The sequence below is a fragment of the Pteronotus mesoamericanus genome, unplaced genomic scaffold (genome assembly GCF_021234165.1).
Source record: "Pteronotus mesoamericanus isolate MK-2021 breed Mesoamerican mustached bat unplaced genomic scaffold, CSHL_Meso_final scaffold_232, whole genome shotgun sequence".
Classification (NCBI taxonomy): Eukaryota; Metazoa; Chordata; class Mammalia; order Chiroptera; family Mormoopidae; genus Pteronotus; species Pteronotus mesoamericanus.
The window spans coordinates 22973171-23453246 of NW_026555311.1; the positions used below are offsets into that span (position 1 = coordinate 22973171).

General features: G+C 37.7%; 3 protein-coding genes and 2 pseudogenes across 4 annotated transcripts; 3 read left to right on the top strand and 2 right to left on the bottom strand.

The window, feature by feature from the left end:
• Positions 1–69422: 69422 nt before the first annotated feature.
• Positions 69423–71771, top strand: GPRIN3 (GPRIN family member 3). The gene has a single exon (XM_054591741.1). The coding sequence runs from the start codon at positions 69423–69425 to the stop codon at positions 71769–71771; it is 2349 nt and encodes a 782-aa protein (XP_054447716.1).
• Positions 71772–172829: 101058 nt separating this feature from the next.
• Positions 172830–177243, bottom strand: TIGD2 (tigger transposable element derived 2). The gene is made up of 2 exons (XM_054591742.1): positions 176923–177243; positions 172830–176737 (listed from the first exon to the last, which is right to left on the bottom strand). Exon 2 carries the CDS (start codon positions 175804–175806, stop codon positions 174229–174231), a length of 1578 nt encoding a protein of 525 aa, XP_054447717.1. The 5' UTR covers positions 175807–176737; positions 176923–177243; the 3' UTR covers positions 172830–174228.
• Positions 177244–200110: 22867 nt separating this feature from the next.
• Positions 200111–466886, top strand: FAM13A (family with sequence similarity 13 member A). 2 transcript variants are annotated; one of them, XM_054591743.1, is made up of 24 exons: positions 200111–200172; positions 214925–215114; positions 224002–224211; positions 253807–253981; positions 290590–290743; positions 311993–312076; positions 340379–340542; positions 388184–388225; positions 401742–401783; positions 404355–404534; positions 409617–409800; positions 423005–423081; positions 423453–423495; positions 435669–435816; positions 443610–443823; positions 444330–444468; positions 445204–445285; positions 446103–446323; positions 446998–447081; positions 453816–453911; positions 455413–455496; positions 461317–461513; positions 462092–462193; positions 464437–466886. In XM_054591743.1, the coding sequence occupies exons 1-24, from the start codon at positions 200146–200148 to the stop codon at positions 464561–464563; spliced, it is 3066 nt and encodes a 1021-aa protein (XP_054447718.1). In that variant the 5' UTR covers positions 200111–200145; the 3' UTR covers positions 464564–466886. The 2 variants fall into 2 exon arrangements, with proteins under 2 accessions (XP_054447718.1, XP_054447719.1); XM_054591744.1 differs by lacking the exons at positions 200111–200172; positions 214925–215114; positions 224002–224211; ... (2 more) ...; positions 311993–312076; positions 340379–340542 and adding an exon at positions 373262–373618 and having other exon boundaries at positions 464437–466881.
• Positions 220762–223431, bottom strand: LOC129085219 (transcription factor BTF3 homolog 4-like; annotated as a pseudogene).
• Positions 387329–387425, top strand: LOC129085461 (uncharacterized; annotated as a pseudogene).
• Positions 466887–480076: the final 13190 nt, after the last annotated feature.

Genomic DNA, 480076 nt, shown 5'->3' on the forward strand with positions numbered 1-480076 from the left:
CCATCTGCAGAGTTTTCGCCACATTCCAGCAGGCAGAAGGCTTTTGTATGGCCACATAGCCCTAACTACAAGGAATTCTGGGAAATACATTATAGCTCTGGAACTAGAAACAGAGGAAACGGCCTTTGTAAATAGAAAGCTTTATGTAAGCTAACCTCTGCCCACTTCTACCAACTCATTTCCTGTTATTCTTCCTCTCATTCTTGGGTGTTCCAGCCATTTTGGCCTCCTTGCTCATCTTTAAACATACCAAGCGAAGGGCCCTGCCTCAGGGCCTTTATACAAGCTGTTCTTAATATCTGAAATGCTGTTCCCTACTTCGTATTCATATGGCCTTTCACCTAACTTTTTTCTTTTCAAAACCACCTCTTAAGAATTTCCCTGACTTCTGCCCCACCCCCACAATCTAAAATAGCACCCTGTTACTCTCTAGTTCCTTACCTTTTTTTTCCTTTATAACATTCATCATATCTCATATTGTAACATATATCTTTTTTACTCATGCAATTTTTATCTGTTTCCCCATTAGAAAGTAAAGATCAGGGATTTTTGTGTCTGTTAATCATTGTATTTGCTGCACCTAGGACATTGCTCAATACATAATAAAACACTCAGTAGCATTTATTGATGAACTATGTTTCTTAGCTAAGGACTTCAATATGTAAATACCGCAAAAACTCTGTTTTCAAATCTTGAGCGCAACCCAGATTAGCCTCTCTAAAATGTCTCCTGTTGCTTCTACTTCTTCATCCCATTAACTCCCACGTCTTGAATTTAAGATTCATTTCAAGGTTTTTCTTTTTTCCCCACACTCTAGCTGCCCTGTGCTCTACAGTGGCTCATGCATTGCTCATGCCTGCATGGAAATCTACTGCTTATGCATCTGTCTCCCCTGCAGGACTACGAACTCCTCCCAGGCAGAGCTATGTATTATTCAATTTTGTGTCCTCATTGCCTGGTAGAGTGTCTAGCATATGGTAGAATCATAAGAAAAGTCAACTAGTCAAAACTGTTTATGATTTTGAAGACGGCTTCTTGCAGCAAGAAAATTTACCAAGAAAAAATATATGTAATCCACTCAAACTTACTAAGAAATTGAAGTAAGAATTCGGCAAAATGTTACTTCTTCCAACTCCTTCTGAATGCAAACAAAATTATTACTTGAGTCATGTATAATTAATTCGGTGGCTATTAGAGCTAGATTATTTGTTTTAAATAAGTCATTATGATACAGTATAGTTATAATAGTTAAGTGTTATATATTTTTTGTTATACTACATTAAGATTCCTTAAGTAACGGATATGCACATTCACATCACTTTATAGGCAACTCATTTTATAGAATTTAGAACATAATCTTATTGTAAAGACCTGTGGATATTTTAGTATTTGTTAGTTTTTAAGTCTGAATCATTTTTTCACTGAATTCATGATCAGAGAAACCAGGCCTAAGGTAGCATTCTTGCTCTAGGGGGGAAAAAAACCCACTTCACACTGATATGCTTCATTATGTAAGTTGTAGGAATGTCTTACAGAGGTTCTTTATAGTAAATGTATACTTTTGGAAGACAAGTTACTCCTGGAAATAAAAATACAAACGATTAGGAAAAGCAAGTTTGTTTGTTTTTTCAACTAGAGAAGTCTTTTCTTGCTTCTCTATTCATCCTTTTCTTTTCTTTTTCATCCTTTTCTTTTATTCATCCTTCACATGTATAAAAGGTTTCCATAAAATTGGCAACATCTAGACAAATATAATCTTGTCAGTGCCACCTTTAATCTGCAAAAAATAAAATATATTATCTTTGTATCTATATTTTAGGGATCCTCTATGTACATGTATATGCTTTCTTTGTTTTATATATATATGAAAAACACATTGTGTGTATATATAACACATTATATATAAAATAACATATATAAATATATTTTTTTCTGTGATTATATATAATCTTTATGTTTAGCATGCTTAAAACCATGTCTCCCAGGTCAGGGAATCATGTCTTTAAGAAGTATTGTTCCACCACATTTCTTGCACTTTATGGACTGATGGTTGCTTCTGCCTTCACCTATGCCAAGAAAGTGCTTAACACATGACTTAACACATGGCAGCCAAACTAGATGTGAGTCCATGTAATTAATGTATTTGGCCAATTTCTACTCAGATTCCAACATGAAAATCTGTAATGTCTCAGCTACCACATCATGGTGAATACCAGCCATAGAAAAAATAAACCAACTGGATACCATGATCTTAATATGGTCATCAATGAATATGAGTCTATTAGTCAAAGGAAAAAGAAGGAAGGAAGGAAGGGAGGGAGGGAGAGAGGGAGGGAGGGAGGGAGGGAGGGAGGGAGGGAGGAAGGAAAAAAAGTGAGATAGGGAAGGGAGGAGGAAAATACTTCGAAGCCTGACTAATATGGCTTGCCATGTTCTTCCAGAAATCCAAATACAGTCAGGTAACATCAAAATGGATTTTAATGTGAGCCTTCACTATGTCTATGCTGATTCTCCATGGAAAATGATATCCTAGAGCCTACCTTTCTTCTCTTTTACTAAAAGAACCTCAGTTTTGATTGGGGCACCAAGATATCTGGCCTAGAAAAATCAAAGCAAGCCCATTTTTCCTTGCTAGGTGCTCACTATCACAGCCTGCCTTAACAATTTGGTGACCAAAGTCTGGTGAATGACTTGGAAGTAAGAGAGTAGGTTCTGAGAAATGTTTTTTTATTTAATGAAAAAATAATAGAGGTTCCCTTTCCCACTGGAATTTTTTTCTTCTTATTATAAAGGAGAAACAAACAAAAACCTTTTTCTTCTGTTCTCCTAGGTTACTGGCCAGGGCCCACTACATGAGACAAAATACAGATTAACAAGAGAAAAAGAAACAGAGTTTATTAACATGTGCAGAAGAAACTCAGTGATGAGTAACTCAATAGGGTGGTCAGAACTTGGGCTTATGTAGCATCTTAACAAACAATAAATTTGTAGAAAGAGTGATAAGATGAGGGAAATGAGGTGTAGACTTTAAGGGGCGGCAAATTGTGGGAAGAGGAACCTAATGGAAGACATGAGCTATTTTAATACAATTTATTTCAGACCCATTGGGTCTATTTTCTGTCTTCATGGCCATCAAACTTCCCCAGAAGAGAGGATTTATGGCTGTTCTCATTTCTCAGAAGTGTCTGCTTTTAACCAGATAATAGAAGCTCCAAGAAGGCTTCTTTTTGTATCTGTTAATTCTCATTTGCCTCAACTCAAAATAATCCTTATGCCAAGGTGGCATATTTTGTGGTGGCATGTTCAGGTGCCCTATACCATCTTGAATGTGCTCTGTAAGGGTATGATTTTTGGAGAGATGGCCTCCATCTTGTAACCTTGCCATAAGTCTATTTAGATCCCAGTATTGGGCAGGATGCAGGGATATAAAAGGAACAGAAGTTATGGTTTCTGAGTCCCCAAAATCCTGTGATACAGTATGTCAAGACAGGCAGATGTGAATTTACTGGAGAAACAATTACAAAACACGGACAGTATTAGTCAGTGCCAGCTAATGTAGAACTGCTGTCAACCCTCCAAAATCTACTATCCACTCCATCCTGCCAGTGCATTCTTGACAATCCCATTAAGCTGATGAAGTTTTCACAAAAGATATGACATTTAGAGAAAATTCTAGTCCAAATTCTTATCTTTTCAAAATACATTCCAGTCCTTGTTTAAATGCCACTAACAAGCCTTCACTCAGAAAGACAACATGGTATCAGAAAGCACTGGGCTGGACATTGGGCTTTAGTTTTAGTAAAGGCATTTAACAGCTGTGGGACATAGTGGTGGTCATTTAGACATTTAGCATTTTGGTTCCTGATGTGTAAATTGGGGATAATTATTCATTCAACAAGTACTGAGTACATAATAAGTGTTGGACACTGCTTTAGGCCATAGGGATATAAAAGTGAACAAAAGAGACAAAGTCTCTGCTCTCATGGACAGTAGACAAGTCATAAAACATATATGGTACTCTGTCAAGAGGTAGTAGTAAATCTAGTGGAAAAGTGCAAAGCAGGATAAGGAGGATAGAAGGAATAGCAGGTAAGTGGGAAGGAGAGCTGCTATTCTACATAAACTGGTCAAGAAAATCTCTTTATTCTGATCCCCAAAATGTATAAAGAACTCATATGACTCCACTCCAGGAAGACAAACAGTCCAATTAAAAAATGGGCAAAGGACCTGAACAGACCCTTCTCCAAGGAGGACATACACAGGGCCCAGAGACATATGAAACGATGCTCAGCATCACTAGCCATCAGAGAGATGCAAATTAAAATCACAATGAAACACCACTTCATACCAGTCAGAATGGCCATCATAAACAAATCAACAAACAAGTGCTGGCGAGGCTGTTGAGAAAAGGGAACCCTAGTACGCTCTTGTTAAGATTGCAGACTGGTGAAGCCACTGTGGAAAACAACATGGCATTTCCTCAAAAAACTAAAAATGGAACTGCCTTTTGACCCAGCAATTGCATTGCTGGGATTATACCCTAAGAATCCTGAAACACCAATTCAAAAGAACCTATGTACCCCAATGTTCATAGAAGCACAATTTATAATAGCTAAGTGCTAGAAACAGCCTAAGCACCCATCAATAAATGAGTGAATCAAAAAACTATGGTACGTTTACACAGTGAAATACTACACAGTAGGAAGAAAGAAAGAGCTATTATCGTTTATGACAGCATGGATGTAATTGGAGAACATTATGCTAAGTGTAGTAAGCCAGGGGATGAAAGACAAATACCATATGATCTCACCTATAAGTAGAATCAAATCAACAAAACAGACAAGAAAGCCAAATAGAACAAGAGACATTGACATAAAGAACAAACTGACAATAACTGGAGCGGAGGGGGAAGGGGAATAACAGGTGAAAGAAGGGGAAGGGTCATCAAGGAACATGTATAAAGGACCCACGGACAAATTAAAGGGAGTAGGATTGAGGGAGGGAGGTGGGGGTCGGTGGGGCAGGATGAGGGGGAGCGAGACTGTCCCACCCAGCCGCTCTGGGTCGTCACGGTTGGAAAAATAAAAATAGGCCATTCCAGACACTTCCTCGGCCTGCCGGGGAAAGGGTGGCGATTCTCTCCAGTAGAGAAGGCCCTGAGCCCATGTCCAATGGCTTTTATTGAAAGGGTTATACGTGGGGTCCAGGTAGTAGGAATGTACAGGTAATCTCATTACATCAGTATGTTTATATTTACAGAGAATAGATGATGTTTGAGGAAGACGAAGGGCAAGGACACACAGATTTGCATTCATTTTGAGTTGAGTAAACATAAGAGCACCAAATGGTTTAGGGTCAGAGTCTATGAATAATGTAAATTTCCTTCCCAATGTGAGCTGTTACCATAGCTTTGAGGAAAAAACACAGCATGCTTCAAGGAATTTACTTCTAGGTCTGATGTCCCCCCGGGCACTGCCCGATCCAGTCTAGGGCTGCCCCTAGCATTGTTTCAATCCTGAGCCAGGCCAGCGGAGCAGAGCAGCCAGGAGATAAAGAGACCACTTTCAGATAGAATGAGGACTCTGGCCGTATCAAATCCGAGGGGTGAGGGTCTTTTGCCCTTTCTCCGTATCCCCCAAGTCCTTCCCTGACGGCACCTATGCGACTGTGCCTGTATTAGGGTGCCCCTGCCATGAGGCTATTGAGGGGTCTTATCTGTCATTGACTAACCTGCCATCCTGCAGGGCCAAGCAGGGTGATGGGCCCCTGCCAGGGGGGCAGGTTTTGTCTCCTCAGTGGCCTATTTTCCCAAGACCTCCTTGCTTAACTCCAGCCTTGAGGCCCCCTTGCCTGTCGGTGAGGCTACGGTTCCTGAAACCAGGCGGGATGGTTCCTACCAGCGGGGGAAAGCGGTAGGGGCGGGGGGCGGGGGATGGAGAGAACTGTACCTGAACAACAATAAAAAAAATCAGAATAAGAAAATCTCTTTGAGAGTTGGCTTTTACTTCCTTCCCCATACGGTGTGTGCTATGTGTGTATGCCCTAGCCGGCTTGTCTGGGGGCAGAAGGGAGAAAGTCAAATGACTGAAAATATGTAGAAAGCACTTGTTAAAGTACTCAGCACTGAGTGAACATAAGATATTATCACTATTATTGTCAAGGATTAAGTCTAAATTCCTTAGCTTAACATTTAGTTTCCTTCACAACACAACCTTCCAACCTACCTTTCTAGTTTTATCCCCATTCCCTTGTATAAACCTAACTTCCAAATAAAATTTTCACTGTATGTAATATACTTGATAATTAACATGTGCCATCCCACGTTGCTTCTACTATTGTTTTCTCTATTTCAATCCTTTATTATTTCATTTTTCACAAATTCTATGTCCCCAATGAAATAATAAGTTTCTGTATGTCTGAGTCTATAAGTGTCCTGAGCATATAAAGTTTTTAATAATATCTATTGATTTTGCTTGACATACTGGTTTAGGTTCATTATCACTTGGAAAACTCTCTGTTAGGAATTTGGTGTTATATTCAATTTTACAAGAATTTTGGATTGTCTTATCATGGAACAGTGTAATTTTTGAAAAGCAGAATTCTGAAAATTATATATTGCTAACAAATGCCTTTAACTGTGGTTATGACTTCCACTAAGGATGACCTCAGCGTCATTTAGACCAACAAGCAGCTCCTAATACTATATGCCCTTTTCCTGACCATAATTCTATGTGTCCTGATGGCCTTTCCATGATCTTGGGGGTACTTCTTGTCAGCATACATTTGTTATTGTCTCTTGAATGACTTGCAAGTAAATTTTTCCATTGAAATAACTTACCAGCAGTCTGAGAAATCAAGAAGAGAAGAGTGAGTAAGGCATAGCAGGAACTACAAGATAAGTACTAAGTGAGGTTTTCAAAAGCATAATAATGACCCTGAAAAATATCTACCTCCTAATAACTGGAACTTATGAGTATGCTACCTTGCTTACATGGCATAAGGGCCTTTGCTGATGTAATTAAGTTAAGGATCTTGATATGGAGAGATTGTTCTAGATTATCCAGATTGACCCAAGGTAATCACAATAGTCTTTTTTTTTAAATTGTTCAAATACATTTGTCTCCATTTCCCCACCACCACTTTCCCCTGCCCCCCCACCCCTGCCTCCCACCCTCAGTCCTTCCCCACTTTGACTTTGTCCCTGGGTCCTTTACACATGTTCCTTGATTTGACCCTTCCCCTTTTTTTCCCCATTACTGCCTTCCCTCCTTCCCTCTCATTACTGTCAGTTTGCTTTTTCTTTCAATGTCTCTGGTTATATTTTTCTTGCTTGTTTGTTTTGTTGATTATGTTCCAGGACTTATAGATACGACCATATGGTATTTGACTTTCACCCCCTGGCTTATTTCATTTAGCATAATACTCTCCAGTTCCATCCACGCTGTCATGAAATGTAGTAGCTTTTTCTTTCTTTCTGCTGCATAGTATTCCATTATGTAAATATGCCAGAGTTTTTTGATTCACTCATTTATTGATGGGCACTTAGGTTGCTTCCAGCACTTGTATTGTACATTGTGCTGCTATGAACATTGGGGTGCATAGGTTCTTTTGAATGTTGGTTGGATGTAGTCCCACAATGGTCTTTATAAGAGGAATGCAGGAGGGTCAGAGTCAGAGGAGATGAGACGATGCAAACAAGGTTAGAGTGATGTGATCACAAGCCCAAGAATGCAGGCTACCTAAAGAAGCTGGAAAAAACAAGGAAGGAAAGATTCTCCTCACAAAGCCTCCAAAAAGGAATTCACAGCCTTGATGAATCTTAGATTTTACTCCTATAAGACCTATTTTCAGGCTTTGAGTCTCCAGAACTAAAAGATAGTAAATTGTGTTTTTAGTAAGCCACTAAGTTTGTGGTAATTTGTTACAACATCAGTAGGAAACTAATACAGTGGTAAAGTAAAACAGCCCTGAACTAGAGATCTGTCACAATCTGACCTCCACTGCAAGCATCCTAATTGGACAACCTCCAGAAAATCTCTCTACATCAGTTTCCTTGCCTGTAAAGTGAAATTATACCTGCCTTGCAGCACTGTTATGATGACAGAAACAATTATTCATGTGAGCACTTTGTAAAGTGTTTTGTGTTATACAAATATTAAGTATAAAACTTTGGCTTAATGTTTCTTAATGAGGGTGAGAACTGGAATGAGGACATCTGTCCTTAGTGTGTCAATACCTTAAATTTTACACTATAACCACTCCTGTAACAAACATGATGTTCTAGAAGTGGCCAACTGCAAGGATGGCCACCCAGGACACTTGTCACAACCTTCCCTCCATCAACCAAATTAAACGTGGATAATTTGTTGCTGAATCCTTTGTTCAAGAGCTGAGACACAGCCTTAGAATCGTTCTTAACCCACTTTCAGGAAGTTGCTGTCAATCAACTAGAGCTGGCATGAAAGAAGAAACTTAGGAAGCCTGGTCCCTTTGCCAACAGCATGGGCATCACCTGTGAGCTTACTGGAAATGCAGACCCTCAGGTTCACCCCAGATCGACTGAATTAGAATCTGCATTTTGACAAAATCTCTGGGTGCATCCTGTGTACTAGTTGAGAGAATCTATTTTGGAGTAGTTTGAATTCCAGCTCTGCAAGTTACTACTGTATGACCTCAAGCTGTGTCTAAATCATCAAAGCCTATTTTTTCATCATTAAATTGGAGGATAATACCCACCACATTGGTTTGTTACAAGAATTAGAGAGAAGGCATATATAAGGCATTTTGCACAGTGCCTGCCAACAAATACTTAGTTAATAATAGCTCTTTTCATTGTATCATTTTGCACCATCTACAGCAGCTAACCAGACTACACATTCATTCAGTATTCCTGGAGTCTCTCAACAGGGCAATTCCCCAAGCCGAACACGCCCATGGAAGCCGGAGAGGTGTGGGGAAGGGTATCGGGAGGGGGACAGGAAGACTGTCAGCAATGCGTGCTCCAAATACCCAGGGCACTGTACATTCTGCAACACGTATTAGACGTCATGTGGTCTTGCTTTCGTATCTTCGCTGCTTTATAAGAAACCGTCTGCTAGAGTCTAGACACAGCCATGGAGTCTGGTGACCTGTGGCAGCGAGAAAGGGCCAAAATTCCTGCTGAGTAGCTCTCAGCCCCAGCTGTCTAGATAAATTCCTTTCTTAATCTTCTACCTGCCACTGGTTTCCTTGCAGCAGAACCATAACCCGTCTGCCCCTGCCCAGCTACCCCCTGGCGCGCCACAGCCGCCACCACTGCACCCCCTTTCCCCGCTGAACAGAGAAGGCTGGGCGGGGGTGCAGTGGGGGCGGAGCTCGGCGTCCTGCTGCCGCCGCCGCTGCCGCCGCCGCCGCCGCCGCCGCCGCCGCTGTGGCCACCGCCGCCTGCGAAGTTGCCTCCCGTAGCTTGGATGCTCAGGCCCCGCTGCACTGCCCTGCGAGGACAGACGGGTGCACCCCGGGCCTAACGGATGAGCAGCCCGGCACCTGAACGCCACCTCCAGTTTGGTTCTCTTCCCCGAGGCTACGACTGTAGCCCAGGGGTGGGGGCGGCCCCGCGGTCTCCGCCCGGCTTTCGCGCGCCACCTCTGTTCTTTGCACAGTAATTTCAGTTCCTGCAAGCACCCAGCTCGTTCCCGGAACAGGTCTGAAGAGAACCGCAGCTCCCAAGCACACCGCAGACATCCGTTTGGCGCCGAGAGCCCCTGCTTGGGATATGCGACGGGAAGCCCCCGCCACAGCGAAGGCAGTGGCCCCGTCGCGCCGTGGAAAGCTTGGCGAGAGCAGGTAGGAGACGCCCCCTGCACCAGCTCTGCCCAGCATCCAACACCGGGGGACCCGAGCAAAGGTGTGCTTGGTACTTGATGAGGAGTGGATTGGGTCCCACATCTTGCCTGGTGATCCTTTGCCTGTTGCTCTTGTCCCCATCCCATCCTGAGCTCCAGGAGGGTCTGTCTTTCTCGCAGGTGATGAATTACTCTGCAAGGTCATTGCTCCCTTAGGCTCTGGCGTTGAAGGTATATGGGAGAAGACACTGCTGTTCTTGCTTTTGGGCAAGGGGATTTATTATCAATGGGGTGTGCACACTGTGGATATCCCAATAGGGGGTGTGTGTGTGTGTGTGCGCGTACGTGCGTGTGTGTAGCAGTATTACACAGGCATGCTTCTTATTTTCCTAAGCTTATTCTCTTTAAGGTCAAAACACTATAGTTATATATAAAAAAGGTGTTTATGTGTGTGTGTGTGTGTGTGTATATATGTATACACACACACACACACACACACACAGGTTTACATATAGTCTTTCTTGAGATGGTCTGAGAGAGAAGAAGGCCGGGCAGAGGTTGATAAAGGGAAATCACTGTAGAGACCTGTTCAGTATCAAGAGGTGAACTTTGGAACCAGATTAAATCAGAGTAGAGACTAGAGGCTATGAGTGGTTCTTTGGAGATGAATTTTAGAAAGACCAAAAGAACACTGTCAACCAATATACACAACAGATCTTCATACTATCCAGGCAGATCTAAAAGATATAGGCAAAATTTCAGATGCAACAATGGACAGTGGAAAGGGAGGGGAAAAGAGGGGAATTTAGAGACTGGAAAGTGAATTTTGGGGTGTTGGGAAGGCAGCAAGCCCCTGTCAGGTTTAAAGGCCTGCTTGAGGAGCAGTGGGAGAAGTCTCTGCTTGGATTATGGGCAGTTCAAGGTTAAGATGATCTGAATGTCCAGAAAGCAGCAGAGATAGTGAAGAAAAAGCAAGGGCTGGGCGGGGGGAAGGGAGAACCGAAGCCCTGAGAGTCACCAAGATCAATTAAGATATCTTTTCCTTCTTATTAAATCAATACCTTGGATATGCTCCATCTAAAAATTTTTCACAACACACTAATTAAAGATCCATTGGTCCATGTTTGCATTTTGTTTCTGCAAGGAATCTGGGTCATGGTGGGACTGGAAGAAACTGAAGTGTTTACAACACCAGCAAGATTTGGAGAGAGAGTTGATTAAGGCTTAGCTTCATGAAATATTTACACATCTCTTGCGTGGGCTTTTGTTTGCTCTTGTTGGTGCTACTGCATATTTTACTTTGCTAATGATTTGAATATACTTCTCCCAAATGTGCTTATTTTCCAGTTACAAACTATTGTTTCTTTTCCATTGTGTTCACCATTGGCCTGGCCTGAGTAACAACTATGGGAATAAAGATGCACGAGTCACAGTATAAATGCAAAAAAATCTTTTCTGTTGCTATCTGCAAATGGCAGGGATTTGAATTATGGAACATTCTTTTAAACTACAACCAGGAAGAACATTTTTTCAAGTTTTTGTGTGTGTTTAGTAGAGGGAATAGGTTGTTAATTCATAAACAGAAAATAAGTGGTAATTGCCATTGCAAGCCTAGGTATTATATCATTGGAATTTATTTTGGAAACAGTGCCGAGGAAGTCATGGAGAGCTATGTAGAGTGTGTTGTGATGTGGTGAGGCTTTACCTAATCACTAACTAGACTTTCTTGAAAATGATAAGGATAAAAATCTTAAGTGCACAGCTTCATATGGGAAATGGAGGATGGAAGCATGATATGATCGAGGTCAGTCTTAATTAGAGGTTGGGGTGGGTTCCAAAAAATTGTTTTTGAAATTTGAATTTTTAAAGTTGCCTCAATATACTTGCCCAATGTACTTAATTATTTGTCTCAGCAATGTTTCTTTGTGCCTCAGATATACTTAAAAAGATATATTAGATATAGCTATCCTTCACTGTATGAATTTCCAGTCACAAAGCCTCCATCTTACAGGGAATGTTGGTCATGGAATCACAAAATGATAAAATAAATTGGCCTCAGAGAGTCAAGATGTACAATTCCAGTCCCAGCTTACAGTTGAGCTCTTTCAGTGGCATCTGTTTCTACCCTTTATACACTCACTCATTGATTCATTCATGCATTCAACATATATTTATACCGAACTAAACATGGTCTTAGACTGTGGAACTGAAGAGTGAAGAAGACATTGTCTCAGCATGCAAGCCTTGGGGAAAAGGGAGTCACAGCTGGTTAAGTGCTATGACAAGGCGAGCACAAGGCGCTAGGGAAGCCAGGTTGTGGGGGTGGAGAGGGCAAGGGGCAAGGACAGTTCCCAGGCACATGAAGAAGAGGAAGAAGGCTGGTAAAGAGGAGAGAGCAGCGCAGTCCTGCTACAGTGACCAAATATGCAGAACCCCAGGAAGAACAAGTAGCTCCACATGGTTGAAAATCTGTGAGCAGCTCAAGGTGGGAAGATGGAGATAGAGAAGGAGGCAGATCCATCCTCAGGCTGAAGTTCAGAAGAGACTCATCTGCTTAGTCTACCATTTGATCCAAAGAAGTTAAGTGAATGTGTTCATATCGAGGCTCTATGTTGTTCACATTACCCAAGCTTATATGCTTCAAATACGTGTTTTGAAACTATAACTACCTTTATTTATAATAGACTGATTGAAAGGGAGTAGTGTCCTTGAGAAAATGATAATTCTCTGTGCCTCAATTTCTTTATCTACAGAGTGTCTACCACCTACTTTGCGTATTGTGAAAATAAAAAAGGATGAGAGAATAGAGATTTGAGTTTTATAGAAATTATTTTTATAGAAATGCAGAGAATCTTATTTTTATGACAACAGTGTTCAGGGCAAAAGGATAAAATATACTGTATATTCCAAACATTTCATTGTCCCAGACGACTCCCAAAGAGAAACTGAATCAACAAAAATGTAACTGAGAAACAAAAAGCCCAAAAGCCACATGCAATTTATAATTATGTTTTTAAGTGAGAGAAAGATATACAACAATCCCATAGTAATCAATAAGTGCTCTTCTAAAACTGGGCACAACCCGTTGTGAAATCAGTTTATTGGGTACGATAGGATTTTATTTAAAAAAATAAAATAGAGTAAAATAGAAAGATAACTAAGTATTGTTCATTGAACTTTTAAATTAGATATATTTTTACATGTATGTACACACCAGACTATGACATAAAAATGTGTATCTTATTATGCATCATGTTCCAAAAAATCTGAAAGTGACTACTTGAAGTGAATCAAAAAACAGATGCTTCTAGCTTGCAAACCCCGAGGGTCAGCTAGGAGATTGGAAATGTAAGAGTTTTTGTAAAATTCTGAATAGCAGAACTGCCTGGAGAAAGGCAAGACATTATGACTTACCAGTAAACTCATGGCAGTAAATGGAGACGGAGATCCTTGGGGACTGAATTAGTCTAGAAATCTTCAAGGAGGAAGTGGAACTTGAGCTAGTTTATGAAAGATGGACAGATCTGTGTGGGCAGTGAAAAAGAGCTGATGACATACAAGAAGGAAGTAAAGAATGAGGTGGTATAATGTGAGGTTTATTAAGAATCATTTAGGGAAAAAAAGAGCATCAAGTTGTGGGGAGAGAATTGGAGCAAAATTTCTGTTTAGACTAAAATGTTACTCAAGCATTGCCATTTATTTTATATCTAAGATTCCCTTCCCTAATACAGCTACTTTTAGAAGACCTGGAGAGAATAGCCATAACATCATAAATCTGTCACTTCCTGCCATCTTTTTATTTCTTTTGCAATAATTTCCAGGCTAAGCCTTGTTTCAACTGAATTTAATGGTTGAACTATTGAAATTACGTGATACACCACATTGTAGCATGATCATTTCATCTCTCAAAGTACAAGTACAATCCTTAGCACAGGGGGCAAGGGTGATCAAATCATAAATTGAGCAAATCCCTCTATTCTCTTCAACAAGTCTCCTTTGTTGCGCGCCTCATAGGTGCAAAGCCCAGTGCTAGGCACTGCCTGCCCTGTGAAGATGAAGAGGACCGCTTGGTACCCATCACTCCAAGGAAGGGCAGAGCCTGTTGGATTTTTTTTTCAGATTCTCTGTGACTTTTAGTTAAGTACAAAAGTTCCCAACTTACAATGATTTGACTTAACAATCTTTCAACTTTACAAGCGTGCAAAAGCCAGACACATTGAGTAGAAACCATACTTGGAATTTTGATCATTTCTTGGACTCCTGATACACACTGAGGTACTCTCTAGTGATGCTGAGCAGTAGCAGCAAGCTCAGCTCCGTTAGCCACACAATCAGTGAGTACCCTACAGTGTATTCATTGTGTTAGAAGATTTTGCCTCACTGGAAGCTAATATAAGTGTTCTGAGTACACTTAGGGCAGGCTAGGCTAAGCTATGATGTTTTGTTGGTTAGGTGTATTAAATACATTTTCAACTTGTGATATTTTCAACTTACTATGGGTTTATCTGGACATATCCCCATCTTAAATCGAGCAGCATGTATACTTAGTATGCATTTTTAGAAATTAACATCAGTGTTTTGCTGTAGCCTAATAGTTATTTTTAAGGAGATAAAAATCAGAGAAGAAAAGCTTTACTTGTATTTCTGAAAAACTTTGTTGAGATTTTTCAGCTCTTCTGTCTTTCCAATGGAATAAAACAATGTTATGATACTGATATCCTTTTGAATAAAGCTATACCTTTAAACAGAGGAGCAATGCCAGGTAAAATAGAGACTTGTGAGCTTAACTTAGGTGGAGTGCCATCCAGTACAGAAATTCCCTTTTTTATGAAGATGTCCTGGACTCCTCTCTCATCTCCCTTCTCCATGTCCAAATATTTAGGTTAGTGATAATCTAACTTTTTTTACATAAGAGTCAAGACTGAAATAATAAAGACATTTAGAGGCTGCATTTTAATTGAAAATACATTTATTAACTTTCATGGGGAAAATGTATATGCTTTACAATTTAGATTACTTACTGTCTTGCATGCCAGTAAGAAAATTTTTCAGGTTTTTAGCTGGGCATATCAGAGTTGGCAACACAGTAACAGCCTTCTAATTATTTTTTTTAGTTCTGCAATTAGATTGTCAACATTATTTTGAAGCTAGCAGCATAATTTGGGGCCTGAATTATTATTGCCAAGCAATAATAACTGACCTACACTGGAAGGCTAAATGCTATGGCCTGTTGAATCTGAGTCCAAATCTGTGAAGTGGGGTTTCTAATAGCCAGGTATGGATATCACTATTTAGTCTTGCTTTTATTAAGAAGGAAATAAAAAGGCTACAGAAGAGTCCCAGACAAGTTAATTAACTTGTCCTAAATCACCATGAGAGCTGGGACTAAAATCTAGGCCTCCCCTTAGTGGATTGTTGACTAAGGGAAGAAAGAACAGGATTGAGGAGAGGTCTGAGCATCTCCTGAGTGGTGGCGGGAAGGAAATCAAAATGCTCATGCAGCCCTTCTTCTGATATTGAGAGTAAATACAGTGAGACTTTCTAAATGACAATGCAGTGATCTCTGACCCCAGGGTCTGAGGTGGCAGAAAAAATGTGGGCATCAGCTGTGTGACCTGAGGCAAGGCACTTTCTTGACTTTACACACTAGATTTAATTTTAAAACAGTGAATACCCAGGCCACCCCTGGGAAGTTTGTTTTAGTAAGTAGTCCCAGCCTGAAAAAACCAAGCAAACTGAAAAAAACTCAAGGTTAGAGAGCAAAAGTCTATAGTCACAGGTGCCTCCAGGGACCCGAGCATCCTAATTCGGTGGACAGCTGGACAGAGAGCTCCAGAGCTCCTTTAAAAAATCACATTTGCATCTACCAATTTCTGGGGGGAAAAGGAGTAGAGGAGAATCTTTTTATAAGCCTGAATTATAAATGACTCCGCAAAGTGGGAAATCTAGTTTAGGGGAAATCATCAAGATGTTTTATGTGGGTAGGTTCTTGATTGTTTTTTTCAGGATATTGACTTCTAAATAGCCTGAAATTAAAATAACCATTATTGTGTCTATGAGACATACTTCTCTGACTTTACAATGTACAATTTTGCGTAAATGAAATGCTTGAGGGAGTTCAGTGTTTGTGTTCACAGTATTTTCTGAGTAATCAGAGCATCTCTTTTCTTTCAATTGTAGTCAGCAATTTTTCTAAAATGTCATAGCCTGTGCCTATGTGTCTGCCTTCATAACTCTAATATGGCACATATCATCAGGACTCACAATTTTTCATCGCCTTTGAGTTTTTATTCTGACTTATGACAGTGTAGGATAGGGCCGCTGAATATAATATTGGAGTTTTAAATTGTTTTTCTTCGTCTTCACTCTGACATGGATATGCTTTCTTATGATACACATTTTAAACATGTTTTTCAAAAATGCAAACTATACTTGATTCACTGTGGGGTCCGCTTTGTTGACGTTGGTCATTGCCTTTGCCATGACATCGTTTTGGAATGCTCGTGTCCTCATCCTACTTTTCAAGCCCCTCCAAACATGGTTTAAAGCTCAATTATTTCAGTAAAGCTTCTGTGATTACAAGCTGTTTCTAACTGCTATTTTATACAGAGCATGAATTTCTTATTTATATTTAGTTATATTGTTCACTAACATGCCTTTCTTCAAATCCTATAAATTATTTCTTCTTGAAAAATACAGGTAAAAGTGAAGCAACTAGAATTTTGACGCTAATGAAAATTTTAATCAGAGCTGAGGTTAATAAATGGATGTGCATTTCCCCTGCATCCTTGAATGAGTAAAAATTGCATATGACAAATGGGTGTGGAAAATTAGTCTTGTTTTCATGTTGAACATGTTCTGAAAGCAGTCAGAGAGCACAAATCTATCAATGTCAGGTCAGGGCTAAGCTTTGATTAAGTGAGTGAAAAATGCCTGTGCAACCTCCTTTCACACTAGGGTGATTTCTTGTCTACACATGTAGACTCTCAGAGCAGAAGAATGCTTTGCCATGAGCATCTCAGAGACCTGGTACACTTCACTTACCTTGCCAGGACCGCAAGTTTGAAGATGTAGGTACAAGATCAGAAATTGGAAGCTGGCAGTGTGTGAGCCCAGCATGATGACTGTGTTTCATTTGGCCTGCAGATATTTATTTTTAATTAAGTCAGTAGTTAAAAATCAGAATATCTATTATAAAAAACAAAACAAAAAGCCAACCCACATCCTTCAGGCTGGAGCTGAATAGCAGTGTGTGCTCCCTCTTTATTACACTACAGTCTCCACCCTTCCCTACTGTCTCTCTGACACTAAGGCTTCATAAAAGTCATTTGTTCTCAACAGCTTCACTTACCTGTGTTAGCTACCTAAAAAACGTAGGTATTGAGTTCATGAACCCTGGACTAGATTTTTCACTTCCACTGGGCTCTACAATGGTCTGACTATACAGATGAAATTGATGTGACTGTACAAAATAGAGAGATCATTCCACTGAATGTAGTTAACTCCTATAAACTATATGAGAGTCTAAACATTTCCATCATCCAAATATGTAGATTCTGTGAAAGGTAAATGAATACAAGCTGAGTTGACCTGGTCTATTAGTAAGAGAACAGTGGAATTTTTTTTGTTTGTTTGCATGCTTGGTTTTTATTGTTTCACATGTGGCCAAAACAAAACAAACAAACAAAAAAAAAAACCCCACAAACCAGCCGCAGCCGCAGCAGAACAGTTTGAATAGTTTATTTATTCTTTAATTTGTCCAATTACTATGATTTTATATTGGATTGCTTTATGAATTTTTAAATGCACCATGTCTTTATTTCATGTACAGCTATTTGGGTATATACCAAAGCTACAGGAGCCTCCTGAGAGCCCAAAGCATATCTCAACCTTCCAAGTAATGATGCATTCTATTTGGTAGGCCTGGCAGTTGAGACTAAACTGTCTGAAGTAGTATTGATTCATATTCCAACTTGTGGCTGTGTGTGTACAGCTGAGAAATGCACAGCTGACAATGGTAGTTGGCTGGGCTTTCCACCCGTCACTGAAGCCAGTCAGATCACTGCACGGCACAGTCTGGCCCCTTGATTGTGTGGAAGTGTTTATATGGCTAAAAATGAGGGGATTGGGTCAGGGCTGATTTGATCAAGGCAAATGCCCTTCTCAGACAACAGGATGAAAAATTCAGGCAGATCTCTAAAGTAGAGAAAAGTCTTCATTAATAGCTCTCTGAACTCTCTCATTCTTTCTCAACTTCTGCTGCCACTTTCCTTTCCATAAACCCTTCACTGCATACCACCCCCACATTGTACCGCCTACTGTACTTCTAAAAACGTCCTCACATCTAATGATTAATCCTAACGTGTCGGTGCTTCAGCAGCTTCACTCCAAGAACACAGCACTGAGAACAGTGTCAGTGGAGGCCAACAGAGGACACGGCGCTCCATCATCGGCCGTGCTTTCTTTAGAGAGAGTGCATTTCCTTATAGAACGATATCCAAGTCTTTAAGTCATTAGATGTCATGTCACCTGAAATGTATTGATAATATATAAAACACCATAAAAGTGTTTAAAAATTCTTTAGGGATAAAGTAATTTTTGTCTTAGTGATTTTAAATAACATAAATTTAGTTTCACTGAGACTTTTATGTTCTCTTATGGAGAAACTGTTTTCCTATTCCCTTGGTGGTTATTTTGATGTTTAAAATTGTAATTGTGGGTTTTTAAAAGACCATCCCTCTGGGGTTTGTTGATTTTGAGCGGTAAGTCTAAGTCTCAGGAAGGGATAATAAAAGTTAATAACCCAAAGTGGATTGAGAGTACACCAGAACGTCTGCTTTGCAAATCAAGGAAGGGCGTTTCTCAAAATAGAAAGAGAAATTTATGTAGGAGATGAAGTATAGAATGTGAAAGAAGGTTGGCAGAAGGCCCTGATTTAGAGAAGATGGATGCCTGGGTCATTTAATAAATTTGTACTTGAGTATTTGATGTTGGACACCGTGTTACATGTCAGGGATTTAAAGTTGAATAAAATTATTTGAGAGTCGGAACTCTCACATAATTCCCAGAGACTGGACTGGATACATGTATTAATAAATATGGCTCAGCAAAGGTAGAGTGGGATCTTCATCTGGTCGGGATCTTTGGGAAATTCCCCTAGCTGCCTAATAAATGGGACTCCTTTCTCTGTCCCAGTCAAGCACCCCCTGTACCTCTCTCTTCCTTCCTGTAGTCTCTAGCAATTGAACTTAATTTCCGTTTCTCTTTGCAGCTTAACCACCTGCTCACTACACCTGGGCCGTTTTCTTCCCAGCCAGGCCAACTCGAAAATGGGAGGAGTCTTTCCCATACTACACTTCCTTACTCTCACTGAATATAAAAACATGGACACTATGTATTTTCTACTTTGTTCTGTTAAAAACAACTAAGAAGCAGAAAGTAGCAAAAGTCACCAAAATGAAGCAGATTAAAGATTAAGAAATCTAAATTTCTGCTGGTGGCTAGTGCATATACCATAGGGATTTCCTCCCCTGGTGTGTACTAGAACCACAGTGTAATTTAAACCCTCCCCCCCTTTTTTTTTAATTAAAGAAAACATCTACGAATGCAAGTGAAATGAATGAGGATAACATTATTATAAAAATTACTTTATTATCAAGATTAGCATGACTAACAGAAAACTGCTCTAAATTATTCTTTTAATATATAATTTGTCACTGGTATTTTATCTTTGCTCACAAATGGTTTGTGATAAGCTAGTGTATTTTAAGATGGTTTAACTACTTTTAGATTATTGCTTAGATTCTCAGGGATCGCCTCCACCCTTGAGAGATAATCTTGAATCAGATCACTGTTGAATGACTACCCATTTTGAAGTATCAAAAATACCCAGCTGCTTTCATAGCTGCTGTGAAATACCCATGCCTATCTTTTCAAAGGTGGTGCTCATCACTCTTTCCTGGTCTTTACCTCCAGGGTTAGGACCCTGGAAATTTCAGGTGGTAGTTCATGTCTCTGGAATGCCTGGTGAATGACTGTATCTCTGCATATTTGTTCCAGCTGAGAGGTGAACTTCCTTGCCTTGCTGCCCAGAAGGTAGTGGCACAGGGGAAATAAGAGAAGAGAGTACCTGTGTTATAGAACTAATGGTGATGAGTAGAAAAGAACAAGTGGCCAACCAAATGCCTGGGGGAAGAGGAAGTGGAATAAAGGGGAAAAAGTGACTAAAGGAGCCAGTCAGGGAACTTTGCCATTTTGGTTCTAGGGCACAAGAGAGCTCAAATGCATTTTTCTTCATCCATCTCCTTTCCACAGTAAGGAAATGGGTAATGGCGAGACTATAGATCTGTAGCGTTAATGAGCTCCTCTTTCAAAACTTCATTCTTTAGATTTCCCTACCAATGGCATCCTATTAAAACCATGTCCCTGTAAACAAATCTATGCAGTTTGTGCTATTATGTTTCCCATTTTAGAGATCAGGAAATACATTAAATAATTTACCCCAGGTCCCAAATATAGTAATTGTCTGAGCTGTGTACAATTCCGAGTTGGCCAGCTTCAAGATCACATGCTTCAGCATTGTGCTATACTACAATGTTATTAATATGTATATTAACACTATGAACACTGGGGTAGAATGTGAGGAATAGGCAGTATTTTATAAACTGATTCTCTTATCTTGGATTTTATAGTGTGTTGCTTAAAAACCAAATGTGAAACCTTCTAGTTCAATGATAAGTCATTTTTTAAACAAGCAGGGTGAGTTCAAGGACAATTTAAGTTAAAACTTTATAAATCATTGTACAAGCAGTACAATTGAAAAACAAAAGTTTTTATCAAAATACCCAGAAGACACACGTACTCAGCAAAAAAAAAAAAAATTTATTTCTCAAAAGAAAAGCCAAATACATATCACCAATCACGTGCACATACACGTGCTCATACACACATACAACAAGAAAAACCAGGCGTGTGTCTGTGTTCAGCCCTACCTGTGGACTTTGGACTTAGAAACTATTTATAGAACTAGTGTTTCCGCAATTGATGTTTTAATCATAGACATTCATTTACTTATGAAAGTTGAGCAATTCCTTATTATAGCTTGCAGCTCAGTGTCTTAGCTACAAATTGCAGGCTAAAAAAAGGTAATCTATGTACAGGAGGCCCACTTGAATCATGTTCCTTCTTAAAATTATATTTCTAATAAACTAATGATACTTGACAGAAGGATGAATATACATATCTCTGACCATTTTGAAAATGAAAATCCACTAATTGTTTTTAAAGCCATGACTTCTGCTTTGATTTCTTACTTAGTTCCTTAATAAACAATTGATTTTATTCTAGTCAAAAAAAAATGACAGAAGTCACTTGTGGGCATTAGAGTCTTATTACTGGACTCTTGTCATCAACCTAGAGTGTCTGTTCATCTTTGTCTTATTTCAAAATACGAACTCTGTGCGGGCGGTGGCACAGAAGAATACACTGCTTTTCAAAACTGCAGATTTTCATCAGTGATCTCTGAGATGATCTTAGTATAAAGATTTACTTTTTATTTTAATACTTATGACTTTATTTTAATAAAATGTTACAAATAAATTTTAAAGTATATTTTTTAAAATATCCTTTATGAAAAACATATTACTGGCACATCAAACCTGAATTTACAGATACCATTTCTTAAATCTAGGCTAATATTTTCAACTAGTACACCAGTCACAATCAATTGAATGAAAAACAGTAAGTAAAAATAGTTTAGATAAGAAGCACATGAGGCAGAAATCATGAAGGAGGCACACAAATGTCACAGGCTGTGAAAGTAGCACATGAAATTGTGTCATTGCCCCAAGCACATCAGGTTCCCTAGAAATGGGAAGGTTAGTCCAAGAGCCCTGAGATCAGTTCTAGTTCTAATGCTCAATTTTTTTTTAACAGTCTTGCATTTTCCCTTCAGTCTTTGGCCTGCTTTCTGAATTTTAGGTCTCTTCAGCATTTTCTGGAACTTAAAGATACCCTTCTTATCTGCCCCTCTTCAACACTGCCAGGCATTCATGCATTCATTCATTTACACATATGCTCATAAAATAAACATCCTGTGGTGAACTTATGTACTAGGTGATGTGGGCATGTGGGAAAGATTTGAGTTCCGTACCTCTCACTTCTGTGTTAAGTGACGATACAGGTCTGTGATTCCCATTCAAGTTAAAGCCTTTGAAAGCCCTGGACTTCTGCCATAATCTCTTCTTTGTACTTCCTGAATGACTAAGAGATCTTCAATGGAAAGTCCCTTCATTGATAAAAACACACTCAAGGCTCATATTACAAATTTAAAACATGTGTCGTGCAAATCCTGAATGGGATTATACATGGGAATGGACAAAGGAGTTTCTATATTTCATAGCTAGAAAGGTCTCACTCTTGGGCCTTTCTGAATACAAAAGGAAAAGAAAAAAACAGTACTATCATGACTTTTAAATAAAGGGTAATGCATCTGTGGTCAATTAGAAATTTTAACAAGTCTGAGTAAAATGAAGAATTTTAACACATCAGGTTTTTAAAAATAATTACATTGAAGGAGGAATTAAATTTCAGTGGCATTTATTGGTTTTCTATGTAATTTACCTCCAAGTGGTTAAGGTGTAACTGTAACTATGACTAATTTTTCTTGGGAATTTGTCCTTGAAGAACATTGCTAAAATTTTGTAAAGCACCTGAATGCAGTGAGTATAAATTGTCACAAGCATCTATATAAGGCATATAGAGCAGTTCTATGCTTTCAGGCAATTCATAAGATTTTTCTCTACTGATAAAAAAGATATAGCTGTGGTTTCCTGCTGGAGTTTCCATATAATAGTGAGAAAATCATCAGAGGATGCAATTGGTTGTGGTTGTTTGCTCATACACTGCTGCTCTTTTCTTTTTCGTAAAAAACAGGAAGCAGAACTTTGTTCTTCCTTAGTTCAATTGATTTTTAATAAGGACTTAGCTGTATGCCACTATGGGAGGATGTAAAGATGAAAAGATATACCCTTGCCTTAAAAGACCATAAAATCTTAATATTAAAAAAACCATTAATGAGGTTTAAGCCCTTGTGGCAGTATTTACCTACTTTCAATGCACAGACATTGTAATAAAAAATTGATTAACTGAAATTGTTTTCAAATTGTTAATGTGTATGTTTTTCCATGAGCAGATATAACTTTCCAAGTGTCATGCTAGAGTTTACAACTCTAGTAATTGCACCAAAGTTCAAATTAGTTTGTTAGCTGTTCTCTGTTCTTTTATTATAGCCCAAACTCCCAATTCCACAGCCCAGTAGTTTTGAGGAGAATTGAGCAAAAGAGCATATTTGCAAGTCTGTTTCAAAATAAAATGACATAAGCTTAATAAATCAGTACTATTGTATTTGATGCTATCATACTTTTTCTTAAAAAAGGAAGCCATGTACAAAAAGAATATTTGTAACCAAGTACATATTCTGAACACAAAAAATTTAATGTGAGCCACATCCGTCTGGAAAACAAGACCACTATGGTGATTTATTTTAAGTTTTAAACCTCACACAACTGTGGGAACTTATAAAGAAGTCTCTGGGAAGCATTGCTTTTGCATCTGATGTTGGGCCTGAAATCATCGTAGGTTAGCAGAGCTGTCAGCTGGGAAGAAAAGCTGAATATGAAGTGGAGCTGAGCAGGGACAGACTGGAAACTGCAAGACAAACCAGAACCTGTGTTGAACTCTTACCTCCTCCAAACTCAGTGACCTGGGAAACTGTAGAAGGAGCTGGTGCTATTCACTGGAAAGCTATTCATGCACCAGCCCAGAAGACAGAGATGGGGATCTGGTGGGAGACGAAGGACCGTAGCTTGACTGCCGTCTGACGTCATGAAGGTGAGCTGGGAGATCAGCACGCAGCACCTGTGGCACTGCACTACCCCTCTGAGCTTAATAGCGCAGCTGCTTCCTCTGCCTTCCAAATCTCACATAAACTTCCCTTGTAGCCAACTATAATAAAGAGCCACCTAGGGAAGGAACTCTGGGAGTGGATTTCCACCTGAGCTATGTTAACACCTAGTACAAAATCACCACAGGGACTAACCAATCGAAAGAAAAATGTCTAAGGGCAGAAAGTCTCTTGTTTCAGAATTTGCAAAATTCCTTTCTGCTGCAGGACTCAGGATCTTATCTGCCTATTGATCATGTTTAAGACAATTTCTTCTATAGATTTATAGATTTTTTTCCTGTATACAACTTAAAGTTTTTGGTTTACTTCCATGCAAAAACTAATGTTTCAGAAATAGTCTATCTATTTTAAAACGTTCCAAGATTCGTGTCATTTAAGCCACCAAGTTCATCGCTTCAAAATATGTATCATCTTGCAATATAAAAGTTAATGAGATTAACTAGGCACATGGGTGGGTAATGTAATGATGAACATATTTTTTGCCACAAAAGATTCCAAATTCTATTTTTATATTTCTGTAGGTACTACAGAATGTTCATGTAGTATGTTAGAAAAAAGCAATAGCTCAGTTAGAAAAAAGCTGCCTTCCCAGTGTTTCTTTTACTTATTCATTCATTCATTCATTCTTTTGTTTTGAGACTCCCTTGTTTACAAGGATGTATGCAGTGGTGCTGTATGAATTGGTGAGCTTCCAGTGGTGGAAGTATTCCACCAGCTGTTATAAGCCAAAGTCCCACAGTGACTGGGAGATTGGCCGATAGAGTTTCTAGGACTCATTCCATTTTCAAGATTCTTTGACTCTTCATCAGTGACTCTCAACCTCTTTTTTTGCCCCAGTTCACCTGGTAGATGACGTTTATAGGAGGGGTCCCCCCGGTAATTCTAACTTTTTCTCTCTCACTTAAAAAGCACATTGAAATGCCAGTAAGTGGCAAACAAACAACTTGATTACAAAATAGAAGAACTGAATCGACATTTTTACAATAAGGACATACAGATGACTAATAGGTACATGAAAAAAAGTGCTCGATTTCACTAGTCATAAGGAAAATGCAAATCAAAACCACAATGAGATATCAACTCACATATGCTAGAATGGCTATTATCAAAAAGTGAAAGATAACAAGTTTTGGCAGGGACATGAAGAAAAGGGAACCCTGGGGCACTATTGGTGGAAATATAAATTGCTCATCTACTATGGAAACAGTATGGAGGTTCCTAAAAAATTTTTAAACAGAGCTACTATATGATTGAGTGATTCCACTTCTGGAGACAAAAATACTAACTCTAAAAGATACCTGCATTCTCATGTTCACTACAGCATTATATTTACAAGCATCCCAAGTGTCGATCAATGTATGAATGAATAAAGATAATAATGGGATATTATTCAGCCACAAAAAAAAGGAGGTCTTGTCTTTGTAACAACAGGGATGGACTGTGAGGACATTGTGCTAAGTGAAATAAGTCATATAAAGAAAGACAAGTATTTCGCAATCTCACTTATGTGTGGAATCTTTAAAAAAGAGAGAGAGAGAGTTCATGGAAACAGAGAATCAGATTGGTGGTTACCAGAGGGGTCAGAGTGCAAAACGGGTGAAGGGGTCTAAAGGAAGGTACACACTTCCAGAGATAAAATAATAAGTCCTGGAAATATGACGTGCAGCATGGTGACTGTAGTTAATAATATTTTATTGCATATTTGAAAGTTGCTAAAAATGTAGATCATAAAAGTTCTCATCACACCCCCAAAAATTTATCATTATATGTGGTGACAGATGTCAACTGCACTTATTGTTGTAATCAATTTGCAGTATATTATAACTACCAAATCATTATATTGTACACCTGAAACTAATATAATTTTATATGTAAATTATGGCTCAATAAAAAACAGGTTGTGCCTTAATTTGTAAAGTAAATATATGTTATAAGCAAGTACATATAAGAAAAATCTTACTTTTCATATAAGTGCAAGAAATCTGTTACTCAAATATTTCACCATCCGGCCATATTTTATAATTTACTCCTTGGTAAAGCAAGAATATCAAAATCTACAATTCAGATAAATAGCCACAAAAGTATATGAAAATGGAAATATCCCTGAAAAGGAGAAAAGTACATAGTTTTATTAAAATTCCTTTAGTGTAGAAAAGTTGATAAAATTAAGTAATATTATATTACATTTTGGGTGCATTAGTGTCATTGTGTGTTGATCTAATTCAGTCATGCAGGAGCATTTATTTACATAGCATGTATTATTTGCCTGCTGTTGCAAATTTCCTCACTTAGAGTAGGAGGGCAGTGCCGCACATGTACAAAGATGGCTAAGATTTTTTTCCTTACGCACAGATGACTCTGCAGTCTACTGGGAAAGATAATAAAATATCCAAGTGAAAAAAGAGGCGGAGGAAGTGTCAAGTGTGGGCTTAATATGAAAATGGAAGTGTTACGGTTTAAAAAGATGAAATTTCAAAATTCTGCTCCACACTGTACATCTAGAATGTCAAAGATAAAACAAATAAAAAACAAAACAAATAAGACTAGTTTTATAAAAACTTTGACAATACCAAGTGTTGGCAAGGATGTGAGGCAACTAGAGCCCTCCTATGTTATTAGCGGGGACACAAAATGGAACGGCCATTATGGAAAATATTTTGGTCATTTCTTATAAAGGTAAAAATTCACTTACCATATGTCCTGGCAGTTCTACTTCTATTTGCCTAAGTGAAATAGAAACCTACATGTAGTGGCATGGTAATACAAAAAACCTATGTATAGTGGCTTTATTCATAATTGCCTAAAAGAGGAAATACTCCAGATGTTTCTCAACAAGAGAATGAATAAACAATGGCATATTTGTGCATGGAATACTACCCAGCAATAAAAAGGAATAAACTATTGATACATACAACAACACAGATGACTCTCAAATACATTATACTAAATAAAGAAACCAGATTGAAACAACTATGTACTTTAATATTTATATGACATTCTGGAAAAAGCAAAACTAGGGGTGAAAAATGGGTGACTGGTTAAGAGTAGGGGAGTGTGTGACTGCAAAAGAATGGTCAAAGGGGATTTCTTTAGGGGGTGATAGGGCTGCTCTGTATCTTGATTATAGTTATACAATTGTGCTTTTGTCATAACTCATACAACTATATACCAAAAAGAGTACAGGAAACTGTACATAAATTTTCTTAATCCTTAGAAAAGAATCCATCCTGGACTAGACTCATAGTTCAGAGGTTAGCCTTCTCCTGGTTCTGGGGTCAGAAAAACAGGCCATATGGAGAAGATGTTATGTTTATTCCCTGTTTACTGACACAGAAAAAAATGCGCAGACTGAACAGATTTGTGCTCTGATGCCCAGAGATCTTGGGTTAGTTTTAATCTCAAAACTTTCTTTAAATGGATGGAGGCAAGTATCAAGGGACCCTGGATATCAGCTGACAGTTCTGCTGCCTAAAATAACGTTATGTTAACCATCTGGGGGGTGTGCGTGAGAGTAGTGAGTACTCCCTGTGTCCTCACTGTCTATGTGTGAATGGGGCCTGCCTCTCTCTCTCCAATATCATATTCATAGACTCTGAGAGAAATTGTTCATTTCAATATTATTTACTGAGGTTTCATTATGTGAGAGGTACAGTACCATGCACAGTGAGGGCTAAATATTGAGATAGAGTCTCTATCAAAAATGGAGCTTACAACCTAGGGTGAGAGAGAAGATGTGTGACTCAATAACTGTAATTCAATCAGGTTATGATAAAACCTACAATAGAGGTTTTCTCACTGTACTGTGACTGCTGAGAGAAAGAAGTCATCATTTTCTACAGGGAGTAACAGGAAAAGCTTATTTTGCAGAGTGTGGCATTTGTCCTGAACTTTAAGAATCTAGTAGATCCTAAGCTCTTTGAGAAGTGGATCCTTTCCATCTTACTCGCTAATTTTCTGCAGAGCTAGCACAGTTCTTGGCACACTGTTGATACATTAATGTTTTGGAATTAAGGAAAGAAAGAAAAGATAGATGGCATTTCAAAGGCAAAAAACACATTCCAGGGCTCATGGCCTGAGCAGAGGAATGCAGGCGAATGTTTGAGGAACAACCAGGGATAGTGCACTTTGGCTGAAGTATTGGGGTGTTGTGGGAAGCAATGTTCCAAAATTGTTGAAATTCAACTGTAAGGGGTCTTCAGTGCCAAGTTAAGCAATTTGAATATTTTCATTGCAGGAAGGAAGCTACTGAAGGATTTTGAGCTGACATTGATGTGATCAGATCTGTGTTTTAAAACACGTCAATCTGACAGTGATTATGAGACAGGGACTATTAGTGATAAGTAGTATTGGAGCAAAGTAGAAGACCGTGCCTGAAGCACTGTACCACTTCATGCATGGCTTGGAGAAGGCAGTTGTTGGAATACTGCCCCTGGAAAACAGGAGTCAGAAGCCCTAGGATCGAGTCCTAATTCTGCTTCTAAACTGTGGGATTCATCATCTCCTAAATTGCTGAAGCTTCAGACTTTATGAGGTTAATGTGGAAATTATAAGAATTAATATTTGTGGAAGCTTTGTATGTTTCAAAGAGCTTTATACACCTAAGAGATATCATTATTTGAGTCCCAGCTATTGGAAAGAAAGTTGCAAATATTTCTGGCAGAGGTATGGCAGGAACTGGTGACGGCTTGATTACAAAGGCAAGGGCGCTGAAGCTGTCCGAGGGACTCCAGGATTTTCAGCCGGACCTGACTGGAAGAATGTTGGTGCCATGAACAGAAATGGAGATTTCAGGAGAGAAAGTTCCTTTTGGCAGAATGGTGTCAAATCCCGGGTTACACAGTTGCCAGTTTGGGATACTGGCACTACATGCAGGACAGACATCGGCCTGCCGCGACAACACGGAAGCGCGGGGGGAGCAGGTGGTGCCTGGAATTGCAGCTGTTCGATCAGCAGCGTTCCGTAGACAAAGTGTGGGGAAGATGGGCAAGGACGGGAAAGGAGGAGACCGAAGAGGAGAATTCCTGGTAGAAGCGGTATGTAGGGGTCAGAAAAGAAATCAGCTTGCTCTAAGGCTACAAAAGGACCATCCAAAAGCAGAAAGAAAAATCAACAGGAGAGGAGAGAGGATTAATGGGGAAAGCAATGTCAGGCATTCAATGTGGGTGAAGAATAAAATTCAATTTCCTCCTTTTAAAACAGAAAATTATATCTCCTCACTGGCTTGTTGTGGAGAGTAAATAAGAGACAGCACTTGCTACACTATTTTATACATAGAAGGTTAAAAATGGGAGCCATTAATAATATTGTTATTGGAAATTAATTCTCATTTTAAATATCTTTTCGGAACTTTTATAAATGTAACCCAGACCTTGTAAATTCTGTATGCATGTGATGTTGCCTTTTTAAAAGATAAATCATGGCTAAATTTGCTGCATAATGTCTCCTGACCTTTAAAGGGTAAAATGTATTTCCACCCCAGTTTTAGAAGATCTCCATACTGCTCTGACAGGACCTATTATTTTTCAGAAACTCTCATGGGGGTTCCCTGCACAGAAAAACAAATTTCTTCCATCTAGGCCAAAGTTAGATCATAGCAAGGAACACAGGGTAAGAGCTTGTCATCTGCTTCCCTCTGCCCCTAATGGGGAATGGATCACTTACATGGAATTTCAGTCCTGAAGGTGGCAATGAAAGCTTCATTGACCCAGAAAATCATTAGTTAACGGGAAAAAATAAAAAGAATATGGATTCGTATGCACACTTTTTCAACTCATGACTAAGTGACCAAGATAGCATAGAACAATCATCAAATCTATTTGTCATGTTGGTTATTTTAAAATTTTTCATCTAAGAGACTGAGCATCTCTGCTTTGATTCATAAAACAGCCAGTTCTCTTTACAAAGAAAAAAGAAAAAAACGCCCTTTCAGGATCACATCTTATGTACCATTTCAAATTAGCCACTTTGAAAATGTTTGCGATTAAGGAAACAGTGAAAAAGCAGAAAAGGTTCAAGGAGGCCTGCAGTTGCTCTGGGGAAACTGTCCAAAGCAAGGAGCAGTTTTCATAATCTTAAAGTATCTTTGTGGCTCTGCAATTTGATGGCACGTTATCCCATGTGTATAAATGGTTAATCAAAAATTGCAGAAACTCCCAAAGAAATTGAAAACACTTCTTTTAGTAAAACATTTTGTTGTCATTTGATATAATTCTTAACTTTAGAATTTGTTATAAGTTTCTTAATATTCAAAACCACTTCTAAGCATACCTTTTTTCTCTTTCATTCCACATTTCAATTAATAGAGTCATTCATTTATCACTTGCTTCAAGGTATAAAACTTTGAAATAATGTCTGCAATAAAACCCAATTCCTCAACCTGGCATTGAAACTTATTCATAATATACCAGGGCCAAGAGCCGTGTTTCCCAGCGAGAATCCCAACCCATTCCCCCTTCACACCCACTCCCAACTCTCTTCCTTTAAATAATTTCTTGTCTTTGAATCTTTGCTTGGGCTCTCTGCTCTGCCCAAAGACTCAGCTTTTAAAACCCAACCCAAATCTTGACCCTGCGCTAGGAAATAGCACAGTCTAATTTGGTCACTTTAGATGTATTAACCACAGGATACTAACCTCTAATAACCTATAACCCTATAATTTCAATGGGTTGTGGTAATAAAATTATATGTATATATTTTTAAAATCTTTACCAACACCTCTGAAAAGCTGTTGAAGATCACCCTGGTGTTAACTGAATATTTGTCCTCTTGCACACCCATAGCTCTTTCCCCTATAGGTCTAGTACAAGAGTTGTTTTTAGGGACGTATCTTCCCTACAATGCTCACTTTTCTAGTGCATCAATCAGCTTTTATTTATCTGTAAATGCCTTTGTATAGCCCTCACAAAACTTAGCACAATGCTCAATACATAGGAATCCTTAATAAATGTTTTTTTTCATTTAATTCAATTGCCCATTAAGAAATTGAGACTAGAGGAGAAAATTTTTTAAAATTTACTTTTTAAGTATTTTTGTGGAACTACCTTACAAATCTTTGTGAAATTAACAGTTTTGTGTGTGTGTGTGTGTGTCTATCTGTATTGTATCTAAGGTATTTATTGTATTTAACATGAGAGAAAGCACATTATTTTCTCTCTCAGTACTTGGTGATTCTTCTTTGAGATTTTTGTTTTCTAAACATTCCAAAAGTTGAGAGGTTCCTGGAACCAATGACAAGAAATAAAAGAAAAGTAGGAAATTAATGTTCAAAAGGAGATATACATAGGAATTGGAAATATATTGAAAATGGAGTCTCACTTTTAAAACATGAAAAAAGAAAACAAAAGAACTATAGAATTTTTTTGAATGTAGGGTTCACCCTCAGTTAACAAGAAAGTATACCTAATGTGATGATGTCAGAAGGCAGTAAAGCACCCATGAAAGAGGAATTGGGCTGAAAGGGAAATCCAAAGCTGTTCTAATGCAAGCCCCATACAGATGATAGGGAAATCAAAAAGTTGAGTACGAGATTTGGGGAATCATTGTTGTACAGTGGTTATAATGAGTATCACTCTCTGGATACTTTCATCTGTACAACTTTAACGAGATGATCAGCCAAAACCATAGTTGTGTTGAAGCAAGTTGGGCTTTTGAGATGAACATTTTCATATTTTGTAAACGAGTGCTCCTTCTGACTTCTATTTCCTTTCAGTGTTCTTGTTAGAACATTCAGAGAATATGACAACTACTTAAATATCATGTCCTCTTAATTTTTACATGTACAAGGTCTGTCCAGAATGTATCCAGCCATGTACTATGAAACATAGAAACATTTATTAAAGAAGATACAAGAAACATTGTACATAGAACAATGACACCTCAGCCCCATTCAAAGTAGGCACTTTGGGACCTCACACAGTTCTCCCAGTCATCATCAGCTACCCCATCATATTTTCCTGAATCTTATGGATGGTCTGAAATCTCTTACCCTTTCAAAGGTGATTTTAGTTTTGGGAAAAGCCAGAAGTTGCAGGGCACCAAATCTGGTCTGTAGAGGGGCTGAGCCCCCTGGGTGATTTGATATTTCACTAAAAAACTCTACAGGAGTTGTGATACATGAGTGGGTTTGTTATCATGATGAAGCTGCCAACCACCAGTTGTCCATGGCTGTGGCCTTTTGAATCATTGAAATAGTTTTTGCAGAGGAATGTTCAAGCGTAACACAAAATTTGATGCAGATTCATTGCTCTACTAGCTCAATCATTTTTAATGCAATAGCCACACAGTACACATGTTCACTCAATGGTGTCTACACCCCCACTGATTAGTACAGCGAAGCTGTCATTGTTCACACATGCGGATTTCACTCCACTCTCCTTGGCTGTCATGTTACATCAATGTCACGCAAATAGTTCTTGTTATATTAACAGTGGTTGGACTTTTTCTGGACAAACTTCATATATACATAAGGAAAACATATTCCTTCTATTTAAAAAAATTAGTGTGAATAAGCAACCTCCACAGAAAAGAAAATGTTGAAAAGTTAAGGAAAAAAAAGCGTTCCGCAAAAGAAAAAGGGAAAAAGCTGAGGTTCTAAGCAATTAATAAAGTCAAGGCTAGAAAGTGATTAAAAGAAAAATTAGTGTATAACTTTTTTTTCCACTGAGGATAAATTAAACAGTTGGAGCAGGAGATTATAGATTTAGGCAAAGACTGGACACTCTAACAAGCTGTTTTCTCTATGGCAATTCCCTCCCAAACACCAGTTTATCCACCATTCTTCCTGGATACACTGATTTACTTTATTTTTTACTTTATTTTTTTATTTTTTATTTTCAATTACAGTTGACGTTTAATATTATGTTGGTTTTGGGTATACATTGTAGTGCTTAGACATTTATATAAGTTACACAATGATCCCCTCTGTAAGTCTAGCACCCACCTGACACCACACATAGTTCCTACAATATTATTGACTCTCTTTCCTATGCTGCACTTTATATCTTGTGACTATTCTGTAACTAATCCCTTAAATCTTTTTCTTAATCCCTTCATGTTTTTCACCCAGTTTCCCATACCTCTCCCCTCTGGCAACCATCCATTTGTTCTCTATGTCTATGAATTTGTTTCTGTTTTATTTATTTTTTTTAGATTCCACATATAAGTGAAATCATATAGCATTTGACTTTCTGTATCTGACTTATTTCACTTAGCATACTTACACTGCTTTACTTTATATGCCTTTTCCCTATCAGTGTCAATTTCAGTTGACAGGTGAATCGTTAGTAATTTCTTTTAGGAATAACTATAAAGAAAAGACATAGTAAGAAACATAAGTAAGGACATTTGTGAAAAGTAAAAAGTGATGGATGACAGTAGAAAGTTGAGTTTTTGGGGGTTTTTTTTGCAATGCAGCTGGAGATTTCAAACACATTTTCAGAATTAAAATGTCAAGTTATGGACCAGGATCCTCTGTTTATTCTGTAATTAGGGAGTGGATGGGTGAGGAAAAGGAGGTAGGGAAGGGACAGTATACTTGACTAGAAGATACACCTAGTGGTGAGTTTGTATTAGTAAGAAAGCCCCAGTGATTCTACTACCACTATCACTGATAGTGCTGCTGCGGCTCACTCTGTGTACCAAACTGTCTTCCAAGAGCTCACAGCAACCATATGAGGTAGAGACTACATTCACCAGTATTACAAGTATTATACTGAAAAATTAACTAATTTAAGTAATTTACCCAAGGCCACACAGCTCTAAGTGACAGGCTGTTTTTGAGTCCAAATCTGATCCTAGAATAGACGCTCTTACCACAATGCTCTTACAGGCTGTCACACAAAGAAATATGTCCAGACGGTAAGGCACACGGTCCTTCTGAATGGCTAGTAGTTTTCTCATGCATTGTTCTCAGTCTCCTGCCTCTGCTCATTCTGTTTCCCTTGTCTTGAATGGTCTCATTCCACATGGCTAACTCTCCATCTTTCAGGTCTCCGCTCAGGAGTCATCCTGCTCTGCAAAGATTTCCAAAACCCTCCTCAGGAGTCAGGGACCCTTACCTCAGACTTAGGGGGTACCCTATGAATACATCCATCAAAGGCAGCTTTACTGTTACTTCTACTCAGAGGCCATGGGCGGCCCCTCCTGGATGCACCTAAAGTGCACTCTCATAACGCCTTGCACCTCGCTCTCTCAGAGGACTCACTACCTTTTATTCTAATAATTCTTTTACGATTCTGTCTCACTCCCTAGATAGAAACATCCTGAAACTGAGAACTGGTATATTCACCATGATATTCTTAGTGTCTCAAACATAGCAACTATTCAGTAAAATGTTTGATGAATGAATTAATGAGTTAATGTACATGTTAGAATGTCACACATATAGATACATATAAATAACATTATTTCTGCCTTTCAGGCCTGATGCTTTACTATCTCTCCTTCCCCCTCACTCATTAAACTTGGAGTTCTTCCCAAAGAGCACTTTGTATATACCATGATCTGTGTGATTACTTACACTGTTTCTGATGCTTTTTCCTTCCTAGTGTTGTACCAGATCTCTACTGGTCCTTCAGGAAGGCTTCCCAGATTGCACAAGTTGGAATGAGCCATTCTCCTGTGTTACTGATGAAATCTCTGGCACTGAAATTGTCTTTCTACCCAAAAGATGCCAGTGACTGAAGGCAGGAACTGAGTCTTGCTCATTTTTATGGCTCTTTAGAAACTACCATAGGCTTGGCACTAATATATGTTTAACAATTTGGGATGGCCAAAAAGAAGTAGTATGTTTCATTTTTGGTATTTCAGATCCTTTGTGTAGCTGCAGAAGAAGAAAAAGAGCAAATAAGAAAAATAATTACTGTGAAGGCCATGCTTTAATCCCGTCTCATGGCCTCCATGTAAGCATGAGGTTTTATAAGCAAAACACTAAACTCCTTGGCTAGCTTTGTTAATTTAATAACACATGGTCTTCTTATGCCTGAACATATGTGGATGATGTTCTTATCATTGTTAGAAAAAAAAAATCTTCCATTACCATCTGAGGGTAAAATAATTGCATGTGTGGCAAATAATCAGATTAATGAATTCTTAAAAGTAAACAAGTCCAGCTTGTTGTATCTTTTTTAGGTGAATTTCCAAAAAGTTGTGAAGTCTTTAATGTAAATTCTGAGACTGATTCATAATTCCCATGAAACAATGTGGCAATAGCCCACTAAGCCACTTCAGGCCATGAGGAGATCATTTTTAGTGAGTGAAGTGCTGATACTCTTGACAAATGACTTCTCAGGCTACGCCATTCTACACACTTAGGATTGATCCTTTCATAATGAACTCTTATATACTTGTGGGTGTATCCCAATAAAGGATGCAGACCACAAAAGCAAGCAAGAAATCACAGTAGCCCAATGGTCAGGCTAACAAGACATGATGTAAACTTCCCTGAATTCCATTTATTTTATTGTTTATGAAATATATTTTATTACCTAGAATTTCATATAATATTTATTTTTGTTATAAAATGCTAGTCAAAGCAGTAAAAAAATGCAAAGCAAACAAGTCATGATTTGAAATAACATGAACACAATTCTCATCTTTGCTAGTGAATAAAATGAACTTCAGTAATATAAACAGCACTTCATCTATGTTAAAGTAATTTTGTTGGCAATGCATTGCACATTATTGGTCTAATATGAGAGCTTATTCTTCCTTTAACTTATATCCACTCTACTTGATGATTTGCAATATTCCACTTGAAGGAAATAAAAGTCACACTTCTTTTGAGGCATGTTAACATTCGCCAAATGTTACCTGTACATGTACACCCCCCTTTTTTTCTTGCCATTCTTGTACAGGATATTGGGGCTGCCAGGTAGGCACTCTCTCTGCTCTCTTGGAACTTACCATCTAACAAAGCCAAAAACCAAAGGTGACAGCCTAGCAATGCATTATAATAGAGATAATATGCATACATACAGTGGAGGAGGCATCTGAGTTGGGTTGGGACAGGCATAGGGGTGGGAAAGCTCAAGGAAAGTCCCCAGAGAAGGAAATGCTGAGCTAAACTGAGGTTAGCAAGGGAATAAAGAGAGGAAGGGGATATTAGTTTCCTAGATCTGCCATAACAAAATACCACAAACTGGGTGGACTAACACAACAGTAGTTTATTTTCTCATTGTTCTGTAGGCCAAAAGTCCAAGATCAAGTTGTTGGCAGGGTTGATTCCTTCCAGTGGCTCTGGGGAGAATCTAGTTAATGCCCTTCTCCTAGCTTTGGATGGAGTCATACTGATTTGAATTTAGGGCCCACCCTAACCCAGTGTGACCTCATGTTCACTTGATTATATCTACAAAGATCCTATTTGCTGGAAGATCACACATTCACAGGTTCTGGATGGGCTTGAAATTGAGGGAACAATATGTAATCCAGTACAGAAGGCATTCAAGAAACAGGAAGAATCATGGGTGAAGGCGGAGAGGTTTTGACATGTTTGATCAACTATAGATCCTTCTCAACAGTTGGATTGAAAGGCACTGGGGATCCAAACAAGTTAGGAAGCTTAAGTAAGAGGAGCTTCATCACAAAGAGCTTGTGTGCCAAGATCAGGAATTTTAGCTTCCTCAGGAAATCTGTGGGTGTTACTGAAGGATTTTAATTCTGGGAGTTAACATGATCATATTTGCATTTTCGAAAATTCTCCAACAGCAGTGTGGAGAATTGAAGAAGGTACAGATTGGAAGCAAAGAGATTATATAGAAGTTCTTGAAATAATTTTGGCAAGAAATAAGTGCCCATATTACATCAGCAATAGGGAGACTAGAGAGGAAGTGATAGAGAAGATAATAAAAAGGAAAGATCTGTAAGACTTGGTGGTTAGTTAGATGTTAGGAATTAGAAGAGAGAGGAAAGATTGGCTTTGTAGTTTCTGGCTTATGTGAGGATATGGAGGTGACATTCACTAAGATAACTAAGGAAGAACATATTTAGAGGTAAAAGTGGATGAGTCTTGGGACATATTTAATTTGAGGTATTAATAATGCATAAGTGGAAAGCGCTGTTTTGGAGACTGATAGACAGTTCTGACTGCAGATGGATTTGAAATTCATGACATATAAGTAGTTGTGTTCCCCAGGTTAAGCGTTTAAAGTGAGAAGAGCAGAAGGTCTAGGAAATGCCAACATTTAGGAAATGAAGTGAGGTAAAAAGAACAAAAATATGGTGTTAAGCAGGGGACTTCTGTTGAGAAAAGAGGTAAACCGAATGAGAGTGTATCAGAGATAAAACAACATCTATAAGGACAGAATGCTCAGAATGTCAAATGCGGTAGAAAAGTCAACAAATATAAGAAAAAGAAAGTATTTACAGTCATGCTTCACTTAACAATGGAGATATGTTCTGAGAAATGCATCACTAGGTGATTTTGTTTTTACATGAACATTACAGAGTGCGCTTATACACAAATCTCTGGATAGCCTACTGCACATCTAGGCTATGTGGTACAGCCCATTGTTCCTAGGCTACAAAATGCTGTAGTATGCTACTGTATTAAATTACTGTAGATAATTGTAACACAATAGTAAGTATTTGTTTACCTAAGCATATCTAAACATAGAAAACATACAGTAACAATAGGGTATAAAAGATAGAGCACTTAACTATGAATAGAGCTAGTGCAGGACTGGAAGTTGCTCTGGGTGAGTCAGTGGATGAGTGCTTTGCAAATGTGAAGGCCTAGAATATTATTGTACACTAATGTAGACTTTATTAACCCTGAACGCTAAATTTATAAAAATATATTTTTCTTTTTTAATGATAAATCAACTTTAGCTTACTGTATCTTTTTACTTTATAAACTTTTTAATTTTTTAACTTTTTAACTCTTATAATAACACTTAGCCTAAAACACAAGCACATTTTACAGCTATCCAAAACTATTTTCTTCTTTATATCCGTATCCTATAACCTTTTTTCTATATAATTTTTTTTTTACTTTTTAAATATTTTTGTTAAAAGCTAAGATGCAAACATACACATTAGCCCACACAGGGTCAGAATGATCAACATCACTGTCTTCTGCCTCCACATCTTGCCCCACTGGAAGGTCTTCCAGGGCAGTGACATGCATGCAGCTGTGTTCTCCAATACCAGTGCCTCCTTCTGGAACACTCAGACAGGACCTGCCTGAGGCTCTACTTGAGGATGTGTTACTCTTCAGAAATATGTCCATGCGGCTTGCTTGGTTTGCCTCTTTTTTCATTACAGATTTGTTTGTAAGCAGATGATAAACTGTACACATTCCTTCCTATTAATGAAAACGTTTCAGTGGTGGAGTTTATGTTTTCAAACTTTCCACAGAGTTGTTGAGGTCTACAAAAGCTTCAGCTAACCCTTCACTGTGAATTTTCTTGAGAGGTTCTTCTTCATTTTTTCCTGCAGTTTTCTTTTCTCTTCCCTCTTCTTCAGTTGCATATTCTTATTCCAGTTCCAACAACTTTTCATTATCAATTCCTCAGGAACCACCTCTAGGAGCTCATCACCATCATCCTCATCCACACCCAGGTTAAAGTTCTTTGCCAGCTTATGCACAGCCTTTTGATTTTTGCAGCTTCCTCATTCTTGGCACATCCTTTGAAGTTATGGACAGACCTCCTGAGTGCCTTCTTCCAGTTGCCATTTATACACTCTTGTTGACATCACCCCAAGCCCAAGCAAGATTCTTTTTTAAATTTTTTTCTTGTATGGATTCCAGAGAGAGGGGAAGGGAGGCAGAAAGGGAGAGAAACAGCTATGTGAGAGAGAAACATCAGTGAGCTGCCTCCTGCATGCATCCCGACTGGGGACTAAACCCACAGCCCAGGTATGTGCCCTGACCAGGAATCGAACCTGCAACTTTTTGGTTTGCAGGACGATGCCCAGCCAACTAAGCCACACCAGCCAGGGCCCAAACAAGATTCTCGATGCAGTCATAAATGTTGTAATCCTTTCAGAATTGCAGCAGTATCTTCCCAGGTGCAGCAATCGCCTTGATAAAGGTTCTCCTCAGGTACTAGGCCATTTAAAGCTGCTTATAACTCCTGGCCCATTGGTTGCATCAAAGAGGTAGTATTTTGGAGGTATTTGGAAGTAGAAACACCACGTTGATATTGGGATAAAGGTCACCAATGAAAGGAGCAATGTCCAGGAGTATTACCACCAATAAGCAAAATCTTGAAAGATATGTTATTCTGTAAACAATACTTCTCCATTTCACTGACATAGCAATTCAGAAGGGTATCTTGGATGAGGAGCTGGGTCATCCATGACTTGGCACTGTGTGCTTATTAAAATGCTTGAAGGCCCTGGGATTCTTACTGTGCCAGATCACAAGTCTTACAATCTGCACCTTACAACATTATCCTGTTCTTAAAAGCCTTGATACCTACCTAGCATTGACTTGGCCTCCTTATGGATAAAATCCTTTCAGGCATCCATTTCCAGAATAGGAATATGTCATCCATATTGAAAATTTGCTCTGGCAATTAATTTTTCTCCACAATCAGCTTAACTAGAGTTTCCAGAAATTCTTCTGCTGCCTTCCCATCTGCCCCTGCAGACTCACCACCCACTTTCACATTATATAGTGAGTAACAATTCTTGAACTATTTAAACCACCCAGAGCTAGCAGGAAATTCAATATCATAGTCTAGCACAGCCTTTTCTTTTAACATCGCAAACAAATTTTCTGCTTTCTCTGATCATCATGGTGATAAGTGGGATACACTTCTTCGTCTGGTCTTCAATTCAGGCCATTACAAGTTTCTCCACATCTGATATAGGCCTTTTCTGGATTGTTGTTATTCTCATTGCCTTCAATGGAGTAGAGTCTTTAACAGGTTCTATCACTTTATTCTCATCCTACAAAATCATAGCTATGATGAAATGAGACTCACCTGGTGGTGAGCAATAACCATCACTGATTTTCCACCTTTGTAGTCCTTAATCACCGTTATTCGTTTCCACGTTAATTATTCAACGGGGCCTCTTACTGGCAATATTATGTGTGGATTTTTGTATGCTTGGGGGCCAGGATGAACAAAACAACATGAGTTTAAATCAAGCACAAGAGAAAATGATGCAATCAAGAGACGCGATGAACACAAGATGCACTAGGCCAGCCTAACAAAGCATACTGATTTACAGCAAACCTTTTTTTCATAAATAGGAAGAGTACACTCTAAAATAACTATTAAAAGTATAGTATAGTAAGTACATAAAACATTAAGATAGTCCTTTGTTATCATTATCAAATATTATGTACTGCACATAATTGATGTTATCCTTTTATACAACTGGCAGCACTGTAGGTTTGTTAACGCCATCACCACAAACATGTGAGCAATGCGTTGTGCTATTACATTGTGACAGCTACAACATCACTAGGTGGTAGGAACTTTTCAGGTCCAGTATAGTCTTACAGAGAACTACTGTCACATATGCAGTTCATTGTTGACTGAAACACTGTTATGCAATGCATTACTTTATTTATTTTGGCAAAATCCAGTCACTGGTGACCTTAGCAAGGGTAGTTTTAGTAGAAAGGCAGAAAGGACAGCGGAAGGAACAAGATGATAATAGATTTGGAATTCAGTGTGCAGGAAAGGAAGGGCGCAGGGATTGTAGACTGTGTTTCTAAGAAGTTGGATTGTGAGGGAAATCAGGGTTATAGAGGAATCGATAGTTACCTGGGGTTAAAAAAGAGTTTTTCCCTGATGATAGAGATTTGAGCATGCTGTGATCCAACTCAAGTGGGAAATATGGGCTCTACAGAGTAGCCTTGGGGTAGACGGTGGGAGGAGGTAAAGGAGCAGGGACACTTCTTCCAAATAAAGGAGTCTATCAAGAACATATTCTTTTTTTTTTCCAGTCAGAACATGGAGGTTTTATTTTTTTTTTTTGTATTGTTGTTCAATTACAGTTGCCCCCATTTACCCCCATTACTATCCCCCACCCAATATGTCGGTGTACCACCACCTCCCATATTTAATCCTCCCCCCCACCCCTTGTCTCTGTCCATGTGTCCTTTACACATGTTCCTTGATGGACGTGTATAAAGTAGTTGAGGGATTTCTCACACAGTTGCCATTGTGAACTTTTTGTTAACGTGAATAAAAATATTTTCTTCATTCTTTATGTAATGGGCATTTTTTTGTTACCCATCTTTCCCATTTTCATTCTTCCTCCTTTTACAGCAGCACTTTTATTTCTTCTTGGGAAATTGATTATCCCCTGCTGTGGGCGGCCTTAGTAGAACTATCAGTCAAGGTGCTGTGCCCTTACCTAGACAAGGGCCAATTCAGCCTCTCTTCCAAGATTTTGAATCTGGAGACTTTAACTGATATTGGAGTTTTGGGGTAGGGTGGTGTGATTAGTTAATTTATCCCAGTGAGAGTTCTCCTCTGTAGCCTTCCCCTCAATTCTATGACAGCTGTATCCTTGGAAAGGCTGTCTAAGACTCTGGAACCACAAAGCTTGGGTTCATATTCGGGTTCAAGGACGTTCTAACTGTGTAATCTAGAGCAAGTTACTTAATTTCTGTGTTCCTTGGTTTTCATATTTGTAAAGTAAGACTTGTAACAGTTCCTACATTCAATCATATGCCATATGACAATATTTTGATCAATGACAGACCACATCTAAAATACTAAATAAATGAAGAGGTATTCCATGTTCATGGATAGGAAGACTCAATATCATCAAAATGTCAGTTGATCCCAACTTGATCTATAGGTTCAATGCAATCCCAGTCAAAATCCAGCAAGTTATTTTGTGGATATCAACAAACTGATTCTAAAGTTTATATGGAGAAGCAAAACATCTAGAATAGACAACACGATATTGAAGGAGAACAAAGTTGAAGGACTGATGCCACCCAAGTTCAAGACTTATTATAAAGCTACAATACTCAAGACAGTCTCATATTGGTGGAGGAATAGAAAATAGATCAATGAAAGATTTATATGTCATCAGAATCTGGAAATAAGCCCACATTTTTATAGTCAACTAATCTTTGACAAAAGAGCAAAGGCAATACAATGGAGGTAAAGTAGGCCTTTCAAAAAATGGTGCTGAAACAACTGGACATATACATGCAAAAAAAATTAATCCAGACATGGAACTTAAACATTTCACAAAAATTAATTCAAAATGGATCATTGACCTAAATGTAGAACTATGAAACTCCCAGAAGATATGATAGGAAAAAACTTAGGTGACCTTCGGTATGACAAAGATCTTTTAGATACAACACAAAAGGCATAATCCATCAAAGAAAGAATTGATGAGCTCAACTTCGTTAAAATTAAAAACTTCTACTCTGCGAAAGACACTGTCAAGAGAATTTGAAGAGAAGCTAGACTGTGAGAAACTATTTGCGAAAGATACATCTTATAAAAGACTGTTGTTCATAATATACCAAAAAACCTCTTAAAAATCAACACTGAATACAAACAAACCAGTTTTTTTTAAATGGCCATAGATCTTAACAGGTACTTCACCAAACTAAACCTGTGAGAAAATGTTTCACGTCATATCTCATAAGGGAAATGCAAATTAAAACAACAAGACACCAGTATATACCAATTAGCATGGCTAAAATCCAGAACAGTCACAGCACCAAATGCTGGCAAATGTAGAGCAAGAGGAACTCTCATTTGTTGCTGGTAGGAATGCAAAGTGGTACAGCCACATTGAAAGACAATTTGGCAGACTCTTACCATATGATTGAGCAGTTGTGTTTACACAAAGAAGTTGTGTTTACACAAAGAAAAACTTATATCCACACAAAAAATTCTGCACATATATATTTATAGCAACTTTATTCATAATTTACGAAACATGGAAGGAATCAAGATACTCTTTAGTAGGTAAATGGATAAATAAACTCTGGAACACCCAGGCAATGGACTATTATTCAATGCTAAGGAAAAAATGGAAACCCATGAAAAAACATGGAGGAACTTTAAATAAATGCATATTACTAAGTGAAAGGACCTAATATGAAAAGGCTACATATTGTATGATTCCAAATATATGACCTTCTGGGAAAGTCAAAACTATGGAGACAGTAAAAATATCAGTGATTTCTGTGAGTTAAAAGGTGGGGTGGGGAGAGAGATGAAAAGGCAAAGCACAGAGGATTTCTAGGGCATTTGTATGATACTGTAATGATGGTTACAAGTCATTGTACTTTTGTCCAAACCCGGAGAGGCACAACACTGAGAATGAAGCCCACTGTAAACGATGGTGGTGGGATGCTGACAGTGGGGGAGGCCATGTATATGTGAGGAGGGGAGTATGGGACGCTCAATACCTTCCCCTCAGTTTTGCTGTGAAACAAACTGAACTAAAAAAAGTCTTAATTTCTAAACAAAGATTGATAGTTTTTGGATAGTGAGATTACGGATTTTCAATTTTTATTCTTTAAATGTTGTATATTCTAAAGTTTAGTTATACTTACTGGTGGTTGAATTCATCATACTTCTAAACTGACTCTAGTTTATGAGCACTGGTCTGTAGAGACCTGTCTTGTTTAGCTAAATCAGGAACAGTTAGTTTCTCTCCATCTTTCTACCTCACTTTGGTCCCTCCTTGTAGGCCACCATGGCCCATCCTTCCTTTTTCATATGTCCTTATAAAAAGGACGCCATATCAAATATACCTATTTCTATTGTATAAATTTTAAAAAGAAACCAACTGCTGGTTTTCTTGTTGAGCTTCTCTTTCTGCATATATAAAAAATTAAGAAAATGAAAATCAAAATTCCAGGTAATAATAGAAATGACTTGTGCAATAATAATTAATGAAAGGGATCTATAATTAAGAATAGATTGCATTAAAATATGAATTAGAATAGTATTAGCAAAAACTATAAATTAAAATAATATTCTGAAAAGAATCTAAAGATCAATGTATAAACCATTGGTAAAATAAATAAAAAGAGGAGTATAAGTTGCATAAAATACAGTTATTCATGATCGTATCTGGTACACAGGCGATCAGTAAGTACTTATAAAAGAATGACTGATGTATTCGAAGACTGTTTTTAGTATTAAAGAATACCTTATATTATTTGCTGAGACAGAAAGGCAAGATAGCTCTGAGCTCCAAGACAGGTCATACTCTTTACCTCTTTTCTACTAATTTAGGCAGGAATTTCCCCAAATTCAATTCTCTTCAGGCAGGTTAGAGTCACAGAATCTGCCCTTAAAATTGTCTGCCTGGCCTAGGTATTATTCTTTGGGGAACAAACCACTACACATAAAAGTGACCCGCTGTTAAGAACAGTTAAGCAGATGGGGTTGTTTTTCTTTTTTCTTTATGAAATGTGTCAGCAAATATTAACCACTCTGATTAGGATCCCAGATTGCATTACAGTGACGATGTTACAGTTCGTCATTACCGGTGATGTGGACAAGGAGGCAAACGAAGGTCTGCTTCACTAAGGAAGGAATAAATAACAACCGAGAATGGAGTTGCACAATCATTTTTCTCGCAGCTCTTTGCAGGGCTGGTAGGAAATGAGTGAGAAGGAAGGAGGTCGGCATTCTGCCCCTCCTCCAAGAATGGGTGCAATTTATTATTGTGTTAGTATTGCCCAAACCTGCCAGAGCAAATCTTACCCAACTGTCAGGGAGTCATTCTGAAGAAGGAAGAGGAAAACTGTCCTTTTTGTCTTTTATTTCTGTCTGGATTCCTTTTTTTCTATTGACTCCAAAATACTCACTACAACCTAAAGTCAAAGAATGTGTTAATTCCATCTAGCATTGAGTGGCTGCTGGCTGTAGGCAGAATGCTGTTATTTTATTATTGATTAGACTATCTTGACAGCAAAATGTGTACATATTGATAAAATAATTTAAAATTAGATATTCAGTTTTTGTTCTGTTACTCAAATCACAGGGTCAAACCTGTCTTGTATTTGATCTTTCTTCTCAGACAAAGGCACTGGTTTACTTTTAGGTCAGTTGCCTTCTACCCCCATCCTCATGTGAGGATGTACTCACCAAATACTGCACATGCACACATGGTTTGCCACGCCTCTTCTGGGCAAATGTAGAAGTCACCAGGACCTGGTACTTGCCCGAAAGGCCGAAGCTCCTCTGGCCACGCCTGTAGCTCCTAGGTCTGACTTGCTTCAGTGGTCATATTTGATGCCGAACCCCAGCCATCCATACCTACTTCACTTATCTGTCAGTAAGTGACCATTGCCAATGTCAGCCACTTGATCTTCACTCCCCCATCTCAATGATGATATAATTAACTGTGAACAGCTATCAGGAATGAGGGTAATACTGGAAAGACAGGGAATTGAGAGAGAAAAACTGCTCACAGAGCAGCCCCTTTTTACTCATTCTCACCCATAGCATCAACCGAGGAGGTCCCAGTGTCTGCCTCACCTTGACTCCTAATGAGCAGCTGCCTACTCAGGCTCCTTACACTTCCCTGGCCCACTGCCCACTCTCCAGTTTCCATCCAGGCAAGGAATTGTGTGGATGGAAGTCCTGGGTGTCGAGGGAGTACTGGTCTGGACTGCTCGGCGGCCAGAGAGGGAGCCAGTCCTCAGGAAATGTGTTCCTTCAAGGTCTCTCTACTACCAGAAGCCAACTCACTAAGTTACTGGGGCTGCGTTCACCAAGTAGCTACATGATGCTAGATTTTGCATGTGTGTTTAATTGAGATTATATTTGCAGTGGGTGTTTGATAATACATACCTAAAAACTGTTTATAGCCACTCTTTATGGACTAGAACATTTTGAAGCAGAGCCAGAATAGTTTTCTCAAGAAAATTTGGACCATATGAGTGGAAATCCCTTTGGAAGATAAGATGACCTGCTATCCAGGCAAAAGTCTCATCAAAGCCATCTGATATTTCATATTGCGAAGTGAACATCCCCTCCATCTTGGCTGGCTTTTATATGGAGCTGTTTCTAATTAGTACATAGATTGATTCTGTAGAGCCAAGGGGAGCACAACAAGCTGTAATTTCTTTAAAGCTTTCCAGATAATTCTGACTCCCAGCTAAGTTTGAGATCCACTAATTTAGGTCAACCCTCTTGTTTCCCATATGATAATACTGAGGCTCTAAAAAAAAAATCGAGTCTCATTTCTTCTAAATAACAGTGTCCTTTCTACTGTCTCATGCTGCATTCCTCCAAATTTCTTTAAGGAAATGTCTTCAAGGGCACTATGAAATTCAGCATGGTTACTATCAAATAATTACCCTTTTGTGCTGTAAGTGCAACTATCAGCATAGCTAAAAAGGCAAGTAACTTCTTAGTGTTGTTATGGAGTTTGGACCTCATTGATCCTTAGAAAGAGATTCCCACATACTATCCTTGGAGAATCTCTGAAGTAGACAATCAGCTTCCTACCTGTTATCCATGGCTTAAAAAGAATAGCATCAACAGCAAAAACAAACGTGCTGCATCATAATATGCAAAAAAAAAAAAAGAGAGAGAGGTTTGTGAAAAAGTGCTTCTGTAATTGCTAGGCACATTTTTTTAGTTACTATATATTCTAGCAATTACAGCTCTGTTGCTCTAAGTCTATTTTACTCTGAATTTTTCTTGCATCTTGTTAAAATTCTCTAAATCACTGTAATATTCTGATTAGATATGAATGTGACCTTCTGAAGGTTTGACCCCAATTTATGGTGATTACTGGATTAATACTATAATTGAGATTATCCATTAACTTGAATTTGGAATTTAGGAACAAATTTACTACATTAGCAGATGGTGAAAACTCAGGGAGATTGCTACATAAAAATTTTACTGAATCAGTCTTCAATTAAGAAAAATAAACGATCTACCAAAAGATGTGATTTCCTCCCTCTTTCTTGTTTTCAACATTTCCAAAGCTCTATGTACTAGACTCTGTACTGGGCACCAGAGGGCCCAAGGTGAGCACATGATTACCGCATATACAGAGCTACAAGATAAGCTCCCTGTTTCTCAACCTGTGGGTCACTATGGATATCAGTTTAGTGCGTTTTTGTCAGGATTTTAAATGGAATGAAATTGAATTTAAAAAATCAGAAGATAAATATTGTTTTTAGTAACATTTTATTTTAGTGGGCTAGATAAACTGTTGGATATGGATGTGTATACTGGGTTACAATTTTTGTACACTGAATTCTGTCCAAAAATCTTGAAATTCACTGATGTAGCTGATATACTGACAGAGAAAATATGTGATATCTTAAATATTCCATTGAAGCAAAAACCCCATTAATTATAATTATTTTGAAACAATTTGAATCAGAAAAGTATGACACAAAATTGGGGGTAATGGGAGTTGGAGTTGAACACCCAAAGAGTAACTGAGAATGTGAAAAGAATATTTTATTTTCATAAGTCTTCAAATAGTAAGTGCTATGATAATCATGGCTGTCTTAATGATATGAGTGACTAGGGAACTCCATATGGGATTGGCCGCGACGTCTGTGTGCAATGGTAGGTGTGTTGTGAAGCATTTCGTTAACCAAAACCAGCAATTGTCATCTGGTGACTACTGTCTCCCCCTTCCTACCCTCCTCCTGCAGTCTTTTATTAGAGACCTAATTTTTACAGCCTTCCCACCAAGACATAGCCCTTGTTTTCTCCATCATTCTCCCTAAGCAGTTAGAATCCAAGTCCTGGTAATTCTGTTTAAAAAGATATATTGCCTCCATGTCTTCCTCTTTCCACTGCCCTTCTTACAGCTTGTCCAGACTAGCTTGTCCAGACTATTGTTTTAAACATCTGTCTATCTCAGTTACTTTGCTCCTCCTATATATCTCATGTATCTTATGTACTGCCAACTGGTCTTTGATGCTGTCATTCTTACCCTGTGCACTTCATTTCTGTCCTAGCCCTTCATGAGCTGAAAGATTTTGAGCTCTGAAGTCAACAGTATTGCTTATTAACTGTTGACTTTGGGCAAATTAACTAAATTTTCTGAGCTCCAGTTTTATCAACCATAAAATGTAAGTTAAATCACCTCATAAGATTATTGTAGGTTTTAAGTGAGATAATGCTCATGAAGTCTTTAGGACATAAGAACATCTAGAGCATAATAAGTGCTCAATAAAATATGTTTCTATATCATAACACACCACTAACCTATATTAAGGGGTGTATATTCTTCAAGGCACTACTCAACTTTTCTTTGTCTGAAATACTATAATCATAATATTAGTCAAAACCCCTAATTCCACAGCCTGACTACTGTACCCATCCCTAAGCATTCTAGCTTCTGAAATGTTTGTCGTCTCCATCAGTTACTACTTCTATAATGCATAGTCATTTTTTTTGGCTGTACCAGCTTCCAAATTCTACATTGTACTTCTTGTTTTCTTTCATTCACTTGGCCCTTAACAATATATGTGATTATTTTTTCTCTTATGCGTATTTGATGCATGATATATATAGGAGAGATTCCAGAGCAAACAAAAAAGGCACATATGCCAAATATGGTTCAATACTTACAAGAAAGAATATGTTTGAAAGAATAAGAAATGATGACCTGTTTGTTTCTAAACTCGATGAGGTAATATGTTTATCTGGCAACTTTCATAAGTTAATTTGATTCTAGTTAACTGACCTTTGTTTTCTTAACATAAAAACAAATTACTGGGAGACACTTAGTAACTGGATTTTATATAAACCTCAGAGTTATCAGTGTTAATCACCTTCTTCATCCTGGGAAGCTGTACGACCCTACAAGATAAATAGAAGCCCTTTTATCTTTATTTTTCTCACTCCTTTTCTCCTTTTAGGTAAACAAATTTACCACATTTCCCTCCTTACTTCCTGTATACATTTTTATCACTGTGCATTCTGTTTTACACATGTGAAATATTTCCACCTAAATGAGAATTAGTTACTCATACTAAGAGAAGGAAAACTCAGGATTTACATGCTATTGATTAAATCAATCCAACATTTCTGAAAACAACATTTTAAGTGAAAGGGACATGTATTCCTTTGGTTCCTCAAATATTTGATTTAAGGCTGAGTGCAGTGGAAACTACTGTTACAGAAACATTTCTGAGCACCAATTATGTGTCAAACTACATAGTGAGAGATTGGATTCTTCTACAACACCTAATTTTCTTGAGAATAAAATGTGAATCCCTGTTAAACAATTTACAGTGTGTGTGTGTGTGTGTGTGTGTGTGTGTGTGTGTGTGTTTTCAACACTTATGTAGGTTTGAAGAACTGCATTTTGTTCTCTATGGGCAAATATGGTTCTAAATAATGGGTATCTTAGCCTTAATGCAACTACAAAGTCATTTAAGCATAATCATCTCTTGTATCCTTCCTGCTCTGGTTAACAATTTCTTTTATATTTCACAGTTGAGAGATTAAGCCCTAGAAATGATTAATTATGAAAAGAATGAATACAAACCACACTAGGCTTCTGGAGGAGGAAGAAGAAAGACCAGGCAGATGGGGATGTAGTGGAGTGGGTTAGACATTTTAACAGAGACCTAGTCCTAGAAAGGTGCCCTGAAATAGAGGTTTAGTGATGTGCTATTGAGGTGCTTTCTATCTCTTTAATAACTGCTTCACACATTCAGCATGCTAGCCTGATGAAAAAAGTCATTGTTCAGTTGAAGTGTTAATCTAATTTGTAGAGGAAGTCCTATAGAACTATTATAACAGGGGAATGAGAAACAGGAACATCCTACATTAGTCATTTTTGAAGAACATAATTTATACCAATATTGTATCCAATATTGTTCTCAAAATCAGAAATGTTTCCCTCAAGGAAGCAATTACTAACCTAGAAATGTTTAGGAATCCCTCCTGGGTGGGAATAATTCCTGTCATTCCAATTTCTGTGAACCTTAATGGCCATGTATATCAAGCATACCTCAAAATCATATGTGCTCTTTCTTTTTCTCCTTCCAACTGATAGTCTTAAAGCTTTAATTATTTAAGGAAGTATACAACTTATCTATTTTTCTTAAACTCATAGGCAATTTTTCAAAAGAGCTATAAATATTTAACAACTGACTCTCTGGGAGAACAACATCTGAGTTTGCCCATTTCTGTGGTGTAAATATTCACACCCTGCTCAGTTGCAAGTTATCTATATGATGTTACTGCTCACAGAGATGGAAAGAACATAATCAAATGTGTGAGCCAGCTCCAGCAAACTACCGACTATAGACATACTATTTCCTGTCTTTCACCATGTATGTTCCTTAATAGTGGCTCCAGAATTTTTATATAAAAGGGAATTTCAGGACCAATCTGAATGGAAAGGAAGGCTGCATGTTAATGGCACTATTTTTATTGATTATGCTTATTTGGAGTGAATTAGGGGGCATGGACAGAGATAGAAGTGGTGAGAGTAACTGAAACTCCCTTGTTCATGCCATTCGGTCACCCTTGACATAGCCACCCATAAGAAATGTCCTAGTCCAGCCTTGTTTCCTATTTCAAGTCATGTTGACCACTTCCCCAACATTCTCTGAATTACTCTGATGTGAAATGTAGAGATCATCCTTGATTCCTTGCCTAGCCTTGGTTCTTGCATGCCACCCGTCATTAAATACTGCCAGTGCCACCACTGCCATGGTTTTCATATCTCTTTTCTCTTTGTTTCTTTATTCTAACAACATTGAAAGATTCCTTCCTACCTCTTATGTGGCAATGGCCTTGTAGTTGATCTCCATCCAGCCTGTGAATTCTTCCCTGCCAGTCAGTGATACTCGAGATCTGCTTCTTCTGTGCAGTAAACTTCCTAATTGTTTTGTTGGCCCGTTGGCAAACCTCTAGTAGCTTCTTACTGCCTGCCCAAGGGCCCAGATTGGTAACAAAGCCACTAAGGCTTTCCAGTCTCACTCAACCTAACACCTCAGCTTTTAGCTCCCAATAGCCACTTCAGTTATTGTACAAATAGCATCTAATCTGAAAAGTCAGGCCCATCCAGATGTGTACTAGCTGATAACTATTTCTAATCATTTAATTTTAAAATATTTTTTAATTCTGATGAGTACACTATGGTTAAATTTTTAGGAAAATGTACCCTTCCCTGAATGTTCCACCACCACCCCCAGTGTCTGCACCATTCTCTCCGTGGGTTCCACTGAATCCCTCTTCCTATTATTCAAAGTTGTACTCAAATGCATGTAGTACTTATAGACATTGAAAAAAAAACCAGAAAGAGGAGATGATACATCTTAAAACCAGAAATAAAAGAGAAATGACTGGCATCTAAAAGGCTCAAACCAGAAGCCAGAGAGGGACCATAGGAAAAAATGTCCAGGACCAATGAGGAAGCAATGATACAGAACTCTTAGAAAAGGCATGTGAATGCTGTTGAACCAGCATCCTGTGCCTCAAACTTGGGGCAGCTATAAGTCTTCTAAAGCTGCTTAAGTACTCGAGAGCAGCAACACATAAAAGTACCTTGGCTGGGCAGGATTAACCCCAGATTTCTTCCCAGATATCTAGTGGAGTCTAATTAGATGCTTGGGACTCATGTGCACAACTGGTTTAGATACAGTAAAAAGTTAGTATAATATCCAGAAACCCAGAATGTTCATTAAGATGAAATATGATCTAAAAGTGTGACTTTAGAGACAAACACCCTTCCCATTTCTGCAGCATGAATATTCTTAGTAGTAGGAAAGTCAAGGTTTTAACATGGATTATAAAGATAAACTTCAGGGCTCTAAGACTCGATTTGGTAGGAATTGTTTCTCCATTCTTACTCTTCTTTAATTTTTTTTGCTACATTTTACACTGTTGAAATAAAACTGCATTTACTCTGTTTTAAAAATACAAAAGAATATAGAACCAAGTTTTTAAAATCATCCATAATCCCACCATATATTAACCCACTAATATTTTAGTATATCCTCCTCTAATATTTTTTCTAAATATATATTTTCTCTACATACTATATTAGATATATATTTTTCTTGCAGCCCATAGCATCATAACTCATTGATACAATTGATCAAAAATTAGAAAAAATGAGGAATTATAAAAATAATACGTACATTCCTAAGATAGTTCTTTCAATTTAAAATATTTGCATTTGCATTACTCATTAGCCTTTTAGTACAGGGCAGCTGTTTTCTCAAGAAAAAAACACTGGTTGAAGTTTTATATCATCTTTCATTCATAGACTCATAATTTACTCTCAATATTTTTCTACTTATTTTATTACAGTGAAACAAAGGAGTCCTAATTAAGAATTAAACTGTCAAGTATTTATAATTATTTTCCTCTTCTACAGCTCTCTTACTCCTAATTCAATAGCTACATTTTTGGTAACCTATCTTTGTCAAGTCTTACCAAAGCATTCTTGAAACTTAGTTTCAAGAAACAAAATCACTTCTCCCTTGTTTCACCCTTTTTCTGTAATATAGTTGTCAAATTATGTGGTAACAATAATAAGAACAACTGGTATGGACAAGTTCAGGAAGCACCATTGACTTTTGGTCTCCATACAACATAAGTGATAGGAGCAGAACTGGGCAGACCCATCTGAGAAGGTGCTAAGTCCTGGACTTCATCAGTATATCTTTTATTTGGAATGGAAAGCTCACCAGCTGGGTTATTTAGGGAGCTTCTACTATGTAACCCTACAATGAACTTCATTGTTCATAAGCCTACCAGTTATTTTGTTTACTTCCTTAGGCTCAATTCTCAGAAGTAGAATTATTGGTTTCAAGACTATAGATATTTGTGATATTCTGGAACTGTCCATCTATTTGTGCTCCCATAAACAAGACTGGGAATGCCACTTTCACCCACCCTTGCCACCACTAAACATTATCTTTAATTTTTGCCAGTAAAAAATAAGCAAAATATGGTGTTTTGTGTTAATTTATCCAAATATGGTATTTTATAATATAGTGGCTCTCAACTCTGCAAACCTGTCATCTTCACCTGGGAAGATTCTTAAAAATTTTCGCATCTTATAATTTTAGCTACAAAGTATATTACATTATTACAATATAAGTAATAAAAATATCATTGATTTATATTCTTGTTTTATAACCTACTATTAAATATTAGTAAATAAATTATATTAGGCTTATACCAACAAAAATACGTGGGAAGGGAGAGATGGTAAGGGAAGAAGGAAAAGCGGGAAGGAAGAAAGCAAAGTAGGTCCAACAATAGTATAGAAAATAAGCATTAGCTGAAAGGTTATTGGAAATCAAACAACATTTTAATGTTTGCCTTATAAAAAATCATAGTATGCTGGAATCGTAGTCTCAGCATCAGTAGTGAATTCATCACAAACTTAAATATTACAAAAAAGATATTAGGATCAAATATAGATATAAGTATTCCCTGGGTTGGAAAGACAAATCTGAAAGAATATTGTTTAATTTTTGGTCTTTTTATATAAATTTATTTAGGTAATTAAATTTTTGCTAAATATTTTAAGCAAAAAAAGGCATTATAATCAGTTACTTACAAACCTCCAAAGAAGATGTATCCCATCTAAGGATGGATTAGAAATGGTGAAGGGGAAGGGTCAAGTCAAGGAATATGTATAAAGGACCCATGGACAAAGCCAAAGTGGGGAAGGATTGAGGGTGGGGGTGAGTGAGGCAGGGGAAAGTGGTATTGGAAAATGAAGACAAATATACTTGAACAATAAAAAAATTAAAAAATAATTTAAAAGAAAGAAATGGTCTGTCTCCATAAATTGGAGATGCCCTTAGAGAAATAGAATTTATTTTCTAAATTAGCCCAGTGAAAAAAGAACACTGAAAAATATGTGTGTGTGTGTGTGTATTCTTTATATCAAGACCATATCTAAATTAAATTGAAGAAAATATAAGAATATTTGTGGTGGCAATATAGCAGTATTTTGAACTAAGATTTTTCTCCAAATATCCATAATATATGGTTACTTTGCCTAGATAAGTCCTCAAGAAAAAAAAAACTAACTATCCTTAAATGCAATCAATAAAAGCTAAATGAAATCCTAGAAACCATGGTACACTATGAAGGCAGACTAAGTGAATAAGACAATATTCAACACATGTTGGCCAGGAGCGCATAATGAGCCATTCACTGATTTATGAACTTCGGGTACATCCATGAGGAAAAGTAGACAAATGTTGCCTCTCAGAGACTGCATTCCAGCAGGGGATGACTATCAACATGTAGTACTCACAGTAAGTGGGTAAATGATTTTGTATTTTAGAAGGTGAGTAGTGCTCTGGGAAAAAATATATATAATAAGTGAACACAATAAGGCTTCAGACGTGATAGAGAATGAAGTCAGGGGACTTGCAATTTAATAATAGCTTGTCTGGAGGGACCTCATTGAGGAAGTGACACATGAACAAAGATCTAAAGAAGCCCTATGGGAGCCCTCCACCTTATTGCTCTGCCCTTCCCTGTTGTTCAGCCCCTGCTGATAGGCTGAACTTCACTCTTTTTAAACATGTTTTCTTTATTTTTTATTGATTCCAGAGAGAGGGAAAGGGAGGGAGAAAGAGACGGAGAAAAGCATTGATGTGAGAGAGAAACATCGATAGGCTGCCTCCTGTGCACACCCCAACTGGGGACCAAACCTGCAACCCAGGCATGAGCCCCAACCTGGAACTGAACCCACAACCTTTCTGTCTGTGGGACAATGCCCAACCAACTGAGCCACACCAGTCAGGGCTGTATTCTATCCTCTTGCCCACAAGTTCCTGCCTTTACTCTAGCTGTGCCCTTTGCCTGGAGAACAAAGGATAAGGCAAAATGTGAGAAGTGCACTGAGGTTGGTAAAACAATGAACAAACCGCTCCAGGAGAAGAGATGGGACAATTACCTTTGGCTGATGTAATCAGAATGGCCTTCAAAAATGCTTTTCAAATTTACCCAACTTGCTGTTTTTTTTTTCTTTTATCTATATACACCATGAAGTCATTTCTACCTCCGATTTTGTCCTCTTAGAGGCAGTTCAGTTTGGGAATCAGACCCACCTGGATTTGAATTCCAACTCTGCCACTTGTTAAATGTGCACCTTTGGCAAGCTGGATTTCTTTGAGACTCAGTCTTCTCATCTGTAAAATGAGACAGTAATTCTTTGAAGCTTGTTGTAAGAAAAATAAGTAACATACAAAGTCTGGCAAATGATAATGAGAGAGGATACCAGTCTTGAAAGAAAAATGGATCAGATATAGTAAAGGACCTTTTGTAGATCATGCTAAAAAGAATAGACCTTAGTTGGCAGGTAATGGAGAACTATTAGAATTATTTTGCACAGAGAAGGGACACAATTGTATGTTTAAAAAAAATAACATTAGCAGTAAGTCTTCACAACTGACAGTGCAAGACCAAGAGGTATGATATCGCAGTGTTGTGAGATATGATAAATTCAATTAAGCCTGATATGGACAGAAAAGGTGGATTTGATAACTGGTACTTAAAATGTTTTCTAAATTTTATATCTAGACATTTAGTCAATTCCCAAAATGTAGACAAAAATAAGTAAATTATTCTTAATCATTTTTATTGATGTTCTGACCCAACTTCACAGAGTTTGGCCTTTCCTTAGATTTTCAGTTTGAGGGAATATATGATTTGAGGACCAACTGCTAGAGCTACTGAGGATAGAAAAGGGCATGGGGGAGGAAATCAACTGATAAATAGGAGTCAGAGAGTCTGGGAAAAGAAACTTAAGTAAACTTTATTTTGTGGCCCAACAGACATCACTTTAAAAAGAATTTCTCAGCTGTTGACTTTGAAAAAGAACTGCATTGCCTAGCTTTTAGCTTGTAGATAACCTCAACAGATAAGGAAATTATGGTTTCCTTTCACTGGTTGAATGGCCAGGCTGGCCGCCTTGCAGAGCAAAGGCAGATAGAAACAGTGTGGACGGGGGACCAGTACAATCCGTCACCACTGACAGAGAAGCTCCAGGGCCATGAGTTTTCAGTTTTGCCTAAGTGACAACCACCACCTTTTAAATTTTTTATTATTTTTGAGTAGGTGATAGATTCATATAGTTTAAAATTGAAAATGTACTAAAAGATATAGAGTGAAAAGTCTTCCATGTGTCCTATCCCTTGCACACCCAGTTCCCCTCCTCTGATAGCAATTTCTTATTTATCCTTCCAGAGATATTTTATGTATATACAAGAAAAAGATATTCCTTTTTTCCTTTTTAATACACATGGTAGCATATTAAAATGCTGCTTTGTATCTTAGAGTTTTTTATTATCATTGGTTTTTGTGTTCATATTAATTGTCATTTTATTTAATATATTTTGGAGATTGTTGCATATCAGTACATGAAGATTTCCTCATTATTAAACATAGCTGCTTAGTATACCATTATATGGAAGTAATACCATAATTTTTGTAACTAACCCCTTCCCTATTAATAGCTATTAATAGATTGCTTCTAATCTTTTATTATTTGATGCAATGTATACCTTGTACATATATCAATTAGCACATTTATTTTACATATAAAGTTGGTGCCTAAGTAGAACTGCTGAGTCAAAATGTATGTGGCCATGTATCTTTGACAAATATTGCCAAGTTGTTCTGTATGCAGGTGTTCCCATCCTCAGGACTGTTGACCAGTTCCTCTCTGGGCCTATTAGGAACTAGACAGCACAGTAGGAGGTGAGCTTCAATGTAATGCGCTTGAATCATCCCAAAACTGTCCCCTCCACTTCGTCCATGGAAAAATTGTCTTCCATGAAACCAGTCCCTGGTGCCAAAAAGGTTGGGGGCCACAGCTAGAAGCTGTACTAATTTATCTCCCATATAGAGTGTGAAGAGCACCATCTTTGACTCGAGAGGGGAAAACTGTATCATTAATTCTTAACTAGGTGGACTGAGTTCAAACTCTCTTACATCAATTCACAGCTTGTCATTCTCAGGGATTTTCCTTCTATCAGAGGTGAATATACACATTTCCCACATCAGTGGTCCTCAGCTGGGGATGGTTTTGTCTCCCAGGAGATACTTGACCATGTCTGGAGACAGTTTTCTTTGTGACAGCCGGGGTATAGAGGCGCTGTTGGCATCTAGTGGGAAAGGGCCATGAATGCTGTGACACATCCCATAACGCTCAGGACAGGACAGCCCTCTTTTTCTTTCCCGAAAATGGCATTATCTGGTCCAAAATGTCAGTAGTGTGGAGGGGCAAAAATCTCTTCTAGATAAACATCTACTTCTTCTCAATCACATTACAAAATACATTACAAAACTTAAGATTCTCCGCTCTCACTAACCTAAGATCTATGCCGAGTAAAATAATGAGTCCTCTCTTCGTGTTTCCATAGAACACTTGTGTTTTGTTTCCTTTACAACATTTACATTTTATTGAAATTAGTGTTTTGCGTGATACATCACATAAATAAAAGAAAAGACAAAAACCACATGATCACCTCGATAGATGCAGGAAAAGCATTCGATAAGGTACAGCACCCATTTATGATCAAAACACTCAGCAAAATGGGAATAAATGGGGCATTCCTCAACATATTAAAGGCCATATATGAAAAACCTACAGCCAATATCATACTCAACGGGCAAAAACTGAAAGCTTTCCCACTAAGATCGGGAACACGCCAAGGATGTCCGCTCTCACCACTTCTTTTCAACATCGTATTGGAGGTCCTAGCCACAGCGGTCAGACAAGAGAAAGAGATAAAAGGCATCCAAATAGGAAAGGAGGAAGTAAAGCTATCATTGTTTGCAGATGACATGATAGTGTACATAGAGAACCCTGTAGCCTCTACCAAAAAACTCCTCAACCTAATAAGTGAATTTGGCAAAACAGCAGGATACAAAGTCAACATTCAGAAATCAAAGGCATTTTTCTACGCCAGCAATGCAATAGAAGAAGAAGTCAGAGAAAAAATACCATTCGATATAGCAAGAAGAAAAATAAAGTACCTAGGCATAAATTTAACCAAAGACGTAAAAGACCTGTACGCAGAACACTATACAACATTGAAGAAAGAAATTAAGGAAGACACAAATAAATGGAATCATATACCGTAGTCATGGATTGGAAGAATTAATATCATCAAAATCTCCATACTACCCAAAACAATTAATAGATTCAACACAATCCCTATTAAGATACCAATGACATATTTCACAGAAATAGAACAGACATTTCAAAAATTTATATGGAACCATAAACAACCCCGAATAGCTGCAGCAATTTAGAGAAAGAGAAACAAAGTAGGAGGGATCACAATACCAGACATCAAACTATACTACAAAGCCACTATACTCAAAACAATCTGGTACTGGCACAAGAACAGATCCATAGACCAGTGAAACAGAATAGGAAGCCCAGAAATAAGCCCAGGTCTCTATGGGCATCTCATATTTGACAAAGGGGGCAGAAGCATAAAATGGAGCCATAATAGCCTCTTCAACAAATGGTGTTGGGAGAGTTGGACGGCTACATGCAAAAAATTGAAATTGGATCATCAGCTGACACCATACACAAAAATAAACTCAAGATGGATAAAAGACTTAAATATAAGTCCCAACACCATCAAAGTCCTCGAGGAGAACATTGGCAGGAAACTCTCAGATATCCCACGCAGCAATTTTTTCACTGATATGTCTCCTAAAGCAAGGGACATGAATGAAAGAATAAACAAGTGGGACCTCATCAAAATAAGAAGCTTCTGCACGGCTAAAGAAAACATCAGCAAAATGAAAAGGGAGCCAACCCTATGGGAAAAATATATTTGCTAATGATACATCAGATAGAGGATTGATCTCCAAGATATATAAAGAACTCACTCAACTCCACTCCAAGAAGACAAGCGATCCAATCAAAAAATGGGCAAAGGACTTGGGCAGATGCTTTTCCAACGAGGAGATACAGAGGGCCCAGAGACATTTGAAAGGATGCTCAGCATCACTAGCCATCAGAGAAATGCAGATAAAACCACCATGAGGTGCCACCTCACACCGGCCAGAATGGCCATCATAAACAGATCCACAAACAACAGGTGCTGGCGAGGCTGTGGAGAAAAGGGAACCCTAGTCCACTGTTGGTGGGAATGCAGACTGGTACAGCCACTGTGGAAAGCAGTGTGGAATTTCCTCAAAAAGCTGAAAATGGAACTGCCTTTTGATCCAGTGATTCCCCTGCTGGGACTATACCCTGAGAACACCAAAACACCAATACAAAAGAACCTATGCACCCCAATGTTCATGGCAGCACAATTTACAATAGCCAAGTGTTGGAAACAACCTAAACGCCCATCAGTAGATGATTGGATCAAAAAGTGATGGTACATATACACAATGGAATACTACGCAGCAGAAAGAAAAAAAGAAGTACTAAACTTCGCGACAGCATGGATGGAACTGGAGAGCATCATGCTAAGCGAAATAAGCCAGGGGGCGAAAGACAAATACCATATGATCTCACCTATAAGTGGAACCTAACCAACAATACAAAGATGCAAGGAAAATAAGACCAGCAACACTGAAAGGAAAAGAAATCAACAGAAACAAGAGGGAAGGAGGGAGGGGAGGCAGGGAAAAGGAAGGGAAGGGGAAAGTCAAGGAACATATAGCAAGGACTCATGGACAAAACCAAAGGGGAAGAGCTGAGGGAGGGAAGGAGGGAGGGGGCAAGGGAAAGTGGTGGATGGTAGGCAGAGACAAATGTATTTGAAAAAATAAATTTAAAAAAAAGGAATTAGTGTTTTGCAAGAGCTGTGACATTCTCAAAAACATGAATGTATCTTATTTATATTTGTATCCTGAATGTCTGGCACAAAAAAAAGACACTCAATTATTAAATGAATGAATGGATGTTAACAGGCCTTCCTAATTGTCTCAGTGTGACTTATGGGATTTATTTTTAATCAAAGACCATTCTTTTTATGCTTTGTACTCTTTTTTTATCTTAATTTCAAATGTCCATTTTTCTTTACACTTACACGGGCAATTTTTTTTAGCCAAAAAAACAAAAAAAAAATTGTACCAGGAAATCCCAATTGAATAAGAAAAATTTGAACTTCTATAAAATATAGTTTACTACACAACATCAGTCACTTAATTATACACTATATTGCTCATGTATAGCTTTTGATTGAATTTGTCTAATCTCCTCAAATGGATTGAAACCTCATTAAGGGCAAAAATCAGAACTTTCAAGCACTTTCTGATGCCTAACTTAACGTTTCACAGACTATAAAGCAAGGAGAGTGACAGGTTGTTTGATTCCCCTTCTTCTCCTCCCCCTCCTCCTCCCCCCTCCTCTTCCTCCTCCTCTTCTTCTTCTTCCTCCTCCTTCTTCTTCTTTCTTCTTCTCCCCTTCCTCCCCCTCCTCCCCATCCTCTTCCTCCTGTTCCTCTTCTTCTTCTTCCTCCTCCTCCTCCTCCTCTTCTTCTTCTCCTTCTCCTTCTTCATCTTATTCATCAACAACTCATAGACCAAACCCAAAGGAGATCTGGACTTCAGCATGGAAACTATTCATTCTCAAGAGCAGAGATCTAACCACAGCCCGCCTCCCTCCATTTCTCTTAGACACTCAGGTCCTCCTTACAAAGAGCCATAAGTCAACCCCAGGTTGCCTTCTCTTGGTTTCCCTGAGTTCTCTCAGAGCAGAAGAGCCCCAATTGACCAGCTCTGTGTACAGCACCCCATTCACATCCATGTCCATCACCATAAGTACTGCCACCAGACACTTTCCCATCATTCAACATGATTAAGGACCCAAGTAGGGGAAGCGCAGAAGAGACTCTCAGCTGGCATCCGACATGAGCTAAAGCAGAAATCACTAACAAGCTTTCAGCCTGAGACCAGGTTGCAAGGGTCTCTGCTGAGGTGCTGCCCTCTGCACTTAGAAGCCACCTTTGCCAGAAAGAAGGCAGGTGGAGTGGAAGACTGGGTTTAATGAGAACCCCATGGTGTGAGGGAACTGAGGCAGCCAGGGTAAAGGGCAGCCGATAAACAAAAGTCAGGGAGGAATGAAGCAAGGTCAAGAATACTTTTTGTAAGGCTGAGTGGTGCTAAATATATCCTGCAGAAAACTAGGATACAGGGCAGCTTTAATCATATTTAACAGAGAATTTTAAAATGCAAATGCAAAAAATATGCAAACGCAGAACTGCTTGGTTTATTACTACTGGCTTGTTTAACCACAAGTTAGCCCTGAGATCCTTGTGCATTTCTTTGCAATTAGAATAAGACTGCAGTTGAAGTCCTTCAAAGCTGAGTTTCAAAAGGAAAACATTCTAATATCTAGTAAGCAAACCAAGTAAATGATAAGAGTCAGCTAGATAAGAGAAGGTTAAAAATAACAAAACAACTATGTATTTTCATCATTTCTTTTCTAGAAGTGTTCAATTTTTAAGAAAAAAACCCTATTTAGGCACTTTTAAACAGCAACTTTGATATTTAGCTATGACTTATCTTCACAGGTGGGCAAATAGAGCTATTGAGAGGTTAACTTTTATGATTATTAAAATATATCTTGATTTTGCTGAGAAAAAAAGTCTCTCACATGATCTAAGACATATAGAGCTCATTATTGTGTTAATCTTCAAGTTAGCTAAAATATTCTCTTTCTGTTTTCTAAATGATAGTCTTTAGGTGGGTGTGAGAGAACATAAACTTACTTAAGTGTGGCACCATTTAAATGGGCTGTCTATAAAATATATTGCATAGGTCCTGCTTTCTTAGGTAAGTGATGTCAAAATAATAATAATTCATGATCGTGTATTTGTTATCCTCTGAAAATCATGCTCAGTATCTAACTGATTTCATTTAAGCTTTATAACTATATTCTAAAGCAGGTACATGTCATTCTACCTAGATTACCTCTATTAGTTTGAATTAGTAAAGGCAAGACTATGTTTTTTGAGTTTTCTGTTGTTTTCCTTACTGTCTGATTATGCTTCTTGCCCAGGGCATTGAGCTTGCCTCCCCCCACCCATCTCTCCCCTGTGTAAAATGGGTTAACAAAGGGGACTCTGCAGCCTGAGTATCTAGATTTAAATCTGGCCTCTACCACTTACTGCTGCGTGATCTTGCCTTGGTTTCCAGATCTGCAAAGCGGAACTCCTATTAGGTACATCCTCATAAAGCTAACCTGAGGATTAAATACATTCACATAGTGAACATGTCTGGAATATAGAAAGCAATAAATAACTGCTTGCTGTATCACATGATTCCAATCGGTTGTGAATTTAGAAGCTGTCTGTTCAAATTGTATTTGACAAAAGAGGGAGGATCTATTTGGGGTCTTCATGCTTGTTAAAGCCCCTTTTTACTTCTTGGTTTTTTGTCCAGTCCTGCTTACAATGGAATTCAATGAGATAACAAACCATGCATTCATTTTTCTAGAACAGTATTGAACAAAAGAAGAACTGGATAGGAAGAAGGGATGCCTCTCATTTCTAATGAGCCTTTATTAAAGTAACCATTATAAGTGAAAGTCCACAGGATGCTGTTAGCTGCATTGAGGAAAGCAGTCCTCTTTTCAGCCATTCTGATTTGCTTTAGACACAGTTGGAAGGGGAGAACTGATTTTTCTACTAATATCTTTGAAAAGTGCATCTGAGGCAGCTATTGGTAAGAGTGTGATTTTTTTTTTTTTTAAGAAAGTTGGAACTGCTTTTCGTAGCCTGTGGGTATTTCCTGGGATTGAATCACCTCTCCTTAAAACTGTGCACTGGCAGGACCCACAGGCTTAGAATGCAAATGATCTAGGGAAAAGTTCCCTGTTAAAGGAAGCAAATAAAAAAGAATAGCATAGGACAGCAGAAGACATTTTTTAAAAAAGGTTTTGTTTATGTTTAAAGAGAGGGTAAGGGAGGAAGAAAAGCATCAATGTGAGAGAGAAACATCAATCAATTGCCTCTCCTATGCGCCCCATCTGGGCCAAACCTGCAACCCAGAAATGCACCCTGACCAGGAATCAAACCAGCAACCATTCAATTTGCAGACGATGCCCAACCACTGAGCCACACCGGCCAAGGCAATAGATGACATTTTTCAATAGCCTCTTACCTCTTGCCTTGCTCTTCTCTAAATGCCTTTGCACCATCCATAAGAAGGCTAAAGGTTGCTGTCGAATGGCTGAAGACAGGGGTACTCACTGAGGTCCCTGTCACACTTCCATGTCACTAGAGAGATGCAGTGATGCCCTGGAGCCCCTGTTCTGGCAAGGCAGCCGTCTGGAAGTGGGCAAAGGTCATAGCTCCCCAGAAGATTCGTGTCATGACCTGCAGGACATCAGCATCCCATGCGCCCAGGACTGCCAAGCCTCTCTCTAGTCCTTCTGTCTAATGTTTTTCCTACCAGACAAGCTTTGGTACAAGTCACAAAGGAATGAGATTCCCTGCTGCCTTTCTTTTCAAGTGTGGGTGCTTGTTAGGAAAATAGGCAGCGTGGCATGGGAGTAGAACCCACTGTTTTCAGAAAGAGCCATGGTGGTGTCAGCCTTCAACAAGCCAGACCCTTCACAAACCGACCAGTTGTAGGTGTCATTGTAGTCAGTCTTAATGCCACCCGGGCTGCCCCCAAGTTTCAACCCCTTGCAAAAGGAAGGCTCCCTTTCCTCTGGTGACACACATATTTCCAGGGTGGGCAAAAGTAGGTTTACAGTTGTTCTTATGACAAATAATACAGTAATTAATAAATAATATACACTGTGTTTTGCATACCACAGCTGTAAACCTACTTTTGCTAACACCTGTATTTTTTAATTTTTTTATTTATTTCCATTTCCTTTCCAGATAAAAAGAAAGCATCACAGAAAGAGCCGGGCATTAACATTCATTAGAATTCAGTAAAAGGGGGTATTATAGGTATTCAGTCTTGAGTAAGTTACCTGACGTCTGGGCTTCAGTTTCCTTCCCTGTAAAAAGGTGGATGTTGTTTACCTTGCAGGCTTGCTGCATTGCCAGAACAAGGGCTTTGAATCTTTGCTCATGATTTTAAGGGCAGAAGTACCAAAAGGGCCTACTATCCAGAGTCCAGTTGCCATCAGACTTAAAGACAAACTCACTTTATGACAAATTCGGTAAGAATTCATAATGCTATAGCCAGTCTTATAAGGAAATCCCTATTCACTAGTACAGACAACAGATTTTGCATGTGATCCAACGTTAGTCAGGCTCTTCTGAGCTTTCTCCTGCAGTGGACTGTTAAGCTTGGGCTTCTATATCTGTCCTTGGAGAGTCCAGTTTTAGCAAGAATCCTGCTAAGCCAGTTAGAGAGAATCCTCTCCACCCCTGATATCTGATCATTCTCAGTAGCCAATTAAATTCCCCCACCAACCCCCAGGTAACAGTTGATCACCTGATCAGTCTTCAGGAAGAATCTTATTAAGTGGTTTAGCAAGAATTCCCCTATCCTCAATGTCTCCTCTTAGTAATTTTCCATCCATTGACCCCCACCCTGAATCTGCTCCTTGGTTATAAATCCCCACTTGTTCTTGTTGTATTTGGAGTTAAGTCTGATCTTTGTCCCTTCTTGTGATAGTCTTTTTTTTTTCAATTTTTTTATTGAAATATATTTGACATGTAACATTGTATAGATTCAAGGTATACAACATATTAATTTGATATATTTACATATTGTAATATAATTTCCATTTTAGCCATAATTAGCACCTCTGTAACATCACATAATTATCATTTCTTTTTAGGTTGGAATAATTAAATTCTAGCCTTTTACCAAGTTTGATTATTATAATGAAATAGTGTTGTCTAATTTTACTGTACTGCATTATATATCTAGGACTTACTGTTGCAAGTAAACATCTTCTGTTCTATCTCCCCAGGCACCCACCCCCTGTGACTACTATTTTACTGTTTTTATGTGTTTGGCTTTTTTAAATCCCACATATAAGTAAATTATACAGTATTAGTATTTGTTTGACTTCTTTCACTTAGTATAATGTCCTCAAGGTCCAACCATGCTGTCAGAAATAGCAGTATTTCCTTCTTTCCCATGGCTGAATAATATTCTATGGTGTGTATTTACAACATTTTTTAATCCATTCATCTGTTGATGGGCACTTAAGTTGTTTCTATATCTTGGCTACTATGAATAATGCTGCAATGAACATGGGAGTTTATATATCTCTTTGATATACTATTCAAAACAGTTTAAATATCTGACAAATTTCTCATCAATAAGAAATAGATATGCCTTAGTACAAGTTTAATAATGAGAATATAAAGTCGTGAAAAATTAACAATAACCTATGCCAAAATGGAGGATTAGTTAAAAATGTAGAGTCTGCCATAAAATGAAATACTGAACACTCACCTCCTGAGATCATCTTGACACCTAACTAAAGTCTTCCTTATCATTTTAACAAATGTCAGAATAATCTTTTCTTTAACAAAGATCAATGCTTACATATTGAACTTTTTAAAGACGCTAACACAAGGTGCTTAGTATATGCTAAGACACTGTTTGTTCTAAATGCCCACCTGTTCCTTACAGTGTCCCAGTGAGGCAGTCCTATTACTATTATCCTCAATTTACAGATTCACTGGGGTCTCTGAGAGGTTATTTGTCCAAGTACTTAGAGCTAGGAGTCTAATCCAGCATTCTGGCCCCTGCTTCCATGTTCTTAAACGCAATGCCAAATTGTCTTCAGGGGACTGAAAGATAGGCTGGGAATTCTATTCTGTCAGTGCTTGTGGAGCAAAGCTCTCAAACTCAGCTGCCCACAGGAGCCCAGATGAGTAACGTGGAGCAGTGAAACAGAGCAAGGTAGGGCATGGGCCACCGGGAGGGTCCAGGCTATCCAGGGAAACAGTCCTTATCTGCGCCATGCAGTGTCGCTTTCTGGAAATGCATATCTTCCAAGTTTTTTAAGAGAAATGAGAGAAATCTGGATTTTTATGGAAGTTCTCTTCAGTTCAAAAAGACAAAGAAAAGTAAGGAGAAGGGAGTCAAGGGAAGGGGAAAACATGCAGGACACACACACACACACACACACACACCCACCTCCAGGAAGGATTCAGTCTGTACGTGGACCAGTTTGCAATCTCTAAAAATGTAAAGGTTAAATCTTATAATGGTCTCTGGTTGATTTGTTTTTACTCTGGTTGACTTTAAAGACATATTCTCACTCTAAACCACCAAGTAATTATACTTTTAAAATATCTTATGTGTCTAACCTATTGGAGGCTAAAGGTTTCTGTTATTCAGTCAATGAGGGGAGGGGAAAAGGCTCAGGGTAGGGGCGAGGAGGTGGAAGGTTGTGGAGGGACCATTGTCTCAGGACTTAGTCTCTCCTGGGCACATGGAGAGGCTGTGACAATTACATTAGCATACATGTTATCCAGTGGTGTGGACTTCCTATCTATTCATAAATCAAGAGATTTTTAATTACAGGTGTTAGCCAAGCAATCTGGGCTTTTCATTTTGATTCTTTAATTGGTGGATAATGTAACCTCTATTAACAAGGCAAACAAAGAAAACACCACTTCAAAGTTAAACAGGTACAATTAGCTCTCTGTGCGAAATGGAAGTGAACTCAGGGACTGAGGGCCCCTGATCTTTTTCTAAGTCTTCCAACTTCCAGTTGCTGAACTTTGAACTATTCAGAACTTATAGTCCTCTTAGCAAACCAGGTTTCTTGGCTCTAGGCATATGACATAGTAGGCATTCTATATTCCTGGCTTTATGAGACCTTCCAGCCTTTGGGAGCAGGTGTCCAACATACTTATTTTTATTGTGTAAACCCAGATTACAGATACATAAAGTTTAATAATTAAGATAAAAAAATTTTTTACTTCCAAACATAGCACTCTTTTTTATTGTTTTCAATTATATTTCATGCAATAGATTTAAATCTCCTACTATTTTGATGTTTGGTAGGGCACTAATAGTGGCCATTTTTGTAGGGAAAAGGGATCAATTAATACCTTTTTAGGTGCTAGATCCTCCACTGTGTCCTGTGAACAGAAAAGAATCAATAGGCTTGTCCCCTTCCCTCCTGGGGCCCGAAGTACTTTTGGATAAATGGGGCATTTATACAAGTAACAGCAGTACAAAAAGTGCATAAAAAGCACAATACAAAGGACACAGATGACCATAGCTGTAGAATTTTTAAAAGAGACAGAGATTTTATGACTTGAAGGCTTTAGAGGCCTTCAGAAAGTAAATGGAGTTTAAGTGGGGCCATGAAGAATGAATAAGCTTTTTCAGGATGAAGAGGGCAGAGAGCGGGAGGAAAGGTATAGTAAAGACAGATACAAAGGAAGGAGAGGGAAAGGTGGGGTGGGGCACAGCAAGTGAATACAACAGAAAATTCCAGTGAGGAAGAAAAGGAATACGAACCAGGAGAAGGGGTCTGAATGAGCAGAAAGTATTCAAAACCAGAGATGGGAAAATATTCAAACAAATTGTCATTAATAATGAAGTTAGAGGGAAGAGCTGATTTAGGAAAGAAAATAAGTTGGGTTCATTTTGAAATTTCATGTGATTGTAGATCAGCCAGATAACATTGAACCAAAAAGATAAAACTATGTATTTTCAAAATCTGGCCCCAACTAAATTTCCCATTCCTTTATTTTGACCCTTTATTGCCAGTTAAGATTGTGCTATTTGATTTATTATCCATCACATGCAAATACATAAGATCCTTACATTTTGGAACAAGGAGGGTCCTTTGAAATTATATATTTCATTTTGCTATTAAGTTAATTAAGGGTCCAGAAAGATTAAGTTATTAGCATGAGGTAACAGAGTCTATGAGAAATAGAGGTAATACCAAAACACTGTCATTCATTGATTTTTTTTTCTTAAAAAAAAGGTTTATACATAAAGGCACACAAATTTTTAGATATGCTTTTTTAAAAAATATTTTCCCAATTTTGGGTACCTCCATCTCTCTTTCCCTGTCTCAAACTCATCACATTCCCTCCAATTAACACCTAACATGTCTTCTAAATATTTTAGAATTTATGTAATCATAAATAAACATGTCTGTACACACACAGATACATAAAACATATACATATGTAGTGTTTTAAGTCATTGCTTTACAAAAATAAAAACATATATACTCTTTTCTGTACCTTACTTTTCTCATTTAATCACTCCTTGGAGAAATCTCTCTCAAGTGAAAAATTACAACCTAATTAATGGTTTCTTTTAACGGTTGCATAATGCTCTACAGTAGCAATATGTCATGATTTTTTCTACCATTTCCCCATTCATGGAGATCAGTTTGTTTTCAGTTTGTGCCTCTACAAATAGTCCTTCAATAAATAAATATATATGTATATATACTTGCTAACATATATATACATATATATCTGCTGGTATTGTTTGTCTATTTGGGATCATGGGGTCAAGGATATGCATATTTTTAGTTTTAAAAACTAAACTGCTTCCCTAAGAAAGCTGCAACAACACATATTTATACCTACAATTAATAAAAATGCTTTCTTTAGCTAGGCCTCACCAGGCTATAGTGTTATGACTTTTTAAAATGTTTTCACAAGAGAAGTTGTTGTAAAGTAAAATCTAATTATTACATTTATGCATTTCTTCGACAACAGATGAATTTGAACATCTTTTATAAGCTTATATATTGTTGGATTTCCTATCTTGCAGATTGCATTTTCATATTCTTTATCCATTTATGCAATGAGCCATTTTGTCTCCTTGTACATTTTTAAGAGCTTCTGCTGTGTTATAAATATTTTTGTTTGTCATCTAAAGTTACAAACTTTTTTCCCAAACCTATTGTATTTGTATATAGCGTGTTTTGCCATGTAAAATTTTGAATTTTATTTAGACACCTGTGGTTATGTTTTTCTTGTAGTTTCTCTATGTTCTACCTTTTCCAAATGAAGCTTATTACCCTCCCTGCCCCTAGAGTATATTTATGGTTCCTAGGTTCTCTTACAGAATATTTATTTATTCATTTATTTATTTATTTATTTATTTCTCTGTCTTTTTGTTTATTTATATTTTAACCTTTAATCAGTCTAAATTCATCAAGGATTTATTTTTGGAATTAGTGTAAAATAAAGACCTAGTTTTTAGGTCTTCCAGATGAATAAACAGTTTGCCGGTCCTTATTAAGTAATCCGTCCTTCTGCCACTAAACTGAAATGCCTCTTTTATTATATATTAAGTACTCATTTACATATGGATCTATTTCTCGATATTCTATTTCACATGTCTGTTTAGGTCTGTTTTAATACTTACTGATTTGATCAAAGCAGCTTTACAGGATCTTCTGATATATGGTTAATCAAATTACGCAAATGACTTTTAAGGTAGTTACTAATGCTTAGGTAAATAATTAAAAACCTATTTCCTGTACAGCATTGAAATGCAAAAAGAAGCTGATATATCAAAATAATACCTGTATATTTAAAATATTTTTCCCAAATTTTACTTTCCAAGATCTATATATTTTTAAATGAATAAATTTGGAGGGAAAAGGTTTAATGTGTTTATGAGATCTACAAATGACAGGTATGTTTTCAATGGTTAAATGCTGTACCGTATTAATGGTGCCGTTTCCTTGATTCACAGATCCGTCCTTCAGAGGAATCATCCATCCCTGTCTGTGTCTTTGCTCTGAGCTGCGACAGCTTCCCCGTGGGAGTACTGCTCGGGGGAGAGCTCTGAGGTTCCCTGAAGAGAAATTCCATGGGGACTGTACCTGACCCTCTAAGATCAGCTAAAACTTCCCTCATCACAGCTTCTGGAAAAGAAGAGGGTATAGGAGAGATACAGGCTGCCTCGCCTCAACCTCAAGCAGCTCCCCCATGTAAGAATACCAATGGCCTTCTTAGCAAGCCTTCGGAACCAGACCTCGGTCCCAGAGCAGCTTCGGAGGCTCTGATGCAGGCCTGTGAGCATGAGACCACCCAGCCAGACATGTCTTCTCCCGGCATCTTCAATGAGGTAGAGAAAGCATCTCCCACACTCAACTCCCCTGGCAATACCCAGCTTCCAGGAAACAGTGAGCCCACAGAACTAGCTTCATGTTCTGCAGCAGCTAAGGATCTCATACATGCAGCATTTACAATGCCAGCCAGTCAGCACACCCACCAGGCCATCCCAGGTGACCAGCCCAATGCCAGCCCCTCATCAGGATCTGAAGATCCACTGGGGAAATCACAGAGAACCTCAGATGGGGAGCAATCGGAGAAGTCAAGCTGTCCTGTGGGAGGCACTTGTGACAGCAGCAAAGATCAAGTGCCCTGTGATTTTCCTTCTCAAGAACCAATCCAGGGAATGGTACAAACTGCAAATCCAGCAGCCAAGTTGTTTAGTCATGTCTCCTCTCCTGTAGGCGGGCCTAAAGGGGAAAGTCAGGGAGCCATTTACGACTCCAAGATGAGGTCCTGTGAATCTCCAGCAAGAGAAGATGGATGTTCTTCGAACAAACAGCCCTCTGCCACCACCTCAGACACCCAGGCCTTGAGTTCTGTGACACCTCAGCCATCCCACCTCACTAGCAAAGGTTCGACATTTCCTGAAGATTCAGAGAAGATGCCTCCACCAGCACAGCATCAGGTGTCAAGGTTCAAAGAAGCAAGTACGATGACCAACCAAGCTGAAGACGAGATGAAGGAAGTTCCCAACAGGGCCCAGCAAGATGCTGAGGTGCAGGCAGTGGTGAGTGTCGAGAGCAGATCTGTCTCCACCAGCCCCAGCATCCTCCCTGCATTCTTAAAGGAAACCCCGGCTCCTGAGCGTTTGGAACAAGAGCATCTGCATGTCATTTGCCACGGCAGCGGGAGCCACACACTGGAGCTGTCAGTCAACACCCTGGCCCCCCAGGGGTCGGGGCAGTGCCCTGGCATCATGCCAGAGGTGCACATCCAGGCAACCACAGCTGTTTCCACGGCTTTCCAAAAGGATAGTAAATTGGTGAGCCTACCAGGTGAGGTCCTCAATACCTCAGCAATCAATGTGGCATCCAATTATGCTCAGGATACCTGTACAGAAGATGGGAGGTCAGCGGGAATAACCCCAGTGAGAGCAGAGCCCACCTCTAAACAGCTTTCAGGTACTAATTGTAGTTCCCTGAAAACTAACCTTACTGACCAGATTTTTATCCCTGCAGGAAGTCAAGATGAAACCAGTCATGGATTTGGGAAATTTGAAACCAAGCCGCCTGAGCTTGCAGGGAAAACCACAAATGACCACAAGACAGACCCAGATTGCAAACTCTTTGACTCCTGCGGCCCTGCCATCAAAACTGAGCAGTTAGGGAGCTCGGATCCCACTAATAAAGGAGAGGCAAAAGAGAAGAAGCCTGCGTATCTTCAGATGGCAAAAGAACAAGAATCTAGTGGCGCGGATATCCTAGGTGGGAGGGCAGAAGCAGAGACCAAAACCCTACTGCTCAATCCTAAATCTCAAGAAAGTGGAGCCACAGAGTCAGCTGCACATCCCATACCCTCTCCAGTTAGAAATAACCAGGAGAGCACCCTAGAAGAGAATAGACAGACCAAGACAGTCACCAGCCTGAGCCTGCCCTCTGATTCCATGGGTGACTCTAGTCCTAGTTCGGGCAAGAGGACCCCTTCTCGCTCGGTCAAAGCCAGCCCCCGCCGGGGCAGCCGGGTCAGCGAGTTTCTCAAGGAGCAAAAGTTAAACGTTACAGCGGCTGCCGCGCAGGTGGGCCTCACTCCGGGAGAGAAGAAGAAGCAGCTTAGTGCTGAAGCCAAGCTGCAGTTGAAACAGTCCAAGCGCGTCAGGGACGTGGTATGGGACGAGCAAGGCATGACCTGGGAAGTGTACGGCGCTTCCCTGGACCCGGAGTCCCTGGGCGTCGCCATCCAGAACCATTTACAGAGACAAATCCGGGAACACGAGAAATCAGTCAAAGCGCAGAACAGCCAGACCCGGAGATCCATTTCCTCAGATACTTCTTCGAATAAAAAGCTCAAAGGCAGGCAGCACAGCGTTCTCCAGTCCATGCTGCAGAACTTCCGACGCCCCAACTGCTGCGTCCGTCCTGCCCCGTCCTCGGTGTTGGACTGAAAGGGAACGAGTGTGGGAACCCTTGAATGCATTTAGGGTCATCATGAGTGTCTGTTTATGTCAAAACTTACTTAGCTTTTTCCTGAGAGACCCGGAAGAGAAAGCGAGTATTACCTATAGGAATTACTATAAAGAATTGTTGGGCGCTTTGGGGAATCCATAAATTAAAATATTTCAATGTAACAGAAAGAACAAGAGAAAAACAAGCTTCACTAAAATTGTATGACTTAAATTAAGAGGAAATAGGTTCACTGGATTTTTTTAATATGCTGTTGCTTATAAAACCAGCATTGTCATTATACATGTGTCATTTCGCATCACTGTCTCAGTTTATTACACTATGGTATTTCTATTACAGTCCCTGCTTTGTTTTAAAAATACCAAAAACACTATTAGCAAAACCACTATCTGTACTTTCTAGTCCTATTGCAATAGGAATGCTGTTATCACACAAAATTTAAGTAGCTGATAAGAACTATGATGTAAAAAAAATTGAAACAAATTTGACTCATTCCTAGGTCAAATGACATGAAGTAAAAGCATTTAAATTCATAAAATGCCAACTATGAATTTATACTTGTAAGCATCTACAGGTAATCATTTTTATAAGTCTTGTTATCCCTCTTAATAAATTTAAGAAAGCTATAGTAGGAATTAGCTATGCTTTTGAATATTAATACTGCCCACATAAAACATAACTTTATATAGAGAGATTTTCCAGCACTGAAGGCAGGGTGCATCTCTGTGATTCCAACCAGATTCGATCCATATTTCCTTACCCTAGAAGAAGTACATGTGACCGAGTTCTTGAGAAGAGTCATCAAATTATTGAGAATACTAAATTTTATGTTGTGCAGATGTCCACCAAAAACATTCTACTGACAATATTAATTAACAGATGCTCTTCTTTCTGTGTTAAAAAAAAGGAAAGCTTCCAGAGTAACAAAAACAGCATGTTTTATTTAGACTCCTGTAAACGGATGCAGTTTGTGTTTTTCTTTTGATTTGGTTCAGTAGCTCCTAATAGAAATTGTAATCAGCAGCAACTAGAGCACAAGCTTCCTTACAGTGTTTGTAAGTTAGACTAATATCATGTAAATGCTTAGGTTTTTAACCTGTAGCAAAAAGGTAACCTCTGCAAGTTTATTGATTTTAAGAGAAACACCATCGTATCTCATCGTTCAAACCCAATAAAAGAGAGGCCTTTACAAAACACAATTTGAGCTTTGGGCCTTGAGAACACAGGCACCCATATGACCTCAGCCCTCACCTGTCTCCAGAAATGGACCCTGTCCAGGGGACCCACGAGAGTCTTACAGGGCACTGGGCTGGGATGGGCAGCAGTGGCTTGGGGACTGGGGTTGTGCGGAACAGGGGAATGAGCCAGGGCCCTGGAAAGGCCTGCCCTCCTGGACTCCCTGTAGGGGGAACACTGCTCGCCACCTTGCATTTAGGAAATCAGACTGCCTTCTCTCAACTCATTCCCCTAGATGAGTCAGATGGCCATGTAGCCTCTCTCCGGAGACTCGTAAATGCCATTTTTGCATGAACTCAAAAATCTCCGTTTTGGCATAATTTTTTTCATTTTAATTCTCTTTTGCAGATGCCGAACATATGGGGGGAAATCATACCTGAACTTTAACACCACAAGCTACACTGGGCACAACCTAAATAAATTAGTAATAGCCATTGATTTCTGTCAAAGCAGTTGAGCTGTATATGAGGTCTGCCAGTGTAGACCACAGTCACAGCATTCTCAGAGCCTGGGATGGTACTTAGCAGTGGTTGTACTTGGAACTTTTAATGAATTTGTTAATGATACATTTTTCAGTTTCTCACCAATCGGCCTCCATCAAGACTGCTATCTAAAGTAGAAATTACCATCAAATTAGAAATCGAATTACTATTGATGATTAGAGATTTAGTCTAAACCTCTCTTCTGGCCTTAAATAGCCATTTGTAGTAACGTTCATTTCACTTTGGTCGGAAATGTCTTTTCCAGGGTGTGATCTCGCTCACTGGCTGTGTTCCCTCACACCTTGGCACACATGCTGTGTGTACACAGAGAACACCCTGTGTACACAGTGGCAGCTGTCAACAATACCCACTGCGGCTGGGTGGGCCCCAGGTAATCCTCTGCTGAGAAGTGGCTAGAACAGGCTGTTCCTGCATTAAAATAAGAGAAAAGGAAGAATTTAACATCTGGTAATGATATTTATTTTCATGAGTTTGTAGTAATCTCATGATTTATAAATAGTTAAATGAGGCAAAAGCCTAAAAGAGATGTAGGCATTTGTTGCACATTAAATAAATTTAAAATTAAATTAATTAAAACTAAATTTGGTGTTGTAGTTATGCCTCTCATAGTAAAATTTAATGTTTGAGATGGTAACTTTAACTGGGGTATTTTTTGGTGCTGGAACTAATCTTTGCTTCTTAATCTTTTTTTTTTTAATTTTTCATTTTTACTTCTACCATGCTCTAGAGATTGTCACAAAATATTACAAAAGCTTTCTTCTTTTGTTTCTTATTGAGTCTTACAGAAGGAAGGCTTTGAAAAACAGTAACAGAAATAGATTGTTAAATGGAGAAATAAGGTAGAAGCCTGTTCAAGACAAGCATGCTTTTCCTTTATGATTCCCTAAGTACTGTCGTAAAAACCTTGGACTTAAAAATCTGCCTTCACTTTGGTCCAGGACACAGCAGAGACATTCAGTGTATCATTCATGACCCCTTGGGTTTGCTCAAGTCAGGCCACAAAGCAATTTCAATGACAGACTCTCTGAACTTGTTTGGCTATTCTTTACCTGCATGGCACACATTGGGTTGAAAGTTGTCTGTTTTTGTCCTTAAATTTTTGGGGGTATGTTTTAGTTCTTTTTAATGCATTTTAGTTGTTTAAATAAATGAAGGAAATGTTTTATTAATTAAATAACTATTAAATATTAAATATAAAAGAGAGATGAGTTAGAATACAGTGTGTGGAAGATAATAAAATATTCAAAATGTTAAGATGCTATCCAGCTTACCCAATGAATACTAGAATTTTTAATTTAAATATTGATTTTTCTATTTTTATGGTGACAAGAAAATGCCATCGCTTCAGCTATCATATGTTTATCTTCCCTGCTTTTCTAATTACATCTTTCTTGATTATTGGTTTTAATGCACACACCAATTACTTTACATATAGTAAGATCCTAATTAACCTCTGTGTATTTTGGACCAGTGGCATAAGTTAACATTTTGTTAGATCAAAGTTAACCAGAAACCTTTTTGTTTGCATCCAAAATGAAATAGTTATAAAATATATGAGTACGATTTCTTACCTTGACAAGTTCAGTCATATTGAATATTATTTGATTTGTTATGGTGTTTTAATCTTTAGAATTATCTGATACTCATTATTTCAGATACCAGTGTTCTCCATGCTATAGGTTAAATATCAAAATTTACATACATTGGACTGAATATGCATGTGTAACACATACCCTAGAGCTTGAATTTTTGAACCAAAACCTTAACAAGATTAAGCTTGTTGTCTTAAAATAGAAAGCCGACGAGGAGTTCCTATCATTCCAGGAATTCTTGTATATACTACGTGAAAAATATACTATGATGTGACTATAAAATGTATTTACAGAGGTTATATGTGAGTATGCTATTAATGAAGTTATTTGGCTTTTGCTATATCCAGTCTGTTACTGTTTTATTGCCTAAATGTGAGAAAGTGTCACTTCTTCCAACATATTGTGCAAGTATTAAAAGATTTGTCCACTTCTAGTACCACATAATTCACCATATCCCTTGTCTACTTTTTAAGAATCAGTGTAAAGAAAAACAATGCATTAGAATAAGGTTTGCATATATGTAAATGTGTTTTTACAGAAAATTGGGCGCTTGCAGCCTTCTGTAGGCCTCTATTCGTCTGATTTACAAATCATCTACAATGCTGCCATGGAGAAGATGCTGTTTACTCTCTCCTGCTTTGTCGTAAATGGTATTTAAGAAATGAGGCCTGTGAATTTCCCTTTGTGATAAAAATACAGTGAACTCAGCAATATATTGGATAAATGAGCTGACATCTTGTCCCCACACTTGTTTTTTCTATACAGTAAATCAGAAGTCTTATTCATGTTTACTATTTTATATTCACTTCTGAGCATTTGTGTTCTGTTAGCAATGTTCCTTGAGCGTGGCCCTCTTGGCTGAATCTCCTGTCCATCTTTCTGAAACTGGCTGAGTAATTATAAATGTCATCTGTGCAGACACATGGGCATAAGGATGTCTACAAAATTTTAGACATTTTTGCAAAAGGGGAAAAAATAGCCTTGTAAATATTGAAACAGATTTCCATGAACTTTATCCTAGTCTCGGAAAAAAAATTCTCCTTGGCTACAGAAATCAAATAAATTTGATTTGCAATGACCAAGGATGTAAATGAAATGGATGAAGGTGGAAAAATTGTCTCACAAGTAATCAGTGACATCTGCCAGAGGTCATTACAACGACTTTTAACTGTGAACATGCACCAGCTAACCTACTCACTTGCCACAACCAAATAACCTCTCTAAGTAAATCCAATACATCTGTATATGTATGTCAATAGAAATAACAAAATATCCTGAAAAATTACTGTTGGGTCTTAGGTGATCAAAGTGATGATAATGTTAAAGGACATTTCAATAACCATGGGCCTTGGTGAAATGACTGTGGAGGCCAGAATGGTGCAACAAGATGTTATTTACAAGTTTTTGTTTTTAAGTCCCAGCGATCTCAGATACTAATCACAAGAATAAAGACTGTTGAATATGAAATCAAAACCAAGCAATAATGTGCCAAAAGAGGCAGTTATACCAGCAAGTGCATCTACTATGGACACACCATTGTATAATTACGGTCTGCTCCGTGAACACTGACTGTAACCTACAGGACGAAATAAGTAAAGGCATCATTTCTCCTTTCTTGCTGGAAAAGCTCATTTATGAGCTTCACAAAGAGGTTCAGCACTAGTGAGCATGATTAGGGATGCGGTTGACGGCCAAGACAGGAAAGGAGTCCAAAAGTCTTGCTAGCTTAAAACTCAAGACAGCTCCAACGGGAAACTTTGTTGAAGTGAAGAAGTTAAACATATGGTAATTACTCTTCCTGGACACTTGCATGTAGAAAAGCAATTAACTCTGCCTGGAGGATTATCAGCCTTAGCTACAAAATAAATGGGTTCCCAAATGTAAAATAACTAAAACATAAGTACTCATATCAAAAGGGGCCTCATATAATGCCTTACAGAAAGAAAATGGTGTTGCAGTATCTAATTCCTAAATACTAATTCTTCATCAAGCATCTTTTTGGGTTCAAGCTCAAAATCCACTAGCTGCAAAACTGTAGGAATGAAAGTCACATAATCTGCCCTTCAGAAAAAGGTACTGATGATCAACCAGCATGCAGCTAATTATGATGAGAGATACCCAGGTGATTTAAGTGTGCTAAGGAGAATTAAATGGGAGAGAAATGTCAGCTTCTTTTTTAATTTCTTGAGATGTGGGAATGTCATCCACTTATTTCTGGGGTGAAAATTATAGCTTGCTTTTTGATGTTGCTGTTAGCATTACTACTTGTTACTTTAAAAATTAAGTTGTCTATTCTTGAGAAAAACTTTTAAGCAGTTACACAGTTTTTTCTGATTCATATCATTGCTTTTAATATTATATAAAGACTATGTATAGAGCAAACTATATTGAATGCGTAGAAAGAGCTTGCCCAGGTTTATCAGTATCTTTTAATGATTTTAGGTTAGATTTCCTAGCATTTATTTTAACTGCCTCTTTGAGGAAATTATTTTTTATAGTGTTTTCCATCATATCTTAAGATGATGTTGGTAAGCCAGGAGGTTGCAGTATTGTAGTCATACTTCTGAATCCCTAAAGGAGAGGAGAGACTAATTCTTGTTTTAGGGGCACCTTGAGATACCTGTACTTCGGTTAAGAAAGATCAATGAGTCCTGAAAACTCAAGAAAGAAATATACTAACAATTACTAAATTTCTAAGTGTATTTATCTCTGCTGTAGTAATATGTTGTGAACAATATGTTGTGCATAATACTGTAGCTGGTCGTGGTACGTCAATACATTCTGTAAGTGTGTACGGTCTGTGAGTGGTTGGTTTTCTATTTTTATGTGTGCATAAAAAAATAACATGCTGTATCCCATTTTAAGGCCAAGTCCTGTCATAAGGTAGGCACATGTACAAAAGTGAATAAAGCCAGAAAAAGTGTGCATGTGTACTGAGTAACAGTCCTTTCCTTTTTGAAGGTCAGAAAGGGCTGTTGGGTTTTTTTAATCATCTTCAAGGGTAGATAACTTAATTATCACAAAGGCTGAATATAGTAATCAGTACATTGGCACGTTATCAAATATGCCAGGGCTAATTACCCATGCCATTAGTCACAGGTAAGGTCAGTTCTTTGACCACTGGGATGATTTACATTCCTCACACATCTTCTCTGTGTTAAGTGTGTGACTAGGATGTACATACTATGGGTGTGATTGTGTACATACCTCGTATGAATTTTCTGAATCCTCAAAGCAGCTGCAGGAAAGCAGGAAGAAGAAACATTGTGCAAAAGCCTCAAAAGGGCTAATCAATCTGTATTTTCATTTTTTACACTTAAAAGTGTATACATAACATACTGTAAATAGCTTATCCACATATATATGCAAACAAATGCATTTTATTAATAACTGGTATATTTAAGTAAATCACAAAACAACTAATCAAAAACTCCATTTTTCTGTGACTGTTCTGCTTTACATATGTTAGTACTGGGTCGGATGCCCTCCAGAAAACGGTGTTATTCGCTGGGACCCAATTTGGAAAATTAGGAAGGCTCAGCTAGACCACAAAGATCCAGTTAGCATCTTACTGGAGCACATACTATACTTCAAAGGTTTACTGTTTCTTTAAGCACCTAATTTTATAAGTAAAAGTGACAAACACTGGGGAAAACCAATTATGTTTTATAGATCTTATTTGTACATTTATTAGTGTGTTTATTTGCACAGGCTGATAAAAGTCCTACATTTTTTAGAGGTAAATCCCTAGATTTCAAGAGCATTTAATCACATGAAATGAAAAATTATTGTAGACATTTTTCTCTTGAGATCGGCAAAGCAGTGTGTAGCCACACCAAAGAGGAGTCTAGAGTAAAAAACTTGTTTTAATTACAGATGATGTTGGTAGGATAATAGAGTATAAGCAATTCCGAGTTCCTTAAAATGGACTCAAGTACATTACTGTTATTGATAACAGGTGATACCATGTGGACTCAATAACGAGATTAGAGCCATTAGCCAGCAAAGGTCAACACTGGACAACTTTTTTCAACTTGCCACAATTTCGATCTGTGAATTGATGGTTTTTGAGTTTCATTTCTTCTGAAAGGAAATACACTATTAGAATCAAGAAGTTTGATCTGATTCCTAAAACCTAGTATGATTTGACCCTAATTCCTTGTCACAAACTTATGTTGGCTGGGTTATTAGGTTGAAGATATGAATGAAAATACTAGAATGTTTCCATTAGTAGAGAATTCTGTATGGCAAAGGGCAACTATAACTACTTCTCAGTAGAAAGTTAATGATACCATTTAATATATATTCATGTTTTAGAGAATGAATGTGCCATCTTTATGTCTTAGATAAAAATAAGTTTAACCAACTATAAGAACACTACAATTACAACTACAGCTGACTGTGCTTTTAATTACTAAAAACATACTTGTTTATAAGAGCAACATAACTGAAATATTAGTGTTTTTCAACATTTACTGTTGCTTACAAAATAAATTTATATAATTATTTTGGAAACTGTGTATTAATTTAAGTGCCCCCCAAAAAAGTTATAGTGGTCAATGTGAGAGTCACTTATGTTTGTAAATACTCAGCAGACAAAGACAAAAAGTGTAGTGGAAGTCAAATCACTGAAGAAATAGTAATACCACAATGAAATTCCATTTATGAATGTATCAATATTAGAATCTAAAATTATGTCTTCACGATGTCTATTTACAAAGGTCATAAAATGGTTTATTCAAGAAAGTCCCCAATCTTTCATAAACTGACCTACCAATTAATTTAATTTCCTAGAAAAAAAAAGGAAGTGTTAATGATTTACAAAAGAATAGAACAAGATTTTGGAATTATATACACTTTCACCCTCATTTTGGGTTTGACTTTTGAATGGATGAATGAACAAAATTCAACTGATGCTTTACCCTTAAAAAATTTCAAATATGATTTTTGCATTTCATTTTCATAATAAATATAGATTAAAATTTTCTGTCTTTTTTGTTGTTATTGTTATTGCTTTTGCCACTGCTCTTGTAATTGTTCTTTTAGCTCTCGATGTTTAGAATCTATTGATTTTCAGGATCGCACACTTCTACTAGGAATCAGCAGTGGAGCTGAAAGTATTTTGCAATGAAAATAGAACTTCCAAAGAAGTAACAATACCAGTAGGTCATCAGAAGCAATGGTTTTTCCTGCTCTTGAAGGCAGAGCCACGTGCGTGCGTGTGTGTGTGTACAGACTTTTGCTCTTGCTTGGTGAGAGTGATGAGACCTTGGCATGCATGAAAATACAGGAAGGGGTGAGGATATGGGGCCCACCAGTTTCTTGTGGTAGCATGAACCACCTGTATTTAAGCTTGTACTGTCTCATGTCTGGGCTTAGCTGCCCCTTTTCCGGGAACATTCAGGTGGAGTTTCTGGCCTCTCTGCCTACTCCTGGGGAAATTCAGGATCCTGCAGTCTAGATTCTAGGAGATAGAAAGCCCTGCCTTGTCTTCCAATCCAGCTTAACCATGAGTAAAACTAATGCTATATATTGGGTTTCTTTTTGCCTCCTTGAATTTGACTTCAATTCATGAAGAAACTGTAGAGTCAGAGAGGTACAAGATTTATCAACCCCAAATCTCAAAAAATGAGTTGATGAACTTTCAACAAAGGTTTAAAAACTTCCAAGGGCCATAGTCTCCCTCAGCTACTCTGTGTGTATAGATACATGCTATTTCAAACTAAAATGGTATCCTAGTGCTGCCATTATATAACTCGTATACTTAGACATTCATTCTTGGCAAAATTAAACCTCACATGTTTCCAAAGGTATAAATGCTATTCATGGAGAAGTTAGATCACACAAGAGTCCTCAGTGGGACTGAGATTATTTTTCTTATGCCAGTGACTGTTTATGTCTCACCAACAAGTGTTTTTCCTATTAGGTACCATTTCCAGCCAACTTGTCCCTCATCCATATATTTCACATCAAGTAGTAAACACAAGGGCAGCATTCTCGACATAATCAGCCTTCACTGGTCTAATGTGAATTCAAAAGACCTCTTGTTTCTTGTGAAGGGTCTGCCTTTTGTTAACTACATAGGATCTTGTACAGCCTTCCTCACATCCTTAATGAACTCAAGAACATAACATTCTTTAATTTTCCTCAACACCATCCAAGACTGTTAGTGAGCTAAACTACAGAGTTCTAAAATCTTTAGACCCTTAGAATGCTCTATATGTTCTGCAACCAGTTTTTCTAAATATATCACAGAGGACTAACACAGTCAAAATTCAGACTGTCAGGATGGAAGCTGCAAGCACTCAGAGAGATTTCTGATGGGAGTATCAGCAACTCTCGGATGATATTTGCCTCCATCTTTTTTTTATTCCCACTTGACAACTCTCAATCAAACTACAAAGGAACTTTGGCCTGCTATTCAAAAAAAGAAAAAGAAAAAAACTAAGCAGAATGTCATTGTCAAAGATACTATAGATGTTTAAAAGCAAGATAAAATTTCTTAAAAGGCTGGAAAGTATGCTTGTTACCTATGTTCTTTTTGCCCAGAGTCAATACAGAGAATAATGGCTGTGTGCCTGACATCTGCTGAACCCTTCCACACACATCTCAGCCCTGGCAGACACTGCATATAAATGCAAACTGTTATTCAGTCAATTTTTTTTTAGTAGTAGGTACTTGGATGTTCAAAGAGATATACCAATAAATAGCAAGGCTTAGAACCAAAGAACCCTCAGTTCAGTTTTCAACTTTAAAGCTAAATTGCTTGGCCAAGTCATTTAATAATTTTGAGGCTCAATGCATTCATTTGTAAATTGTGTATAGCAATACACACTTTGCAAAATTATGTGACTGAAAGACAAAGCAAATGTTGGTTTCTTCTGCTACTCCTTTGGGTTTTGCTTTCTTATTTGCTTGAACTTTATTGCTCTGTTGTAAACAGACTGGCATTCTGTCATTTTCTCCCATTTAATGAACGTCTTATAAATCTAGATAAATACTAAGAAAGGTTTTAAATATGATGATATACCTAGATTATGATTCTAAATGTATTTCCCTTTTTGTTTAAAGCATAAGGATAATACATTCAAGCATTTACAATTGTCAGACCTTCAAAAATTAAATATTTTTATTAAGTTTAATTTATCACATCAAATATGATTTTTAGAACATATGGTTAATTGCTAATAAAATTACCAATTCAAAAAAGAGGAAAAGGGAAACAATTGGTAACTTTACATTCAAATTTAAAATTTAGATATAATAAAAGATTTTATATGCAAATGGAGTCATATAACTGACAAAATATTATAATTTATAAAACTAGGAAGAACACCTACAAGTCAGTAACAAAAAAGATGAACAATACAACAAAGAGTTGTCAAACTGTGTAAGCAAGCATCATAAATGTATGAAAATATGCTCAACTTCAGTCACAAGTCCCTATCCGTGCAGCTGACGCTATTGGAGGAGACCATCCAAATTCATGGGGGCTGAGTTAGGAGCTTTATGTCCAAGAGCTGGAAGAGAGAACTTCACTTGCACTAAGAGATATGCAAGTTGAAGATCCCTGGTGATGAGGGTATGTGAGGAAGAGAGGGAGGGAGTGTGTGAACTCCCACACGCATGCCCGTGAGCAGCATACATGCATATCTAAGGGAGAAAGAAACATTGTTCCAGAGGGACTCTGGAAATGGCATTTTGCCATTTTCTTCCAGTTACTAAACTCTTTATAGATCTGGATAAATACTAGCCTCTAGATATATATAGATAGATAGATAGATATAGATATAGATAGATATAGATATAGATATAGATATAGATATAGATATAGATCTGTGGGGTGATAAGGAGGGAACTTCCTATTATGAGTAATTGAATAATGATTATTACATGAGATTAGGCATTTTACATTTGAAATAATGAGACTGAATTTGCAATTTTGAAGGGCCTGTGACTGCTGAATCCAGCGAGAGGACCCCAAAATGAGATAGACAATGTCACCAATGAAGACCTTGCCACTTGACATAAAGATTTGTATGCACAGAAAGTACTGGAAGTTCATGAGACTGGGCCATGCTATCTGCTCTGTCCCCTGAAGTCTTCTGCATTTGCAGCTACTTCTAGTCTAAAGAGCACAAAGCTACCTTGGGTTTTAGAGGTCGGCAACATCAGACCTTCCAGAGGTTATGAAGGGAGAGTCCCAGGCGATTCCACTTAGAGTCATTTGGGCCCATAGCAAGCAAAATTCTAAGCTCGCCCTCAAGATTCCAGGTCCCTGATGTACATACACCTTCCACCAGTTATTCTATCAAATACAAATGCTGTGCAGTGATTTCGCAAGCATAGTCACTCAGGCCCCAAATCAGTTAACCTCTAAATAGAGAGATTATCTGCATGTGCCAGACCCATCATGTGAGCCCTTCAAAAGCTCGTAGTTTTCTCCAACTGGTCCCAGAAGTCTGAGAGGCATGCCCCAGCCAGCCTGGAAGAGAGTAAGCATCCAGGTTGCACACTGCAAATGGGGGCAAAAGGAATTGCGCACACCCTCTAGGAACTGAAAGAACTCTCCAGCTGGTAACTAAAAGAAACTCAGCAACTCAGCCCTGCAACCTCAAGGAAATGAATCCTGCCAACAACCAGTGAGCTTGGCAGAAGAGCCCCAAACCCGGGGAGTTGAGAAATGCAGCTCTGACCAACACCTTGATTTTAGCCACCCAGGACTCCGAGCAAAGAATCCAAACACACTGTACTCATATTTTTAATCTACAGAAATTGCAAGATAAATTTGCACTGTTTTAATTTGCTAACATTCGGTAGTTTGTTACACAGCAATAGAAAATGACTATAGCAGTGGAAAACTAATTCAATATTCAATTAGGGATTTCAAATCACCAAAGACCAATTTTTCCATCAAGGATTTGTTTATTTCTAAGCTGCCCAAACCAAGACACAGGAAGCCTTCCATCCTGAAATACCCATTCTCCTGAAATACCTGATGGTAGTTTTAATGGGTAGGCATTTAAGTTCCTTTAATATTGAAGCAAACATAAATGTATGCACTCGTACTGGACATCTTCCATTTGCTGTTGTCTATCCACTCTTCCTCATTCTGCCCTGTGCACTTGGAGGCTGATTTACACAGACAGGATCCACAGGCCCCCTTGCCTGGCTGTTACATATTGCTTTCAGACTATCAGAGGTGCTGGTGGAGACAGGTGGCAGGGAGACAAGTGAGTTTGGGGCATTTATTTCTGGGTGCCCCCATCAGGAGAGCTTGTGTGCTGTGCCACACTCAGAAAAGCCAGAAACCCTCAGGGCAGTACGCTTTGCCCCGGCCTGTCACTAGAACCATGGTACTGCACTGCTACTTTGTGACTGTCCTAAAGCCTGCCTACGCCCTTGTAAATCAGCTCTATCAAATTCTCAACCACCAAATTTGAAAATACCAAATATTTCCTCCAAGAATCTGACTGATAGAGGCATCAGAGAACACATTCACCATCGTGAAATGAAAAAAACATGAGACTTAAGGTAGAGACTTCTCCTTTGGCTGGCTTCTTCCAGGTATGCCACTTTACCTTCCAGTATCATTAGTTTACTATTCTCACCTGCCTTTGGCGATAATACCGCACACAACTTGAAAATGATTTGTTGGTGTAAATTATGTAGATAACATGCATATAAAATTTCTTTACCATATGATCATGTCATTTGCAGTAAAGGAGAAGCCTTCTGGTGTGAATAAGACTCTGGGTTGTTAAAGGTATCTTCAGGTATATTGCTTATCTCATGGTTCTTAGGATAAACAGTTAATGAAATTAAATGCCTCAATTTACCCATTTACAAAATGAGACAACTGGTATTATTTGTCCCTTAGTCACAATTAAATTTATGTATGAATGATTGTACATTAGTATTTTTTCCCAAACTGTTACTATTAATAATAATAGTGAAGGTACATTGAATGTTTAGTGCACACTAGTTATTATTCTAAGTTTCTTGACACATTATTTTATTACTCTTCACAGTAACCCTATCATATACATTTATTATCCTGCCCATTTTACAGGTGAAAACTGAAGTGCAGAGAGGCTAAGTGCGCATAGTGAGTTGGCAGTGGCACCGAGACTCAAACCCACTCAAGCCTGGTGTCACCTGCTTACCTAACTAGTTCACTATGGCTGCCTTGCTGTATAAGAAAAGCTAATAAAAAAAACAAGGGGGTTATCAAGATGGCAGATACTACTTCAACAAAACCTGATGGTTTTCTCATTATGACCTAACATTATTCTATTAGCTGTTGCAAAGTTTTATTAACTCAGGCTACTAGAGTATTATTTGATGCATCACTAATAAAGTAACAAACCTTCCCAAATCAAGGGTAAAATATAAAAAACGGGAACAATTACTTCTAGAAGAAAATGAGGTTCATTCAAATACATTTTTTAAAGATTTTATTTATTTATATTTAGAGAGAAGGGAAAGGAGGGAGAAAGAGAGGGAGAAAAACATCAATGTGTGATTGCTTCTTGCATGCCCCCTACTGGGGACCTGGCCCACAACGTAGGCATGTGCCCTGACTGGGAATCAAACCAGTGACCCTTCGGTTTTCAGGTCAGCACTCAGCACATTGAGCCACACCAGCCAGAACCAAATATATTTTCTCTAAATAGTGTATATAATGGAAGTAAAAATAAATAGGCAAAGATACTGAAATATCCATTCATACTCTATGTAAATCTCATATTCATAACAATAATTAATTTTATGCAAAAACTGCAAAAAGTAGGGGAATACTTACTGAAACTATATAAAATTACTTGTCCTTTTCTGGGGAAAAGGAAAAAAGATATGGGTGTATGAAAGCATTATTTTAAGTGCAATCAGAAGTACAGTTGCACAAATTTACTCAAAGTAATTTTTTGTCTCATTGTTACTGAGATTGTTTTCTACTCCCACAATGTTTTAATAAGTAAATTAAATTTTTATAAACTTTATGAATGTAACTCATAAAATATTTGAACAAGCCTTGAGTATATTTTAAAATAATAAGATTAATAAAAGTTATCAATTTTTAATTGTACCTTCCTCTATGAAAGAACCAAGACCTAATGTAACTTTTTTTCCACTGGAAGGTAAAATGTTCATCTGACAATTCTACCCCTAATAATATTGACCAAATTATTAACCGATGCATATGAAGTAATTATGAATTTATAAGTGATATAATAATTTCATTTTGAGAAGTTTTTTTTATTTATTCCCAAGGAGCTATATTGCAGCAGACCAGGAATCATCAAACAGGTTTGATGCAGATAAAGAAGGAAAGAAAGACATAGATACTGTGTATTAATATTTCTTGCCTAAGAAAAATATTAGAAATACTTAAGCAATGAGCATAGACTCAGATGGTGTGACAGATAAATTCTCAATTTTTAAAAAGCAGAAATATTTCTAAAATATTTTTAAAATATTTCTAAGAACTTCCCAGGGCATAATAACCAACTTTACCTATAATTGGAAGAATTTTTCTATGCTAGGTCAAATGTCACTGGGAACCTTATTCTGAGAACCCAAAATAGATTTAAGCAAAATGACATCAAAATAACCATTCTTTCATTCTATAGACATAAATTAAACACCTGTACCAAGTACATGCATGACATACAGGTATTCAAAATATAAATGACCTATGGCTCTTACACTTTAGAGGTTTCAGGATATGTAAACCACAAAACAGAAACATCCAAAGGGTCATAATAGAACACTTATCAATTACTATAGGAACCCAAAAGATGAAGCACTGAACCCTGCCTCTAGAGTTCAAGCAAGAATGTACAGAGTGGATATAGGAAACACAGTGCAGAGAATGGCAGGGTGTGTATTTGCACTCCTGTGTATTTATATTATCTTGTATTATAGTGTCACAAATTACTTGTCACTAGACATATACTATTACCATACTGGTAAATTTTAATGTACATTTTTAGTCACATATTAATTGTGAGATGTGATCATTTTAATATGCTGATATTATCATGAAAAATCATTGTATGAATAAACACTGAAAAGAAAAATAGCCCTGGCTGGTGTATCTCAGTGTATTGAGTGCTGGCCTGTGAACCAAAGGGTCACTCGTTCGATTCTCAGTCAGGCCACAAGTCTGGGCTGCAGGCCAGGTCCCCAACAGTGGGTGAGTGAGAGGCAACCACACGTTAATGTTTCTCTCCCCCTTTCTCCTTCCCTTCCCCTCTGTCTAAAAATAAATAAATAAAATATTTTTAAAAAAAGAAAAAGATATATAAAATTTGTATATATAAAATATGAGATGATATATGGAGAGATATGATATGAAGAGATGAACCTCCTTTATCCAAAACCTCTAAATCATGTTTAAAACCAGTAGTTGAGGAAGGCGTATCTGATTCAAAATAATTTGCTATAAAACTTGTGGGATCCATTATTTCTTTTCCCTTTTATCTGTTGTGTTTGTGATCTCTGAGAACATCAGAATAAGAAGGATGCCAAATGTCACTGCAGATTTTTAAAAATGGCCTACTACTTCTGTTTATTAATACAAAGACAATAAGTCACATGATATTCTTGAGTGGAGAAGTCACGTGGGTCAGCACAAATTCTGTGTGAAACAGGAATGTTTACTACTTCTTATTGGCTCAGCATGAAGTTGTCTAAAGTAATTCACCCCTAGGTGTTCAGTAGGCCACCTAGGAACTATGGTATAAGGGGCGTGTCCTCACACAGCCATCAGGAACTGGGTATATGGGGATTTGAGGCAAAAGCAATGTAGTGACTAAGCTCATGTAATAAACACCACCAATTCATGTTAGCAGGCGACAAGGCTCCTCACTGTCCGTGTCTTGTTTCTTGTTGATGAACCTCAAATGAGATGCCAAGAAGCAACATAAATGAATCAGAAATGATGCCAAGAATCAGACAATGCAGTTATTTTCTAACCTTGAACTAAATAGTTAAGATTGTGCAGTTCTATTTCATGATGCTTATCTCATATGTAACACATGTCTTAGTCACAGAGAAAAGCAATGTTACTGTGGCCTGGCTTTCTTTCTCAGTCTCCATTTCCATTCTGGGAGACTGGGGAGTCTTCAAAATGAAAACTCTCTCAGTTTAATTAAAAAGGGACAGGGAAGAGTAAACATCCTCTTTTCACTATTTGACTCTTTAATCTATCGATTTCAGGGAGTTTCTGCTCCCATAATATGAATTGGATTAATATCTAAGTTCTCTGAGCCAAGATGCTGTCTATACAATAAGCTGACACCACAAAAATATTGGCATTTGTAGCTGTCAAAACCACTCCCACCTCAGTGCCCCCTACATCTGAGCACACACCCCTATATTCCTCCTGTAGACAGAGAGAGGCAGAAGCTGCTTCTTTTTTGTGACCAAGCATTCCATTATTTTATTTTTAACTACAAAGTTAAGAAAGTTGTAAACTACAAACCTGAACAAACTATTTTAGGAGAGGAAAAATAATTTTCCCTCTGGTCATCTGAGTTCTTAGCTGAGGCCCCTCTAGTAAAAAACAAATTAACAAGAAAAAAACAGAGGTTATTAACATGTATACATCATCTGTACATGGGAAAAACCCAAGGAAAAATGAGTAACTCTCCAAGGTGGCTTAAAATTCAGGCTTTAGTACTATCTTAATAGGGGAAGGGGAAAGTAAATGATATTTAGAAAAGATGAATTGTCTCTTAGAATAGCAGATGGGAGGTATGTTAGTTTGTGACAAAGTTTACCAGGTATGGTGTTGCCTTCTAGCCTCCTCTCCTATGAGGAAACTCCTGGGGTTTAGGACAATTGATTGCCTTTTGGAGGATCTGTCTGTAAGCAGATAAGGTGAGTTCAAAGAAACACTTTCCCTTCATTTGCTGTTTTTCAAGTGCCCACAGCTCAAAATAATCAATATACAAGGGTCTGGCACAAACAACCCCTTTTTTATTACAAAATCTTTTATTACAAAATCATAAGCATGTAATTCTATAACATAACACTATCACACTCAAGCACACCATATGGCATTTTAGGTGAAATGTTCAAATTAAAACTATAAATTATTACACCCATATTATTACCCTACCATCCTCACTCAAGCAGGTCTTACTTCTGGACCCTGTATTAAAGGGCATATTTTGAGGTGTCATATTTTGCTAACCTTCATTATCAAGAATCACTAGCAAAATAATCATTTGAGTAATAAGTGCCTTCCCAAGTGTTTTAAGTTCCTTAAATAGGTGGGGTTTTTCTCACACACTTCTTAAATCTGGTAAATACTTAAAATTTTCCACCTTCAGAGAAATACCCTGGAGTGAGGTCCCTGAAGCAAAGGAGAGAGCAGAGGAGAGAAAGCGCAGCTTGGTGGCTCCTGCCCCTCCCAGAGCAGACAAGGCACAATCCTGCATAGGGAACCCCCAGTCCTGACCCAGAGAGACTTGGGAGGATTCACAGAGTCTGGGAGACTCGGGCTGCACACACATAGCACCATGGCTGCAGAACCAACCTGGAGATTTCAGGAGAGAAATTCTGGCTCCTAAGACTGTCAGAGGCACCAGAAGTCTGTGACCAGCCCTGACTAAGAAAGACTTTTGGCCTTTTTAGAGCCAGGCAGTGGCTTAGGGCTGCAGTGGGGGTGTCACATAGGGACTTTTTTTAAAGAGGGGAGTGAAGGCATGGCTGAACAGGGAACCTGCATGAGCATACCGCTGACCTGCCAGCAAAGAGGCCAAATTCAAAGGATGGTTCATGCCCATTGAACCCAGCTGGCCAGGAAGAGTAGAAGGTCACACCGTGAAGGGATTGCGGAGCCCCACCCAGCATGGCTACGGAGCAGGAGACTGCAAGCAGGATGGAGGGTTTGGATCTGAGCTTCCTGCGCAGCAGTGAGGCAGGAAAGGATGGGCTAGAGCTGAGCACCTGAGATTCTTTGCAGCCAGGCAGGGCCACCAATACTACAGAATACAAACCTCCGGGAAGTGGAAGGCGTGCCCAACCCCCACCTGCAGAACAGTAAGGCCAAACTCAAGAACCCCTTGACCAGCACATATCATAGGGGAAAGAAAGACAATCTCCAAAGGAGCCCGTTATGAATTTCCATCAGACTCTATGCTGGTTCCTTCTCAGGCACTATTCAACTGAAAACAGCACAGCAGAGAGATTGGAAACTGGCTCAGTAAGAGGTATTCAGGGCCTCGACCAGCCTCTCCTCTCACACAGAGTTGCCATCAGTGCTGAGTAGGAAAGAGCTGATCCTTTTACATAGGTTGATCACATACATGAAACAGACAGCTAATTCATCAGAAACTATACGTTAGCAGAAATTATCTGAAACAGACCAAGATGTGTGGTACAGATATGGGGATGCACCCATCTTCCCTGAAGGCTGAACAGCACCTCCTTGGGGGGTGATCCAAGGATCCCATCCTACTGTTCACACCAGATGCACCTTCAGGAGGCAGGTGGAGGTGGTACATGCAGACCCCTGGGCCTTGTGCTGATAAGAAGCCAGCAGGGGAGAACAGTGGGGGACCAGCCAAGCCTAAAGGAGACAGCCAGAGATCATGGATCACTTGTAGCCTCGAACAGGCTGCCTAGAGCTACAGTGGGACACCAGCGGACATCAGGGGTGGGTCCTGAAGAAGACTGTAGGCCAACAAACACTAGATTGTGCTGAGGTGAATTCCACCTCATTCTTCTTGATTATTTGTGCAAATTTTCCCCTGCATTGTTTTTTAACATTCTTTGTTTTTAATTTCGTTCCTACTATTTCACTGTTTTTACTTTTCTTTTATTTTGTTTTATATATTTTTATTTTTATTATTACTTTTTAATTTTTACTTTAGTTTTAATTCCAGTCTCATATTTTATTCTTCTCTTCTCTTAGTCCATTTTCCCTTCATCCTTCTCCTTCTTATTTTTGTGTTAAATTTTATTTTTTCCTTTCTACTCCTGGTTTCTATTCCTCATTCTTGCTGTTTCTCCTCCCTCCATCCCCTCAAAACCATCTTTCTTTCCATTAGTCATTTCATACTCTTTTTCCCTTTCCTATAATATTCTTATTATCATTCCACCTTTATTAATATTTGCTCAATTGTCATTGATATTGGGGTTTTTGTTGCATTTTTTTCAATTCTATCCCTAGGTGTTTACTGTTTTTTTATTTTTTTATTTTTTATTTTTAAATCTCATATTTTACTGTTCTCCTTTCCTACTCCATTTTGCCTTCCCCCTGCCCTGTCTTATTTTTGTTTTAAATTTTATCTTATCCTTCTCTTGGCCTAGTTTCTAACCCTTACAGTTATTATTTCTCCTCTGTCTCTCCTCTAGTTTTTTCCCCTTTAGACATCTCACAATCTTTTTTTTCCATTTCTTTCTTTTCTCTTTCTTATAATATTATTATTCTCTTTCCACCCTTACCAATCTTTCTTCCTTTGTTGTGGATAACACTGAGGTGGTTGTTTTACCACAATTTAGTTCCTACTTTTTCACTATTTTTGTCTCCAAACCTCATATCGTACTATTCTCTTGTCTCACTCCAGTTTGCTGTATTCTGTCCCTATTTTATTTACATGGTAAATTTTATTTTCTCTTTTTCTTTGCCTCCTTTCTATTCCCTACTTTTACTATTTCTCCTCCCTCTATGCTCTCAAAATCATTTTTCTTCCCTTTAGTCACCTCATATTCTTTTTTCCTTTCATATAATATTCTTACTCTCTTTCAACCTTTATAAATCTTAGCTCATTTGTTGTTTATATCATGGTGGGGGCGGGGTATTTTTGCTGGTGTGTGTTTAATTTGTTGGGTTGTTTTGGTTTGTTCTGACAGCACCGTTACAGCAGTATACAAGATGTGGCGGGGGCTGTGACTCTCAGTTAGCCAGCTGGAGAGGAAAACCCACCAACAAACAAGCGAAAAACAACGACAACCCAATTACAACAAGAGAGCATACAAAAACTGTATAAATGGCATCCCTAGAGTATCCAGCTCGAAAGTTTGGGGAGACTGCACCTCTGAATCCCACAGGACTCCTACCATAGAAGGCCAATCCATGAAGACAGAGGATCAAAGTAGATCAATCTACTTTGCAGATCTACTACTATCTACTTTGCAATATGCAGAAACAAGCAGAAGAGCCACAAAAATATGGGGAGACAAAGAAAAAAACAAAATAAAAAAGGGAGGAATCCCCCCAAAAAAGAGTGCTAAATGAAACTGAGGCAAGCAATTTATCAGACATAGAATTCAAAGTAATGGTTATAAGGACAGTAAGGAATTCAGTGAGAACTACAAGGAACTTAGTGGGAACTATATTAACACCAAAAGGACATAAAAACTATGAATAAGAACCAGGAGGAAACGAAGAATATACAAGAAAGAATTAAAAGCAGGCTAGATGAAGCGGAGGATTGAATCAGTGAGTTGGAAGACAAGGTAGAACAAAACACCCAGTCAGTGCAAAATGAAAAAAAGAACCAAGATAGTTTAAGGCAACTGCAGGACAACATGAAACATATCAATATTCATATTACAGGGATTTCAGAGGAAGAAAAGGAGCAAGAGATACAAAACCTGTTTGAAAAAATATAGACAGAAAACTTCCTAACTTGGTGAGGGAAAAAGTCATACAAGTTCAAGAAGCACAGAGGGTCCCAATCAAGATGAACTGAAAGAGGCCCACTCCAATACACATCATAATTAAAGTGGCAAAATTTGATGACAAAGATAGAATGTAAAGGCAGCAAGGGAGAAACAGCTAATAATATACCAGGGAGCTCCGATAATGCTATCAGTTTATTTCTCAACAGAAACACTACAAGCCAGAAAGGAATGGCAAGAAATATTCTGAATAATGAAAAGGAAAGGCCTGCAACAAATCATAATCTACCCAGAAAGTCTCACATTTAAAATGAAAGGTGAAATAAAGAGCTTCCCCCCAAAAAAGGCTAAAAGAGTACAGCTCCACCAAATCAGCATTACAAGAGATGATAAAAAAACTATGTTAAAGAGATAAACAAAAAGAGACAGACAGAAAGAAACACAGGCACAAAAGGAAAAAGTGGCAATGAATAAATACCTATCAATAATAATCTTGAAAGTAGATAGATTAAATGCTCTAATCAAAAGACATAAGGTAGCTGAATGGATAAGAAAACATGACCTTTATATATGCTGTCTACAAGAGACCTACCTCAGAACAAAAGATCAACACAGGCTAAAAGGGAAGGGATGGAAAAAATATTCCAAGCAAATGGGCATGAAAAAAAATACTGGGGTACCAATACATGTATCAGACAAAATAAACTTCAAAACAAAGGCCATTATAAGAGACAAAAAAATCACTAGATAATACTTAAGGGAGTAGTCCAACAAGAGGATATAATCTTTGCAAACATATATGCACCCAACATAGGAATATTTTAAACATATAAGGAAAATCTTGGAGGATTTTAAGGAGAAGCTAGACAGCAATACAGTCATAGCAGGAGATTTTAACACCCCATGTCAAGAATAGACAGGCCATCCAAACAAAAAACAAGGATATTGTGGCATTGAATGATACCCCAGATCAAAGGTAGCAAAGGGACTTAACTGATATTTACAGAGCACTGTACCCCAAAGAAGCAAAATCTATATTCTTTACAAATGCACATGGATCATTTTCAAAGATAGACCACGAGGTACGGCACTAAACAAGCCTCTACAAATTCAAGAAAATTGAAATTATATCAAGCATCTTCTGGGATCACAATGGCTTGAAACTAGAAACTAACTTCAAGGAAAAAACTCAAAAGCATTCAAATACATGGAGACTGAATAACATGATATTAAATAATGAATGGGTTAACAATGAGATCAAGGAAGAAATCATAATACCTGGCATAATTCCAGGTTGGTCCTGGGAGGAGGTCAGTGTGACTTCCACTCACTCCTCTGCCATCTTGATTCTCCTGGATATCTGAAACTTTACTGCCAATGTTTCCCCTTGGACTTTTATGGTATCATGATATATTTAAGTCTTTTATCCATTTTGAGTTTATTCTGGTGTATGGTGTAAGTTGGTTGTCTACTTTTATTTTTTTGCATGTACCAGTCCAGTTCTCCCAACACCATTTATTGAAAAGACTATTTTTATTTTTACTCCATTGTATGTTCATGCCTCCTTTGTCAAATATTAATTGACCACAGAGACAGGGGTTCATTTCTGGGCTGTCCATTCTCTTCCATTGATCTATACATGTTCTTATGCCAGTACCAGGTTGTTTTGATTACAGTGGCATTGTAATATAGTTCGATGTAAGGTAGTATGATCTCTCCAACTTTATTTTCCTTCCTCAAGATTTCTGTGGCCATTTAGGGTCTAATTTGGTGCCATATAAATTTTTGGAGTATTTGTTCTAGATTAATGAAATATGCCATTGTATTTTAATACAGATTACACTGAATCTATAGATTGCTTTGGGAGGTATGGACATTTTAATTATTTTAATTCTTCCAATTCATGAACTTGGTGTATGCTCCCATTTATTTGTATCTTCCTCAATTTCTTTCTTCAGTGTTGTATAGTTTTCTAAATGTAAGTCTCTAACTTCTTTGGTTAAATTTATTCCTAGGTACTTTATTTTTCTTGTTGCTCTAATAAATGGGATTTATTTCCTAGTTTCTCGTTCAGATATTCATTGTTGGCGTACAAGAATGCCATAGATTTCTGAATATTGACTTCATATCCTGCTACTTTGCCAAATTCACTTATTAAGTTGAGTAGTTTTTTGGTGGAGACTATAGGGAGTAAAAGGGAAATATTGGGACAACTGTAACCACATAACCATTAAAATATATTTTTTTAAAAAACACTAAAATAAATAAGTACCCAAAAAATGGAACTTCCTTATGACCCAGAGATTCCACTGTTGGGAATATACCCTAAAAATCCTGAAACAGCAATTCAGAAGAACCTATGCACTCCTATATTCATAGCAGTGTTATTTACAATAGCCAAGTGCTGGAAACAGCCTAAGTTGGATCAAAAAACTGGTACATTTACACAATGGAATACTACACAGAAGAAAGAAAGATCTCTTACCCTTTGTGACAGCATGAATGGAACTGGAAACTATTATGCTAAGTGAAATAAGCCATTCAGTTAAAGACAAATACCATATGATCTCACTTATAAAAGGAATCTAATGAACAAAATAATCTAATGAGCAAAATCGAATCTCAGACATGGAACATGACCGCGGCCAGGCATTGGGGGAAATAATGGTGGAAAGAAGGGGAAGGGACTAGTCAAAGATCAGGTATGAATGACCTGGGACATGCACAACAGTGCAGGGATTGACTGTGGGAGCAGGGTGAGCTGAGCGGAAGAGGACAAAGGAGGAAAAATTGGGACAACTGTAAAAGAATAATAATTTTAAAAATTCTGAAAATATTTTTAAAAAGTGATAAAAATAACTAATACCTTCACATTGCTCTCCTTATGTACCAGGCATCGTTGTAAGCACTTTACATATTAACTTGACTAAAACAACATGGGGGATCTGACAAGACTCTGACTTAACTGATTTCTTTGGACTTAGGAATCAAGAAGCTGAGAAACTGTGTTTGAATGTATGAGTCAATAAAGCCCTCTTTTAAAAAAATTAAAATAAAAATTTCCACCTTCAATCATCTATATTTTTTTTCTCTCTTGCAAGAATCTTTTAGTTAAGGTACCAAAACTTCAGTCAAGCCTTTGTCAAAATCATATTGAAATCTGAATAGACATATTCCAAAGAGAGAGCTGATCAAACACGAGAGCACGGAAGCGAAAAGAAAATGTATGTGGATGGACCTTCAGTTCTGTGCCCTGTGTGAGAAAATGTGGCTGGATTCCCACCAATGTCCTCTCTGGGATTTAAGACCTCAGAAAATGCTTTTTCCCTCCTTGTGGCTTGGGGAAATCTCCCCCTGCCTGAGAAACAGAGCTGCCTAACCCACAGCCTGGAACCCGGGGTTAGCTCAGTCCTGGGCAGGAAACCCACGGATTGTCTGAGGAAAACCAAGCTGTGACTGCCCTCTGTTGGAAAGGCCTGGGTGATCAACCTCTCTGAGGTTCTTCGGTAGGGCCCAGATGCAAGTTCCTCTCCAAATCTCCCTCCTGCCAATTAAGCCCATAAATATTCTGTCTAGACAAATTGCTGTATCCTCTACCCTACCAGCTCTAACTTGCCACCATGATGGTCTTTCTTCTGAGGTCTCTACTGTAGCTTCTTAAGTAGTGCTAAGTAAGCAAGCCATGGATTTTTTTACTTTCCGTAACTGATTAACCAAGGCGACATTCTGCCACAAGCTTGAGACATCCCTCTCCCAGTTCTACCCAAAACACCAAAGTACTTCATCTTTAGAGCTGAGATGAGTAAAGTGGGCTGCCAGTGTATCTGGCTGTTTTACAGTTCACTAATCACTCTATACATTTGCTGAATTACTTTCTTGTAATACATGGCTATGGGCTATTGATATTAAAAATGACCAGAAGGAATGGTACAAAAATATAAAAACACTGGGTTAGGAAAAAGGAGCTCATTCAAATACTAGCTTTATCACTCTGGGCCTCATTTATACATATCTGAATGGAAAGAGCTGAACTATATCACTATTTCCAATTTAAGGTCCTTAGTCCCCCAGAAATTCTAGAATGTAATAAAAAGAATCTATAAACTGCAAGGGAGCTATACATGAATGATAATGCATGTGCTAACTATAACATCATTTTTCTAAAGACTTTAATTCTAATCACTTAATTATTAGTAAAAATATTATTATAATTATTACCTTTGTCCTAAATTACTATTTGGTTTTTCAATTTACAGATTATTACTTAAATAATCCAAAACTCTTGGGGCCTAACCTTTCTGTGGATTTAATGACTTTGAGTTACCATTTAAGCCAAGGTTTATCTGACTCATCACCTTCATCTCTGTGACTATCAGGTACCTCCTTAATCATCTCTCCCATAGTCCCCTCTGAGACTACCTGCGGAGGTACACAAATGCTCACAGACCAGTGAAATTCTGTTCTTGTCCTCCTGTCAAGTAGATGGTGTCTTTTGCCTGTGAGCCATTCTAGGGTTGCTAATATCACCAGAGTGGTTGGAGACACACCCTAGGGTTTTGTGCCAAGCCCCTGAGCTGTCTCCTCGATACTCAAGTGCTGCAAAACCCTTGAGTTGCTGACAAGCTCATGTACCCTTTAGTATTTACTGCACTTCAGCTAAGCCAGATTGAGCACAGAAGGAGGGAGAATGGCTTCTCTATATAAAGTCAGGCAGAGCCATGGACACTTGCCAAATTGAGAGCTAGGGAAGAGTCCACATGCTCTCAGGCTCTATTTTATAATCTCTAAAGCCTCACCCCATTTCCTCTTCGTTCTCTGAAGAGGAGAAAACGGGAAATATAAATCTCCTCTCCAGGCTCTGTTCTCTCATGCAGTTAGTTAGTTCACTGGCACAGCAGGTCTCTCGGTGAACAGATTTACTCAGGGAAGTCAGTGGAGGAAAAGTAATAAAAGAACATCATGGTGGTGATAAAATTTGAGGACTCTGAGCTGTATAGTGCTAAAGCCCCCTTTCAAGACTTTCTTGATGTTACAGCCCTTCTGGCACCCGCTTGTCCTCACCAGGACAATGAGAGAGTTCCCTTATCTGTCTTTCGCAGAAAACTTTCTCACTGTTGCCATTCTTATCACTGCCTCCTCCCACCAATCCAATACTTGTTCCCATTCTTTCCTCTATTCTCCTAACAAGAATTGTGTATCTTATCCATGAAGTACAGTCTTTATTATCTACACTGTTTTTATTTTTCCTATTCTCAGATTTCACCAAAGAGCAATTTGAGAGCTTAATATTGATGTCTTTTTTTATATCATAAAAAGATAATATCCACAAATTTATTAAGTGCTTTTAATAGGTGCTTTAGAGATATCATCTGTTTTAATGCCACACTGTGATAAACATATTCTTATCCTACATAGAGGATAAAGAAAATGGAGTAATTTGTCTATAGCCAATTAAATAGCAGAGCAAGGATTCAAAACCAAATCTGTAAATGCGTTCTCTTAATTCTCTGCTCAGAAACAACAAACAAGGAAGAACACAAAAAGAAGACTCTGCAACCGAAATAAATTTCACATAACTCATGTGCTAAAGCTTACTAACTTATTTCCACAGGAATCCCTCGGGCTCTTAATCAGGGCCTAAATATTCAGCCTAATCCTAATCAAAATTTTAGATGATTGGTTTTCTGAATCTTTAGATAGGAAACAGCATGTTGAAAGCAGTGAGAAGAATAAAAGATGGAAAAGATGTAATCATCAGATTCAGAGGGGGAAAAAGCAACTATAAAAATTAGTCTCACAAAACAAAAATTTTCCAGCAGAGCTGTTTAGAGGCCAATATCTCTACATGTTTATATCAGATTAATGGAACCGTTGTTCATAAATTCAGGTGCATCTTTTTGTTACCCTTATACCCCACTTATAATAACTCCATTAAACCTTCCAAAAGACTGGAATCAGAAGCTACATATAATCACATACACATTTGTTTAACTTAAGCACAACTTTCTGCATTGAGTATTCTAGAGCCCTACCGAAAACAGTTGATTTTACCCAACATGAAAATTGAATTTATGAGACCATTCAACATCTACACAGAATATAAACCCATTTTAGTGAAGCTCAAAAAGCAAAACAAAAAAAAATGCATTGTTTAGGAATACATGATAAAAATAATTTTTAAAATGCAATACAATATAAAAACAATTTTTAAATGCAAGGGAATAATGGCTCTAAAATTTAAAGTAGTGCTTCCCTCTAGGAATAGACAGAGATGCAATAAACAAATAAGCAATTTAAAAATGGACAAAGATTTCAATAGACATTTACCCAAAGAAGCTATACCAATAAGCCAATAGGAATATGAAAAGATGCTCAACATTATTACTCATTAGGAAAGTGCATGTCAAAACCACATTTCTCACCCACTAAAATGGGTAAATCAAAAAGACAAACAATGGCAAGTGCAGCAAAGATGTGCTGAAATGGAACCATCACACCCTGCTGGTAAGAATGTAAAATGATGTGGCAGTTTTAGAAAATGGCTTGGCAGTTTCTTAAAAAAGTTAAACAGATTTCCCATCTGACAAAGCAATTCCACTCTTAGGTGTCTACCCAAGAGAAATAACACCACATGTCCACACAAAAACATGTACACAAATATTCATAGCAGCATTATGCACAAACGCCAAAGAGTAGAAATATCTCAAAAGGTGGTAGATAGACGAAAGGTGGTCTGTCCATAGAATGGGTAACTATTCAGCAATGAAAAGGAATGAACCTCAAAAACATGCTCAGTGAAAGAAGCCAGACACAAAAGAACACCTATTACATAATTTTACTTACATGAAATGTACTAGAAAGGCAAATATAGAGAGAAAGAAGGTAAATTAGTAGCTAACTGGTGTTGAAGGTAGGAATAGAGAGTTACTAAATGGGCACAAAATTTCTTTTTAGAGTGGTGGGAATGTTCTAAAATTAGATTCTGGTAGATAATTGTACAGCTTCGAAAATATACCAAAATCCATTGAATATAACATTTGAAATAAGTGAATTCTATGATATGTAAATCATATCTCAATAAAATTCTTCTTTAAAGCATAACAGATTACAACTTTTTCCTCTGTAACATTTTAGTAGACTACCCACATTGTTCAAGGTCCTCATGACATTTTTCGTAAAGCAACATATGACCAAGTTGTCCATCTCCTTCTAGTTTTCATAACTGCCAGGTGGAAAGGAGAAGATTAATTACCCACAAATTACTCTTATTACCATTCTTTCCAATTTAAACAACCATAGTGTGGTTATAGTAATGTTGTAAAAAAAAATGTGCCACTTTGCAGTCCCACCAACAGGAAACAGTGATGACGGGTGACCTTTGAGTCGTCATCTGTAATAACATGGGCGCATGTAGCCTACAGCCTTGCGTCTGCGTGGGTCATGCCAGAAAAGTTACGTTTTATGTAAAAGTCAGAGTAAGAAAGTTGACAGCAGCTTTTTTTAAAAATCAGCTTTCCTTTATTCACCTTTACATTTATAGGCACAGAGATAGATGACAGATAATTTATGTTTCTACGTATCTATCAATACCCATCTACAGGGCAAGATGAAAAAGTAGATGAACACGGCTGAAATGTATAAAATCCAATAGAAAAAGAAAATGGACTTAGAGACATATTTTCTCTTCCTCTGAGAAAAGACTTTTGGTTCTTCACATAGAACTTGGAAAGGTTCAAGACTGTCTATCATTTATATTTCTCCAGGAACTCAGGTGAATGTTTCTGTCACCATTATTTTTAATGGAGACATACTCTTTATCTTTATGTTTAGTCTGTTCTTGTTCTGGGGGTTGCAGTGGTTGCTTTTTTTCATTTGGCTGATTTGAAAGCATAATAGAAGACCTAGGAAGAACTTTAATGGCTTTGTTTATCCTTTTCTGTAGAGTGGTTCTTTCTATGCTGAAAAATTAAAACTTATTTGGGGAAACACAGCATAGACTGACATATTTTCCTCAGCTCTGTGTGGTATGTGGCAATGAGGCCAGAACAGCCAGACAAAGACAGAAATGCCATGGAGACTGCATTAGCACTGCCCTGCACACAGCCTCGCTTTCTCTTAGTGCTGAAGCAAAAGGAAAATACAGCAGGCAGCAAGGGAATGCATGAATTATTTCCCTCTTTATTTATCACTTTATGTTCAACCAGACAGAGCTGACTGACAGGAAAGAAAACAGCAATGGAGAATTTTCCACTTGTTAATAATTTAGATGTTGATGTTAATGTAAATATATGTTAATGATCATCTTAGAAGTGCCCTGGACTGTATTTATTTTCATTGTTCAGGGGCTTTCTTTTTCCCTGAATATCTTCCTCTTCTGTCTTTTCTTGATAAAATTCTATTCCTTGGAGACTACAACAGAATAAGAACATTAATGGGAAAAGTGGGGAAATCTGAATACAATCTGTAGTTTAGTAGACAGCAGTGTATCAAAGTTGATATACCATTTTTGATCATATGTAAGATGTCGACATGAGGGGAAACTAGGTGAAGGATAGAAAAGAATCTTCTGTACTATCTTCGCAATTCATCTTGAAATCCAAATGTATTTCATAATAAAACCACTAAAGAAAAAAAAAACCTAAGGAAAGTTACTAAACTTACAACAACAACATAATTCTACTCCTTATGTAAGAGTTGAATCGGGTATCTTCCCCTTGATGTTTGCTTTTATTCCCCCAGAGCAAGAAGTGAAACTTTATCTAATACACTCTTGTGGCCTTTTGTTTGCTTAGAGCACATATCACATTCTAACTTTTGTCATTGATGTGCGTGTTTAATTTCTCCTATTAGGAATGAAGAATGAGTTAAAATCATGTGTGCATGTATTATATATATACATAGACACATATGTATATACACATATGTACACATACACATATATATGTATATTATATAACACACACACATACGTGCGGGCGCACACACACATATATATATATGAGTTTAAATCCTAGTTCATCCAACCATGGACAAATGACTTCAACTCCCTGTTTAGTTTCTTCATCTAAAAATGTGGAAATAGGTAAGGTTGACCATAGGTACATTTGCATTAGATGCATAAAAATCTTTGGACAAAACCTAGCACATAGCAGATGATCAAAATATGCATTTATATTATGGTTCCCATTACCATTATGTTAAAGTATCATAAAGTATCAAGTATCGTGGTATCAGCAGCCTTCTTGTTCAAGTTCACAGAGCCTGAAATGTGGATGCTCAACAATCAGTGAATTTAAGTGGTTCCAGAATGTGGTTTTTCATATTGATTTGTTTGTCTAAAATTCTCATTTTATTCAATATTATGCTCTAAATTATTATTGTCTTCTTTAAAGTGTTTTTAATGCACATACATACACATTTATTCTCATACCTAGCCCAACCTAGTGAAGTTTCTCATCAAAATACAATGGATAGGAGAAAATATTTTTTTCTTACAAAGTTATTGAGTAAACCCTTAATGTTTCTCTTTTCTGTTTCTCTCTTTGAAGCAAGGCTTTACCTCTCACAACCAGCTCACTAGCCAATGTCATATTCTTGGGCCTGTCAGTACCTCTTTGAGGGAACCCTGTTCAAAACCTTCAGGGCTTTACCTTGTTTTTTAATATCTTCATTCCAAATAATGGAGCAAACTTTATGTACTCCAACCCTGTTTGCACCTATGTGCTTTGGGACTTACAAAAAAGTGGATAGTGCTAAAGTAAAATACAATGACATTTTCACTTAATTTTCATAGGAATATTATAAAAATGTTTATTAGCATTTAGTTTAGTTATTTTCTCATTCCTTCTCTCTTTCACAAAGGGTGACTGATTGTCTGGTATTTACTGGACACTAACATAAATATTGAAAATACAAATTTGAAAAAAAGACAGTCTCTACCCTGAAGGAGCTCATACCCTCTAGGGAGACAAACTTGTAAACGGCTCATTATAATGCATTGTATAATAGGCAATAACAGAGATGTCACGGAACATTATGGGATCATAAAAGAGCATTTCAATCTGGGAAGAAAAAGAGCATCGTGACTCTAAAGCAGTGTTCTCAGCCATAGCTGCCACAGAAATCCCCTGGGGAGCTTTAAAAGTGCTGCTTCCTGGGAGCCACTCACATAAATTCTGTTGTAATTGGCCTGATGTGTTGCCTAGGCATCAAGCCTTTTTCAAGCCCTACTATTCTAAAAAGATGAGAAAGAAACTAGAAGGCTGAGGACAGGAAAGTTGGGGAAGGGCATGGAGAGAATGTATGTGAAGCGAAAAACAGCACGAGCAAAGGCACTGAGGCAAGAAAGAGCTTGGTGTGCAGCGGTTAAGCGTTTCAGTTTTGTGAGAGAGCCGTGTTGTCAGAATGCTTTCATTGTTATGAGAGCAGTGGTGGGTAAAGAAGAAAGAGAAGTGAGCAAGGAAACCACCTGCTGCTTTCAGGATAGCAGATTTGGGGCAAAGAAATGACATGGTCAGATTTACATTGCAAATAGCTTTCTCTACTAGCTGAGTACAGGGGAGATTTCAGATAGACAAAGACTGGAGGCAGGGAGGTGAATCAGGGGATACAAATGAGCATGATTAAGGCCAGAAACATGAAACAGCATTAGGAAGAGATTACTAAAAGCTGTATAGGGAGTTATATTAGCAGGTCTCAGATATCATTTGGATGTGACCAGGGAGATAGAAGAAAAAAATATGTTGAACAGATGGATGGAGATTAATACCTACTGAGACAAAAAGGGTAGTAATGGTAGTAGGTTTAGGAGGAAATATAATATGCTCAGTTTGGAACGCAATATGTTTGAGATGCCTGTGGAGTGACCAGGTGGAAATATTGTACTAGGCCACCTGGTACAGGTTTGAGGATGGATGAGAATATTGAGTTGGACTCATTAAGGTTGCTTTGGTTTTGGCTTGCTTCTGAAGCAGCCAATAAGCAATGCAAAAATAAGGATGGAAAAGGCTGATGTAGTTTCTTATTGTCTTCCTTTTTATCTTAAGGAGATGCATTAAAAATGCAATGTCTTGGAAAACTATCTGGACAATCTTGTCTACCAGAAGAAAAGAAATATATATGTATGGGCTTGCTAACTTTTATTCTCCCAGCTAATGACAGAATCCAGTAACTTACAATAACATTTGAAGCAACAATTCTTCTCTTCCACAAACCACATTACACAGGCCTAATATCTGGGTTCTGAGCCATAAAATTCTTTCTCTGTTTTAAAAGGGAAAATAAGACCAGCAACACTGAAAGGAAAAGAAATCAACAGAGACAAGAGGGAAGGTGGGGGGGCGGGGAAAAGGAAGGGAAGGGGAAAGTCAAGGAACATATAGCAAGGACTCATGGACAAAACCAAAGGGGAAGAGCTGAGGGAGGGAAGGAAGGAGGGGGCAAGGGAAAGTGGTGGGGGGTAGGCAGAGACAAATGTATTTGAAAAAATAAATTAAAATAAAATTAAAAAAAATAAATTCAAAAAGAATTTTGAAGTACTCTCTTTAGGAATGCATATCTAGGTGATAACACTAGAGGGTAAATGGGAGGAAATTATGCAAAAGTCAGGGTTGTGGTTACTCTTGGAGAAATGAAAGGAGATTGTGGTCAGGAAAGGACAGAGAGGAAGTTGGGCATTTCTAGGATGCTAGCAATATTCTGTTTCTTGATGTCTGTGGCAGTTACATGTGTTTCTTCAATATAATTATTTGTTAAACTTTGCGTTAAGTATCATATACTTCAAAACAACAAAAACAACTAAAAACTAAAAAAGAAAAAGAAAATTAAAAAATAAAAAAGAAAATAAATGCAAAAAAAAGCGGGGGGGGAACTCCTATTTCCCCAAGTCAGTTTGGTCATGTACAACTCTTAAGTTCTTTTTGATATATCTCAGTAGCCTACGGTTTTTGGAAGTGGGTAGATAAAGGCTAAGCCTCCTCACAATTTCAATACCAGGTTACAAAGAAAGCAAGTCCCAGGCCAAATTCTTCCATAAACATAGGCATTTATTAATGTTCAGCTATTTGTTCTCACAACAAAACAATCTAAAAACATCGTAGGCTAAAAAAAATAATCTTCTTAATCTCTCACAGCTCTGAGGTATAACTGATCTCATCCATGTGGGGGTTTTTTGTGTATTTTTTTAATGGGTGTCTCTCAGAAGTTGTGTCTACTGTACTCTGGAAGACAGATGGCTTGAACATTCGAGATGACTACTCACATGGCTGGTTTTAATGCTGGCTTTGGTTGGGGGCTCAACTGGGGCCAGTACACATCCTCTTTGTGTGGCTTGGGCTTTCCATAGCATGTGGCTAGAGGCAAGGTAGTTAGTTAGGGCTATACCCAAAACTGGCACAGAGTCATTCCTGCCATATTCTATCGCTGGAGCAGCCACAGCATCTGTGCATATTCAAGAGGGTGAAGAAACAAACTCCTATAATTTGATGGGAGAGTGACAAGTCACACTAAAGAAGATCATTTAGTCTTCTGTGGAAAATAAAATCTGCCACGATTAGCATCTCAGCACAAAACAGTCATGCAACCTGTTCTTTAAGAATGATGAACTTTCAGCTTTTTTTGCTCCAAAAACACTTTTCATTAAAAAAAAATCATCTGAGGCAAGTATAATACCATTCTAGAGATAGGATTTGGCTAACCATATTTTAATTGAGTTTATTGGGTTGACACTGGTTAATAAAACCACATAGGTTTCAGGTGTAAAACGCAATGAAACATCAGCTACATACTGCATCATGTGCCCATCACCCAAAGTAAAGTCTTTTTCTGTCCCCATTTATCCCCTCTTTGCCCACCTCCATCTCCACCCAGCCCCATTTTGCTCTGGCTATCACCATACTGTTGTCTGTGTGTGTGTGTGTGTGTGTATTTAGCTTAATCCCTTCACTATTTTTCACCCAGCCACCCCAAACCCTATCCCCGCTGACAGCTGTCAGCCTGTTCTATGTCTCTGTGCTTCTGTTTCTGTTTTGCTTGTTAAATTATTTTGTTGATTAGCCCTGGCTGGTGTGGCTCAGTGGATTGAGTGCTGCTCTGTGAACCAAAAGGTCTCCAGCTCGATTCCCAATCAGGGCACATGCCTGTGCTGTGGGCCAGGTCCCCAGTTTGAGGTGTGCAAGAGGCAACCAATCTATGTTTCTCTCTCACATTGATGTTTCTCTCCCTCTCTTTCTCCCTTCCTTCCCCTCTTTCTAAAAATAAATAAACAAAATCTTTTAAAAATTGTAAAATTATTTTGTTTATTAGATTCCACATTTAAGTTAGATCATATGGTATTAGTCTTTCTCTGACTTACTTATTTCACTTAGCATAATATTCTCCAGTCTATCCATGCTGTCACAAAAGGTAAGATTTCCTTCTTAAAAATCCTTAAAGAAAGCATAATCACTAAAATCTCATATATTTCTTGTAACAATAGTTTTTGCCAATATATCTTTTCAGATGAGGAAAACAAAGAAAAAAATAAAGAAGTGGGACTACATCAAACTGAAAAGCTTTGCACAGCAAAAAAAAATCAATAAAATGAAATGCCAACCCACTGAATGGGAGAACATATTTGCCAATGATATATCTGATAAGGGGGTTAATATCCAAAATATGTAAAGAACTTATACAACTCAACACCAGGAAAACAAACAATCCAATTTTAAAAAGGGCAAAGGATCTGAATAGGCACTTCTCCAAAGAGGACATACAGCCAAATATTTGGTGACAGAAGATGATTGGACTTTGGGTGGTGGCATACAATGCAGTATATAAATTATGCATCATAGAAATGTACACTTGAGACTTCCAGTCAAGATGGAGGCATAGGTAAACATAGCTTGGCTCCTAGCACAACCACTTCAAAATTACAACAAACTATAGAACAATCATCAAATTGAGTTTAATGTAAGTCTGACAACTATGGAATTAAAGAAACCTCATCCTTCTGTTACAGGAGAAACTTGGTTCTTGCTGACGCAGTAAAGAATTACAGATTAACAAGTCTATTACTGTACAAATAAAGTTTATTAGTGTTAAGTTCTTATGAAAGAGAACAACCCTAGCTAGGGTGGGGGTAAAAGGCAAGAGCTTGGGTGGCAAAACCAAGACTGGCAAGAGCAAGGGTGGCAAGAGGCATTAGGTTCTTTGTTCTGAGGACTAATATAGTTGGCAAGAAGTGAGTGAGAGAGTTAAATATTGATTGGTGGATAAAGGTGGTGCCAGCTTCTCCCAGGGTTACATGACTACATAAATTTAAGTATGTGTGGCGGTTCTTTCCCAGATATTGGAAATGGTACATAGAATTTCAAGGACTCCCCTCCTGCCTTCTAGGCCTTCAGATATTCAGGACACCCAGCAATCAAGTAAGACTGTTACAGAAGCCCAGTCTCAAGGACTCTCCCCACCTCATGTACTATCATAGTTTTGCTTATGTTGTTCATAATGCATGATAATCTTATTGGACCAGACTCAGGATTGCTGGGTCAGCAAGTGAGACATATCTTCCTTTGCTTCTAGCCTCCTGTATTGTTTTTTGTTAGATTGTAATGCCTTTATTTTCCCCTGGCTGCTCATTCCTAGCTGCTGCCTAACACATCCAGACCGGTAGGAGTGACAGAGATGTGAAACTGGATGATCTCATATCCACGTGCAGTGGATAAAAATTTGGAGGAGATATCTCAGGAGTGAGGAGCCCTAGCTCTACACCAAGACCTGAGTCCAGGGTTCCAGTGCCAAGAAGATAAGTCTCCATAACTTCTGGCTGCAAAAACCAGCAGGGATTGAGTTGGTGGAAGTAACTTCTGGAGTTCCAAGCAGTTCCTCTTAAACCTACACACTGACTTACTCAGACTCACTCCCTCTGAGCTCGAACACCAGGGCAGCAGCTTAAAATGTACCAGTGGCACACAGGGAGGAACAGAAGTGTCTGGCATCAAGGCAATAGCTGGGGGACAACTTTCTTCCAGACAGAAAGACAGAGAGAGGCTATTGTCCCTTTTCTGAAGCTTCCACCCACAGAGCCACAGATCCAGGAAACAAGTGTTATATCTGAGACTCCATCAACCTGCTAACAGTTTGCCCTGCCACAGAGTTCCCCTGAGAAGCTATCCCACCCAATTTACAAGCCTATCCAAGCTGTTAACAGAGACATTTCCATATGAACGGAAGGTCTTGGCTCATCCTTCACAACTTCCTAGATCCTCTCAAACATGCAAGAGGCAGCCTCAGTGAACACCCAACCCCCGTACCTCTTGCTAAGTGCCCTGAGCCCAGCACTAGTATCAGCCAGCCTAGATTCACAGCTTGGTTTTGCCTGGTAATCTCCTAATCCAGCACAAGTAGCAGCCACCTCAGATTGCTTTATAGCCCAGGCAGGGTGGCCCTGGGAAAAACACAGGTAGGGGCTGACCTTGGTCTACACCTCCCAGGAAACACTAGAGCCCGTGCACCCTGTGGACAGCTGTAGACCATGTTGGAGCAACACTACCCTGTCCCTGTACCACTGATCCTCCATGGAGGGCAGAGGTTGGTGGTCAGTGATCACAGCCAGTCCTTACAGCTGACTGCCCTGGGTAGAGCCCTCCCATTGACCTGAGGGCAGCAATCCAGGCTCAAATATAAGAGGAGGGTGTATTCAGCCCACACAAAGGGTGCACCTCAAGTATGTGGCTTGAGTGATGGGGGAGGCTGTGCCACTGCACACTGTAGGACACCTACTACATTAGGCCACACTACCAAGACAGGGAGTCATAGCAGCTCTACCTAATACATAGAAACAAACACAGGGAGGCTGCCAAAATAAGAAGACAGGGCAACATGGCCCAAATGAAATAGAGCAAAACTCAAAAAAAAGAACTAAACAAATGGGTGATAAGTAATCTATCAGATGCAGAGTTCAAAACACTTGTTATAAGGATGCTCAAGGAATTTAGGGAAGATCTCAACAGCATAAAAAAGATCCAGTAAAAAAATAAAGGCTATACTAATAAAGAACAACTTTCAGGGAAAAACAGCTTCCTCTAATGAGACTGGGTGAAGCCAAGAATCAAATAAATGATTTGGAACATAAGGAAGGGAAAAAAACCAATCAGAACAACAAGAAGAAAAAATAATCCAAAAAAATAAGGATAGTGTAAGAAACCTGTGAGACAACTTCAAGTGTTCCAACAATAGAGTTCCAGGAGGAGAAGAGAAAGAGCAATAAATTGGAAATCTATTTGAAAAAATAATGAACAAAAACATTCCTTCCCTAATTTGGAGAAGAACTAGACATGCAAGTCCAGAAGGCACAGAGAGGTCCAAACAACGTGGATGCAAAGAGACCCACTCCAAGACACATCATAATTAAAATGCCAAAGGTTAAAGATAAGGAGAGAGTCTTAAACACAGCAACCGAAAAGAAGTTAGTTACCTACAGAAGAGTTTCCATAAGACTGTCAGCTGATTTCTCAAAAGAAACTTTGCAGGATAGAAGGGATTGGCAAGAAGTATTCAAAGCCATGAAAAGCACCGACCTACAGCCAAGGTTGCTCTATCCAGAAAACCTATCATTTAGAATCGAAGGGCAGATAAAGAGCTTCTGAGACAAGAAAAATTAAGGAGTTCATCACCACCAAATCATTATTATATGAAATGTTAAAGGGACTTATTTAAGAAAAAGAAGAAAATCAAAACTATGAACAATAAAATAGCAAAAAATACATGTCTATCAACAATTGAATCTAAAACAACAAACTAAGCAAACAAGAAAAATAGAAGCAGAATCATAGATATGCAAAGTATTTGATGGTTCCCAGATGGGAGGGGTAAGAGGGAATGAGTAAAGAGGTGAGAGAAGTAAGAAGTACAAACAGGTAGATACAGAATAGTCATGGGGATGTAAACTACAGTATAGGAAATGGAGTAGCCAAAGAACTTGCATATATGAGCCATAGACATGAACAAAAGTTTGGGGATCACCTGAGGGAGTGGGGGGTGCTGGGTGGAGGCAGTCAAAGGGGGAAAATTGGGACAACTGTAATAGCATCATCAATAAAGTATACTTTAAAAAATTAAAAGCATAGAAAACAAGAAATGTACACTTGAAATCTATATGATCTTATTAACTTGTTACCCCAATAAGTTTAATTTATAAAGGGAAAAAAGGGGACATACAGATGGCCAATAGATATCCGAAAACATGCTCAGCATCATTAGCCATCAGAGAGATGCAAGTTAAAACCACAATGAGATATCACTTCACACCTATCAGAATGGCCATCATCAGTAAATCAACAAACAACCGGTGCTGGGGAGGATATGGAGAAAAGGAAAAGGAATCCTCATGCACTATTGGTGAGAATGCGGACGGGTGCAGCCTCTGTGGAAAACAGTATGGCATTTCCTCCAAAACCTAAAAATGGAACTGCCTTTCTGACCCAGAGTTTCCACTTTTGGAAACATATCTGAAGAAACCTAAAACACTAATACAAAAGAATACATGCACCCTATGTTCATTTCAGTGTTATTTACAATTGCCAAGGTTTGGGAGCAGCCCAAGTGCCCATCAGTAGATAGTGCCTAAAAAAATATATGGTACAATTACACAAAGGAATACTACTCAGCCATAAAAAAGATGGAAATTTCACCTTTTGCAACAACATGGATGGACATGGAGAGTATTATGCTAAGTGAAATACGCCAGTTAGAGAAAGGCAAATACATATGATTTCACTTACATGTGGAATCTAATGAACAAAAGAAACAAAAGAGAAACAGACTCATAGATACACAGAACAGACTGACAGCTATCAGAGAGAAGGGGTGTTAGGGGACTCAGTAAAATAAGTGAAGGGATTAAGAAAAAAAGTCTTCATAGACACAGACAACAGTATGGTGATAGCTAGAGGGAAAGAGGGGTAGGCAAAGGTAGAGGAAGTTAAAGGGAGGATAAATAGTGACAGAAAGAGACTTGATTTTGGGTTTATTAACCAATGTAACCCCAATAAATTCAATAAAATTATTTTTTAAGTGTGTTAACCTAAATTCACAAGTTCAGTGGACAGGGCTGGCTTAAAACTTTTCACTAAAGAAGTTATAAACCTGCAGTGTGACCCCGGCATGATCACCTGCCCAGTTCAGAATTTATAATTAGATCACCCTCGGAAGTTACTTTTCATACAACCCCTTTTTCATACACATACAAAATATCATTTGCTAAAGATCACTGCAAAGACTGATCAGAATGGTAGCAGAATTGAGTTCAAGGCCCTATGTATCTGTGCAGTACGCAGCTAAGTGAGGACTCTATTTATTCACAAAGAGAGAAAAAAAATCAGGAATGGTTTCAGCCTGGTGGTTGGTAGCTGTTTCTCTTATTTCCCTTTTAATTAATAAGTGTTCAACTTTTGACAGGGCTAAAACAAAACAATTTTATATATTAAAAATGGTACAGACTAAAAAAAAAGTGCATCCTTACTCTTTGAGTTTTCTTTTCATTTGTCTTTTCTTGGGAAAAAGTAAGTTTATGCTGTTCGTTGGTTGTTACTCCTTTCCAAAAATTGGGTTCCAGCCTGGGCAGGAAAATCCCTTCTCCCTTGGCTCACTGGGACCCCCGCAGTTCCATGTGGCTGCTCCTGCTTGTTAACAAAGACTGTAATTGTTGACATAAATAATTTACAAGGCATTCCCTACAAATTTCTCAGAAATTCTCAGCACATATTCCAATAGTTGCTATATCCAACACATCCAGATCAAAGCTGTCCCTGCTGACACCACGTGGCACTTACACCACAGTGTCCAGCAGCTTCTGTAGCACCCCCTTGTAATTTTACTATTACTTTTGGATTCTCATAAATGAAAACCAAGTACAAAATGTTAGAGTTTAATAACCTTCAAGATTACTTTTGATCTAAAGCCTAAATTTATGCCAAGAGAGGAATTAGTAATAATCTACTCTTTCGAAAGGATTTTTGGGGTCCTGTTACTGTTGGTTTTTTGTTGTTGTTGTTGTTGTTGTTGTTTTGCCCTTGTGTTGGATTGCTAAACTGAGAGCATTCACTCTACATCTTTTCTTTATTTAATCAATAATCATAAAATACATAACAAGCCAATAACAACACAACTTGTAGAAGTACTGCCATGTTCAGTTGGCTTCAGCCAGAGCCCATATCTTCAATTTGTATGATATTCTGTAACTCATGTTGCTATAAAAAACAAAAACATTAGATGAGACTGTCTATTAGTTAAGAATTGTTATTATGGTCATGACCTTTATGCAATATATTATTATATATACGCAATTTGGGGTCTAGAGGACTGTCCAGAAAGAATCCATCCATGCATTATGAAAAATAGACATTTATTGAAAAAGATACAAGATAGAAGAAACATTGTACGTAAGACAATGATGCCTCAGTCCCTTTCAAAGTAGACAACTTGGGACCTCACATAGTCCCCCTAATGTCTCTTCCACTGTTCAAAACACTACAAAATCTTTTGTTGGAATCACCATCAGCTGCCCTGTCATATATTCCTAAATCTCATTGATGGTTTGAAATCTCTTCCCTTTCAAAGGTAATTTTAGTTTTGGGAAAAGCCAGAAGTCACAGGGCCCGAAATCTGGGCTGTAATGGGGCCGAGTCACCTGGGTGATCGATGTTTCTCCAAAAACTCTGCACTAGACATGATGCATGAGCGGGTATGTTGCCATGATGAAGCTGCCAATCACCAGTTGCCCTCAGCTGTAGTCTTCTGAATCAGGTGTTCTGCTTGTTGCAGGCCTTCCAGAAGATGGATAACTTTCAACAGATTCTCAACCATCTTTGATGCATTTGTGCCAGACTTTTATTTGCACTGCACTCATTGCATTGTCTCTGAAAACCTTCTGAATCATCCAAATAGTTTCTACAAAAGAATGTTCAAGCTTAACACAAAATTTGATGCAGATTCATCGCTCTACTCACTCAGTCATTTTGAATGCAATGCCACACAGTGCACATGCTCACTCAATGGTGTCTACCGCCCCTACCGACTAGTACAGTGGAGTCATCATTGTTCGTTTATGCACATTCCAGTCCACTCTCCTTGGCTGCCAGGTTGCATTGATGTTAAGCAAACTGTTCTCATTAACAATTGCTGGACTTTTTCTGGACAGACTATATATACACACACACACACACACATATATATACAAACATACATACATACACACACACACACACACAACAACGAAGGACAAAGGAGGTAGTGTAGTTCTGGTATTAATTTTCAATCTTGTATCATAAGGATGTTGGAAGAATCCTTTGCAACCAAGGATAAGACAGAAATTTACATCCATACTTGAGCCAAATATAGACATGGATATAGATGCAGATATAGATACAGATGTATAGCCATCGATTTGGGGGGGGGGTTGTTTGTTTGTTTTTCACTGTTTTGCAGTATTTGGCTAATTCTCTTCTCCCTCTCATGACTCTTGTTTATAGACTTTAATGCCTATTGTTAGGCACAATTATTTATGTTAGGGATAATTATTTTCTTGCATTTCTCTGAACACATTTTCTCAAAGTTACTTTATCAACCCCACCTCCAAATGTGTTTTATTTCCTTTTCTGAAATAGCCATGTTATGACTGTTACCTAGAAATTCTCATTCTCCTTCTCTTTATCAGCTGTGATGATGTTATAAGGGGTCTACATTAGGAAAGTATAGTAAAGGTCCAAGAATTATGGCTACTACCCAAAATCATGGAGTCTATCTTGTACTATTAAGAAGTTAAATTGCTTTATTTTCCTTACTTAACTGTTGTATATTCACTTTTGTAGTCTACACATGTTAACATATATTTTAATAGTTATTACTTAAGAAACAAAATTAGGACTTAATCCATTTCCCTTTGTGAATACTGAGACGCTGCTACTGACAATTTTTCTTACAGTTCTGAGAAAATGGTAAAATTTGGGGATTCATTAAATGTGGCTCATATAAAGTGTTAAAGAAACAACTATAAGAAACATGGCACCAGTTGATTTTCATTCCAATAATGAAAATCCCATTGCTAGAACTGTCATGTGCTATTTCAGTTTCTAAACAAAACTTACTAAACAATTTAATTCACATTCTCCAAACATTGTGCCAAATGTTGTGCCAAACACTGTACTAAGTAAGGGCTTAGAAAATAAAGGTAGCTAAGAGTTCTTTACCTCAAGGAGATGAGAGTCTAACAAAAGAGAAAACACATAAATAATACAGGAAAATTAACTCAGAAAAATTAAGGTGTAACAGAGTGCTCAATAGAAATAGCAGTTGTACTTTATTTTGCATGGCCATATTTATAAAACTAAAATAACTTTTTTCAATTTCTTTAAGGCTTTGACAAATGAGGCCTACACTGACCACTCTATTCAAAACTGCAGCCCACCTCACCCCTCATTTTGCCCACTTTTATTCAATAGCACTTGGTACCTTCTAACATACTATGTAATTGAGTTCTTGATTATGCTTGCTCATTGTCTCTGTCTGCTAGAATGGAAGCTCTACTAGGGCAGGGATTTTAAATTGTTCACTGATCCATCCCAAGAGCCTATGACACTCCCTGCAGATTATATGTGTTCAACAAATTGTTGAATGATTGAGTGAATGCTTTGTAATTTAGATGTGTTAGATCAAGTTATACATAGATTAGACAATATATATGGAGGGAGATTAGACTCTTTATATGCATTAGACCCTAATGTATGTATATGGATTAGACTATGTGTAATCCTATATTAAATCAGACTATATCTATATAAACTATATAGTCATATATATTAGATAATTTAACTAACCCATCTGATATAATGTAACTTAACTCTAAAATACTAGGCTGAAGTTTTGGTGGAATGAGGCAGTTGTTGGCATTCATTGTGGACCTGGATTTCTTAGCCAGCATAAACTGACAATCAAGTGACTCTGCTGAGTAACATAAATAAAACTTTAATCTCCCCTTAAACTATTTATTTTATATATACATATAAATATTTATATATGCCCACACACGTGTGTGTGTGTGTGTATTAGTCCAGGGGTAACTTGGGCTTTAATTCTGACCTCCCAAGAGCTCAAGCACTTAAACAATTTATGTTTAGGACAATGAGACACCTCTACACACCTGTCAGAGAACTGAAAATCCAGAACACTGATCACAGCAAATGCTGGTGAGGACGTGGAGCAACAGGATCTCTCATTCATTGTTGGTGGGAATACAAGATGGTACAAACACTAAACATATTATTACCATATAACCCAGCAATTGTGCTCTTTGGTATTTACCCGAATGAGTTGAAATTTTTATCTCCACAAAAATTGTGCACAGATATTTATAGCAGTTTATTCATGTCTGTCAAACTTGGAAGCAATCAAGATGTCCAGCAATAGGTGAATGAATAAATAAACTGTGGTACATCCAGACAATGGGACATTATTTAGGACTAAAAAAGAAATGGAAGAAAGTTAAATACATATCAATAAGTGAAAGAAGCTAATCCAAACAGATTACATACTATGTGACTGCAGCTATGTGGCATTCTGAGAAAGACAAAACTAACAAAATAGTAAAGAAATCAATGGTTGCCAGAGAGTAAGAAGGAGAAAAGGAGAAAGGATAAATAGGTGGAGCACAAAGAATTTTTAGGGCTACAAATCTAATCTGTAAACTATAAGGCAATGTACAACAGCAAGAGTAAACCCTGATATGAACTGTGATAATGATATACTCATTGAGATTCATCGACTGTAACAATTGCATCACTCTGGTGGGGAATAGGATTAGTTGGTGAGCCTGCTGTGGAGACAGAGGGTGTATGGGAGCTCTGTAATTTCTGCTGCAATTTGCTGTGAATCTAGAACTTTCCTAAAAATTGTAGTCTGTCAATTTAAAAATATATATGGATATATGGATATATTTGATGTTCTTGAGAGGCCAAATCAAAGAGCAGGAAATATTTGAAACACTTGCTTTGTTTTTAACATAGGAAAACATACACCAGAATTATGTTGCATAGGGAAAGAAAAAAATTAACACTTTTTAGAAACCTACTTACACAATAACTCTCTGTACTACTTCTACAACTTTTCTATAAGTCTATAAAATCTATTACATGCTAGGTAATGTGTACGATAACCCTATAGTATATATACTATTCCCATCTTACAAAGTCATAAATGGAGGCTCAGGGTAGGTCAGCAACATGTCTGGTCTGCCAGAAAAGGGCTGTGCCAGAATTCCAGCTGTTACGGCTGCTGCTGAAGCTCTATTCTGTTTCCTCCCCTAGACCACGCTGTGTCTTTAAAGCAGCATTGTAGACACAGCGCTGATGTGGAATCTTAAGAAAGCAATACTGGAATTTCTATTTTCACATTTGTTTTTAATTCAGAGAAGTGATTAATATAAATGAAAAGATCCTTGAAATATTCCTAGAATTTTTTCCTTCATTGAGCAGCTATCACTACAATATGGTCACTGTACTTTGAATATCAGAAAATACAATATCATGGGCATTCCATACCAGTTAAAATTAAGATGGTCTCTAAAGATAAAAAATTTTTCCTGGCTGGTGTCGCTTAACTTGCTGGGTGTTATCCTGCAAACCAAAAAGTCACCAGTTTGATTTCTGGTTAGGCCACATGGGTTGCAGATTCTGTCCCCAGTTGGGGCATGTGCAAGAGACAACTGATCGATGTTCTCTCTCACACTGATGTTTCTCTCTCTCTCTCTTTCTCCCTCCCTTGCCCTCTCTCTAGTATCAGTAAGATAAAATAAAACATCTTTTTAAAATAAAGATAAAAGATTTATGTTGCTTTTAAAAACCATTAAGGCCAAATATTTATATGTGTAACGTACAAAATTAATAGAAAATATTCTATTTAGTTTATCTGCAGCGCAAAAGCAGCTACTTTCACATTCTATACATTTCATCTACTTGTGAAGAATTAGGTGCACATTAATTATAGCCTCTTTATTAAAATGTGCCAGATCTGAAGAGTCTCATAACAACCATTAGCTGTGAACATTCTTCCTTCAGTATTTCAAATGGCACCTTTGACCAATTCCAGTAATGTTTTTCTTCTGTTACCCCTAAACTCATTTCTAAGTCTTTAAAACCTTAGTTTATCCATTCAAATACTATTCTGTGAGCACTTACTGAATGCCAAGCATGATAGTTTTCATATTTTTTAAAATATCTAGCTACTTCCTGTATCGGACAATTTGAACGATGTCAAGACCGCTCTTAATTTTTAGATGGTTGATAATAAAGTAAATATAAGAAAAGGGTCAATAGTAGAGGCTCTCTCAAGATTTTTTAAAGTTAAATGGAATGACAGTTTTCTCAAGAAATCTTTATTTCAGTAGCAACTTGGTCATAGGGGAGTCATTTGCCTCGGAAGTTGCAACGGGTTACTTGGAGAGCACGCCGGTGACTGGAAAGAGTTGCATCCACACGGGGAGGAAGATCCCAGGAAGATTCCAGAGCCTGTTTTGGCATTTGATGTAGAAGCCAGCATTGGGTAAGTGCCTTACACAATGTAGGCGTTCACTAAGACAGAGTCAGAATCATACAGATGAAGGGGACCTTTGAGATCAGAGTAACTGATTATGCTTGAGTTCTTCCCTCCTGAAAACACCCTGAGAACATGTATTAGCAAAATGAGTTTTCCCACATTTAATGCCAACAGACTTATGTCTGCTTCTCGGGGCATAAATCAGGAGTTATCCAGATACTCCTATAATTTAAGAAACAACATCTGATTTCTATGTCCATTAACAAAAACTATTTTGCACCAGTCTGCCATCACTTTCTACAACTTGAAATGAGTAAGATCACAAACGGCATTTGACTTTTTAATCAATATTTAAATTTCCATCTGTCTGAAATAACAGCTGTTAGAATCTCTATTTTATTTCACTAATTAATGATACTTAAATGTAATGTTCTTCCCCCAAAGCCTTAGTCTGTACCAAACAGAGCAAACTTATCGTTCTAACTCAGCCATAACACAGGATGAGGTAATGAGGAAGAGAGCTCTGTTGCCTTCTGTGAGTCATGGGCATTTTCAAGTAAAGGGAAAATCAAGAGCATCTCTGAAGATATGCGGGAGGGAAAGGACAGAGCTTTTTCTGTTTAACTTTATTTTTATTGTTGACACTTTTACAGATGTCCCTTTGCCCCCTCCCCTTTGCCCACCTCCACCCAAAGCACTGAGTGCAAAGACGGTATGTAGAATGTTATAAAATTCATTGGATACAGTATTTTACTTCTTATTTTAGTAACACAAAGGCAGCTAATTTCATCTCATGGTTTCTAATGTCATGCTGAAAATAATGCAACCTAATCAGAGATCAAATTTGCCAGCCAGGAGTTTAGAGAAAGTGACCTCTGACTTGCCTAGAGGAAGACATCGTCGCCTGCCCTACTGCCCTGATGGTACCCAGGTTCCTCTCTAAAAGGCAAAGATTGGTTTCAAAGATTTTAAGCAGTAGGTGACTAAAGTAAACACACTTTAGGCTGTTAATTATCTTTTAAAAATGTGTTTGTGTGCTTGTTTGTTTGTTTAAATATGTTCTTGGCTTCAGCCTCTTATTAAAAGGTGATCTGAGTCTTTTATTTAATAGCATTTCCTCTGAGCTAAACAGTTTTCTGTTTTAATGTTAACTCTTTGACATCATACAAACAACTCAATTCTGTATATACTGCTATCATGATCCCCAATTTATAAATGAATAAATTGAGGCACTGAGAATTTAAGTAATCTGCCGGAGGCCACATAGCTAAGAAATGATGGAGGAGAATTTGAAGCCAAAAAGTCTGGCTTCAGAGCTCAGAGCCATGCACTGACCTGCTGTTTTGCTGGCTCTCTCATCTGTACACTTTGTGTATTACAGATGCAACATACAGTTCATATCATTTATTGTGTGCTCACTGGGTGTCAGGTGCAATGCTAAACTCTTTATGTAGCTGATGTCATTGTCTTCCTATTAACCCTAGAAGATAAGGACTACATGTAACTGATGAGGAAACAGGCTCAGAAAGGCACAGCCCTTTGTTCATTGTCATACTACCATGGAGTGACAGGAATGAGACCTATCCCAGGTCCAACTGTGTCCAAGCCCATAATGTAACAACTCTACTACAAAGTTTTGCTACTATTCATTGAGAATGGGGCCAATGAATCCCTTGATAAAGTATGAAGGGACAGGACAAATGTCCAAAGTTTAGGCTAATTGTACTTTTGTGATGCTTTCTCTAAAAATCTTGACAATGAAGTAATTCTAGAGTACCTTTACTCAATCTAAGCCCCAGCCCTTCCTTTTATTGATGAGGACCTGAGACCTAGAGAAGCTCAGGAACTCTTCTAAGTCACGCACATGCAAAGCCAGAACCACTCCCTGTTCAAGCTTTGTCCCAGAATTCCATGGCACTTTGCGGGCATGGTGCACTTCAATTCATACAACAATTTGTATTCTGAGTGGATACAACTGTATCTATCTCTAAAATTCTTTTGTTATCTGTGTGGAACTCAGCAGGTCTCCATTGCTGAAATAATCTTTTTTGGCTGTATTATGATAGCTTAAAGGTCACTTTATTCATGCTTGCTGAAATATTTTCAATGAGTGCACAAAAATGTTTATGTTTACATGATTTCCTGCTTTGTAATTCATCCTCCCAGATTTTTAAAAAGTCCATGTGCAGTCCTATTTATCTTTAAATATACTATTTTATTAAAGAAAAAAAGACATGCTTCTTAAACAAAAACCTAGAAATCCTCCATGCTTGTAATTGTGATTTTTAATTCAACAAGAGAAAAAATAAAGAGCCGTTGTTTTTAGACAATGACCCCTTTTCCTCACATTCATTGGGTGACCAAAGTTCATTTCTGTGCCAATTCCCCACACACCTCTCAAGTCTCTACTTCTTCCATGTATAGTTCGTGATTCTGAGGTTGTTGCCTTCCTATTCCCAATCATTTCTGGGCCATCGGCCATGTTCTTCAGTACCTTGACCCAGTGCTCCTGCAAAGGTGGGGGCAGTGGATGCAGGAGGCAGCCCATGGTTCCACACTGGGAAGTTTCTCTAATCCTTCAACAGTAAACAAAGATGGAAAACAATACCAATGCAAGTCTACCGTGACTATAGCAAGGAGAGACAGACTCCTCCCAGGTCAACTACTTGATCACCTACCTGACATTCTTTCTTAAGATTTAAGAACATGGCAGTTGGTTTTTTATGACTGGGACAATGGAGTTTATGTTTATATCTTTGGGGAATTACAGTTTGATCTTAGGTAGTATTTTACCATTTGAATTTCTAGATCTCAAACTTACAGAGAGACAGCTTATTAATGATTCAGCTTATTAACAGTTAGGTTGAAAACAAAGGGTGGATGGATAAGCAGGAAGAATGTCTCAGGGCAATGGATTGACTTAATAAGACCTCTAGAAGTTTTGTGCAGAGATGGTGGTAGATGGAAAAGAGGAAAAAAAAGAAAAAGTGGCTGCTTAAGAGGAAGGTAGGGTAGAAATAGAAGACATCAATGTCTCTCCTCGAGGCTAATGAAGATTCCATCTGTCTGTGTCTAGGAAGTATGGGGGCTCTTGCTGGTCCCCCTCAGTGTCTCCCATCACCAGGACAGTCTCAGCGAGTGGACACTTCTCCCCTGTGCCTCTTACAGTAGGGGGAGCGGGGAATGGAGGGCACAGAGGTTCTGTTCCTTTTGGTATTTTATAAGTGAACTTGGATTGGGGTAATTCTGTCTTCAGTATGTCTCTGCCTAAAATGGGATAGGCGGGTCCATCAATCAAATGGAATTTGTCAGAGTCACAAATTACCAGCACCGTACCTCACAAGGGCGGGGGCCTTGTGTTCCCTCTGCAGAGGTGTCCCCGTTTAAGAAATGTGAACTAAAGTAACCTTGCAAGATAAAGTTCTCAGATATAACAGATATTTGCTCCTTTGTTTCTTCTTTTTAAAACTTCAGAGAAGTTTTTTCCTCCTTCTCCACATGTTCTTGCCTATTACTAAGGAATCGAGACTTTTGAAATGTCATTGTCAGCACTTTCAGGCTATGATTTTCCTGTCTGATTAACAAAGGCCTCTTCTTGTACTTTCCCCTTTCAGAAAGGTACATGCAGTTGATTTATTCTCAATGCTCATACGTAGCTTCCAACCTCAACCTCCCACTGCTGACTTTCTGAACTTGACCTTGGGATGGTCTTGAAATTGAATGTGTCCAGATAAACTGGTGTAAGTGCCCTTATGTTGTGTGTGTGGAGAGTGTTCACATAGGAGAGGGATAATTCTTCTACACCTCTAATTTCTTATTTTAAAAGCATCATACCTTCGCCCTTCAGAACTGGCATATAGTATTCATCAAATGGTCTTCTTGCTTTAGTTTGGAGCTAAAGCACTGGCCAAGAATAACCAACAATTAGAAATCTCAAAGCTAATGTCTCAAATATATAAGGATAATAACAGTTCACTTCCTTGAGTACTTACTGAGTCAATGAGATGAAAGTTTTATGTATTTTATCTTATTTAATCCTCACAACACTGAGAGGTAGGTAGACCATTTTCCAGATAAAAAACTAAAGCTCACAGATTATATTTTGCTCACAATGGTCACACAGGTAATATGTGAAGGAACAAGATTTAAATACACAACTGTTTGATTCCAAAACTTTTCACTGCAGAACATATGATTCTGCTTCAAGAAGAATGTGATTAAATAACATATTAAGACTATAAAAAGGGATTTCTGAAGTAAAGTGTATGTTTTCCCTCACACAGCAATGCCCACTTTCAGAGGAGAGAATTAAAATGTCAATTGGCAAGATTTCACAATTTGCTGAGTAAGACTAACAGATTTAAGAACTATATAAAATAGTGTTGAAAGCTCAGTTTCTTCTGGCATTATATGAAAATTCTAGAGAAACTTCAAAAGCCATGAGTACTAAAGGCATTTCTGTTTAATGAAATACTTACCAGTTTGACTTAGCCTGTATAGAAAATGCTGGAGCTGAAGGGAAGTCACTCAGTCCACTAAGGGACCTTTTCCCTTGGCAGATCCTTTGGCTTCTGGTAACATTTGTGTGAGTGTGTCTGTTGAGTATGAGTGCGCCACTGAGGTGGGAGGAGGGCAAGTAGGATTCATCAGCATGTACCAGGCACTGAGCACTGTGTTTTTCATATGTTCTCTCTGTTAAATGCCACATCATGCCCCTCAGCTGAGTGATGTTATCCCTATTTTATAGTTGAGCAAACTAAGGCTGAGAGAAGTCAAGTGGCAGAACTGGAATTGGAATCCAGGATTATGTTACTGATTAAATAAGTATGGAATAAAATAGAATTTTAGATCACTATTTACACAGTCTTTTCAGAATTGCAAGATTCATAATGTCAGGCAAGATTTTATTTACTTGGCATGAGAAAGCCACACTTAATTAACTTTTAAAAACTTATTATAGTAGACCCCACTTACCCACTGTTTCACTTTCTGCAGTTCCAATTATCCACAGTCAACCAGAGTTCAAAAATATCAAATGGAAAATTCTAGAAATAAATAATCCATCAGTTTTAAATTGCATGTCCTTCTGAGCAGCATGATGAAATCTCAAGCCATCACACTCTGTCCAGCCTGTGACGGGAATCACCCCTTTATTCAGTGATTCCACACCGTGCACTCCTTGCCCATTAGTCACTTAGCAGCCCTCTCCATAAGCAGACCGGCTGTTGCGGTAGTACTACAGTGCTGTGTTCAAGCGACTCTCCTACTACTAAATAATGGCTTCAAAGCACAAGATGCTACCAATTATTCAAATTTTCAAGTGATGCTGGCAATTCGGATATGCCAAAGAGAAGCCATGAAGTGTTTCCTTTGAGTGAAAAGGTAGATGCAGTACAATAAGGTATTTCAAGACAGAGAGACCACGTTCACATGACTTTTAGTACAATATATTGTTATAATATTTCTACTTTATTTTTAATTAGTGTTGTTAATCTCTTACTGTGCTTAATACATATACCATGGGTATGTATAGGAAAAACAGTATATATAGAGTTTGGTTCTGCCTGTGGTTTCAGGGGGTCTTGGAATGCATTCCCCACAGATAAGAGGAGACCACTGTACTTTGTTTTCAAATGCAATGCTTTGCTATTAATGCCCTAGAGATACTTTTTCAAGCTTTAAACAATTTACTTGAAACATGAGCATAATGCTTGAAGCTTGGCACCCATTACAAATTGAAACACTAACAAATATGTTGTTTTAAACCCAGCTGTTTGTTTAGGAGGGTGCTGTCGACATTTATAAACCACTTCCTGATTAAAAAAAGAAGAATCACTTTATACAACAACATTGAAATATGTGCCATAGAGATTTCTACTCTTGCTGTCTGTTTCCAACAAATGAAGGCCTCTGTTCATTCATGTTGTTCTTGATAGTTGTGAAAAAAACTCATTGCCATCCAAGCCTGAAGCGCTCAGGGACAAAATAATTGCCAGTTTCGAGAACAAAAAAACAGTTTGAAACCATCTGTTTGAGAGTGGTCTTATAATATGAAAGAGTTCTACTGGACAAATTTTGGGAAGGGACAAAGGCACTGGAAGGAGATAGAAAGTATGTATTTTATGTTACTACGTCATTCCAAAATTTGCCATTAGACTTCTGAAGGTAACAAGAACTGATTTTTCTGTCCCCATTTTTTATAATCTATGTTCTCTTATAAAAGGAAGCAATTTTGCCGTTTTGAGGGCTATTTCTTTCAGTTCTCCTCAGCTATAATGTACATGGCTTTAACAGTAAATGTGGCAAGAGAAAAATTAATGTGGCAAGAGAAAAAAGTTCAGTCATAAAGGCAGGAGGACAGTATCCTGATTCTAATGTCTTGTGAACATTCAAATGCAAGCTATGATTGTGGCCCTCAGGTGTCACAAATGCGACCATCATGCACATTCTCCTGACATATTCTCGCTTCTTTCTCTGTCAACAGGGGTAGGCATCTATGAATTTAGTTCAATGTTTTAAGCTTGTGGATTTTTAAATCAGAAGTTTGGACTGCTAAACTCAAAAACTATTCCGAGAGCAAAGTTGCTACATAGTGATCACTTTCATGGGAGTTTCTGTAGTTATCCTGGAATTTGCTCATTGGATATCTATACTGTTCCTCTTGTCCCATTTCATTCCACAGAGCATAGAAGATGCAACTAAAGATCACATCTTGCAGTAAACTAAATTTAGAGAACAAGAAAAACTTCAATTAACACTTGGATTATACATATACACTTTAAAAATTTTATATCGTACATCACAAGTAGTGAAAAATCTTCCTTCTATCCTTGCTCCATTCACCCAATTAAACTCTAAATAGTAAACATATTATGCTGGATGTTTTAAATATTGCTTCTGTTCAGAAGGGAAAGTACTTTGGTAACAATGGGTCCAGGATATGGCATTTGGCTTTACAGGACCAAAAATTCATTTCTTCCAGTTCATTGAGAATTTATAATGGGCGTTAGAAGATTGATTCTATGCTATGTAAACTTCCTGAATGCTTAATGTTAATCCAGAAATTAAAAGTATTTTTTACTTATATTTTATTGATTATGCGGTTACAGTCATCCCAATTTTACCCTCTTTGCCCCACTCCACCCAAGCCTCCCCCACTCCCTCAGGCAATCCCCACAATTTTGTTCATGTCCGTGGGTCATGTGGATAAGTTCTTTGGCCACTGCATTTCCTGTACCGTACTTTACATCCCCACAGGTATTCCGTAACTACCTATTTGTACTTCTTACTCCCCCCACCTCCTTACCCATTCCTGATACCCCCTCCCATCTGGCAACCATCAAAATGCTCTCCTTATTCATGATTCTGTCTCTGTTCTTCTTGTTTACTTAATTTGGTTTTTAGGTTCAATTTTTGATAGATATGTATTTTTGGCAATTTTATTGTTCACAGTTTTGATTTTCTTCTGTTTCTTAAATAAGTCCCTTTAACATTTCATATAAGCATGATTTGGTGATGATGAACTCCTTTAGTTTTTTCTTGCCTGGAAAGCTCTTTATCTGTCCTTTAATTCCAAATGATAGCTTTGCCAGGTAGAGAAACCTTGGCTGTATGTCCCTGCTTTTCATGACTTTGATTATTTCTTGCCAATCCCTTCTATCCTGCAAACTTTCTCTTGAGAAATCAGCTGACAGTCTTATGGGAACTCTCTGTAGGTAATTAACTTCTTTTCTACTTTTAAGATTTTCTCCTTATCTTTAACCTTTGGCATTTTAATTATCATGTGTCTTGGAGTGGGCCTCTTTGTATCCATGTTGTTTGGGACTCTCTGTGCTTCCTCCATTTGTGTGTCTATTTTCTTCACCAAATTAGGGAAGTTTTCTTTCATTATTTTTTAAATAGATTTCCAATTTCTTGCTTTTTCTCTTCTTCTCACCCCTATGATGCAAATGTTGGAATGCCTGAAGTTGTTCATAGGCTGTTTACACTATTCTTGATTTTTGGGGTTCTTTTTTCTTCTTCTTGTTCTCATTGTTTTTTTTTCCTTCCTTATGTTCCAAATCATTTGATTCTTGGTTTCACCCAGTTTTATTACAAGACACGGTTGTTTCCTTGAAAATTGTTCTTTATTTCAATTAGTATATCCTTCATTTCTTACTGGATCTTTATCATGCTGTTGAGGTCCTCACTAAGTTCCTTGAGCATCCTTTTAACCAGTTTTTTAAACTGCATCTGATAGATTGCTTATCACCCATTTGTTTAGTTCTTTTTCTGGAGTTTTGATCTCTTCTTTTATTTGGGCCATGTTTCTTTGTCCCCTCTGTTTGGCAACCTCCCTGTGTTTGTTTCTATGTATTAGGAAGAGCTGCTATGACTCCCTGTCTTGGTAGTGTGGCCTAATGTAGTAGGTGTCCTGTGGGGTCCAATGGCACGGCCTCTTCTATCACCAAGCAAGGTACTCAAGGTGTGCTGAGTACACCTTCCTCTTGTAGTTTAGCCTTGGTTGTTGTTGGCAGGTCAGTGAGAGGGATTTACCTGGGCCAGTCAGCTGTAAGGGCTGGCTGTCACCACTGAACACCAACCACCACCCTCTGTGGAAGATCAGCTGTGTAGGGGCAGGGTGGTGGTGCTCCAACTTGGTCTGTAGCTGTCCACTGGGTGTGCAGGCTCTGGTGTTTCTCGGATGGTGCAGGCCAAGGTTAGTCCCTACCTGTGTTCTGCCCAGGGCCACCCTGCCTGAAGTATAAAGCAATCTGAAATGGCTACTACTTGTGCTGGGCTAGGAGATTCCCAGTGGAAGCCAAGTTGTGATTCTAGGCTGGCTGCTGCTAGTGCCAAGCCTGGGGCCACTTAGCCAGTGTTATGGAGGCTGGTGGCTCACAGAGCTGTCCATTGCTTCTTTGAGAGGTTTTAGGAAGTTGTGAAGCATGACTCAAGACCAGTCATTCATATGGAAAAGCCTCTGTTAACAGATTGCGTGAACCCACAAGTTAGGTGAGACAGAGTCTCATGGCAGAGAAAACACTGTTAGTTAACTTTATGGAGTCTCGGACAGAGCACCAGCCTGTCAGTTCTGTGTCCCTCTTGTTGAAAGGTTCAGAAAAAGGGCAATGGCCTCTGCCCAGCTTTTTGCCGGGGGGGAGAAAGTTGTCTCCCAGTTCTCACCTTGATACCAGAAAATTCAGTTCCTCCCTTTATGCCACTGGTGCCTTTCAAGCTGCTACCTCAGTGCTGGAGCTCAGAGGAAGTGAGTCTGAGTAAGTCTGTGTGTGAGTTCTTTAAGAGGAACTGCTTGGAACTAAAGAATTTTCTTCTACTAACTCAATCCCTATTGATTTTTACAGCCAGAAGTTACAGAGACTTATCTTCCTGGCACTAGAACCCTGGGTTAGGGGGCCTGGTATGGGGCTAGGAGTCCTCGCTCCTCTGATATCCCTCCCAAATTTTTATCCATCACACATGGATGTTGGATCAGCTTGTTCTGTGTCTCTGCCCCTCCTTCCAGTCTGGATGCATGTGGTTTCTTCTTTCTGCAGTTGTCAGACTTCCATTCAACTTGATTTCTGACAGTTGTGACTAAAGGTTGTTCAATAATTTAGTTGTAATTCCAATATGGTTTGCAAAGAGATGAGTCGTATTTACCTATGCCACCATCCTGGCCAAAAATCTCAAAAGTATCGGTACATATTATAGGAATCATTCTTTTCAAGGAGCCTAGAGCACATGTCTACTGGTCAGGAATACTCTCTCTTGAATAATACTGTAAAACACCAGGATATTGTTCAACTGTAACTTGCTTCTTTCTGAACATTAGGAAATGTTCATTTTACATTAATACGAGTTTTTAGTTTGTTTCCTGTGTTTCTGTCCAAGATAACTTATATGTATGTACACACATACCACACAAAACTACTACACAATTTTTTACAGTAATATTCTTTATACTAACCAAAATATAGAAACAACCCAAATGTCCATCAATTGACAAATGAGTAAATTAAAAATTTGTATATATCAGAATATTATTCAGCAACAAAAAAAATGAAGTGCTGATACATGACACAACATGGATAAATTTGAAAACATTATGTGAAGTGAAAGAAGCCAGTTCAAAAGGATCATGTAAGGTATGATTTAATTTATAGGCAAGGTTCATAACAGGGAACTCTATAGAAGCAGAAAATCATTTGTGGTTGTCAGGGGCTGGGGGAAAGAAGAATGAGTGGTTGCTAATGAGTATGGGATTTTATGCAGGAGAAGTGAGTGTAGTTAATAAAAATGTTCTAAAATGTAAAAGCAGTGATGGTTGCTGTTACAAAAAATTATATTAAGTCTATTCTCAATATCAAGTTCTGAAATACTATTAATCATTCTCCATTTGTTTCCTATTGTCTCCAGTAACTTATATAAGAAAGGAATATCCCCAAACTAGGCTACTTTGGAATTTACCATCAGGCATAGTTCTCCCTAAGTTTAGCTCCTGAGGCAAGACGAACATCATGTTACGTAAGGACTTGAAGCTAAACATGAGGCATATACCTGCCTACATATATTTGTAATCTGGTTCAAAGTTAATGAGACCTTATATAACTCAAATACCCCAGATTTCCTACCTCTAGTTAAAAATTCAGGTTACTTGAATACAGTAGCAATGATAATAATGAAATGAAAATGATGAAATGAATATGAAGAAGGTATAGGGAAGATAACTGGTAATGGAAGGAGACTTGACTTGGGGTGTTGAATACACAATACACATACAGATAATGTATTATAGAATTGTACACATGAAACCTATATAATAACCAACACCACCCCAATAAATTCAAATGAATTAATTAAATTAAGAGAAAAAGCCAAAGAAGAGGCAAATGCAGGAGATGAACACACAACTCAAGTAGCAGAAGGAAACCTATGTTGCCCTCACGGTCGTAAGTTCCAAGACTCTTTTTCTCTAAAAGAATAAACTAGCCACAGAGAATATAAAGGTCTTCCCAAGTCCCGCAATGCCCTAGTCAAAAAGGTGGATCAAGAACCCAGGCTTCTTGATCACTAGTCCAATGCTTTTTTTCTGTCCCACTATTTTTTAACCTTTTGGATCATCTGTCCTCTCATATATAAAATGAGGACAAAAAGAACTTTCCCACCACCTTTCTATATAATTAAATAAACACCACAAGAAAACATGTGGAAGCAGATAGCACAGTGGCTGGAACATTATTAGAGCTCTATAAGTATCTAGTGAATAAATAAGTGAATAAATTAATAAATGAAAGTTTTTTCCCTTTCCCTTAGGTGTCAAGTCAAACTTTCTCCATCTCCAGTTTCAAATAAAAAAGAAACCAGAGAAAGTCTTCATAGGTGAGAAAAAGTCAGGTATTATTTATTATTTCTTCCAAACATATTAAATGATTTGTCTAAGTATTTAAGGAAAATTTACCTTATTTCAACACCTTAAGATAGATTCCCCCCATTAAACTAGACTACCTCTCTTAAGATTTTAACATATAAGTTTAAATCATGCTTCTTTTTTGTCAAGAACTAGAATTTTTTTGTAAATCATAGATATTTTAGAGCTAAATAATAAATCTTGGGTACCCATTTCTATGTAAAGGACATAGCAGAGAAAGCATTAACACTGATCCTCGGCTTCTCCAGTACTTGAGAAAATATACTTGTGGTATATTCACATTTTGTTTTTCCAACCTAATTTAGGTTTCTCCCATTCTATAACTAGAAACTTTACCTGGATAATGTGACCCCTGGAAATGTGTGTCACCTAACAGACATTTCTCAGAACACATCCCCATCACTAAGTGGCACAGGGTTGCTCAAGTCAAGCCTTCAACGGTTCCAACTCTTATGCCTCCAAGTTTTCTAGCTGAGGCCCCAGGCATCGCAGAGCAGAGACGAGGCTTGCCAACTGGGCCTTCTCTGAATTCTTGACCCACAGAAACCATGAGATAATAAAAACACGTTTCCCCTGCTGTACAAAAATAGAGCATTCCTCTGAAAACTTGTAAGCCAAAATGATGTAAAGTGAAAAAATTACCATCAATTTATATGAAAAAAAGAGCATTTGCAGATGCCACAAACTAACCAAGTTATACAAAATAACATAAAATTGAAAATAGCACTGACGTGTAGTAAAAGCAGAAATGATATGATAAATATATAAATATTCTTTATGCAGCCATCAATCCACTCAAATAGACTTACCTGTCCATTACTGGAGGCCAACTTAAAAAGACTACTTTGCTACTAGTAGGACCAATAGTAACTTTGACAGATGTCAAAATCATTTCTGTAAGTATATAAATAGTAAGATTGGTAGATGTAGGCAAATTCAACATACTTATGACGTCCTTATTTCATTCACCATGATGAAAATATCTCATTATGTCCTCCAGCTTTACTCTAAGAAAACACCCTTACAAACTCTTTTAGATTTTTCTGATACCCTGGGACACACCTTGTTAATGGTTGCAGAAAATAAATTCCATTAAAGTACAGATGCTCACGGACGGCTCAAAGCTGTGGGGCTCGATGCTGAGATGCTGAGTGTGGCTTCTGGGGGAGGGCTTGACTGGGCCGCGCTCACTGGAGGGGGCCCTTGCCTCTACGTAGCTCCCTGCGAAACAAACACCACATACTATTTTCACTTTTTGTCTTTTGTGGTAAAGATAAAAATCCTCTTCATATTTCTGTTAAGAAATACAGGTACTAATGGAGGTCTTTTATAAAAGCAAAATGTCATAAAGCAGACTTTTAAGAAGAAAAGCAGGGGATATTTGTATTGCTGTTTTAAGCTCAGGTTGAGTGATTTGTAGCAATAGGTAACTAGGCAAATGTATTGAATATTTAGTACCTTTCAATTGCATTTCTTAAAAAATGTTTTTTCTTGCCCATGTAAGTGCATTAGTGCCTTTTGAAAATGTTGATTTAGACATGCAGACAACTAATTCCACACTCCTTTTCCACTGGCCAGAGTCTCTGTTGATACTATGTAATGTGGTCATCAGAGAGAATTTGTAACAACAGGAAGTGTTGCAGCAAATGCACATAGTTCTAACATGTAGCCAACTGAATTCTTGGTAGAGAGTAGCTTGTTTTGGACACATAGGAGCTTTTATTTTTTATAGTCACAACTCACAAGGCAGAAATCTCTCTAATCTGTAACTAAGCTCAGCATTTGCTTGTGCATTCGTTATTTCACTTGGCTGGGTGTGGGGAGAGAATGCAGGAAATGAGATATTGATACTAGTAATTAAAAGTAATATAATTACTTTTTGCATAAATCCTAGTCTCTTGAGAAGTGTTAGTCCACTCACACTCCCAGCTCCATTTCTGGACAGCAGCAGTCCCCTCTGCTCTCATTCTCCCCAGAAGAGGGTCTGGGTCCAAAAAGAAGCTTACATAATGTCTTGCAATGGGGACAAGGGCACACCTTTGATCTGTGCATTAGTGTCTCATCCTTACTGGCTTTCTCTAAGCTGCAGCTGACCCAGCCTCATCTTGGGGTGTTCTCCGTCCTGACTGCATTGGCTGCTGAGGCATCTGAGACTGGGTAACTAAGGGAAATTATTACCTTACACAGTCAGTTCATGGTCTCCCCCCTTCTGGCATTGTGCCTGCCTCACTCTCGCCCTTGGCCCATGTTGCTGCTGGTGATCAGCTGAAACTTTGCCATATAATCAAGTCACTCTGCAGCCTCACAACAGCATCCACTCCCTAAAAATAGGGCCTTCTGTCAGGCACAGTGGCTCTCAATCCTCAGACCTTCCTCACACATCCCAATGAGAACGGAAATTGTCTTGCTTTTCTCCTGTATGCTCTGGAGCTGAGGGGCACTTGGAGGTGGGGGCTAATTTGCTGAGTGAGCCTTCTCTTCTCCAGTTAGTCATAGCGTGGCACAGTTTTATCACACATTCTTGCTTGTACAAAGATAGTAGCAACTCACTCTCTATCCAGGAGGAAGCCTGGGGAAGACTCTTTTTCATATTTCAGAGGTTCTATTTAGTCAATTATGGGATACCTAGTCATCATCAAGTTAATCTCATACCTTGTAGGTAAAATTAATTACATGAGCAATTTGTAAATTCATCCTGTATGTATTGAATATGCAGCAATGCTTTTCAATTCCTTCTTAGTCATGTCTACAAGTATACAGAATTGTTTTATTATAATAAAGCATGCCTGTTTATATCTTCAACAGAAAAGCATCCCGTACATGGCAATGTACAATGTACCGGACCACACAGCGTTTAGTAGGAGGTCATGATCGTGTTCTATCCAAAGCCCGCTCTCAGGGTGGGAGGAAGGGGGAGCTCAACCACCCTGAAAGCGTTTAGCAATTTAGTCTGTGAAAATGATAAAAGAAGGAGTGGAGAACATATTTAAAAGTCCTTTCAGATCTCCATAACCAAGATCTCACACTGAGTTGGGCCTTCAGGGACCCACAAGCTTGCAGATGTTTCTCTCAGGCATGAACCCTCTCAGTGAGGCCAAGCTTCCCAGAGAGGCAACAACGGTTCTGATCAGCAGCACTGAGCTCACCCTATAAATCCTCTTCTCCTGCCTCTTTCTCTCCCTGCCTTCACCTGCCACTGCCCATTTCTTCCTAGCAGTGCAAAGTAGCAGTTAAGAGCACAACTTCTAGAGACACCTTTTATTCAAATTCCAACTTTGTCACTTACTAGCCATGAGATCTTGGTCATGTACTTAGCCTTTCTTTTAGTTTTCTCATCTGTAAATAAAATGAGTTTGCTATTAATAGGATCTACCTCACGAGGCTGGTATAGAAACTAAATAAAATTACATTTGTTAAGTTATTAGAATGTTGGAAAATGATAACTGTTAATTATCATTTTTTCTTTATTTTACTTTTCCAATCTGTATTAGTCAATTTGGGCTGCCATAACAAAATACCATCGACTGTATTACTTTAACAATAAAAATTTATTTCTCACAGTTCTGGAGTCTGAGAAGTCCAAGATCAAGGTGCCAGAAAGGTAGGTTTTATTCTGAGGCCTCTTCTCTTGGCTTACAGGTGGCTACCCCCTTGCTGTGAGCTCACATGATCTCTTTGGTGTGTGTCAGGGGGCCGGGGGGGTGGGGGGCACATGGTGGGGGGTCAGTCTAAAGCACGTGCAAATGCATACATTGGTGTTTCTTCTTACAAAGACATTCCTATCAGGCTCCACCTTTATGACCCTGTTTAACCTGAATTACTTCCTTGGAGGCCCCATTTCCAAATAGAGCCCACACAGGGGATTGGGGCTCCAACACACGAATTTGGGGGAGACATAAACATTTATTTGTAACACATTCCCCTACATACCCATATTCAATTTCTTCTTTTACACTCACTTCCTATATCTAAAGTCAAAACTATATTTACTAAGTTTCCAGATTTTCTAGAAACATTAAGTAAATGTCAGACAAGCCAAAATATCTAAAGCAGTGGATGATGTCAATGGTGACAATAGGTATTGTACTTCACAGCTTCTACATTTTGTTAAAAGATAGCATCAAGATTGGTCAAGAGTTTGTGCCTAATTAGTAACAAAGAATAGTTTGTAACAGTTACCTATTCTGAAAACAATGCTGCATAAAACTCTACCCCAAAACTCAATGGTTAAAAATAGTAGCATTTGTTGCTCATACAATGGGAGTCAGGCACAGGTCAGAGGCTTAGGCTGCCTGATTCTCCTGCCTCCGTGGCCTCTCTCGTTTGGGAGCAGACTGACCGTTGGTTGAGGTCTCATTTTCCTGGGATTTACCTGGCTGTGCTCCCCAGGTCCTATCCTCCATGCCTCTCAGATCCTCCCAGCAGAGTAGCCCAGGCACGTTCTCTGATGAGGTGCAGATGCAAAAGAGCCCCGTTCCTAGAGCTGGAAGGAGATAGCGAAAGGAAGCACGCAAGGTGGCTTAAAGCTTAGGCTCGGAAGCAGCACACTGTCACTTCTGTCACACTGCACTGACCACAGCAGGCCACAGTCACAATGCATATTCAAGAGATGGAGAAGCAGGCTCGGCCTCTGCATGGGAGAAATGAAGAATGACAGCCATTTTGCATTTGACTCCACTATCTTGCCACTTCCACCTCCCACTCCTTTTTTTTTTCACTTAAAAATAATCACAAATTTAAATTAGAGAGACCATGTGATTATAAATGGAGTATGTCAGTGGAAAAGTTTCACATAATTCCTCAATTATCCTTTGGGCACATAGATCCTATTTGTGTAAATGGGACCAGGTTGACTACAGTAGGAAAAGAGTCCTCATAAGAGTGGTTTGTTTGAGGGAGTTTTGTTTTGGGTTTTTGGGGGTTTTTTTGGTTTTTAGTAGTTTGTTTGTTTTTAGAAAAGATATTTAGAGAAAGTCTAAAAGCAATTTAACTTAATTTCTTGTTTTTCTGAAACTGAGAAACTTTTCTTTATGTGTGCTGTATATCGCACGCACACACAAAAGAGCATACTAATATCAACTGGAAGGATAAAAAGTATCAATGGCTATTTTTGAAAATGTATTACATTCCAATTATCTTAAAATTTACACTTAGCCCCCAGAAATGGCCAGGAATGAGGGAATTTGATCTGGGGCTATTAAACTATGATGTGCTGCCATCTGGTGTACTGTGCCTGTAAGCACCATTATTTTCCGTTAGCGTCTCCCGAATACTAAGCAGGAAAAAAGACTGCAATGAAGGGAGACATTTTGTCCTTGCCGAAGGCAGGGTTTCTGAATCCCTTCTGTGCCCGTGGGACACTTTGGCAACCTGTGGACATCTTTTCATAATGTTTTTAAATGCATAAAATAAAATACTAGCACTAGGAAGGATAATTGTACTGAAAGACAATTATCAAGTTGAATTATCAAAATACCATTTAAAATGACAAATGTGTAATAGACTAATATGTGTGCTTCCTAATTAACACATTAACAAAATCTACTGGAAAGTCTAACAACTACTATGACCTTGAATTAGTAAATAATAAAAACATATCTTGAGATACTAGTGGCACCAGTAATTTGATATGAAAATGTGTGTCACAGACTAATGCCATGTGGTTTGTTGACTGTATTTATAGTTGAAGGAAATGCTAAATTATGGCTAGAAGTTAGTGGACAAAAGTGTTACTTCTTTTTTCAGTTTATGGACCACTAGCCATGGGCCCATGGGGTATACAGAGCCTATAAATTAATCATTCCTGACACCTAATGTTTACATTTTGGTCACTAAACAAAGAAATATTAGACATCAAAGTTTGAAAACTAAATCTTTAGAACCCTACAAATCTATGGAAATGTTCACTGAATAAGGTATTTTTAAAGAACAAAACACTAATTTTTCCTCACAAATACTCCTTTTCTACACTACGCTGTAATGAACATTTATCTGACATAGGATATTTCTAATGTTTTTATAATCACAGGTTACCAAATATAGGTCTACAAAATACATGTGTAGTTTTATTTGATTTCTTAAGGAACTGACAAGATTGCCTGGATTCTAGTCCAGGATTTGTTTTGCATGGATTCACTGACCTTGCACATTTCTTTACTTCACCTCCCTCTCTCTTTCTCTGTTTCCTTTCCTCCTTTCCTTTCTTTTCTTTACTATCTTCCTTCCTTCCTCTTTCTTCCCTCTCCCTTTTTCTTCTTCACCTCTTCCTACTCCCTCTCTCTGTTGTCTCTCTCTCCCTCTCCCTTGCTGCTTTATTTTGTTCTTCCTTCAGCAAACATTTAATAAGAGATGAATTGTGCTCATAACTCTGCTGAGTAGTGTGGGTGGTGATCTCAGGAACCTTAGAGTTAATCATGAAGTGGACTCAGGAATGATTTACTCTGCACCTAAAAAAAGCTTAAGCTTCTGTGTACACCACTTTTGTGGTTTCAAGGGGACTTTGCAAGGCTTTCACATGTTTAAAAGATTTTGTAAAATTTGCAAACTGAGAGAATTAAACCACAGTCAGTTAAGACCACTGTCTCTTTCAATTCCTGCTTCCCCTCATGTTCATCGTTTTCAGAGTGCTTAGGCATTTTGAGATCCTGCCAAGCAGAAGTTGAGTAAGGGATACATTAAGTTTGGGTTTAGTAAGATCTATTTATGTGCATAGTTATTTTCACACATAGAGAAGTTTCTCAACCTCACGGGTACACATAAATACATATTTAAGAATTTTATTTAGTGATTTTTTTTGTCTCCCTAGTTAATTTTTGCAACTTATGAAGAAATCTACATCTGATTTGTGATTTTTAACTTCCAAGAAGGTAGTAAGTAACCAAGTCTATGTGACTGTGAAAGTCCATTACAGAGGCCTTTCCTCAGCCAGATAAAATTCTAAGAAGTTTTGCCCACTTTGGGGAATAGACCCTTATTCCCCAGTTAGAATCCACCCCATTTAAGTATCTCTCTCTCTAAATACATAAAGCTGTCCTTGGTTGTTTTAACACCTGGCTCTATGAAGTTAACAAAATTTGTTGCATGTGAGGAAACACCATTTCACAATGAGACTGCGGTGGTTTTGCAATGTGTCTACTTGGCCAGGCTGATGTCCACTTTCCTGAACTCCCTTGCCCATACATTTCTGGTTAGGTGAGCCCCAAGGAAGATTCACGCGTGAGATTTAGAGAGTGGTGATGAAGCAGCAGTTATTCTGTAGCTTGCACACATGGCCATTTATCTGCTTTTTCTCCTCACTGGTGTGAGGCAGCAGCCAGACCTGTCACTGCTCCATTTGCCCCAGGACCTTCAAACAGCTCCTCCAAATCTTGAGTCTGCTTATGTGTTTAGCCACAATGATAAAGGGTCCCAGCTTCTGCAAGGCACCCGTACTGTCAAGGACAGAGACAACTGGCGTGGGTTTCAGTCTCTCTTGGTGGGCTCCTGCCCGTGCTTATGGATCCATCTTGTTCTTGCCCTCCCTCACTCACCATCCATCTTTTCTGCCCACTGCCTACCTTGTGGGCTTCAAACTCCAGCATCAGACACAAGGATGAGAGCTTTACACGCACTGTTTTACTAGCTCCCACAATTGCATCAAATCAAATTCCTATAGCAAATTTCTGCTTGTTACAGATACACATCCTAATGGTTTTGCTTCTCTAACTGAATCCTAATGGACTTACACATATTTATATGCAATACACTACAGTGTCTCTGTAATTACTTTCCAAACTTTCTCACTTAAGGATGTAATGATTGTGCTGAACCAGTGCAGTTAAATGACAGCCTCTGCTCTGATCCTATCTGCACCCCTCACCTGAAGTCCAGGGTTCCCCGTGTGCCCTGTCACTCTTGTCCCACAACATTCATGCTGGAAGGTCTTCAGAGACAAGAATCCTCAGTGACCTCAGCATCCTCGGCCTGAGCCTTCTCTTCTCTTAGCCTCCTAGTTCCATGTACTCTTGAGCATTCAGCATTCTCCTCAAGCTGTGGCATTAGGAGGGGCATTTAAAAACCTAGAAGAGTGGCACAGGGGATAAAGTCACCCATTCAGCAGCCCTTATACATTCTCCATGTCATACCATTAATCAGAGCCTGGCAGCAGTAGCTTGGGAGTGCTCAGGCTCATCACTGTTGAATCCTCTCATGCCTGTCATCTTGTGGGTTATAGCAGTTCCTATTGTTAGTCCAGAATTTCCACCATCCCCCACCCAAAACATACATTAGGCTAAGTCACCTTCCCACCCAAAATATACACTAGGTCAAGTTATATCCATAAATATGGTATATATCTTTAGAATAGTATTCACTAGACATATATTTCCAAGGGCATGCTTTGGAATGCTGGTGCAGTGTCCTGCTTCAGGATCAGTTCCAAACTTACTTCTATAGATATTAAGAAAGACTGAAACAAAAATCACATGATCATGTCAATAGATGCTAGAAAAGCATTTGATAAAATCTAGCATCCATTTATGATAAAAACACTCAACAAAGTGGGAATAGAGGGAGAATACTCCAACATAATAAAGGCCATATATGAGAAACCTACTGCCAACATCATACTCAATGGGCAAAAAATAAAAGTGATTCCCTTAATATCAGGATCAAGACAACGGTATCTGCTTTTACCACTCTTATTCAACATAGTTCTAGAAGATCTAGCCACAGTGATTAGACAAGAAAAATAAATAAATAAAAGGCATCCAAATTAGGAAGGAAGAAGTAAAACTGTCATTATTCACAGACAGCATGACTGTATATAGAAACACCTGTAGTCTCCACCAAAAACTACTTGACCTAATAAGTGAATTTGGCAAAGTAGCAGGATACAAAGTCAATATTCAGAAATCTGGCATCCTTGTATACCAACAATGAATTATCCAAAAGAGAAACTAAGAAAAAAAAATCCCACCTGCCATAGCAACAAGAAAAATAAGGTACCTAGGAATACATTTAACTAAGGAGGTAAAAGACCTATACTCAGAAAACTATAGAACATTGAAGAAAGAAATTGAGGAATATACAAACAAATGAAAGCATATACCCAGTTCATGGACTGGAAGAATTAACATCATTAAAATGTCCATACTATCCAAAGCAATCTATAGATTCAATGCAATTTCTATTGAAATACCAATGGCATATTTCACAGATACAGAACAAATATTCCAAAAATTTATATGGAAACCAAAAAGACCCTGAATAGCCTCAGCAATCCTGAGAAAGAAGAACAAAGTAGGAGGGATCATGATACCTGATATTAAACCATGCTACAAGGACACTGTAATCAAGGTAGTCTGGTACTGGCATAAAAACAGACACTTAGGTCAATGGAACAGAATAGTGAGCCCAGAAATAAATCTATATCTCTATGTCAAATATTTGACAAAGGGAACACAGCATACAATGGAGTGAAAAGTCTCTTCAATAAATGGTGTTGGGATAACTGGACTATTACATGGCAAAAAATAAAACTAGACCACCAACTTACAGCATACACCAGAATAAACTCAAAATGGATAAAGGACTTAAATATAACCCTGATACCATAAAAGTCTTAGCAGAAAACAAAGGCAATAAAATTTCAGATATCCCATGTAGGAATATGTTCGCTGATATATCTTCTAGAGCAAGGGAAATAAAGAAAAAAATAAACAAATGGGACTATATCAAATTAAAAAGCTTTGAACAGCTAAAGAAACCATCATCAAAATTAAAAAGAAACTGATTAGATAGGAGAAGTATTTGCCAATGATATACATTGGACAAAGATTTAATCTCTAAAATATATAAAGAACTCACATGACTCATCACTAGGAAGACAAACAACACAATTAAAAAATGGACAAAAGACCTGAATAGACTCTTCTCCAAGGAGGACACACAGAGGGCCCATATACATATGAAAAGATGCTCAACATCACTAGCCATCAGAGATGCAAATTAAAACCACAATGAGATATCACTTCACACAGAATGTCTATCATCAATGAATCAGCAAACAACAAGTGCTGGAAAGGATGTAGAGAAAAGGGAACCCTCTTGCACTGTTGGTAGGAATGCAGCCACTGAGGAAAACAATTTGGAATTTCCTCAAAAAATTAAAAATGGAACTGCATTATGACCCAGCAATTCCACTCCTGGGAATATACCCTAAGAATCCCAAAACACCAATTCAAAAGAACTTATGCACCCCAATGTTCCTAGCAGCACTACTTACAACAGTACTTGGAAACAGCCCAAATGCCCATCAGTAGATGAGTGGATCAAAAGACTGTGGTATATTTACACAATAGAATACTACACGGCAGAAATAAAGAAGGAATTCTTGCCTTTTGTGACAGCAAGGATGGAACTGGAGACTATTATGTTAAGTGAAATAAGCAGTCAGCAAAAGAAATATACCGCATGACCTCACTTACAACTGGAATCTAATGAACAAAATAAACTAATGAGAAAAATGGGACCAGAGACATGGAGACACAGAACAGACAGATAGCCGTAAGAGGGGAGGAGGGAGGGAGGAATGATGGGAGGCAGGGGAAGGGATTAGTCAAAGAACATGTAGGAATGATTCATGGACATGGACCATGGAGAGGGGAGTGACTGCGGGAAAGAGGGGGTGCTGGGTGGAGGGGGGCAAAAAGAAAAAATTGGGACAACTGTAACAGAATGAACAATAAAAAAGGATAAATTAATGAAAAGTAACTTGAATTAATATAAATTAATGTGAAATAAAACCAGACTAATAATACATAAAAGTGGTGTTTCTAGGTCTGGGAATTACATGCAAATATCCATCAATTCTTCATAAGTTTATGTACTGTCTGAAGTTTTTGGAACATTTACTACTTTCATCATAAAAGTGTTATTCTTATTTTTATTTATTTATTTTTAATATTTCTATTATTTAAATACATTTGTCTCCATTTTACCACCACCACTTTCTCTTGTCCCACACCTTCATCATAAAAGTGTTATTCTTATTTTTAAAAAAGACTGAGTCTTTTATTTTATATTCCTATTGTACATCCTTAAAAAATAGTTTTGTTAGTGTAATAGCTCAGCTATCATCTCCTATGTGAGGTTTCCTCAATTCTTCCAGAGAGAACTAATGTCTTTTTTGTTTGGTACATAAAATCATTATAACAAAACCACATCGTATGGCAACTAGGTGTTTGCCCAGCCCACCCATAGGACTGTAATTGTCTCAAGGTCAAAAATTACACTGTATTCAGCTTTGCTTAACTGGTGCCTAGCATAGTGATGAGTTTTATTAAATTGCTCTTGAGTGAATTTGTAAGTTATTTTTATCTTCTCTAAATGTTCCATGCTTGGGAAAAATAACTCATAGTTACTTTTATATGTCACCAAATACCTAAATGGATATTGAAATCTATCTAACAATTAAAATGTTTACTGCCATTTCTGACCCTTTGGATTAGTGCTGCCCAGTAGAATTTTCTGCCACGGTGGTTATTATGAACTTGAAATGTGGTCAGCACAGTGCGGGATGTATGCCAGTGTGTAAACTCTCCCCAGAATAACCTGTATTATGACTCTGAGTCTTTTAAAAATGCCACAGACAAAGCTTTATCAGTCTTTAAACCTGAACTGACTAAAGATATAGAGGAAACATAATCTCATCAAGAATGGATATTGATAAGATAGACTTTTCTAAACAAAAAACAAAAAGAGACCTTGGAGTTCAATGGCATCATTGATTTTTTGGCTGCTCCTTTTTTTTAAAGATTTATTTATTTATATTTAGAGAGGGGAAGAGAGGGAGAGAAATATCAACATGTAGTTGCATTTTACATGCCCCCTGCTGGGGACCTGGCCTGCAACCCAGCCACGTGCCCTACACTGGGAATGGAATCAGCGACCTTTTGGTTCACAGGGCCAGTGCTCAATCCACTGAGCCACACCAGTTAGGGCTATTTTTTGCTGTTTTTAATAACCCTTAAAACATTCCTATTCACTTATTTTATGTTCTGTTCCATCTTTAAACTTTTAAAAAGATGTTAAAGAATCTAATAAAATAGGATAAAAGATAAGCCTGTTGGACCAATGTCACTTATATCACAAGTTCTTAGGAGGTTTTATTTTAAAGATTTTATTTATTTATTTTTACAGAGAGGAGAAAAGACCTTGGATGTGCTAGAGAAACATCTATGTGCACAGCACCCAACCAGGAACCTGGCTTGCAACCCAGGCATGTGCCCTGACCAGGAATCAAACTGGTGATCTTTCAGTTTGCAGGAGGACGCCCAATCCACTGAGCCACACCAGTTGGGGCTCTTTTTTTTTTTAATTGATTGATTTGAGAGGGGGAGAGAGAGAGAGAGAGAGAGAGAGAAGCATCAATTTGTTGTTTGGCTTACTCCACTTACTTATGCACTCACTGGTTAATTCTTGTGTGTGCCCCGACCAGGGATCAAACCTGAAACCTTGGAGTATTGGGATGACACTCTAATCAACTCAGCCATCTGGCAGGAGTTTTTTCAAGGAAGTTTATGAATTTGAGGGGGAAGATATTTTATGCAGGATGCTATATTTTTACTGTAAGAATAAATATACTATTTATTGATGGTAACCTTTATTTTAGTCTCTTCTTAGAAAAAGTATTCCTGGGATTATAGAGCCATTCTGTTAAAATAGCTAGGCACAGCTTACAAAACAAATCTATATTAAACACAAAGCCAATGCCAATTTTGTTTTTTGGGTAATGGATAAGGGGCATTTTTGCTCTTTTCCTCAAATAGAGAAAACAGATCTCTATAGAAATCATTAATTTATTCAAAATGCTTGATGTGTTTGAAGGGCTTAATACTTAGAAAACAAATATAACTGAAAAAAAGGTTTCACCTGGTAAAGTTTATCAGAAGAGGACTAGAAATTTGATGGTATAACTGAAGTTTTATCATACATATTTTATGTACTTGTATGTATCAAAAAATTCAGAAGACAACTGGCAAATATAAATTTTTTAGAGTTTAAATTTAGAGATAACAAATTTAAGCCAAGGACCTCAGAAGAATTAGTTAACCAAGTAGCCTCACAATGATTAAATTTTAAAAATTCACATTAACAATGCATTTTCTTTATTAACTATAGGCTTTTTGAGTAAAATGAGATCCACTTTTCAAAGGCATAATTTGTGAAGACAAAATAAGAGTCAAGGGAATTGCAGAATAAAAAATAGAGAATTTGAAATTTGTTCTCTACTTGATACTCATGATTTGGTCCTATACACTACATCTGCTAGAGTTGCTTAATGCATCTATTTATACAGACCAGGGCTTAAGCCTTAGGTCCAACACTTAACTAGTATTCATGGACAGATTTTGTTCTTTAATTTCTTCATCAGTAAAATGTAATCATCATTACTTTTTATATAGAAAGTATTTAGAACATTAAGAACTCAGTAAATATTAACCTCAATAAAATCAAGGTTGGTTAATATTAGGAGAGCTTTTTCTGAAATCCCTAATATTGAGTTCTCTCTCTTTCAGTTTATTTTTTAAGGTACATCTTGACATATGTGATCTTCGATAATATCTTTTATTATTTTTCACATATAAGCTGTAGCAAGATAAATCAGGGCAGCTACAAGCTTGCATAAAGGTCAATTTTAAGTAATTACTATTAGCATCAAACTAAAATTTTACTCATGCCATAGAAGTGTCTAAGAACATATGCAAAAATAATTATGAACAACGATTAACAACAATAGCAAAAGTAACCATTTACTAGTGAAGCACAGTAGCAATTGTTAATATTCTATTAAAACTTGAAGTTGCTAGTAAAATTCTTATTAATAATTTGAAGGGGGTTTTTTTATTAGAAATAAAAGGAAAAGAGGATTCAGTATCCTACTTCAGAATTCTTGTAGAAGATGAGCCACAGGAGTGAGAGTCAGTAGTGATAGCTGGAAAAGAAAAGTAAGCAGACCAAATCTCCAGGGCCTGCAGGGAGAAGGGATTGTACTGAGAGCTGAGCCCAGATGAAGAGGATGACCCCAGGTCTTAGCCAGCAAGAGGACCCATAAGTTACTTACCAGAAGGGAGACCGGAAAGATGCCCAGTCAGAAATCCTAAAAATCCTAAGATTAGACGATAAATGGAAATGCCAATTGGAGTTAAATAGATCTAAGTCTTGGCCCAACTATTTGCTAGCAATTCAGTATTACGCAAGTTTATAAACTCTCTAGGGACTTCCAGCCAAGATGGAGGCATAGGTAGATATACTTTGCCTCCTCATACCACCAAAAGAAGGACAACAGCAAATTTAAAAACACAAAATAACCAGAACTGCCCAAAAAAATCGAACTGTATGGAAGTCCGACAACCAAGAAATTAAAGAAGAAACATTCATCCAGACCACAGAAGGGGCAGAGATGGGCAAGAAGTGCAGAGAAGATGCGCAGCAAGGCAGGAGCTAGAGGACCAGGCGGGCGAGGCAGCAGCTGGCAGACTGGGCGGTCCCACATTTGTGTGTGGGTAAACGATGAGGAGCAGCTGGGGAGCGAGACAGACCATGCAATCGAGGTTTCCAGTGAGGGAAAAGAAAGCCTCAAAACCTCTAGAGGTAAAAACCTGTGGGGTTGCAGCAGTCAGAGAAACTCCCAACCTCACAGGACAGTTCATTGGAGAGACCCACAGGGTCCTAGAACATACACAAACCTGCCCACCTGGGAATCAGCACCAGGAGGGCCCAATTTGCTTGCGGGTAACAGGGGAAGTGACTGAAAGCCAGCTGAGAGCCCAGCAAGTGGCATTGTTCCTTCTCAGACCCCTCCCCTACAGACAGCGCCACATCGCAGTGACCTGGGTTGCCCTGCCCTGGCAAATACTTAAGGCTTCACCCCTTCCAACTTAACAGGTGCAATGAGACAAAGAAATATAGCCCAAATGAAAGAACAAATCAAAGTTCCAAAAATAAAACTAAGTGATGAACAGATAGCCAGCCTATCAGATGTACAGTTCAAAACACTGGTAATCTGAATGCTCACTGAATTGGCTGAGTATGGTCACAAAAAGGAGGAAAAAGTGAAGGTTATGAAAAATGAAATAAAGAAAAATATACAGGCAACCAACGGTGAAGGGAAGGAAACCAGGACTCAAATCAATGATTGGGAGCAGAAGGAAGAGATAAACATTCAAACAGAACAGAATGAAGAAACAAGAATTCAAAAAAATGAGGAGAGGCTTAGGAATCTCCAGGATAACTTTAAATGTTCCAACATCTGAATCATAGGGGTGCCAGAAGGAGAGGAAGAGCAAGAAACTGAAAACTTGTTTGAAAAAACAATGAAGGAGAACTTCCCCAATCTGATCAAATAAACTTCCAAGAAGTCCAGGAAGCTCAGAGAGTCCCAAAGAAGTTGGACCCAAGGAAGCTCACACCAAGGCACATCATAATTAAGTTACCCAAGATTAAAGATAAAGGAGAGAATCATAAAAGCAGCAAGAGAAAAGGAGACAGTTACCTACAAAGGAGTTCCCATAAGACTATCAGCTGCTTTCTCAAAAGAAACCTTGCAGGCAGGAAGGGCCTGGCAAGAAGTATTCAAAGTCATGAAAGGCAAGGACCTACATCCAAGATTACTCTACCCAGCAAAGCTCTCATTTAGAATGGAAGGGCAGATAAAGTGCTTCCCAGATAAGGTTGAGTTAAAGGAGTTCATCATCACCAAGCCCTTATTATATGAAATGTTAAAAGGACTTATCTAAGAAAAAGGAGATCAAAAACTATGAACAGCAAAACAGAGGGGAGGGAGGGAGAGAAGAATGGAGGAAAAGATACAGGGAATAAGCAGCATAAAATAGTCAGGGGGAGGTTAAGAATAGTGTTGGAAATGGAGAAGCCTAAGAACTTATATGTACGACCCATTGACATGAACTAAGGTGGAGGGGATTGCTGGGGGAAGGGGAGGTGCAGGGTGGAGGGTAATAAAGGGGAGAAAAAAATGGGACAACTGTAATAGCATAATCAATAAAATATATGTATAAAAAACTCTCTAAACATCATTTTCATTACTGTAAAACAAAGGTAATTATAATTTCTTAGAGTTTTGTTACATTAAAAAAGACATTTTTTTTTTTAGATTTTATTATCTTTATTTCATACTTGAAGAACTACAGAGAAAGTATAGATGTAGTTTGTTTTTTTTTTTAATTAATTTATTTACTTTTTAAATACATTTGTCTCTGCCTTCCCCCCACCTCTTTCCCTTGCCCCCTCCCACCTTCCCTCCCTCAGCTCTTCCCCTTTGGTTTTGTCCATGAGTCCTTGCTATATGTTCCTTGACTTTCCCCTTGCCTTCCCTTTCCCTGCCCCCCCCCCTTCCCTCTTGTCTCTGTTGATTTCTTTTCCTTTCAGTGTTGCTGGTCATATTTTCCTTGCTTCTTTGCATTGTTGGTTAGGTTCCGCTTATAGGTGAGATCATATGGTATTTGTCTTTCGCCCCCTGGCTTATTTCGCTTAGCATGATGCTCTCCAGTTCCATCCATGCTGTCGCAAAGTTTAGTACTTCTTTTTTTCTTTCTGCTGCGTAGTATTCCATTGTGTATATGTACCATAATTTTTTGATCCAGTCATCTTCTGATGGGCATTTAGGTTGCTTCCAACACTTGGCTATTGTAAATTGTGCTGCTATGAACATTGGGGTGCATAGGTTCTTTTGTATTGGCGTTTTGGTGTTCTCAGGGTATAGTCCCAGCAGGGGAATCGCTGGATCAAAAGGCAGTTCCATTTTCAGCTTTCTGAGGAAATTCCACACTGCTTTCCATAGTGGCTGCACCAGTCTGCATTCCCACCAACAGTGGACTAGAGTTCCCTTTTCTCCACAGCCTCGTCAGCACCTGTTGTTTGTGGATCTGTTTATGATGGCCATTCTGACCGGTGTGAGGTGGTACCTCATGGTGGTTTTGATCTGCATTTCTCTGATGGCTAGTGATGCTGAGCATCCTTTCAAATGCCTCTGGGCCCTCTGTATCTCCTCCTTAGAAAAGCGTCTGCCCAGGTCCTTTGCCCATTTTTTGATTGGATCGTTTGTCTTCTTGGAGTAAAGGCGAGTGAGTTCTTTGTAATATCTTGGAGATCAACCCTCTATCTGATGTATCATTAGCAAATATATTTTCCCAAATGGTTGGCTCCCTTTTCATTTTGCTGATGTTTTCTTTAGCCGTGCAGAAGCTTCTTATTTTGATGAGGTCCCACTTGTTTATTCTTTCCTTTATGTCCCTTGCTTTAGGAGACATATCAGTGAAAAAATTGCTGCGTGGGATATCTGAGAGTTTCCTGCCAATGTTCTCCTCTAGGACTTTGATGGTGTTGCGACTTATATTTAAGTCTTTTATCCATCTTGAGTTTATTTTTGTGTATGGTGTCAGCTGATGATCCAATTTCATTTTTTTGCATGTAGCCATCCAGCTCTCCCAACACCATTTGTTGAAGAGGCTGTTATTGCCCCATTTTATGCTTCTGCCCCCTTTGTCATAAAAAAGACATTTTTGAAGTGATTATCACAATTTCTGGAAGAAAGTTAAATTTAATAATATTATTTGAAGAGAGACCTTTAATTACTGTAGATCGATAGATATTAAGTAAGCTATTAACTACCAGGAAGATTCTGCAAGCTATGAATTGACTAATAGCTTTAGGCAATGTCATTGATTAAAGATGTTATGCCTTATCTCTTTTGTTTAATCTTGGTAGTTTTTCTTAGACTCTTTATTTTGGTTTGTTGATCTTTCTCATGACCTCCTCACCCCAAACTCCCAAAGTCAGCTATGGTAGGAAGTGTGGTCATACTAAAAATGTCTATGTGCTTCTGAAACTCAGGGCCAGTCTCTACTTGATGCCTCATTTAGAAATATCCCTTTTGCCTTAACCACCCTAATGAAGGCTTCTGCCTGTAGAAAATACTGTAGGCTTTACATGCACTGGATGCAAAATGTCATGCCTATAACAGAGTAAATCATATATATAACCACATACAAGATAACTGGAAAATAAGCATTCTCCCCAATAAAGAGTTACCACTTACTCTTTATTAGGCCACTATGCTACAAACTATGAAAAGGATATAAAAACGATCCATAAAATCTGATATTTTAAGAGTGATTTAAATTGTGTTTAAATCCCTAGTGATGTGATACATAAAGAAAGGCTGTAATAAGTACAACCTTTAGACTGTGCATCAGAAGTCTAAGTCACTTAAACCTCTCTTGACCTCTGTTTCCTCCTCTGGGAAATAAAGCAGTTACACTACCCAATCTGGTAGCTCCATGCTAAAGCACCACTGGGTGTTTTTATGACTGTGGTGGGCATTTAGGGAGCTAAGGACAGCTTAATTAACATGCGCATTTGTCTATCAGAATATAAAAATAAATCATTTTAGAAAATTGCAATGGTGGTTTAAAAAAAAGATATTAACAAAGACAGCCCTTGAAAAGTATGTCAGTAATAATATATAGAATGAAAAAGAAAAATTAGGCCTAGGCACCTTATTGTGACATTGGTAAGTCAGTCACCTATCGGCTACCTTTTCATTCACTGATTAAAAATAATTTTATTAGTTTATTTACACCTAGAAATTAAGTATTCATTTCTTCAAGTCCATAGTGTCTAATCCTCAGGGGGGAAAAAAGGGAAGAAATGATTCATCTGTAGCTTCCTCAGTTTTTAGTTAGATGGCAGGACAAGTAATCAAAGTAGATAAATCTATATATTTGTATGTATTTCCTAGGGCTTCTCTAACAAAATACCAAAAGCTGGGTGGCTTAAACCAATGCAAGTTATTGTCTTACTGTTCTGGAAGCTGGAAGGTAGAAATCATGGTGTCCTGGGACCTTGTTCTCTCCAAAGGCTCTGGGAGAGAATCTTTGCTTGCCTCTCCTGGCTTCTAGCATTTGCCAACTATCCTTGGCATTACTTTGCTTGCAGACACATCACTCCAGTCTCATGGCCATTTTCACATCTTCTTCCTTCCATGTTTCTGTGCTTAAATTTTCCTTTTTTGTAAGGACACTAGTCATATGGGATTAAGGTCCTCCAAAATGAACTCTTCTTAACCTCATTAAATCTCAAAGACCCTATTTCCAAATAAGGTAATGCCCTGAGATACTGGGAGTTAGAATTTCAGTGCACCTTTCTGAGGGGAGAGAATGCAGCTAATAACAATATATCTCCCCTTGCAAAGTTTTGTTAGGAACCAGGAACTGTAAGAAATGTCAGACAGGACTATCATCACTTGTTATAAACAAGATACAGATAACCTGAACCATCAGGAAACTCAGAGATACTGATTAAGATGAATTTTTGCCTAGCTGGTTGAGTCAGTATCTTGGCAAAAAGTATTACAGAAATAAATATCTATATTCATAGTAGCTTGAATTTTTTTTAGATTTTACTAGTTTTCAGACACTGTTCTAAATGTCTGACTGGTATCAATACACTTAATCCCTTCCAGAACCCTATGAAATAAGAATTATTATGATCCCCATCTTACAGTTGAGAAAACTGAGATACAAAGAGGTTAAGTAAATTGATCAAAGTCATACAACTATTAAGTGGTAAAACTAGGCTTTGAACCCAGGAAGTCTGGCCACAAAAACTGTGCTATTAATCACTATGAACAGTCACTGCATTTATACTCTGGTAGTGAAGGAAGACTTATCACCATGAAAAGTCAAAAATAGATGGCCTTTTGTGCATGTCAAAGATCAAAATGTGAACTAGAAAAAGTAAAGGATTGAAAGGTTATTTTTTAAAGGATAGATTGATACTTTTAGTAATAGATTCCATTCCTTATGGTTCTTGAAGCAAATCTTAATAAGAAAATAAGACTGACGAGCTTTTTTATGTCAAAGATATTAAAAGATCATGGTGTTATAATGGATGCTAAAGAGGAATAAGGATGTCAAACACCTGAGAAATAGACCACTATTGGTATGTAAATATGTTATATGATATATCATTTTTATAGAATATCTATGTAATTATAAATATTAACTATTTTTCAATTAGGAAAATAACATGTACATGTTATAATGATGAGGAAATGTGTTTCTTAAAAATACTAAGTGAATTTTGTTTTTAGTGGATTTTTATTATGCTGGAGAAAGTTGTCCTTTGGCCAAAAATTTATATCTAGCATTCTTGGTAAAATAAAATTATTTTTAAAATATTTATATACTTAAATATTAAATATTTAAATATATTTTTAAATATTTATATTATAAATATAACAGTATAGAATATAAATATATAAATATTTAAATATTTTTAAAATTTATTTATATAAATATTTCTATTAACATATAAATATTACTATGTGTTGACTTAAATATTTCTTTTAAGTGAATTTTTTTCCTTTAAAAATAGATGTATCATTATAGCCTCAATGCTTTTAAAGAATTTATCAAATCTTAAAATTGCAATTACAATTCAACTTGTTTTAACTTGTTTAAAATTTCCAATTGGGCCAGTATTTCAAAACTAAACAAAAATATGTAAAGATATAAAAAACCTTAGCACTGATCATGTTAGAGTCAATTTTTAGCCAGTGTGTTCAAAGGTTATATCCGTGACCGGAACTGAGAGTCCCAAATGCGCTGAATAGCACGTATTGTCCTTGTAATCAGCAGTTTATGTCTGGTTTCTTTATTCTGTTTTGTACGTTGATGCATTGCCAAACTGCTGTGTTGTAATTTAAGACAAACTTAGATTATGTTTAATTGTACTAATCTTTTAATTTCATTGTTGTTTCTGTGGTAAATGGTATATAACTTTTCACTGTAATCCTATTATTATTATTTCAGACATGTTTTATAAGCCATTAAAATTCATGTTTAAAAAGTAATTCATGTCTACAATGGAAGGCAGTTAAATTTTGCATGCAACAGCAATGCCATAGGCAAGGAGAGAAATCTCTCAATGACCATTGACTTTGAAAACACTAGGACATTATTGGCAGATACTATTTTTAGAAACTGGAAGGAACATGTCAAAGTCATGAAGATAGTCATAATATTTTTCTAGCAGAATGCACACAGTAAGAGATATTTTTAAAGAAGCTATATTTTAAACCCACAAGTGCTTTCTGAATTATATTCTATAGGAAACGTAATATTGTATTATGCATGTATCTTTTGTAACTCATTATAAGTATTTTATTATTGCCTTTTTTAAACACATAGATATGTTAAGAAAGTATTATAAAATAAACCTGATCATAGTACAATGAATACATTCCCAGTGAAACCAGTTAGTGATTTCTTGAGTGAAACAGCTTCATTACTTGATCCCAAACAAATACCATTTTGTTTTATATCAAGAAAAAACTTTGTTTCATTAATGTTAAAGGCATGAGGTAGTCACATTAAAGGCTTATTATGTAAGCCTTTATGTATATAAAAAATTTTTCAGTAAATGATACCTTTGTTCATAAAACAGTTTTCTGTCAACTAGAAATAAAGTTCAGCATATAAAAGTGTGTTCATAAGATATAATAGCTGGTCTGGATAGCATTTGAAATTTTATTTTTTATTTTTCTTTTATTTTTCTCTGGTTAACACAGATATAGTCTGAAAAAATAAACTGAAATAAATCTTAAAGTAATCTTGGATCAGAAGGGGGACGTAGAAGGGTGGCTAATTTTTTAAGTGAGAAATTTAATTATGATGTTATAATCATTGGCAGATTTAGCATTTTTAGGTAAGTAGTTTTAGAATAAATTGCCAGTATACAAAAAGATTTTCATTAGCATGGATAAATCTGTGGCATTATAAAGTTGAAAAAAAAGGGGCACTTTTTTAAAATGTAGTTCTAATAACTACTTTTTTAAGTCTCAGTCGAGAAAACATCAATATTAGACCAGTGTGACTGTTGAGTCCAGATAAGTTTGGACAAAAATTCATATCTAGATGTCCAGAAAACTTGGTGAGTTGACTCTCATCATAATCTTCTATTTTGGATGAGTCAGTAGCAAGTACCAAATATTCTTCTCTCCAGTTCCTCCTCTTGTTACCCCTAACATTTTTTTTCACTCCAAAACTGATGAGCTTACTTTCAGAGGCAATACAGGGTTATTTCATTGGTGGCCATGGTGATCAAATTCTGTTAAGTGTTTGAGTTAAATAAACAACAATCCCTCCAACTCAGCGTACAATGGTGAAAAAAACCAAAGCCTTGTCCTGCCACTAAAACTTGAAGTTATTCGGCCTCTTTAAGCCCTAATTTACCCTTCAGTAAAATTAAGGTAACAATATCTATGTTACTAAATTATCGTGAGGATTAAAAGAAAGTGAATTAATCAAAGCATTAAGTACACACTATATTATCTCATTTTAAATGTTGTCATATTTTGAATTATATGAATGAAAATGTCTTGTGTGAGTGGAGGCTCAGCAGCAGAGGCATCAACTACTTCAGAAAGGTGTCAGGCGGGATCTGAAAATGGAGGACTAACTGAAAGATATATACAAAGCATTCAGATGGCCTACCCAGACAAGGAAGCAGCTACCCCTCGTTCCTCCTGCAATCTCCTATCCCTTCTCTCCCCCCCCAACACTTATTCTCTGAAGAAGATGAATGGAGAAGCAACAGGCTTAAGGACACCATGGAGAGCTGCAGTGAAAAGGGGGACTTCTAGTAGGGCCATTAAATGAAAATGCACATGCTCATAAACACAGACAACGGTACGGTGGTTACCATAGGGAAAGGGGGTTGGGGTAGTGAAAGGTAGAGGGGGTCGAGTATTATAGTGATGGAAGGAGATTTGACTTTGGGGGGTAGGCACACAATGCAACATACGGACAATGTATCATAGAATAGTATAACTGAAATGTACATAATTTTATTAACCAATCACCCCAATAAATTTAATTAAATAAATAAGTATATGCTAAGCTGTGGTAGCCTCAGCACCTTGTCTTTTTCATATTTTTCTGTATCTCTTTGATAGCAACACAAATTAATTTATGAAAAGAATTTGATCTCAGTGCAAGATGCAGAGACTTTGTAGAATAGCACTAACATGAAAATTATATGAAATCATCCTTGCTAATAATTAGAACCACCTATTATTGAGTAGTAACACTGTGCCAGACATACTAGGGAGCATTTTATATATTTTTGTATTTAATTCTTCTAAGCAAGTATTATTATTCCTATTTTCATAGGTAAGATAAACAGAGGGATAATGTGACTAGCCAAACATCATAGAGTTAGTCAGTGATCAAGCAGATTTATTCCAATGAAGAATATTCTTCAATACTGTACAGTACTTTGCTCCGTTCCTGGTCCTGATCTTGAGTGCCAATTATAGCATGGAATTTTTCCCCATGTTTAAAGCCCAAATATTGCTTTTCTCCTCTAAATCTGTGAACAGTAGTCCTGTGTTACCTCATGCATAATTTTTTCTTAATAACGCTGTAAAAATATATAATCCCTCTAGGATTAGAATCTAGCCTTTTAACTCTGCAGAGCAGCTAGACTCTTTCAGAGATCCCACAGATCATGCAAAAGGAGAGATAGATGGAAACAGACAGGAAATAGCTTTCAGGCTGGGCTTCAGTTTTGGCAAGAATTGGACTCAGCGACTGTTAGCTGCAAATTGGGAGCAGAATATTTCTGTTTCAACAGAAAATACAACACCCAGAGGATCAAGAAATGAAATGAGATTGAATTGAGGTACATCAGAAATAGCCTAGAGTACTTGTTTTCAATCTTTTTACCCTGGAGGATTTTTTTAAATCATTTTCAAGTCTCAGGGAACCCCTACATAAATATTCTTATATCTACAAATCACAGAATGTTAATGGATTGGTAAACTATAGATATAATAATCCAATAACAATTGTTAATAATTATTACAGAAAATAAGAACAATCTGTTTTCATGGATATTGTGAATAATTTGCTTGCATATAAATAAAAGGCCAAAGTGAGAGACAAGAAACATTTATTTGAGATCAAAAAAGAATAGCTATTCAGGAAGCACTGACACAGGCAGAAACACAGTGTTCCGATTAGGAGACAGAAAGGAATTTATGAGAAAGGGAAGAGCAATTTCATCAATAGAAGGAACGCATTTCTATTTGTGCAGATAAGCTAACAGAGTGATGCTAATTCTAAACAATATTTTTAATTTTCAGTCTGGTAATCATCAGTCCTATAGTTATAATTTCTGCCTTCTTGTTATCTTTGCAAACAGTCCTTTGGGACATAGTGTTGCTTTAGACTCAGTCCAGAGGTTATATTGCCCTGGTTTAATATTCCAAAGGTTTGATGCATGGCATATACAAGGTGATTTCCCTAAGGTGGTGGCCCCCACCCCATTTTAAAGTAGCTCATTTTAATTTTATTTTATTTTATCTTATATTTTTACGAACTTACTAGCCTCATCTTTTTATGTAGTTCTCTCCCCACAAGACACCAATTCCAAGTTGGTAGTGTAGGCAGAGGAAATTTATCTTCCCTTTTTGTTTTTATTTCCTATTTGATTTTTTTTAACCATATCTAATGTGTTAGCCCAAGTTCTCCTAGACACCAAGGCAGAATTAAACATGCAAGGATTTTTATTATGGAAGCATCTTTGATAGGAAATGGGGAAGGAGAGCTGGAAGACTGGGAGAGCCATCAGACCATGAGCATGGATGAGTCTGTATGGAGGAGAGAGGAAGGAATGCTAGAAGGAAGAGGTCTAGATTCTCTTGTATCCAGGGAAAGGTCAGCAAAGCTGTCAGAGAGTCTTTGAGCCAATAGTGGCCAAGAGGGGGATTTGATGACACCCAGGTGTGGGCTTGCCTCAGTATTTCTGCTGCACTCAGTTACCAGCTAGAAGCAGCTCATGGGAGTGTGGCCTTAGCGCTAACACAGTGATGGGGTTCAGAGCACAGCAACTTGGGCCCATGGTCAATGAAGGTCCCTGTAGTTGGAGGTCTGCGAGTCACCATCTCATGGCTGCCACATCCAAGGCCTGAACATCCCTAATGAATGTCTATTCTACAAGTAGTTAATAAGGTAAGCTGGTTTTTTCCCCCTATTTGAAACTAAAATGACTCTTGTCCCAACTTTCCTAAAATATCTTACTCTCCCTTTCATAAATTATACATACATAACATGTAATTTCATCAATTACAAACATATATGGCAAACATTAAAAATTTCTGTTGAATAGCTGGTTTATGTCAAAAAATGTGAGTTACTTTTCCTAAAAGTAGGTTTGATTGATTTAATTTAAATAAAAGTTATAAATTGATTTAGTTCGTTATTTACAACATGAAAATCATTGAAAAAGCAATTTGTAAAGCTGTTAAACCATAAGCTAAAAGAGTATTAATAAAATTATATCTTAAGATAGATTTTAATACAAAGACTTGAAAAAAATTTTTTTTCTGAGCAGCATCATCAGCCTCAAATATAATCCTATAGGCCTAGCAATTATGAATTATTAAACATAAATCTTGGCTTTTAAAATTCTCTTTTACGTACCTATGTATACATATTTTTTATTTTTGAAACTATAAATCAAAATAAAATAACTTGAAACTCATGCTTGTTTTTCTACTGCACAATTAACCTGTCTCAAATTTGAGATAAGCACACATGGATTTCATTTTCAACCAAAATGAGATGATTTTCACCCTTATGATGATTGTTAAACAAGTCAAAGCTTGCTCACATTTGTAATGAGTGGAAAACTGCAGTGAAATGTTTATTGCTTTCCTATGAATAGCTAGACACTCTTCCTTCACAGAAATCCAGAATTCATCTAGGGGCATACCAGACAAGCTAGTCTTGACTGCATGATTTGACTGCAGCTCACAAAATCCCCACTCTTCTCTCAAAGTCAGCTTCTCAGGCTGAGCAGAAGATAGAGGGAAAGGGTCACTCACCCTTGTGTTGCAAAAAAAGAGAAAATACTATTCCATTTGGTTCTGTGGGTTTCAATAAAGCTTAAGTCTTGCTAATAGCCTTCTATACTCTCAAGCCCAAGCAACAGTGGGAACATTTAAAGACATTCTATTGAATATAATTTTTCCAAAGATACAGAGTCTTATAAGCTGAAGAATCTTGCCATTTGAAATTAAACTAGTTTCTCCATTGTCTTGTGAATACTTGTTCAACTGGTTCATCTTAGGAAGAAAATGCCTGCTAAGTACTTAGCTGCCGCAGTCTTCTTTTTCAAAATGCCCAACAAAATCTGACTACTGATTCTTAAAAATCCCCCTGTAATTCACCTTTTAGATAAAACATGCTGTTGCAAACTGTTCCTCTGCTTAGCCACAAGAGTTTAATTTGTAGTGGGAGGTTTATGTGAACCATATCCAACTGATAACACAATTTTAAAACACAACTCTGGAATGAACTGGTATTTATTTAAATAAAGTTAATAATTTTGAAGCATCATTTAAATTTTTTTTCATTTCATCTGTAAGAGTTTTTGACATTACTATTGATTGTTCTTTGAAGAAAGCAGTATGTTGTGATAACTTTAGATTCAAGAAGCTCAACAAATGCAAGCACACGAAGCATGAAGAAAATTATATCAAGGCACATTATAATCAAACTTCTTCAAACCTGTGATAAAGAGAAGATCCTACCAACCAGAGAAAAAAGGCTCATTCCATACAGAGGAACAAAGGTATGGATGACATTAGATTTTCATCAGAAACCATGCAAGTGAAAAGAAAAATAAAGAAAAATCTTAAAGTAGCAAAAGAAAAACTGCCAACTTAAAATATCATAACTCTTAAAATATCTCTCAAAAATAAAGGCAAAACAGTTTTAAAAAATACAAAAAACAAACAATTTCATTAGCAACAGGCCCCACATTACAACCAATGATAAAGGATATTTTAGGGTCAACAGGAATATGATATAGATGGAAATACATATCTACATAAAGAAATAAAAAGTATTAGAAATGGTAAATCCATGTTTGAACATATAATGTTTTTTCTTTAAATTCATTACTATAAAATCTGTAATTAAACAAAACCAATTACAATATAGCATGTGGTTTATAACATATGTGAAAGTAAGATATATTACAACAATACGTGCAAAGGTTGGCAAGGAAGAAATGGAAGTTAACTATTGAAATATTTTTATACTATCAGGAGTGTCCAACCTTTCGGCAAAAAAGAAAGAAAACACAAATTAACAATATTAGGAATGGGAGAAGTGACTTCATTAAAAATTTTACATCTATTAAAAGGAAAATTGAAAGAATATAATTAAGTACTTTATGCCAATAAATTCAAAACAGATAAAATTTGGCAGGACACAAATTGCCCAAGTTCACTCAAAAAGAGATTGATAAGATGAATAATCATGTATCTATTTTAAAAATTAATTTTCTAGCTGAAAACCATCCCACAACGAAAACCCCAGATAGCTTTATAATATATTCTACCACATGTTAAGGAAAAAAATAACAACTCTACACACACCCTTCCTGAAAATTGTAAAGTAGGAAATATTTTCTAAATTATTCTATGAAGCCAGCATTGACCTGATATCAAAGTCAAAGACATTAAAGAAGAAAAAAAAACCTAGAGATTAATGTCCCTCATTAACACAGATGCAAAAATTTTAAACAAAGCTTTTAGCAAATCAAATACAACAATATATTAAAAGTGTAATACATCATGACTAAATGAGGTTTATCTCAGGAATGCAAGGTTGTTTTAATTTTTGAAATTCTTCAATATAAATCACCATGTAAACAAACTGGAAAACAAAAAAACATACAACAATCTCAAAAGACTCAATGAAACCTTTTGACAAAATCTAACATTTATTCCTGATTTTTTAAAAAATAATTTCCAGCAACCGAGAAAAAAAGAAAAATTCCTCAACCTGATAAACAACATCTATAATATCCTATAGCTAATATCATACATTAATGGTAAAAGACGGAATGCTTTCCTTCTAACCTCAGAAATAAGTAAAAATATCCACTCTCACCACTTTCATTCAACGTTGTACTGGAGGTTTCAGCCAGCACAACCGGGTAATGAAAACAAATAAAAGGTATCTAGATTAGAAAGGAAAAATTAAAACTGTCTTTATTCACAAATGACATAATTACCTGTGTGGGAAATACAATGAAACTTACAAAAAAGTTTCTAGTAATAATAACATAAGTTTAGCAAGGTTGTAGGATATAAGATCAATACACAAAAGTCAATTTCATTTCTATATACTAGTAATGAACAATTGGAAATTGAAATTACAAATTGATAGCGTTAAAAATGTTAAATATTTAAGATTTAATTGACAAAGATGTTAAAGACCTGGACACTGAAAAGTACAAACATTGCAGAGTGTAAAGGGGACCTAAATTAATGGAGAAATATACCACACTCATGAGTCAGAAAATTCAGTGTTGTTCAGATGTAGTTCTCCCTGAGCTGGTCTATAGATTCAATGCAATCCAAATGAATTGCTCAACAGGCTTTTTTTTTTTTAAGCTGGCAAACTGATTCTAAAATTCATATGAAAAAACAAAGGACCTGCAATACCCCAATTCTGAAAAATAAAAACACATTAAAGGGACTAGCACTCTCTAATTTCAACATTTATTACAAAGCTACAATATTGGTATCAAGAAAGACAATAAATCAATGAAACAAAAAAAAAATCAAGTTCCAAATTCTATACATTCTTCCAATTGAATATGGGTCTCTATCCACCCAGTCCCCCTGAATTTGGGTGGGTACATGACCTCTTCAACCTATGAAATGAAGAGGAATGACACTGTGTGACTGATGAAGATTGGTCAGAAAAGATAAGAAGCTTCCATCTAGTTCTCTTGGGATGCTTGCTCTAGAACCGAGGGAAAGACAAACACAATGTAAGAAGTTTGGCTACCTGACATTGTATGTTTTAAAGGCCACATGTAGGTGATCCTGTTGACAGTCCATCTAAACACCTAACCAACAACCAACATCAGCTGCCAGTTAAGTGAGTGAGCTCTTTAAGACTTCAGCCTAGATGAGTCAAATTATAACTATAATCCCAGTTTACATCTGACTCTGAATGCATAAGACACTCCACTTGAGAACTGCCCAGCTGAGCCTATGCTGAATTCTTGACCCATAAACACACTTTATTCAAAATAAAATAATTATTTTAAACCACAGAACTTTAGTGTAATTTATTGTGAAGCAATAGTAACAGCAACAGGGAGTTTTCAGTGAAATAGCCATACGCCCACTTTTACAGCATATAAAGCTCCCCTAGGGATAAATATGCCCTCTTAGACAATGTTTCCTCAGAGCTTTTTAGGGTTTCACTCAAATATAAATAGCTATCCAAAGATAATAAAACAATAGAATGAGGGAAACAAACAAAAAAGAGGATCCCCCCAAATCAGAGGCAATGCACAGAATTAAGAGGTAACCTAATTTATTTTTTTAAAGCATATTCTCAGAGATATGAGAATGTAATCTGCCCACAAAAAAATAACAACAGGGTTCTATTAAAAAATAATAATAGGCTGTATTAGTTTCCTCTTGCAGCCATAACAAATTATCACAAACTTAGGGGCTTAAAACAACACAAACATCCCATATGATTCTGGAGGTCAGAAATCCAAAATCGACCTGACTGGGCTGATTCCTCCTCAGGGCTCTGGAGGAAGAATCCACTTCCTTGCCTTCTTCACCTTCTAAAGGCCTCCTGCATTCTTTGGTTCATGATCCCTTCCTTACCTCACTCCAATTCTTGTTTCTATCATTACATTTTTTACCATTGACTCTGATCTTTCTGTCACCCTCTTATAAGGACCCTTGAGATTACATTATTGAGCCACCCAGACAACCAAGGACAATGTCCCCATCTTAAGAGTCTTAACTTCATCACATCTGCAAAGTCCCTTTTATCATGTAAGGTAACATATGCATAGATTCTGGAGATTAGGATGCGCATATCTTTGTATATGGAGACAATATTGGAAACCACGTAAAAAAAGTTGAAAAGAGTTGTTGAACTTGGGATAGGGACCCAAGGATAGGAAAGAGAGGGGATTGCTACTATAAATTTTGCAAGTACCCTGATTTTTAACGTTATGCCCGTGTTTTCCTTTGCATGCATATATGTTAACTTAATTTGCATGAATAAAAATTTCATATTATATATGTATATGTATCTCAAAACATTAGATATGATTTTCTTTAAGAGGCCATAATAGATATTTTTCTTAATTTTTACTTCTATTATTATCTAAGGTTTTACAATAAGCACACAATCAGTTTATAATGAAAAAAATAACTCTTTTTTAAAAGTATAATCATAAGTTTTCAAAGTGAATTCATTATAATATAATTGAATAGCCGCATGTTCATATCTGTCATATAAAATACTTTAAAAGCTGAGGTAGCTACCTTCTGCTAGCATATGCGTTTTGTCCTGAGAGAGAATTTAAAAAATGAAACCATTTAATCTTTCCAGACAGGATAACTGATAGCATCAGTTGTTAGCAATAACTATTGATATAAAACATAAACATTTATTTAGAAGTTAGAATTTTTACAAGATTTATGAAGAAGCAACATTTTATTTCAAATAACAAGTAATTTGTTTTCCTTCAAGATAAACAAAACAAATGAAAAACTCATGTATCCTTTTATCTACTTTTATGATAAGTATATATTTAAAAGTAACATGAACAAAAAAGGCCGCTGGAGGATGAAGAAATGATTTTACTTATTTTTGATTCATTTGCCACAAAAATTACATTATTGTTGTGATCAGAAGCTCAAAGATTTGGAGAGTTTTTTTTTTTTAAGAAATCTATTTTAGATCTGAAGTTTTCCAATTTTTATTCAGTAATAGCTTTTATACATTTTATTCTGGGCCAAAACAAGGAACTGCAGAGCTATGCCAGATTAGTGAATATGTCAGAATGGATTGAATGCCTGTGTGCGGAACACTTACAGCACCTCTCCTGGCTCAATATGAATAGAGTATTTTTGCAAGAAACCTTGTCTCAGAAGCATACATAACCTCCTTTTTCACACAGGAACTTTCATGGTATTGACAACAAACTGCTTTCCTGAGAGGAAAAATATCATGCGGAAAATTTTTCATCATTTGGTTTCAGCAAGGCAAAAGTAGAGTATATTGTACTATATATCTTTCATATAACTTTAACATCAATATTTAAAAAATATTTACATAGAATGAGTCTAGCTGTACAACAAAAATTAGTAGTTATATAATAAAAATGAAAGAACTAAACTTTAGGTGCTCACAATATAAATTTAAATACACTATACATCAGTTAACCCTTTATAAGAAGTTAAAAATTTAACATAACATTTTGGGGCAAGTTATAGTTATGTTCAGGGTACAAACAGTAAAATTTAGCAACTCTAAATGTGGTCAAAATTTGCTGATGAGCTGTTTTTATAAAAGAGATCATTAGTCTTGCTTATCAAATGGGCCTTTTCTTATGTGCATTATTTATACTTATGAAAAAATGTGATACTTTTAATTATAACTGAATTGTTATGTACTTTCACTTTTTTATAAGCAGTTTTCAGTATAGTGGCATTGAACAGGAATAAATTGAAATATAGTACAAGATCTGTTAGAGAATACTTTCACATTAAAAATTGAATTTAAGTTTGTTAAATTTTTTTACTCCAAGTAAAACTAAATATTTCTGTTAAAGAATCATTAGACTATTTACAGGACAATATTTGCAGTTGTAGCTCCAACTGGATTGACATCATGTCACTCTGTCACCTGAGGAGTATATTGCTGAAAAGTTATGTTACTGCTAAACAGAAAGCAAAGTAATTATCTTTAGACTTTTAAGTCAAAGAAATTGTGGTAAATGGACTTCTACCATTAAATTTATAAGAGAGGAAACTAATATCCAGAGTGATTCCAAGACTCCCACAGGGTTCTGTAGCCAGCCAAGTGTTAAAGTGTGTCCACAACATAGGCCCCCAAGTCCCAGGCCTGAGTGATTTCTCTTACAGAATTCTTTGTAATCATCCATGCAGGAAGACCATGTGCTATTTGCATTTTGAGCATTTCGAGCATCTCGATTTTTTTATTCTGCAGGAATCTCTCCCTCTTTGCATAACATTTAGTTTTTCCAAGCCTATTAAGTATCAGTAGCACCTGCACATTCTTTTTCATCCCAGCATTAATGAAATGTAATTAGCAAATAACACTGTATAATTTTTAAATTATCCGCACATTCTTTTGAATGCCTTCTAGAAAGACAGACAGTACTGCCCTGGTTAAGCAATGTCACATTCTTTAGAAGTTTGTGTATTAGGATGTGAAGAACAAGAGCCCCAGTTGTCTCATGACATTCTTCTGCTTTCATTCCTTAATTCCCTAAGTATGCTGGGACTTTTCTTGAAGATACATGGATGCACTTCCTTATGGTCTCTGTATTCCCATTGCTGATATGTGTGCAGAAGTAAAAATTGAACACCACTGAGGAGCTGTCACTAGAAATGAAACCTTTTATTCCCCTTTGCTTTTATGCTACTTGTGAATTTTTATACCCATTGTGGATTTGTTGAGGAACACACACAAATGTGACAGTATAAAACATCTGTTAAATACAAGTGCACTGAATGGTTCTGATTGGCATCTCCAGTGGAAGAGTTAGAAAGCCCACTTGCATGTTAGCTACCCAGTCTAATCCTTTAAGTTTTAATAGTCCTCAGTGAAAAAGCTAAATCAAATAATGTAATATTATTTTATAGTTATATCAGGTTATTATAAAGTCATAATCCCAGTTTGACTATATAAAATGTGAGAAATTATTTTGTGTGTGTGTATGTGTGTGTGGCCCAGGCATTGTTCTAAGCACTTTGCACATATTTATCCTGTTAATCCTCATACCAATCCCATGAGGTAGGTCCTATTTTATGCTCATTTTATAGATAAGGAAACAGATGTGGAGAGGAAGATCACACAGCTAGCATATGGCAGAGCTGGAATGCCAATCCAGACAGGCATAACCCATGGTCCATGTCTTTCACAACCTCACTACGCTGCCTGTCTACAGCACAAGGATTATATCAGGCCAGAACATTGTGAAATGTTTAGGACTCTGACCAAGCAGAAGAAAACCCAAAGTGGTCACTTGCTAATCAGATGTTGTTTTGCTGCATCTGAAGCAAAGGCTTCTAGACATCTTTTTGTAGGAATTTCATTAAAATCTGTGTTTTCCAGGATTTGGTTTTGTAGCCTCAGATATCCAAAGGAAAAAAAAAATAGATTAACCAAAAGACCTATCCATAGTGTCTTGATAAAAATACACAAACAAGTAAAATATGCTTGTATACTTTTATTACATTTTGTCATCTTTTAAACTTGTTTATATAAAAATATAATTCTGGTTGGTGACATTAGATTTCAAATGTCTATTTCCTATTTTAAGGGACAAGAATGAGCATGAAAAGATTATGAGTCTATAATTGATGAATAATGAAAACTTTCTTGTTCTCTAACACTTTCTATTGAGAAACATTTTACTTTGATCATTACTACTTTATAATTTTACATTAAAGAAATGCTTCTTTCTTCTAAAATTCCAAGGTCTAAAATTGACATGTCAAAGTGAGAACCCAATTCTTGGTGTTGTTCATTGATGTTTTGCAGACTGGTAATACATTAGCAATTGTAGGGGAAAGCCAAATATACATTAGCAATGACCTTTGCTTTAGAAATTTTAGGCTACTGTGCATGAGTAAAATATTACTTGAAAATGGGAAGAAGGGGTATGAAAATGGAAGGTCTCAAAATAAAAGAAAATACCAAATTTCACCCCTTCGATATTTTTTTCTAGAGCCAACTATGACCAATTATTGCGCAAACCATCTCTCTTTTGCCACAAAGCATCCATTCTTCCTCCTAAGATATGGTAATGGTAGCTTCAGTTTCATTTGAGAACCACCCCTCTGCCATTCTCAGCAATGCTGCTTAGAAAAGACAATGCCTGCCCTAAGCCGGGGTTAAGTTAAGACAGGCAGTGGGACCCATCCCACTGGCCACAGTTCAGGCCTACGGGCATAGATGTTATCAGAACCCATAAGGGAGAAGACTTTTGCTGGGGGTGGATTCGATAATATGAGAACATGAGCCTTAAATCTCCACAATAACTTTCTATGATAAGACAAGCCAACCTGGGGCTAAAGCTGACTACAGGGAATGCTGACCCTGTAGGGACCCCAAAGATGGACCCTAAGAAAGTGGTTAGAGTCTTTAATCAAGCCACACCTAAAGGCAGGTTTCCCTCTGGATTTTTGAGTTCTAGTGCTCAGTAAACTACTGTTTCCCTCCTTTTAAACCAATATGGGTTGGAATGTGACACTTGCATTATAAAGGCAACAGGCCCTGTCAGACTACTTTTGAAGCAGAAGCATGATGTTGAGAAAATGTATTGGTCTTTCTAAAGTACTTTGTAAAATAAGATGGGAGAACAATCAGTAGAATTGAGAAATATTGCTTCTAATTACATAATTAGGCTGTTAATGCTTCCACTTGCTATTTTGAAAAGAACTAAAATGGATATACCTATTCGACTTGTCTAAAAATTATATTGTACTTTTTCAACATTGCCTGACTTTGACCCACATTCAATGTGGTAGATAGAATAGACATTTACTTCTTTGCACTACAAAACCAAAATGATGAATTACATTTCTAAAGGCCTATGAGCTCCAAGAGGGGGCTTCATCCCCTTCCCCTTGCCCTAAGCCTGGCTCTCTGAGAGGTCTAAACTGTGTTTTTTTTAAAAAAAGAAAAGTAACTCAAGATGACAACTAAATGTCCTACTTTATGCCTTTTATTTTTAAGAGGAAGTGATATTTCAAGGTTTGCAGCGTGAAGCTTATCACTTTGGGTTAGGTTCAATTCCAGTTCCTCTAGTTAAAAATGAAGTTAGGATTAAGTCAGTGTTAAAATTTTTTTAAGTGACATTCATGACTTACAGTGAGAAATTATCTTAATTTAGTGTTAATTTTCAAGGTGATTGATTAGAATGTGCTTCACATGTTCTCCATTTCTCCCCTACCATTTTATTTTTCTCCGTCGCCACAATATCCTGCACAGTGACTTGGCGCGGGGGGGTCACTCGGTGCAGCCACGTGGGTTCGCCTCCCCTTCTTATCCCCTTCAGTTCTGCTTTGTTCTTAGTTCTATTATTTTTCCCACTTTCCCTCATCTTCCCACTCTGCCTATCTTTCTGCCATGTCCTATTTTCCTTTAGTCAGAGAGAAGGGAGTAGAATTGGTGTCTGGGAATAATGAGATGCACTGATGGAAACAAGGATTCCCTCTCTTTCCTCATCACCATCACTGTCTTGTCACCACTGAAAGCTTTTAGAAAGAGTCTGCACTCGCCATTCATGTTTTTTCACCTCATATTATCTTCTATTTAATATTTAAAAATTGTAAACTATTGCCTGTATACAGAAAAGCACATAAAAATATATATGCAGTTTATTTAACTGCCATTAACGCTACAACTGACTATTTGGATTCTGCCCCTAGCCTTCCAATCATCATGCCCTGAAAAGAGTCACAGTGACTTAATAGCAATTACTGTATCAATAACTATATTTTATTTTTCAAAGTTCTGTCTAGTTTCTTTTCTAATCTGCTCGATCTTTTTTCTTGTTGTTTCCTATTCCTTGCTCATGTTTTAAAGCCGCTCATTATATAAACTAAACTGCTATGTTTGCATTCTATACCAATTAATTCCAGTAAGTAGAGGCTGAGTCGGTTTGAGAGCGCGCTCAGGGGTTTCTTCTGGCTCTCACGCATGGCGCCTTGTAAGCTCTTGTTCTTTGTAATCTCATCCAAGGCAATGTGTTGAGGCCTGTATTGAAGCTGTATTTCTTCAGAGAGGATTTGTTTGTACCAATCTCCTGCAAATATAACCACTTTATATTAAATTCTCAGTTTGATGGTCTGGGGACCACAAAGAGTAAATTCATATTGCAAACCTATGTCAAGTCAGCTCATGTTAAAATTCTCAGGAAAGATGCTTCTATCGCCCCATGCGAGGCCAAGGTCAAGACAGGACAGCTCTTTTGCTGCCCCGCACCGCCCCCCACTGCCTTGTTCTACAAGTTTATTTCTAATTTCCTTTTACCAAAATGTAGTCTTTTGTGGTCTCAATTGTATGAAAGATTTTCTCCTCTCTGACTTTTATTAAACAGTCCTTCATTGTAATCACTGTAAGTGATGCTCTCCATTCCTTTACTGTAAAATTCTTGAGAATAGAAATTTTATCTTTATCATGTATACAGTGCTCAGTTAGGTATTGATTCATTTCGTCAACCAATATTTATTGAACATGTTTGTGTCAGGACTATTTAGGTTTTGGGTATACAAAAATTGCCAGTGCATTCAATGTCCCGGCTGTCCTGGAGCTCATTTGTTAGGGATTCAAAAAAAGTATTTGTGAAACAAATGAATCACTCAGTAAAGAGTAACAAGAGGAAGACGAAAAGGGACTTGTCAGCCACAAAAGAAGGTATGATTGCATTTAAAGAAATAGCAGCAAAGGAGACTGAGATAGTTAAACATAGCTTCCTATGGAGAGCATTCTAGAACCAAATATAGGTTCAGAGAGTCAGACAGTCCCCAAGATGAGAATAAACTGGCTTAACTTGAATACAGAAGCCTAGAAATAGGAAGCTAAACAATCTCCCAACAAGCCTTGCAGTGTTTTTGAGTAACTTGCTTTTATCACAGCTCTGATATTTGTGCACACAACAGTTAAGAGTATTAGCAAATAAGGTGATGATGATGATGACACTCAGGTGTGTCCAACCTTTTGGCATCTCTGAGCCACACTGGAAGAAGAATTCTCTTGGGCATCAAATACAGAAACACAATGAAAACTGATGAGCAAAACAAGGTTTTAAGTAAATTTACAATTTTGCGTTGGGCCACATGCATAGCCATCTTGGGCGGCATGTGGCCCATGGGTTGCACACCCCTCCATCTAAGGGGTACATCCTCCTTCAAGATTCTCTCTCAAAGGACAGGGACATGCGCATCTCTCTATTTCAATTCCCTTCTCTTATTCTTCTTTAAACATTTACACTTTTGCTTCTCTACTTATTATGTCTTCTCCATTTTTTTTCCCTCTAGGTTATCTTGAAATTTCCAGAGTGATAAGCATGATAATTTTCCTAATGAGATTATTCTTGTTGGTCTCCTCCAGGATGGAGCTGGTTGCTTTGATTAAAAACTTAGTACTTTCAGCTCCACCCCAACCTCTGGGGAGGAAACAGGGGCTGAAGAGTAAGGTAATCATCAAGGGCAAAATGATTCAATCGATCATGCCTGCGTTAAAAAATTCTAAACAACAGGGCTCAGCTTCCAGGTTGCCAAACACATCCATGTGCCAGGAAGACAGCATGCCCAGCTCCACAGAGACAGCAGCGCCTATGATCGGCATCTGTCTGGACCTCACCCTATGTATTGCTACTTCTGACAGTTTATTTGTGTCCTTTATTACAAACTGGGAGAGGAGATTGTGGCAAGACCTGGCTTTGCAGCCAAGTCTGACAGAAGCGTGGGTAACTGGGGACCTGGCACCTAAAGCTAGCGTCTAAAGTGAGGACAGTCTTGTGGAATGGAGCCCTTAAGCCTGCAGGGTCTAACTCTGGGTAGTTACTGTCAGAACTGTAGGGTACCTAGTTAGTGTCAGGGAGTTGGAGAAGTGGTGCCGGAAAAGACACCAGGTGTTTGGTGTCATGAAGGAAAAACCCCTCCAACCCCTACTAAACCTTACACCGTTACTTCTAATTACACCTTTAATAAACTTCATGTTGAAATTATACTATTTTGTTACTAGACTATGATGTGCATTCCCTCCATCCCAACTCAAGCACAACTAATTTCCTCAAGGGAACACTTCTACCCTACTTGAGGTGAGAAGTCTTCCCAGATTCTCGTCAGAATTTATCTTTCTTGCTCTCATACTTTCATTTCTTGTAATGTGTCTTTAATCATAGCATTTTCACAATCTACTTTGTGTTAGAGTAGACAAGAAATGTAAAAATAACAATAAAAATTATGGAATAGGGAAATTCTATAAAATACCTGACTAGTACTCAAAACTGTCAAAGTCATCAAAAACAAGTAAAATCTGAGAAACTGTTACAGCCATGAGGAACCTTAAGAAATATGGAAACTAAATATGATGTGTTATCTTGGGTGGGATTCTGGAACAGAAAAATGGGTATTAGGTCAGAAACTGGGAAATCTGAATAAATTATAGAGGAACAAATAAAAACATGTTATGGTATGTTCTATGAACAGAACATATAAAGAAGGAAAACATACTATTCTTGAATCATCTAAAAACTTCTTACCAAGATTAACTTACACACAAGTGATTTAGAAGTATGGACAGTAAACCATTATTTGGCCACAATTTAATAGCTCTATAATTTATTTTATATATTTAAACTAAATAAAGCACCTTGTCTTTAAAAATAATTCAGTAATTAAAAGGATTACCTTTTCTTCTAGATTAGTGAAACGTTAAGTGTATATGTTACCAAACAGCAAGTGGGGCCCCGCTGCCTGCCCACCCTCTAGGCAAGATTCCAAAGGCGAAGGTTTGGTGATAAAAGAAAGGAGTCTTTATTCAAAAGTTACACAATTTTGGAATAACAGCTTTCCACACGCGTTAGTCATTTAAGCCTATCAATTAATTAAGGCTAAAGTCTTTAACTCTTTAGTTACAGCTTTAATCACGTAAGGCTTTCAATTAAGGCTAAACTCTCTAACTCTTCAGTTACAGCTTTAATCACTTAAGCCTATCAACTAAGGCCAAACTTTTTTATACCTGAGTTCCTCTAGCATTTCCCCCTGTTAATTTTTAATTATCTAATTTCTATAGGCTTAGTTTACAAACTAAAACAACAAAAGATACAAAAGTTACACACCTTTGGAAGAATGGCCGGCTTCTGTTTCAGAGCCGGTCCCCTCTAGAACACCCAGAAAATAACCCTCCCACCTCTCTCAGGCCAGCCCGACCCTAGGCTGCGCCCAGAGTTTCTTCCCATCGAAAATACCATCCTTTGGGAACTGCAGGCGGCTGCAGCACAATCATCCAGGCATCCCCAAGGAAGAGAGCTGGAGAGCCAGTCTCTGCCTTCTTTCTATTTTAAATCTTCTGGCCCATAATTCCTTGTGCTCCAGAGGCGTTCAGCTCCTCAGCCAATCCTGTCCTAGACTATTAACCATTGCCTCAGCAAACTCCTCCTGTGGCCCCTTCTAGTTCCTTCCCAGTGATCTGATCCGATCTCTCTGTGTCACCTATGCAAGAGCAATTAATAGTATTATGAAATAAGGCTGCCGAAGCTAAACCATCCTTTTAATATCTAACTTTTGCATATTTGTATGTAATATGTAATTATGCTTTTATAAATATAAATCTACTACATGTAAACTTTTCAAATACACCACTATTTCTAGTTCTACTTTCAAAAGGCAAGTTTTACACAAAAAATTTTTATTGTATTTCAAAGAATCTAAAAGACATTGTTTTTACATACCTTTTAGAAAGACAAAAATGCCTTCTGAATGGTACATAAAGTTATCATCTATAATTGTAAAATGCTATTGATTGTAAGAAGTATCCTGATTTCACAGGCATTAAAATGTGTCTCTTTAGAATCAATAAAACACAGTCGTTTTTTCTCATGGTAGAAATGTTTTTATTATATATTATGCCAATTTAACTGAGAAGTCTAATTTATAGTGCTGAATATCTGCTCAGTGCAGGAAACAACCCTGCATTCTCTGGCTTTATAGGAAAGAAATTTAGGTATTTTATTTGCTATAGGTGAGATGTCTTATTAACATACTGAGTGGACACAAGCTCCCCCAAATATTTTAAGTAAACTGGCAAAAGCCTCCAAAAAGCTGATTAACAGAAAATGGAAATGCTATCCCTATATATTGTCCCACAATAACAATATTTAAAAATATAATCATACTTTGTGAGTCAGGTTTATGTTGTAATTACTATAGTGAAATAGCTTAAAGTATCTTAGCTTGGCTAGATCACATCAATTATCAAACTCCTATTGAAATCAACTTTTAATTTTTAAAGCAAAAAAGAATAAAAAAATCTGGATTTCTGTCATCTTAACACATCAAGTTTATGTGCATGACCTCAGACATTTCTCATTAAGAAACAAAAAATATTTTTAAAACTTTATTGTTATATGACATTTAAAAAAATTAATTGCTTCAGTAGATGAGAAAAACTGCCTTAAGTTTACTTGGTCTTGTTTGAGGCTCAAAGGTAATTGTGTTTTCTTTGTAAATAAGTTCCAGAAAACCAACATTCTGAAATGTAGAAAAGAATTAGGTATCATTTCTATTCATCTTGGAAGAATTTACATGTCATTTGGTTATTAGTATACCTGTAAAGAGTTCCCTTGACAACAAAGCACTTTTGGCAGAGGTTACCGCATAGGTTAACGTGGCTGAGTCTTACTGTAAATTTTTCTCTCCTAACTTAGAAAGCTCAATGTTCCAAAATCTCACTGATTAAACATCTGTATGGTAACTCTAATACATCATATCCCTCGGAGACTAAGTTACAGTGGTAATAGCTGATAATCTCATTACAGATTAACTATGAAAAAAATCCCCAAAGATGGATGTTTAAAGTCCTAGAGATATTCATAAATCACAACTAAATTTCCATAAAGGAGCTATACTAAGTATGTTCATATACATCTTTAGGACAGCCACAAATGTGAGGGACAGGATTCCTTATACATTTCATTATGCATTTATGACATATTATGCTAAACAAATATGTTCTTGACGTGGGCCTGTGAGCCAGGGAGGCTTGGGGCTTGAGGCAACCCGGATGGGGAGAAACAGGGAGGAGTCAGAAACAAGGACAGACTTGGGCAACACCTCCTTGCCTACCTGCCCTCCCCTGCCCCCCCCCCCCCCCCCCGCCACACACAAACACAAGCAGAGAGATTTCTAAGGGGAAAGGATGCTGGCCACCCTGGTACTAGTCAAGGAATGGCTAGATCCACCCTCCAGCCCCAGGCCTGATCTTTTGATCCAAAGGGAACTACAAAGATGCCTTCAAAATGACTGTGCCTGTCCTTTGCACGGAGCTTCATTCAAGGATTTTCTGAGCCTGATGGATTTATGGTGACATCAGCTGCCTGGGCAATAACGCTGGTGGAAGCAGTCTCTGGAATTACACCCAGCACATTTCTGAATGCTAAAAGTGGTTTTAAGGAACGCCTTGGCTGAGTGCCTCTTGGACTCCTGCAGCTTGGATGCCCACGGGGGAGCAGATGACTACAGCTTCCTCCAAGGGCTGAGATCTCTGTCCTTGTCTCAGACAGGAATGTTTGATTGGGTCTCTGCCAGCTCCCGTTGGAGGCTCCCTCTGAAATGGATGAAGTACTGCAGTTCACAGGATTGGTGTTGAAGATCACAAAATAGACTCTGATTTGTGGAACACCCAGGACTGGGCCTGGCACATAGCCAGCATTCAGCACACGAACTGGGAGTATTTGCTGCCCTCCAGGAGAGACAGAATTTCAATAAGGGACTTCCCGCCTGTATTGAGAAAGCAGGTGCTGTGCTTTGCTCTAGGACTGAGATTTCAGACCAGCCCTTGGAGGCTCACTTTCTGCAGGGAGCTCATGCCCTTGGTCAATAGGCCACATTTTCTGAGGCTGGAGAAGCAATTTTTACTTCATTTTTGCCCCCTACTGACTGCATGAACTTGAGCAGATCAACTCCCTTCCCTGGGTCACTGGTAGGGAAACTGTCAAATTGCTCTTCTAAACTGGAACAAATGCGAGTAAAAGGGGCACTGTAACATTCTGGGACGATGGAAACCAGGACATTCCTGGGAAAACCAGAACATGTCAGTTAGATGGGGACAGTGCTGCTAGTACTGCTGGTGCTGCTTGGTGACTGGGTGCAAGTCTGCTCCTCCATTTCCCCACTGCACTTGAACAGGCAGTTTGCATTTCTGCTTTTGGGATAAGAGCCCACTATCTCACAAGTGTGCTTTCAGTTTCCTGGAAGAACCCATTTCTCTTTGAGCCCTGTTACCCCAAACTGCAAGTAAAGCAGGCCCCATCTGCGGTTTTTTGTGTGTTTTTTTTAAATGGATGGGCCCCTGTGACAACTTGCACCACACACTGTAGTCCTAGGGACCTGGAGGACTCCGCACTGCTGTCTCACATACACAGACACAGCATCCCCAGTGATGAAGCAATGCCCTACATCTCAACAGGGGTGCCCAAACCCCTGGAGGTCTGCTCTGAGTTGCCCCAAGACAGGGTTGTAACTCATTCTTCAGGCCAAATCTGGAGACCAAGGATTCTCAATGAACAGCCATAGAGGGTTACTTAATAACTGGTATTTATAAATGCTTGGAATGTGTCCCTTTGACCTGCAACCCTTTTACATTTGAAGAACCTGAAATTCAGAGCAGTCCAGGAAGGTGCCCAAGTTATCGAGGGAGAACACTGCCTACGTGGCACTGCCAATCTGTTAGCCTCCAACAACCTACTCCTGGTTGTGTTTCTCAAAGCATGCCAATAAGGTATGCAAGGTGATTTTAAGCTACAGATGGTCAAGATGTAAAAAAAAAAAAAAAAAATTAAAAATTAAAAAAATTAATATTTAACTTGAACAAAAAAAAAGACAGTAATTAGCACACAAGACCTGTGATATTCCAGATATTATTGTTTAGGAAGTGAAGTATGTATTTAAATGAGAAAGGTCTACTTTGTGAAAACACTAAGGGGCTACGTGGACAGAGCCCATTCTGCAGAGGGCTAAATTTGGAGTGTAGGTCCCGGCTCTGATTTGCAATACTTTGCATAGGGCTTAGCCACATGACTGGAGGCAGAGTGACTCTGAGCCTGTGACCTAAGTTGCTGTGTCCTGCTTCATGTCAGCTCTGCCTTTTAGCCCACCATGATCCTCCCAAGAAAAGAGTGTCACTATAATGTTATTCTTCTTAGATTGACTGCGGTTACTGATCTGGGCCCTAACGACTACATTGTATTTATTGAGCACTCAAAATCTCCGAATCAACCCTTGTATTACTCTGAGATTGAGTTATAAAATAGTAAATAACACTATGAAGTTTTTTTTTTCAAGTGTACTTAGTTGCCAAACACTTTCCATTTGGTCTGAGATCTCTTTCGAATCTTTTAAAAAATATGCACTTTTATCAATGGTAACCAACAGCTAGAATTTCTGGGTATCTTCTTTAAGGTACACAAAGTCAAGTGAAAATACAGTATTTCTGTGCTTCTCAAACTAGGGTACATATAAGGAGCATGTGGTAACCTAAGATGACACAATTTATCTTCCTAGAAGATATAATTCATGTATTATGAAACCTGGAAGAGGAAAGACTGTATTACAATTTATTATGGAATTAGAATAGTTTACTACATTTCTGATAAAGCACAGCATCAAACCACTTCAATGTCATGACTGAAGGAAGTTTGAGAAGTTTTTGAAAAAAAGCAAAAGCTCTGTGAAAAGCAAAGCAGTATTTAAATACAGGCATACCTCATTTATTGAGCTTCATTTTACTGTGCTTCACAGATTTTGCATTTTTTACAAACCGAAGACAGAACCCTCCACCAGCAAAAAACATTACAACTCACTTTATGGTGATGCTCATTTTATTGTGGCAGTCTGGAACAAAACCCACAATATCTCTGAGGTATGCCTATATGTGGCTGGGACTAATAACTATGACCAGGGTCTCCTGTGACATTTCATTTGCTTTAATTTTCTACTGCTTCAGGTATTATTTTAGTCTGATAAAACATTTCGAGTGTCCTGCTTACTGCTATCTCATCTACTTCAAAGGTACTTTGTTACTTAAATGAATTATGCCAATATCAATAACATATTCTTTTTATGAACAAAGCCAGTATCTATTTATTAGCAGAGGCAAGAAATTACAATTCCATTTCCATTTTCTTTTATAATTCAACTTAAGATGTCTTACACGTACCTGCATACCACACTGTACCTAGCAAAATGTGGTCAACAAATGATACTTAGATTAACCTTTCCTTTTTCACTGAAATAGTAATGTATTTTCAACAGAAACTAGCTACTTGTATCTCTTTCATCTCACTTCCATCTCTAAATGGTTTTCCTAATGCAGCAATAGCATGGTTGAGTCACACACTAGATCTGTTCAGCACACTTCTGAAACTCCTAATTTCTGCAACTCAGTAACAGTAACTAACACTCAAAGATGACTTACTCTGAGTCAGGACCTGATCTAAGCCCATGAAGCCCATGTTACTTCATATGTTAACTCATTTACTTCTCACAAAACCTCTCCAGGACAGGCATTCCTGTTTTACAGAGAGTAAGTAACTTGCCCATGGTCACATGACTGTTCTACAGTGCCTTTCTCTTATTCTTTTTAATGTCAGTCCAATGTTCATGGAATGGTTCCACAAAGTACATGATGCTTATATTCTCAGTATTTCTCACAGGAAAAAAATAAAAATATTACCTGAGAGAAAAAAAGGCAGACTTTGTAAGCTTAAAAGTACTACATAAATATCAAAGAGCTTATTAAAAACTGTTGACATCTATACTAATAAAAGATCAAAATGACAGATAATTAAAATTAACCCCCCCCCCCCTTACCTCTTCTAATTGCAATGATTTGGGAACTGAAATCTATTTTTTTTTTTTTTAAACAGGGATGGTATTCTTTCCACTGTGAAGGACCTCTTCCCACTGTCAGATAGAGTAAAAGTAAAGTGCAAGCCCTAGGGACCTCTTAAGCTATTTCTTCTTCCTTCATTATACTCAGAGATGGTCAATCTGAATTGTTGAGTGCCACATACTGTTGGTATAGAATTTTATATTTAAGGCTTTAGACTGTTTTCCTTTAGTTCTCTGCTTTCAACAGTGAAATACTTTTAAGCATCTTGGCTGATTTCTAAAATTTTCAGCAGGATAGGAAATCATGGAAATGGAAAGTTACTTCCAACATATTTCAATCTGGAAACTGAAGTTCACAGAAAGTCATAAAAATCAATTTAAGTTAGATTTATTGATTGCCTATAGTGTGCACGGTCCTCTATTAGACACAATGAAATTCAGGCACAAAACAGACACAAGATCCCTGGCCTCAGGAATCTTATGATCTAATTATTATAATACAGATCAGAAACAAAGACAGACAAGTTACATGTCAATGCTCACTTACTTGAATTGACATTAAAGAGCAGTAATTTAAGTAATCCAAAATGGCATCTAATCCTAAAATTATTTATAAAATGTATTTGGCCTTGAAATCCATAGCACTTCAAGCAAGGTAAGTTCCACTGCAGATAAAGTCACAAAGATTTGAATACAAAGAAAGGCTTAAGAGCATTACTAATGATTTTTGTTATTTTGGATCTTCTGTTTTCTTCTTATCATCGTTCGGAGCCTCCGTAATACCAGTTTATCAGACAGAAGCATGTCATCTTGTTGTTCTAAGTAATCCAGTAAATTTTCAGTCCACTCAAGTGCAGCTTTATGGCTAATGTGCTTCTCTGGATTCACTTCTGTTTTTCTAGTCTTGTTAGCAGGCTTTTTCTCAGCAGGCTTGGACTGGTCCTCAGCACCTTCACTGTCAGTTAGCACCTGACAGCTTGAGTTATTACTCTGAGAGTCAAACCACTGATCAATATTCTCAATGTCAACATGTTCACAGTCTTCTGTATTCTGTAGAACCGTTGCTAAATTAGCTGCTAAAATGGCTCCTTCATCAATGTTCATACCTGAATTCTCTTCATTGCCAGGGAAAAGTTTTTTCCAAGCTTTGGTTATGGTACTTGATTTTACCATGTTCCAAGCTCTTGATACTTCATAAATTGCATCCAACACTGTCAAGTTCTTCCAAAACATTTTTGGATCAATTCCTTCATCCATGTATTTCTGGAGAAGCCCTGCTCGGTAGTATCTTTTTACCGTGGCTAGAACTCCCTGGCTCATAGGTTGAATTAGACTTGCAACATTTGGTGGTAGATATTTGACAATTATTCTGCCATCATCTGAACTCAACAATTCTTCATTTGGATGTGCTGGAGGAAAATCCAAAAGCAGCACTGCTTTTTCTAAAAGCCCCTTGGATTTCAAATGCTTCTGTACCTGTGGCACAAAGTATTTTTCAAACCACTGTCTGAAAACAGAATGTTCTATCCATGCACTTTTTTGACTGAAATAAGCGACAGGAAGGTTTGAAAGATCAGCTCCTTTGAACGCACGGGGTTTTTTTGCCTTTCCCACAACACAAAGATTAAGTTTGTGCAAACCTGTGGCATTTGCACAACACATAATAATGATTCTCTCTCTGCTTGACCTATAACCAGAAGTACTTTGCTCAGTTTCAAGAACTAATGTCCTGGGTGGTAAACATTTCCAGAACAATCCAGTTTGATCAGCACCATAAATTTGCTCTGGTTGTAGATTCTCTCTTTCAACAAATTCCTGGAAGTTACCACAAAATTCACTGGCAGCAGTTTCATCTCCTTTTAATTTTGTTCCTTTACCAGCAGCCTTGGGAATACCGTGGCGCTGCTTAAATCGAGTTAGCCAGCCAGATGATGCATTAAAATCACCTTCCATCCCTAAAGCATCAAAAAAGAACTTGGCTTGTTTTGCACAAATTGTTCCAGACACTGGAATCCCATCTGTTTTCTGCTGGTTAAACCACTCTATCATAACTCTATCAAGTTCCTCATATGTAGATGACTTCATAGATTTACGTTTGGACACCCCACTTGTAGGATCGGAACTGTTTGCATAATTTATTATCCTTTCTTTGTTCTTTTTAATATCACGAACTGTGGATTCACCAATTCCATATACCACAGAAAGTTTTTTGAAAGAGATGCCCTCCTCAAGTTTCTTAATAATGTCAAGCTTATCCTTAATTGTCAATACCACACGCTTACGCTTCCCCAACATTTTAATGTTCAGTATTTCAGGCAATCACTAGAACAAGATATCTATCAGCTTAGACTTAAACACAATGAGATTAGAAAATGGGGTTTTAAAATTCCTCCCCTGTCCCCCTAGGGCCTAGATGGATAATGTGCTGGCCAATTTCCAGGCAAGGCCTATGTGACTCTCACTTTGCTGTTTTAAAACTTACAAAATTTCTTCAACAAGGACTAGTTCCAATTAACCCTATCTTCTATCTTTCTTCCTCCTCATTTAGTTTAAGGTCTTTTCATGAACTACAATCTCAATGGAGATTGCAACCAATATTGTACCAGCGAGGTCTCTAAAACAGTCTTATTGAATACTCAGTTCTTCTTGCCATCATTACAGGTGAAGCTGTTTGCTAAAGGACTAAGGCTCAGGTGGGAATATTTGGATAAATGTTCTGGACAATGGATAGTTTAAGAGAGGACTTGCATACTTGACATATAGGAAAATATAACGGGAAAACTTATCCCCTGACTGTTCTCTTTCAGGTAGTGCATTGTATGGAATGCTGCCTTTTCCAGATAAGGGCTATTACAGGTTACGGAAGTGAGTGGTTATCGAAATCATAAGCAAGCAAGGTAAGGCACGCTGGAGAGAAGTGTGCGGTGCAAATAAGGCGAAAGTGGACAGGCAGAAAACTTTGTACATTAACAGCACACAAACTTATACCTAATGTATTTAACAGCCGGAAAGGAAAAAGGGTAGACAATAGGTGGTGTTACATGATTAAGGAAAGCATCAAAAAATTACACTGGTGGAAATCAGGACTCATGGTAGAGGGTATGGGGTGGAAGGCTCAGTGGTGATGTTATACAATAATCCTGGTGGAGGATGATCCTCGATGGGCCAACAGAAGTACTGCAGTTCCTGTGGGAGGGGCTGTTGAGGTACTCGGAGCCTCCGAAACCTAAAGGAAAATACCAAAAACATTTTTTTTTTTCAATATCGGGGTCTGTGGCATTACCCACACCTACCCTGAAACTATGTTGAAGAAATTAACGTCTTCTATCAATGCGATGGCTAAATAAGACAAATAATGCTTTTAGGCGTTAATTGAAGTGACTGACAGAGAGCGGGACCTGAATTGCCTACCTCCTGAAATTAAGAGGTCAAAGTGAAGCCGTGTAAGCGAGGGCCTCTCCCAGCAGGGCGAGCTCCGAGGCGCGGGACGTCTTTGCTCACGCGGAGGGAGCCCGGATTCCTCTGTGGCCGCTGGCGACCGGGTGTCACCGCCGCAGCCAGCCGGCGAGCGAGCCGCTGCTCGGCCCAGGGGACGCCAGTCCGCGTGAAGGAGGCATCGCTCTCCGTCTGCCTGCGCAGTGGCCAGACTGCCCTGAGAGCAAATGGAGTCTCTGGAGGGAGGTTGACACTGGTCACGGCGGCAGCTAGGAGCAAGCGTCGCCGCCGGAGCCGGAAGGCGGGGGATTAGGGTGCACGCGCGCGCCCCCGCAGGAACGTTTGTCGGCGAGCAGGCGGGGCCTGCGCGGGCGAGCGCGCGCGGCCCGGGGGCGGGGTCACTGGCTGGCGGGCGGGCGAGCGGGAGGGAGGGGGCGGGGCCGGCGACAGAGGCTACTGTAGGTGCCGCTAGGGTTTCGCGGAGGGCTCAGCTGTTCCTGCCTGCCGACTGCCTCACAGACCAGCAGGGGGCGCTTCAGACGCACCCTATTTTGACCCCTCTCCCAGGGTCCCGGCTCGGAGAGTGAGGCTTACTCAATGCTCAGGTGGGAAAAAATTTGCACCTTCAAGAGGGCTCGTGAGAAAATTGTGCATGTACAGGTCCCAGAAGCCGAACGCAAATAGCGAGGGCAGGCGCACGTGGAGCGTGTTTACAAATAGCGGCCCTGACACTTGCGCCTCCTAGAGCTCGCGGGCCCGCACTGGACGAGCTGGAGAAAGGATCGTAAGCCAAGGTAAGAACGAGGCGACTGCTGGCCTAGGGCAGGGAGGCTGGCTACTGGTGGGGACCGGGTTCTGGGGCTTACACTCTGCACCTCCCACCCGACGAAGTCCTGAGTAAATGGAGCGCAGCGGGTGTTGGGGGAAGCGGTCAAACTGGCTATGAGTCTCTACTCTTTGGTGGGGCGCTCGAAAGTTGAAGCTACAGTCTGTAGAAACGAATCTTGTGCAAAGCCAACTTCACCTGGAAGACCTGTGAGCTTGTGGGAGTGAATTTCTTGCCGCCCCTTTATTCCCCTTGCTTCTCAATAGTAATAAGGGAACTGCAGTTTGACAGAGTCCCTTTAGTTGTTCCAAACGTATGGAGGTACCATATGTTTTTATTTTGGCATTTTAAATGGGACGCATGCCATGCCGGCATCGGTGCCCTAATAACTACTCTTACGATGAGTGCCTTCTCGCCACTCCTGGGCTCGGCTGCCTGCGGGGCCCTCTGAGCCTTTCCCCAGAAAAGGAAACGCTATCCCCTCGCCGTGCAGCACCTGTTTACTGGGAAAACGTTGTGAGCCTTTTCTTTCTTTTTTGTATACCTTGAAGAGTGGAAAAGTTTCAGTTAAGTTTCTCTAGCATCAGAACATACATGTCTAACCTTTTTCATTAACATAGAGTAGCCTAATAATTCGTCATTTATTTGTAAAGACCATATTGTTGCTAGATTGTTTCAAAAGGGAACTAACTTGAGCTTTCATACTGCAGATGTTGATTCTAAGCTTTGTAACTATTTAACTCCCCCGTCCAAATTGCTCAATTGCCTTCCTCAAAATCACAACTTTCCCCTATTAGGCATGATGGAAAAATATTTGATAGCCTAGCTATGCTGTGAAGTTGTAAGTAGTTTTTGACAAATACCTGTTTTTCCTGAAGGGGAATCTTTCTCTCCCTCCTCCCCATGTCAACCAGACAGTTTCTGCAGTCTTGGTTGACTATTTTGGCTAAAATACAACGGCATGCCCATTTTAAATCACTTCTACAAGTTTGCCTCTCTATCTTAATATCTGTAAGAAGTATGAAAACATTTGTATCTGATACAATCCATTGTATCTCCTTCATCAGGGAAGAGAGCTGAAGTTTACTGACAGCCAGTCAAGAGACTTTGCATGTACCAGATGTTAGCTAGCAGCCTAGCTTTAGTCCTACCCCTCCAGCCTACTGTAGTCGCTCTGTGTTACAATATTTAAATAAAGTAACCCTGCTTTTTTTCTCTGTCTCCCAATATCTTTGAGATTTCATTTTCTTGCAGATATCACTTGCATAGTTTCTCTGTTTCTGCTGAATTTTCCAGCTTGCTGGTATCTTATCTCTTATAGCCGTTCCCTTTTCATCACCTTATGCAAGTTCAAACCTGGAACACAGTCTACATTCCTTGATTTCCTCAAAACACCACTTCACACAAGGCAGCTGTATTTAATAGATGTTTCATAAGACATTACTCAAGACAGCTGGGTCTTTACACGAGATAGTTTTATTTAACAGACTTTTTCCTTTTTCTTGGAGGGAGAAATTGCAGTGACAGATTTATATTAGAGTACAAGAGTGGGAGGGCCTTAAAATAGAAAATGGGGCATTTTTGTTTTATTAAGAGACTGGCTAGCCACAGAGAACTTGTCAATTTTTCTCCTTGGGTGACAGTCTCTCTCTCCCCTGCATTTTCCTACATCACGGTCCCCTTTTTCCTTCCGTTTCAGCTGCTTGTGAAACCTTAACATTCTTTCTACTTTGTTATGCAGAGCAATTTTGTATTCTTTATCTTTCTTCTAACTGTCCTTTACCATATGCTGTGGTTTATTCTTTAATCAAAAGACATTTCACTCCTTGGGCAATTCTGCCACCAGTATGTCTTTCCTTCTCTCTTAATCCTTGCAACAGTACTATAAGGTAGGTGATACTTCTGTTTTATGTACAAGAAAACAAAGGCTAAAAAAGTATATGAATTGATCAAATATAGGTAGCAGAATGAGATTTGAGCCAAGTGTCTATCAATCTTTAAAATACCATGCTCTGCCCACACTATCATAAGCAAGGTATTTAACTTAAAGACTTGAAAAAAAGAAAAAGTATATTATGATTATTTATGCTTGATTAAAATGACCATTTATTAAAATGTAATTTTGGCATTAACCTACCAAAAAGTAATTCTAACACAAAGCACATTAAGTCTGAAACAGTGTTTATCAGACTAAGCATTTGTTTCATTGGAATGGGGTTTTCTGAAAACTACTCCCAATCAACTGAAAGTAGCTTGTGTTTCTCATCCTTATAAGCTCTAAATTCCCTTTTCTGCTGAGATATCACTACAAGTATTTCATGTGGCCTCACTTTCAGTAGTATTTTTTTTTTATTCACAAAAGTTTTATAATACAATAGGACACCTCTTGGTAAATTCTTGATTTGAAAGGAATTGCTTTTTTTTTTTTTGCTTTTGGGGTCCCATTTATTTGAAAATCAGTGGTTTTCACAAAAACCATTAATTGTCACCTACTTTAAAGAACAAGTTTTTCAGGGGCATTTTCCAACTAAAATATTTGTTTCTCTTTGGGATGTGTGTTTGTGTATTTTAGGGCAAACAGGATATGAAATAGTTGTCATCAGTAAAGTGAAAGCTTGTTTTTTAAAGTCTTCTTGAACTGTAAAGGAGACCATTACTTTGTTGTAGACAAGAGCCCAAAATATTCATTTTTAATATTAAAAAACCCCTTTTAAAATGGTAAAGTTAGAAATACTTTTCCACTTAAAAATTTCTGGACACAAGTGAAATATCAGATTACTCATTAGAAAATCCCATATTTTTTTAAAAGTTAACATGATATTGGAAGATATTGATATCTTATACTCTTGAGTCATATAGATGCCCAGTAGGGGACTTTTAAACTTGTTTTCTATGTTTCCTTGGTGGCTGACAGTAGGTTTTCAGTTGACTGGCAGCATAAACAAGGTAAAATTGACTTCTTAGGAGAGTAGAAAAGATTTAATATGGTTGAAAAAAATAAAAATTGCTGTTGGAAATGTTTAAGAAAAAGTTAGACTTGTGTTCCTGAAAAACATGTGGATAAAAATTGAAGAAACCAGTGAATTGCTGATGGATGTCAGCAGTGTGTGTGGAGGACCTGAGTCAAATTTATATACCTGTCTTTTCCAAACCCATCCAGTTTCCAACTGTTCTCTGAAGGGTCCCTCAATTCTATTAGTTTGGTCAACTCAGGTTTCCTGAGAGCCTGGTGTGCGCCAGGCCACTCTCTCTCAGTTCCCAGCATAGGCAGCATCATGCTTTCAGGCTCTGCATGCTTTTCTGTTCGCCCGGAAGGCCCTCTCCTTCCTCTGTCAGTCTGTACATCCTTCAAGTTCCAGTTTATCCAAAAAGCTGCATTTTGCAAGGTTGCTCCTCAGACCCTATGGGACAGAATTACCTGGGGTCCGCCATAGAGATTCTGAGTGCACTCAAATGGATGAAACCTAGGAATCTTTTCAGTGAGTCTCCCAACTGGTTCTCATGTACTAAATCTTGAAAACTTTATAGTATATTGACCATCATTTTGAATATGAGATTCCTTCCTCATAATGTATTCTTTTGGGAGGGAGTTTTTCTTTTTATTCCTCCCGCCTTCTTCTTAAATGATATACAATCTTGGAAGGAAAATGCGAAATGCAGAAAAGGAAAATAATAATGCCAACATTCAGCAATAACTATTCTTAATATTTTGGTGTGTCTCCAGTGTCTTTTTTATATCAATGTAATTATTGTGTGTGTGTGTATAATGAGAACATGAAGTCAAAATATGTATAATTTTATACATGCTCTTATTAACAACATAGTATACATATTTTATGAAATTGTTGATTCCCATCAGCCAAATACCACCAGGTTGCCAAAACTGGGCTTACTCCTGCAGTGGGGAGAGCTATACCTTGGGAAACCATGGAGGAAATCACGTGGAGCTTATTATAAGATTTGGGTTAGGTGATTTTAGGAAGGCTTAAAGAAGGCAAGGAGTCTCTTATGGATTGGGTGATGTCAGAAAGCACATTTGCCTTTTGGGTAGCTTAATTTTTTCCTAGAAAGCTAGCAGAATAGAAAGGCTAGAGTTATCATTGGAGAAAAAGCAGTAGTCAGTGCTGCTAGCCAGGAGAGAACGATGCTTGGTCATTTTTGAGGTTGAAAGCATTCCGCCCTCCATCCTTGTGAAGTCTTTTTTTATTGTTTTGTTTTGTTTTGTTTTGTTCTTTATTGTTCAAATACATTTGTTTCCATTTTCCAGCGACCACTTTCCCCTACCCTACCCACCCCTGCCTCCCACCCTCAATCCTTCTCCACTTTGGCTTTGTCCCTGGGTCCTTTATACATGTTCCTTGACTTGACGCATCCCCTTCTTTTTCCTATTACCCATCTCCCTCCTCCCCTCTGGTTACTGTTGGTTTGTTTTTTCTTTCAGTGTTGCTGGTTATATTTTTCTTGCTTGTTTGTTTGTGGATTAGATTCCAGTTATAGGTGAGACCATATGGTATTTGGCTTTCACCACCTGGCTTATTTTGCTTAGCATAATGCTCTCCAGTACCATCCATGCTATCGCGAAAGGTAGTAGCTCTTTCTTTCTTTTAGCTGCATAGTATTCCATTGTGTAAATGTGCCATAGTTTTTTGATCCACTCATTTATTGATGGGCACTTAGGTTGCTTCCGGCACTTGGCTATTGTAAATTGTTCTGCTATGAATATTGGGGTGCATAGGTTATTTTGAATAGATGTTTCAGGGATTTCAGGATATAATCCTAGTAGTGGAATCACTGGGTCAAAAGGCAGTTCCATTTTTAGCTTTTTGAGGAAATTCCAAACTGTTTTCCACAGGGACTGCACCAGTCTGCATTCCCACCAAGAGTGTACTGGGGTTCCCTTTTCTCTAGAACCTCACCAGCACTTACTGTTTGTTGATTTGTTTATGATGGCCATTCTGATTGATGTGAAGTGGTATCTCATTGTGATTTTAATTTGCATCTCTCTGATAGCTAGCGATGCTGAGCATCCTTTCATAAGTCTCTGGGCCCTGTGTTTGTCATCCTTGGGGAAGTGTCCGTTCAGGTCCTTTGCCCATTTTTTGAATGGATTGTTTGTCTTCCTGGAATGGAGTCATGAGTTCTTTACATATTTTGGAGATCAAACCCTTGTCCAAGGTATCATTAGCAAATTATGTTTTCCCATACTGTTGGTTTCCTCTTCATTTTGCTGATGTTTCTTTAGCCATGCAGAAGTTTTTTATTTTGATGAAGGCCCATTTGTTTATTCTTTCCTTTATGTCCCTTGCTCTAGGGGACATATCAGTTAAAATATTGCTGCATGGAATATCTGAGAGTTTCCTGCCTATATTCTCCTCTAGATCTTTTATGGTGTCGCAACTTAATAGTTAAGTCTTTTATTCATCTTGAATTTATTTTTGTGTATGGTGTAAGTTGGTGGTCAAATTTCAATTTTTTGCATGTAGCTGTCCAGCTCTCCCAACAACATTTGTCAAAGAAGCTATTCTCTTCGACATTTTATTCTTCTCCATTTTATTCTTCTGCCCCGTTTCTCGAATATTAATTGGCCATAGAGATTAGGTTTATTTCTGGGCTCTCTATTCTGTTCCATTGATCTATGTGTCTGTTCTTATGCCAGTATCAGACTGTTTTGATTACAGTGGCTTTGTAATATAGTTTCATATCAGGTATTGTGATCCCTCCTACTTTGTTCTTCTTTCTCAAAATTGCTACAGTTGTTCAGGGTCATATATGGTTCTATATAAATTTTTCAAATGTTTGTCCTATATCTGTGAAATACATCATTAGCATTTTAATAGGGATTGTGTTGAATCTATAAATTGTTTTGAGTAGTATGGACATATTTGGGTCCTCTCCCTTTTTTTGTTGATGAGTCTGCTTAAAGGCTTGTTGATTTTGTTTATCTTCTTAAAGAACCAGCTCCTGGATTTACTGATCCTTTGGATTGCTCATTTTGATCTAAGTCATTCAATTCTGCTCTGATCTTGCTTACTTCCTTCCTTCTAATCACTCTGGGCTTTGTTGTTGTTTCTCCAGTTCTTGAAGCTGTAGGGTTAGGTTGTTTATTTGAAATGTTTCTGTCTTTTTTAGGTAGGCCTGTATTGCTATGAACTTCCCTCTCAGGACCGCCTTCACTGTATCCCATAGGTTTTCGATGTGTGTGTGTTCATTTTGATGTTTCCAGAAACTTTTTGATTTCTTCTTTGATCTCATTATTGACTCATTCATTGTTTAATAGCATGCTATTCAGTCTCCATGAATGTGAATGTTTCTGAATTTTTTCTTTGAGGTTGGTTTCTAGTTCAAGCCCTTGTGGTCTGAAAAAATGCTTGCTATGATTTCGGTTTTCTTGAATTTGTTAAGACTTGTTTTGTATCCTATCATGTGGTCTGTTTTTGAAAATATTCCATGTACATTTGAAAAGAATGCATATTTTGCTTCTTTGGGATGAAAGGTTCTGTGTATATATCAGTTAAGTCCATTTGATATAATGTGTCGTTCAGTGCCACAATCTCCTTGTTGATATTTTGTTTGGAAGATCTATCCATTGTTGACAGTGAGGTGTTAAAATCTCCCACTATCAGTGTGTTGCTGTCTATATCTTTCTTGAAGTCCTCCAAGATTTTCCTTATATATTTGGATACTCCTTTGTTGGGTGCATATTGGTTTACAATGTTTACATCTTCTTGATGGATTCTTCTTTTGAGTATTATAAAATGTCCTCCTGGATCTCTTTTTATGGCCTTTGTTTTGAAATCGATTTTGTCTGAGATAAGTATTGCTACCCCAGCTTTTTTTTTCCTGTCTATTTACTTAAAAAATATTTTCCCATCCCTTTCCTTTCAGTCTGTGTAGGTCCTTTGTTCTAAGGTGGGTCTCTTGTAGGCAGCATATGTGTAGCTTGTGTTTTCTAATCTATTCAGCCACCCTATGTCTTTTGTTTGGAACATTTAATCCATTTACATTTAAAGTTATTATTGATAGGTACCAATTCATTTTTTCCCTTTGTACCTGTGTTCCTCTCTTTCTCACTCTTTTTCTTCATGTTCTTAAAGCAGTCCCCTTAGCATATCTTGCAATGCTGGTATGGGGAGATGTATTCTTTTAGCCTTTTTTTTTTTTTTTATCAGGGAAACCCCTGATATGAACACCTTTCATTTTACTTGAGAGCCTTGCTGGGTAGAGCAGCCTTGGTTGCAGGCCTTTGCTTTTCGTTACTTGGAATATTTCTTGCCATTCCCTTCTGGCTTGTGGTGTTCCTGTTGAGAAGTCAGCTGCTAGCAGTATCAGAGCTCCCTTATATGTTATTACCTGTTTCTCCCTTTCTTCCTTTAAGTTTCTCACTTTGTTTTTGATACTAGACATTTTAATTCTGATGTGTCTTGGAGTGGGCCTCATCGGGTTCCTCTTGAATGGGACACTCTGTGCTTCCAGGAAGTACCTGTGTGTCTTTTTCTCTCCTCAAATTAGGGAAGTTTTCCATCACTACTTTTCAAGCAGGTTCTCTATCCCTTCCTTCCACTCTTTTCCTTCTGGTATCCCTATTATACAGATATTATTATGTTTCAGGTTGTCCTGCATTTCCCTTAATGCCTCTTCATTCTTTTTTGAGTCTTTTTTCATTTTCTTGCTCTTTCTGGGAGTTTTTTTTCTACCTTATTTTCCAGCTAGCTGATTCTTCCTTCTGCCTCATATAGCCTGCTTTTGATTCCTTCTACTGGGTTCTTCAATTCAGAAACTGTATTCTTCATTTCCTCTTGTCTTTATTGATAGTTTCTTTGTCCTTTTTCATGCTGATATAGTTTGCAGTAAGTTCCTCGAAGTTTCCCTGTAGTCTTTTGTAATTCTCTCTGAGCTCACTGAGCTCATAGAGCTGCTACTTTAGAACCGTTGTTTTGAACTCAGTATCTGATAGTTTACTTGAGTCTATTTCATTTATTTCTCTTTCTGGGGTTTCCTCCTTTCCTTTTGATTGGGGGGGGGGTGTTTCTTTGTCTTCCCATTATTTGTGAGGCTCTTCTCTTTTGCTTCTGCTTCTTAAATTGATCTGTCTTGACTCCTGACTTTGTGGTATACACTTCTATGCTAGGAGACCTGTGAGATTCAGTGGTCCAGTCTCCTTGATCTCCTGAATTTGCTGCCCTTTGGATGCCTTTTATGCCATTTTTGTTGGCTCTTTGGAAGTAATTGGGTTTTGATTGTTGTTTGGTCATTCTTTGGTGGGTCCTACCCTCCAGTTTGTTGACTGAGGGTCATTCTGCCCACCACATTGTGTTTTTGTGCAGGTACTCTGTTTTTTCTTTCTAGATCTGCCTATGATGATGTCAGATGTTGACATCTGACAGACTGTCTGACCTTAGGCAGTCTGTTTGAGACTTCCAAGATTCTACTGTCTGTGGCTGTCTACTTCAGTTGTTAATCTAGTCATTCTGCACTCAGCAGTCAGACTTAAGCACCACAAGGCCAGGGCAGAGTCCCTCCTGGGGGCAGGGCTATTTCTCTCTCATGCTGCTGCTGTTCAGGGGTGTGGTCTGCATGAACAAGATGGCTATTGCTGTATCGGGGATGAGTCAGTGCCGATACAGCAATAGCCAGCTATTCCCTCAGTTCTCCCCACGAAGCCTCCTTCCTCAGCCTCTCCTTAGGTGTCTCCAGCTCACTCTGCCCCCACCTTTGCCAGAGCCCAGGGTAAGTGGCTGCAAATAAAAATTTATGTCTTGGCCCTTTAAATGGCTCTTTGCACCTTCAGCTGCCCATCTCTGGCAGAGAGCAACCCTGCCACTTTTTGCAGCTGGCTGTTATCCATATACTTTTTAGGCTCTGGTGTTGTAGGCTGGAGATCCCTGCGTATGGATCCCCTCTCTTGTCAGGGAGATCCACCTAGCCATTTCAATATCCCTCTGGTGCTTCCATCTGTGGGCACCCAGCCTGCCTTCTTGAGTCTCCACTGCAGTCCTTACCAGTTAGGTTGTGCTTCAGCTGATTCTTCTGTCTGTACAAGGTCATAAGGTTTCTCTCTTGCTATATAGTTCAGTTGTTTGTTCTGTGTGATTTCTCCACAATTTAGTTGTAATTCCAGATTGATCCTGGGAGGAGGTCAATGTGACTTCCATTCACTCCTCCTCCATTTTGTCCCTTCTGCCCATGTGAAGTCTTTCCTTCAGGTAGGATTCTGGGGTGACCTTTTTTGTCTTGTTTCACCACAGTCCCTTAGAGTGCTCTTCTAGAATTCATGAAATTATTTAGATCCCTCAAGGTAACATCATGCATACCTTGTTTAAAGCTTTCCACACATTCTCGAAATACCTAGGATTCAAAAAAATTTAAATAATCATTGATAGATTAGCTTGTTCAGCCTTGAAGTGACCCCTAATTTATCTGGGTAAATACATCTTGATGCAATTCTGCCTTAATGAGACTCTCTTATGTTTTAGGAAAACAGTTATTAACACCTGGCTTCAATGCACCTAGATTTAAAAGGCCTCATGATAATGTTTCTCAAGCTCAGCTTTGAACCATTTTAGAATTTTCATCTCCCAAAAAGAAACCCCACACCATTAGAAGTCACTCCCATTCCCCACTACTCTTTGTCCAGTTGTCCAGCTCTTGACACGCTCTTGACTCTATAGATTTGCCTGTTCTAGATATTTCATATCAATGGAATCATATGATATGTGTCCTTTGTGACCAGCTTATTTCATTTAACATAATCTTTCAGGGTTTATAATATTGTAACATGTATCAGTACATTATTGCCTTTTATTGCTGAATAATATTGTATGGATATACCACATTTTATTTATTCATCAGTTGATGTACATTTAGGTTCTTTTCACTGTTTGGCTGTTATAAACAATGCAGCTATGAACATCCATGTACCAGCTTTTTGTGTGTGTACAAATATTTTCATTCCTCTTAGGTATATTATACATGAGATTAGACTTGCTGAGTCACAGCAAGTTTAATCTTTTGAGGAGCAATTTTCTAAAGCAGTTTACATTTTTACAGTGTATGAGGACTCTGTTTTAGTCCACTGAGACTGTTATAACAAAATATCACAGACAAGGTAACTTATAAATGACAGAAATTTATTTCTTACAGTTCTGGGAGATTGGGAAGTTCAAGATCATGGTGCCAGCAGATGTGGTGTGATGGTTGGTTAGGACCCACCTCCTGGATCATAGATGGTGCCTTTTGTTGTGTCCCCCTCATGGTGGAAGGGGTGAAGGATCTCTGTGGGTATCCTTTATAAGAACACTAATTCTGTTAATAAGGGCTCCACCCACATGACTGAAGCACCTCCCAAGGGCCCTACCTCTTTATGTCACCACATTCAGCACCAACGTGAATTTTGGAGGGACGAAAATTCAGACAATAGCAAGCTCCAGTTTCTCCACATCCTCACCAATACTTATTATTATCTGTATTGTTAGTTTATAGCATTCCTAGTAGGTATGAAGTGGTATCACATTTCGGTTTTGACTTGTGTTGCCCTAATGGCTAATTCAAGCATCAGTTTGTATGGTTATTTATCATTCACATATCGGGTTTGTTTTTTGTTTTGTTTTGTTTTTTTTGAGAACTGTCTATTCAGATCCTTAGTTTGATTTTTAATTGGGCTATAACAGTTACAATGTTAAGTATTAAATGTTCCAATTTACTGTTCCTCCACTGGTTTTCCTAGAGAAGAGACTTAAGAAATAACCATCTGAGATGTATCTGTGTTTAGCCCTACTGATGTTGAAAATATTGCTTATGATATGTTCTCACTTTACTCAAGGCTTCATGTGATGAATTATGGCTGTTTTTAATGTCAGAAAAATTATGATTTGCAGATGAAATTAAATTTCCTTTTATCTGACATAAGAACTAAATACGGCCATTTTAGCATTGACTTGCCTAAATCTGCGAGCTTAAGTTTATACTTAATTGCTATACTATAGTTAATTCATTTGCATTTCAGTTCTTTTCTTTTTCTTATCCAATAATGTTCTTTTTTTAATTTTAATGTTTTAATGGCAATTCTTTTTTTATATTATGGTTACCTCAGCCATTGTTTTTGGAAACATACAAAAAAAAAAAATAAGATACCAGACAGGCAGTACATCTTAGTGATAAACCTTATGGGTTCTGGAGACACAGTTTCTGGTTTGTACTTATGACTCCACCTACCAGCCATGGAATCTCCAGCTGGTTATATAAAATTTTTCACATAGGGAAAATGGGAATAAAAATGATACTGATTTTGGTTTTGTGGTAAGGATGAACCAAAACAGTATATATGAATTGCTTTACAGAGTACCCAACACTGTGCACTAAGTACTAAGAAAACACTAGCTATGATTTTATTATTTCTACACTTTTGACTAGACAGAAACAATTTGCATTCTTTCAGCCTCCTGAGAAAGAAGGCTTGGAAAGAGATACAGATAGCTAAAAGACAGCTATAGTGGGAAAGGCCCGGTTAAGTCTTACATGTATACTAATATTGCAAAGTACTTGCAAGAGCAGATTATATACTTATGGTTATATTATAAGAGGATTCACAAAACCACCTTAGAATTATCTATTAAAAATTCTCAATTAATCCAAAATAAGTGCACATTTTTCTTTTTCTTTTTTCCTTTAATCCTAACCACAGCATATTCCACATACTGTTTTTGGCAGATTTTTAGCTCCATGAAAGGTATCTGAAAGGGATGGTAGAGGTATAAAATGGGAGTATGATGCAAAAGACAGTCTTCAAATAATCATCCTTTTATAAATATGTTTGAAATATATTTTTTTCTCCTTTATTAAGTTGAAAAACCACAAAAATTGGGTTTACCTGTGTCCTTTTTATTATTTGTATTTATTATATCTCTCAACCTAAAAACCCTGACATCTCAATTCTGAAAGATGGTAGTCCTTGACAACTATCTCCTTTTCCTTGGATTTTCGTATTTTCCCCTTTTTTGCTTTGAGATAGATAGGTGTAGGTAGAAATTCTTCCCCTGCCTCCCCCCTCAACCCTTTTCTCTCTACATTTAAATGTGCAGTATTTACAATTTTGTTTTTCTCCTCTTTCTTGTCTTCTACATTGTGTTCTTTTCCTTTGAGGGTGTGATAGTGGAACTAGCCAACAATTTGGAAAGTCCCCATCAACAGTGTGCTGAAATTGAAGTACAAATAATTACATGATTGGTGAGGGGACCTTGATGGGATTATTAAATCCACCACTTGGAAACTGATTGGACTTTTAAAACTGTCTCACTTCAACTGGTAGTTTGTTTCCAATAATGTTAAGAAGAAAAATACAGTCTGACTTGGTTAACTACAGTATCTGTTACTACAACACAGGAGTTCATTTTATCCTGACCTTGTTTATTTCTAAGTTATTTCTTGTTTCTTTGTTTCTTTTTACCAGTGGATTATTTTAGTTAACATATTACTGCTATAGTCACAAAAGAATTTTCTGATATATCTTTCACATGTGGTATTGGGACTCTAATCATCCATTCTTCCATTTTTAATTTTTTTTTTTTTTTGAGTTGAAGGATTCCCTCGCTTTTGCATAGTTTGAGACTCTAATGTAAATGACTAGGAAATTGATTTATCTCAGGCTGCAATAGTTAATTGCTTGACCACAGGAATTTTACTATACCCCAATGAAGGGCAACAAACATTGTTACCTATAAAATGGAAATTTAGCAACAATACATGCCTAAATATTAAACTGTTGCAGCTGTAGTAATGTGAAATGTTGTTAATTATACTGCCACATAAATGCAGGACAATCCCATAGCAATGCCCCCTTCATCTTTCCTAACAGTTCACGATAGCCTAGCATATTATAGCTCATGTGTTTTAAGGCTTTTAGGATTATAAGTTATATCTATTTCTAAAAATCTACTGGAAAGAAGCACTGTGTCTATGCATGGCACATGGTATTCTTTTAGTAAATGTTTGATTGTTGAATGAATAAATAAATGAAGTCTTGGGTTTCTATTCTGTTTGTCCATCTTTCAAGCTGTGTAATTTGGTGAGTAATTTGATTTTTGAGTTTCAAATTTTTTCATTATATCCTAGCATTTACATCCAAGCTTTTTTAATGTTGATTGAATGAGTTAGTATAGATAAAAGTGCTTAATAATTAATATTTTAAAAACTAAACTCTTGAGATACCTTTTCTCCCTAATATTTTTCTAAGTTGGTAGATGCCTAGATTTACTATTTATACCTCGTAATTGTCAGTGATGTTCATAATATGTCATTACCATTAGGCTAGTCACAGTTGGAAATAGGTGTGTTCCAAAGAGAGGGGTTTACTGATTTTAATTTAATACACTTGTAGAAAATATAGGCCTCAAAAAGCATGGGTTTGAAACCTAGCTATGTTCATTATTGGCTGTGAAAGTCTGAATATCTCTTGACCCTCAGTCTTATTTGACAAACATGGGTAACCTGTATACTGTGGAGTTGTTGTGAAGACTAAATGAAAACCTGTTTTGAAAGCCTTTGTCAATAAACAAATGTTAGTGACTGGTCCCTATACCCTTTTACAAGTTAAAACATCTTTTAATTCTAGTTCTAGGAATTATTTTTCAGTTAATAAAAATCTTTCCTCATTTACTAATGACCATTTAAAAAAAAGGACATTGCTTTACCTTTCTTTTCTGAATTTTTTAAAGGATATACCATATTATTTATTAGAGTCTTAGAATGGGTCAGGCACTATGCAAAAGTGTTGTTTTAGATGCTAAAAATTAAAAAAAAAAGTTAATGGACTAAACTTTTGTGTAAAAATATCAAAAGTAATTGCTTCAACAATTACAATTTAACTTTTACTCAAAAGTAAGATTAGGAAGAATTCAGTGGAATCTTCCTCATAAAAAAGAGGTTGAAAATAAAGGATTCAGGCATTAAAGGCTACAAACATATCTACCAATGAGCACTGTTTCCAATGAGCTTCTGTTTTGCTAGTTTCTCTTTATTATTTTTTTCTTCCAATCTTATTGAGATAGACTTGACACAACAATGTACACGTGTGAGGTATATGACATAATGATTCGATATATGGGAATACTATGAAATGATTACACAGTAAGTCTAGTTAACGTCCCTCACCTCACAGCTACAAATTTTTTTGTTGGGATGAGAACTTTTAAGATCTACTCTGTTAGCAGCTTTCAAATATATGATTCAGTACTATTAACTATAGTCATCACACTCTACATTACATCCCCAGGACTTATTTATCTTATAACTTATAGAAGTTATATATAAGTTAGAAGGATTGGTTAGGATATATAACCAATATATAGAAGGATTTGTTAGGATTAAAGAATTTACAGCTGTGACCATGTCAACCTGTGTCACCCACCCTGTATTTATTACTCTGACTCTTTTTCTTTTTCAGATCTCCGAACTGTTTTCTCTTAAATCCCTTAGAAGGGATATCCATGCTCACACTTCTCAACTCTTTTTCTGATGACACTCATATAATCCATATTTCTTGTCCTAACTTTTGCATGAGTCTCAAAGCACTTCCAGGAGCAACCCAAGGTTTATCACCACACAATTGATTCATTAATTGTATAAAGCTTTCAAAGACATAGAATATATTGCCCTGTCCTTCAAGGAGCTGCCAATCTAGAAATACAGGTTTGTGAACAAGAACAATCCCATGTTCTTTGTGGTTTAAATTAGGCATTAGGAACACACAGTGGAGCGTGATTAGTCAGGGATGATAGTGACGTTGGTGTTGGGTGTTGAAGTATGCGTAGGAGTCCCCAGGTAGAAAAAGGGGACAATGACATTTCTAGAGAATACGAGATCACAATCAAAGGTTCTGAAGTGGGAATATGTATTCCTCATATAACTCGTGGAACAATAATGTATTAGGTTTCTGTTTTTCTGTAACAAATTACCACAAACAGTGATATAAAACAACATAATGTTATTATCTTAGTGTGTTGGAGGTCAGAAGACTGAAATTGGTTTCACTGGGCTAAAATCAATGCTCTTCTGGATGCTATGGAGGAGTTACTGCCTTTTCCAGCTTCTAAAGGGCACTTTTATTCCTTGGCTTGTGGCTTCTTCCTCCATCTTCAAGCCAGCACACTTGCCTCTTCAAATCTTTCACACTCCTCTATGACCCTCCTGCCACCTTCTGACCAGGCCCCATGTGATTTTATCGGGCCCAAGTAATCCAGGAAATCTCCCCATCTGAGGATTATTAATTTAATCACATCTACAAATTCTCTTTTGCTATGAAAGGTAAAATATTTACAAGTTTGGGGGATTAGGATGTAGATATTTTGTGGGGTGGGAAGACATTAATCATGCTACCATGAGCAAGGTGGCTAGAATTTAAGGTATGTAATGATGACAAGGGTAATGTAGAATTTGATTTTGAAAACCTTTGAAGCCATGGTGAGGAGTTTGGAATTTAGTCTATAGGGCAGCAGTTTTCAATCTTGCAAAAGGGTAAAAACATTAAGGTGGATGCTCACTTCAGTATGCATATACTCAGAATTCAAATACAAGTACGTGATGATCAGTGAACCTCTGCAACCCACCTGTGGAGCCTGTAGACCTAAAGAAAGAAAGAATCAGGAAAATAAAATTTCAGAAATGTAGTGATGTACTTCTACTGAAAGACTGCTGATAAGGTCCAGCATTAAAAGCTTTTTTTTTTTTTTAAATTTCAAAAACATCTGTAAACAGAGAAGAAATTGATTTAAAAAGCTCTTTAGAGGTAGAATAAATAGGCTGTGGTGATTAAAGAAACCAGGGGTGGCCCAAGCCACCTTTGAGATGTTTATGAAATGATCCTGCTGTACATGCACTGCTGAAATTTGCTTTCACCATGTAACTGATTTCTAGCATTTGCCTAAAACCAAGTGCAACTTTCTGTACAAACATGTTGTTTACTAACTAATTAATTCCTTCTATTAGCCAAGTAACCATATAATACACAGTATAAACTGGGACAAAGATTTTTATAACCATTTAAACAATACTTAAGTCAGGCTGGGGTTTGGAGAGCTTCTAGTTTGGTGAACACATGGGGATGTGAGGATCCCAGCAAAGCAAGAAGGGGTGAAGTGACTGAGAAGGGCCAGTTCAGGTGACATGTGACTCCCAAATCCACTCAAAGAACTTTGCAGGTCCATCTGTAGATCTTGATCTACACATCAGAGACTCAGTAGTCAATTTCACTCAATTTGTGGCTTGACATGAACAGATACATGTATTCTTGCAAAGATCTTACCTGTTCAGGCACAAAACTGTCAAATTCTCAATCATAATATCTAAATAAAAAATGGCTTTCCAGTATCACGTCCTAAATAATTTTATCTGAAGCTGAAAATCAGAAATGTCACCTTCTTGCTCCTTCAATTACTACCATTTGACACCACAAAGTCAGGAAATCAAGACAGATCAATTTAAAATGCAGAAGCAAAAAAGAAGAGCCTCACAAATAATGGGAAGACAAAGAAGCACCCCCCAGTCGAAGGGAAAGGCGGAATCCACAGAAAGAGAAATAAATGAAATAGAGGCAATTAAACGATCAGATATTGAGTTCAAAACAATGGTTCTAAGGAAGCTCAATGAGCTCAGTGAGCTCAGAGAGGATTACAAGAAACTACAGGGAAACTATGAGGAACTTACCGCAAACTATATCATCATGAAAAAGAACATAGAAACTATCAATAAGAGACAAGAGGAAATGAAGAATACAATTTCTGAACTGAAGAACACAGTAGAAGAAGTCAAAAGCAGGCTAGATGAAGCAGAGGAATGAATCAGCGAGCTGGAGGATAAGGTAGAAAAAAGCTCCCAGAAAGAGCAAGAAAATGAAAAAAGACTCAAAAAAGAATGAAGAGGCATTGAAGGAAATGCAGGACAACCCAAAATGTAATAATATCCATATAATAGGGATACCAGAAGGAAAAGAAAAGGAGCAAGGGGTAGAGAACCTGTTTGAAAAAGTAATGATGGAAAACTTCCCTAATTTGAGGAGAGAAAAAGTCATGCAAGTCCAGGAAGCACAGAGGGTCCCATTCAAGAGGAACCCAATGAGGCCCAATCCAAGACACATCATCAATAAAATGACAAATATCAAAGACAGAGACTCCTAAAGGCAGCAAGGGAGAAAGAGGTAGTAACATATAAGGAAACCCTGGTATGGCTAGCAGCTGACTTTTCAACAGAAACACTGCAAGCCAGAAGGGAATGGCAAGAAATGTTCCAAGTCATGAAAAGCAAAGGCCTGCAACCAAGACTACTCTGTCCAGCAAGGCTCTCAATTAAAATGGAAAGCAAAATAAGGAGTTTCCCAGACAAAAGAAGAGTAAAACAATATATCTCCACCCAACCAGTATTGCAGAATATGCTAAAGGGACTGCTTTTAGGAGATGAAGAAAGAGTCTATGAATACCCAGTTCCTTTTGCAGTCACCAATACTTGATGTTACCATTGTTTTTAATGCTTATTAATCTGATTGTGACAATGATGTGTTGTTTTGTTACTTTGTCATTTGTTGAAACTGAACCTGTTTTTGTATATTTCTTTCCTATTTCTATTATTTTAAAAAAGCTTTAAATGACTTTTTGGTATTCTTTATCCATTTTTTGATTAAATGTTTATAGAATTTTTGCCTGAAAAAAACAAAACAAAACTATTAACCCTTTTTTAGATGTGTTGTATTACTTTCCTATTCTATTACTTGTCCTTTAACTTCTTTATTTGTGTATTACTATATTGTCTTAAATGTTTAATATAGTCATATTATCAATATTTTACTTTATAGCTTCTGGGTTTGAATATTTTACTTGAGGGTAAGAAAAATACTATTTTGAATTTTCTCCTAAAACTCCTTAGATTTTACATATTGATTTTTAACTCACCTGAATATTTTTTGTATAATGTGTAAAATAGGGCTCTATATTTGTTTTATTTCAAGTAATAGTGGTCCATGCACCTTATTTGTTGAATAAGCCTTATTTTACCTATTGATTTTAAATATCAATTTAATCATATATTACATTGTTAGATATATATATATATACACACACACACACACACACACACATTTGTTTCTAGAATGCTCATTTTATTTCATTGATCTAATTGAATATTTCTGTGCTGGTGTCATATTTTTTTAATTGTTGAGACTTTATAATGGATTTAATTTTTCTAATATTTTATAATGGATCTTGACATTAAAAAAATAAAATCAATCTGTATTTTTAAAAAAAGGTAAGAAAGAAGGAACTCCTACCTTTTGTGACATCATGGATGGAACTGGAGAATATTATGCTAAGTTAACTAAGCCAAGTGGTAAAAGACAAATACCATGTGATCTCACCTATAAGAGGAACCTAATGAACAAAACAAACAAATGATCAAAATAGAACCAGAGGCACGGAAACAAGGAACAGACTGATAGCAACCAGAGAGGAGGGGTGAGGGGAGGAAATGGGGAAAGAAGAGGCAGGTCCTAATCAACGAACAGGTGTAAGTGACCCGTGGATGTGGAAAACAGGACAGGATTGACAGTTGGGGGAGGGGCAGGGAGCAGGGAAAAGCAATGTAGAAAAATGGGGACGACTATAATAGGACAAGAATAAAAGATAAAATATAAATTTTAGAAACAAATGAAAAAGAATTCAAAATTAGTTTAAAAGAGAAACAAAGACTCAAGTTTCTGGTGGTTCTGGATTTACGTAGCAAATTAGTTTGAAGACTGAATCACCTCTGAGGGGGTCTCAATGTTGTTTCCAGGATATAGAGATAGTGGACGAAAATTCAGCACATGATAAAGGAAGACAAAAAACTCCTTTTGTAGACAGACATTTCCTGTTGTTACTTAAGGGTGTGGTGGTCCAGAAAATCCCCTGGTGGAGTGTTTTGGGGTGGTCCACACATTCTTTCTCAGGGCCTCACCTCATAAGCTGGCTCACAGGACTGTGCATTTGAGGGAGGAGACAGTCAGGAAGGAGGAAACTCCAAGTGCCCCAGGGCTAAGATAGAGAACATGGGTAAAGAGCAGAGACCCTGTTCTAAGACTGGTAGTTCCTGCTTTCTGGAAAAGCACTGAATCCTAGTGAATCAGGGATGCACCTGCACAGAAGATGCTACCTGGCCCCTGCTTCATTATAATATCATTATAATAAATTAGCATTGTAAGACCCCCTTCCCAGTAGCCAGTCAAGGAAATCATGGGAGACCACCTGCGCAGTAACTTTAAAATAATATGACTACTTGTACATGCTCAATAAAAGCCCGCCAAAACTAGCCAGGAGACACCCACCCTACAGAAATAAAAGCCCTCTAACCCCTGAGGTCGGGGTTGTTAGGCTCTGCTCTGCTCTGCTCTGCTCGGAGTTGGCCTGCTCCCATGTTCTGTGTGACTTAATAAATCTGCTTTCTCTTGCTTTCTGCTATAAACTCTGTATTTGGTTCAGTTTTTTGTCCGCGATCACCAAGAACCTGATTACCTGTGTGCACCTGTGACACATTGGAGCTAGAGGTGGAGGAAGGAAGCCTGGATTCTGGCAGGGAGGAGAGGTGAATGAAAAGATCTTTCCAGTGAAGATGGACTTTTTGGTGACCCTATGTTCTTAGGATGCTGGTGGAGGAGGTTGCTCTGATAACTCTGGCAAAAGGCTCTGCTGCTACCTTCTTTTAGACTTAACTTTCCCAGAACACTTTTAAGAGCGAAGGTACACTATTAATAATTACAGTAAGTCAATAAGCATAAATCGGAAGTTTCCGAGGCAGACGGTAGTTACACCCTATTTATTAGGCACTACTTCAGTGTCTGGGAAAACAAACTTTAGAATCATCCTTTATGCTTCTCTTAAGAATCTGAACTAAGATGGCATTTCTTTTGCCTTATATATTAAGTCAGTTATCAGTCTTATGAGTTCCCCTCTACACAATTTATGTGACTTATCTTTCACTATCTAAATTCAAGACATCTTCATCTCAGCTGGGTTATTGTAAACAGGGTCTGTTTATCTGTAATAACTCTCCTTCCCATTCTAGCACATTCTAGTCAGACTTCCAGATTAATTTGTTCCTAGTTTATTAAACTGTTCATTCTACTTAAGAACCTGGACTAGTTCCTGATTGTCTGAGACCCAGCTAGACTTGTTATTTGGCTGTTTAAACCCTCCTGCTCTTCATGCTGATGTCTGTCCCTGTGCCCATCACACAGGCCTGTTAGAATGCCCTCTCCGCCCTAATCCATGACTTCTTGGCAGTACAGGCTCCAGCCACTTCTGTTCATCGTGTTTCTTCCTGTCTTCTAATTTTTTAAGTGCTAAGGGCACACATTTCACATTTGATTATACAATTTACTGTATTGTATTTGCTAGCTGAAGAACTAAGACCCCAGTGCCTGCCCTGGCCCTGTAGCTCAGCTGGTTGGAGAGTCATCCCAATACGCCAAGTTTGCAGGTTCCATCCCCAGTCAGGGCACATACAAGAATCAACCCATGAATGCATAAATAAGTGGAACAACAAATTGATGTCTCTTTCTCTTGCTCTCCCTCCCCCCCCTCTAATATCAATAAGTATATATAAAAATATTTTTAAAAAGTGACTCAAGTGCTTTTAAAATTTTTTGAAAAATGACGCAAGGGGACAGGAGTTGAGCATAAACTGTGAAGCTGGCAGAGTGAAGTACAATAGGTATTAAAGTGTGCTGACTGCCAAGCAATAGTAATTCCAACCTAGGTGCATGGCCTTAAAAAAATTACTATGCAAGTGAGACAAAATGGCCAAACAATACCTTTACAAGATTTTCAAATTGTGTCCAAAGTTTTATTACATGTACTTCATAACTCAGGTGATACACCATTCACCCATAATCCTCCTTAGCCATAATGCTTAGAATGGTAATAGGTACATATTGTGCATGTATGAGTACTTGTAAAATTAAACAGTTAAATGATGGCTTTAGCAAACTTATTGGGAAAACAACTAACACTGTTTTCAAAAGAAAATGCAGCAGTTCTCTTGGTTCCCGGGCCTGAGGTTGGGATGCTCATCACAGATGTAGTGCTTCCTATTGCCAAGTCAGCCTGAGGTTGTGTTTTTCTGCCTTGTGGAAACAGAGCCTGTGCAGTGTGTTGTGCACACATATAGAAATAAAATGTACCCCTGTCCCTTGGAGTTGTGGCTTGCTCAACACAGTTTGTTCTCTTGGCTCTGCTATGGGTGGTGTTGGTGGGTTATAAGTACGCCCACCATTAGATTTAGATTTGAGGGGAGGTATTGAAATGGGTGCTGATTTTGGTTTTCTCTTTTCCTAACACCTCCTCCCCTTAAGATACAATTTTATTATGTCTTTGTTTTTATGGCAATCAAGTCTTTTAAAGTTGGGTCAACTGAAATTTCACATGTAGTATTTAGTCAGCATTGTCTTAAGTATGCCAGTAAAAAGATTTGACAGAAAAGTGTCAATAAAAAATAAAAACAGGACAGTTTCCTTCTGGCTTAAATGAAATGGATAGCTATCAGTTCAAATATTTGAATTTATAAAATTTGTCTGATTTTGTAATGATAAAACATATGGAGTAGGAAGTTATTGAAAGAGGCTAATTTTCCAGACTGTGTAAATCACATTCATAGTATTATGGATGTTTAAAAACATGTTGTTTAATGTTTATCACCAGCATATGTTAATAAGATTATTTGAAAGTAGTTAGAAGCAAATAAGTAACAGCTACATAAAATAGAGCATTTTCACTCAGGACAATTCTTATAGAATAGAGTGGAGGGAAGAAAATTTTGATAGACTTTAAGTGGTTTCTAGCAGGCAGCAGAAGTGATAACTGCCTCAAAAAAGTGGGGAATATGCCTGCAGATCGGAACGTGAGTGAAAATATGTGAATTTTTCATAGAAACGAGTAGCGACAAGGAAGCAAGTTGGTGTCTTTGCTTTCTGCACTGTTAGTTCCGGCAATGAATACCACTAGCTGATCAGCGTTTTCTGAACGGAAGGAGCCTGTGTGTGTGGCATCCAGCAGGTCAGGTTTAAGAAAAAGATGTCAGCGACTTAAGACCCATGTCACATGACTCCTTCTCCTTGCCAATACTAGACGCTGCGGATCAGATTTCAACTCCAGGCAGCCCTCCCTGCCCTGTGGGTTTAACCCAGTGAGAAACAAAACCACTCTTCCGAAAATGTTAGAAGCTGCTCTCCGCTTAACTAGCCTCGGAACTGGAAGCTGGTTTTCAAATCAAAGCATCTCCACTGAATGGAATTTCAGTATTTTGCTGTCATTTTGATGATTTCATCTGGCCTTCATCAGTTCTAGCAGACACTTCCTGCGAGGATGGGGGCAGGAGCCCTCGCCGTCTGTGTGAGTACAGGCCGCCCCCGTCTTCCTCAGACTCGCAGGGCTTTGGAGAGGCCGCGGCCCCCCTGGGTTTGCCAAGATGTTTGTGTGACTTTGTTTTTCCTTCCTCGGAGGTGGGGGGCATCCAGCTGGTTACCTTTCTATTCAAATGGGCACTAAGCAGTATTGGGGCATTCAGTGTGTCTCTCTCCTTTCCTTTCCAAAAAAGGTGAAGAAGGAAAATGCATGCAAGCATTTGAGACTGTCTTGTTCTGAAAGAGTTAAATATGAATTCTCGTTTGTAGTTGTTGGAAAAATCTTGTGGCTAAATTGAGAAAGAATTAAAATAATCATGATTATTACCTCCGGGTATGTTGATGACATCTTTATATCCACATTCTTGTTTTCATTTAGTAATTCTGGAATTTCTGTTTTAGCACAGTTGCTGAAAGTGGTGGTGTAAAAGCATGGCTGAGAAATGTTTGTGACTCATTACAGTGTAGAAACTTCTGGTTGTTATAGTACAGTAGCATCAACAAATAACACTAATATAAAATTCATGGGGAAAATCTATTTCTAGGGCTAAAATTCATGAATTTCCAAAGCAATTCTTTTGGTACTTATACATAACCTTTTGCATAACCAAGTATTGTCAATTATATGCTGTGATTAAAATTTTTATTTCAATACATAGAAAACGCATAAATATATGTACTTACATTTCAAGTTGGTAGTATGTTCCAAGGGAGAATTTTACGTCTTTAGAGGTACTAAGTGAGAAATATATTCCTCTTTGTTACCTTAACTGCTCCCTTGTGTTTCATCGCATTTAGGTCAGATCCTTTTTAAAAAATATTTTTCAGAAAGACCTGCAATTTATCCTGGGTTGTGATGGCATCCTAAAACATCCAGAAATATCCAGGCAGCTTTTGACACATAGGCCCCGAATGGTCACCAGGTGGTACCAGCCCTACAGACTAAATTTTTTCACTAAAACTGCAGGGTGGCTCCCTCGTGCCCAGGCTCAGGATTTCTCAGACTGTGTGTCAGTCTGCCCGTCGTCTTTTCCTTTTAGTCTGAGGCTTTAGCATCCGGGCATCCAGCTGGCTATCTATGTATCACTTCAAAGCGCTCCCTTCGCAGTCTGACTTGTTTTTAGGTACAAAATACTAAGCTTTTCCTACAGACACAGATCTGCACTTTTTCCGGCTTTGTAAAAGAAGCACTTAAGGACCAGAAATGTGTGGAGTGAGGCAGCAGATTGACCTTTTGTCATGAGATTTGCAGTCATTTCTGATTGTCTGATCGGATCCTTCCTTCTTGCCCTCTTGTATACATTGATCTTACCTTGATTGAACTGCAGACTGATCCATGTGTGAAACTCCACACTTCCCTTCATTTACATCCAAAGCATGTGAAAAACTTCATTGAAGGTTGACATAAAAATCATACTGTTTAAGAGATCATTCACTTTGATATGATTGGTATGAGTATCCCAGTTTTACTGTAGGAGGAATTGCAACACAGTATTTATGTAAAAAGATAAGTGATTGGAGAATAAAAAACTTTTTTAAAAATTGTCGCTAGAAAACTGAGAACTAAGTCACACATAAATGCATGCATATGGGCTGATGTACTTTTCTTAGTTTGGGACTTTTCTACTTAGTAAACATATCTTATATGTAGCAGGTTCTCAGGTATGCTGCTCAAGTTAGTCTTCAGACAAAATAATAGAGTACCAAATAGTTGTAGAGCATGTATTTATGTGTGTGTACACATACGTGTGTACTTACGGATTCTGGAAGCAGAACCCAGACTGGTTTAAAGATATTTCCTGTATCCATTGACTAACCAACTTTCTCTCCTTCGTTTCTTTTGTTTTCCTCATTTCCGATACTGGTGGTGCTGTTAGTAAAACTATGGCAGGCTCATCAAATTTACTTACGTGTATGTTGCTACTCATATGTGCAAAGAGGTAGGTTCTTTCCTGTGAAATATCTTTTATTTCTCAGAAAATCGCCCCCAGACAGAACTGGAAACTATACTTGCCAATTAATGTTATCTTAGTCTCTTCTAGTTTGAAATGCCACTTTTCGGTGACTCAAGCGCTCTCAGGTGAATCCTGACTCTTTCAGGTTCCCTGCCCCTCCTGCTGTTTTGTCCATAGTAGCACCTGGGCATTTTGAGAACATGTGGGTGAGAGTGAGGAATTAGCCTATTCTAATGAATAAAGAATAAGGGTATTTAGAATTCATGTGTTGGTTCTTATACTCTGGACGTTCCTAATTGTGGGCAAGTTCAGGTATCAAATCTGTGACTAATGAATTTGCAATCAGTTCTCCTGTTATTATCAGAGTCTAGTATCCACCCATCCTGACTTAGCTCCAACTCTTGCTGGTGCTGGAAAAAATTCCAAGGGTATCAGTCCCTATAGCCTTTGTCCCTAACGTGGACACCTCCACTCCCGTAGCCTTCCCACCTGGTACCATCAGCTACCTTACATATACCTCATAGTGCAGGCAGGAGCTCTGGTTACAGTACACAAAGGCGCACTCACCATGGATCAAATTAAGATACTCTTGATGCTGATTTACTGAATCAATTTAAAACAAAATACAAAGCAACCGGTTGGGGCAGAATTGGGGTACGTTTACCAACTTAAGAGTTGAAATGGAATGAAAGGACCACACTCCCAGTTCCCTGTGTTACGTAGTGTTCATCTATCCTGCCTGAATGGAAACAAGGAATTATTATATACACCCCAGATATTGCTGGCAGACATCTAATCTACCCAATTAAAAATGGGCAAAGCTTGTACACAGAAAGTGCATAAATAGGAAATATAAGTGCTAATAAACTTATGAAAATTGTTTAGTCAATCATAATTATAAATATTGGAAAGTTAAAAAAAATTTTAATACCAAGGGATGATGAGAGAATGGGAAACAGGCACTCTCACCTGCTGTTGATCAAGCCCTAAACCCCTGAATCACCTTTGTAGGATAATGTGACAATATATCAAAATTTGTCACTTATACACCTATTGGTCTAGCAAACTTATCTCTAGGAATTTATCTTTCAAGTACCTGTATCGTTATGTAAAAATGTTTGCAAGAATATACATTGCAGAATTATTTGTAATAGCAAGAACTATAAATCTAAATGTTAGTAATAATGTTTAAATCAATTATAGTATCGCTGTGTAATGTAATATTCAACAGCTGTAAGTGCCAATATGGAAAGATCTCCAAATAGATTAAGTAGCAAAAGCAAAGTGAAAAAATGTGCAATAGCATAGTTCTATTTGCTTTTCAAAAAAAGAATATGCATGTATATACTTAATTATGCATAGGAAATTTCTGCAAGGAAACAAGAGCTCTTAGAGCTGGGTAGGAAGACTTTTCAGCTTAAACTCTTATGTGTGTTGTTTGAGTTTTGATCAAGAACATGTGTTACTTTTATTAAATTTAAATTAGTGAAAATAAAGACTGCTCAAAGAATAGGGAATGGTAGCTCTGTCTAGAAATAATATGGGTTTAAAATCATAAAGGCAATGAATATTAAGTTTGAATATTAAGTGCTTTCACAAATGCATGTTAAACTATATAAATTATTTGAACTTGTTTATTATGTAAAAGGAAACAGACTTTTCTTCCAGATTTCACAGGGCAGACCTAGAGCCAGCTAGAATGTAATGAAGCAGTTTCGACACATTAGGAAGTGTCTAAAGATTCTAGTGTCCAAAAAATTGAGCTGGTGATAATGAGCTTATCAGCTCCGTTCACCAAAAGTAAGAAAGAGAAGGGTGATTGGTCCATAGGTCAATGTGGCATTCTGTCATGGAATAAAGACTTGTAAAGTGAGGTGTCTTTGTAATGTTCTAAGATTCTCTGAGTAATTGTGTGCTTCCTCAAATTTGTAGCTCTCAGCCCATTTTACTTCTTTATTTGTTAGACTGTTAGAAATTTAACAGACACATGCCTCCCCCAACCCCCTGACTTACTTCAATTAGGGCTCCTTTTATCTAGAGGATTGGAGGATTAGCAAAAGTGATGGTAGGATGCCATGATCCTAATAAAAGAGCTAGAATGAGGGAGGGGGTATAACATTTTAATTGATGAATGGAGTCTTAGCCATATAAACAGTGGAGATTTTTTAAATGATATAATTAGAGAATATTACTTCAGGATTACTAAATTCTTACTCCATCTCATCATATAAAAATTGTATAAATTGCCCTGGCTGGTGTGGCTCAGTGGATTGAGCACTGGCCTGCGAACCAGAGGGTTGCAGGTTCGATTCCCAGTCAGGGCAGATGCCTGCATTGCGAGCCAGGTCCCCAGTAGGGGGCAGGCAAGAAGCAGCCACACATTGATGTTCCTCTTCCTCTCTTTCTTCCTCCTCTCTCCTCTCTAAAAATAAGTAAAATCTTCTTTAAAAATTGTATAAATTACTTAAAATTATACAATGAAACTCAGGCAAATGGTTCTTTCTAGGAAAAATGTAGGTAGTTGCAGTGGAAAAGATGTGCTAAAAGAAAAATAGTTGTTATAAAATTGTTTTATAATCAGTTAATTTACTTTTGGTTTTAATTTGTAGAGATTCCCTTAATATTAAACTGGTTTTTGTTAAAATGTAACTAAATGATTTCGGGTATTTTTATTTCTGTGGTTTATACTGTAAATAAATCTAATAGGCCTGCAAGTACTTATATGCAGCATTAGTTTTAAGCACATTTGGGTTTTCTGTAGCTAAAGAGTTTAGTCTTAATTTTTGCAAAAACAAAATGTTTAACACTGTGGTTCTTCTTTACTGTAGGTCTTGAATGTTAAATAAGTTTTGTAACTTAAAAAAAAGTCTGTCTGTTTTTGACTTACATTCTGCTTAAATTTGTTGAGAAACAATAGTAAGAATAGCACTTTCAAGATTATTTTTCAAATTTGATTAATAGCAACCCCCTGCAAAATGATTCTCTTCCATTTAAATCCTCCTTGGCTCTACCAAAACTGCTAACGATGATAACCAAAAGGTTTAACATTAGTGACGTTAAGAGTTGTCCCCTTTTCTCCAAATAGACAAAAGATTATATGCACATGAATGTTTATGGGCTTTCAGGATTTTTATGCATAAGTGTGGCAGCAGTGGCAACTTCAAGTGACCCATTCCAGAATTTATTTCTTCTAGATTCATTGAAGAGGGACAAAGTATGTTATAATGAAGAATGTAGAATGTTTCTAAAAGCAGGTTAAATCAATATATTCTTTCTACTGACACAAATAATATTATTTGGCAAAAAAAAAAAAATTACTTGGCTTCCTTTTCTGTCTTTAACAGCTCCTTTAAAATGTAATTAACATTCCATAAAATATGCTAATTGACAGTTTTCAGCCATCATTTCTTCAAACCTGTTCTTGATCCCTTGCTTTCTCTCTTCTCCTTCTGGTACCCTTATGATGCAGATGTTGTTATACTTCATGTTGTCCCTAAGGTCCCTTAAACTATCCTCATTCTTTTTAACTTTTTAATTCTTTTTTTCTTTTTTCTGCTCTGATTGTGTGGGGTTTTTTTCTACTTTGTCTTTCAAGTCACTCATTCGGTCCCTTGCTTCATCCAACCTATTGTTTATTCCTTCAAGTGTATTCTTCACTTCAAATATTGTGTTCTTCATATCTGATTAGTCCTTTTTTAATGGTTTCTTAGTGCTTTTTCATGCTGTTGAGCATGCTCATAAGCATGACTTTGAACTCCATATCTGATAAATTGCCTGCCTTCATTTCATTTATCTCTTTTTCTGATTTCTCTTGTTCTTCCATTAGGGGTCTGTTTCTTTGTCTCCCCATTTTGGCTACATTTTTGTGTTTGTTTCTATGTATTAGATAGATCTTCTATGACTTCCAGTCTTCATGAGTTGGCCTTACATAATAGGCATCCTGTGGGGTCCAGTGATGCAGTCTCCTTGGTCACTTGAGCTGGGTGCTCCAGGAATGCCCCTTGTGTGGGGTATGTGGGTCCTCATGTTGTAATTGAGTCTTGATTGCTGTTGGCCCATTCATCCATGGGATTAACCCTCAGGCTGGCTGACCAGGAGGTTCAACTCCAACCATGACATGCAAGCTGCTGTGCAGATACTGACCGCACGTAATTTAGGCACTGACCCTCCCTGAGTCTGCCCAGGCCTCTAAACCCTCGCTAAGGCAGCTGACTCCTCAACAGGGCATAATTTCCACAGGGTGGGACAAGAGGGATTCCTGAGGGTGGGGCTATTGCCTTTACCTAAGCTGATGCCTTATGGAGGAGAGTGCTCCACCCAAGAAAGACGGCATCTGCAGTGTGGGAGGGGGACTCAGCACAGGGATCCTAGCAGCTGTCCCTTCAGCTCTTCCCCCAGAGTCACAAACCCCAGACTCTTTTCATGTGACTCTAGTTCACTATGGCCTCCTCCACTGGAGCCCAGGGTGAGTGGACCCAAATGAAATTTTGTGCACTGTTCCTTTCAGAGGGTGCCTGTGTCTCTAGAGGACTCCCATGTCTTCTTTGTGGACAGAAAACTTGCTGTTTTTTACAGCCAAATGTTATGGGTGCACTTCTTCCCAGCTCTGGTGCTCTGGGCTGAGGAGCCTGGCTTGGAGTTTAGATCCTACACTTTTCAGGGGGAACCCCCTGCAGCCAGACATCCCTCCAGAACCTCAGCTGCCACCCGTGGGAGCAGGGTCAGCCTTTTTTGTGTCTCCACACTTCCTACCGTCTTGATTTGACTTCTTTTGTAAATCCTTGGTTCACCAATATCCTTCTAAATTGGTGTTTTTGTTTCCATCGGTAGAGTACCCAGAAGTGGAATTGCTGGATCATATAGTAGTTCTATTTTTACATTTTTTGGGGGGAATCACTATACTGTTTTTCCATAGTGGCTGCGCCAATTTACATTGCCACCAATAGTGCATGAAGTTTCTATTTTCTTCACGTCCTCACCAACATTTGGTTTTTTTTGTCCTTGTGAAAATAGCCATTCAGGAAGTGTGAGGTGACATCTCAGTTGCAGTTATAATTTGTATTTCCTTGATGATTAGTAATGTTAAGGACCTTTTTATGTACCTAGTGGCCATCTATATGTCCTCTTTGGAAAAATGACTATTCAGATGCTCTGCCCATTTTTCAATCTAATTTTTTTGTTTTGGGGTTTGTTTGTTTGTTTTTTGTTGTTGTTTTTTTTTTTTTTTTTTGCTTGCTCTTGAGTTGTATGAGTTTGTATATATTTTGGCTGTTAACCCCTTATCAGATACAAGATTTGCAAATATTTTCTCTCATGGAGTAGGTAGCCTTTTCATTTTGCTGGTTTCCTTTGCTATGCAGAAGCTATTTAGTCTGATGTACTCACATTTATTTATTTTTGATTTTGTTGCCTTTGCTCTTGGTGTCAAATCCAAAAAGCAGTTGCCAAGATTGGTGTCAAGGAGCTTACTGCCTATGTTTTCTTCTAGGAGTTTTATGGTTTTTGGTCTTATACTCATGTCTTTAAATAACTTTTGAGTTAATTTTTATGAATGGTGTAAGATAGTGGTCTAGTTTCATTCTTTTTGTATACAGTTGTCTGGTTTTTCCATCATCATTTATTAAAGAGACTGTCCTTTACCCACTGTATATTCTTGGCTCCTTTGCCATAAATTAATTGACTGTATATGCTTGGGCTTATTTCTGGGCTTCTTATTCTGTTCCATTGATCTAAGTGTATGTTTTTATGCCAATTCCATACAGTTTTGAATACTATAACTTTGAAGTATAGTTTGAAGTAAGGGCATGTGATACCTCCAGCTTTGTTCCTCTTTCTCAAGATTTCTTTGGCTACCCACAGTCTTTTGTGGTTTCATACAAATTTTAGGATTGTTTTATTTCTTTGAAAAATGCCATTAGAGTTTGGATAGGGATTGCACTGGGTAGTATAGACATTTTAACCTGACCAATTTTTCTGATCCATGGGCATGGATTATCTTTCCATTTATTTGTCTTCTTTATGATCTCTAAAAATATGTTTCCAGGTTAAGAACCATTGTTTAGATTACAATACACATAGATAATAATAGAAACTACAAAATATTTATATAGGGATAACTAATAAGATATCAAAAAAGTACTTTGAGTTTTAAAATTAATGAGCTAGGTTTGGAAAAATTGATTTATGAAATGCTTCTGATTTCCTTGACTTAACAATGCATTCAGTAAATAATCGTCTCCATTCTGACAGAGTATTATTGAAAAATGTGACTTTTTTCCCCCTGCTCATGTAAAAGAAGTCCATAGATAGGTATTCCAGGCAGACCTTATGATGTCATCAGGATGCAAATTACCTCCGACCTGCTCCCACCTTTTAATCTATTTTACTGTCCTTAGAACTTAGGTTCTACCTTCTGTGTTGCAATATAGTCACAAGGCAGCTATAGGACATTACAACCCTGACCTAAGCAGTAGGTGGTACGGGGATCAGTCTGAGTTGGTCTCCCTTTTAAAGATTTCTCTGGTGGTCTGAATACCTTCCATTTATATCTTATTAGCCAAATTTAGTATATGGCCATCTGTATCTAGAATAACATGCTGCAATGGAGATATATTTTAACTGGATACTTTGCTTCCCACCCTCTCAAACAACATCAGAGTTCTGTTAGTAAGGAAGAAAAAAAATTATCCATCATATTACCTCTGTGCATATATAAATACATGCATAGACACTTTGTGTTTGAAATTTTTAAAGCATTTGAAGACATGATGCTGCCTCCACTTCAGCATGTACCTCATAACAGGGATACACTGCAGCTGGAAATGAGCCCTCAACAGTGTTATTATATCTAAAAACATGCACAATAATTCCACCTAATAATCAACACATATGCAAATTTCCCCAATTATCCCCAAAACAAAAGGATTTTTTTTCTTTGTTTTTAAACAGGAAACCAGTCAAGGTTCCTGTGCTGTATTTGTAGTTTATGAATTTTAATTTTTTAAAACCTAGAATCAGTCTTTCCTTTATGACATTGATGTTGTGAAAAGTCTGGGCCGGTTGTCCATTAGAAAGTCCCTCATTCTGGATTTGCCTAATTGTTTCTTCATGGTCTCTTTTACTTATTCTTTTAGTTACTGTATTTCTTGTAAACTATAAGTTAGATTTAGAGGCTGAATAAGCTTCAGCTTAGACATCTGTGGCAAGGATACTTTATAAATGATGTGCTCTGCATCTTGCATCACATCGTAGCGCGTAATGTCAACTCTTGTCATAGTTAGTGATGATAAACTTATCTTTTGAGTTAAGGTGGTTATAGCAGAAGTCAGTTTTAAGGGTGATCTTTGATACTGTGAAAATCTGTTCTCCAGCAGACTTTCACCTGATTTTTAGTATCAACTGATAATCCTTGATGGAATAATTTATTACATGATTTATGGAAAATGATGATTTTCTGATTCTCTCATGCTTTCTGTGTTTAGCTGTGTAATTCTTCTGTAAAGAGGACCTTTACTTTTTAATCCCTTTCTCTCACTCTTTGCAGTATGATTGTGGATCCATGGATTTTTATTTACAAAATATGTTGCAGTCAATTATAGTTGTTTCAGTTGTTCCAAATTTGGCCAGTAGGAGCCCTGTTTATCTGGCCCTACTGTGCATATATAAATATAAGAGGTATAAGAGGTTTTTCTCACATACCCCTTGGTCCTTAAGCATTTCATTGCTTTGTGAAACCAGATGTCTCAGGTTCATTTTGTACTTTCCTTGTACCACTTTTATTTGGTGGTGAAGTGGCTTTCTATTTTACACATTCCTAATTGGACATAATAGTCTGAGCTCAGTTCCAAAGAGTTTTAAAGCACACAATTTTGAATTTAACCAGCAATGTAATCTGATTGTTCTTACAAAATACCTTAAATTTGTGGTACTTAAATTCTTAGAGAATTGCCTTAAGGAAATATGGGCCATCGATTTTTAGTAGTGTAAAATCGATTTTGTATTAGGTTCTGCAAACAGAGAGCTGCATGTACTATTTATTATTCCCCTTGGGCCCTCCTAGGACCACCAATACTGAAGGTTCTGGAAATACAGAAGTGTGTCATGATTGAGAGCTCACACACTAGAGCCAGAACACCTGAGGGGTTGCATTCTAGCTCTAACACTTTCTAAACATGTCATCTTAGGCAAGTTTCCTTCGTGTGTGTGTGTGTGTGTGTGTGTGTGTGTACGCACACGCCTTAGTTTTTCTGTCCCAATCAGTATAGTAAGAGTACCTACTGACAAGGTTGTGTGAAGGTTTAGAGCTGTTAATTTTAAAGCACTTGTAACAGAGTCTGGCACAAAATCAGCAATCAGTAAACATTAGATATTATGAAACTTCCAGGTTTTTGAAACTTAGCCTATTTACTAGATTGATAAAACTATTCTCTATTCAGGTTCTAAAAGCAGAAATATTGATGTTGCTCCTGAGCATATCTTACTGTATTTTAAGGAAACAAATAAACATGAAAATAGACTTCTTTTCCTTTGCTACAAGAATAAGAATTTTGTTTCTCATTTCTCCCCACATCCTACTTAGAGACAGCTTTCAGCCCCAGTGCTCTGGACTCGGGTTTCCTGAGTATGACTCCTGGCTACACCACACCCTTGATGCGACCTGGAACACACTGCTTATGTCTTCTGCCTCTGTAAGAGGGGGATCGCAAAAGTAGTTTCCTTTCCTAGTGTTTTTTTATTAGAACTTAACGAGTGAAGCCATCTGAAGTATCTGAAGCTGTGAATGACATAGTCAGTAAACACTCCATAAAAGTTAGCCGTCCTTATCATTCCGATTTTCTTTTTTTCTGAAACTCTGGTTTCTTATTTGCTCGATTATGACTTATCTTTTAAAAAGTCCTGGAGGTGTGTGTATTACAGAACAGAAAAGGATTCTGGCTATCTTAAGGCCAAAGCAGCTTTTCTGGACAGTTATGGTGTGAATCACCACATGGGAGGCCCAGCTGGAGGGCCAGTGTCAGAGAGGGCAGCTAAAGGACCTTAGCGACACCAGCGACGCGGGTGGCAAGAGGTGACCTCATGGTTCTTTGGTCTGTTACAGTGTCCTGTGTGCACTGCAGCTGGAATCAGTCAGCTCCAACCAATTTCCTGTCCTTGTCGTAGTCCACTCAGGATGTAGTGACCTGAGAGAAAAACGGTTCGATTGGCCCTGTGGGGACCCTGAGCCCAACCCTTGCTAAAGGCAGGATGGTCATCTCGAATGGGAGCCTTATCAGTGCTGTTCACAACGAGGGTGCAGTCAGTCCCCAAAAGGCAGCTGGAATTTGTTACTTTAAACAAAGGCGACGTGGTAACTAGGTGGTCCCAAACCAACAGCCCTAGTGCAATGCGTTTTCTTAGCTATCTCAATGATTGTTTTAATAAAAAATAAATAAAGGTATTAAAAAACAAGGTCACCAGCACTTAATTATAAAATAAATATTGGTATCAAATTCTGAGAATTGGGCTCTAGGCCCAGCCCTTTCTCACTGAGTTTATCACAACTTTTTGGGTCCTGGTTTCCTATTTCATAAGGTGATTTTAATTTCTTTTAAATCTACCCTTAAGTGTAAACATTAAATGGCCCCTAAGGATAGTTCTAGCAGTAAAACCTTAAGGTATCCTGGGTGTCATTTTAAGTGTGGGAGCCTATATTGCTTTTAAACATGTATACAAACATACCCCATTTAGTCCAGTTTTCAAACTCAAGTGATCTACGGGAATATATGCAAACCAAAGTTTAAACCTTTAAGTTTGACTCAGAATGCCTTAATAACTATTAGTATTTTTTAGCTTATATTAAGTCAAGAAAGATAAGATGTATATTTGAGAAGGTAAAGAGGTAATGATGTCATCATTGTTTAAGAGAAGAAAATAATTTCAGTTTAAATGGAATTAATTATAAATCACTTCATTTCCAGTTATTTTTCCCTTATGATTAAAGGACTATGGATATTTATTATCAGAAATGATTTTATATTTGTTCTAAGGTAGTATATATATTTTTAACGCTTTAGGTATAAACTCCTGAAGTAATGAAATACTTTATGTATAAACTACGAGTAATATCTTATTGCTTCCTGTTAGCAGACCCCTTCACCAGCTCGGCTAGATGAACAAAACTTTGTAATACTATATTTTTGAAGACTGAAGAATCAATTCAGATGTCTCTGGAAGTATAGCTGTTTTGTTTCAAAGTGGTTGTTTTTAAACAGTATTTACTTTTAAAAAAATGTTAACCTGAATCAGGTTACTAATTAAAAACAATAGTTAGATGCTTCTTTATTACTATAATTACATATAAATGTGCTGTTTAGTATGACTCAATATAGAGTAAATAGGTAGTTTAATTGACAATCACTTCAAAATGTGTGAGGTTAATTGCATGTCTCTTACCTGAAAACTTTCTAAGCCATAATGCCAAGATTGCTTATTTACACTGTCTATTAACAGGAGACAAAATCTACTGTCTGCAATTCTGACTAAGATAATGAAAGAACATTAATTCAAGGTTTTAAATTCAAATATAGACAGGATTTCTAAGAAAACCTTTAATATTTCTAATAAAATCTTAAGGAATTCTGATACTTATATACTAAATTATTTTATCTTTATCATTTAAAAATCATACTTATGTATTTAGGAGATTTAGAGATAAGTAGGGAATAAGTCGGCCATGAGACTGATGATCACTAACCAAGCATGTCTCAACCATGATGCCTTCTTAAACAGCAACCTGCCATCCACACAAATATTGAGTATAGAAATGGTTTAGTTTCTCTCAATATTTTTAAGAAGAAATGAGAATATTTTGCTGAAGGAAAAAGCATGGTGATGATGGTGATGATAACAGTAACAATTAGTACTTATTGAGTGTCAGGTACTATTCTCATTCCTTCCTATGTGAATTCATTTCAGCCTCATGTATATTTTGAGATAGGAACTCTTGGTGTCTGCATTTCATAGATGGGGAAGCAAGCACACAGAGGTTAAGTGACTTATCTAAGGTTCACAGCTAATTAGATCAAAATAGGATTTGAAACAGGGAGGCTGGTTCCACAGTCCCTGCTTTAAACCAGCATGTTAAACGAAAGATAGGTAAAATTTGTATTGCTTAATCTCATTGTCAGCTGTTTTTAATGCTCCATTTGAGACTAATATTCAAAGTTTCATCAATACTAGTTACTTTTTGGCTGCTTACTCACCAGGTATACTGGGTTGACTGAAATTTCCCATGTGTTAGTTGAAGGAGATTGGTGTATTTTTAAACCCACAAGAAAATATTATTAGTTGTTAGGCATTTGTCTTAATTAATAAATCCATAATTTCCATGATAACTGAGGTCATAGTTCTCACTTATACTACTGCTCTATAGTAGCTAACGCTATCCCATATCTATAACATTAATAAATACTAAATCTATATTGTAACTTTACATTTGCTGAATTTTCACTAGGGAAATCTGGCTTTTAAAAAAGACCTATTAAAAGATGAAGATATTTCAAGGAAAGTTGGTCTGATTCTGCACATTGGAAGATTCAAAATCAAACTGATATTACAAGGACCCAACTCAAAATCAGGAGTGCAGGACTACCTTTGTGTAATTGTCTTGGGTCACTATAGCATTTACCATAGTTAGCTATTATAGTTATACACAAACTGCCCTATAACATTAATATAAATCTAAATTAATGGACTAAGAATAGGATGAAACTTCTGTGACTTTTTCCAAATTACTTAGCACTCTGATCTTTGTTTCCTTAACTCTAACATGGAAGTAATATTTCTTTTGGATTGTCACAGCTCCATGAGCTTGTACTTATAATACTTCGGTTAGTTGCACCATTCACTCTTAAAAAGTGAGATTCCTCCAATCTGCTATCTATGTTCTGAAATATAAAATTGCCTGCATTTTTCCATCTTTCTTTCCAGTGTTTAGACTTACAGATGCATAGGCTTTTAAAAAATTGCTCAGTTTTACTAAACCATATTAAAAATTATCTTTCATAACACTTCCTTGGAGGACAAATTAAGAAAACGAATTTATATGAATTTTTTATTGTGTTGATGACCTGAATTAAGTGAATGTAAGTTGCATTTTCTATTTAAAATATGTACTGTCTTGTCGAAACTTTTAAAATTGTGGCTCCCTTAAATGATGCTTTTTCAGAGATATGGCATTTTGAACTGCAAAGAGAATTGAGTTGATTTTATGTGCCTTAAAAAGCCTGAGATATTCACAGATGTAATCAAATAAGAGAAAATAAATGTATATGCCACATTTATATAAATATACGTTCTAACATTTCAAATTAAAGTTACCTTAAAATGACATCTAGATAAATTTTTATCTTTAGAAACCTCTTACTGTTTCAAGATCTGAATCTACATGAAGTTTCAATGTTCATATGTTTTATTTTCTTTTTAACCACGTACTTCTGAGCCACACCCCTTGGTTGCTGTAGTAATACCTTAGATACTGCAGTGTATTGCTCCCTCCCTCAGCTACAGTTAAGTCGTGGCTTTAGGTTTCTCATTATTTTAAACTCCTTTTAACCATGTTATCAGTTGTGCCATTCCTAACACTGAGCAACATGTGAGAGATGTTACAGATTTTGAGTAGGAGTAAAGACAAGATTACTACTAGATGTTTTCAAATGCTTACATCTTAATTCAGGTGTTTCTGGTGTAACCATGCAACCTCCTGTGGTAAATATGACTGACTGCTCTTTTTTCCTATGCTCTTTTAAGCAAAGTAAAGCAACAGTTCGGCTGAAAGAAGACATGAAAAAGATAGTGGCGGTGCCGCTAACGGAGCAGAGGAATTCTACCTATAAAAAGTTATTTGGCGTCAGTCTCCAAGACCTTCAGCAGCAGGGACTCACAGAGAATGGCATTCCAGCTGTAGTGGGGAATATAGTGGAATACTTGACAAAGAACGGTAAGTCAAGTCTTTTTTTAACTTTTTACAGTTTTCACATACAATAAGAATGTTTCTTTAAGTGAATTACTTCATAACATATGATTAAAATATTTTCTAAAACAACATAATCAGAATATCAAGTTATTGGGTAATATACTTTTCCCTTTCAAAAGGACATTAAGATCTGGCTGGGTGGCTCAGTTGATTAGAGCATTGTCCCAATACACCAAGGTTGTGGGTTTGATTCCTGGTCAGGGTACATATAAGAATCAACCAGTGAGTGCATAAATAAGTAGAACAACAAATTGGTCTCTCTCTCTCTCTCTCTCTCTCTCTAAAATCAATAAACAAAAAATTTTTTAAAGGACATTAAGAGTATTATTACTACTGAGCATTATTTTGACCTTACTAGTTTACCATGGAACAATCACTTTATTTATTGAGGTTTCTGGTTTGGAATGAATTCTAGTTTTAAGTGCTAAAATACTGTTCTAACATGAATAGTGTGTTTTCTCAATTCATTACATTTCAATTAATAGTCAGTAGTTTTTAAAGTACTAAAGAACACTTTTTGGGTTCTCTGGCAGCTAAGGTCGGTCATGAGTTTATCAGATGTCTTGATTGTCTTCATAACACTCAGTGGACATACCAAAAAATGTATGATGTATAGCCTACAATGGAGGTGTCATTTACTTTTGGAGTGATAAAATTAAACATGTAAAACCACTGAAGAATAACAGTATATTGTGTGATAAAAAGATATATCTCTTCATTATTGAGAGCTATGTTGCCTTACAGGGTTTTGGGGTTTTTTTTACAATTTTATTTAAAACCTGGATAATTTGAAAAAATTATTTCATGTTCCCTACATTCATGCTTTCAAAGGAGAACAATATGATAGGAGAATGGCAAACTATATAATATCAATATACTTTAAAAGATTTGGAAGGGAAATATTCTGAGGAAACTTAGAATTTTCATCATTTTCTATACTGAAACAGACTTTCTATAGTAAAACAAGATTAATTGTAGAATAGAATTCAAAATTTGTGAGGAGTTTTACTCTGGCCAAGTGGCTTAGCCAGTTGGAGCATCATCCCGTATACCAAAAGGTTGCGGGCTTTATCCCTATCGCGACACCAGGACATGTATGGGAGGCAACCAACCAATGTTTCTCTCTCACAGATGTTTCTCTTTCTCTTTCCCTCTCTCCCTCCCTCTCTAAAATCAATAAACATATCCTTGGCTAATGATTTTTTTTTAATTTATGGGGAGTTTTAAAGGTTAAATTTAAGACTTCAAAGAAATTCTGTACTTTGTGCAATTTGCTTCAGGCCCCATATCTTCTCACAACTACAAGTTCATCCATTCTCCCTGCTAAGACATACCCTTTATCAGAAATGCTTGGGAAACACAGTGCATTTGTTCCTCTGTAAGAGTGTGTGTCAGCTTGTCACAGGGACAGTTCATACCTCAGAAGGTTAGGTGTTTTGTCTTAATTGAAAAACAGCTATTTGCTCTTGTAGTTGTTAGGTATGTAGATGGCAGAATGACATTTTGTTCTGAAAGCTAAAGAGGCAGGCTTGCATCTTTGCCTTGTAGACGTTATCTCCTTATTTTTAGGGAAATATAAGCTGGAGAAGGGCAGGATTCCTATAGAACAGCTCTGAATTTGTTTAAGTCCTTTAAAAAGTTAAGCATGAAAGGTTTATATACAACATGGCAGAAAGGTGGGACCTTAACCAACAAGATCTTGAATGTTATTAAGATCAGATGTTGTTAAGTTAGAACTTTGGCAGAACTTATTTACACACTAAGTGGTAAGTGAAACTGTGTCCTATTAATTTAGATACAAATGTATCTCCAGGTAATTCATTTAATTTTTTAAACAGTGTTCTGTATTATTCATTTGGATGCCAAAGTGTGACCACCTGAAATATTTTGGTTTTGGCATAATTGGTGTCCTGATCTTTTTTTCCAATGATGATTGAAAAATATAGCCTCTTGAGGTTAAACTTATGTAAAATCATATTACATTTTTAATATTTAAAAAATGGAGGGGGGGGAAGCAAGGGAAGGAGAAAGTCAAGGAACATATAGCCAGGATTCATGGACAAAACCAAAGTGGGGAAGGATTGAGGGAGGGAGAGGGGGGAGGAGGCAAAGGCAAGTGGTGGGGGGAAGGCAGAGACAAATGTATTTGGAAAAATAAAGAAATAAATTTTAAAAAATGATCAAATCATTAATATACTTATGTGGGTCAAAATACAAGAAGCTATACAGTAAAAAATCTCTCTCTCCAAACGCTGTCCCCTGTTCATTCACATACTCTCCAAGAAACTATACTAATTTCTGATATGTTATGACAAATATATTTGATAAATATATAATCATATATGTTTATGTTCTTTTTCCATTTTAACATAAATATAGCACATCACACACATTGTTTTGAATCTTTTCAAATGTAACAGTACATTTTGGATATTGTTTCATATTGCATAAAAAGAGCTTTACTCATTTAATTCTTTTCTCCCTATGTACTTCTACTTTATGTATCATTTCTTTAAGTGGTCACATACTGATGGGCACTGATTCTTGCCAGTCTTTTGCTGTCTACAAAGAATCTATGATTAAATTTTTTTTGCATAATATGGAAATTTCTTTACACTTGCATTTTTTTTAATTTAGCAATACACTGTATTCTTTTTTAACATGTGTCATTTCAAGCACTATGACTGTATTTCTACAAGTAGACTACTGACTCAAAGGATATGTGCACTTATAATTAACTCTCTAAAAGTTGAACTGGTTTATATTCACACCATCAACATATGAAAATTTTGGTGAAAGTTGAATTAGAGATTGGTTTTCTTCTACTTCTCCTTAGTATATTCTTAGCTATACTCCAATAGGATATATTCAGGTAATTTAAACAGAATGTTTTAGTGGGAAAAACCAGTCATTCTTAACTAGGAATGTGAAATAGAATCACTAGTAGAATCTTTCCAGAATATCCTTGCATGGGTGGTATCTTAGATCTTCTATATCAGAAATTTTGACTGCGCAAGCTGGGAGAGGTTATCTACCCAATATTTTGGAAGGCTATATTGTAATTGCTATTTAGCAACCAGAAGACCCTTATTGTATTTGAAACTGTCATGTTAATAAACCAATGAGCCCATGTAAGTTTGAAGGGTGGTATAAGTATGAGGGCAAGATACTTCAGTTAGTTTTATGTAGTTATTTTGTACTTTTCTTCCAAGTCAACAAATATTTATTGGGCATCTATGAGTAGGCACTCTATCTAGTATGGGATATAAAGAGGATTAGTCATTACAATTTAACCAATTTAACCAATTGTGCTCATACTTTGTTGTTTAATTAAATACAGACATTTAACAATTTGACATGAGGCGAACTCTTACTATAAAGGAATTTTAGGACAGAAAGGATTTAGTAAGGCCTAGCCTACATTAAACAGACTTTAGATTTTTCCTTTAAATAAAACGTATATTTTTCTCTTTTTTTAGATTCAGAGGAAAATCTTGTAAGTTATGAGGCATATCATATTTTGACTATTTGAAAATAACTAATCTTGCTGACAGTGTTACTGGATTCCTTTACTTACTTGAGCATGAAGATACTGTGTGATATGCTATTTAAATAGTGTAGAATTCTGCTCACCACCAGATGTCAGAATATGCTTACATATCGTTAAACTACTTTCGAGTCTACAATGTTCCAATCAGGCATATTCTGACTTCTGACATATTTAGTTATTAATGATGTATTCACACTATTTTGAAATAACTATTTCTTTTAATTTTTAAAAAGATTTTATTTATTTACTTTTATACAGAGGGGAAGGTAGGGAGAAAGAGAGGGAGAGAAACATCGTGTTATGTTTGCCTCTTGTGCACCCCCTGCAGGGACCTGGCCCGCAACGCAGGCATGTGCCCTGACTACGAATCGAACTGGCGCCCCTTTGGTTTGCAGGCTGGTGCTCAATCCACTGAGCCACACCAGCCAGGGCTGAAATAAATATTTCAAAAAAAGTAGAATGATGTAGATGTTAATTGGCTTATATAATTATTTCATTTCTAAACCACGTTATTTATTTTTTAAGAGAAGCACAAGAGGAAATATCCTCTTTTGTTATTTTATTTTGTAGTCCATATATTATATAAAACATAAGAGGAAAATAAACAAATGTATAAAATAAATTGAGGTGTCTGGATGAAAATACATAAGAACTTTGCCTATGTGTTTACAAATTGCTTGATATGTTGTTGGTCTTGCACTTGAGATGTCAAATAAAGATATCTGGCTTGAAACACAGTTGATATGCTGCAAGGTTAAGCCATAGTTAGTTTGATGTTGGCCCAAGAAATGATAGATTTTCTAATCTTATCCTTAAATATTGGCTATAACAAATGCTGACATAGCAAAATGCAAGCTTTTATCATTAGACATCAAGAGGGAAAATGAATGAATGAATGAATGAAACTTACTTCCAAGTCCTCTGAAAGGAGGTGAAAAATAAATATACTGTTTTGTTTTTACCAGTGTTCTCCCCAAAACATTACTCTAGTAAGCATGCAGGAGGAAGCTGTGAGCAGCTATAATAGTAAGATCCAATCTAGAGGTAGGTTCGAGGCCAGAGTAGGAAAGTAGTTGAAGAAGTTCTGCCTGTGCCAATAACTCTTCACAGAATGTCCTTTGTTGCTGGGGGATGAGTGTATGGCCTTTTTTTTTTTTTCCTGATTCAAAAGGGCATTCCCAATTTCAACCTTGCTTAAAAAAGAAAAAGGCAAGCATTTTTGCATATGCTATTAAGAACTGGGATACAAGATAAGGCTGGCATAAAATTATTTAGCAAGCACATGCTAGCAATTCCACTTTGAAAGCTGCCAAACTGTAAAGTCAAAGAAGAAATAAAAAGTTGAAGATGGAGCTGTTATTCCTCAATATAAGGGAACAAGATCTCAAAAAGGAGGGATTAGGTACTCACTTAACTCTATGTGGAGAACATTCTTCTGAGGCTAGGTGGAAGATGAGGAAAAGCATAACCAAAAGACAAACCAGGACATTTGGACACCAAAAGGAGAGGGGAAAAAAGCATTTAGAAGGTAACTTCTTCTGGGTCTGACTGGATAAGTGAATCTAAGGCAACTATGCCAAAGATATGCTACCTATTATACCAGCCGGAAGCTGGTGAAAATATCTCAAGACATTTTAAACCCAGAGAAATGTATAAAAAATGTGTTAACTAAGCAAATGAAAACCAAACCTTCAAAGATAAAATTTCAGATTTGAAATCCAAGATAATTCACTTTTCATTAATTCTGTGCATTAGAAAATAAATTAAAAATAACAAATGTGAAGATTTGTTTCTACTGGGGGAAGGAGGAGAATAAATAGAACTGTTTTCCAATTTGTTCTCCACTATATATACACATACCCACATGCATACACAAACATACAAACACCAAAAATACCCCAAACAAAAAAACCAAGAATCAAAAATCAGAACACCCTCAAGCTGTACCAATATTTTATATTTTGTCCAAAAGAGTAGATCCTGGGAGGAAGTGCAAAATGCAAAATCAAATGACCTAAAAATGCTGAATAAAGAGCATTATTAAGATACAAAATATTTATATCACTGAACTAGTAACAGTTGATGTTCTCTGTATCTATAAAACTTTGCAACCACATAGCTGATCTTAAATCTAGTCCATGCCAGCTTCCAAAAACCAGAAGAAAATTTAGTTTCATTCTTTGATGCCTCATCAAAATTTCCTATGAAATCTGGAACATCATCCTCCTCCTCATCAATGTCTTCTGGTTTTGGTGCTTTGCTATCCAATACTTGCCAAGGGAACAATTAGGCTAACTTCCTAAGACTTGTTAAGCTGTCAGCACCAAGCTGATTTAATATTCCAGGAAGCATTTCTGTGATTGGTTTAGCTTCTGCATAACCAGTAATTGCAAAGGTGTTAACAGAAAGGGAAGCTTGAACTTTAGGATTGTTGAAATGAATAACTGTTCCATCATCTTCAGTCATGTTTACCTCTTCAATACCAGCTGTATTATTCACAGCTAGTTTTTTTAGAGAACTCTGAAGTTTTCTGTCATCAGCTGTAGCTGTTCTATGCGCCACCTTCTTCTTTCCGAGAGCTGTGCCCTTGCTCCCCCCATCTGACCCTGAGGCTGAAGTTTGGCTAACTTTTCTTGATTCTGTCAGTAAATCTGAAGCAGGGAGGGTCCTCCAACACCACCACACGGCAAAACCAAGATGGCTGCCATAAACCATTACACACACACATATATATATGTATTTTATCATCACCGGAGGATGGATATGCTTATGATTTTAGGGAGAGGGGAAGGGAGGAAGAGAGAGAGGGATAGAAACATTAATGTGAGAGAGAAACATCAAACAGTTGCCTCTCGTACGCTCCCAAACCCAGACCAGGAACCAAACCTACAACCTAGGTATGTGCCCTGACTGGAACTGAACCGATAACCTTTTGGTTTATGGGATGACACTCCAACCAGGTGACCCACACTGGCCAGAGCTCTAAACCATTATTAAGTTGGTGTTTTATAATGATTAACCCCTACCTCCTGAAATCAAATCTAACAAAGTTTTAGAAATGTATGAGAAGAATGCCACTGAGCCTTCTAGATACCGCCTTCTTTTGAATGTTTTTTTAATAATCACCACTTCCTAAAACTTTAGAGTAGGAAAATTTAGAGATTATATAGTCTAGTAAGCCTCATGTGGGTGTTGGATATATTACAAATGCATAAGGGGCTCTTAAAACTATAGACTTTTTCCCCCAGAGTGTAAATATAGCCATGACCAGGGTTAAACTTCCCCTGGTTGAAAATCTCTACATATCATAAGAGTTGTTTGGGGGAAAGATGTTTCGGAGGGAAGAGTTGTGCACATAAATGGAACGGAGGCAGGAAAAAAAAATGGTTGAGAAGCATTAACTCTGATTACTTCCATTTATAATTTCTCTCTGCACTAGTAAGGTCCAGTAGAATTGGAAACCTTGAAAACCAAAGCCAGTTTTTGGAGCTGGGTAGTCATTTTGGAATAACTGGAAGTATGCTTATTTGAGGGAAGGGTCAAAAACCTTGTTGAAGAGAAAACCTAAGGTCAGAACTAGAAAAACACTGTAAAGTCTGATCCAGGGGGCATTTGCTGGATCAAAAACAGTCTCGGGAATGGGATAGATAACAGGACTATGATGCAAAATTCCAAATTTTCAAGATTTGGGCAATGACCAGGAATGGCATCCTCTTTTCTCCTTCCCCCCCCCCTCTCAAACCAATAAATAAAATTGAAAAAAAAAATTATACCTAAATAATTCTAATAGGCTTCAATGCTTATGTCATTGCTAATGTTCACCATTAGGTTCTTGAAAGAAGAGTGACAAGTTGAATCCTTGGGTCACTCTATCATAGAAAGGTTATTACACCTCTAACATTCCCTCATGGTCTGGCTCACTTGCTTACTTACATAGTGTTCTATCTCCTCAAACCCAGCACAGTGAGCTGAAAATCATTATCCTCTACCCTAAGCTAGCTACCAGCCCTTACACCCACTTCACCTTATCCTTTATAATGTTTTTTCCCTCAATTTCTTGTCTTCAAACCTTAAAGTTACCTTTAAACCCTTCCTCTCCCCTACTTCCCTTTTGTACTAAGTTGCCAAATCACCTTTATTCTCTCCTTTTCACTCCCTTCCCACCGTAACTTCTGTCTCAATGCCTTACTAGAGTGTAGTCCCTGGAAGGCAAACCCTCTGCCTTCTGCATTCTCTTCTTCTTAGCTAGGTAGGTCTTCCTTAAACCTTGGTCATATTGTGTTCCCCTCCAGTCTGCCCCCCCTGCCCCCACCACCGCCAATTGATAAAGCTCCAATGATGAAGTCTGCAGTCTTTCACTTGGCGTTTATTACCCTATCCCATTTCTTCCATTTATTACCCCATAACTCTTAGACCTAACCACTCCATATTTTCATCTGCCTATCTTTATGCTGTACTGTTTCTGTTTCTTAATTCGTATATTCGTTCTTCTTTGTCAGGGATATATCAAGGTTCTGTGGGTCCTATTGCTTAATCCTTTTGGGGCCCTCTTAAGAAAAAAGAATACAAAATTAAAAATACTAAATTAAGGACAGAGCATTGGAATGGGCCCAAACAAATGAGGGGCCCTGAAGTTTAAACTGCATTAGCTTCACATACATCTGCCTCAGCCCTTTCATCTTGCCTATGTTTTAGCCAAAAATGATGGAGAGGAACCAAAGGTTCCTCCATGGAGCCTTCTATTGACCCCAGTCAGCCAGGACTAATCTCCCATCAGTGAGCTAAAAGCAAGCATCTTGTCTTATACTACTTTACAGTCTCATAGAGTCTTACACTTTGAATTTAGTGATTACTAAAGAAATACTACTTCTTAATTAAATTATTACAGAGGTAATCACATATAGTTAAGGAGTTTCTTATATTCATGGCTTTTTCTTTTTAAATAGCTGTTCTCTAAATCCTAAGCTGCTATTGGAACCCAGGGTAAGTTTCCGTTATGTACTGTATGAATGAAATTTCTTTGCAGGGTGGTGTATGTTCTATGATTATACATGTGCTAGCCTTATTTTTAGAGGTCAGCTTTTATAATAATGGCATATGTTTTTTGTTGGTATGTAGTAGACATGAAAATTTATTATTTTAAGAAAACATTTTTACAAAATGTGAAACTATTCCAATGCTTGATTATTATAGTTTTCAGAGAATCATGTCCTGAGATTTATTTATTTTCATTGTTACTGTTCTTTAGAGCTTATATCTGTGCGAGATGTCTGCTTATGTTCTGTGTGTCTACTGTTCCAGGACTCACCCAGGAGGGCCTTTTCAGGGTGAATGGCAATAGGAAGGTAGTGGAGCAACTTCGACTGAAGTTCGAGAGTGGCGCGCCCGTGGAGCTTGGGAAAGACGGTGACATCTGCTCCGCAGCCAGTCTGCTGAAGCTCTTCCTGCGGGAGCTGCCCGAGGGCGTGATCACCTCGGCCTTACACCCTCGATTCCTCCAGCTCTTCCAGGGTGAGTGCCCCAAACCCTCTTATGAATTCAGCAATTTTTTTTAGTTAAAACTAAACATTTAAATATGAAATATTTTCATTTTAAATATTTAAACTGGAAATATTAAAATGAGCTTTTAAATATTTGTGATCCCTCCACAACCACTATCTTGCTATTTCACTCTAGTCCCTCATCTTCTACTCTAAAATAATACTAAACTGATTGTGAATACCATTGGTATATGAATGCTTCAATTACACAATATTGAGAAGCCCTTAGTCTTTTGGGCCAAAGAAATTCTTGACTGATTAATGACTGCCATCGGAGTGAGAATAAGACATCAAATTCTATGTAGGAAATATTAAGGAAATTGTCTTTGGTTAGTGGTCTTTGAAACTGAAAGGTCACTACTGCGCTTTCTTTTTCTGATAAACAAAATTGAATCCTAAAGTAATTGTATTTATTCCATGAAGTAAAATTGATTTGTGATTGTAGTACGACTTTAAATTAAGAAACTTCATTTTTAAATGTAAAAATGATAGACTCAATCATTATTGCGTTCTCCCTCCTAAATATAATAAGAATGATTTAACTTTGAAAAACCATTTTATAGTTTTATTGTTTTGTAGTTTTGCCAAGTTAGAGTGGAAAAAAAGGGAAATGTGTTTATAAGAATGTTAGTTATCAGATTAAGAAGGATATTACTTAAAGCCATGCTCCCTTAAAGTGGTTGTGTAACTATTCACATGTAGTGATAAAGTGATGTAGTAAAAAGAAGGCTATGCTATATTCTATTGAAAAATAGTGATAATACATGAAAGCAGAAGTTGCAGAACCATTTTTCTGTCTACAGTGCTTTTAAGCTTTCTATATTAGTAAGTGATGTTTGGTAAGTGACATTTGTTTGAGTCTTGTTCATTGGAAACTGAGCTTTTTTATGCTCACATGTATGAGCATTTCAAGAAGGTAACCATTGCTCCAATTTAAGTGATTCTTACAGGGAATATTTTATCCATGTCATAGGGATGTGAAGCTTTAAGATAAATTTCTGAAAATTAGTTTAAAATAATTGCTACAAAAGCTAGTTGAAGATTTAAAAACTGCTTATTACAAAATATTTAGTAAGCAAATATTTAGTATTACTAAGAATCTTTATTCATATTAGTGTCTTAGTATTTAGATATTGATACTGATGTTAGCATTAATAATAATCATATTTGTGAATACTTGTGAATTTTAAAAGGATTTATCACATTTCCTAGAATAGCTTTTATTTGATAATGAGAATGTACAGGTTTATTAATTTGTTAATGTTAAATTATACTAATACTTGGCTATAATTTGTCTTCTTTGTTAATTATTTTCTCATTCATGACATGTTTCCTTGGGGCCAGAAAATTGATATGCATCATAAAATGCAGTATCGTTCTAAAAGCAAGACTGCTTATGGTCTATAGCAGTCTCTATAGGCTGCTCTATAGGTGTGTGTAATTATTACACAAATAATATTCTGCATGGGGCAAAGAAACTAATTTTTTATTTTATTAGTTATTGTCTCATTTCTTGAAAACCTATGAGGCTAGATCTGAGATGTTTCATAAAGAAATTATTAATGGAGTGCCTACCAGGTATGTAAACTGCTAAGTAGGAAGGACTAAGGTGTCAGACTATATAGCCTTTGCAAAATAAACTTCTCTCTTTAATAAACTGGGTAGAAAATAAAGGGTTACTGTGCTTCTGCTTGTTTATCCTGCGTGCAGTACTCTTACTCTAGAGGGTACACAGTGCAACTGGTCGCCCTAAAGCCGAGTGTCAAGGCACTTTACAGACTCACTAAAAGCAATTATAGTATTCTCACCGCCCCTTTTGTACTGCACATTGATATATATAATAACATTGGTTTGATATAATTTCCTTAATGAAGACTACTCTCCTTTCATATTTCAATCCTCATAATAACATTAGTTTTCCTGATATTTTGTCACAACTCAAGGCTAGATTTCTTTTTTCAAAAATGCTATTATGGACCTTCAAATTATATTCTGTATAAAGAGCAAGCTGTCTCATAATTGAATATACTTAACATTTTTAGATCAAGATCTTATCTTCCATGCCTAATAGGATGGAATTCTGGAGCCTCAACAAAATATTTTTCAGACACTTAAGCTAAACCAAAACTGCCAGCAAGGATGGTCTGGATGCTTCCGGGAACATCAATGGTGTTGTAGACCAGGCTTTCATTTTGTAGATCAACAAGCGCCCTCTCAGTGGAAGAGCACCATTTAGATATTCATTTTTATGGCAAATTATCAGCTTTAGAGTTATCTGGCATATGAATCTCTGATATTATTTTTATTTTTAGTTAGCAAACCAGTATAGCTGCATACCAAGTATTTATCAAAAATTATCTAAAGTATCTAAAGTTGATTTTTGTAAGAAACATTTTGCTTCTGTCAGAGGCCTGGTGTAGACAATTCATATTTAAGAGATCATTTTTTCCTGTGATCATCTTTTCCTGCTTTCATGTTAAACTTATCTCTTATTGCAACAACTCATCTTCCATAATTGAGGTTTTTAATATAATTATCTCAGCTTGGCCATATTCCAAGCCTATGATCCTTTATTCTTAGCTTGGTGGGCCAATAATATATGTTTTTTTTTCTTTTAATAGTCTCAGGTGTGTTATGGGAAGAGATATGGCTTGCAAGCAGTGAAAAGATTTTAGGACAGGACTCATTTAATATTGTGTTAACAAGAAATTCCTTTATGTGAATGTTCTCTGTCTAAAAATCTCCTACAATATAAATGCAAATATATCTATCCCATAACCGAATATGGAAGGACCACCCTGGCAGAGGGCGTTTTTCAGACTGCTGTGAATGGAAACTAATAAATTAGGAAGGAAGCTCTGAGGCAATGTTGAATTAGCACCAGGGAAAACTCCATGGAGACTCCCAGCTTTGACAGGCCCTGAGGCAACTATTTTTCTTTTGTCTTCAGTAATTCAAATCTTTTCTGTCTGTACTTAGGTTGGGGCCTTTACATTTTAAAGTGCTTCAGACTGGCAGACCTAATCTTTTGTCCTGAAAGGAAGAAGGCAGTTCTTTCTAGGAAGCTTCTGTATCTGACTAATTCTCCCTCTGTACGTTCAGGTGAATTTGGAACTTAGCCCAAAGGCCCAGATGCTATTGGCTTGGTAGAATATGAGGTACCCTATGTGGGGGCTTTGTAAACTGTTTATCTCAGGGATCCAGCTGTTTTTTATTAAAGAAAGAAGAGAGATCCTCATGCGGCATCTAGACAACCAGTCAGTTAATACAAATAATGGAAATGAAGAGGGAAAGTTATTCTGGGGCCATAAAGAGTAAAATGAATGCCCGTGTTTAGGAGAGAGAGATTAAGGCTAAAGATGTGAATTTCATAGTCACCTGTGTAGACTCATCAGTCTTCATACTTGGCATTCTGAGCATCATGTACATTTGGACAATGTTGTGGCTGTGAAGAGATGACAATAGCTAATTTTATGTACCTTTCATCATGATTTAAATGCCTATTCTGTGCCAAGATTTTACTTAGATGCTTTATGTATGTACAGTTACTCCTACGAATACAGTTTCCCTTTAACAATGCAGGGATTAGGGGTCCCAACACCCCTGCACGATTGAAAATCCACGTATAGGGTTTGACTTCCCAAAACTTAATGGCTAATAACCTACTGTTGACTGGAAGCCTTACCAACAACATAAACAGTCAATTAACACATATATTGTATTTATATGTATTATGTACCAGATTCTTACAATAAAGTTATTAAGATAGAAGAAAATGTTATTTAAAAATCTTAAAAAAAGAAAATACATTTATAGTATTTACTGAAAATACAAACTGCATATAAGTGGACCCGCACAGTTCAGATATGTGTTGTTCAAGCATCAATTGTATTTCATGAATAAGGAAGGTGAAGCTCAGTGAGGGTAAGTTACTTACCATATAGCAAGCCGGGAACTGCTTTACTGCAAAGCCCACACTTTTCCCATCATATTTTTTGTACCCGTCAGGCTGGCCTGCCATAGCAGAATGCCACTGGCTGGGGGACTTAAACAGCAGAAATTTATTTTTTCACAGTTCTGAAGGCTGGAAGTCCAAGATCAAAGTGCTGGCAGGGTTGATGAGACCTCTCTCCTTGACTTGCAGATGGCACCTTCTCACTGTGCCCTCACATGGCCGTTTCTCTTGCATGTGCTCTCCTGTTGCCTCTTTCCCATCCTCGGGCCCTATCTAAGGAGGCAAACCCTAATTGCCTCTGGAGTGCAGTCACATTCGGGGCAGGTAGGGTTTCAACCTGCGAATTATATAGGAATAAAACTCAGTGCATAACACTGTGCTTTTAAAAATGTATCACAATATGGTAAGTTTATGAGTAAAAATGAATTAGTAAAAAGTCTATAGTGGATGCTATTTAGGTGGTCTTTGGGATAGAAATCATTATTACAGAGTTGATACATTTTTGTCTTGGAAATCTTTCATGGCTAGCATAGCTAAGAGCAAAGAATGATTCTAAAATCTGTGGGAAAATTGTACTGGGGTATGTTTTCTTTACTTGTATATATAAAATTTTATATGTTTTTACTTTATGTTTTAACATTGATTCGCTTTGAGAATGTATTACTTGTAGTGCTAATACTCACTGTTTTGTTTAATAACTAGCAGATATTTTATTTACATAATTTAAAACCTAGCAAATATTTTATTTAGATAATCTCTTTCAATCATTGCCTCTAATGAGATACAGGCAGGATAATCTTCATTTTGAAAAAGAAATTACAACATGTGACCTAGAACATAGGCTTTGGATCCATTCTGACTAGTTTCTAACCTCAGTTTACCAATTGCCAGCTGCCTTAGTAAGGGCAAGTCACTTAGTCTTCTTATGCTTTATGTACTAGCAATCTATTGCTATATAACAATTACTCCAAAATTTAGTTACTTTAGCTACAATAAACATCGAATCTCCCAGTTTCTGAGTGTTAGGCAAGCAGTCCTAGTTGTCAGGGTCTGTCAGGGGGTTGCTGTGAGGAGTTGGCAAGAGCTGCAGTTATCGGAAGGCTTGGCAGGGGCTGGAAGGTCTGTTTGCTGGACGGTAGACTCACATGACTGGCAATTTAGTGTGGGCTCTGGTGAGAGGCCTGAGGTCCTTTCTGTACAGGCTTCTACAGGTGGCTGTTTGATGACTCCCCCCAAAGTAAGGCTTTCAAGAGATAGAACTACCTGTTTAATGATCTAGCCTCAGAGGTCAAATAGCATCGTTTGCACCCCATTTATTCATTAGGAGCCAGTCATTAGTCTGGCCTGTGTTCACTGGGAGGGGAATTAGGCTCTATCATTTGCAGGGAGAAGTTTCAGGCTATGTGGACATTTTAAAACCATCACACTTAGTTTCCCTAACTGTTCAATGGAGATCATAACACAATGGTACCTTCATACTTGTCATCAATTCATTCTGGGACTCGTAACAAGTGCCGGAACTGACGAGTACCTAATGAATTTTTCCCATAGAAATAATTGATGAAAGTTCCCCAGAACTTTCACATTTTACCAGGCTAATACTAAGTAATGAGTTTGTTTTGTAATACAGAACCTTAAAATAAACAGATATGGGTTTAAAAAGGCAATTAATTACATAAAAATAAAATAAACACTAACTTCACATTACCTATACTGAGAGGAGATCCTGGGATAATGGGATGGTGGCGAGGTAGAGGAGCAGGGGGAGAAGGGTCAATTAGTGGAAGGGGAGTCCTCTTCCAAGACAATTTCAGACGATTTCTCAGGGTTGCTTCTATTTTCTGTCTCTTGGCTTCACTAAATACTGTTGGAGACTCAGATTTAGGGAGTTTCACTAAAAAAATTTGTCAAGAGAAACTTGTTTCTGTCTGTTTCAGAATGTTTCTAAAGTGTGGCATTATTTGTCCATTAAACAGGTCCACATTTCAGGCTGCTAGAACTTTGTCTGGGTGATAACTTTTCTACAAGTTTTGAACTTCATCCCATTTACTGCACAATTCTTTTATCAGAGCAGTAGATGCTTCTTCCTGTCCTTTGTCTTCACCTGAAGGAATGTCCTCAGCCACTCTCTGTTGCTGCTCCTTTGGAAGTTCCTGCCGCTCCTCAGTGCTGAGCACTGCTCTGTGCTCCTGCACTCACTCTTCAGCATCTTCATCATTGACCTCCAGGCCCATGGACCTTCCCAGAGACACAATATGCTCTACTACTGGGCTACCAGGATCATCCTCAAATCCTTCAAAGTCCCTTGGAGTTACAGCTTCTGACCCCAATTTCTTCCAGCAGAGTTCATGTTCTTGTAAGAAGCTTCTGCCAGGCGTCATCTGTGAGAGTAACCCAGCAGAGGATATTAGAATAGTCCTCCCAGCACTCCCTGAGTGTTAGCTATATATCCGAGGACCTTCTGGAAAAGGACCTTCGCATAGAGTTTTTGAAGTTGGAAATGACCTACTGGTCCAGGGGCTGGAGCAGAGGAGTTGTGTTAGGGACAAGAACTTCACGCTTATGAAACTGAACTCCTCCAGTAAGACGTCTTCCAAGCCTGGGGGTGAGCCGGAGCATTGTCCAGAATTACCGAAGCCCTCAGAGGCAGTTCGTTTCCCTGCAAATGTCTTTTCTCACTCGGGCCAAAAACTGTTCATCCACTCTATGAAGAACTACCTTGCCACTCAAGCTTTACTATTGTCCCTACGCATCACACTTAACTTGCTTTTTATCACATTCTCACTCTTGAAAATTCCGGGTTTGCACTCTGATACTCTAGTAGAGGTTTATGTTTTAAATCCCCACTAGCATTTCCACACAGCAACAGGGTGAGCCTGTCCTTCATCAACTTGTGCCGTGGCAGTGCCTTCTCCTCTTGAGCAATGTAGATTCTGTTAAGCATTTTCTTCCAGAAAAAACCAGCCTCGTCACAGTTAAACACTTGATGGGGGTCAAAACCCTCAGCCTCTACATAGTCCCTAAACTTGGTGACATAGCTTTTGGCAAATTCTTCGTTGGCACTGGCTGCCTCTCCATGCCTCACCACACCACTCTTTGTAAATTGATTGAACCATCCATGAACGGCTTTAAATGCTTCAGTGCTCTCACTGCTTATTCCAAGCTTGCCTTGCATTCTCCCAAATTATTGCCCCAGAAACACTGTCACCTACTAACTGTTTTTCATTAATCCAGATGTAAAGCAATTTTTCAACTTCTTCCAGTGTCTGTGGAGGGTGCTTACTCACAGACTTTACACCTTCAGCAACACTTGCTGCTTTAATCGCTTCCTTATTTCTATCATCAAGATCATTATTCTCAGCATCTTGAGCATAAAAGCAGTACCAGTCACACCCACACCAGTCTCATACTTAGCTCTGACCTCTTTTTTCCTTTTGACTGTGGTTCTTAACTGCCTTTTAGGCTTAGTGGTGTCACTCTCAACCATTTTGAGACCAGTGATTAGCACTTAAAATGCACAAAAGTACAAGACAGTAACAGTGCATATGTGGGGGCTCTGCACTGTTCGTTAGCTACCATGAGACTGATGTGATGCATTGACCTCTGTTTCATCATGAGAAAGGGGTGTCAAGTGGTGAGCAAGCAATGCGTGATAAAGCATTTTCTCTTGTGGGGCATCGTTGTAATTCACACAAGTTCTTGCAAGTGCCACCCCAAGTCCCTAGCAAGTGCTGAGGGCTGAAACGTTGTTTTCTCATCAAAATGCAACAAGTACAGGGGTTGATGAGTTCTGAAGCGGACAAGTACCGAGGTATTACTGTAGTATTTAGTTCCTGAGCGTATTATGGATATTGAGTTTATCCACATAAAACACCTTAAACAGTGCCAGTTATATAATAAATAATTAACAGTAAGCCTGTGTTTCTCAACTGTGGAAGCCCATAAGAATTACCTGGGAAGCTTTGAAAAACCCCAGAGCTCAAGTCACACTGAGGCTAATTAAATCACTATCTCAAGAGATGAGACACAAGCTTCCAAATTTTAAATGCAATCTTCCTGCCCTAGCCAGTATTGGCTTTGTTGGTTGGAGCGTCGTCCCATGCACCGAAGGGTTGCAGGTTCAATTCCTGATCAGGACACATTCCTAAGTTGCAGGTTTGATCCCCTGGTCGGGGGCATGCAGGAGGCAGCTAATCGAAGTATCTTTCTCGCATTGATATTCCTTTCTTTCTCTCTCTCTCCCTCCCTCCCTTCATCTCCCTCTTTCTGTCTCTCTAAAAACAATGAAAAAGTGTTCTCAGATGAGGATTTAAACATATTAAAATTAAATGCAGTCTTCCTTCCCCAGGCTCATGCCCTGATTCATCCTAAGCCCTGGATCCCATCCCTTGTTTTCTTGATTGTAAGAAGACAAGTCATTTAATGTAATTCCCTCAACTTTTTTACTTACAAGCTTAATATTAGCCTTTTCCCTTTCCGTCTCCTAATTCTCCTATCCCGCCCCCCCCCAAAAAAACCTGAGAGAGTTACAGAAGAATGTGTACTTACTTGCCTAGTGTTAGAAAGGAGGGAGGAAAAGGAAAAGAAATGGATTTTTAATTTGGAGTTAAGATGAAGATTTCAAAATTCTTGCCCAAACTAATTGAAAATACTTTAACTTTTGATTGTTGGTTGAGATGGTAAATCACACCTTCCACAGATTCATTTGAAATATTTTTGTATTGGCTACCAGTTATTTAGTAATTTTTTTTAATATTTTATGTAATTTTAATGACAGGTTAAACCTGCAAATATATGTGGTACTTTATATATAGCATGGGACTCTTTTTGTTAATATGAGGTCAGTGATTCAAAAACTGCTTTTCAACTATTAAATTGAGATGAAGCCATTAGGTTTGGTATTTTGTTGCTCACATAGATTAAGGTACCGTCCTGTCAATAGTGAGCTTACAGTTTTATTAAGGAAATGGAACACTTGCACAGAGAACCAGAATACACAGAATAAAGTGGGGTTTGGAGGGAAGAATCATTTCTAAGTGAGACGATCAGAACAATTATGTGGATGAACAAGGGAGTACTTAGCTGGGCTTTGGACAACTAGCCACATTCCCATAGGTGGCTTGTGCCCTAAGAAGAGGGGATTACATGGACGAAGATGTTTCGAAAACACGGACATGTGATTGCAGCAGTGAGCACAGTGTGTGTGTTGGGAAAGTGTAAATATAATTAGATTTGATAATCTTTCTGTAAAATTACTGATCAAATACTGAAGTGTCATATTCCTAAGTAATTTTATTGCCCTCAATAAAAATCATCATCCTCCTTGCCATGGACATATTTTCATTATTTAAAGGAACATTTTTATCAAAGTAATACATGCATATGATGTTATGTAAAAATCAAATAAAATTGAAAGATTTATAAAGAAAACCCCCTATCTACCCTTTAGCAACCCTCAATTCTTTCCCAAAGGAAATCAGTTTTCACTTGTTTTGTTGTTCTTTTGGTATTTGCTTCTATTTGATGACATACCTATAATGTTATATTTTGATTTCTCACTCTTAGACATTATCTTGCCACTTCTGCTAATGAAAATATGTGGAATTAGCTCTGTTACATTGTCACTCTAGTTTCTTCCAATAGTGTTATGTCATAATTTTAGTTGATTTCATAATTAATATTTGACTTGTTTTGATTATCTGAGAGTGTGTGTGTGAGGCAGATTGTCCAATGTTAATATTTGCCACATGTTTTCATTCACATAGTTTTCTATAAACCTGTCTGTAGTTTTTATTTTCCGAACTGTTTTAACAAATCCACTGTTAACTTTTGTCCCCCAAAATTATCAAATAACTGATCAAGTCTTTATTTCTGGGGAGATAAATAAATGTAGGAGGGCAAATCTTTGGCCCTCCTTCTTCTGCTCCTGCTCAAGCTGGCCGTAGGGGTCACCCTGAGCTTCCCCGCAGGCTGCATGGACCTACTGTTTCCTGGAGTCTCTTCCTCCATCGTGTGGGGCCTCAGTAAATCCCTTTAATCTGGAAAATACTGTTTTTTGGTCTTGGAAATGTTCCTGTATTATCTTTCTTACATTATTCCTTTACAGATCTTATCACGGTCTTTAAATTCTGCTTTCATTGAAATTTAATCAACTTTATTTTTCAACCTTCTTTGTTTTTACAATGTTATCTTTACATTTTTAATATCCATGCTCTGTTTTTTTCCCCAAAAGCACCCTATTCTTTATATCATTCTATTCTTATTTTTATCTTTTTTTTTTCATGGATGCTTAAGGTTTTATTAAATAAATATGCCATCCTCCAGATTATTTCCAATTTTTTTCTATTATATACAAGGCTGGGGGAGCAGTCCTTGTACATTTATCATTACCCACTTTATGGATTTGTATCTCCTTAGTGTAATACCTAGAAGTAGAATTATTGGGTAAAGTTTGCTTTCTTTATTTTTTTATATATATTTTTTTAAATTAAATTATTTTTTCAAATACATTTGTCTCTGCCTAGCCCCCACCACTTTCCCTTGCCCCTTCCCTCCCTCCCTCCCTCTCTCAACTCTTCCCCGTTGGTTTTGTCCATGAGTCCTTGCTATATGTTCCTTGACTTTCCCCTTCCCTTCTTTTCCCCCGCCCCCCACCTTTCCTCTTGTCTCTGTTGGTTTCTTTTCCTTTCAGTGTTGCTGGTCTTATTTTCTTTGCATCTTTGTATTGTTGGTTAGGTTCCACTTATAGGTGAGATCATATTGTATCTGTCTTTCATCCCCTGGCTTATTTCGCTTAGCATAATGCTCTTGAGTTCCATCATGCTGTCGCGAAGTTTAGTAGTTCTTTTTTCTTTCTGCTGCGTAGTACTCTATTGTGTAAATGTACCATAGTTTTTTGATCCAATCATCTGCTGACGGGCATTTAGGCTGATTCCAACACTTGGCTATTGTAAATTGTGCTAAGAACATTGGGGTGCATAGGCTCTTTTGAATTGGCGTTTTGGGATTCTTAGGGTATAGTCCCAGCAGGGGAATCACTGGATCAAAAGGCACTTCCATTTTCAGCATTTTGAGGAAATTCCACACTGCTTTCCACAGTGGCTGCACCAGTCTGCATTCCCACCAACTGTGTACTAGTGTTCCCTTTTCTCCACAGCCTCGCCAGCACCTGTTGTTTGTGGATCTCTTTAGGATGGCCATTCTGACCGGTGTGAGGTGGTACCTCATGGTGGTTTTGACCTGCATTTCTCTTATGGCTAGTGATGCTGAGCATCCTTTCAAATGTCTCTGGGCCCTCTGTATCTCCTCCATGGAAAAGCATCTACCCAGGTCCTTTGCCCATTTTTTGATTGGATCGTTTGTCTTCTTGGAGTGGAGTCGAGTGAGTTCTTTATATATTTTGGAGTTCAAATCTCTATATGATGTATCATTAGCGAATATATTTTCCCATAGGGTTGGCTCCCTTTTCATTTTGCTGGTGTTTTCTTTAGCCATGCAGAAGCTTCTTATTTTGATGAGGTCCCACTTGTTTATTCTTTCATTCATGTCCCTTGCTTTAGGAGACATATCATTGAAAAAATTGCTGCGTGGGATATCTGAGAGTTTCCTGCCAATGTTCTCCTCTAGGACTTTTAAGGTGTTGCAACTTATATTTAAGTCTTTTATCCATCTTGAGTTTATTTTTGTGTATGGTGTCAGCTGATGATCCAATTTCAATTTTTTGCATGTAGCCGTCCAGCTCTCCCAACACCATTTGTTGAAGAGGCTATTATTGCTCCATTTTATGCTTCTGCCCCCTTTGTCAAATATTAGATGCCCATAGAGACCTGGGCTTATTTCTTAGCTTTCTATTCTGTTCCACTGGTCTCTGGGTCTGTTCTTGTGCCAGTACCATATTGTTTTGAGTATAGTGGCTTTGTAGTAGAGTTTGATGTCCAGTATTGTGATCCCTCCTACTTTGTATTTCTTTCTCAAAATTGCTGTGGCTATTTGGGGTCGGTCATTTATGGTTCCATATAAATTTTTGAAACGTCTGTTCCTTTCTGTGAAATATGTCATTGGTATCTTAATAGGGATTGCATTGAATCTATAAATTGCTTTGGGTTGTATGGACATTTTGAGGATATTAATTCTTCCAATCTATGAGCACGATATATGCTTCCATTTATTTGTGTCTTCCTTATTTCTTTCTTCAATGTTGTATAGTTTTCTGTGTACAGGTCTTTTATCTCCTTGGTTAAATTTATGCCTAGGTACTTTATTTTTCTTCTTGCTATATCAAATGGTATTTTTTTTCTGATTTCTTCTTCTTCTATTTCATCGCTGGTGTACAAAAATGCCTTTGATTTCTGAATGTTGACTTTGTATCCTGCTGTTTTGCCAAATTCACTTATTAGGTTGAGGAGTTTTTTGGTGGAGTCTACAGGGTTTTCTGTGTACACTATCATGTCATCTGCAAACAATGATAGCTTTACTTCCTCCTTTCCTATTTGGATGCCTTTTATGCTTTTTTCTTGTCTGACTGCTGTGGCTAGGACTTCCAATACGGTGTTGAAAAGAAGCGGTGAAAGCAGACATCCTTGTTGTGTTCCTGATCTTAATGGAAAAGCTTTTAGTTTTTGACCTTTGAGTATGATGTTGGCTGTAGGTTTTTCATATATGGACTTTATTATGTTGAGGAATGCATTTATTCCCATTTTACTGAGTGTTTTGATCATAAATGGGTGCTGTACCTTATCAAATGCTTTTTCTGCATCTATCAAGATGATCATGTGGTTTTTGTCTTGTCTTTTATTTATGTGATGTATTACGTTTATTGACTTGCGTATATTAAACCATCCCTGCATCCCTGGGATGAATCCCACTTGATCGTTTGTATCAATCAAGATCGCTTGATACAATCTTTTGAATGTATTGCTGGATGTGGTTTGCTAATATATTGTTGAGGATTTTAGCGTCTAAGTTCATCAGCGAAATTGGCCTGTAGTTTTCTTTCTTTGTAGGGTCTTTATCTGGTTTTGGGATGAGGGTGATGCTGGCCTCATAAAAAGAGTCTGGGAGTCTTCCTTTTGGATGTTTTGGAATAGTCTGGGAAGGACTGGGGTTAGCTCTTCCTTAAATGTTTTGTAAAATTCTCCTGTGAAACCGTCCGGCCAAGGGCTTTTGTGTGCCGGGAGTTTCTTGATGACTGCTTCAATTTCCCCAGCTGTTATTGGTTTGTTCAAGCTTTCTGTTTCTTCCTCCTTCAGTGTTGGAAGATTATACTTTTCTAAAAATTTGTCCATTTCATCAAGGTTTTCAAATTTCTTGGCATATAATTGTTCATAGTAGTTTCTGACAATCCTTTGTATTTCTGTGGTATCAGTTGTTATTTCTCCTCTTTCATTTCTGATATTATTCATTTGGGTCCTCCCCCTTTTTTTCTTGATGAATCTGCTTAAAGACTTGTCGATTTTATTTATCTTTTCAAAGAACCAGCTTCTGGATTGGTTGATCCTTTGAATTGTTCTTTTTGTCTCTATGTCGTTCAGTTCTGCTCTAATCTTGACTATTTCCTTCCTTCGACTTGCTCTGGGATGTATTTGTTGTTGTTTCTCCAGTTCTTGAAGTTGTAGTGTTAGGTCATTTATTTGAAATGTTTCTAATTTTTTTAGGTAAACCTGTATTGCTATGAACTTCCTTCTCAAGACTGCCTTTGCTGTGTCCCATAGGTTTTAGACTGTTGTCTGTTCATTTTCATTTGTTTCCAGAAATTTTTTGATTTCTTCTCTTATCTCATTATTGACCCATTCATTGTTTAATAGTGTACTGTTCAGTCTCCATGAGTTTGCAAGTTTTTGAAGTTTCTCTTTGAGGTTGATTTCCAGCTTCAAGCCCTTGTGGTCCAAGAAAAAGTTTGGTATTATTTCAATTTTCCTGAATTTGCTGAGGTTTGCTTTGTGTCCTATCATGTGGCCTATCTTTGAAAAACTGCCATGAGGATTGGAAAAGAATGTGTATTTTTCTTCTTTGGGATATAAGGTTCTATATACGTCAGTTAAGTCTCTTTGGTTCAGTGCGTCATTCAGCTGCACAATATGTTTATTAATGTTTTGTTTGGAAGATCTGTCCATTTTTGACAGTGGGGTGTAGAAATCCCCTACTATCAGTGTGTTGCTGTCTATATCTCTTTTGAAGTTGTCCAACAGTTTCCTTATATACTTGGGGGCTCCTATATTGGGAGCATATAAGTTTACAATGTTGATGTCTTCTTGATATATTCTTCCTTTAAGTATTATAAAGTGCCCCTCTGGGTCTCTTTTTATGGCCTTTGTTTTGAAATCAACTTTGTCTGATACAAGTATGGCAACCCTGGCCTATTTCTCTTGCCCATTTGCTTGGAATATTTTTTTCCACCCGTTTACTTTCTATCTGCGTAGGTCTTTTGCTCTGAGGTGGGTCTCTTGTAGGCAGCATATGTGTGGGTCATGTTTTCTTATCTATTCAGCTACCCTCTGTCCTTTGATTGGGGCATTTAGTTCATTTACATTGAGAGTGGTTACTGATAGAAACTTATTCATTTTTTCTCTTCGTACCTGTGTTTTTCTCTTTCTTACTCTTTTCCTTCATCTTCTTAAACCAGTCCCTTTAGCATATCTTGGAGTGCTGGTTTGGTAGAGATGTATTCTTTTAGCCTTCATTTGTCTGGAAACTCCTCATTACCCCTTCTATTTTAATGGAGAGCCTTGCTGGGTAGAGCAGCCTTGGTTGTAGGCCCTTGCTCTTCATAACTTGAAGTATTTGTTGCCATTCCCTTCTGGCTTGTAGTGTTTCTGTTGAGAAGTCAGCTCCTAGCCCTATCGGAGCCCCGTTGTATGTTACTTTCTCCATCTCTCTTGCTACCTTGAGGATTCTCTCTTTGTCTTTGATAGTTGCCATTTTAATGATGATGTGTCTTGGAGTGGACCTCCTTGGGTCCCTCTTGAGTGGGGTCCTCTGTGCCTCCTGGATCCATGAGAGCCTTTCTCTCCTCAAATTAGGGAAATTTTCCATCATTACTTTTTCGAGGAGGTTCTCTATCCCTTGCTCCTCTCCTTCTCCTTCTGGTATCCCTATTATACGGATATTATTGCGTTTCAGGTTGTCCTGCATTTCCCTAAATGCCTCTTCATTCTTTTTGAGTCTTTTTTCCATTTCTTGTTCTTTCTGGGAGCTTCTTTCTACCTTGTCCTCCATCTCACTGATTCGATCCTCAGCTTCATCCAGCCTGCTTTGGATTCCTTCTACTGTGTTCTTCAATTCAGAAATGGTATTCTTCATATCCTCTTGTGTCTTCCTGATAGTTTCTATGTCCTTTTCCAGGCTGCTATATTTTGCTGTAAGATCCTGATAGTTTCTCTGCAGTTTCTCATAGTTATGTTTGAGCTGGCTGAGCTCATTGAGCTTCCTTAGAGGCGTTGTTTTGAATTCAATATCTGCTAGTTCCCTTGCCTCTATTTCATTTAGCTCTCTCTGTGGGGAGTCCCCTTTTCCACTCATTTGGGGGGAACTTCTTTTTCTTCCCATTTTTGTGAGAGTCTGTTAAGTAATTTATTTATTTATTTACTTACTTACTTATTTATTTTTGCTTCTGCTTCAATTGTGCCATCTAGATTTCCTGACACTGTGGATTAAAGTTCTATGGTAGTAGGTGGGTCTTTTTATTTATTTATTTATTTATTTATTTATTTATTTATTTATTTTTTCCTTTACTTTTCTTTCTGGGCCTGCCTCTGATGATGTCAGTTGTAGACCCTATATGACCTTGGGCCGTTTGTTTGAGCCTGCCAGGAGTCTTCTGTCTGTGTCTGACTCCTGCTTTGGGCAGCTCTGTGACCCCTTCGCCCAGGGATCCACTATTTCTGTGGATCGCTCTGCACTCTCATGCCGGCTCCTTGAGCGCTCTCCGCCGCCTGGCAGGATCCCCCACCCGCCTGGGCTCCAGTGTGCTTGCCTCAGCCCAGGGGGCTTCTTCGCGACCTCGCCTACTCGTCTGGCCCCCGAGGCCGGCGGGCACCCCGGCACTGGTCCTTTTACGGTCTTCTATTGTGTGCTTTCCCCGCTTTTGGCTCTTTGGATGCGTTGCCTGCCCTCGCCAAATGGAGACTACGGAAATGGGAGGAAGTCAGCTCCAGGACTGTCCGGTTAATCCTGCCTCTAGTCTCTCCTCCAGGGACTCTGGGTAGCTCTGTGACCCCTTTGGCCTGGGATCCACTATTTCTGCGGCCTGCTCTGCACTCGCGGACCCGCGGAGGTCGATTCACACCTGCCCTCGCCGATCTGTGCACTCCCTCACAGGCCCCACCGGTGCCAAACTGTCGGATCCCTTGCCAGCCCGCGTGAGCCCTCACCAGCCCGCGCAAGTCCACACACACGCTCGCCAACCCTCCCCGGCCACTCGTTGCAAGTGTGTGCACCTGCACTTGGTGGTTTTGGGCTCTCTATTGTGTGCTTTTCGGTTTTTGGCTCTTTGAAGTTGTGTCCTCTTCCCGCACAATGGAGACTAAGGAAAGGAGAAGGAGTAGGGACTTCCCGGTTCCTCCTCCCGTTCTTTCCCCAACACCTCTGTCTCCAGTCCCTCCCCAGGGGTCTCTGTGCAGTTCTTTGACCCCTTAGGCCAAGGATCCACCACCTGTGCGGACAGCGTTTCAATCGCAGGCAGTCTGGTTCATGCGCGCCCTACTTCTGCCTCTTTGGGGGCACACCCTGCCTGCCCAGAATGGAGACTACAGCATGGGGAGGGAGTCGGGTCTCCCCCGTTCCTTCTCCCATTCTTTCCCCAAGGCCTCAGTCTCCAGTCTCTCCTCAAGGCTCTCCCAGCGAGTCTGCACTTAGCGCCCCAGCTCACATGCGTACAAGCTGTGTGCTGAGCGCACAAAAGGCAGGTTAATGGATTCCCTTATGCCTGAGCGAGATGGGAGCTGCAGAGTGGGAGGTGCGTTATCACTGGGGCTCCACCGTCCGCCGTCTCAGTTCTCTTGAGTTTTCCTCACCAGTCTTTTCTCAGGCACCAGCCCACCCCACTGCCGCCTCTACCCAGAGATCAGGGAGGGTGGCTGCCACTGCAATTTTTGCATTGGCCCTTTAAATGTCTCTTTGCATCCCCAGCCACCTGTCTCTGGCAGAGAGCGCCCCTAAGCTTTTCGGGTTTGCGTTTTGTCTATATTTTCCTGGTTTTAGCTGCTGTAGTTTAGAGGTCCCTGTTTATGATTCAGACTCCATCCTTCTCGGGGGGAGCTAACTGGCCGTTTCAATGTCCGTCTGGTGCTAGTGCCCGTGGGCACCCAGCCCACCCTCTTGAGCCTCCACCACACTTCTCACCCGTTGGGATATGTGAGAGTTGAATCCACTGTCTGTCCGCGGCTCCAGGGCTCCTCTCCCACTATAGTTCCATTGTTTTCCAGGTGATTACTCCACTATTTAGTCGCAATTCCAGTTTGGTCTTGGGAGAAGGAGGTCAGCGTGACTCCCATTCACTCCTCCGCCATCTTTCCTCCCCTATTTTTATCTTTCTGAAGATACTAACAAGGCTTTTTTTTTTTGCAGGAGGTTGTTTTCTTCTTTTCCCTATATTATTTTTCTTTGTGGGATCTCTTTTGGTATTTCTTCACTCAAACATATGATTCTTGGCTGTTGTGATTCAAGAGTAGTGTGTTTTATATGAGACCAGTAGGCTTGTCTGCTGGCATAAGTTACTTTAGGAGGAATAGAAAGTGAAGATCAATCGAGGGAAATCTAGCCTGTTTCATTTGGGAACCCGAAATGTCAGTATAGAGACATATATTTCTCTTCAACCATCAAGTTCCTTAAGAGCAGTGAAGTGGAAAGTGTGCTCATCGACCCACTATTCTCTTAGCAGTTTTTCACTAATTCTCACTTTTTCACCTGCTTCTGCACTCTAGCCAGGGCTTCCTCAGGAACCATTGATAGCAGGGGACTAAGCCTCAGCGCTCCTGCCTGATAAGACATTTGCCTGGATGCATGGGGTGGCGGCAAGCTCCCCAGAGACTGATGGGCTTTGGAGCAGTCTGTTTTGTCACTTGCATTCACTTCCAAATGTCTTTGAAATCTAATCTACTTCTGTCTTCTCTGCTGTTTTGGGTTTTTTTGGCTTGTTTTGGGTTTTTTTTTTAATGATGGATGCTTATGCTTTTAAAACATTTTACTGTCATTAGGGTAGTCTTGGGAAGAACATGTGATCACTCCTTCTTTAAATGAACATATAATAACTGTGCAACTATGTGAGAATAAAGTGCCTGTGTATTTTAGCTTATGAACATTTGATAAAGTAGACAGCAACTGTTTTTCTTAAGAAAAGCACCCTAATAATAGGTCCATTTTAATCAGGACAATGCCTAATTGTAAAGAAATCTAATGTAGTAAGCGGACGTGTACTTGAGTCTTGAGTTCTGTTTTTCTTCATCATGTGAGAATTCACTAGGAAAGTCTGAGCCAAGATTGTCTTTTTTCTTTACTGTATATCATAATGACACTTGCATTGTTTGAGATTAGCCGAGTGGTTTTTACGTTGCAAATATTGACTAGAAACAACACTAGTTAAGTCATCAGTCCTTGGATAGCAGGAGCTCAATAGGAAGTATATGACATATTTCCTTCCCTAGGTTAATTCCTTTTTACTGGGAAGTTCCTTTTCTTTTGAAATTATTCAGCCTTCACAAATGTTGATGGTTATGAAAAACAGAATCATTATGTTAAACTGTAAGTTTAAGACCTTTTCATTTTCAGTACCTGCCTTTTAGGTTTCCTATAAGCAATGAGAAGTATATAAACTATTCTTTTCTTCTGGATAAAGACCTAAATGCAGAATAGAATTAAAGGGTTGCCCACTGCATATCTGTCCAAGGTGCCAGCCATTTAGATTGTGGAAGCTACACTGCAATGAGTTGGAAATGTAGTGCCAGGAAACCCAGGTTTCCACACTGACTCCGTACATTTTGATGAGATTAAAAAAATTTTGTTGTTGTTGTTCAATTGCAGTTGTCCCCATTTTCCCCCCACTACTCTCCCCTGCCCACCCCTTCATCCCATGTTCAATTCTCCCCCGCCCGCACCATTGTCCTTGTCCATGGGCGCTTTATACATGTTCCTTGACTTAACCCTTCCCCTTCTTTCCCCTGTTATCTCCTTCCCCCCTCTCCTCTGGTCACTGTCAGATTGTTCTTTATTTCCATGTCTCTGGTTTGATTTTGTTTGTTTGTTGGTTTTGTTCATTAGGTTCCACTTATAAGTGAGATCACATTTTACTTCCTGTCTTATTTCACTTAGCATAATGCTCTCCTGTTCCATCCATGCTGTTGCTAAGGGCAGGAGCTCTTCTTTCTTTCTGCTACATCGTATTCCTCTGCATAAATGTACCACAGTTTTCTGATCCACTCATTCACTGATGAACATTTAGGCTGTTTCCATCTCTTGGCTATTGTAAGTTGTACTGCTATGAACATTGGGGTGTATGGGTTCTTTTGAGTTGGTGTTTCAGGATTCTTAGGGTATAGTCCCAGCAGTGGAATCAATGGGTCACATTTTGATGACATTTTCGTTGGTACTGCTTCTATCAGATCCACGTGACAGGAAAAACTTTACTTATGTTTATAATACTCTGTGATCTCTAAAATTGTAGATCCTGATAACTAGATAGTCTTTTTTTATTGAGTACATATATAAACTTTATTTTCCTCATAACTGCCTTTGATGCTGTGAGACAGCATTGAGTAATAAGTGGGATAATATAAATATGAAGAAGCCCTGACTAAGAAAAATTATTTTGAATTAGAACAACTGGTCCTAAAGTGTGTGTGAGTGTGTGTGTGTGTGTGTGTGTGCACGCATGTAACTTTGTTGAAGTCTTTCATCTACTGTCCTTTTCAGTTCTCTATTCTTGATGGCTTATACCTTTAAAAATTCTTTTATTGTCATTTTAGTGAGGTATTAAGGGGAAAAGTAGATAGGCTTATCTTTAACTGTAAGTTATCCTCTGACTTTTTTTTCCTATATTTGATTTTAAGGCCAACAGAATTTCCTTGTAACAGCTTTATTGGGATATAATTTACACACCATAAAATTGACCTTTTAAAGTGTACAATTCGGTGGTTTTTAGTGTTTTCCCAGAGTGCAGCCATTACCACAATCTGGTTTTAGAACATTTATATAACTGGAGACACTAACTGGAGCCTGTTAGCAGACACTCCCTGTTCCCTTCCTCCCTGCCCTTTTCTCCCTCCCCTTCCCCCAGCCCTAAGCAAATAGTAATGCTTCTTTCTATCTATATAGATTTTCTTATTATGAACATTTCATATAAATGGAATCACACAGCATGTATTCTTTTGTGACTGACTTCTTTACTTAGCATAAGTTACAAAGTTTATTCACATTGGAACATACATCAGGACTGACTTCCTTTTTATAGCTGGTTAATATTTCATTGTATGATTATACCGCACTTTCTTCATTCATTCACTGATAGAGAATTTGGGTTGTTTTCACCTTTTGGTTATTAAGAATAATTTGGTTATGAACACACACTTACAAGTTCCTATATGGACATATCCTTTGGACTATGAGTAATACTGTGCTGTTATGAACATTCATGTGCAAATCCTTATATGGATATATGCTTCCGTTTCTCCTCGATATCTACCTAGGAGTAGATTTTCTGGGTTAAATGGTGACTTTATGTTTAACATTTAAAGGAACAATTTTCTAAAGTAATTGGACTATTTTAGATTCTCATCAGTAATGAATGAAAGTTTTAATTTCTCTACATTCCCTGCCAACACCTGTTTTTATCTGTGTTTTTTATTTTAGTCATCCTCTTAAGATAAGCAATAGAAGTTTGTAATAGCAGGAAGATTATGGGCTTGAGGAGCAAAAAGGGAGAGGAGACCAGGCCCCCTCAAGGCCAAGAAATAATGCCTGTTAGGGATTTTTGGAATGAATTGTTGTCAACTGAGTGAAATCCTCAGTAAATTCTGCCTTTTTCATCAATGCTCCTTTGTGATGAGTACCTTCTTTGGATTTAGCTGGAAAAGGGAGAACACCCAGCAAATGATTATTTAAAAAGGTATCCAACTTGTAATAATAGAAAGTCAACCCATATAAAATAAATATTGAAAATTTGCTTTAAGAGTATCAATTTGAAGAGATGTCAAATGATTACCGTGCTAGCCACCTATAACTCTGCCCTAATTTCATTAAGCCCTGTTGTAAATACCTACTTTTGCTGAACTTATGTACATAATCAATTTTTACATTGAGTCCATAAACAAATTTGAAGACTTAAAGGAGAAGGAAGAGGCACCCAAACAGACTTAAATAACTCTGCGCTTATCTCTAGGCTTTATGATTTCACTCATAGGACACCAAATCTTACAGCTTGAGCAGTAGTGTCAGCGGCATCCTGTGACAGGGGATAAGGTGGTGTAAAGGTAGTATGATTTCCATGTTAACTACTTACTTACTGTAACTACACACTTCTTGTTCTTTTCCCACTTAATATAGAACTAGATTCATGGGGAAAGCCAAGTTTTCTTTCTCTGGGATATTGCCATATTGTTCAAAATTAGCAGTTTATATTGTCAGAGGTTCCGTTTTCTATGTGCTATGATTGTTTTTTCCATTCTCCTGTGTACGGACATCCATATAAACAGGTTTTTCAGCTGTTAAGTGCTTGTCTAACAGCTAGCCTAGATAGGATCTTTCTGTTTGGAAATTTAGATAACTATTTTGTGTGTTTTTTATATTTTTATTTATGCTGCTGGTTTCCACTGACAGACACTCAGCACTCAGTAAATGCCCACAAAATAGATTAGCTGACCTATTTAGGTATCATCAGCAGTTATTTTTTTTTTTTTTTGTCATTGGGCTGAAATGTAAAGTATCACCAATTATTTGTTCTACCTGCAACATAACAGTTCATTCTGAGAGCAGGAATTCCTTGTAGATACTGGCTAATTTGGCAATAAACACATCTCAGCCTTACAGAATCTAATCAGAATGATAAGTTTGTAATTTTATTAACAATGTCTAAGAACAGACTGTAATTAATTTTTATTAGTCGCTTTATCATCTTGCCCTTTGAGAAATTCGCATGAGTTCTTTGAGAAAGAACTTTGTCATGGGCAAGGGTTGTGAGGCAGCTGTAAAAATGTAGCCTTTCCTTTTACATGGAAAAATACCGGTCCCATTAATTATAAGATGTAATTATGTACGTAAGCTTCTTATCACTCTAAAGAAGTGATTCTACTTCTGGACAATGAAATGCAGAAGTAAAATCCAGTCTAATCCAGTGTAGCTGGCATTTTATGATTATTTTTCCATTCTTCTGTAAATGCATATTTAGAAAGAAATATAATTCATGTTTTTTTATTCTCACATATTATGTAAAACATGTTGTACCCAGACTTTCTTGCAGGCTTTTATTAAAATGTTGTTCCCCACACAACCCCAGGATCTAAGAAGTTATAATGAATTAGGATTCCTACTCCCTACTACACTCATTAGTTTTACTTGTTTATTGATTCAGGAGTCAATGTATGAGACAGATTTCTATGTACTCTGTAATAATGACAATAACAACAGCTAATTTTGTTAGAGAGTATTGATTAGAATGGTGTGTTCTGAGATCAGACTGCCTGGATTTGAACTGCAGTTCAGCTACATAATAGTTGTGCAAACTTGGACAACTTAACTCGTCTCTTTGTTTCAGTCTAGTCATCTCTAACTGGGGTGTATTAGAATCCTATTGAGGCTTTGACAGATTACCACAAATTCAGTGGCTTAAAACAGCATAGAGTTACGATGTCACTATTCTGTCAGAGGTATGGAGGCTCAGCTGGTTTCTCTACTCCAGGTCTCACAAGACCAGAATCAAGGTGTGTGTCAGCCTGAGTTCTTATCCCACCAGGCTCACTCATTCAAGTCGTTAGGAGTTTTCAGTTCCATGTGGTTGCAGGGCAGAGGTCTCTGTTTTCTTGCTGATTCTTCTCAGCTTCTAAAGGCTGTCCACAGTCTTGGGCTTGTGACTGCTCTTCATCTCCAAGGTCAGCAACAGCTCATTGTTCTATCTAACAGATTAGCAAGTTTTTGTAAATCCTTTGTGAGGCTTAATGAAGAAATAAAAGGCTGCTTCAATAAATCTGGCGCCATGAAGCTAAATATTTTGCTTCTTTTAATGACTGACCTTCTCATGGCTCTGAGATACATCATGGTAGAGATTAGCATTTCGTCAGTTGTTTTATTTTTTTTTTCTCTACGAGGCTAAGTTTATGAGTACAATATAACTTCATGGCCATTGAAAAGCCAAAACACGTGACAAACACTAGGATAAATGTCCAGATTAGAGTTAGGTGCCCTCACATGATGTAGATCCAGCATTACTGATTATGATCATAATCCTTTTTAACGAGAGCAAATACTTGTCACATGATTTGATGTTTGTTACTTTGGAACAAATGCTTTTATGGTACTGAATAATAGTTTTAGGTGCTGAGTAGTCTTAGGTGCTGAGTAGTTTTTCTCTATACCCTGTGCATATATGATGCCAGTTGAAAGTTTGTGTCTTTCTTGAGAAATGGGTCAAATTTAGCCAAGAGTGAATGACATCTTTCAATAAAACTTGAATAATTTCAAGTGGCACTTTTCCCTAATGGAGAAAGTTAGGTCTTGTCCTAACAAAGATTGATGTTATGGAATGTGATAACTATTTCAATTATTAATCATTATTCCATCTGCAAAATTTTCTTAAACCTTTCAAACTCATGAATTGAAACATAATCTAATTTTTATTCCAATTATAGAAATAATCTCAAGGCACAAACAGTTAAAATTTTGAACCAGCTGCTGAGGTGCATTTTACTTTGTTTTCAAGGCCCTTGTGGAATTTTATTGCTGAGTATCCTAACTCTCCTACCACCAAATAACCCTTTTCTTATCACTTAAATAACTCTGTAATCCAATTCCTATTTGACACTTTGAACCAGCTAGTTCCTTAAATAGACTAAATTACTCCACATTTCTTTAAGATATATTCCAGATATCAATGTCTCTTTATTCCTAAACTATTGTTTTTACTGTCTTAAAAGGTGTCTTAAGTATATATCAATATATTGAAACTATTTCTTAATCACTTTTTATGTGTAAGGAAGGCATCAAAGAAATTTAAAAGGCATTTAAAACTCAACTTCCAACTCTGAGCTTATATTTCCCGGTTTGTGGATACTTTTATTTTAACTTTAACTGCCTCCAAACAACAGATACCTTCTCAGGAAGGCCTACCTGACAATCCCTACCCCTCTCCCCGTCCCCCTAGCCCTATTGTTTATTGTTTAATGTCTCACCCACTAAACTATAAGCTCCCTGAAGGCAGGGGTTTGTTTGTTTACTGCTGCATCACAAATGCTTAGACTTATGCCTGGCATAGAATAAATCACTCAGTAAATATTTCATGAATGATTATTTCATACATGTATTTTACACATGTAGAACAAACAAGGCACATTTAAACTGTATTCAGAATCTACCCATGTCTCACCATCTCACACTATCAAGGGCCAAGAGGCTTTTCTCTTCTGGACTGTCGCAATAGTCCCTTAACTAGTCTCCCTGTTTTCAACTTTGCCCCTTAAAGTATAGACTCGGCACATCTCCCAACAGCTCAAAACCCTCACCTGAGGGGTGGGGGTGGGGGAAGGCCATGGCTTAAAATAAGACTCTGATGACCTGCCCTAGTCCTCCTCCATATTGTCCCCTGATTTTATTTCCCTCCACTCTCCCACCTAATACCACTTGGTCCCAGCCCGAAGACCCCCTCAGGGGTCTAGCACTTGCTGTTTCCACTGCATAGAATGTACTTCCCTCTTTCCATCAGTTCTCTGCTCGGTTGTCACCATATTACAAAGGGCTTCCTTGACCCCCTGACTGTGTTAAATGAAATAACAGTCCCTACCCCTGCCTAACTCTGCTTATTTCCCCTTACCCTACTTTATATTTCTTCATATCACCTATGTTACTAATTGATTGGATTGTCTGTCTTCCCTTGATTTGAATGTTTCATAAAAGCATGAAGTTTCTTTTGTTCAGTGTCATATCTTTAGTGGTAAAGAATGTCAGACACATAGAAAGCATGTGATAAATATTAAAGATAGTGTGGGATAAGTATATACTATGAATTAATGTGTACAAAAATAGAAGCATTGCTAATTATTTTTTATAATGTGAAAGCTTGAGGGAGCCATTATAATTACCAATATAAATGCAAGAACATGAATGAATCAGGCAGTGTTTATTATATTTAGGCATTAGCAAATCAAAAGATAATGAAAGTAATAACGAAGTAATTATTATGAACTTTGTTTCTTCCAATCGTGAATAAACATCTTATTAGGCGCATTTGCACCCAGATTCCCCAACTCATTTCTGTGCTGGGCACCCTTCGGCAGGCCTTCTCTAAAGGAGTTGAGTTATGACTATTCTCTCACGTGGGAAGTCTCGCTGTAAGATTGCTGCAGGCTGGAAATAATGGTGATATTTACCACATATTTCTGGAAAGGCAGAAAGTCTCAGATTGCAGATTCTCAGCACTTTAGCTTGTAATTCATCAGTATGAAGGTGTGAGGAGAAATGCCATGCTGATAATTTAAGGTCTTTACTGCACTGTCAATATATTTAAATAAAGGTTCAGGAGGTAAATTATGACTATTTAAGGTTAAAATGTGGTATGCAGTTGTCAAAACCACTGCTGTAGAGGACCCTCAGCATGCTCACACTCATGCCACAAAAGATTTAATATTTCTTGTTAATACGTTTGAGATTCTCTGAATAGGTCTGTTTCCCTTCCTGTTATTTGTCCATTTTATTTCCTGGGAAGATTATTTATTGTATCTCAAAAATTGGAAGTAAATGATGAAAGTGCTGCATTTTTCAAAGATGTTATTGTCATAAATTCATAACCATTTGAGAATTTATTCTATCTGATGTGCTGTCTTCACACCCAAGGGTTTGTGGTTTCATTTCAGAGACAGGAGGCCAGCGGCCCATTATCAAGGCTGTTGGAATGCTGTTGCTTGTACCCTCACGTGGTGGGAGTTGAAACCAAACTTTTATATAGTTTTTATTTTATTTTTAAATATTTACATATATTTAATTTTAACTTTTATTGTTCCCATAGAATTTTTATCTAGAGGTTAATTTGTTCTTTGAAAAATGGTATGGCCTTATATGTAAACTTATAGTTTCATACAATGACCCAGCAATTTCACTCTTTGATACACGTCCAAGATACAAGCTATACTGCTGCCCATGTACACCAGGAGATGCATACAAGAATGATCCTCACAGTACTGTCCCCAGGAAAAATCTGAAAGCAGCCCAAATTCCCATTGACAGAGGAGTGGATAAACTGCTAAAGTCAGAATGGAATATTATGTAATGAATGAATATTATAATGTAAACTACAGCCTCTTGTAACAACGTGAATGAAACAGCAATAAATCATTTGCAGCAATATTTTTTTTATAAGTTAAAGACAAGTTAAAGACACCCCAAACTTAAATACACAATCACAATAAAAGCAGAAGAATGATAAGCAAAGAAATCAGGATGGTGTAAAATACAATTTAAAGAGAGAAAACACACCCATGTAAATATCCAGACTCACTTTGGATTAGTTACTGTAAAAAAAAGAAAAGATACAATAAAATTACATTTTCTCCTCATAGTTATCTTTATAATATACAGGTATGAGAAATGGATAGTCTAAAATTAGTTTATCATAACCTTCAAACTTAATTATTTTCCTGTCTTATTGCTAGTCAGATGAATCTTGACTCTACAGTCAAGATCATTGTGCAGCGGAAAATAATGCCATCAAAAGGAGCATCCACATGGATTATCGAAGTATTTGAATATGATTTATTTTATTTTTAAAGGTAATCTATATTAATGTGAACACATTCTAATATGAACAAATGTATTTTACCTTAAAAATTATATACTTTATTGGATCACATTGTGATAAGTAAAAAATAATAATTCTAATTATAAATAACATTCTCCAAAATAAGACCTGCCTTGGGGTGGTGAACACATAGTACAGGGTACAGATGATGTGTTGTAGAATTGTGCACCAGAAATCTGTATAATTTTGTCAACCAGTGTCATCCAAATAAATTAAAAGCAAAAATAAATTACAGTTTTAAAAAGTAAAAGAGAGAGAATTATTTTGGAGAACATTCTGACAAACATTGAAATCTACACATTTTTGGCATTACTATTTTGGGCAGCATCACTTTTTCTAATATTCATATAAAGAGGAGATGGGCACATATTAAAAGGCATTTCATTAAAACCTCACTGTGCTCATAAAACCAAATCAATGAAGGTAAAGTAAAAGGAGTTATTATTACTTATAGAGCATTTAGTATGTGTCAACCACTCTGTTTTAAGTACTTTACAACTGTAAATTAATTTAATTTCCATCACAACCTTATGAGATAGTTAATATTACCATTTACAAATAAGGAAACAAAATTTGGTAAAGTGTCTAAGGTCACACAGGTATAGTAGTTGCCCTGCATTTGTGGGGGATATGTTCCAGGACCCCTAGCGGATGCCTGAAACCGAAGATAGTACCAAATCCTATATATAACTACCTTTTTTTTCCTATACACACATACCTATGGTAAAGTTTAACTTATAAATTAAGCACACTAAGATACTAACAATAGCAATAATTAATAATAAAATAGAACAACCATAACAATACATTGTAATAAAATTCTTGTGAATGTGGTTTCTCTCTCTCCAGTAATACTTATATTTTTCAGTCCAAACTTACATCTGAATCTTTGTAATCATTCCTTGCTTGCAGGAAATGGCTTGGTGTCACTCGTTTCGGGGGATCACTCCCCTGCTAAAGTCCCTGGACAGACTCAGTGCTTTTTGGCGCAGCATGTCCATGGGAGCACGTTTGCTGTTTGTGTCTTCTACCCACAGATTTAATGCCTCTTCTATCTTAACTAAGCACTTATTATGCACTGTGGTCATAACCTTTTCAGGTTGAGGTGAAACAGGAAAACTAGCATTAATTCCTTTTTCCTCCTTTACAATTTCAGGGATAAAAAATTCATTCTTACCATAGATCTTTGCAACCTCAGCATAGGACTTTTCTGCTTTTCTTAAGTCAAGAACTTTCATCTTTTCACCGAAAGGAAGCACTTTGTTGTTCCTCTTTGACATATCCAAATTGCCAAACTGCATCAATACTCATGTGCTTTGGAGCCATTATTAAGAAAATAAGGATGACATGAACACAGCACTGTGATGCCAGGACAGTGGATCTGACAGCCAGGGGCGATTAAGCAACTAACTGGCAGGGCGCCCTGCAGCGTGGAGACACTGGACAGAGGGATGACTCGCGTCCTGGGTGGGGTGGAGCCGCACGGCCTGAGATTTCCTCACACTGCTCCGAACAGCATGCTGCTTAAAACTTAGGTATTGTTTATGTCTGGTATTTTCCGCCTAATATTTTGGAGCTGCAGCTGACCTCTGGTAACTAACATTGCAGAAAGTGAAAAGGCATGTAAGGCGGGACTTCTGCAGCAAGTGGCAGAACCAGGATCCTAAGCCAGGAAGTGATTCCTGAGCCTGGCTCTTACCTTGTGCTCTGCAGCCACTCAGTGGCACTTCGTGTGACTTTCTGTATTTTCACTTCTTGCAGTGACATCATTTTATGCCTATATTTTGTAACACTGACTAATCATCTTCTGTTGCATCTCATTTGCCTCGCTTTTCTGTTTCTTATTCACTTGCCTGGGTAACACTGCTGACCTATCTACAGTAAGCCAATGTGTACTAATTTTGACTAGATGGTTTTCATTCCCTTAGACATCTGTCTAAAAGATGGATTGTGATCCTTCCCATAGCAACTTTACTGTGTTTAAATACTGAAAAAACAAACAAATCTTGGAGAATTAAGGGGAAACTTTTCATAAGTCTGCCTTGAATTTTAGAACATTGTTAGATATTTGGGTTGTATACAAGGTTATTAGGCTTTAGTATGAGATGCATCTGTCAAGTTCTAAATTCTGATGTGTTAGAGATTATTTATAAAGCTATATAAAATTACAGTTTTCCTTCAGTTTTCTTTATACACAGATTCCTGATCACTGTTTAGTGTCACTCATGGTGACTCAGGAAGGTCTCTTATATCAAATTTGATTCAAAAAAGAAATTTTTGTTTTTAACAAACTTAAAGACAAAAATCAAATGGAAGATTCCACTATGGATAAAAACCCTATTGATATGTTGATTTTGGTCAAGATAACAAAAAAATTGAATCCATTGTATGCAGTTAATAAAATGTGATTTTCAGGATGTCTGAGTAAGTTACAAATTCTTTAACATTTAAAAAAAGTTAAATATTTAAGGAGCACAGAAAAGGCAACGTCGCCTCTTTTGATGGCCTCTCTCAGTCTTTAGGAATTTTTTCCTGAATAAAGTGTTAGAATTTTATATAACCATGTACTTTCGTTATTGTTACTCTGAAATATGCCTGAGAACATTTTTTACTTTTCTTTGCAGATGACAGAAACGATCAGGAGAGTAGCTTAAGAAACTTAATCAAAGAGCTGCCAGACACGCACTACTGCCTCCTCAAGTACCTATGCCAGTTCTTGACAAAGGTAGCGAAACACCATGTGCAGAATCGCATGAATGTTCATAATCTCGCCACTGTATTTGGGCCCAGTTGCTTTCAGTAAGTTATGGAATTTGCTTTTAATAATATCACATACTCCTTTTCTTTTTAGCACTGCCTGAAATTGCTGGGATGTAGACGCATATTCCAGTTGGAAAAGTCAACCAGCTTATGTTGAAGTTCCATGCTGTTGGGCATTTCGGTCTAGTTTTTTGTCCTAGTTTTGAAGAAAGCAAATACTTTCTTATGAAAAAATCATTTGTTATATTTCAAACAACATTATTTAAAATTCTGGAAATAAGTTTTACTTTAACCAGAAAGGGCATTAAAGAAATCTAATCTGAAACTTTGATCAGCAGAAAGGGAAGGAATATGATGTAGTGCATATTTTTAGTAGTGATAAAGTTTGGAATATTGCTAAATGGATGGAAAATTGCAAGCAGAATATGTCAGTGACAGAAAAAAATGTAACCTCAGCTACATTTATTTATTTTCTAGGAATAAACTAGATTAGAAATAAACTTGTTCTGTAGTAGGCACTGTATCACTAGCCACAGGAACTTTGGTAAAGCTTTAAATTTTATTTTCGCTGTTATAACCCTGTCGAAGCTCTTTAATGTATAAAACGTGATCTTAAAATGCAAGGACTTTGCTTTTAACTCTCCTATTAATCTTCGCTGATATCAAACACATCCCTTCTAGTTATAAGGAGAGAGAAAGAGTGCGTACTCACACTTTAAAAGCTCTCATCAATTCTCAGGAAGTTTGTTGTTTTTTTTTTTAATAGAGTATCCACTTATCCACTCCATTAATCTATAGACCCATCCAACTGCCCAGAACTAGTAATTTTACAGTCCTGAGAATGATTGTCTGGGTATAAACTCTGGTTTAGATCACAGTGGCTGCAGGGTTCCAGCACCTCTGTAGCCTACTAGGGGGAGAAGTTCTACCTTAGTGATGATCCCAGTTGTAACCTTAGGGACTGAAATTTTAAATAATGCCATTTTATAGGATATGTTAGGATCTGATGAGTAAATATTTTAAACACAGACTCCACTACTTTCTTCTCTTATTCAGGAGCTCTGTGGTAGTAAAAAACTCTATGTCTTTTTACTTCTATCTGCAGAGTAAGTTTTATTTTGATGACTTACATGTAAGGAATAAAGATAAGTAGCAACCTACACAGCAGTTTTGAAACCCTAGATTCTAGAAGAGGTTAAAGTGAATTTGTAAATAAAATGCTTACATGCACATGCATACCACATTGGTAACTTACTGTCTTGGGCTTGATCTGGAATTTCTAATCACCTGCCTCAATTAGTCAAAATATCAAATAAGTGATGAGTTTTATTATAGAATCTATTAATTATTATACCTTAAACTTTGTATTGTAAAATATACATGATAAAATTTGTCATTTTAACCATTTCTAAGTGTATTAAGTTCATGTTTAAGTTCAATGGTATTAAGTATATTCCTATTGTTGTGATCTATTCATTGGTGTGTACTTCTAAACTTTGGGATATAAAAGCCACTACCAGGTTCTTTTCTCATTGAAATAGACTATAATACTTATAAGAGAGAGTGTTTATTAAGCTCATACCAAGTACTGTATTGTCTCATTTATCTAATTGATTCTAAAGAGGCAGAAGTGATTCTTTTGTCCTTGAAGTTCCTCTAGCTAGGTCAAGGAAAAGTAGACACTTCATCTCTAGTGACCACAGTTAAGGCTGCATATGTTATAAAGATGATCAGTGGAAAGGTGCCATTCAAGGATAAATCTCACCATGATCCACTTAAAAGACAGAGAAAATACTTTTCTTAATAAATAAGGTGAATATATTGTACAGTCAACAGATGAGAAAGATTTATTTCTAAGAGATAAGGTAATATCCTCATGAAATAATAATTTTTGAAATAATATAAAATTTTAGATACAAAATATTATCTAAGAAATATATTATCATAAAAATGAAAAGAAATACACCAACATATGATTGGTGTTATGGATGCTGGGCTTCTTGGTAACTCTTAATTATGAGGTTTTCAACAGGTACATCTAGTTACAGGTTGATAAATTTAGATGATCTTGTAATATTATCATTGTGAAATATTCAAACTACATAGAGGTATGTAGAATGAAAATAAAGTATCCTCCATTAATCCCTCCCATTCCAACCTCTTTTCCCTAGAGATAAAATCAGTAGCAAGTAGGTCTGAATCCTTCCAGCCTTCTTTCTGAACACATCCATAAATCTATTTTTAAACATAAATTGGATTCTGGTGCATATATTGTGAAGCTTGTCTGTTTTTATGGTAGCACTAGAACTTTTAATATCAGCATATTTATATATCTCATTCTTTAAACGTATTGAATAGTGTAAATTTGTTCTAGTTTAACCATACCTGTACTAATGAGCACTGAGGTTGTTGTCGTTTTTAAAAAAGCTAAAACAGAGTTGCAGTGTATGGTGCCAGGTGGGTGCTAGATATATTGGGGGTGGGGGGAGACTTTGTAAAGCATAGGATTGTCTAACCACTCTGCTGTACACCTGAAACCAGTACAAAGTAATATTAAAAATAAACTGTAATTGAAAAAGAAAAACTTAACCACCAATAAAAAAAATTATTTAAGAAAAAAAGGAAACAGTTGCAGGGAAGATCTTGAGTGTGACTCTTTATATATATCTGCAACTATTTCTTTAGAATTGATATCCTAGAATTGGAATTGCTCAGCTGAGTGGCTTACACATTTTATAATATACTTTGGCAAAGTTATAATATTTTTATAGTATACTATAAAATATACACAGTAATAGGTATTTTTGTATGAAAAATACATCAAACTATAGATTGTAAGCTATATATGTTCTATATGATTTTTTTCCTAAGGAAATTCTTAATATCCCAGTTTCTAAAATAAGTAATAATCTTCCTAAAGAATATTATTATTCTTAAAGATTAGCAGGAATTGCTTTCCAAAAGTTTGGATATTTATTAAAGTGGGTGCTGGACTTAGTGGTTTGATTAGCCTGACATAAGAGATAATGAGTGTAGTCCTTGTTCTGCCACTGATTGTTTTGACCTTCTGCATTATTTACTTTGCTGTTACATTTTCGGCAAAACGGGACCTACAAAGTTTGCTTGAAGCTTAAGCAAGACCCTAAGAGGAACCTTGGTGCATAGTAGACAATGCTTGGTGTTGGAATTCTTGTACATTTAACTAAATACGTGTGTAATTGTATTAAGGGAAAGATCAGGTTTTATAGATTTGGCCTATCATATCACCTAACAAAGTGAGCTCCTTAGAAACATGAGGTGGGAGATACAACATTCTTCTTACCTCAGTTGTCTTAGTTTTCACTTTCTTACATATAGTGCAAGCTTCTTACAGTATTATATATGCTTTTTAATACTAAAAGAAAAAAATGTTTCTTGTCCAATAAAACTTCTGAATATAAACCAACTTCTCTAACTTACTACTGGTAACAGACACAAAATCTTATGACTTCCTCAAATTGTTTTGACACTACCCACCTCCCAGATTAATCTGCCACCAGGAAATGACCTTCACCAGCCTTAGGAATACTGGGTCCTTCTCCTTGGCAGCTGCCTTGCAGCTGAGTCAATCAGCCACCTGCCCAGAGCTTCTGGTTCCCCAGAGCTTTTGGACCCCACACTAGGATCTTAATTCCTGATGGGCTGCCAGAGGGGCTACATGTGCAACCTGGAAGTCTAGAACAGTTAAATCCCTTTGACAATGGGAAACAGGAGTCAGGAGAAAAGTAGATCCATCTCTTCTTTCTCCTGCCCGTGGAATACTATATCCCATGGCTTATCCTTGCAGCCCATCTGTTGAATTCCAGACTGCCACACAAGACATTTGGCAAGCAAAGTGCTGTGTGCCTGTCATTGGGTTCTTTGTGAAAGAGCTATACGCACTTTACACTGTTGTACATTGTTTCACATCTCTGCTTGCTTCCTTTCTTCACTCATGCTACCTTACATCCTACTCCCAAAATCATGCACCAACATCCTTGTTGTCTGCTCAGTCTTTGTTTTCTTGAGAATCTGCTGTGAGGCAATGTGCACCTGAGGACACAACAAGACTGTTTCAATACAGGAGGAAAACCTATTTCATAAAGATATGGTGAGGTATGTTGTACTTTAAGAATTTAAAGGATAATATTGGCTGTACATGATTTTTCTTTTCACATGCTGACCTTGGAATCTAATTTTCTCATAAACAGCAACTCCATTCTATCAAGTGATGGTCGTTGGCACCGATTCAACGCCAACAAGAAACCCCAATTTGAGGTGTGGTGAAGAAGGAAACTTTATTCAGTGCAAAACAGCTGACTTGTGTTACAGCTGTGAAAACGGCATGGCTGTGGAACAGCTCAGTTGTGATACAACACGATTTTGCACGGATATGGAACAGCTCTGGGATCAGGCGGCCCTGGGGCCAGGCCCCCCTCCGGCTAGACAGCTCTGCTCCACTCCATGCCAGCCTGCTTTGCACTGTGCTACTCTGCTCTGCTCCACGATGGTCAGCTTTGTTCCACTCCACTGCTCCACTCCTCATAGGTTTGCTTCACATTGCTCTGGTGCGATATCTTTGGTGTTTCAGCTCAGCCAGGCAGGCCCAGTCTTCCTTCTTCTGTGGAGAGGGAAAGTACGCTTCCCAAGCCAGAGGGAAGCCGGACAGAAGTCCCCACCACTGGTCCCTGACTGGCCCATCCTCATGCAAATGAGGGTGCCATGTCCTTGCAGTTTGGCCCAAAAGATTATAGGGATAAGAGTATTTACTTATGTGGTCTCTTTGTTTTGCAGTTTCTTTTTTTTTATTGTTCAAATACGTTTGTCTCCATTTTCCCACAACCACTTTCCCCTGTCCCACCCACCCTCAATCCTTCCCCACTTTGGTTTTGTCCATGGATCCTTAATACATCTTCCTCGATTTGACCTTCCCCTTTATTTCCCCATTACCCACCTGCCCCCTTCCCTCTTGTTACTGTCAGTTTGTTTTTTCTTTCAATGTTGCTGGTTATATTTTTCTTGCTTGTTTTGTTGATTAGGTTCCACTTATAGGTGATATCATGGGGTATTTGTTTCATATTTAAATCTTGAATATATGTGAAAATTATTTTAGAAAAGGTATGATATAGGATCTAAAAGGTATTAAATATGCTCTTATATCTTAAATTTTTAAATATTTAGATACTAAATTCCAGTGAAATTTATTTTGGAATAAGGTATTATTTAAGGATGCAATTTTTCACTGAAATAATTAGCAAGGAAATCAAACATTATCTAGTGAGTAATTCATACTTTGCCAAGTGACTGAGAATGTCACTTTATCATCATATCTAGTTCTTAAATATAATTTGGCCTGCTCTGGGCTCAGTTATACTATAATGATCTATCTGCTTCTCTGGTGGTAATGTCATTCCCTTTTTATTTTAATGTCATGAGCTGTTTTCTTCTACTTAATTCATTTTCAGGATTGTCCTGGATAGTTATGTGCATATATTCTCTCAGAACTTCAGAATACTTTTCTAGTTTTAAAATTTCCATTTAAGTTTAGATTCATCAGGAATAGTTGAAATATTTAGTATTGAGTCATTTGATTAGTGAAATGACCACTCATCCAATTTAGTCCCGTTTTTACTTATATATTTTTGTTTCTTAAAATTTTAGAAGCTTGAAAAAATTTGAAAAATTGTTAGATAACAGTGAAAATTATCCACTAATTCTACTACTTAGAAATAATAACTTTAAATTTTTAACTACTTCCTTTTAGCCTTCTCCCAGGTATATATTCTTTTTTAAAATTTTATCAATATTATATTTTATATACCTTTTTAATCCTTTTATACAAAACATTATATTATAAAAGTTTTTCTTTGGTTTATATCATATTTTTATTTGTTCCTTTAAATCCATCAGTTTACATTGTTTTTTTATTTGCTGATAACCAGGACATTTTATTGTATACAACAGATTCTGTGTGTATACCACAAGAGTATTATTCAATCATCTATTTCTCATGGTGAACCCATAAACATAATTTGTATTCTTATACTTTCATATATATAAAAAATGAAGTGTGCAAAGCATCAGTTTTTAGGATTACAGAGCTAAAAAACAACTGATAACATTTATTTTGGTCTGTTTCAGTTGAAGCTTTGAACTAGGCAAGAAAATAATCAATTGCCTTTTAGAGGAAAAATGAAACAGATTGAAACAGATTGGTGTGGGAAGATTTCTACATTATCATTGTCCCTTGGTCAGGTGGGTAGCAGTATTAACTTGAACCATATAAAAGTACCATTTTTCTAGTTCAAAATGGCCAAGTATCGTGATTTTATATAGTTCAATGTAATAGTAAATTCAAGTCCATCGTTCCTATATCAGCTAAGAACATGCGTTTAAATCACAAGAAATTGAATGTATAAGATGATACTACAACTTCTCCATTAGATGTTCTCTTACTTTTTTTCCAAGAATCATGGTGATTCATAATTTTGTGTGATCTACACAGTGTTTCTCTCAATATTCTGTGTGAAGGGTAAATTTATTACTCATGTTAGTGGTAATAATGGTGCTTCAAGCCTTTGTTTTTCAAACAGATGTAATCAGAAAGGGTGCTTTTTTACCTTGGTCACTCAAGAAGTGGCAGTAGATCTTCAGGTGGTTGCTCAGCAAACTGAGTGATTACTTTTTTGTAATATGTGAAGTTAGTGACAAATAATATTGAACACCATACAGTGTGATTTATATTTTTTCTATGTGAAATAATTGTGAGGAGCAGGGATCTTTTTCCTAACAACCTTAGGTCAGTGCATTTTAGGTCAGTGTTTAAGTGAGAAGGGAGCAAGTATAGATGTTTTGTAGGTCCTTTTACCTTATCAGTGTGAGGCAATGTTTTTAAAATGTGTAAACTCTTCTCTGGAATATACCTCTCTGGAGAATAAACAGGCTTAGTAGTTGAACATTGCCAGCTGGGGCCAAAGATTTCTTATCTGTTGAAAAATAACTCCTGGAGTCCTTCACTCTCTGTGGGAATGCAGTGATTAAACAATAACATTTGCCTGACATTTGATCATCTGCAGAACTGTACAGTCCAGCATAAATTCAAGGATCCTTAAGTCAGTCAGTTGTATATTAAAGAAAAACACCCATCCAGACAACATCCACACTAGTCTATTAAGTAATAATTTTAAAACTAAATTGCATGTTCCCCTTCACACATACTTTCAAAGGACTTCTACATTCATGATTTTGTTTATTCCTTATATCCATCTTAGGAAGAGAGAAGGTTCCATTGGGGTGGCTGGCGGGTGTGTGTCAGTGATTGGCCACAGCTATCAATACATCACCAGTAAATAGGAAGACTAAGAATAGGATGTTTTCTGACTCTTGGACTGCTGTATTTCTCACTAGGTCACATATTTTCCCAAGATGTTGTTATATAATGCATTGTACTCTATCTTGCTAGTCATGCAAAGAGCAATGACTTTTTTTCCTAGCAGTCATGAGTTATTTTTGGGATTTATGACCTTCATTGTAACTTTCCCCATGCATGTATAGTCAGTTATAACTTTTAAAAACTGAAGAAAGCAGTTGAAATGAATCCTACTTTTTGGTGGCAAAAAAAGTGTAAATGTAGATTCTTATACTTCTGATTTTCTCATTTTCTATACCTTTAAAAGAAAATTCATGTGAAAGCAAAAGCAAAATCAATTTACTAACACAGTGTGGCTGCTCTCTTTAAGACTTCAAAATAAATACTAGTGCCATACGTGTTGCTCAGGTGTAACCTTGAAAATAGCTTTTGCGTCACCATCCAGTGATGACAAGTGGCAAATTTAGGCATGTATACAAAAAATGTGTAAATATGTACATTGAGGCATGTTTTTTAGCTGTTGACGAAATCCAGTGGCAAATTTATATTTCAACATTATTATGGGAGTGTGTGTGTACACTTACATAATCTCCAGAATTATCTTATACCTCCACATCTGCCTTCTATATAGACAGTTGTCTTTCTTTTCTTTCCATGAGGTTACTATAGAAATTCAGTCTTGAAGGAGCATAATTCTACTCTCTCCTCTGTTACTAACCAGCTCTGTGTACTTTAAGCAAGTCACTTAATTTTGCTAACCCACTATTTGCTATTAGATGATATATGAATTTCTTTTCAGCATTTAGATTTTATGAGATTTTAGGTTCTTTATTGTTCAAATACATTTGTCTCCATTTCCCCCCACCACTTTCCCCTGCCCCCCCACCCCCCACCTCTTATCCTCAATCCTTCCCCACTTTTGCTTTGGCCCTGTTTCCTTTATACATGTTCATGTACTTGACCTTATCCCTTCTTTTCCCCGTTACCCCCCTCCCTCCTTACTCTTGTTACTGTCAGTCTGTTTTTTTTTTTCCAATGTTGTTGGTTGTCTTTTTCGTGCTTGTTTGTCTTGTTGATTAGGTTTCACTTACAGGTGATATCGCATGGTATTTGTCTTTCGCTCCCTGGCTTATTTCGCTTAGCATAATGCTCTCTAGTTCCATCCACGCTGTTGCAAAGGGTATTAGCTCACTCTTTCCTTCTTTCTTTCTTTCTCTTTTCTTTCTTTCTTTCTTTATTACTTTCTTTCTTTCTTTCTTTCTTTCCTTTCTTTCTTTCTTTTTCTTTCTCTCTTTCTTTCTCTCTCTCTCTCTCTCTTTCTTTATTTCTCTTTCTTTCTGCTGTGTAGTATTCCATTGTGTAAATGTACGATAGTTTTTTGATTCACTCATTTATTGATGAGGACTTAGGTTGCTTACAGCACTTGGCTATTGTAAATTGTTCTGCTATGAACATTGAGGTGCATAGGTTCTTTTGAACTGGTGTTTCAGGATTCTTAGGGTATAATCCCAGAAGTGGAATTGCCAGGTCAAAAGGCAGCTCCATTTTCAGCTTTTTAAGGAAATTCCAAACTGTTTTCCACAGTGACTACACCAGTTTGCATTCCAACCAACAGTGTACTAGGCTTCCTTATTCTCCACAACCTCACTAGCACTTGTTGTTTGTTGATTTGTTTATGATGGCCATTCTGACTGGTGTGAAGTCGTATCTCATTGTGGTTTTAATTTGCATCTCTCTGAAGGGTAGTGATGATGAGCATCCTTTCATATGCCTCTGGGCCCTGTGTGTGTCCTCCTTGGAGAAGTGTCTGCTCAGGTCCTCTGCCCATTTTTTAATTGGATTGTTTGTCCTCCTGGAGTTGAGTCGTGTGAGTTCTTTATATATTTTGGAGATCAAACCCTTGTCTGAAGTATCATTGGCAAATATATTTTTCCATAGGATTTGTTCCCTTTTCATTTTGCTGATGTTTTCTTTAGCCAAACAGAAGCTTCTTATTTTGATGAAGTCCCATTTGTTTGTTCTTTATGTCCCTTGCTCTAGGGGACATATTTGTGAAAATATTGCTGTGTGGAATACCTGAGAGTTTCTTGCCAATGTTCTCCTCTAGGAATTTTATGGTGTCATGACTTATATTTATGTCTTTTATCCATCTCGAGTTTATTTTTGCATACGTTGTAAGTTAGTGGTCGAATTTCATTTTTTTTGCATGTACCTATCCAGATCTCCCAACACCATTTGTTGAAGAGGCCATTTTTACTCCATTTTAGGCTTCTACCCCCTTTGTCTAAATTAATTGACCATAGAGATATGGGTTTATTCCTGGGCTTTCTATTCTGTTCCATTGATCTATGTGTCTGTTCTTATGTAACAGTATCAGACTGTTTTGATTACAGTGGCCTTGTAATATAGTTTGATGTCAGGTAATGTGAGCCCTCCTACTTTGTTCTTTCTCAAAATTGCTGAAGCTGTTCAGGGTTGTTTATGGTTCCTTATAAAATTTTAAGTGTTTGTTCTATGTCTATGAAATACATCATTGGTATTTACTAGGTATTGCATTGAATTTATAAATTGCTTTGGGTAGTATGGGCATTTGATGGTGTTAATTCTTCTAATCCATGAACATGGTATATGCTCCCATTTATTTGTGTCTTCCTTAATTTCTTTCTTCATTGTTGTATAGTTTTCTGAGTACAGGTCTTTTACCTCCTTGGTTAAGTTTATCCCTAGGTACTTTATTTTTCTCGTTGCTATAGCGAATGGGATTTTTTTTTCCTGATATCTTATTCTGATATTTCATTGTTGCAAAATACACGTTCTTTTCAAAGGCATATGTAACATTTTCAAAGATAGACCACATGATAGGACACAAAACAAGCCTCAACAAATTTCAAGAAAATTGAAATCATAACAAGCATTTTCTCTAACCACAAGGGCTTGAAACTAGAAACCATCCTCAAGTTAAAAAAACTCAAAAATATTCACACTCATGGAGACTGAATAGCATGCTATTAAACAATGAATGGGTCAATAATGAGATCAAAGAAGAAATCAAAAAGTTTCTGGAAACAAATGAATATGAACACACAGCAGTCCAAAACTTCTGGGACATGGGGAAGGCAGTCCTGAGAGGGAAGTTTATAGCAATTACAGGTGTACCTAAAAAAGAAACATTTCAAATAAAAAGCCTAACCCTACAGCTTCAAGAACTGAAGAAACAACAACAAAGCCCAAAGTGAGTAGAAGGAAGGAGATAATCAAGATCAGATAAGAATTAAATGACAAAGAGACTAAAAGAACAATTCAAAGGATCAACAAATCCAGGAGCTGGTTCTTTGAAAAGAAACAAAATTGACAAACCTTTAAGCAGACTCATCAAGAAAAAAAGAGAGAGGACCCAAATAAATAAAATCAGAAATGAAAGAGGAGGAATTACAACTGATAACATAGAAACACAAAGGATTATAAGAAATTACTATGAACAACTATATGCCAAGAAATTAGATAACCTAGGTGAAATGGACAGATTTATAGAAACATATAACCTTCCAAAACTGAATCAGGAAGAAGCAGAAAGCCTGAATAGACTGATAACAGCTGGTGAAATTGAAACAGTAATAAAAAAACTCCCAGCACACAAAAGCCCTGGACCAGACAGTTTCACAGGAGAATTTTACAAAACATTTAAGTAAGAGCTAACCCCTGGCCTTCTCAGACTATTCCAAAAAGATTCAAGACGAGGGAAGACTCCCAAACTCTTTTTATGAGGCAGAGTCATCCTAATCCAAACCCAGATAAAGACACAACCAAGAAAGAAAACTACAGGCCAATGTCGCTGATGAACATAGACGCTAAAATCCTCAACCAAATATTGGCAAACCAGCAATACATTAAAAAGATCATCCACCATGATCAAGTGGGATTCATCCCAGGGATGCAAGGACGGTTCAATATTCGCAAAACAATAAATACAATTTGTCACATAAACAAAAGGAAAGACAAAATCACATCAATAGATGCAGAAAAAGCATTTGATAAGGTATAGCATCAATGTGTGATAAAAACACTCGGCAATGTGGGAGTAGAGGGGACATATCTCAACATAATAAAGGCCATATATGAGAAACCCTCAGTCAGCATCATACTTAATGGGCAAAAACTAAAAGCTTTCCCCCTAAGATCAGGCACCAGACAATGGTGTCTACTTTTACCCCTTCTATTCAGCATAGTATTGGAAGTCCTAGCCACAGCTATCAGACAAGAAAAAGAAATAAGAGGCATCCATATTGGAAAGGAGGAAGTAAAACTGTCATTGTTTGCAGATGACACGATAGTGTATATAGAAAACCCTATAGACTCCATCAAAAAACTACTCAACCTAATAAGTTAATTTGGCAAAACAGCAGGACACAAAGTCTATATTCAGAAATCAAAGGCATATTTGTGATTTCTATTTTTTATAATTTTTATTTATTTATTTGGTACATACTATATGCCGGTAGTCAGTGTGCCAGATGTTGATCAATTATTCCTCAAATAATTACCCAATTACAGTTGTGTGACAACTGTTGCAGTAGAATTTATAATAGAGATCCTGATCATGTGAGCAATTGAAGGCTTATGCCGGTGAGGCAGCTTGTGTTTCTTTGACTAAGATGGAGTGCTCTCTTTCCTTTTTAATGCACTCCACATCCTCCAAGTTCTGTATATTTCCTCTTTGGTTGATTCTGATGACTCCCTAACTGGTTTTCCTTTTTGCTCTCGCCCACTTCAATCCAAATCCACATTATGCTGGTATTACCTATTTAAAACAAATCAGATCATATTTGTCTCTTGCTTCTAAGACCTACATTCAAGGATATTTCTTTTCTTTACCATAGCTAGCATTCAAAGCCTTTAATGATTTGGTGCATAAATTCTTCTGTACCCTCATCTTTTCTACTTCCCAAAAACTATCTATCAGGGATCTAGAGATGGACAACTATAATAAGATGAGAGGAAAATTGGGGGATTGAGCTGGAGTTTGGAAGTCATTCATTCTAATTTACTTTTTGAAAACACAATGAAGAAACTCTCCAAGAATGGCAGCATCCTAGGGAACATCTATAGCTACATAGTTGGAAAAGACATTTGGAGAGAATGGAGGAATAAAAGCAAGTGTAACATCACAAATACCAGAGAAAATGGAATCTCAGGAAAGACTGGACTATGGAAAGGGGTCAAGTATACTGGATTTGGAGATGTAGAGATTATTTCAATCATAATAACAGACATATTATGATACTTTATAGTCCTTCCAAAAGAATAATCTTCTGAGTAACACTCATTTAAAAAAAACATTATGAAAAGCATATTACATGGGAAAAATAATTACCTCTGGGTTTAGAAAAGAAACCTCTCTTTCCTGAATTAATTAGTGCTCACTTAGATCTATTACTACAAATTGTGGCAGATTCAATTGTTGAAATCCTCAGCTTTTTACCATCAGATACAGCCACTGTTAAATTTGTCATACCTCCCTAAGTTTCCCATTAGAGAACAAAAGCGGGGAAACACATTTGTTTTCTGGTTTAGATTCCCAAAGTAGAATGTAAATGAATGAAGACTTAATTTTTGATGAGTTCTATAGAATCTGTGATTAAATAACATGTTTGCTATGCACACAGCTGATTGGAATGACTATTCTTGTGTTAGACTGGGCTCTAACACACATGAGTTTTTAAAGATTTAACTATCACAAGTAGAAATAATAGACCCCATTCATGATTAAAGGCTAACAGAAAGTATAAAGGCAGGCCTATCATATGATATTTGTTCTCCTTGATGTTGCTATTGATGATAAAGCAAAACTTTATCTCCCATAGTGAGGCTAGAGAATTACCTTGATAGGTAATGGGAACAATTTTGTGATATTAGGATGGTTCAGGTTATAGGAAGACAGTGTAACCAGACCATCTTGGTTTAAACTTGGCTCCCTCACTTTTTAAGAGTGAGATCTTGGACAAGTTATTTAACCTCTCATTTCTTATTATATAAAAAGGAATAACAATATTATCTACCTTATATAGTGGTTATTTATATATGAACATATGTATGTAAGTGTATTCATATATATATGAAGCTGAGAATAATTCCTAGGACATACTAATATTATATATCATTATAGTTTAGTAATTTTCTAGAAAAGCAGATTCTCTTTAGTTTATGGGTATACTGATTATGGGGCTTCAGGTCAGTGACAATATTACAACAGCAAATTTGTCCTTAAAAATTGGGGAAAAAAGTCTATGCGTTGGAAGCCAGAAGTTCAGGGAGATTTATAATGTTAGGTGCTGTTTCCTAGGTGTAATTATATATGATATTCATTTCTAATATGAAGCAATGTAATTTCATGAGTACAAATTAATAATCTCAGCGATAAATCTACTTTTTTTGAAAAGAAATTTTTAATGAGTTTATTTGAGCCAAATTGAGGACATTTGCTGGGAAGCAGAATCTCAATGGTTTGAGAAAATGTTCAGGAAAATGGCACTTATTTTATACATGTGAATCAAAGCGCAAGGTGCAAGGGGGTTCCATTAAATTCATTGGTGACAGATTAGCTAGGCAAGAAAAAGCAAAGCCAAGAACTCTCGGGGACTGAATAAAAAGTAAAACAAATAGACACATGCCTTTTTTACATAGGTGGGTCTAGGATAGTTAATAGTCAATTAACATGGTAACAGTAGTAATGAGAGGATTTGTGGTCTCTGCTCTGGGGCAGTGGCCGTGCTCTGAGGGGCCTGGGGTTAATAAAAGGAAATTACCCTGACATTTCAAGATGCAAAAAGAAAACAGACAGGCTTGTTTAAGGTAAAGACTGACCATTGTCAGGGAAGATACCAGCCTAGGACATGATTACCTGCCATGTCCTGCTTTCAGTTAGAAAGTTTTAATTTCAGACCATCCTAAGCAGCTGCTTTCGGTCTCCAAGTTTGTAAAATCACCATGCAGGCCTCCCATGAGGCCTTAGGCAGGTTTAGTATTTGGCCCCCTTTTCATCCACCCTCCCCCTTTTTGGTCATAAATCAAAAGAAAGAATGAATTGATGCCCAACTTTTGGTTGGATAAGCCTTCCCATAGTTCTAGGAAGGCTCATTCCTAGGAAGTTTCAGAGCCAGCATTTGTCTTGCTGAACTATGGACCACTGGGGATGGGGCAAGACCGTAACCTTGGATGGAAGTGAAGGCCGAATTTTTCTTAAAAGTGAAAAGCAGATAAATGGGAGGCAGTCAGGTCCTGTGGGCCTTCATTAAGAAAAACACTGGGCCACTTTTAACCTATAAGCTATCACGATCCAGGTTTTGTTGTCTGATTCACTTCTCTATATTTTGCATCTCGTATAACATTTACTCATAGTTTGAGGGCACATCATATCCCTCTTCAGATTTTATAATCTGCCCATGAGATGAGTTTTTATTTCCGGTGGCCTGTCTACTTTCCACTGGCAGCACTCAAGTGCTGTTATTAACCTGATTCTCACTAGTTGTGTAATTCGAAGCTGTAAACTTAAGGTTTAATCAGGACCGAAGCTGTAAGAACACAATGCTGTAAATTACAATTACCATCTAAAATTCCAGAGACCAAGAGGACAGTAAGAGTTTCATAAGTAAATTTCCTGTGCCACAGCAGTAGTTACAGAAAGCCATGTTTTTATAGCCACTTCAGCTTCTCTCTCAATTAATATGGTTGGTAATCTTTGTTGGGTTAGGGGGTAAGCACATTCGCATAATTGAGTTCTAGCATTTATATGTGAAATTCCATTCTCAATATTCCTTTTCCACTAACTTTCTACAGCTTCCCTTGTTCTTAGTTTGTTTCTTTTTACTCAATCAGAAATAACCAACTCATTAAGACAAACTACTTTCTTTTAACCTATCTTGAAAATATACCAACTCTTTCCTTCCTTTTGTAGTAGCATTTCCTATAAATTCCAAAAGAGACACCATAAAAAGAGTATTATTGATAATACAAAAGTTATCTTATACACTTCTAGCAATTAACAGTTGGGTTATATGTATAAGTTTGAAAAGCCCAAAGAACAAGTGTAACTATTATTATTATGATTAATATTGGCAGACGAGTGAAGATAATCAAATTAATAAAGTTCAGCATCAACTTGGAGGTATACAGGCCTTATCAGTGTCTTCTGATAGCTGTCTATGTCTGATGTCAGTGGCTTCTCCAGGAGCCACTTTGATCTCTGCTGTAGGTGGCAGCAAGTGTTAGAGACAGGGGCAGATATCCATCCCTGGTTGGCACCTGATAAGGTCCCTTCCAAGGATGTTGGAGAGAGCCTTTAATTGACATCTTTTCCAGTAGACAAAATCTTCTGGTTGTAAGTCATGGTCTTTGAAGTCTTCATCTCCTGGGAGTGCACCTGTGAAATTAATGTCACTAATATATCAGTCCCTATAAGCTGGTTAATAGGTTTTTGATAATAATGCAGAATATCTCCTTACAGTAAGGTTGGTTCATATGCCCCTTCATTCAGATGACTAGGGCAGCTGGTGACTATTTCATATAGAGAAAGACTGTGTTTACCAAAAGAGGTAGATTTCAGGTAGAGAAGTACTATAAAGAGAGCTTTTGGCCAAAGGAGATTAAAAGCTTCTGAAAATTTACCTGGTTGAGTTTTAATTGTACCATTTGTATGTTCCACCAATATCACAGGGCTGGTAGGCACAATGAAAGTACTGCAGGATAGGCCAAATATTACAAATGGATTGCGTTAATTGTCTAGTAAAATGAATCATTGTAACTCAGAGGGAATTCCCCAATCAGGAATTAGTTTTTCCCAATAATAATTTACCTGCTGTTAAGGCTGTTGCTCTCCTACAAGGGAATGCCTCAACCTAGTGGGAAAAAAAATATCAAATTTTAACTAATATATATTTGTATTCTTCAGGTGGTGGCATTTGGATAAAATCCAATTACCATACAGCAAATGGAGCTCAAGAAAGTGGGAAGTGTCCTTGGGACCCATGTAATGATTTTCTAGGGTTTTATTTGGACAGATAGAACATTTCCTATACACTTTATGAGCTGCCATGGGAGGTTTCCAGTAATGGCTGTTTACGCCATGAAATCATTTTTTATGACCTCCATGTGTTAGCTCATGTACATGTTAAAGAATAGGTAGTTGAGTCCCTGTAAGTAAGATTGGCTTCTGTATGGACTTATATCTCTTTGTGTAGATCAGAGTCCCCCTTTTTGTTGCCATATCCTCTTTTCTTCTGCAGCTGACCATTGGAACTGCAGAAGACAGTCTTTTATTAATTTAATGAGAAGCAAGGAGCAGGCTCAGGTCTGGGTAACATGGCTGTTTAACGCTGCCTGCCTTGCTGCAGCATCAGCTAAATGATTTCTTTTTTGCTTCCATGATGGCAGAATTAGAATGTCTCAGAATTTTGATAATTGCCAGTTGTTTCGATTTCTGTATGATATCTAATAATTCTGCCACCTATTTTCCATTCTTTATGGGCTCCCCTGAGAAAGTTAAGAAGCCTCACTGCTTCCACAACATTCTAGAGTTATGAGCTACACCAAGAGCATAGCTACTGATTGGTGTGCTTTTAAACAGAAATGACAAATATTACTTGCTTTTATTTCAGTGTATTCCTTTTCTAGAATTTTTGATTTTCGTCTTCCTAAAGACTTTCCCCATCTTAAACTCTCTTGTTTTTGGCTGTCTCATACCATATCACATCAAACATTAAAATACACCCACATCCATACTAATTTTAACTTTCTTTAAAAATTGATTTCAGTTAAGTTGTAATTGAATAATTGATATGTTTTTACACATTTAAGTATTTACCAGTTTTAATTTTGCAGTGTTTAGGGGTTCTGCTGTTTGTATTTCAGAATCCTTGAGATCTCAAACATTTTCATTGTCTCATGAAAATGTATCACCCCTAGGCCATCCCTTATGCATTTAATAGATAAAATGACCCTATTCCAAATAAAATGATTTTAGAGAAACCGAGGCGGCTCAGTTAGATCATTCATCCTCAGCTCTGCGGTGACTCCACCCCTTTATGTTGTGTCAGACAGGTACGTATCCTGGTTCTCTCTATAGAAACACAGCTTTGCCCAAAGAAACGAAAGGCAGCAATTAGACATGATGGGGTCAGATTAACTTAGATGAAGGTACTGTTGACCTTGGATGTACAAAGCCTGGTAGACAATGTTTAGCCTGGGTTTTGCATAACCCTACCATTTGAAGTGACAGAAATATTGGGTGAACAGGGAGTTTAAAGATTCTCATTTATTTTAAGTTAAATTAATACTAAGGTAGAGAAAGGCTTATTGTTGTGTCAACTTAGCAACTTTTCTTTTTTGAAAAATAACTTCAAAGAGGAGCAAAATACTAGTGAATTTCTTACCCATTTTAGCCATTCAGTCATTTATATTATCAGTTCCACTAACTCAAAAACATAAACATACACCTAAAATGAGCCATTTTACTGTAGCTAAGGGTTTTAGCTTAATAACCTTTCCCTTAAGTAAGCATAAAAAAATGGTTTCTATCATCAAAATTTGATTGAAAATACGCTGTCAAAAATCCATCAAAGATGGGAGCAAAGTAAGATTAACAAGCAGGGAACCGGTGGGCGGGGGCACCGGCGGCAGTCCTGGCCTTCCCACCGCCTGGCCGCCTGCGGCCTGCGTGCTGCCGTGCCTCTCCACCGGTCCCCTCAGATGGGAGAGAAGCCGAAATACGGTATTTTGAAGGTACTTTACAGCTCCAAAATTATAATAATTATAACATACAAATACTTATTAAGTGTCTGCCCTGGGGACAGGATGGCATAATAGCAAGTGGCCGCACAGACTTTCTGGAGAGGTGACATGATTACACTGAGGTCTCAGGTAAAACAAGTTAGCCCGGTGAAGAGTAGAGGCATGAGTCAGGTCAGAAAGTGGGCAGAGGCCGGTGCCAGACGGACTAGATTCAGATTCAGACTCTGCCACTTACCAGCCGTGATGCCCTGGGACAGTTTCCTTCACCTTTCTGAGCCTTACTCCCTCTTCTGCAAAATGGTCTCCGCAGCAATACTTACCTTGAAGAGATGGCAGACTTAAGTCAGTGAAGACATGTAAAGTGTTTGTACCTAGTAAGCATTCAGTGTCATCTTTTATTTTATTTTTTTTTCCAGGCTCAGAGATGAAGCGTGTTCCAGAAACAGAGAATAGGTCTGTGTTTCTGGAAAATGGGAGGAAGTAATGATGGAAAGGGAGGCTGGGCCAGACTGTGTGGAGCTCTGTCAACTAGAGTGAAAAGCTTAGACTTAGTTCTCAGCAAAATGGAAAGTAGCTGGGATGTTACAAGCAGGGCAGTGGCATTGTCCAATTCACATTTTAAAACATCCCAATTGGCTGCAGTGGGAGGTGTGTGGAGGGCAGCGGTCCCGCTATTGGGTGGTCCTGGTGCGGCCTAGAGTGATAGCGGTGGAGGCAGCAGGCTGAGCAGATCCCGAGGTGCTGTGAGCGCTTGGAATCCTGTGGAAGAGGTCCCTGAAGGAGAGCGTGAGATAGGGTACCGGGGAAGGTCTGGGCCCCAAACCGCTGTCACAGCCCTGCCCTCTCTCTCGTTCCATTTCTCTGTGTGCCTAGTGGTCAATTTCACTTGTCCAAAAATCTAACTTGTCTCCCTCACCTTCCCTTCCAGCCTCCCATCCACTCCCCTGTTTCTGTTCTGTTCAGGCAGAACGGATGCCCTCTTCTCTCAGCGATCCTCAGTAAAAGTCAGTGTCTAGTTCTGTTGACGTTTGCTCTAGCATGTCCTTAAAGTCCTGAAATTTTTTCTGTCATCACCCCACCCCAGACTCATCTTCTCTAAATCATTACAATAACTTTCCAACTGAAGTCTGTGCCTTAAGACTCCTCTCTCTCTGATCCATAATAAAATGTGAAATAGTACATTGCATTTGTGTACTATTCTAATTTTAAAAGTGCTTTCATGCTGCTATGTAATTTGATTCTCATGAAAAATTTTCCTTGCCTTCTTCAGTGAGGTGGTAGGAGTAAAGGGTTATGAGGTGCCCAAATCGTACAACTGGTAAGTAGGTGAGCAGAGGTCTGGCCCAGGGCCTTTCATTCCATAGCCAGTGTTCCTTTATATTGCAAGCATTTATCTCTGTCTTTTCCACCACCAATATTAATCCACCTAAAATGCAGTCTTTAGCTTATCACTATTTAAAGCCTGATATGGCCTAGGAAAGAAATCCATTCTTGCATGGAAGACTTTCCCTCTCTGTCCCTGCCTGGAACCCCAGCTCAATGTAAAGGGTCCCATTATGTTCCCACTTCCATGCATTGTTCACACCTTCCTTCCAATCAGAGGTGCCCTTATTTTCCCACTCTACCTTTTACCTGGACCGTCCTATGAGTCTGTCTGGTAACTAAGTGGCTTTCCAGCCTCCTCCAGGAAAGCTCTGCTGGCCACCCCTCCTAGTGAGCGCCCTCTCCATCCTGTGTTCCAAAGCAATTTAGAGCATGGAAGTTTGAGAAGCAGTTCTATCTTTGACACTTAAAAACTATGCCACCTGGATAAGTAATGAAACTTTTCTGATCTGATAATTTCATATATTTAACATAGAAATTACGAATGTTATCACAGAGACTTATAAGGATAAAATCTAATGAACTAAAGTGAAAATGATGTATCTTTAAATGTTAGTTACTGTCACTAGTAACTTAGAGCATACAATTATATGACCTTGAAACCTTTTTTATATTGATGAAATTATTATTTCGTTTCCTCACAAATTATTTCCTGTCCCCTTAGCTAAAATGTATGTTTCTTTTATGGAATAGGCTGCTGCTGCTTCTTTATGTGACCCAAAAGCCCCTAATAGTATTATAGGGATTTCTGTTCATTAAATAAACAGTACTTTAAGGACACAGAGGTAAAATAAATGCCACTTAATTCTTTGGGGGAAAAAATTAAAGCATTTATTTAGCTCTTATATCCTGGAATTTAAATACCCATTATGCTCAATAAGGTGAAAAGGGCAGGAAGATGAAGTAAGAGATGTCATGGAAAAAAGTACAAGAAAGGTTAGTAACTTCAAAAATACTTTTAGAAATTGAGTCAATGTTTCTCTTGCTCTTAAGAAAGAACAGTGTATATCCCCATGCAGATAGGACAGAAAAAAAAGGTTGAGAACAACTGCTAAGTGTTCTAAACCCAAACCATGTTTCATTGTAAAGTAAGTAATTACTGTATCCTTACTTTATTAAAGCTTGATTCTAGGTCAGGGCCAAGAGAAAACTGGAAGGCTTATCTCAAAGAATCAAGTTCACCTTCCTGCTAATTCTAGTAGTTTTATACTTGCTATGTTGGGAAACAGTGCTGTTCACCCCCACTCTCCTATTGTTCAGAACATAAGTGGTACAGAGTTGAAACTTCAGAAAAGATGTGTTCTATGTGTGCATGGAGTCAGAGACAGTGCAAATAGTCAGTTTATATTATCTCCGCTTCTTGGCCATTGGACCTAGACAGCCTCCCACCTTGAGTCAACAAACCCTTAATAAGTGCGGGTATTATGGCAGGGCCTCTGTGAAAAGGAATAAACAGGAAAAGTGGGTACCCAGTGGATTGTAGTTGTGAAAAGTAAACACGCACATGGCCTTTGTCACTCAGCCAGTCCCCTCAGTGTGACAGCACTAGGCACTGTTTAGGGACAGGATGCCAGAAAAAACATGCATAAAATTCCTGGTAACAAATGAGTATCAACTGGTACATTCTCCAAAAGAATTTTTTTCTCTTTCTCCCCAGGCACTCGCCTCTGCCCACTGTGGTAATAACTGACTGTTAATTGGATTTTGATTTATTTTCTTTAAAATTATGATGGTACAATGCTCATCCCACTGATTTTTCTTGATTGTTCTTTGCCATGTTTCACGTCAGATGGAAATTTTTGCTCTCATTTCTCTGAGGAGCAAAAGTAAGACACATCATTTAGACATCATCCAACAGAGATGATGACATACGAGATGTGTTGGAGAAAGCTCCCATTAAAAAAATTACTGAAGAATATAATTTTGGAAGGGAATGAGATATTCATTTACTGACATTTTTATTGAGCACATGCTATGTCACTGTTGCCATACTGTGCACCGGATACACAGTGGATGAACCAGAGATGTGCTTCCTGCCCTCAGTGTGTTTACATCTTTGTGGGAGGAGACAGACAAAAACACTATACAAATAAGTAACAATAATTATAGTAATAATCACAGGTAACTGTTTCTTAGGTGTTACACTGTTGTAACAAATTACATGTATTAACTCATTTAACCCTAACAACAGCCCTATAAGTTAGGTAATGCTATCACAAATTTACAAATAAACAAACACATGTGGTTTAAGTTACTTACATATTGTCATACAGCTAATTATATAAAAAACCAAGTTTTGAACCTAAATACAAGGCTCAGAATCTGGATTCTTCTCCTCTATAACTGCAAAACATAAGAAGGGTCCTGAGGAAAAGAATCAAGCTGCTGAGTTAGAGAACACTAGCAAGAAAGGATAATAATTTTCTAGATTCTACTTTAGTGACTGGATTATTTGGTTTTGCATATATGCATATATTTGGACTAGTCTAGTGCTGTTTAATTCAGCTTAACATTTTTTATTAACTTTATAAGAATTTTTTTTCATTTTAGTTCATTGGTAGAAACACTAATGTGATTCCTTTTAACATAGAATAACAGAATCACGATGGACTAAAAAGAATGAATATTGTAATAGAACATAGTAGATAATAAATAAGATGAAAAAATAAAATAGTTTTCTGTTGGGCAAATTTAGGTGTAGTCCAGACTCTAGGCAGAAAGTTTGGAAACCACATTAGTAGTCAAAAAGTACACAAAAGGTCCTCACATTGTTCCTCAAAAATTAAAAACTGAATTACTCGGTGATTTAGCAATACTACTTCTGGGTGTTTATCTAAACAAATTGAAAGCAGGGTCTCGAGAAGATATTTGTACACCCACGCTCATAGCATTACACACAATAACAAAGAAGTATAAACAACCCACTTGTCCACCCATGAATGAATGGATAAACAAAATGTGGTATATACATATAAGGGGGTATTATTTCTCTTAAAAAGGAAGGAAATCCTGACACAAGCTACAACGTGGGGGAACCTAAAGGACATTATGCTAAGTGAAATAAGCTAGTCGCAGGAGGTCAAATACTGTGTGATTCTACTTATGTGAGATATCTATTCAAATTCATAGAAACGAAAGGTAGAAGGGTGGTTGCCAGGGGCTGGGCAATGAGGGAAAAGGAGAGTTGTTTATAGGCTGTAAAATTTGTTTTCCAAGGTGAAAGTGTTCTGGAGAAATGCTTGCCAACATGAATATACTTAACACTACTGACCAATACTCTTAAAATGGTTAACATGGTACATTTTATGTTACATGTTTTTATAACCACAATTTTTTTCATAAACATCTTTACATAAAATAGCTTGCCTATATTTAACCTTCTTTTCAGTGTCTTAAGTACCCACAAAATTGGAATATTTTTTATTCTTTCCTAATGTTCTAAATGGATTGCTCTTTACTTTCCATTCTGTCCTTAGAAAGGGACATTTTGCTTGAGAGAGAATTTATTGTATATTTTTGATAGAGGAGCAAACCCAGAGTCTATTTGGATCACCTTGTAGTTTATACATAACACACAGATGTCTTTTCTTTTAATGTTTCTCTCTCAGTGAAAGGTTTTGTTATTCCTGTTACCAGTGTTGGGGGTCTTGGATTCCCCAAGATAGAAATCAACGGGAAGCCCCAGAAAAATTTCCAGGCATATTTTACTAAGCTTTATGGTTGAGCATAAGGCATGCAGCAGAGAGGAAAGGAAGGTCCTCTGAGCATGTTCAGGGCATGGCTCTTTTTGACTGCTTTTATAAGCCAAGGACAAAGCAGACTTGCACAAAAAGACAAGTGTTTTAAAAAAGTGGATTTGTGGACTTGTCCATGTCAGAGTAGGAAAAGCAAGCAGTTAGTAAGAAGATAAAATTCTGAATTTTTTTTTTCTTGAGAAGGGAGTGAAGGAGTGGTGACATTTCTTGCAGTCAGCCTATCCAGTGTCTCACCTGGTCTTACTTTGGCTTCTTGGCCACTGGCTTTTTTCATTCCCAAGTCCAAGTCTATATACTGTCTCATTTTCACTGAAGGCAGAGAATGACCTAATGCTCATCATATAGGAAACCTGGAATATTACAGCTGCTTAAATTGTAACATTAATTATGTTAAGCAAAGGGTAAAATACCCTAGTACTACTGCCTGTTCAATTATAAAAGGAAAGATGTAAAGAATGTAGACTTGTGCTGTGATTGTTTTCCTATTTCATCAGGAGAGGCAGTAAGAACACTAATACCAGCATGGAAATACTCTTTGCAGATATTCTGTTAAGTATTCTGTTGAAAGAGCAGACTATGTGTTAGGTTCATGATTCACTCTGCCTACTGGTTGGTGCTCTCTGTGAGGAGATTCTAGAAGAATGTGATTGCATTAAATTGTTACCTAGTCTTTAAGTCCTGTGTCAAATGCCCTCTCCTGTTGGAGATCTTTCATAATAAAATAATTATATCTTTAATAATAATAATAATAATACTTTTTAACCACTAAACAGACAACCCCTCAAAATACGCAATTCTTACCTCTTGTGACCTATCTTGAACTAGTTTGTACCTTCCTTAGGGAAATAGTCTATTGATTATGATATTTATATAATTTTCTTACCCCACACCCCATTATATAAACTCCTTTAAGACAGGGCTCTCCTGCCCTTAGTCTTGGTATTGTCTGAAGCACTGCGCACCAGCAAAGAAAATAAGTGCCTAATAAACATTTGTTGACTCATAAACTGTTTACATATTTATTAAATTAACTGTCCTGCTTGTCCTCAGTCATGTGAGAGATATGCTAACCAACTTTTATCACTATATCCCGTTGCCTCACCTAGGTAGCCAGATTGCAACCACTTTAATTTCTTGTTGACTATTTAGGGAGGGTTTGGTTTTTTTTTAGGGTTTTTTTAATTGTTGTTCAATTACAGTTGTCCCCATTTTCCCCCTATTACTTGCCCCTGCCCTGCCCACACCCCCCTACACACACACATTCTATATGTGTTGAATGGAAGTCAAAACTATTGAGTTTTCTGGCACACAGGGAATGTTTAGAGCGGCTTTTTTTATTGGTGTTATTGTTCAGTGGGACCTGCCCGAGGAGTGTACTGTACACCAAACAGTTTACACAGAGTATTCATTTATTTATCGGCTTGCCCATCAGATGACTCCTTTGCCACTTGCACCTAATAAGTAAATGTGGATGTCTGCAAGCTTGGAATCCCTTCACTGTCATTCCGGTATAAGTTTTAGCACCAATTAGCCGTCTGATCTCTTAAGCATATAATCAAGGAACTATGAAATATTTCTTTAAATGTTTGAAAGGAGACCCTGCTCTTATTATTACTCTAGGAAAATTGCAAACATTCTACACAGGTAGAAAGAATACAGTCACTCATGAGCATTACTTACTCAGTAGAGACTTTTTTTTTAAGGTTTACCATACTATGTAACAAAATTTGGGTATAAAATTAATTTTCAGGGCTATCAGGGAACTGATTTTAATTTAGTTGATCTAAGAGTGTACAGATCACATATCTTCCTAAAGAATTATATGTAGGAATGCAACTTACTACTCACAGGTAAAAGAGGCTTCCTTCTCTTTCACATAGTATAGTTTTGTTTACTTTTTATAAAAATTATGTATGTGAAGTATATAGTTTTATGTTTAGTAATGCCTTTTTACCAATGGAAATTGTTTTACTAGAGGAAACACTGTAGTGAAATTATCTTTCTAATTTATCTTTACTAAAAAGGTTTCAGGTGAAGCAGTGTATTAGTAATCTCTCTGAGTGGCCAACCTGTTGCTATAGAACAAGTGAACATCTTATTAAAAGTTCATTTTTTCATCTGGGTGAGGTAATGATACTGTTATCAGATTGTTAAGCTTTATAGAAGCATATGCTTTCATCACTTTAAAAAAATTTCCAAGTAACATTACTAGTCCCATTAAAATATCACTTGTTTTTTTTAAGTAACTAAAATAGTAACAAAGAGGCAAAACTAAAAAATCAAAATTACCCTGTGACCCATTGCTATTCACACTTTTTTCTGAATATTCTTTTAGAAATCTCTACACAGAAATTTAATGCATTTTACATAAAGAAATATTCATACTTACTATAAGTTACTTTACCATTTAAATAATATCATTAACATCTTTCTTTGTCAGCAAATATTAATCTATACACCACTGTTATATTCCTTTATGTTTTATAATTTACTTCTGTCTTGATGAACATTTAGGCTCTTGTTAATTTAAGAATATTATCCACTCACATTTCCATGGCCAGAAAAGTTAATAATTACTCTGAGTGAATGGTATACATCCATAAATATTTAACTAACTTTATTATGTCATCAGTTTAAAATCTAGACAGTTTATTAGCTGACACTTTTATGATTGATACACACACACACACACACACACACGCACACACGCATGCCCTCACTCACTCAAATAGCAGCATCTCCTTGGTGGTACACACAGTGGCCCCTTGCTCCCTCCACTCGGGAGCCTCCCTACAGCAGCCCACTTTTTACTTGGATCTCAGTTAAATCCCTGATATTGGAGACCCTTTGATTGTTACGGTTTTTCCCGCATCTTTTCTTTTCCCTCTGGATAGCAATGCAAGTGCTGGTTCTTCCTCTTATCCTTCCATTTTCTCAGGCCATGAGTTTGTTTTCCTTTAGAAAATTTTTTATCATGCAAATGCTTGTTCAAAAAAGGATAATAGAGATATCCCAATCTTCATGTTCTTAAGTACATCAATTAATTTCTATGTGATTTTTATCATTTCAAGTTTAATAATAACTATTCTTAAAAAAAAATAATCAGTTATTAGTTTTTCACTATTTTGGTTGAAACCATGTATCTTAAAGAGATTGAAACGTATCTTCTTATCCAATATAAAATTCTTTAAATATTTTTTCTTTTTCTTTTTTTTAATTTATATTTTATTATTGTTCAATCACCATTGTCCATTTTTTCTGCCTATAGCTCTCTCCCCTGCCCCTGCTCCCAAAGACAATCCCCACCCCATTGTCCTTGTCCATGGGTCCTTTGTACATGTTCCCCTTCTTTGCCCCATTATCCCCATCAGCCCTTCCCTCTGATCACTGTCACTTTGTACTTTATTTCCATCTCCCTGGTTCTACTTTGCTCCCCTGTTTGTTCCGTTGATTATGTTCCACTTATAGGTGAGATCATAGGGTATTTATCTTTCACTGCCTGGCTTATTTCACTTAACACAATGCTTTCCATTTCCATCCATGCTGTCACAAAGGGTGGGAACTACTTTCTTTCTGCTGCATAGTATTCCATTGTGTAAATGTACCACAGTTTTTTGATCCACTCATTTACTGATGGACACTTAGGTTGCTTCCAGCACTTGGCTATTGTAAATTGTGCTGCTATGAACATTGGGGTGCATAGGTTCTTCTGAATTGGTGTTTCAGGATTCTTAGGGTATAATTCCAGCAGTGGAATTGCCAGGTCAAAGGCACTTCCTTTTTTTTTTTTTTGAGGAAATTCCAAACTGTTTTCCACAGTGACTACACAAGTCTGCATTCCCACAAACTGTGTACTAGGGTTCTCTTTTCTCCACAACCTCACCAGCACTTGTTGTTGATTTGTTTATGATGGCCATTCTGAGTGGTATGAAGTGGTATCTCATTGTGGTTTTAATTTGTGTTTCTCTAATGGCTAGAGATGCTGAGCATCCTTTCATATGTCTCTGGGCCCTGTGTGTGTCTTCCTTGGAGAAGTGTCTGTTCAGGTCCTCTGCCCATTTTTTAATTGGATTGTTTGTCTTCCTGGTGAGTTCTTTATATATTTTGGAGATCAAGCCCTTGACCAAGGTACCTTTGGCAAAATTGTTTTTCCATACGGCTGGTTCCTTTTTTATTTTGCTGATGTTTTCTTTTGCCATGCAGAAACTTTTTAATTTGGTGTAGTCCCATTTGTTTATTCTTTCCTTTATATCCCTTGCCCTACAGGACATTTCAGTGAAAATATTGCTGCATGGAATATCTGAAATTTACCTGCCTATGTTCTCTAGGACTTTTATGGTGTTGCAACTTATATTTCAGTCTTTTATCCATCTTGAATTTATTTTTATGTACAGTGTAAGTTGGTGGTCTAGATTCACTTTTTTGCATGTACCTGTCCAGATCTCCCACCACCCTTTACTGAAGAAGCTGTTTTTACTCCATATTATGCTCCTGCCCCCTTTGTCAAATATTAATTGACCATAGAGACTTGGATTTATTTCTGGGTTTCCTATTCTGTTGCATTGATCTATGTGTCTGTTCTTATGCCAGTACAAGACTATTTTGATTACAGTGACCTTGTAATATAGTTTGATGTCAGGTATTGTGATCCCTCCCACTTTGTTCTTCATTTTCAAAATTGCTGAGGATATTCAGGGTCATTTATGGTTACATAAAAATTTTTGAAATATTTGTTCTACATCTATGAAATATGTCATTGGTATTTTAATAGGGATTGCATTGAATCTATAGATTGCTTTAGGTAGTATGGACATTTTGATGATGTTAATTCTTCCAACTCATGAACATGGTATATGCTTCCATTTACTTGTGTCTTCTTTAATTTCTTGCTTCAGTGTTGTATAGTTTTCTGAGTACCAGTCTTTTACCTCCATGGTTAAGTTTATTCCTAAGTACTTTATTTCTCTTGTTGCTATAGTAAAGGGGATTTTTTCCCCTAATTTCTGAATTTGATATTTCATTGTTGGTGTACAAAACCTCCTTCGATTTCTGAATATTGACTTTGTATCCTGCCATTTTTCCAAATTCATTTATTAGGTTGAGTAGTTTTTTGGTGGAGTCTGTAGCATTTTCTAAGTACACTCTCATGTCGTCTGCAAACAATGGCAGTTTTACTTCCTTCTTTCCCATTTGGATGCCTTTTATTTATTTTTCTTGTCTGATCACTGTGGTTAGGACTTCCAGTACTATGTTGAATAGAAATGGTGAAAGTGGACACCCTTGCCTTGTGCTTGATCTTAGGGGGAAAGGTTTTATTTTTTGCCTGTTGAGTATGATGTTGGCTGAAGGTTTCTTATATATAGCCTTTATTATGTTGAGGTATACTCCCTCTACTCCCACTTTGCTGAGTGTTCTTATCATAAATGAGTACGGTAATTTATCAAGTGCTTTTTCAGCATCTGATATGATCATGTGATTTTTGTCTTTCCTTTTGTTTATGTGGGGTATTATGTTTATTGATTTATGAATATTGTTCCATCCTTGCATCCCTGGGATGAATCCCACTTGATCATCATGGATGGTATTTGTTAATGTATTGTTGGATGTTGTTTGCCCAATATATTGTTGAGGATTTTAGCCTCTGTTCATCAGTGATAATGACCTGTAGTTTTCTTTCTTTGTTGTGTCTTTATCTGGTTTTGGAATTGGGATGATGCTGGCCTCATAAAAAGAGTTTGGGAGTCCTCCCTCTTCTTGGATTTTTTGGAATAGTTTGAGAAGGATAGGGGTTAGTTCTTCCCTAAATGTTTTGTAAAATTCTCTTGTGATGCCATCCAGTCCAGGGCTTTTGTGTGCTGGGAGTTTTTTGATAACTGCTTCAATTTCACCAGCTGTTACTAGTTTGTTCAGGCTTTCTGCTTCTTCCTGATTCAGTTTTGGAAGGTTATATGTCTCTATACATTTGTACATTTCACCGAGGTTGTCCAATTTCTTGGCATATAGTTGTTCATAGTAATTTATTACAATCCTTTGTATTACTTTGGTATTGGTCATAATATCTCCTCTTTCGTTTCTGATTTTATTTACTTGGATCTTCTCTGTTTTTTTCTTGATGAGCCTGGTTAAAATCTTGTCAATTTTTTTTTTATCTTTTCAACCAAACACTCCTGGATTTATTGATCCTTTGAATTTTTCTTTGAGTCTCTATGTCATTGAATTCTGCTCTGGTCTTATTTCCTTCATTCTACTCACTCTGGGCTTTGTTGTCATTCCTCCAATTCTTTCAGTTGCAGGGTTAGATTGTTTATTTGAAATGTTTCTATCTTTTTTCGGTATCCCTATGAACTTCCCTCTCAGGACTGCCTTTGCTGTGTCCCATAAGTTTTGGATCAGTGTGTGTTCATTTTCATTTGTTTCCAGAAACTTTTTGATTTCTTCCTTGATCTCATTATTGACCCATTCATTGTTTAATAACATGTTATTCAGCTTCCATGAATTTGAGTGTTTTTGAGTTTTTTCCTTTAATTTCTAGTTTCAAGCCATTGTGACCCAAGAAAATGCTTGATATGATTTCAATTTTCTTGAATTTGTTGAGGCTTGTTTTGTATTTTATTGCATGGTATGTCTTTGAGAATGATCCATGTACATTTGGAAAGAATGTGTATTTTGTTCTTTGGGGTGAAAGGTTCTGCATATATCAGTTAAGTCCATTTGACCTACGGTGTTGTTCAGTGCCAGGATATTCTTGTTGATTCTTTGTTTGGAATTCTGTCCATTGCTGACAGAGGGGTGTTAAAATCCCCTACTTTCAGTGTGTTGCTGTCTATATCTCTCTTGAAGTCCTCCAAGATTTTCCTTATATATTTGGGTGCTCCTATATTGAGTGCATATAGGTTTATAAAGTTTATGTCTTCTTGATGGATTCTTCCTGTGAGTATTATGAAGTGTCCTTCTGGGTCTCTTTTTATGGTCTTTGTTTTGAAATATATTTTGTCTGATCTAAGTATTGCTACTACTGCTTATTTTTGCTCTCCATTTGCTTGGAATATTTTTTTTAACCCTTCACTTTCAGCCCGTGTAGGTCTTTTGTTCTGAAGTGGTCTCTTGTAGACAGTATATATACAGGTCATGTTTTCTTATCCATTCAGGTACCCTATATCTTTTCATTGGAGCATTTAATCCATTTACATTTAAGGTTATTGTTGATAGGTACTTATCCATTGCCATTTTTCTCCTTTGTATCTGTGTTCCTCTCTCTCTGTCTCTCATTCTTTTTCTTCATCTTCTTAAAGGAGTCCCTTTAGCATGACTTGCAATGCTGGTTTGGTTGAGGTGTATTCTTTTAGCCTTCTTTTGTCTGGGAAACTCCTTATTTCACCTTCCATTTTAAATAAGAGCTTTCCTGGGTAGAGCAGTCTTGGTTGCAGGCCTTTGCTTTTCATTACTTGGAATATTTCTTGTCATTTCCTTCTGGCTTCTGGTGTTTCTGTTGAGAAGTCAGCTGCTAGCCATATTGGGACCCCCTTGTATGTTACTACCTGTTTCTCCCTTGCTGTTTTTATGATTCTCTCTTTGTCTTTGAATTTTGCCATTTTTATTATGATATGTCTTGGAGTGGGCTTCGTTGGGTTCATCTTGATTGGGATCTTCTGTGCTTCCTGTGACTTCTTCCTCTCATCAAGTTAGGTAAGTTTTCCATTATTACTTTTTCAAACAAGTTTTCTATCCCTTGCTTCTCTTCTTCTCCTTCTGGTGTCCCTGCTTTATGGTATTATTGTTTCCTGTTGTCCTGCAGCTCCTTTGACACCTATTTATTTTTTCTGAGTCTTTTCTTTCTTTCTTTCTTTTTTTTTTATCTGACTGGGAATTTTTTTCTACCTTGTTCTCCTGCTCATTGATTCAATCCTCTGCTTCCTCTAACCTGCTTTTAATTCCTTCTACTGTGTCATCATTTCAGATATTGTATTCTTCATTTCCTCCTGACTCTTACTGATAGTTTCTATGTCCTTTTTCATGTTGGAGTAGCTCACAGGAAGATCCTTGAAGCTTCCCTGGAGTTCTTCGAAGTTCTTACTGAGCTTCTTGAGTGTACTTATAACCATCATTTTGAACTCAATGTCTGATAGTTTGGTTGCCTCAATTTCATTTAGCAGTCTTTCTGGGGATTTTTTCTTTCCTTTTGATTGGGAGTTGTTTCTTTGTCTCCCCATTTTTTATGACTCTTCTTGTTTTCTTTCTGCTTGTCAGATGTATCTGCTTTGACTCCCAGTCTTCGTGGTGTGACCTTCTGTAGTAGGAGACCTGTGGGACTCAGTGGTGCAATCTCCTCGATCACCTCTGCTTGATGCTCTTGTGCTGCCCCGTGCCTTTCATGTGATTGTAATTGGGTTTTGGTGGTTGTTGGGTCATTGTTTGGTGTGTTCTTCCCTCTGGCTGGCTGACTGTTGTACAGGTACTATACTTCTTGCTCCCTGGAGCCACTAGCTCAGCCAGAGATGAGAAGCAAGGGTCTTCCTCTGACTTTCCCTTTTTGCTCCAAAGTAGCTTTTTTAAAAAAAGTAAGGTGCCTAGCTCTTCCCATTAGTGAGGTCCATGGGAGTTGTCAGTCCTGAATATAACTTTGGCCTGCCCACCCTGCCCACCTCCCACAGCCAGATCTGCTGGGGATGCAGATCTGACCCTGCCAACTCCAGGCCAGGAGGCTCCAGGCCACAGCCCAGATGGTGTCTGGCCCAAGGACACTTCCCACAGCTCCCACGTGTAGTCGCAGCCTGAAACCCTTTGTCAGGAGCAGTTACGGAAACCTGGTAGGAGCTGGTTTATAGCTGCATGCACTGATCTAATTTAATTTTCTTGATAATAGCTTTCTGGCACTGGTGAAAATGGTACCTTGGTCGGGCATCGGAGAGAAACAACGTACCACTTCTGGTTCTGGTATCAGCGCCGGGAGCCTGAGGGGTAAGGGACAGCAGCAGGAGGAAAGTATCTGCAGCCCTTTGCTCACACAGGACCCCCAGTTCCCAGGCCACTGCTCTCCACTTTGCGCAGCCTTGATCACAGCCTGGGGGCATGTGTAAAAATTTTTATTTTTTAAATATTTATTTTTTATTTATCCACCCAAATGATTGGTAGTACAATGTCAAACATCAAGCTATTTGAAGAATATCTAAATGATTTATGTAAAATTTTTCAATTTATCCAGACTATTGATTATTATATAGACATGGTTGGGTAATTGTTCATGGTAGTAGTCTAGAACTTTCATTTAGGAAGTTCTATCTTCAGTTGGTACTTTTGAGGAGAAAAGACTAACATCACTTGGATTAATAAGTGACATTATTTATAAAATCTGCATGGAGGGGGGGACAATGAAAGCTGACATACTTAAGTATAAATTGAATACCCCGGAAACACCAACATCATTAGTTTTTAAAAAAGAAAACATTGCCTAGGATCGTGCCAGGTCCGTAAACACTTCTGGAAATGTTTGTTTCCACAGCCTCACCTCAATTCCAAGAAACATTGGGAACTTTATTATTGAATGTTATCTTCCTTAAAAATCTTCCAGTTTTTCATTTATACCCTAGTTTTTATTTATAACATATAAGTGAATATAGGTCAATTACAATAGACTTATAGAAAGGACAGTATACATTTGGAAACTTTTACCTTTTATAAAGGTTATTAAGCCTGACATCCAGTGATTACTTTCAGTAATAGATTTTTTTTTTTTTTATTCTGTGAAGAACTGCATGAGGGAGATTGTCTCAGCATGTCAGCCTTTATTTGCATGGAATAAATGTGGACAAGATTGTGTAATGGTGATTTAGTGATAATGCAGTTAGGTACATTCAGTCCTGGTGAACAATCATATTCTAAAGGTATTGATGAATCAAATGATGATAGTACAAAGAGAGGTTACAAAAAGAGAATGAAGTATCTCATCATTCTTTACTTACTTAAGCCTTTTTTAAAAACACAACCCAGGGACATGCCCTAACTGGGAAATTGAACAGGCAACCTTTTGCTTTATGGGACAATGCCCAACTAACTTAGCTTTACCAGTCAGGGCATACGCCTGGGTTGCTATGGCTAGGACTTCCAAAACTGTTGAATAGGTGTGATGAGTGTAGGCATCCTTGCCTTGTTCCTAATCCTAGAGGAAAGTTTTCAGCTTTTTACTGTTAAGTGTGATGTCAGCTGTGGGCTTGTCATATATGACCTTTATTATGTTGAGGTGTGTTCCCGATATACCCATTTGTTGAGAATTTTTATCATAAGTGGATGTTTTGTCAAACATTTTTTCTGCCTCTTTTGAGAGGATCATATGAGTTTTATCTTTTATTTTGTTAATGTGGTATATCATACTGATTGATTTGCAGATATTGAACTGTCTTTTCATTCTCTAGAATAAATCTCACTTGATCATAGTGTATGATTTTTTTAATGTATTGTTGAATTCAGATTGCTAGTATTTTGTTTTGGATTTTTGCATCTATGGTTATTAGGGATATTGGCTTGAAGTGTCCTTGTCTGCTTTTGCTATTAGGGTAACTAATAATCCCTTTAAATGCATTGTCTATTTAATTATGTAGAAAACAAGATATGGAGTTACAAATCAAAGTTACAGTATCACTGGCTTTTACACTAATTAATTATGAACCTTAAATATAATAATCTCTTAAATCATGTATAAAATAAAAAGTACAGTTACAAACCACTGTTACAATAATACTAGCTTTTATATTTGCCTATATACTTACCTTTATTGAGATCTTTCTCCATAAGGCTCCAAGTTACTCTTCCATGTTCTTTCAGTTTACTGTGCAGTACTCCCTTGAGCATTTCTTGCAGGCCAGGTCTAGGGGTAACTAATTCCCTAACCTTTTGTTTATCTGGGAATATCTTACTTTGTCCCTACTTTTGAAGGACATTTTTGCCAGATTTGCGATTCTAGTTGACAAGTTTTAGTTTTTTAGCATTTTGGATATATCAATCTTCTGACATCCAAAGTTTCTGATAAGAAACATGTTGATAATCTAACTGAGGACCCCTTGTGTATGAGCTCTTGCTGCTTTCAGGACTCTGTCTTTGTATTTGTCCTTCGAAAGTTTAACTGTAGTGTGTCTCAGTGCAAGTCTCTTGAAGTCTTCTGAGCTGGTTTGATTTTTATATTCATGTCTTTCATCATGAAGTTTTCAGCCATTATTCCTTCAAATATTCTCTTTGCCTGTTTCTTTCTTCTCCTTCTGGGACTCTCATAATACGTATATTGGTCTACTTGCTAGTGCCCTGCAGGTCCATTAGGTTCTGATTTATTAATCTTTCTCCTTCCTGTTCCTCAGTCTCAATAATTTCCATTGTTCTATATTCATGTTCAGTGATTCTTTTTTCTGCCTGCTCAAATATACCTTTCAATTCTACTGAATTTTTCACTGCAATTATTGTACTTTTCATCTCCAGAATCTCTTTCATCTTCTTTTTTTGGATATTCTTTCTCTTTATTGATATTTCCATTTTGTCCACACATTATTTTCTTGACTTTCCTCATATCCCCCTTTAATTTGGGGGAGAGGCATCTTTACACAATTGTTTCAACATCTCTAGTATATCTGCCGTTGGGTCTTTTTTCAGGGACAGTTTCTGCCAATATGTACTTCTTCTTGAATAAGTCATACTTTCCTGTTACTTTGTATACTTTGTGATAACTCGAAATCAGATTCTCCTTTCCTTCTTTTACCTAGGGTTTGCTGTTTTGTGTTTTTTTAATTGATTGTTTTTGTTTTTTTTAATTGCACAGATGTCTTTATGCCGAGATCAACCTAAGGTGCAAACTTAAGGTCTTTTTAAAGCATTTCCCTGGGCATACACCAGTTACTCAATGATGTTAAGTATCATTTCATAAGATTATTGACTATCCAAGTATTGGCATTTTCTTCTATAAGTTTTTAAACTCATGTTTTTGTCTCTTTTTAAAATATTCACTTATTGTTAGTAGGGATTCTTTACATGCTGAGGTATGTCCAGAAAGTATCCAACAATGTAATAGGAAAAAGAGAGACATTTACTGAAGAAGATACAAGATACAAAAAACAATGTACATAGGACTATGAAGCCTCAGTCCCCTTCAAAGTAGGCACCTTGGGACCTCACATAGTTCTCCCAGTCGCCATCAGCTGCCCCATCATTTTCTTGAATCTTATCGATGACCTGAAATCTCTTCCTTTTCAAAGGTGATTTTAGTTTTTGGAAAAGCCATGTCACAGGGCATCATATCTGGGATGTAGGGGGTCTGAGTCACCTGGGTGATTTGATGTCTTGCCAAAAAACTGCACAAGATGTGATGCATGAGCAGGCACATTGTTGTGATGAAACTGCCAGTCACCAGTTGCCCATAGCTGTGGCCTTCTGAATTATCAAAATAGTTTCCTCAGAGGACTGTTCAAGCTTAAAACAAAATTTGAGGCGTATTTGTTGCTCTACTTGCTCAGTCATTTTGAATGCAACGGCCACACAGTACACATGCTCACTTAATGGTATCTACCATCCCCACTGACTAGTGCAGTGAAGTTCTCATTGTTTATGCATGTGCTTTCTAGTCCGCTCTCCTTGACTTCCAGGTTATATCAGTGTTGTGCAAACTGTTTTTGTTATGTTAAAAATGGTTTGCCTTTTTCCAGACAAACCTTATATTCAACTAATCTTACCGAGGAAATATTTAATCTTCTTTATTTTGTGATGTCTTCTGCATTCAGAGGTTTTTTTACACTTTTAAATAAAAATTATGGACATTTTTAGACATGCCGAAAAGAAAGCAGAATACTTTAATAAATCTTCCATATACCTATCACTCAGCTTTAACAATTATCAGTATATTTCCCAAGCAGTATTCATCTTTTCCTTTAATTTTTGTGCATTACCTAAGAAATCACTAAAGATTGTGTCACTATTATTTGTGTGGCTAAATATTTCTGTCACGATAAAATACCCATTTTTTTTGTCATGACATTTGTCCTTTATTGTTTTTATTTTTATGTAAATGTTACCTTACATGTAGCAATTCCTAACATATATAATGTGTTATTGCACCTATGTTAACCCATAACTTCTTCCTGAACAACAGGTACTTTTATTCAGCACAAGCTATTAATTCATATCTTGGAAATCAGTAGTTGTCCCAAAAATATCGTATATGTCACCATAAAGCCAGTTGAAAATCCCTATGTCCTTATAAGAAGGCTGCTCAATCATTGAGATGTCAAACTATAAACCTAAGATAGCTGTGCTGGCATTTTTGTTTTTACAGAGTAATTCCTCTCAATTTTTCCCCTTATTTTTAGTGTGCCACCTGGGCTTGAATGCATGAAAGAACAAGACCTCTGCAACAAGATAATGGCTACAATACTAGAAAAGTACAATACCCTGTTTGAAGTAGAATGCACAGAAAATGATAACCAGAGGTGTGAAAATCAAATGAAGCTTATTTTAGTAAAAGTAAGTAAAAATTGCTATCTGATTTTCAGTATTGCTATATTTTGCATGGAAGTTAATTTAAATCATTCTTTGTCATAAAAATTCCATATGGATATAACTTCAAATTATTATTCCTATGTTCAGATTATTATTCCCTATTTAATTCTTTTTATGTAGTCTATTCTCTGTAGCAAGTGTTTGTTAACTGGTATGTATTCTTCTAATATTGGAGAATAATTGTGAACTGATGTTTTCTTACTGCTATAAAATCATCTCAAAAGCATTTATGTGAGCTCAGTGTTATAGCTGATAGGGTGTGCCAACTTTTTATGGAAATCTGGTGGTATGGGGGGATATGATACGTGCTCATGTCTGTGTTCAGGAATGCTAGCTTACCGAGTAAATTGCAAAATTCCTTTAGACAGTGTTAATATGTCTTGTCTTTCTTGTGTCTGGCATACTTTCAAGTTCAACTTTAGATTTTAAGTCCCATATATGTAGCCATTGGTAACTGTTATCAATAAAGGAGAGTATTTTTAAAACCTGCAAGGGAATTCTTGACAATACTATCTAAATATTTTTATGCATTGCTGATAAATTATAACATTCTTTACACATTACATAAATCCATGTAGGTCTCTCAAGATTTATAATTGAGAGTTAGAGGATAAACATCCAAACTAAATCTTCCAGATGAGGGAAAAGAGGGAAGACATCTATTTCTTTCTCATTTATATTGAGGTAAATCATGATGAAAGAGATACAGAAGTTTCCCTCAGGAGGTTTCCTGAAACTTACCAAATTTATAGCCTGTACTCTCATTGATTCATATGGCAACAAATCATAAGAGGTACTTGGTGGGAACGTTGAAAGGGTGTTTTCATTTATTGTTCCAGTTGAGGCCATGACTTTGGAGAAATAAAAAGCAATGGGTACCAAGCAGCACTCTATCAAAACAGCAAAAGAAGACAAAAAAGAGGTTTTCTTAACTGGGGGCTTATGTTAATACAGCAGATGCCCTGTAAGGGATAGAGCGCATCTAAGAGAAATGCTGCACTAAATATGAATCTTGCCAAAATAATAAAGAGAACTTTAAACTGAAATTTGAGGGAAGGGAAGAGCATTTCTCAGATAAAATGATAAAATGAAATACTTTGGAGAATATCAAGTATAACCTAATACTAGAGGTAACATGGAAGCTGAGAAAATGTCGGTGATTTAAAAGAGATAAGAAGGAAAAAAACCTACTCATAAATTTTGCTACAAAAAAAATTGAAATCGAAATAAATTATTTTTTAAATAGAAAAACTTTACCTTTAATTTGTTCTTTCTGTTCCTGTAGTACTTTGCAAGAACAAAGGGTCTTGCAAAGGATCTCTCTTTAAAATGTTAAAAAGTGATTGACTTTCTCAGCTATATTTCTGATAAATACTTTTAACACTCATACCTTTCACCTAGGTCTGATAAAATAATGAGGAAGTTCTCAAATTAATGAAAATAGATAGGCAGGAAAAACTTTCTGAGGTATAGATAATCTCTGGACTCTGTCAACAGGGGGTTATATTCTGTGCAAGTAAAATCATACCTACAGAGATATATGAAAGAGTGCCCTGCTTGGAAATCCTTGAGCTCGTAACTTTAATCATGGTGGAGAACACAGCATGAGAGTGCAGGATAAGACACATAAACTGAAAATATTGTATGTACTAAATACAGATGTCTGAAGTGGATGATTGTGACTGCTACTCTCCAAATGCAAGTTTCAGATGTGGCCTAAAGGCAGACAGATATCATGATTGGAAACTACATGTCTATACTCTGGAAGCATCATTCTGTTAAAGCAGAATTTTTTATACATTTTTTTTTACTGATCTTGCTGATAGTCTTACCTCTGAGAGGGTAGATAATGCAACAGGGGAATGTGATGTTATGGACTTCATTGTAACCAATAAGTATGAAACAGAAGTTACAGAAATTATTTTAACAGGATGTGCTAACGCCATTTTAGGGTCCCTAATAATGAAGAATATGCTAGCAACAGTTAGATATATAAAACTGGACATTGTTAAGAAAGAATGTTCTTTAAATTTCTAAGATTATAGAAACAGATATAAACCAAGAGGAAGCTAGATTAAAAAGAAATTGAGAGTCTCAAAATGAAATCATTAACATACTAAAAATAGTAAATATGAAGGGTAGTCAAAAAACAAGTTATTCTGATCATTCTCATGTCTCTTTTTGTTCACAGCTTTTAGAAAGATGTGAACAAAAAGAGGAAACAGGCACAAAACAATTGATAAATACACAAGTTTGACAGAGATATAAATGTTAGAGCTGAGAATAAGTTTAGGCTCATGAAAACTACTAAGGTATAAAAAAGCAAAAAGGTATTTTTAATGGGAAAAAGTGCTCAATGTGTCCACTGGCACACCCTGTGTACCCCAGGGTAGGAAACAAAGTCAAAGTGTTGAATGACATTTTTCATGATATTTTTGTGGGCTAAATGGAGATTTGGGGCTCAGACAAGTATAAATTTGACTGTAATTGGACCTGGATGAAGAACTTTGCCCAGAGCATTGGATGTGAATTGGTGTTAACTTCAAAGGAGGTCGCTACATTTATTTGTGTTATCAGTACGTTAAACACTGACTTGAATGAACAGCTTTGCAAATGAAATAAAGCTGGAAGAATACAGGTCAGATATTGGCTGGTATAGAGTAACAAAATGGTATGTGCGTGTGAGAGAGAGAGAGAGAAACAGAGAGAGAACAGGCATGCACGCACCCATTCCACCATTTCCCTCTTCTTCCTTGCTTAAAAAACAAAATAAAGTACCATTATATTTGGACCCGAGGCTATGTTTTGAGGTCAGATGGGCCCCTCTCTCAGCCCCAAGGGATGGATGAATCATACATAAATGGTCTATAATAAGGTGGTATTACAATCATATTTTATTCAGTGATTGATGTAAAAGTCAGAAGAGACACATTCCTGGCCAAGAAGATGTAAGGTAAAGTGTGCTAGGGGCAGAGGCCTCTGGGAAAGATTTTCATCCCTGATTACAGAGAGGGGATGGGGGGAGGGGAGAGAGAATCAAGAAAGATTTAAGAGATAAGAGCTGTAGTTGCCTCTGGGTGGAGTTGGGGTGGTGGCAATGGCGATGATTAACTAGGAAAGTGTTCAGGGGAGCTCTCTGGGGTGATAAAAATGGTCCATATTTCAATAGGCATATGGATATGGGTATATGCATTTGTCAAAACTCATTCAGCTGTACACTTAAGATTTATATATTTTACTGAACATAAGTTATTTTTAATTTACCGAAGAGAAAAAGATAGTAGGCCTCTGAATCAAAATGTCCACCTCTCCCATCTGGTTTTGGATGTTTTTATGCTTGGAGCTACTGCCACCATCTTTTGTCTTTGATGAATGTATCACTGACACACTGAGGCTGACAACTAAAGGAAGGAAAAGTCTCAGCTCCCCATCGTTGATCTCTGCTGAACCAAACCTGACTACACATACCTCTAGACTTAGAGTTACATGGAGGATATAAATGTTCTCATAGTATAAACTACCTTCAGTAGAGTGTTTTGGTTCTTGCACCAAAAGCACCATATCTGATGTAATTATTCTGATTGGAAAGTACTATACTTAGGTTCATAAAATGATTTGTACCAGTATAGCCAAAAAGATACCAAAGTAATAATAGCTAAATTGAAAACCATCCACAGATTTTAGTCAACTTTTAGCACAGTATGAAATGACAATGTGATATGTTTACCAAACACAGATTTATTGACTGCATATACCAGCAGTATCCAGAACAAAGAATGTCTGTCTCACTGCACTTGGTGTAGGTACAATTATCTTCAGTGTTATGTCTGATTCTGAGGACTACATTCTGACTCTCCTGACAATCACCACTGGTCCTCATTTATTTTGATTAAATATAAATTTGCCTGGTTAACTATTTTACTTCAGTTTCCATACTGCTGATGACTTCTAAATCACCGTTCCAGTCCAAACTACCAGGAGCCATATTTCCCACTACCAATAAAAAGCCATGTTCATTATTCAAATTTCTCACATGAAAAATATCATCTCCAAAGCTTTGTCTATGTTCTGCTCTTGATGCAGAGAGATATGAGATCACTGAGGAGGAGTAGGGAGCAGGAGGAGCCACAGGAGGAGGTTGCCCAAGGCAATGGTAAACAGCCTAGGTGAGGATTGGCTGAAAAGCTGAAGGCCTCCAGAGTGCATGGAATTATGGTCCAGAAGATTTAAAATAGAAGGAAGGCAGAGACTGGCTCTTGGGCTCTCTTCCTGGAGGATGCCTGGATCATTGTGCTGCAGCCGCCTGCAGTTCCCAATGGGTGATATGTTGGATAGGGAGAAACTCCAGGCACAGCCTAGGGTCAGGCTGGCCTGGCAGAGGGTGGCAGGGTATTCTTCTTTGGGTGTTCTAGAGGGGACGGGCTCTGAAGGCAGAAGCCTGCCATTCTTCCAAAATTGTGTAGCTCTTGTATCTTATGTTGTTTTAGTTTGTAAACTAATCATATAGAAATGAGAATTAAAAACTAACAGGGGGAATGATCGAGGAACTTAGGAGTTAAACATTTTAGCCTTAATTGATAGGCTTAAGTGACTAATGCTTATGGAAAGCTGTTATTCCAAAGTTGTGTAGCTTTTGAATAGACTCCTTTATCACCAAACCTTTGTGTCCAGAATTTTGCCTAGAGGGTACACCAAGCAGCAGGGCCCCACTTGTTGTTTGGTAACTCTATCCAGTCCTAGTTTGCCAGCCCCTGGCCTACGAAACTGGAATCTTTACTTTTACCTTTAACTCCTGCCCCTTTAACCATTCCCACTTGGACTCATATTCTGTCTGAGACATGTCTCTGGAAATGGGTGTCTTGTGTCCACTTACTACCACTGCCTTAGATTAGGCCCTTTTCATAGCTACAGAATTTCAAACTGTTCTCCATCTAGGCTTACCCCCTTCCCATCTCCTCTCTATCAGTGATAGAAGTATGCTCCTAAAAAACAAACCTGATCATAACGTATTCCTGCCTTAAGCAAGCAAATCTTTCGCTGTTGTTTTGCCTCTCACCCTTTTGCTGACAGTATCAGTTAAGTCTCCTCTACTCAAAATTCAGGCCCTTTACAATGTCCCCCTAACCAAACTTCCTCCTTAAATTCTGGAATGAATATTGAATGGTTTTTGGCATCTTCCTATTCCTCTGGTCTGTCTGCAGTCTCTGAGTGCTTTTTCTTCCCAGTCAGAATTAAACATTGTTATTTCCTGGGCTCATTCCTAGGTCTTCAGTCCAGAGCTCTCTTTGGCATACATATATCATTTATGTAAGTGCCTTACCATCACTTGCCATGCCTTTCCTACATATTGTCTGTCTCATCATCTTTCCTCGCCTTGAAGGTCTAATGCTCCACTTGTATTCTGAGGCTTAATGAAAGGCCCAACTATTCACACAGTTACTCCAGCTTGATGTCCATCAGTCACTAGAATGAATTAATTCTACTGCCTGAGGATCTCTTAAGCCTCTTCCACCCTCATTAGTGTTTCCTCATCACCACTCATTTTGGATTATTACCACAATTACCAGGTAACTCAGATTTACTGTCAGAAACTCATGGCAGCACTGAAATCTGCATTTTAAAAGGCTTCCCTGGAATTGTAATGATCAGCCAGATTTGGGAATTGATTGATCCTTAGGAGACTACTACTACTTAGTAGCCTTCTTACTGGTTTCACTGACCCTAGTCTGCCCCTGGACTCCATTTCTTCTCTTCTGCTGCTGGAGTTATTATTACTTATCATGCAGATATGAACATGTCGCATCCCATATCACAGTTCTTCAGCGGGTCTTCACCTTCACCTATCTCTATATTAAAAAACCTAAATCTTAGCATAACATACAAGGCTTTTCATGATTTGAACCCACGCTGCCTATTCACATTCCTTTCCTACCACTCCCTCCCATACATCTGATGCACTAGCAATCATGGATTGATGTAATTGCAGAAACCATATTACTTAAGATTTCATGCTTGTCAATCTAGTTAGCATAGTGTCTGGCATTAAAAATTCCATTAAAATGTTCTGAGTAAAAGCTAAATATTAGAAGAGACTTGCACAGGGATTAGTTTGAGGGATGTATTCACTTATCAATATATGGCAAGTTTGATTATGGGAATAAGGCTGAACTTTGTAGATTAAAAGTCATTTACCACGTAAACTGATATAGCACATAAACTACCTAAAACATTCCTCATGTCTTTCTCATACTCAAAAACATTGCCTGTGGCTCCATGTTTTCATTTAGGGCTATAATCGAAACAAAATAACTTCAAAAATTGTTCACTTTTTTAAAGGAAACTTAACACCTACTCTGTGTAAAGCTCTGCACTAAGTGCTGGGCCTCTTCACAAAATAAATAAAACATGTGTCAGTGTAGGAACAGAGGGACAAAGGGAGAAGGGAGCTTTGTGCCAGATACTGTACTAAGTTCTCTTATGCATATTAACTCATTTACTTCTCACAGTAAACCTGTGAAGTAGGTGATCTTAATTCCACTTTGCAGTCGAGGAAATCTAAGGAGTATCTCTGTCAGGGTCAGCAGCAGTGAATGACAGACCTAGGTGTTGAACTCTAAAGTATTAATTAGGCCAAGTATAGAACTAACCAAAATCTTAGTTTTAAATGGGAACATAGTGCCATGCATGTCACACATTTTTTCATTCAACACGTGTTTTCGCAGCTTAGTGTCAGAGAAGTACTTGATTTCTGTTCTTCTGACATAGTCCTACATGCTTGCAGTGCCCCCAGCCCATTCTATAGCCCCTCAAAAATGCTCCAAACGGTGTAGCCACAGAGTCATAACAAGAATAAAAAATGTTTTGATTTTTATGTCATCGTGTGATTCTTTGGGATTTGGATGCATTTTCTCTTTGCGTTGGTTAACTTACACAGTGAAATGACTGACTTGTGCCCACTGGAATCTACATGTTATTATTTTGAAAACCTAGGAACTCAGAGGTAACACTGGATTAAAATTTACTTTCCCATTTCTTCATCTAAAACCTTTCTTTGGAAAGTGAGGTAGACCTATTAGATCAGTTCTGAGTTTGAAAGTTAAAATATATTAAATAATGTTTAAGAAAAACAAAGATAAATTAGCATGATAAAATGTCATTTGCTTGCATGACCTAAATGGCAGTTTCTAATAGTGGAAGCTGATTAGATTACCAGTAAGTATAAAGTCTTAAGTAATAAGAGTAGTATTAAAGGCTTTTGCTTAGCATCGGATACTTTTATGGCTCTAGTTTTAGATCATAGCCACATATTTATAATTCAGATTGCTGTTAATTTCTTCTCCCCAGATGTTTTGTTGTTTAGTACTTACAGATAAACTCTAGAAAGATATGCCTGCTCATGAATCATTAGAATAGATTAGAATCAAGGGTGTCCAACTTTTTTGATCTCTCGGTCACACTGGAAGAATTGTTGTCTTGGGCCACGCATTAAATATTTTGCAATACATAATCACAAAAGAATCTCATAATGTTTTAAGTAAATTTATGATTTTGTGTTGGGCCCCATTCATAGCCATCCTGGGCTGCATGCAGCCCACAGGCTGCAGGTTAGACACCCCTGGTAGATAAATCTGCCAGATGCTTAATTCCTTCTTTACTATTATAAGAAATATTTAACAGAAGACCGACTAAATTGCTTTGGTTGTGAAAACATTATGCTATATAATCTTTAAAATGCTTTCAGTAAGATGGTAATATTTTGGAACTGATACCTCAGAGCTTGTCTACTTTAAATAATTAGTACATGTACTTGGCAAACAGAGGTACTGAGTAAATAATTGACTATTTGTGGATTTTCAAAGATGGCTTGTAGTTGATTTAGAACTGAATTTCTGCTGTTTCCTTCAGTTGCCTGCCTAGGAATAAAAGTAAACTTTATGGAATCAAAAAAGACCCCAAATAGCCTCAGCAATCTGGAGAAAGAAGAACAAGTTGGCGGAATCACAATACCTGATATCAAACTATATTATAAGGCCACTGTGATCAAAACAGTCTGGTACTGGCATAAGAACAGACACATAGATCAATGGGAGAGAACTGAGAGCCCAGAGATAAACCCATTTCTTTATGGTCAATTAATATATGACAAAGGAGGCAAGGGCATACAATGGAGCAAAGACAGTCTCTTCAATAAATGATTTTGGGGAAACTGGACTAGTACATGCAAAAAAATGACACTAGACTACCGTCTTACACCATATACCAGAATAAACTCAAAGTGGATAAAAGACTTATATGTAAATTGTGACACCATAAAAGTCCTTGTGGAAAACATAGGCAGTAAAATTTCACATGCCTCGTGTAGCATCAGTTTTGCTGATATATCTCCTAGGGGAAAGGAAATAAAGGAAAAAAATAAATAAATTGGACTACATCAAATTAAAAAGCTTCTGCACAGCTAAAGAAACCATCAGCAAAATGAAAAGGAAAACAACTATACTGTAGAACATATTTGCCAATGACACATCAGACAAGGGTTTAATCTCCAAAATATATAAAGAACTCATGCAACTCAATACCAGAAAGACAAACGATACAATTGAAAAATGGGCAAAGGACCTGAACATGCAGTTCTCCAAGGAGGACATATCGATGGCTCATAGGCATATGAAAAAATACTCAACATCACTAGCCATCAGAGAGATACAAATTAAAACCACAGTGAGATACCACTTCACACCAGTCAGAATGGCCATCCTTAATAAATCAACAAACAACAAGTTCTGGCGAGGTTGTGGAGAAAAGGGAACCCTAGTGCACTGCTGTTGGGAGCCACTGGTGCAGCCACTGTGGAAAACAGTATGGGATTTCCTCAACAAACTAAAAATGGAAGTTCCTTTTGACTCAGTGATTACACCACTGGGAAAATACTCAAAGAATCCCAAAACACTAATTCAAAAGAGCTTATGCACCCCTGTGTTCATAGCAGCAGTATTTTCAATAGCCAAGATTTAGAAACAGTCTAAGTGCCCATCAGTAAATGAGTGGATGAAAAAAACTGTGGTACATTTACAGAATGGAATGCTGTGCAGCATAAAGAAAGAAGGAATTTCTACCTTTTGCAACAGTGTGGATAGAACTGGATGCTATTATGCTAAATAAAATGAGCCAGTTGGTGAAAGACAAATGCCATATAACCTCACTTATAAGAAAAATCTAATGAACAAAATAAACTAATGAACAATATAGAACCAGAAGCATGGACACATGGAACAGACTGACAGCTGTAAAAGGGGATGGGGGAGGTGGGGGCTGATTGAAAGAAGGTGAAGGGATTATCAAAGAACATACATGAAGGACCCGCGGACAAGGACAGTGTGAGAGGACTGATTATAAAAGTGGGTGGCAGGCTGTGTGGAGGGGGCAAGAAAGGGAGAAAGTGGGACAACTCTAATAACATAAACAATACAATTAAAAAAGTAAAGTTGTATAAATAGATATTTATGTAGAATGAAAAAAAAGTTATACTTATGTGGACCAGAGTTGCCTACAAAGGAACATCCCTCCAGGGGCAACTCTGAACCAATAACTGAGGAATATAGGGTAGAAATTTACAGTTCTATTTTTCCTTGGTTGAAATAATTCTGGGGGGATGTGTTTTATAGTGTTTTCTAGAACTTTACCCCAAGTGGAAGCTTCAGAACCATTGTAATAATTCTAGTACCTAATAATAATACCACTTACTCTCTGCCTTCTCCCTCTATTATTACCCTATTACTCCAATGATCATCCAAATAAACTACTTGCCCGCAATCCTTGTTTTAGGCTCTACTTCCAGTTGAGAGGCTGAGGGCCCAAGTAAGACATCTCAAATTCCACTGTCTTTACGAAGCCCTCTCTCATCGTCCAGGGACAGTTCATCCCCATCTCCTCTGTTGTCTTGGGGTGCTTTCTTTCTCCTTCTATTAGAACACACTTTACTTTCTCCTGTTGGTGAGTTGCTTTTTTTTCCCTCTTATACTTTAAGTTCTTCAAAGATAAGAACAGTATCTCATGTCTACCTAAGCATTGTCTTTTTTCTAAAAGTCATGGAGAAACACACATTCTTACACCTTCCAAAGCATTTATTCTAGTTCCTTATATTCACTCAAAAATGTCTAATGAGAGAATCAAGATGGCGGAGGAGTGAGTGAAAGTCACACTGACCTCCTCCCAGGACCAACCTGGAATTACAACTAAATGGTGGAACAAACAACTGAACAATAGCAAGAGAGGAGCCTTGTAACCTCGGAGACAGAAGAATCAGCTTTAGCACAATCTCAACAGTAAGGAGTGCAGTAGAAACTTGAGAAAGCAGGTGGGGCACCCATGGGCGGCAGCACCAGAAGGATATTGAAAAGGCCAGTTGGATCCCCCTGAGAAGAGCAGGGTCTAAACCAAAGGCGGGGATCTCTAGCCCACAGCACCAGAGCCCAAAAAAGTACACAGAAAACAGCCAGCTGTGAAAAGTGGCAGGGTTGCTCTCTGCCAGAGACTGGTGGCTGGAGACACAAAGAAATGTTTAAAGGGTCAATGCATACATTTTTATTTGCAGCCACTTACCTTGTGTCTGGCAAAGGGGGGGCAGAGTGGGCTAGAGACACCTGAGGAGACACTGGGGAAGGAGGCTTTTGGGAGAGAACTGAGAGAGTAGCGGTCAGGATCTGAGTGCTGACTCCTCCCCCATACAGCAGCAGCTGTATTGCTCAGGGAGAGACCACTCCCTGTGAGCAGCACTAGCATCAAAGGACCCAATAGGCCCACCCCCAGGTTCCACCCCGCTCTGTGCTGTCTAAGCTGCCTGCTGAGTGCAGCGTGGATCCCTGCTAAAGGGGGCACAGAGAGGTCTGGTAACACTTGAGGAGAGACTGGGGATGGAGGTTTTGGGGAGAGAACGGAGTGGTGGGATCCCAGCGCGGACTCCTCCCCCCTACAGCAGCAGTGTGAGAGGACCCAATAACCCTGCCCCCAGGAGGGACCCCGCCCTGCCCTGAGCTGTCTAAGGCCGCCTGCTGAGTGCAGAGTGAATAGATTAACAGCTGAAGGGGACAGCCACACACAGATTCCTGGAAGTCTCTAATAGACTACCTAAGGTCAGACAGGGACGACATCTGACACCATCAGAGGCAGATCCAGAAAGTAAAAACAGCTGTCTCCAACCAGAGACGTTCACACCACAAAGTCAAGAAATCAAGACAGATCAACTTTAGAAGCAGAAACAACAAAGAAGAGTCTCACAAATAATGGGAAGACAAAGAAACACTCCTCCACTCGAAGGGAAAGGAGGAATTCCCAGAAAGGGAACTAAATGAAATAGAGGCAAGTAAACTATCGGACATTGAGTTCCAAACAAGAGTTCTAAGGAAGCTCAATGAGCTGGGTGAGCTCAGAGAGAATTACAAAAAACTACAGGGAAACTATGAGGAACTTACTGCAAACTATATCAGCATGAAAAAGGACGTAGAAACCATCAATAAGAGACAAGAGGAAATGAAGTATACAATTTCTGAATTGAAGAACACAGTAGAAGGAATCAAAAGCAGGCTAGATGAAGCTGAGGACCGAATTTGCGAGCTGGAGGGTAAGGTAAAAAAATGCTCCCAGAAAGTGCAAGAAAATGAAAAAGACTCAGAAAGAATGAAGAGGCATTGAGGGAAATGCAGGACAACCTGACACGTAATAATATCCATATAAGAGGGATACCAGAAGGAGAAGAGCATGAGGAAAGGTAGAGAACCTGTTTGAAAAAGTCATGATGGAAAACTTCCCTAATTGGAGGAGAGGAATAAGTCACACAAGTCTAGGAAGCACAGAGGGTCCCATTCAAGAGGAACCCAATGAGGCCCACTGCAAGACACATCATCGTTAACATGGCAAATATCAAAGACAAACTGAGAATCCTAAAGCAAGCAAGGTAAAAAGAGATAGTAGCATAGAAGGGAGCCCCAATAAGGCTAGCATCTGACTTCTCAACAGAAACACTGCAAGCCAGAAGGGAATGGCAAGAAATATTCCAAGGAATGAAAAGCAAAGGCCTGCAACCAAGACTGTTCTATCCAGCAAGGCTCTCAATTAAAATGGAAGGCGAAATAAAGAGTTTCCGAGACAAAAGAAGGCTAAAAGAATACACCTCCACCAAACCAGCACTTCAAAATATGCTAAAGGGACTGCTTTAAGATGAAGAAAAAGAGTCTGTGAATACACAGTTCCTTTCACATTGCCAATACTTGATATGACCAATATTTTTAATACTCATTAATCTGATTGTGACAATAATGATATTTTAATTGTTCCTTTACTATTTGTTGAAACTGAACCTGTTTTAGTATATTTCTTGCCTATTTCTATTTTTTGTTTTAAAAAAAGCTTTAAATGACTTTTTGGTAGTCTTTATCCATTTATTGATTAAAGATTTGTAGAACTTTTTTCCCTAAAAAATAAAAAACCTATTAACCATGTTTTAGATGTGTTGCAAATACTTTTCTATTCTATTCCTTGTATTTTAACTTTTTTTATGTGTATATTACTATATAGTTAAATGTTTAATATAGTTATATTGTCAATATTTATTTTATAGCTTCTGAGTTTGAATATTTTACTTCAGGTCATGAAAAATATTAGTTCTATTTTCTTCTAAAACTCCTTAGATTCTACATACTGATTTTTAAATTACCTGAATATTTCTTGTATAATGTGCAAAATAGGGTTCTATATTTGTTTTATTTCAAGTAGTAGTGGTCCATGCACCTTATTTGTTGAATAAGCCTTATTTTACCCATTGATTTGAAATATCAACTTAATCATATATTACATTGTTAGACAGATATATATATATATGTTTGTCTCTAGAATGCTCATTATATTTCATTGATCTACTTGATTATTTCTGTGCAGGTGTCATGTTGTTTTAATCGCTGAGACTTAATAATGGTTTTAAATTTTTTTAATATTTTATAATTAACTTTGACATTTAAAAAAATAAATAAAATCAATCTGCATTTAAGAAAGAAAGAAAGAGAAAGAGATGGAACTCCTACCTTTTGCAGCAACATGGATGGAACTGGAGAATATTAAGTAAAGTGAAATAAGCCAGTTGGTGAAAGACAAATACCGTATGATCTCACCTATAAGTGGAATCTATTCAACAAAATAAACTAACAAACAAAATCAACCACAGACATGGAAACATGGAGCAGACTGAAAGTGACCAGAGGGGATGGGGAAGGAGGACAATGGTGGAAAGAAGGGGAAGGGACTAGAACAAAGAACATGTGGGAATTGACTGTTCCCGCAGAGCAGAAGGTGGGGTGAGATGGGTGGAGGGGGGCAAAGGGAGAAAAATTGAGACAACTGTAATAGAATAAACATGACTTAAAAATTTTTAAAAAAAGAATTCCACCTAACTAATATGCCAGATTAATCAATTTATGCATTTTCATTTAAACCATGCTGACTGCTGTCCATGGCAGCTCTGAATGCTTGTGTTTAATAGAGTAACCTCATATACTTTCATGATCAATTTTATTATATGCTAACCAGGAGTCAATTATGTTTACTTCCAAAACTATTAATGTCATTTTTAATGGTACCTATGTAATTTAATTAAACAAATGCAATGTGAACACATTATTGCTATTTCTAGGAAAATGATGTCCAACTAGCTAATAAAAGCTTCACTTAAAGACTCGAAAATCTTAATGGCTTAACACAGTCAAAGTTTATTTCTCACTTACTTCACAGACTGATGGGTTAAGCAGTCCTATTCCATTTTGCCCCCAAAATCCTCAAGATTGCCTCAGCCGGAAAAAAAAAAGGGGGGGGGGAGTAGGAATAAATGTGCAGTATTTTTATGTCTACATCTGCAAGTGACTTATAACACTTCTACTCATATTCCAATGAGTAGATTCAATCACATGGCTCCCAACCTAACTGTAAGGGAGGCTGGAAATGGTAGTCTTCCTGCTGCCTAGAGAAAGAACATGAAAGACTTAGGGCATAGTATAGTGCACAGAAAGAATTATCTGTTACAAAAGCAATGTTGAATATGTTGGAAAGATTCAATAAATGTTGAAGTCTTCATGTTTCACTCCACAAAAATTGTATATTATTATTGTGGTTTATACAAGTAAGAAAGTGTGGAATTCCAAACATATGGCCCTCCCCATACAAAGACCCACATCAGAAGACTTGGAAATAAATGAACATTTGAGGTTTTCACCTTAAAAAACTATTTTGAGTAGGTATCATTTATGTGTATCTTTTTAAAATGATTTTCTATTTTAGTTTACTTTTCAGGTTGCCTAACCTGCAACATTTTGTGATCTAATTAAATAGGAAGGATCCTCCTAGAAAGGCATTTTTTATAGTTCAGAACAGGCCTCTGGAGATAGATTGCATGGTTTCAAATTCCAGCTCTACCACTTACTGGATGTATGACTTTGAACAAACTACAATCCTTTCTGTGCCTGAGTTTTCAAAACTACTTTGGTTTTCACATAGGAGAAGTTTATATAGTAAAATACATATTGTATAGGGTTATTGGAAGGATCAAAAAATGAATAAATGTATAATAAGCTCTTAGAAAATGCCATACATGCAACAAGTGCTATGTAAGTGATATCCATTGTTATTATTTTGATTATCAGCATCATCATTATTGTAAGATTTAAATCCACAGTTTTCTACTGAGCGACCATATCATAACACTATAGTAAATATTTGTGTAACTTAAACTACTTTGGTTGAAAACAGAAAGCAACCATGGCTAATATTAGACTAACAAACCAGAAAGAAAAGGAAGAGTAGAAGAATTTTTTGGAAAGGCATGGGGTAGTTAACAGACTATAAAACAAAGCTGAGCACATCAGCAAGATTGCAGGATATGAGGCCCCAACTCGGCCTCCCACAAAAAAATAATTTGACAAATATTAATGGATGAAAATAGTTCTGGGAAAGCTCTGGAGTACATTAAAAAGCTCTAGTAACTCAGTGGAGCACCCCTTGGCTGTTACTCCCCACTATGAAGGTAAAGGAGAGCAAAAGAATTCTAGTAACCCTCACTGTACCTGCCACAATGAAAGCCAAACTCAAGAGACAGGTGTTAGTGAAAAGAAAAGAAGTTTATTCAAGATGGCAGCAAGCTGAAAAAATGGGGGACTGTTACCTCAAAGCCCATATTAACGTCTCAGTGCAAACAGAGGTTTTCATAAGGAAGGAGAGAGAAAGCAGAACAAAGAGATCAAGAGGAGGGTGTTGAAATTCTCTACATGTAGACCAGCACAGTCTATTCCGATAAGGACCTCGAAACTGGTCAAGCAATTGTCCGGTGTGTGTCATCCTGGTTTTATAGTTGAAGGTCAGCAAATCTCTAAGAGCTGGGATGACTGGAGGTTGGAGAGTGTATCTCTTGAAATTAGTTCCTCGGATTCTTACACAAACATGTTGTTTACCTACAAGGTACATATTAGTCAGAATCAGTATTTACAGAAACAAGGTCAACAGGTTTGTGGAGTGGGTTACAATTCCCCATTATTACAAACTTTTACCACTGAAGACCCCCGTAAGTCTTTGTTGATCCTTACAACAAGTGCAAACACCAATGCAAGGCAACAGGTGGCATCACCAAAGAAATTCAATAAATTTTCACCAGTTGACTCTTAAAGAAATGGAGATCTATGAAATGCCTGACAAATGATTCAAAATAATTGTTTCAAAGAAGGTCAGCAAGCTACAAGATAACACAGAGAGACAATTCAACGAAATCAAGAAAACAATACATGAACAAAATGAGAAGTTCAACACAGAGATAGAAATCATAAAAAAGAACCACACAAATTCTGAAGCAAAAGAATACAATAAATGAAATGGAAAAATGGAATAGAGAGCATGTGGTATACCATGAGGTTAGAGAACTAGGCAAGAGCTGTATCATTCAGAGCTGTGTAAGTTATGCTAAAGAATTTGGATTTTATTTTATGAATTGATAGAAGAATGACATCATCTGTTTGACATACACAAAGCTCATAGAAGGCAAAATGACTGAAGTAATCTAGGTGAATGATGTTGGTTATTACTGGGGTGGCCATGTATATGGAGAGAAGTGAATGAACTCCAGTTCATTTTGGAGCATGCTAACTGGACTTGATGGTCGGTTTCATGGTGGGAGGTATGGGAAAGGGAGGAATCAGGTAGACACCTGCCATTAGCTGGAGCAACTGAGTGCCATCTGCTAATATGGGGAAGAAACTCAAGGACTGACAGAATATTTTTACTGGTAAATCAAAAGCTCAGGTTTGGACATACTAAATTTAGGTGCTTATTAGACAATCTAGTGGAGATGACAAGTAGGCAGTTAGATATAAGTAGGTCAGAAGAAATGTCAAAGATAATTATACAAATTTGGGAGTCATTAGCATATTGATTGTATTTAAAAACCATAAAAGTGCAATGAGATCATTGTATCATTTGAGAAAAGGCTTCTCTGTATCAGCCTTTGAGTCGCTCCAACTTCACTACATTCATTTATTCAACACAATTTATCAAGTTCCTACTCTACCAGGCATTTTTCTATGCCACTGTAGTTATAGTAGTAAATAAGGAGACCAATTATTTTCCATCTTAGAACTTCTATTTAATAGAGGACACAGAAAACTCACCAATTTTATATATATATATATAAAGTGAATTTAAGGAAGTGTTGTTTAGGTGAAGATGGAGAATTCAGTAACTATTTTTAAAGTAGGATTGAGTAGGCTTGTTAAGAGGAAAGAGAGAGAAGAAGGGAGGTACCAAAGAGGCTGACCCCAGAGGGTAGGTTAGGTGATGCATGAAGATCACCTTGTCAATAATAAATAAACTCCCAAATTTCCAGTTTGAAAAAAATAGAGAAGACACAATTACAGAGTATGTTTATGGTTGATGGGAATGATCTAGTGGAGGGGGTGTGGGAGGGAATAATTGAAGGAGTGAAGTTTGTGAGCAGGTAGGGGGAGATAAGATCAGGATGAACCTGGAGGGAATGGCTGTTGGATAGGCTCAGAGTCTTATCTTTCACCGTTAATTGAAGGGAAGGCAGAGAGGATGAAATGGTTGCAACTAGGTTCCTAAATTTGATGGTGGGACAATGAGTAGCCTCTGCTTGAAGGCTTCTGTTTTTCCAGTGACATCTAAAGTGAGAATGGAAGGAAAAGGTGTTTGAGAAGAGAAGATATGAAATATTACCTCAGAGAGTGGAAAGTCAAGTTACTAAAGTATAGCAGGATTACTGTGCATTAGAAAGGGTTCACTCAAGATTTATGATAAATAGAACATGAAACATTTAACCAATAATTTTTTCCAGCCACTTTCAGTTGCTCCATTCCCAGCACAGAGAAGGCCTATAGAGCTAGACTCAAGGTTATACTTTTGTGAGATGAACGCAATGGTTAAAGGCTGGAGGAAGGAAATTAATGGCATTAGCAAAGGAATGAAGGATCATGAAATATAAGCTGATTAAGGAGGGAAATAAAAACAGGAGAATGTAGAAGGGATTGTGAAAGGTTAGAAAGGGGCATTACTCATTTATTTAAAGGTTTACTCATTCACTACAAAAATCGAACTTCTTCTCTGTGCCAAACGTTGTCCTAGGCCCTGTGGATATGTTGGTGAGCAAGACTGATCAAGTCCTCTTAGGGTTGGATGAGATGAACAATAAAGAATTAAAACCTGTAAGTAATAAAGTCAGATATTGCAAAAGGCCATGAAAAAAATATATGAAAGGTAGGGAGGTAGAGCCCCAAATGGAAGGGGAGAGCAGTGGCGATGAGATAAGTTGTTTCGGGAGGGAATCTGTCTAGTAAAACTGAGCAGAGACCTGGATGCAGGGAGGGAATGAACCGGTGAGTACTTGTGGGAGTAGTGTGCTAGGCTGAGGGAACCGTGAGTGCTTTTCTATTTTTTCATTAAGAGTTGACTAGTAAGGCCAGCAATTCCATGAGGAACAAGGTATTTTTTCCTTCCCTACTGTATTTTTAAATTGTGCTTTCCTAATACTGAAGTAATACAGCTGGTTTAAGCAATTAGTTGTTGCACAAAAGTCACTCTCCAATGGAGTCTCTCCCCATTCACCCCTCCTCCCAGCCACTGGCAACCACTATTCTACTTCCTATTTCTATTTGCGTGTCCTGGAGATTTCATATAAGTGGACTCATAACCTGTCCTTTGGTGTTTGGTTTCGTTCACTTAGCCTAATGTTTTCAAGGTTAATCTATGTGGTTAGCAGAATTAGCACTTAATACATTTTTATAGCTGAATATTATTGTATTGTATGGATATACCATATTTTGTTTAACCATCAGGTGATAGACATTTGCATTCTTTTCAATTTTTGATTGTTATGAATAATGCTGCCATGAGCATTCATGTAAAATTTGTTGTGTGGACATATGTTTTCAATTCTCTTAGGTATATACCTACAGGTATATGTGGCTTTTTAAAGGCACAACCTTTAAAAAGTTTTATCTTAAAAATATTCCTCACTTAACTCCATTATACGACTGTTTTAAAAGAATACATTAAGTTATTACCAGCTCCTTATTAAGCTACTAGTCATATTATTTTTCTCTATAAATCTGAGTACCAGTGGCCCTGGAGGAAGTGCTGCCTGTGCCCCGTGGCTCTGGACCCCGTCTCACTGGCCGCTGCCTGGGTGCGCGCCCGGGTTTCAGCAGCATCCTGCCGGGGCAGCGGGGATGTGTCTCTGAACAGGTGGTGGGTTACCTTTTTGTCAGTAAATGTCGCTGCTTCCCAGAAGAATCATAAAATCTTGAAACTGAAGGTCTTGATGGGATTCTTGGAGTTCATCTAATCAATCCAATCCCTTCATTTTATAGATCTTAGAACTGAGAGGAGAGGTTAAAATGCTTGCCTGCTTTCTCACAACTGGTTCAAGAACTCAGATGAGAAGCCAGATAGATCTCTTCTGGCTCCTGAACTTCACTTCATTGTCTGAATTTAAAGTCATTAAAACAAAAATAGACATTCATATAGGTGGCACTTTCAGATATAAGTTTACAGAAAATGCTTTCAGATTGTTATAGGAAACAGCTATCAGCCTTATTAACTCACAGAAAAAAGGAGAAAACATAGGAGTGTTGAAGAAATACTTTCACTTTTAGTTTGCGCACAAGGGAGAAAGAATTACAGCTGTTTGTAAACACTGTGATAGTGATAAACAAAGGTCAGCTATTCCTATTAATTTCCCTTAAGAGTCAGCTTTTTTCCTTCTTATTACATTCTAACATTTACATACCAGTAGTTTAAAAAGGGGGTAGAGGATTAAGTGTAATCGTATTACTCAAGTGTAGTCAAATTATGCAATGGATTATGCACTTAGTCACTTTGATCTTCTAAATGTCATGCTGGATGTAGTAAGTAAATGAGTCAGAAGTGGGAATGGGTTCATTCACTATTTCCAGTAAGTGGCTTTCCATCAACAGGTGTTGTGACTGATGGGAAAGAGGAGGACTGGAATGCACACTTATTTGGAGATCTCAGAAATGTACCCTTGGGTTCTTACATAGGGCCGTACGTGAGGCCACAGGCAGCTGAGAGTGTTGGCAGCACAACAGCTACTCTCCAGTTTAGAAGAGGCTCTTGAATCCCCTCTGAGTCTGGGAATATCACTCCCTGGCACAGAGTCGAGAACAGGTGCTGTGTAGAGCCCTGTGGTCCCAGCGTGGGTTTCAGCTCCACCTCTGTCTGTATGATGATCTTGGGTGCATCACCTCAGGATCCAAGTCCCTCATCAGTAAAATTGGAAAGGGGGTATGGAGTTGACCAAATTTTGATCTTTAGAAATTGTTTTGGCTTTAAAATGCTATAGCTCTACAACTTACTGACTTAACATCGCAAGAGTATTGGATGAGAAATTCATATATAAAGATAAGAGCTCAGGCTTTAAAGTTTTACAGAACCATCATTGAGTCCTTTGTGCTATTTGGCAAGTTACTTAATTTCTGTAAGCTTTCATTGTGTTATACTTCAAAGGGCAATGGTACTAATAGTACCTAATTCATAGGGTGTTGGGAGAGGGGGTGGCATTATGATTTCAGAGCCTCTAGAACAGCGCCTGATACATCCTATGATTCAGTAATAATTTGTTAGTAGTAAGTAATATTTTTATTTTCTTTAAAAGCATTTTATTATAATAATATACGGTTCCCTGTAAAAATAAATGAATATAATTCCAGCAAGTTTTAATATTATAAAATATGTCAACTACTATTTTTTTAAAATATTATAATCTATTAACTCTAAAGTAAAATAGGGTGAAAATCATAATTTAAATGATTGAATTGTACATACGATGGGGGAAGATATGGGATGCAAAAATGAAGGTTATGAAGCAAGTAAAAGAAATCTGACTCATTTACTCCTTCACTTTATTGTTCTATGTAATCTCCCTCTTATGTATTTTTGTTCTCTCAACTTGGAGATAGAAGCATCCATGGAAAATTTATCCAAGTTAATAGCTATTCAAGTGGGGTCCTATGTTATTCTTTAAGACAACATTATTGTTGTTTTGTTATGTAGAAATAAATAGTAAATCTATCCAACTCTATGTGAGCCGCCTTCTTATAATTTTTGCTATTATTTTTGTAAGTAGTATCTTGGTGTGAACCAAGGACTTAGGAGCATCATTATTTTGGAAATAAATATTCAAATATTTTTCTTCAATTAAGATACTGGTATGAAACCATCATTATTCAATAGTAGTTTGCTGAATGACCTGAAGGAATTGGCTTGAGATAAAATATTTACAGAAACAGAACCAATCCATGAAATACTATGGAAAATAATGTCTTGGAGAACTAACTATCCAATTCTCTAAAGAAGAGGTGAGCTGTCTGTGGATATGTAAGTGACATGATAGTGTAGATGAGATTTTTAAAGAACATCTCTGAATATGTATGTCCTGTATGTTCCACACCTACTCCATCACCATCTTACCTTACTTCACTGTTTAACAAACAAGAAAATAAATACTTTTGACTCCTCACTACAGTCTCCTTAGCAACTGACACTGAATCCAAAATGCCCGTCTTGTTTCCCAGGAAAAGTTACTTTTTTACTGCATTGTAATTTCTGGCTAGGATAATATTCTTCAGTTTCTAAAGTTCTTTTATGCTTCTTTTATAGGAGGCCAGTTGTAAGAACTCCTTACCCATCCTTCTAACAAAAGACTTAGAAAGAGACATGCAAAACCCATCTCCAAAAACTAAGGTAAGCTCTATCTGATCATTAGGCTTCCACATACAACGTTTGGCAAGGCTCTGCATGTTCTCATGTTCCCATGATCTGTTGTTGCTTGCATTTCTCTCAGCTTTTTTTTTTTCTTTTTTGGACCTGATGGTATAAAAAGCACTTTTTATTTAGTTCATTTAATCCAATGTTGTATTCATCCAAAAATTCTCTGGATACTTTTATTACTTAATAGAAAATGATATTCTTAATAGTAGTATCACTTCTCCTTAAATCAGGATTGTTTCCAGCTTACAGAGCAGGAAGTAGTTAAGTAAAGTAAACCTACCCTAGGTTATTACTTCACAGGGTAAAATAAAATGTCTGAACATAACTTTTTTTCAAAATAGAAATCATTTCATTGATTTTTATAATTATAAAATATAATTTTTACTTAAAATGGATTATAACTTATTAATTTATTATAATTAATTAAAATATATTTTCAAAATTATAAACAGAACACATGACCAATGAAAAGTATTTCAAACAATTTTAACAAGAAAAATAATAATCATATATGTGACAGAATAAAGAGTCTAATATGTACAGTTTTGTTTTCCTTATTAAGAAAAATCCAAAATGTACATAATTGTTTTGCCAGTGAAAAGAAAAACTCCTTTAACCCATAATATGTCATGAGAATTTGATCATTTGTCCAACCAGAAAAGTGATTACATTTATTTTAGAGCCCCTTTCCTAATCTTTAATCTTGACTTTTGAGTAGAACTTCTTCTATTTACTAGATGTGTATAATATTCCTAGCTGGCCACTATGACATTTTATAGAGCTACTTTTTTTTTCTAGTTCTAAGACAACTGTTCTCCAAACTTTATTGAGTTCACCTGAGCAAAGTTTTAGGGAATTCCAGTCTCTGATTTTAATCACCAGTTACTATAAAAATAACTGTGCCTTTATTTATAAAAGCAAGTCAAGTGAAGTACAGAGCCATTATTTAGTGTCTTCTTTATGGTAAGAGTCTACCATTTATTTTAAAAATAAAGTTTAAAACGGCCTTTCTTTAAAACTTATTCCATCTTGAGGTTTTCTGGAAAATTATTTTAACTATCATGCTTTCCTTTCAAATTCAAACTATTTTTTTGTAGTTTTTTCAGTGAAATTTGCATGTGCAAGCTTAAATATAATTAAATCAAATGTATAGTAGAAATTTTTACTGAGTAATTAATGAAGTTCAATGTCAAAAATATACTCATCAAATAAATGCATTGAAAAATGGTAGGATTTGAAAAAAATTTTAAGGTAACAATTGCTAATTAGCTCTATTTATATTGGTATGACTACTTTTAGGTGACAAGACCCTAGATGAATCACTTCCTAAGTAACAGACACTATTGAAACCTATCATAAAAGTTGTTTGAAGGGATTTATTACTTTTATGATATTAATGTCATTTGGAATATTTCAGGCATATACAAAATCAATAATTAGTATGCATTTATTAACCTCCGTCAGTCTTGCCGTATGGTTCATGAACGACAAAGCTAATTCAATAGAAAAATTACTTCGTTGGTTTAGCCTTGGTTTATAACCTTAGCTTCTTTGTGGCCTTACATGAGCAAGTTTAAGTTTATGTGCATAAACTAGGCTTTGCTTAGTTTAGAGGTGATTAAACCTTTGTAATTTCAAATCCCAGAAATGAGGCAAACACAGAACATGTGAGCTACAAGAGATTATAAGGCACTAACTCTTTCACCAAGATTTTTTTCTTAAAATCTTTTTCTCTCCAGTTGATCTTTGAAAGCTAAAGCTGAGACCACCTTTAAAATATGGTTGGTGTGTCCTTTCTAGAGTGATTTAGGAAGCTATGAGAATGATGAGTATCCTTGCTATTATTGTAACTCCATTTGGCCTCCCTAACTGTCCTTCTCAGGCATCTCTAGTTATAATGGTTTTTACCTTGGACAGCCAAGTATTCTACCTCTGCATGGCCAGAAATGTAAAATGGTAATCCAGAGGTGGCATATATCCTTTGGCTCTGAAGATGTCTCTCTAGTCTTAAGTCACCTGTCCCCATGTGTGTTCCCTCTGCCAGTTGTAGTCTATGCTCTTAGGCAATGGGAAGGATTGTATTTCTCTTCCTTAGGCTCAAATCAGGTAGGAAAGCCCCTTCCTGATTTGAGCCCAAGCTGGGGGGTGGGGGGGAAGAAAAGATAACTCCAATATACAATGCCATGACACTTTCTGGACGAGTAATAATCATCTGCTCTGTTAGCTCAAGGACACAGTCATAGAGCCATTTCATGTCCAATTGTGTATGGACCATATATGCAAAAATAAATGGGATACATGATACCGAAGACAACATCTTTTTCTACTACTTACTTCCAAACTCTCTATGTGTTTTTATTTAAAGTGCATATAGTATAGACAGCATACAGTTTGGTCTTTATCTTTTTTACCCATTCTGACCTCTACCTTTCAGTGCTGTTGTAGTTATTGATATGGTTAGATTGCAGGTATGCTGGTAGTCTTGTTTACTCTATGTTCTTTCTGATTTTGTTTCTCTGCTGTTTCTTTTATGCCTTTTAGATTTTTGAACTTTTTTTAAAATTCCATTTTAATTTGCCCTTTTAGCTATAGCTCTTTGCATTGTTGTTTTAATTATTACAAATGCATTTTTAACGTTTCCGTCTACTCAATGTTTTACTACTTTTCATAAAATCTAAGAACCATGTAAACTCCAATTCATTTATTTTCCTTTCCTTCTTTATACTGTGATTGTCATATGTATTATATCTTAATAGTTTGACAACATAATGTTAAAATTATTGCTTTAAAGGGTCATATGTATTTCAAATAAATCAAGAGAACCACAATTTTTTTTTATATTTACGCATATAAGGTCTGTCTGGAAAAAGTCTAACCATTGTTGATTTAATGAGAACAGTTTGTGCAACATCAATGTAACCTGGCAGCCAAGGAGTATGGACTGGAATGCACATGCACAAACAATGATGACTTCACTGTGCTAGTCAGTTGGGGCAGTAGACAATGTTGAGTGAGCATATGTACTGTGTCGCTATCACATTCAAAATGACTGAGTGAATAGAGCAACGAATCTGCATCAAATTTTGCGTTAGGCTTGAACATTCCTCTGTGGAAACTATTCAGATGACTCAGAAGGCCGCAGCTATGGGCAGCTGGTCATTGGCAGCTTCATCACAACAACATGCCCCCTCATGCATCATGTCTAATGTGGAGTTTTTTGGCAAAACATCACATCACCCAGGTGACTCAGCCCCCCTCAGCCCAGATTTGGTGCCCTGGGACTTCTGGCTTTTCCCAAAACTAAAGCTACCTTTGAAAGGGAAGAGATTTAAGGCCACTGATGAGATTCAGGAAAATAAGACGGGGCAGTCAATAGTGGATTTTGCAGAGTGTTTTGCACAGTAGTAAAGATGCTAGGAGAACTTTGTTAGGTCCTAAGGTGCCTACTTTGAAGGGGACTGAGGTGTTATTTTCCTATGTACAATGTTTCTTTTATCTTCTTCAGTAAATGTCTGTATTTTTCATAGTATGTGACTGGATACTCTCTGGACCAACCTCATATATGTAGTTACCATTTCTGACACAATTTATTCTTCCTGAAGCTGTCAATTTCTATAATTTGTCTACAACAGAAGCTCCTTTAGGATTTTTCATAGTTATTGATCCACCAGTGACGAAATCTTAGTTTTGTTCATCTAAAGATTACTTAATTTGATTTTAAATCTTCTTTTTTACTCTTTTATTAAATTTATTGGGGTGACATTGGTTAATAAAACTATATAGGTTTCAGGTACAATTCTAAAATATATCAGCTGCATATTGTATTATGTGTTCACCACCCCATGTCAAGTCTTCTATCACCATTTATGCCTCCTTTACCCTCTAATACCTCTCCCACCCCTCTTCCCCCCGGTAATGTCCATATTGTTGTCTGTGTCTATGAGGTTCATTTGTTTGTTTGTTTGCTTAATCCCTGATTTTGCCCCATCTTGGCAGGACAGAGTCATTAGGAGTCCAGCATATGCGGCCAACAGAGCCTAGATGGTGGTTCTAGCTGATTTCCCATGAAGGGGAAGTGCCCATTAGGTACACATTTCTTTCATGTAAGAATGGCTTGATTATGATGGACTCCTTTAGCTTTACCTTGTCTGGGAAGCATTTTATCTGCCCTTCCATTCTAAATGATAGCTTTGCTGGATAGAGTAATCTAGGTTGTAAGTCCTTGCTTTTCATCACTTTGAATACCTCTTGCCAGTCCCTCCTTGCCTGCAAAGTTTATTCTGAGAAATCAGCTGATAGTCATATGCGTACTCCTTTGTAGGTAACTCTCTGCTTTTTTGTTGCTGCTTTTAAGATTCTCTCTTTATCTTTAACCTTTGGCATTTTGATTATGATACATCTTGGTATAGTCCTCTTTTGGGCCAACTTGTTTGGGACTCTCTGTGCTTCTGGGACTTGTATGTCTATTTCCTCCACCAAATTAGGGAAGTTTTTTTTTTACTATTTTTTTCAAATAAGTTTTCAGTTTCTTGCTCTTCCTTTTCTCCTTCTGTCATCCCCATGAGTCAGATGTTGGCTCATTTGTAGATGTCCCAGAGTCTTCTTATCCTATATGCATTTTTTGAATTCTTGTTTCTTCTTTCTGTTCTGCTTGAATATTTATTTCTTCCTTATGTTCCAAATTGTTGATGTGAATCCTGGTTTCCTTCCCTTCTCTGTTGGTTCCCTGTAGATATTTCTTTAATTCACTTTGTGTAACCTTCATTTCTTCCTTCATGTTGTTGCCATACTCAATGAGTTCTTTGAGCATCCTGATCACCAATGTTTTGAGCGCTGCATCTGATAGGTTGGCCAGCTCCCTTTTGTTTAGTTCTTTTGGAGGGTGTTTTGTTGTGTTCTTTCATTTGGGCCATAGTTCTTTGTCTCCTCCATTTGGCAGCCTCCCTGTGTTTGCTTCTGTGTATAAGGTAGAGCTGCTTTGACTCCCTGTCTTAGTAAGTGACCTATTGTAGAAAAGGTACCTGTAAATTGTGTGAGCTGGAGCCTTAGATAATCACCGGGGTGGGGCAACCCACTTCACCGCTTTGTGGCTCTGTGTGGAGGGAGGTCAGAGAGGGACTGTGCCATTGCCTGGCTTCTGGGCATTTGCCTGGCACTCCCCCATTTCCAGTCACTTCACCCACTACCCATATGCAACTGGTGCTCTTCTAGCTGTTGCCCCACTGTTGAGTCCTAGAGTGGGTGGATTTGTGTACATTTTAAGACTGTATGGGCCCTTTAAAAGGAGTTTCCTGAAAATACAGCAGTTTCTTCTGGCACCCCAACCCTCTCTGGTTTTTATACCAGGAAGTTATGAGAATTTATCTCCTGGTGCTGGAACCCTAAGCTGTGCAGTCTGGCCTGGGGCTGGGATCACTCACTCCCAAGGTACCCCTCCTGATTTTTATCCACCACACATGAATGTGGGACTGCCTGTGCCTGCTCCGCTGCCGCTGCCACCTCTCAGCACCACACTGCTTCTCCTTGCCTCTCCACCCTGTCTCCACGTCTCCACCCTTCCTATCTATCTGGATGTATTGTGGCTTTTTAAAATCCTTGGTTGTCAGACTTCCATACAGTTCAATTTTATGACAGTTCTGGGTGTTATTTATTTTGAGATTTAGTTGCAATTCTTTTTATGGTTGTGTGAGGAGGCAAAGCTTGTCTACCTACACCTTCATCTTGACCCTGTAGCCCAGCTTCAAAGAGTTACTTGTTTTAACGTATTTTTTTCTGTCTCCATCTCTCTTGTTCCTGAAGTTCTGGATAGCTATATGTTAGGTCTTTTAATATTGTCCCACAATTGCTGTTACATCTTTTTAATTTTTTTTTCTTCTGATTGATTAATACCTAATGTTTTGTCTCAGGGTTTAATGACTCTTCTGTCATCTCAAATCTCTTGGAAGCCATCTTACAAATTTTCTCTAAGTTAATGTTTTTTAGTAATTTATAGAAATTTTATTTGGTGGTTTTATCTTATAGATTCTGCTTTTCTACTGATATTTCTATTATGAGCATATTTTCCTTTAAAGCATTGATCACACTTATAATAGCTGATACAAATTTTTATCTGCTAAATCCTATATCTGGATAATCTGAGATCAGTCTTCTTCACTTGCCTTTCTCTTGTATATGAAAAACATTTTTCTGTTTCTTCATATGTCTAATAATTTATTATTGTATTCTTGATATGGTGAATAATATTTTTAAGTCACTTGATTTTCTTAGTATTTCTTATATTGACTGGACAAAATTTCCAAGCTCTGGCTTAGTTTATCTAAGCATAAGAAGGCTATCATGTGCCTTAGAGGGGATATATATATATCTCTATTCTTAAGCATTGTTCAGACATGAGTTATAGTGCTTCTGGCTATGAGTTCATTGTTAAGAAATCAACAATATATTAAATGTTTTCAAACAGAAACACAAATAAAACAAGGTTAATACATTGATCAATTATTAAAAATGTCTTGAGAGGCCCATAGGAACCTAACCCTGTATTTTCTGTAGGAGCAGTGATTCAATATTCACAATTTCAGTATTCACAGCAAATTTACAAAACATAACTACCACAAATGAGAATAAACTGTATATTTACCTAACTGCTTTGTTATTCTACTGTATGACTGTGACACATTTTATTTGTTTAGATTCAGGTTATTTTCAGCATTTTGATTGTGAAATTCTACAAAAAACATATTAATATATTTTATCAGGATTAGTGTAATACTAAGGTATCTACACATTTGCCACATTGCTATCTCTATTAATTCATATTTCCACTGATAGCATGTATGCAGGGCATTCCAATTGCTCTACAAACTGTTGAACATGTGACATAATCAGCCTTAAATGTTTACAAACATGAGAGATGTAAATTAGAATCTCTCTAATCAGAATGTAAAAAATATTATTTTTGTGATTTCCAGTGAGATTGAAAATGTTTTTTTTTGTTTTCTGGACTGCTTACAATTATATTCTAGAGGTTAAATATGTGAAAATCGGGGCAAATGAATCATTTAAAATAATTAAATATTAAATTATACGCACAAAGTAGATCCTTTGGTGATTGTAAATACAGAGACAAAAGAAAAAGCTGAAAGAAATGAATGATGTAAAACACGGGTCAGCATATAATGGCTCACAGGACAAATCCGGCCTGCAACCTGCTTTTGTACATGGAGTTTTGCTGGAACACAGCCATGCCCATCTCTTTACATAGGGTTGTTTTCAAATGGCAACACTGGAGTTGAGCAGTTGCAACCCAAATGGCTAAGATATTTCCTATCTGGCTTTTCACAGAGAAGGTTTGCCAACTCTTATCATAGAAGCATAATTGCTGCATATCAAGATAAACACCTGAATCATTATCATTACTAATCACTTTCATTATTTGCTATTACCACTAGCAGATACTAAAATTTAGAATTTGTATGATTGAATTTTTTTCTTTTTCTTTTTGGTATTCTGTTGGGTATATTTTACAGATATACTATCATTTTGAAACTTACGTAATAACTATAAGGTATAAATTATTTATTAGTTTCAAGCAGATGAATTTCTTGTTACTTAAGTCCCATTCCCCATTGTTTAATATTTTTCTTTCTTATAATTGTGTCTAACAGAACAGCACTATTCCTATAATTCATATAGTTAAGAAATCACATGTTTTCTCCTTTCCCTTTTAATCTAATGAGTCAGTTTTTTAAAGCATTTTAGAAACGCTCAATGTTTTTTAATTAAATGTCTTGGAGGGTGACATCGGTTAATAAGATTATACTGGTTTCAAGTGTACAATTCTATAATACATCATCTGTATATTGCATTGTGTGCCCACCACCCAAAGTCAAATCCTCTTTTCTCATATATTTGACCCCCTTTAACCTTTACTGCCCTCCTACCCCACTTTCCTCTGGTAACCACTCTACTGTTTTCTGTGTCTGTGAGTTTTTGTTTGTTTTTCTTGTTTGTTCATTTGTTGCTTTCAGTTTTATATCCTGCATATGAATAAAATCATATTGTTCTTAACATTTTCTGTCTGACTTATTTTGCTTAGTATGTCATCTTTTCTTATGGATAAGTAGTATTCCATTGTATATGCATACCACATCTTCTTTATCAATCATCTAGCAAAGGACACTTTTGTTTTTTCTCTGTCTTAGCCACTATGAATAATGCTGCAATGAACATAAAGATTCATATACCTTTGTGAATAAATGTTTTCAAATTTTTGGTTAGATACCCAGAAGAGGGGTTGCTGGGTCATAATGGTAACTCTATTCTCCATTTTTTTAAGGAGCCTCCGTACTCTTTTTGATCAGGGCTATACTATTTTACCACCCTCCGTGAATGAGGGTTCCTTTTTCTCTACAAGCTCTCCAATACTCGTTGTTACTTGTCTTGTTAATAATACCCATTCTAACAGGTGTGAGGTGGTATCTCATTCTAGTTTTGATTTGTATTTCTCTAATGGCTAGTGAAGTTGAGCATCTTGGAAGAATCAACATAGTTAAAATGTCCATAATACCCAAAGCAATATACAGATTTAATGCAATCCCTATCAAAATCCCAAGGACATTTTTTAAAAGAAATAGAACAAAAAAATTACCAGATTTCTATGGCACCGCAAAAGACTTTGAATAGCCAAAGCAATCCTGAGGGAAAAAAACAAAGTCAGGGGTATCACACTCCCAGACTTCAAATTATACTACAAAGCAATGATAATCAAAACAGCATGATATTAGCAGAAAAACACACAGACCAATGGAACAGACTTCAGAGTCCAGAACTAAACTCACATGTATAAGGTCAAATAGTTTTTGATAAAAGAGCCAAAAATACACAATGGAGAAAAGAAAGCCTCTTCAATAAATGGTGCTGGGAAATTGGAAAGCCACATGCAAAAGAATGAAATTAGGCTACTGTTTGTTCCCATATACAAAAATTAACTCAAAAGGTATAAAAGGCCTAAATATAAAAGCTGAAACAATAAATTACGTAGAATAAAATATAGGTACTAAAGTTATGGACCTTGGTTGTAGAGAAGATTTTATTAATTTGACCTCAAATAAATTAATGGGACTATATCAAACTAAAAAGCTTCTGTACAGCAAAAGAAACCAACAACAAAATAAAAAGGCAAACAACAGCTCTGAACAGGGATTAATATGCAATATATAGAACTCATACTACTTGACACCAAACAACAAACAATCCAACTAAAAAGGGGGCAGGGGACCTAAACAGACAATTCTTCCAAGAGGACTTACAAATGGCCAACAGATAAATGAAAGGATGCTCAACTTCATGAGCCATTAGAGAAATGATGAGTCACTTTTAGAGTGAATTTCTTCCCAGGCTTCTATTAAGATACTGGCTAAGACAAAAATAATAATAAAAAATGTGGATAGAGAAAATTAATTTTCAAAAATTTATTTTATCCCTGGCTGGTGTGGCTCAGTTGGTTGGTTGGAGGATCACCCCTTAGATCAAAGGGTCACAGTTTCAATTCCAGGCCAGGGCATATACACAGGTTGTGGGTTCAATCCCCAGTCAGGGCACATACACGAAAGCAACCAATTCATGTTTCTCTTTCCCATCTCTCTCTCTCTCTCTCTCTCTCTCTCTCTCTCTCTCTCCCCCCCCTCCTCCCCTCCCCCTCCTGCCCTCAGTTCCTTTCTCTAAAAGCATTGGAAAACTATCCTCAGGGGGATTTAAAAATTTTATTATAATCTTGATCACTGTTTCTCCTGCTTTTAATTTATTTCTGATTTATATTTGCTGAAGTCAAGATAAGCATCCAATTAAAGAATTTTAACATGAAGCAGAGAACAAGTTCAAATAAAAATTTTCATGCTGTTTTCGAATCCCAAAATGTAAATCTGAATAAGAGAATACAATAGGGTTGTTTTTAAGAATAAAAGTAAACAAAAATTGGAAGACATTTTGATAACAATGAAAGAAAAGGACAATAAATCATTCATTCAACAAGCATTTACTGAGTGTCTACACCAGGCAGATGTAAGACTCAATTAAATATTTATGTGGCCTCAGGAACTCAATTATTTCTTTTCACAGATATTTTATTTTTCTCTTTGGGTGACTGTAAGTGAATATTTTTTCTAATGTTTATTACAAGTTGTTGGTTATTCCCTTGAAATGCCCTGTCATTTCTGTAGTCATGAAATAGCTAGAGATATTTGGGCGAGTGTACTATATATTTCCTCATAAGTTTTATGTCTAGAGTTTTAAAAGTTACTGCCTTTCAGTTTGATTACTTAGCTATAACTATGAATGGCAGAGAAAGTAACATTTTAATTTTTTTCTATTTCTTAAAAGAAAAACAATATTTTAAAAAACACAGTACATATTTACAAAGGAACTAGTTAGCTCATATACATAGATAACTCCTTGTTAAAATATCACAAGCACAATGAAACTCTCAGTTATCTTGATTAGAGACTCCTAAGGAAAGATATGATTCAATGGAAAGATGGAAGAAATGTATTTGAACCTCCACCAACACCCACATCTGCCCATCAAATACTAACTAATCACTCAAAAGTCTCTTCTTTGAAGGCTTTCCTGGCATTCTTCTGCCTGATGGAAATGATCACTTCTATTGTGTCCCATGTTAATATATTTTTCTTTGACTACTTCTTCATCTACCTTTCAGTAGAGTATAAACTCTTTACAGAATAGGGCTGTATGGTATTCGTCCTCATGTATACTGAGTCTGACATATTGCCTGCTGTAGACACTCAATAAATGCTTATCGAATGAATGAATGATTTATTCTCCTTCTCTCATTATGTTATTACAGGGTACAGCAGGTCCTGGAATAAAGTTCAGTATCATTTCATTATAACGTTGATGAGATGTCTTAGGAACTTAACTCTTGTTTATATCAATTAGCTATGGTGAAATTGGTTTGTTATATCTTTTCACCACAATTCCAAGAACCTATTGAGGAGGATGTTAAGAAAAGACTCAGTATAATCCATTTTTTAAATAATTCTTAATCTTCAATAACCTGTGTGTGTGTGTGTGTGTGTGTGTGTGTGTGTGTGTGTTCAAACAAAAAGTTACTTTTGGACACTGAAATGCGAATTTTATGTAACTTTCATGAGTCACAAAATCTTCTTTTTTTCCCCTCCCAACCATTTAAAAATGTAAAACCATTCTTGGATTTCAGTCCATACAAAACCATATGCTCTGGCAGGAACTGGCCCTTGGGAGATGATTTGCTAACCCAAGGAATAAATAACCCAAATCAGTTCTTATTATGAGGTAGACATTTTCCACACACTAGCTCTGGTCTTTTATAGGTACTGGTATTTCAACTTTACATGCAAAGAGGCTCAGCAGAAAAATCAGGCTGCTTGAGTCCAGCGAATCTGGGCCCCCAGCCCAAGGCTAGCCAACCAAACCAGGATGCTCTCTTGTCGCGATAGTTATTCTTCACTGAGCCCCTACTCTGTGCCTGCACCATGCCATTCATATCCATTATGTCATTTAGCTTCCACAGTAACACTTCCAATAATACTTATTTCATAGATGCAGAAGGTCGAATAAGTTGAGTGAACTATCCAGCTCACTGACCTCCTAAGTGGTGAGGCTGAGTGACATGCCTAGGAGATTACCCCAAAGCTGATGCTCTTTCTACTGATTCAAGAAGATGTATGTTCTAATGATGGCAATTAGTAATTACTGGATGTTCACTATATGCCAGGCACTATTTTAAGCCCTTGTATGTATGACTTAAATTCACACATCATTGTATGTAGACACTATCACTAATGTCATTCCCATTTACAAATGACGAAAGTAAGAATCCCAAAACACCAATGCAAAAGAACCTATGCACCCCAGTGTTTGTAGCAGCACAATTCACAATAACCAAGTGCTGGAAGCAACGTAAGTGCCCAGCAATAAATGAATGGATCAAAAAACCATGGTACATTTACACAATGGAATACTACACAGCAGAAAGAGCTACTACCATTTGTGACAGCATGGATGGAACTGGAGAGCATTTCTCTACACGAAATAAGCCAGGGAGTGAAAGTCAAATACCATATGGTCTCACCTATAAGTGGAACCTAATCAATAAAACAAACAAGCAAGAAAAATATAACCAGTAACATTGAAAGACAAAACAAACTGCAGTAACAAGAGGGAAGGGGGCGGGTAATGGGGAAAAAAAGGGGAAGGGTCAAGTCAAGGAACATGTATAAAGGACCCATGGACAAAGCTAAAGTGGGGAAGGATTGAGGGTGGGGCAGGGGATAGTGGTGGGGGGGAAGTGGAGACAAATGTATTTGAACAGTTAAAGAAAAACAGTAAAGGTTGATACAACTGGAAAAAATTAAGTAAAATGTGGAAAAAGAAAAAGAAGAAAAAAGTTCGATGGAAATTAGGAAGTTCCATTGGTAGATAGTCATAATGAACTCTGGAGCAAAACTGGGTTTGAATGTTTCTGAGCATATAAACCTAGACATGTGATCAAAAGCTCTGTCCTTCACAGTACAACCTTCTTTATGTAAACATTGTTGTCTTCTTTAGATTTACACTTTGAGATCTTAGTACATCATAAAATTTCTATTTGAACTTATTCTCCACTTCATGTTAAAACCCTTTTAACTGAGTGCTTACACTGATGATTCAAATTAGGCCTTTATTTACTCATCTTGTCACGAGAGACTTCACATCCCTTTATTCCATCTTTTTCTTTTTCTTTTCTATTTTTTAAATGGAGGAAAAAATAAAGAAAAACATAGTTATTTATACTCATCATGTCCCCAGTCAAAAGACCGTTTTTGTGGCCATATTAGATTGCATAGGATGATAAAGGCTTATCACTAGCCTAGCAATTCTTAGATCTACCTAATCCTCATAAATGAGATTCATATATTCTGCTGGACCTGCTAAACAATTAAAAGCAGAATATCAGAGTTCAATTTTTTTCAGACTTGAATTTTAAAACAAGTTTTAACTAGTAGTGGTCTCACATCCCAAAAAACTTTTGTGAATCCTTTTTACTATTATGCTCTTCCAGAAAGAGATTTTTTCAGTACAAGTTCTGCCACACACTCAGATTAATCAATGACACTTAAACTGATAATAATATATCTTTCAGCAACAAAGTAACCTGTGACTATTCCAGAGTTAATTTGGCTTGTGTTCCAGACATGTTTTTCAACTTAAAAATATGGCTTATGTGAAACAAGAAAGAGTACCTTTTATTTCAAGTAGCAAACAAACACAATTGCAATTTATTTAAAAGGAACAAAGGGGATTTATTGGCTCATATACTAAAAATATTAGAAACACTGTGAGCTTATGACAAAGCTTTATCACATAGCTTAATGACGTCTACCAAGGACCTAATTTTTTGCCATGTTTTTGAATTCTGTGGTGTCAGCTTCATGTTAAGACCATATCATCAGGATGGGTACCAGTGTCCTCCAGGGCTATGTGCTGCCAACTGAGAACTGTGAAGGGTCTGAGATTTTACCTTGCTTGCAAGCTGACAAGTTAATCTGCCACAGTTTCATGTATGGTAGCCAAAGAAATGAGACTCCTGGATCTGAGATGAAGAATACTTTATTACCTTCAACAATAACAGTGGCCAATATTTTATTGACAAGATAATACAAAACAAAGGTAGTCAGCTTACAAGACATGCAGAAGCATCATAGACCTGTAGACTAGAAATCTCTTTCAGAACTACCACATGTACTACAAGTGAGAATCTTTGTCCTACCATTCCCAGGAAAATTCCTCAGATTGACCTGTGGCTAGGAGATAGGAATATGCAAATTGGCTTGGTCTAGGTCATGTGATCCACCCCAGTGCCCTGAAAGGAGTTCACGTTCTTGAGAACCCAGTGTAACACCAATGGAAATTAGGGACATTGGCATAGAAGGAAGGATATGAGCACTGGAAAGGCAACTCAAAGTGTCCATTACTCAAGCTCCAGTTAATGAACATAAAAGTTAGAAGATGGAAAAATGGATGAATGTAATCTGGGGTGTACATTATCAATAAAGGTTACTGTTTGAAGGAGGTTCAGTCAAAAACATATTAATATCTTCCTAGTCTTTCCTCCACACCATGGCCAGAATAACCATCATAAAATACTTTGCCTCCCCACGGAATACTGAACAAAGGTCAAATTCTTTAGCATAGCGCACATTGCCTTTAACAGTCTGGCCCAAGTCCAACCCTGCAGCCTCAAGTCTTGACCAACACCTCTCTGTTCCCTTTTATGCCCAATCATTTCAAATTCCTTATTTTGTACTTTTGCTTCTGTTTTCATTATCTGGGAGGCCTTTCCTCCTCACCTTTATTTCCCTCAGGAAGAATTAATTGTGTGTGTTCTGTGTATTCTTCCATAACATTGCATACATTATACATTTCTTATTTAACACTTATAATTTTTCTTAACATTTATCACAACTCATTTGTATATACTCATGCCGTTATATGATTAATAGTCATCTTCTTCAGTAGACTATAAGCTCCAGAGTACAGGAATAGGTCTGATTTATCATCCATTGTTTTCTTAGTGCCTCACAAAAAAATATGTTGGTAAGTGCTCAATAAATATATGTTGCTATTGAATGTTTTAAAAATATAAGAGGCAGGACAATGTAGTTAAGGTTGCAGGCTTCTGAACAGGATTGCCAGAAACTCATATCCTGAACTCATTACTTATTAATTAGGTGACCTTGGGAAATTTCCTAAATTTTCTGTATCTCTGTTCTATAATCTATAAAATAGAAATAACAATATCTATTTCATAAGGTTGTTTTTAACTGAAAAATGAGGGGAAAAAAACATTTAAATGCAGTACTTAAATATTATATCTACCATATAGTAAACACCCACCAGTTAGCTATCATTGCAGTTGTACTCATTGCTGGAGGTAGAAGTCTATGCGTCTGCCTCCCTGCTAGACCATCCACTTCTTTAAAACTATAGCCAGCGTCATTAATGACACCAAGACCTAGCCCGAGGCCTAGCATGGTGCAACCGTTCAATAAATCCTCACCGAATTGCACTGTCAAATTTGAAGAATGCTATCTCAGATTAAACCACTCGATTAGTTTGCTAATAGGGACATGTCTTTCTAAGCTCTAAAGTCCTTTATTATTTTTATCAATTATTAAAATTAACAGCTCTCACTTCTATCATTCATCATGTTCTTATTCTGTTCGAGGCACTAATGGGACAAGAATGATCTCATTTAATTTCCATGACATCTTATGAGGTGCAGGTTTTTAATTATACAGACGAGGCCTTTGAACCTTAGAGAATTTAAGGGGCTTCTTCAAAGTTATATAGCTGGCAACAGGGAGAAGTACAGTTCAAAGCCAGTTTCTTCCCCATAAATATGTTGTAAAGTGAAGTATTTGCTTATATTTTTGACAGTGGGAATGATTTTTAATCCATTGAGACTGTATTTTACTGCAGTTGAATAAACAGTTAATAGCTCTGTTACGCTGAGTAGCATCCTAACAAGGGAGACTTCCATCAAAATGGAAGAGAACTCACTGACTCCAGGCCTCAGAACTTACAGGCAGCTTTGTGGACCGTGTGTATTAGTTTGAGTATGGCAAAGGGTATGCAAAATGTTTCATCAGTTTTTCTTGTTTATAGTAAGGACTTTTTTAAAAAAAAAACTTGGATTATATAATAAATAGCATTTGTTTTATCCCTTTAATCATTTTTTGGCAGCCATGCTCACAACAGACATTGACAAATACATTCAGATTCAAATGTGCTGTCCCTCTCACCAAAACAGCACCTTCAGACAAAGCTTTAAATGCAGTATTCCTTCACTGTCATTGATGTGAGAGGTGTTCCCCACCCCGGAAAAATGTACTTTTACATATGGATTTATCATAGAAATGCAAACAGATCACCAGATAATAGTGGTAGTTACTATTCGCAGTCATGGAAGAATGATTTCTATTGGGTTGGCCAAAAAAGTTCATGTAGTTTTTTTTTTCTGTAAAATAAAAGACACATTTTTCATTTCCACTAATAACTTTATTGATTTGGATATTTTTAGTATATCAGCTATCTCCTATGCAGTGTAATATTGATTGTTCTCAATTAATGTCTTGACTTGATCACCATCAGCTTCAGCTGATCTACCCTTCCTTGGAGTATCACCCAGCAAGAAATCTCCAGCACGAAACTTTGCAAACCACTTTTGACGTGTTTGATCCATCATGGCACTTTTTCCATACACTGTGCTAATTTTTTTCTTTCTTTTTTTTTTTGCATTTCAGTTGCATTTTTACCTTTCTTGAAATAATAAAGCATAATATGTTAAAAAGGTCACTTATTTTCATCCATCTTCAATATTAAAATGTTTACACAAAAATTTACCAATTTTGATAATTTTTTTAATGCATGCTGATATGACAGATGTTAAATACAATCTAACAGAATTGTTTCAAATGAAGTTAAAGGTAACTAAGCACAACTAGAGCCATCTTATGGAAAAAACCAAAAAAATTTTGGACCTTACTTTGCTTTCCATGGGTGTTCCAGAGGAAGCAGCCCCAAGTACTGCTGAACAATATAGAATCCTGTACAAACTTATCTTCCTCTGGGGAGCTACCTTTCATTTTTGGAGAAACCTAGGCTGCATAAACCTCCCTTGCCCCGTATGTATTCTTAGAAGAATCAGAGAATTTTTAAGAATTCATAAATGACATTATCAAAACATGGTTTCATGTTTTATACGTAGTTTGATGAACTCATTTGATGCTCAAAAAAGGGAACATTTTAATATATTGTTGAATTTGGTTTGCTAATATTTTGTTTAGGATTATTGCATGTATGTTCATCAGGAATACTAGTCTTTTTTTTTTTTTTTTTTTTAGTGTTTGTGTCCTTGTTTGGTTTTGATATGAGAGTTTTGTGGGCTTATGAGTTTGGGACTGATTTTTCTCCTACTTTTTGGAAGACTTTGACAAGGATTTGGTATTAATTCTTCTTTAAACTTTTGATAGAAGTCACCAGTGAAGTTATCTGGTCTGGACTTTGTTGCAAGGATTTTGATTACTAATTCAATGTGCTACTTGTAATTGGTCTGTTTAGATTTTCTGTTTTTTAATGTTTTTTAACTTTTTTGCTGAATCCTTTTACCTTTTTAACTCAGCCCCCAACCTCCCACCCTCTCACAGCTGCCTCTCTGTTCTCTAACTTTTGGTTTGTTTCTATTTTTTTTTTTTTTTTGTTCATTAGATTCCATATATGAATGAAATCATATGGTACTCTTCTTTCTCTGATTGGCTTATTTCACTTAGTATAATGCTCTCCAGGTCCACCTATACTGTTGCAAAGGAGAAGATTTCCTTCTTTTTTATGGCCAGGTAGTATTCCATTTTGTAAATCTACCACAGCTTTTATATCCACTCATCTACTAATGGAGACTTGGGCTTCTTCCAAATATTGGCTATTATAGATAACACTGCACTGAACATAGGGGTGCATATATTCTTTCGAATTAGTGTTTTAGGTTTCTTCAGATACTTTCCCAGAAGTGGAATTGCTGGGTCATAAAGCAGTTCCATTTTCAGTTTTTTCAGTAAATATAAACAATTATATTTCCAAAGAACCAGCTCTTGGTTTCATTAATCTTTTGTATCAGTATTTTTTTAGGCTCTTTACTTTTGCTCTGACCTTTATTATTTCTTTACTTCTACTCACTTTTAGCTTTGTTTATTGTTCTTTTTTTGGGTTCCTTTAGGTGTAAAGTTGGATTGTTTATTTGAGATTTCTATTGTCTCCTGAAGTAGGACTGTATTGCTATGAATTTCTCTCTTGGAACTGTTTTGGCCGTGTCCATAGATTTTGAGCTGTTATATTTTCATTTTCATTTGTCTCAAAGTATCTTTTTTCCCTTTGATCTTTTTATTAAAACATTCATTGTTTAGTAACATGTCATTTAGCTTTCATGTGTTTCTGTGTTACTCAGTTTCTTTCTTGTAATTTATTTCTAGTTTCATACCAGTGTGGTCTGAGAGGATACTTGATATGATTTCAATCTTCATAAATTTATTGAGACCTGTTTTGTTTCCTAACATGTGGTCTATCCTGGAAAATGTTCCATGTGCACTTGAAAAGAATGTATATTCTGTTGCTTTGGGATTAAATGCTCTAAAAATAACAATTAAATCTATCTATCTGTCTTGTCTAATGTGTCATTTAAGTTCACTGTTTCCTTTTTGATTTCTTTCTGAAAGATCTAGCTGTTGATGATGATAGGATGTTAAAGCGTTCTACTATAGCTGTATTACTGTCAATCTCTCTCTCATGTCCATCACAGTTTGCTTTATATAGTTGGGTGCTCCTATGTTGGGTGCATAAGTGTTTATATCCACTTGTTAGATTGATTTATTTATCATTATATAATGTTCTAAATTGTCTCTTCCAATAATCTTTATTTTAAAGTCTGTTTTGTCTGATATAAGTATTGCTACCTGACCTTTTGTGTTTTGTTTTGTTTTTTTGCTTTGTTCCATTTGCAAGAAATATTTACTTCTATCTCTTTCTGTTTATGCGTGTCTTTTGATGTGAAATGGATATCTCGTTGACAGCATATATATAGGTCTTCTTTTCTCATCCATTCAGCAACCTTATGTTTTTTAATTGGAGCACTTAATCCATTTATATTTAAATTGATTATTGATAAGTACATAGTTGTAGCCATTTTATTATTGTTATGTTCTTCTTTTTTCCTTAAAAAAAGTCTCTTTGGCATTTCTTATAATACTGGTTTTGTGGTGATAAACTCCTTTAGCTTTCTTTTTTTTTTTTTTGGCCTGAGTAGCTCTATTTCTTTTTCAGTTTTAAATGCTAGCTTTGCTGGATAGAGTTTTGGATGTAGGTCTTTGCTTTTTATCACTTTGAACATTTCATGCCAATCCCTGTTGAGAAATCAGCTGACAATTTTATGGGAGCTCCTTGTAGGTCTCTCTCTGGCTACTTTTAAGATTCCTTTTTTGTCTTTAACCTATGACATTTTAATTATGATGTGTCTTGGTGTGGACCTCTTTCAGTTCATCTTATTTGGAACTCTCTGTGCTTCCAGGACTTGTATGTCTATTTTCTTTACCAAGTTAGGAAAGTTTTCAGTCATTATTTCTTCAAAATTTTCTCAATCCCTTGCTCTCTCTTTTATCCTCCTTTCGTCCATGTGATGCAGATTTGTTCTATTGATGTTGTCCCAGAGGTTCTTTAAACTATCTTATTTATTTTATTTTATTCTATTTTTTTTACTTTCTGTTCCTCTGACTGGGTGTCTTGTGCTACGTTTTCCTCCCAATAACTGATTGAGTCATCTGCTTCATCTAATGTGCTGTTGATTCTGCTGTTGATCCCTTCTAGTATATTCTTCATTTCAATTATTGTATTTTTCTCTTCTGATTGGTGTTTTTATGGTTTCTATGTCCATTTTTATGCTGTTAAAGTTCTCACCAAGTTCCTTGAACATCCTTATAAGTCATCGTTTTGAACTATATAGCTGTAGATTGGCTGCTTCCATTTTATTTCAATCTTTTTCTGGAGATTTCTTCTGTACTTCAATTTGGGGCATGTTTCTCTATCTCCCCATTCTGGCTACTCTCTGTGTTTGTCTCTGAGTATTGGGCATATCTGCTATCCCTCCTAGTCTTGGTAGGGTGGCCTTATATAGAAAGTGTTCTGTAAGACCCAGTGGCACAATCTCCTTGATAACCTGAGCTGGGTGCTCGAGGAATGTCCCTTGTATAGGTTGTGTGCCTTCCTGTTGTTGTAGAGCTTTGATTATTTTGGGCACATTTATAGGTGGAGCTGACCCTCAGGCTGGCTGGCTGTGAGGATTGGCCACAACCAGTGTACGAACTGCTGTGCAGAGGCTAACCCCCAAAAGCATGATTCGCCTCAGCAGTGTCTGGTGCCTACCAAGATCGTTTTTGGAGTGTGCTGCTTGTAGAGCTAATCAAGTCCTGCTCTGTTGTGGTCTGAAGTCAGCCACTGGGTGTGTCAATTCTAGTGCCGCTTAGGAGGGACTCCTGTGCAGGTGAGTGTCATACTCTGCCTGGGACCAGCCCTAGACCACCTGTTAAGAGCTACAAAATGACCCATGGTTGGTAGTTGCCTGTGCTGGGCCTCAGTGTGTGTAGATGAGGCCAAGCCGAATGCCAAGGTTGGCTGCCACCAGTTTCAGGCCTGAGGCAGGTCATCAAAAGGTCCAAGGCACCCTAAGATGCCCTGCCATCTGCCAGCTACTCTTTAGGCTCAGCCACTAAAAGAAGCCTCCGGCGGTATGCAAGTTATGCATGACTTAGGGTCTCAGGGAGTTACCACATAAAAGTGAGTGGTATTCACAGGTTAATAGAGATGCAAACTCATTATCAGTGCTGGATTTGAGGCCACTGAACAAAAGTCTCAGTGTGTACCGAGGCCAGTCATGAGTTCCCTGAGGCCTGTGGGCCTTTGAAGCAGTGTGGAATCTCAGGGAGACATCAAGGTAGAGCCAGTAGAGTTCATCAGATAAATGCAGGTTAAGATTTGGTCATGAAGAGGGGGGCTGAGCACAGGAACTGTGACAACCACCAAGAGTACGGGGAAATGGCCTTCATCCTGACGTCACACAACTCAGTCTCTCTCTGCATGTCTCTGGCACCCCCCTGAGCTTGCCTGGCATCCCTCAAGAGTTTAAGAAAGACTGCAACACAGGCCTAGGTTGGTCACCACTGGCAGAGCCCACAGTTATTCCTGAGCTGAGTAGGGCAGGTCCTCAGAGAGTTGGCTGATAGGGTGGAGCTAGTGTAGCTCCCCAGGCTAATGCTGCAGGAACAGTGGTGCTGGTCTTGCATGCAGAGGAAACAGCTCTTTTCATAAAGCCACACAATTCAGTCCTTCCTTGAGTGTCTCTGGCATTCCCCAAGGCTGTTCAGAATTCCTCAAGAGTGTTTTTAGAAAGATCAGCGCAGGGCTAGGCTGGTTGGTGCTGTAGAGCTTATAGCCCTGTGTGAGCTGGGTAGGGCAGGGCCTCTGGGAGTCATAGGGTGGGGCTAGTGTTTGGTGGGGATAGTGCTCCACCCAAGAAAGATGGTGTCCTTGGGCCGCCCCGGAGAGGTCAACACAGAGGCATTGGCGGCTGTCCCTCCTGCCCTCTCCCTAAAGTCACACGACTTTCTCTCTCCCCTTACAACTCTAGTACCCTCCAAGCTGCCGTTCTTCTTTTGGAGCCCAGGGTGAGTGCCTACAAGTGATATTTTGTACATTTTCTCTTTAAAAGGGTACCTGAGCTTCCAACAACCTTCCTGCTCACCTGGGCAGACAGAATCCCTGTTGATTTTCACAGCCAGATGTTATGTGGGCCCTTCTTCCTGCTACTGGTGTTCTAGGCTGGAAAAACTCTGCATGGGAGTGAGACGCCTCCCTTCTCCTTGGGCGGTGCCTCTGCAGCTGAGATGTCCCTCCAGATTCTCTACTGCCGCATGTGAATGTGGGATCACCCCTGTTACGTCTCTGTCCCTCCAACTAGTCTCTATGTGGCTTCTTCTGCATATCCTTAGTCAGACATTTTGTTCAGTGAGTCTTCAAATGGTTCTTCTGGTTCATTGTTCTATAATTTAGTTCTAATTTTGATGTAGTCATGGGAGGAGATGAGTGCAGCTTCTACCTACTCTGCCGTCTTTGAATAAAACTAGAAAGAAAATTTGTGAAATCCTTATTCCTAAATTCCTAAACTACTCAGTTTACACAATAACTTTTGCCTGAATTGTTTCCTGAGGTCAGGGATGCAAATGCACAAATTTGTAAAATGGCACTTGGAACTGTGTGGATATTAATGTAAAAGGCCTCACCTCACTGCCATGTATAGATTTATCTGTGAGTGTCTTGTAAAAGGTGAGACTTCCTTGAGCCCAAGTCCCAAGATAAATGGTTCTTCTTGGGGCTGCACAGTCCTAGTAAATGTCATTTCTATGCTCTATAAATTTAGATTATTTTCACTTTTGTACCATAGCTATTTTTTAAACCAACTTACATATTTTGAAACTGAATATAAATAAAAGTTCTAAAATAATAGTAATGATTACAAATATAATTATTGTTTTTTTTTTAATGCTATCAGCATTTCAGTGTTTCTGTGAGGGAGGTAGATGATTTCATTTAGTTGTCATTTATTTGTTTATTCATTATATAAATATTTAATGGTTGCCTGTTACTAGCGAGGTACTGTTCTAGGATGCCAGGCTCCAGCAACTAACAAAACAGACCCAAATTTCTGCTGGGTTGGCACTCCCCTTTTGTAGAGGAGAGAGGACATGAGAAGGGACGAGTTGAGGAAAACCATGTACTAAAGGGCTTGTTATTTGTTTGAGCCACACAGTGAACCTGTAATTGACCTGAAAATTTATATTTCAAGATAAACTTTTTTTTAATTGTGAAATTTCTGTCTTTTCCTGTATGAGTAATTTTTTTAAAACAAACTAAGTTAAACTGATTTTATGCTAACATACAGATTCACTCTAAAACTTAGTTCAAGAGGTGATCTAAGTAAGTTGTAACATTAACATTGACCTATTTTTACAAAAAAAATAAAAGAGCAAGAAAGAGAAAGATATGTACAAGAAACTAATCCTCAAAATTCCCTAAAGCATGTTAATAACTTTCTCAGGAAAAGAAAAACAAAAACAAAAACCTGGAACATTATTAATACTGTAGCTAGCACATAATAGATTGGTCAAATTACTTATCAAAAGAATTGCAGCCATTTAGAAAACAAACCTCACTGTTGAAAAGCAGAATTAAACATTTCTGGACAAAAACAGGCTTTCTTTGGAGTTAGGAGGTTTTTTAAGTTTTTAAACTAGAAATGCCTACCTTTAAAAAAAATCAGACCTAACCGTCTCTTTTTTAATTTGTTATTCCACCATTTTTTCTTATGAAGACTATGAATTTAAAGAGTTTGAAGAAAAGCAAGAGGCTTTTCCTTCCTTCATACAAATGATAAATGGAGGAGAGAAAAGGTCAAGCAGATGAGGACATCTAATGAATTTTATTTAGAAAGTATAAATGTTAAAAGTTAACTTTTCTGCTTTCTTACTTCTGTCACAATCTTTCTGCATCATTTGAGCCATGAGTATAATGCTTTGCCCTATTCTAATCATCTCTCAAAGTACCTGATGATGAAAAGAACAGACTTAACAGATTTTGTAATTTCAAAATGCAAGGCCAATAACTGAACAGTGCTTAGGATGACTCCTAGGATCAAAACGTTGCTTTGCTATGCTTAAGCTTTTAAAAATGTGTTACTACTAGTAATAATTTTAATAGTTTATCTTTTATTGTATTGTTTGCATTACCATTTATCCCCCTTATACACTCTTCCATCTCCACTCTCCAACCTTCAGCCCCCCAGAGCTGTCAGCCTGCTCTCTATCTAGAAGGCTGGCTCTATTTTGCTCATTCGATTCCACATATGAGTGAAATCATGACCAGCTTGTTTCACTTAGCATGATGGTACATTTACACAATGGAATACTACTTGGCCATAAAGAGGAAGAAAATTTTACCCTTTATGACAGCATGGATGGATCTAGAGAACATAATAATAATTTAAATAATTTAAAAATTATTATTTACCATTTCATAATAGCAGAGTAAATTTTTATTACAAATTTTCCTGCAGTTGACTCTTGTGCACGTTACTTTTCTGGGAGGAAGCATAATAAGTGGAAACCCACTTCACCTACAAAAAGGAAAGGGAGCCAAGAATTTCAGGGAGACAGGTCCCTGTCCAGAAAACTGAGTCCTTCCTGCTTCAGATCCACCTCCCATTCCCTTGTTCTAGTTCTGCAGGGCAGACGGCTCCCACCAGCCCCCACCCAGAGACAGCAGGCCTGCACCCATGGCTCACTGTTGTGCCCTCACAGTGGGAGATCATATGGAGAAACGTTAAGTTGAGGCAGACTATTTTTTATGACTTTTTTATTTTTAGTCACATCTAGATATCGGGAAATGAGAGCTGAGTATTATTGACATGTTTTTCAAGTGCTGGATTCTTTATTTGATTTTTTTTGTTTGTTTAATCTTGATTGTATTTCTCTCCATTACCATTTAGTCCCCTTATACCTTGCTCCCCCCCAGCTTTATTTGATTTTTAAGATGAGATCATCTTAAAACATTTGTACTGTTGGCTGTAACAGAATTTGGTTTTGGTCTTTGAAGTTTATTCATGTATATTTTAAGTATGGCAATGACCTAGTTTTATTGAAGGAATATAGCTATCTCTACATATTTTCTGTGCTCACACTATATTATATTATATTATATTATATTATATTATATGTCATAGAAAAATTGTTTCACAGTCTCATTAAAAGCTTTGTAGATATGTTAATAACTGCGCAATCTTTCATCATATAGATGTGCCCAACTTACCTATTACAGTAATTTGGCTATTTAGAATGACTACTATTTTGCCTATTGCAAATAAAAATGTGATGAACATATTCTTCATATAGTTCTGTCCTCATATCTGATATTTATTTTTCCGATCATTTTACTAGAATGGTTCAGGGGGTGCCAGAGAGATAGAGTTAAGGGAAGTTTTAACTATCGACTCACCAAAAAAAAAAAAAAAACAGAGAAAAGAAATTGAGTTGCATTATGGGTTATAATGTGACTTTTATCTAAAAACATCTTTCTTTCTTGCAATTCTAATGCTTAACATGAAACCAAATAGAGTATTGGTAAGCACAGGTACTGAGGCTTGATTACTTGGGTTATACTTGTAGCTTTTCCACTAAGTCACTGGGACAAATAACTCAAACTCTTTATCCCTCAGTTTCCTCATATATGAAATGGTAATGGTAAAATAATAATAGTCTCTGTCTCCTGAGATTGTTCTGAGAATTAAATGTTCTGAGAGTTAATTTATGTAAATCTCTTGAAAACATACCTGGCACCGAGTAAATGCTCTCTAAATGTTTATTTATAACAGCACCTAAGAGAATATTTTCTATTTTTTTATTCTCAAAAGTAATTCTTTTGTTTCCATTCCTATTACATCTCAAATACTACAGTTGCTTAAATTCCTTCTTAATCAGACTATCCCGTACCTGCAAATACATGTATGGAATGTACTCTTTTTAAGATTTCTGGAATTGTTAGTATTTTAGTTGTACACATAAATCACAGAGATCCTTATCTCAAATCGCCAGTGGCAGAATTTTTCTGAGCAAAATGCTTTTCATAGATGGTTGGGGTCTTTTAGATTTTTCATCCTCAAGCACAAAAGTTATGATGAAGAAAGCACTAAAATAAAGAAGCAAAGTGTGGTGCGAATTAGTGGATATCTTCAGTGGAAAGAGGGACTAGTCACCCAGTCTGAATCCCAAACCAGCAGCCATTTTCCTACCACAGCCACCCATTATGAGAAGTCTGCAGGTGGGTCTTTCCAGTCAAATTTACTCCATTTATTACTGAGTGATGTCTTTAATAAGGCTTTTGGCCCTATTTGGAGTCCCTGCCCAACAGGACTGAGCCAAACCTCATGATGCACGAGTGACACTTGCCTAGACAAGGCAGGCCTAAGTACCCTGCTTGGCCCATTCCTGCTAAAAGTTTGTCTTGACCCATTATTACATCTTAACATGCCAATGGCAAAAAAAAAAAAAAAAAAAAAGAGGATGGAACTAGAAGAAAAGTATATCAAGAGAAGAGTTGCCTCAATACAGATTTCTTCTTATCATTGCTTAAAGCAGGGTTTTTCAACTTAGGCTCTAGTGACATTTTGAGCCAAATAATTTTTTTTCATGGTAATCTGTCCTGTTAATTGTAGTATGTTTAGTCACATCCCTGGCCTCTGCCCGCCAGATACCAATAGCACACACCCTCACTCCCGTCACGACAACCCAGAATGTCTAACAGACAAAATTGGCTCCAAGCAAGAACCACTGCTTCAAAGCCACACTGTAATTACATGTTCCTTGTACCCTTGGGCTTGGCTGGCTGGTGTCATACTCCTCCTCAGAGAGTTCTCTGATGAAAGGGGCCTTGAGCACCTCCCAGTTCACCACTAAACTGTATACAGTCTGAAATGGACACCTAGAAGCATACAAATAAAACTATCCTCTCTACCTACTTTGTAAGGCCAAGGCTAAAATCATGTATTCCTAAAATTCTAGATACAGTAAAGATACAGTAAAGAAAATTCTAGATACAGTAAAGAAAATTATCTCTTCCTTTCTCTCAAAGTTAATATATTTGTACTGGAATGAATTATATCAGTAAAACAGCAGGTTTTAAAATCATTTTTTTCTAGTAATTTCTATAGTGAAAATATATAGTCTTCAAGGTACATTTTCAAGAATATTTTATTAATCACCTTTAAAAATGTACAATCCCTTAAAAATATATATGTATATATTCCACACTTACAGCAGTCTCAGGGTTACTGAGCTACTTTTTTCCTAACAAATTTTATAAATAACCCATAAGCTTTATGTGGTATTTTCAGGTTCTATGCACAAGTTTGATTCTTTTTACTACTTTGGTATATATTAATAATGAGTTTATATTGTAAAACTTATGGTTAATGACAATTACATCTAAGTTATTTCTATAGAAATTAAATTATCACAGAAATACACTTTGATGTAAACTGACAAAATGGAATCAACTGCAGTATCTGCACTATCATGAGTTTATAATTTCTAAACATTTTTTTCTTGCCTTCTTTAGTTTTCAGGAGCTTGTGAGAAAGCCCTATAGATCAATACAACCAAACTGTAAACTGGAATCATCAGATTTGGGCAGACTTTACATGACAACAAAATGAAAGCTAGCTTTTATTGCATATTTGCTTTGTGCTACGTTTAACTCTCTGCTAAATTATTTTATGTATTATTTTTATGTAATCCTTCTAGAGATATGACTTTTTATATATGTATGTACATAATTGTCCCCATATTATCCTAGCCTCTTGGTCTCTCAGTATCTTGGGAATGTCTTATAGTTGCAACTTGTGTTGTGTGACAGTATGTATTTATTAATGGGTTCGAAATAGTGTTAGAGTTGATGGTAAAAATGTTAAAAATAATAACATAAAGAAGAGGAAAAAAGAGAAGGGATGGAAGAAGAGAAATAAGAAGATGAGACTGTTTCTATCTCCAGAGATCTAGTTAAAGTCATAGAATCTAGAAAGTTAGCATGATTATGAACAAAGATTAAGGTATCAGATGGCATGTAATCAAATGTAAATTGTGTTACAGGAATTCAAAGTTGGGAAAGCTCATTAAGACATGCGGTTAGATGGAGAAGCTCTGTGGGTAGTGAACGCTTATCTCACCTTCAGAGAACATTAGGGTTTGGTTCACTCTTACACAATCGATGAGCGGCCAGTGAGGAACTGGTGACATTCCCAGGGGGAAAGGCCAGCATCCTAGACATGAGTTGATCCGGGTGTTTGAAATCTTGCTACAATTCTGACGTGATTTATACACATTTTTAGAAAAAGAATATTGATTGTATTCACATTCCTTATGGTATAAAATAAGAGAGCATGAGGGTATTTCTGGTGTTGGAGGGAGCATTTAACCTCAGATATGAGATGTTAATACTCCCAATAGTTGGCACTTGTGTTGCCCATGATTTCAGAGACATAAGAGAACTAAAAGCGTTGTGTTTTTCCTATTTATTTCCTTAACTAAAAATTGTTACATCATAATTTGCTCTACAAAGAGAATTACAATAGAAATTATTAACAAACTGATGTGTAATTTGCTTGTTGGTAGAAAATATTTCTAGACACCTTTCTGACACTGGCATTCTTTACTAAGTGGTTCTCAGTCTTTTTTTCTGCCTCTTTCTGTTTTTTATTTCTTTCACTCCAGGTTGCAATCTGATATACTCTCATAACCTCTCATTACATAGAATAATTATTCTAAGGAATGTTAGGCCTGAGGATCCAGGAGAGGGGTATAAGCCACATATAGTTGAAAGTTCCCCTTGGAAATATTGGTATCTCCCCTTCACTGTGCTCTTTGCTATATAAGAATTTTTGTATGTATTTTAAAATCCATACCTAGGTTGATATTTTTAGAGTTAATACATTAGATTATTAGTAAGTTAAAATAAATTATCTTCAGTAATTCAATTTGAAGGATTTTTTTTCATTCCTCTCTCTCTCTCGTTTCTTTAAATTTTATTTTTTAGATCCCAAAGTCCAAGAGTGAGGGATCTATTCAGGTCTACAGGGTACCGCAACCAGAGCTATCTGATGGTGTCCCTCAGGTCAGCCTGCGGCTAAGTCACAGAAAACCCTGCTGGGATGACATGAATTCAGCAGAGGACACTTGTGGGGCCAAGTTGGCATCCAGGTTGGAATGTTTGCTTTGTTTACACATTATATATTACATTCTTGTTCTGATATCTAGGCCCATAGGTATAGATATGTTTGTATTTAATACTATTAAGTTCAACATGATGCTGATCAGTAAAACTATTTAAAATTCACTCTGGGTTTTGAGAACATTCTGACTAATAGTTCTTATCAGAGAAGCATTCCTTGTTTGTTGTATTTTATTTCTATATTAAAACAAATTATGGCCCTGACTGGTATGGCTCAGTGGATTGAGCATCATTCCACAAACCGAGCGGTTGTCAGTTCCTTTCCCTTTCAGGGCACATGCCTGGGTTGTGGGCTGGGTTCCCAGCTGGGGGCATGCAAAGGGCAACCGATCAATGTTTGTCTTGCCATCAATGTTTCTCTCTCTTTCTCCCTCCCTTCCACTCTCTCTAAAAATAAATAAATAAAATCTTAAAAAAAATAAATTATATGATCAATCAGAACATGCTAGACTCTCAGTTAAAAGTTGGAAGAGTTATGCCTTTTCATAGTATGGTCAGTGGCCAACATAATATGCAGTTAGAGTGGACATCAGTGTTGTTACTAGAACCAACAAATAACAAATTATTTGTTATAACTAATAATAACTAATTTGTTATATTATTTGTTATAATAAATAATATAACAAACAAATAATGTGTTATAACACATTATTTATTATAACTAATAATAACAAATTTAACCTTAATAACAAATTTTGAATGTTGTCTTTTAACCATTATGTTGCACAAAACAAACTTCTTTGGTATACTTGAAGAAAAAGTCATGCAATTTTTAAAGAATGAATAAAATGGAGTCTGAATCTTATTTATTCATAACAAAGAATTCTCTGTTTTAAGAATTTTTTTATTGTTTATAACTTAAAACCTATTTCTGAAACTTAAAAATTTCATTAAAAGACAGAGGGCTGTAAAGAATTGAAAGATATTTAAGATATTAAATAGGTAAATAATACAGTTTAAAAGCTTACCACTTTGGATTGCCTTATAGAAGAGATGGAGTTTTGGTAGGATTTAAAAGATGAAGATAATTTAAATTAGAAGAAAAGGAAGACAAGGCTCGCATAAGTAGGCCTAGTTAGGAGGCACAGTGGGTGTTTGGGAAATATTGGACAGGTGTCACATAAGGAATTATCTAGAGACAGGCTGGGAAAGAAAAGTGAGGCCAGGCCATCAAGGACCTTGAATGCGAGCTGGAAAATATTCAGTCTTCACGGAACAAGTGTTCAGCGCTTACCCTCTGGTTCCAGGAAGCTCTTTAGACAGGATGCCACACTCAGCAAAGCCAGCCAGGACCTTGTGTTCATGGCCCTTACATTCTGGTGAAGGAGGTAGTAGGAAGACATTTAGAAACAATAGAAAAAGGCCCATGAAAAAGGTCATTTTAACTCTGATCAATGGGGCATTGAGAAACTAAAGCAAGTTCATGCAATAGACTGACTCAAAGACAAGTAGTTTAGTTTGAGGAGGCAGAGAAGGCCTGAACTGAGACATGAAGGGAGAAGAGAAGAGAGTCTGTGAAGATCAAAAAAGAGCAAAAAAGAGCAAAAAACTGAGATAAGGAAACCTGGCTTCAGCCTCCAGGCAATAGGATGCCAGTGAGAGTTTCATCTGGGGAGGAATCCGTGATGGGAACCATGTTAAGTTGGTATATTAGAAAAAATAACCTTCAATCAGCATGCAGAGCTATTAGGAGAGCGAGGGTTTGGAAGTGGTTATATTGCTGGTTCCTTCAACAGTTGCTCATTTTTATTGAGATCTAGTTATGTGGCACTTACTTGCTGGTTGCTGGAGATTCAGAGAAGGAGAGAAGTCCTGTGTTTACAGGGACAGAGAGCAGGTGAATAGAAATGCAGTAATTATCATTAAATACACATTTACTAAGCGCCTACTATGTACCAGGCACTGTGAAATGGGCTGGTGAGAAAGTCATAAATAAGACTCAGGTTCTCTTCTTAAGGAGCTTCAACTATTGTCCACAGGCTGCTGTGGGAGGACAGAGATAAGGCAGAGACCGTGTGGGGAGATTAGGGTCAGAGAAGGTTTCAGAAGGAGAGGGACTTCTGAAGTAAGGATAGGAGGTTAAGTAGAAGTGTACTGGGCAGGGAAATCAAGATAAGGCTGCTTCCTATCTTGGGAAAAACCCCACACATGCAAGGACACACAGGGCAGTGAGGACAACTCAGAGGACAGCGCGGTGCAGCAGTGGGTTCAGAACATCTGGAGGTCGGAATGGAGAAGAGGCTAAGGGTGGTGTAAGACGCTAACCTAAATAGGTCTGATCATGTACCCCATATTAAGGAGTTTACATTTTCTCTTGAAGATGATGAAGAGTGATGACAGGGGTACACAAGAAAATGATCTGTTGATTTGTATTTTATAAAAGAGGTGGCAACTATGCAGAAGGAAAGATTAACGGAAGTGTAAGGGTGCTGAGAGCAGCAAAGAGGCTATGAGACAATCCAGAGCAAACTGAGAGACCCCATGAATTCATTGTTATTACTGAGGACAAAGATGTGGGCAAGTCTTTGTGCCTTTTGTGAGGAGAGGGAGAGACAGGCTGTTGTTTGGAGGAGTTTTAGGGTTGGGCTGTTTATTTGTTTAGCTTCATTTGGGGTATTATAATAGTATTTTAATGAATGAAATGTATGCAGGTTTGTCAACATAGCAGGTAGAGTTCATGGAGAGAAAGAAGCTGATGTTACAGACCAGAAAATAATACAACAGGGACCTCCAGGGCAGAATCCAGAGACCAAGCAGGGACTCCCTGCGTAAGGTAGGTGAGGCACCTGGTGCACAGCGAGGGTGTCTTCACATCGTAGCCTCTGTGAATGAGTGGGCTCCTGATCTTGTGCAGTAGACAGTTGAAGAATTAGCCTGTGCCTCAAAGCAAGGGCATGATCAGTAGAAGAGCTAGCCTTGGTTAGTGAGGAACACTTCAGAAAAGAATTAGGGGCACAGATGCAAAACACTGGGCCTTCTTCAAGTTTCCTTCCCTAGTTTAAAAACCAGGGTCAGATGGCTGGCTAACAAGAACTAGAGTATATATTATCTTTCCAAATTAGTTTTTAAAGAATTATGCCAAAAATGCCTGAAGTTAAATAATGAAAAGAAAAATTCCAATGTTTGTTGTTTATATAATTATTCTTACTCATTGAGTCAGAAAAGGAAAAAAGTTTCTTGCTTCTAAGAGTAACAAGAAAAGAGCTTCCTGTTTGGAGAATGAGGTACAAATCAAGTGAGACTATATGGAGAGAAGGCTCTGCTAACTTTAGCCACTCTTTGTTCCTCCGGTCAGCATATCCCAGTTAAAACAAATGCATATTAATGTTTATGAATTTCCTATATTCTTACCAAGTTTTTTAAAGTACAACCTTTAAGGACTGACTCCTTCACACTCAAAAACCTTACATGGGTTGAAATGGAACAACACACTTTGCTACCTGTCATCAAGCAGATGGTCCATCAGCTTCTTGCCTCTATCCAAGTCAGTAGGATCTGTTCAGAGGTTTTTACTTTTTATTTTTTGGATACCTGTTAATAGATTGTGAGACAAATCACCAAAAGACAAGTGGCGATAATTAAAGTAATTTTAACCAAAAATAAGTTTTAAATAATTTTTATATCTTTGAAGTAACAGATATTATGCCAATTTTCATTTCAAAAATGGACATATGAAGCTGTTTTCATTTACAGTGACCTTCCAGAACAAGTTATTTGTTAGCTGATAAATTTTAAATAGATAAAAATAGTGTGTGTTCTGTACTCACACACACATACAAACACATACCACACCTTTCTCTAAATCTTTTCTTTAGGTAAGATTCCACTTTTATCTTTTATGTTTATTTTATTAGTTGCCCTGGTTTTAAACACGAAGGTTGACAGTGTGTGCTACGTGTATTATTATGCCCCTGTTCTCTAATTACCATATTTACTTTGGCTTACCAACTTTGTTTCAAGCAATTGTCAAGAAGCAATAGCTGGGCTTTCCCTAGCATTGATTTTTATTTATTTTTTCTTTTAATTATATTTTATTGATTATGCTATTACAGTTGTCCCAATTTTCCCCCTTTGTCCCCCTCAACCCAGCACCCCAAACTTCCTCAGGCAATCCCCACACCATTGTTCATGTCCATGAGTCATGCCTACGAGTTCTTTAGCTACTCCATTTGCTATATTGTATTTTACATCCCCATGGCTATTCTGTAACTACATATTTGTACTTTTTAATCCCCTCACCTCTTCACCCATTCTCCCCACAACCCTTCCATCTGGCAACCATCAAAACCCTCTCCATATCCATGATTCTCTCTCTGTTCTTCTTGTTTGCTTGGTTTGTTTTTTAGATTCAATTGTTGATAGATATGTATTTATTGCCATTTAATTGTTCATAGTTTTGATCTTCTTTTTCTTAAATTAAAGTCCCTTTAATGTTTTCTATAATAATGGTTTGGTGATGATGAACTCCCTTAGTCTTTTCTTGTCTTGGTAGCTCTTTATCTCTTTAATTCTAAATCATAGCTTTGCTGAGTAGAGCAATCTTGGCTGTAGGTCCCCACATTTCATGATTCTGAATATTTCTTGCCAAACCCTTCTAGCTTGCAAAGTTTCTTTTGAGAAATCAGCTACAGTCTTATGGGAACTTCCCTGTAGGTAACTAACTTCTTTTCTGTTGCTGCTTTTAAGATTCTCTCTTTATCTTTAACCTTTGACATTTTAATTATGATATGTCTTGGAGTGGGCCTCTTTGCATCCATGTTGTTTGGGACTCTCTGAGCTTCCTGGACTTGTATGTCTATTTTCTTCAGCAAATTAGGGAAGTTTTCTTTCATTATTTTCTCAAATAGATTTCCAATTTCTTGCTCTTTCTATTCTCCTTCTGACACCTCTATGATGCAATGATAGAATGTTTGAAGTTGCCCCAGAGGCTGCCTACATGATCCTGTTTTCTTTTTTCTTCTTTTGGATTTATTTTTCTTCTTGATGTTCTAATTAAATGTTTTTTTCCTCCTTATGTTCCAAATCATCTATTTGATTCTCAGCTTCTTCCACTCTACTGTTGTTTCCATGTAAATTGATCTTTAGTTCAATTAATATATCCTTCATCTCTGACTGGATCTTTTTTATGCTGTTGAGGTCTTCACTAAGTTCCTTAAGCGTCCTTATAACCAGTGTTTTGAACTCTGTATCTGATAGATTGCTCATCTCCATTTTGCTTAGTTCTTTTTCTAGAGCTTTGATCTGTTCTTTTATTTGGGCTATTTTTCCTTAGCACCTCATCTTGGCAATCTTCTGTGTCTTTTTTCTCTGTATTAGGTATAACCGCTGTGCTCCCTGTCCTGTAGCATGGCCTAATGTAGTACGTGTCCTGTAGTGTCCAGCTGCACAGTCTCCCCTATCACCCAAGCTGGGTACTCATGGTGTGCCCTTTGTGAGGGCTGAGTACACCCTCCTCTTGTAGTTGAGCCTTGATTGCTGTTGGCAGATAAGTGGAAGGGATTTCCCCCGGCCAGTCAGCTGCTAGGCCTCGCTGTGACCACTGGCCACCAACCTCTGCCCTCCATGGAGGATCAGCTGTGCAGGGGCAGGGTGGTGGTGCTCTGATGTGGCCTGTAGCTGTCCATGGGTTACACAGGCTCTGGGGTTTCCTGGGTGGTTCAGGCCAAGATCAGCTCCCACCTGTGTTCTGCCCTGGGTCACCCTGCATGAGGTGTAAAGAAATCTGAGATGGCTGCTATTTGTGCTGGGCCTGGAGATTCCCAGGTGAGGTCAAGCTGTGACTCTAGGTTGGCTGTTTCTAGTGCTGGGTCTGGGGCCACTAAGCAAGAGGTATGGGGGCTAGGGGCTTACAGAGTCCTGCTGTTGCTTGCTTGATAGGATTGAGGAAGTTATGAAGCATGAGCCAAGACCAGCCATTCATATGGAAACGGTACCATTAACAGTTTGGGTGGGCCCAAGATGGGTGGGAGGGAGTCTTAGGGGATCTCCAGGGCTAAGCAAATAGTGTTAGCCAGGTTGATGGAGTCTCAAGTGTGGCACCCATCTGCCAGCTCTGTGGCTGTTGTCGGGAGGGTTCAGAACTGGGACAGTGGTCTCTGCCCATCTTTCTATTTGGGAGAAGGCTGTCCCCAAGCTCCAGCCTTGATGCCAGATACTTCAGCTTCTCCCTGTGTGCCACTGGTTCCTTTCAAGCTACTACCCCAGGGCTGGAGCTCAGAGAGAGAGAGTCTGAGTAAGTCTGTGTGTGGGTTCTTTAAGGGGAACTTCTTGGGACTCTAGAAGTTTCTTCCACCAACTCAATCCCCTCTGGTTTTTGCAGCCAGAAGTTGTAGGGACTTTTCTTACTGTTATTGGAGCCCTGGGCTGGGGGTGTGGGGCTGGGACTCCTCACTCTTGAGATATCCCTCCAGAATTTTTATCCACCACGTATGGGACCCTCCCCATTCTGAGTCTCTGCCCCCTAGTACCATATGAATGGATGTGGTTTCTTTAATTCTGTAGTTGTCTGACTTCCATTCAATTCAATTTTTGACAGTTCTGAGTGATGGCTTTTCTACAGTTTAGTTGCAATTTTGATGTGGTTGTGCAAGGAAGAAAGCCATGTTTACCTGTGCCGCCATCTTAGAGATCTCGATACTTTTGTTCTTTGGAAAAGAAAAAAGTTGGGCAAAATCTATCTTTGTTTGACCTATGATTTTAAAAAATAAAATCATCCTGTTTGCTCTTATTAAAATTAGTATAACAGACCTATACATAACATTCTGATCTTCAGCATATTTCTAGGGCTTTTCAGAAGTGATTTTTGGCTAATGGGATGTTTTCTATAACTTTGAATTTCTTGAGTTTAGTATTTTCCCACAGGTTGAAAACCTTTTCCCACTTTGATATTTTTTCTTCTTAGTATCAGTTCTTACACATAGTCCCATTTCTTCTTGAGATGTAATAGAAATAGGAATTGTTACCAGCAACTATTTATTATTTTTCTGCTCTCAGATTGTGGCTGTAAAAGTAAAAGCAAAAGCATAAAGGATTAACACATTTTAAAATGTGATGTTTAGAGAAGCCAAAGAGAAGCTAAATGTAATGTATTATTTATTGTCTGCTTTATATCTTGAGACATTATTTATTTAGATAAATAACATTTTTCTTTATTTCTATAATTGTCTAAAATTGGCATTAAATATATAATTACATAAAACAATCATTTTTCTAATCTTAATAGAATTTCTTACAGTTACCATAGCTTCCTTAGAAAAGCTTAGAGATAAATATTTTTTGATTTTGGTAGAACTTAGTGGAATGATCTATTTTATACTGAACTCTGAACCAGAGACAGAGTCCTTAGTGACATGTTCATTCAGTGAAAGCATTAGCTAATCTCTCTCTATCATCTAAAACTGACAGCAGCAATTCCTAAAATACTGTTAAGAATTCTTCTTTGTAATTACGATGTGTGCTTACTAAAATTCCCCGTAGACTGAGAAGCACAATGTCTAATCATACATGCTTACATTTAAAAAAGTAAATGCCTGTCCTTCTCCATGGTATAAGCACAGTGTACAGTCTGGTGGGTCAGAGGCACTCACAGAAAGGAGAGAATGGGGCAGCTTCACCCCATAAACAAGGCCAAGGTCCGGTTGCTCTTGCTACACATGATATTCTTACATTTTTCCTTTTAAAAATACCAAGGAATGAAACAATACAAAAACTGTAAGTATTAATTAGTATGTTAATAAATAAGCCATTGAAAAATTTTCCTTGAAGTGAAAGTCACACTCCATCCTAAATGAGTAAAAAGAAAAGTTCTGTATTATATGTAAAGCACAACATGTTAAAATATTTTGGAACTTCAGGGATAACTATCTTATTTTCTTTTTCAACATGTGAACAGATAAATGGTCATTCTTTTCATGTTTCTAGCAATATAATATAATATTACTTTCAAAGTTTTAGAATTTTTAAACTTAAAGAGAGAACAGGATTAATATTTTTAGTCTTTTAGATGTTAAGTAGTGTTTATTATGTTTTATTTGAAAGGTAAAGTATTTCCTTAAATGTATAATTTTCTTAAAGCCAATGGAAAATCTCTAGTTTTGTTCTATAAAGTGAGATTCACAGTTCAAGAAACTGTATATTGTATGATTCCGTTTAAATGAAATGTCCAGAAAAGGCAAATTTATAGAAACATAAAGTAGAGTTGTGATACACTGGGAGTTGGGGCAGAGATGAACTTTAAATGCCCTGAGGGTCCTTACTGAGGGCAATGAAAATGTTCTGAAACTGATTTATGGTGATAGTTATACCACTCTGAAAAATCTTCAAACTGTACACTTACAAAGATGGATTTTATGATGTATAAAATATACCTCAATAACATTTAAAAATATACAAATATTTTTATTTGTGTATTTTTATACAAATAAAATAAAAATTGGGATAAGGAGAAATGGGCATACTTTAATAAGACAGTTGCTTGATTGAAAATTCCTAAAATACCACTATTGTTATAAGTAAATACTATTTGCAGAAGAAGTTGTGTTTGTTACATTTTAAGAGAATTTGTTCCTTCTGTGATGGGGGTACACTGTTCCCACAGAGTCCCCCTGGGTCACAGTGGATGGTGAAAATAAAATAAGTTGTTCCAGACACTTCTTAGTCTTCCAGGAAAAGAGAGTAGAGATTCCTTCTAGTGGAGAATGCCCCAAGCCCTTCTCTTGAACTGCCTTTTATTGAGAACAATATGCACAGGGGTATACAGCATGCATGCAAAGCTCATCAATGTCAAAAGCTATGATTGAAGGAACACAGAGATTTGCCTCAGGTCAGGGTCTGGTAGACAGGGTGGCGCCCATTCAGCCCTGAAACCTGGGAGACTGATTCCATTCTATACTCGACCTTAAACATCAGTACCCTTTAACTCGAGGGCATTCTTAGCAAAGTAAGCCTTATAAGATTTAATGCATTCCTTTTCCAGGCCTAAATGTCCCCAGGAACTGCCCAATCCAGTTTAGGACTGTACCTGCCTTTAGATTGTTTCACTGACCCAGTCAGGTGGCTGAGCAGAGCAGCCAAGAGATAAGGAAACTTCTTTCAGATAGAATGAGGACTCTGGCCATGACAAAGCCGAGGGGTGAGGTCTTCTGCCCTTTCTCCATGTCCCCCAAGGTCTTCCCTGATGGCCCCCATTGACTGTGCCTGTCTTAGGTTGCCCCTGCCGTTGAAAGGTCTGACCCATCATTGACTAACCAGCCAAACTCTGGGGTCAAGCAGGGTGATGTGAGAGAGGCAGGGGCTATACCCCTTCCTGGGGGACAGGTTTTGTCTCTTCAGTGGCCTATTTTCCCAAGGCCTCCTTGCTCAGCTCCAGCCTTGGGGCTCCCATGCCCATAAGTGAGGCCCCAGTCCCGGAAACCAGGCAGGACGGTTCCCAGCACTTATGTACTTTTCATTTAATGTAACAGAACACAGTGGCAGGAATAAAGATCAGGTCCTCAAGAAAGATGATTCATAGGAGGGAGGAAAGAGAAGGGGGAAGAATTCCAGGTTGTGGTCTACTGTGCTATAATCAAAAATCGTTGAACTGATCAATATTTCAGGGAGACATAGAAACAGAAAAACATCTTGGGAATGTCACAAAAAAGTCAGACATCCATTGTTAATAAGTGGGACAGTTACCTAGTATGCTTGTGTATCAACATAAGTTCATGGACTCCTTCCCTATAGATGAGTGCCCTCTAGGCATACTAACAATCAGTGCAAGTTTTGTACTTGACTCCTACATAAAGAGATAAAGCAAATAAAAGTGATTAAAATGCTTTCACTTTCCATAAATGAAATGAATAAATAGCTACTCAAACTATGACAATTATTTACCTAAGATAATATGATGGGGAATATAGACTCAAAATGTCTTTGCTTATGTTGAGGAAGTGTTCTTAATCTGATGTATAAATGAGGGAAACTATAATAAATCACTTTTCAATGTGCATTAATAACCTTTACCTGGAAAAGCTGTTCTGCCTGAAAGAGCTGTTGTATTCTAAAAGTGCTTTCTTATCCATTTGGTTCATTTTTTAAAGTACTTTTGAATTACATAGGGAATACATTCTTCTTAGAAAAATTTAAAACATCACTGATAAGACTGAAGTTTCCATTGAGTCTCTTGCTCTGAAATACTAATTCCCTGCTCTCTCCTCAAGGGGTAACTATTATTATAGTTTGGTTATATATTATTCTAGACTTCATTCAATGTAATTACACAGGAATATATTTTGCATACCTTTTCACTTAAAAAATAAAGACAATTTTCATCATCCTAAATGTTTTGTGGTGCTTCACATATTCTTGAAAATTTCCCACGTCCTGTATTATTTCCTTCTACTCTGATGTTCCTTTCTTTTCCCCCCTTTAGAGTCAGCAATCTCCATCAAAGTCTCCTTCCTTGGCCACTGGCTCTCCCTCTGTCTGCAGTCCCTTCAACAGCTACTCTTGTTTCAGAATGATGATTTTCAAATAACTATCTTGGACCTGAACTCAGTTCTAAGTTTCTGGTGCTTGCCAGGCATCTCTGCTTCAGTCTTTACCGTCAAGTCACTATGCCCAAACACAACACTTTTTTTCTTCACCTTTCTCTCTCAACTTGGCTTTCATTCTGTCAATCACTATACTTAGACCTTTTAGATAAGCAATCTCTAAATCTTGTCAGTATTTCCTTTTCAAGTATTTCCAACATCCCTTTCCCCATCTTTTCCCTCGCCTCCACCAGTGATCTCAACTCCAATTTAGGCCTACATCACCTTGTGTTTAGATAATTGCTGCATTTTCTGCATTCCACTAACCTACTGGATTCATATTTTCCACACAACTTGGTCCTATATCTCTGTACTACTTTAACTCCTAACTCTGCACATGACTTCTGGATCTATAGCTCACATCTAGAATACTCTACTGAACTATACTCATATGTCACTCTAACTAGCAGACTTTTCAGCCTAGACCCTCAAATACCTCAAAATCTTCTTTCGTCCCCAACCTTAGCATCTATTTATAGCCAACCAATTCCAGAATGCTCTTTGGCAATCTCACTGTCTTTATTTTGCCTCATTACTGCCCTACTCCTTGCCACCTCTCCAGACACAGAAGTGCAAAGAGACCATACTTTTGCTTATAACCATTTAGTAGCTGACATGTGCCCAGCCTATAAGACATATCTTGTTCTGTCCTCTACCTGTCTTTCCATCCCCTTTTCTCTCAACTCTGTGTCTGTCTTTTTCTCATACCTATAATCACCATGTAACCCACACTTTCCAAGGCAATCTTAGTTTCAGATATTCTCTTCAACATGTGTCAGATTTTGTCTTGATACTTGCTTTAAAAATGATAGAGCAAGATTACAAAATAGGAGGTCACCCACTCATATCCCCCCCACAGATACAATAACTTGGCAGCCATCCATGGACAAAGGTGCTCTTGTGGGAGCTTTTGGATCCAGGTAATAGGTTACAAAATGCCAGTAGAGCTCAAGACAGAAGCAGACCATTTTGAGAAGGTATGTCCACTCCTAGTGGCAGGTGCCAAAATGTGATTCCATAAAACTGTGGCTACAGACCTGGATTTGGCTACCGCCCTATTTGGCATTGGTCCTCCAATGAGCCTCATCCTCCAAAGGACCAGGAAGGAGCCAACTCACCCATGCCTTCAGTAATAGATCCACTGACCTCAGCCTTAGCCTGGAAATAATCCTTATCTACCCAAGGGCTCAGCAAGAGACCTACCCCATCATATCCCTAGAAGTAGCCCACCAATTTCAGTCTTACTGGGGATCTTAAAGGATTGTTGTCACTCACTATAGCCCCTCCCAGCTATGATCCAGGAGTATTACTGCCTGTCCAAGGATCTGTCAGGACACCCTCTTCTGAGCCCCAGAGGTGGGTTCATTGAACTTGGTTCGTCTATGGGTCCTTGGAGCAGCCCTGTGACCTAGCTCTAGCCCTACTCAGTCATACTCTGCAGGAAATTCTACCCGCACAAGAACCTGGCAGTGGGCATACCCATTCATATCCCTATGGGCAGAGCTTCAGACCTCAGTCCCAGCTGTGGACCCTAAAGCAGCCTGTGACTCAGTCCTAGGCCCACTCAGGCACAGACAAGGAACTGCCCAAGGACCTGGCAGAACGCTCCCATGGACCTCGAAGGAGTCACACCCATCTACTCACCTGGTAATAGGCCAGTTGTCTATGAACCCTGAAGCAGACCTTTGTCCCAGACCTACTGATCAAAGTTCTAGAGGCAGTCCCATAATCCCAAGGACCAGGCAGGATCCATACCTGCCTAAGCCCCTGGGAATAAGTCCTCCAACTGCAGACACAGCAGCAGCCACATGCCCTGGCTTCAACTCTGCTTAACTGAGATCCCAGAGGCAATTCTGTCAGCCCAGGAACCCAATAGAAGAAGGTCTTTACCTGATGAAACCAGTTTGTAAAAACCGACAAAGTATTTGCTTGTTCAAATACTCAAATACCAACACAAGGCTACACAGATCACAAAGAGTCAGGCAAACATGAATTCACAGAAAGAAACTAATAAAGCTCCAGTAACAAAAGCTAAATAAATGGTAATATATCAGTTGTCTGAAAATAATTCTAAATAATCATCTTTAAGGAGATCAATAAGATACAAATGAACACAGATAGACAAGCAAATGAAATTAGGAAAATAATGTGTGAACAAATTGAGAAGTTTAATAAAGTAAAAACAATAAAAAAGAACCAAACAGAAATCATGGAACTGAAGAATACAATGACAGAACTGGAAATTCAATAAAGAATTTTAACAGCAGACTCAATTCTGAAAAAGAGTCAGCAGATTTGATAATAGGTCATTTAGAATTTGTAGAGGAAAAAAAGAATAAAAAGCAACAAAAGTGGGTAGGACATGTAGAACACCATCAAGTGAATAAATATTTAATTTGGGAGTCCCAGAAGGAAAAGAGAGAGAGAAAGAGGGAGAGTTTATTTAAAGAAATAATGGATGAAAACTTCCTGAATATTAGAAGGAATATAAACATTCATATGTATGAAGCTCAAAGAACTCCAAGTAAGATTACTTTGGGACATTATACAAATTGTCAAAAGACAAAGAGATGATTTTGAAAGCAGCAAGAGAAAAAGAACTCATCACATACAATAAGCAGATTTTTCAGCAGAAACCTTGTAGTCCAGGAAGGAGTGGAAATATATATTTAAAGTTTAAAAGAAAAAAATTGCCAACCAAAACACAATACCCAAAAAAGCTGTCCTTTACAAATGAAGGGGAAATAAAAAACATTCTCAAACAAAAGTTTAGGGGATTCATCATCACTAGAGTTGTCTTAAAAAAATGGTGAAAGGAAACTATTCAAGTTAAGTCAAAAGAAAGCTAAGTAACAACATGAAAACATAAAAGTATAAAACTCACTAGTAAATTCAGAATATTCTACTACTGTAATTGTGGTATATAAATCACTTGATTCTAGTATAAAAGTTAAGATACAAGGATTAAAAAGCAACTATAGTTACAGTAACTTGTTAATGGATGCACAATATAAAAATGTAAAGTGTGACATCAATAGCATAAAATGTTATGGCAAAGGAAAAGTAAATTGTAAGGTTTTTGAGTACAATTAAAATTGTTACCACCTTAAAATAGACTGTTATAACCATAAGATATTTCGTGTAAACCCCATAGTAACCACAAAAAAATCTCTAAGAAACATACAAAAAATAAAGAGGAAGGAATCAAAGTATACCACTACAAAAGAATCAACCAATAACAAAGGAAGACAAAGAAAAGATGAGAGGAACAAATAACTGCAAAACAGAAAACAATTACCATGAAGACACAGCTAAGTGGAAAGATATCCTGTGTTCACTGACTAGAAGAATCAATATTGTTAAAATGTCTATACTATACTAAGGAGATCTACAGATACAATCCAATTCCTATCAGAATTTCAGTGGCATTTTTTTTTACAGAAATAGAAGAAAAAATCTAAAATTCATGTGAAATCACAAAAGACCCCAAATAGCCACAAAAATCTTGAGAAAGAAGTACTAAGCTGGATGCATCACATCTCCTGCTTTTAAACTATATTACAAAGGTATAGTAATCAAAACTGTGCTATCAGCATTTAAAAAGACACGTATCAGTGAAACGGAACAGAGAGCCCAGAAATAAACCCATCATATGCAGCCAACTAATCTTTTTCTTTTATTGAAAAATAAACAAATCACATTAATTTACTGACAACACATAGTTCAACTAATCTTTGGCAGGGACACAGGGAAGAAAGAATAGTCTCTTCAGTAAGTGGTAGCAAAACTGGATATTCACATGCAAAAGAATGAAACTGGACCCCTATCTTACACCGTAATCAAAAATTAGCTCAAAACAGATTAAAGGGTTAAATGTGAGACCTGAAACTATTCAACTCCTAGAAGAAAACATTTGGGAAAAGTGCCTTGACATTGGTCTTGGCAGTGATTTTTTTATATGACACTAAAAGCACAGGCAACAAAAACAAAAATCACCAGGGACTGCAGCAAAAGAAACCATCAGCAAAATGAAAAAACAATTTATGGAATGGGAGAAAATATTTGCAATCCCTATAACTGATAAGGGGTTGGTATACAAAATATATAAGGAACTCATAAAACTCAATGGCCAAAAAACAATAATCCAGTTAAATTAGTGGGCAAAGGGCCTGAATAGATTTTTTTTTTTTTTCAAAGAAGACATAGGAATCACCAGCAGGCATACAAAAACATCACTGTTCCTCAGGGAACTGCAAATTAAAACCACAATGACGTATTACCTCACACCTGTTAGAATGGCTGCTCTCAAAAAGGCAAGTGATAGGTGTTGGTGAAGATGTGGAAAAAAAAAGAATGCTTGAACATGGTTGGTGCGAATATAAGTTGGTAAAGACATTATAGAAATCGGTGTGGAGGTTCCTCAAAAAAATAAAAATAGAACTACCATGTAATCTAGTAATTTCACTTCTGTGTCTATATCTAAAGAAAATGAAATCAGTATCTCAAAAAGATATCTATAACCTCATGTTCATTGCAGCATTGTTTGTAATAGCCAAGATATGGAAACATCTAAGTGTCTGTCAGTGAATGAATGAATAAAGAAAATGTGGTATAAATAATGGTCCATTGTGATGTATACTATGTGTATATAAATGTATATATTTCTTGTATATATAATGTATACACACCAGAGGGAAATCCTGCCACTTACAACTACATGAGTGAACCTGATGGACATCATGTGAAGCAAAATAAGCCTGACACAGAAAGACAAATACCATATGACCTTATATGTGAAATCTAACAAAGTCGAACTCATGAAAACAGAGTGTTGTACAATGGTTGCCAGGTACTGTGAGGTGAGGGATATGGGGGATGTTGGTCAAAGGGAACAAATCCTGAGTTATAAGATGAATAAGTTCTGGGAATCTAATGTACACCATAATGACAATGGTTAACAATGCTGTATTTTACACTTGAAATTTGCTACAAGTGTAGATCTTAATGTTCTCACCACACAAAAAGATTATAACTATGTAAGGTGATGAATGGGCTCATTTGTATGATTGTGGTAGTCATTTCACAATATATACATAGATCAAATAACATATAATTTGTATTTGTCAATGATATTTCAATAATTCTGGAAAAAATTATAATGACTTCACATGTAACATTTTTTGTCTGCCTCACAGTTTTTCAGGTAGCCCTGTGAAAAGAGCTTCAGATATGAAAAAGTAACCTTGGATGAAGAAACCATGATTCTGATAAGCTTATTCACTTCACAAATAGTTATTGAGTTAGGTGAATTAATTCAAGATGACATATTTAGTTGATAGGCTGAGATTAATATTGGGTTGGCCAAAAAGTTCATTTGGGTTTTTTCCGTAAGATGTTTCTAGTAGCACTTAGTTGTCTTCAACTTTATTTGAAACAATTTTGTTAGATTGTACTGTGACAGCTGTCATATCAGTGTGCATTTAAAAAAAACATCAAAATTGGTGAATTTTCGTGTAGCCATTTTAATATTGAAGATGAAAAAAATATGCAACATTTTCGACATACTATGCTTTATTATGGTAATCTTTTCAAGAAAGGTAAAAATGCAACAAAGGCAAAAATGGTCAGGTAGATCAGTTGAAGTTGGTAGCAATCAAACAAAGACATTGAGAACAATGAATATTATACCACATGGGAGATAGCTGACATAACTCAAAATACCCAAATCAATAAAGTTATTGGTGAAAATGAAAAATATGAAATGAAAAATATCTTTTATTTTATGGAAAAAACTCTACAGACTTTTTGGCCAACCCATTATATGCCTTCTGCTTATTCTGCAATTATTTCCTGTCTGTCTTCTACCTTTGGTTACTTCATCTTTTCGTATGTTTATATTTCTCTCTTCAACCTTGTGACTTCCTGGAGGAAAGAGGGACTGTGTCTTATGTTTTTGAAGGGTTTTTAAAATTTTGTTTGTTTGTTTGTTTTGGCATCTGCAACAGTACCTATTAGGCCTATACTTTGCTGCTGCTGCCACAGTCATTATTCTTGTGATATTATTAAATGTGCTTAATTAGGGTTTAAATTCCACTATCTTTATCTAGCTGACCTAGATCTCTCAGAGGTTGAGGTCTGATTTTAAGATTTTTTAAATCTATGTATCATTTTTCTCTCTGGTGTTTCTTGGAAAGTGCCTACCTTAGGAAACGCTATTCTGCTCACCCTTGGAGATGCCACAGAAATCTTTGCAGCTGTGCCCTCTCATCATCTCCACGTAATCTCCGGTCCACCTCCCCACGGGGTTCTGATCTTTACACCGCACTTCCATCCACCACATACGGCTTATCTGTATAGGAGAAATCTATTATTGTATGAGGCTCATAACATCCCTATGAATCTCTGCCCTTGATGCGAAAGTATGTGCCCTGTGACTTTTGCCAAACAACACTTCATATTTTAATCACATATTGCAATAGTGTTACATATTACAAGATTCAAACTTTTAATGATGTTAATAATGAGTCAATATTCAACAGTGTTAACTGTGCCCATTGTCCTTTAAGATATCTAATCTATTAACTTCTGCAATTGAATATGACTTTCTTCATTTCTGAAGTCCAGCCAGCAACAGAAAGTAGTCTGAACTATCCTGTGTTTGTACTTCACAAAGGGCACTCCAGTTACTTCCTGAACATGTGTTTTGTTTGTTCCCTCTAGTGTTTCACTCCTGCTACTTGGAGCCAAGTTTCAGAATTTTTAACTGACTGGTGAAGCTGAAATGCAGTTAGGATTCTTAGCTACCAGAATATACATAACCATACCATGTACAAACTAACAATTTGAAAAATTACCAAATTTTATAATTGTGCTGCTGACACTGTAGGGTTTACTGCAATAATTCCCACATGAGAAGAAGAGTTTAAAACTGCCTTGTGATAAACTTGGTGGTAAGCTTCACCACACAGTTCCCTTACAGAGCTACCATTTTCTGAAGTGTTCCCACTGTCTGGCCTTCAAAATAAAGATTACTAGAAAATAACAGGTTTGAAAAAAGCCCCAAGGTCCCGGATTGGATTAGAAAAAATATCTAACTCAATCTCTACAGATAGTTTTTGAATCTGTTCTTAACCACCACTAGCTCCCATGATAAATATCTCAAGGTCTTCCTAGATAAACTGTTTCATACAAGCTGAATATTTACTAAAAATATTTTTAGTATTTCAGTTCAATCTCCTTTGATTTTTACAGTTTCAAATGAAAGTCTCTGATGTTTTTTAAGTATTTTGATTATTAAAGAACAAATAGTTGTTTACCCATTCACCAAAATCTGCCACTCAATGCAACTGCTCTGACTACTCAAATGTTAACATTTCACTGGGATTCCAAACTCAATTTAAAAAAAAAAAAATTAAGTCCTTTAAGTATCAGTGCCTGAGGAAAGAAAAGTATGTAAGGGTACGGAAATTTATTGTCACATTTGCAGATCATTTCTAGTAGATCACCAGTGTATATCTGGGTTGCTGTGGTCGTAACTGAATTTATTTTAGTTATTCAAAGTCAACACGCTCTTAGTGAGCACATTCTATGTACTGCACGTTGTATACTGGGCAGGTCCTGAGAAGCCAAAGGAAATCTAAGGTCTGGCCTCTAATCATTAGGAGTCACCCAATCCATTAAGTGAGACAAACTTATACATAGTTAAAAAATATGTAATACAGGAGACTTAAAAGTAGCATACAGGAGCTGCTATAAAAGAAAAGACTTCTTGCTGAATAAAGGTCAAGGGATTCAAGGCCTTTTTAAATCTGACTCAACCTACCTCCCTGACCTACTCTTCTACAGTTCTTTACCATATACCCAGGCTACAATACAACCACATAATTTCAAATATATCCCAGAAGTTTCATACCTCTGTATTCTTGCTAACATTGGTCCCTTTGTCTAAAGGACCCTTGTCCCACTTTGTCAATGGTCAATTAAATTCCATCTTATCTGTGAAGTTCCCTCTATCTATTGTCATTTTTTTATAACTGTAATCATCCAATATGTCCTGTGTGTCCATCTTTCATTTAGCATATGTCTTAAAGGTTCATCCATATTATAGCACAAATCAGTATTTCATTACTTTTTATGGGCGAATAATGCTCTGCCATATATATACATACATACATATATATGGTAGAGTATATACTGCCATATATATATATATATATATGTAAATATACACTGCCATATATATGTGTGTATGTGTGCATTTTGTTCATGGTCATTTGGGTTGCTTCTACTTGGAAGCTATATAATGCTAGTATGAACATTTGTGTACAAATTGTTCTATGAACATGTCTTCAGTTATCTTAAGTATATGCCTAGGGAGCATTGCTGGGTCATGTGGTAACTATATGTTTAACTTTTTGAGAAACTGATAAACTGTATCTCAAAGTAGCTGCTCAGTTTTGTATTCCCACCAGCAATGTATGATTCCAGTTTCTTCACATCCTCACCAACACTTATCTGTTTTTATTATTATTATTATTATTATTATTATTATTATTATTATTATTATTACCACCACCATCCAGCTTGGTGTAGAATGCTAGCTTATTGTGGTTTTGATTTGAATTTCCCCAGTGACTAATGATGTTGGCCATCTCTTCGTGTGTTTAGCCATTTGTATATCTGCTTTGGAGAGATGTCAATTTAAATATTTTGCACACTTTTAATTTTGTTCTTTGTTTATTGTTGAGTTGAAAGAGTTCTTTATATATTCTGAATACTAACCCTTATTGGATATATGATTTTCAAATATTTTCTTGTATTCTACAGGTTTTCTTACACATTTTTGGTAATGTCCTTTGAAGCACAAAAGTTTTTAATTTTGATGAAGTCCAGTTAATCTATTTTTAGTTGTTTACAATTTTGATGTTCAGTTTAAGAACCATTGCCTAATCCAAGGTCATGAAGATTTACACCTGTTTTTTTCTCTAAGAGTTTTAGAGTTTTGCTCTTAAATTTAGGGATATGATCCATTTTGAGTTACTTTGTATATACAATGTGTGAGATACAGGTCCAATATTATTCTTTTGGATGTGAATATCTGGTTGTCCTGGCACCATTTACTTAAAAAAAACAACAGCAACAAAAAGAACTGTGCTTTTCTCATTGAATTGTTTTATGGTCTCCTTGTCAAAAATCTGAGCCTGTACCATTTTGTTTAGAAAAACAAAAATAAAACTAAGCTAGCATCCTAGCTCGTCTCTTCTCTTACCACCGTTGTTTTCTGAAAACAATGAACTTCAGTTTAATAGAGAAATGAACTTGGCTTAGATCTATAAAGTATCACAGCACAACCCAAAGGTTTTATCTTATTTTAAAACAGCAATCAGAAAAAAAAACTGTTCTTATTCTTCTTCCTCTCAAATCTACCAGTGTATCCGTATCTGTAGTCTTACACTCTGCTTTCTCTCCTATTACAACAGATGAACTGAACTTGTACCTCTCTAAGGTCAACACTGGATTACTCTGAATCCTAGTCCCTCTCACTCACTCAAGGACTATGTTTCAGTGATCACATCCCTCCTCCATGACATCAGTTTCTCCATTCTGGATTCTTCCCATCAGTTAGAAACAATCTCTCTCTTTTCCTTAGAGAAAATCTCTGATACAGGATTATATTTACCAGAAGTAGTGAGTATTTGTATTACCAATACAAATGGTAAAGGAGGAACTTGCTGTCCTCATATTCTTTCTTCAATGCACATACCATTGAAATTGTTCTTGTTAAGGATGCCAACTATTTCCATTTTGCCAAATCCAAAGATCCATCTACTGTCCTCATCTTACTCTCCCTCAGCAACATTTGACCCAACAGATTATTCCCTTTTGAAGCATTTTCTTCTGCAACACCACACTCTCCTGTTTTCCTTCTGGTCTTATCGGGCAACCTTTCTTAGTCTTATTTGCAAAATTTTTCTTCTTTTTCAGACCTCTCAAGTATGGAGTCCCACCCCTCCCCCCAACACCCAGTCCTATGACCTCTTCTCAAGCTGTGCTCATTCTTGGGTGCTTTCATCAAGGTCTATGATTTACCATACTGTCTTTACTCATATGGCCTTCAAAATTATATCTCCAGCTCCAGCCTTGCCCTTTTACTCTGGGTTGGTATATCCATTTGGTAGGACCAGCTGCTTAATTTTGGGGTGGCCCACAAATACAAAGTGAAAATATGGTACTCTTTGTTAAAACATTAGGAATTTCAGGATGGCAACAACTGATCATTAAACCAAGCATGGGGCTTTCTGAACGTGAACGCTGTGAAACTGCCAATTTCATATTTCCGTGAGGCCAGCCCTGCCTGTTGGCTACCTGACAAGTCCATTTGCATACGTAATGAGCATCCCACCCTCAGTCTATATAAAGCAGAACGCCGGATTTACACTTCTGCCCGCCAAAGGCAATCCCACTTCTAACCCAGTTCTCCCCTATCTCAGTCATTGTGCCACCATTACTCAAGCCGAAAATCTGTGATTTCTCTTATTTTCTCTATCAGTCAATCAGTACATCTCTACCTTCAAAATATTTTAACGGCTTTATTTATTAACTTATAAGTTCAGTTTATTTCCTAATTTATTTGAAATTCCTTTTTCCAACTTATATGTCTCTTCACTAAAATTCAATGAGGAGAAAAGGTTTTGGTGTCTTTATGAATTCTAACAATACTCTACACTTGAATAGCACTAGAAATAGAAGCTATAACATATACAGTTATTTAATGCTTTGGGTCTAATTCCCTCAGACTGAATATAAAAGGATTTTTTTTTTTTTTTTTGAAAATCAGGTCACTTAAAATGCTCTAGTGATGTTGACACTTTAAGACACCACTACTGAGATTTTTTTTTAATGTGACCTATTCTCTTGGTAATACAAATAATCACTACTTCCTTTTATTTTGTTTCAAAATGTATTTTTCACTTGTTCATATATTGTGTTGCTTTAAAGCAAAGCATGCAGCCTTGTGTTGAGGTAAATAGATTCTACCAGACAGTGTCCTGATATTGAGAAATTTTGTGCTCATGCTTAGTATTTCTTGTCTCAGAGGTATGAAGTTTATTTTATGTTTTATGGATACAGCCAATCAGTTACCATATCACACTAAACAACTTTGACATTTCTCTGAGCAAGCCCGCTAAAGCCTGCTTCCCCTCTGCCAGGATGTATCATTTAACAGGGTGAAAGGGCACTAGGACAATCTACGGCAGCTGATCTCAGGTGTGGTAGCAGCTGTTGTATGGGACATGACTTATTTTATGAGAACAGAAACACTATTATCTGGACTCCCAAGGGAGATTTGGAGAAAGTCATGCCCAGGGAGTCCCATTCCAGGAAAATGTGCTTGAGCACTTATTTATTGGCACTGACTACTAACTGAGATTCCATCTGGCAAAACTGGATTTTTCCCCGTCCCAGAAAGTTGGGGAACAATTATGTAAGTTGTCTCAAAGAATTTATTTTTAACCATTTTTTATGGAGAAACAACTCACAATTGTTCTAAAAAATTCACTTTAAAAAACAGCTTCTGTATGAATATCTATATAACTATATTTTTATGTACCATGAATTATAATTACCTGTCTGTTGATTTGAAATCATAACTGAGTCTTTGTGGTGAATGTTTTGAATCTTGTTTTCTGCATTGGAAATGTTGGAGCCAGTTAGTGAAATCAAAGCCGTCAGTGGGGTGAGGAAGGGAACCCTGAATGATGCATCTCCAGCTGTCGAGCCCTTTAGCCTTGCCTCACTGTCTGCAGCCTTCTCCTCAGTCCCTCTCTGGCAGCTCTTCAGGATTTTAGAATCTGAACTTTGAGCCATTTGAGAGTCCAGCAAGGCTAGTCAGATATATTTTAATGAAATAAGCCCACACACAGTTTTAAAAGTGAGATCCATCATCAGAATTAAAGAGGTGTGTCTTTAGAAAAAACGACTTTAACATTTCTATCCCCATGGAACTTTTTCGACAATCTTCTAATATATAGTAGATAAGTCTAATCAATAGAGGAGGAAGTATTTTAACTAAGTTAATTTAATTTTTTTTAATTTTGGCCTTAAGTAAAGCAAGAATATTTATTTCTGCTGTTACTGAAGAAAATAATTTCTCTAGCTAGAAATTCCTTATTCCTATTAGCATGAGCCAGTTCTAAATATTACTGTTCTGCGACTTTGTAAGATAAATTATTTATAAGGTTTTATAATTATTCCTTAAGTTAATAAGTACAGTTTTTTACATTAAAAACAGCTGACAGCTTACCTGCCATTTCCATGTATTAATTTCTTAATAAGAGAAATAACATTAAGAATACAATTTAAAAGCTAATTTTCCATCTTTTGTTTTCTCCATCTTACTCTTTCCCTCAATACCCCATCCCAGACACGTCCTTCCCCCACAGAAACCACACTGTTTTCTACCTCCATACACACATGAGCACGTGCATACACACACATTGGCTCAGGGTAGCAAAGTGGCTTGTTCTAGTCCAGTGCATGTCTTTGGTTCAGTCAGCCTTATAAGACTGTATAGACTTTATTTAACATATATGCACTCATGTAAATATAAACCTCAGACCAAAAGAAAGTTACCTTTATTTCCAATGGAAAAAGTATGTGTATTATCAATGGGTAAGAATAATATTTATTTTTAAAAGCTTTTATATGGTAGAACTTAATGGTGTTCCCGTACTGACTATGAAGCCCTTTACTAGCTAAGTGCTCAAGTTAACTTTTCATTTTCACATCTGTTAAAATGAGCACAGCATATATTCTCAATAAATGCTAGTTGTTTTACATTTACCATCCTCCTGTTCCATTGCCTTTTTTTGTTTCAATGTTTTTTGTTGTGGCTGATGATGGTGATGTCCCACAATGCATCCTCAAGTTCACTAGTGTTCTGATGCAGGTTACAGCAGGCAAGTTTGAGAAGAAGCCTGAGCAGCAGCACCAAAGTTTCTAAATGATATGTGCCCTAAAAATCCTGGCTTCATGATGATGAAAAACTCATATCAGATTTAGTTATTGCCATTTATGAATATTCTGTATCTTATGGAAGGCATTGCTCCTTAGTGCATGTTACAAAGAGAGATGAAAAACATGAGGAAGAAATCTTGCATGAGAAGCACCCTCTTACCCTACTCATAAAAAAAGTAAATAGTTTTAAAATATCATTTTGCCTTAGCAAACAAACCAATCTGATTTTAAAACAATATATGATAACAAATTAATGTGGCCAAGAAACATATGTTCTTGGTTCATTGGTTGCTTCAAATCGATGTTGAAATTAAAACAAATGAGGCCACATTATTCTTGGGGGTGTTGCTCTTGATATCACAAGGACAAACACATATTACCAAACACTTGGAATCTGCTGAAGTTATGTAAGAAATTAGAGTTCTGCAAGCCTGCTGAAATGTAGAAAAGGAAATAGGCAACCTAGGAGAAACTGGATAATATAAAATGCTTAAAATGATTCCAAAAGTTTTGGAAAGAATTCTACTTTTTACATATTTTTGATTGCATGTCAGTAGTGTATTTCTTTAGTCCACTATTAATTATCCTTTATTTGAACCTACATGAGGCATCTACTTTAAGTATACACTTAGAATGGGAAATGTTTAAAAGTGGATAGAAATATTTCTTGATAAAATCAAATCTAATCAATGGAGCTATTCTTGGGTCTCTGAAAGGGTGATTGATTTATCACTTAATTTATTCAATACTTATTGAGTGTCTGTTCTGTGTAATGGCTGCAGAAAAAAACAGTTTTTGTCCTTGAGAACTTAGAGAGAGAATATATAGATTCACATAATAATAACATTGTGTGACAAAAATAGATTATCATAAGAGATGCAAAGGACTTCATGAGTTCAGAGAGGAAAGAGATTTCCTCCAGCTGGCCTAAACCGGACGTACGCATAGAATTGCCAGGAGGAAATGTAATGGGAGAAGTTTTCAGACAGAGGGAACAGCATGAACAAAAATATTTGGGGGAGAAAAGTTTAGAGCAGATTTGAAAATAATGTCCAGGTATGTCTGGAGTGGTTTCCTTAGAAGGTATAAGCAGCTGAATTGGAGGGGTAAATAGGTTAATTAATGGAGAGTCTTAATCACCATTTACAAAAAATTGGGGTTCATTTCAGAAGCAGTTGGGAGCTACTGAAGTTGTTAAGAAAAGGAGCGAATAAGCAGATTATAATGACAGGAGGTAAATTTACTTTAATAGTGAAATTGGAGATAGGAGAACAAAAGATTATTTGGAAGTTATCATAATACCACAGATGACCAAGGCTGACTGATTAAAGAGACATGAAAGGACAGTCAAAATAGATATGGTTAAGAAGGGAGGGGGAGGGGAAGATGACTCATGCTTTGACTCTGACTCATCAGGAGAATAATAAGATCATTAACAGAACGAGTCAGAAGGAGGAGAAATTTGGGAATTATCAATAGATAATATGAGGCTTTGAAAGCATTGATTAGGGTGATAATACTAGTAATTATTGAGCACTTATTTGCTGGGACTCTTCCACATGTTTTACACGCATGATCTCATTTATTTTGCAGAGCAACTTCAGAGATTTTTATCCAGGCTGCCCAAGTTTGCACTACCTGTCTGTGGTAGAGTCAGGATCCAGTCCCCAGGAGCCCAAGTCCGGAGCACAATTTATTGAGCTCTGATAGAGTGCCTGTATTGATTGGGCTGGGCATGGCACGGAAGGGGTAAGAGACAAGGAAAGACAAATGAAATAAAAGGAGGGTGGAGTGTTCAGGGACATTTTGGGAGTTCCCAGGGAAGATCACAGAGAGCCAGACGTTCAGAAAACTGAAGGTGGGTGTTTCTGAGAAATTAAGAGTAGAGGGTGATCTAAGAAAAGGCTTTTATATTTAGTGGCTTGAAGAGTATTGGTGTCCTTAAAAGCAGCTTCAGAAAAGTGGTGAAGACTGAAATCTGTTGGCAGAGGAGAAAGTAATCCACGAGGAAGTGGAAGCTACAGAGGTAGACTTTGAGGAGGTCTAGTACCAAATTCATTCATCAATAGAATAGATATTATGATATATAATCATGATTTTCCAACTCTAGCAGTTAATTGAAATGTAAAGCTATAAAGGCATTTTGAAAAATAAAAAACTTAAGGAAATATACAGAACTAAGTTATTGCTGCTGGGGAGGAGAGGGAAATCGTGCCACAGCACCAGAGGGTAGGACTGAGGAGAAAAACTTTTTAGGGCTGGGGGATACATGCTTGGGTGGCTATCAGAAGAGGGACAGTTTAAGACGTAGGAGAGATCAGCCTCTTCCAGAGGACGGAGGAGATGATGAGATCCAGTATATGCTGTTGACTTTAAACAAATAGCCAGATCTCTTCCCAGCAAAATGGGTTTATTCTGGAACAGCAAAGAATTATAGTTCAGGACATTCCATCTAATGACAATCAAATGCAAGTCTCCAGAACAAAGGAGAGGAGACTTGATTTATAGAGGAATGAGAGAGTTCAGAAGGTTCAGCAGGGCTCTTATGAGCAAAGAACCCATTGGAGAACACCGGGAGTTGGAAATGTAGTGGCTTTCCATTGGCTGAATTGTGACCATCTTTCATTGGCTGAGTGGTTCTAAGGAGGAGGATCCTCCTTCCTGCTGGAATAGTAGAAGAAAAAATATCTTGCTGATGGAGATGGAAAGTACGTTTATTAGGGGGCGAGAACCCTCCCTACAGACACTCCCAACTCCAATTTAAATGAGGTTTCTGTTTATTAATCTTTGAAATAGATAAAGAGGTTTGGGTCCTATGAGTGAGGACCGTTTTCTCCTAGACTAAGAAGTAGTCAAAAAGAGTAAGGGGGGAGGGAGTCGGCGGGGGTGCTCTTAAACCCCTAACTATAGCAAAGACGACCAGAGGCACTCACTCATGTTTGATAGTCTTGCCTTTTTCAGTAAATTCAGGAGGCAAGGTAATTAGTGACGGAGAGAGATTCAGATTAGCAGCACTGGGGAAAATTCACAGCAGTTTCAGGAGGAAGGCAGTGAAAACCCCGTTAAAGATAACTAAGAAGGTTACCACACAGTATTGAGGTTCGTGACGAGGATAAACAGCATAAATTTTTAGTATAACTAGTTGCCAGGGTTATGTGATTTTTCTTGTACAATGTTTAGCAGTCTGGCAGTAGAGAACCCAGCTGGCAGGATTTACAAAGGGTGAAAAAGCGGAGGATTCGAGTGAACCCATTTTAGAAATAACTACATGCTGAGGAGAGCAGGAAAGTGCCTTTTTGAAAGCGGCATGCCATTTGGTTTGGGTGCAGGTTTTTCTGTGCAGACACAGAGCTGAAAAAAGAGCTAAGGAAAAAGGGGGAGACAGAAGTACGTCAGTCCAGAGCGAGGCACATGAAAGGGCTGAGAGCGGAGGAAAGGCAGGCAGGGGGCCAGTGCTTGGACAGGTAGGACTGGCAGAGTTCCGGGATGGGTCTCCTGCTACCTGACTGTGAGGGACTGATGGGAGGGTGTCAGAAATAGAAAAAATAAAGGTATTTTAGTGATCAAGGACTCTGGCAGTGGGTTTGGCAGAAAGAAGCCACAGTCCAGATAAAAATAAATCATAGAGACTTGGAAAGGCAGGTAATTACTGAGTTGTAGTATTAGGTGATTTAAGAAAAATAACCATTGACATCTCACCAGTAATACAGAACGTTAGAGGAATGTTGACAGGAAGACGTAATTTTTCAGGTAATATATATGTAATCAGATGTGAAAATTTGAATGTTCCTGCTCTTCAACAGCTTACCTCTATTATATATTAATGTAAATTATAATTCAATTTTAACATATTTTTAATGCTGGGTCCTATATTGTTGAATTCATATCTATTTCAGCCATATAACATTGAGATGTTTCAAAAAATTCAGAAAAGGCAAAATGTTACTTTTGTCATTTGCATTATACCTATTTCTAAAAGTATTTGTATTTTATGAAATATGTTAAAAAGTCCTGTAGATGTGTAGCAGGACCTGACAAATTCTGAATCCAGTTTTTGTTCTGTCACCAACTTTCAATGAGAATTTGAACATATTACTTAACATTCTAGTACCAGATTTACTCATCAATAGAATAGACATTATGATATATAACAGTGATTTTCTTTTTTTGAAACTTTGCTTGTTTTTTAGTTTTTCAATTATAGTTAACATTCAATATTATATGAGTTTCAAGTATATGGCATAGTAGTTAGATATTTATATAACTTACAAAGCAACCCCCCATAAGTCTAGTACACATCTGGCCTCAGATACAGTTATTACAGTAGTATTGACTATATTCCCTATGTTGTTCTTTATATCCCTGTGACTGTTTTTTAACTGTCAATTTGTAGTTGTTAATCCCCTCACCTTTTTCACCCAGGCTGCCAACTCCCTCCCATTTGACAACCATTCAGTTTGTTTTCTGAATCAATGAGCATTTCTATTTTCTTTATTTTGTTTATTACATTCCACATAAAAGTGAAATCACATGGTATTTATCTTTCTCCGCCTGACTTTTTCACCTAGCGTAATACCCTCTGGGTCCATCCATCTTGTTGCAAATGGTAAAATTACATTCCTTTTTGTGGCTGAGTAATATTCCGTTGTACGTATGTATTACATATTCTTTATTCAGTCATCTGTCGAAGGACACTTAGGTTGCCTATGTATCTTGGCTCTTGTAAATAATGCTGTAGTGAACATAGAGATGCAATGCAATCTCTTGGTATTAGCCTTTTTAATTTCTTCAGATAAATATCCAGAAATGGAATTGCTGGGTCATAAGGTAGTCATATTTTTAATTTTTTAAGGAACCTCCTATTTTGACTGCATCCATTCACAATCCCACCAACAGTGCACAAGGGTTCCCTTTTCTCCGCATCTTCACTAATACTCATTGTTTGTTAATTTATTGATAATAACCATTGTGACAAGTGGGACATGATATTTTACTGTGGTTTTAATTTGCATTTCTCTGATGATTTGAGATGTTGAGCAGCATCTTTTCATATATTTTTGGCCATCTGTATGTCCACTTTGGAAAAAGGTCTGTTCTGGTCCTTTGTCCATTTTTTTAAATCAAATTGTTTGGCTTTTTTTTTTTGGTGTTAAGTTGTATGAGTTCTTTACATAGTTTGCATATTAACTCTTTATCAGATGTATTTGGTGAATATCTTCTCCCATTCAGTAGGTTTTCATTTTGTTTTGTGGATGGGTTTTTTGCTTTGTTTTGTTTTGTTTGTTTGTTTGTTTGTTTGTTTTGCTGTATAAAACTTTTTAGTTTGATGTAGTCCCATTTATTTATTCTGTTGATTCCCTTACCCCAGGAGCTATGAAGTCTGTCCAGGAGGTACCCAGCCATGTAATATGAAAAAGATAGACATTTACTGAAGAAGATACAAGGTACAAGAAACATTGTACATAGGACAATGATGCCTCAGTCTCCTTCAAAGTAGGCATCTTGGGACTTCACACAGTTCTCCCAATTGCCATCAGATGCCCTGTCATATTTTCTGGAATCTCATTGATGGTCTAAAATCTCTTCCCTTTCAAAGATGATTTTAGTCTTGGGAAAAGCCAGAAGTTGCAGGGTGCCAAATCGAAGCTGTACAGGGGCCAATTCACCTGGGTGATTTGATGTTTCACCAAGAAACTCCTCATGAGACGCGATGCATGAGTGAGCACGCTCTTGTGTTGAAGCTGCCCATAGCTGCAGCCTTCTGAATCATCCAAATAGTTCCTGTGGAGGAATGTTCAAGCTCACCACAAAATTTGATGCAGAGTCGTTACTCTACTTGCTCAGTCATTTTGAATGGGATGACCACACAGTACTCATGTTCACTCAATGACATCTACCGCCCCCGCCTCCATTGACTAGTAAAGTGAAGTCGTCATTGTTCATGCATGTGCATTCTAGTCCACTCTTCTTGGCTGTCAGGTTATATCAATGTCGCACAAACCATTCTCATTATATTAACAATGGCAGGACTTTTTCTGGACCGATCTCATATATCCAAAAAAAAATATTACTAAAAGCAATGTCAACGAGTTTGCTGCCTGTTTGCTTCTAGGTGTTTTATACTTTCTGGTCTTACATATAAGGCTTTCATCCATTTTGAGTTTATTCTTGTGTATAGTGTAAGAAGGTGGTCTAGTTTTACTTTTTTGCATGTCTCTGTCCAGCTTTCCCAACACCATTTATTGAAGAAACTGTCTTTACCCTGTTATATGTGCTTGCCTCATGTGTTAGGTCATAGATTAATTCAGCATATAGGTGTCATTTATTTATGGGCTCTCTGTTCTGTCCTGTTCATGTATGTGTCTGGTTTTATGCCGGTACTGGGCTGTTTTGATTACTGTAACATTGTAGTATAGTTTGTTATCAGGTAGTGTGATACTCCAACTTTGTTCTTCTTTCTCAAGATTGCTGTGGCTATTGGGGTCTTTTGTGGTTTCATACAAATTTTAGGGTTATTCTAGTTCTGTGAAAAGTGGCTTTGGTATTTTGATAGGGAGTGCATTGAACGTATGGATTGCTTTGGGTAGTATGGACATTTTAACAATATTTATTCTTATTTCTATCTCCCTCAATTTCTTTCTTACGTGTCTTCTAATTTTCTGAGTATAGGTCTTTCACCTCCTTCATTAAATTTATTCCTAGGTATTTTTTATGCAATTGTAAATGGGGTTGTTTTTTTAATTCCTCTTTCCGATACTTTATTATTGGTGTATAAAGATGCACCAATTGGTGTATAAAGATGATTTTTGAATATTAGTTTTGTATCCTGCTACTTTCCTGATTTTATTTATCAATTCTAATATATATTTGTTGGATAATTAGGGTTCTCTATGTATAGTATCATGTCATCTACAAATGACAGTTTTATTTCTTTTTTTTCACATTGGATGTCTTTTCTTTTATTTTATTTTTTGATTTCTATGGCAAGGACTTCCAGTACTATGCTGAATAAAAGTAGTTAAAGTGGACACCCTTGTCTTGTTCCTGACCCTAATGAATACACTTTTAGCTTTCCATCATTGGGTATGATGTTAACTGTGGGTTTGTCATAAAAGGCCTTTATTAATTTGAGATCTTTTCCCTCTAATAGCACTTTGCTGAGAGTTTTTATCATAAATGGATGCTGGATTTTGTCAAATGTTTTTTCTGCATCTATTGATACAAGATTTTTATCTTTCATTTTGTTTATGTAGTGTATCACATTAATTGACTTGTAAATATTGAATCAACCTTTCATCCCAGAATAAATCCCATTCGATCATGGTGTATGATCTTTTTCATATATTGCTGAATACAGTTTGCTAATATTTTGTTGATAATTTTTGCATCTATGTTCATCAGGGATATTGGCATATAATTTTTTTTTGTAATGTCTTTGTCTGGTTCTGTAATCAGGGTATGCTGCCCTCATAAAATAAGCTTGGGAGCCTTCCCTCCTCAATTTTTTGTAATGGTTTTGTAATAGTTTTAGAGGGATAGGTGTTAATTCTTTTGAATTTTTGGTAAACTTCACCTGTGAAGCCATCTGGTTCAGGTCTTTCATTTGTTGTACATTTTTGACTACTGATTCTATTTAGTTAGTAGTTATCAATCTGTTCAGATTTTCTGTTTCTTCTTGACCCTGTTTTGGAAGTTGTAGTAGTGATTTTCCACCTCTAGCAGTTCAGGCATTAAAAAAAAATTGAGGATCAAAACAAAAGGACTAAATTGACAATTTCAATTAAAATAAGTCCTAGACTTAATTCAACTTCCATTGTTTTAAAAGGTTAGTTTTAGTTATTGGTATTCTATCATAATATGAACATAAATTTCAGGATAACTAATCTACTTTCATAAGTATGATAGAGGAGTTAGTCAGATGATGAAATGATTTTATTAGTAGTATAGCAAAGGAAAGTAGACACTTTCAATAGGACTGTGTGTTCTAAATTCAGAATTATGAGTGATCTAAAAAAATTGTGGGAAAAACTACAGGGGAGGAGGATATCTCTTTGGACCACAAGCCCCCGCTGTTTCTGAACATCATGGACTCTAGCTCTCTGTTCATTCTACTAAAAGCAATGCTCTGGGCATTGTTGTAACTCTTTGCAGTTCTCATAATGTGAAAGAAACTCTATCGAAATGTGTTTCTATTATTGTTTTTCTATTATTCTTGAAGCATATGAAATCTGTGAATTAGCAATCATGTTTCTAAAAAATAACACTTTAATATTCCATAATGAAGAATAAACTATAAGGGAAAGCTGGATAATTAATAGGCATTTAGCAGGCCTTATGGAAAAATGATTTAGTGTTACCTGTAATAATAGTAAGTAGGTAGGTAGGTAGCTAGATGATAGATAAATAGATAGATAGGACGGAGGAGGGAGAGAGGCAGGAAGGGAGGGAGAGAGGAAGGAATGATGGAAGTCAAAAAAGGCTGTTAATATTTTAAGAGGACAATGACTCCTCTTTATAAGGATAAAATGCAGAAATAGTAAGTTGGAATAACTTCTATGGAAGTCAATGCTTTGATCCTTTGAGAATGTGGGCAGCCTTAGGACATGTATTCTCCCCAGAAGTGGGAGCTACGTGACTTGGGTGATGTCATCAGTGACTACTAATCACCACAGTATAAACAAACATCGGCAGGAAATAAATGTGGGTAGGACAAGTTTCTAGAAATATGCCTTCCTTCTAGAAAAGTATCATGCCTTTCAATGTCAGTGGTTTGTTTGTTATTTCTTTTTTTCCTAAGGGAAGAAAGGGGATGGAGCATAGCTGCTGCCTTCTGTCACAGAAACCTTTCATTACAGAGGCAGTGTCTGTCCTTGACAAATGGATTTCCTTGTTGGCAGTTCCTGCAACACTGAGAAGTAAAGGACTCTTCACCCTTGGTGCAGTTATTGGTTGCTTTCCCCAAACTGACAAGCTTGTCTGTGGAACTGCTAAGAAGAAAGTTTCAAGTTACCAGAATTAAGCGAACCCACTGAGGAGCAGGAGCAGCCGCAGGAGGAGGAGGGGGAGGAGGAGGAAGAGGAGGAGGAGCAGCAGGAGCTGCAAAAGCAGAGCCTTTAAGTATTGCAGCAGCTGCTCCTCTGATTGGTTGGATGGTTCAGCTGCTTCCTTGGAACAAAAGGTCAAAGTGGACTGCAGTGTAAATGTAGAGAGGCAGTCAATAAAATAGCATTGCTTGAAGAAGTTTGGAGGCTGAGAGCCGCAGCACACTGGCTAACGGCAGGGCAAGTTGCTTCAGCTGAGAGGTGCACCCTCCCTCCCCAAGCCCGGCTTGGCCACTGTAAGAAGACGATCACTCTACAGACGACCAAACTTGGCACTTGGCGTGGAAGAGACAGTTGTGAGGGTCCTTTGCAAATTTATGTTCAAGAATGGCTTGTGAAATCATGCCTCTGCAAAGGTAGTATTCTTTCCTGTTTGTTTTGTTTTATTCTGTCCTCTATTTTCTGAGTAGTATAAAACCATGTAACTTAGCCAGTACTTGGCATCTTTTAGTAACATGCTGCAAACTATGTGGAGTCCATGGTACGTAATGTTCTTCATTAGAAACAGAAAAATTTTAATATTATACAGCTCCTATTACCGCCACTTATGCCCGATTTCTTATATTTTTCACTTGACTGTTATATTCAGTTTTTTTCCTTGAATAAAAATAAATGTAAGAAAGTATCTTTGAAATTTAAAAAAAAAAGAAACTGAAGAAATATTGAGCAGATTTATAATATAGCTGAATCAGTTTCTTAGCAATGTTGTGAGGCTGTGGAAAGTTCCAAGCTCATTTTAAAGGATGTTAGTAAGCTAAGGGCAAAGATTTTCTATCAGTAAGAACAATATAATACAGGAACATAAATGTTAAGGACAATATTTCCCCCTGAATAATCATAGAAGGGCATGATAGACAAATGACACCTTTTACAAAATTGCTGTATAAGAACATGAGCACAGGCTATGTTTTGTTCGTTAATGATTGTATGAATTATGGAGGGTGGAGTGGAGCAGAGAAAGGTAAATTTAAATGATGGGGTTTGTTAGAAAGAACACAGCTGGTGAATTAATAAGTGAATAATGTATCCAGGAATGTTAAAGCTGGAAGTCACCTGTGTGGTGATGGGGTCTAATCCTTCAGCTGCACAACAGGAAAACAGACGTGGGGGAAGTCTCAGAGTTGCACAAGGTCTCATTTTATATTTTTAAAATGACTTTTGCCCATTGTATTTCAGCTTCATCTGCTTTACATGCAGTGGCATTTGATCCCATATAAATGCTTCCTTTAAGAAAACTAGAGATGGTTTTATTAGTGAAAATTATTTTGAAAATCAAAAAGTAAATACAGTTTATATAATTTTTTTAAAAATCGGACAAAAATGAATTTCTTTTTAAACACCATGCCATAGGTACTTTACTGAATATTCATGTTTTAATGATTACAATAAGGTAAACAAAAATTGTGTTTATTTGCAAAATGGTTTCTGCAGACATATACTGTGAGGTAAACCAGTGTAGCTGTTTTTTGACCGTAATGACAAATGCACTGTAATGGAAATCTGATGAGGTGTACCAAGAAATCCTCTAAAAAATTGACCCAAGGGGGCACAGAGTGGTTTATATAATAGATAGATCTGAAATTTTTCCACATTAGCTCAGTAGAAAGGTCCCACATGCTTGAAGCTTACAAGACATAAAGCTAATGTACACTTTTTGGAGTTGATTTGGTTTCTGACTTTAAAGTTGGGGACTTGTTTTTCTTATAATAATATCAGTTCTTAGGGGCCTTAAGCATGTTCTATTCTGTATAAGAATATTGGCTATTACCAAACTCTGTAATAAACTACTTGATGATAATAGTAACTGTTAAGAAGGAAATAATATACCTTTATCCTGCTAAAATGTTGTTTAGGGAGTTAAGTGGATATAAAGCTAAAATGGAATCAACATAATTTCCTCCAAAATTATTTTGATTATTAGTTCTTATCAATAAACCTGTGTAAGGGGAATAATTTGAATTTGTACTCAAAAATGCTGATCAGCCAATTCACTGCCTGCCTCTGAGTTTAATTTGATTGATTACCCTGCAATCGTCATTTCTGGTCTCTGCCTACCCTTGATTATAAACCTCCTGCAGGCAGGGATCCGGTTTGTGTGGTTCCATTCCGTAAGGATCTCTTGTGAATTTAGGCGCTTATGCAGAAAACGGTCCTGTTCCCGGTTCGGACTCCTGGGCTGAGAGCCTCTGTGACCCTGGTAGCGATGGCTGTTGGCAGCCACCCCCGGCTGTGGCACTGCCTGAGGCAGGGAGGTTGCAGAGCCTGTGGTGTGTCTGCTGTCTGACGGGGGAGGACCTAAAGGGACTAGGACTGAATTGAAAGCGGATGAGTAAAAGAACAGCTTTAAGCACCAGTTAAAGAAATTTATACTCACTATTAGTATTGAGCAGAGAGGCCAGCACTTCTCATACTTCAGACACCTGAGAATCACCTGGGGAACTTATTTTTAAAATGAACTGCATCCCACTGCCCTCCTTCCCTGGACTTACTAAATATGAATCTGCATGTGACAGGGAAATTGTCTACATTTTAACAAGCTTCTTAAAAGCAATTCTGATAAAAATGGTTCACACATTCAGGGAAATACTGATCAAAACTCTAGTTAATTATTTTCGCTGGTCTAAAGCCACTGATAGCAGGTATACATAAAAATCTAACATTATACTATTCAACATCCCCCAATAGCGTACTGAGTATAGTGACCTTATAAGGTGTGAGGCGTTTTCTTTTTTTTCCATAATTGATGCTTTTATTTACTAGATGGTGAGTGTTACTTATTAAAACAAACCATACTGAGAATGTTGTTTAACATTTTTCTATAAGATAAAATACTATTCTGCACTACCAGTGATACTAGGGTAATTAAGACACAGTCTCTGCTTCAAAGAGGTCACATGCTACTCAGGGTGCAGACACATTATCAGACAATTACAATACATGGTGGGCAGGATGATTAGCGTAATAATAGAGATGTGCCTACACAAATAACATTGCCCTGTGTTTTATTTACCCTCATATCAGCTTATGATCTTTTTAGAGGGCATGTTTATGCCCTCATGTCTCATTAACTTACCATTTCCATGAGTGACTTTTTAGCAGCTCTTCACATATTGTGAAAGTATGTAGATGATAAAGTTGTTACTGCTTATCTGTAACTAAGATGAGAATAACTGATGAAGTTCAAAGCTAAGAATGAAATAAAATACTTCAGTTCCCTTTAATGTATTTTGCTCTCTATTACTTAATGTAATTTTCACGTTTTCCAGGATGGAGTTGACTATTTAGAAACTCCTGATCTTTAGAAAAAACTGCGGAGGCTGAATGTTTCAAATGTGACTCTGTAGAGTGAAGAACTCATTTCTTACACTTTATTTCAAATGACTTAAATTAAAGATGGGATCTTATTACATATCTATGGAAATGGTTAAATGATCCCAATTATTTTTATATACTATGATAGTTATGTGTATTTCTTACACTTAATTTTAAAACTCAACACAATATGTAACATTGTATAGATATTCTTACCATCTGAAAAAGCTCCTCAAAAGAAATAAAATAGTACAGAAATAAGTGGAGAAGCTATATTAATAATGGAAATAAAAGTTTTATTTTTTCAGGTGACTAAATATACCTTCTGTCACAAATGAGATGGAATGTTTTATCACATTTTATGCTTTCCTTATACCTCAGGCTCTTTGCATGATTCATATTCCATTGATTTTTTTCCTTATATATTGTGTGCATCTGTAGGTAAAGATCTTTATTTTATATATAGCCTCTTAGTCTTTGTCTGACAAAACACTCAACTGTCACAGCAGTATTTTGATTTGCTCAATTAATTTTCCAAAACCTGTTAACTCAATCTATATCCAAAAAGTATAATGATGGAGAATGAAGTTAGTATCACTGGTGATTAATTTAGATCCCTTTGGTTTTATTGTATTATCATCTACTTTCACATGTTAGCATCTTGTTCTTTCCTTGGCTTATTTACCAAAGTGGAAAACCGAAACTAATAATGTCTATGTAATTCTCATTTTTATGGCTTCATCAAGAAAGTTATGATATTTAATATATGTCAATGAATATTTATTTTGCGATGGTTTAATACATCATATATTTCATATTGCGTTGGCTCTTTCAAGAAGACTTATAGTAACAGGATAAATTAGCACATATTATTGATCCAGCATGGGAAAATTCCAGTAAAATTTCTTATAGCAGAATTCATCTGATCTTTCTCAGTCTTTAGAGCACCCTTTTGTGAACAAGGTAAATATTGATAACATGGGGATGACATGGGAATTAACTAGGGACTAACCCAGTCTTAATGCTCCTGCTTATGTGGGTCCTGTATGGTGTTAGAGAGCCCTCTACTGCTTGTGGTGGGGATGCCTTCAGTTAATTTAGCCATAAACTCAAAGTATTCCTGACTTGTTGCCATCTTGATAACACTCCTTGCGCTCCCCACTCCCCCTCCACAAACACACTCTAAGAGGGAGTTAAAAGCTGCTTCCCTTCACATGTGGGTTAGCCCTTATGCGGTTGTGTAACTTAGACTTTATCACCTATATGGTCAACATTTGGTAATTATAAGAATTCACTGAGAACAAACAAGATCTCTCTGAATTCTACTCTCATATGATGGTTACAGTATTTCTGGAGTCTATATATTTGCTTATCACTCTAAATAAGAAAATAACATGAACTAAGGTGAGGCTATTTTTCAATTTATATGGAGATGACCCTGACTAAACCATTGGAAAAGCAGAGGTGTTAGGTGCTCAGCACAGAACAGTGGGGAAAGTAGTGGAAAGGTCGTAAACTTGCTGTCAAAACCGCTCCCCAGACACTGCCCACCCATACGAAGTTGGACAGTTCATCTTCCTCATCAATAGAATGGGATGATAAAACCTGAAATAGTTACTTAGGGGAAAACTTTGTAATTAAAGAGAAACATAGTTCTTTGTAACAGATCAAACTACTCACATGTAAAGAGTAGAATGTTGCTTTTCTTTCACACTTGCAGGACCTTTCAATTCCTTGAATACAATAGCACTTAACACAGTTAAAATGAGGCTCTGACATTGCTTTCTATTTTATTGGATGAATGTTGGCAAGTGACCTAAAGAATGGTTTGTGGGAAGTGCCGTTGAAAGGACCTTGGAATTAAATTTCCTGAAACTCTCCAAACCTTTTAGCTTATTTTCTTCTATGATCCTTATATATTAATATGATGATCAGAATGAATTGCCAAACTAATCATTTGTACTGTATAAAACCTTTTTAAAGCACTATTTATTCTTCCCTTAAGAACTGGAAATAACATTTTGGTAACAGCTTTATCGAGATAGAATTCACATACTATGCAGTTTGACTGAAGTGTACAAGTCGATGACTTTTAGTATATTCACCAGGTTGTACACCCATCAATACAATCAATTTTGGAATATTTTTGTCACCCAAAGAGAAACCCTGTGCTCTGTAGTTATCAGCCTCTACTGAGGACTGAGTGGTTGCATGCCCCTAGAATGCATACCTTGGAGCTCTAATCCCCAGTGTGATGACCTTTGGAGAAGAGACCTTTGGGAGGTGATTAGATTTGAATGAGTTCCTGGAGTGTAGCTCCCATGATAGGACTGGTGTCCTGATAAGGAGAGGAAGGGACCAGGGTGTGCTTCCCCCGCCCCACCCTCCCACCCTGCTTGCGTGGAGACACAGCAGCGTAAAGACAGCTGTCTGCAAGCGGGAGGCAGCCCTCACCAGATCCCGGCCATGCTGGTACCCTGATCTCAGACTTCCAGTCTTTAAAACTGTGAGAAATAAATGTTTCTGTTGTAAAACCACCCAATCTGTGCTATCTTGTTACAGCAGCCCAAACCAACTAAACAACCCGCGATCCCCCATCCCAACTCTGGGCAACCACCGACCTATTTTCTGTCTCTATTGATTTGCTTCTCTGGACTCTACATTATAGCCCTTGCACAGATCAACATGAAGCCAGATGTGGAAACTGATTTTAGTTCTCAAATAAGACAGACATGTTAATGGGAAATAGTGGGGACAGAGGTGATGAAAACAAAGTAGTAGGAATCCCTAGAAGTTGATTTTTTTTTTTAATTAAAGTATCTAAGTAAAGAAATAAAAATACTGGGCAGGCAGAGGGGAGAGACACAGGGTCTGTTTTATAAAAACTTTAAAGTTTGGGATCAGGAAAACATGGTATCTTCTCATCAAATATAAGAATAAAAATCAGAAAATTGGAAATTAATAGAAATTAAAACAAACTGAACTGCTTCACCCAGATCATATGGAATTGTACTAAAATGCTAGAAAAAGTAGGGGTTTGGAAAAGTATAAGATTATAGATACATCAGTATTTTGCTGTCAGCAAAATGATTATGGAAAGAAATACTTCACTGTCCAGGTTAAATAGCCCCTGACACTAAAATTAAGAATTGAAAGCCAAGTCAGAATAGACCATTGCTTTGCTGTGTGGTGACTCCCCTTCATTTTCAAACGCTTCACTTTGCAACAACTCTAGCACCTGCCTGCTCCTTCCATCCTCTCCTCCCTCCTCTCCCTTCCTTCCCTACCCTTCTCCTCAGCTCCTGCTGCTTCCTGGCTTATAGCTGGTCATGCATTGTCTCAAGCCTTCACATCTTCCCTTCCTTGAAGAGTTCTTCTCCTTTCCATTATCCTTCTCCTAAAAATGCCCATGTGACCTTCAAAATTGACTCCCAGTATCACTCATATCACCTAACCTGCCAGACTTCGTATTTAAGGTCTAGAGCTCGCTACTCTGCCTGGCTTTGTGGCCTTCAGCCAGTTATTAACCTTTCTAAGACCCGTTTTTCTTATCTGAAAAATCTGGTTAGTAATACTTCCCTCCAGGGGTGTCTTTGAAGATTGTATGGGAAAATGTGTATGAAGCTCTTGGCCCAAAGCCTGGCTTAGTATGGTGAGTCCTCAGTCCATGGTATCCCTTTTTTATAATATCACCCCTTTTTTAAGTTATTGATTATTATCAAATTTCAAGTTGCTGTTTCTTCCTGACCTATAAATTCTGTGAGGGCTGGGACCATATCTTGGTAGCCTGTGTATCTCCAGCACCTATCAGAGGCTCTCATAAGTAGCAGACCCTCAGAAAATGCCAACTAAGCACTGGACTGTGGTTATGGACAGACGCGAAGCTGGCGTGTAGGTAGGTATCAAGCCTTCATACAGTTGCCAGTGGCTCACCGTCCTGAAACCCATGAAGAACCATGATGATGTAGAAACAAGTCCTCGACTCATTTTTCTGTGCAGAGGCCTCCCTGGCAGTGGGACGGTTCATTAGGGGGGGGGGGGGGGGTGACAGGAAAATTTACGTTGCTTTCTGTGCAAGTTGTCTCCCTCAAGAAATGCCCGTTCCGAGTTAACAGTTTGGGAAATTATATCATTTAATAATGGTTTGCTACATTAGAAAACCATTAAAAATATTACAATTTAAGGTAATTATTAAAAGGAATTAATAAAAATGATTTGCTATTGCCCTCTTCCTTCTGCAGGTATCCCCAATTCTTTCCATTTTTGTTTCAGCAACTAAAGATTAGCAACTATTTTTGACTTATTAACTAATGTTCTAAAAATATTTCCTCATCAACTGATATCAATGCCCTCTAAAAGGAAGTTGTATTGTACATTCCAAATCACTGCCTCTCTATGGCAGTCTTTATATTTCAATAATAATGATAAACATCACTTTTCTGAGCACGCATCTCAAAGACAAACAAAAGATTTCTGCTACCTTAATAATAGTTTTGTGACTAAACCAAAAATTTCTTTGAGCCCCAAACTGCCTTTGGGTTTTCAGTGAAGTGAAATAATTTTCTTTTCCTGCTCTCAAACCAGAACAAACAGATACAGTTTGTGGCAAGGACATGTCCAAGCATTACCTCCCCTGAACATATCCTTGACTGCACACTACAATAAGTGCATCATTTGCATTGCTGGCATAGTGGCAGAACTCACACCTCTAATTGTGCACTCGAAGAAAGGTAAAAAAAATTTTTTAAGTGAAAGTAGGAGAAAACCCATGGCACAGTTGAAATGTCATTGTTTTGATTAGAAGGGAACAAGGTAACTTAAAATAATCAACATACAGATATCTGAGAATGCTTCTAATGGAAAAAATAATTTTACAAGTTATAAAGTATATGTTTTCAAAATATTTAATCAAATAGTAGCGTTAGCACTCAGCAAAGTCTTGATGATGCAGATTTAATTCAATAGCTATTTATTGAGCACTGGGCATGTTCTCGGTACCTTGCTAGGTGCTAGTGATACAAAGGTAAAGACAAATCCGGGAGGTAAGAGTAGAGAGAAGCACTTATCAGGGAGAGAGACATGGAGGAAGCAGTTAAGATCGAGGGAACAGCATGTACAAATGGGGAGAAATATGAAAGTGTACTGAAAGGTCTAGAGAGGTATGTTGGACTTAAATTGGGAGGCACCTTATATGCCAGGTTTAGACATACAGATTCTACCCCAAAGATAGTGTGGAAGCAGGACAGGCTTTTAAGTTTGGAGGATAAATCTGGTGAGAGTGTTAAAGATAAACTGGTGTGGGTAGCAGGGAAAGAGAGAATGCTAACAAGAGGGAAGTAGGGAGGGGGTAATAGGGAAAAGAAGAGGAAGGGTCACATCGAGAAACATGTATAAAGGACCTATGGACAAAGCCAAAGTGGGGAAGAATTGAGGGTGGGAGGTGGGGGTGGGTGGGGCAGGGGAAAGCGGTGGCGGGAAAATGGAGACAAATGTATTTGAACAATAAAAAAAATTTAAAAAACAAACAAATAAATAAATAAAATCTTTAAAAAATCAAAAAGAGAGAAAGTGCTGCCCTGTGAAAGATGAAGGCAGTAGAAATGGGAAAAGGGAAGAGCTGATTTAAGTGACTTGTCTTTTTTGAGAGAGAATAAATATAATTTGGTGGTTTACCAGATGTGGGAGCAGGAGATAAACTTCTTTAAGGAGAGCAGTTGGTTTATTAACATGATTTAACAGGAATGAAGATTCTGTTCTGTGACTCTAAACATGTCTCCAGCCAGGATCCCCTGTGGAGTGTGACCCCTGGTAACCCCACTGGCAGCCTCTTGGCTGGGTCATTCAATCAGGAGGTATTTATGGTTCACTTTTGACCTGCTAACTGTGTGGAAAGACACAAAAGAAGAAGACAAAGTACCCCAGCCCCTCCCTGCTAAAAACTCCTCTTTATTTTAACTGGATTGCTTCTCTAAAAACCCTATCGCCAAATAAGGTCACTTTCTGTTCTACCAGGGGTTAAGGCTTCAGCATATCTTTTTGAAGAGACATGATTCAACCCATAAGGATATATTTCAAATTTCCGCTAGGCATTCAAGGAAATGGTAAGGGAAAAAAACAGAGAGTGGTAGAAATACTGGTCTATCTTATCGAGGGAAAAAGTACTTACTACATTTTCAGAAATCTTGTTTTGTCTCTGAAATAATGCCACTTAGTAGTGGCTAAAAATGCATGTTCTGTGAATATGAACAGCTTCAGCTCTTTACATTTATCCTTTAGTCAGGAAAATCCATTGCCTCTTGAACTTTGATAGTTTGTTTTTATTTCTACTGGCTATCTGTTGCATTTTTAATTACAATATACAAATAATGAAATGGTAAACAAAGCTGCTTGGGTTTACAATAAGAAAGTATATAAACATCTACAAAATATCCCCCCAAATTACAGTAGCAAATGCTTAGCTGCAAATCAATCTGAAAACTTTTACAGTTGTTTTCCAAAAAGAACAGGGAGATTGTTTTTCCATGTTGCCAAGAGGGACCAAACCAAAAATCTGAGCAGCAGAACACCGGCTGCTATCACTCCCCAGCTGGAGTGGGGCATGGCCTTGCCTGAGACTCTGAATAAATCCAAAATGGTCCAGAATGCGTGGCTCTTGTGTTTTGCAGAAAGAGGAAGGAAAGAAAATGTGCTAACTTTACTTACCCAATCATTCTCTAAGAAAATTCTTTGTAGCACATTCTGGTGCAACATGAGGAAAAAACCTGAATTCCATAAAAATGTTTATTTAGTACTTTTAATTTTATCCTTTCACTTGTCCTTCACTTCCTCTTTCCCTTTTGCTGTTTTTGTTTTTAAGCCCTCATAGAGGGTTTTCCTAGCTTTTCCAATGAATGGGACCTAATCCTTAGCATTTACTTATTTTTCCATCATCAAGAAACACAAATATTTCTTCTAACTCAAATCACTTGAAAATATATTTGAAGTGTATAACTAAATATGCAGATTACATTAATTATTTTGGTAGCCACCTGTGGGAGGGATGCTGGACTCTGGATCTGAGGATCCCTGTCCGGGCGGCCAGCTGAGGTGGGAGCATGGGCTCTGAATCCCGCAGAGCCCGTCCTGGGGTTGTCACCAGTCGGGGGAAAGAATAAATCATTTCAGACACTTCTCTGTCTGCCAGGAGAGGGGATGGCTCTTCCCTCTAGTGGAGAAGGCAGCAAGCCCCTTTGTCCAAAGACTTTCATTGAAAGGGTTATCAGTGGGGCTAAATAATAGGAATGTACGGGTGATCTCATTACATCAGTATGTTAATGTTCACGGAGGATAGATGATGTTGAGGAAAACAAATGGTAGGAACACACTGATTTACATGGGTCTAAGAGGAGACGAGTAAACATGAGAGTGTAAACATAAGAATGCCAAAGGGTTTAGGGTCAGGGTCTATGAATAATGTAAATTTCCTTCCCAGCATGAGCTGGTTATCATAGCTTTTGAGGGAAAAACAAAGCATGCTTTGAAGAATTTACTTCTAGGCCTTATTTCCTCCATGATCCACCAGATCCAGTTTTAGGGCTGTCTCCAGTATTATTTCAAACCTGAGCCAGGCAAGGGGAGGGCAAGACAGCCAGGAAATAAGGAGAATTCTTTCAGATAGAATGAGGACCCCAGCCGTATCAAAGCAGAGGGGTGAGGGTCTTTCACCCTCTCTCCATGTCCCCCAAGTTTTTTCCTTGATGCCCACTGCAGCTCTGCCTGTCTTCGGTTGCCCCTTCCATCGAGGTGTCTTGCCCATCAATGACTAACCAGCTATCCTCCAGGGCCAAGCAGGGTGATGTGAGGGAGGCAGGGGCAGGGAGACAGGTTATGTTCCTCAGTGGCCTGTTTTACCAACGCCTCCTTGCTCAGCTCCAGCCTTGGGACCCTCCTGCCTGTCAGCGGGGCTGCAGTTTCTGAAACCAGACAGGGCGTTTCCCAGCAGCCAGCCACATTAACCAATTAGAAAGTGAACTAATTGAAATGTTTCAAAAGGGAATTGAACGGAATGGTGGTTTGATCCAGTAATTGAAAGTCCAATCTGAATGCCTCACTCTGGGAATTCTCCCAATGATATTTGATTTTTCTTAGACATACAAAACACCATGATTTTCATTATTTCAATTAGCTGCCATAATTGATTGGCATTGCATTCAGTGGTTTCAGTTTAGGAATTACTGCAGCTCATGAAGATTCTAAATCTGCATTTACCAATGTTGCACCATAGGACCCTGCTAAAACCCTAATATCTGTGTTATTTTCACTCTCATTTGTAGCTTCTGAGACTTGTACTATTACTTTGGTTTATTCGATAAATGTTTTTCCCAAAGGCAGTATCAAGAGAATATAACACCACATGTATGAGGACGTTAAGCACCAGATTGCCTGACATACATGAGCTAATTGCCCAAATCTCTCAATATATGTTTGTTTGTTTGTTTGTTTGTTTGTTTTAAAGCAAGTTAATTAGCTGCTTAAGCTTGGCCATTATTCAGAGTCAGCAAACATAAATAATTAAAACATGAAGTTTATACTAGGAACTGAAGAGGAAATTGAATGAACTCCAAGGTATTACAGTTTGTCATTTGCTTAATTTCATGACACATACTCTTTCATTCACATTACATGTGTTTATTTTTAAAAATTAAAAGTGCATCAGAATTAATTCTCAATTTAAAATTTAGGCAAAAAATGACATTTAATATCATTGGATATGCCTGAGAGAGTGACACAAAACCCAAAATAGGCCTAAATAACCTCTATAAATAGACGTGTAGGGGCGTGTAATAATAGTACCATACCCATTTTGCTCAGATATAGAAATGGTAACCTTTTCAAATGTTTTGCATTCTGATGTGTAAGTTTTGTGGGAAAGTTTATTCTCTCAATTCTATTTGGTAGAATTGTCCTTGGCCATTTTTCCTTAAAATTGCTTTAACCTCAGTGTTTTAAATTGATTTTTAGAATTAATTGATTTAATCCATTTGAAATCAATGTTTTATTTGTTTCAGAAAGTATAGCTTTATCAAGATTACATTACTAAACTCTACACATGGGTACTTTTATGAAAGAGGAAAGAAAAATACGCTAATTAACTATCAAAGTTGATTATTTATCCTCATTTTCTTTTCAAATTATATTCTTGGTTACTGGGCATGGACTGCTGTTCTGTTGACTGCTGCTGATTGAGGGAGAGAAGGTGTAAAGAAAGAAAGGATTGATTTTTATTGTCTCTGCTACAAAAAGGTTTAGCAGACATATTTTTTAAAAAATAGCATTAGCCACACACATGAACAGCTGTGTTCATATCCCTGCATCATGTAAATCATTGCCCAGAAGCACTACTAAATTCTAAGAAAACCAACCACATTTATAATGTAATGTTCACTAAAGTACCCTTGTTAATTTTCATTATAATTTGTTACATGTTTTGAGTTAAGGATCTGTTCTAAACAAAACAGTATTAGTAAGGTGCCAGTTAAATAACACATGGAGGCAATTTTTCTAAAATAAAATCATAACATTTTTAGTTGCAGACTTTTTGTGGAATGTTGGTCATAAATAGTACTTATTGACACTGAATCTTGATTAGGAAACAAACTTAATTCTAATACTTTGATATTTGTTTTAAGTACTTTCACAGAATAGTTTGAAGTTAAATGTGTAAGCCCCTTGTATCAGTTTGGCTTAAAGTTATCACTTCCTATAATAGAACTGCTCCAAATGGTTTCTTCCCAAGACACCTGGACATGTCTCAGGTGTTGTTGCTTCTATCTTTTCAGCTCTGCAACCTAACTCCATTAAGGTTTGCCTCAGCTCATCCTCATTAGAGTTGATAATGAAGCTGATTCACCACTTACCCTTCACTTGGGAAGAATTGGCACAATCAGTTACAAACATTAAAATCTTTGGCATCATAAACATTAGGACAGCTAAGAGATATTGGAATTGGAAACCAATTCATGAGAATGAATTAGTGCCATCTTCCAATTAAAATGTTAAGATTGCCTGGCTGCTGTGGCTTAGGCCTGTGAACCTAAGGCCACTGTTTCGATTCCCAGTGAGGGCACAGGCCCAGGTTGCAGGCCCGGTCCCCAGTGTGGGCAGAGGCAACCACACATTGATGTTTCTGTCCCTCTCTTTCTCCCTCCCTTTCCCTCTCTAAAAAAAAAATAAATAAAATATTTTTTAAATTAAAAATAAAGTAAGATAAAATGTTAAGACCTTTGCAGCTTCCATTACGGGGGGGGGGGGGGGCGGTGTGTGTGTGTGTGTGTGTGTGTGTGTGTGTGTGTGTGTGTGTTTTACACAATAACTTTGTAATCAGATTTTGGTGTGTGTGTGTGTGTGTGTGTGTTTTACACAATAACTTTGTAATCAGATTTTGGTGATTGCCTGTGTAACATTACCAATTGAAGCAAACTTTTCCCTTTACATTAATGAAGCTTAAGGAAATTTTAAAATAAGATGGGGGGAGAGGGAAGAATGAACAGAAGTTAACTAGTTGCTTTCCCAAAAGTGATGCAGACCACAAATGGTGTGTAAGGTTAACAATGGGGGTACAAGAAGAAAATATTAGAGCTTCTAGTTAATTTTATCTTTTACTTTACATTTCTACTTTTATTTTTTTTAATGGTGTGCATAATTAATATAGATAGATACTTAGTCATATACTAAGTCACATATTGAGGGATGTGGCTGCTTAAAACCTAATTTTAGTGCTTGCTTTGGCAGCACATGTACTAAAATTGCAACAACACAGATTGACATGGTCCCTGTGCGTGGATGACAGACAAATTCATGAAATATTTTTTTAAAACCCTCATTTTATATGAGCACATAGTCAAAAAAGTTCAAAGACCACTCCAGTAGTCACTGAAGGGGAGAGAGACTCATCTTTTGTTTTGAGGTCATTTATCAGAAGAAGAAAAACATGTTAAAGAAGAAAACTATTTTATTGTGGAATATATTTTACATTTTTAATGAAATATTTTTATATTAAGCTTCACATTGCTTCCATATTGTTTAAAGAATGTAAACTACTTTTAGATTTCATTTATGTTCTTTCATATTATCTATACCCGTTAATACTCCTGAGTGCTGTTTACTGCTGAGCTTCACATTCTTAGGGTGTCATTTTCAAAGTGGCTCACACCTTCACAGGAAAATGTTGAGGGCTGTTTCTTATTTTCATCATCATGTTAATGAGCTATAATTAGCTTTATTGAAATAACTAAGTATGAAATAATTTAAAAGTTTATGTGTAATGTAGGAGTACTTGAATTGGAATTGTAGAATAAGGTAGTAAAAAGCTGCATCTTGAAAGTTACCATGTGAATTATTTTTGCCTTAAGCTAATTTAGAAAGAAACCTCCTTGATAGTCTCCCATGAAGAAGTAATTGACTTTGGTTAGGTCCAAGGTAGGTGTGCATTACTAAATCTTCCTTCATCCTGAGTTTAGCTCTAATGAACCAAAACAAAATTTGTGACAGGTAGGACAGAATTTTAGTGAAATTGATGTGTTATAATATTAACAGAAATTCTATTAATTCAAAATTTGTTTTTCTTTTAGTTCGCAGGAAGATGAAAGACCGCTGTCACCTTTCTATCTGAGGTATTTATTTGTCTTTGGTTGGTCTGTTATAGGGAGTGGAGGATGGTTAAGGCTTCTTTGGGTTTATTTGCCCATTTTAATTTTTTTCAATAAAATATTCTACACCATGGCCAGACTAAGCTTATTGGAACCCCTCACCATGCTGTTCATTCTCTGGTTTTCCTCTCTTTGGTTTAACAAATCTTAAAAAAGTCTTAATATCATTGAAAACACTAAAATTGAAAGAACATATATGCATATATGCATAGTCCATGGACACAGACAACAATGTGGTGAAGGCCAGGGAAGGACTGGGTGGTGGAGGTCAAAGGGGGGAAATGGGGAACATCTGTAATAGTGTCAAGGATAAAAAATAAATAAAATAAGATGCTTTGTTTTAAATTCAGAAATGTTAAGCTAGCCATTTGAATTTCAAGACTGACTGATAATTAGGCTGTAACCCGAATTTTAAAAATCTCTTTTCAGTGTGTACACACACACTCACACATGCAGGTCGGGGAGGGGTATGAATACAAGGCTTACTTACTGAAGAAGCCTTAGCTAATGTTAAAACATTTCCTATATAGTAGTGGCATGAGAAACTAAATATTCATCGAGTTTGTGGAGTTAGGATTATTTTCTAAAGCTTATAATGCTAAAATAGTAACTATTAAAGCAGGTAAGTTTACAGAATATTAAAGTGGGTCACGTCTCTCTAGACTAAAACATTTGCTATATTGATGTGATTTTTAGTGAACAGTTCAACTTAGGGATAACCTAGAACAAAATTTTTCTTACTCTCGCTACCTACCTACCTCAGTGGCTTAGAAAATATAATGATCATATAAATTAAAGTTAAAATTGCTCAAGTTTTTAAAAAATCCTTTCTCAATCTTGAAATCAATTTAAAAAAAATAAGTGTCAGGATATATGATACACACTTTGTGTATTTATTTTTGAATCTGATTCGTTCAATCATTATATTCAGACGTTAATTCAACCACCAATAGTTCAGAAATGTGTCATAGGACTTCAGGCTCAGCCAAGTAAGTACTTTTCAGTAGTTTTCTGGCCTTCGGTGAATTGAAGCATATTATATAATCACTTTGTGGCAAGAGAGAAAACATTTAAGGTTTCAGTCAATGCAGTATGGTGGTCCATTTGATTCATCCTGGTTTCCTGCCAACCAAATCAGCATATTCTGGTACGTAGGGTATCTCAGCTGTGCAATTACTATAAACACATGAGATGTTGTTGCTGAGCACATGGTGACTCTGGCATTCATTATGTAAATGCACATGACAGTATCAAACAAGTGATTATCACATAGTAATGGAAACTGAGTTTTATATAGTAGAGAAGATTACAACTCAAGGTCTTGCCAACTAATGAAAACTATTGGTTCTCTGAATGTCTTATTTTTATTACTCTGAATAACATCAATCTATGTTTTATTTGGTGTTAAAATTTTATTTTTTTAACCACTACTGTAAAAAACAAATGGGAAAAAAAATGGGTTTATAAGTCATAAATCTTCAAGGACACACAGTTTTGTTTAAATAGTGTGATAATTTTTGTAATTATCTAGACTAAAATGAAGTCTCCAAAAGAAATTCTGCACTTACAAAATGAAAGTAAAAGAATATAAAGAAAATTAATATATTATGGAACTCTTGATAAAAGCTATTTTTAATGTTAAGAGTCATAAAAACTAAAATATGATAAGAGTTAGAAAAAAGAATGAATATATATACTAACCCACATTTTACTGTAGAGGTAAAGTTGAAAAAAAGGAAGTTGCCAGAAGGAATTCTTTTCACATGAGGGAAATTTAAACTTAGTGGAGCTATTTTATAAATGCAAAAATCATAATTATTTGGCCTGAAATTAAATTTTCACATGTAGTTTTTTTTCTGAATAACATTATTTTATAATCTTAGAAATTATGTTAAAATGAGGTTGGTACAGCCCTGACTGGGTGGCTCAGTTAGTTAGAGTGTTGTCCCTGTACGCCAAGGTTGCGGGTTTGCTCTCTGGTTGGGGCACGTCCCAGAATCCACCAGTGAATGCATAAATAAGTGGAACAAGTCTATCTTTTTTCTCTCTCATTCCCCCCCACCCCCCGTGTCTCTCTCTCTCTCTCTCTCTCTCTCTCTCTCTCTCTCATAAAGGAACTCATATGAGGGCAGACAGACATCCAGCTATTGGAGTGGAGACCTGGTGCATTATTTGTAACGAGATAGGGTCTGTGCTTGCGGTAGAGGAGCAAGATGGAGAGCATGCGGTGTACCGTGGGAGATTCCAGGCCTTCCTGTGGCTCGGGGAGGGGCGGTGGAATGCAGACCAGGGAACCAGACAGGCCATTTCAGTCACTACCTTGCTCCTCTTTTCACTCTGTAGAATTTCAGTGTCTGTGATTGCGGTCCTCCTTTAACAGTCATGGATGAACCCCATCTTTGTCGTCTGTACATTTAAATTGCCTTCAGTCTTTTTTGTAGTAAGGGAGGGCTGTTATACCCTACATTATGTAGACATGCATTCATATATTCTTATTCTAGATTAAATATCTTCTGTGATAAGAACTCTGTGTTCTCTGAAGCAACTACTTCTTCAGCCTAACCTAATTCACCACAGAGCCATTTTGTCCTTTTTTTAAAGGAAAAAAATAGTAGCTACAAATCTACACCTGCCATTGTCCCATGTGGCAAGTTTATGGCAGCTACAGGAGCTCAAACAGTAGGTGTCATTGTTCCCCAGGTGCTCATTAGAGATTACCTGCCCTGTTGAGGTTATTACAGAAATGAAAGGGAAGGACGGGTTATGCCAAACCCTTAGTGAGATTGCCACAATATAAACATGAACAGGCAAACTTAACACGAAGAACATTCTTGGCTAGGATGATGTTCGTACCTTGGCCTTTTTTATAGTCTAGGCTAGAATCCCAGAACAGAAGACTCTGCCTCAATTGTTTAGACTGACATCAAAGCAAATTTTGGTGTAGGTGTTCTTCCGCGCCCTGTTCAGCCTGTTATTGTCTGATATCTTTTGCCTGGCGGGCAGTCAGATCTTGCTGGGAATCTGTTGCTAGTTCTACTTTTGTTTGTCTAAGTCTTCAGTGTCTGCAAGCTTGGGTTTGATTTTTGTGATTATTTCGGTATGAGAAGATGCTCAGTGTCACTAACCATCATTGCAATACAGATCAAAACTACAATGAGATTACCATCCATTAGGATGGCTACTATCAAAAAGACAAAAAGTGTTGGCAAAGAGGAAGAGAAGTTGAAAGATTTGTGTGTTACTGGTTCAAATGTAAAATTGTGCAGCTGCTAAGGAAAATAGTATAAAGATTCCTCAAAAAAATTAAACACAGAATTACCATATGATCCAGAAGTTCCACTTCTGAGTATATACTCAAAAGAATTGAAAGCAAGATTCCAAAGAGATATTGGTACACCTGTGCTCATAGCAGCATTAGTCACAATGGCCAAAAGATAGAGGCAAATCCAGAGTCCACCATCGGACGAAGGGCAAAACAAAATGCAGTATATGCACGCTATGGAATACTATTCAGACTTTAAAAAGGAAGGGACTTACAACACAAAGACAACATGGATGAACCTTGAGGACATTTATGCTAAGTGAAATAAGTCAATCACAGAAGGACAAATACTGTATGATTCCACTTTTATGGGGTACCTAGTATAATCAAATTCATAAAGACGTAAAATAGAATGGTGATTGCCAGAAGCTAGAGGGAAGGGAGAATTGGGAGGTATTGTTTAATACGGACAAGGTGAAAAGAGCTCTGGAGATGGATGCTGGTGATGGTTGCACAGCAATGTGAATGTACTTCATGCCACGGAATTACATTTAAAGATGGTTAAGATGGTAAGTTTTATATTACATGCATTTTACCACAGTAAAATAAATGAGGGGAAAAAATGTCATAGGGTATTTCATGCACACCCCTAGCTGAAAACCACTGAACCAGACCAACAATATAATTATTTCGTGAAGAATGGTTATAAACTTTACTACTTTTTATCATACACTTCTTTAGGGATTCAATATTGAGTTTTGGACATCTAAGAATCACTAGTAATATTTTTTTGAACACTAAGAGAAAAGGATAAATTCTGTGTTTACTTCTATCAATTCTAATTAAAATATTAAGGGTATGTTTAGGCAAGGCTGAAAAACAAAGGCAAACTATATAAAAGTTTATATTTTTATGCTTGTCCTCATCTCTGTCCTCAGCTTAAAAAAATGAAGGAAAAATTTACTTGTAGAAAATGACATCTTTGTGGCCATTCTGTCTGACCTATAACTGCTTGTTCCTCAGTCTCCTTGACTCCCCACGGACTTCTGACTATATGAATTTCAGATTTTAATAAAATGTAAAACTCTACATTAAACGAATAGCAGACTAGCTTTGCCTGATATAACTACTCCCAACTTCCCATTTAAATTCTAATGATGATATAAAAGACAGGATCTAGAGGCACCTTTAAATAATAATAAGGGAAAATCAATATGTCATATCACCAGTGGGATGAACTGAGAAACATATATTTGCCTTACAGACTTCATGTTCCGTCATCTGGATGATACAGTGACCAAAAAGAGAAAAGGAAAGGGGAAAAAATAACTGACTTGGGTTCTTTCCAATGTCTACTGCACCAACTAGAAAAGCAAGTGACATTCCTCCAACTGGGCCCAAACTTATTTTCTGAACCATACAGAGCTGGGTTGCATATTCTTTTCACCTCTCTGCCACCATCACTTTCTTTATTTCATTTTTTACTGAGAAACTAGAACATTCCATATACAAAGCAGCAGAGATGAAAGGGTATCCCACTGGCACGGTCAGTCACCAAACAAAATCATTTGTGAAAGGGATAAAGGCAGGAAGATGATTGGATTTAATGCATGCTTTCAAGTGTACAGTACATAAAGAGAAACTACAAATTTGTCTCTGATTCTCCAGCTTAGTCATAAAATTGGACCAGTAGCAAGAAGTATGCATTTAAAATTATTCTAGTGCAGACTCAGATACTGGCTCTTAAAGTCTAAATCCGAGATGGGGCATCTGCCCACAGCCAAGGGATGTTGACATAAACTAAGAACAATCTACCTATCCAGTTGCTGGCAGTGAGTCTAGATTGATTGTTCCCCCTTAAGAACCACTAGACACAAAGACCTGTTTGGAAGCTATGAAGAGAAATTAGGAACTACAGAACAGCATGCTTTGAAGACTCCATGTAAAAACAGATTTCAGAGAATTGTTTTTCATATGGTTCAAAGGAACCATTGAGAAGTATATTGCTACTCTTCCCCAAAAATGCTCAAGAACATAACCAACCTCTTTGAAACATGAGTAGGAACCTGTAAGAGGAGATTAAATTTAGAATTCAAAGACTAGAGATACAGAGGAAGAGCTGAAATAAGGAGAGAAAAAGGAGCCTAGAAATGTATTAGGAGAGACTTATAAAACTATGCTGGAAGCAGTGAAGATCAGAAATTATTAAAAAGTTAATTAAATACGTGATGAGAGAGAAACTTGAGGAGCTCTCTCAAAGTGAAGGAAACATAGAGAAAAGGTTATAAGAGAAATAATGCTAGAGATGTAGGTCAGAGGTTGGAAAGTCAAACGAAAATTATTATAAAAAGAAAAGATACTAATAGAAATAAAAGCAGACATCAAAGTTAATATATGCCCTGCCAACTGAGAGGTGAATTTAAATTTTTTTTTAATTAAGAAGTAGAGACCAGATTATAATCATTGGTGGAGGGGTAAAGAAAGTAACAAAACTCTGAATTCCTTGCCTTGCATGTGGAAGACAGGAAAAGAGAAACAGGAGTTGAGAGTCTGGGGGGTTTTGTTTGTTTGTTTGTTTTGGAGAGTTAGTTTTAAAAATTATAGATATGTGGGTAAGAGAGGCAACCATTGGTAGAATTGTGCATATGACTCCTATATTTTAAATCTTCTCAGGGGCTAAAAGCAAAGACAGAAATCAAAGGAAAAGGAAGCTCCCAAATTAGAAAACATAAAGCAAAAACACAAAACTAGAATGAGTATGCCAGTTATGACAATAAATGTAAATGGATTAAATTCTTAAATAAAAGCTAAAATTACTTTTTTAAAGTGTCCAGTTGAACTATACAGGGCGGGGCAAAAGTAGGTTTACAGTTGTGAGTATGTGAAACAGTTTATTCTCATATTATTTGCTATACAAACAACTATAAACTTGCTTTTTATCCAACCTCTATTTTGCTCACAAGAGCCTTAAAACAAAATGGCACAGAAAGGTTCATTATTAAAATACAGAATTTATATCCGTATTTTATATCTGGCACGCTCTCCCTCCCAAGAGCACGCCCACACTGGCCTTCCCTCTCAGGCATGCAGCTCCTGCATTTCCCCATGAGACTTGCAACCAAGGAGCAGCGGCTCATCCCGGGCTAACTCCCTGAACCTGCCTCCAAGGCCCCCTTTTCTCTGACTTTCCAGCAGCCCATCCTAGGCTCTCTTCTGTGCTTTTTCTACCCTAAGCCCTTCCTTGTTTCACTGTCCCCAGCCTTAATGAAATTACTCTCAAAATAAAATAAAGATACGTAATAAAATATAGAACTTACATCTTATAAATATAAACAAAAAGAAAGATATCAATATCAGAACAAGAGTTTAAAGCCAGATTTTTTGATCAGGACAAACCATATTTTGCCATGTATAATGCTCACTGTTTCACCCAAATTTTTGAGGGAAAAGTAAGGGTATGCACTTTATGTGAGTAGTACTAATTCTGTATCTACATAAATGTTTTTAATTCTTTCATCTATACTTACATGTTAAAAGTATAACTCTAGAAAACAAGTAATGATATCCATATGCAAAATAATACCCAGGAATACAATAATCTGTTTTGTTTCTAAATATAAATAAATAAATAATTGAATTAAAAAATTAAAATGAAAGATTTTGTTTCCTGAAAGTTTGGGCCAAAAACATAGGTGTGCATTATACACAGCAAAATACATACTTTATTAGCTAAAATCCATGCTAAAGACATAAAGTTTATAAATAAATATAAAATAGCATAACATGAAATCATACAAATTTAACTCAAGTTAACAAGGATAAACAGGCAAACACATTTAAAGTATAGAACTTACACATACAACTGTATCTCTATAACAAAATTTACAAAATAAATACCACTGAGAATTTGATATAATTAATAATTAAATAAGTGAGCATTACATATCCTAAACGTTATACCCTGCTACTAGGCTCAAGCATTCCTGCTGCTAAAAAAATTATTCTGCTATCTTTAAGTGTTCTTGAAGAGCAGATATTTTAATAGTAATTTTTTCTGACCACAGCGTAATTAATAACAAAAAATTTCTAATCAATCACTGATAACACTTCTAAATGGAAGAAAAATTTCAGAGAGGAAATAAAAACCTCAAATGTAAACTATTTAAAAGAAAAAGGTAAAAAACTACATATCCAAATTTGTAGACTGAGATCTAAGCTCTTTATTATAGGTAACTTCAGCCTCTTAAGAAGATTGAATATAAATGAGCCACACATTCAGAAAAAGCTATATAAAAAAAGAAAAGTGACCTCTTGGAAACCAAAAAGGATTTAATAATAATAACAGATAACAGCCTGGCTAGTGTGGCTCAGTGGATTGAGCACCGGCCTGCAAACCAAGGGGCTGCCAGTTCAATTCCCCAGTCAGGGCACATGCCTGGGTTGTGGGCCAGGTCCCCAGTATGGGGTGCACAAGAGGCAAGTACACACTGATATTTCTCTCCCTCTCTTTCTCCCTCCTTTTCCCTCTCTCTAAAAAATAAATAAATAAATAAAATCTTTTTTAAAAAAAAGAAAACAGAAAAGGAGCGGAACTGATGCTGGAATTCATAAATTGTGATTACTTGGGAATAAAATGCAAATTACAAAATAGAAAACCTTCTGGTAAACAGGAAAAAATATGGAACAATACTAATACTAATAATCAGAATTGAAGTTTGCTACAAGGGATATAGTAGTTTGTAAAAGATTAGAGAATACTTTATACAATTTTATACTAATAAACATGAAAATCTAGATGACATAGTTTTCTGGAATATATACATTTTGAAAGAAAATTATATTAAATCCAAAAAAAGTACTTTTAATAATCTGTTCTAATTCCAAGGAAGTAACTAGGATATGAAAAGTAACACTACTTGTGAATAAGGGTCATGCCCTTTTAAGGATGTACTCTGAAGCCAGATCACATGAGACAGAACCAGAACTGTGTAAATGTGCATGAGACACTAAATCTCTCTGCACCTATTTCCTCATCTGCCAATGGGTACAGTACATGTAGTGGACTATCCACTTCATTTCATAATTTTGCTTTATAAACATCTTGGTCTAAAAACTAAAGGAAGTTGGATTTCTTTTCACATAAAAACACACTAAGTATGTAAAATTGAAAACTATTACAACCTGAAAGAAGCTGTACAAAAGCTGAGAATTCTGACACTTTAATGGAGGCTATTTAATTTGTTTGAAAATATTTAATAAATAGAGTATTAAGATGAAGGAATGAAGAATAGGGTTTTTTTCTTCAAATCAGTCCTAAGAGTTAAAGGAATAGGAGGTGTGAACTTGGATAAAGTTTGAGGATAAAAGATGTTCGTTCCTACTGAATCATATCTATATAGTATGTTTTCAATTTATATTCTGGTACTGTAAAGTTATAGTATATAACTTTAAACCAAAATGTTTATGTCCTAGTGTTGTATGCATAGTATATACTTTTAAATTAAAAATGTAAGGCTTTTTAATCTGAACTGTCTATCAGACCACCACAAAAGGGGGATGTAGTTTTTGTCAAAGTCTAAATACCTACAAATACTCCGTTAAATTTCAGCACACTGATAATCACAGCTAAGAGCTAACACCAAGTGAATAAATATTGAGGATTGGATATATTTGTTTTAATGTATGATACTCTGAAGAATGCACTAAAATCATGGAAAAAGTTTAATTTAGAAATCCATTTTACAGTTACAAGGAAATAATTTTACAATCATTTCATATTGTTGATGCTGCATATCAACATTAGGCATGTTTAAATGACACTAAAAATACTATATTTTGTTAAATAGCCAAATTAAGAGTTTCATGCTATTTTGATGAGTAATTACATGATCTTTATCCTTAGTCTTAATTAAGCAAACATGACATAATTGTCTTTTATATCCTTACTCATTAAAAAATTTGAGTAAATGTAAATATTATTTTCTAGAGAAAAAGGATAACTCTGTTAGACCTAATGGTTCCTTTTAAAACAAAATTTTATTACAGATAGGATTTTATACACCACAGAAAAGAAAACATACTGAAGTAAGAGAACATACAGAAAAAGAGGACACATGCTTTTTCAGGATGCCTGGTTTCAGTATATTTGAAACTTCTTTCTATATGTAAAGTTTTTGTTTCAAATCAAGAGATCTAATTTTAAAGGATCACTGTCATCAGGCCTCTGGGTGTCTCATGCAATTTTTATACACTAATATTGCTCAACATAATCAGCTTACAGAAATGCCATTTTGGTTTTGCTAATAAACACAAAGACTAAATATATTTATATCATAAATATATCTCAGAGTAGGCTTAGAATCCGTTTTAAATGATCATAGCAATAGAAAATTCAGTTGCATCATCACTTACTGTAGGCTTGGGTAATAAAATTGACCATAATGCTGGAGCCTGCACATGGGCTTATTACTTTCAGTTTTAAATACTTTATCAATCTTAGGAAATGAACTCCTTATTCAAGTGTTAAATATTGCATAAGTAAGAATTTTTCTTAGCAAATCAATCAAGGCTATGAGAAAAATGTATTATTCTTAGTTGTATGCAGAGGATAAAAAACAAAGTACATGTAGATGAAGGAAGTGTGTTTTTCACTTTAGCTTATTTGCTTATCTCTTTTTTGGCAATATCTTAGATTATCTCCAGGAGCCAGTGATAGCTATGGAAGCATCCCTATTTCTGACATTAAACATTCTTAGAAACCTTACTGGTGAATTGTTGAGCACATCCCATAAGAACTATGGAGGTAGAAGGATACCTTAACAAAGCTATTTTGGTATCTAATAAACTATAACTATGACTGACACTGTCATAAAACTAAATATGCAATTATAACCTTTTATAATGATTTAAGCTTTAGGGCAATAAAAGAAAACCTCAGAGATCACTAGCCAAACCTTTCATTTTCTGTATGAAGAAAACAACCCAGTGCAGCCAAGCTATCCAACAGTCTATGATTTCAGCTAATCAACTGTAGAACTAAGACCAGAATTTCTCTTTTCTAGTTACCAATGTAAAGTGTTCTCAGAATACTTTCTTTAGAGAAATCCTATTAGAAAAATATGGAAATAGGGACATGTTAAGTATACAAAAAGTTCCAAAAGATTATTAAAGAAATAATCAAATGTAAATTTGTCAGAAATTTGACCTAAGATCAATATGCTAGTAAAAATGAACATGATTTAATTACTTGGTTTTATTATTAATTTATTCACTTATTTTTGCATTGTGAGAAAGGCTTTTTAAGACTGACTTAGATGGTTCAGTTCATTTTTTTAAACTGTGAGGGAAATTTTATGTGTTGCCTTTTATTCACTCAGATTAGCGTAAGTTTTCCAATTCATACCTTCATTACTTAGATTAGAATGTTTAAAAATAGCTGTTTCGGTGTCTGAGGAATTGAAGTCTTGAAGAATTTTTAGTCGCAGAACTTTGCTAATCAGTGTCTTCCATGAATGAACAGCAGCAGAATCTGGGGGAGTTTCTTAGAATCTCAGCCTTCCCTTCTCTAGACGTGGACCAGCTGAACCCGAACCTGTATGAACAAGATCCCAGGTGATTCTGATTCACACTCAAGTTTGAGAAGCACTTACTTAGTTCATAATCTCAGAACCTGGTCCTGTTTCTTGCCATTCCTTTGTCTCTTCCTTGCCTGCCTTTTTTCATCCCCACTCATACCCCCTAAAAGGAACATAAAATATCAGTGTGTATTTTAACAAGCAAAAAGAAGTTCAGGTCTTAAGTGCACAGAAGGAAGGAGAAGAGATAGATCTTTTCATTCTGAGATGGCAGGGGATACTAATTGTTTAATTATACCTATATACCTTTGGAATGCTTTTAGCATCTAGCAGATCTACATTCTTTTTCCTCTCCTGGGTCCCCCTGGTCATTATTCACATTGGTCCCTCTCCCAAAACCAAGGTTGTATAACTGCACTGAGAAGTGGAGTACAAGGGTTAATTATACAGTGTTGGATTTACAAAGGGTGAGCCACAAAGCATCGAAAGCAGGGACTGTCTGTTCCATTTAAGGACAGGCCAGCAAAGGATTTGTTGCTGGTTATATAACCTGGGAGCCACAGTGAATGTCAGGCATTGTGAGGCAGAGGAGAAATGACTGTGATGAAAAGCAAAGTAAAATACCTAAATGCAGGACTGCATAATCAAAAATGACTCTCGTGAGTTTTTCTTCTAGTGAATGAGTCCTTAAAAGTCTAGTGCAGTGATTAAGGGCTTATACGCTGAGCTAAAACTTTCTTGGTTCAAATCCCAACTCATTTACTTCTTGGCTCATGACTTAGCTAGTTACTTAACCTCTCTAACCTCTTCATCTGAAAATGGGGGAGAAAAACAATAGAACCTACCTCACAAGGGTTAATGTAAACAGTGAATGAGAAAATCTTTGTAAAAATACTTAGCCCAGTGTCTGAAACATAATAAGTACTTGGTAAGTGTTAGGGTGTATTTGTTTGTTTGTTCATTGACTCAGTTATTCATGAAGATTCTTCTCATCCATTTCCCTTGTACACAATAGCATTATTGTAGGTGGTTTGGGGGGATATGAATATGGCCTGTGGCCATGACAAAGATTTGGAGCTTTAACCAGAGGAAATTCTCTAGAGGATCTGTTGACCACCTGTGGAATAATGGTGACTATGCTGGGTATGATGGTGGTAGTAGTAGTAGGGAGTCTAATGAAAGAAAATGAGAAATATCATACAGTCCCTTGAGGCACTTAGACTCTGAGTTGCAAGAGATGAGATATACACATACATGGAAGAAAAACTCAACAAACGATTACAAAACAATATGTTCATATGTTGAAAATTATACCATAAAAATTAGGATGTTTGGAGTAATTGAAAAGCAACCATCAATATTGGTCATTAACAGTTTTTATTTTCTTTAGGTGTGGTCTGTAAAGAAGGAAGAAAAGGGAGGCAATTCTTTAGGTGTGGTCTATAAAGAAGGAAGAAAAGGGAGGCAACAGATCTATTAGGCAAAACTATAGTTTGACATACACTAAAGATTTTTTTTATCTCTTCTTTCAAGCATAGATACTTTTGAATCTTGATATAGAAGCTGACTAAGCCCTAGAAGGGGTGTCCAGCCTGCCACCCACGGGCCACCTGCAGCCCAGGATGGCTGTGATGCAGCCCAACACAAAATCGTAAATTTACTTAAAACATCATGAGATTTTGTGTGTGTGTGATTATATGTCACAATGTATTTAACATGTGGCCCAAGACAACTCTCCTTCATCTAGTGTGGCCCAGAGATGTCAAAAGGTTGGACACCCCTGCAATGTGAAGTATGGATATTCATATGGCTAAAATAGCTGCCAGCCTCACCCCCTCTCTGTGGTTTATAAACATAAAATGCAGGCAAGATGGTGACGTTATGAAGGATGCTGATCAAATAGTGTCCTATAATTTCACCATTCCACTTTATGTTGACTACTTTTTAATACTTTCAAAGGAATTCATGCTTTAGAGAAAATGGGAAGTAGAGGAAGTTTAGAAGTGTTTAACAAAAGAGCTGTAAATCAGGTGGTAAGATGAAATATTATAAAGCTTGAGGTATTGTCTACCTTGAGGAATTTAGGAAGGAAAGATGGCTTAGAAATAGTCACGTAGAAAACAATGTTGGTTCCTTGTCCTCTATTCCCTCGAGTCCCTGCTGCTCTCTTCATGTCCAGAGCAGTTTCAGAAAGATGCTTCAGTCTACAGGCCTAGAAGAGGTGAACAAGGAAGGGACAGTTTGGGCTGGGGAGAGCGGGGAATGCGTAGCGGTGGCAGCAGGAAGACAGTCAACAGCAATTGCAGTAACATTTGGGGGAAAATAAAAAGACCCTGAACTAAGACCATGGCACTAGGGTGAGAGGTAGAGAGTTTTCAAAGGTCACTTGTGAAACAGTCTTGTTATGGACATCTTTAAAATGGGAGGCAGGGGAGGGGAACACTGCTCTGGAATAAATACCCAGGGCCATCTCTAGTTCTAGAAACAAGTGAAAATCAGCATCTGTCAGGGGCTGGATGAACATTGTGCAAGGGTCACTCAGGGCCCAGCTAACACTTTAAGCCTAAGGTCCCCTTCAAATGTGTGGTTCACAGTCTGGTGCTCCATCTGTTTGACTTTTTTTCTCTTTGCTTCTTTTCCGCAGTGCCCATGTATCCCAAGTCAGCAGTGTTTCAACAACAGGAGAGTAAGTTCCTTGAATTGGATGGGGTTTTTTCCCCTCTTTCTTGCCCACTTATTAAACAGAGAACAAAGGCAATTCTAATATTGGATAGTATTGGAAGATTTATACAGTAAGTAACCAAATGGTTTTGAAAACTACACAAGAGGAGAGTGCTAAGTAAGAAACGTTCCCATTTGATCTTCTGTATGAGTGTGTGACTAGAGACAGCTCTACCATTTCAACATATGAGATTTTTATTTATTTCAGTCTAAGTAATGTCAGAGTCAATATTTGCAAAGCAATCTGTGTGCTTTGGGAGGTATGATGCAACAGAGGATGCAATTAAAGGTTTAAGTATTAACTGGGCCTTTATGTCTTTCTTTGTTAATTTTAGTCAGCCTTCATACATTACGTGCCTGAAATATGCCACGCATAGTGTTAGGTGTGTAATGTCAAATGACCTTGGGCTCAGCCTTCAGTCTAGTAGGAACATGGAAAAGAAAGTAACACATCATTTTTCCACAGTGCAGCAGCAGCACTTAGTTAACTTTCTCCATCAAGTGTCTTTTTCTTCCTAAGGCTACCAATTACACTTTGACTAAAATATAAACCCCAGTTGTCTGTGCTTGCCTACCTCTCTAGCTACATTGTTCATTTTGCTTCAAGCACTTGACGGGGCTGTTTCTGAAATAGGCCAACCATACACTGGTATCTGCCTCAGAGCCCTTGCACTGGCTGTTCCTCAGCCTGGACGTTCACTTTCTTGCCAGTCACCTCTTTGTTCCAATTTCATCTTATTCAAGAAGTTTCCCTGACCACTCACAGTCACTCTCTAACTCTGTATTGTATTTTACAGAAAATTTATCACTATCTGAAATTTCATGATCTGTTTGTTATCTGTCTCTCCTCATAGCAAAGTATATATTGTCCTATTTGTGGCTGTACTCCTAGAAAGATGCCTGGCATACATTAATCACTAAATAAATATTTGTAAATAGTCCCTTGCCCAAAGATTCTCCCTGCTGGGACATGGGTGAGCCTTTCTGGAGCATCTTCCATCAGCAGGGACCAGGTAGTGGAAGAGAGGAAGATGTGATGTGATGAGGAAGAAGAAAAAAGGATTAGAAGAAGCATTAATTGGTATGAATTTGGATCTAATAGGATGAATTTAGATTTATTTTCTTTTTTATTAGTGAGGAAGCAATCAGAGGGCAGGATTGACCTCTTACTAACCTCTGTGAATTTTAAGAAGATTCCATGATTATACTAAGATTGATTTGTTCTTGCCTGTTTGTTTCTGGATTACCTTTTATCTGTTATATGTCTCGTATAGTTTGGAAAAAGGGTGTGGTTGCTCTATAGGTACACATTATGTACTCACGTTCTTATGTACTATTATTAGGTAACGTTGAATCACTGGGATGAGGAATTCTAAACGTAAAATTTCTAATACCCAATCAGACTATACTTGCTCATTGTCTTAAAATAATTTTAATGAAATTACTATGAGTCTCTTAATAAAACTCTACTTGAAAAATCTAAAGTTCCTAAATTTCTAAAATCCATTTCATTTGAATGAATATATTTCTCAATCTGAACATTTAAAAATATATAAGTGGTTCTTTTTTAATTTTAACAACTTTATTGAGATATAAAAAGCTACACATATTGAGATATACAAAAACTACATATATTTAATGTATACAATTTGATATCTGGGTGTGATTCTTTCAGATGAAGGAAAACATGTTTTGAAGAGTATGAATTTAGAATTTTTGTGTCAGCTTGCTCAAAGTTATTGTGATGATGTCAGGTGTAGACACACTGGAGGACTATGTAGCTTTAAAAACCATGCCTCATCATGTGCTCTTTTCAGCCCCTTGTGCTTCGCTATTTTTCTCAGGTTTAACAAAATAAATCTATTCTTTCATCTTCAGTGATATATATTGAAGTGTTTGTATGAATGCAGCCTCGATCATATATATCGCAATTTAATTGAATAGGTTCAGAAAGATTTTGCTTTTCTGTTATGAATGGCAATTGTTCTGGCAAGGTGTTCTTTTGTTAATAGCATTACTTTCTGTATAATTTTATCTCAAAAGAATTTTAAATAGATAATAGGCATCATAAAATTATCAGTGCCAGTTTGCTTTGAAAATCATACTTTCCTTCTCTGCAAAACTGGTATGAAATCTGGAAGAAACTTGCCTTTGTAAGAATAGATCCATTATTGTTCTATGAGGAAAAAAAAATCTTTCCTCATTCTGCCTTATATTAAATGACCTTATTTCCTGAACGCCTCCTACAAATGTTGCTGGACTTGTTGTGAGCATTTCAGTAATCCTGGACTCACAAAGAGGAGAGACACAGTTATCAGATTGGTGAAATTTGTTCTGTTTAGTTTGGTTTTTAATGCACAATGCAAATATTCTTGGGGCGAATGCCTCATATACTACCTTGGCTTATGAAGTTGTAGTAGGTCTTCCATTAGAATACTGATATTTTCTTATTTGTGGGCACATATATTTAAAGGCAATTGTTGATAAACTTGATTGCTTGAATCATTCTGTATTCTTTTTTTTTTTTTTTAACTAGACTCTTAGAAAGAACCATCCGGTCGGCTGTGGAACAGCATCTTTTTGATGTTAATAGCTCGGGAAGCCAAAGCTCAGAGGACTCAGAACCTGGATCGTCCCCAGCAACTTCCTCCACATCTGCCCGACAGCGACGGCGCCTGTCCAAGGAGCAGGATGAAGTGCGACACGGCAGAGACCTGTGAGTTGACGTCAGTAATTCTTGTTTGTGTTTTCCCTTCTGCCTTTAAAAATATACACCTGAATTTTTTCCTGTGTCATGGCTACTCCCATTTCAGTATGTAAATTAAAACTTTAAAAAGTTTTCATTGTGACCATTTTAAATTTAGCCAACCTTTGGAAAGTCATAGGTGGTTGAGTAAACATTTCAGTTTTGTCTGAATTTGACACATTGTAGGAAGCCACCTCTGATTTAATATATTTCATAGATTCCTTGTTAAAATCTTACTTCAAAGAGTCCTGAAAAAATGGAGAAAGTTGCTATATGCCTGTCCAGAGGTGGTTTTTTCTTGTCAGACAACATTCAGTTGGCTGTTAGACTAGGATATGAACCAGCAGAGTTTTCTACTCCGTGGACCTAATTAAATACTAGACTCTCTCTCTAAAACTCTTGACAGTTGATTATGTTTTGGTATAAGAAAGATTGAGCTTAAGCCTAATAAAAGTGGAGATACTTGAGTTTTTAATTATTATAATGACTAATTTTAAGGTATTCCCACAGCATGAATTTCAAGAATAGTATTACAGGGAACTTTATTCTCCATTAAAAGGTTTGATAAATACAAATGAACAATTATTGAATAACCATGACTTAAATAGTCAAGGAAAATATTTTTATGTAACAGACTATATTCATTTATTTTCCCAAAAGTTTTAGTATTTAATCTGCTGTAGCATTTGGTCACTATAAAATTGTTGTTTTGAACTCATTATTAAATGTCAAACGCTAAACTATACCCTAGTTCTCATCATTATTTCTTATCTGGACTCATACTCTACATCAAAACCTTTATTCAAAAAAAAGAAAGAAAGAAAACTTCTTGTTGCTTTAAGAAAAACACAGAAGATAAATGGTATAAGTAAGTTTCATGCTGCATATCACCTAAGGGCTATATTAACACTAATCTTAGAAGTAAGGCGGTATCAGTGGTGTAACTGACTTTTCAAGTGACATAAGCAGTACTTTTTTTTTCATTTTTATTGAGCAATAATTGACATGCATCACCATATAAGTTTAAGGCATAAACATAATGGTTTTATTTGCACTTATTGTGATATAATACTAAAGTAGGTTTAGATAATCAGCACTTTAAGAAAAAACATTTGTCTTAGAGCTGGCGGAAAGGAGGGGCTGCTGTAATGTTCCCTTTGGAAAATAGAAAAATACGATACAGAAGATTTACATTTAAAGGTAGCTTCCGACCAAGCTTTATAGGCCATGTTTAGGAATATGATTACTTTGTGAACTGCTTATATTGTGTTATACAGCAAGTACAAATTATTCATTTAACACTGTTCTTATCCTTTGCCTCATTTTTTGCCAAATTGCAGCAATATTTTGCGTTTTTAAAATACCCTTAATGTGTCACGACATCATACTTTTCACCCACCCTCAACATTTTGACAGAGGGGTAGCGAGTGGAGGCTGGAAGCGGTTGTGAGGCCGGCAGAGAGAAAGGGGCGGCGGCGGCGGTGACGGGTGCGTGGCCGCAGACGGGAGGAGCACAGTGGGGTGAGATCAAAAACGAGGAGAAGCTAGACAAGGAGAGAAATATGAAACATAGGGTAACCTCACCTGCAGATTTTACATATAGTTTTCTAAGTCCAAGGATGTTTCTTGTTGTTTTTTTTAATTGATTTGAGAGAGAGAAACATCTATTTGTTGTTCTACTCATTTATGCATTCAATAATTGTTTCTTGTATATGTCCTGACCACGGATTGAACCTGCATGTCAGGACGATGCTCTAATCAACTGAGCTAGCTGACCAAGGCCAGAGGACACCCTCTCCTAAACTGACCCTGGGTCACTATCATGCCTTGATCTTCCTTCCTCAACTCGCAGCTTACACTGAACCGCTTCTCTGAGCTCTCCAGGTCTTTGGAGAGCAAGGCCCTTATCTCTCAGGACCCAGACCTACTACTTTTCCCCCCATGAAAGTCTTTTCATATGTCCCCAGGAGATACACTAACATGACATCAATTGTGAGAAATGGAGAATCATTATTATAGCCTATAGTAAGTATGCTTTTCTCAACATATGCTTATATGTAATTGACTCATTTATCTAAGATTTTCATCACGCTTTGCTTGAAAAATAAGAGAAGATTAAGCTAGACTTTACTATATGTTCTATTCAAAACTTTTAGCCCTATGGAATGGTTAAAAAATGTATTGAAAAACAGAAATTTTTAAAACTACTAACTCTTATTTTGCCGCTCACAGCTCAGAGCTACAACCACATTTTTAAAAAAAACTTTTGAGGCTAATGGTTACCATATTCTGAGATGAGACTGAAGAGACTACAGTCTGTACTAAGATCATCAGGCAGATTTTTGAAATAAGCAATACAGAAGTTACACTAGATTAATATATAGTTCATTTTAGTATACATGATTTCTTATTTGTCAAAATTCAGAAGGCAATATTATCAGGTTTATATTATTATTTTCTACAATAAAAACAAAAACTTAGGCAATATATTTATTATGTGAAAGGTTACTGTTTAAAAATATACCATCTGCTGGGTGCATGGAAATATTGCATCTTGGTGATAGGTGTATGAAAGTTCATTGAAATGAATGAAAATTCCACAATAAATATTTTTTAAAAGAAAAGCATAATTTAAGTCAAAATGGTTTTAATATTCTAAAGCATGATGAACTGGGAAATTTTTATTATATAAATATTATATTAAATTCCTACTGCAAAGTAGAAAAAGCACACTATGTTAGGAGGAAAATAAATAGTTCAGTATTGCTAGAACGTTCAATGTGGAACGAACGTTCAATGTGCTTCCAAAGAGGAAACTGAAAACAAAAACAAGATATGAGATCTAAATAGCGCAAGTGAGATGCCACAGAGATCTAAGGTCAAGCCAAAGGTAAACGATGTCATGTACCATTGAAATCTGTCAGGATGTTGCAGAAAGGAAGGAATTGTGTACCATTGCTCCTCACACTCATATAGGTCATGTGGTGAGAGACATTGACTCACACAACCGCAAAGACTTTCCTTTGAGAACAAGGTTTCCACATGAACATAACTGCACAATCAGATTTTCATATATTTATTTAAATAGGATTTATTCCAGCCATTCATTCACTATTCAAAAGCTTCTAAAATAAATGTTGTCTTTTAATTTCTAAAAATAAATTTTAGCTTTTGTATTAATCTGCCACAGATACCATAACAGAGCACCACAGACTAGGGGGCTTAAAGAACAGCAATTTATTTTCTCACAGTTCTGAGAACCTGGAAGTCCAAGATCAAGGTGCTGCCAGGGTGGATGAGACCTTTCTTTTTGACTTGTAGATGGTGCCTTCTCATGTAGCCGTTCTTCCTCTCCTGGTGTTTCTCCCTCTTCTTACAAGGACACCTGTTCTATTGGATAAAGCCCCTGGCTGTATAGCCTCTTGTAGCCTTAATTATTACCTCCTTAAAGACTCTATCTCCAAATATCATCACATTGGGAATTAGTGTTTCAACATATGAATTTGGGAATTCAATTTAGCTTGTAACAGCTTTAAAACATAAAACCCCTCCATTAAAATATTATAATTGGGTTTATACCCCAGAGTTAGGGAAAATATGAAGAGTGACAAGAAGACAGAATTTAAATAGTAAAACAAACAGTTATGAATTTCAGAGCAAACTCATCCAGGCATCCACAGAAGGCACTGCTCTCAGTGCATGCAGCGGAGAGATTTGAGAATATTTGCTGGAGTATATCTGCCAGCATGTTAGTCCCTGTCAGCTTTCCCTGATGTATTCAATTATTTTATATTATGATTTTTCTTGTAAATGTTGTACATATCTTTTGTCTAATTTTACTAAATCTATATATTTTTACATTAAAAGTTGTATAGAATAAATTAAACATGGAATATTAAAAATCACCAAAGATAATACAATATCACTTTGAAAATAGTATGGTAATATTAATTCATAATTTTGCTCCATTATAGCACATCTATGCCTTAGAGAATATGAATTTAAGTTGCAGAATAAATATTTAATATTATTATTCATTTTTGGATATGGTTGGACTGATAGTAAAATATGGTCATCTATTTAACTCTTTAGAGTTCATTTATTTAGGGGATATAGCGATAGGTGTTTAAGGAGGTATCTTTAGGGCCATACCATGAAGAAGAGTAAAATCTCACTCATTTGTGCCTTCTCGGGCCATGGAGCTGCACTGGTGGTTTAATTTGCTTTAATGATGTAGTAAAATCATCATTATGATTAATCATTATGATTTTACAAAATCATAATGATTTTGCTAAGTAATTTAATTTTGCAGAAACCTCTTAAAAGGAAATGTTTAAAGTACTTAAAGAAAACTATTTCAAGAATATTAAATAAACTAAATTCTGTAATTATGACATTTATATCTTCTTCTAAAATGAAGTCATGAAGCGCCTCCAGTTACAATCTTACATCGTGGAACTCCTTGCACTGGGGAGTAACAAATCTATTTCAGTTAAAATGCTTCATATTCCATAGTTTTGTATTATACTATTTGTATAAAAATGATCTAACACAATCAGATTTAAATGTTAATGCATTTTTGCTATGCCAAACTGACCTTATCATTTGGTAAATCAATATGTCCCATTCTAGAAAAACAGATATGTTCCCTCTTCAGATTTTCTCCTTACATTGTATTAATGAATAAAATTTATTTGTGCATGTGTGTGTATATATAATATATATGTGTGTATATAGTATATACCCGGAGGGAGTTATTTTGTTAGGCTTGCACTAGTCTTCCTGTTTGAATACAAATTACCTTTGGTACAAATACGAAAGTTGTTCATTGCTAGAAACACAGTCATTGCCAATTTGCCTCTTGGAATAACTTCTCTTTTACAGTGAGCACCTAGAGGTCTCAGGAGTGACACCCTGCTCAGATTTTGATCAAAGATGCAAACTAGAGTTTCTAGGCAGTCTTCCGACTCCTATGTGACACAGTGACAGTGTCATTAAAATGTCCCTTTTACCTTTCGAAATACAATTAAGAAAACTTTCTTTCAATTCTAGGGGACTTACCAACAAAGAAAATATTCCCTCTGGTTTCACCAACTTTGATTGTATTTTGAGTGCTCAGGAAGTGGAAAAATTACATGAAAATACTTCTGGCTATATTGGAGAAAGAGGCAAACCTAAACGTCAGAAATCCAGTTCCAAACTTTCTGAGCTCAATGAAAATCAAGACGATCTTGTGGTAAGTGAATAATTTATAAAATTTTTAATTGTGGCCAACTAGAAAATATCACATTTCTTTTCCTTGCTTTGTAAAAAATAAATAATAATTTCAATCTTGAGTTTTACAGAATTATAAAATATGAGGTCTGAAAGAGACCTTAGAGATACTAAGTATACACATTTGTATTTCCTTTTTATAAATATAAAAGTCAATGCTGAGAAAGATTATATTCTGTCAAAGGAACCAGAGAAAAAACCACTTTAATTTCCATATTATTCAAATTGGCCTGATTTTTGTCTCATTCTTTGGAACATTTTTAAATTTTATTTTTGGAACATAATTGTCAATAAGTTGCGTTTGTCCTTGTTTGTCCACATTCTATTTGTTCTTGTCTATATGAATATGTAGAAAACAACTTTTCATGAATGATCTTAAAGCAAGCTGAAAGAAAAATACAAAGGGGAAAAGGATCAACTATCTTCATGCTCAGAAATTTATTATCAAATCTACATTCTTTGAAGTGTTTTCTTCCACGTTAATCAGAAACTAGAAACAATTACTTTCCTACACAGTTACCTCCGACCTGAGCTTGGGTCATTAATTTGATATATAAGTGTTACAAGTGACTTCAGCAATAACTAAGTAATTATTTGGTGTAACAGTTTATATCATCCCTTTTTGTGTGTGCTTCAGTTTCTCTGAAAAGTGAGAACCAAAGTCTGCTTTCTAATTCTCTTTAGTTTTAAAAAAACTAACCAAAAAATATAAACTGAAGATGGATTTTATAACATAACATGAACTGGTATTCCTAATAAAAACAGGTAATATACATTCTTACTGTTTAGTGTGTACATCCTCTGATCTACCTTATCTCTGACCAGAAGCTGGCTCCATGCTGGGTTACATGCATTTAGCTCCATACATTTAGCTAAACTTATGGGCCACCTATTTTTTTTTATTGTCAGTCTCTGCATATGCTCACAGAAGATTCCCAATTTTGCCCTAAATAAAACATACACAAATGCAAATTTAGGAAAAGAATATTTTTTCTATTTTCCCCCAAAATGTATTGATACTTTGTTTCTAGAAATAAACTGATCAGCTGGGATGGACAGAGGGAGGTCATTTAGCTCAGACCCATGTCTGACACAGCTCTCCAAATAAAAAGTATACGCTCTGCAACCATTACACCATAAATGTTATTTAATATTAACTTAATTCTTATTTGAGGGGGGAAAGTAAATTTTTAAAAAATCATACTAACTTTATTAGCTCTGTATTTGGCCCATGACTGCCTATCTGCTAAAGAAATTTACAGTAACTAAAAGTCTGACTCTTGGCTTCTTTGAAAAGAATGTGTTAATACTTCTCTGTTTGAATCCCTTTTTACTGAACTGAACCCATACATTTTTTTCACCAGGAATAGTGTCTGAAACTACCTAAATTGTAATAGCTAATAAAAGTAGAAGAGTACATTTATTCCTTAGAATATGTGTTTGATTATAAAAACTGTGGATCTGGTCTTTGTTAAAACCATTTACCATATTTTGCCATGTATAATGCACACTCTGTTGCCCAAATTTTTGAAGGAAAAATAGGATGCACATTATACATGGGTATAATAAGTATGATAATCCCATGTATAATGTGCACAGAAACATGGGTGCGCATTATACATGGAAAAATATGGTAGCTGGGAGAGACTAATTACATTTTGGTCTTATTTATGTGAAAGCATTGGCCCCCACCTTAGTTGCCAGTTTCCGCATTCCAGGATTGTGCGAGTCACATGTTATCATAAGTGAGCTAAGTGGACCATGTCTTCATTGTAATGAATAATTTAAAATCCTGCCAACACAACTTAGAAGAAAAACTTGCTTTGCTTATAAAGTGAGGGTGTCCTCTAAGACCTATTCTAACTCTCATATTCCATGAATTTTTAAATCTAATCTTCACAGGTAACTACAAAACAGAGAGCCAGAGAACATAACAATGACTAGCATTTAGACTATATCCTGAAAGTTAAGTTGTGCATCTTAACTAACACTATTTTTAATCTTCTAAGTTTACTTTACCTAACTCTCCTTCAAAGTCTTTTTCTAGTCCATTTCAAGTTCTTTTCACCCTGGCTAAACATTTGTTTATATGGCCGGGGGCGGGGGGTGGCGGCAGGAAGTATGGTACATAATTTCATGCCTTCCATGTGCCAAGAAATATCCAACAGATACAGCAGTGAGAAGAGTGGGCAAGGACTGCTGCCCTCATGGAGCCTGACCTTCTAATAGGGGACACAGACAATAATCAAGAAAAATAAGTAAAACATAAGATATATTAGATAATGATTACTAAAAAGAAGAATAAAGCAGGAAATGGGAACAGGAAACGTGAGGGGGCAAGGGATGCAATTTTAAAGAGTGGTCAGAGAAGACAGCTCAAGAATTTGGTATTTGAGTATAAAGACCTGGAAGAAGTAGGGAAGCAAGCCATAGAAAGACACACTATAATGGCAGGTGGCAAAGACCCTGAGGCAAAAATATATCTGCATTGTTCAAGGAACTACAAAAACACCATTGTGGCTGAAAGAGAGTGAGCAAAGTGAGAGAGGTAATTTTAGAGAGGGCAGGTTAAGAGGGCTCAGCCTTGACTCCAGGTGAGATGAGAATCCACTGGAGACTCTAGATAGAATGGTGATCTGACTTACGGAAGTTTGGATTGACTGCTGCATTGAGAATAGACAGGAAGTAGAAAGAAGCAGGGAAACCAAATTAGGAAGCTATTACAATAGTCCAGGTTTGAGATGATGGTAGTCTGAACTCAGGTGATACCAGAGCCAGCACATGTCGCCTTGCAAGTAGTACAAGGAACTATTCCCGGGGGCCCTGTTCACATCAACTGAAATGAGAGTGGGTCCTCCTGGAGTAGGACATGGCAGTAGTGAGGAAGGAGTGGATGGGTTCTGGACACACTTTGAAGGTAGAAGTGCCAGGATTTCCTGACATTACCTGTGGGCTATGAAAGTAACAGAGGAGTCAAAGGTGACTCCAAAGTTTCTGGCCTGAGTGACTAGACGATTGGTGTTGCCAATTTACTGAAATGGAGAAGACGGAAGTTTGGGGAGAATATCGTGAGTTCAGTTTTGGACATGTTAAGATTGAACTGCCCATCAGATATCTAAGAGGAGGGAGGCAGCTGGATTTCTGGGCCTAGAGTCTAGGGAGGATATCCTGACTAGAGATAGCAGTGTGGGAGTCATCAGCAGATAGAGGCTATTTAAAGGCAGTATACTGCATGAGTGACCCAAGGCAGCAGTGTGGGCAGAAAAGAGAGTGGCCTCGGGGACTGCGAGCCTGAGGCGTACCAACATTAAGAGGATGGGGAGTTGAACACATACCAGTACGAAAGACTTAAGAAGGAGCAACAAGTAAAGTAGAAGAAAAATGAGGTAAGTGTGTTGTCTTGGAAACTAAGAGAACCAAGTACCTCAAGTTGGAGGGAGGGTCGATTGATCAAGTGGAAGACTGCATTTGACCATTAGAATTAGCAAACAGGAGATCACTTAATAAGAGCAATTTTGGTGGATAGATGGTACCAGAAGTCATTTTCCAGGAAAAAATGAGAGGAGAGTAACTGAAGATAATGAGCAATAATTTCACAATGAATATCACCAGCCCACAACACAGCCAAAGAAGAGAATATGTTGTAGACCTAAAAAAAAAAAAAAAAAAATGCATCTTGCAGATTTGAAATGTCTACACTAGGAACAGTAAACTGTCTGGGCACTTTCTCCTTTGTCCTTTTACCTCTTGATGTTGTCGTAACCAGCAGAGGCCAAGAGAGTAACAGATATTCCAAAGCTCTAACGTTAGTGGCAGTAAGTGGCATTAGTCCTCTGCCTTATCACTATTGCCATGGTCTCAGCCTTGCCTTAAACTCCTAGCTCAGGCCTGTGCCCTTCAGTCTCTCTCTGCAGGAAACCTAATCTCCTGGCTTACTTTGAAGAGTTAAGACAGCTGGCTTGTGTTTCAACAAGTTTCTTCAGTCCTGCTTCAGAATTTCTCTAGATCTATACTCATCTTATTTTCTTACCTGGTCAAATGAAAAAAGTGGTTTTTCTAAATCCAAAGGTTAGCCTTTAAGGTTAAGAAGTGTCTTTGGGAAGTCTATGTTCCACATCCACACCCCCCCCCCCCATGTATGTGCACAAACATAGACACACACACTTTTCATGGCTTTCTTCATTGGCCCATTTCTGTTGGCCTAGAAAAAGTCTCTGTCTCTAAAAACTTTCTCTCTAGAGCACAGTTTAACAGTTTGAATCAAAAGCCTTAACTCAATCATGCATTTTATCCAATAATCCTACCCCTGCCACTCTTTCTACTATATAATCTTAAATATGGAAAAGACTCTAAGTATTCATTTTCTCACTACAAAGGTATCTATAATTATGGAGAATTAGAAGCAATTTAAATGTTCAAAAGTAGGAGACCAGGTGAGTAACACTTGTGCCTCTCTGTCAATTCTATAAAATATTATGCAATAATTAAAAAGTATCATTCTGAGGACTATGTAATAAAATAGAAAATATTTTTACAAGTTTTATTATAAGTGCTGTGCATATATTTTTAATTTGATCTCCTCAGTAATCTGAAAGGTAGATATTACTAGTATTCTTAACATGGGGAAAATGAGGCACGAGGTGTTAAATAACTTGTTCAAGATCACATGTAAATAGTGAGGGATTCCACTATCCTCTCGTACTTCCCTCAATATTGAACGTAGGTCATGAGGCAATATTTATAGTGCCTGCATTTGTGTGTGTGTGTGTGTGTGTGTGTGTGTGTCTGTCTGTATTATTCATTCCTAGGGGGAAAACCTGAAAGGAAATACACCTAAAAGTGGTTGTATGTATTACAGAGGTGGAGGTGATAGTATTAGAGACAATTTTCACTATCTCCTCTGTTTTCCAGATATTCTATGTGTGAGTATACTAATTCTATAAATAGCATACATTTACCATATAAAGAACAAAAACAGAGTTTAGGAGCTCTCTTGCTCATAAACGACTTCAGTTTGATGTCACATACTCCCTCTGAAATTGCATGCAAGGTTCACAGGAGGAGCATAGTCTTGCAGTTGGAGCTGAATCCCAGTATCATGTTTATCACTTCATAGCTATGACAAGTGAGCATGTTACTCAGTTACCACAGTTACTTCATCTGTAAAATAGGGGATACTAATACTCTTCTTGTCATTTTTTGTGAGATTTAAATGCAACAAAATGTACTAAAGAACAGGAAAAACAGTACCTATTTAAGTTCCTTTCTATTCCCTCTGCTCTGATCTTCAATACCTTTCCCTCATTTTACCATCAGATATTTTGAAGTCTGTACGTACTTCCAATTCAATTCTTTTCACATTTTTTCATCAACCCCTGTAGTCAGTTTCTAGCCCCACTTCTCTCAAGAAACTGCTTTCTTCATATCACTAGTCAGACCTGTGGTTGGGACTGGCCTTCTAAGACCCTTGTGCTGTGACGTCTGCTCGGTCCTTGGCCTCTTGAAGACCAGTGCCGCCTGCTACTTTGTCCCTTTTTCTCAGAACGCTTTCTCCCTTGGCCTCTATGATCGTGACCTCTCCTTGTCTTCTTACTACAATGACTATTTTCTTTTGTGCTGAATCCTTCACTGGCTAATTTCCCACAAAGGATACTTGAATGTAAATGTTACCCAGATTTCTGTCTCATATCTCATTTCCATCAGCACTTTATCTGAGAGCTTCTCCACTCCCATGCTGCCAAATGTCACCTCTCTACAAATGACTTCCAAATTAACAGTTAATTGTTGCTTTCTGAAGTTCACCTTAGAAGGTATTTCAAAGTGAGCATGTCAAAACCCAGCTTACTGTCTTTTCTTTTTCTCTTTGATCTCTTTCACACTTAAGATACCCATTTGAATACATTAGATCATCATCTTCTTAGTCATTTTCTAAGTCCTTTCCTTTTTCTTACCCTCAGTCCTTCTTCCAACTTTCCAATAGTCTGTCAAATCTTGTTGACTCTACTATAAAAATGTTATGTACACCACCCTTTTCTCTCTGTATTGCCATTACATAGCCAAAGCCCTCCTTATGAGTAGTCTAGAACCTCAAAACAGCCACCAGCATATCTCTGTGCCTCCATCCTCTGCCTCCGCCAGCTTCATACCATTTTATCTGCTACCGCAAAATAATCATCTACTCTTCCCCTCTACAGTACAGCTCAGCGAGAACTCCTGTCAAAAACTACATGGCAGTTACTCTGAATGGTATCAACTAAGGTAAAGAAGTGAGCATTTGAACCACAGATTTAAAATTACTCATTCCTTCAATCATACAATAGAAAACTATTGACCAGCACTACATAGGCACTGGAAACACAAAGGTGACCAAACAAACACACTTTCTATTTTCCTGAAGTTGACATTTCCAAAGCATGAGACAGAGAAGAAACAAGTAAATACATAGCCAGATGGCAGTATGTGCTGTGGAGAGAAATGAAACTGGATAAAGTAGGCAGTGGTAAGACATCAAGGATTGATGCTGTACAGACTAAGGCGCCTGGTCAGGCCTCACTGAGAATGGAACTTGTGTAAGGGCCTGAAGGAGGGAAGGGGGCCATCAGGATATGTAGGGAGAGCCTTTCCAGGTAAAGGCAGCAATAAGGCTTCACCTTTTGAGGCTAAGGAAGGGGCTGCTGTGTCTGGAACAGAGTTGAGGGAGGAGCATTGTAGGAGATTAGGTCATGATCAATTAAGGCTTCGTAGCCATTTTTAGGTCTTTGGCATTTACCCTGAGTGAGGTGAGGAGCCATTAGAGGATTAAAGGGAAGAAAGTCATTTTCTGATGTACCCTTTGAAAGGATCACTTGGGCAACTGTGCTACGAATAGCCCAGAGTGATGAGGGATGGACAAGAACTGAAGCAAAATATTTGACATCATCGCAGTGTAGGCCAGGATGACGGCAATGGAGGTGGTATGAAGTGGTCAGACTGTGGACGTATTTTGAAGTGGAACCAAGAGGATCCTCTAATGGCTTGGGTATAGGATGTGAAGAAGCAGGGGAGGGATGCAGGACATCACCAAGGCTTTTGCAGTGGCCAGAAGAATGGAATGCCGTTTACTAAGATGGAGAAAACTATTGGAGGGGGAAATCAATAGTTCCATTTGCATATGTTGAGCTTGATATGTTCATTAGTAAAAAGTCAGGTGGGCAGTTACATACATGAATCTGGAATTTAGGGGAGAGATAAAATGAGCTTGGAAGTCTGTGGCACACAACTGGTATGGAAAGCCTTGTGATAGGCTGAGCTGGCCCCTAGGAAATGAGCAGAAAAGAAAGAGTCCAAGGACTGTGCCCTGGGACATAACAACTTCTAGAGGATAGGCGGAAGGGAAGGTAAAGGTGAAAGAGATTAAGAAGCAGCGGCTAGCAATTTCCAGTATAGTATGGGGACAAGAGCCTTATTAGATTCAAGTCAAGAGGAAATCAGAAGAAATTGGAATAGTGAGTAACTGATAATTTCACATTATAATAATTTAGCTAGCCTATGTCTACCGTGCTGGGAGCTATTTTGATGGGAAAAGGGAGGAAAAGCCTTCTTAGGTGGGTTCAAGAGAGTATAGGAGGAAATGAAGGAAAATGATACAGTAGCTGCAGACAATTCAAGATTAAGAGAGTCTTAAAAAGGCAGTGTATTATACAGTATTGGTATAAGTTAAGCCAAAAGCGAGGAGGAAGGGACAATGCAAGAGAAAGAGATCCATTGCAGGATCAATGTTCTTGAGTCATTGCTAGGGGATGGGACCTAGAGGATGAGTGGAGGGGTTGGTAGTAAGTTACTTTGATTGGAAGACCCTCTCATCAAAAGCTGGAATGGTCTTCCCTCACTGCCCCCTTCACATTGCACCAAAGGGCTGTCCCTGTGTCCCAGCCTCAGCCCACCTCTCATCTAAGAAAAGAGAACACTCGTTTAACTTTTTAAAAAAATATTTTTATTAAATTTATTGGGGTTACATTGGTTAATAAAATTATATAGATTTCAAAGGTGCAGTTCTGTAACACATCATTGTGTGTCATCACCCAAGGTGAAGTCACCACTTATCGCCCCCTTTACCCTCTCCTATCTGCCTCCGCCTTCCTTTCCTTGTTAATCACCCCATTGTCTTGGTCTGGGAGGTTGCTCTTGCATTTTTTTTTTTTTTTTACTTAATCCCTTCATTTATTTCACCCAGCCCCCTGACTTCCCTCCCCTCTGACAGCTCTCAGTCTATTCTCTATAATTATAGGTCTGTTTCTATTTTGCTTATTCTGTTCATTAGATTCCACATATGAGTGGCATCATGTGGTACTTGTCTTTCTCTGGCTTATTTCACTTAGTGTAACGCTCTCCAGGTCCATCCGCGCTGTCACAAAAGGCAAGATTTGCTTCTTTTTAAGGGCAAGTACATTGTGTAAATGTACCACAGCTCCTAACTTTTTAATTTTACCATGTTTATACACACATCTAGGGTTCATTTTCTCTGCGTACTGTTAAGTAAGAAAAGAATTTGCTAGCCTTGAATTTTGTGTTTTGTCAATTAGTAGTTAACATTTGTATTCAGGTGGAACCTATCATAGAAATGAAGGTAATATGAACAGTGTAACGAACTACACAGTGGGAGCAGTAACCAGAAAACAAAAGTCATGACGGCAAGGACAGGTGTCTGTCCGGTTCACCGTGGTAGCCCCATGCCCAGACAGGCCGGCACTCACTAAAAATGTGTTGGGGGTGGGGGGGAATGAATGAATAGGTAACTTGTGTAACAAAAGACCCAAAACACAATGTCTTGAACATAATAACAGTCTTGTTCTCCTGTGACAGTCTAAAGCAGGAGGTTAGGTCTGAGGAGAGGAGTCGAGGGCTTGCTCCAGACAGTTTTTCAGAGACTCAGGCCAACTGCCTCTCCGCCATGTTCAGCAGGTAGCACTCTGGTGGCCTTCACCTCCACTCTAGCTCACAACAAGAAAGAGTGAATGGCATGGAATATACCTGGGGGGTTAGTCTATTAACCAGGCCTGGAAGCCACACAAATTATTTCTCACATCATGTTGAGAGAAGGTGGTCACATGGCCATATCTCATTGTAAAGGAGACAGGAAGTGCGTTGTTCCCTAGCATGTGGCTCCTTCATTACTGCAGGGAAAAAGTAGATTGGATTTGGGTGGACAGCTGGCAAGCTCTTCCATAGACACCTTCTTACAGTACCAGTAGTTATTTTTTTAATGTGAATTAATTTCTACAGTTTGAGGCAGTAAAACATAAACTGTACAAAAGAGTACAAAAAGAAATTCAAATCTGCCATTAATCATTGTTAATGAGAACATATCAACTATTCACCTTCTCTTTGAGCTCAAGGTTAGAATAATGAACCTGTTTTGACTAGCAGCATTCCATGTAGCCTTCAGACTGAGCTGTTTGTATATTGAGAAAAGGCTTTGTGTGTGTGTGTGTGTGTGTCCTCTATAAAGGCTTTGTCAGCATTTTATAGTTTTAGAAGACAAATCTGTTTTTGCTCCAACTGGTTTCAAGTGCTTCAGCGGTCAAACAGGTTTTGAGCCCAGCCTCAGTGCGGGTCGGGAGGGAGACAGTGCAGGGGAAAGGATTGAAAATAAATTCCACAGACTAAAGCTTTTTAAGAAACTTCTGCTCTTTTTAAATTTGAGGTTATTTTTATAATTTAGAAGGGTGGTTCTTAAATTTCAGCTCATTCTGATACCCCAAAATTGTCCAAATAAATTATGTTATACAAACAAATCTGTGTGTTTTGTATAATTAAACAGATCTATGTGTTTTGAAAGTCACTGGTAGGGCTTATATAAGGCAAAATTTTCTGGATTATAAAAAGAGTTTACCTGTATTTTTTTTAAATGGAATTCAAAAAGCAATTTCTTTACATTACACTTTTAAAGTCATAATCTGTTCTTTGCTATTTCTTAAAATTACCTATTGTAAAAGTTTCCAACTTTAGATGGCTAATTAAAAGTTAATGCATGAAAACATTTTTTGTAAGAATTCTATTAACTTCAACCTTTAACGAATGAAAACATTAACGAGCTACTTCTCACACCTAGAAAAGTGTCTGAGACATAAAACAGTTCAAAACTTTCCGAAGGAATCACGGCAGTATTTTCTCCTAAGACAAGTACTATTTACAACTACAGAACATTTGAAGTCCAGTAACATACTTCTCATACAATGAAAGCATTCTACATTTCAGCCATTATTTTGACCCATACATTCCATTTGCCCCTTCCCCCATCTCAGTGAAGTGGAGGAATTGCTGATCTATTTCCTATCTTAATCTTCCCTCCCTAAACCTTAGACAAAGAAGGGAAGTCAGAATTTATAAAACATTTTCCACACATAGAAATAGGTACTTTCATTATTGTACTCATAGATCTTTACTATCCTTGTTGGTTTCATTCCAGAAAAAGCTGAGGTAGGTTGCTAGTTATAACACATTCGTCATGTGTTCCTGTTTCCAAAAGGTATGGGGCAGCCCAACTGCCTTAGCAAAGGAGCACTGTGCACCTGCGCGCTGCTTCAGTGGAAGCAGACCATGACTATTCAACAGTCTCCTATGTGTGGAGGACAACATGAAAACTGGAATTATTATAAAGCTTCAGAGAAAAATACTGAACAATATTGAAAGTCACTATTTTTCAATGACATCTGCAGAAACTCAGATCCTTGGGGAGTTCTTAGGCATATGGACAAAACAATTTTTTTGAAGTAGGGGAGGGAAGGGAGTTGAAGAAGCTACTACTTACTTGTTTTAACCCTGGAGATGAGCTAAACTTTCTCACATTTTCAATTGCTTTTTGCAAAGCTTTCAATTGTATAATATACCTATCTTTTTAAAAATAATTCTCAAAACTGTTATCAATTATATCTTAGTTCTTTTTGTTTAGGAAAAAAATAATCTAACATCATCTAACTTTAATAATTAAAGAAATATCTTTAAATTTATGTAATGCTATTATGGTTTATTTTTTGTTCTCACTTTCTAAATGTTTCTTAGCCTTAATCTAAATATTGTTATCTCTTTTGAAATATCCATTTGCATATCATTATAAATGTATTTCATTGATGTTTTAAAATGATCCGAAGGTAACTGGTTGTGTTTTGGCTACGAATTCATGTTTCAGAACTTTAGGAAAACCTAATACTATTGCACTAGATCTTACACTAAAGATTTTGATAATCTGTTGAAGATTATGAATGAGAACAAACAGAGGTTCTTTGTCATAGGTATATGACTCTTTATCAGGAAGACCACATTCAGGTAATAAGAGCAATCTTGCTTTGGTTTAAAGAGAGCCATTTTAAAAAGGCCTCTTCTAATGTAAACTTTAAAGGTATAAATAGGTGAATATGCTTATCATAATTTTTTTAATTTCTCAGATTTATTCTAAAATTATCTAACTGTGAATTACCCAAGCATGTAAATCAGTGTTCAGTAGCAGACACAGTCTTTTCAGTTCCTGGGACATTGTCTTACCCGTGGACAAATAGTAAAAAATTTTCCTTAGGTATTCCATAGTTTTAGAAATAATAATGTCAGTAACAACAACTAATATTCATTAAATGTGCTGGGTATTATTCTGGCACTTTACATGTATTATCTCATTTTAATCCTCATGACCACACTATATTAAGTATTGTTACCATCTCCATTTTCCATATGAGCAAATTGAAGGTCAAGAAGGGTCATACAGTTGATAAATGATGAAGCCACCATTACAACAGTTATATTATGCTGTCTCCCTTTGTTTCTATTCTTTGATGCCGCCTACACTTTAAACTTTAAGAATTCTAGACAAGGTGGCCGAACCAAGAGATGGAAAATAATTCATCCATCCTCCATGCTAATGATTTTTTCCTACTCTATTTATATGTGTATTTTCTAGAGATTTTTATATATGTGAATTTAATGGGATTACTGCAATCCTTAATCAAATTTATTTTGTAAAGGGTTTTTCTTAATGTGAGGTTATAAATGTAGATGAACACGTGTTGCGTCCATCTGTGTTCTTTTTTTCAAAGATACAGATTAGGTGAATTGTGCTTAATGTCTTTTAAAAAAAAATCTTTACTTGGGGACATTTTTTCATTGCTTTTAGAGAAAGAGAGAGAAAGAAACATCAATGGGTTGCCTCTCATAGGCTCCCCAACTGGGGATCAAACCCACAACCCAGGTATGTGCCCTCACCGGGAATCAAACCTACAACCTTTTGGTGTAGGGGACGATGCTCCAATCAACTGAGCCACCCCGGCCAGGGCATGCTTGATATCCTTTTAATGCAGATATGAATCTTTGAGTTCAGTGGTATTCATGTCCAAATCTCCAAATCAGCTATGTTTTTAAGTCTACTGAAAGTAGAAACAAACAAACAAAAATGCTCTTGTTTGCTTATTTGTAATCTTCCTTCATGGGATTTGCTTACTTATTCTGTGCTCAGTCATCTGAATTGTATATAAAAAGCATTGGCTGGTATTCACAGAGGCAGTCAAAAAATTTCACAGATATGCCTCCTGATAAGCATCAAGCCCACTTGGTCAGCATGAAATACATGCTATCAAAAGTAAGTTTGCCATTTGCATATTATTCATCATAGCAAATATAAAGATTAACATTAAATATTGCAGAAAGGTTCTTAAGTTAACTCCACTTCTTCTCATGATATATTATAGCTTAGGTACGTATTGCATATTAGCAATATACACTGGAAAGTTGTTAAATAAGCAGTGACTGTTACATCAGTTCCTGATTAGATTCAAGGTCAGATTCCTCAATTCTAGTTCCAATGCTACCCTCATATTCTGGCAATCTGGGTTTTGCTATATTTAGCTATAAAATGTGGATAAACACCCAGCAGGACATCATAGGGTACAATGACCATTTCTATGATGTATGATGCTGTCAGATTTTTTTTTAAAGGAATGATAAAGTTTAACATACACTTTTGTGCAAGCAGTGTCTAATAATCTGTCATAATTTTACGGATTTTAACAAACATAGAAATAGGAGTCAAAATTAGCCACATCTGCATATCATCTGATTTTTCTCTTTTAAAAAAGGGAGAGTCTGCTGTTGCATATTTCTTACCATTCCTACTCGTCAACCAATGACTTGTTTCGTTACAGAATATGGAAAGTCTCAATTCCACACCATCTCATGAGAGGGCTCCACCTGGTGATGTTGAACTGCTGTCCGATGACAGGTAATTTTAGAATTTTCTCCTCACATTGTTTATGAATAGATTTTTTTCACTTATTTCAGTGTGCATTATAAGAGCTTAAAAGAATAGAATTAATGGGCTATATGTTTATCAACAGTGTTTTATAGCAAGAAAAATACTTAGAATAAAAAAAATCTACCCTGGTGCTATAAAAGACAAATACCATATTCATGTTTGTGTTTCTATTTTTGTTTTGTTTTGATTACTGTTTTGTTTTGTTTTGTTTTGGGGTTTTATAAGAATTTTATTTAGAGCTACTCAGCTTACTTTTAAACTAAATCATAATTTCAATGGATGAAAAGCATTATTATAAAACAGATTGACATTTTATGATATTTTGTTGTTGTTTATAGCAAAGAAAGTGAAAAAGACAGCGGACACGCCCAGCAGTGTGAGGTGAGTGGCTAACAATAAAATAGTGACTGGGACAAGAGGGGCCCTATATTCCTGCGAGTACCTGTGAGGTATCATTAGCCTGTCAATGGGGATAATGAGATTAAGTGACAGGGATGTGATTAGTTAGAAGAGTAAATACGGAGACAAAGATTACCTGAGAAATCACAAGAACTCCATTCTTTTGCTTTTTTGATTCTTTTGTTTTACTTGCACAGATAAACTTCAATGGCATGGAGATTTGTCTTTAGGTTTTCCATAAAATAAAACAAAAAAATCAAAGCTACTGGTTTGATTTTCCATGATTTTATGCATTTTTAAGTGATTGAAATAGCCAGAGAGTTTCAATGGCTCTCTCACGGGGATTATCTCATTAACTTTCAAATTAACATAAAATCAGTTTGGGATAAAAAATCCAATTCATTTCCTGAGTTTTGTGTCTCATTTTAAGTAAACAAAGTAGAAAATGTATCTAACTCCCTAATGTGGTCTATGCCGTAAAATTTTGGTTCCTTGCCTGGCTTCCCCATTGTCTTCCAAGGGCATGACCCTGTTGACCCAAGTATTTGGTTTCCTGGCTCTCAACTCTGGCTCAGCTTCATTTTTCATTCGTGTGTGTATCTCATCTACCACTGCCACATGCTTCCAACCTCACCTGCATTCTTATGTTTTCTTTTTGACAAGAATTAAAGCTTTTCTCAACCCATTCTTGGATTCTGACTCTTGGTATATTAATTCTACATAGAACTCTCCTTCTAACCCAGTGATTCCTAATCTGTGTTTGGCACCGACCTAATTCACTGATGGATTAATTCAATAATTTACCATGTATTGAGTCCTACTATACACATGTACTGTGCTAGGAGCTGGATTTTAATAGCAGCTACAGCCCCTTCCTCCACAGTTTTATAATCCAGCTGCTTACAATCTGAAAGCTCTGGACCCCCTTCTTAGAAAAATGCACATTCATGTAAAAGTTGACATAAAATTGCTGGAAATTAATGACCATTCCCCTCCCAATGCTATGGGCTCCTCATATTTTCTCTATTCAATTCTTGTCATGTAAGCTTCTTCATTAATGCAGTGAGATACAGCTTCTAGCCACTTCTCTCATCTCTTATTTCCAGCTCCTTCAAGGTGCCTTCCTTGGGACCCAGGCAACAAGCTGACTTTCTTTTCTTGTTCCTGAGCCTCTTTTATCAGAGCACAGTTTCCCCATGATAATGTCGTTTTATTTTTCTTCTGGTTTTATCCCTTCTCTGCTCTCTTCCTCTGTTCACAGCAAGCACCTACTTACCATGCCATTGAACTTTATTTTAAAGAAAATTGCTTTGCTAGCCTCCAGGAGAGGTCTCCTCACTTCTCTTTTATGCCTACTATCTTTTATGAGATAAAAGGGTACAGGGCAACCTTTATGGGTGAACTTCAAAACATTAACTCATAAATTCCAACTGGCACCCAAACTTAATTCATACTGACCGCAGTTTGCCTTGATAATTTTGTGGCTGGCTCCTGTGGCCATAGCTGAATCATGGGGGAAAAAAATCTCAAATCCTTCTTTCATGTGCCAGGACCTGTCTTACATGTGCCACCATATGCAGTCACCGGTCAGTACTTCGCCCACCCTTGGCACTCCTTAAGCATTCACTATTAATCATCATTGTCATCGCAGTAATTTCAGCTAGGAGGTAAAATTAGGCAGTGAGTTAAAATCTAGACTGAGCTTTCCGTATCATCTTTCTTTTACAACTGCACCAACAGAGGGAAAAAAGACATCACTCCACAAGATGTGGGATCAAGTTTCTGCTCGTGAAGGCAGGTGCTTCTTTCACTGAAGGCAGTGTTTTATTATTAATGAAGGGCTGTGAAAAGATCCATCTTACATTTTGAAATCTTTTTCCCTGTTTTAGTGTGTTGTAACTTTTTACCTTTTAAAATATGTAATACTTTCTAGAACTTATTATACAACTGAAATAATTAATGGGTTTTCTGGTAATACTGCAAAAATTTCCACATTTCAGGGACAAAAATAAGTCTAGACTTTGGTTACATCTCCTCGAATTCTGGTTTGCCAATATTTTATTTCAAGTCACGAGATACCGAAATTTATATGATAATGTTTCCAATTTCATTTTCCATTAAGGCAGATTTTGTCCTCATTAATATTATTGTCTGTTAAATTCTGAGATTCATGCAAGATATAGCAAGCGACACCTATTAGAGAAAAGTGGCTCGTCTTTCTCATTCTGACCAGTGTTTCTATCAGTATGAGGAACACTAACCTTTAGCCTCAGAAATGGTCTGTAAGCTGAGTAGCTCAGTTGTTTGTAGGCCGGTGTGCACGGTTGTCGGTTCTATCACCAGTTGGGGCACAGCCAGGAAACAACCAATGAATGCATGAATATGTGGAACAACAGATATATATGTGTTTCTCTCCCTCTCCCTTCCACCACCCCTCCCCCTCCTTTTCTCTCCTCTTTTCCCTCTCCTTTTTTTCAATCCTCTCTGTCCCCCACTCCCTCTCCATTCCCATCTCTCTATAAAAAAAATCAGTAAGTAAAAATTAAAAAACAATGTTCTTTAAAGAGAGACTTTTCTGAAAGTCTGCTTCTCAACGGCAAATGCAGGCACAACTGCAACTATATTTTTTAAATAATCATTTGGCAACCTTAAATGTGTTTTTGTTTGAATGACTGTGTTGAAAAGTAAAAATAGGCTTTTCTCTTTGTTGCACATCTTTTTAAGTTCTTATGATTATATTACTAATCTTATGCAAAAAGAGAGTCGGCTATGATCTCAGATGGCAAATGAGAGTTCTCCATTTCATCTCACTTTAAGTGGTTTGTATTAAAAGCTGACATGTTGATAATGAAACACAAAGAGTCAGTTCAAAATGTCAAAACCTAAAAGTATGGTTTCTTTGAGTAGATTTTAGAAAGATGTACATTTTAATAAAATAATCTGTTTGGGACAATATATAATGGTATAACAGGAAGAACCTAGGAAAGCTAAGTTGGTAGGCTAGGTAAACACGGCTCACCTGCTTGCACAACCACATCAAAATTGCAACTAAACTACAGAACAACCATTATTCCAAACCACCAGAAATTAAGCTGAATGGAAGTCCTACAACTATGGAATTAAAGGAGAAACTACACCAAGCCTGGTAGGAGGAGCAGAGACGTCAAATGGGCTGGTCCCACACCCATCTGTGGCAGATAAAAATCAGGAGGGATATATCAGGAGCAAGGGGTCCCAGCTCCACACCAGGCCCTCCAGCCCAGGGGTACCAGTGCCAGGAAGATAAGTCCCCATAATTTCTGGCTGTAAAAACAGGTGGGATTGAGGCTGTGGATCCCCAGGCAGTTCTTCTTACAGGTCCCACACACAGACTTACTCAGACTCACTCCCTCTGAGCTGTAGCACCAGAGCAGCAGCTTAAAAGGCATCAGAGGCATACAGAGAGCAACTGAAGTGTCTGACATCAAGGCGAGAGCTTGGGGACAGCTTTCTCCCATACAGAAACACTGGCAGAAGCCATTGTTCCTTTTCTGAGCCCTACCCCTACCCACAACGCCAGCAGGTGAGTACCATATCTGAGACTCCATCAACCTGACTCACACTGTTTGCCCCACCCTGGCGATTCCCTGAGGCTCTACCCAACTTGGGGCCTACTCAAGCTGTTTCCAATGACCTTTCCATATAGAGGGCTTGTCTTGGCTCATGTTTCAGATTTTTTAAAGTCCTCTCAAATAAGCAGCATCTGGCCTCAGGAAGCCACACACCTCGTGCTAAGTGGTCCCAGGCCTGGCCTTTGCAGTAGCTGGCTTTGGTTCACAGCTTGGCCTCTCTGGGGACACCTCACAGCACAGCACAAGTAGCAGCCATCTGCAGATTGCTTTGTAGCTTATGCAAGTGGCCCCAGACAGAACACAGTGGTCACTGACCTTGGCCTACACATGCCAGGAAGCCCCAGATCCTGCATACCCAGTGGACAGCTACAGAACATGTTGGAGCACCACCACCCAACCGCCTCCACAAGTGACATACTCAAGGGGCAGAGTCAGCAAGCGCCAGGGACCTGCTGAAGTAAGTCCTGTTCTTTGGAGTGGGCCACTGCACTGCTGATCATCCACAGGGGCTGGAGGTTGGTGGTCAATGGTCACAGCCAATCCTTGCAGCTGATCGTCCTGGATAATCCCTCCCATTGACATTTCAACAGCAATCACAGCTCAACTACAAGAGGAAGGTGAACTCAGCCCACACAATGGGTGCACCACTAGTACCCAGCTTGGGTGATAGGGGAGGCTGTGCCTCTAGACACTACAGGATACCTACTACTTTGGGCGGTACTACCAAGAAAGGGAGTCGAAGCAGTTAGATCTAATACATAGAAACAAACACAGGGAGACTGCCAAAATGAGGGGACAAAGAAATATGGCCCAAATGAAAGAACAGAACAAAACTCCCAAAAAAGGACTAAACAAAATGGAGACAAGCAAGCTACTAGGTGCAGAGTTCAAAACACTGGTTATAAGGATGCTCAAGCAACTTAGGGGAAGAGAGGATAAACTCAGAGAGAACTTCAAAAGCATTAAAAAGGTCATGGACACCATAAAAAAGAACCAGTCAGAAATGAAGGATACACAGTATCTGAAATGAAGAACAATTTACAGGGAGTCAACAGTCGAGTAGATGAAGCTGAGAATCAAATCAGCAATTTGGAATATAAAAAAGTACAAAACACCCAATTAAAACAGCAAGAAGAAAAAAGAATCCAAAAAAATGAAGATAGTATGAGGAGCCTCTGGGACAACTTCAATTATACCATCATCGGGGTACCAGAAGGAGAAGAGAGAATGAGCAAGAAATTGAAAACCTATTTGAAAAAATAATGAAAGGAAATTTCCCTAATTTGGTGAAGGAAATAGACACAAATCCAGGAAGCACAGAGAGTGCCAAACAAGATGGACCCAAAGGGGACCACACCAAAACACATCATAATTAAAATGCCAAAGGTTAAAGACAAAGAGAGAATCTTAAAAGCAATATGAGGAGAGCAGTTAGTTACCTACAAGGGAGCTCCCACAAGACTGTTGGCTGATTTCTCAAAAGAAACTTTGCAGGCCAGAAGGGATTGGCAAGAAATATTCAACATGATGAAAAGTAAGGATCTACAATCAAGATTACTCTATCCAGCAAAGCTATCATTTAGAATCAAAGGGCAGGTAAAGAACTTCCAGACAAGAAAAAGCTAAAGGAGTTCATCATCACCACACCAGTATTATATGAAATGTTAAAGGGTCTTCTTGAAGAAAAAGAAGAAAAATATGAACAATAAAATGGCAATAAGTACATTTCTATCAATGATTAAACATAAAATACAAAATAAGCAAACAAGCATAACAGAAACATCATCATAGGTACAGAAAATGCTTTGATGGTTGCTTTGACCTGACAGATGCGAGAGAGGTCACGGGGTGGGTGAAAAAGGTAAAAGGATTAAGAAGTACAAATTGGTAGTTACAGAATAGTTAGGGGGGTGTAAAGTACAACATAGGAAATAGAGTAGCCAAAAAACATATATGCATGACCCATGGACATGAACAATGGTGGGGGGATTGCCTGAGGGAGATGGCAGGCTGGGTAGAGGGGGCCAAAAGGGGAAAATAAGACAACTATTATAGCATAAGCAATAAAATATAATTTTTTTAAAAGAGAATAATGTAGCTCACTGTTCCCTGAGCATGTAGCATCCAAAGTTCTTGTTCTTTTATTTTTAAATTAACAACTGAAAGGGTCCAGAAGAGAGATTGTCCTTAAAACTAGCAATTTCTAAATTCTAAAAATTATTGCTGAAAATACAGGTTTTCAGAGTTCTGTTTAAATGGAGTTTATACCTTACCCTTCAATTTGATTCCTTCTGATAAGTTATTTTCTATTGTTATAAGTTATTGTGGAAATATGCTTTGATAGAAAATCCATAATATTAAAACTATAACTTAATACTTCATCTCTTTGTCAAAAAACAAAATATAAGAATTATTTACTACATAAAAACATATACATTATCTGGGAGAGGTTATTTTATGTCAGTAGTATAAGGTTAATGAGGGTTAAATTCTTTCAAGATATTTTTACATTCTTTATGCTCTCTAAGCCTACTGCTTAGGAAAGCTTAGAAGCATACCTTTGATAACAAACAAGACATTCATAATTTTAAAAAAAGGCTATTTCTTTTTCCTTATCCTGCTTTTAAAAAAAGGAAAGAAAAGAAAAGAGGAGAGAGAAAGGAGAGACGTCTTCAAGGCTGAGAATTAATATTGATCACAGGAACTTATGTGCATACTTCATTTTGCCATGAAAAAGTCAGAAACAGATTCTGAAATAGACTCATGAACAAGTATTTATGGTTAACTCATTAATGGATGTCTCTGTTATTTCAACTTCACTGTATTTCATGGAAGCTTTAGGATTTTGTTATTGGTTATGTTAGAACCAGAAACACTAAAAAGCTTTATTTGTTTAGATTCTCTTCCAGTTCCACCCAGTCTCAAAAAGTGACTGAAGCTTTGCAAAATCATATGGATTCTGGAAATTTGTTATTCTTTTGTCAGACCAAACAGAAAATGTTTATGGTTCCATGTGGTCCTTATATTAACAGTGTATGGTTCCTTCCTAGGCGAACTGCATTATTCCATACACTCTATGATCTCGTTATTCCTGGCTCTGGTAAGCCGTTAGTTAGGCTAGTTATCCATGTCCTGTGCAGAGAAGGACAGGGGATGAAAAAAAATGGAACTTTTTGAAGCCGGAGAAGGAGCAGGATCAGTAAAGTTTGGGGATAGAAAAAGCCCAGCCTAGCAAGTCAGGGACAAGTCTTAACAAATATCAGATGGGTAGACATAGTTAATGGTTTCTTGACCTGAACAAGGAATGTCAACTGAGGCCCCAGGCAAAGTGAGCCCTCTCATTATTTGCTCGCTAGCATACTGGGTATTTCTTTTAGAGCATGCATGGCATTTGGCACTTGTATGTTCAATGTCCCCTTTCCATGCTAAATTCTATTATATGTTACCATATAACATTATATTAGTTTCAGGTATGCAACATGATTTGATATTTGTATATATTGTGAAATGATCACCACAATAAGTTTAGTTAACATCTATCACCACATAGTTACAATTCTTTTATTCCTGTGACCACTACCGTGTTAGTTCTTGTCACCCCAATATCTAGGACATAGTGTGTGTTGAATAAACCCTTGCCAAATGAATGGATTGTGAAAGGAAGATAGCGTATAAATGCAAATAACATTTCCTTTACCATTACTATGGGCCAGCTGTTTTAATACATGTTTTTCATTTAATCTTCACAATAACTTTATGAAGTCTTATTCCTGTATTAGCAAAAAGAAGCTAAAGTACAAAGAGGTTTACCCACTAAAGATCTTACTGCTAGTAAGCTGGTACTTAAACTCATGTCTCCAACTCTAAAACCCATCCCCTATCTGCCATACCATATTGTCTCTCCTACGAGCCAGTCATTTTATTTCGATACATGAATATTTAGTGTGTTTTCATATGGCGCAACATTCTGACAAGGGTTTGGCGTGTCACATCTCAGTTGAAAACTGTGAAATTAACTTTCTGTGCTCTCTGATTTAACTGAAGCCATGAGATGTATAAACAACAAAGTTGAAACCAAAAATATTTTGGTATTTGAGAATGTCCTTGACATTTAACATTAATTATCTATTAGGAGAAACAGACAAGTAGACGAGAGCAATCCTATATTATAGGCACTAGGAGAGAGTGGGGAACAATCTGGTGAGGTGCCTCCCGCAGACTAAGCTAACTAATATTTGAAGCACGAGTAGTTTTTTCCTAGTATGGTGCTACAGATGCTGAATGGCTTCCCCATGGGCAGCCACTGACCAGCATTCGTAGGCCCCTCGTGTACATAAACCCTGAGCCCACACCAGGAGTCCGCGGCAGCAACAGGTAAGGGAACTGTGTCAGGTTCAGAGACCAGAGGAGCCAGAATTAGGAATCAGGCCTGTAAGAGCAGCAGGCAAGTGAAAGAGCCACCCCAGGGGCTGACCAGAGCACAGCAGGATGGGGCTGAGCGTGTGGATATACTGGTGAGTGCCGTGCACAAGTGTGCCCATGGCCATGCGAGCTGGCGTGGGTTCACGTAGGAGGGACTTCTCCGCTGCCATGTAGAAAATCAGCCGGGAGGCCCAGAAGCTCCTGTAAGTCAGCATAGGTCTCTAGTATGAATGATATCCCATCATAAGGGGTGCAGACAACATACCAAACACCTATGTGCGTTGGCGCTGACTCCAGATACAATGACCTCTTTGCTGGTCCTCAAACATATAAAAAATGATCATGCCTCAGGGTCTTATACTTGCTTTCCTTCTTCCTGAAACGCTCTATCCAAATGGCTCACTCGCTCATTTCTTTCATGTCTGCTCATGGGTCACTTTATTGGGACGGACTTTCCTGACCACCGCATGTAAAACAGCAGACCTTGGCCCCTACCTCTTCTATCCTCCTTACCCTGCTCTATTTTTTTCCATAGTCCATTTCACTACCTGACATTTTTTTCTTTATTAACTGTCCCCTTCCATATGATTTATTAGGACAGAGACCTTATTTTACCCACTGAAGTTTCGTACTCAAAAATTATTTCTTGAATGAATGAGTAAATAAATTTTATTTTTATATCTCAAGCACCTGACATATAATGGACAGCCATATTATATGTATATAATATGTGACATAAATTAGTATTGAATACAGTAGTAAAATTTTGACCTGATTCTCTTTGTTAGAATAGCAGAGTCTTACAGAAGTTATCTATTATAGCATCCTATCCAGAGTAGGACTCTCCTGCCACATGCCTGACTCTCAGACTGTATCTGAACACTGAAGGGCAGGTCACTACTTCACAAGCTGGTCCGTTGTTGTGTTACAACAAAATTGACTGTCCTCAGAACTTCACTGAATGTACTTTAACCTGTTCCACTGAATGTCAGCTCTCTCAGTGCAGGAAGCTTGCCTGTCTTGCCCAGAGCCCAGCATAGAGTGGGTGCCCAAAACCATGTTATTGAAAGAATAAGCAAAAATTCACGTATTTTGAATGGCCTAGCTGGTGTGGCTCAGTTGATAGGGCATTGTCTCCCAGACCGAAAGATCATCAGTTTGATTCCCAGTCAGGGTAAGTGCCTAGGTTGCAGGTTCAGCTTCCTCATTAGTATATAGAAGGCAACCAACCAATCAATGTTTTTCTCTCTCATTGATGTTTCTTGCCCTCTCTTTCTCCCTCCCTCCCCCTCTCTCTAGAATCAAAAGTGAAATAAAATATTTTTTTAATTTATGTATTTTAGAGTAGGAAAATTAAAATATTTTTCTTTTAATTTTTTTACTTTGAAATTGGTGCTAATTCAGATGTAGCAATCATAAAATTATGCATTTTTACGTTAATTTGTATATCTGTGCCATATCAGGATTTTACACATGTCACGTCAAGCACTACAGGACCCTTGAGTATCCTGAGAGGACACAGGCACCGCAGGGAGCAGAGCCAGTGACTGGTCTGGGAAGAGAACCCTGGCTGCCCGCACAGCCTAGCCCACAGGCCTCCCAACACCCATTCCCATCTGCTGGGTATCAGCCTGGTAACACACATTTTGCCATCATTACTCTGTGTTTAAAATCCTTCGGTGGCTTTCCTATCTAATACAGGAGAAAATCCAAGCTTAGCCCAGCATATGAGGCCTTTCTCAGTTCACCCTTGCTGCTGCCACCCACCCCCTTCCCTACCCCAAGGGCTGGCCACCAGGAACCTCTTCTTTTGCAGTGACCAAGAGCACCCTGCTGTCATGCCTGCCTTTGCACTTGACCCTCCTCGCCGATCCCTCTGACCCACGGTGTCTGAGCCCAAATCAAAATTGCTGTTGCTGACGGGAACACAGATGGTCTTTTTCTCTAATTTTTTTTTCATAATGCATCAAAAATTCTGCTCCACCCTTCTTGTAGCGCATTTCATCTCAAATTGCGATTGTATATGCCTCTTCTCCACTCCTCTCCCTAGCATTCTGAGCTGTGGCCATGTTTTACTCATCTTCATGCGGTGCCAATAATAACAAAAAGAACGATGGCTTCCCTTCATGTGTCCTTTGTACTCCAGGCACCGTGGCGGAGGCCTTCCATACTTCTCTCAGACCTTCGAAGGAACTTCACAAGATTGGTGTGATTGCCATTTTCCATATAAACTGGGAAATGGGGGCTCCGAGGAGTTAAGTGGCCCACTCAGAGCACCAGTCTTGTGAATGTCCATCACGCTTCAAACTCAGGCCTGCCTGTGAGCGAAACCCATGTCTATTCCACTGCTATGCAGCACCAATGGCCTGTATCATGTTCCCCATGAAGAAAGTGCCAAACGTCCAATGTTTCCTGTATTCTTACCTTTTTTATGTCTCCAAGTGTAGTGGTGTTTTAAGTCTTAATTAAGAAAATGTTTAATTGCTATATGCAGATTCTAACACACACACACACACACACACACACACACACACACACACAGGATTGACCCTGTAATTTTTTAAAAGCTGAGCACCAGATTTGGTCACTCAGCACTGGTTCACTTAGGCTTCAGCCCAAGGAACAAAGAATTTTTGTAGTATAAATGCGTACTCTCATTTTTTTTCTCCCAATAGACAAACATCATTTTTAAAGTGCCTTAAAGTCTCTCGTTTGCTTGGCATTTCTGTCTGACTTTAGTAGCTCATCATAAACTGGTTGATGATATTTCATTTTATCCCAAATGTTGAAGAAAATGCCAGTCCTTGAGCATCATGCCATGGAACTGTAATAGTAAAAGCCCTCTGTGTTCCCCTGGTGATATTAAAGTGGGCTGAATAGCTAGTAAAAGTAGCTGGAAACCTTAGCAGTGCTTTATTTTAAGCATAAGAACACTTCTCATTATGGAATCATTTATGACTTCCAGATGTTTTTGTCTTTTTCATTTAATGATGGTATATTTGCTAAAATAAATTTCCAGTTATTCTCAAAGAAAATCTTTGGTACAGGTTAAGTGCTCTTTGAGAAATACATTTGAACAAACACTTTTGTTTATGAGGTTATGAAAGAGGGGAGACTGACAATGTTTGCATTTACAAGATATCAAAAGATCAAGGTAACAAAATTAATTTCAGTGCAATTTTCAGACCATAAAATCACTTAGCTAAAAGAGCAGCCTTTAGGGGAGGGTTTTGCTATCTTAGCCTGGTGTATGGTTGCCGCCAATGAGCAAAACCAAGTGTAGCCAACTATTTAATACTCAGAGTAGATGAATTGTAGGAAAACAAGTGTCAGTTGCATATTTGTAGATCTAAATTATGCATCACTGACTTCCCATCTCTTGGCTTTTAGTGTAAAAAATAAAAAAGTAAGTCGTGCTCCCTGTGTAATTCTGGCTCCTTTCCAGAGTCCGTATTCCTTACTGCTAGCTGAGATAAGATGCCAAACCTCTGTGCTGTTTAAATTTGCGCAACAATGCTTTAATACCCAGAGCTCCTCCATAAACAGTCTGTTCTCCCCACATTCAGGGAGAAAACAACCACAGGAAATCTGGGAATGTGCAGCACGCTCCGCTTAATTGATCTCAGTCTGCAGGGCCAGCAGGAGAGCACACGCGTCCGCAGCTCCTGGCCTTGCGGGACTGTTTACCCGAGGGGCAAAGAAGTCTGCGTGCGAGGACACCATGTTGCTTCCACAGCTGCAGCAGCAGCGGTAGTGGGATGGCTGTTGTTTACAGTCTGGAGAGCCATGCTCCTTTAAGGAAACACAAACTCCTTTCCCTCGTTCCTGGCCCCAATCAGTACTCATCAAGACTGTCAGCTGCCTGCAGTTGTCAGGAGGAGCAGCCCTCAGAAAGCATTTTCTCACAGAAGAAAAGTTAAAGGAGCGCAGATGGACGGTTGCTTTGTGCATGCAAGTGGCCAGCTAGTATCCAGGGGGCATCAGGCTATGATTCTGATTTCTGTACTGGGTGCATCAGCAGCTCTGGCGTGGGAGGTTTCATCCGGACAGAGTGGAATTGCTGCAGACATTTTTGGGGTTTGGTGAGCGGTAGATATTCGCGGACCTTGTGCTGTATTGCAGAGCCCCACGATGAAGATCCAGGAGCACCCCAGCATACCTGACACCAAGCTGCAGAGGACTCCAGATGCCGACGCCCAGCAGGAGAGCTTTGTCTCGGAAGTTCCCCAGCTGGACCTGACCGCATTGTGCGATGAGAGAAGCTGGGCAGGTAGGCTCGCCCGACCCTTGGAGGATTCAATAATGGAGACGCGTATATATATACATTAGCATAGACGAGAGGCTTGTAGCTGCGCTGACGTATGGGTGAGAGTGACAGCTGTGCTTGCAGAAGTAATTATGTTTCTAAACGACCGAAAATCCTTTCCCTGGCACAGGAATGTGTCATGCTAAGTGCTGCCAAGAGTAATTGCAGCCTAAGAAAGAAAATTGCTTGCCCTTTATCATAGTGTCACCTTGCAGTCCTTTTTTTTTTTCCCTTTGTAATTCACCAGGAACGCTGCTATGGGAATGCGTTTTCTCTGTAGCAGTACCAAGCAGGATCATGAGGAACTCGTATGCGTGTAGGATTGCATCTCAGTATAACCGACCGTCCACCCATTACGCGCCAGCCATTGACCTCCTTCATTAAATCTGCCCATTTTTCAGGGCTATTTTGGTTTGCTTTGCTTTGCTTCTACGACTGTTTTTATGGATAGACTTTTTAAAATCCAGGATAGCAAACATAAGGGACTTGCTTATTAAAGAGAAGACTGAATAAAAGTGCTTCTTATTGAATGCCTATAATAAGTGTTTCAGATTGGTTTTTCTAGAGATATTTAGCGAAAATGTTAGAAATATACTTGTAAGGAAGAGGAGGGTATCCTCTTGTGTCAAAGCCATATTTCAGGGAGGTTGGGGGATCAGTTTCATCAAGCTGCTATTCTTTTGCTATCCATGTGTCCGCATCCGAACACATATACATCAGTGTGGATCCAAAATAAATGCCCATCTGCCTTTATCCAGCCTGCGTTTGAAGGCTGCCGAGAGGGAGAATCATGCTCCTCAGTTCCGAGCGGCAGCGTGCTTAACACAATGACTTAGCAGAGAATCACGACTGTGAAAAAGCAGTCTTTTTCAAAAGTGCCTGGATATCCTTGTTTTCTCTCCTCCTCCCCCTCCCTTTTTTTTAAAACAAAAAAGTACTCGTTATGGTAATGATCTTAGATGAGGGACCAAAAGATGATCTAAAAAGAGCACAAGGTGAAAAAGAGCAACTCCTGGCTCCCAGGGCTCAGTGAAGGGAAAGCTGTTTTTTATTCCAGTTTTTCCTCTTTTCAATCTAAGTAACACGTTCTAGTTCTTTTCATGTATTTAGGCAGCGGGGCTGAGATTTTGTCAGATCTTCCACGCTCATGATAGATTCTCGGGGCCGGGCGGGGGCGGGGGCGGGGGCGGGCAGGTGCGGGGAGGGGAGGAATGAAAGGTTTTTGTTTTGTTTTTAATTTATGTAATACATTCCTTGTAGTGTTCTATTGTTCTTCTTTTGTTTTATGAAGTTTAAAATAGTCAGGTCTGTTTTTAATTCATACACTATAAACGCCACTTCCCCTCAAAACTATAGTACCATAGAAGCCACTGTTACCCAAATAAAAGGAAAAAGCAGTAGTCAAAACAAATGTTGTATTTGGGTTTCAATAATATTTTCTCCTTAGAACATTAACATAAAGCTCTAGATAAAAACTAGGATTTTTGGTGAGAATTCAAATTAGCCCCATTACCTTGATGATTTTATTCAGTAAAAAGGAAGGTAGATTCTTCCTCTTCCTCCTAAAATTAACTGTTTATTTTTATCTTAGTTAATTATAAATTTGTAATCTTTTCCAACACAGTTTAAAAGACAAAAAAAAAAGAAACAAAACCTGAAAATTTTCTCCACAGTCATTGAAAGTTAACTTATAGTTTCCTTAAAACTCTTTAATTACTAAATATAAAGAACTTTCTTCCAGATAAATAATAGTAACATGAGGGCATCAACATTTTTTGTTGTATTGGGAAACTGAACAGAATAAAGAAAAACCTTATTGGGGAAGAAGGCATTTCAATAAGCTTGGGAATGTAAGTTGTGTTACCCGTGTAATTTATGAAATTACATGCTTTAACTTTTTTTTTTTTACCAGTCACTACATTTGTCATTGAACTTACATATCTTAAAAATCTACATAGATTCATTTCAAGGTCATTTTGATCATTTGGTTACTGCTTTCAGTGGCCATTTTTTATCATATATTTATTTTAAATTCCAAATTACATTATAGCAATAACATAGCTATAATTACAGTCACAATAAAGAAATTTTTGCATAAAAGTGTAGTTAAGTGAGTGCAATAAATCTAATTACTAAAACATCATCTTTTTATAGGTTCAGTCAGAAACAAACAAAACGTGACTTTCCAGTAAGGAATAAACTCTGCACTAATTCAAACGATGAATGTGCAATCAGTGCAACGAATGTGTAAATGGAAGTAATAGCTATCAACACCATATGAGCCAATATTCATCTATACGACTCCACCACCAATCTCCAAGCCATCCTTGGAGTAACCCCACCTTTTTGGTTGGTTTGTTTCCTGTCGCCACATCATAATTCACACTCCCTCATTCATGTAGAATTGAAGAATACCAGGGGAGACAGCACTTAATGAGGGTCCCACTGGTCCCAGCCCCTGGGGGGTGTGCTCCCATGCGGAGATGGTGTTCTCTGGTTTCTAGGACATACTGTACCGGGAAAACAAAAAGCGAAATGAAACTAATAAATAAATTCCATAGGTTACATAGAGTGGAACCCTCTCAAAGTGAATGTAGGATCAGAGTCTAATCATGCTTGTTGGCAGATAAATAATACATGCTTACCCCATATGTAGCTGTGTATCAGGGCACCTTACTTGATCATCACCACCATCATCATCATCGCTGTTATTATTTCCACTCTCCAAAATTAAAAAAGTAAATCAAATGTACTATTCTTTATTTAAAGCCCATCCAAGTTGCATAATTAGAATATTCCTAATCAACCAATTCATACGTATTTGGAAGCATCCCTCTGTGGAAGCACTGAGATTTAAACACTAAGCCACTCTATTAGCTTTGTCCAGAAATAGTGGAATAAAATTAAGTTTAAAAGAACATTTTTTAGGCCCTGGATGGTTAGCTCAGTTGGTTAGAGCATCATCCCGATACCCCACGTTTGCGGGTTCAATCCCTTGTAAGGGTACATACAAGTCTCAACCAATGAATGCATAAAATAAGTGGAACAACAAATCAGTGTTTCTTAGTGTTTCTCTCTCCCTCTCTCCCTTTCTCTCTCTCACCAATAAATTTAAAAAGGAACATTTTTAAAGGGCATAAAACACTCCATATATTTTATTCATCACTTACTGCTTATTGAAAATATCTTTGGAAAGAAAATTCTCTCAAGCAATGATAGTGAAGGAGCAAGGGATCTTAAAGGTCTTCCAATTGAACCTTCCCATTATACAGATAAAGCTGAGACCAAAAGAGGCAAAAATGATGACACAAGGTAACAAAGTCTCTTGACTGCCCCCTGGATGCCTCTTTCTAAGCAGTGCCAGTTAGCTGTCCTGGCGGGCAGTGGACAAAAAAGATTAAAGCCAGACACATCCTATGTTCAAACCCTGGCTCCACTACTTAACCAACATTTTTTGTAAACATGTTTCAGTTTTGGCTTCAACTTCCCCATCTTTAAATAGGTATAACAGCCAGTAATAATAAATAATAGATATAGGAGTATCCACCGAGTAAGTTCGTTGCAAGGATTAAATGAGCTAATATATGCAAAGTGCTCAGCACATTGTGGGCACATAGATATCACTATGTAAATGTTAGTTGATGTCAGTATAGTACTATCTCCCATAAATGCTTCCAAGTATAGTTTGAGGGAAAACAGCCAAAGTTTGCCCTCTTTGAAACTAGAGCCCATTTCCATGTAATGACTTTGAATGGCTCTGAACACAGGACTCAGTAATTACTAGCTCCCCAACAGATTTGCCCAGGACTAATTAGGTCGTCCCCCAGCCCCGCCCTCTCTCTCTTCCTTTCTTCTTCTCTTTCTGACTCTGGAGTATGGAAACGGGACTGGTGACCAGCTTGGCAGGGATGTGGAAGGGATGGAAGACAGGCAGGCGGAATAGGGAATGAGGAACTGGTGAAGCAGCTCTAATTAAATGTGCAGATGGATGGGTCAAAGTCAGTAAGTCTCAGCCCTGTTCTAGTTCACACATTTATTAATTACTTAAATGAGGCTATTGCGGGCCTGCTTATTATATTGGTAAATAGGGTCAATGCAGGTATATGAAATTGAAGGGTTAAATTTGGATTGATAAAGTGGACAAATAAGGCTCCTTCTAACTCTGACAGTTTGCAAGGCTATTTGAACAATTTAATAGGACTACCAATATTCTGAGATTAAGTTTTGGAACACCAAAAAAAATTTTAATATAAGTGTTCCCCCAGTAAAGATCCTCCCTGTGGGGGCTGACATCTCTCTGTGTCTGGGATGTGCAATATCTTCTAGCACTTGAAACCAGTATGATGACATTATGGCAAGAAGTAATGACCCTAAATAACATAGAGTTGGAAATGAAATGTGGAAAACTTCAGCTCCCTTAATTCTGTGCAGATTTCATAGAAATAAGTCATCTCAAGAGCCAATTTTCTTTAGTGAAGTAAATGGACCCAGCCAGCTAAGCAGGCAGTAGCTGTGTCCCAGTGACCACATTAACATTAGTCAGGGCTCTGTCCCCTCTTTCTGCAGTGCTTTTCCTTTATTTCTGTGTGTGCTGTACTGTCTGAATAGGAATTCGCCCAGGAGCTATTCTTTTTTATTACTTAGGTAGCGAGCATACAGCTTTTACCTCTGTTATCTCTGACCTGCTGGGATGTCAGCTGACCTGGGCAGATTAATTTTTAATAGAGAGACATGCCGTGCTTATATCCAGAGTTCTTTGTGGCAAGACACATGGCTAAAATCAAAATCATGGCGCCCAGGGAATTCTGGTCTAGATATGGACACACATACATTTCCTATGGTCCTTTATGAATAAAATACAGTTTGGAGCCTCAAATCTTTTCTGTTTTCTCTGAAAAATTTTCTTATCATATCCTTGTCTGTTTTATTGCTCTAGAATTACTGGTTAAAATATAAAATATTTCCCAAACCAGCAACTGGGGATTGTCAGCAAATATATTCTAAAAACTGGCTCTCTCTGCAGGTCGTGCAATTGGGCGTAGTGTCATATACCACACTGTTCTTTGTGCTGCTTTCTCGTTTTTGTATTTGAGTGCCAACTATCAAAACATGAGATAGCCTTGTATTTTTAGATCATTTCAAAGTAAAACAGGAAGAGTTGGTTTTATTGACTCTTCAGTTATATTGAACTATGAAGTTACCTGTAACTTCATAACTCTTTTGAATAGGAGCCTTAAATTGTAAGACTGTATAGAGTAAAAGTAAACAGAGAAAAAGGAGAACTCATGTAAGCATTTCATGTTGCATAGGTCAGAAACTTCACCTCCATTCTACAGGAAGATTAATGATAAAACATATCTTTTTATTTTGTTAAGATTGAAATACATAATGGTTTTCCATTTCTCATTTTTTAAATAAGTGAATTTGCCCATCCTAACTGTATGCTTTAAAGGAAAATGTCACCCATAAGCTAGAATTTCTTTAGCTGTATATAGCATACATACCGCTGGTGGCACAAGGAAAATGACACATTTAGTGGAGGTGTCAGTAAAGGGGTTGGTCGAGAATGGTGCTACAAAATACAGTCATGCCAACCAAAAGAAAATAATATTCGAGGTCCTGTGTGAGCCGCAAAGCATCAAACAGGGATGGTTACATTCTGTGATTAGTATTTTATAGTCAATTCAGGTTCGTAATATATCTTTTACTGGAGATGTGTTTGGTTAATGGTGCACACGCACTCATTTTGCAAACAGAAACAGGATAGTAGAAAAATTCAAAGATTAGTTTGTGCCATTTTTAAAGAGATACTCTGCTAGATTGAGATGATTTAAAGGGCTTCAGGATCTTAGCATTTTCAAATTAAGTTTTGCTGAGTAGAAATGTCAAACTCGCCAGCGCACCCTCATGCCAATATCAACAGCAGACTTTGTTTGTCGTTGCCCGCCGTCCCGATAAGCCACCTTGCCCTTCCCCCTGGTTGTTTGCCCCTTTGCCCCTCTGAAGCGAGGTTATTGCCTGCTGCATGACCGTTCAAACCATCTTAACCCTTCCCCTGTCCTGGCCCCATTGACTTCAGTCCTTGCAGAAAATTACTGCTGTTTTATGAAACATCATGAAATAAAAGATGCAGTCTGGTCAGCTTAACGGTTCCATTTACTGCAACTAACATTACGTTTTTATCATTTTTTAGGGATTACTTTTCACTCTCCCTCTCCTCTCCTCCCCTCCCCTCTCCATCCATTTTTTAAATTTTATGTTGGCCGTTCTGAGCTGCTCATCTCTGAGCCCTGCCACTGAGGAGCCAGCTGATAGCTTTAGTACCAATGATGAAACACTGTGCGTGCGTCTCCAGTTTCAGCCAAATAAATGTACCAACATATTCTCTGCCGCTTTTTGAGACTCAGTGGGCAAGAGTCTGTCTTCAACTCTGTTTTCATTCTTTTCAAAATATTTATAGTATCGTCTGTGTTCCCAGATAATTTGGGTCCCTTTGAATCTTGAGAACCTATGGACCTCATTCCACATGAGGTTAATGGTGTGTTGTTGTTGTTCTTTTTTTTTTATTTATGTGCTTATCTCTTGCTACACAGTGGGGTCTTCAAAAATTTCAGGCAGTCATTCTTGTTATTGAAGCACCTGGCACATTCTAAATTAAAGCACTGTCCTAGAGTCAGGAGATTTAGTTTCTAGTCCCAGCTGTTGTCATTGATTAGGTATTTGCTCTTAACTTCTTTGGGTTTCAGTTTCCTTATCTGTAATCTGTTGGGCTGAATCAATGGTTCTCAAAAACTGGTTGCATTTAGTATCCCTTGTGCAGGTTTTAAAAGTGTGTGTGTGTATTTATATATCCGGGCCCTCATCTAAAAGTACTGTTTGATTGGGTGGTGTGAGGACCTGTACAGCAGGAAGAACTTACATGTCTCTGTGTGACTCTAAAGTGTAGCCAGGTGGAACAATCACTAGAGCAGATGTTGTATGAAGTTTCAATTAGCTCTAATGTTCTATGATTATAATATGGTCTTTTTAAATAAAATATCAAGTAAGCACTTGTTTAAGATAATTTTGTAGATTTTGTGAATATTCTGATAGCTGAGGGAATGATTGTTTCATGATTCAAACTGAGGGAATCTCAGAATTTAAAATCATGACCAAAACCTAGTCTTGTGTAAATCTCAGTAATCCACAAGTGTATTTAAAGCATAACTTCTTTTAATGCACAGAGTGTTAGAAATGAAGTGCCCTACCTCATTCCTTCCCAAAATCACAAATCAAGATTTGTACTGAGTTTTTTTTTCTTAAAGATTATCTCAGATTATTTATACAGATATGTCCTTTGTAAGATGTTATTCTTTTCTCTTTTTTTAACTAACTTATATATGCATCTTACTTTAACTGTACTCCTGAGCAACTTCTAAACTTTCCACTGCAAAGCATGCATCTTAAACATGCTAGTCCCAATACACTAAGCAGAAGCACACAAAACAGCCTACTAAACCTCAGCAGAAAGCGCAAACTCACACATGATTAATGTGATGCCTTAGCTAAAGTTCTATCCATTAATGGATGGATAGCCATGATGCTAAAAATTTGGTGATTCTGGTTGGGGCACAGTGTCCCTAGTCTCAACCTTAAAACTAAAATGAGAAGCCATCGTGGGCCTCCTAAATTCAGTGCCTCCTAATGCTTTCCGAAAACTTAGCAAACAGTTGTGCTTTAAAGAGCAATGTTGACCTCTTACCTTCGTTATTCTCCAGAGCCCACACCTACTTTGTCCTCATGGCAGCAGGAGAACATGGACTCTGACGAAGCGCGCCTCTCCCCGCAGGCGGGGCGCCTCATTCATCAGCTTCTGGATGAAGACAGCGACCCCCTGCTCTCTCCTCGGTTCTACGCTTATGGGCAGAGTAGGCAATACCTGGATGACACGGAAGTGCCTCCTTCTCCCCCAAATTCCCATTCTTTCATGAGGTATGTTTCTTTTCTTGCTAATAAGCAAATCCATCATCTTTAGGATAGTACAGCTTATGGCCAGTAATTTTTCTTAATTAAGTTGTAAGTCTGTGAAGGAACATATTTAAAGTTCTCCCTCCTAGGACACAGGCTCCATTGTATTTTTTCGGTTGAACTGTGGCCCAACTGCAGCATCACATACCAAATTTCCATTTGCACCTCCTTTCCTAAGCTCCCCCAAATTTAACTTTGAAGTCAGCAGCAGACCTTTTAATCCTAATTTTGCTAATTATAAGTGGAAACTAGAGAAGATCAGACCAATTTAATAGCTGGGACATAGAGAGCTCAAATCACAAAACCAATTAGTAGACAAATTTCTTTTATCCAGGAGCATGGAGACTGCTTGCACCCTCCCCATCCAAGCCTTATCCTCATGGCTTCCGCGCTCCACCCCCTACCCCCTGCCCCGCCCCCCGACACCGCCTGCCTGCTGGGGGAAGCTGACTCTAGTGTGCCCCTCACAGGCGACGGAGCTCCTCCCTGGGGTCCTATGATGATGAACATGAGGACCTGACACCTGCACAGCTCACGCGAAGGATTCAGAGTCTTAAAAAGAAGATCCGAAAGTTTGAAGACAGGTTTGAAGAAGAGAGGAAGTACAGAGTACGTGCCTCCTCACAGGGTTCTCTACGTCCCCTCCTCTCCCATATCAGCAACTCAGAGAAGTGATCAAGGTTAAGAGAGATTTCTAGGGAGTCTCAAAGCAAAAAGGCAATAAAAACTGGGTAGTAAATGCTGATAAACCCCAAACTTCATGTATCAGCCTTTCCTTACACAAATATATTCTTACAAAAAAAGTTGAACACTTTACTCTCCATTTTGTAAACTTATCAGTGAGCCAGAGTGAGAAAAATCATTAAATGAGTTCTTTGTTTGGCTACAACTTAACTCAACATTATCTTCTAAAATTTCGTTACTACTGACCTCATTCTACTCTCAGCTCTATCCTTAGTATCTCCTACAAGAATAGCAAAGAGGCCTTTTCAAGGCAGGTGCCGTGTGAACTGTCATATACCCTTCTGCTTTGTATTCTGTTAGCCTGACAGGTTGAATCCTACAAGTAATGGAAACGGGGCCATCTATGGACCTCATGCAAGTCCATGATCATAAAAAATCCAGCATTTTGCCTCTGAGAAATTCTTTAAAAATATCAAAAATAACCACATGAAAAGAAGGATAATGGAATTAAACTAGTGAAGTTTGTCCTAACTGGTCATGGTTGATTTTTTATTCCAATAGGATTCAATGTTTCTTTCCTGTTTAAAACAAACTGAGCATCAGATGCTTCTTTTTCCTGCCCCAATTCCAAAACATTTACCTTAGCTTTCCTTTTCTCAGCCCTCCCACAGCGACAAGGCAGCCAACCCAGAGGTTCTGAAATGGACAAATGACCTTGCAAAATTTCGGAAACAACTAAAAGGTAGGTAAAGCTCTAGACCGATGGCATAGTGTCTCTAAAACTAGCCAGGTGCAGAACCCATGATCTCATCTCATGCCAAGCCCCACTGCTAAAATATCGCAGACAGGCTCCTTAAAGCTGCTTCCCAGTGCTCTAAGAATTCAGGGGACACCTTCTCTGTGTCTTCTCCTGGTCCCAGTCACAGGGTAACCCAGATTAGCTAAAATGCAAATTCTGTAGCACTTTCCTAAATCACAAATAGGATGATGGTTTCAATTCAATAGTCACTAAGTAACTGTTTAATCCAAGGCTCTATCTCCTGTGGTGTAAGAAGGCACAGAGACGCAAAGATGAATATGAAAAGGATTTAGTCCCTGTCCATCAAAGAGTTTGCTGAATTTTAGGGGAAAGAGTCATTTAAACAACTAAATTGAATACAAGTTAAAAATAATTCCAAAATGAGGTACACAAGTCATACAGAAATGGTTGGCCAGCAGTTGGGCACTAGATTCGTAAATACCTTTAAACACTGAGGGAATAAGTATGGGAAGACATCTGCCACATTCTGAACAGGTTGGTGTGGCGAAGGTATGGATGTTAAATAAAATAACTAAAGCTTTCTCGGGAATAAGCATTAGGGAAACTGTCCAGATAATCCAGGGACATTATCATTTTCTTGGGTTTTATATAATAACCCAGGGATTTCAACTAATGTTATAATTAGACACTTGCTAAAAAATAAGACGGGGCTAAGTAGTTATTAACATCATAGAAACACAATTTGGGTTCTGCAGACGTCAATTCTCATATGTCTCCGCCCCCAAATCTTTTTGACTAGAATCCAAACTAAAGATATCTGAAGAGGACCTAACCCCCAGGATGCGGCAGCGAAGCAACACACTCCCCAAGAGTTTCGGTTCCCAACTGGAGAAAGAAGAGGAGAAGAAGCAAGAGGTGGTAGACAAAGCAATAAAGCCCAGCGTTGAAGCCACGTTGGAATCTATCCAAAGGAAGCTCCAGGAAAAGCGGGCGGAAACCAGCCGTCCTGAGGACATTAAGGTGTGATGATGATTCGGTGAACGCCCCAAACTAACCGCTAATCCCAAACCGTTCCAGTTAACATGGTAGAAACAAAGGACTGCCACATGGATCCCAATGGGAAAAGTGATGGAGCGACACCTTTTAAAACCTCCCACACCCTCGTCTTCCATACCGTTAGATGTCTAGAGACGCAGATGAAACAACTTCAGAGTGTTTTAACTGTAGCCACCTTGATTTTTGACTTAAAATTAAAAGCAGCAAACTCCTGTACAGATTTCAGAATGAACTTGTTTAGCTTAATACACAGTTTGGTGACTCTTTGAGGTGGAAGAATCGTTAGGGGCATTTGAGGCAATTTGTTACTGAACAAACCTTTGGGACTATGTAACCTGTAACTGTAGTTATCGCTTGGGCCATTAAGTTAAGCTTCATGTGTTTCACAGCCTTGCTTACCTCAGTAGTCAGCATGCCTTTGCTGCTGCAAGAAAGTTGGTGAAGACTCTGCTGTGCTCTCAGTATCCTAACAAGAGGTCAAGAATAGCTCATTCCTAACTGAGCTTTGCATATAGCTAGGAGGAGCTTTTGTGTGAGGATTCTTTTTAGTCTTTCTTTGTTGTTGTTTAAAAAAAAAAGAAGTTGGAATGTCCACCAGTGTTTCCCCTTTTCATTTCTCTATCCTTGTGTTTACACAGGACATGACCAAAGACCAGATTGCTAATGAGAAAGTGGCTCTGCAAAAAGCCCTGTTATATTATGAAAGCATTCATGGACGGCCGGTATGTGAATGTACTGAATTTTGTTTCTGATTGAGGTAGATCGTCTTGCTTTAGAAATGGATCTTCTGTGTTCAGGATTTTGCAAATAAGATTCCCTGATGCTTAGCAGATTATTATGTTTTCACCAAAACTAAGCTTTCTGAAGGCTAAACCTGGGATAAGACTGTCATTACCTAGTAGAAACTGAATTTGAGTCCCAAGGAAAAATTAGTTTGCAACTAAAATGTAGTCACTAATGTCCTGCCTCAAGGGGAGAATAGTGGAGGGGGTATAAATTGGTGCACAGCGCCCCAGAGCGAGGAGACTTCCCTGTCCCTAGGTCTGCCTCCATAAGCAGACACTGGCTCTAGGCATTCTTATCCCTGAAATAAATGTACTTAGCTAGAATAATCTGCCCTAAAATTCAGTCTCTCTACAGTGCAGTTGCAACTAGGGTTTGTCCACAGAGAAGTTCCAGCTGCCCTCCAGAAACAAAAGTGTGAGGAATCCAAAATATGGCTTAGCTTTTTCATAACAAGGAGCACTGGAGGCAATTCATTATTCAGCAACCGTTTAATTGAATGCTTGTTGTTAGCCTGGGGAAAAGCAGTAGCATGATAGGCTTCTTTCTTCCCTAAGGAACTTATAATCAAATATCCATGTCAGTTACTCTTAGTAACCTGTTCAGAATGTTGTCAGGAAGCCAATAAAACAAATTCTTAAGAGCTGGTGTAAAAAAGCATGAAGTTTATGTTCACAGAAGGGCTTTTTATATAGCCTAAAAACCCCTAGCATTTCTTTTCCAATTTCAGCATAGCTATATAATGGAGATAGTCTTTTCATCTAAAATAGGCTATTTTAAATAAAGAGGCTTCCAGAATAATGCACTAGATCTGTGAGAGCAGAGATGCTGGGTTTTGTGAACCTCATCCTCAGCAAGTAGCCCAAGGCCTGCCACGGCATGTGCCCAGTAAACTGTCTGTAGCATGCCTCTTCCATGGCGTTTGGTTCTGAATTTGTCAGGGTTAAGTTTAAAAAAGAAGAAGCTAGGGCTGATGATGATTGATTTTGCTGGCCTGTCCCTGCAGTGGAAAAATACTGTCGCTTTGGGATATTGGTCATGTTTCAAGCCAAGTTTTTTTTCCCAAGCCAAGTTTTGTTTTGGATTTTTAAAGGCATTGAACCAAATAGTGAATGCAGTGGAGCTCACATATATTGTGAAACTTTGTCCTTCTGGACTGAAGTATTCAGAACTTGCAGAGTTCAAACTGAACTTCTAACAGTAGGTTCAGAGCCTTTAAGTATCTCCTCATGGCCACCAAACAGTCCCAAGGTGAAGGAGGTGGGACTTGCATGTTTTCCTTCTTCTTATTGTATGGATTCATGTTGTGACATTGATAGACTCCTGCAGACTTCCTTGCCTGAGGCCCCGAGATCTCTGAGCTGTGTTCTAGACCTAACCTTAAACCAGTCCAGGCAGTTGCAGGCCATGGCATTTGTTGCTCTGAGTTGGGTACAGACTCTCGTTCTGCCCGGACTGTGGCAATGTGCAGGCACAAGGATCAGCAGACCTACATTCAGGACACAGCTCTACTGAGACTGGCTCTGTGACTTTGGGCTACTTAGGTAACTCCTCAGAACCTCAGGGCTTTGCCTGTGTAAAAGATGTCTGACATAGGTTGTCCTGGAGACGAAATGACATTACAGACACACATTTATCTGTACGGTGGCTGGCACTGAGGAAGTTGGGCATAGTCGCTTTGTAGGGAGTAGGGGGGACTGCCACGTAAATGATAGTTGTCACTTCTGTTACAGTTACATGCTCTGCTCACTGTGGCCTACTTCTTAAATGATTGAATCAGGAGAAAGAATACACATTTTTAGCACTCTTATAATTAGGAATATGAAATATTAGGTTTTGGCCCTGTCTTTCTATTACCCTTTCTTTTATCAGCCTTTCCGATGAAGGAAGGACACCTTTTTGGGTCAGATTCTAGCATCTCATGGGTCAGGGAACAAATGCTCTGGGGAGCTTGAATGTCATTTATTCCTGGTCCCGGGTCAGGCTCTCTGCCTCTCTCTCTGGAACATGGTGCTGCGGCCTCAGAAAAAGCAGAGTCCATTTGATATCTGGCCAGTCTAAAAATCAGAGTGAGCATTTCATTCTCAGATCCATAGTGTTGTCATGGACCCTGGACTGTAAATAACATTTGAGCAACACTCTTCTTAAAAGAAACGCTCATGTACTTCCAACACTAAACTATCATTCCAAACCCGTTTTTTTAGAAAAACAGGTGCTCATAGTTTGTGAATTTTTGCTGAGTCTGAAGATCCTGATTTAAAAGGACACTAACTCCAAATCACAGGCGAGAACAAGTATCTGCCAATTCTGTAGATTTTTTTAAGAAGGCTGTTTGCTTTAATGGGGCACTGTGCAGACAGAGTGACATTTATCAAGAACAGAAACACACTCATGTACACACTGGCACATATTCCCTACTAATTTTTATTTAAGTGTGTCTTTTTCAACACTTACGGATGTCATCAGAAGACGATGTCACAGAGACAAGCGCCACAGTGCTGCAGCTCCCTGTATTGCCTTCCTCGTATTCCGCGGCTTGATGACAGTGTAGAGGGGAGAGCACAGGTTGCTTGCTCAGAGCTTCTGGGCTGAGTCTCTTCCTCAGTGGTATATTTTAACCTTATGTTTTAAAACCTGGGGAACTCACACGATACTGAACATATCATGTTAAATTTAAATGCAAATTCTAAAGCCATATATAAATACTCTCCTCTGGTTAACTGCTGTTTGGGATTATCGGGTTTTTGTGCAGTCAGCCTACTATCCTTACCTGATAATGAAGAAGAGAGAGCTGCCATTTTCCAATCTGTGACCCAAGATCCAAAATGCAGCAGTGATACGAATCTGTCTTATCTGTCTTCTCCTGCTAGCAGTTTATGACTCAGATGTATCCATCCACACATTCAAAGGCCTATTCTTAGTTAGTAGCAGAATCCCTGATGACTGATGACTCAAGAGTAAGAGCGTCAACCTCCAGACAGTTTTCCCATGGCCCGCTTAGCTTCAGCCTGCCCTTTTGTGACAGTTTAGCCAAAATCCTGCTTTGTTTATCTAACTATTGGTTAGTTTTTGGCTCTGCTCAAAATCCAGCACAGACAATTGCAGATAGGAGAAACCTGTATTAACTCGCAGTATAAACAACCTTTTGGCCTCAGATACATATTGTGAAAATAATTCTCATATACTCTCCACATCTCAAACTTAAAGATCTTTGATATTTTTGGTGTTTGGATACTTCTATCAAAGACCAATGTTAGCTTTGGTGGAATCAGGATGAGTTTTAACTCTCCAGAGTCAAAAATTTAATTAGATCATTTGCAGGTGATTAGTTCCTGTAAGTCATTAGTTTAAAACATGAGCAATTCATAGGTAATTTATATGTCAGTGTCGTGAGCCAAAGAATTAAGCCAGTGATCCTCTTCATGTACTCACCTAGAAATTTTTTTTAAAGATTTATTTATTTTTAGAAAGAGGGGAAGGGAAGGAGAAAGAGAGGGAGAGAAATGCCAATGTGTGGTGCCTCTCGTGTGCCCCCAAATGGGGACCTGGCCCACAGACCAGGCATGTGCCCTGACTGGGAATCAAACCCGCAACGCTTTGTTTGGCAGGCTGGCACTCAATCCATTGAGCCACATCAGCTACGGCGAAATTTTGGTTTTCCAACGAAAATTTAGAAAGGAAGTTGGTTTCTGTCAAATTTGCTGTATCTGGCTGATTTTACCAGCCAACTCTTCTATAAACCAAAGATATTTCTGCCAGCAACTGGTAACTGGAGGCTAGTCCACAACAGGAAAATGCTGGCTCCTCCTCTCTTGTTTTTCATTTTTAGTATGTCTTTTAGCCACTAAACCATCTATTGTTTACCTTGCACATTAGATCACACCACGTGTCATGTGCTGACAATTAAGAGGTGGCTTAACCTTATCTGCAACACATTTAGTGGATACATCTTGTTTTGGAAAAAACGGTTCCATGTGGTGCAGTCCTAACTTCTGTCATCTTACATGTGAAATTGTACTAGTCACTCCATTTCTGTTCATACTTATTTGTGGATGTTGTTTAACTGTCCTTAAAAGATAACATAAATACAGAAAAGAGCCCAGATTATAAGTATACGTCTTCATGAATTTTCATGAAGTAAACATATCCAGATGATCAGCATCCAGATCAAGAAACAAAACATTACCACCACCATCGCCCCCAGGAACCTCACCTGTGTCCCCTTCCCATCCATAGCGAGATCTCCTGCCCCATCAGGGAAAACCATTGTCTTGACTTCTAACACTATAGATTGGATTTGCTTATTTTTGAACTTTTTATAAGTGGAATCTTACAAATATGTGTTCTTTGGCATCTGGCGTATTTTACTCAGGTTTACTTTTGTGAGATTAACTCAAGATGTTGCATAGAGCTTATTCATTCATTCACATTGCTGTGTGGTACACATACCTTATTTGTTCCCCATATGGATGGTTTCCAGTTTGGAGCAATAAAAAGTGTTGCTGTGATCATTCTCATGTGTGTCTTTTGGTGAATGCATGTATTCGTTTGGTATATATGCTTAGAATAGAATTGGGTCACATGTGCACTTCAGTAGATACTGCCTAACAGCTCCCCAAAGATATCCGCCTTCTTCAGCAGTGAGGGTTCCAGTTGTCCAGCATTCCCACTGGCGCTTGACACTGTCTTTTCACTTCAGCCATTGTGGTAGGTGTATAGTAGTCACACCTGTCATTTGTTCCTCAGTTTTTTTAATATATAAAATAATTTCCAAGTTTACTTCTACTTTTGACAGTCATTTTTTAATGAAATGGTGATTGAAAACCCCTTTTGGTATGGTAGAAACAGGAAAATGCCATCCTCCACTTAATGCTGTGATAATAGGAGGGGATAGAAATACTCGATTGCTATTATTGCTGACGATAGAAAATAAATTAATAAAATGTTATTGCATACTGACGGGATCCTATACTAGCTTCTGAAGTTTATCCAAAGTTCATATATTGTTGATAGCTTTGAGAAAGGCAAATAAAAAGGCAACAACAAAGGATAATTCACGTATGCATAATCCAGAGTTGTCTTCAAAGCTGATGGCCCAAAAAGCCCATAAAAGAAATGATCAAAGCTCATACTACCTGGCCTTCCTTACCTCTGTAACTCTTGCCTCATTATGTGTACAATGGAAATAAAATGCCAAAGACAAACAGGATTTCTTGCAACAGACACTTCATCTCATTCACCATTTAAGTAAACAGGGGAAATGCATGCATAGTTATGAATTGGGCATACCAATTATGTTTGAAATATTTGTTCACTCATTTTGCAGATATTTATGGAACATTTCTTTTATCTCACGCACTGAAATAGTTGTCAGGGACATAAAAGCACAAACTGCTGCTTTCACGGGGCATATAGTCTAAAGAGGAGACAGATATGTCAACAAATAGCCACTAAAGAGTATAAAAATGTATCAGCCACTGGAGCTTCTATAACAGAATATGATAGAACTGGGTGGCTTATACACAACAGAAATTTATTTCTCAGAGTTCTGGAGGCTGGGAAGTCCCCAAAGTATGAGCTGATTCTGTGTCTGTGAGCAGGTTCAGTGCCTGGCGAGGGCCCTCTTCCAGGTTCATAGACGGCTGTCTTTCTGTCCTCCCATGGCAGAAGGGGGCCAGGGAGCACTAGGGGTATTGTTTATAAGGACACTAATCCCATTCATGGGATTACACCCTCATGACCTAATCACCTCTCAAAGGCCCCACCTCCAAATAACATTACATCGGGAATTAGGTTTTGACATAAGAATATTGGGTCACACATACATTCAGCATATAGCAAAGCATATGCAAAATTACAAGATGTGCAGTAGGTGACGCAAAGGAGAGAATGAGCAGGTCTCCCAGAATGGAGATGTCGGGGAAAGGCTGGAGAGGAGGGGTGGCTCTTGGTCTATAATTTGCCAAACCAGAGAGATTCCAAGGCAGAGAGAACTAGACAAGGACATATGAGACAACCTAGTCTATCTCTGGAGCTCTGAGGTATGAAAGGGAGAAAAAGCAGCAGATGATGAGAACTTTAAATACCATATCAAATACTCTACCAAAGAGTAGGGCTTGATTCCTCCCCACTGCCCAAAGACTTGGTCATTTAAACCTGTCTGCACACTGTGCCAGATTTTAGGTATACAGAGATGAATCATTCCAGTATATTATATCAGCAGGTGTTCCTTGAATGCCTACTGTTGGCCAGAGTCTTGCCCTTAAGAACAAAATAATTCATTGAGGAAACAGATGTGTAAAAATTTTTTGATTACAATACTTTGTGATAAGTATTATACTAGAAATGCATGTTTTCTTCTTCCTTGGACTTAGAAATAGTCAATTGTCTGGGAACTCTGAATCTCAAGCAGTTTGAAACGGAACTAGTAATCATCATAATTTTGATTTAGGAAATACAAGACTGCTAATGGAGTGATTTCCAGTGTGATCTACAGCTAAAGTAGATTATTTTAAACATCGACTGAATAGTTATCAGTTTTAATAAATTTTGTGAAAATAATGAGACTTCATTTGAATCATCTGTACTTTCTCGAGGTCCAGAGCATGCGGGGACAGCTCGTACCCTGACCACCAGGAGCAGGCTTCTCAGCTGCCTTGTCTTGCTTTTACAGGTAACCAAAAATGAACGTCAGGTTATGAAGCCGCTATATGACAGGTACCGGCTGGTCAAACAGATCCTGTCCCGAGCGAACACCATTCCCATCATTGTGAGTTCACAACTTCTCTGTTAATTACCTGGATGAATGGTCCCTGGTTGTTAATAGGGCCCTAGCCTGCTTTCTTGTGAAAGGATAGGCTTTAATAGTTGAATGTACCATTACTATCTATGGCCCATAAGCTTGAGGAATGAAAAATTTATCAGAGACTTCTGAGGCTGTAATTGTCAAAAACTGAGCAAACCTGAAGCGGGTAGGAATTTTTTTTTCTTTTGGGAGTCATGATGTGGCCATATACATCCACCTGACACATGCTGGGCTGACTCTCCCACCCTCTCCTCAGAGACAGCACCAGGGGAACAATGCTTGCTCCAGGCCTCTCCAGGCCAGAGTGCCTCTGGTCCCAAGGGCCCTCCGTCAGCAGCCTTCTCTCCCCCTCCAGGAGGGGATAAGCCCTTCGGGATTCATATCTAGGGGGAAACCCGCTAAGGACCTTCCAAGAGCAAGACTCCTCTCTCGGGGGGATGTAGAGAAGGGCAAGGTCGGAAGGGAGGGAGGATAATGAAGATTGTGAAGGTGCTTTCAGAAGCCACCATCCTTGGACTTAGCCACTTTTGGCCTCTGAGTTTTTATTTTTTCAAGAGCAGAGAGCAGCCACTTGCCCTTACTTCTGGACAGGCCTTTCAGGATGGCCAGCTTGCTCTCCCGCTCCCTCCCCGCCCCATGAGTGCAGGCTGAATCCTGGTCCATCTCCTGGGGACTTGGTTGCCTCTGTTTCAGTTGCCTCTGTCTCATCTCCAGAGACCTGAAGGCTTCCCCTGCTGGCCTGAGGCTTTTTTAGTAAGCACACAGCCTCCCATATGTTGTTGTTAAATGCATATTCACCTGAGCGGTTGCTCTTCTAGCCCTGCTTTAAATCTTCTTGTTTATTTCTAGACCTAAGCTATGGTCTTGAAATGTCTTTTCACAGTGTAACTTGTTCATGTGAATGAGGGAAGGCCCGGCAACCGCAGGCAGGTGTGTCTGAAGAACACTCCCTTTCTAGAAATTTCCTGGAGAATAAATTAGTAACTAAGCAATACAAGGATTAAATATAAGGAGTTTTTTTGTTCTTCAGTTAGGAACACTTAGTGTCCCTAAACAAGGTGAATGGACGAAGAGGAAAGTCAGAAAACCTTTGTATCAATTGATGAGCTGACGTTACTGTAGTTCAAGCGTTCCTGTTGTGACTGTGATTGGGGCAAAAAAAGGCGGGAAGGGAGGTGCTTCTCCTCAGATTTTTCCCTGCGTGTTTGGCTAATGTATTTGTATGTTGTCCTTGCTTTCATGTGAGCTCCTTGGTTTGGAGTAGGGGAGGGGGGAGATTCTGAAGTAAAAAACAACTTGAAAAGATCTTTGGTTTCTGCTGGTTTTCCAGAGGATTTTTGGCGGCAAGGGGTTAGAGCGCATCACTAAAAGGCAGTAATAGATACTGGTGGGGCAGAGGAGGTGGAGAGCTGGCGCAAAGGGGAAGGGGTTCTCAATGTAACCTACTTGTTAACACCTGTCGCAGGGTTCCCCCTCCAGCAAGCGGAGAAGCCCTTTGCTGCAGCCCATTATCGAGGGTGAAACTGCTTCCTTCTTCAAGGAGATAAAGGTGAAGACCTCCAGCTGCTAACCTCTTGCCAAATCCCTCAGGTTTCCTCCCTTTCTCCTGGGAACGGAAAGGGTTGTGACTGGGCCCTTCCACGATGGCTTCTTGCGGCATTCCCTAAAAATCTGCACATAACCAACATGAACAGTCCTTTTTTATTTGTATTATATATGAGCTGATTTCCTTAGTTTCATTCCTTCCCCTGCTTTTTATTGATGTTGAGTTTGTTGTTATTTGTTTTCAGGGATGATACTTTTGTTTCGACAATGTCTTTTTGTTTTGGGTTTTTCCCCCTATTTGGAGAATCATTTTTTCTAGATTTCAAAATTTTATTAAATTAGCTCATTGCATAATTTTTTTTGAAAAATCTCATTTATTGAGTTTACAGAAAAACCAAAATTAAAGGCAATATGAAAACACACAATAAAAATGATCATTTTATAGACAAATATCATAGTTGCCTTTGACCGATTCGCTGGTTCAGTCTGCCCCAGTCTTCCTTAATCTTCCCTTTCCCCAACACTTGTTGTCCTCAGGACTTGTTTTATAACCTGTTCTTCATCAGTGAATGTGGTGCTGTGACCGGCAGTCACTAGAACATAGGCTTGGATTTATTTCCCAAGTAATTGTGGACTTTATACAAATAATCCTTGTTCTCATTGTCTGCTTTTGCTAGAATGGGAGGTATCATCTGTGCCCATAGATCTCTGTGTCTCTGTAGGGACCTAATTGACCTGGACTAGGATCAACCTCTTTCGTGTTTTTGTTTCTAGACAACTGATCAAACTGGATGGCCTTATGCAGGCTCTAGAGGTGAAAAGTCAACATCAATCTCTCTCTCCTTTTTTTTTTTTTAATCTGTAATTGTTTAAGGTGTAAGGGGGAATAAAACCCAAAACAGAAGTGAGTTTTAAGAGTTTGCCTTGTCCTATTTCTGTGAAAGTTCCAAGCCTGGGGTGGTCATTCATTTACTGTAGTTAGGAAAGATTACTTCAGAATATGGTGACCTCGTTCCCACAAAGGGGTGCCAGCTAAGAACGGCTCCATTTTCTCTCCAGATGCTCATTATAACTGATGTAAGGTACCCGAAGTTACACAGGTTTCTCTTTCATTTACTTTATTCCTTTTCTTATCTCGCAAGAGTCTTAATACTTATACACCTAATTTTAAGGTAGTAGGCAATGATTGTGCTCACTATTCATATTATTCTAAATAGACTTTATGAAAATGCTCTAAATGTGCAATTTAGGTGATTATGCTATATTATATCTCAAAAACTAGAGCTGTTGTCTTACAGTAAGACTTGACGAAAGAAGACACATGTTGCCTGGCTGGTAATTTCACACAAAAATCAAATCATTAAAATTGAAGAAAGTTGGATAGTTGTATGTATGAAAATTAACGTATTTCTCTTAGAATCATGCAATAGAATTCTTACTAAAAATGTATTTTTAACACATCCAAAATATGTCACTTAGTAATTGCCTCATGAAATGAATGGAAGACATATTAATGACGCTCTTTTTAAAAGAGGACGTTCTTCCAAATGTCATCCTTTAGCTTAGTTTATTTCTCTCACAAGTATATTTTGGCCATGGCTCTTCTGCTGGCCCATTTGGTGGTCAAAATTTCAGATAATTTTGCGATGATTACATTGCTTTTGTAAATAACCCGTCTTTTAGTTCATTTTGTTCCAGTTGGCTATACTTACTAGCATGTAGTTGGATTGCACTAATTCTTGGCAATTGTGATACAATTTAGAAGTCGGTATGTGTGCAGATAAGAAGATTGTATCTAAGTGTTTTTTGTTGTTTTTTTTTTTTGTTTAACCGCCCCTAGTTTAAATGTTTGTGGGAAGAAACCAGCTGTGTATGAACTAGAGCCAGCTCCAGCTCCGAGGCCCTAACTCTTCCAGGCCCGAAATCCGAAAGGCCATCTAGTCTGTTCTCCAATCCAACATAAAAATTTCCTCTAAAACTTCACTGACAGACTAGAGACACCGTCTCTAAGAGTCTATCTTTAAGCTTGACAAGTTTACAGCAGTAAAATAAAATACAATATAATTATGTAATATGTAATTTTTAAATGTATAGGTTTGATAACTATGTAGCAATTAATGAACATAAGTAAAAATTATATTCATAGTTATAATTAATGTATTACTTTCTACTTAATATGCTTGGTTTTGCTCTCCGAAATGCCATGGAATAAGCACAGTGCTTCTTGCACTCTGTATATTTGCAGTCTTCTGACCTGCCCCCTTCCACCCACATGCTGTGAAAATTTTTTCTCCATATTCTTCCTACTATGGGTTCCAATGACATGGGTTCCAGACCAGCCAGCAGTCTAGTGGCTCTGCTGTATATGCACACACAAATTTATCCATATCCTTCTTAAAAACTGATACGCAGAACTATTCACTAGTCTAGATGTAGTAGAGCCAGCAAGGCAAAGGACCCGGGACTCGCCCTGACCTCGATCTGGAGCAGGGAGGCCCTTCCGTTCTACAGGTCTGTGACTACATGGCTGTCAGTGTGTCGTGGGGATGTTCGGCTTTAGCACTGTACTCATGTGGGGCCAGATATTCGTATTTTGCCATGTATAGTGCACTTTTTTGCCCAAATTTTTGAGGGAAAAATAAGGACGTGCATTATACATGGGTAGTACTAATTCCATATCTACATAAATGTTTTTAATTCTTTTATTTATGCTTATGCATTAAAAGTTTAACTCTAGAAAACAATAACAATATCCCTATGTTCAAAAATAAATGCTAGAAGTCCTTTATAACACACAAAAAAACAAGAATCTCAATATAAGTAAATAAAGAATTGATTTAAAAAATTGAAACAAATGATTTTTTTTTCCTGAAAGTTTGGGCCAAAAACATGGGTGCACATTATACATGGCAAAATACGGTAACTCTTTGTTGTGGGGGGCTGGTCTCCATTTCACTAGATGCCGGTAGCTGCACTACAACCACCCTCTCCCCAGCTGTGCCCACCAAAAATGCTTCCAGACATTTCCAAAGGTCTCCTGAGGGGCTAACTCACCCCAGTTGAGAAGCAGTGATTGTGACCCTGTCTCGTTGTTGATTTATGCAATACCCCGCTTCCTTTCCCATGGATTGCTTATTGTCTATGTGTCCAGCTTTTTTTCCCTAACCTAATTATAGGACCTTGAGTTTCCCAGTTAGTTATTTTGCATACTTCTATTCCAGCCTTATGAAATAGAGTAAATCTAGATTTTGTATTCCAACATAGCGGCTATCCCCACCCGCTCTATATTGCCTACACATTTGGTAAATAGACCTTTTGTGTCTGTATCTAAGTGACTGGTAAATAATGAGTAAGGTAGAGTCCGGTAAAGAGCCTGCTATAGGCTTTTCTCTCCCCAGAACCACGCCCCACCGTGTCGTCATTCTGCAGATTTCTCACAACCAGCTTCCTTCAGTAGCTCAGCTCGCCTCATTCTTTATTGAAATCCAGATATCACACCAATCCTGTCAAACAAGGGAAAACAGTTAGCTTTCATGATTTGTTTTTCAGGAGCCAGTGCTCATCACTGTTGAGCACTATTTCTTTATCAGTTGCTCATACTGTCTATGGATTGATTACTTTTAGAATCTACCCAATATTCACAGCAACCTGCTGGTCTTATAATTTGAGGATCTATTTTGCTATTTATTTTTTTTCCTATGATTTTCACAGCTTACTGAAAATAAGTTTTTTTACCTTCATCTCAAAAACCCTTGAGTTATCACTATATGCAAAACCCATTCTCATATTTTTAAGTTCTCTCAGAACCACAGGATGTAGTCGAGAAGGAATACACACCTGAATTCCTTTCTTACGTGTCTCGAGCTTTAAAACTCTCTTAACAGTAGTTTGTATTTCTCTTTTAAAACTAAATTACTAGACTGTTTGACAGACATTTTTTGAGCACCTACTATTCGTGGGCATTGGCCAAGCTTTGGGGACAGCAGTGTACTAACAGGTCCAAATCCCTGCCTCTGTGGAGTTTACAGTAGGTCAGGTAGTTCGACCTGGTCTTCCTCACCCAGGGAAGGGAAAGGGGGAGCAGCAGGTTGAGCTCCACTGCCTGTGTGCCAACCTTACCTTACTGGGCAGTCAACAAACATTATCTCAATTAAATCTTATAAAAACTACATAGGTGGCCCGAGCCAGTGTGGCTCAGTTGGTTGGAGTGTCATCCTGTAAACCAAAGGGTCACAGGTTCAATTCCCAGTCAGGACACATTCCTGGGTTATGGGCTCAGTCCCCGGTAGGGGTGTGTATGAGAAATGGCTGATTGCTGTTTCTCTCACACATCAGTGTTTCTCTCCCACCCTCTCTCCCTCCATTCCCCCTTCTAAGCATGTTATCAGGTGAGGATAAAAGTAAATAATAAAAATAAAAACTGCATATATGGGAATTATTACTTCCTCTTATACTAAAGAAACTTTAAATTACTCACTTAAAAATCACTTTTACTCTGTTAATTTAAAAATGTTTTTAATAATTTAAATTTAAAAATATTAATAATGAGATATTTGCTTCCATGGACCAGCGAAGAGATTAAAGATCTGAAGTTACCCCGGAGAGAATCTGGAAAAACCACCTAGTTTTTGCCAATGTTGCCATCATAACAGTGCTTTCATTATAGTTATGTAATAGTCCTTTTGTTTTGTTTTGTTTTTTCTGTTTGTTTATTTACATTATTTCTCTTCAGAGTCATTATTGTAAGCATGCCAAGCTTTACGGGAAGCAAATCCACCACAGGCAGCACGCGTTCTTGTACTCTGACCACCAGCGGTAGCTCTGCCTGCCTCCTGAGGTGAATTTGCTGCATTGGCACTGAAACCACTTGGTTTAACCCAACCGACTGATGTAGTTCCTGTTGTTCATGTCTCTGTGCTCCCAATTAATTTTTTCATTTTTCAAGATAGTAGAATATTCTCTCCTGGTCTGATGTACATTTTGGCTGTGCATTACTTCATTTAAAATCTTTCTTTCACTATGCCGTATACCTGAAACTAATACAAAATGTTGTTCAAAACAATATTGAATGTAAGTTGTAATTTTTAATTTAAAAAAAGTTAATCTTTCTTTTAGACTCTGATATTATTTCTTCCTTACATAGCTTTAAAATTTACACTAAGAAATACTAATTTGACTTTATTGTTTTTCTAATCGCATTATTGTCAAGACAGAGAATATGATATTTTTCTTAGAATCTTGGATGCTGAAAAATACAGTCATGGCCCTTATGGGAAGATAAATATTTTGATTTTCTCAAAAGTTTCCTTAGATTTTGTGTATCAGGCAACCACAAAATATTTTATAATCTCAATTCTTAGATAGAAAGGCTGTATTGTTCGATTTCTGAGAATGTTCATAGCTTAATAAAAAATATTTTCTGAGATGTGCAAGTCATGGAATCCTGAAAACACAGATTGCTGGTGGTGGATTTTGTTCTGTATTGTCACAGAGCTGGGAATTTTTAGATTCTTTTGCCTCATTTGATGAAGGGTATAAATTATGATAGTTGCTTCTTCCTACCCTCAGCCTTAGCAAATGTTAATTATGATGTACACTGATTTTTGATAGTTTTTTTCCTTATAGAGTAGCTGTGTATGTTTTGTGTTACTTGCTGTATACATGTAGGTGTTTAATAATATACCTGTAAGGTACTCAAGTGTTGCAAAATGTAGAAGAAACTATATGGGATCTGGATAATTAAAAGATTGTTAAGTAACACTTGTAATGAAAGAATACCAGAGAAGGTAACCAGATTTTGGCTGGGGTTGCTGTGTATCTCCAGGAAGAAGAGGAGGGTTCAGAAGACGATAGCAACACAAAGCCAGACCTCGCAGTCACTCTGAAAACCGATTTCAGTGCCCGTTGCTTTTTCAACCAATTTGAAGATGATGCTGATGGGTTTATTTCCCCGATGGATGATAAAATACCATCAAAATGCAGTCAGGACACCGGGCTTTCAAATCTGCACGCTGCTTCGATGTATGTGGTTTTGGTGGTGGTGGTAAAATGTTTGGGTGAAAATAACGTTCCTAAATATTATTTTAGTCTCTGTACTTAAATTGGCTGACAAAACACAAGTAACATACCTGGGGTACATCTGTTTGGATAACCAGTAAATTTTTTAACTTTGGCACAGTTTTTTTTATATGCTTCATCCTGTGTTACTTGAGGGAGCATCTAAGATCTTAAACAATCAGGCGGTCTCTGCAACTGGCATCGTGTAGATCTCTACTCCGTGGCTCATCACTGAACACTCACTGAGCACAGATATCATCTCTTTCTTTCAAATCAAAATATGACAAGAGCACCATGACATTTCACAAACCCAAAGAATTCAACAGAGCAGGAGCCTTACCGGAGCCCCCGAAGCCGTAGCTGTTGTCAGTGTTTTCAGGGGCCAGAACACATCCATTTCTGCGGACCCTCAGTTGCCGCAACAGTTTTTTGCATTTACGTGCTCCCCGCTGTGTCCACGACCCCTATCAAGTTGCACATTCATTACATTTAGGACAACTTAGATTTAACTCAATTTTTTTGAATTTTTTTTCTCCTCTTAGACCAGAACTCTTGGAACACCTTCAGGAAATGAGAGAAGAAAAGAAAAGGATTAGAAAGAAACTTCGTGATTTTGAAGACAATTTCTTTAGACAAAATGGAAGGTAATGCATGTGTTTTCCTTCCTTCTCCCCCTCTGCACACACGTGCTTCCTCTTGCCTGTCAGACCTGTGTGATGCCTCCCAGGCGGGATCACTCTGCATCCTCCTGCAACCAAGTCCTGGCGTTTGTGCCCAGGGCCCCTTTGAGGTGGCCGTGACATGGTACGGTTTGTGTGGTCCTTTAGAAAGAAATGCTTCTTGGGTAGTGTCCGAGGCAGATGCCGATTGAGCTAACATTTATAAACCTAACCCGTCACATCAAATTCTCATCTAAAATGAGCAGCTTGAAGCTAAGTTTCCAGCCAACAGCACTGGTTTGTTTTAGTATTTTGCCTTAAGAAACTAGAAGAATAAATAAGGAAAAGAGGACTAAATCTTGCTGGTTTTAAAGCATATTTTTAAAAATGAAGATGATAGATGTTCCCTGTGAACAAAAAATATACAGGAAGCAATAAATCCACCTGATTAATAGGGTACTTTTCTCTGGTGAGTTTTAAGGCACAATGGAGTCCTTATATAACATTATGCTAAGAAATTGTCTTCTGTGTTCTCAAGTGACTGCACGCAGAATGTCTGGCTCAAGCCACAGCAGGACACAAGGACAGAGCAGGGAACAGATTTGCGTTTCTTACTCTGGAGTTAAGTTTTATCATTTTCAATTGATTTTATTTTGATCCAAATTATCTAAGCAGTGTAAATATAGTTTCTCATTAAGTCCCCTTTCATACTTCTCAAAAGTGTTAGGAAATAAAAGGAGCATAAAAATTAACTCTGGCATTTAGAATGTGTTGTTTTCCAGTTTATTTCAATTAATGTATTCACTTATTTTTAGGATCTCTGATATAAATTTGTCCGGTAATGACTTTCTCAAGATTTATAAATTTCAGACTTAAATATTTGCTCTTCTTTCTTCATGTGTTATAAGATACCTAGAAAATACAGGTAGGCAAATAAAAGAAATCATACCCAAAATAATACTACTACCCAAAGACAAACTAAGACTGTTTTGACTCAGTCTTCTTTCTAGGCATATTTTTGGTTCATCTGTTTATCTTTTTTCTTTTCATATAATTATATTCACATTATGTACAGACCTGTACATGAGTAACTATACATCATTCCATAAACTTAACAAGTATTCAGAAAGTATAATTGATGGGGATTAATAATCACCAAAGTTTAACTTCAGACGTCATAAAATCTATCTGCCTTCGTCATTTGTATTTGAGGAGAGTGAAGCCCTAAGAGGGGCGCGGCCGGGGTGCCCCCCGATACCCCACCCCCAGCCCCTCTCCCACCATGTTCCCTTCACTGACCTGTGCCAAAACACAACCTAGAATCATTTCCTTGAACAAGGCAGGGCAGGAATAAATAAGTTTATTTATTTTAGTTTATTTAACAAAATAAAATAAAACCATGCTATTGCCTTTCCCATATTAATTATTTGATAAGAAGGAAAGGAAGTCCTGTATCTGAATGTTTACATGTGCGTTTCAAAGTGAACCGAGAAGCAGGACAGCGCCGCCTCATGGCGGGCAGCAGCTTTGCAGTGGGGCTGCCTTCCGACCCGCTTTCAGCCTGTATGGAATGTGGGCGACGGGACCCGCACTGACGTCATCCTCATGGTTACATTACATTGTAGAGACAGATCCACTTAGCATAGTGCCTTACTTACAATAAGCACTCCATTAATGCTTGTGCTTATAAAAAGAATGCATATAAAATTACTCAGTAAACTGTAAAGGCTTACTAGTATTTATTATATGATTCAATTGTTGAATTCCAAGACTAATTTTACAATAATTAGAAGTGTTAACTATCTGTTTTTAAAAACCTGTAAATTATGGTGTACCAATTGCTGATTAGAAATTTAAAGGTTCATTTGATAATATATATAAAAGTGAGAAAACATTAAGTGTAAATGATTTCAGTGTATGGAGGCTCTTAATGTGAATTTCTGCTTTAGAGAGAAGTTCCTACATTTCTTAGTCCTTCATATCATTCTACAAGATGCCAGATTAACTATAAAAACTCGGTCACATAGTGCCTTTGGGGAGAAGCTGTCCTTCAATGCTTCAATGTCTAAACCCAGCTCCAGTCTTGATACCAAGTGACATTTTGGCCACACTGATTCTACAGGTTGATAAGCTGCAATGTTTCCACATGCTGATAATTCACCTGCTGAACAGTATCCTCTAGGAGACAGCCGATGATCCTCAGTCCCCTTTCCCTTTGTTTCCACTAGAAATGTCCAGAAGGAAGACCGCACTACTATGGCTGGAGAGTACAATGAATATAAGCACATCAAGGCAAAACTAAGGCTCTTGGAGGTGCTCATCAGCAAGAGACACACTGATTCCAAGTCCATGTGAGGGGCAGCCCCAGCTCAAGTGAAGGGGGCCGGCGATGCGCGGCGAATGTGCTCCCCTGGGGAGGAGCAGCTCTGCAGAAACTGGAAGGCAGCCTTAGAGCTGGACCTGCAAAGGCTGGCGCCCTTCTGCCTACAGGCCTTTGGAATCAGCTCTAGATTGAAGACGGCAACTTGTCCTGATTTAGGAAGTTTATAAGGGAAAGTCAAGATTCCTGTGCTCACGTGCCCATGCAGACACTGTAGTGGCAGCTTTACTAACACTAGCAGTGATGAGTCACTACATTGGGACACTTATCTGCAGAGATTATACACTGTTCTTCCGGGGATAACTGAGAAGGAGGAGACCATTCTCAGTCTCACTGGGATGAAAACCAGCCCGGGACTTCCTAGAGCAAACTTGCTGTGCAGGTGGCTGTACCCTTTGGACCCCGTGAAGCGGGAACGTGCATCAGAGCCCTATTTGCTGCCTCGCCCATTCCTGTGACCTTTCCAAAGAGCTGCGCCTTCCCCCAGTTGTGTGAATTGTTTCCCCGTCAGCTCTCAGGTAGATGGAAGCTGTGTCTGCCTGGAATGGCAGTGCAAACGTCTATGTGACAGTGTGTTTCTTCAAGACTTCCTCAGCGGACAAAGAATTGTGATCCCTGTACAACTGGATCACGTGCGGAGGACAGAGGGACTATAGCAGGAGCTACATTAATGCTGATTTTTATATCAGGTAACAGGGTGAACAGCCTAGAGAATTCTTTCCCGTTTATCAGTCTCAGATTTTAACATCAGACACTAAGGGAGGCCAACATGCTATGGCAACCTGTTTGGGCTCGGTTTTGTTTTGGCACTAGCCAAAGGTAAAGGCCCTTGCTGAACTCTTAGCTGAAGCGTAGTGGGGAGAGGGCTGGGGGGACAGAGAACCTGTGTTCTCAGCCATCTGAAGACTTACCAGAGTTTAATTTTTTTTTTTTTTTAAGTAAACCTGCACTAAAATCCCCTCACTGAGGGATAAATGTAGCCCTTGGAGCTCAGCCCAAGGCAGAATCTAAATCACACTATTTTCAAAGTCATGTAGGAAGAGAACAAATAATGGTGTGTAGCCAATTATGATTATAATTTTTTCAGAGACTACATCACAACGCTGTCTATATTAGACATTTTGGAGGGACCAGGGAATTTAAGACCCCAAATCATCTCTTCAGTGTGCTGACGTCACTTTGTGATCTGTTGTGTTAGTTTTTGACTTTTAATGTCTGGACTGGGGAAAGTGGGTTTTGGCTCTGCCTGTCCATCCCAGGTTCACCTTTGCGCTTTGTGAGGTCAACTAGGGTGTCTGCACACCAGCCACTGGTTGCCAGGAGAAGGCTTTTTGGCAGCTCTGCCTGTCGAAGACAATGTTGCAGGTTGATCAGGGTACCCACCTCTGTGTTGTACCTGTGTGTGTGCGTATGTGTGTGTGTTTGTGTTTTAAAAAGAAGAGGAAAAAAAACAAAATTCTACTGGCCAGTTGTTAGTTTCAAAATGGGTTCTTGAGAAACTGGTCAGATTGTATTTATAGCAGCGTTTCCATTGCTGAAGTGAGGGGGCAGCTCTGTCAGTCGCAAATTAAGTTGGGAGTCGGTGAAAAAGAACGCCTTTAAGTTTGCTCCTAAAACTGTTTATATAGAAGCATGACCAGTGTGTTAGAAGTGCCCTGGTTTAATCTACACACTTAAAGATGGTACCTAATCCTACAAATTTAAATGTATATGAAAATATAGTTTGGTATTCTCTGCTCTACTGTTTACATTGCAGATGGCTATAATTTCAAGGACTTATATTAAAAATAAAATGATGCACTTTAGGACGTTTTCTATTTTTGAAATCTGAACATTAATCATTCATATGACCAAAAATTGTATTTTTTAAGAGAAATACATGTCTAGTCTGTTCCTTGTAATTATTCTCTTAAATAAGCTGTAATATAAATCATTACCAGTTAACTTTAAAATGTACATCTGTTTAAGAGTATTGCTTTGAAAATGCTAACATGCTACAGAATTTTAAAAGAGGAAAAGCTATATAAATGAGAAGCTTCTAAATGTTTTGAAATCTATTGTTTCTGCCAAAGGTAAATTAAGTAAAAGGTTTATTCAGGAAACCACATTCAAATTTATATGATTGAATAAAAGAAAACACCAAGTTATGGTAAAATAAACTGTGTATGGAATGTTATGTTTTCCTTTGGAATTTCTAATACTCTATATACTTCATAGTTTGGCACCCAGATCCGGGTGAAGGGAAGCCCTGTTTACATGAGTAGGTCCTATCTGAAGACCCGTTAGTAGGTTCTGACTGCCAGAAATGCTGAGACGAATTTGTTTCCACAGCAACCATTTCTGCAGCCCAGGGTCTCAAGGCCCTGGAGGCAGCGTCTAACTTAATTGGCTTCACACTGAACACTCTGGACTGTGGGGTTTTTTTTCTTTGCTCTCTTGGGAATGCGTCTGTGTTTATTACCACATGCCGACAAAATAAATGTCAAGGGTTATTTCATAACAATAAGTAAAGGTAAAGCATGAATAAACTTGATTGTGTGGTTGTAAGAATTAGATATAGAAGAGGCTTATACTTTTCACAAGCATTTGCTTTTATTGCGCTTAGTGTGGAATAAACATTGAAATAGATGTTTATATGAAGTATGGTATCATTACTGCATTTCATCTTTGAATCATTTGGTTCAGATTTCACTTTTCAATCATGAGTGCACAAGGTTTAATGTGAAGGGTCTGCTTGGAAGTTTTTGAGACAACCGAAGTTTGTCCCGAGCTGTTAGAAAGCCGGCCCAGCCTGTGATCTCCCATTCAGGGAAAATTTCCATGAAAGGCCAGGTCAAATTAGAGTTCTTTCCTTTGGTTACCAGTTTGCAGCCAGGATTAGTATTGCCAAGGCATGGAACAGTGGTGTCTCTATCTGTAACATTGGTATAATTTTTGCTTTGTTTCACCCTGATGCAACATTGCATGGTGACGAGAGAATCTGTTGCAGCGTTTGTTTGCTCCCAGCAACGGCACTTCTAGCCCAGGACAAATGCATCAGGGCTGTGTTTGGGTCCTAAATGTGGCACTAAGCTGTCCGGAGGCCAGCAAGCTCAGGGCGCCTGAGGGCTGAGCATTGCTCCTGTGGTTGAGCTTGGAATTCCTAGTAAGGTGAGTATTTAGGTTTATTATGAGAATCAAGGGCTGGCCAGGGTGCCAATGAATTTGGTTCTTTCTGGGGTTGCCTGATTCTCAGCAGACAGAATTGAGCCCAGTCAAATTTTAAAGTTTGTTGCTTAGTTGTTTTTTAGTGCTTCTTAATCTGATAATGAAGATGCCATTTCTCTAAGGGTAACACCTTTCACTTTAATAATTGAATGCCATAAACTATGAACTGCTTTGTGAAAATCTGACTGTAGCCTAAATTCTGCTTTGCTTCCATGAGGGTTCTCCATGACACACTGCGTCCTGGATTTCTGCCCACAGTGGGGCAGTGGCGGTTCCGCGCCAAGCCGGGCACGGCCTTCGTGTTCTTGTTCAGTATCCACTTGGGTAAATCAACAAGGAGGGGTGGAGCTGTACTACAGTGTTGAAGCAGCGTTTCCTCAGAAGCCCATGTGTTTCACAAACCCCAGAATGTGTGTCTTCCATTCTTGTTATTCCCCTCTTATTTTTTTCCCCACTTGACCCTCAGAATATACTGAAGAATATATTTTGTCCAAAGACAGGGTGGCCAACATGGCCAACTCCCATGCTGTATATGTTGCTACCGTGTCTTTGATCATTTTCCCGATGGGAGATTGCGCTCCTGTGGGCATTGCGCATTCTTCCACCATGATCCTCTGTAATAGGTGTACGTAGTAGACAGGCTGAGATCACTTACAGATTTACACAGACATGTATATAAAATGAACTCTGTACATCCACAGCTCACATTGCTATGAAACTGCTCTAGAGATGTCTCTAAAGAATCTCATTTTGCCTGGAGTCCGGCCAATCCGGGTCACATGCATGGCTCGAGAAATCGTTTTGGCAGATCTAATTCCCCATCCAAAAGCACCTCTTCAGGCATGAAAATCTCCAAGAGTGAATACAATTTTAGTAAATGGAGCCAGAACAATGTTTACATGACACATAAGAAGAAAGCATTTGAAATTAGAGTTGTCCTTTTTCACAATTAAAATGAATGAAAAATGTTATGTACATTTTTGTACATGACTGTATTTTGTATAACTTTAAATAAAATATTTTGAACTGTGAGTGTTCTGAAATTTTTGACAGCATCAGGAACGTGTGACTGAACTGCCCGCCTGTGGGGTCCGACCTTTCCCTTCAGCAAGGAGTCAAGCTACTCCCTTGAGCTCCTCCGAGGGCTCACAAAGATTAAGTGTTTGTTGCCTGTCTCCTGGGAGGGCACCGGAAGGTGAGGCCGGCTGGGCACAAGCCAGGCATGCCTGTAGTCACCAGTGGGAAAAGGGGCTTGCGCTGTCTGTTCAGCTGCCTTTATTAAAAGAATTCACGCAAGGGGCTGACGAGGTGTAGTAAGAAAAAATAAAAGTGTAAGTACATTTTCACGGTCTGTTTTGCCATCAGAGGTAAATACATCAGCCATTTACTACTCTGAAGCTAATAAGGTCACCAGAAAACTGTGACTCCGGAGAGAAGGCACATTTCACCCTTGGAAACGGCCAGGCGCTCCCTCAGGAAAGCCTTGAACGGCCTTCAGAGCCCCCTGCCCCACCTTGCAACTAAAACACGGCGCCTCTGCAGCACTTAGGTCTGTGGGTGTCCTTTAAACTGCACACATTATAGATGCTGTATGTGACAAAAGTAAATGTTAAAAATATATTAAACCTGAATTGTTTTTTTTTAAAGTGAAGGCTTGGACTGAGGACCTGGTCCTGACACCAGGATTCAAGCCAATATCTGACGTCGAAGTACAAAGACTCATTACCACTAACAATGGTACAATTTAATGCTGTTCTGCCAAAACTGAGCAATTTCACTTTTGAAATACTGGGTCGCACATAATAAAATGGAGGCAGAAGTGACAGGCAGCATTTAACATCCCTCCATTTCCATTCATCATATTTGATGTTGCCGTTCTGAGGCCGGAAAGTGATGCTCGCCCAAGCCCACCAGGGTTTGCGGCCAGTGACAAAGCCTAGGGGTCCCCTGAAGCCCCCGGCAAAGGTTTTGCTCCTAATCCTGTAATAATGTGTGGCACTGTGGACCACCTGCACGCGAGCTTCAGAATGGAGACCTATGCATTGTGGGGCCAGAGGTGGAAGGGGAGGGGCAGTTCCTTTCAATACTTTTAAGGGCCTCATTATAACCTCTTCTAGATATGGATTCTGAATTTTTTAAGACAAAATATATCGGAGTTGTCCCTAAGCTGGCCAGCTTATCAAGCCTATAGATACACTGTAGAATTTCATATTCAGTAAAAGCCAGAAGTCAAGATTCCCAGATGCATTTTTAGAATCCTGGCTGGCAGGCAGGGAAATAGGGTTTGGCAGGAACTGGGGTTGTTGACAGTTTGGTTCTCGCCTTTCCTTCACAGCAATAAGGCTTATGCCTCAGGGTGGCTCCGTGTGGTGCTGCACCTGCCCGGGGAATGCAGCCCAAAGTGCAAGGCGCATGAGCTGAGTCTCTGAGGCCACTCAGACCTGGGTCTCAGCTGGGCCTGTGTGTATCAATTCTATGTAACTGTGAACTCTAAAACTCAAAATATTTTAGAATTTTACATTTTCCTTTAATTTGTCAAAAGCAATTCAAAGATGCTTGGAAATCCTTGTCATGCTACGGGTCCTACAGCTCTGAGTACTCCTTGATGATATATTTCGAGACATGGTGATTTTTTGTGTAACTGTTACTTTTAAAGATTTTAAAATTACTGGACAAGATTAGACAAAGGGGTAGAGAAGCAAGGGAGAGGGTGAGGGATGGATTCCTCTCTTGTAGCAAGTAGCAGTGCTTCTTCCATATGAAACAGGAATGAGTACGGGTCTTGTAGGGGACTGACAAGCTTCCAGGGGCTACTGCACTGCTGGTCCAAGGCCTCACTTTAAGTAGAAAGTGTAGACTGAATCCTGGGTTCCTGTGGAAATGAGCAGCTCTAATCGATTCAAAATCCTAAATTAACAGAGACCAGCACACCACCAACAGGCCAAATGCTTGATGCTTAAGACCCAGACTGCAGACAGATGGCTGAGCTCTACGATCTGCTTGCCTTCCTTTTTCTCCCCATCTCTGTTTATTGCAAAATGGAAACAACCACAGTACCTAGCTTAGGGGGTTATTACTCGGATGAACACAAAGTGAGCACACAATAAATCAATAAATGATGGCAGTGAGTTATTCTCAGCTTTAAGACAAAGATTCTTTCTATGCCAAAGTCTAACAAGACATTTTGAATGACTTGTTGCCGAAAAGGAGCTGTGTCTCCACCCCCATGACCTTTTGATTCTTTGTGTAAGTCAGAAGCCGACTGCACCTCCAACACGTTAAGTACAACTTGGCTCTAACAGGGTGAGTTAGGTTGTATGAGAACACCAACCCATTCTCTCGGAGGGGAGGGGAGATGAAATTGTGACTACTAATATTCTCAAGTCAACTGCATCAAAATCTCTGTGCAGCTTTCTCGGAAAGATCTATGCTGGTTATATTCCTTCCCTCACAGAGCAGGGAACAATTTCTTTAAGTCAGCTTCTCCCCCAAAACATTCTGGGAGGTCCAAATCTGCTCAGACATGTAAAAAGAATTAACTGAGCCAGCAACTGAGACTAATGCGGGAATGCCTGAGTTCTGTGGAGTAAAGGAACAAAATAACCTTTGAACTGATTTCTGGGTCAGCTGGTGTCCTAAAATTTCTGTCTCAGGGGGTATTTTTAAACAACTAAAAACAAGGCTTACCCCAGGGAGGAGAGTTGCTCGATTCTGGCAAGCTCCTAATTAGCATATTACATTTCATCAAGCCTGTGGGCAAGGCTGAGTCTAAGGGAGTACCTGTGCCCCTTATCAGCCACCGGCTGTGGGGCAGGGAAGTGGGGCAAGAAGGAGGTGGCAAACTGAAGGTGACACTGCTTCAGCCAGCTCTGAGTTCGAATGATTTCACAGTCCCATCGAATGAGGCCCTGCCCGCCATCACCTTGGAAATTCAGCAATTCTTGGTCTTTCCACGTCTGCCAGGGACTTGCACTTGAGAGCCCTTGAGCCTGCTGCACAGACGTCTGAGCTCCTGAGAACGCCCAGGCATGAAAGGTCGGGAAGCCCGTTTTTAACAACATGAAGAAGTTTTGGCGATGGCAAACCTGTCCTGCTGGATCCATGAGCCAGTACCTAGTTGGCACTCACTGTTGACCTTCGCCTTCAAGAGTTGTGGCCTCATATGACACCGTGGGGAATGGGGTTAGTATTTCCAAAGCTGTTATTTGGCTTGCTTTCTCTCCTAAGCCTAAAGAAAAGGTGACCGCGAGAGGCTCATTTGGCTTAGTGTTTGCCTCCATCTGAGTGGTGTGTACATGTTTTAATTCTTAATAACATTTCTCAGAAAGCTCAACACCAATGGGCCCTGAATCAATAATTAGCATAAATTTATCCAACTCCCCTGAGATGAGGCACTGGAAAATCAGGTTTAAAAACTCTGAAGACCATGTGACTGAGCACCCAGACAAGCATCCAGCCACACTGGAAAGGAAAAAAAAAGAGTTGACATCTGAACTAATTTTCTCTGTACCACACATACCTCAGGGATACACACTCCATTACTTATAGAAGGAAAAATGGCACCAAAATCTGGACTAGCTAATCCGAGGGACAGGTTTATTAATACATGTCCAAAGAGTCTGCCCTCAATGGGGTGGACACCTCCTCTAACCCCTGTTCTCTCATATCCTGGTCTCTCACTGCACAAGCAAATGGCATTCCAGATGGAAACCACAAGCCCACACCTGACTCAGGTGCAGACAAGCGGCCCCTATCTACGTTTGAGCCAGTCTGGGTTAGCATCTGTGTTGCAACCTTTCAAGGCTGTACAAGTTCACAGGATTCAGGCAGACGGAAGAATATTCACGGAGCCATTGGGATGTCTGACATGCCTTTATTCAGGGGCAGGTGATCCATGCACGCTGCAAGCTGAATGTGTCCATGTGCCATGCTGCATGCCACCTGTCCCCTCTCTCACCTGTCTCTGCGTGGCCCTTGAGTCCCCCTAGCAGGAAGCTCTTGCTCCTAAATATACTGGAAACAGACAAAGCCGGCAGGGAGCCAAAATAGGTCCTGTACCTTAGCGAGATTCTGCAAGTGCGAGCCCATTCAAGGCTCTGGGAGTACTTAGCGGACCCAGCCTCAAGGCTATTAGAACACTACCTGTCTTAGTTCCCCAGACACCTGGGCGAGGAAGCCAGATTGCCTCCATTACGGCATCCCAAAGCAGAGACTTGCAGTTAAAGACCAACATTTGCCACACCCTTCAGAAGGCTCTGCTCTTGTAATGTTAAGTACTTCCTCAAAACCTGGGTTGGAGAGGTGCTGGGGTAGCTTCTATGTCACTTACAGCTGGAGAACTCCCCTGATCTAATCTGCAGGGGAATTTTCACCTTTTCTGAAGACAGGAGGGCCTGTTCTCTTCCCCTTCTTCCTTACGACAGGCTTCTCCTCGGCTTTGTGCGACCCTGTTCCCTGAGAAGAGGCTGCGGGTGGAGGCGCCAATGGCTCCTCTAAGTGCTCCACAAAGGCACCTCTTGAAAAGGGAGACATTCACAGACAGAAAGACAACTCAAGCAACCTGGGCTACTAAGAAAGTTAAGGATCAAAGGCAACATGGATATCATGTTCTTAGATATTTTAGAGACTTAACAACTGAATTAAAATCCAGTTGGTTCCATTTTTAACATCCAAAGGAAACACATTTCTTTTTAGTAATAAATGATGAAATTCTGGAGATCAACCTATATTTCATTTCTTTTACTTTTTCTCCTATGCTTGACCCTAACACAGGATATTGAATCTGTGAGGTTTCACCTGAAGTCTATTTGGGCACTCTGTCATATGTCTGCCTTTATTGCACCTATGCCTCTGTCATCTGCTTCACTATTATTTGACTCTTTTTCCCTTTTATTTATTTTTTCCAGTTTTATTGAGACGTGATTGACATATAACATTGTGCAAATTTAAGGTGGACAGCTGTTGATTTGATACACTTATGCATTATTATGCATTATAAAACAGTTACCACCATAGAGTTCGCTAACACCTCCATCATGTCACATAATCACTCCTTTTTTGTAGTGAGGACACTTAGGATCTCTCTTTGCATCTTTCAAGGATATAATACATCATTATTAGCTATAATTACCATGTTCATTATTTCCCCATAATTTATTCATCTTATAACTTGAAGTTTACTCTGTTTGACCAACATCTCCCCATTTCCCCCATACCCCAGCCCCTGGTAAAACACCCTTAATATTTTGATGGGGGTTACATTGAATCTATAGATAGCTTCAGATAGTATGGGCATTTTAACAATATTAACTCTTCTTATCCACGAACATGTGATATCTTTCCATTTCTTTATGTCTTCAGGTTTTTTTCATCAAAGTCTTGTAGTTTTAAGTGCACAGATATTTCACCTCGGTTATATTTATTCCTATTTCATTGTTTGTATGCTATTATGAATATGATTGTTTCATTTCTTTTTCACATATTTTATTGCTATTGTATAGACACACAACTGATTTCTTTGTTGATTTTTGTATCCTACAACTACTCAATTTGTTGATTAGTTCTAACTTTTGATTGAGTCATTAGGATTTGTTAAATATAATCATATCATCTGCAAACAAAGACAATTTTACTTCTTCCTTTCTGATTTAGATACCTTTTTTTTTTTCTTGACCGATTGTCCTAGCTAGGACTTCCAGTGCTACTTTGAATTGGAGGGGTGAAAGTAGACACCCGCCACCTGTTTCTGATCTTAGAAAACAAGCTTTCAATATTTCAGTTAAGTACAATGTTAGCTGTGAGCCTTTATTATGCAGAGATATGTTCCTTCTATTCCCAATTTTTTGGCAGTTTTTATCATGAAAGTATGCTGTATTTTGTCAAATGTTTATTCTATATCTGCTGAGATGATGATATGATTTTATCCTTCATTCTATTAGTGAGCTGCATCATTTTGATTGATTTGCATATGTTGAACCATCCTTCCATCCCAGGGATAAATCCCACTTGATCATGGTATATGATCCTTTGGATATTCTGTTGGATTTGGTTTGCTAGTAATTTGTTGAGCATTTTTACATCAGTATTCATCAGGGACATTGCTCTGTAGTTTCCTTTCATTGTAGGCTCCTTGTCTGGCTTTGGTATGAGGGTAATGCTGGCCGTGTAAAATGAATTGGGGAGTATTCCCTCCTCTTCTGTTTTTTGGGGAAAGAGTTGAAAAGAATTGGCAGTAATTCTTTTTTAAATATTTGTTACAACTCACCAGCAAAACCATCTGGTCCTAAGCTATTCTTATTGGTCAGTTTTTGATTGCTGACTCAATCTCCCTCCTCATTATTGGGCTGTTCAGATTTTGTATTTCTTCATGATTCAGTCTTGGTAGGTTGTATGTTTCTGAGAATTTATTTCTTCTAATTAGGTACTAGTAATTAGGTTTTCACATTTGTTGGCAAATGATTGTTCATAAGAGTCTCTTTGTATTTCTGTGGTATCAGTTATAATGTTTCTTCTTTCATTTATGTTATTTATTTGAGTCTCCTCATTTGTCTCAGATTAACTAAAGGTTTGTCAACTTCTTATCTTTAAAATGCCAGCTCTTAATTTTATTGACCTTTTCTATAGATTTTCTGTTCTCCATTTCATATTTACACTCTGATAATTATTTTCTTCCTTCTGCCAACTTTGGACTTAGTTTTTCTTTTTCTAGTTCCTTGAGGTATTAAGTTAGGTTGCTTGAGATGTCTTTTTTCCCTCAGTGTAGACATTTATTGCTATAAACCTCTCTTAAAACTGCTTTTGCTACATCCCGTAAGTTTTGGTATGGCTGTATTTCCATTTTTGTTAGAATAAAGTTGTTTTTTTTACAGTAGTCCCCCCTCTCCTTATTCACAATTTCTTGGTTCAGTTACCCATGGTCAACTGTGGTCCAAAAACACTGAGTGGAAAATTTAGAAATAAACAATTCATAAGTTTTAAATTGCATGCCATTCTGAGTAAAATGATGAAATCTCACGCCGTCCTGCTCCATCCCTCCCAGAATGTGAATTAACCCTTTTTCTGGCATGGCCCGCACTGTACATGCTACTCACCTATGTGGCTCTGGGTAGCTGTCTTAGCCATCAGATTCACTCTCGAGGTATTGCAGGGCTTGTGTTCTTCTACGTGATAATGGCGCCAAAGTACCAGCATTGTGATGCCAGCAATTCAGATGGGCCAAAGAGAAGCCATAAGGTACATGTATGCATAGGAAAAAGATAGTATATATAGGGTTTGGTACTACCAGCAGTTTCAGGCACCTACTAGAAGTTTTAGAACATATTCCCCACAGATATGGAGGGGCCTACTCTGTTTCCCTTCTTGATTTCTTCTTGGACCCATTGTTCGTTCAGGAGTATGTTGTGTAATTTCCACATATTTGTGAATTCTCAGCTTTCTTCCTGTTATTGTTTTCTAGTTTCATACCACTGTGGTTGGAAAAGATATTTGGTATGATTTCAGTTTTCTAGAATTTACTAAGACTTTTTTGTGACCTATTATACAACCTATCTTAGAGAATATTCTGTGTGCATTTGAAAAGAATGTGTTCTACTGCTGTTGTAACATATTTGTTTCTCTGAAGTCTATTTGTATATATGAAGTCTAAAAATACCATTAAATTTTAAGTATTTGTCTAGCCATTTGAAATAAAGTATGGTTCAGGTTCAATGCTTTTGTTGATTTTCTGTCTGGATGATCTAGCCATTGTTGAAAGTGGGCTAGACAAGTGGGCTAAAAGTCCCCTGCTATTATTGTATTGCTCTCTGCTTCTCCTTTTAGATCTGTTAGCATTTTCTTAATATATTTAGGTGCCCCAAGGTCAGGTGCATGTATATAGTTGTATCTTCTTGACAAATGTATCCATTTGTCATTATATAATGACCTTCTTTGTCTTATTACCATTTTGGCTTAAAGTGTATGTTTTCTGATAGCTACCCCTGCTCTCTTTTGGTTTTTACTTGCATGAGTATCTATTCCCATCCCTTCACTTTCAGCCTTTGTGCATTCTTAAAAGCTCAAATGAGTCTCTTGTAGGCAGCATGTAATTGGGTCTTTTTAAAGAATCCATCCAGCTACTCTAGCTTTTATTTGAGAATTCAATCCATTTACATTTTATTATTGATAGGGATTTCTAATGCGATCTTATTGTTTCATCTATTTCATCAGTTCTTTGTTCCTTTCTTCCTCTCTTGCTACCTTGCTTTGTGAACTGATGATTTTCCATAGCGGTATGTTTTGATTCCCTTCCATCTTTTGTGACTCCACTGTAAGATTTTTGTTTTATGGCTACCATGAGGCTTACATAAAATATTTTATAGCTGTAACAGTCTACTTAATGCTGAATAATTAACCTTGATTGCACTTAAAAAAACTCCACACTTTTACTCCCCTCTTTTGTTTTTGGTGTCACAATTTACATATTTTATATTGTGTATACTTTAATAAACTATTGTGACTATAGCTGTTTTTAATACTTTTGCCCTTTAACCTTTATACTGGAGTTAAATGGTTAACACATCCCGTATTATAGTATTAGAGCGTTCTGAATCCGACCATGTACTTATTTTAACCAATGTGTGGTGTGTTTTGTTTTCATGTTACTAATTAGCATCCTTTCATTTCAGCTCAAAGAACTCATTTCAGCTATACTTATAAGTCTGGTGGTGATGAGCTCTCTCAGCTTTTGTTAGGGAAAGTGTATCTCACCTTCACTTCTGAAGGACAACTTTGCTGGGTAAAGTACTTGGCTGACAGTTTTTTTTTTTTCCTCTCCGTACTTTTGGAGTGCCTTTTGTTTTCATAAACTTGGGTGTCCAAATCTCTCACAGGTTTGACAGCATTTCTTTAAATAAGCTTTCTACCCCTCTTCTCTGACTCCAGTGATATGCACATTGTTTCTCTTAAGTGTCCCATAAGTCCTGTAGGTATTTTTCATTCCTTTTCATTCTTTTTTTTTTTCGCACTTCTCTTATTGGATCATTTCAATTGATCTGTCTTCAAGCTCACTGACTCTTCTGCTTGTTCAAGTCATGGTGAAGCTCTTATTGACTTCTTCAGCCATTGGATTATTTTACTCCAAAATTTGTATCTTTTTATATTTCTTTTTTGTACATCTTATTTTGTTCTTGTATTATTTTCCTGGTATCATTAAATTGTTCCCTACTAGTTCTCTGATCATCTGTAGAACAATTAATGTGAATTATTGTTAGGCAATTCCTGGATCTCCGTCTTTTTTGGAGTCAGGTACTGGGTTTCCTTTATTTCTTTGGTGGAAATGTTTCCCTGATTCTTCATGATTCCTGTACCCTGTGTAGGCATCTGTGCATTTGAAGAAAGAATCACCTTTTCCAGACTTTATGAACTCACTTTGGTAAGTGAAGACTTTCATCTGTGGGTAGGGGCACACTACAACATGCTGTGACCCCATGTCTAGTGGTCGGGGGTGCCAGCTGCAGAAGCATGTGGTAGTAATGGGTCCAGGGACAGCGGAGGGGAGATGTCTCTTTGGCTCGGGTTGCTGGGGGTCCACAGCATCAAATGTGTGGCCCTTGATGGGCACTATGGGGCATTCTCAGAGGCTGCAATAGCTGTTGGGATCCTTCGAAGCACTTCTAGGACTGGCAGCTATGGATCAGGACAGGCAGCAGAGGTGACCAGAACCAGGGGTGTGCACATGCTCAGGAGCAGGGGACAGCTACAGTTGCCTATGTATTGCAGGGGCCAGTTGCAGGCACACACGTAGTGGTAGGCAGCAGGACAGGCAGCAAAGGTTGAGGCCAACTGTGGGGGTCCCTGGCAGCTGCAGCGGCAGCGGGGGCGGGGGGCTCTGGATGTTGGTGCGCGTGACCATGGCTGCTGGGTTTGGCCACAGGCACGCAGGAGTGGGGAGCTGGTGATGGGTTTCAGGCCAGAGTGTGCAGGTGTACAGCAGGGAGGACTAGCGGCAGATAAGCAGAGTAATACAGGCCAGTGACAGAAGACAGAGCCTAATCTTGGCCCGTAAGCAGTTGCAGGCCCCTGATTGTTAACATGCTCGTGTGGCTACACAGTCTCCCGCTGGGTATGTACATGGCACTAGAGGCCCATGACAGGTGTCAGGCTGGGAGTGTGCACATACACAGCTGAGGGCCTAGCCCCAAGTTAATTCATGGCAGTGGCGGGGGAGGGGGGCACATGGGAATCTAGCCTGGTACCTTGCACTTGCACAGCTGCAGAAGCCTGGACTGGCTGCCGGTGCGGTTCCTGGTATCCAGTGAGAGCCAGAGGGACTCGGGCGGTCAGTCAGTGAACACAAATACCGGTGGGGTGAAAGCTGGTGAAATCTGTAGGGAGTCCACAGCAGCTGTGCTGCTGGTTTGGTCAGTGGTGAAAGCTGCTGGATTTGTCCGCAGACCCGGTTAGGGGGAACCGCCAGTTTCCACCATGTGCTTGCTTCCGACAGCCCATTGCTTTTCTTCCTAATTCCTACCCGTATCTGTCTCAGCTTTGCCAGTCTCTGGGTAGGTGAAACTTAAGTGGGACCTTTCGTGATGCCCCAAAAAGCTGAGGAAGCACCCTACTCTTCTTCTCCCTGTGAGGGGACCTCATTTTAGCTGGGAGGTCCCTCTTGACACTGAGCAATGCTGGTTTAGGGGATTGGATGATGCAGGCTCAAGAAAGCTGTCCTCTTTCCCTTTTTGTCTGATTATTCTCTGGTTGTCTTGTTCTGTGTTGCTGAAGTTAAACTCTAGAGCTCACCCAGAGCTATTTTTGTTCATGAACAGCTGTCTAATTGTGGATCTTGGTGACTGGGGGAGGGTTGGAGGCAGATATCTCCTACAGAACAATGTCTTTGCAGGCTTGTGGTCAAGGGAGTTACCTGCCATGTTGCAATGCCTCATTTTGGTCAGTAAGCAGCCTCATCTCTAGCAGCTGGGTGTGACTACAGATTAATGATCAGGTCCCACCACTCTGTGACAGTGAGCAAGTTATTCTCTCCAAACATTCATTTCTTCATGTGGTAATTGTAACTACTGAGAGCTCGTTATGTTCTAGGCCCTGTCCCATGAATGAATTCATTTAATTCTCGTAACAACTCCATGAGACAATCACTATTTATATCCCATTTTAACTTTTTTCAATCCTCACCTGAGGACTTTTTTTTCATTGCTTTTGAGAGAGGGAAAGGAAGGGAAGGAGGGAGGGAAGAGAATGAGAGAGAGGGAGGGAGTGAGAGGGGGAGCAAGAGTAAGAGAAAGGTCGAC

Coding starts and splice junctions, on each gene's coding strand:
- GPRIN3 (XM_054591741.1), top strand. CDS start 69,423: ATGGGGACTGTACCTGACCCTCTAAGATCAGCTAAAACTTCCCTCATC.
- TIGD2 (XM_054591742.1), bottom strand. CDS start 175,806: ATGTTGGGGAAGCGTAAGCGTGTGGTATTGACAATTAAGGATAAGCTT.
- FAM13A (XM_054591743.1), top strand. CDS start 200,146: ATGGGGGCAGGAGCCCTCGCCGTCTGT. Junction 423,082..423,452: donor GAACTGCTGTCCGATGACAG/GTAATTTTAGAA, acceptor TGTTGTTTATAG/CAAAGAAAGTGAAAAAGACA. Junction 443,824..444,329: donor AATTCCCATTCTTTCATGAG/GTATGTTTCTTT, acceptor TGCCCCTCACAG/GCGACGGAGCTCCTCCCTGG.